The 551,783-nt window shown below is 33.7% G+C and overlaps 14 protein-coding genes, 5 long non-coding RNA genes, 1 other non-coding gene and 1 pseudogene across 20 annotated transcripts; 11 read left to right on the top strand and 10 right to left on the bottom strand.

Annotated features, from left to right (window-relative positions):
• Positions 1-35,365: 35,365 nt before the first annotated feature.
• Positions 35,366-39,100, bottom strand: LOC128173598 (uncharacterized). The gene is made up of 3 exons (XR_008242519.1): positions 38,973-39,100; positions 38,023-38,074; positions 35,366-36,491 (listed from the first exon to the last, which is right to left on the bottom strand). It is a non-coding gene; the product is annotated as an uncharacterized LOC128173598 (long non-coding RNA).
• A 3,081-nt stretch (positions 39,101-42,181) lies between these two features.
• Positions 42,182-46,618, top strand: LOC128173578 (uncharacterized). Its single transcript, XM_052839277.1, has 4 exons — positions 42,182-42,659; positions 43,016-43,122; positions 45,136-45,245; positions 46,432-46,618. The coding sequence occupies exons 2-4, from the start codon at positions 43,041-43,043 to the stop codon at positions 46,600-46,602; spliced, it is 363 nt and encodes a 120-aa protein (XP_052695237.1). The 5' UTR covers positions 42,182-42,659; positions 43,016-43,040; the 3' UTR covers positions 46,603-46,618.
• A 2,324-nt stretch (positions 46,619-48,942) lies between these two features.
• LOC128174784 (uncharacterized) lies at positions 48,943-54,047 on the top strand. The gene is made up of 3 exons (XM_052840244.1): positions 48,943-49,528; positions 51,647-51,705; positions 53,900-54,047. The coding sequence occupies exons 1-3, from the start codon at positions 49,301-49,303 to the stop codon at positions 54,045-54,047; spliced, it is 435 nt and encodes a 144-aa protein (XP_052696204.1). The 5' UTR covers positions 48,943-49,300.
• An 86-nt stretch (positions 54,048-54,133) lies between these two features.
• Positions 54,134-55,925, bottom strand: LOC128173599 (uncharacterized). Its single transcript, XR_008242520.1, has 3 exons — positions 55,699-55,925; positions 55,202-55,313; positions 54,134-54,301 (listed from the first exon to the last, which is right to left on the bottom strand). It is a non-coding gene; the product is annotated as an uncharacterized LOC128173599 (long non-coding RNA).
• A 17,243-nt stretch (positions 55,926-73,168) lies between these two features.
• Positions 73,169-325,591, bottom strand: LOC128173537 (neurogenic locus notch homolog protein 2-like). Its single transcript, XM_052839240.1, has 8 exons — positions 325,229-325,591; positions 321,877-321,931; positions 318,878-318,991; positions 317,639-317,752; positions 246,191-246,304; positions 244,955-245,068; positions 94,294-94,509; positions 73,169-73,723 (listed from the first exon to the last, which is right to left on the bottom strand). The coding sequence occupies exons 1-8, from the start codon at positions 325,589-325,591 to the stop codon at positions 73,506-73,508; spliced, it is 1,308 nt and encodes a 435-aa protein (XP_052695200.1). The 3' UTR covers positions 73,169-73,505.
• On the top strand, positions 87,473-89,006 carry LOC128173539 (uncharacterized). The gene is made up of 3 exons (XM_052839243.1): positions 87,473-88,032; positions 88,122-88,272; positions 88,395-89,006. The coding sequence occupies exons 1-3, from the start codon at positions 87,529-87,531 to the stop codon at positions 88,958-88,960; spliced, it is 1,221 nt and encodes a 406-aa protein (XP_052695203.1). The 5' UTR covers positions 87,473-87,528; the 3' UTR covers positions 88,961-89,006.
• On the bottom strand, positions 128,205-133,087 carry LOC128173602 (uncharacterized). Its single transcript, XR_008242523.1, has 2 exons — positions 132,964-133,087; positions 128,205-128,497 (listed from the first exon to the last, which is right to left on the bottom strand). It is a non-coding gene; the product is annotated as an uncharacterized LOC128173602 (long non-coding RNA).
• Positions 143,748-146,250, bottom strand: LOC128173580 (uncharacterized). The gene is made up of 2 exons (XM_052839279.1): positions 145,835-146,250; positions 143,748-144,094 (listed from the first exon to the last, which is right to left on the bottom strand). The coding sequence occupies exons 1-2, from the start codon at positions 145,904-145,906 to the stop codon at positions 143,807-143,809; spliced, it is 360 nt and encodes a 119-aa protein (XP_052695239.1). The 5' UTR covers positions 145,907-146,250; the 3' UTR covers positions 143,748-143,806.
• LOC128173556 (piggyBac transposable element-derived protein 4-like) lies at positions 178,181-184,046 on the top strand. The gene is made up of 2 exons (XM_052839262.1): positions 178,181-178,360; positions 183,267-184,046. Exons 1-2 carry the CDS (start codon positions 178,241-178,243, stop codon positions 183,837-183,839), a joined length of 693 nt encoding a protein of 230 aa, XP_052695222.1. The 5' UTR covers positions 178,181-178,240; the 3' UTR covers positions 183,840-184,046.
• On the top strand, positions 289,245-289,317 carry Trnaf-aaa (transfer RNA phenylalanine (anticodon AAA)). Its single transcript has one exon. It is a non-coding gene; the product is annotated as a tRNA-Phe (tRNA).
• A 42,603-nt stretch (positions 325,592-368,194) lies between the features above and the next one.
• On the top strand, positions 368,195-373,594 carry LOC128173586 (uncharacterized). The gene is made up of 4 exons (XM_052839283.1): positions 368,195-368,503; positions 370,504-370,600; positions 372,775-373,014; positions 373,274-373,594. The coding sequence occupies exons 1-4, from the start codon at positions 368,204-368,206 to the stop codon at positions 373,486-373,488; spliced, it is 852 nt and encodes a 283-aa protein (XP_052695243.1). The 5' UTR covers positions 368,195-368,203; the 3' UTR covers positions 373,489-373,594.
• A 32,750-nt stretch (positions 373,595-406,344) lies between these two features.
• Positions 406,345-407,003, top strand: LOC128173610 (uncharacterized). The gene is made up of 3 exons (XR_008242531.1): positions 406,345-406,399; positions 406,536-406,603; positions 406,939-407,003. It is a non-coding gene; the product is annotated as an uncharacterized LOC128173610 (long non-coding RNA).
• A 21,221-nt stretch (positions 407,004-428,224) lies between these two features.
• Positions 428,225-431,181, bottom strand: LOC128174783 (paternally-expressed gene 3 protein-like). The gene is made up of 6 exons (XM_052840243.1): positions 430,914-431,181; positions 429,656-429,753; positions 429,328-429,536; positions 429,053-429,236; positions 428,602-428,883; positions 428,225-428,461 (listed from the first exon to the last, which is right to left on the bottom strand). The coding sequence occupies exons 1-6, from the start codon at positions 431,179-431,181 to the stop codon at positions 428,225-428,227; spliced, it is 1,278 nt and encodes a 425-aa protein (XP_052696203.1).
• A 3,971-nt stretch (positions 431,182-435,152) lies between these two features.
• On the top strand, positions 435,153-439,569 carry LOC128173567 (uncharacterized; annotated as a pseudogene).
• Positions 439,570-449,227: 9,658 nt separating this feature from the next.
• LOC128173589 (neurogenic locus notch homolog protein 2-like) lies at positions 449,228-483,317 on the bottom strand. Its single transcript, XM_052839285.1, has 6 exons — positions 483,006-483,317; positions 479,536-479,590; positions 478,295-478,408; positions 477,084-477,197; positions 458,716-458,943; positions 449,228-449,780 (listed from the first exon to the last, which is right to left on the bottom strand). Exons 1-6 carry the CDS (start codon positions 483,315-483,317, stop codon positions 449,566-449,568), a joined length of 1,038 nt encoding a protein of 345 aa, XP_052695245.1. The 3' UTR covers positions 449,228-449,565.
• A 6,290-nt stretch (positions 483,318-489,607) lies between these two features.
• LOC128174782 (RE1-silencing transcription factor-like) lies at positions 489,608-490,339 on the top strand. Its single transcript, XM_052840242.1, has one exon. The coding sequence runs from the start codon at positions 489,608-489,610 to the stop codon at positions 490,337-490,339; it is 732 nt and encodes a 243-aa protein (XP_052696202.1).
• A 23,222-nt stretch (positions 490,340-513,561) lies between these two features.
• On the bottom strand, positions 513,562-516,733 carry LOC128173529 (uncharacterized). Its single transcript, XM_052839233.1, has 2 exons — positions 516,549-516,733; positions 513,562-515,467 (listed from the first exon to the last, which is right to left on the bottom strand). The coding sequence occupies exon 2, from the start codon at positions 515,422-515,424 to the stop codon at positions 513,562-513,564; it is 1,863 nt and encodes a 620-aa protein (XP_052695193.1). The 5' UTR covers positions 515,425-515,467; positions 516,549-516,733.
• A 3,128-nt stretch (positions 516,734-519,861) lies between these two features.
• Positions 519,862-522,698, bottom strand: LOC128173605 (uncharacterized). The gene is made up of 5 exons (XR_008242526.1): positions 521,242-522,698; positions 521,110-521,145; positions 520,905-520,922; positions 520,360-520,446; positions 519,862-519,997 (listed from the first exon to the last, which is right to left on the bottom strand). It is a non-coding gene; the product is annotated as an uncharacterized LOC128173605 (long non-coding RNA).
• A 2,719-nt stretch (positions 522,699-525,417) lies between these two features.
• Positions 525,418-526,900, top strand: LOC128173573 (uncharacterized). The gene is made up of 2 exons (XM_052839273.1): positions 525,418-525,719; positions 525,837-526,900. Exons 1-2 carry the CDS (start codon positions 525,707-525,709, stop codon positions 526,229-526,231), a joined length of 408 nt encoding a protein of 135 aa, XP_052695233.1. The 5' UTR covers positions 525,418-525,706; the 3' UTR covers positions 526,232-526,900.
• Positions 526,901-534,331: 7,431 nt separating this feature from the next.
• Positions 534,332-537,290, bottom strand: LOC128173557 (uncharacterized). Its single transcript, XM_052839263.1, has 8 exons — positions 537,276-537,290; positions 536,557-536,671; positions 536,172-536,269; positions 535,715-535,789; positions 535,368-535,487; positions 534,946-535,080; positions 534,590-534,773; positions 534,332-534,439 (listed from the first exon to the last, which is right to left on the bottom strand). The coding sequence occupies exons 1-8, from the start codon at positions 537,288-537,290 to the stop codon at positions 534,417-534,419; spliced, it is 765 nt and encodes a 254-aa protein (XP_052695223.1). The 3' UTR covers positions 534,332-534,416.
• Positions 537,291-537,574: 284 nt separating this feature from the next.
• Positions 537,575-547,111, top strand: LOC128174781 (uncharacterized). The gene is made up of 14 exons (XM_052840241.1): positions 537,575-537,961; positions 538,588-538,713; positions 538,952-539,049; positions 540,099-540,228; positions 541,123-541,252; positions 541,476-541,593; positions 541,685-541,832; positions 542,133-542,305; positions 542,768-542,960; positions 543,247-543,324; positions 543,922-544,065; positions 544,273-544,469; positions 545,546-545,834; positions 546,286-547,111. Exons 1-14 carry the CDS (start codon positions 537,575-537,577, stop codon positions 546,610-546,612), a joined length of 2,538 nt encoding a protein of 845 aa, XP_052696201.1. The 3' UTR covers positions 546,613-547,111.
• Positions 547,112-551,783: the final 4,672 nt, after the last annotated feature.

Genomic DNA, 551,783 nt, shown 5'->3' with positions numbered 1-551,783 from the left:
CTATTATTATATGCTGTGGTTTTATAATTATATGCTGTGGTTCTATAATTATATGCTGTGGTTCTAATATTATATGCTGTGGTTCTATAATTATATGCTGTGGGTCTATTATTATATGCTGTGGGTTCAATTATATGCTGTGGGTTCATAATTATATGCTGTGGGTCTATTATTATATGCTGTGGGTCTATTATTATATGCTGTGGGTTCATAATTATATGCTGTGGTTTCATTATTATATGCTGTGGTTTCATAATTATATGCTGTGGGTTCATTATTATATGCTGTGGTTTCATTATTATATGCTGTGGTTTCATTATTATATGCTGTGGGTTCATAATTATATGCTGTGGTTTCATTATTATATGCTGTGGGTTCATTATTATATGCTGTGGGTTCATAATTATATGCTGTGGGTTCATTATTATATGCTGTGGTTTCATTATTATATGCTGTGGGTTCATAATTATATGCTGTGGGTTCATAATTATATATGCTGTCGTTTATTCGAAACTAGCTATTCGAATTCGGATTTCTCGTTTTGGAGTTTATATTTACAAGCACTTTCAGCTGACACCAAGGACAATGGTCGTGTGACCTTGACTGAGACCCATATGCTAAAAATTGCTTTTCAGAACTTTGTTGTCGCCGGGCGCATAGTGTTTCACAAACACATCTTGTTTCAATTTATCAATATTATACTTTCAGACAAAGCAGAAAATGTGTTTGTGTTTTAAATCTTTTATACAATAAAAAATGATTAAAATACTGAGTATGCAAAATTGATTTCTTGTTTTATTTACTATTATCAACTATAATAATTTAAGCTTTACTATTAATCGTTGATGTTTTAAAAGATTCTTTAAAGGGAGTGTGCTATTAAAAATCAAGTACAAGCTTGAGAATCTATACTGTCATTTGAGAGTACGTTACTGAAAGTCCAAGTGGCTCAAAAAATTCTATGTCTCGGCATCTCTCTTAGCGCAGCCGTACGTGTTTGCTCACGAATTCTATCAGGACACATTTTTATAGTGCGTTACCTTTTCTATACATGTACGCAATGTTGAAAACACTATCTTTTATTTGTCTGAGGAACTGAAGTAGAGATGTGCATTCAGCCTCGCCCAATGCCCGGAAATCCAACACAGATTCAATTTTGCGGTATTTTATGCCACTGTCATCGAAGATTTGGGGGTACATAGTTTTTCACAAACACATCTTGTATTTATTTTGGTTAACTTGGCTTTTTTCCCTTTGAAAAACTACTCATAATTCATTAAATGACATGAATTTAAGATCAGAATTTTCTCACTCTCTTAATAAATTTATGATGGCGGATCCATAAAAGAAATACAGTAACGGTGCATTTGGGGGGCAAACAAATTATCAAATTAAAATCAGATGCGTTTGTGAAACACTATGCGCCCGGCGGCAACAAATTTCGAAAAAGCAATTTTTCAGCATATAGGTCACAGTTAAGGTCACAAACTCATTATCCTATGTGTCATTTAAAAGCACCTTATTAGTGAAGTATGCATACTAAATACGAAGTCTCTTTCTCCTATGGTTCAAAAGTTATGGCGAAGGTTAAAGTTGACAACAGACAGACAAACAGGACAAAAACAATATACGATTCGGACGCATAAAAATGTGTCCTGATAGAATTCGTGAGCAAACACGTACGGCTGCGCTAAGAGAGATGCCGAGACATAGAATTTTTTGAGCTACTTTGACTTTCAGTAACGTACTCTCAAATGACAGTATAGATTCTCAAGCTTGTACTTGATTTTTAATAGCACACTCCCTTTAAAGAATCTTTTAAAACATCAACGATTAATAGTAAAGCTTAAATTATTATAGTTGATAATAGTAAATAAAACAAGAAATCAATTTTTCATACTCAGTATTTTAATCATTTTTTATTGTATAAAAGATTTAAAACACAAACACATTTTCTGCTTTGTCTGAAAGTATAATATTGATAAATTGAAACAAGATGTGTTTGTGAAACACTATGCGCCCGGCGACAACAAAGTTCTGAAAAGCAATTTTTAGCATATGGGTCTCAGTCAAGGTCACACGACCATTGTCCTTGGTGTCAGCTGAAAGTGCTCCAAAACGAGAAATCCGAATTCGAATAGCTAGTTCCGAATAAACGACAGCATATGTAATTATGAACCCACAGCATATAATTATGAACCCACAGCATATAATAATGAACCCACAGCATATAATTATGAACCCACAGCATATAATAATGAAACCACAGCATATAATAATGAAACCACAGCATATAATTATGAACCCACAGCATATAATAATGAAACCACAGCATATAATAATGAAACCACAGCATATAATAATGAAAACACAGCATATAATTATGAACCCACAGCATATAATAATGAAACCACAGCATATAATAATGAAACCACAGCATATAATAATGAAAACACAGCATATAATAATGAAAACACAGCATATAATTATGAACCCACAGCATATAATAATAGACCCACAACATATAATAATAGACCCACAGCATATAATTATGAACCCACAGCATATAATTGAACCCACAGCATATAATAATAGATCCACAGCATATAATAATAGACCCACAGCATATAATTATAGAACCACAGCATATAATAATAGAACCACAGCATATAATTATAGAACCACAGCATATAATTATAAAACCACAGCATATAATAATAGACCCACAGCATATAATTATAGAACCACAGCATATAATAATAGACCCACAGCATATAATAATAGACCCACAGCATATAATTATAGACCCACAGCATATAATTATAGAACCACAGCATATAATAATAGACCCACAGCATATAATAAAATCATCTAACATAAGGCAGCTATGGCGTTCCATACCCTTGCTTTCGATTAAAAATGCGAGTAAAATGTTTGGTCTTTTTACGTTCATACCGGGCATACCCACTGTGTGATTATAATCGTCGTCCATATTCTGTGTATATTGAGTCATTTATGATGATTAGATAAGTTTCTCAAAATAAAATGCACATGCAAAAAAACAACATGCGGCGAATCAAACTTCAGACAACTTTGAAAGATCTGTATTTGCTTATATACATGTACTTTGTTTCTTTTACACAGTGTTTACACATCTAATATTGCACCATGGTCAGGTATCAATTTTTGTATTACGTCACAAGTATGACGCAGCTACGACGGAAGACCTAATCGTTGCTTGCAACGAGCTCGTCTCTAGTTAAACTTGCTGATTATTTAAAGTGATAGTCAGTACATAAGAATTATGTGATACTTAAGATATTGTCTCATTATTCTTCAATTTATTAATAGTCAGTACATAAGAATTATGTGATACTTAAGATATTGTCTCATTATTCTTCAATTTATTAATATAATAAATTATTTTATATTTGATTTTTTAGGAGATTTTACCTTTTTATATACAAAATGTAGAAGGTAAGAATTTTCATGAATAGGTCATGAATTTTATTTATGAATTATTCATGAAAAAAATTCATAATGATATTCATGAACAGTTCATGAAGATTCATTAAATTCAAAGAGAAATTCGGGAATTATTTCGCGTCAGCCATGTTTTGACGTGAACCTTTGCTGAAATACTGTTATGATACCTGCAAAGGCCTCGCCGGAGCCAAGATTTCTTCTTTCTCTCTCTTTCTTTCTATCCTTTTTTTTTTTTTTTTTTTTTTTTTTTTTGATTTTCTAACCGAAATATTCAATTTAAAGGGGTTGTTTGACTTTAGTACAAGTTGAAAACACTTTTTCATTACGATTTTGACAAAAACAGCCTAAAATTATTAGGGTCTTCCGTCTTCAGCGGAAGACCCTTCTATAATTGTAATGTTTCTTTTTCACTTTTCTTATTAGGGTCTTTCGTCTTCAGCGGAAGACCCTTCTATTATTGTAATGTTTCTTTTTCACTTTTCTTATTATTCTTTTTTTTTCTTACAAATTTTGTGCAGGCGATTTCTCGGAGATGGCTGAATCGATTTGAGTCAAATTTTCAGGGTCGGAAGTTATCGTCGTTTTACGATTTTTAAAAGCCAATTTTGTCGGTCGAGTTTCTCAAAAACGAGTAAAGATAGAGAACTGAAATTTTCAGAGATGATAGAACTACCGTTTTCTGGTGAACCTCGGTAAAGAGAATGTCTGCCGTCACTTCCGGTCGTAACCGGAACGAAATTTCAAAAATATAATTTTTCGACTTTTTTATTTTTTAATATTTTTCTTTGAATTTTTACACCTTATAGTGACCCTTTTACTGATTAAGAATATATAATTAGGAATGGCCAAGGCGACCCGGGTTCAAGCCTTGCGTGCCGCAAAAAAAATTTCTCTTTTTTTCGCTTAGATCTATGATTTTATCTTTGAATTGATAAGTTTAATCTTATCTATTCAAAAATTGGACGGAAGACCCACTCGTTGCTCGCAACGAGATCGAATCTAGTTGTTATTATTATTATTCTTTTTTTTTCTTACCGATTTTGTGCAGACGATTTCTTGGAGATGGCTGGGTCGATTTCGCTCAAATTTTCAATATAAACGTGTTTTTATCTAAAGCTGATACATTTTTTTTCATTTTTGAAAAAACACTTCCGGTCAAAAGTTATCGTCCGTTTACGATTTTAAAAAGTCAATTTTGTTGGTCGGGTTTCTCAAAAACGAGTAAAGATAAAAGGCTGAAATTTTCAGAGATGATAGATCTAGCGTTTTTCTGGTGCACCTCTGTCAAGAGAATATCCGCCGTTACTTCCGGTCGTCACCGGAAGGAAATTTAAAAAATTGAATTTTTCGACTTTTTTATTTTTTAATATTTTTCTTTGAAATTTTTACACCTTATAGTGACCCTTTTACTGATTAAGAATATGTAATTAGTTTTGAAATCGATCAAGGCATTCTCGAGAAATTAAGCGTCAAAGTTCTGAAGCGGAGTCCGAGTACCTCAGTCGTTATCGTCGTGGACATGGCCCAGGCGACCCGGGTTCAACTCTCGAGTGCCGCAAAATTTTTTTCTCTTTTTTTCGCTTAGATCTACGATTTTATCTTTGAATTGATAAGTTTAATCTTATCTATTCAAAAATTGGACGGAAGACCCACTCGTTGCTCGCAACGAGATCGAATCTAGTTTTTTTACTTTTTTTACTTAGATCTACGATCTTATCTTTAAATTGATAAGTTTTACCCATTCTTTTCAAAAATTAGCTGCAGATCTGTAGCTCTCTGATTGAAAAAATTCGGATAGACAAACCAGAGAGCTACAGTTCCAAGCGTTGTAAAAACCTCCGATTTACGCCGCCGTTTTTGTGTCGCTCGCTTCGGGAATTATATCCGACTTTAAAAGCATTCAACCGCCTAAAAAAAATTGGATTTATTAATTAAACATATAGTTTACCCTAACTCTGCTAACTTTGTTTTCCTTTCAATGGTTCACAACGGCCATCCTTCGCCTTGGAATGTCATCGTTTTAAAAAACTCGCCTTATGACAACCATGTTTACCTAGTAGCGAGATCTCGGGTGCGTCGATTTACCCAAATGGACTCAAATGAACCCAAATGGACCCAAATGACGATTAAAGTGGAAAACAATTATAATAAAATCCTTATTACTAATATTATCACTTGTTTTAGTCATTTCATGGGGTTGTTAGCCGTTATTAAGAAAAATAAAGACCCAAATGGCGACCCAAATGGCGATTCAAGCGGAAAACAATTATAATAAAATCCTCATAATTAAGGGAAATTTGGAAAAATAAAAGCCGAAGGTCCAAAACAATAATTAAAATTATTTCAGTATATCTTGTTTTTGAAAAATAAAGATGAGCATTTTATCTCGATTTGTAAAAGTGTTTACTTGAAAAGATTTTGACAAACCATTCAGTTTGTAACAATCAATTATATCTAATTTATAAATTACATGCATGCATGTATTTAGAATGAAATACGGAACTTGGTCTTCAGTGAACAAAAATATATTATACCTAAATGGAAACCGTTAGGTTCACTACAGTAGGCTTTCTTAGTTAATAAATTTAAACCGAGTTGATATATGTTCATCTAATTTATAGCTATAAAAATGTACGAAAGAAAATGAAATGATTTCTTTTATTAAATGCATTGATACTATTAGGGTATTTGTTCAATTTCCCGCAATTTCCCGGTTTTCATGATCGCGGCGCCGTTCCAATATGTTTAAATATTTACATGTAATTGTATGTACATGTACATGATTTTTAAACTATCAATTCTATAACAAACAAAAGTACCAATTACCGGTGACGTATTTACTGCATGTGGCAATTGCAAATGACTTGTACATACAATTGTATAATGTGCCAGGCCGGGTATATTTGACATATTTACCCTTATACATATATTTAAATAATCAACCCCTATTTATGATCACCGGTACATTAATTAATTAGCCTCAAGATTTTACTCTTACATACATGTATCGTTAATTTGTAGACGTAACATCTTTGAAACCCAGAGCTAGGAAATAATACTTTGAAAATGAACTACAAATGTAAATTAACTTTTATTCACTAGACTTATCGTATACTCGTACATACTAAGATTCAACGCCTTTAGAAACCCTGACGTGCACCTGGGCACACGACACACCTGTTGTGTATATCTTGTATATTCTGTGTTAGTTCCAGGGGTTTTCTTAAGTTGGACAAACAATAGACTTTAATTAGATATACACAAACATGCACCTGGGCACACGACACAACTGCTGTGTATATCTTGTATATACACAGCAGTTGTGTTAGTTCCAGGGGTTTTCTTAAGTTGGACAAACAATAGACTCTAATTAGATATACACAAACGAACAAAACTATGTCTAGACAAACAAAGCAGTAATATCCTGCCCGATATAACAAAGGCAGTTAAGAGTCTTTTCATCTTTAACATGTATCTAGCAGATCTAGAGTTAGAAATAATGAAAATTGAAAAAAAAAATACAAACCTTAAACCGATTAACAAATTAAACCATGCATTTTTGGTTCATTAATTATCTTTATTTTGTTTAATAACCGGATGAACTGAGAGAGAGAGAGAGAGATATTTTTTTTTCACCGATTAATTTATAATAGGAAACAAACATACTTTAATTAGTTTTATGCACATATTAAGATACAGAGACTGCGCTCATACCTACAATAATTTTGAAACCCCCAAAAAATTATAAAATTTTTTATAACGGCAATCTGTGTCCATCAGAGCGGTGCTGATGATAGCGATCTGTGTATAATGGAGCGACGATTAAAACCGCCTGGAACACCCCCCCCCCCCTTCCTTGGAAATTTTATTATCACTCGGATGACCCCCTCCCATCTCTATAAAAGAGCTTTTGCATTTAATATATGTGTTTATTGTTCAGCTTGATCAATATTGACTTAAAGGCCACTTAAAGACAGTGTAAAGGCAGTGTAAAGAGAGCGTAAATGCCACTTAAAGATGCTTAAAGGTGGCTTAAAGGTGGCTTAAAGGTAGCTTAAAGAAGTTTGGACATTAAGGACCTATAAGCACTTGCTTAAAGGTGACTTAAAGGCGGCTTTCAGGTTGTATAGCCTTTAAGCTCATTTAAGTCACCTTTAAGCCACCTTTAAGGACTTGCTTAAAGATGGTTTTTCGCCCTGTGCCTTGACAAGCAAAGAAAAAAAATCAATATTTCTTTACATACTCTCAAACAGTTGGGGGCCAAGTCCATGCATATTAATTTCTTATATTTGAATTTAAGATAAAAAATTTCGGCAAGAAAAAGCGCGGGGGGGGGATGGATCATCCATCCCCAGATCTTATGCTACGTGCCTGCATCAATTTACCCCTGTTTATTAATTATGCAATTTGATATTGTTATCAAGTGTGTCCATGCGCGGATCTAGAAGAGAGGTTAGAGGGGTCCCAACCCCCCTGGAAAATGAAAATTTATTAAATTTACATTGCAAAATCATCGCAAATATGCCTCGGACACGACCCCCCCCCCCCCCCCCGGCGGCAATTACAATCATCCTTCAGACACCCCCACCCCCCACCCACCCTGGAGATTTTTTTGGATCTGCACATGGTGTCTCTGCAACGATATAAGTTAATCTTGCTTATAACTATAAGAGTATCTCTACCATAAAGTCAGAATATTTTTTTCATATGCATCATATTAAGATACATAATTCTTTTAAAGACACACTGAACATCATATTTGTCAAGATTTTCATAAATAATTGTATAACATTGTCATAAAAAATAGTGCATATGATATCAAATGAATACAAAATAAAGGCATCAATATATACTTTTATTGAAAAGCAAAATTTTATTACTCACAATTGTAAATTTTTTAAACAGCTTTAATTTTGTGTTTAATAATGTCTTCACACATTCAAAATACACCAAAGCATGATGATGAGCACCTTTTTATCCATCATGTTTATGTATTATCAGATTATTTTTTTTAATTAAATAGTCTGTAGAACACAGGGAATATGTGGGTAGGTAACCTCAAGAGTTGAAACCACAAGAATCGACCCGCTAAACCCATGTCGTCAGGTAGTAGCAGAAGTCCATGTTGGGCTGAAATAAAAATTTTAAAAAATCAATTAGCTGTGGGAACATATGCATAGCAAATACATGAATATTTGTTACAAAAAAAATACACTGACCATGCAGTGTCATATGTATGAAAACATGCCCGGATCTAGAAGGGAGGAAGATTTTACATTGTAAAATTATCGCAAATATGCCTCAGACCACATGAAAAAAAACAATTACCCTTCGAACCCCCCCCCCCCCTTCTCCTGGAAAAAAATTTCTGGATCTGTGCATATGACAAGATGGCAGTACAAAAACCAAACCAAATAGCTTAGGTCTAAACTATGAACAAATATCAAATTGAGAGAGAGAGAGAGAGAGAGAGAGAGAGAGAGAGAGAGAGTCTGCTTTACTCAAAGTGTGATACATGTAGTGAATATTTAATTTCTTTTGATATACTATATTTCTCTTCTCAAAATAATCTTTGACATTATAATTCCATTAGTTTCATATTTTTTTTTCTATCAATAAATTGTCCATAATGTCACACATAAGCTGATGTATCTGAGCACAGTAACAATTAATCCAACATACACATGTATTTGAGATCTCAAAATTGTTTGTTTACAATGTACATGTACATGTGCTATGCATGAACACTATACAGAGAAGTGAATCAATTTGTATTTACATAAAGATAAACCATAACTCAAAACAAATAACAATGATTCTGTAAAAATAAAATCCAGAAAAAATTGTATTATGAATATCAGGGAATATAAATACCCTAAAATTCTGACCTAAGGGTAATATATATATTAAGTTCTTTTCAATTTTAAAATTAAAATCTTTTAAGAAAGTACATAAATGAATTGTAGAATAGCATATAAGTTTAATTTACATTGGTTAATTTAAAAAAAAAAGTCTGCTATTGTGGAAATGTATATGTTATTGTATGCATGTACATGTGGTTAAGGTACCGGTAGTGAATAATAATAACAAACCAGGTCAGTTTAATGTTTGTGCCCCTCGAATATTATCTAGCCACTATGCAACCTGGTTTCAAGCGGCAGAGTCTGACCACCACAAATGTTAGATTTTACTGGTTGGGGTTTATTATCAGATTATTATGAAGCATAACTGCACATATTTAACACATCAAATATATTAATCATATAATTTTAATGCAGCACATACAAATTGAATATGTAGTACAAATCTTTCTGAATTTTTTAATTCATAAATGAAGCTGTGGATTGCAATATGATACAATATTGTGTTATTAAAATAAAGTAACGACATCATGATGCATACATGCACCTGATTATTACATCATTCTACACTTGTGTACCATGGGACCCCACATGTTTATACAGTGTATGCTATTATGGTGTGTATATACAATATATAGTTCAATACAAACCCGAACTAAGACACACATGTACATACAGTATGTATATATAGCATAATAACAAATAAAAATTCAAAACAGTGTTATAGATATCTACTGTAAACTATATCAGCAAAATGAATTATATCATCTATGATCCAAAAATTTACTAAAGTGCAAAACATGTGTATAATCACCATGCAAACATGCATATGCACTTTGTAGGCCCTAATGAATTCTACAATTGTGTATCCTGGGAACCCTACCTATTTAAAGTGCAATGTTTACAGTGTCTGGTGTGTAGTTCAATACACAAAAGAATAGCCTAATAATAATAATTCAAAACAGCGATGATGTGCAAAACAACACGTGTGTAGGTAAACTGCATGGACTGAAAAGAGCAAATGATTTGAAAAGAAAAGGTCAACACTACATATCCTGTATTAAAACATACCTTTATTATCTCTCAAACGATGGTTGAGCTGCATTTTCCACTCTCGGCGTCTTGCAGGCCATGTATATTATGAACATGTTGACACACCGCTGTCAGCTTTTCGCAACCAAAACAAGGCGAGTGAAAGCGCTGTGTTGACGCGGATGGTAAGCAAACGACAATGTAATTTTAAGAAATAAACTCCTTTAGTCACATATTTTCGATACAATATTCTTTAAAATAAAATTCAAAATGATTATTTAAAGCAGTCAATCGATAAATTTTACCAGCGATCGCTTTACTATATCGAAAGTAGGAAAAAGATTAAAACATGAATAATGAGCGGAGCTAACGTCATGAAATGTCACGTGATATTCATGAGGTGAAATCTATGGTAGGCCTTAACCTAGCTGCGTAGATATTGCTATCAAAGGGCACCTGCAACAAAAACTTTAACCAGCTCCAAAAACTTTAACCTCCTCCAGCATCCGAAACCTATAGCTCAGATTCAGCACTCAAGCCTGTCTGGTGCATCAGTAGCATAAGACACACCATCCATGCAAGTTTGATGAAGTACGGACCTGCAGTAACTTAGATATTGCTATTAAAGGGCACCTGCAGCAAAAACTTTAACCTGGTCCAACAACCTTAACCTCCTCCAGCATCTGAAATTAAGGACTCAGATTCAGCGTCCAAGTCTTTCAAGTCCATAAGTATGTCCACATGCATCATCCATGCAAGTATGGTGAAGATAGGACAAGTAATAGCTTAGATACAGGACCTGCAACAAAAACTTAAACCAGGTCCGGACGCCGACGCCGAGGGTGTAGCATAAGCTCCCCCTGACTTCGTCTCGGTGAGCTAAAAACTAACGGAAACATTTAAAGAACTATGATGTTCAAAGTAAAATTTGTTTATTCATTATATTGCTCATATGCAAGTTGTATTTCTTAGAAAATTAATTACTTCACAATGGAAACATTTGCAACCAAGCAATACTTGAATACTATAAGAATATACTTGCCAAAATAATTTAAACAAGAGGCCAACTGGCCTTAACGGTCACCTGAGTAGCATATATCCCATACACAAACTTGTCATGGACTCTCATATATGCATCTAATTAATTCGCTTTCATACTGAAGTAAAAAAATTATAAGTTTGTAATGACGACCACATTTAAATTTCAGTAGAGGACTTCCTGGTAAACATAATTATTAGTCAGTTTTTTTTTTATACAGATGTGTGAGAATAGAGAAGAAGATTTAAAACATTATATACATTAACACTATATTGCCCCCCCCCCCCCCCCCCGCCTCATGTCCTGAACCCCTGACCCAGGGACCATGCATTTCACAATATAGGTAAAGGAGATTGTGGATATCATAACCATGTATTCAGTTTTTTGCCCAGATGTGTGGGAGTAGAGAAGAAGATTTTTTAAGATTTAAAACATCTTTACAATATGGCCATATTGGCCCCACCCTAGAATCTGAACCCCTGACCCAGGGGTCATGAATTTTACAAATTTGAAAGAGGGCCTAATGAACATCATAATCATGCATTTTGTTTTTAACAAATATAAATGATAATAGAGAAAAATATTTTCTAAGATTTAATACATTTTTAATATATGACAATATTGGCCCCACCCTGGAGCCTGAACCCCTGATCAATGGGTCATGAATTTCACAATTGAGGTTGAGGGCTTCATGGACATCATAATCATGCATTTAGTTTTTAACAAATATATATGATAATAGAGAAGAAGATTTTCTAAGACTTAATACATTTTTACCATATGGCCATATTGGCCCTACCCTAGAGCCTGAACCCCTGACCTTTGGGTCATGAATTTCACAGTTTAGGTAGAGGGCGTCATGGACATCATAAACATGCATTTCGTTTGTAAAAAATATTATGGTAAACGAGAAGAAGATTTTCTAAGATTTAATACATTTTTACTACATGGCCATATTGGCCCCACGCTAGAGCCTTAACCCCTGACCCAGGGGTCATGAATATCACAATTTAAGTAGAGGGCGTCATGGACATCATAATCATGCATTTAGTATTTAAAAAATATATATGGTAGTAGAGAAGAAGATTTTCTAAGATTTAATACATTTTTACTATATGGCCATATTGGCCCCACCCTAGAGCCAGAACCCCTGACCCAGGGGCCATAGATTTCACAATTTTGGTAGAGGGCCTCATGGACATCATAACCATGCAGCCATTTTATTCCTCACATGCGTGGGGATAGAGAAGAATATTTTTGAAAATTTGGCTTTTTTTGCATATTTGGCCCCGCCCTTGGCACCCCAGGGGTGGTGGAGCCATAATTTTCACAATTTAGATTCTTCTTACCATAGAGATGCATCACACAAAAAATGGTAACAATTGGCCAGGTAGTTTTCAAGAAGAAGTTAAAAATGTAAAAATGTTAACGCACGACGACGGACGAAGACCAATTGCAATAGGTCACCTGAGTGACTTAGGTGACCTAAAAAAAAACCAGAATGGCATACAAAACGGTTTCTATCAACGACTTTGTACAAGTTTTGGGCATTTACCGCCAAGTTACGAGGTTTGTGTCGTGTCCATCCTTATATTTTGATGAAGCAGTGTTGTTTCTCTGTAAACCTACCTGATAACGTCGATTTGGACACTTACCTCCTTCTGCGTCTATTCCTATGTTGAGTATTGACAGATGATGGTATACAGTCAGTAGATCCAACCTCCACCAGGGATTGGTGTCGTTTCTATCTGTGTATGTACACTGTTCTTAGGAAAGGTCTGTACCTCTGTTTCCATTTGCTGCCAACTCTGCTCCATAGGGTTGAAATGTTGAAGATTGTGCGGTAGGTTTACCCAATGCAGGTGCTAAGAGAACTGTCAGCATTATTTGATGATAGTGTTAATAAAATACAATGTGATACAGTTTATGACAAAACAAAGAAAGAAAAATCACTCGAAATAACTGTTCATTATAAATGTACTTTTATTAAGGTCTTCCGTTTTCAACGGAAGACCTTGTACTGATTCTGTTGGTAATTCTTTTTATTCTTTTTTTTCTTCTAGACGTTTTTTAAAACTCGAATATCTTGCTTGTTTGATGTCCTATAAAGTTCAAATTTTCAGAGCCTATTGGTAGTTACTATTTCCCAATATCTAAGGAAAACCGTTGAAATCGACACTTCCGGTACCTAGTTATTCCCCTTTTTCCCAAAAATATAGGCATTCTTGTGCACGCAAAGGCTCTGAAACCGCTCACAGCATGTGTTACAAAGTCACAAATCTTAAAAATAGAGAGTTTGAACGTTGTCCTCCGAGTTTTGTTTTTACAGTTTTTCTCCTTTAAAGTTTTAAAAAATTTATTTGAATTTGTGTTTCAAAAATGCTGATTCTTGGTTGTGTTTTTGTTATGTAGCCCTTTAGTTTAAAATTATCTCTAAACACATATAGAACAAAATATGTGCAAAATATCAAGGGCTTTCACTTGACATCATTGAAAAAGGGCTGGCCCCTTAAATTAGGGGTCTAGAGCCCTTGAAAGTCTTCGCTTTATAACTCAAAAATGGTTAATATTTCGCTATAGCTGTCGATAGAAAAGTTGTTCATTATTGTGTTATCAATGTCGTTACAAAATTATTTTGTACCGGTAATGCGTAATATGAGTCTAAAAAGCTTGTCTTGTTAACATGTATTCATTTGGCAAGTAAGCGTATCGTCTTCGTGCGCATAACGTACATAAATTAACAGCTGAAAGTATACCAGCATATACGGGATGCTTTGATTCATTTGAAAAAGTGTCTAAAAAGTAAACGTGTACATGTTTTTCTTACAGCCTTTTTTTGGAGTCACCTCTGTTTAGGTCCTATAGTGGACAACCGTTAAGAAAAAAAACGAGAAAATATAAACGTTCTTTTTCTTATCTAGTGAGATACATAAACTAGATTTAAAAAAAAATAACTTCCATGAAATAGATTTGAGTCATTTTACTGCAAGCATTTCAAATCGACCTAAATTCTTAGTTGTGTGCGTCATTACATAACCCATCTCGCCCGCGGCCGAGAAAATCGATCGCCAAGGTCGCGGCTGGACCACCTAGCGGTCAGCGGTTATCTAATACACAAGAATCGCGTCTCTCATATGTGATTTTATTTAGCCGCAAACAGAAGAATCGTACACAATGACATTAAAGCTTACTCTTCTTAATTTGAATTAAACGATAGAGTGTCAATAAGAAATCGTTCTGTTTGATCATAAAAACAATGCCATTCCCGAACTGAAGCAGTATCAGACAGATAGATCAACTGTGGGATTAAAGGGGAAAAAAACTTATATCAATTAGAGTGTAGTCATCATACTTCAAACATTGTAAATCTTCCTGGGTTCTGAGCTCTCTATGTGTGTTTTACCTTTACGTAAGTTATCCGATCCCTCATCCGCGGCCGAGGAAATCGGTCGCGGCTGCATTACCTAGAGTTCAGCTGTTATCTAATAACAAGATATATATACAAGAACTGTTTCAATTTTATGTTCTTAAAATTTGTTCACCTTCAATTTATTTAATTAAACATTAGAATGTGAATTGAGAAGCCCCTCTAAAAAATGATAAAAGCGATATTATTCCAAATCAGAAACATCATCAGACATAAATTAATAGTGAATTTGTAATTCTAAAATGTTCTAAAAACTACACATGTACTAATAATGTTATAGATAAACAACGAGAAACCACAAAGATTAAACCTTAAAATGATGATCACCCCTAGAACATAGCCAAGGAGATCCCGCGCGAGTGGACAAGTGATCCGCGGTAGCTTCGTGTTCTTCTACATGTACTTTATCACACGTGCATGTTTATTGATATGTTGTACGATTTCAACTATTTGTTTATTCGAGATTTTGACCGGTACATGTAAGATTGACTTGTGTTTCAATTTAAGATTTTTTTTATTGACCCACGAATATTTCCGCTAAATACTTCTGAGAGGTTTTATAGATATCGTAGAAAGTAGTTGACGTCTTCATCATAAGGTTGCACATAAAATGAGAGAGAGAGAGAGAGAGAGAGAGAGAGCGCTCAAATTTGGAAGCATTATTTAGCCGAATTTAGAAAATGAAAGAGTCCCCAAGCGGTCAAGGCATGATAAAAAAAATCAAATATCAAATTACATGTAACGCATGCGGTAGAGGCAATTGCAACTTCTCTGGCCTTTCCCGCAAGTTTGGAAAAACACCGCGAATGTATTAACATCACCGGATGTTAGAATTTTATACAAAATGGAGTCGCTTCCCATTAAAATAAGTATCGGCAAGAAGTCTTGTATGTCGTTTCTGTGTTATATTTTAGTGTATATTGATACCTTTAATGAAGTATAGCTCACATCTCAACAGATCATAAAATGTGCTGTAATTATATCAAGTTTTATGAAAAAAAGGGGGGGGGGGTTGTCATGGACGCCTAGGTAATACATTCGAAGTGTTTTTCCGAGCTTGCCGGAAAGGCCCGAGAAGTTGCGATTAGCGGTAGAGGCTGACACGATAAAAGAATTGTCCAGAATTGAGGGATTTAGTGATTATTTTTAAAATATTCACATGAGTTTTTAAACAAGATTTGTTTAGATTTTATCGGTTTCATGATCACAGCGCAACGGCTTTATTTTTTTTCAAAATGTGGCGAAGACCTATTTTTGGCGACTACTTAACATGTGTACATTTTTCTCCTCAATGTATATCAGTTTCCCACCCGTGTGTTTATTCGGTCAGTCTATGCTAAGTCAATACGCTCCACGTGCGACCGAAAATCTCGTGTCGCGTCAGCGCACATAGCTCAGAATATTGCCCCCGGGCTGCAGTTCAGCAATTGATAAATAATTGAGTAACATTTGAAAGGATGCTTTCACTGCAGCGGTCAATTGTTAAACACTAAGTGTCTAAATATTCGATGTCAATCAACCTCACATTAAAGGTGCGATAACGTAATCTGAGAATGTGGCTAAGAAATTAACCTGTTGAACACGCTTAACTTCTATAGTTATGAACAGAATAAAATATATATTATCAGAGACATTAATAACTTAATAAGTTATTTATGTCTCTGGTTTTATAAGTTAACAGTTTCAAGTCAAAGATTAAATAAAATTTGTTCTCAGGATTAGAAGTAATGATATACGACTACATTAAGCAATAAAGTCGGTCGATCGTCATTAAATCATCAGCGTACTGCAAGTGTCGACAGTTTCTTATTTCTTTGAAATAATTGTAGTAGTTCAATTGACTTGCAGACTATAATATAGCGACTTTTCTGCCTCCCAAAAATGTATACATTTAATTGCGATAGATATTTGTTCTTGGGGATTTTACTTATTGTTATATGCACATTGATAAAAAAAATCATTGAAGTTGTGTAGTATGAGGTTGTAATGCAGATTAAGTGACCTAAAACTCAGCTGAATATTTTATTTTTAATCTAGCTTGTCAAAATGGGACATTGTTAACTTGTAGCTTGTTAACTCTGAAAAAGTCTAGAACAGAAGAAATGAAGTCTTTATAGCTTTCGCTACATCTTATTATTTATGTGTACGCGTACATAAAGCTATTTAAGATTTTTTTTACTGTATAAACAAGTGTTGTTTTTCCTAACCTTAAATTTAAATCTATAGAAATTCAAAATCTACATGTAACATCTCAAAAGCTTTGATAGCTTACCGCTTGGAAATCATTTAGTGATGCAAATTGACAAATGCCCATGATAAGACATTATTGGACCCTAAGGGTTTCTTATCCTTTCCGACGATGATGAAAAGAACTCAAAATTAATGTGCATACAAATCATACATTTACATGTATATTTATATGTGATATGATAGAAATAATTGAAAAATATAGGTCTTTCTTTGTGCCGCACAAAACGGGCGAAAAGGATTTTTATACCCCACGAAAAAAAATTGAGGGGGGGGGGTAAATAAAAATCACCTTGACCGTCCGTACGTCGTGTACGGTCTATATCTTTCTGATGGAGAATCATTGGAAGTGTTCTTACTTCATACAAATATTACTCATTACCTGACGAAGCGTCATGACCTAAACCCAAGGTCATTTGGACAAAGTAAAGGTCACTGGCAGGAAAAGTGCAAAATTTGTTTCCGGTCCACTTTGGAATTTCTTACTTCACACAAAGATTGCTTATGAACTGAGGGTGTGTAATGATTTGTCCCTAAGTCATTTAAGGAGAAACATTGGGAGTTTCTATTTCATGTAAAGATTCCTGATGACCGATGATGTGTCATGAACTTGACCCAGGGTCAGTTGCGCAAGTTCAAAGTCATATTAAACATGTGTCATATCTTGTTTTAATGGAAATGAGTAAAAGCTAGAGTTTGACATAAAGATTATTTGTGACCTGTAAATATATACTGCCTTGTCTGACTTACTAAAGAAAAAGAACCATCCATTATTCTCTAATAGAGAAATACGTGAGTAATGACTTCTTTCTAAGCGGGGATATCATTTGTGAGCTTGCTAACAGTACCTTTTAGATGGTCCAGTGGGAGCAATGCCCCCCCTTTCTCTCAACCAAAATTTCCCTTAAGTTAATGCTTAGAAAATTGATTTTTAGGTGATTTCCCCCATCGCCACATCCACACTTTTATTATAATTAAATTAATTATATACCTGTACATAAATGATGTACTTTTTAAAGTTATCCTAAACTTGAAGTAAGTTAAACGAAGAACTTGCCTGGTATGAAAATAATACTTTGAAATTGAGTCTCGTTTTCGATTTCTTGAACTTACTATTATCATATTGATAATCCAGTATCATTAAAAACCATTTCCCTTCTCCTTACACTCGCCAGGTTCTGATAGACCTGTATCAATAACAGACTATCTCCACGTGACCTCCACATTTGCATACAATCTAAATTAACACCTACTTAGCAAAGATATGCCTTTATCTGTTTAATGAGTGGTGCAATACTCAATCTAGAGGTTACATAGAAAACAGGCATGAATTAATTTTTTTTTGGTCTCCATTTGAAGAGTTCCAATCAATTTTCCAAAGCTCTAATTTGTAAGAAGAAATGGTCGTGAAAAGATGACCTTTTATCAATACAGGGTCTGTCAGGCTCTGGCAAGTGTCAGGAGAAGGAGGTGTTTTAATCAGACTGATGGACAATCCTTTCGCGACACGAAGGTGCGACGGAAGACCTACTCGTTGCTTTGCAACGAGCTCGGCTCTAGTTTAATGTCTACAATGCCAAATTGTGTTTCTGTTAGAAATTTCAAAAATTTAATTTCAAAATAAAATGCTGTCTCTGTGATTTATGTCAAAACTAATTTGACTATTATATCTTGAAAATTTAGCTACTTTCCATAATAAATAGCTTATACTGAAATATCATGCGATTAAACTCCAACGACTTTTCAGCAAACATTAAGGAAGTAGTTTCCTCATGGTCCGAGTTGTTAAATTAAACTTTCTTATTCCATCTTGTAGTTGTGATGATTGGCGGAAACACCACCTCATTTGGAAGCACTGTTGTGCAATGTTTAGACATACTCCGTGGAAGTGGGAGCAGCTTAGTACAGGAATAACCCTTTTATCTTCCTTGATGATGATGTACTTCACCACTTCTGTTCTCCAACTGAAGAAAAGACTACAAAAACAGTGAACCCTTTCAATAACCCTTTCTTCTATGAACGGAACCCAACCTTTGCCTGTGCCTTCTAAATCAAGAATGTCAAAATTGAGGTCAAAAATCTTAATCATTTGTGAAGTTATAAAGTTACATGTTTATAGATGTTTAATATGAGGTTCGCCTAGAAGAGTTTTTCAACAAGCTCCAAATACAGCAGAGACCCTCCAAGACGTTTCTTGTGAACGAAATGAGTTTCTGGTTGATGAAGAGAAGGACATGACCCACATAGGGACCCCAAAAGCCAGAAGATTATCTCTTTCCAAGAAAAGAAGAAAAGGTACTGGTAGACATGGTTTCGCAGTTGACAGGTTAAAGACGTATTCTTCAAAAGGCATTTGGGATTTATTAAAGAGAGAGAGAGAGAGAGAGAGAGAGAGAGAGAGAGAGAGAGAGAGAGAGAGAGTGGTATGTTTATCCAATATATGTTGCACATATTTTGTGTCATATTACAAAATTCAGTGATGATTTCCTTCTTTTGATAATTGGTGTGCATTTACTTAATTTGTTTTTACTTATTTACAGACGAGTGTAAAGTTATTGAAAAAGAAGTGATCACTTTAGATGACAATAATCAATGTGTATTTAACACAAGTAAGATATATTGTGTGTTCATATTATAAACATTATGTATGCTGCAGATTGAAATACATTAATATATTCTAATTAGTTCAATGTAAATCAAAAGGAGAATCTTAAATAATTTTAAAGCACTATATGTTTGAATATAATTATTTTGCTCATGTTAGGTGTGCCGATAAACAACTAAAACTTCTCTTTAGTAAAGTGTTTATTGCTCCTCCAGTGAGGGTGAAAACTGCAAAAGTACAAATAAAGTTACAGACAAGTGAAAAGCTGTCAATGTGACAGCAAACCAGGTTTTCTTAAATGTGAACTGTATCCATAACCCATGTCAACCAATATCCAGTGAAATGGTGTAGTGGTGCAATATGCACACCTCTGATGTATGTTTAATTGATCTGCAAAAGAACAACTTCTTATCTTGAAAACTGTAGGAGGAGTTACCCGTACAATGAGGGTACCCTATATGCAATATTTTGTTTACTTAGTTAAATAAGTTAAATACTTAAAAAAGTTAAATACTTACTCCGTAGTGGGTAAATGTACATAAAAAAATGAGTTGGGCAAAAGTGCCTCGAGCACAAGTAAACACCGGATGAAATTAATAAAAAAACAAACCAATCCGGACACATAAATTCCGGATTCACCACACTCCCCTTCCGATTTTATGAGAAATCGCCAAATCAAATTAAAAAAAAAGTTGATGAAAAATCAATACATAACATTCGTGCCAAAAATGAACATGTCTTGATCTTAAGCATTGACAAAAAAAATCATTACAGGTTTGACGAAATTATGAAAGGAATTTTATGCAATCATAACAGTTTGAACACGGAACATCGAAATTCAGTTCACAACTACATGTAGCATATCATTCACAGTCAAGAAAGTGGATGGTTTCGCATATTAGTTACGAACATCATCACGAACAACGGTGACCATTGATTTCCGAATGATGTCATCTTTGCTTGGGAACACTTCCTTAATGATACCAATGGGTCAAGTGTAATGATGGGAAATGTCGTCATTGACAGAACTACGTCACCAGTCTTAAAGGTCGCTCCTGGCAGCTGCCATTTTCTGCGAGTTTGCAGGTAAAGGGACGTATTTTCATATCAATGTTTCTCCTTTTTGTATATAAGCTGTTAATTATTATTGGAAACATTTTTATACCCGCACTTTGTAAAGAGAGTTCGGGTACGCAGCACAGTTAAGGCTGTCAATAAACTCCGTTCAGACAAAAAGTACGGGAAATGTGCATTATGACATCACAGTATATTACAAACCTCGAAAGTACTTATTAATCTATTTATTAGCAAAATTTACTTATACTTATCTTTTAATTGAAAACAACAAATGCTATTACTTACAAATTTGATGTCCGTTATATCGTACACACTGAAAAATAAGCGAGATGTCGTTCTCGCTGTACTACAAAATATGACGTCACAGGCTTCAAAATGACGCATTAAGTTCAGTCATTGAAGGCTATCATGCAGTTTTGTAGCGAAGAAAAATGAATATCATAGATTAACAGAAAATTATAAATGGATATTTTGTTTAACATTATTATTATTAGAATGCTACCTATATAGTCTTATTTTCATTTTGTTAAAAGTATGCATCGTATAAAGAAGAAACCTCGGTTTTGTATAAAATATCGTATATCTTAAAGCTGAGTACCTAATTAAATCACTTAATTGCAAGGGCATACACTTACCTGATCCTGACAAACTTTTACATGTGAATTTGAAATATTCTATGTAACTTAAAAACTTCTATGATCCTTTTAAAATCTTACAAATTAATTATTTTTTAATGAAATTAACCCTGTGACCTTCAAAATTATTCAACAAATGCACTATAAATTACGGTTTCTTCTAACAAATATTCTTATCTTAAAAAGTTCGCACCGTTTTTCAAAATCTACGATATGACATCAAGTTATTTTATAATTCAGTTGTGAATTTTGACATTATTATGCCCTTGCAATATTGAATTTTTTAAATGACCTCAAAACCACAAATACATCTGCTTGTACCATGCGAGTGCCATATCACGTGACCACTATGAACATAAAATATTGTACTGTGTTATATATATTTTATAAAAATATTGCATTTGAGTGACTTTTATTGATTTTAAAAAGGACATGCCAGTTGAACCATAGTATACGTATTTTCATAACAAAAATTTGCCGATATTTTTATTGACCGCCTTAACTGTACTGCGTATATTGTTGTTACCCTGTTCCGTCCGTCCTTCCGTCCGTCTGTCTTTCCGTGCTAGTATTTAGACCTTATGAGTTAAAAATATAGCCCAGTCCAAACTTGTGAGTTAACATGGAATTATGAGCTTAACTCCTAATTTTGACTCCAAAAGTTACCTTTTACGAGGTAATATTAATGATGGGAAACTAACTCATAAAGCATGGACATATCACTTGTCCACTACTATGGACGAAATTGTAAGAGTTACCTCTCTTAGCCCGTCTCCAGTTTTCCCGCTCTTTTTTTTGGTGTTTCGTATGAAAGTAACCGAACAGTTCCGAAAGTTCATGAGAAGAGCAGCAGAGAGGACACGTGCCGGCATTGGGCATGATTATGAGGTCAGTTAAACTTTGTATTAAATGATAATGTCTTTTATACTTTTTAACTTGAAGATTATAATATTAAACCATTCTTTTAGGGATAAATTAGACAATAATTCTAAATTTGATTGAACACGATCAGCCTGTAATAGATAAACAACATTGCAACGAATTCAAATATTAAAAACACTACATGTTGGTGAGTGATAAAGTGTTAAACACAATTCTTTTTGCAAAAACATAACATTGTATTGAAAATGCTTACATGAACATGATAGATCACTCGTTTTTTAGGCCTACTTTATCGAAAATTTGATTGCTTTATTAAAAATTAAACTCTGTATTTTGCAAATGCAGTCACCTACCCCCCCCCTTCCCCCTTCAAATCCAAAATAAACTCGGAAGTATGGGCATTTTCCATTCAACTGCAATGAAGTATCACGAAAATAGGAAAATGAATTCAGTTTAAGTAACTGTTTAATTGAGATCAGTATTCCCATTTATATATATATACATTTAAAGCTGTTGAAAAAGATAGAAAAATAAATTGAGTTGTTGAAATGTCCATGGAGTAAGGGTTACAATCATAACAGTATCATCACAGGAAGCATGCTGATAAATTTGATGTCAATATGGAGGATATTCCCATTGGATTTATTTTGTTTTTTTCTCCTTATGACTATTCACAAACATGTTCTTTCTGCTCTGACTTTGATTTGGATGTTTTGGAAATATTTGTAAATGGATATTGTTGTTTAACCTTTTTTTCATTCTTGGATATCCATGCTTGTCGTGCTTTTTGCATTATCTCTGGTTTCCAAGTAGAAAAGTGTATTCTTCTTTAAGGTACATTAAGGTGAGTGAATATATATATATATATATATATATATATATATATATATATATATATATATATATATATATATATATATATATATACCTCAGTGAAAAGCAGTATATTTGTTGACTTACCATGGTAATAATTTCTAGATAGGTACTAGCTCATAGAGAATTTATCCATTATGAATTAAAATTATTAGTTTTTGAGTCCAAATTTGGAATATTTAGAACATTTAAATTCTAAAGGTGGATGGCTAAACATTTAAGTTCAATCTTTTAAAACTTCATTGATAAGAAATTCAGTTCTAAAGAGTACTTCATACTAATAATTTGGAGCTAAGATTTCCCATTGTTTATTGAAGTACATAATGTATTCCTGGGAAGTGAACTTTCAACCAGAATAATTGAAGTATCTAATTATTTGCTAATAGCTGAGTTTTTTTAAAGGGGGGGGGGGGGGGTATTGACTTGCCCTTAACATTGGTTCAGAACAATAATCTCCATCCAGCGCTAATTGTGCTATTTATAGTTTTTTTTAAAAGGTGATCGCTCAAAAGAAAACTCAGGCTAACATACCTTGCCCATTTTATACGTTTCCAAAGATTAGAATGAAAACAGGATGTTTTACTTTGTCTGTATGTCAGGGCCTACACAAGGCAGTCTCATGCCATTGTGTGTATTATATTAATTGATAAACCCTCATCAGGAGCACTGCTTTTTGAAAGATGGTACAACAATATCAACAATTTCATACACTTTATATTTTTAAGACTAATTACAACTTATTATTTTGATAATTTCATGTGATTTATCAACATTTATATGCATGGGATATATGATAGTAGCTGGAGTAAATCGCCACACACAGCCCCTCTGTCCCTAAAATTTTAAAATCATTTAAATAAAGAAATCTTAGACATTTTTCATTCTTGTGAATGAATGTAGTATGATTGGGCACTAAGAACCTTGAAGTAGCATAGCATTAAATAATGCATGTATTGATTTTGATTGGATGTGTATATTACTTATATATTACTTAATATATCTGGAATATTAACTATTTGGTCAAAAGATATGTAAGTTGGTTTAAACAGGTTATTTTACAATGAAAAGCAATTTCGAATGAAGATCTCGCACAGTTGCTGAGATATGGTAGGGTGATAAAAATTAGGAATGAATTTACCTGTAACTTTATTTGGCAAAATAGAAGTTTGCTACAAAAACTATGCACATATAATTAAATCATTCATATATATAGATACTGCAAATTCTTTATAGCAAGTATGCTAATTTTATGTTCTGAAGATTGCTGAGAATAGAATAGATTATGTAGTATAAATGGGTTATGGATTTGAGGACTTTTTGTTGTTTTTGGAGTAACGCAATTAAATGTTATATGGTCTTGCCATATCATTACTGAGAAATTCATCAAATGTACAAAGATACCTTAAAACAAGTTGAAACAGTATATATATATGTACTTTTAATGATTATTGAAATCAAAGTTTAAGCAGTGAGTTTCATATTAGATATCCATTTGAAAAGGTTTTACGATGATCATGGATTTGAAGTGAATATATGTAAGGTATTTCATGTGGGTTGATTGAAGGCTTTAAAATGAAGTAGTTATGCACATCTCGGACATGTATCTTAACAAAACAAGTTCCATATTTCTGTTGATCTATTTGGCTCCCAATATTTGGATAAACAATTCCAAAATGCATTATCCCACAATCCATCATTTTCCAAAAAGGATATGCTTAAAAATGGAGGATTACATAAAACTGCTCATTTCTGAGGACATTTTATTTAGTTTCATTCCTTAGTGTATTGCTTTTGATATCAGTAGTTTGTGTATTTTCAATACAATATACAATGAGAAATGGAATCTGATTTTCAGAAGATGGAGAAAATATTTATTAGGACATTTATGAGATTGTGAAGGAAATTTATCATCATGTTTCAACTCTGTCTCAAAAGTCAATTTGATACTGTCCTGGTTATTTCATATGTGCTTTTTAATAACTATAAGTGTTCAATTACTGTGAAAGATGATATTGATCCAGTTTCTATGGAAATGACACTTAAACAAGTATTAGAATTTCAATCCATTGCAGAATTTGAGGATGAAATTCAATACTGTTGTCTCATGCAAATTATTCATCATCAGAGCTGAGTGTAACTTAATGAAACTTAACAGGAAACCTGGTAGTTCTCTTGACTTTTGATTGACATACCAGGTATTTAGCTCCTAATTTTCATAACTTGGACTGAAAGTAAAAGAACATTTTAACTTGGTTTTATTTAAAAAAAGAAATTAATCCAACATAGGAGTTTAAGTCTGAAGAAAGAATTTAAACCATTTTTACATATTTTTGCAATATATATAAAGAGCATTTTTGGGTAGATGGAATTCCATGTTACCATGGTTTCTATCTTTTAGGAACCCAAAAGTGTGTCTTATAATATTTAGATAAGTAATAGATGATGGCTTTATTTGCTTAACCCATAATATTTGCTAACTGGACAAGAAGTAGTTGTAGCTAGCCAAATTTGTATAGGTATGCCCATTACTATCAGCTTAACTTCTAATATTTGGGCATCTTATTGTCCCGTGGTTTAACAGGAAACTGTGACTTAAATTGAGGCAAGTGGTTAATTTCCACAAGTAATTATGGATGACCATGATTTGCCTGTTGGGTTGTTAATCATAAAGTCTGCATTTGAATTCTCTGAGATATGTAGTATGTGTGCAGATTTGGACTTTATGTGCTAGAAGTCTTTGTTGATGTACACAATACTTTATTTTTTATGATGTTCTTGAATTGCAAGCAACTGTTCATTACTGTTTGGTGAATGGATTTGAGTATAAAAAGTGTGTAATTGAATTATAGAAGGTGAGATCTTTTTTTTGTTAGCATTGAATATCAATAGAAAAAGTCATATTTCTAAATATAACATTCATATATAATCGTATGAAAACATTTTTATTTTGAAACTGAAAAAGCAATTTTTAATAATTTATCATAATGATTTTGTCTAGAGTTTAGGAAATTATTGTCTGGAGTTTGGGAAATTACATCTTAAAACATCTCTGATAGTAAAAAATTGAAGGAAAGCCTGTGTGAAATGTGCGAATTCATCTAACAATGAGAAAATCTTTTTTGATGCCAAAGAACAAGGGACGTTATTAGCAGTATTTGGCCGCAAAATTTATCATATTTTCAACGTCTTAGTTTTGTTTTTTGATGTGGTGCATTGTACTAAGCTCGATACTGGCTAAATTCAACAGGCCCCAAAATGACGTCATTTTTCATTATGACGTCACTAGTGTACGCTAAACATGGAATGATCTCCAAAAATCGTTATAATACATAGAAATATGAATAATCTTTGCTGAAATTAAAACCTTTCACATGCATTAACCACTTTTATATTTAACATACTTATTTTCTGTATCATAACAAATTCATATACTGAAAATGGTGACGGTTAATAACTGTGAACAATGTGAATTTTAGCAAAAAGGATTAGAAAATTGCACATTTTAACAAAGTTATTCAATCAACGCGATCCGACACGGACAGTTACTCGGCGTAACACGCGATTTTTACCGTGAAAGAGGGTTTATCGTATCGTATAAAAATCTAAAATAATTTTTTGTATACGTAAGAGAAGCCAAAAGGAAAAAAGAAATAGAAATTGCAACCGAAAAATAAAAAATCGATAAATAAATAAATAGAAAATAACACACACACACTATTTAGATGTAAACGATTATATAAAATTTTTACAGTGGATTTTTGTTGAGATCATAACAGAAAATAATCGCCGACATATTGAAAGGATTGATCAAAGCACTAATAATTTCCTCTTTCAGTAAACAGTTTATGTTGAAATCCATTTGTATCCGTCATATGTGATCGAAGTAGTTTAATCAATCGTAAAACCAGAACAGACGTTAGACATATTGTAATATTGTCTTCGTCTTCCGTGATCTTTTCTTACTTTCGACTAGTACCGATGGTCGGCCGATTAAATAGACAAGTTCGCAATTGCTGAATATTCACCTGTAACTTCGTGGGCATTGCTTCAATTTATCGAGGAAAAGGGTTCCGCTCCTGACCGCCGCTTATATATTAACCGATAGCCGGTAAATGTTAAACCTAATCCGTATACGGTCAGTGCATCAGCAGATTTGTCAAAATCGCCCCAAAGACCAGTTGACCCTCGATCGTCAGTTGGCCGACATTTAAGAAAATCCAAATGCCGAAATGTCGATCGACCGAGCGACGACAGACATAAGAACTGTCTTCCGAAGGTCGGAAGATGATCGAGAATTGCTCAATAGACTACTAGTATTGAACGACTGGTTTAACTGAAGAAATCGGCCACCGACGCAGAAAAAACATGTAATTTGGCCCGATGGACACAAAATTGGTCGGCCGACGAATAATGAATACGACATCGTCCAAGACAACGGCTGATGAACTGCCGACTGTCACCCGATTAATCCCATTTTTACCCCCCCCCCCCCAAAAAAAAAGTCTGCCGTTGCTCGTTTTTTTAAATGTGTCTCGGATTTTACTCTATTCAGCGATATCAAATCTAAAATATTAATGAAAACAAGTATACCTTCTCGATAAGAACAATATATGCAGTTAATTTCAACTTATATTTTCTTTCTATAAAACATTTTTATATTTACTAGTATCTATTTTTTTTCTATAAAACATGCACATGTTTCATACACCGGTAAAGGAATAAGGAATCATTCTTTGAGTATTATGAGGTGATAATTTAGGTCGGGGCGTGATCAAATCTAATAAAGCCCGACTGGCTTTATGATAAATTTGATCACGCCCCGACCGAAATTATCACCTCATAATATTTAAAGAATGATATCTTATTACTTATATTCATATAATTTTCAGCAATTGTACGATTAAATATTTGAATATAAATAAGCAAACCCCACTTGCGCCCCAATTATACGTCATTTGAATTTATTGGACTGTACAGTACAAATCGTACAAAGCTATTTATTTAATCTAGTTGTCATTTATTAAATCCTTTAATCGATAAAATAATGCACAATAGCATATTATGATGAAATTCAACCAAGCAGTTTCAGAGTCCACGTGCTATATATATACTCAGCCCGTTAGCTGCATCACATGCTCCAACAAAAATGTGTCGTTCCTTTGTTTTTCAAGTCCGAAGATAATAGAAGTATGATCAGCAATAACTTAGTCTTACATTGTTTGTTATGTTTGATATGATTCTTACACTGCGAGTGTGAAGTTTAATTTGTTTATATGATATGCGTTGAACAGAAATAAACCCTCTCTCTCTCTCTCTCTCTCTCTCTCTCTCTCTCTCTCTCTGAATGTATGTTTGTGCATACTACATTGTAACAGTGACTGAACTACCAAAGTCTTATTTGAATAAATTTTATTTATTCTAGACTCACGGTTTAAACAACGATCTCCACACAATGACTAAAAGTTTGTAGACGATCTATGACCAGGTTTATAGGTTTTATCTATACAAAGCACACGTAATTAGATTGAAAAGAAAGTGCATTGACCTGTGCTCGTTCTTAATACTTGCTAGAAGTTAAAATATATTATTCATCTGTTTAAATAATCAGTTTTCTTGTATATTATTGTACCGGTTAATTGGTAAATGATTTTCCTTGTGAAATTCCCGCATTTATAAAGTTGCTAAATTGTTCTATCCACGCGCGTCGATTGTCTTAAATTACATGTAGTTGTTTGTGTATTAGAAAAAATCAAGAAACTAACAAAGTATAAGTAAGATATTAAACAATAAAACGCTTTCTATGGTGATTCATGCGGTAAATGAAGGCGGCGACATTGCAGAAAAAAATTCATTACCCGCGTTCTTTTTCTCTGAATTGATAGCTAATTTATTGTTTATATTTACATCTTTCTATCAACAAATTAATGAATTGGTTGAAAAAAGTCAGAAAAATTAACAAATTATTGTTACGTACATCAGTACGTTAGGTATAAGAAACAGCCAAATCGTCTCCTATTGGAATTTGATTCTGACATCACCATGATTTTTTCGTGTAGTCCGGGATTTTTCTTAGGTTGCTGAAGGTTTCGACTGATCGATAAACTAGTAAGAACTGGATCGTTTATATTTCAGTTCTGTCAATTTCAACAGAGCTATGAATGTGCAATCCATTTTCGTAATAAAATAGAGGGAATCATACTTGGTGGATGTAAATAATATATCCATTTACCTCTACTGGCTTTCGAGTATTTCTCTGCAGTACGGATTCCCTAACTTATTCTAAACAAAGGGATTGGAAAGTTTGGAAATAAATACTAATACCCAAAAAAAAATTTTTTAAAATAAGAGAAATGTTTGGTTGTGTTAAAATCCAGTTAAGCCTGTCCGTCATGTTTATGACGCCGCGTTAAAGTCTTCGTAAAATGTCGACGTTTCGTTTTAAAAAGGCGCCGTGTTTAACGTAAAATGTATCATACTTACACTAAAGTTATATGAATAAATCATATACCATTGAGTTTTGTTTATTCTTGGCTTTTGAAAATGGTAGGTATCATTAGATTTTAAAACACGGCATTTTTTGGCCAATAACGTCCCTTGTTCTTTACAGCATAAATTTCAGCTAGGCTTAAGAGAGAAATATAAGATGAAAAAATAGATTGCTGTAGAGGTAAAATTAGTGTCTAACTAATGTTAAAAAAATTAAGAGCTTAAAATGGCCATCATTAAAGAGGAAAGATATAGTCCACAAAGAGAAAATTGGCTACGTTAAGGGCAAAATTGGGAGCTAAAAGTGTCTATCAATTAGGAGGAAAGACATAGATCACATATAAAAAGTTAAATGAGTAGGATTGGGAGCTCAAGTGTTCATCAATAAAGAGGAAAGATTTAGTACACAAATGAGGTAAATGTCCATCTGTTAAAACCAAGATTGGGAGCTAAAAGTGTCCATCAATTAGGATGTAAGAGTTAGTTGACTTATAAAGAGTTAAATGAAGTAAGATTCAAAGCTAAGGTGTCACAGGGCGAAAACCCATCTTTAAGCAAGTCCTTAAAGGTGGCTTAAAGGTGACTTAAAGGAGCTTAAGGATGTATTCTTGTCATCAATTTTTACCCCAAGTAGGTCTCCATACATGAACATGTCGTAAAATTCAAACCGTTACAATTTTCAACAAAACTTCTAAAATAAATAAAATGAATCATATTTTACACAATAAACCCTTATAAGATGCATAAGGGACAAAAGAATAGGTAAAATTATGTCATTTACGACATACCATAGTCGGCGCGAACAACAATATGGAGAGGGAAATCCGAAAGGAGAAAGGGTAGCTTCGTTTCAAAGCGATGTGAACAGCAGTACGAGTCCTCCGAAAATTACAACTGAGAGATGAGGAAAGATGGGGAAACAATTCAAACAAAATAATCGCCACCACAATTATTTTAGAACTGCAACTAACGAGCGAAATGAGTCAAATTCCAGTAAAGGAAAATAAACAGGGGATCATAGCTGGAAAGTTATTCTTCAGTTTTATCATTTTTAATAGTGTCAAGTCAAATGCAGTTAAAAAATATGAAAGGGGACAGCTTATCTACAAATCAGTATTGATTTATTGAGGTTTTTTTTAAAAGATGTTCCTCTAAATATATTCTAGCCAGTCAATAGTTTAAAACAAATCACTGGTCAATATTTTTTTCTGAGAATCTTACATTTAAATTATAATTGACTGCCTTTTTTCATGTAGAGCTACATTTGTATATATATTTATAGTAAAGAGATACAACAGAGTCTAAGAAATTAAAGCATTGTTTGTATGCACTTTACTTTTTGCAGCACTAATACAATATAAGTCACAATAAGTATCGAATGTGACAATGATTAATTTGTTACACAATGGCATGGACATTTTAATCTTTAAAATGTAATTTTTTCTGCATATCTAGTCTAAAGGGGAATACTAGCAAGTTAACCATAATTTTGCTTATTATGTATTAATTTTTCTTTAACAGGTGGTAATTGCCACATTACCCAGATAGCTGCAGCATGATGAGAAGATCACTGGCACGGTTTTGTCCAAACAAAATTTCCAATTTCTTCCTCTGCATCTGAAGTGACAGTCATAACTGTGAAAGGTGGTCAATGTTCCACAGAGGCAAACCTGTTCAATCCAGCAAATTTCCTCTGCTTTAGAGTACTTCATTGACTTCATTGACAAGGAAATTGAGCCATCCTTACTGGGCATAGCATCAAGTCTTACTGGGCATAGCATCAAGTCTTAAGACAGCCATGTTTTAGTCAACACCATGTAAGCAGTTGGAGAGATGGATGCTTTTAAAAAACATGTTGCAGGATTTGTTGATCCATTGAAAGCTTTTGTTGAGGTCACAATTCCCAATGTCGCCACCCTATACCCAACAGACTTTAGTTTCATCTTCTTACATTGTAACTATGCTGCTCATGATGCTTTACAAGATGCCATATCCCTTCAAAGACTTGATCAGTCAATTTTGATTCACATAATAGTTAGAAGGCATCATTCTATTTGCTATAAATTGCAACTTTTTCACATGAACATTTGTCAATGAAGAGAATCACAAAGTGTACGGATAGAAAAATAGCTGCCAGTGACTTGAACTATGCAGTTCTAAAGCTAGCATTTAGTAGAGGAAGAGGGCACACAACAAGTTTTGTCAAAAGAGTGTGGAAGTGGACCAAGAGTAACAAAGTCATCAAAGATCAGTACATCGCTTGCTGAACATTTTGGATATACTTTTATAAGTGATAGTTAAAGCTCATTATATCAGAATTGATAGTTAAAGTTCATTATATCAGAATTGTATATACTGCCTTTGATTTTCATTATTCCTGAACTAGTTATTAGTTCCAGTACATGTATGTACTGCATGATGTAACACGTACAACACAACACCCCCCCCCCCCTCCAAAAAAAAATAATCGATAAAGAAAAATTGATAAATTCTACTGATAGTATATTTTGAATCTCTTATCGCTATGAAGTGTTCAATTTATGTCTATATTCTAGCTACCTGAATAGAATGATTTTGTCATTCAGGGAATTTTCATAAAACAAATGTTTTTCAACTGATCAGATGAAGTAATGTGCAACTTTTTATATCAGTAGACAAGACAGTATTGTATTGCAACCATATATTGATGTGTGTTCATTTACAATATAAGCTAACAGTTTATTAGAATATATCATTCATGTAATTGTATGTAAATGAACTATCAATATATGCTCTGACCTAGAATGCATATATACTGGTTAAAACTTATTGATCAGACATCAATCCATTTTGAAGTTGCATTTTTTTTCATTCCATGTCATCATTGCTTGCATTCATTGAGGAAACACTCTCAATCAAAATCTATGCATCTAGCTGCTTTTTTTTTTTCAAAGAAAAATATCAAATGAATTTTTAATTTCATAATTATTACATTATTTTAAAAACTTTGATAAATTAGAACATATAATTAGCAAGAAATACCTAATCTCATTCCATGTTATTCACACCAAGGTCAAGGTCACACCCAGAAGATGGTTTATAAGCACTATCTTTATGATTATTTTAGAGTTTATTTTGTTGTATGTCTACTATTTATTCTTGAAATACTTTTCTTTACATATTAACAATTGTTATTGAAAATAAATACACCAATTTTAAAATTTTGGTGAATAAAAGTTTATGTTTTGCTGCAAATATGGCTTATTTCGTTACCATAAAATGTTTCAATGGAAATAAGGGGTGGGGATGTAACCAACAATATTTTTTTCTTATATGCACACTAACCCCCACTTTTTATGCCTTCAGTTGGAACCATAATATGTAAAGAAAGTATACAAATACTTTCATAGAAAGTCAAATTGTAGAAACCTGTCTAACTTAAGTTTATTTACCATATTTGCAACGAAAAATATGCTCCAATTTTACTTGGGGAACACACATTTTTAGGCATAACTTATCAAAAAAGTTATTTCATAGTTTTAGATTTGTCTAAAAATAAACTCCGAGATATTTTTAAGTAAGCAAAACTGAAAAAGTCTGAAATCTGCTTTTATTTTCTAAATTAGAGGGAATTTCTGGTCAAATTGCTATTTATATGAGAATTTCAATGCACTATTTTTGGCCCATGTTCTGGGGGTCGGATCTCTCTTCAATGAAAACGAACATACACTTTTCTTGTTTTCAATTTATTCCTTAGGAATAGTACTTTTAAAAAATCATAAGCATCTAAAAAGTTTGATGTAGGTTTTTTTTTCCTGAATGAGCAGAATACACCCTTAAAGGCTATACAACCTTTAAGCCGCCTTTAAGTCACCTTTAAGCAAGTGCTTATAGGTCCTTAATATCCAAACTTCTTTAAGCCACCTTTAAGCATCTTTAAGTGGCATTTACGCTCTCTTTACACTGCCTTTACACTGTCTTTAAGTGGCCTTTAAGTCAATATTGATCAAGCTGAACAATAAAAACATATATTAAATGCAAAAGCTCTTTTATAGGGATGGGAGGGGGTCATCCGAGTGATAATATAATTTCCAAGGAAGGGGGGGGGGTGTTCCAGGCGGTTTTAATCGCCGCCCGATTAAACACAGATCGCCATCATCAGCACCGCTCCGATGGACACAGATTGCCGTTATAAAATTCTTTATAATTTTTGGGGGGTTTCAAAATTATTGTAGGGATGAGCGCAGACTCTGTATCTTAATATGTGCATAAAACTAATTAAAGTATGTTTGTTTCCTATTATAAATTAATCGGTGAAAAAAATCTCTCTCTTTAATTTGATAATCGGTTTAAGGTTTGTATTTTTTTTTTCAATTTTCATTATTTCTAACTCTAGATCTGCTATATACATGTTAAAGATAAAAAGACTATCAACTGCCTTTGTTATATCGGGCAGGATATTACTGCTTTGTTTGTTTAGACATAGTTTTGTTCGTTTGTGTATATCTAATTAGAGTCTATTGTTTGAAACCCCTGGAACTATCACAGAATATACAAGATATACACAACAGTTGTGTCGTGTGCCCAGGTGCATGTTTGTGTATATCTAATTAAAGTCTATTGTTTGTCCAACTTAAAAAAAACCCCTGGAACTAACACAGAATATACAAGATATACACAACAGGTGTGTCGTGTGCCCAGGTGCACGTCAGGGTTTCTAAAGGCGTTGAATCTTAGTATGTACGAGTATACGATAAGTCTAGTGAATAAAAGTTAATTTACATTTGTAATTCATTTTCAAAGTATTATTTCCTAGCTCTGGGTTTCAAAAATGTTACGTCTACAAATTAACGATACATGTATGTAAGAGTAAAATCTTTAGGCTAATTAATTAATGTACCGGTGATCATAAATAGGGGTTGATTATTTAAATACGCAGGACAGTTAAGGCAACATTTTGCTTTTAAACAGCAGTAAAAGGAGGTCGTTTTGCTTTTGTCTAATCATTTCTGCATAATGAATAGATCTAAACTATTTTGGGTGTTATTGTAAAGATATGGGTCTCCTTTACTTGACCATGTCTAAATTTGTCGGTCACGTGACTTTTAAGGGTCACGTGGGCATCTTTTAGACAAAAATCGTCAATGCTAAAATGAGACAAAAAGTTCAAGGGCAAGGCAAAGAAATTTAAGAGTAAGTAATATGGCAACATATTCAAAATTATCCATACATCGTAGAAATCAATGCTCATTCAGTTGTAAAGTTTACTAGTTATGTAAATTTCTTTAAAAACTGGCTACTTGTTCCTAAAATCGTGCATTTTTGTATATTTTCATTAAAATTACAAAGTAAACCTTTATCTCTCAACAAATGAGCATCAGTTTTTATAAAGAACTCGTAAAAGGGAAGAAAATCGTACCAAGTTTAATAATATTTATAGCCGTCTTGCACTTGAACTTTTGCATTTAATTTCTCAATCTAGAAGTCCTCTCAAATCAATACACATTTCAAACGCACAAGTGATCCGAAAAGGGGAGGTAACTCTTTGAGCGATAACTCTTTTGATATAGGCGCGATGTCATTTTATCACATAATCCAAATTAATTTTAAGATATGTTTCAACAGTAAATTATGTAAATGGTTATTTAATCATAGTGCTTCTGTTTTATTTATTTTAAAAGAGACAAGATGGGTACGATGAATTGTCTGCATTTCCTCTGTTGTATCATGGATGTAAACAAAAAACCGTTGTGTATCAGTTCTCTTGGTTAACCGCATTCGCGGAGTTATTGGTTTCTTAATATTTTTTTAGTAATGGGAGAAAAATATATAAGAGCTAATTGTACACAATTATTTTAGGGATTAGATGTCAACAGAGACAAATGAAGCCCCTGATATTAATATACTAACTAAATTGTTCTCATAATATATATTAAAAAATAAGATATATAGTATTTTTTCATTATTTATGTGCAGCCTTTGCCCAATGACTGCATATTCTATAGCACTGCTTGGGTCTGTTAATATTATTCTGGGGAGGGGGTTCAAAGGGGTAACTTTATTCTGTTTGCCAGGGGCCAGGTACCATGGTGTTTTACTATGTAAATTGTGAATTAAATTAGAATTTGCCACGGGGACTATACATGTAGATCTGCCCATGTATGAGGCCTTTTCCCACCCCCCATAAGCAATCAACGGTATTCACCTTTGTATTACACATGTTACACTTGTAATTTAAACACTCATTAAAATTGACTTTTATTTTTATTCAACACATGCAGAATGATTAAGATTAAGGAGAGGGGGGAGGGTGAGCATATCTATTCATTCACAAAATAAATTCTAAACGCTCATTTCTCATTACCGAGAAAGGAAAGAGAGTGTGTAAATCCTGCAACAAGGCGATCAAAAACCATTTTTGGTTCATATCAATATATTGAATTTAAATAAGTCTGAATTCTCCTATGTGAGAGACTCTCTCTCCCGCCCATTTACATAGCATCCCCTTTCCACTTCTCAAACAAAATTATATATATAGAAACAATTATATTTGGTTCATTTGTTTTATTAATTCAAGAAGATAAAGGGACTTTCTGAAAAAAAATTCTGTGACAACATTTAAACCTGACATATGCATGCAAACTCAAAATTGCAATTTCTTTTTATGATGTCAATGTGTTTATTGTATGACTTCTTAGTTCTGGTCCTCTTCTCTCTTCAAAAACACAGTCTTCCTGTTCCTAAAGTTCAGGTTTTTCTTTCCATCATTTCATCTTGTATATGACACCAGGATAAGGGTGCGGGTAAATGATCACCAATAAGAACATCATTTATGTAAATCTCAAGACAAAGCAGGTACCAGCTAAAATGAAAATTATATATATTTCAGTAAGTTTAACTTGTTATCAAAATGGCTGAAAGTCTGAAATGGAGGATTTTCTACAATTTGATACGCGGGGGTGTTAAGGAAGCATATGGAATCTGAGTTACATGTAATTCCGTGAAATCACAAATCTTAGTTATTATGTACATATTCAAATACATAAGCAAAGAAACGTAGACCAAAAACAAATAAAAAATACTGAAGACAATTTTTGCCAGAAATTAGTTTGTATTACGTAGATTTACACATTGATGACGTCATGACTAAAAGTTGAATGTCGTGTGAATTTGATCGGAAAGCATTGTAAACATATTCAAAATATAACTAATCTAAGAACTCTTATAAATTATTGTGGTGTGATTTATTGAGAATTGAACATAAGAATACTGGAGGAGATGTTAGTTTTATTAATCATTTGCTAAAAGGTATGTAAATTTGCTTTTATTTCTCGGCCAGGCTTTCCTCTGTCGTTGTTTACGATATAAAAATCCGGCTAGAACAACACTACCCCGTGTATATTGAACTTGAAATTTTATACGTATCGTTAGTTTGATCAATGCTTGAATTGAAAAGTGCTGCTAGAATCACATGTTGTGTGTTGTTTTAATGCAATTTGCCGTTTTCCGTGCAAACTTTATAAAAGTTGGGAAGGTTTTACGAGAACCGGATGAATAACTTTTTAATAAGGAAAAACATAGGATTCTAGCAGCGGTTTTGATTAAACTGAGATGTTTTGCCTTCACTTGGTATGTTTATTTTATTTTGGTAACCGCGGGGTAGTGTTGTTCTATCTCATTTTATGTTAAGGAATATACGTAAGCTATTTATAGTTGTCACGTGATAATGCACCAATGTGGCAGTGATGTACTACCCGATTTTATTGCACTGACATCTATTTTAAAGGATAATACTAAGTTTTTGATCTTATTCAAAATAATGATTTAATTTCACGATTTTGAATACAACAATCTAAATAAGACGGCATATTGCCCATATGCTTCCTTAACACCCCCGCGTAGTCAATGGAATTTATTTATCTTAATAAACACTTCATTATGTTTAGATGTGCATTTAATTTTGCACAAATTCAAATACAGCTTTTTAGTTTGATCGATTTGAAATTATTCGCATCCTCACCCCTGATATGTGCATGATATTAGTTTAATTGCACCCCTTTATTTTACCCGGCCTGACCTTAAAATGCACCTCTTACTCTACCTCTCTCTCTCTCTCACACACACACACACACACAACTGATTTGATTGATTGATATTATATAATGCTGGTGCAGTCAGTGTGAATTAAAACATATCATGTATTGTTGATGAGCAATATTCAAAATTGTAGATTTATAAATAACATAGGTTTATATCAATCATTTTAAAACATTAAATGAAACCATTCGTACGTGAAAATACTTTTTCTAATTTAATTGTCTAATAGAATAATCAGATTGATCATTATTTCAATGATAAATTATTGAACTTATACATGTATGTTATTTACTTACATTTTTTTTCCAGCCTTTTTTGTCAAATCAGTGTGACACTTTTCAAATTACTCTGCAAATAACAAAATATAATCATGAGAAGTCATACAATTTAATTTACATGCATATAAGGACATGTCAACAGTAATTTGAACATTTTTGTGAAAGGTCTACATATATTATGCATGGATGGGTAAAATGACCAACACTTCAAATTTTATTTGAAAGTTACATAGGCACATTCTACACAAACATTACAATATATGACCATGAATGTAGATTCCTCATTTAGAGAAAATCAGATGGAGACATGCAGTCATTTGTTTATTATTATTTGGGTTTTTTTATTACCAATAGTACAGCATCATAAGTATGAACCCAGGTGACAAGATTTCAAACAGTGTTATGGTAGTATATACTGAGTTCTAAAAGCAAACTAGTAATAATTAAGAATTAACTGATTAATGTGCATAAACATCTTAATATATCAACTGGATGAATGTGTAAAAAATATAAATGAACTGTCATGGAAGAATTTTGAACACAGTAGAAAGGTGTTATTGATCAGCTGTTCATCAATTTCCAGAAAATGAAATCAGCATCTTTTAGCCTGCACTGTACTGATTTTCAGAAAATCAAATCAGCTTTTTTCACACAGTCTTTGTATTGTTTATTACAAATTGAAATAAAAACAAACAGCTATGTAAAACTAAATATTGTCAGTACAAGTACTATGAACTGATTCGTGTCGATTGGTGAACATGATCAACAATTTAACGGACTGGCAATAAAGCTACATGTACAATGTACATTGTATAGGCCTAAATGTAAACAATGCAGTCTCTCCTCATGTTTTGAACGAAACAACACATTAAGTCGATCAGAAATGCATCAACAGTAAAAAACCACAATAAAATAGTTATTGAACTATCTGGTATATTACAAATACACTGTATATCTATTCTACATACCTGATAAATCATCAAAAGATCGCCATCATCGGGAATACCAGCTACACGTGTTTACATCGTCTGACGAGCGCTTTTGGGACGCAGATTCACACCCAAACGACAGATGCGTTATGGAAATTCTTCGTATATTCTGATTGTTGTAAACATGAGTGATTCGTAGTTATATTTTGCTTATGAAGTATTAAATCAGCCGTATTTTATGCTTAAACTGCTGTTTTCGGTATATGTTCTATATATGGTAATACAGAGGCGGGGCGTATATTATGACGTCATAACTCATTATCCCTTCATTAGCATATCAAAACGATGTGTTGCCTTATCTGTCCTGCGTATATGTATAAGGGTAAATTCTGGGGCACTTCCTTTATATTCTGCAAATATTTCACAGGTGCATCAAAATGCAGAGGACTTAAGACGAGAATCAATGAAGAAGTTAATCCTAGCAGTAACTCTGACTACTTTGAAACCTTACAAAAACTTGCTGAGGAGCTACTGGTATACTTAGGAAAAGTCCAAGAAAACAAAAATCAACAGCCACTCCTGTTAATAATCTGGATCTCCATCAAAATTCCAAATCTTCTAACAGCCCAAAGAAAACATCAACATTATTCAAACTTCAATCAAAAACCACAGACAAGCCAACATCTACAACTCAACAAAACGTTGTCCTTAATTCTGAAACTGCAACTTCTTCACTTGTATCATCAAGCTTAAACTTACTAAATTCAGTTGCAAAGAATTCTGAGGGAGTGCAGTTTGATGAAGAGGTGAGTTCAAAATTAAACTAAATTATTTATCAAATTAAACACATGCACAGTGTTAACCATCGGAGAACAATTTCCTTTTTAAATTAAAAATTAAATGCAGAAATTTTTTTTAAGTTATTTTTTCTTCAGCTCACAGATTTTACTGATGCCTATTATTCTCCAGAATATGGATACAATGTAGATTCCAGTATGGTTGAAAATCCGGATTGTAGACCATTCCCCCTTTTCAGGGTTTAATCAGTAATACATGTACCGCAGGTATCTGTTACAAAGCCATTGTAGTTATTATAATAATTTATTTACATGTTTGTGTATTCACATATGTTTACTTTTGATGTTGTTTACCAGTAGTTGTTAACTGTCTGTTTACTTCACCTATTTGATCATTTATTTTATAGATAACTACAATCAACTGGACCACGATGCACAAGTCACAGTGTTTGTTTGTTTTTTGAATGTGCTTGTGACGGAGTTGCAAGGTGTCACATGTGGACATTCATCATCAGATTCCAGCTTGATGAAAGACCAACAGCAGTCAGTAAATTTCCAGCAGCAGCCTACGGGTGAAAGTGATCAGGTAGGACTGTAAGTTACTTGTATGATACAAAGTAACGATCAAGATTTCTAAACTTTTAGATGTTCTTTTAAGATTGTAAGCGGACTTATAAGTAGAACGATTTCACATTTTTTTATTTTCAATATTTATGTATTTAAATAGGCCCTATTAATTGTGTGACTCTGATAATTTGAAAAACATGTCTACATTGAGACATTAATGTTTACAGAGAAAATCCCATTACTCAGAGGTGAACATGGAACATATGATTTGTTTGATATGCATTGTGATTTATGATATGCGTTGAGTGACTCTTCTGACTCAAATGCAGATAAAGTGCCGATGAGTCAAGTGAGATGTAAAGATACAGTGCACTTATATCACCATCTTTTTAATTTTAGCATTATGCAGGCGAGATCATTATCAACAATTGGTGGGGAAAATACAAAGGCAACAGTAAGGAGACTCTTTTTATACATGATAAAAAATCCACTGGGTTGGAAAAGGGGGAAAATTGCTTTCTCTTCCTTGCAATTTAAGGAAGTATTGAAAGGTATGTAAAAAGAGAGAGGAGAAAAAAAAAGAGAGATAGACTTGATAAATCAAGTTTCGAGAAAAATATATATATTTTCATTATTCCTCTTTTTTTTAGAAATAGTGAGGAAAAATCGTCTTTGCCCCAATGCTACCGATGCAGAAATATATTCTGTTGATAAAAACTGGTTCAGATTTGCCAGTGATCGGGAGGGAGGGAGAAAGAGGAGGGCAGAGAAAAAAAGGCTTTCAGCAGCACAAAACGACACCGAACAGGAGGGGAGTGAGCCAGAGGATTCCACTCATGATTAAATTCTTCATAACATGAACTTTTTAATGTCATGGCAACTTTGAAAAATTCAATAATAGAATCTAATTCGATCATATTTGTCTAATTGAAATTTGTTTAATTTTTGTCAGATAAATAAGGGTTCAGTTTACATTTTGTTTTTGCAATTCATACAACTGAACAAAATGGATTAAAAATCGAATTTTCCACTTAAATATGCATTATTTAGTGTCTCATACCAATTTCATTTGATTGATGTTATGGTTATAATAGCATTGATAAATATATTTTAAATGGTGAATTGTTTTTAACCAAAGTTGCATCGTATTGGTGGCCAGGTTATAAAAGGTCACATAAGGCCACAGGATCAACGTAGGCTCACCATAAATGGTCAGTTAAGTTTATCAAAATATTTCAGTGGCCCAACACATACTTTTGTGTTGGACCACCGTAGGTCAAACATTGATTGCTATTGTGGACCATTGAGGTTTCGTATGCTGGGCCAATGTTATTACAACACGTTGGGCCATTGTTGGGCCAACGTGGTGGGCCATAGTTTAAATCAATGCGTTGGACCAACGTAGGCCCAAAATGTTGGACCAATGTAGGCCCTACACGTTGGCCCGAAGTAGAGCCGATGAGCAATATAACATTGGGCCAATAAAGTTTGCCTTCATTGGCCCGATGTAAACAACATTGTTGGGCTTAAGTTGGCCCAACGTAGTCATGCTATCTGGGTATCGAATCCTTCAAACTTCCACATGCAGATGCCTTTTATAAACAAATAAAATGTTGCAGTTCATCCATTATCCTATCCTATCCTATCTGGTTTATCCAAAAATTGGATTCAAAAGAACAAAACGACATGTTCACAGAATTTCCTCTTTGGAGAATAATAATACATATATATTGCTTATAATGTACAAAATAAAATAAAAGAAAATCCAATGCCTCTTTTTCAAAAAATTTAAGTTGAGATCGGGCTGAACAAAATAATTAAATCTAAACTCCGCACTCGATCTTTTCGCTTTTCAAGATGGCGCCGATGAGACAGGACGTAAAAGCGAGTGTAGTGAATTACAAACAAGAAGGACGCTCTATCGTGGAAATCCAGAAACTTCTCAGGACACATCATGGATGAAAAGTATCAAGACAAGGACTCTACACATTATTGCAGCATGGGAGCATAACAAGGAGGAATTCGATGCTAAACCGTGGGAAAATTCGACATCTTCATCGGGGCTGTATTCACATGTGGATGTGTCAAAGCAATGAACTGACTGCATCCGAAATAAAGATGAAATTAAGGAATGTGTTTGGTTTAGATGTGTCCTTGTCGACAATCAACACCGTGAGGAGAAACCTTGGCTGGACGAGCAATACAGGGAAATATTGCCAACAGATCAGTCACGCCAACAAACGGGTAGGTATTTAGTCGTAGTCCTTCTTCCGTCATGCCGATGTATCAATATACACAATACAGGCAAAGCTTTGGCAAGAACAGACCAATCCTTTGGTTTCGAGTTAGGCCGAGATAAGAGGTATTCTTAGCATTTATACCTGCTTCATCATTAATACCAATACATGTACCAATCATATATTGCCTTATTGAGACATTTCTTAATAAAATATTTTGTTTCAATGAGTAGATCTGATATCACAAGATGAATCTAAGACCATATAATCATTGTCATGATGGTTTCATTCACATTTCAATTATATTAGAATTTTTTTCACCCTTATTTAAAGCCTTGGCATTGCAGCTCATTTTATTATATAAAGTCATCATAACTCGAACAATCTGAAAACATTTATTTCATTTTTATGTTGTTAATAATGATTTTTTTATTACATTATACAATTCAGTGCTCTTTATATTTATATTTCTCTGTTTTAGTTACAAAGATGAAATCAACAGGAGGATGACGGACAGACTTGTTAATGCAGTCATTGCAAGTGAAGGGGGGATGGAGAAGTCTTCTTGGCCACTTAGAGAAATAGAAGGTACAGGGTTAATGTAAAATGTGCCTTTTTGATAAAACTTCCCATTGTATTGATTCATAGTCCCTTCTCCAAAGGACGGGGGGTATACTGTTTTACCCTTGCAAGTCTGTCTAAACAAATGTTCTTTAATATTTTCTCAGCAACTATTCATCGCAGCTGCTTAAAATTATAAGAATCTAATTTGAATTTAATATTTCTTCAAATCATGATCCTGGGAGGTGGGGTTAGGCAACAATGGGGCTTTTTAATTTTTTCATAGGAATATTTAGGCCAAAAATAGAAATGCGTGCGTTTTCTATTTTATCAAATTAAATTAATAGGGTAGATAGGTTGGCTTTTTTTTAATGAGCGTTTTAGTATTTTCCTTACCTAGTATATGATTTTTCTATACATTAAGAAAATGCATTTTATAGGGGGAGAAATTGTTGGTAGTGAAAACTGTTACAGAATTAAAGCTTTCTTTAATCTAAGATTTATTTATGGAATACATTCGAAAACATTTTTAACATGTAAATAGAACAATATGAATATGACAGCCACTGTAGATTAATAAAGTATAATGCTCTTCACCACAAATATATTAAATAGTAGTTATTAGTTCTAAAATTTCATTTTCAATTGAACTGCAGCATTTAAATTATATTTATAATGTGAAAGTTTGTTAGGCCAATTCACAGACTTACAATGTCTGCAGTCTCCATACCCTGAAAAAAACTGTGCTTCTGCTTTTTTCATGTACATACACTGTCTTTATATGAGTTTTTAAAACATAACTACCCTGAGAAACTATCTATTGCCTTGATAATTTAGCTAAACTACCCCAGGATAACTTTCATCCATGCTGTCAATCTGCACTTAGAAATCTTTAAAACGCTTTGACAAGTGGTGTTTTTATTGAATTGTTACAAGCATTTTTTAAACTCTGATTTGTAAGGACTCTATTGTTAAAACCAATTATGGTTGGTAATCTGGATTTGGAATAAAAAGTGTTTGGGTCCGTGCAAAAAAAGGGTAGGTTGGGAAACCGGAAACACACATATTTTTTGGGATTTAAAGAAAAATCTTTTAAAATTTCTTCTCAGAAGAAACAGAATGGCCAGAAAATCTGAAACTTGTATGGAAGCATCCTCAGGAACGGTAGATTCAATGAATTAGGATGGAGGTCATCCAAAAATAAGCATTTAATGCTTATATTTATATTCATATTGGGTTTTTTTGCATGAAGTACTTGTGTATTGTCGCATTTAAGCTATTATATGCGCTCTTAGTTGGGGATATAAAACATACATGGAACAGTCATATTTAGTAAAATGTTGTTAAGTTCATTTCAGTGATGTACCATTTAATGCCAGAAACTTTGTCAAGAAGTACCTCTTTATTAAGAAATAGATATAGTTTAAATTATATTTCATACGCACTAGTTAAATTAGGTATGTAAGTTTGAATGTTGTATTTAATGTTACATATATATGTTATATTAAATTATATTTATAATAATAACATATATACAATATATAATATGAAGTTTGACTTTATATTTGTGCTCATGCACTGTGAAAAGGCTTAGTGTGTTTACTTATCTATGCAAGCACTGCGCGCATAAAACAGCAACTCAAAATCATGGAAGATGCAAAGTAAATTGTCCTGTCAATTTGCAGTAATAATTCTTTAAAACTCATGATCCAATGTCATAAACCCTTAGCTTCAGTTTCCGGCATTATATGTTCAGTCATGGGAGCGAACTAATAAATGTTCATATGGTGGTAACCTGAACCAGGTTCCATGTAAGTATCCCTGACTAGGAGCATTAGTAATGCTTTTAAAGCAACAATAGAAAAATACATTCACATGTGGTATAAATGGTCTGCACAGCCTTGGTATGTTATAGAACAGATGACATGAAAAAAATAGCCAGTTTATGCCTTAATATGCTTTATATAAAATCTTGTATATCTTGTGTATTTTCATTTACTGAGTATAAACTTTCAATTAACTTTTTATGATTCATTGTAGGGGCCTGCAAGACCTATTATATATCTTTGAGGGACACAGAGAGGCGAAAGCTGTCTGGCAAGGAGAAAGAGCACACCCAGAGAAGCAGACGCCAAAGCAGAAGACGGGAAGTAAGTAAATCTTTTTAAATGATGTAACAGTTAATAGCATAGAACTAGGTTTAATAGAAGGGTAAGTTCTAAACCTCAAGTCTTATTGAGACATGAGTTATTATTCAGGGAAATGCAATTTCCGGTGACCAAATTATTTGGAAAAATTGGGCATTAATTAGACTTATATGCTTATAATTTTAAACAGAGTTAATATGACATGTATTTATCTACTTTTAACCAATCTGAATAAATAATATCTCTTGTATCCCTATCCCAAGCCTTTGGGTGTATAAATAAAAGGGAGTATGTTAACTTGGTTGTACATTTCACTTCTTCGTAGCAGAAATAAAAAGCATGCTTTAAAGTTAAAAATTTGGCTTTATTTAATGGCAATCATTATAACATCCAAGATATCTATATTGTGCGATTTTATATATGCTTCCCCCTGCTTTTTTTTACTTTAAGGGGCATGGTCACAATTTTGGTCAAAAATTATTTTTTTCAATTTAAGTGTTTACAATGCTTCAGTAAGGCATTTAAAAAGGCAACCAAAATTTGCCCCTTTAAGTTTCACATTAGTGAACTGGAGTCATACTTAATAATATTTTGTTTAATGGTGATATTTCAAGAAGTATTTAACCAATAGACCTGAAAATTAATAGGGTTTGTCCTTTAATATACTAAATAATTGTACAAAGTTTGATAAATATTTGTGCACTCGTATAGGTTGCGCAAGGGGATAAAAAGTATTCAAATTCTAACACTAGCTGCCTCCTCAGTCTTTTTCAAGAAAAAGAAGGCCATTATTCTGGACTTTTTGTCACTAATAAATATTGCTTATAGTATTACAATTATTTTACTTTCATCATTATTGTTCATCAGTTATCGCAGTTTCTTTTAAATTTCAAAATTGTAATCAAATCAAACCCAAACCTGCCTTGACATCTAGCGTCAATTTTAATAAGGCGCTAATTTAGTTAACTGAGTGACGCAGTAACCTTGAATGCATGAATAGTTTTAAATCTTTCTACATCTGTAATTCTTAAAAAATTTCTTATTGCAAAATAATCAAAGATAATGACATGGAATGACATAGTGGCATCTTGTTACCTTTCCCAATAATTCAGTGTTACATCAAAAATATACTTAAACTGATTATCAAATAAATGTTTATTATAACTTAACATTTTAATATCATTTTTAGAGAGCAGCAAGGCTGAAGAAAACATTAAAGAGTGTAGGAGATGACAAGTTGGGAGATTTTGACAAGGAGAAAGTGATGAAAGTATTCAAAGGAGACTACATGTCGTCTGAGGAGAGTGAGGAAGACGACGCCAGGGAGTTCTCCCATTTCAGTGTGCGACGCCTGCCGTAGCAGAAAGAGGCCTTCCAAAATCTAAAAGACAGGCTAGAGGAGATCCACAAGGAAAGCCTCACCCCCAGCATAAGCGACAAAAAGAAAGCTGGCGACATCATCAAGAAGGAAGGCCCCTGAGAGATGCCCAAAATTCGTGAGGAGAGATGAGTATGCAGAGTGAAACTATAAGAGATGGGGGGCAGGAGACTGTAAAGGGTTTTTTTCCAGCAGTTTTGAAATTAATTTATGATTATTTGATTTTCATCAATTTTTGTTCATGCGTGAATCCAGGAAATTTATCAAGTGAGTTTTGACGTCAATTTTTAGGCATATATTCTAAAAACAAATAAATTATTATTTTCAATTTTTCTATTTGCCAATGTAAAGAGATGGTCAAAACACTGGATCCACGCATAATGTGTTATATATAAAGATTACTCATATTTGGTTTCAAAGCTATAGATAACGTTGTGGGTCACCACATTGTGGGTATATGTCCCACAGTGATATATAGTAGATAATATATATAACATACTTGTGGGTAGGAACCCACAAACCATATCATAGCGGTATATATTCTTTGTGGGTTGTATCCCACAAACTATATGTTGGTGCAGAAACAAATATATATAGCATACAAATGAACATTTGATATATTTATGAGTTAAAAAATTAGATATTATTTGTAACGACAAGTGTATGAATATGGGCTTTGTAAAAGCACCTAAGAACAAGAGCTTTCTTCTAAGAGAAGAATGAACGCTATGGGGCATTGGGTCATACTCAATTAGAAGGTAGATAACTTTTGTACTCCATGTGTAATACATTAAACAGAACACCCAAAGATGCACTGGCGAGGTTTGACAAAATAATGTGCTTAATGAATCACATGAGAATGCATTAAGTCAGAAGCAGCATGCAAGTTAAAGCACGCATTTAAAAGATCAATGATAAGTAGATGCACCTCAGGAGAAGTTTGGTTTGAGTGACCCTTTTGATAAGCTTAAACAGACCAATCATTTTCCTTGACCGGTGGCATAGATCTTGATACCAAATTTAATTTTCTTTAATTCATTAACGCCTGTTGCGCAGGTCAAATGCAGAATCAAAAGCAATCATCTTAGAAAGCATTTAAGCTGGGAACAACTTATATCTGTTACAGCGTAGGCCACACCAAAATTCCATATATGTTCTCCTTGTGATCTCGTCCTTATACCTGATAAAGGTCATAACCAAAAATGATTTTTCACCTGGTGACCTTGTCCAGGTAATACCAAAAGGTCAAGACAAACCCTTGGTCCTATCTGTTCTTATGCCAAATATAAACAGCAGCTAATGTATCCCCCCCCCCCCCGAAAAAAAAATTACTATGTCATTGCGATCCCTCCTTAAAACTTGTCATGTAGACAAAGGCTAATCCTTTATACCATGATAGTAAAACAACATTAATCAGTTTATATCAGATAATATTTTTTTTTTCAGTTTTAAGTAAGGAAGATGATTAATGCATGATTTCATACACAAAATATATAAATGTGAACATTCAGGATAACTGTATTGGTGGTAACATTTGACAAACAACTTAACACTGCATAAAATCTTCTGGTCATGATAGTTTTATTCAATACATTATTGTACATGTAACACATTGAGCATTGCAGTTCTCAAAAAGATCCTGAACATTTTTTTATGTACCAGTATATGGGATATAAACCTACATCAAACTCTGAACCCCAAGAACTGTCTAGGGACCAACATCTACACAATTTAAAAGAATCATCCGGCTGATAAGTTTCTGAGAAGTTTCTAAAAGGTTTCCTCTATAAAAACCTACGTTAAAGATTCAACCCCCCCCCCCATTGTGGTCTCACCCTACCCCAAGGGTTTTATGATTTTCACAATTTTTGAATGTCCATTACCTGAAAATGATTCCACACAAGTTTCAGTTTTCCTGGCAAATTAGTTTCTGAGAAGAGGAATTTTGCAAAATTTTCAATAATTCTTTGTCTATCCCCATTGTGGCCCACTCTACCCCGGGAGGTCATGATTTTCACTACTGTGGATCTACACTACCTGAGCATGCTACCACGCAAGCTTCCGCTTTCCTGGCTAATAGGTTTCTGAGAAGAATTTTGAAGATATCCTCTATAATTTCCTATATTAGAAAATCAACCCCCTCATTTTGGCCCCAACCTACACCCAGGGGTCATGATTTTCACAACTTTACATCTACGTTTTCTGACGATGCTTACACACAAGTTTCAGCTTTCCTGGCAAATTAGTTTCGGAGAAGAACATTTTTTAAGATATTATTTTATAATTATTTCTAATAAACTCCCCTTTAAAAAAGCCTGCTCCTTAACTTTCACAACTTAGAATCGCTTTGTGCCAAGTTTTGTTGAAATTGGCCCAGTATAGTTCTTGAGAATATGACGAAAATGAGAAAAGTTTACAGACAGACAGACAAAATGTGATCAGAAAAGCTCACTTGAGCTTTTAGCTCAGATGAGCCAAAAAATGATTCTACACAACCAAATCTATTATGGGCTGCATAAACTTTTTAATCACCCTAACGTCATTTTTTTAACACATCAAAAGCAAATTTTAAACTTGAAATTCTTAACCTCAAAACATCAACTCTGACATTGATTCAATTCACTTGTCTAAATAAACTTTTTTCTTGTTTATAATTGATGTATGTTTATAGCATACTTTCATGGTTTTGGTGATGATTGTAATTCAGGTCTCTGATGTCTTTGTGTCAAAAACGTCCACCCACAGGGTGGTTAGACTAGACCAAGGGGGTGGCGTTTCAATTAAGATGTGGGGATCCAAGTCCTCCATTTCCCCAGGAATAGGCTCAAGCATTGAAGCAAAATGTTTGAAGGTCGCTTCATACAAAGACAAAAAGGAGTTCCATTCCACCCAAAGTACTACCATCAAAGTAAGAGATATATTATTTGACAAACATTTTGAAATCTAATAACTTTTAATATGCATCTATTTCGAAAGTGTGAATAAATGCAATACACAAACAAAAAAGCTCAAGACTACCTTGATTACCAAAAATATACTCCAATAAAATCATGTTGATGTTAGATGCCACCAGTTTATGGACTCTCAATCTTAAAGAAACAGAAAACACCCATAATTAAGGATTCTCTCCCCCCCCCCCCCCCCCCCACAATGAAGTGTGATTTTTTTTTCAGAAATCATTCCAATTTCGTTATTGACCATTCATTTAGAAACAATTTTTAAAAACAAATATAAAGACAAATGTTAGTTGACTACTTTGTAATAAATAAAATTTATTACTTTAAGTCTTACACCGGTAATTAAATTAAAATTAATTACAAATTGACTTAGCAAATTCCTAGTAAAAAGTTTTGCATTTAAAAAATCTTAAGTTAAAACTATCTTAAAGTTAAAAAAATTGTAGATCTATATTTTTTTCACTATTTAAACAAAAGTTATAAGTATTAAAAGTATGGTTGTATTTAATTCAATAATATTGTATATTGCTGCATGATAAAAACTCAATTGATTTAAAAAATACATAGGTCCAAATGACAGGGACCAAAAAGATCAGGGGGAGATAAAAGAAAGCATCCATTCATGTTGTTTACATTTACAAATTGAAAGTACAATTCTGCTTTACACGGAAGTATGTCATCTTTTATTCTTGAAACACGTAAGAAAAATTGATACTTATTTCTGCGGATTTAATGATAGCATGAGTTGTTTGGCTCCTTAAAAATGCAACTTTAGGTCATACGATCCCTAGATATGGCTTTTGAACTTTGCTTACCACCATAACAGGTTTTTAATACACTAAACAAAAGTCTTATGTGTTCACCCAATATAAAGTATCATCATAAAAAGTAAACGCATTTGTTTGTTTTGTTTTTGATTTGGCCAATTTCTATCTGTAATTCAATCAAGATTTTTCAGATGTCTTTTAAATTGGTCATAAATGTACACAAACTTGATTAGAATCTAAATTCAACACTGCATCTTTGTGATATGTACAAATCAGAAATAATTCAATATATATTGTAAGCATAAAAAATCTTTCTCAAAAATTTAAGAAAATTAGAGGAAATGTGGGCCTAGCTTTTAGATGACACAAAATATAGTGACCTTGAATGATCTAAATGCCAAAACAAGCTTATCTTTTAAAAGATTGGTGAGCTAGTGCCGTAGCTTTCCTAAAACAGAAAGCAGATTTCTAAATCATTGATTTAAATTCCTGAATCGTTTAATTAACAATAAGGCAGCACAGTGGTGTACTGGAACTGTGCTGGAGTGAGGGTCTCAATTTAGAATAGTGAATCTAGAGTGGGCTTCACATTGGCAATGGCATAGCTCATTGACTGTGCCTAAATCATTGTTTCTACTGTTATTTCAATTTCGAGGTGAAAATTTTCAAGAACCATTGGTACTGTTGTGTAGCAATCGTATCTTCTCGAGCCTTTCCAAAAAGCTCGGAAAACATATCCAAGGTTGTTTTTTCGAGCTTGAAGGAATTTAAGATAAAACTAGCTATTTATCAAAATATTTAAAATAACTTTGCATTATAAGACCTAAGCTACTGTTAGTTTTTTACATTTTCATTTAAACACAAAACTTCATGTGAGGATGATAAAATGAAATTCAAATGGTTCAGTTTATTTACAGTACAATACAGTATTCCCAGAACCCCCCATTATGGAGTCGAGCATGCATATTCCAGTGAAAAAGACTAACGTAGTTGCTAGCGCTCTTGAGCTCTAGCAATAAGATTTTCAAATTTGACCAAACTGATACTATTATTTTGTCATATGGTCTGTTTGTTTGAAAATTTCATGAATTTTGAAATACAAGATACACGTCTGATAATGAGATGACCTCTTCTTTAACAGTTAACAATAAAAAATAAAAATTAAAGTACTCTAGTGTTAGCCACATTGAATTACCGAATATGTATATGAATAAAATATATCACATTGAAGAGACTGTATTATCTCACTGAACTGCAAATCATTGGCTTCCTGGCACTTTATATTTCTTTAAATACTTTCAGGAGGTTGAAGAGCAAGAGAAATCATTTGCAGGAATAATTACCAGCATCGATTTTGACAGGTAGTCTAGATAAATGAAATTTTATTATTCTAATTATTTTAATCAATACAGAGCGTTTATGATATGCAGGAGTTATGTACTCATTATTACATCAACAATATCTTATGTTATAAAGAGGTCCATGGGCCACACGAACCATCTGAGCAGAAATAGTCACAATGAAATCTGATTTATGGAGACATACACAAACAAGATGTAATTATAATCGTGGCGATTATAAAGTCTCCCAAACAAAAGGCAGTAGGGTTGACTCACCTGGGTCAAACTTTACAGACAAAAAGATTTAAAACTTGATTATTTTTATTTCTGTAGGGGGTCATTAACTATACATCAGGTGAACCAACATGAATTAAGGAAAAAGAATATATATGTGGCAGGGGACAGTTTTTTTTATCCAATTCATTGTAGCCAAGGTATGCATGTCTTCGGAACTCTATAACTAGAATTTCCTTAGTTCCCATTCAGCACAAATACCTTTAATTCACTCTTTATAAGGCCAATCACCAATTTCTGAAGAAAATTACTAATCAAAACCTGTAAAATTCTCTACATACTGGTTTTTATGAGATTTTGACCCTTTCATATTTTGCTAATTTTTCATGATTTTTCAGCTTTTTAGACCTCCCCCAGCTAATTCCCTGCAGAGGGTTGACCTTCCGTACCGCGTGCATGCTGCACTATCACATGTCAGAAACTTACCGGTGTATAGTTTACAATGTCCCATCCACCTACTTTTCGTGTTATTTTACCTCCCGTCTGTAACTTGCATTTTCACTGTGTAAAGTTAGCACAACAGTCAAAGCCGCAGGTTTCGTATTTTACTTCTGATTCTCATGTACCTAACATAAGGGGCCTACATATTGCATATCAATTTCAACAAGAGACACCCCTCTAACTAATGATAATCATTAAAAATCATCTCATGAATTTTAGCAACACTCATAAGCCTTCAAGTACAGCAACTCTCAATTTTACAAAAATATTGACGGGTACTTTATTCGAAACTGTCCCTTGCTACCTATATGGTTAAGGGACGTTTAGGGGTGGGGATCTCAACCATTTTCAAGATAATTGGGCACTTTCTGTTCGAAAGGGGGGAGGTCAGGATCACCCAAGGGGCCCATGACCTACATTACATTTGATGCCATTTGAAACAAGGAACAAGAATATATACATGTATAGTTTAAGGATAGGGAGGTCAACCATTTTGAAGATATTTGGGCACTTCCGATTCTTGGGGGGTGGGAATGACTCCATGGGTCAGATCTAATTAACCCCATATAATACCTATACCAGTCAATATATCATTCTAAAAGCTTTTTGTAATTATATCTGTCCATTTTCAAGTTATAATAATTTCCAAAAAAGTCCACGTTCTTTCCAATAAGGTACAATGATAGACCCCACACCCATTTGACCCCCCAGAAAAGGGGTTGGCCAACACCCAAATGAGACAAATCAAACCAGGATGCAGATCTAGATATGCAGGCCTATCATATCCTAGAATTTTGCACAATTCTGTTCAGCCCTCTCTGAGCAACACGACGAACTAGATCAGAGTGTGAAAGAAGAAGAATAAGAACCGTACACAAACAATAAGTCTCCAAACTTCGTTTGGGAGACTTATATATCTGCAGAATGTGGTAGAATAGATTCTATATGAACATGATAAAATAAATTTCAAATTTTTATCAAGATATTATGCTTTACATCGATCCCCTTTTATTACAAAATAATTTCATAGTCACACCATATACTGAGAACTGCAGTTCTCAAGAAGATCATATATTTAAACTTACATCAAACTTTACACCCATTTAGGGCCAAAAATAGTCATGAGGCCACAGTCTAAGCAACTGAAAATGAAAAACATATAAAGGTTTTGGGTTTGAGTTTTTCAGAATATTTTACTTTTTTCCCAATGTAATATATGGAATCCTCCAATTTTAGTCCCACCGGAGAATTCCCCAGCCTTAAATGACGTAATTACCCGGCTATTATTGCATTTCAAACACAATCTAGCTATAAGCTAGACCCCCCAGACCCCCTTTACTTTTTAATTTCCTTCTTCTACTACAATTTTTAGAGACAACCCTGCTAATGATATTGTTTTATAAAATATAAACCTTCAAAATGATGAGCTTATTATTCTTTGCTAATCAAAAGTGTACACACCTTTTTTTCTTTTTTTCAGTGGACTTGCCGATGTTGAGGTAAAGGGGATTGAGGAGTCGGTTTTAATTCCTCCTGCACTCCTCCAAGAACTCTTTCCCACCAGTGTGTTCTCCACGAGACTACCACTCACTGGAATTAAAGTGGAAAACAAACTTGTTAAAATGTAAGTTTAAATAATTTTAAGTCATTAATTGTTTCAAATTATTAAAAAGAGGAGCATCCCCTCTTGAAATGAAAATATTGTGCGTGGAAAATTTCCACGCATTATTTTCAAAAACATGTAATTGAAGAGACGAAATATTTAGCTAGTTCAAAACAAATTTGAATTAAAATATTTCCTTTATTCCTATCACCATGCACGCTCTGGGGTGTATTGATGGGGAATAATTGCATTTACGTGGTTGTACAATTCCTCCCAAAACTAGCGAAAACACACCACAAAAGTGTTAACCTTTGGTAATATAGTTTTTTAAATTCTCTTTATTCAGCGATATACATTAGCAACATTACGCATTTAGACAATAAATGTAGGCAAATTTAAGTTTCATATTCAAAATTTAACGTAGCTAAGATCGGGCAATTTATAGTCTGCTTTACAGAATGAATCTTAATGATAATCTGAACTTTATTGTAATCTAAACTCCCATTCCTAACATTTTACAAAAGAAATCAGAACACTATAATCAATATTACTCCAGAAAAGGGCTGGGACGATTCTGTACTTAGCCTATTCGGTACATATCACGATACATGAGATGCGATATGATACATATCACGATACATTGCAACTAAATGAAAAAAATGAATAAGGGTTTACTAAAAATTTATTCAATCCGGCGATGTATTACCACATGTCCAATGTTGTTTTGATATATTTAAAATAAGCATTGCACAATTTACAAAGTACTTAAGTCTCATATACACTACTTTTTCATAAACAAGTAATCCAAAAGTTGTCCACACTCCAGATTTAGCTTCTTAACAGTCTTGACAACTTTACCAGGTTTTCCGCCATCTCTGTACTTTCATATTAGGCGTGCAGACTAAAAATAGCCGATAAATGAAGCTCGGATATTTTTGGAAAAAAGTTCGCTTAGGTATCGTTGTATTAATGGTAAATGTATCGAACCAAATATCGTCAAAATAAATATCGTGATGCACCGGTGGATCGTCCCATCCCTACTCCAGAACTCTCAATTTTGTATATGTTATTTTTATCAAGAAAAATGCAGATAACTTTCTTATAAAGCCATCATTAAAACATTCTTTTATGTACTCCAACTCACATAATAAAATCTAGTATCAAAGTCTTTTTCTTTACCCATTACCGGCGACATTGACATCTTTCCGACCACTCTCTCCAACTCTCTGGCCAACACTCTTCACTAATTACTACAATGAACCAACTGTGTCGTTAACATATCTTGTGGGCACTAAAATAGAAAAAAAAATTGAATTTCTAACCATTCTAAATTCTGCGTTGGGTAAAATAGGCCTATAGATTTTTCTAACTTGATTAGTAGTCCAAACTCTGATGTATACATTTACACAAGTTTGGAACAATTCCCCTTTATCGAGACAGTCTAAATTCTGCGTTGGGTAAAATATAAATTGTTCAAAATTGACGAGTAGTCCAAATTCTGATGATTCCCCTTTAGCAATGTTTAGCGAGACAATATTGCTAAAGCGAGATCAAAACATTCCCGTAAAAGATTTTCATGATGTACTTCATAGAATGAAAAATCTTAATAAAAGAAAAAAATCGTTAAATATAGTATCTCTAGAATCATGATCACAAGCTGACTGAAACCCACTTACTCATGACTTCTGCCTCTGCTACTCATTTCCCGCGCACAATATGTGGAATGGATAGAATGACAGATAGTTTCGAATAAAAGATCTGTAAAACGTTTCATTGAATGTTTCGTTTGAATGTTGTTTTTAAAAATCAATTTTCAGACCATTTATTTTACTCCACTGCATCATGATATTTTTATTTACTATTCGAAAATGCGAAACTATCGTAAATATTTTTTATGTGTCTATTTACCATAATGAACCCAAATAAACCCACAAAACATCTAAAAACCTTATTAAATTTTAAAATACTTTATTTATTTCCTCCTTTGGATTTCTGTTTATTATATACGTCTCAAAAATATAAGCTTATTAAATTGATAATACTGCACAGGCACCTAGCCTGGGGGGGAGGGGGGGGGGGGGTAACAAAACGTTTCGGGGAGGGGGCAGTGGGCACTCAGTTTTGTCGCAGCAAAGCCTTTTAATTTACGTACTTTTTTGTGACCATGTGAAAAATTGAAGTAAAAATAAAAAAAAATGAACAGTGAAATTGAAGTTTGAGGTATACTGTAGCGCCCCCCCCCCTCCCCCCCCCCCCCCGGATTAGAATTTTTCTAATTTTGGGAGGTAATTTTTTTCCGGCTTGTCAATATTGTTTGGATGAGTCCCCCTCCCCCCTAACTTTCAAAAACGAAGCTACGTACATACATGCTGCAACTTTTCATTACATTCATCATAGATTATTATTCATTTTGCAGACAAAGACAGACCGGCAGCCTTGGTAAGACAATACAAAAGAGGGAATGATGGAATCCTCGCCTGTTTGAAAAAACTTTTTTTCTATGTTTTGTGTAACTTTTTTCCTATTTCTTTTTCAGGTGTTTAATTATAATATTCAATTTATTAAATAGAAATATGACCTTCAGATATTTTATATATTTTCAATTTCCAATACATTCATTTCATGCTCAAAATAATTCCCCTTTATAAAAGACAATCTATTCTGTATTTGAAAAAATAACAATGCGTAAACTTATTTTATTTTTATACTCAAGTTTATAAAGTGACGTATACGTTCGATGGGCCGGTTGTTTATTCATCAAGTTATTATATGTATCTGTATTTGTTTATAAAACACATCTCGCTATAATGAATCATTTACTTACTTAATTAATTACTTATAACATTCAGAAAAATTATCATTGATCAGTCATGTAGTGTTATCATTATTATAATTTTACGAAAATGCATTTGAACATTGTTAAGATTTTAATAATCTTATTCATGATAAATAACATAAGCTGAATTCAGGTATTTCAACGAGTATTCCCTTGGTTTATATCATTATTTTTTAGTCATGTCTTTTAAATCATAGTGAAAGGTCTGATAATTTTTCTTCATACTTTAAGTGATTTATATGTAAGCTATTCGTGTTTTGTTTTCTTTGTTTTCCACTGTGTTGTATTAAGCTAAATCGTTGTTTTTTCTTGTTTTTTTTTTCCAATTAATATCATTCCTGTGTAATTTGATTGAGATAGCTTCAGTTTTATATAACAGTATCCAATCTTTTGTAGAATAATTATCAAATTCCTGAATTATAACAAAGCATTATATATATATATTCCCTGCACAGTGTTAATTGAAATTTTCATGATAAGTTCAGTTTCTTTAAGTCTAACTTTTTTTTAATCTTTTGCTCCATTTGTCTTCATAATGCTGTACATGTACAATAATTGCCTTTTCAAACTTGTATTCAAATAAAAATGTACAAGCATATTCTCTTATTTCTAGTTATTATTCTGGAAAGAATTACAGAAACAATTATACAAAAGTCTTATATCATTTTTAAATGACACCCGTATGTAAGGTTGTAGAGTTCCGGTTCTGGTACTTCTGGTTTTGGTAGGGAAAATACTAGAAATTGAACCAAACGCAATATCTTGCTAAGTTTTTTTAGTTAGAACATTCAAATTTTAGAATCAGATGTATCACGTCCAGCTGTACAAATTTGTAAGCGTAGGCATTTCTCTATCTTTTGCCGTTTTGTTTTTTTTAGATATAAGGTTCCAACATTGAGAAAAGGGGGGAAAAAAATAAAAAATCCAACAAACCTTCGGAATATTATAAGACTTACAGACATTATTTAAATGGAAGAAGCTAAGATATATCAAAGTTTCATTGAAAAGTATTGAGTACTTCCGGTTTTATGAGCCGATGAAAATTCTCTATGGGAGTTTCAATGTTAATGTAACGTTTTTCAAATAGTTTTCACGGAAATATTTTTATATTTTGTATTTGCAATAAGGGACCTAATGCGCAGATCGGAATAGTTCCTGGAATTTTTTTATTTATTTTTTTTTTTTTATAAAATTAGCGATCTGAAAAGGTTAATATTAAAAACAGCCCTTTAGCTGTAACTTTTTTATTGATCATCCGCTTTCCAAAATTTTTTCGGTTAATATTTCAGAATAAAGAGTACAATTTAAAAATTATGGTCCGAGGGGCCACTTTTTGACTCCTTTTAGGGGTTTGTAACAACCGTTAATGATACAACGCCGCTTAATGCTATAAATAGCATTAAGCGTTGCAATTGCAACGCTTAATGCCATAAATTCTTGCATTAACAGTTGACATCTTCAACTGTTAATGATAAATCGCCGCTTAATGATATAATTGTATCATTAAGCGTCACAATTGCACAGCAGCCCTAACGCTTAATGAAACAAGCAAATATCGACATCCTCAACCGCTAATGATACAAACTTTATATCATTAAGCGTTGCAGTCGCACCCTTTAATGATACAAAATTGTAATAAAGAATGTAAAAACATCTTTATCTTTTCCTCAATTGGCTCAACAATTGTACATTAAGTACATTAAGTGGTAGATAGAATATATATATATATATATATATATATATATATATATATATATATATATATATATATATATATATATATATATATATACTGTATATATAGAGAGAGAGAGAGGTGAGATGGAGAGAGAGAATCGATATATCAGACACAAATAGATAGATAAATGGATCGATGCAATGGTAGATGGATTGATGAACGGATAGATAAAATGATGAATGGACGGGTGTACAGATAGATAGATAGATAGATAGATAGATAGATAGATAGATAGATATTTAGATAGATAAAAAAACATCAATAAGTATAAAACAACAGAAAATAAACTGAATCAAACTCATTTTAATCAAGAGAAATTAAAAACAGACAAAATGTGAAATATATTCTGAAACAAAAACTTAAAAGATTAAATGTTGTTCAAGTTATTTGATAAACTGGCTTTTAAATAATGTTTAAACATCTTATCATTGCTTTGATATGGCCTAAAAAAATAGCACACTCAGGGCATTAATGAGCATCAGTGTTTATTAAGACTCATGAACTAGCATGATATTGATGAAAAGTTTTATTATATATGACCCCCAAGTTTGTTCTTTGAATATCTTGTTTAAAATATTCGTTACAAAATTGGAAATGTCTACAGCTACTGTCTGGAAGCTGGGTACATGTAAACTTATTTCTTTTTTTCATATTTTGGTTTTTACTTTACTACTGGTAGTGTCAACATGCTCTGTTTCTGTATTTAATGTCTTGAACCTCAAACCATCGATTGTCAACCTCTCGAAGGTTAAGCCACGCATGGTGCCAAAATGGGGAAGCAATAACTCTTTTTAACTCTAAAACAAGTCTGCTTCCAGAACCTACAAGTCTTATTATTCGACGCACACTTACAGGTGAAGGGACAGAATGCAAAACATTTGGAGAAATGTACACCATTGGACATGGTGTGTCGTCAATGATGGTACGGAATAATGTGTTAACATTCCTAAGACGAAACTTATAACTAGGTTCCCTATCCAAAACAATGTGAAGTATTTTCCACCATATTTCTTTCGGCAATTCGATAGACGCGCCGTGGATATGGCTGTTATTGGTTTCCTTGTTTGATTTCTTGGAAGAAGTACTTGGACACGTTTCATTGTCTGATACATGGCGCTGATTGTTTACACCAGGGAGCATGTTCTCGTTGCATTTGACAACAGTAGTGGGTGGCCTTTTACATGTTGAGGGTGTTTCTTTTTCCAGTCCGTCAACAGTATTGTCACAGCTTTCATCTGACTCTCTAGGATGGGGACTATTGTATTCATCCGAAACATTTGGTGGACTGTTGGGGTCAAGTAGAAAATCTTTACTGCATTCGTCAACAGTAGAGGGGATACAATTACTGGTTAAATTTTTTTCTTCTTCTATATCACCAACATCATTGTCACAGCTCTCATCTGACTCTCTTGGAAAAGGACTTTTGTATTCATCCAAAACAGGCGGTGGACTGTTGGGGTCAAGTAGAAATTCTTTACTGCATTCGTCAACGGAAGAGGGGATACAATTACTGGTTAAAGGTGTTTCTTCTTCTATGTCACCAACATCATTGTCACAACTCTCATCTGACTCTCTTGGAAAAGGACTTTTGTATTCATCCAAAACAGGCGGTGGACTGTTGGGGTCAAGTAGAAATTCTTTACTGCATTCGTCAACGGAAGAGGGGATACAATTACTGGTTAAAGGTGTTTCTTCTTCTATGTGACCAACATCATTGTCACAGCTCTCATCTAACTCTATAGGAAAAGACCTATCCTCGTTAACAGAAATGTTACAGGCTGAAAACGTGTCATTTTCCTTCTGCTGAAAACTGTTTTCGCTCATCAACTCGTCTACACGACCATTCTGTAGTTCGTTTTCATTGTGTGTTTCAATATTTTCTATGATGTACTCTTTTGTTTGAGGATGTATGTCAATGCTGACATAGTGTTCACCCTGACCCTCTGGGAAATATCCAAGACAAAGCACGTTTAACCCTTCATCAAATTTTCCATCATTAGAAATAATTTTGCAATGCATTAAGCCATTTGCAGATATAATCAAAAATTGCAGATTTAGCTCTCGAGCTAATGCCTGCAAAGTAAGATTATCACCATACTCTCCGTTTTGTGACATTTTTTGAATATATTCTGCAAAATCTTGACAGACGAACGATCTATAGAACTCGCCATGCTTCTTTAAATGATCCACAGCACTTGTGCGGAGACTAGAAGCTGTTCTAAAAATGCCAATCATTGATAGTTGATGAACTACTGCCTCAAATTGGCAGTTACCATCTCCATTAGGATCAAACAAAAGTGTGACTGAATCGTTTTCTATTAAATCTAGGCCTTCCAATCTGTCTGTATGAGAGAAAGGAATAAGATATTTCTTTCTGTGTTCATTGTTCATCGTATGCATTTTTCTGAACTTCTCTTTCTGTATTGTCTCACTTGTGATATTTTCAACCCCTACCCATTCTGTTCTAGAAGAACTCGACCTTGGATCTTGAAACTTAACAAGGTATTTATGAGATCTTAGCCTCCTTTCTACTATCCTTCCGGACAAAATATATCTGCGTCTTGGAATCCTTGATTTGCCTGTGGGGAAGCGAATCAGAACCTTTTCTCCAATCTCATACATTGATGGTAGTGACGCTTTCATTCTATATCGTTGCATTCTGTTTGCGCATCTTGCCGTCGAGTTTCTCACCCGTTGTTTCAATAATGAAATGTTTGGAGTAGCTTTGTGTTTTTTGTGCTGTCGGCCAAAGTATATTTCAAACGGCGTCTGATAAATGAGAACTTCCATTGCTGTTGTGTTCATAGAATGCACGACTGTTGGCAGATCTGTTACCCAATTTGAACCTATTGTCGAGATTTTGAGAAATCCAAGTTTTCTTCTTAACGTTCTATGAGACCTTTCGCACTTTCCTTGTGATTCTGGGTGATAAGGGCGACTAGTAATTTTCTTAACTCCCTTTTTAATAACAGTGAGTCAAAGGATCCTTTAAATTCAGTCCCATTGTCACATTGAAGAACTTTTGGAGTTCCATATTCTAAAAAGACATCATTCATTGTTTTGCATACGAGTTTGCTTGATTTGTTTTGCAAAGGTCGACAAATCAAAAACCGGGAAAATACATCAATGACAGATAGAATGTACTGGTATGTCTGCCCATGGCATTGGACTGGTTCTGATCTCATATTTATGAGATCGATTTGCCATCGGTCACCGATATTTTTTGAAATGATTGATTTAAGTGGGGGCTTGTTGGTGAACTTAGCATACTGTCGTGCATATATTTTGCTTTTCGCTAATTCACTTTGGATACGATGTTCACTTATTCCAGTGAACTCTTTTTGAATCCGATGGTTGAGCGCTCTAGCGCCACTGCCTTGAGCATCATTGAATTTGTTTTTAACAATATTTTGCAAATCATCTTTTAATAAGACTCTCTTGCCTCGGAAATGTAAAAACGTCCCTCCTAACAGAAAAGTCAGATTTAGCACGATAGAACTGAAGGACAGCTCTTTTCTGTTCTAAGGATCGTTCTTTGACTGCCACATTAAATGATTTGTTTATAAGTGATAGAATGGTATTATATCTTTCTCTTGAAAACGGACGTATAGATCGAGTTTTCTTGTCCATGGCATACTCTGTAAGAGTTCTGTCAAATAAAAAAAAATCAAAGATTATTACACAACCACTAATGCTTGATAGTAATGTTATAGACAAAAACATTAAAGAACTAATATTATGACAAAGGCAATTCCTTGTTTTTTCCTGCCAAACACATTTTAATGACCAATTTTTTTTTTATTTCTAGTAACAGTTATGTGTATTTTATGTCTAACAAAAGGACTTATTGTCTATATGCAATTTTTTTTTTAACATGAAGAAATAAATTACTTTGTGATTGACATATCAAATGAAATAACGTACATGAATGTGAGTGTTAGCTATATTTTTACTACAGTAACTTGATCAAAGGGTCAGATTACATGGAGTTGCCAGACGCGGATCATCAGATAAGAAGTAACCCGTAGCGTCGAGTTTGATTTAATGATTCGCGCCTTGCAACGAGACGTGATCTGATTCTTTGGAACATGATCCCCTATGATAATAAATTCATTAGATACCTTTCCGCAAGGTAAATTACAAAACAAAACAAACCATCATACTTATTGAAAACAATTTAATTCAAAGTATATATTGAAAACGGTCTAACAAGCAAAATTGATTTATTGGGTACCACGTCATTAGCTTCAGAGCGGTGGTATAATGTAATACATGTAACTTCGCTTCGCTTCTTGTTTGATCTGCTGATTCACCCCTTGCTATTCCACATGATCCGAACCATTAGATCAAGTTATGATCATATATACTGTAAACCAAATTTTATTCGTGTCTGCTTTATTTCGCGATTAACTTTAGATAAACTGGTTTGCGACGACTAATGTTCGCTACCAAGCCTTATCAAGAACCCGTTGTTATACCTGTAACAACCATACAACAACAACTGGTTTTTAGCGAGAAATATTCGCGACGACGAGGCTCTTATTACTTCGCGAAAATTTCTCGCACGCAAATAAATGTTGGTTAACAGCATATGCAAAACCGGAAATATAAATCTTTCGCTTTTTAAGCCGTAAGCGAATACGCTAGACGCTTTGTTCCAACTAACATTTGCGGTTACTAAGGCATGGAATGTATCATCTATGTTAGAAACCTTAAAGTAGCCCGAGTATCGCACTACGTCATAATATTGTTTCGACATTTACATAGCGTTTTAGATTCCCGGTATTGATTTTGCTTTACATCGCTCTTGTAAACAAAGGCAATAATAAGCAATTAGAACGGTAATATATATATTCTATGAGAGATAGAAATGATTCATGTTGAGAAACTCGATTCTGTTAAAGTAAAATGAAAAACGAAGTTTCTGATTAACCAGGGTCTCAGTTATGCTTATATCTTAGAACTTTGTTATGATGCCCCCCCCCCCCCCCGAATTTTTTTTTCTTTTACTAAAACCGGTTTAAATTTAGAGACAGAAGCTATTTCGAATTTAATCCATCGTCAATTAATTAATGTTTAAATGAAATCTAACATTGTTGACAGATCTAAGCAGAAAACTGTATAAAAATGTGATTTTTACGGATTTTTTTTTCGTCAGGGTCTACTTGGTTTAGAGCTTACATGTATAGCGTGAAAAGTAATCTGTCAACATATGATTTATTCTAGCAAATCTTGTTTCTAAGATGTCAATCTATAGACAAAAATTTAAGTTTAAGTCCATAAAATAGTAAAAAAAATGACCAAACACGATGCATGCATCTCATTTTTTAATTTTTTTTTTATACATCAGGTCCATAAGGCATACTTAAATTTACTTACAACAATTTGCGCAAAATTATTGATGAGATATGGATTACATAAATGTTTATACTCTATTTTGTATGTCCAGTTCTAATTTTCCTAAAATTTGTAATTATTTAAAAACGGACGTCTGGCAAATTTCATTATTGTCAATAATTGTTGCAAGGGGAGAGGTGATAGAAAACAAACTAGCATGTAAACATACATATTGTCCTATGTATATGTATTGCTAGAATGTATGTCTATCATTTAAAACTAATCTTTTAATGATTGATCCCATTAAGTGCCAAGGATAGGACTACCTTAAATAAATGGATGGTAACGACCCGCATTAGTGGATTATTTATTGGAATACTTGTTGCAATGATCAATTATTCTAAAGCAAGTATAAAATACGAAACATATATATCAATGTTATTATCCAGCTTCCTATCTACCTGCGGTTTTGATAGAAAGTTCACATAGGAAATGAGACGCAATATTCTGAGACGTTCAATTTCCTATGAATGCACTTTGCTAATTCATGCGCCATGAGCACAAACGTCACCACGTGTTTTGAGTATATTTATTTCGGTAAGAATAACATTTAATGAAAAGTTCAACCTTATATAACCAATTGGATATGTACTTTTGAAAAATTATCAACATCGAATTATATCTACTCCTAAATTAAAAAGAGTTTTCTCTACAAAGTTTCTGGCACTATATTATAGCCGCGGAAGCGTACTTAATAACATGCTAATATGGCTATTTCATGTATGTTTCGTATCCCTGACTGAGAGCGTATATAATGGCTTTACAGCGACGATAAACATATATTTCATACAAAAAAAACCAGTATGAATATAAATATAAGCATTGGATGCTTATTTTTGGATGTCGTCGGTCCTATGACACACCAATGCGGTGCAGACAAATTATCATACCGCGCTAGCGCGCGGTATTCAATTTGTCTGCACCGCATTGGTGTGTCATAGGACCGACGACATCCAAAAATAAGCATTCAATGCTTAAAAATACAATCGTAAGAGCATTTATTTCTTCATAAAATATCAATCTTGATTCCAGTGGGTTTTTTAAGCGAGTTCTGTGTGTTTGTGTGTGTGGAGAGAGAGAGAGAGAGAGAGAGAGAGAGAGAGAGAGAGAGAGAGAGAGAGAGAGAATCAAATTGATTCATCAATCAATATAATAAAAGCTCATTACTGTTAACACGTTTACGGTTCTCTACATAATCTAATGAAATTACTAATAGTGAAGAAAACAAGTTTTACGATGGAATATGCCTTGCGAATACCATCCCGCTTTCATGAATATATATGCGGTTTATCTGTTTCTATACATTTGTTTATTTATACTTGTCTTTAAAGAACAATAAATAAATAAATATATTGTTACCTGCAGGTTTTATACGATGTCCAAATCTTGTACTAGAAGGTATCTTTGAAAGTGTAAATGGCGTTCTCTGGCGTTTGGAAGTGTTGGTGTTGCGCACTGCATAGTCAATTTGTTCCGGTCATTATTCGATGTCAAAAAAAGGGGGTCATTGTTTAGAACACAGTTCTATATATAAGTAATACATTTTTAGTTGTAAAAAGAAAAATTAGTTCGATTTTGTTTTGCGATTTTGAACAGCGTAATACGATCGATTCATCATTGCGGTGTATGTGCATGTGTGCGTGCGGGAGGGAGGGGGGTGACACATGCTCAATGATTTGATTGTTTCAATATTTCTAAAATTAAAAAAGAAGATTTGATATGTTTTGCTTTGTATAGTATAAACATTGTACTAAACTAAAATTACCTAATTAAATTAAAGTTGCTTTTTTTATCGTTGTAACGTATAATGTCTAATATGCATGACAGAAATCCGAATTAAATATTACGGGGAGGGGGTCAATTTTGTTTTTAATCTTTTGACGGCATGTGTGAAGAACAATTCTTACGAAAATTTCAAAACATAATCTACACTGCTTACATTTACATATACGAGGATTGTCCAAACAAAATCGAGGACACATGTAATTTTATTCAAAATAACGGCACTATTATCAGGAAAGCATTATACTATTATGATAAAGAGTATATTAATGTATATGTATGAAAATCAGAGCAATGTACATTTTTGTATTGGAGTTATCATTTTATATACATTGCCTATACAGTCTGCATGTTGAGTTATAACGACGTCCTTAAAAAGTCGTAGTCCTGGGTTTACCCGAGAGTGATTTACCGCATTCACAGTCTGACCAGAAGGTACAATCGAACGCTCCATAAAAATTGCTTGTTTCACTTGTAGATAAATTAACTCGAAATATTCTATGTTTTTTCCTGTTTCCAGCATCATTTCTTTTTGTTTCTATTTGTGTTTTACTAAAAACAAATAGTGAAACGGACATTCCATACTTCAAAGAAAGTCACTATCCGTTTGAATCCTCACTGAAGCCGCGTTCCTACCCCCCCCCCCCTCCCAAGCACACACATATCTTACTCATTGATTGAATTCAATTTGTATCCAGTTGTCATATTGTAAGTTTTGAAGTTTAACTCACCAATAGTAATTTCGAAATAAACAAACTGAAACAAAAATATAAGGTTATTTTAATAGTGAAGAAATTCATAATGATTCCATGTAGCAAAAGAGATAGACGCCCACCCTCCCTCCATCAAAACCACCTTAACGAACTCCGATCCTCAGCAATTTTCTATAACTCTAAATTGTCCAGATTTCTTTTTTATTCGTACCATAAATCTGCCATTTATATGTACAAATTTAATTAGACTTGCAGATTTAATATTAACCACATCTATTGAACGATCTGCTTGGCTTGGTGACTCCACGGAAACCTAGTACATAATGGTAAAGGGGTCCGAGCAACCGATGCACCTGTAAAACCGGGTTTTTTTCTTATTTGTCTCAACTTGTATATTTGTTCCATTATATCCATTGTAGCAAAAATTTTAATAACTTCATAAAATGCATGGATATCATAAAAAAAATTCTTTTTATTTTATTTCGTTTTTAAAGTTTGAAGGATAAATCACATTTTTATAATGAAAAAAAAAATAGTTAGCCTGCGTTGATGTAGCCCCCCCCCCCTCCCCTCTCACAAAAATAAATAGATAAATAAACTAGAGCAAAGCTCGTTGCAAAGCAACGAGTGGGTCTTCCGTTAATGTCGGATGTAAAGCCGGAAGTTACTGTAAGAAGCAGAGCTCTTAAACCAACAACAAGAGTAACTAAAATAAAAAGATGAAAAAATCGAATTATTCCTGGTACGACTTAACAAAATCCGAATGATATTAAGTACGAAATAACAAAAACCTTTCTGATTTCAAGAACGACTTGACAAAAAAAATCCGAATGTGTTCAAGTACGACTTAACAATTATTTTTGGTACGAATTAATTTTACCTTGAACATTACGCTATTTTTTAAACCAAGCGCGCGGAATCAAAATTTCCGGAAAAATCAATTTTTAAACCCCGATATCTCTGTAATGCATCGTCCGATTTTCAAACAGATTTCAATTCACCATGGCAAGTTCTGTAAGACTGTAGTATTGTCTTATTTTGTTCCAAAAAAAAATGAAAATTTCCAAAAATTGGAACTGCTTCCGGTTTTGAGCAAAATGGATGAACAAAATGTTAAACCCCCCAGTACATTATAGAATTGATACATCTATCATCAGTAAAAATTTCAAAGCGATATCTTTAAAGATTACGGAGATTTCTTCCGGACAAAATCACTTTTTTAAATTTAAAAATGGCCGCCAAATATGAACGGAAGTGACGTAAATGCTTAAGAACTTAACACTATTTTCTTAACCAAGAATTTGAGGGGCAAGTCCCTTTTATTTGGTATCAATCAAAAGGTCTTGCAAATATAAACATATTTTGTTCTACAAGTGTTCTGGAATTGTTAACCTCTCTCGAGATATCTAAACAACTGTGTATTAGGGGCCGACCCTTAAACTCCTTACCGGGGCTACCAACAACAAAGTTTTAGTTTTCGTATTGTTGAGAACATTATTTTGAACAACTTTTGCTCTACAATGCTATTCAAAATATTTCTCCTTTTTCTGATATTAATGATCACATTTTAAAACTTCTGGCCTCTTGAAACCCATAATTACGTAACATATGACTTAGGTATGGTACTTTATAGATAAACAGCTGTACAGTGAACATTTTTGCTTCTATAATTAATAACAAAATATTGTTCAGTACAGAGTTATTATAAAAAGACTTTAGAGCCCTCTTGGCCCCTAATATGAGGGACCAGCCCCTTTTTCTTGATATCAATTTAAAGGTCTTGCAAATATAAACATATTTTGTTTTACAAGTGTTCACGATTTGTTCACTGTTCTCAAGACATCGGTATAAAAGTGTTTTAGGGGCTGACCCTTTAACTCTTTACTGGGGCCACCAACAACAAAATTTTAGTTGTCATATTGTTGAGAACATTATTTTGAACAACTTTTGTTCTATAGTGCTATTCAATATATTTCTCCTTTTTCTGATATTAATGATCAATTTTTTGAACTTCTGGCCCTTCGAAACCCCTAATTAGGTAACATATGACTTAAGTATGGTACTGTATAGATAAACAGTTGTACAATAAACATTTGTTCTTCTATAATAAATAACAAAATATTTTTCAGTAAAGAGTTATTATAAAAAGACTTTAGAGCCCTCTTCGCCCCTAATATGAGAAGCCAACCCCTTTTTCTTGATATCAATTTAAAGGTCTTGCAAATATAAACATATTTTGTTCTACAAGTGTTCACGAAATGTTAACTGTTCTCGAGACATCTGTATAAATGTGTTTTAGGGGCCGACCCTTTAACTCCTTACTGGGGTCACCAACAAAAAAATTTTAGTTATCATATTGTTGAGAACATTATTTTGAACAACTTATGTTCTACATTGCTTTTTAAAATATTTCTTTTTTTTCCAATATTAATGATCAAAGTTTAGAAATTATGGCCCCTTAAAACCCCTAAATACGTAACATATGACTTAAGTATGGTACTGTATAGATAAACAGTTGTACAATGCACATTTTTGCTTCTATAATTAATAACAAATTATTGTTAAGTAAAGAGTTATTGTAAGAAAACATAAGAGCCCTCTTGGCCCCTAATATGAGGGGCCAGCCCCTTTTTCTTGATATCACATGAAAGGCCTTGAAAATATAACCATCTTTTGCATTACATGTCTTAACAAAATATTTATACATCAAAAGATATTACAGAAAATGTGCGAAAATTTAGTGGAAAAATTTGGTGCCAATTTTCAGGTTCAGGCGAGCTTCAAAGCCTTGCACAATTACCATTAGTGAAGGCAATGGGGTACATCTACATACATACATCTACAATCCCTGAAAATTTCAAGCTTCTATCTTGATTAGTTTCGGAGGAGATGCGTGGACAAAATGACCCTTAAAAATTAACAAAATCGTCAGTTTCTGAAACCGGAAGTGACGTCATAAGTTCAAAGTTTGATAACTTCGAGTATTTACGATACCAAACAAGTTCTAAAAATTTCGTGAAAATCGGTTGAATAGTTTTTGAGATATAAGCCACCAAAAAAGTCAGAGGAAGAATAATAATAATGAACTAGAGCAAAGCTCGTTGCAAAGCAACGAGTGGGTCTTCCGTTAATGTTGGAAGTAAAGCTGTAAGTTCCTGTAAGAAGCAGAGCTCTTATACCAATAGTAAGAAAAACTAAAATAAAAAGATGAAAAAAATCGAATTAGTCCTGGTACGACTTAACAAAATACGAATTATTTTAAGTACGACTTAACAAAAACCTTTCTGATTTCAAGAACGACTTAACAAAAAAAATCCGATTATGTTTAAGTACGAATTAACAATTTCCGAATTATTTTAGGTACGAGTTAATCTATCTTTGAACACAACACTATTGCCTTAACCAAGAACGTGGAATCAAAATTTCCGGAAAACTCAATTTTTAAATCCCAATATCTCTGTAATGCATCGTCCAATTTTAAAACGGATATCAGTTTAAATTAAGCTTTATAAAAGCCCCTTTGTTGCTTTATGATTTATATCAAATTATTGATCAGAAAAGAGTTATTATAAAAAGACTTAGTAGCCCTTCAGGCCCTTAATTTGAAGGGTCAGCCCCTTTTTCTTGATATCAAAAAAAAGGTCTTGCTAATATAAACATATTTTGTTCTAGAAGTGTTCATGAATTGTCAACCGTTCTCGAGATATCTAAACAACTGTATTTTATGGCCGACCCTTTAACCCCTTACCGGGGCCACTAACAACAAAATATTTGGTATCATATTGTAAAAAACATTATTTCTAACCACTTTTGTACTACATTGCTTTTCAAAATATTTCTCTTTTTTCAGATATTAATGATCAAAATATTGAATTATAGCCCCTTGAAACCCCTAATTACATAATTTAGGTATGGTACTGTATAGATGAACAGATGTACAAACAACATTTTTGCTTCTATATTCAATAACAAATTATTGTTCAGTAAAGAGTTATTGTAAGAAGACATTAGAGCCCTCTTGGCCCCTAATTTGAGGGGCCAGCCCCTTTTTCTTGATATCAAATGAAAGGTCTTGCAAATACAAACATATTTTGTTCTACAAGTGTTCAAGAAATGTTAACCATTCTTGAGATATATGTACAAATGGGTTTTAGGGGCCGACCCTTTAACTCCTAAATGGGGTCATAAACAAAAACATTTAAGGTAGCATACTGTTCAAAACATTATTTTGAGCAACTTTTGTTCTACATTGCTTTTAAAAATATTTCTCCTTTTTCAGATATTAATGATCAAATTTTTGAATTTCTGGCCCCTTGAAACCCCTAATTACGTAACATATGACTTAAGTATGGTGTTGTGTAGATAAACAGCCCAACAATGAACATTTTTGCTTCTATAATTAATAACAAATTATTATTCAATAAAGAGTTATTGTAAGAATACTTTACAGCCCTTTTGGCCCCTAATTTGAGGGGCCAGCCCCTTTTTCTTGATATTAAACGAAAGCCCGTGTAATTTGAAACAACTTTTGCATTATATGTTTTAACAAAATATTTATACATCAAAAGATATCACAGAAAATGTGCTAAAATTTCGTGAAAAAATTTGGTGCTAATTTTCAGGTTCAGGCGAGCTTTGAGGCCTTGAGCAATTTTCATCATTGGAAGCATGGGGGTACATCTACATACATTCATCTACAATCCCTGAAAATTTCAATCTTCTATCTTGATTAGTTTCGGAGGAGATGCGTGGACAAAATGACCCTTAAAAATTTACAAAATCGTCAATATCTGAAACCGGAAGTGACGTCATCCTTTAAAAATTTTATAATATGTAGCGCCGATCATGCTTTATCCGTCCTGAAAATTTTGTGCGAATCGGTTGGATAGTTTTTGAGAAATAGCGCTCCAAAAAAGTCAGAAAAAGAAAAAAAAGAATAATAAAGAAAAAGAAACCGTAGAATAACAAGAGGGTCTTCCGTTGGAAACGGAAGACCCTAAAAAGAATCCGAAGAAAAACAAAAGGGTCTTCCGTTGGAAACGGAAGACCCTAATAAGACTAAGAGATACCATTCAATACCCTTTCTTTATAACACATGATCTATAAATTAGTTCGTAAGATTAGAGATAATAGATAAGTCCATTAGTTATATTACAAGAAAAGCTTTCCATTCGGCTCCCTTTAAGCAGCGGGCCTCCCATGGGCAATCACGCAAAAATCACGCAGTTGTTTTAAATAAGTTCATTATCAATGTTTTTTGTATTCGCTAATTTACCTGTGTATATAGGCAATCATGTGAAATTGTAAATATATTCTCGCTTTTTATATTTGACACAATATAGCATCTGATTTTTTTCAATGTACATCGTATGAATATGATCTAACAATTTGTAAAAATATTGTAAAAAAAAAAGCGTTAAAAGATTAATTTCAGGCTATGAATTGTGAGCAAAGTGTATTTCAGCTAAAACTGATGTTACAGGCATGTAGCACCGTTTTTAAAAGTGGGGGGGGGGGTGATAAAAAAAATTAATAATTCACCTTGAAATATTAGATCTGCCTTGTTTAAGCAAATATTCATCCCATTGCTTTATGAACACAATAATATTTCAATCATTTTTACAATTTTGTATCATTAAAGGGTGCGACTGCAACGCTTAATGATATAAAGTTTGTATCATTAGCGGTTGAGGATGTCGAAATTTGCTTGTTTCATTAAGCGTTAGGGCTGCTGTGCATTTGTGACGCTTAATGATACAATTATATCATTAAGCGGCGATTTATCATTAACAGTTGAAGATGTCAACTGTTAATGCAAGAATTTATGGCATTAAGCGTTGCAATTGCAACGCTTAATGCTATTTATATCATTAAGCGGCGTTGTATCATTAACGGTTGTTACAGGGGTTTCAAGGGTCTAAAAATGATAACTTTATAACAATTCAAAAAAAAAGAATTTTCTAGAGTTATCTCGCTTTGCTCAACATTTCATTTGCATTAGAGCTTAAGGCATACCAAAGCTCTTAACTCATAATTGATAACTTTCTTACCAATTAATTTTTAAACCTTTTCTTCAAAAATTAAAAGATATGTTTGTATAGAGAATTCTAGAGTTGTCTTTCTTTGGGCATTTAATTTCTTGATAGTTAATGTGTCGTTATATATTATAGACATTTTGTTCTCATTTTATCATATAAATTTTTAAAAAAAATAAGAATTTAGATAAGTGGTTTATCGGGCTGTTGAAAAGCCCTTCCTTTTTGTTGGAGACAAAAACAGGTCTAGTTTGTATTTTTTTACTCTCTTCCGAGAGGTTTCTGCTAAAATAAAGCATAAAACAGTACAGGGGTTGTAGGGACAACAGTGATGAAAAAGAAATATGGCGGAAAGTGCCTGTTTACTAGCGGTGTTCAGCTTTAAAAAGCTTCAGGTTAGCGACGGGTTGTACCGAATTCAAAATTGTTTATATTTTTAGTTTACACAATTTTAAATGTTATATTATCTGCACGGGGCAATCAAAATAAGTCCTGGTTTCAAAATGTCTTCAATGACTTCAAATCTAAAAGACTCCATTAGAAATTTTTTTTTTATAATTGCGCCCATATAATATATTATTTTGTTGTGTAAATAATTACCATGCCCTAATTAATGTTCTATTAAAAGAAAACAAAATACACCATAAATGCAATTTATTGACACCACAGTAATTAAACAGAAATAAAACCAATAGGTACTGATCAAATTTATTTAAAAAATGTTGAATTAAATATAAAGGTACATTAACAAGCTTCACAGTTATATCCAATGTAAGTTGCATTATAAATAAGTCAGACATGTAACATTAAAAGCAAAAACATAAAGAGGTATAAATAGGGCAACAGCTGTAGAATTTCAACTTGAAGCGATTTGAAAAGTCACATTAAATAAGAACAGATAATCAATTCCTCAGGATGCGCAAACATATACATATATCAGAAGTCGGCAACATTTCAGCTTAGTCATCAGCTTTAATGAATATTAGACAGGGACGCCAAACACGTCAACCTCACAAAGAATGAGAGACTGAGTTGTCTTGGAGATCTTAACGAATCTTCCCTGTAGTAATGTCCGACAGTCGATGACGACCAGCTGTGACGCATAACCAGGGCCAGCAAAGAAACCACAAGGAGTGTTGACATCAGATTCTGTCAGTCCTACAGTGACGGTAACATCACGCAGCAAGAGTGACAAAACATCTGAATAAAAGTCAAATTACAGGTGTAAACTAGATTCTGTAATCTTTTGTCTTGTATGGTCATAAAAATAAGCACAATATATTTATATATAAATATAACACAGGAAAAACCTTACCGAAGTGTTTCCCCTAGATTACACTTCCCTGTACTTGTTTTATTTTTTATTGTTTTGCATGATTAACTCATACAAAAAGGCTCATATTTAGCAAAATATGATTATTTTGTTTTTAACGTAAAAAGAAAAGGTTGAAATTTTCTGTGATAATTTTTCAAGAAAAATGTGATCAATAAGAATGATTTAAGTTTGACGAGATCTTGCTTTGGCGATTCTAATATTGTTACGGGTCATAATTACAATGACTGTACCTAATATTGACAAATAAATTTGTTGAAAGTTGATATATGTTAAGCAGCTTAATTGTAGGATGTGGCAGGAATAAGTATGCTAATTCATTTTCTTTAGCGGGTTAAGTTCTTTTCTGCAATGATGGCTACCTCAAGAACCCGCATGAATCTCAAAAAAGATTTTATATTATGACACATACATATTTACATCTATCTTTTAACAAATTAATAAATTGATTGTAAAAAGTTGGTAAAATCCACTTAAGTGCTGTTAATGTACATTATGTACATCAGTACGTTATCTAAAAGTAACAGCCAGATCGTCTCCCATTGGAATTTGAGTCGGACATCATCTTGATTGTTTTGTGCAGTCCGTGGTATTACGTAGGTTGCTGTACATGTAGGTTTCGACCAATCGATGAACATGTGCATGTAAATTTCAGTATTGTTGTTTCTATAGAGTTATGAATTTACTATTAGTTTTAATATAGGGAAAATACTTGGTGGATGTAAATATATTATTATCGTTGTAAATCCTTGACATTACGTGCTACTTTCAACTATCTTGATGACTACGGATCTTTATAATGTCGTAGACTTTTGTTACTCTAAGCAGTCTAATTGAGGCCCCACTATGCATTTGCCCTATGGTAATCACTCTATCATATTCTCTGCGGTGACTTTACGTCAAGTTTCTATGTGAAAGCTCACTGCATAATCCTCGTCTTGACTTATTTTCTCCTCTTTAACTTAAAGCTGAACACCGCTCGTAAATAGGCACCGTCACACAGATACCTGGTATATAAACCCTTCGATTTCGTTACACCCGATTGCACACCTGAACTTCGTGGCCGACATGTAGTATTCCTTTTGTGGTCTTTAGATTTTATGCATTTTTTTCTTATCTTATGTTCATTTTCTGGCATGAGTTTTACTAAGCTTCTTAAGTTTAAGATTTCATCGTAACCGTAAGTTACGATGAATATCTGTTTTACCAAACTTCTTAACTTTAAGTTACGTCAAAAATGTTGTCGTAACTTACGACAGCCTATGGGCTACTCTAAGTTAAGAATTTTTCGTATTTTTCTAAATAATTGAATAAAAATGGCCGCCTGCTTATTGTTTATTGAAGTTTTGAGAGAAAATGAAGACAAGGCTTTGCGTCGTGAACGCGTTTTCAGAGACAGGAGTCAAGTTCTTTTAAAATATGTTGACCGACAGCGAGCTAATTGGGCGATATAGGTTTCCAAGGCGAGTTATTCTGCAGCTGACAGACGATGTCAAAGACCACATACAACCACAACCTTTGAGGTCGCATGCCATTACAGCTCACATCCAGATAATTTTATGGATATGACCTTTAAAAAAAATAACAGAGGAAATTCTAAATGAAGCTGGACTTATAAAGCATCCTATCAATCAACTTCTTACAAAATATTATTATCATAAAACATCGCACTCATGATATTGATAAAAAAATACACTTACTATGTTGGTTATGTTCAAAGAATGATTCCGAATGATATCCTTACAAACATTTCTATTTGTCCACTATTTTGAAAGAAGGATAAAGAGTAAACAAAAGGGCCACAACTGTTTTATTACTTCATCGAGTTGTTCCCCTTTAACAAGATTGTGTGTGATGAACCATACAAATTTAAAATAAAATTTAAAATAAATATTGCCTAAAAGATATATAAATAATTTTTTGATTTATTGTGTAAAATTAATATCATTTCATGTTGACAGTCAAGAATAGTTAGAATATATTTCCATACCCATACTAAGCAATATTATAGTTCAAGTATTAATCATAGTATAGTAAAATGGTGATCAAGGAAATAAATGAATACATTATTAAAGAATTAAAGAAATAAAAGAAAATAGGCTTTTTTGTCATGGACTTTTTTTAACTAAATGAATAGACCTATAAAATTGTGTTAAGCCTAACGGGGTAGCCGATATAAATGTATATGACACTTTTATCCGCTACTTGTGTTAATGTCTGGTTAAAAAATTCTGAACCTTTTCGCTCCACCCCCCCCCCCCCCCCCGCATCAAATAATCTTTTTTTTTCTTTCTTTGAAAAGTCTTTATTTCATTTAATTATTAGTACATGTATTGTAACCGGGTCTTGATGCAGATGACATAATAACACCAAGTCAATTTTATAGGGTTCGATTCCTTTTTCAATAAATTGTAGGAATATGGTAATTGCAGGAAATCACAATAGAACAACACATACATAAAACATATAAGCACACGACAAAGACAATACAAACACAAACATCGCACAGACATTGACATAAAACATATATTTAACCTATTAATATTATCAGCAAAGAGCGATAATATAATAATTTATATTTAAACTATAAATTCCAAATGATCAGAAATATTTACGGTAATAAATATCAATAAACCTATTTACAGCAAGGACAGAAACATATAGTTACCAATTTATGGAACTGAGTGCAGGTCCTATTTACTGGATTTCATATCATGAATCGATCACCATATTCAGTATACAATGAACATCGTAAATTTACTTTACTCCATTTAATTATATTCCTTTTTTCACTATAACTTCTATCAACTTTGTAACTCATGTGCTGTATTTATTATTTGTGTTAAAATGTTATTCTTCATGCAATCTCCTATGGGAGGAAATAAAGATAATTAGAATTAATGAATGAACAGTCTGGGCAATTTAATGAATAAAACATTTACATGTAGCTTTTCATGATAATTCATTACAAAGTTACACACATATACTTTATTAAAAACATTCACTCTCCACACTCATACGGGTTAAACATATTTATTTATCATTTCTTTATATTGTAAAACTATTCTTTTTTCATTGTTCAAAACAGTTTCGCAGACGATAAAATGTAAATAGCCGCGAAAACGAAAGTGCCCTCTGCGCTTGCGCAGCGTTCATAACTACGAATATTCACACCTTCGTTATTAGAGAGTTCCATTACGGAAACTTGCGAACGTTTCGTAAGTTAAGGTTACGAATAAAACTTACGAACACGTTAGTTAAACAGAACATTCTTATCTTAAGTTAAAACTTACGAAGTTCTTAAGTAGTAATATTTTTGCGTAAGATAAGAAGCTTAGTAAAACTCATGCCAGTTCGTAAATAATGCATTGACCAATTTATTTGATGTTAGTATTCTCCTGGCTTCAAAAAGGTGCGTAAAATTTGATAATTTCGTCGCGACCGAGTAACACGGCGAGGCAAAATGTACGTCCACACAGGCGAGACCTCCACAGCGAAGTACCTTGAACTGTTTAGAGGTTTGCCCCTAGCTTATATAAGGGTTGTAGGGACAGCAGTGATAAAGAGAAATATGGCGGACAGTGCCTATTTAGGAGCGGTGTTCAGCTTTAATTCCTGTATACTACACAAATAAATAATCCATGTTTATTACAAAGAAACGAAATGCATGAACTGGATTGCTTAAGTCAAGGGTTAAGGTCAAGGCAAAGTTCTCTTAAAAGATTATTGATATTTTAGATATTATATTTAATGTTTTCAATGACAATCGTAGGAAACAACTTAGACGTAACGCTTTTATATTTCAATAATTTACAAAAACAAAGATCTGAATAGCTCACATTATTATAACTACTTTGTAATAACAGCCTTATAACCTATAACTAATAGCATATAATTGCATTGGATTTTATAAATTAAGATATCGTGCTAAACCTGATATTATTTCCACTTTATGAATCTAACTGTATGTTTGCTACAAACCCACCGCCATTTAAAAGCTCTTATATATTATGACAATGTGTTGAAATTCTACTGAGAAATTTTTACTTTTTTTACTTGCATTGCGTAGTAGCCAATAAATTTATTATCAGTAACTTTACACTAAACAATCGCGCAAGAGTCATTTCTGTATACAAAGGTGTAAACTGTCTGCAGAACAAACAGTTGTGGATAACTCCCCTCCAAATATTGCCAAATAAAAAGGCTGTGGAACTGACTTGAAATTGATTTATTTTTATAACATTTATCAAAGCTCAGGGGCTTTATCCACCCCCTCTTTATCAATTATTTACAAATTATTGAAATGTCTTGTATATGGTTTAAATCTTATCCCTTAACCATAAATTTTTTTGATATCCCTTACCCATATATATTCCCGTTGATCATGTCAAGACGCAATTCAGACATAGCCCCTAAACCTGGGGTCATCACCTCACCCTTCACCCCACCCTCCAACAAACTCAAAAAGACTAAGTATCTTGAAAACATGCATTCTTCATCAATTATATATTTTTTTCTGTTATGGCATATCAAATACTATGTATATCATGATCCTGTGGATGGTTTTGACCCTCATGAAACGGAAAAAAAGGCTGACTATCTTGAAAACTGTTGAGATTCATCTTACCGCCTACACTGTAGCCATATATATTCATGTGTTTTTTTGTCGGGGGCATCAAATGGTGTAATCCGGAGGATTTGCCAAATAGCAAATGATAAAATATTTTAATGATTATGAAGATCCACATCTCTATTAATCCATTTTTACTCATATTTCAATATTGATTCTTCAGATTGACAATGATAAAAATGAATCCCACCACATGACATACCTAATCAAAGACTTAAAATTTCAAGCATTAAATTACGGGAAAAGTGGAACATAAATGTGTTATAGACAGACAAACACAAATACATTCAAACAGACAGACAGACGAGTATATGACGCATACTCCCAATCTCATTTGAAGCGGGGGTATGACAATACCAATCCTATTCCAAGAGATGGTTTTGCAACTGAAATATATTTTGTTTTTGAAGAAAAAACCCTACAGTATTGATTATATCCAACGTAACACCAGAGTAAACACCACCTGAACCCTGGGTTTACATTTGAGGTTTTCCTTGGATTTACTATAGGTTTACTTCTTAAGAATTTGTGTCCACTTTGGGTTTACTCGGGATTTGCGATTGGGGTCAACTTAACGGGGTGTTGCTAAAACGCGGAACGGAAAACGGAACGGAGAGCGGAACGGAACAGAAAACGGAAAATCTTATCTAATGTTATTTACTTTGTAGATTTGTTTATCATGCTAAAACCGATATCCTTTGTCTAATATTTAATTTTTTTGAAAGATTATCAATCCGAGATTATTTATTCAAGAATAATTATTTCCCCAAAATCAACAGTACATGCATTGACCACCATACCCTGTCCTAAAATATCCTCGATTCACATTTTGCTGAATAGCTCGATATTTTTATGTACCTCAGGGTTCAAGCGATGTTCTTTCAGAAGCATGAACATTTTTCATGATTTCTTCTTTAAAACGTCCTCTCTAACTCATTAGGTTCAATACACAGCTAAAAATAAAGAAGTCTACAGGGTTTTGCATTTCAACTGACCCGGATGATAACGTTGAAAAATTGTGCGAGGTATTCTGAGTGACCTACGAATGGAGAAAAGATGTCAACATTTCCCATTATAAATCTCCGTAAGAAATCTGTTTTCGATCCTCTGAATTTTTCCGATTAAAAAAATGATAATGTGTCAATGAAGTTTTCTTGGATATTTCCCGTTTCATCTGAATTAATTGCATCTTTCACAGGTATGTATATTTTGTTTTTAAAAATCGTCCAAATGTGTTGTATAACTATTAATATTTTGGGATCAGCACACCAAAGTCCCAATTTATAAACGGAAAATCAAACCAGGCAACGTCTAGATCTCTATATTCAGATATTATGTATACAGCTGCAGGAATGAACATCTGTCAAGTAATGCAACCGTATTAAAAATTGCACTGCTTAAAATACTAATTTCACTAAGTACCGGGTATTATTAACGGTACAAAATGTAGAAAACGAACGCCGATATTAGAGGAAAAATAAAACATAACATAAAATCCACAACGTTATTGGTCCAATTAAAAGATGCTACTTTTTGGTAAAATGATATTTACAATAGCGGGACATGTTTGCAAATAGAAGATACAACAAGACTTCGTAAAGATGATCATGGATTTCGTCAGTGGTACTTGTATATAAACACTTTAAAAATAGTAAGATTTTATATAATACGAACAATTTAGATATCCATGTACTCTCTTGTATTCCTACGCCAGAGTTTAATAGTCTCGTTCAACCAAAAGCTCGGCTGTCTCCGTAAATCTTCGACAAACAGAGAGGCTCTCTTGCTTGTCGGATATTAACGGAGACAGATAAGCGTATGGTTGAACGAGACTGGAGTTCAATATCAATATTGCTTTGATCCATACACTTTTTAGAATTGTTTCGATTGTTAATACATAGTTTGAAATCTATCTTTAAATATTACACAACATGATTCATACGGGGTTTCTCTTAATTCTTGTCTGAAAAGTCTAATTATAAAAAAAAGTGCGTAATTTGAATAAAACCTAGAAACTAATTGCCATGCAAGATAAGTTAATTTTAAAATAAATGATAATCGATAAAATCAACTCCCGTCAGTACTTTGATTTATCTTACTATCCTACTGCCTGTAATTCCCACCCCTTGTACATGTATATTTTGAATACACATGTACCGTCTGCTTTCTGATCGGGGTTTACTTTTTGTGTCCACTATGGGTTTACTTTTGGTTTACTCTTGTAAACCCGGAGTAATCCCAGAAAGTAAACCCAGGGTTTAGTTGGGGTTTACCTTCTGTTTGGTTTGGTCTGATCGATACTGTAGGATGGGAATAAAGGTGTATCATTCTAACCGTATATAGTCAATAAATATAACTTGAGTATATGTTATTGATCCCCCCTTAAAAAATTCTGGAACTCTAACAGACACCAACGATCGTATCTGGATAAATCGTTTATAAATTCTTAAAGTTAGAAAAATTGATATTGTTTATATTTTTTTTTAAGAAAAATTGTCATTTTTACCAGTTAATATTAAAACCACCATTTATATTTCATTAGAATTTTGACCATTATGTTAAATATGAATGTTCGGATTTTTTGTTGTTTTTTTTTTTCTTGTTTTTTTTGGTTTTTAGCTCACATGAGCTGAAAGCTCAAGTGAGCTTTTCTAATCACCTTTTGTCCGTCGTCCGTCTGTCCGTCCGTCCGTCTTTTCACATTTTAAACTTCTTCTCTAAAACCACGTCAATTATAACCAAAGTTGGCACAAAGCATCCCTTTAGAAAGATGATTATAAATTGCAGAAATGAAAGACCGATCTTTATTTAAAACGGAGAAAACCTCAAAACTGTAGAAAAAGGGGGTGCATTTTAAAAAAATCTTCTCAAGAACTATTGAAGCAAATTCAACGTAATTTTGCAAAAATAATCCTTATGGAAAGGAAATCATAAATTGCAAAAAATTATTGGCGAACTCTGTTTCAATTTTGAGTAATGAACGAAAATAAAAACAAGATATCTGTGAGCCAATGCTCACTGGTGATACCCCCGCTCTGATGTGAATATGCAAAATAAGCAAAGTCGACATTTAACAGAAAGCTGGCATCTGATTGGTACAGAAATATATTCCACAATATGGCATGCTTAAACAAATAGTGTGTAAAAATTTCAAGCATCTGCGATAAATAGCTGCTGAGAAATCTTTGAGGAAAATTTGTTTGAAAATTTTGGCTAAAATAAACTCATTTAACAGGAAGATGACGTCCGATTGGTACAAAAATATATCCCACAATATGGCATGCCTTAACAAACACTGTCTAAAAATTTCAAGCATCTCCGATAAATAGCTGTTGAGAAATCTTTGACGAAAATTTTGGCAAAAAATAAACAAAGTCATTATTTAACAGAAAGTTGACGTCCGATGGATACAAAAATATATCCCACAATATGGCATGCCAAAACAAGTAGTGTGTTAAAATTTTAAGCATCTGCGATAAATAGCTGCTGAGAAATCTTTGACGAAAATATGTTTGAAAATTTTGCCTAAAAATAAACAAAGTCGTCATTTAACAGGAAGTTGACACCCGATTGGTACAGAAATATATCCTACGATATGGCATGCCTATACAAATATTGTGTAAAAATTTCACGCATTTGCGATAAATAGTTGCTGAGAAATCTTTGAGGAAAATTTGTTTGAAAATTTTGCTTAAAAAATAAGCAAAGTCGTCATTTAACAGGAAGTTGACGTCCGATTGATACGAAAATATATCCCACAATATGGCATGGCAAAACAAATAGTGTGTTAAAATTTCAAGCATCTGCGATAAATAGTTGCTGAGAATTCTTTGACGGAAATTTGTTTGAAAAGAATAAAATTCGTTTAATATCACATTTGGCCCCATAAATTTAATAAAAATGAAGTACACATTGAATCAAAACTATACATTGAAAATAAAAGCTGAACATATGCTTCTTAAAAAAATAAGCAAAATTTATTGAATGCGTTACGTATGTGCTATTTTTTACAAGTCAAAGTATGCACGGAACGCGTATTTCCGGAAAAATCAACAAAATTTAAAGACTTATAAGCATAATTGAATAGGTCCGCATGATATCACCACTCTAAAACTTTTACACATGAGAGATCGTTATATAAGCTCTTTGCATGCAAAAAATTACGATGGTGATATTGCCCGGACCTAGTTTTATTTTTAAATATGTTCATTTTTACGTCATGGAAATACACATGCATATGAATGTGTTGTTATATAAACATTAAGTTTGTGCATTAAAGTCAAAATACTATACTCTTATTGTTAAGTATCGATGAATAAACCCAATGAATGAAAAAGTCATCACACTACTAATATGAAGAGCGGGTCTGTTACGAATAACATGATATTTCACACGTCTTTCCTTGTATTAGCCATATCATTTTACTTCCGCGTTGCCGTATCTAAGCGACAGCAGACCAAGGTGCGTGTATTGTACAGGTAACGTTACGCACGACCAAGATCAATGAGACGAGACGGGTGAAGAATCAGTTTAGAAGAAGTGAAGGTAAATAAAATGTTTATCTTTATTTTAATATTATATTGAACATTACACACTGTATAATTTATTATAGTCATTCTCAAAGAGAAAAGTGGCACGATCACAATAGTCTCATAGAAATAATTATGAGTATAACGTTATATATCAATACAAATCTGAAACATTATAGGGCTAACATGCTCATGTACATGTAATACGCACAGGAATTCAAGTATTTTGCACTGTAGGCCAAAAATATTAATGCATTACATTCCTTTAATTATCAGATACTGGCCATATAGTCTTTATGTCTCGGTGAATATAGACGTCATTTTCCAAAAGTGACGTCACAATGCTTTTACATTATTTATTGACACTCGAGTCATATGATAATGGAGTAACAACGTCTCTCTATAATATATATATATATATGGAATTCCCGAAAATTTAAGTAGTCTATATATATCTGATTGCCATCAATTGTCCACCTCCAAAAAAAAAAAAATCCATTAAATCACCCAAGTCCATGTAACGTGATTCACTTTTTTCGGACACATATATTGGATCGAATAATACTTTTAGATAATTAATTATAAACGGAATAAGAATTTGGAAGTATAGTTTTCTATGTAGCGCAAGGAAACGATAAACAATAACGGTTGATGTACATGTAATCCAAAATAACTCCTGAGAAAGACAGGTGTGTGTAATAAAATATAACCTTACAAATGACAACATGAAGAAGTACACAATTTATCGGACTATGTGACATAATTATAAATACTTTATTACGAAGGTGATATTTTATTTTACTTTGTGAATTTGGTCATTCATTTTTATGCAGTTCATTTCGAATTTCGTACTTAATCTTTGTTTTGAAGATTTAAAAAGTCCTGCAAAAAATAAAAGTTACTGGTAAATACATTTAGTTTTAGATTTTACATTTTCTTTGTTTTTTAATCCTTCATCAACTTTATTACCTGTATTGCCTGGTGGGTATTTTAACTAAGGAACATATTAGATATATCTTACAGCTTTAATTTCCGCAGCACATATAAGATTATATATCTCTGTTAGTCTAATTATTGTCATTTCGATACAATAATACTCAGAACGTACGATCCAAGTTGCACTCTGTCCACTCTGTTGTTAAATTGCAGAACTTTAATTTTTTTATACAATTTGAGATTTTTGGCATTAATTCATTTAGAGGTATTCGTGAATTATAGACTTATTTTCACAAAAAAGAAAACGATCACAATATTATCCATACAAAGTATTCTTCTTAAAAAGCAATATGAAGATAACGAACAGAGAGAGAGAGAGAGAGAAAGAGAGAGAGAGAGAGAGAGAGAGAGAGATTACATGTACATGTATATCACTTTCTGACTGTATTGTATTGGTATCAGAGGCGGATCCAGCAATTTTGAAAAGGGGGGGGGGGTTCCAATTGATGAAAATTAATACGTGCAAAATACATTATTTATCAATAAACAAAGCCTTTTGAACACTAAGAAACGAAAAATAATTCAGACTTATTACGAAAAGCTATTATAAAAATGAATTTTTGGTAAAAAAAAAAAAAAAAAAAATATGTCTTTGATGTTTAAATTCTGAACGATTCTTGGAAACAAAACAAAAAAGGGCTTTCTTTTGTGTTTCATGTGGGTATGAAGGTACGGTATAGCTAGCATTCCAGAAAAATAGCCTAACTTGCATAAAATTAACTATACACTGTAATCGATTTTTTTTAAAAAATAGAGTTGACAATACATTGTAGATGTTATTATAAATCTGTGTTTCTAGCGACACAGCTTAGTTAATTTTTTTAAAAAATTCCACATGTTTACTCATAGATGTGAGCACCGGATGCTGATGGGGAGTACCTTTTTCGATAAAAAAAATCGTTAGGGTTTTTCATATAAGAAATACATGTACATGTAAATTACGGTGCGTTATAAAAAATTCTTTCAATTAGCAATTTTAAAAGTATTTATTTGAAATAATTACAGTATTTATATTATAAATGGGGACAATTGCCTTTAAATAGGCATTACAAGTATTCAAAATTTTTTATATGTCCCAGATAAAGGGGGGGTTCCGAGAGAGAGAGAGAGAGAGAGAGAGAGAGAGAGAGAGAGAGAGAGAGAGAGAGAGAGAGAGAGAGAGAGAGAGATTATCTTGTTTGCTATGATACAATATACCAATATACTGGTTTCAGTAAATGAAGAAAAAAATCAAAAATCATTTTAAAGGCTGAACATTTTTACCGGGTGGGAAATCTCTGGTGCGGACAGGACTTAATTTTAAGAGGTGTGAAAGCCTCCGGGGCTGGAAGTCTACCCACATATGCGGTCGTCAACGCTGCTCATCACTATACACAGGAAGCAGATACTACACAAGATATAAATAATTGGTCAGAATTGGTCTTTGTTTGAATATCTTATTGTTCTAAAGACAACACGAAGCGATTTTATAAGGAAATGTTACGTGTCATCCGGATTTTCTTCAAGTGTGTAAAGCACAATTAAAAAAAAATCAGTAAACTACATATAATTCAGCCCCCAAAAATTTTACTCGGTACATTGTATTTAGCATTTGACATTGTTTAATTCAACAAACATAATTGTGTAAGAAAACCATACGATCAGTTAAAATGTTGAATGTAAAGGCAGCCATTATACGATGACAACTAATAGGTTCGTTCTCAATGGAGTGACGTTTTTGTGAAACAAGTTCCAATTGTCTGTATAACCAGTAAATACACCTTTAATAGCTCATAAGTTTGTTTTCAAAAGAAAATTTTATATGCATGATTTGGGCTGCACGCTCATTCATCTTCGTGGAATTCATTTGGTCATAAACATTCACAATGATTCAAATATAAATTGCGTATTTTCAATTACTGAATAACAAAAATATTTTTCTCATTTATCCGACCTGTATACAATTCACCTATTACGGAAAAAGAAAATAAATATGTTTGCCTATTAATTGAGGTGTCGCTTATAATTCAAGAGATGCTAAAATTAAATTGTGATGCATCAGAAATACTTGGGGTGTTTATGCCTCCCTGACTTTGGTCCGTAAACATTTGGGAGGATAGTTACATTACAGAGAGAGAGAGAGAGAGAGAGAGAGAGAGAGAGAGCGCTAAAACATCACTGGAGAAAAAAAATGTAGGTCCCATGATGGCATCCATAGTGTATTCCCCCCAATAACTGAACACATAGTGGAAAATAGCAATTTTCGAAAATAAAAATACAGTTACAGTAGAGCACATTTATAACGAACACAATTTTATCAGATCTCGTTTACGGCAAAATTATTTTCATTCACTACATTTTTCAATCGTACAATGAACTCATTATTGATAGCAAATTGTGGTTTAAATCAGTGTCACTGACACTCTTCGTTTTAAAGTTTGTTTTACTGCTGAAGGAAAACTAATTAACAAGAGAGTGCTAACTTTCGGGATAGAAATAAATATTGATGATATTTAAGAGTGTAGAAATGTCCTTAAATATACAGTGTGTCAGAATTTTCAAGACAGAAAATATAGGGAATTATAAATTAGGTTCACAACAAAATAAATTGCATAATTTGTTTATTTTTGTGGTAAATGTCGTGAATAAAATTGCATATAACTGGCAATCGATGTAACAACGATTGTTCTCATTCAAACAGATGCCAGGCACAGGAAAACGGGAATTCCCGTGTATTCTATGCAGGAAGCGAACAAAACCAACTGAGAGACGAACACTGACAGCAGAACTGAAACAATTGGTGCAGAAAATGTGTGTGTCCGATCCGTCTGATGAAGATGTACTTTGCACTGCATGTCGGATTAAATGCCATGTAAAGCTTAAGAAACACATAGAGAAAAAAGACACAGCGCCAAAGGATACGTTATTTTCACCACAACAACAAGGAAGCTCCTCCAGATACGCCAGGAGTCCACCCTCTGTCACCCTTCCGCTACCTTCGTCCGCCACCAGCCATGCCCGTTGTTTCATTTGCAAACGACCCGGACCCAAACTAATTGTTGTGCCAACTAGTGAGAGAAACTCTGTTTTTCTGCATCAGAAAATCCTTATTCCATACGGTTCAAGGTGCTGTAGTAAACATATTCCGGATGGCAGGTTTACCTCAGATGCTCTGAAACAGATTCCCGTTTTCTCACAAACATCAAGCTTAAACAGGAGCTCCATCGTCGACATTTTACTGTATTTGCGAGAAACTGCTTTGAGATATGATACATCTCGAATTGATTTTGACCGAGAAAATGCTTTCAGTGATCAACAGTACACAACTCTTACCGGTCTTAGCAAGAATTCCTTTAACGACCTGTTGTCTTATATCAGCGACAGTGTTAAGAATACATCTGTACGCAGCGCTAGGAATAGCCTGGGGATTTTTCTTTTGAAGATGAAGTCCAGCCTTTGCAACAGTATCCTGTCAACCATTTTCAACGTCTCCAAAGCAAGCATCCGTCGGGCTATTCATACAGTGCGGAGGGCATTAATGGAAAACTTTGTTCCCCAGAACCTTGGTTTTCAACACATATCAAGAGAAAGTGTTATTCAACATCATACACGACCATTAGCTGAATCATTGTTTGGTGGAACCGGAAGTCAAGCCCTACTAGTGCTGGATGGTACCTATATATACATTCAAAAGAGCTCCAACTTCACTTTCCAAAGAAAATCCTACAGTTTGCATAAAGGCCGACCACTCGTAAAGCCGATGGTGATTGTATCTACAAGCGGTTATTACATCTCTGTAATTGGACCCTATCTCGCAAGAAACAACGATGCAGCCATCCTTCAGCACATCATGAAATCAAACAGGGAGGATGTATTGAAGTGGGTTGAGGAAGACGATATCTTCATTATTGATAGGGGTTTCAGGGATTCTGTTGCATACCTGGAAGAACTTGGCATTCAGGCTATCATGCCAGCTTTCATGAAAAAGGGGGAGAAGCAGATGTCTACTCCAGATGCAAATACAAGTCGACTTGTAACAAAGGTATATTGAGATTGATGCAATAACTATGAAAACCAATTTACAGTCATATCTTAAGTACATGTACTAATACGTTTCCTACTTATTTTTAGATTCGATGGGTTGTTGAATCGGCAAACGCTAGAATAAAACGATGGAAACTGCTTGACTGTATTCTACCCACTAGCCAAATACCATTTATTGGTGACTACGTCAAAATTGTTTGTAGCATATCAAACAAATACTACCCACCACTTTCTTCGGGTTCGTATATGTAATACATACATAAGATTTTAAAAGATTGCATGATAGATATTTTTTATCACTGAAGTAAATATCAAACGTTTATTTATACATGTATTAATGATATTAATAACTTCATGCAGGTGACAGAGATGCCGATATGGCTGTTGCAGCCAAAATGCAGTTCCTTGCGAAACAAGTGAACCACCTTAAGGAGGAAGTCGAAGCCAGGAAACTGCACTCACGAGTAGCCATGTGGAGAAATCCTGAAGATCTCGATTCCTTGGGCTTCCCTCATTTGGATGAGGATGATATTCGCAACATAACGTGTGGAGTGTATCAGCTTAAACTTGCTAGCAGTTATGCGGCGGAACATTTTCAAGATGGAAGCAATATCTTGATACACAAAGAGGACCCGAATCTGCTGAGAATCAAAATTCAGAGTAGACATGTCTCTGCGAAATCATATCTGCTTTGGATTCGTTTTGATGAATCAAGTATAACGGGTTGGTACTGTCAGTGCAAAGCTGGGGCCCGAGTGGTAGGGGTTTGTGCGCACGTCGCGGCAGTTATTTGGTATATAGGACTCCGTAACTACAAAGGATCGTTTAAATCTGTCCAAGACTGGGGAAGATTCGTTGATGACGCTTCAGTTTTGCCGGAACCAGTAGACGAGTCTGAGTCAGACGAAGATCTAGTTGAAGAGTAAATTAAACGGAAGTTGTCAAATGAAATCACTGATATGTATCAATTGAATTGTAGATACGGTAATTTTTTTGAAAGGTAGTTTTTATTTGTTGTTTTTTTTAATTCTTTAAATCGACTCTCTTAAATGATATCTGATTTGTAGTACATATCATAATTATCAAAAGTTCAATAACATGCTTGTCAATATGTGAACGTTTACTTTTCTAATGGCCACTTGCTGCTTTCATAGTAATCATATTATGTACTGTATGATTTTAAAGAATAACGATCGAAATTTTGATACATGCAAAATATGTATAATGAAGGGGGAATCCAATATTCTTCTTTTTCAGTGTATTGTGTGTACGTTTAATATAGACATATAGTTTATATAATGTCTTATGATATAGGTAAGTTCAAATAGAAAGTTTGATTAATATTTGTGACTAAAAATTTAAATAAAACATTTTTTTTTCATTTTATCGTAGACAAAAGTTTTTCATTGAGAAATGATAAAAATGTTTGAAAATTAAGAAAATTATGTGAATAAAAATCGTACATATGTATTCAACATGATCCTCAACAAGAGTCGCTTATAATTAGCGGACGATCCTAATATTTTTTACGCCTGAAGAAAATAATTTTAGATTGGGGGAAGGGCATAACTTTACTTTTCTTTAATTATTTTCGAAGGGGGGGGGGGGGGCAACTAAGCAAAAACCCCTTCACAAACAAATAAAAACAATTGTTTCATTTAGAGGGCACAAGCATTAGAATATGTTTAATACAGTACTCTGTAGAAATCAGCAATATTATGGAGGGGGTCACACTGTATCAGCAATATTATTTGGATGGGGTATGTACATGTACATATGCGTATTCACTAGGAAAGTGTCCGATTCGTTTCTTCTTCCGTTGCCCTTCCATATTCGGTGTAAATATATACGAAAGTATCCCCAAACAACTTACCTCAGATTTTTTATTTTTACTTGTCTCTGCACCATCGATCACCAGCTCAATAAGGTTGCGTGGTTTCACTGGTTTGTTTACGCATAAAAACGACGGTTTTTGATCCGATTTCCGAGTAAGCCTAAGGTTGTTTAATAGGAGAAACTTTGGGGCAAGTAAAGCTACAATTATTAACAGAAGAACTAACTGAATAATTTTTAAAATAAATTATTTGCACAAAATGTGATTATGTTAATCTTTTTAAAACCAGCGTATTTTTTGTGCTGTAAATTGCAATTTTTTTCGTAAGTATCATATGCACTGTAGCTTTATATTTACCTCCCCATATTTTCTTCGTAGAGCTTCAGCCATATGTACCGTATGTATGTTTTGTCACAAGTATGTACATTTTCGAAAAATACCCCAGTTCGACGGACACGAGTAACCCGGTGAATTTTTCATTCTCTGATAATTTGTCGTGCATAATCTAGTCTGAACCAGCAGCCAACCAAGCATTAACCAGAATCCACCGATAAAAAAGTTTGTGGTTAAGGCGCGGGTATTTTTTATGCACGAAATAGCTGTTAGAATTGAACGCGACGCCATCGATAAAAGTCAGCCAAATCGGTTTTAATAACATTTATATAATTTTAAGCAATTAAACAATTAAATATCTGAATATAAATAAGGAAACCCCGCATGCGCCTCAATTATGTTATTTGAATTTATTGGGCTGAATAGTAAAAAATAGATACGCAGTGTTATCACAGGCAACGACACTGAAAAATGTAAATATTTAATATAAAAAATAACATGAAAAAATGAATTATTTGAAAATCTGACGTAGTCTTCTTGCTCATGACGTTGCATAGAGCAACGTCAAAATGATGCTACGTTATCGCAAAGTATACTGCATTTACATTTCAGTAAAACATAAACAAAGCTTTAAACAGTTATAAATTGGTGATTTTATGAAAATATACCCTCTGTAAAAGTATTTTGAGGAACATTATCTAAGTTGGACATGGGGCCGAAATTGACCCCAAACGCACTTGGTCCTTTTGGCAAAAAATAAACAAAGTCGTCATTTAACAGGAAGTTGACGTCTGATTGGTACAAAAATACATCCCACGATATAACATGCCTATACAAATACTGTGTAAAAATTTCAAGCATCTGCGATAAACAGTTGCTGAGAATTCTTTGACGGAAATTTGTTTGAAAAGTTTTGCTAAAAATAAACAAAGTCGTCATTTAACAGGAAGTTGATGTCTGATTGGTACAAAAATATATCCCACGATATGGCATGTCTTAACAAACACTGTCTTATAATTTCAAGCATCTGTGATAAATAGTTGCTGAGATAAATGCGACAGAAATTTTTGATAGGGACAGACAGACAGACAGACAGACAGACAGACAGACAGACAGACAGACAGACAAACACATAAGGGTAAAACAGTATACCCCCTCTCCTTCGGAGCGGGGGTATAATAAAGAGATAATCGCTGTCAATCAGTTTATAACTTCGGGTTCGGTATTCCATATCGAAAACGAAAGTTCATTGTGTAAGGCAGGCAAGTTTGAATGTTGACGCATGGTAAACGGGTCAAACTGACAAAGAAGTATTTGCTTGTTGTGCAACAGTTTACATGCGAAGGAATACTTGAAACATGCTAAATATATTTGTGCCAATTTAGTGAAGTCAATTAAGATTCAATCTTTCGATGCGTTGACCATTTCACTCATGACCGTGGTTTTACGTTGTTTTGAATTTCGTTTATGCTTTTTAACTTGAGAGGAAATATTGCCTGTATTTTGGGATTTTATGTATTAAATCAAATATAGACTTCGGTAAATCAGACAGTTAATATTTCACTTGCGCAAAATTAGAATAATTTGATGCACTAACAGCATATCATATTATAAATACTATACATTTTATTGGTAATTCGGTACGATCTCTACGTTATGGTTGATTATAATATAACGTGTTTTGTTAAGATGCTCTGCATTTTCAGTCTAAACGGAGATTGTTTTTGCTGCTAGAAATATATAGGTATATATATATATATATATATATATATATATATATATATATATATATATATATATATATATATATATATATATTATGAAAAATAAATTGTGCTCTTTCTTTGTTTTAGTGCATGTTTTTTTCTGTTTTAATTGTTTATTTACAATTTTCTCTTTACTAATCATTTTCAGCTGAGTCAAGTTTCGAATTATAAGCAAGATACAGAGCTTTGCTCCCAGAACTGAGGTCATGCTTTTGTTCATTCTGAATAGGAAATACCAAGTTTAAAAATCTTAAGTTGAATGTAATTAACTCATGTGAACAAAAAATTGACTCAAACCAAGCAGAATTGTGAGTTCTAAATCTTGCTTATAATTCTACGATTGATGCTGAAATTTTGATTTATCACTAGAAATGTTTCACTAAACGTTAAATACTTGTACAGAAAAAATTAAAAAGATAATATGATATAACAACTTTTTGGGGCCACTTTCTTATGCGATGAATCTACACTAACTTTGGTGGTTATTCAGACACAATTAAATTAAAACGATCTCTTTAAAACAGTTTAAAACATTTCTGTTACAGGGATAAATCTATTATCGCTATTCTTAAGAAAAAATTACAGCGGAAAATCATCTTGATTTGTAGCCATTTTTTAATGTGATCTTGAATAAAGATGAAAATAAAGTGTGGTTCTTAGTAAAATAGAGCGATATGCCTGTCAATACATTGCAGTCTGAGGCTCATTGAAGGGGGGGGGGGGGGGGTTAGACCTTATCAGAAATCTTGACAAGCAAAAAAAAAAAAAGAATTTGAGTGTGGCTATGTCTAACTTTGCAAAAAAAGTGTGTGTGTGGGGGGGGGGGGGGAGGGGGGGGAGAGAACCCCTAACCCCTACACCCAGTTCCGACGCCTATGCATTGATTATAAATGTAATAGCTCTTTAACATATTACAGGACAACATTTTTCATTCGAGTGTATTCATCGATCAAGTGAGTAAGGTTATAAAACATAGCACGAGTTCACGCCTTGTAAACAACAATCGTTTATAATGTGGAAGACCAATTGAATATTTGAATGTTTTCAATTGAGCACCTTGAGGTACACTTTTCCTCTTTCACATATAGGAATCTTTTTTTATAAAATACAATAACTAGCAAGTACAATGTAGTTGAAGATGAATATGTACCTATGTGCATATTCTCATATATAATTTGATCGTTTTATAAAGTGTGGGGGGGGGGGGGGCAGAACTGAAATAAAGAGAATTGGAAGTTAAGAGTGTACCCCTACCAAAATGTTGTTTTCTATCTTGCATAGGATCTTATTTTTGGTAAAAAAAAAAAAAAGGGTTTAATGTCATAGAATAAGTGTAGGAATATAAGTGTAAAATTTGGATACAGTTTATTTTATGGTATTCTACCGAGGGGCCATATGGCACAATATCCTTTGAACACCTATATAAAGCCATTGTTACTCAGGTGAGCGATGTGGCCCCATGGGCCTCTTGTTTTTATTTGTGTGTTGAAAAAGAAAATTTATCTTGGTGGTACTAATGTCATTTTAACTATTATTTACTTATCAATATGACAATTTTTCAAAAGGTTTTTGTGCATCTGACCGATATCGCATTTCATAATTCCAAAGAAAATTCAGTTCTAGGAGTTTTTGGAACCATTTCTTTTGTAAAAAAAAAAAGAAACACCTTGTTTTACCCCAAGGGTTAAAATAAAATTTCAATGACCTTATACATCAACAGGACGCCTCCAATTATATGCCAGGAGTTGGTTTGGCCTATGCATTAACTAGTTAATTTATTGAAACCACATTTTTTTGAAAACAAAATAAACGTCACTTTTCAGCATTTAATTAACCCCTTGGCCGAAAATTAAATTTCCGAAACCTTATTGCACATCTATAGGCCACCCTAATCATGATTAAGATAGATACTGTGTAAAATAAAAGAGGAATTTAAAGAGTTTTGGATATAACAAATTTTGGGGGCTTCATTCGATCGAAGCTATGAACCAGTTAACTAGAATTTAAACAACATTTTCCTCTACATCTGGTATACTTCGATTCTGTAATGTTGTTGTTTGATACGCTTACCTGTGTTTAACTGTCTATTTCTTTGTTAATTATTCTGACAGTTGTGATGTTATACATATATAAAGTTTGGATATAAAAAGCAAAATCAAAACTTGTAATGTTGTTTCTTTTTACACTTACCTCCGTACACATCTTTTCCTCCGTTGAGTATTCTGACAGATGTGATGTTATAATCAGCCAGTTGTGATGTTATACATATATAAAGTTTGGATATAAAACAAACAAGCCTTACAATGTTGTTACTTTTTACAATTACCTCCATCATCTATGTTGAGTATTCTGACAGATGTGATGTTATACACAGCCAGTAGATCCACACTCCACCAGGGATTTCTGTCGCCTTCCCCTGTGAATGCACACATGTCTACATAAATATCTGTTCCTCTGGTGCCATCCACTGCATACTCGGCGTTATAGTCATCTAATGTTGATGACTGTGCGGCAGGTTTACCTAATGCGATGTTCGGCAGAACTGTCAACGAAATTACAATAAATAATAATATTTGCGTTATAAAGATATGAGGATATAATTAACTCAATAGAGAAATAGCCGTGATAGTTGTTATTAAACTGAACTTAAATGTAATATATATGCCATTAACTGCCGCAATGGGCATATATATTTAATAGTAAGATGACGACTGTTCGGCAGGTTTAACTAATGCGAAGGTCGGCCGAACTATCGGCAATAATACAGAGAAAAATGCCAATGTCTAGTATTGACTTCAATGTTTGTTAATCAAAAATGAAGCCGATCTGCAAAATTTTGTTTCATTTCATTTTTTTGGAAATATTAAGCTATAGACTATAGAGACTTTCTTAAATGACTTCATATTAAATATGACTTTAGACATTATTAAAGTACACACACAAAATTATTTTGCATCCAAACTATGTCAACATCTATTCTAAAATTTACTGGCATTAGAGTGAAAAATTTATGAATCTTTTTTTATGGAGGGAAATCGTGTTCAAAAATCCAGACATGTAAACTTGTAAATCCGTATATGCAATCATGTTGATGTGTGACCATCAGTATGAATGAGTGTTATTTTGATCGTGTAGCCTTTAAAACACAGGAATAAACACTTTAGAGTTGACCCCGCAGGCCTTCAATCGAATTTTTCTTACAGATGCTTAATTGCAGCTGTAAATGCTGTCTGTTATTTACATGTAACCTGCCACTATAATACACACTTTCTATCTGTAGTCTCAGCATTTGTATATCAGTTTTCCGAAATAGCACGGCTGACATGTTACAAATCAACAAATGTAAAGTCTACAAGTTTGTCGAATTTTGACATGACCATTTATGGAAACAGTGGCGTGTACGATAGAAAATGCTAGCTGCAGGTAAAGACATGCCGTAATCGCCGGAATGGGGACGGAATAAATTAAAAAATATATATTAGGTAGGCCTAAAATCGTATCATCTCTGGATAACAACCTTTCGTAGGAAGTATTAATTTTTTTTAGAGAATACTATACATATGCGCACAGGATAACCAAATACAATGCAATATTATGTTTCCTCTCAGCCTTGAAGCCGTACATTAATACATGATCAATGAATACTTATCAAAAGTACTTATCCATTCGCAGGGTACGATTTCACCGCGTGGATGGTAGTCCAGGGCACAGATGTCGGACATTGTAATATTTATTTTAGAAATATGATAGTTTTCTGTACTACAATAATAATTATTATTGTACAGAGAATTGTCTCATTATCGCAAACAATATTTTTAACATCATCCAGCTGCTTGTGCTTCCCTCTCCCCAATGCTCTCGAGAAAAAATAAAGCTGATTTCTAGTGGTATTAAGCATTATATAAAAATAACATGAAGTTTGATGACCAAAAAACGTAAAATTGTATTATAACGAACACAACAAACAACCATATTTCACAGTATTAAACCATTTTTAGATTTTTCTCTCATTCATTTATAATCTCTACATTCTTATATACTAATGTTTCTAATAGATTTCTATTGAAAAAGACACCAAGTGCCTCATTTAAATCAAACTCATTGATATCACGATTATTTATTACTTTGTACATATGTACATCAATTACCATCGTTGTTCACTACTCATTCTGTCAGAGGAAAACATCGTGCACGATGAAAATAAAATCGTATAATCGATAATCTAATTTACAAACAAAATATGTTGCGCGAGCGCGCCGAATACAGTTAGCTGGCATCGTGGACAGCAACCTACTCTTGCGTTGATATCGAAAAATGAAAATAGGTTTTGAAGGTAAATGTATTTAATAATAATCTTTATATCTGATCAATATTGACTCCTAAGCCCTTTTTTAAGTCTTTCTCGATAAATAATTGCATCAGTTAGTAGGCAAATACTGTACATGAAATGTCAGGGGTAGGTACAAGGTATAACAGGGGTTGTCAGGGGCGTACAGTGGGAGACAGGGATGTGTACAGTGGCACACAGGGGATGGCAGGGTGTACTGGGGATGTGCACAGGGGATGACAGGGTATACAGGGGCTCTGTACAGTGGCACACAGGGGGTGTACAGGAGATGCCAGTGAAAGCACAGGGGAAGACAGGGGATTTTCATACGGACAGGGGTTTTTGAAGTCAGTAGTGTTATAGGTTGCTACAATGCATCTTTATTGCGAACTCTTGAAGATCTTTTTGTGGAACTAAAAGCAATGTGATAATTTTAATTTTAAGTTTTCAATGAATTTCAATAATTATCACACCAACAATGTTATTTGTGTGGAGGATAAATTTTAAATCAATGCCAAGGTAAAAGATTTTTGCCGATACATTTCTCATGCTGTGTTGAGTGATCTACAGAGCACATGGCTACAGCCACTTCCCGTGTAAACAAAACATTCGTAATCTCCGCCTATAATGTCAATCGCTAGTTTAGAATTCAAAATTTTCAGCTGCTTCAGAACTTTATAAGATGAATACTCTTTTAATAATTTTTTGTTTGTAAAAATTTTAATGTCAACTGATAGCTGGCTTGGTAGCTACTTTCACACCAAAAATTAGAATTTTTCATTCATGATTAATGCTATTAATTTGAAAATATTCTCTCTGAACTGAGAGCTGCAAAGAAAATTGAATTTCCCATTCATTTTGTGAGTGGCTGCTATTTATACCTGGGCCCCGACCTTTAACAGAGCAACAAAGTGTTAAATATAACAAGAGGCCCAATGGGCCACATCGCTAATCTAAGCAACACTGGCTTTAAATGGGCGTTCAAAGGATATTGTGCCATGTGGCCCCTCGGTAGATTAACCAAAAATGAATATCCGAATTTTCACTAATGTTTGCATATACTTAATCTTTGACATATTTACCTTCACGAGTACCATTAATTAGATCATATGCAATATAAATAACTAAATTTTCAGTTGGTGTTCACGGTTAACTTCCAGTTCCCTTTATTTTAGCCCCCCCCCCCCCCCACCCAATCACTTTATCAAACGATTAAAATACATGAGAGCATAACGGTACATTTTCTCCCTCCACTACTTGCTAGTTATTGTATTTTAAAAAATTCTATATGTGAAAGAAGAAAAGTGTACCTCAATGCACCAGAATGAATGCGCTCAATTCCTCAAATTAAAAACATTGAAAAATTTAATTGACCTTCTCCATTATTGACGATTGTCATTTACCAGGCATGAATTCATTTCGTATGACCTTTCATATCCTTACTCACTTGATTGAAGAAAATAAACCTAACTGAAAATGTTGTCACATATGTTAAAGAGCTATAATTCAAATTAATGTATTGGCAGGCATGTCGCTCTATTGTACCAAGGCCCTTCCATAATTTTCATCTTTATTAAAAAACAACAAATGTGTACCAACAAAGATGATTTTCCATTGCAATATTTTTTTAAGAACACCGATAATGCTTTTATTCTCAGAATAATAATGTGTCAGGCCTTTGGAAACTGTTTAAAAGGCATTGTTTTTATTTACATGTGTTCGAAAACTATTAAAAAATTTGTGTAGATTTTATGCAATTAATCGTTGAAGAAGGGGCAACAGAAAGTAATTACAGCATATCATCCTTTTAGCAAGACATTTCTATTGATCAACCAAAATTTCCGTGTCAATCGTAGAATCATAAGCAAGATTAAAAGCTTTGTTGGAGTCATGTTTTTGTTCACATGAGTTTATTACATTCAACTTAAGAATTTTAAACTTGGTATTTCCTATTCAGCATAGCTGCATTTAAAATATAAACAAACTAAAGCATGACCTCAGCTTTGTGTACAAACATATAGTAGCATTGTGCGAAAAGCTCTGTATATTGCATACAAATCGAAGCTTGACTCTCAGAGTAGTAAACTTATTTGAATTTGTAAACAATTAATACAAGAGAAAACTGCACTAAAACAAAGAGAAAACTCAATTTATATTTCATATATATATATATATATATATATATATATATATATATATATATATATATATATATATACTTCAGTTATATATTTCTAGCAGCGAAAATAATCCCCGTTTAGATCGAAATTGCTGAACATCTTAAAAGAACATGTTGCATTCATGAACTGTTACGTAGAGATAATACCGAATTACACGCACCACCATAATTTGACCCCCCTTGGTGGTCCTACCTTATCCCCTGAACTCATGGTTTGAAAAAACTAGAATGAATCAACACTACCTGAGGATACTTCAACACAAGTTACAGCTTTTTTGGCCAATTGGTTTTTGAGAAGAACATTTTTTAAAGATATTTCGCTATGTATTGCTATGTAAAATTCGACCCAACCACTGTGGCCGCAACCTACCCCGGGGATTATGGTTTGAACAAATTTGAATCTACACTACCTGAGGATGCTTCCAAACAAGTTACAGCTTTTCTGGCTTACTGGTTTTTGTTGAGAAGATTTTTTCTCTATGTATTCCTATGTAAAAACTTCGACACCCCATTGTGGCCCCACCTTACCCCCGGGGATCGTGATTTGAAAAATATTTGAATTTACACTACCTGAAGATGCTTCCACAGTTCCAGCTTTTCTGGCTAACTGGATTTTGCAAAGAAAATATTAATGATTTTTCACTATACATTTGTATCTAAAAATTGGAGCCCCCATTGGAGCCCCACCGTACCCAAAGGGATCATGGTTTGGACAAGCTTGAATCTACACTACTTGAGAATGCTTCCACAGATGTTTCACTGTATATTTTACCTCAGGTGAGCTAACTATTATTTATGTTTCTGCTACATGTACACACACTTAGTATTTCCATCAGCAATATTAATCTCCGTTTAGACTGAATAGACGAGAAAATACTTACAACTAGCCTAAAACACATTGCAGTAATCAGCTATTACGCAAAGACCATACCGTTTTACCATTAGAATTTGCATTTTAGTTGTTTAAGTACCGTACCTGTTAATGTATCTTATTTCCGCAAGTAACAGTCAGCTGTCTTACTTTCCGATATCAATCCTCTATATTTGATTGATACGTAAAAATTACAAAATACAGGCGATAGTTCCCCTAAGTTTTAAACCGTAATTCATGAAAACGAAACGAAATTCAAAACAAGCTAAAACCACCGTCAAATGTCAACGCATTGGAATATTTAATATCAATTTACTTCACAAAATCGGCATTAATGTATCTTGCACGTTTCACATTATCCTTTCGCACGCAAACTGTTCCACAACAACCAAATTCATCTTTGTTAGCTTGACCCATTTCTTATACGTTCAAAATGGCCGCTTCTTGTTTCAAAGAGGGTTTTGAGATATGGAATACCGAGCCCGAAGTTAAAGTGATTGACCCTCAGTCTCTCTGTCTTATTATCATTTTCGTAAATTACTCAAATTTGAAACAGAATTAGCCCTTAATTTTTGCAATTTATATTTTCCTTCCCATAAGGATAATTTTTGCTAAACTACGTTGAATTTGACTCGGTAGTTCTTCATCAGAAAATTTTTAAAAATGCACCCCCTTTTTTCTACAGTTTCGAGGTTTCCTCAGCTTTGAATAAAGATAGGTCTTTCATTTCTGCAATTTATATTTGCCTTACCATAAGGATGCTTTGTGCCAAATTTGGTTGAAATTGGAAAAGCGGTTTTAGAGAAGAAGTTCAAAATGTAAAAAAGTTGACAGACGGACGGACGACGGACAAAATGCAATCAGAATAGCTCACTTGAGCTTTCAGCTCAGGTGAGCTAAAAAGTAACGATCAGGAAAAGCAAATACCTATATGAATTCCTCTTTAATGTAATCAATAATCATGTCATCTTTATATTCTCTTTACAAGAAAACAACATAACTGCAGAAAAAAAAATTTTATTGACCCAAAAAGAGAATTAAACAGACCACAACTGAATACATACTGTTTAAAGTTAATTTTGAATGTTGAATTAGATATAACGGCATATAAAAGCGCTTTACATTTTTTACATCAAGCGCATGCAGTATTCTAAATACAGCCATCATTATATAGAGACTTTTGTTTCCGGTGTAAAGTTGAACATTAAGCTTTTAAAAAAGTCACCTCAACATATATGTTACTAATTAATAGGAAAGATAATTATTTAGCAAAGACATCAGCAATGATATTAACTAGGCAGAGTATCCAAGCACTTCGACTTCACAGAGAGTAAGAGCTACTGTTGTCTTGGCGATCTTGACAAACCTTCCCTTTGGTACAGATGAACAGCCGATGTCGACCACCAGCTGTGCAGAGTACCGGGGCCAGCAAAGACACCACACGGAGTGTTGACGTCTGATTCAGTCAGCCCTACAGTGACGGTAACATTCCGAAGCCGGTCTGACGTGTCTAAAATAAGTCAAATAATAGATGTTAATCTGAAATTTTAAACCTATGTTAGTAACGTATTAATTATTCATATGAATCCCGTATTTATTAAGGTGTGATTTACTTCACCGCCACAAATTATCCCGTCTAAAGATGGTTTAAAATTCAATTTTTGTTAGCTAACAAAGCAGCAAATATGGATTTTTTTACCATTTCTCCTCGACATTTCTCATCAAAGCTGTAATTCGAGAAAACAAAATTAAAAGTATTGTTTCCACTACTATATTCACAGGATGAATGACCATCTTTAAGTCCTCCTTAAAGACAGCTTAAAGGTGTTTAAAGGTAGCTTAAAGACGATCTTTAAGCCACCTTTAAGCTACCTTTAAGCTATATGTATTGCTTAAAGGTGGCTTAAAGAAAGCGTAAAGATGGCTTAAAGGCAGCTTAAAGACTATCTTTAAGCCACCTTTAAGCGACCTTTAAGGACAACTTATAGGTCCTTAATGTCCAAACTTCTTTAAGCCACCTTTAAGCCACCTTTAAGCTACCTTTAAGCCACCTTTAAGCCATTAAAAAAAATGAATTCAATATTGTGCTTAATTTCCAACAAAATGTATTAACTTTATGAAAGAAAAGGTATTAAAACGGTTTTTGTTCTAGAAAGAAAAATGAAAAAAAAAACACCAAAAAAAACCGGCCACGGCGAGAATTGAACCCGGGACCCTTAGTTTACTAGCATCACCACACATCCTCTGCGCCACGGCAACTTACATACAACACAGCGTTTTTTTATATTATATATCAGTGGATATTGAATCACTGTATTGAATGTGTTTACTTGAAAAGATTTTGACAAACCATTCAGTTTGTAACAATCAATTATATCTAATTTATAAATTACATGCATGCATGTATTTAGAATGAAATACGGAACTTGGTCTTCAGTGAACAAAAATATATTATACCTAAATGGAAACCGTTAGGTTCACTATAGTAGGCTTTCTTACATGTAGTTAATAAATTTAAACCGAGTAGATATACGTTCATCTTATTTATAGCTATAAAAATGTAAGAAAGAAAATGAAATCATTTCTTTTATTAAATGCATTGATACTATTAGGGTATTTGTTCAATTTCCCGCAATTTCCCGGTTTTCATGATCGCGGCGCCGTTCCAATATGTTTAAATATTTACATGTAATTGTATGTACATGCTTTATAAACTATCAATTCTATAACAAACAAAATTACCAATTATCGGTGACGTATTTACTGCATGTGGTAATTGCAAATGACTTGTACATACAATTGTATGATGTGCCAGGCCGGGTATATTTGACATATTTACCCTTATACATATATTTAAATAATCAACCCCTATTTATGATCACCGGTACATTAATTAAATGAGCCTCAAGATTTTACTCTTACATACATGTATCATTAATTTGTAGACGTAACATCTTTGAAACCCAGAGCTAGGAAATAATACTTTGAAAATGAATTACAAATGTAAATTAACTTTTATTCACTAGACTTATCGTATACTCGTACATACTAAGATTCAACGCCTTTAGAAACCCTGACGTGCACCTGGGCTCACGACACACCTGTTGTGTATATCTTGTATATTCTGTGTTAGTTCCAGGGGTTTTCTTAAGTTGGACAAACAATAGACTTTAATTAGATATACACAAACATGCACCTGGGCACACGACACAACTGTTGTGTATATCTTGTATATTCTGTGTTAGTTCCAGGGGTTTTCTTAAGTTGGACAAACAATAGACTCTAATTAGATATACACAAACGAACAAAACTATGTCTAGACAAACAAAGCAGTAATATCCTGCCCGATATAACAAAGGCAGTTGAGAGTCTTTTCATCTTTAACATGTATCTAGCAGATCTAGAGTTAGAAATAATTAAAATTGAAAAAAAAATACAAACCTTAAACCGATTAACAAATTAAATCATGCATTTTTGGTTCATTATCTCTATTTTGTTTAATAACCGGATGAACTGAGAGAGAGAGAGAGAGAGAGAGAGAGAGAGAGAGATTTTTTTCACCGATTAATTTATAATAGAAAACAAACATACTTTAATTAGTTTTATGCACATATTAAGATACAGAGACTGCGCTCATCCCTACAATAATTTTGAAACCCCCAAAAAATTATAAAGAATTTTATAACGGCAATCTGTGTCCATCGGAGCGGTGCTGATGATAGCGATCTGCGTTTAATGGAGCGACGATTAAAACCGCCTGGAACACCCCCCCCCCTTCCTTGGAAATTATATTATCACTCGGATGACCCCCTCCCATCTCTATAAAAGAGCTTTTGCATTAAATATATGTTTTTATTGTTCAGCTTGATCAATATTGACTTAAAGGCCACTTAAAGACAGTGTAAAGGCAGTGTAAAGAGAGCGTAAATGCCACTTAAAGATGCTTAAAGGTGGCTTAAAGGTGGCTTAAAGAAGTTTGGACATTAAGGACCTATAAGCACTTGCTTAAAGGTGACTTAAAGGCGGCTTAAAGGTTGTATAGCCTTTAAGCTCCTTTAAGTTACCTTTAAGCCACCTTTAAGGACTTGCTTAAAGATGGTTTTTCGCCCTGTGATTTCAATTAAAATGTCGTTACTTTGGATGCTTACCTATTCCATTTTTGTCCATCCCTCTATTAAATATTCTGACAGATGTAATGGTATAAATAGCCATTAGATCCACCCTCCACCAGGGATTGGTGTCGCCACCCGATGTGTGTGTACACTTGTCTACGACAAAGTCTGTACCTTTGTTGCCATCAACTGCCAGATAGGCAGAGTAGGTCACTCCATCCAATGTTAACTTTGATGACTGATTTGCAGGTTTATACAATGCAAGGTTGGAAAAAGCTGTCGACAATATTACAAAAATGCAGATATTTAAAGACAAGTTTGAAAAGCACAATGCTTTAATTTTTTTGCCTTAAAGTACAATTTAGACACTGTATATTGAACAAGATATAGCATTTTCTTTAAAAACTATTGAAATGCAAAAGCCTGTATTGAAGTTTTGATTTTTTAAAAATAAAATGCAATTGAGAAAAAATATGTTCTCATAATATGGATGAGATACCTTAAGCATTCTGGGGTTTTTTAACTTACGAGATGAATGGGTTCTCGAAATGTCAAACAGACTTTAAAGATTATTGAGTACTTTTTTATGTTTTCTTATAGAATTTTAATGTTTTGTACGTAAACAAAGATGAGTTAGAACTATTTTAACAAGAGCTTGGACTTTCGGTTGGACGAAACCTTCTATTTCTTGCGTCAAAACAAGTTATAAATGACGCGGTTTCAAGAGAAATATGCACCTTCTTCGTAGTCTTTAGCTCAAAAGCCAGACAAATCTTGTTGATTTCAAAACGCCATGACTGAGTGGCCAGCAATTAAATAGACATGCCTACGTCACATCGCAGTTTCACACAACTACCCAAAGTCGAAGCTCTTGTTGAAATGGTTCTATTTTAACATGCATGTGTTTTTATGAATTCATTTCTCAAAACCTGTTGCACTTTTGATTAGATAAATAATTATGTAAAGCGCACCATCTATTGTAAAATTTAAGTTCTAAAACATCATCATGACAGAATTATGATTATAACACACTTTTATCTACATAAATATTGCCATCTGTCTTAAATCAGTAATTATATCTTCTGTCCTGGCAGTTCTGCATTGAAAACCATTGTGCAATATAATTACATGTCATTTATTTTGCACTGATAACTGTCTTCTTTGTTACATGTACAGGCTTCCATTGTTATCAAAATATTCTGATGTATATTTATTTATATCATATACCTAGTAGTGTATCAGCCCTGATACACGGGTTTTGGACTAGGTGAGACAGCAACAAAACGCTAGGGCTGTATTGCCCTCGGGCTAATATTTTTATGTCTCAGCCCGTCGTCAAGGGGATGTATATCCCTCAAATTTAAAAATCGCTAATTCCCAAATATCTTTGCTATAAACTAAGACTAGTTTGTAAAATAACGAAAGAATAACAAATAAATAATACAAAGCATTACCTTACACGTCTGAATATTTTTATTTATTGCTGAAAATTGAAAAACAATACATCAAACATAGCGCCAAAGAGTGATATGTATCTAAGCAAGGGGAGGTAACCTACAAAACAGTTGTGTATTCAGAACAATAGCACGCTTTATTATCCCCTCGCGCAACTTGTTGCAAAGGGGATATAGCATCGCTACTGTGCATGTGTGTGTTCGTATGTGTGTGTGTGTATGTATGTATGTATATCTGTATGTGTGTGTGCACTATTTCAATCAATTTTCTAGTGAATTAAAAAAAAAAATTCCAATAGAGTTTCCTCAACCTTTGATCAAATATGCCTTTTTATAAAAGATTAAAACAAATGATATGTCATATTAAGTGTTCAAATTTTTATGCACAAACTTAGATAAAATTACACCATTGTAAAGGAGGGGGCATACATTGACAAAAATCGTTCAAAAATAAAAATATTTATCATAGATTGCACACTTCTGTAAAATAACAAATAGAAAATGCATGTGCCTTTCTAAACAATTAATACTATCACAAATTATTATTTCATTAAATTCATGTCATAAACAACTTTGTATACGAGTTATCAATCACCCAGAGCGAAAGTAGCGTGACAGAAAAACGTTACGGTGAGTTAATAGAGTTTAGCTTGATGTTTGTTTGAATGTTTGTTATTATCCCCTCGCGCAACTTGTTGCGAAGGGAATATAGCATTGCTGCTGTGCGTGTATGTGTGTGCGTTCAGCTTTGAAGCAAGTTTTAAAAAAAACTCTTGCACAGATAATCATCAAACTTCGTATACGTATTTGGCATGGTAAAAGGATAGAGCCTGCTAATTTTCAAGTCAATTAGTTCAGTACTTTCTTATATATATAGTAAAAATAACACAGTTTTATACAAAATTTATGTACGACTTGACAATAACTATTTCCGCTTCACTTCTGTAAAAACAAAGTGAAAGTAAGCAGTTCAAATCAACAGCTTGATATTTTTTGATATAGATCTAGTACATGTAAAGAAATGATATTTTTTTATTTAGATCTAGTACAGGTAAAGAAATAGTAGTTTTTGTAGTAATGGAGGGTTAATAGAATGTGATCTCCTCATTTACATAACTACATCTTCCTAAATAATGCATTCCCCACACAATAGAGAGGTTTAGCAAACCAACGTGTACGTGTACATATGTACATTACGTCATCAGTTAGTGTAATGACGAATTTCTACACGTATGTACCCGAATGAAAATACGTGTAAATTGCAAAGTACCCATAAGGTCAAACTTGTAGCTTCCGTTTCCCTGTTGGCTTTTAATTTAACAATTATGTTTATCTTTCGTAAGCCTGAATATTTAATGCGAATATTGATAAGAACAAACATAAATTTTCATTTCAAATTAATATGTTATTGGAGTTTTATGCATCTATCTCTTACTCCGAAACATGCAATGGCTCTGTTATGTTATTCAATTGTGATAAACAAAAATGTACCAATATATAAACAATGATATATAATAAAATTAACACATGCAGAATTCTCCATTTTTGAATGTGAATAGAATTCTCAGCTAAGTAGAAGAGGATATCTAGAATTACATAAAACATTTACACGTACAGGTACACGTTACAACCAATAAACAAGAAAAGTAATGTGAGCTGGTACGCGTAGTTCAAACTTGTAACCTACACGTACAAGTACGCGCACCCGTTGCTCCGCTAAACCTCTCTAATAACTCAGGTCGCGAGGGGATACTCCGCTTAGCGATGCCCTTGTTTAATATCAAACGTCATTTTGATTATGGAGGATATAGAGAAGGATGGAACGATACTTAATATAAGAAAACCAGAGATTATACTGTAAAAATTTAGTGATTTAAGTAATGGACGCGCTTCAGAACGTTCTCAAACAAATTGCTATAATAGTATGGAATTTTTATGAATGGAATCTTAAAGGAAACTTACGAAATCCCATTGAAGGAATTGGACCCATTACAACGTTGTGAAGGATGGAAGTTTCTTTCTCGATAATTTTGAATTCAAGAAGATAGTGCTTCATTTCAGACGATAGACTCTCTTCTACTGTATTTTAAACGAAAATGGTTTGTCGACAAATCTGACAACTCTTAAGAGTTCTTAACAAATATAAAAAAAATAAAAAACGAACAAGTTTTGTAAATCCGAACAAAAAATCTATAGCTTCTTCATAATAAATTATATTCGTTATTTGGAATTTGAATAAAAGTCTTTGATTTTAGATATATGATATAAACAACATCACACTGTTGTTCTGATCTCGTCCCTGGTATCAGCCCTCGGATGGTATCGACCGATACCAACCGCTCGGGCTCTGATACCAGGGCCGAGATCAAAACACCAGTGTAATTTTCTTTATATCCATGAGGAGTGTTGGGGGGTGGGGGTGGGGGGGGGGATTCAGAGTAATTCATGTAATCGTGTTTGAAAGGAGGGGTTAGAGTCTGAGGTTTATTTTTGGTAATTTTACTATTTATGTTATTTAAAGACATTTTCTAGGGGGGGGGGGTGGTCTGAATCCATCACTTCCACACCTTCTCTAAATCCATGCACACAACAATGCACACTTACGCAAAATTAATCTAAAGTTGGCAACCGCCGAGGGACGGAGCATAATTGTATTTGTTTGTAATTATTATATAGAACATAATTTCTTTGGCATGAAATGTTAAGATTAATGATTAACTTAAAAAATTGATTCACATGCAAACAGTTCAACCCAAAATCGTACATAAAAGGCTTCCCGTGTGTATTATTGGATGGAATCTCATCCTTAATAAAAATTATTATTTTTAAAAAATACTAGAAATTGTATGTGGCCTTCATTTTTACTAAAAAACCCGTGTCATTTAAGGGCAAAAACTTGGTGCGGGTATTCCTGTCTTATGACAGCATCTAGTTGTTTATATTCATCGTTTTACATGATAAGAAATTATTCCGGATCCCCCAAAAATTAACGTGTATATATATTTTTTTATTTAATTGTTTCATGGAAAGTGTTCAAATTTTATAATTAAAGTCCAGAAAGTTGTTAAAATTCTGTGCATATTAATAACATGTATATTAAAGAGAAAAAGTATAAACTATAGTCTTGATTTGAAAATGTACACATAAAAAAATGTACAATGATATTCGTAGGTGCCAAAATATCTTGAGTTATCCAAACTAAAATGATTCATGTTGATGATCTATGTCCGTTAACAAGAAAGTATCTTTTTAACAAACTACTTTCCTTGGTATCTTATATGGAAATAAAGTCGCTGTCATTGTTGGAAAGGACAAAACCAATGTTCGCGGGTTATGTTTTATTTACTGAAATTTTCCCTCAATCTATAACCTGAAGTAAACTAGCTACAGATATGTAGCCCCCTGTATGTAAAAAATCAGATTAGAGACATGTTAAAATGTGAGAAATTACGGTACACGAAACTAAAATATTCATTAAGTGTAAATCAAACGAAATGAAAATGAAGCAAACTTGAAAGAAATGTCAATTTAGAGACCTTTGTAATGAAACAAAACAAAAGTAAATGAATGCCTTTATTACATTTATATAACTTGGTTATATTTCAGTTTATAAAATTTATTCTTAAGTAAAAAAAAAAATCGACTGTCACTGCCATTTTGTCATCGTATCCCCGGGGATCATAATTTTAGCAAACAAGATATGTAAAGTTATTATAGATGTGTAAATTTTTCATCTATATTTTCAATTTAAAAAAATTGATTCCCTCTTCATCTTGACCACAACGAATTCCTCAGGGATCATGATTTGAAAAAACATACATACATATTTAGAAATATATACATACCATAGAATGCTTCTTTGGACGATTGGAGAAAACTTTCGGAAAATACTAACAAATTTTTAATATTGTCCCTGCATAGGCCGTTAACCTTTGTTTAGAATTGATTCCCCTTAACCCAGAAGTGCTTTGTTACACCTCTGGTAAGGATTAGCTTTGAGGTTCTAGAGAAGAACTCAAGAAAATGAGCAGAACTAAAAGTGATAACAAAAGCTCACTTAGGTGGCAGGGGACAGGTTTTTTTATGCAATTCATTGTAGCCAAGGGATGCATGTCTTCGGAACTCTGTAACTAGAATTTCCTCAGTTCCCATTCAGCACAAATACCTTTAATTCACTCTTTATAAGGCCAATCACCAATTTCTGAAGAAAATTACTAATCAAAACCTGTAAAATTCTCAACATACTGGTTTTATTAGATTTTGACCCTTTCATATTTTGCTAATTTTTCAGCTTTTTAGACCTCCCCCAGCTAATTCCCTGCAGAGGGTTGACCTTCCGTACCACGTGCATGTTGCACTATCACATGTCACAAACTTACCGGTGTATAGTTTACAATGTCCCATCCACTTACTTTTCCTGTTATTTAACCTCCCGTCTGTAACTTGCAATTTCACTGTGTAAAGTCAGCATAACAGTCATAGCCGCAGGTTTCGCATTTTACTTCTGATTCTCATGTACCTAACATAAGGGGCCTACATATTGCATATCAATTTTAACAAGAGACACCCCTCTAACTAATGATAATCATTAAAAATCATTTCATGAATTTTAGCAACACTCATAAGCCTTCAAGTACAGCAACTCTCAATTTTACAAAAATATTGACCGGGTACTTTATTTGAAACTGTCCCTTGCTACCTTTAGGCTTTCAGCTCAGATGAGCTTAAAGTAAGTTATGTAATTTGTTTATTTATTAATACATGTGTCAATATTATAAAGTAATAAAGATTTTTAAAAAAATGAAACGAAAATGATTAAAGAGTAAAAAGAAGGATGATGAACAAAAATATATCTTGAAATCTTTGTTTTTATTGCAATTTCTTAACCGTTGAAATATGAACCCTCAAATATTTTCTTTGTATCTGAGTTGAAACAATCACATAAAAGAGTATTTGAATAAAAAATTTAATCATGGTAGACTGTTTTATGAATCAATGTATAAAACGTGGGCGCTAATGCCATTCTTTCGTCATTTTGGGTAATACTTATTTTTGACGAACACTCATCGGTATCTTTAAATGAATAAATGTTAACTTTAACTGCCGTGCATCAGTTTTGATTGTAATGTTCCATGTACGATAGGGGAAATAAGGGCAATTTCTTTAACGATTTAAGTCTTCTCTTTCAAAATAACCCCCCCCCCCCCCCCGAAAACAATAGCTTTAGGTGAAGGCGTAAAAATGTTATGATTTTGATACAAATTTCTTTCGATATATTAAAATCAGAGAGAAGTAAAATACAAAGCAATTCTACCTCAAAGTCGTCTTTCGAATTACGGAATAACAAAAAGTTATTATTAAACGAACAAGAGGTACTAACCATAAATAAAAAAATAAATAACGTAGATCTTTTAAGTAAAAACCTACTGTTCTTGCATATCCCCCGAGATCTTGAGAAGAATCCATTGGGGCAGTCCTTGTTCTGTAAAATTCGAAACGAGATTTTAAGGATGCTGGATGGTCAGATCTACCTAAACTTTCCAGATATGAATTGCCTACATATATATTTTTTTTAATCGACACATCTATTAAAAAGCTATTATAAACGAGATATTATGCTTTAATCACAATCGTAATTTCTCGGGCCTTTCCGGCATGCTCGGAAAAACACCTCGAATGTATTACCTAGGCGTCCATGACAACCCCCCTTTTTAAAAAACCTGATGTAAATATAACACATTTTACGATCTGTTGAGATGCAAGCTAGTCTTCATTAAAGTAAATAATATACCCTAAAATATAACACAGAAGGCTGTCAAACCGATATTTATTTTAATGGAAAGCGACTCCATTTTGTATGAAATTCTAACATCCGGTGATGTTAATACATTCAAGGTGTTTTTCCGAGCCTGCCGGAAAGGCCCGAGAAGTTGCGATTGCTTTAATCAGAGATAAATGAACAGAGGAAATTCAAACTACATAGTTGATATAGAAATTAAATAAAAAATGGGTTAAATAATACTCTTTATTTTATCTCCAGTAATTTCGCCAAGTCCATAAAGTATTTGCTGGTAAAAATTTGTGAAAACAATGCACTGTAATGCAGATGATCATTTCTTACCGTCTTCTGTTCCCTTAATCAACAGACTAACCCGATAGCGAACCCGAGTGTAATAATACAAAAAAAAAACCCACCGATTAAATTTACAACACAATGCTTGACACTATTTTACAGATTGAACCTATTTGTTTGTTAGAAACAATCAAAGGAATGGTACAAAAAGATCACGATATTATTACTGACTACATACTTTCCTCGTTCATTCAGTACACACTGAACCCGATAACGAAAAAATGTCAACCAGACGTTACAAAAGTATAAACTTGACCTGTAGTTTGAAGAATAAAAAGTGTGAAAAACTGAAGTGGGACAGACAGACAGACGGACGTAGATGAAAGCTATAGTCCCCTCCGGTGAAACCAGCAGGGGACTAACAAACGAGTTCATGAAAATGAAGTATTAGAAATCGATTGGATAAAGCCATATTAAATGATATTGTGTTTCGCGAAAGCCATCTACAACTGATAGTACTTAAAGCTGAAAACCCCTCTTAAATAGGCACTGTCACACAGATACCTTGTATTTAAACCGTTCGATTTCGTTACACCCGATTGCACACCTGAAACTCGTGACCAACGTGTAGTATTCCTTTCGTGGTCTTAAAAATTTATGCATTTTATTCTTATTTATGTGCATATTCTGTTTGTTAATTATATTTTGAGCAGTTTTATTGATGTATTCTTCTGACTTGAAAAAAGTGCGTAACACTTGATAATGTCATCGCGACCGGGTAAGACCTTTTTTCAAAAAGATTTAAACTATTTGGAATTTTGATAAAAATTCAGAAAATGTATATTCTCGCAATTTGATGCAAAACTGTTGAAACGCAGAAATAAAGGGGCATGGTCACGATTTTGGTCAAATTTTATTTTTCGGTTTTTATTATTTACAATGCTTTAGGAATGCATTTTTATCAATCAAATGAAATTTGGGTGCCAGTCGATAAGTTTTAAGCAAGATACAGGGCTCACAATTCTTCGTCATGTAAACAAGGCTCGTGCCCTCTTTTTGTTTACATAGGTTCAATATACCAGTAAAGATCTTTTTCAAGCTGATATGGCTCTCTTTTTATTCATTTTAAGCATAAATAAACAGTTCCTAACGATTAACACATTCATTTTAGGTCTAAAACTGGAATTTTCCTTCAATATTCAAAATGTAAACAAAATATTTGTTTACATAGGGAAGAATTGTACGCTCTATAACTCGCTTATAACTCAACAAATTTTGGCTGCCTATTAAAATTGCCGTACTGGAGCATTAGGAACATTAAAATAGAAATAACAATTTATGACCAAAATTGTGGCCATGCCCCCTTTAAGTACATGTACTCATGTACAAAAAATGAATATACAGTATTTACTTTGAGAATTAGCTTTTTTCGGTCTGTTTTACATTGAAAGACATACATAAGTCAAAGATTATGTGGGGGTGACATTCAAGAATAATCTACCAAAAAGAGAACTTTTTTTGCAACATACCAACTTGAACTGTACAGTTGCTTATGCTTTATTCAATAAGTGCATGCACTATTAATAATGCCGTAATGTCTGAGTTCGCGACAAATTACTTCAAAATTCAATGACGTATACAATTTCTGCAATGATATATTAAGCTTTTTATGCATTATATTTGTAGTTTAAATATAAATAAAATAAATGATAACTGATATTTTATTCATGTTGTTGAAAGATTCACCAGGATATATTACAACAGGTTAAAATGTAGTTTAGAGTCAATATGGCATTTATGAACATGAGGATTTGGCATAAATTCTCAAAACTACTACAGCTTTCTCAAAGAAATTTTAGTTATGATTTTCAAATATATTGAAAGTCGTTAAAAGAAATTAAAATAATCTAGAACAGTAAAATTACAAGATAATAAAATATAATTGATAACTACATGTATTTAACTGTAAGAAACATTAACCCGATACCCGTAACAGTGCAGCTGCGAGGGTGTTTGATATTGCTTATATGACATGGACCTTTTAGTTTATTATATGAGCTCCATCAGTGTGGTTGTGTAACATATATCAACAGCAGACAGTATTTTACGTTCATCAGCATCACAAATGTAATTTGTACGCCACGTTAAATGAACTGCACTTCGTGCTTTTACAACACAACTCAATATATTTACATTACTGAGAGTAATGATATTAAACAAAATGGAATACATTCCCTCAATTATATACAATAATTGCTATAGGTCACTCAATACGATGATTCACATGTAAGTTCCCGAGACGTACAATATTTACCGAGGCGAAGGGGATGTACTTTTCGTGTAGCCAAATCACCAAAATGATAGAAACAACAAACAATAATTGTTTTATTATATGACTTTGAGAGAAATTGATACAGAGTAGATATATTTAGAATTAAAAAATATGAAGCAAAGAAGAACTTCATCACCCTTTAGGTTAAAGCCACAGCAGAGAAAAAATAAAATAAAGCTATATTTCATCGGACGATATACATAATTATAAAACCAATCGTAGCATTTTAGAAACTCCCGATTACATAACTAGGAATTAATAAATCACACAGAGCCGCCAACTTTTGCGATTTTCGAGTAATACTTACGAATTGAGCGTCTAAAATACGTTTTATGATTTCTCTTTGTATTCTTCCCATTTCAATTTCGCTCGATCAAAGTTTGAAATACCACAATATGTATAGCTGATTATGTACAGTATTGACTGTTATGATAAAATATTTATGATTTTAACAGCAATTGCTTGTATTGTCGCTTATGTTTTTAAAGCAATCTTATTATTGTCAATGTGTTAAAGTAAATGAAATGAAAACGTCTCAGTCGTCTAAAGCTTTGAAACGGAAAGCCAGTGACAATGAGAAAAATAATACTCCCTCGAAACGAAGGCACAATGGGTTCAAAAATAAAAAGAACTACAAAATCGGAAAAATAGAATGTTTTTATGCCAAGTGTGTGGTTTGTTGGGTTGACCCCACACGAAGGACCCTTGTTAATTAAAACGATGAAATCAGAATGCCTAAAAATAAGCATTCTGATTTCATCGTTTCATGATTTCATCGTTTTAATTTACGTTCTTTATTATTGAATACACTCTTGAAATAAATATTGCAGACTATGCCACAAAAGACTTTCCTTACATGTTTTCCGACAAAAAACTTTGTATACAATAATATTAGGGATATCAACGAGTACTAGACTATCGCTAGGTCAAGACGATCAGCGACTAATGTTTTTTTAATTGGGTTTTCATTTCACAACATATGTACCTATATGGCCTAAGAGGTGATTGGTGCATTTGTAGAGACACATTACATAATCTTTAAGCTATTTCTACTTAACAGTACAATTTTGTATATTTCAAATGAGGTGAAGCTGATTTTGAGAGAGAGAGAGAGAGAGAGACAGACAGACAGAGAAAGAGAGAATTTTTAAGTCGTTAAATCGTTATAAAGTAAACAAGATATCTGTGAGCCAATGCTCACTAGTGATACCCCCGCTCTGATGTGAATATGCAAAATAAGCAAAGTCGACATTTAACAGAAAGCTGGCATCCTATTTGTACAGAAGTATATCCTACAATATGGCATGCCTAAACAAATAGTGTGTTAAAATGTCAAGCATCTGCGATAAATAGCTGCTGAGAAATCTTTGAGGAGAATTTGTTTGAAAATTTGGGCTAAAATAAACAAAGTACTCATTTAACAGTAAGTTGACGTCCAGTTGGTACAAAAATACATCCCACGATATAGCATGCCTATACAAATACTGTGTAAAAATATATCAAGTATCTGCGATAAACAGTTGCTGAGAATTCTTTGACAAAAATTTGTTTGAAAATTTTTGCTAAAAATAAAGAAAGTCGTCATTTAACAGTAAGTTGACGCCTGATTGGTACCAAAATATATCCCACGATATGGCATGCCTTAACAAACACTGTGTAATTTCAAGCATCTGCGATAAATAGTTGCTGAGATAAATGCGACAGAAATTTTTGTTACGGACGGACGGACAGACAGACAGACACACAAAGGTAAAACAGTATACCCCCTCTCCTGCGGAACGGGGGTATAAAAATCTCAAACTTTTGTTCTGCTTAACGTGGCATTTTTCGTCTGAGGAAAAAACCCAACAGTTTTCTGGTTGTCTTTTTGTATCGTTACTAACACTCTGTTCTATCGGTATCTCTGACTTTTATATAAGTGGCTAACAACTATCTCTTTCGATTTTGTTGATCAAATTACCATTTTAAACAGAAGTACTAGGGCAGATATTTACTTAAAAAGATCAATTGGCAATTCTTCTAATTAGTTTTTCATTGGATTAGATGTTTGTATGATTAAAACACTTTAATCATCTCAAAGCGTTTGTTTGTATAATCATTAATCTTTATGATTAAGTTGGGGCAATGACTTAATTGGTGTGGAACAGGTCCCATTTGATTTGTCTAATATGATATGGAGATTAATTTTGTGCAAGTGTCACAAGAAAAAAGAAGAAGAGCTAAGACATTTCTATCGGTTATTTAGCTAACATATTTTTCAATATATTTTAAATCAAATACATTTAGTTCATGTAACTTTAGTTTTAAATGTTTTCAAGTTTAGGATAAGGTGTATGTAATTGTAGCATTAAACAGTTTCAAAGAAATTAACGAGTAATCGACCATCGTTCGACTTAGAGATCCGATTAAGCGACTACGCCAACCGAGTTAAATTTACATCCCTAATTTATATGGTATGTATGTATATATATATATATATATATATATATATATATATATATATATATATATATATATAAAATAAAAACTATTTATTAATAAAAACCATTCAACATACACTCATCTGATTAAATTGATCGTATAGTAGGAATATTTCTGAGTTTGATAAGAACCAGAAGTTTGCTTTAAATTATTCCGATCGCTCGCCCATTTACATAAGTTCTCCACCGCCTTTCATGTACTACTTTATCATTTCATATTGGCAGCTCTGATTATCATATATATGAAATACAAACAATAGCATGTCTTCATTGTCTCTTCTGTGGTTTATTTTAGCCAAATTTTAAATTTAATTCAAAACTCAAAATGCGAACATACTCCTTTTTAATTTATATCACTATAAGACTATCATGAATATTCCTTCTTGATTTATGAATTGGGGTGGTCATAAAAAACCAGAAAGGCCCAAGAAAATGCAATTGACCTTAATCAATTTTATTTACGTCATCCCATGAAAACTCAGGAGCGGATCTGAAACTGAATATAGTAATACCCTATTTTAAACACCATAATTTAATGTCTCTTTACAGAGCTCAAGTAAATTCGCTCTAAACAAACTAACAGTACTTGATTGTCTTTTTTCTAGAGGTAAAGAATTAAAGTTCATCGGCATTCATCCTTACTCGGTATAACTTATCCGTGCTGTCAAAGTTAAGTCTTTAAATTGAAGTCTTTAAGGTACGGTCTACATATAATTCGATACACAATATTAGGCCAAGTTCAAATAATGAGGTGAATTGAACTCCATCTCAATTACATTTATATTTGTTTCAAGATTAAGTAAGGTCTTAATAAGAGAATAATACTTACAGCTCTGATTTCAAAATGTTCACATTGTGTAGTGGTATTGGAAAGGTTTGTGTGTCCACTGCGGAATCGACAAGTGTACAAACCGTCAAGAAAGCAAAGGTCAAAAGCGTTACAAAGTACATTCATGGCACAATGCAATGCACATTCTACAATAGACTTGATTTCCAGGGTGTGGACAGCAAAAACACTTACATCCGTAGTTTTCAAAACATGGCCTCGTTTAATGAAGAATTGTTCAGAATAATGTACTATCATAAAACCATGTAAATAAAAGACCGCTGCCCAGAAATTCATTTTAGAGTCTTTTCATCTACAGGTCCTTAATACATAACCACGTTTCAACTATATTCTGACTTAAACTTTGATTATATCCCGGAGTACCTTCCTTTATCCTTCAGGACCGATCAGTCAGTAAATGTTTGCCCTTTTCACATTGATACGTTTAAATATTGACATTTTCCAAGTGCCTTTTCTGTGATAACATTACGAATCAAATTTATAACGTATACTGTTGGACGCAAGCGGATATAATAAATATAGGAAAAATCGATAACGTAAAAATGTCAACCTTAACACTTAGTCGAACATTTGTTTAGAATTATACAAGTAATAGCTTTCAAAAAAGCTTGCCTGACTAAACAAAACTATTCAATGGAAGCATGCATGTATCAATTAGGCTATCTTATCAGTAATGAATTTTAATTTTCGCTGATCATAAATTTATAAACGGAACGTGCAAATTTAAGACGCAACGTCAGTCTTTTTTCGATCTTGAACATTTACATATACACTAGTATCGCTTGAAATTCAATTGTTTTATCAATTATTTTTTTAAGGAATGTACACATATCATATAAGTGCAGCTTGAAAGCTGGAGATTAAATAGTCATTTTTTAAAATTGTATTTGTTATATTAAGATGCAAAATCAACAAAAGGCGTTTTTAAAATTTTGCAGCCATATAAAATATGAAAGAGTATACAAACACGTTTTGTTTCTGAATGTGTGTGGGCAGCTTCATCAAAATCATCTTGACAAGCAATTAAATCAAAGGCCTGAAGGGCCACAATGGCGTCGAGTTGAAGTTAATTTGAAGAGTACAAACCTTTTTTTTTTTTAAAAGTCTAAATAATTTATGGTATTCCATCATTGATCACAAAATCCTTAAACAAATTATGATTCTGTAACTCTTATTAAGAAATGTATGTACAATGCCATGAGACCAACTTTTCTTATTGTTTTGCTGGAGATTAAATTTTTTTTTTATTAAATTGAGTCGGGCGGTCAATTTAACACAAATAAAATTTAATACAGATTTTATGCAGTCAACTAAAATAATAAAAATATCAAAATGAACTGCGATTTCTTTTAGTATCAAAAACCATTTTAATTTGGTTTCATATTGACCATTCATTTAAAAATTTGTATCAATTATACTTCCTTTTCAAAAACAAATATATTAGACAAAATACATCTGTCGACTACTTTCAGATAAATAAAAATTATGTTTTTATCACAAAATTAATCAAATTTCAATTCATTACAAATTGACTCACCTTCTTCCTAAAAAAATTTGAATGTTACTTAAAAGTTTTAATAGAAATATCCTTGGAGTTAAAACATTGTAGATATTTTTTTTTCTCTATTCAAATAGAATTAATAATTATTAAAAGTATGATTGTATTTAATTCTTTATATTGTACATTGCTGATAAAAACTCTGTCTCTTATTATCAATTGATTTAAAAATCACATGGGTCCAAATGACCGGACCGAAAAGATCAGGGGTAGATATAAGAGGCACCCATTCATATCGTTTACAGTTAAAAGTGAAAGTAGGCTAGTTGGTTTAAAGTTACTTTTTGTTGTAGATATAGCTCTGTGCAGGAAGTTTTTTGTTTCTAAAAGATCAAGCATTAATTGTGTACATAGTCAACATTCGATATGGATTCAAAATAATCTGTTTTGCAGGCAGGTATATTTTATAAACAAATTGAGTATGTAGGCCTAACTATCGCAAGTGTGTGAAATATATTCATCCGCTGAAACCAAGACATATTGTTTACAATAAAATATGAACATTGTCAAAGACATCAACTATTTTTTTTATCTGCCAACTTGTTATATTGACGTAAAGTTCTGTTCTAAATGGAAGCAAGTCTTTTTTTATTCCTCAAATACAAAAGAAAACTTTGCACTCATTTTCGCGGATTTATTGATAGTATGCGTTGTTCAGCTCCTTACACTTCCGGTGGACGTACGATCCCTAGATGGCTTTCGAGCTTCGCTCGACGCCATAAAAAGGGTGAATTCTCAAATTCATGAAAAAAAAACCTACCGTAACTTCAATTCCTTATTTGCAGTTTCATTTATTACATGCTCCTACAAAAGTTAAGGGGGGGGGGGGGGGGGGGGGGGGCAAAACCATGATATTTCAATTTATTATATAAAAGTTAAGAAAAGTGCCTGCTGCAAAAAAAAGTAGGGAGGGGAAAAGCAGTCCCCCACCTCCACCCCAACCCCCGATGTTACGTGCCTGTGATATATACAGAGCACGGTGTGCTCTGTGGTATTCGCATGATACCAACGGACTCGTCCATTAATCGGCGCGCAATAACTATGAATACAGGCACGTAGCATCAGGGGGGGCCAGGGGGGGCCTGGCCCCCCCACTTTTTCTCGCAGCAGCAAATTTTTTAAAATTTACATATAAAAAATGAATTATAATGGAGTTGGCCCCCCCACTTTTTTGGAAGTTAGTAAAAAATTGGTATCTACCCCCCCCCCCCCCCCCTCCACGGATTAAGATTTTGAAGATTTTTGGAAAACTTTAAATTTCCCTTTTTTTGCTTGTCAAGATTTTTTGGATGGGTCTGGCCCCCCCACTTTCAAAAACGATGCTACGTGCCTGTGAATAAGACAATATGGCGCGAAGACCTGCTTCACTATTCACGCAACGGCTGAGATCTTGATGAACTCATCCATTGGCAGAGATTAATGGGGAGGGGGACAGATGAATTTTTGACATTTGTTTTATAACCGCTACATACATGTATATTATACTTTGGATCGGATTTTTTGGAGGAGATCTATCGAATTATTAAAAACACATGAATAGTAGTAGTTAAATGTAGTAATGTACATTTAGTAAGACCTGCGAGTTTTAACCCCTGTTCAAGATTAATGAAATCGCCCAACGGAACAAAAATCGGGTCACAACCCGCTTTGGTGATTTAGTTCCTACAGTAAACATTCTTGTTGTATAAATATATATTTGTTTTAATCCAGACTGATGACACACTTGTAACAATGATAATCCAACACCAATTATTACTTACATTGAATCGTAATAGGCAATATGTCACAACTTGTTGCGATGACCCCCTCCCCCTTATTCACCGTTCTAATATATTGGAATGGATATCTATTTTTAAATTAGGATTACAGCCGTGCACTGCATGGTGAGCACCCCTTTTACTTGAAAACTCTTGCTCGCTGTTGTTATAGTGCATAGGCGTCGGAACCGGGGGGGCTAGGTGGGGCTTAGCCCCCCCCCCCCCACTTTTTTTTTGCAAATTTATACCTTACCATTAGAAACATAGCATGATAGAGGGTTCAGCCCCCCCCCCCCCACTTTTTCTCGCAGGAAAGATTATTGTATCTAAATTTACCTTGAAAGATTGAAAAGTTGGATTCAGAAGCATCCCCCCCCCCACGGATTAGGAATTTCAGGATTTTGGAAGAAAAATATTTGGGTAAGTAATTTCTTTTTTTTGGGAAGTATAGGTATACCTCCCCCCCCCCCCCCCCCCCTCCACGGATTAGGATTTCCATGATTCTGGGAATTACTTTTTTCTCAAAATTTCTGAGGATTAGTCTAGCCCCCCCACTTTCAATTTGCTTCCGACGCTAGTGTATAGTACATCCAATATAACATTTTCATCAATTGTGAATGTAAATGCTGACGTCATGACGTCAGGCAATAAGTATATCTTTGTATATGTATTTATTTGATCAAGCAGCCACTATAGCTATTACCTTATGTCATTGTTTTATATTAATTACATTGACTTCCTTTTCTCTGGAGTAGAAAAAGCGGATTTTAAATATTGGAAATTTAAAGCCAAAAAAAAATCCTTAAACGTCAAATCACAAATTATTGCATGCATATACTAGTAATATGTAAAACCTAGTGAAACACAAAATATATAGGTGAAATATTGGTACACTCTGTAATGGTGCAGTCACCTATAAGGTATAGGTGAATTATTTCATGAGATATACAATACTGTTCTTTAAATTGAACTTAACTTATTTGTACGAATTTGAAAATACAACACAATAAACAGACTAAAGGTAATTATTGAATAATCTAGTAGAAAACTGTGATTACGAAAAAGGCATCTTTTTTTTCTGGTTATATTTATACGATATAAAGTAACTTTGTTAGCTAGTTGGAAAGCGCATTACAACCAGAAACAAGTAGGTAAACTTTCAATGATGTTAAGTAAAGTTTCAATGATGTTAACCTTTACAATTATTATATGTAAACATTTTCATAACCGTTTTCATAAATAATTGCATTAACAAATAATGATAAAGTTTAGAGCTAAAAAAAACAAAAAAAAATGTACAATTCAACACCATGAAATGGTTCTAATAACGATATACCTTCCATAATTGAAATATTTCAATTACTTACAACTACAGGTACATTTGTACAATTCTTTTATACCAGTATGAATATGTAAACTGGGTTAGGACAGTTTACGCATTATAAACCACGAAGCTATTAATAATTTTCCACCTCTTTTCATTAGGGCTTTTCGACTTTCGGTCGAAAAGACCTATTGTTTTCGTTCTGTTTTATTATTATTATTCTTCTCGACAAAGTTTCGTCATGGATTTTTTGAAAACGGAATAGAAAAATCAAAATTTAATGTTAGCTTCTTTTAGCAATTGTTAAGTTCTCCCGTATGTCCTTTTTTGGACTTCCGGTCTATATACTTCCGGTTTACACATGCAAAAAACAAAATACTAAAAGGACCTTTGTATCTTTTTTATTTTTTGATAATTAACTAAGAAATTTTGAATTTAGATACTTCCTAGTATGATATACAAAATCGTAAGCAACAACTTTTTTCTATCTCTTGCTGTTTTTGAGATATTAGACTTCAAACTATGAAAAAAGGGGGGATGAAAAAACTGAAAATTGAAATAACCACCAAATGTTTTAAATGAGGAATGGAAAATGTTAAAACTGTCATAATAATCATACATTTAAAGTTTCGTTTGAAACCATTGAGAACTTCCGGTTTTACAAGTTGATAAAAAATCGTCTATGGGTGTTTTAATGTTAAACTGAATTCATGCGTGCCACTTTTTCTCAAACAGTTTTCAAGTAAATATTTCCACATTTAATATTCATATTGAGGGACCTAATTTGCAGACTTGAAAATATTTTGAGATAAAATTTTTGAAAGATAAGGGATCTAGAGGGGTCAAAGCTAAAAACAACGCTTTAGCTGTATCTTTTTTATTTTTCATCCGATTTTTAAAATCTTTTCGGTTTTAAGTTTTAAGTAAAGAGTACAATTTAAAAAGTATGGTCCGTAGGGCCATTTTTTGACTTCTTATAGGAGTATTAAGGGTGTGAATATTGCAACTTTCTAAAAGTTGAAAAAGTGATTTAGAAAGAGTTATTTGCTCAATGAACGTAGAACATTAATACTCTAGTCATACCACGTTTCTATTTGAGAAAGGAATGCTTACTTTTTTATGGTTTTTTGGAAATATTCTTTTAGAAATTAAAAGTATATTTACTTTTAAAGTGTTGAAATTATCTTTTTTTTGACATTGCATTATTTATAAGGTTATATTTCTAATAGGCAACTGATTAAACCTAGGCAGTTAAGAATTTTTAAATAAAAACTAGATACGATTTTACCTGACATTTACAATCAAAAAAGGGAAAGGGGATGTCGAAAAGCCCTTACTTTTTGTTGAAGACAAAAAAAGTTCTAGTTATATTAGTAACCATCAAATTAAAAAAAAAAATCCAAAATATCCACCTACAGAAATCTTTTAATTATAGGTGGTAATATTTTACTTTAAGCGACAGAGGGGATGTTTCATTACAGATGATCTGGGCTTTTTTTCATTTCAGTGGATAAACGTAGTTTAAGCACAACTGTATCTTATGATTATTGAATATCAAGGAGAACGTGTTAAAAGCAAAAACTTGAGGCTGAGTATAGTTTTAATTCCGATTTCTGATGGAGAGCAACATTGTTAAAATAAAAATATATGTGATAGTTGTTCAAATTAGTTTTAAATGGATTTAAGATGGAAAAATATGACATCAAGTGAAAACTGTTGCATTGAAATTGTATTTATTTAAGCATTGAATGCTTTTTTTTTTGGAAGTAGTCTGTCCTATGACACACCAATGCGGTGCAGATAAATTGAATACTGCGCGTTAGCTACTAATTTTTTTTTGCAAGGAAGATATGTGTGTCGTCGCTGTAAAGCCATTATATATGTTCTCAATCAGGGATATGACACATACAAGGAATAGCTATATTAACATGTTATATAATACACTTCCGCTGAAGGAAATATAGTGCCAGGACTTTTGTATTGAGAAATATTTTTAATTAAGGATTAGATAGTGAATGTCGTAGAATTCCCATGCAAACATTAGTGGAAATAGATACTGAATGTAAATATTTTGTTTTAAAGTTTAGGGAAGAAGATGTCATGGATGTTGAAGTAGTTAAGAATGTTGTGGCGGTAGTTGGTGAGGACAGAGCTGAAGATGAGCTACTTGATGAGGGCAATGTTGATAATAAAGCAGAGGTGGTGACGGAGGACATTGATAATCTACTCCTCAAGTAATTATTCGTATGTGTCTGGTGTTGTGTGCTCACACTGTTGTTTGAATTAGGAGTTTTTTGTGAACATGTCAAATTTGTTATCTTTTAAATGGTTTCAAGGGTCCATCTTCCATTTTAATGGAGTTTGCATTTTGATTTAAACATATATTTTGCTCATGCCCAAATTTTTCATTGTATATTGAAATGGAATGATAATTTAAAAGCATAACAGAATTCCAATTGTATTAAACCTTGATGCATGTGTATATTGCTTTCTCATTTCCAAGAAATTCATTTATGAATATAGAGATCTTAAAAAATTGCTGATATATTAAAATGTATGTATGTCCTGTATTCTAGCGAAATGTGCCAATGGTGATGGATACTTATGCTCTGTTCAAGGATATCCTGGTTAATCTGTATAAATAGAGAAACTTCAAATCAGTAACACTCATGACAAAATATTTCCCAGCATTTCTGTTGAATAAAACTGTGTTATTTTTAGATCGTAAAAGAAGGTCTTAACTTAGACCATGTTGTCAACTGTTATTTAATTGCAACAGTTTAGCCCAGACATTTGATTCAGTTGGGCCATCTGCGCATTATATACATTAAATTGCAATACCGCGTGCCAAATCAGTTGCTGGTTATCCTGTTCGGCAATAATTCTTGGAGAAGAGTAATCACCATAACAGACCAAACAGGATTAGTAGAACTAACATTGTGGGGAGATGACATGATTGACAAGATTAACCAAGGTGTTTCTGTTGTGGTGAAATGCGTTACAATGGAATATTTTAAAATTGTCCATTTCTTCACTTTTAGCTCATATATCTTAAATCAATTCTGTATGCGTTTTTATTCGATCTGCATTTAAATCTGTGTGGAAGACCTCCAGATCAAACCTTGTTGGAGAGACTGTCTTTGATACAAATGGCACCGTCAACGAGGAAGTGAAAAACAGGCTAAACCCTGGAACATCATAAAACCTTCTTCATACATGTACATTGTACCACGCAAACTCAATGCGGCTACGAGCCAAAAAATGACAAAATTGTTAGTATAGCTTCAATTTTTAAAAATTAAGTTTACAACTAGAAAACACCGTGATTAATACTTTTTTTTACAATGTCTTATTCAATGTGTTGAAACTAGACACCCTGGCATGGTCCACTTCAGCTGATCAAAAGCAATAAATCTGTAAACCAAAACTCACTAGTGATTATCCGATGTGATATTACCTTATTTACAAAGTCGTTATTAAACATGAATTTGATGTAAGATTTATTAAACAAGAGGCCAATCGGCCACATTGCTCACCTAATCAAACGTTCATTGTATTATTTGTTTTTCCCAGTATTTCAGACAATGAGGTGAAACACTGCGAAAAGAAGAAAATGTCAAGAGAACAATTGGAAAATGCCAAAAGAGCTGTTTTTGATGATTTACTCTATGAGGATATAACGCCTCCGGATTCTCCCAAACACTCCATTGACTATGAACCGATAAGCGAGGATAAGGATTGGTTGTCAATTAACTCAGAAATGTAAAGAGAACTTTTGACCTCAACAAACAGTGAAAAGATGGACGCTATGGTGGACAAGATACTGGTGTGTGAGAGAACAGAGCCCATGATTCCATTGAAGATTGACGACAATGTTAACGTCGCTGAAAGAAAACGACTCTGAGTGCTCCGTTGATCCGGATCCTTCGATAATTCCGCCGACATCGAGGACTGTTGCGGAACACTTTATTCTAAAGATGACGAAAAGGACCGAAACATTTAAAGACGGCATAACAGAAATTGTGCGTTTGATTGTTTATTATTGTCATGATTATATGTGTTAAATTTTCAATTTTGTCCAAAATTCATATACCGATTGCCAACTTCATTAGACTTTGAAAAGGCTTACTTGTTTGCATACAACAAAACCGTATTTAATCTAGATGAAATGTAACATACTCAGTTTTGTGGTAGGTAGATAGTGCCATGAAGAGATTTTAACTTTCTGAAAGTACTTTGTCGTAAATTCTCATGACGAATAACTTAAGGTCGATCTATCAAATCATACTTGAATTAGTGGAAAGTAGGTCATTCTTAAACTAATTCGCAGATACGAGGAAATAAATTTGTTACTCTATATTACTTATTTAATTACATTAAGTTTCATTAGCAAATTCTCTGGGAATCTCTTCTCACAACATATGTAATATAGATGAATGTTAACTTATTTCAACAAAATAATGATAAGTCTGTGTTTAACCTTCTGTAATCGTATAGTGGTTTTAACTTTAATTTATACCAAAAGTTCCATGATAATCTTAAGTCTCTAGTCGCTTAAGTTAAGTCAGTCTCAAATCCGTCTGTTTTCTAAGTCTAAATCCAAAACTCCAAAATAATGTAAAAGATTCTAGAAATTTATATCAACGCTCAATCACTCTGTCAGATATTTACGTTTACTTCAAATTAACAAGTACCTTTATTCCAATTTCAATGTAAACGAAAACAAGTGTAAAGGTTTCCAATATATTTAATAATGAGCATAAAATGAGACACACAAAAATGATATTCACAATGAAAAATATCTAGGAATGCTAACATTAAATTTACATTCCTAACCAAATAGATAAATTACTAAGCATACCTTATTGTTAATATTAAGTCAAAGAAACCCGAACAAATTATAAGTTCCACCCCGCACGGACTGACTAGCCTAACAGGTTTCCCAAGTTAAATTTAGAACAAGAGAAACGGAAGGGAGAATCGAGCTATAAACGAGACTATGAACGAAACGATGAACGAGACAGGAAACGAAGACTGGGGCCCACCTATCTACCCAGGGGAGTGAGTTGACTCGAACCTTAGAGAAGATTCCACGTGAACCGCCGGACTAAAGCAAAACCTGACTTAAAAGACACCGCTCTGGGGGTGTGTTTCTTTTAGCCAATCAAAATGACTGAATGTAAATATAGCTCGAACTGGTGTTTTCCAAATGATTACATAAAACTACGAAACTTTCCGAATGAAAAATAAATTATTAGAACCAATTAGAAAAGTCGTAACATTTTGCTTATGTTATAAACGTACAAGTGCCTGACATGAAAGCAGGAGACTATAATAGAGGAAAACATTCGCTATAAATCTACCCGTAAATCTGATCGTCGGCAATAAAAGTAAGTATAAACTAGAGCAAAGCTCGTTGCAAAGCAACGAGTGGGTCTTCCGTTAATGTAAAGAGTAAAGCTTGATGTTCCTGCAAGAAGCAGAGTGTTTAAATAAAAAACAAGAGCAACTAAAACTAAAAGATAAAAAATACGAACGATACTATGTACGAATTAACAAAAACCTTAACGATTCTAAGAACGACTTAACAAAAAAAATAATTCCGAAGGTGTCAAAGTACTTAACAAAAATTATTTTTGGTACGAGTTTGAACTTTACGCAATTTTTGAAACCAAAAACGCAGAATCAAAATTTCCGAAAAATCCATTTTTAAACCCCAATATCTGTTATGCATCGTACTCATCATGAAAATTACCGTAAGTTACATATGTTAAATTTTTAATATTGAAAAACAATGAAAAACTAAAACAAGAGGCAAATGGGCCACATCGCTCACCTGAGGAACAATAGGTATGATAAAATCAGCTTAATGGAGTCACAATGCAAACTATCTGGACAATGTACAATAATACATGTAGATCCTGTTTAAATAAAATTCATCCCCCCCCCTAAATATTCTTATGTTTATGATCATTAGTTCCTTTTCTAAAAGGATGATTTTATATTGATTGTATAGTCATATCGCATGTTGAGTATTGCAGTTCTCAAAAAGATCCTTAACAATAGTTTATATATGGGATATAAACCTACATCAAACTCTGAACCTTCTTGTGAGGCCAAAGAACTGTCCTGGGGCCAAAGTCTTAACAATTATAAAGAATCATCTGGCTGATTAGTTTCAGAGAAGAAGATTTTTAAATATTTACTCTATATATTCCTATGTTAAACTTTGACCCCCCCCCACCCATTGTGGCCCAAACCTACCCCGGGGTCATGATTTTCACAACTTTGTATCTACACTACCTGAGGATGCTTCCACATAAGTTTCAGCTTTCCTGGCTGATTAGTTTCTGAGAAAAAGATTTTTAAAGATTTTCTCTATATATTCCTATGTAAAAATCCATTCCCCCATTGTGGCCCCACCATACCACCTGGGACTATGATTTGAACAAACTTGAATCTACACTACCTGAGGATGCTTCCACTTTAATTTTAGCTTTTCTGGCCTAATAGTTTTTGAGAAGAAGATTTTAAAAGATGTTCTCTATATATTCCTATGTAAAACTTGATCCCCCTTTTGTGGCCCCTCCCTATCCCTGGGGACAATGATTTGAACAAACTTGAATCTACACTACCTGAAGATGCCTCCACACAAGTTTAAGCATTTCAGGCCGAATAGTTTTTGAGAAGAAGGTTTTTGAAAAATACCAACAAATTTTCAACAATTCTCAATTATCTCCCCTTTAAAGAGGGTGTGGCCCTTCATTTGAACAAACTTGAACCCCCTTCACCTAGTGGTGCTTAGTGCCAAATTTGGTTGAAATCTGCCCAGTGCTTCTTGAGAAGAAGATGAAAATATGAAAAGTTTACAACAATGACAACGACAAATTGGCTCAGGTGAGCTAAAAATAAAATAAAGGAAACATAATTGCATACTTTTATTGAAAAACAAATTTTCACAGCTAACAATTGTAAATTACTTTAAACAGCCATAATTTTGTTTGTTATAATTTCTTATCAAACACAAACTACATCAAGGCATGATGCTTTCTTAAAGTTCCATTACAGTAACTGTTCATTAATTATCCGATTTAATTTGAATTACTGGTAAATAGTCTGTAGAACACAATAAGGAATATGCATGTGGGTAGAGGTGACAGGTTAACCTCAAGAGCTGAAAAGAATCAACAGGTAAAAACCATGTGGCCACCAATAGCTGAAATTAAAAAAATCAATAGGCTGTGTTAATACATGTACCGGTACTAATAATAGCTGTGTTTACATTAACACATGCATAGTATTTCTGAAAAAAAAATACACTGAACATGCATGCAGTGTAATTAGTATGACATATCCCGATTCATGACATTAGATGGCACAGGACAGTTTTTTTTTATACATTTCATTGTAGCCTGGGGACGTGTGTCTTCGGAACCCTGTAACTAGAATTTCCTCAGTTCCCATTCACCACAAATACCTTTAATTCACTCTTTATAAGGCCAATCACCAATTTCTGAAGAAAATTACTAGTCAAAACCTGTAAAATTTTCTACATACTGGTTTTTATGAGATATTGACCCTTCCATATTTTGCTAATTTTTCAGCTTTTTAGACCTCCCCCAGCCAATTCCCTGCAAAGGGTTGACCTTCTGTACCATGTGCATGTTGCACCATCACATGTCAGAAACTTACCGGTGTTTAGTTTATAATGTCCCATCCACCTACTTTTTGTGTTATTTACCCTCCCATCTGTAACTTGCATTTTCACTGTCTAAAGTCAACACAACAGTCATAGCCACAGATTTCGCATTTTACTTCTGAATCTCATGTACCTAACATATGGGGCCTACATATTGAATATCAATTTCAACAAGAGATATCCCTCTAACTAATGATAATCATTAAAAATCATTTCATGAATTTTAGCAACACTCATGAGCCTTCAAGTACAGCAACTCTCAATTTTACAAAAATATTGACGGGTACTTTATCCGAAACTGTCCCTTGCTACCTTTAACTTACACTAACATTCTCTGAAAAGTCATCTTGTCTTAAACGTACAAAGCTTATGCTATTCTGAGAAAAAGTATACCTCATTTTGCCAATTCCATTAAGGATTAAGAAAAATATGGCCATTTAAGTGAACCCGGCATTCCCACTTTCCTCTATTTAACACAGATTCATAAGGCTCTCCATAAATAAAGCATCTTTACCTAATCTTTTAGAGGTCAACTGTTGTTCAACCTCCCTAAATAAGAAACCTTATTCAAAACTACATACATATACATGATATTATCATGACAAAAGCATCACATCACTTAGAAATACCCTTACATGTATACCCTCCCCCTATTTTTTGATTTTCCTAAGAAGCATTAGTTTGAACACTTTAAAGTAGATCCAGTGTTCTGTAATGTCATACTTTTTTGCAAAACTTTGAGTTCTTTAAAATTTGTGCAAGATAGTTTTATCTATTTTATGCGAATATAATAACACAGAAGTAATTAGAATTATTGGTAGGTTCAAGATATTTTCACAGCTTAATTTTATGCAAAATTTCCAATTTCTTTTACATTTTATCGATGCTAAGGGGAAATAACTCTTTTTCTTACTTTTCTATCAGTTGTATGTCTAAATGCCATGGTTTTTCTTATTCCAACAATGAATTTTAAAAGATTTTTGTAGTTTTAGTTTTCTGATAAAGTTGACAATAAAATTAAACAAGATAAACAAATTTCTGCCTACAAAATTTTTATTTTTAACCAAAAAAATATGGTTTTCTGATGCTAAAATGTGCTTTAGTTTATGTTTATCTGGCATCTCAAAAAGTGTGATGACATGTATATTTTTTCTAACAATTGATGAAATTAAAGTCTATTAAGTTGAAATCAATTCGGTTTTTCAACTTTCATCAGAGAATTTTACGAGTATGGAGTTACCTTAACCTAATATTATGAAACTTGTGGCAATTTCCTTGAGTCATTTCTCACACATATTTGAAAACAACCATAACTGATATTGAAAATTGATCTTTTCTTGATAAATGGATGAAATGTAACATTTTTTTTTCACAAAAAGACATGCCGCCATACATGTGATTTCTTGTTTTCATGAAACAGTAAGCTTGTAATCATATTTAGTGAATATCTTATTTATTCTGGTTTCTAGTCTCCTTTTAACTTTGCTAAAATAGTAAGACCTACAAGTGTGATGTCTGCTCTTTATTAAAATGAAATTCAAACACAACCGGGAACCTGGGGACGGATGAGAATTCCATGATAATTAAATGTTCAAATTTTACATGTTTTCCTACATTTTTGATGCATATATACAATAAAAGGGTAAAAATATGTTGTTTCTTGATCATTTCGAGAGTAATTACTATAGCAGATGTTATTTCAAGGTCAAATGTACATTTACATATCCAACATGTAATGGTAATGGAGACAATTGGAAAGAGGGGGTGGCTTTTTGAATTCTGTGAATATATCTAAAATATCACTTTTGGATAGGAAGGAGCAAAAACTTGAGTTTTTTGACATATTGTATACTTTGATAACTGCGTTTGTCCACATGTGAATTTTATTTGAAAGAAAAATATGCTGTTTTAAAAAAATTGAGTTAAATAAGTCAGGTTGCTTAATGTTATTTCATGAAATCAGACAGCAAAATTGCTGCAAATTTATCATTTAAATAATTCAATTGATCAAAACTCTTTTACAGTATCAATTCTTATCTCGGTAATTAACTTAAGCCTATTAATTGTCATCAGGATAGGAATTTACTCTAGTGGTGGTCATTCTACACATTTAAAAGGGAGTTACTTCCCTTGTATATTATAGCTAATAAATCATGTAATGACATATATAACCAACAAAATCATCCATTTTCCCAAAATAGACTACTTTTGGTACAAAATCCACTCAAAATTACAGTTAAATGAGAAATCTGAAAATACCATATAGTCTTGAAACTTACACTAACATTCTCTGAAAAGTCATCTTGTCTTAAACTTACAAAGCTTATGCTATTCTGAGAAAAAGTATACCTCATTTTGCCAATTCCATTAAGGATTAAAAAAAATATGGCCATTTAAGTGAACCCAGCATTTCCACTTTCCTCTATTTAACACAGATTCATAGGGCTCTCCATAAATAAAGCATCTTTACCTAATCTTTTAAAGGTCAACTGTTGTTCAACCTCCCTAAATAAGAAACCTTATTCAAAACTACATACATATACATGATATTATCATGACAAAAGCATCACATCACTTAGAAATACTCTTACATGTATACCATCCCCCTATTTTTTGATTTTCCTAAGAAGCATTAGTTTGAACACTTTAACCAAATATTATGAAATTTAAATGCTTCTATTCTGATCAATTGAATTTTTAAGCAGCGTGAAATTAAAACCATCGCAATCGATACCTTAGTAAAAATCATGAAATTTTAACACGGTGGAATTAAAACGACTTACAGTATTTCATCTGAACAGCCTCAAAGTATAATTTTCTGCTATTATACCATTTTTTATTAAATGAATTCTACTGGGTTTTTTTTGCAAATAAATTTAGCGAGGATTTTTTTCTCTTTTCTTATTAATGACAGGTTTTAAAAACAATATTATGTTTAGTATGTATAAAATTCCATAAACAATTTTTCAAAGCTTTGGATTTTAGTTGCACAATGAAAAAATGAGGGATTGCACGATAATACATGCTCATTTTGAAATTTAAAGCATTGTTGATTTCTTTTACTAGATAGAGATATGCACAAAATGATGTTGCTCTGTGATGCTTTGCCAAGATTAAAAGCATGAGAGAGAGGGAGAGAGAGAGAGAGAGAGAGAGAGAGAGAGAGATCTGAGGCACATGTAGTAAAAATTATTACATACATTAGTCTTACTGTAAAAATTGTTTACAATGTAGATGTGTTCTGCATGTAAAGTTTACCTAAAATGAATCAATAAAATTCAATATATATAAAAGATAAACTAATCTCAAAGAGTTTACAATGGTTCTGTGAAATAATCAAATCTTGAGAAAAATGTTTTATAGATATCAGGGAACATAAATCTAAAATCTGAACTTAAAGTTCTTTTCATCTTGCACTCTGTTTTACATGTTTTACATACAGGCAATAATCATATATAACGGCGAGCCAGACAAAAGTTATAATTTTAATTAGACTGAATATTTACCATGTCAAATATATTTATTTATTAAGCACAAGCCTGTCTGAGTTCTTTAATTCATTAATTAAGTGGAGGTGATATGGTAAAGATCTGCTATATTCAAATATTTAGGGTAAAGTTATCATCATGTAAACATACACTCTAATTACAACATTCTACTCTTGTGTGCCTTTGGACCCCCAGCCCTTTTAACTGCACATTTTTACAGTGTGTGGTGTGTTGTTCAATACAAAATAAGACATACATGTACATAATAATAAATAGAAATTCAAAAGAGTAGTGTGCAAAACATACACGTGAAAATACATTGGACAGATAATATCCCGAGATTTCTCTGACTCAAATGCCCGCTTTTATATTGTTACGCACGTCAAAAGCGCTTAAGCGGAGGTTAGAGTCAGAGGAAGGTCGGAATAGATTGAAAAGTGCACAAACACTTTGAAAAGAAAAAGTCAATACGATATATCCTGTATTGAAACATACCTTTATAATCTGTCATACGTTAGTTGAGCTGAAATTTCCACTATCGCCGCCTTGCAGGCCATTCTTCTGACACACCGCTATGATCAGCTGTTGTTCGCAGCGCGCAGTCAAAACATGGCGAGTTGACATGGTGAATCGTACGATAATTATTTCGATTAATACTATTAAGACTAATAAAAAGTAACAACGTAATTATCGACCGAATTAACGAAATTGTTTCAACAAACATTCTGATTAACTATATAAAAAAGGAGTTCGGTTTTATGACCTGTACGAAATCTTTTCAGCAGGAGTTACTTTCAGTGTGAATTTTGCACTATTTTTTAAACCAATAACGAGGAATCAACATTTCCGGAAAAATCAATATTTAAACCGCGATATCTCTGCAATGCAGTATCCGATTTTAAAACGAATTTAAGTTTTGTATTAAGCTTTGCAAACTCTACAATATGCATCTAATTTTATGTTTTTTTTATAAAGTTTTATTATCAGTACGAATTGTTACAGTAGAAGTTACTTTCAGTGTGAATTTTGCACTATTTTTAAAACCAAGAACGCGGCATCAAAATTTCCGGGAAAATCAGTTTTTAAACCCCGATATCTCTTTATTGCATCCTCCAAATTTCAAACGGTTTTCAGCATTAGATTCAGCATAAAAAGCTCTACAAACTACGTATACGTTTTTTGTTTGATCAAAAAATTCAATTTTTCGAAAAATTTGATTCGCTTCCAGTTTCGACCGGAAGTGACGAATATTTATTATATAGCCTCATTACAGAGGTAAATCGACCAAATCATAACCATTGAAAATTTCAAGCCTCTATCTTTAAGCATTTTTGAGAAAAGTCCCGGACAAAATGACTTTTTTAAAATTTTAAAAATGACGTAACGTCAAAACGGAAGTGACGTTGTCTTTAAAATTTTAACATCTTTGAGGGACGATATCTTGCTAAAATCTCTGGAAATTTCATTGAAATCGGTTGAAAACTTTTTGAGTTATGAAGCAAAAAAGGAGTCAGAAAAAAAAGAAAAAGTATAATAATAACTAGAGCAAAGCTCGTTGCAAAGCAACGAGTGGGTCTTCCGTTAATTTCGGAAGTAAAGCTGGAAGTTCCTGTTAGAAGCAGAGCTCTTAAACCAACAACAAGATTACGCAAATAAAAAGATGAAAAAATCGAATTATTCCTGGTACGACTTAACAAAAAAACGAATGTTTTTAAGTACGACTTAACAAAAACATTTCCGATTTCAAGAACGACTTAACAAAAAAAATCCGAATGTGTTCAAGTACGACTTAACAATTATTTTTGGTACGAGTTAATCTTACTTTGAAAATTACACTATTTTTTAAACCAAGGACGCGGAATCAAAATTTCCGGAAAAATCAATTTTTAAACCCCAATAACTCTGTAATGCATCGTCCGATTTTCAAACGGATTTTAGTTTTGAACTCAGCATGACAATTACTGTAAGATACGTACGTAAAATTTTTAAAATTGAAAAACATGAAAATTTAAAAAAATTGGTTTTGCTTCCGGTTTCGACCGGAAGTGTCCGAATTGAATTTCCAGCCTTATGTCATAAGTAAAACGGTAGTTCTACCTTCTCTGTAAATTTCATAGCTTTATCTTAATTCAAAAAAAAGAAAAGCTCCGGACAAAATCACTTTTTAAAACGTGAAAAACGTCAATATCTGACGAATTTGATGACGTTATCATACAATTTTTTCATATCATAGAGATCTTTTATATACACATTAAACCTGTAAATTTCAAAACAATCGATGCAAGCGTTTTTGAAATATTTGAGTTGGAAAAAAAATAAAAAGAATAATAATAATAAGAATAAGAAAAAAAAGAAACCGTAGAAAAACAAAAGGGTCTTCCGTTGGAAACGGAAGACCCTAATAAAAAGAAACCGAAGAAAAACAAAAGGGTCTTCCGTTCCGGAAACGGAAGACCCTAATAATATGACTGAAAGTTAAGTAAGATATAAATGCAATCCTATCACACTCCCTCCACTCCAAAACCGAAATATCTTGAATAAGATATTGCGGTAAAAACAAAAATGTCCGAACCCTAATAAAATGAAAATTTGGAAATAATACAACTTCAAACAGCCAAGATGAACATAAAATATGTTATTTAATATTAAAATATTAACCCTGAAATAAAAAATATTTATTTGGTATACATTACAAATACTTCTATTAAATATATAACAGATATCACAATTGACCAATGACGTGACAGTTAATATTTTACATGGAACGAGGAGGAACCATCATCGTTGAACTGAAGAAATGAATCGCTGTTTCGAGGGACTGGTATAATATCCTCCTTGAACAAATTCTCCAAGAGTTTGTCATTTGGTTTCTTTGGTGGCAACACGCCTTTCGGATCTATTTATGAATTGTTGAATGAAGTTTTCTGAGTGAATGTCGACTTCCCTTTATGTTTCTATTGTTATGATGAATGATGTTACGTTTCTCAATCTCCCTATGCCCACAAGATTCACAGTCAAAAAGGAGGATTTCTCTCACATGGGATCTCCTCCAGTGTTTCCGGTAAGAGGCTAAAGAAGAATAATGTTTATCTCCACACCCTGGTACTTGGCACTTCATCCCCCATCCGGAAACTCCTGGCGAAGATCCCTATCAAGCGAAAGCACATCACTTTCTTTCACCTCCAGCTCCAGGACGTCCATTGTTGATATAAAAAACAAACAAAAAGGAAGTAACAGTCCTTAATTAATTATGTTTACTTATTAAAAATGTTTTATTATAAGAGAATATTTATATAACAGTATAATTTTATTGATCAGAAAGTAAGATATAAATGCAATTCTATCACATTACTTATCGGATGACTTATTAAAAGTCATTGTCCGTTTTCCGCAAATTATGTTAAACAAGAGAAATATAGATGAATGTAAACCTTTTTCAACAAAAAAATGAAAAGTTTGTGTTACACCATTTCTGTATCGGGAACTACATGTAGAGGGAATGACATATTTACTCGTTAATAATCTTCACTCAAACCTTAAGTTCTCCCCTTGATATACCATTTTTTATTTTGGGCATAGAAAAACAAAACTGTGTTGTTTTGTTTTGGATAAGTAATCCGTAATTGTTACCAATTGTTTTCTGAAAGGCTATTAATTCATTCCATTCTTTTGTAAAACATACAAAAAATGCCCTATAATAAGAAGGGAAATCAGGTAAACTCATATGATACGCATTACATGTTTTGATATTTGCCTTAATATTTTGAAACTGTTTATCTTTGTCATTTCAAATTAAACAAGCATTCTGAGAGTATTGCATAAGCAATACACGTCCCCTACCGGTTTGTGGAAATATTGTGAAAACAATGCACTGTTATGCAGAATATCGAACCCGAACATTAAATGATTGGAATATAAAAAATTAATTTTCTCGAAAATATGTCAACCAGACGCTATAAAAGTGTAAACTTGATCTGTAGTTTGATATTTTGAAGCTGTTCAGCAAATTTTATATTATTCATCAAACGCATCAAGAAAAAAATGTTGAAAACTGAAGTGGGACAGACAGACGGACGGACTGACGGACGCAGAGGAAAGCTTTAGTCCCCTCCGGTGAAAACCGGTAGGGGACTAAAAAACAATTGGCAAAGGCACTCTTTGAAAGGCTAAATGGGATAGGATGGGACTTCTCTTGCTTTAAGATTTGCCAATCTTCACTAATTAATTGAATATTCACCGGTTACAGGTCTATTTGTTCATTTCTGCCAGCTGCCATTTCCACAGGATTCTCAAAATGAATAAGTTCTGCTGAACCCTGGCTATCAATATCCCCATTCGAATTTCTGGCATGTGGGTCATAAATAGAATATTCTTCGTAGTTTCGACAAAGAATGGCTATATAAGAGTCTGATATCCGAAGATCAAGAGTCTTGTTTTGTTTCTCATCAGTGCAGATGTGATAAATGTAAAAATGAATGAGGAATTTACAAAATATGCCTCACTCAGAATCCCAACACTAGTCAATACATTGCTAAAACCATTTTTCTTGTAATTCGTCGATGTCTATTCTTGAATCAGCTCTACGGAATGGCCAACCTATTTTTCGCAGAACATTGAAACCAAGACTGCCACCGGCGAGAAGAACGGCATCAACTAAATTGACCGATGTTAATTTCAAGGCAACGAGGGCTGTTATACAGATACTAGAACACTGCAGACCTGTTTTTGCGTGATCAATAATAATAAAAGAAATGTAGGACAAATCTAAAAGTTCATTATACAGTTACATCGTGTAACATACGCAGCCTTAATTATTTTTGTTGCAAATGACTGAAAAAACCCCAATTAAACGTGTTTATTTCAAACCAGTGAGTTGGTAATCAATGTGTCGCACCTCTTCATTTTCTCCTTTTAGTCTAATTGTACTATTATTTTTATTTACCACCCACCAAAGTAAAAAAGAGTGTCAAACCCTGAGTGATGAACGTACAGGAAAAGTAGACTAAATGTGAGGATTGGGATTTGTCGCATTTTTGTTGGAATTCAGTACATTTGTCCAACAGCACCATAATGCATCGCAAAACAATACAGCTGGAGAGTTTACTTGGTACAAAGTAAACTGTTTAGGCTAGTCTTCCTAAGAATTGCCATGCCCCGCGAAAATAATTTGCATGTAAGTGATCTAGTGCAATGGTCGATAGTAGTTTACTGGCCTGGTTGACCATTTCCATAGCATCAGAAAGAGCAGCTTGTCCTGACAATACAGCTATAATCAGCCATTTCTGTGCTTGGACACAAGAGAAAAGCATGATTTGATTCTGATGACACTTCAAACATCAGACCAATTAATATGACATTGCATTTGTTTTAATCCTTTACAATGAGGCATATTTGTGCAAAGGTTGAGGAAATTCTATTGGAAGGTTATTTATTAATTTACTAGAAAATTGAAATGAAGTGCACACATACATACATACACACACATACGAACACACACACACACACACGCACTCACGGTAGCGATGCTATATCCCCTTCGCAACAAGTTGCGCGAGGGGATAATTATAGTTCATTCACAACTTGAGATCTCACTCCTACAATGCTGCTTTTCTAACAGTAGGACATATTGATATTGAGATTATAGCTCTCTCTCTCTCTCTCTCTCTCTCTCTCTATATATATATATATGAGTACATCTAGAGTCATAGACTCGTTAGTGACATCATTGCAAAAGTAAGCTCTTGAAGTACCTCATTATCTGCACAGGTTCTGAAGTCTGTCCTCCTCGAAAACGATGATATGGACCAAATAAACATATCGCAATTATGATATTGGTCCCACCCTATGATCTGAACCCCTGACCCTGGGGTCATGTTTTTATTTTTCTATGTAAAACTTTAATCCTCCATAGCGGCGTCACATTAATCAAGGATATATTATGAATGCTGTTGCTGATTTTCTTTAAATATCTATTCAAACTAAGAGAAAAAAAACAGGTGACATTAGACTCATGTGTTTAATCAAGATACAAAGTGCACACATTTCTTCAAGATCAGGTAATTAAGGATTGATTCTATCACAAAACGTTATTAGCATTTGATAATGATATATATGATTAATATGCCGAGGTACAAGGACAATAAAGTAATCCATGACATTTTTTAATGATGATACATTACACTGAGAATTAGTATATCTCTTCATAGTGTAACTTTCCGCATGGTGTGGCTCTGGCCTCATTATCTTATCTGACATACACATACCGTGACATGCTACATGATGGGGCCCTGAGAATTTCATCTTGTGTACACGCTGAAACCAATTTTGGAAATTTCTCTGAATATATCGTAAACTTTTTAGGAAAGCAAAGATCCATTGATCAGTTTATTTTATGATGCTCTTATTCTTTGACATAACCAATTAAAAATCAGATTTTACTGAGCTTTGTACATGTATGTGCACTGACATGTTCCCAAAACCTAACTCTTCCTTGGGCAATAGTTTTTTTTTAATAAAATTCTATGTACATATTTTGCCATATCTTGACGTCAATTTGTGCCGCATTAGGAGTTGATAACAATTAATGCTCATCGTCTGAATCTACCTCATCACTTTCACTGGAATCTGGGCTGTCTAAGCCAGATTCACTTTTACACGAGGGGGTACCTGGTGAGACTGATCGTACACTGTCCATTTTCTGCTTACGGTCTCTCTGGCGACCTCGATCTCGTTTTTCCTCTCTTCCTTCAGTGATTGCAGTACGTTCCCCGTTACTACTGCAACCAGTTGTTGTTGAATCCTCTTCGCCTGATTTCGCGCTGTCTGGTCTGCTGATCCAGCTTCAACTGTTTGCTCTCCTGCCCCTCGGACGACTTCCGGCAGACGAGACACTCATCTAAAATTCAGAACTTGCACACACCAATGTATTCGAATGCAACCATTATAAAACAGTTTATACCGTATGCCAAACATTGAAAAGGTTTTCAGTGTATACATATTTTTTTTTGCAACTGCATACATTAATGTTGCAATAGATTATCAAATGCAAACATTTAACTGATTACTTGTATCACTGGGATACTATTTATGGCAATGCATAACAAAATTACTTTGATATCTAATATATTACTGCTTATAGAGGAATTTTCCTGTGCAAACTACAGATTACAAAGATTACACATTATAAGAACTCTAACATGTATGTCAGAGCCTTTCAATTTGATTCCGACGCCAGGATTTTTTCTCTCCACACTATTTTTGGGTCCGAAAAGAGACGTCATTGGTAATTTGTTAGGGTTATCTTGTCCTTTAGGCAAATCTATAGACCCAATGGTGACCAGAAGGTTTTCGTCGATGGGCAAGCTTTCATTCGAATTCAACACCTTGGTGATTTCGGACATTTGACATCTGCATTCAAAATTTCCAAGGATTATAGCGGTACAATGAGGATTTTTTAAACTCGGATGACTAAGGACCACTATTCCCAGATCCGCATCGTGACCCCTGGCTTGTGAAAACAGGTCGTCAAACATGTCATGCAATTTATTTTGTATATCTATTAGTTTATCCCCACGCCATTGTTCGTTGAATTTTACCTTGAAAGTTGTGTCGTGGCCTCAATTTTTATAAACGTTCGAACGTCTCTTCCAAATGAAATAGGGTTTTAAACAAAATTCATTAGAACATCAGGCTCATGGGCCATAAAAGTTAGTCGAGCTCACACTTGATCTGTCTTACTTTTCCACTATAGATTCCTTTTGTATAAGTGAGACTGAGATCAAAAGTGTACATATATCAGAGCTGTGCATATTGCTAGGATTTTGATTTCCAATAATTTATCGAAATAATACCACCTTTTGAACTTAGTCATTTTTTGGCAAAATATTGCATATAGGTAACCCTCATTGTACGGATAACTCCTCCTACAGTTTTCAAGATAGGAAGTTGTTCTTTTGCAGATCAATTGAACATATATCAGAGGTGTGCATATTGCTAGGATTTTGATTTCTGATAATTTTTGAAAAAAATACTACCTTTTGAACTTAGTCATTTTTGGCAAAATATTGCATATAGGGTACCCTCATTGTACGGATAACTCCTCCTACAGTTTTCAAGATAAGAAGTTGTTCTTTTTCAAATCATTTCTACATATATTAGAGGTGTGCATATTGCTAGGATTTTGATTTCTGATCATTTATGAAAAAAATACCAGCTTTTGAACTTAGTCATTTTTTTGGCAAAATATTGCATATAGGGTACTCCATTTCCATGGATAGGGGTTGACATGGATTATGGATACAGTTCACATACCGGTAAAAGAAAACCCGGTTTGCTGTCACATTGACAGCTGTTCACTTGTTAAAAGATATTTTAAACAGTGCACAACAAAAAAGTTCTATGTCATAAATTCATCTATTTCAGTGCAATATATAGGGGCTTATGATCTGAGAAGTAAGCTTCAAGTGTCCCCAAAGTTTGAATTTGAGTTTCTGAAATGTTTGTGTTTAGGTGGTCAAGTGCAAATCCATAGTCAGTGGTAGAATATGTGGGTAGGTATTTAAAATTGAATTCTGACAGGAATTTGATGATATTTCCAGTTTGTGATGAAAGGTTGTCAATATTGAAGTCCCCAGTCAATACTACAGGTTTTTGATCGTCTAAACAATCTCAAAACATACTCCAAAGCATGTTTTTAATGTCAACAAATTTGTCTTTGGGGGAATATACAAGAACAAACATAATATTGGTAACCCACTGCGAATTTCAATATCCAAGGAAAAGAACTGAACATTATGTTCTCTCTTTTTGTTAATATTTTTTACAGTGAGTGATTCCTTGACATAAATAGCAAGACCATAGAAGGGTCTTTGGGTACCATGTTTTGGGGAGTCAAACCTATGCATTGTGTACCCTGGTAATGACAGTGTCTCTTCTTCATCATATTTCAGATATTGCTAATACATCTGATGACATAAGGTTTAAATCCTTTTCTAAATCCTCCTTGTAACACATTCCATTTTAACTTGATCAATTCCATTTGATCAAATTCTTTGTCTGGTTGTTAATTACATAGAAAACAACTGAAAACAATGCATTTCTAATAAAGTTTTTATTTCCAATTAATAACAACTGCTTGTTAAGAAAATTGATTTCAGTATTAAAAAAATATAACAACAAAAGAACCAAGCATGGTCTGACAACTCATGAATTGTGAAGGGAAAATATCAGCATTCCCTCATCACTGCAAGAGTAAGGTTTAAGAATTTTTTTAACAACTGCTTGTTTAGAATACCACGTTTAAGCTACTGCCTTACAACTGCTTATTTAAAACATAATAAACGATTTCAAGACATAAGGCTTATCAAAAATTGTGAATAAAAATACAAGGAGAAACAATTCAGAAAACTGTAAGGTAGAAGATTCCAAGCTTGCATTTCTTAACAACTGATTGTTAAGAATAGCTTTTACAAACTAAGTAAAAATTATTTTGACACTGCTAAAATCCACTGTTAACAATCAGTAGCAGTTTTTGATTCATAAAATTTTCTTAACAACTACTTGTTAAGAAAATTGTGTTTACAATCAAACCGTTACTGCATGTGACAAGTTCATGTTTAGATTATCAAAGATGGCTTTTGATGCAAAATATGACAGCTGATTGTTATGAATGCCAAAATCTCTCACAGTGCAAAGTTTGCAAGTCCTAACAACTGGTTGGCAAGAATCAAGCAAAAAATCAAGTTATCGGTTTGTAAACCTCTACAAAACCGTGTAAACAACTGCTTGGTTAAAATATCAGAATTTGCTTCACAGAGAGCAACTCTTAACAACTGATTGTTAAGAATGCCGAAATCTAAACGCCATTGGGAAAGATGAAGGAAATCTGTAAAATTTGTTGGTTTTAACAACTGGTTGGTAAGAATTAAGCAACGAATCAGGTTTAACATTTGCAATCCTTCACAAAACTGAATTTGAAACTTCTTAACAACTGCTTGTTAAGAATGTCAGAAGTTATGTTTTTCTGTGTCCAACGCCTAGCAACTTGTTGATAAAGAATTTATTCTGAATAATAAAGGTAAGATAACTCTCTGGAAGCAATAACAATGTATTTCTTAACAACCACTTGTTAAGAAACTCTCAAAAATTGCTCAAATTCAACGCTGTTGTTACGTTTAGAATACATTTGTTCATGAATATGAATTGATATCAATTGACAATGACAAGATGATATTCAACGCTATAAATGTCTGTCCTAAATAAATAAGTAATTAAGGAGACTAGAATGGAGCAGCACAAAACATGCAGAATTAATTAGTTATATATAATATATTAATTATATTTATCTTCAATGATTTAGTTCAAGATTCAAGCTGACGAAAACACACTTTTTCTATATCGTTACCTTCACCAAGTATTTATTTGTGTGTGTATATATATATATCAAATATCAAATACAAAAATCGGTACTCGGATGTATATTTTTTAATAGTTCTAAGTTTATTTAATAATGCATTAAAACATCGGTTTTAAAACTTAAAATGTCCATTGCTCTTGTACATACAGTAATTAGGATTTCCTACGTCTCTAAATATGCTAAATGACCGTTATCGCCTGTGGCAGTGTTTATATAGTAATTATCGTGACCAAGCACCTGTTACCAAGCTTTTCTCACCTTTGGCTGTCTTCTACCCTTATTTTTGGCTTACTTTAATGATTTGTTTTCACTGAACATCGTTTATATAGTCTATTATATAAATTAGAGAGCACACAGTAGAGAAATTGAACAGACCTAAAATGCCGCCACCGACTTCAAAGGTCTGGAAATATTTTAAAAGAACAAGTTTCAAAAAACGTAAAATGTCAGCTGTGCGAAGTAAATTATCCTATACGGGGGGAACGACAAATTTTGTCAATTCTCCAAGAAGCCGTAGAGACCGATGATATTACACGTGCGATTGTTGATATGGTTGTGTTTGATTACATGCCGTTACAAATGGTCGAAGGCAAAGGCTTTAAAAAACTGATGTCCATCGTTGCACCAAACTACAACATACCTTCAATGTACTTGTTCAAATTTATTTACACTTTGACCGAGTACCCGGGTACTCGATCGGAAAAACGTCCGAGTAACCGAGAACTAAAAATTGACCGACTTGACATCCCTAATAAATATTTATTTATATATATATATATATATATATATATATATATATATATATATATATATATATATATATATATATATATATATGGTAGACATCATAGTAACTAATGTTTGATCATGTATTGAAAATCTCGATATTCTTGGCATCTCTATTTATGTAATGCATCTTGTGAATCACACTAACTTAAGATTTTCCTGCGCGATTCTCTCTTTAATCTTTGATGGAATGTTTTTACTGTTAGTTAATTGAAAACCAGTAGCAAAACAGGAACTTAGTTTAACACTGACAATATGATCAGTACTCGTGAAGCAACCCTTATTCCTTTTGAAAATGTTCAATTCAAGGTCTTCCCCATTTACACTGCGCACTTCACCAATGTTAACTTTTGTCTTAGAAATTTTTACGACCACCATGTCATTTTTCTTGTACTTTCTTCTGTCTGTCCCTTGTTTTGTGAAAACCTGTAAATATTGCATTAAACAATTTTAGTTTAAGCCAAATCACTTTCATTTTTAAAAAAATGTAACCATCAATTAAATTGGAATCAATAGAACTTGTTTTATAATAAATAGTTACTATATACTGATGAGCTTTGTTTATTAATATTCACTGTTAAATGTTCTGCTCTCTCTGATACTTTTGATTAATTGAACTTAGGCAGTAGCACAACATTGTTACCGGTATATTAATTTCATTTTTAACAAAATAAAATCAAACAACAACGTGTTCAATGTTTATAGGAAACAAAATAATACAAAAAAATATATAAACATTTAGTGCCAAATTACGTTGTCTGGCAATTAATAGGATATGAAACTATGTATGTTGTCCCAAAGTAATGTGAATATGACATACTGTTTTCAGCCAATATATGTGCAAACGTTGTAAATACAAATAATACATTTTACCAGAGTTGCCTCTGCTTACCGCTGGTCGTGTTTCTTTTATAAGATAACTCATTATTTTTCATGATGTTAATTTTATTACCATATACTTATAAATCCGTAAAGTTTGAATGCGTAATTATTCACAGCAATGAATTGTAGATGCATAATATTTTTTGTAAACCTGTGTGTTTAAAATAACATGAACTCATTTGATTTCTTAATTATATAAACATTGAAACTTGTTATCTCATTACCCCTCTTATCGCTTAGATACATGTAGGTAATTAACTTCCAAACATACGGTATTTTATAGCGGTGTTTTCGATGTTCAAGTGTGTTGTGTTAGGTGATGTGTAATTAATCAGCTTGTCTCAAATGCAATATATTATCATCTTAAATGGTGTCAATGTAAAGATCTTGATTACTGTTTTTTTTTTATATTTTAAAGGCGGTAACATGCATAAGTTCAGATTTGAACTTTGGTTTAAAAAAGAGCGTTTTTAAAAGTCGGTATCTAAATTCAATGTGCTTTAAGGGCGCACAATAAATTAATAACAACGGAACTTTCTATAAAAAATCTGCTGTTAAAAGTATTCTTGATATGGTACAATACAAGCAATAGGACATATTTACAAAGCGGGTATTAAATTTCATTTGAATAATCTCAAAAATAATTTACGTAAAACTTAGTAAACACGGTACACCTCCCTGATGTCGCGGACATGTAGTTCTATTTCTACATGGTCTACTAATAACATTCTACCAGAAAATATTCCAGAGATGAGCTTGAATACAAGTTAATATTGCTGCTTGATTCCAATTTTTACGCATATTCAAATTAGTAAAAAAAATAGCACGTACAAATTTTTAACAACGGGTTTTCATATTAAATTAGAATTAATACAGTATTTTAATACGTTACTTTATACTGAATTAAGGAATTTAAAATCAATGCACAGTACCATGCACTTACATGTAAAAAATTGTTCGCTGTTCAAATAAAAAAACCGAAATAGTCGTCTTTTGACGATAAGTATTGAAACTGTTATCTTTTTAATTTCTAATGAATGAACCATTGATTTTCAACATAAGTCTGACTAGAAACTGAAGCTTCGTGTTTTTAGATTGGGTTCAATATATGAACAGATTTTGAGACTACATGTATGTAGAAGTTAGAAAGTTTATATGGGGAAGATCTAAAAATTGTCTCTACCGACAGACAGACAGATGAATGGACGGACGGATAGGGTGATTCCAATACTAGTATACCCCGACCCTTAACTTCGTTTACGGGGGTATGGTAAAGCTCTTTACCTCCTTGAATTCCGATCTCTTTTCTTTGTACTTTTCAATCAAGTCTAATTCTTTTTCACTTAAAGTTGACATCGGGTCTACTTCGGTAGTTCGATTCAACGTTGGCCAAGTTTCTTCGTTTGAACCCAGAATTTCACTAGCCAGAAATTCTTTCCACCAATTTGTACACTCGTCTGTAAATTGTGGAAGCTTGACGTCTTTGTCAAGAGATCTGAAATAAATTTGTTTCGTAAATTAATTGTCTTATGCATAATTATTTTTCATACACAAATAACATTCACAATTTTGATTTTTTATTCAAATAAAAAGAATTATAAGATATGTCTTTTGGTGTTTTAAGATCATATATTTTGAATCAACTTCAAAGTAATGTGTCAAATCTGGGACCGATAATATCAAAATATTATTGAACCTCATAAGAGTTTGAATATCTTCTTCTGTCATGTAAGGGTGCACTTGATTCGAAAAAAGAAAATGTTGCATTTATAGTGATTTGAATGGACTGCAACCAGTATGTGCAAGTTCATAAAAGGGTTAAAGAAGCTAGAGAGTATGCAATTATTATTTATATAACATTATTTCATTACTTCTTCAAAATACTTATTTTGCACATGTATCAAGATACGTAAAAGATACATATAAAGTTATATTCTTTTAGAGATTATGCAAACTAACTACTAAACAAGATGATTTTAACTTTAGTGCCAATTTTTCTTATATTTATGTACCGGGTACATGAATTATTATTCCATTATCATTGGCATGTCACATCTCCTAACTTATTTCATGCTCCCAAAACAATCAGTTTTTAACCAAAGAAAGCTACAAACAAATATTTTGATGCTACACAGATTTCAATACCACATTAAAAGTTAGCATTTCATAAACTTTAAGGTTGTTATAATGACCTTATAATCAGTTAAGAGGTTTGTCTGTTGGCTAATAAGCTTGATACCAATTGTTAGGCCTTTATTTTAGACTGAATTTGATTATGGATTGTTCCATCAATCTGATTAGTACACAAGGCCCAGTAAAAGACCAGTAAAAAGAGGGTACCTAACCTTCCTAGAAACCAAATCCGATCTCTCAAAATTCAAGGAGTCTGTGTTTTTATGCCCTGTTCACAGATGTTTTTGAGATTAAACACTATATGTTATCTTCATTTTTTGGCATTAAACACTAATCGGTAAATATGTACTAGGTGACTGGACCTTACCATTCAATTCTTTGTCTGCAAGGGTTTTCCCCTTTAATTCACCTGTAAGATTCATGTCATGAACAATCATGAGCTTTGCAATCTGAACTCGTTCAAGGTAACCGCTGAGTTGTCGATAGTGGTTTAAATGAACTGCTTTTGTGTGACCTAAATGGTCACATGCCCACTGCAGCTGTGATTCTGACAAGTTCATCATCTGCAATAACGATAACAAAATAAGTTATCTATTAAATTAATTGTTGTATCATCTGATTCAAAACTTTTCTACAGAAAAATAGTATAACATTTTTTTGGAAGATAAACAAGTACATGTACTTGTACATGTACACGTACTAAGATACCCAAAAATCTTGTACTTAGCCATATGAAAAAAAACAGTTGTCACAAAACATTGAAACACTCACCTGTGTCAACGTTGCAGTGTATTTCCTCATAGAAACGCTTGTAATTCTATGAGGAAATTTTAAATTACATTCCCTTGCCACTTGGTTCACAGCATCGTAACTCCTTGCACAGCATCGACCTGTACATAAATTATTGAAACCATTATTTCTTGAGGATAAATGAAATGAAAAACGACTTAATTGGATTGGAACTCAAGACAAAAAAATAACTCTACCTTTGGATGGAAATAACCAATCAACTTGGTTTGCATTATAAGCCTTTCTATACTCATGGCTTGAAATGTATTCAAGGGCCTTTTTAACGTCATTAGGTATGATTACTGGCACAGGACGGCCTCTCTAAATTACAAAATATAGATGAACATATCACATCAACATCTGTTTTTATTTAAATCTATGACTAATTAACTATTTCTAGAAAACATTACCTTTCCTCTAACGGTCATCAAATCTTGTGAGTTCATCAAATGATGTTCCAGTTCAGAGAGGTCTCCTAAGAGACTCTTATCAATATCTGCTAGTTTGGTGCTTCTTGCAGCATACTGCTTTACACTGAAATGTATTGAATGTTTCAAAATTAATATACATTAAGATTAACTCTTGCAATCAAATTACCAGGTAATAACTTATTTTAGGAAAATGAACTAAGTGTTACCTTATGTAATCGATCTCTCTTGATCTTCTCTTGTTATATAAAACAAGTCTTGCTTGACATAAAACAACTGCTCTCCTATAAGTCGATTCCACATAATTCTGCAGATTAAGTATGGACAGTTCTGAACAAATATGTTCCGTTAATGTTTTTATGTCATCAGGGGATGGAATTTCCACTTCTTTGTTAAAACTTCTTTGTACTAGTACTGTTCTTGCCATTTTAGGCACCCTCTCTGTCCATTTGATGTTCATCAATCTCATAAATGTATCACAGCTGTGGGCTTCATCAGGATCTGGTTTTTCTCTTATTTGAATTCTAGCCCATTTCTCATTAATGACTTTCAAAATGTCATATTTTATTTTTATGGCGTTTGAGGGGGAACGAAGATCTTCGATGTCATATAGGGAAAAGCAAGCTGTACAGCTGCTGCAACAACTAGATCATATTTTGAGGGAACAAGAAAATCCCACAATGATTGAGTTTGTACTTCATTTTCTGGAGAATCAAGTTTTCTAAGATTAATTAAAAACTTAGGCATAAGTCGCATATGCTGGGAAGCATAGTATTTGGCTTTTTTATTTCCATAGTTTCTTCTCATCCATGATTCACCCAATGCACAAATCAAATCATCTCCTTGTGCTACTATTTTCACCCCATCTCTTGTCATGATTTCCAAAACTTTTTCCTCAACTCTCACTCTGCCAGCTTCTCTGTCAGCATTTAATTGGATAACCTTTTTGCTTCGAAACTTTGTAGAGTCCATGGCAGATCTTTTCTGACTTTCTGAATGAGCTCTTTTGTGGTGTTTATCTATATACTTCAGGTTCATTCACTCATAACAAATGGAGCAAGGTGCAAAATCAATTACTTGAAATTCCACAGGTCTTCGGGAAATAATAAATTCACCTTTGCCTTCCTTTAAAACCAGCTCATTATGCATGTTATCACCTTTGGCTCTAAGCTTGTCAAATCTTCTTTTATCACTTTTCATCAGGGCGTCTTTTATTTCAGGGTCATTCCTATGTTTGCTTTTGAAGTGGCATGGTAGATGGAGGATCATTTTCTTACAAAGGAAGCAACAGTGTTTTTGATTGTACACTCTATCTAGCTTTCTATTAGGCTGTGAACTGTCTGCTAGATTGGTGCTCTTGAGTACTTTCCTTATGTAAATGTGCCTATTATCTTTAGCTCTCACTATTTCCTCTTCTTCAGGGTCCTCTTCAGGAATGTTTTCTTCTTCATCATTCTCTTCAAGAATATCTTGCTCGATTTCATCTCCTTCATCATACCCTTCTTTCTCGTTAACATTTTCCTCATTTAAAGTAAGCACTGTGAAAATATATATAAAAATATTATCATGCACATGTACATGTACTTGTGTATATAATCATAATTTTCTTCAAAATAAGAACAGAAGATGTCATTATAAAATTTAATAAATATTTCTGCATACTTTTTTTTCTTCTCTTAATGGGAGGTCTCCATCTGTCATGCTCCATGTCATCATCTTGCAAACATCTGAAATCAAAAGGGTTTTTAAATACTTTATTAAAGTATACAAAACATACCAAAGAAAGATAATATCAATATACCGATTAGGCCTATTAAAAAAAGTTGTGTGTTTAGGGTAACACTGATGAAAAAACTAGGTAGGGATTTTTTTTAATTTTATCATATTTTTTTCTGCATGAATCCTAAGAATGTTTGTGCCATATTTAAAAACAGATTTTTTGAAAGACATGATATAAAATTCACAATCGGATAAAAACAGACAACTAAAAATGGTAGGATCGGGGCATTTTTGTAGGTTAGGTCGGGTTACCCTAAACACACATCTTTTTATTTAAGGCCTTACTATACAATCACAAGACTTTTGGACATCGCAAGAGATAAAAAATGTATAATGTTCATAGTATTATATTTACATCTACTGAGTATGATTCCCTCTATTTCTTATGGAAACTTATAGACTGAAATCTACACGCCCTGTTTATCAATTGGTCAAAACCTACAGCAACCAAAGAAAATTCACAGACTGCACGAAATAACATGATGATGTCAGACTCAAATTTCAATAGGATATGATTTGACGATTTCTATTAGCTAACGTACACTAACTCAGGTTATGTATTTTATCTGCAATACTGCCACATTCATATCACGCATGAATCACCAAAGAAAGCTTTTTATTGTTAAAATAATATGTCCTGCAAAAGCACTTCCTTCACTTTTTCAGCCAAAAACGCTAAATAGACTACAAATCAGAAAGATGAGGAGAAATTTAAAACTATTTTTGTATTGTATTGTATTGTTCCTTTAAGTATTAAACATATTACAAGATTTTTATTCCAGTTATTCAACTAAATGGTGCACAAAAAACCGAACTTTGCCTCCCTGGTTATTGACAACTCATTGCATAAGTATAAATTTGCTTAATCAAGAAATGGCGGATGAATACAATAAGGTGTAAACATTTACTAAATATTAATTGAGTTTATCGCTTACATTTTAATTGGAGGCCGTGCCCGATAGAAATAAAATTTGATATGTAAATTTATTTTTTATCGGGCACGGTCTCCAAAATAAATGTAAGCGATAAACGTATCTAGTGATTTTGTTACAATAAGAAAACACGATAATGCAGTTTTTTTATATAGCACGTGTTGTGGATTTGTTTGTAAACAATCATACCATTGGTAATCTTGTTTCAAACAGGAATTGATATTGATAAAAGTATGTTTTATTATTATAATTAGGGACACACTGTTAATGTATTCAAATTATGAACCTGTGAAAATTGTTCTCAGACTGTTTAAAGCAGAAAGAAAATATTTTTTTTTGTTTTGAACTTTGAAATTTCTTCGCTTTTTGTAACCATGATGAGTTATTGTATTATAAACGCATCGCTACCTATTTTATAAGGAAGTATACTGATTTTTGTTTTTAAAGCTGCACAAAACATAATTCATTTACTTTTTTATTCTAGTATTATTTGATATACTGTACGTCTATTAGTAGAGTACTGGAGAAATTCAAATTATTGATATCATTCTATATAAAAGAAAATGTCAGTTCGACGCCTTTGTGGCCGTTCCGGCCTTTGATTTTCCTTTTTGTTTTGTTCATTTTTGACCGAAAGTTTTCTTAATTCTTTTTTAAAAAACTATTCTTTAAAATTAAAATAAAAAATCCAAACCATGGCTGAATATTTAGACGAGCTGGCAGGGTTTTAAAAAATCCACTTTGAATTGGATGATATCCAATGTCAAATTTCTCTATAATTTTTTATTACCGTCCCAAATAAGAATTTAAAGCAATTGGGGAGCAAAATTAAAAAGCAATTGGGGAGAGAGGGGGTTATCTCATTCAACTTTCCTTTTTCTGCATTCATCATTGATTCGTAAAGACGTAGAAGTAAAAACTGAAGTCTTTCTCTAATGGAAAAGAATCGATATGTCTCTTTTTCTCAAAGTTATGTTGAACTAGCACAAATGACCAAAGCTCCCATCAGGACATAATTACAGGTCACAAACAATCTTTGAGTCAAATTTTAGCTTAACAAATTCTAATAATTTCCCATCACAAGATATGGCCCAATCGGTGAAAAAACGGCACGTAGATGATATTTCATTTGTTTAACATGTTGTTACATAAAATTCATTAAAGTAGATCCAGTGTTCTGTGACGTCACACTTTTTTTGTAAAACTTTGAATTCTTAAAAATTGTGCAAGATAGTTTTATTTTTTTAATGTGAATATAATCACATGGATGTAATTAGAATTATTGGTAGGTTAAAGATATTTTCGCACTTAATTTTATACTAAATTTCCAAATTTTTATATATTTTATCTATGCAAAGGGGAAACAACTCTTTTTCTGACTTTTCTCTCAGTTGTATGTCTAAATGCTATAGTTTTTCTTATTCCAACGATTAATTTTAAAATATTTGTGTAATTTTAGTTTTCTGATAAAGTTGACATTAAAATTAAACAAGAAAAACAAATTTCTGCCTTCAAAATTTTACTTTTAACAGAAAAAAATACATTTTTCTAATGCTAAAATATGGTTTAGTTTATGTTTATCTGGCATCTCAAAAAGTGTGATGACATGTATATTTTTTCTAACAATTGATGACATTTGAGTCTATTAAGTCGAAATCAGATCGGTTTTTCAACTTTCCTCAGAGAATTTTACGAGTATGGAGCTACCTTAAGTGTATCAATTATGAACATACTTAGTATCATTTGGGTATTTCAAAGTTCATTGGGGTATCATTGGGGTTCATTGGGATATCATTGGGGTATCATTGGGGTTCATTGGGGTATCATTGAGGTTCATTGGGGTTCACTGGGGAATCATTGGGGTTCATTGGGGTAAAAAGACGCACCCCTTTTATCATATTCAACTGCATTTCTTTCACAATGATGTGTATTTTTTATCAAAAATCATCAAAATTTGATAAAAGCAATAACTTGGGACAGACTATGATTATACATGTATATGTACTTGTATCAGGTGCATATACCAATGTAGACCCCCCCCCCCCCCCCCCCAAAAAAAAAAGTCTTTGACCATGCAGGGTCATGACAAATTCTAATTAACCCTTGCGATATATTTTACTGTTACTGTGTTTCATTCTAGAATTTAAATAGCTTCTGTTCAAATTTTCTTGCTGAATATAAACATGATGAATAAGAATAACTTACCAGAACCAACTGGCACTAAAATTCCAAACTCAGAAATCATCCGCTTACACATGCGAGAATTAAAACTCCGATATGGTTTGGTAGTTCCCTTATGGTTAGGATACTGACAAGAGGTCGTGGGACGCCAGTGAATACCTATTGATGCCCCGATGCATTATGGGAAACGGGAGATAACTCTTGTGGTTAAAATTGGGAGAAGGGACTTAACTTTAGAAGCGAAATATTTAAAAGGACTTGGACAAGATTTGAGATCAAAATTTTTTATTTTTATTTTTTATGTATAAAATGGTTTACTGGTGCATTTTAAATGATTGACCATAATAGTATCTCGCTTGTAACTTGACTTTAACATTCAATATTATGCGACATTACAGTGGTGAGACAACTCAACATCGCTATAACACATCAGGGGCATGCTTGTTTACATTAATAAATGTTCCTACCTTTTTCTTTATATCGTTTTCTAGGACTGCTTTCAGCTGAAAACGTATACATGTTATACATATAATAATTATGAACATGAGGTAAACTCTTGACCGTTTCACTAGATTAGCTAATTATACAATAAATCTTTTTTGCGCCAAAATCAACCATGACGTCATATTATCTATAATATGTGAGTTGCGTCAAGCGTTTTGGAAAATGGATTTTTGCTGGTTTATTAAAGCAATATGAGCTGTATTTTTTAGAATTTCATTTTGCTGTATAAACCTGCTAGTATGCTAAGTCTGCATGTAACTTAAACTTTTATGATACATAAGGATGGAAAAAATCATTAATTTTTGTCAGAGGAAAGATATCTCTTCTAAGGAACATATAGCAATTTTTGTACAGGACGACAATAATTCAATTTTGCTCCAATTAAGGCTCCATAACGGCCCTTTTCACAAAAATTTGGCGAAAAGAGATTTAAAATCAATGATATTTTTGTCATTTTAGTAGAAAATAACATTTTCGTTAAAAAAATTTAATCATGAAAATTGCAGTTCATATTGCTTTAATATGCAAGTCTTTCTGAGTATTTTGATGCAAAATGTTTGATCAAATACTCAATTTAAAACTAGATAAAATGTATTTGAAATGCACTAACAATAAACTTCTACATGTACATTGTACAGTATAAATGTAAACAATGCAGTCTCTCTCATGTTTTGAACGAAACAACACAATAAGTTGATCAGAAATTCATCCACTGTATAAAAACACAGTAAAAAAGTTACTTTGTTATCTGGTCTATTACAAATGCACTGTTTATCTATTCTACATACCTGATAAATCATCAAAAGATCGTTACTATCGAGAACACCAGCTACACGTGTTTACATCAATTACAGCGTCTGACGAGCGCTTTCGGGACGCAGATTCACACCCATACGACAGATGTGATATAGAAATTCTTCGTATATTCTCGTTGTTGTAAATTTGTATATACACATATGTGTAATTCGTTGTTATAGGTTTTCCCATGAAGTATTTAATCAACCGTATATTTTGCCAAAACTACTGTTTTCGGTGTATTTTCCATATATGGAAATACAGATGCGGGGCATGTATTATGACGTCATATCTCATTATCCCTTCAATAGCATATCAGAGCGACGTGTAGCCTTATCTGCACTGCGTTAACTTGAAGTGTCAAAGCAAACTCCTTTGCTTCTATCCTATTTTCAATTATTTTAGCAGTGTATTTTGAGATGGTCAGCATCTCGAATATGTCTAGATAGTTTTTTTTACTGAACTATTGTTGCTCAGATGATCAATGGATTTGAATTTGCGCCTTCTGATCTTTATTAATACATCTTTTCATTTTCTTCAGGTTTAATCGTCGTGGGAAAAAACAAGATAGACATGTTCTTGAACAAGGAACAGCTCCACCAAAGCACCCTGTGACAGCGGCTACAAGTCTGCCACCTCCACTTCAGAAGCCCTCAAATCTCCCCACAAAAAACAAAGGAGACGTCCACGAATTCAGTCTGCCACCAAACACAGCAGGTACAGTCAAACTGAAAAGAAGAGTGAAAACCAAACCACCAGTACCTGCATCAACTCCTTCCAAGCAAGAGACTGTAGGATCACCTGTGGATCAGCCTTCAGTTCAGCTTCCATGTCATCCTTTATTATTCATTCCCCCAACATGTTCTCCAACTCTGCAGCATTTACTCCCAGTACTCCTACAGCTTTAAAGTCAACCAACTCCATCACTGCAGCCATTCTCTTCACCAACTCTACATGCTTCCATGTTATCAGGGACATCCACCCAACCAAATTCCCCCTTGCCAACGTCATTTTCTGCCCACAGATACCACAAGAAGAAGCAAGAGGAAGCTGGGATCAAGCGTAGAACGTATGAAAGAAAATCATCTGTACTTTGTCGACAGTGCAATAAAGAGAGACATTGCGCCGATCATTCCCAATATTACGGGAATGATTTTTGCCATAATACAGCGACACAGTCTCTTGACACTTGGAGGAACAAACAATTTGAAGCAAAAATATTAGAAGAAAAAGGAAAATTAAATATTCATGCTAACAGTGATAGTGATATTAATGTGTACAGTGTATACCCAATGAAAGTGATAATGTATATTCCCAACGAGGGTGGCATTGTGTATATTGTGTACAATATTACAGTGTGTATTGGCAATGATACTGATATGTGTATTGGCAATGATACTGATATGTGTATTGGCAATGATGCTGATATGTGTATTGGCAATGCTAGAGACGTTGTGTATTGGCAATGGTATTGACATTATGTTTTGGCAATGATATTGATATGTGAATGGGCAATGATAGTGACATTGTGTACTGGCAATGATATTGATATTGTATTTACTCAATTAGGGTGGCATTGTGTATATGCAGTGATAATGACTGTGTATTGGCAATGATTTTGACATTTTGTATTGTCAATAATTATGACATTGTGTACTGGCAATGATAGTGACATTGTGTATTGGCAATGATAGAGAGATATTGTGTATATGCAGTGATAATGACATTGTGTATTTGCAATGATATTGACATTGTGTACTGGCAATGATTATTACATTGTGTACTGGCAATGATAGTGATATTGTGTATTGGCAATAATAGTGATATTGTATATACTCAATGAGGATGGCATTGTGTATATGCAGCAGGGTTGGGGCGAATTACATTGTAAAGTAATGCATTACATTACCATTACCTCATGAATTTTGGCATTAAATTACCATTACCATTACTTGATTTTCTTGAAGTAATGCATTACATTACCATTACATGAGTAAAGTAATGCATTACCATTACCATTACTTTTTTTTTAAAGTAAAGCTAGTAAAGAGTTTTTGCAAATGTTTCAAATATACAACACTCTTTAACATATCTACAGCTTCATGCTCAGTATCAGGTTCAAATTCAATGAATAAACAAGAGTCATTCTTTATTTGCTCAATATATAATCATATTGGGGCAATATGAACAACATATTACATAAGTAAAATGATATTTATAGACATTTGGCATTATACAATATCAGATATGAAATAGAGACACAGGATAACATGCATAACAAAAAACAATTTATGAAATAATGTTGCGGTTTTTAAAAGCTAAATATAGAATATCCCCAGATTACACAAATCTTTATAATTTTGGACACTTAATTTTATCAATTTATAAACAGATAATTTTTCCCAGTTATATTTCTTAATATATTTTAATCGTATTTCTTTTTACAGAGGACACTTTAAGACAAAAGATTGCTGTTGCACTTCTTCCGGGCTATACTAAATAAATGTTTTGTAGGAGCAGTCAAAGCTTGGACTGGAAAATACTGTTTGACGATATTTATCTTAGAATATATTAAGTGCAATAATAGATTAAATACATAAATCTTGTATTTTCTATCAGTCCAAACTAATGTACAGTGTAATTAATATACAAGAGAGAGAGAGAGAGAGACAGATAGACAGACAGAAAGAGAGAGAGAGAGAAAACTAGAGCCGAGCTCGTTGCAAAGCAACGAGTAGGTCTTCCGTCGCAACTTCGTGTCGCGAAAGGATTGTCCATCAGTCTGATTAAAACACCTCCTTCTCCTGACACTTGTCAGAGCCTGACAGACCCTGTATTGATAAAAGGTCATCTTTACACGACCATTTCCTCTTACCAATAAGAGCTTTAGAAAATTGATTGGAACTCTTCAAATGGAGACAAAAAAATTAATTCATGCCTGTTTTCTATGTAACCTCTAGATTGAGTATTGCACCACTTATTAAACAGATAAAGGCATATCTTTGCTAAGTAGCTGTTTATTTAGATTGTATGCAAATGTGGAGGTTAAGTGGAGATAGTCTGTTATTGATAGAGGTCTATCAGAACCTGACGAGTGTAAGGAGAAGGGAAATGGTTTTTAATGATACTGGATTATCAATATGATAATAGTAAGTTCAGGAAATCGAAAACGAGACTCAATTTCAAAGTATTATTTTCATACCAGGCAAGTTCTTCGTTTAACTTACTTCAAGTTTAGGATAACTTTAAAAAGTACATCATTTATGTACATGTATATAATTAATTTATAAAAAAAAAAGTGTGGATGTGGCGGGGGGGGGGGGGGAAATGACCCAAAAATCTATTTTCTAAGCGTTAACTTAAGGGAAATTTTGGTTGAGAGAAAGGGGGGCATTGCTCCCACTGGACCATCTAAAATGTACTGTTAGCAAGCTCAAAAATGATAACACCGCTAAGAAAGAAGTCATTACTCACGTATTTCTCTATTAGAGAATAATGGATGGTTCTTTTTCTTTAGTGAGTCAGACAAGGCAGGGTATTTTTACAGATCACAAGTAATCTTTATGTCAAACTCTAGCTTTTACGCATTTCCATTAATACAAGATATGACACATGTTAAATATGAATTTGAACTTGCGCAACTGACCCTGGGTCAAGTTCATGACACATCATCGGTCATCAGGAATCTTTACATGAAATAGAAACTCCCAATGTTTCTCCTTAAATGACTTGGGGACAAATCATTACACACCCTCAGGTCATAAGCAATCTTTGTGTGAAGTAAGAAATTCCAAAGTGGACCGGAAACAAATTTTGCACTTTTCCTGCCAGTGACCTTTACTTTGTCCAAATGACCTTGGGTTTAGGTCATGACGCTTCGTCAGTTAATGAGTAATATTTGTATGAAGTAAGAACACTTCCAATGTTTCTCTATAAGAAAGATAAAGACCGGACACGACGTACGGACGGACAATGTGATTTTTATTTACCCCCCCCCCCCCAATTTATTTTCGTGGGGTATAAAAAATCCTTTTCGCCCGTTTTGTGCGGCACAAAAAAAGACCTATATTTTTCAATTATTTCTATCATATCACATATAAATATACATGTAAATGTATGATTTGTATGTACATTTGAGTTCTTATCATCGTCGGAAAGGATAAGAAACCCTTGGGGTCCAATAATGTCTTTTCATGGGCATTTGTCAATTTGCAGCACTAAATGATCACCAAGCGGTAAGCTATCAAAGCTTTTGAGATGTTACATGTAGATATTGCATTTCTATAGTTTTAAATTTAAGGTTAGGAAAAACAACACTTTTTTATACAGTAAAAAAATCTAAAATAGCTTTATGTACTCGTACACATAAATAAGAAGATATAGCGAAAGCTATAAAGACTTTATTTCTTCTGTTCTAGACTTTTTCAGAATTAACAAGCTACAAGTTAACAATCTCTCATTTTGACAATCTAGATTAAAAATAAAATATTCAGCTGAGTTTTAGGTCACTTAATCTCCATTACAACCTCATACTAAACAACTTCAATGATATTTTTTATCAGTGTGCATATAACAATAAGTAAAATCCCTAAGAACAAATATCTATCGCAATTAAATGCATACATTTTTGGGAGGCAGAAAAGTCGCTATATTATGGTCTGCAAGTCAATTGAACTACTACAATTATTTCAAAGAAATAAGAAACTGTCGACACTTGCAGTACTCTGATGATTTAATGACGATCGACCGACTTTATTGCTTAATGTAGTCGTATATCATTACTTCTAATCCTGAGAACAAATTTTATTTAATTTTTGACTTAAAACTGTTAACTTGTAAAACCAGAAACATAAATAACTTATTAAGATATTTATGTCTCTGATAATATATATTTTATTCTGTTCATAACTATAGAAGTTTAGCGTGTTCAACAGGTTAATTTTTTAGCCACATTCTCAGATTACGATATCGCACCTTTAATGTGAGGTTGATTGACATCGAATATTTAGACACTTATTGTTTAACAATTGACCGCTGCAGTGAAAGCATCCTTCCAAATGTTACTCAATTATTTATCAATTGCTGATCTGCAGCCCGGCGGCAATATTCTGAGCTATGTGCGCTGACGCGACACGAGATTTTCGGTCGCACGTGGAGCGGATTGACTTAGCATAGACTGACCGAATAAACACACGGGTGGGAAAGTGACATACATTGAGGAGAAAAATGTACACAAGTTAAGTATTCGCCAAAAATAGGTCTTCGCCACATTTTGAAAAAAAATAAAGCCCTTGCACTGTGATCATGAAACCGATAAAATCTAAGAAAATCTTGTTTAAAAACTCATGTGAACATTCTAAAAATAATCACTAAATCCCTCAATTCTGGACAATTCTTTTATCGTGTTAGCCTCTACCGCCAATCGCAACTTCTCGGGCCTTTCCGTCAAGCTCGGAAAAACACTTCGAATGTATTACCTAGGCGTCCATGACAATCCCCCTTTTTATAAAACTTGATATAATTACAACACATTTCATGATCTGTTGAGATGTGAGCTAAACTTCATTCAAGGTATCATTATACACTAAAATATAACATAGAAACGACATACAAGACTTCTTGCCGATACTTATTTTAATGGGAAGCGACTCCATTTTGTATAAAATTCTAACATCCGGTGATGTTAATACATTCGAGGTGTTTTTCCAAACTTGCCGGAAAGGCCAGAGAAGTTGCAATTGCCTCTACCGCATGTGTTAATTTGATATTTGATTTTTTTTATCCTGCCTTGAACGCTTGGAGACTGTTTCATTTTCTAAATTCGGCTAAATAATGCTTCCAATTTTGAGCGCTCTCTCTATCTCTCTCTCATTTTATGTGCAACCTTATGAAGACGTCATCTACTTTCTACGATATCTATAAAACCTCTCAGCAGTATTTATCGGAAATATTCGTGGGTAAATAAATCTTAAATTGAAACACAAGTCAATCTTACATGTACCGGTCAAAATCTCGAATAAACAAATAGTTGGAATCGTACAAAATATCAATAAACATGCACGTGTGATAAAGTACATGTAGAAGAACACGAAGCTACCGCGGATCACTTGTCCACTCGCGCGGGATCTCCTTGGCTATGTGTTCTAGGGGTGATCTATATTTTAAGGTTTAATCTTTGTGGTTTTTTCGTTGTTAATCTATAACATTATTAGTACATGTATAGTTTTTAGAACATTTTAGAATTACAAATTCACTATTGAATTATGTCTGATGATGTTTCTGATTTGGAATAATATCGCTTTTATCAATTTTTAGAGGGGCTTCTCAATTCACATTCTAATGTTTAATTAAATAAATTGAAGGTGAACAAACTTTAAGAACATAAAATTGAAACAGTTCTTGTATATATATCTTGTTATTAGATAACCGCTGACCTCTAGGTAGTGCAGCCGCGACCGATTTCCTCGGCCGCGGATGAGGGATCGGATAACTTACGTAACGGTAAAACACACGTAGAGAGCTCAGAACCCAGGAAGATTTACAATGTTTGCAGTATGATGACTAAACTCTAATTAATATAAGTTTTTTTTCCCCTTTAATCCCACAGTTGATCTATCTGTCTGATACTGCTTCAGTTCGAGAATGGCATTGCTTTTATGATTAAACAGAACGATTTCTTATTGACACTCTATCGTTAAATTCAAATTAAGAAGAGTAAGCTTAAATTCAATGTCATTGTGTACGATTCTTGTGTTTGCAGCTAAATAAAATCACATATGACAGACGCGATTCTTGTGTATTAGATAACCGCTGACCGCTAGGTAGTCCAGCCGCGACCTTGGCGATCGATTTTCTCGGCCGCGGGCGAGATGGGTTATGTAATGACGCACACAACTAAGAATTTAGGTCGATTTGAAATGCTTGCAGTAAAATGACTCAAATCTATTTCATGAAAGTTATTTTTTTTAATCTAGTTTATGTATCTCACTAGATAAGAAAAAGAACGTTTATATTTTCTCGCTTTTGTTTTTCTTAAGTTCTTAACGGTTGTCCACAATAGGACCTAAACAGAGGTGACTCCAAAAAAATGGCTGTAAGAAAAACATGTACACGTATACTTTTTTGACACTTTTTCAAATAAATCAAAGCATCCCGTATATGCTGGTACACTTTCAGCTGTTAATTTATGTACGTTATGCGCACGAAGACGATTCGCTTACTTGCCAAATGAATACAGGTACATGTTAACAAGACAAGCTTTTTACACTCATATTACGCATTACCGGTACAAAATAATTTTGTAACGACATTGATAACACAATAATGAACAACTTTTCTATCGACAGCTATAGCGAAATATTAACCATTTTTGAGTTATAAAGCGAAGACTTTTAAGGGCTCTAGACCCCTAATTGAAGGGGCCAGCCCTTTTTCAATGGTGTCAAGTGAAAGCCCTTGATATTTTGCACATATTTTGTTATATATGTGTTTAGAGAAAATTTTAAACTCAAGAGCTACATAACAACCGAAAATCAGCATTTTTTGAAACACAAATTCAAATTAATTTTTTGAAACTTTAAAGGAGGAAAATTGTAAAAACAAAACTCGGAGGACAACGTTCAAACTCTCTATTTTTAAAATTTTTGACTTTGTAACACATGCAGTGAGCGGTTTCAGAGCCTTTGCGTGCACACAAGAATGCCTATATTTTTGGGAAAAAGGGAAATAACTCGGTACTGGAAGTGTCGATTTCAACGATTTTCCTTAGATTTTGAGAAATGGTAACTACCAATAAGCTCTGAAAATTTGAACTTTATAGGACAACAAACAAGCAAGATATTTGAGTTTTAAAAAACGTCTACAAGAAAAAAAAGAATAAAAAGAACTAGACACGATCTCGTTGCGAGCAACGAGGAGGTCTTCCGTGTGTTTTAGAACATGAAATGCATGTACGACCTTGGTTTTGCTATTTAACGGCTAAACGTGATTAAACATATAAGACAAAGGTCTACATTCTAAGGGCCGGATACTATTTTGTTTTAGATGTATGAGCTTTGGTTGAAAACATTTAGATCTCTAATTCGAGGGGCAGCCTCTTTTTCCTCGTATCAAATGAAAAGTCATTTACTTTTAAAGATATTTTGTTCAACAAGTGTATAGAAATTTGTTACCATTCTTGAGATATCTCAGAAAGAGCGTTTTAGGGGCCGATCCCTTATCTCCTTATTGGGATCGTTTAACGAAATTTTGAAGAATCCATATTGTTTAGTAGATCGTTTTGAGTATCTTTTCTTCTATACTGCATTTCAAAATATATTTTTCCTTTCTGAGATATCGGTGATCAAAGTTTTGGATTTTTGACCCCTTAAAAACCTTAATTACGTACCACATTATAAAATCATGACACTGCTTGGATATATAACTGTAAGATAAACATATTTGCTTCTATAATCTTTCACAAAATATATCTCAGTAAAGGGGCTATAGATGAAAGCCCTTTGGTCCCCTAGTTTGAGGGGCCAGCCCCTTTGTCTTGATATCAAATAAAAGGTCTTATAAATAAAGAAAAATTAACATTATATGTTTTAACAAAATATTATTCAGAAAAGAGATAAACAAAGAAAACCAGAAAAAATTTTGATATTTGTTTAATCTCAATTTTTGGGTCCAGGCGAGGTTCGGCGCTTTTTGCGATCGAAATGATTTTAAACCTTTATGCACAATTTCAATCTTCCGTCTACCATCACTGAAAATTTTAAGTGTATGTCTGCTATAGTTTAAAAGGAGTACTGCCGAAAAAATACCTCTCTGAAAATCGACAAAACGACTATATCTCAAAACCTGAAGTGACGTCATCAATAAAAAAATTGGCAATACGGTTCACATCGTCATCTATTAGATCGACAAGTTTCATAAAAATCAATTGAGTAGTTTTCGAGATCTTGCGTGCACAAAATTTGTAAGAAAAAAAAATAATAATATAGAAGAATAGGGAAGAAGGAACAAAGCAATAACAATAAGGTTTTCCATGGAAATGGAAGACCTTAATAATAAGAAAAGAGAAAAAGAAACAATAGAATAATAGAAGAGTCATCCGCTGAAGACGGAAGACCCTAATAATTAAAGAATGTTTTTGTCAAAATCTTAATGTACGAGTGTTTTCAACTTGTACTTCAGTCTAACAATATCTTAGTTAGAAAGTCAAAAAAAAAATGGAGAGAAGGAAATAGAGAGAAAGAACAAATCTTGGCTCCGTCGAGATTCGAACACACAGCCTTTGCATGTGTCATAACAGTATTTCATCGTAGACTGGTCCTCTGTCTCTATCGTACGAAATATATACCGCACATATCAGACAGGCATTGCCAGTCTATATTTCATCATCGAAGGTTCACGTCAAAACATGGCTGACGCGAAATAATTCCCGATTTTCTCTTTGAATTTGGGGCGTTTCCGCCCGGGACAGGAGCTGAATTTTTGTATGAGATGAAAAACAACGTGTAAGATGTCTCACTACTCAGGTTTGGTAACAGTGCGAGGTCATTTGAAATGTTGATGCGTGTTTGTGTCTGGAGGGGGATGAAAAGGACCGAGCTTGATTTTCGTCGTAAATAAATCGAAAGTAGAATTTTGAGGTGTGGATCTCGGATTCGGTTAACGACAATTAGGGGAAGTCCTAAAACAATGACTGATGCATTTTACACATGTATTTCAGAGTAGTGATTTTTTTGTGTCGTTTACTATTATGTTTGACTGTTTTATATCAACAGGATTGATAAAATTCTTAAAAATGTAGAAATAACGAAATCAGTAACACGTAAATTTATTCATAAAAAAATTGATGACAGTAATTTCCACAGTTCTAACATTCATAAGTAGTTCACACGCTATCGTAGATACAGACTAAACGGAAAACAAGAAATATACATGCAACAGAAATATTACGCGGCTGCTTACATCCCTTGCACTGTGTAAATTTTAAGTCCCCGTACAGGCTATACTCGCGGCTTGATATCGGAAATTTCTTCTTAATTGTTCAACCCGCTGCAAATTTGGCAGAAAAACAGAATGAGGTCCGAGGTACATTTACACAAAATTTCATGAGGATTGAGTGAAGGGCTCGGGAGTTAGAATTTTTTTCTACAGTACATGTCAAACACGAAAATTAAAACTCAAATGCCAAAAAGTTCAAAACTCTGTTAATAATGAACGAATTGGTCTGGTAATTAGTGCGGTAATCTAGAATGGTACTAAGTTGAAATTAAAGGTCCGAGATCAAAGATCAAGTAAAATCGGGCCAGAAAACAAAATGATTTTATGAAGGGTGGGGGGGGGGGGTTGTCGGTGACTTCTATATTAAACGGAAAATACTAAATTCCCAATATCACTAGAGTTTGAGATACATGCTTGACCTTTATTTTGCTATTTACCAGCTAAACTTGATTTGGAAATAGAATGAAAAATCCTTTGATTTTAAACAGACTCTTTTCTTCAATTTCTATATCCTCTTTTTCTTTTACAAATAAATCATAAATGTATTGGACTTCTCGCCCTTGTTTTGTTTCTGATATATGTATAAGAGCTTTGATTGAAACATTTAGATCCCTCTTATCATGTAATTTGAGGGGCTAGCCCCTTTTTCTTGATATCAATGAAAGGTCCCTTAATATTAAACACATTTTGTTCAACAAGTGTTTAGAAATTTGTTACTGTTTTTGAGATATTAGGGAAAGATTGTTTTAGGGGCCGACTCTTTATCTCCTTATAAGGACCATTAAACGAAACTTTGGTGGTTAAATATTATTACGAATATTATTCTGGGTATCTTCTCTTCTATAATGCATTTCAAAATATTTCTCCTTTTTAAGAAATAAATGATCAAAATATTGGACTTCTAGCCCCTTTAAAATCCAAATTATGTAACATATCAGAAAACTCTTCACAAATATAGGTAGATAACTGGAAGATACACATTTTTGCTTCTATAATACATTACAAAATATTTTTCATTAAAGAGATATAGATAAAAGACTTTAGACCCCTCTTGGCCCCTTATATGAGGGGTCAGCCCCTTTTACTTGGTGTCAGTTGAAAGATCTTTTATAGATTAATTTTTGATGCTCTACATGTGTTAGCAAAATATTGATTAGAAGAAAGATATTCGTGATCAAATCTCAAATTTCGTAAAAATTGTCAAAAAAATTTAACATCAACATTTTCAGTTCCGGGCGAGCTTCAAGGATGATGACTTCTGGTCAAATCTAAAACAAGCAAGCAAATCTACCATAACCACTCTATCTTGCATATAAATTTCAAGTCCCTAACTATAACAGTTTTTGAGGAGATGCATGAACAATATCATGTTCCAAAATACATGAAAAAGGGAGATAATTCAGAAGCGGAAGTGAATTTTCAAACAGGAAGTAAGATGCAAAGAGATATTCACCTAAGACATCATCCCTGTAAAAATCATTAAAATCCATTGAGAAATGGCTGAGAAATTAAGGGTGACTACCAAGAAGAAAAATAATAATATAGAAGAATGAGAACGCGTAGAAAAACAGTAAGGTCTTCCGCTGAAGACGGAAGACCTTAATTACCAACAGAATCAGTACAAGGTCTTCCGTTGAAAACGGAAGACCTTAATAAGTAAGATTTTTTTTAAATGGGTTATAATATTGGAAGTGATATTGATTTTCATCTTGGATGGACAGTGCATTCATTTTGCTTTTAAAGGTGCATGTCTGTCTCCTATTCTATTGTGACATAGCGAAGGGAAGGGGATTGGGGTGTTTAGCACTTCTTATAACAATAGATTGTTTTGATACTTAGATTATACTGGGGGCATAGTGTGTTGTTGACACATTTCTTATTGAAGTGCAAACTAATTGGAGTAAATTGTTTAAATGATTAAAAACTCTTTATAACAACAGTCTTAAAAATGTTATGAAATTGTGTTGTTATCTTTAGTAATATAAACAATTCAAAAATGAATTTTAGAAAACTTTTTTTAATAAAACATGTACAATTAAAACATTTTTTTCTCAATTAGAATTATTTCTTTCTTCTTTAAAAATAAATTTAATTAAATTCAATTTCAACTATTCATTTATTCATCACATTTTTTAAAGTGAACATGCATAAATATGCATAGTAATGCAAAGTAATGCCATGTAATGCCAGCATTACACTAGATTTTGGGAAGTAATGCATTACATTAGCATTACTTGTAATGCTAATTTGGAGGCATTACACATTACTAGCATTACTTTGAAAACATGTAATGCATTGCAATGCATTACCATTACATTTAGCATTACCCCAAGCCTGATATGCAGTGATACATGTACCTACAAAGGGGGGTACTGCCACTACCGCTCTACCCTCGGAAATAGAGACCAGTCAGCCCACTCCTGCAGTTCTATTTACAAGGGGAAGGACCTACTAATCCCGACAGAGCACTATTGCAGAGCCTTTGACAAAATCAGAGAAGGAATCCACAGAGTAGGAGGCATTAACTATTACAATAGGTATAAAGAACATAAGTAAAGCAAACATTGTTTTGATTTTTAAACATATGTATATATATATATATATATTTTTAATACCTGTATCTGTTCTTCCTTTTGTTTTATATGTATCTGTTATTAGATACAAACGTAAGGGAAAATATGATATCGAAAAGAAAAATTGAGAGAAATCAATTGAAATGACGGGTGTTTATCATAAAATAACTCAATCATTGGAGAATAGTTTAGATAGTTTTTAATTTGATGAAATGAATTATTTAGATTGTGACTATGAGTCCATTCCAAGTCTTTTATGTCATAATGAATATCTTGAACCCCAAAACACTATGTATGTTAACAATTTATGATCATTTTTTTATCGCTGTGCTGGTGACCATCATCGTCATTTTGGTGTTGTGTTATTTCCTGAAACAGTTAAGGCGACAACAGTAGCACTACCGCTTGCCACTTCACATGAATCCAGTGTATACACCTTCGCCTGCACCCACCTTGACCCCTGCATCATCTCGTTCATCTGTCTCTTTTGTTGGTACAGCCCCCTTACAGTTACCTTCCCTTTTTCAGAATCGGATTCTAAAATTAATGCGTTTAACTCTACTTTAACCCCCGCTGCAGCTGCTGTTGCAACTTTAAAATGATAAAGATCAAGTCCCTTTTGAGTCAATCTCTCTAAATATGCTTAAAATTGAGTCTGGTGAAATAGGTGCTACAGTTGAAGCTAAGGAAGAAATCCTGGACTCCTCGCAGTTTGAAAGAAAGGATCTGATTGAACTGGAAACAGAAGAGATTGGACCAATGACTCTGTCAAAGACCAAAAGGCTCAATATGAATTAAAACTATGCAATTCCAGATTATTTTCGGTAGAATTATGTTCTGAGTAATATAATCATATTAGGGAAAAAGACGAGCATTAATGATTTAGTTTGTGTGTAATGGTCAAAATACAAACCTTGAGCCAACACGGATCTCCATTACATTAGAGGTAGTGTATGGAAGTAAGCTAGAGTGTGTAACTAACTGATTGAACTAAACTTCTGTCGCGCTATATTTACTAAGTGTCCGCTCCTAACGACATAGGGCACATTATAATATCCTTACGACAAGGAATCAATGCACTGCACACAGTTAGTGGTCAGTGTAGAGTCAGCAGGGGGTAAGTAAGAGGGGTGATTAAGACACGGATTTATAACCTAAATGTAAAAAATGTGTGAACAAAGAAGAGTAATGTCAATTAATATAACACATTTTTTTAACCGTTATATAATCCACCTTTAAACAGCTTGTATCCTCTGGTAATCTAAAACAATAGGCCAATCGGCCTTAACGGTCACCTGAGTAGCAATTATACCATACACAAACTTGTCATGGAGTCTCATATATGCATCTAATTAATTATGTTTAATACTGGAGAAGAAAAATTATAAATTTGTATTGACGACCACATTTCAAAAAGAACTGAAACCTATAATTTTGGTGAAAAACTAAAAGATCTGGTCTACAAAATCAGGAATTCAGTTTTCCTTTCAGATGTGTTGGAATAAAGATAATTTATTACCGTTATATGCTTTAACATCTATACATCAATTTTGGCACTCCCCTAGAGTCAAAACCTATCCTTGAGGGGACATGAAGTAGAAGACTTCCTGGTAAACATAACTATTAGTCATTTTTTATACAGATGTGTGAGAATAGAGAATAACATTTTTAAATATTATATGCATTAACACTATATTGCCATATTGCGACCCCCCCCCCTTTCATGTCCTAAACCTCTGATCCAGGGGCCATGAATTTCACAATTTAGGTAAAGGAGATTGTGGATATCATAACCATGTATTCAGTTTTTTGGCCCACATGTGTGGGAGTAGAGAAGAAGATTATGTAAGATTTAAAACGTTTTTACTATATGGCCATATTGTCCCCACCTTAGAGCCTGAACACCTAACAAAGGGGTCATGAGGTAGAGGGCTTCATGGACATCATAACCATGCATTTAGTTTTTAACATATATATATATATATATGTGAGTAGAGAAGAGATTTTCAAAGATTTTATACATTTTTACTATTTGGCCATATTGGCCGCACCCTAGATCCTGAACCCCTGACCCAGGGGGCATGAATTTCACAATTTTGATAGAGGGCCTCATGGACATCATAATCTTGCATTTAGTTTTAACAATATATATGGGAGAAGAGAAGAAGTCTTTCTAAGATTTAATACATTTTTACTAGCCCTTGAAAAGTGGCCAAGATATCCTGCGATGTTTAAGTCAGGTTGCGCAAGAGTTGCAAGTTGTTTCCTTAGTCTGGTAAAGGTAATTGCAATAAATTTGGCACACCTGCCTCTTTTTCAAACCTACTTAGACAGTCTCCAGAAACCTCCGTATTTTGTCTCTGCTTCAAAGGATTTTCATTTTCTTTACCATCTCATCCATAAGCAAAAATAACAATTTTTCTCTCCTTTTCCCCTCAATTTCAAATCTAGTATAAGTATTCCACAGCTCCTCAAATTCTTTTAGTGTGCTTAAAACTACTTCCTTAGGTTTTCAATTTCCTCTTCAGCATCAGAAAATTCTTGCCGTTTGATACGTCCAGCTTCCCTACTTCTACGTCGGTTAAATATAATCAGTTGCGCTAAGCACAGCTGTGCCATATTTGCATACAATGACAAACCAAACTGTACTAGGATCTTTTTACTAACAGTCACCATCTATGGGTCAGGTAATTATTAAGTTTGGCAACATCTTTAACAACTAAAAGGATAAGTTTTCTGTATTTCTTTTCACATGAGGAAGTTAATGCATGTCCCGATATGGCATTGATCGTATCGTATTGAGCAAGAAACTAGAAGAAAATAAATGATAAAGTTTTAAAAAGTTAAAACAAATGATGGTAAACAGGTGAGCCAAGGTGATTCTGATAAGCATTGAAGGCATCTAAAGCACAGTTGTCTCTTCTAATGGAAACCATTTACTTTTACCTTGTTTTAAATTTTATTTGTAAGTAAGGGCACCAAGATCTACAACAGTGACAGCAGAAATCATTGCTTTTAACATATACGACGCATTTAAGATGTTTGTTGTAAACAACTTTGAGGAGCTGTACCCAGCATACAAAGTCAAATGTAGTGTAATGGAAAAATATTTGTAGTGTAACGCTAGAGGATGTAATCTTACCACCTAATTGGCCTTTGAAGCAACCTTGAGCCTTGAAATGGACAAATTGTCAACTATGAGTATTTTGCACACAATTTCATATGATCTCAGTATCTGCGTTGGTTAAGTATTCTAAAGAACTGTTTCGTAACTGAACAAAACTTTTATAATTTAAAAACGCTAAGGATCATGTCTTTGGAAAAGACCAGATTTAATCTCGAGTGACTCGAGCTAATGCCATTGCTGCCACCAAGGAAGCAAGGGAGATGTGCCGGAGAGAAAAACACTGAGAATATCTGGAGATTCCCAATGACAACGACAGTAAAGCTGTAAGATAATATCGTATCTATACCCCTAAATTAGGTACACATTTGTTTGTGATTAAATACCCGCATATTGGCTGGAATTCACCTGTCAATTTTGTTATGGACATTTCAAACATAGTAACAAGCTAAATTGTTAAAATCAGGGCTTTTTCTCTATTAACATGGATCACATCATCTATCACTGTATCTGTGTACTCGTTGTGAACAAGATATCTGCGAGGCAATGCTCACAGTGATACCACCGATCTAATGTGAATTTGGAATTTATGTCGGACGAAGTCAAAAGATTTCAACCTCGATATTATCCTACTTGAATTGATAGATTGGACAAATTTCTATCGCATTCTCATAAAATGGACTTGTAAAGCACGCTAGGGAACAACAGAATCGTTCAAGTAAGGCAGAAGAACTCGACTGACAAACTAGGAAGAAAATACTGCTCAGGGATCAAGTGACTTAACATTGTTTTTTGTTTTTGTTTTGTTGGATGCCCTATTGCTTGGTGCCTAATGGTGGCTTTATCCTGTTAGGTAGCAGAGAGCCCTATTATTTGAAGCATTATAACTGTTTAAAGCTGAACATCGCTCGCAAATAGGCACCTCCACACAGGTATCTGGTGTATAATCCCTTCAATCCCATATAATCCCATCTGAAACTCGTGGCCCACGTGTAGTGTTCTTTTTGTTGTCTTGGATTTTTCTGCATGTACTTCTTATTGAAAATGCATATTAGGTATGTAAAAAATGCAATGACCAGTTTATTAGATGTTAGTTCTCTCCTGTCTTAAAAAAAAAGTGCGTAAAACTTATTTTATAGCGACCGAGAAACATGGCGAGGCACGATGTACGCCCACACAGGTAAGACCTTTACAGCGAAATACTTCGAACAGTTAAAAGATCTGTGGCTTATATAGTTGTTGTAGGGAGAGCGGTGCTGAAAGAGAAATATGGCGGAGAGTGCTATTTACGAGCGGTGGTTAGCTTTAATAGAATCCTAACATAGTTAGGCTTTACTTAGTGTTTTATATAATGTAATAATTATTGGTGTACAATGCTATTATACAAAAGGTGTTGTAAAGATCGCAAATCCGACGCATGTGTTATGGATAGAACAGAACCCAAGTATTTTGGTTAAAGTTTGACATAATCGTAAACAGTATTGACCCCTTACCCGGTCTCGTTACATATTTAAGCGAGTTAAGACATCGTGAATGAGTTGTATTATTTATCAACAAGTGTATTCAGTCATTAATATGTATTAAAAAGTGTGTGAAACTTTAGAGTATGTGACGACAAACTTGGGCACAAGCTGTTTTACTGTAACTTAAGCACGAACTATCAAACCATTAGTGAATTTATAGAAGGACGGCCATCCTTAAACTTATTCGCGAACAAGGAAAATTAGGTACTTTAATTTATTTAAGCTTTTAAGTTGATTTGTTTGTCATGAAAGTGTGAACAAAAACTATTTTCGTACAATACATGCAATACATCAATAGCATGCTGGTTGAAATTATATATATACAATGTATGCGTAAGAATTTTAAAACTTTTCCCCATAGTGCCCCGACAATAAATTATTTCTCATACTGACACTTGGCAATAAAAACAGACACCGCAACCAAAAATTGCCAGTTATTTGGATTACTCGTAAGTCAAGAACTCGTATGTAAAAAAGGTGCGCCCGCGAAATGTGGAGATTACTAACAATATTTTGTTTAAAATTAGATGTCCATTTTGTGGAGTTGATTCCAGCTGCCAATGAAAATAGAAGCTTCATTTGATTTAAAATGAACCACTGCATTTCACTGTTTTCTACTTATGATGGTCAACAGTTCGGTTAATGCTGTAATTTATTTATTTATTTATTTTTTTTTTGGGGGGGGGGGTGTCACGCGGCTATAGAATTAAAATGTTTCTTGAATTGGTTTGTTCTTGCCTAAAACTTCTAGGAACCCGCGTCAATCGCTGAATATATAAATAATCGGTAAAAATGTATCATCACCTTATTATAGTGTCTTCAAAAGATTGTTTGCCATTTAAACTTTGAACTAACTAGCATTGTTTGAAAGAGAATGAGGTTAATTTTCGATATATGTGCATATTAAAAAGTTTGTGTGTTTTGAAGCGATAAAGTTTCTGCTTTGCCGCGCGTAGTCCCGAATCAGGAGATTCACGTGAACTGAATAACCAAATTTTTAGAAGTATGCATGAAACTTTCCAACTAATCGTATTTAAGATTTTCCTTTCAGCCAGAAGTGAAATGTTTACGTAAGTCCTATTATTACGAACGGTCTAATGCACCCACTTTTCTGCAATTTTGCAGGAAAAGTAATCGGTAATTGCTATATATTATCCTCAACAAACCAGCAATCAAAAACTATTCTTGACCAACTCTCTACTGAAGTTCAAAACTCAAGGTTAAATCAATAAATCTCGAGAATTGAATTGTTGAGCTTGAATAGTACTCCAGAAAGTCATGTCCCAAATTTTTTCCGGTATACCGAAAAATGAAAATACTGGTTAGACATAATATATATTAGAGCATATATATTTCATAAGAAAATTTTCAAAAGTTTATTTAATATATCTTTCGTTTTTGTACGACTTTGTTAAGGCATCCGCACTTTGAATTACAGTTAAATTTCATGGAGAAATTTCTAGACTTTTTTTGTAGTCAGAATCTCAAGTGTAATGAAAATTTGACGAGAAAGAGAAGAGAGAATCAAAGTAACTCAAGTTTTAGTACTCACCTGATCCATCATCAGGCATCCTGAGCTTTGTCAATATCAAAGCAACAAAATCAAGAAAAGGAGAGAAAATGCTTAATTTATGCTCCAAATAAGATATCATCATTTAAAAAATGGTTTGTGATGTATTAGACAAGCTCTTTTGAGTAACATGGAGCCGGAGATAATTATCATCCACTGATATGTGTACTCCGAACTCGTCATAGATAGTACAAAGCTAACCGATGTTCTTCGTAATCCCCTGTTGCAGAGCTGTTCCTGACCTAAAGAACCTTCTTTTCTTAGACTGATTTTTGTTGTAACACTTCGTATTCTGTTTTTCAATAAATGCAATGGCTAAGTTCTGATGGAGGAAGCCTATGAGACATTGTATATGATAAATAACAGCCCATTTCATTTTAAAAGATCCTTAAAAAATAATTGAGTAAAAACATCTCCAGCTTATTTACGAGTTGAACACAATTAACATACTCTCTGATGCTGATCACAAACATCTTGTCATTCTTCCAACTAACGTCATACTGCTTGCCCCGCCATCTGTACGTGCGTTGCAAAGAGTTAAATTGTACACAAGTGCATCTCTTAATGTACAAAATTCTTTGAAATCAAATATAGTATATGGTCCTTGCTCTGTTAAGGAAGCGATTGTTTCTTTCGTTTGATTTCTCAGCTTTTGTATGCTTGTCTTTTCTGTGAGTTTTATTGGAGCTCGGAAGTTCAGACTGTCTTTTTCATATTATTGAATCCTCGACATTTATAAAGAAAGAAAACATTTGCAACGCTGAAAAATTTATCCATTTCCTCCGCCTGATCATCTTGGTGATTCAATCAATAGCTGGCTTTTATTATCTCGCATGAAGTTTTTATTATGTAACGCAGAGCTAATTGTAAACCCTTATGAGCTGTTTTAGTGGGTTTATCAACTGCTAAGTTAAGTTTTGCGTCGTGAAGATTGTTAACATTTCTTCTTTGAAACATTTCACTGCAGCTGTTTGCATCTTTGTTTTGTTATTTATTACGTTTTATAAATTCTATGAATAACCTAGCGATATCGTTTAATTAAGTATCGATAACTGCTTTCGTTCATTCTCTCAGCTATTGATTGTTAGAATTATATGGGAGTTTTATACCATTGTTGTGCCCATAGCAGTGCCACTGATTTGAAGATGTTTTCCAGTAAACAAAAATTTGTTGAGCTAAAGGACTTGCTCTAGGAGATTGATGAGGTATTCGACTGAAGAAATCTGTATCCTGATGCAACATCTATCGCCACTAGAGTGATATCGGCTTGTAGATTTGAGGATTATGTTTTGTTCAGATCATATGTTGTGTCTTTCGACTTTGTGTAAAGAGGTGAAGGTAAATAAATTCTGAAGGTTTTCAGTGGAATGTTCAAATGCCACTTAACATGGGACGTTCTGAATTTTGGGAAGCATATTCCCGGTAAAGCTAACCAGGCTTGCTAAACAATGGTTTGAAGAAGTGTACTGTACAATTATTTCTATTTTCATTATTTTCAAATATAACAATCATTTACAAATAAAAATACAAACGTGTCAAACACATCAAGTTTATAAATTAAAGTTAATAAAAGAAAACTACATAATGCAAATATCACACCTTAAAAAAGTTAAACCTGATTGTTCCGTAAACACTATTTCCTATAACAAAGTGAAAAAAAAATCTAAAAATTTTAAGTGCAAGTAATTATCTAAATGCAACGTTCGAATAAGAGTCTGCATTAAATATTTTCTCATAAGGATAGACATTATTGTCATTGATTTTTTTCTCTACTGTGTCTTCGTAATGTTTGAAATTTTCATTCCATGACAACATTCATTGGGTATAAATATGGCACTAGCTTGGTTAAATTTAAAGCATGTAAGTGTATGTGGGCTATTAAATTTTCACATAAAAGCTTTTCCTTCTTGTCCTTTAACATGCCTCACCTTTGCTTGGTCTATCCATATACCTAGAAAGGTATTTTCCGATCTTTGATTTGCATTATGATTGTGACATGCCCTCTTCTCACATTAAAATTAAAGAAAAGTAATTGTGTTTAGGTGATTACCCCCTCTTATGAATAGCTATTTGTGTCGATAGAAACTATAAATTCATTTAAAATCTAATGTGATGTATTATAACTGTTAGTAATTAAATGTAGAAATGAATATATTGTGCAACATGTACTCGGCGGCCGAAGTTGTGTGGATTAAGTAGGAGTATATTAGCGTCTTTTCCGAATTAAATCTTCTAAAACTCTCTGTCCTAAATGAGCTTGTAGAGGGCTTTGATGTGTTTTCGGATCTGTGTTTCTTGTACCGAGTCTATGTTCCCTGTGTATTTGAGGCATATGAAATGGGACCGTTCCTTTTAAATCATTTGGTCTGATCGAATTTTTCAGGGGATTTAGCAACATCAAAGCCTTTGGTTAATGTGGTTCGTGTGTTATTTCTTGTCCTCTGTTGAGTTTTCTTGAGCAATATTTGTATTCTAATCAGTCCCCAGACTTATGTCGCGCGATGATTGGACAACATGCACAAATGCCGACTTTTTGGATGTTTGCAGCTTTCTACCGTCTAATGAAGGTAAATTTTGTCAATCCAATCATCAGACAGGTCAATCCGACAATATTTCCGAAATTCATTGATCCATTGCTTACACCCAAGGTGTGTAGAAACTTGGTATTGAAAACTTTCAGCTCTCTTTAAAGGAAGTGAACATGAAAAAATTATCAAGGGCTCAAATTTGTCTGTTTGATGTGTATAATGATATCTGAAAACCGTTTAGACAGAGCTTTCCTCAGTAAAAAGATATACCACTTAGAATAACTAATTCTTGCAATCCATGAGCGCTGCCATATTGTTAAAATCATTACCTCCCTGCTGGGTTATCTCTAAGCATCTAAGAGAGGGCAGCACTGATGCTGCCGTCAGTGAGACACATTGCATTTTTACACACGTGTAGTAACAGGGATAACATGCCATCATCAAAATGTGAATGGAAACTTGAAAGGAATGTAAAGAGTTGTCATTTTAAACAGTGTTTAGGGAGGAAGATTTTGGATCTCAGAATGATGCATTCCCACCAGCAGTTAATGTGACATGTAACAATATAATGGAATGTCCGTGGATCAGTGTTATTGTGACCTATTTTTTTTTGCACTCGGGAATTTCTTGTTTATGAGTTTGAACATTATGTGTGCTACATAAATGAGCACACAAGGTGCATTGCACAGCATCCTGACTTTTAAAAAGTGTCTTAGTCCTGTTATTCTTCTGACAGCATAAACAGAACCGGCGTACATATCATCAAGATCTTATGAATAAAAAGAAAACAAATCAGAAAAATTTTCAGGGCATTTAAATAAAAAGTAACGGTAAGAAACCCCACATGGAAAATGGAATTACAATTTTATATTAATTTAAATTGAAATCTAAAAACAGCATTTTATATAATTATGTAACACTGACTGCCACATGCATCTCCGTACAAACATCTGGAATGTGATGGTCTTACATTTCACAAATTAATTTATCTATATTCATTTTTTGTACAAATCATAAATAGTTATCTGAGGTTCATTTATAGAAATGTACTAAATCCTTGTCTTCTCATGACAGTACACAAAATTTTTCTTCACATCAAGGCATAATTTTTCTCCTCAACTTTTATCAACTCTGTACATAAACACGGGCCTAGTTCCAACATTAAACCAGTCACCAGCAGCAATGTGGCTCATCTACGTCAGAGAACAGATGCATGCTGGGGAATAATGGATTACCTCCATAAACCTTTCACTGAGAGTGTTAAATTGATAAAATCTCTTGATAGAAATAAACAAATAGGTAACAGACCTCATTTTTAAGTTTCAAAAGGCTTTTATAATTTATTAAGCAACAATTATTTTTTTCATGTTCACTTCCTTTAAGTTCTTGACTTAGGCCGCCTTATCCCTATTTATAAGCTTTGATCAAAGTTTATTCTTTCAACTTAAGCTATCCATATATCATGCAAGTGAAAAAAAACTTGCCAAGAAATTGAGAAACATAGTACTCAAATGCTTCAAAAAGCAATACATGTATGAAAATGAAATTAAATTTTTATAATTATTACTTTGTAATTTAGGTAATTTATTAAACCTTTATGTTGCTTCCATTTGCTTCTTTTCAGCAAGCATAGTATGTAGGTGATGGGATATGACAAGGTGTGTGAAGGCATCCCTTAGGTTGGTGTTTACTTTCATCTGTATCCCTCCAGCAATGACATAGGCACTGCATATGCCATGATCACCGACAACATGTACAGATACAAGTATTGATGGATCATCTTCCTTGTTCGGTAAATTTTTCATTTAAAAAATGCTGAAACATGTATAAACGATAAACTATACAATAGATAAAAATGGATTAATATGACAGCAATTCATGTATATTAATGTATGCTATTTCATATGGTAATTCCTTGTAAGGAAAAAAAAAGAATAATATTAACCAGCACAATAAAAGACTTTGTCCGTTAGAACGGAAGGCCTTAATTAATATTAAATAACATGCATTTTAATACATTCAAGTAAATTTAATATGGTTCCTATTCTTATGACCAAAATATTATTTATAAAGTTTGACAATAAATATAAATGAAGTACTTTGCCGGTAAGATGATCTTCATGATCGTTACATTTTTTTAGAACAAATAATGTTTAAGTGGATCTGTGTTTTTTTGAAGGATTTTTGCTTTTCGACATATGGGTGCGTATTTTCTTGACAATGGGGACACCAATAAATGCATAATCTAACATGTAATTTATTTGATTTTATTTTAAAGATTTCGTACCTGAAAACCTCTTAATAAAACTACTTCTTGAATCACACATTTACATGGGCAACCTATTCCTTAATTAAAAGCTATATAACTTCATTTAGAGCAATGCAGGTTTGTCAGTAAGTTACTTCACTATACTTACCTCCACACATGCCTGTAAAACCATAATGACTAGAGGTGACCTCTATTTAGATGCCTTGTACACCACTATGGCCTGTTCTCACCATTATAATCAGGCTTTTAAAACGGAAATGGTGTGAAGTCACCTTTATCTATATGCTTTTAAAACGGCAATGACGTGACGTGGGGATTTTACAATTTTTACCTCTCAGATAGAATATTTTTAAAAGCTATTTTTTGGTTAAATATTGTAATATTTGAAAATTTTAAACCGTTGAAAGTATGTCAATTATAATGTATTTTAATCCACATTAATATCGACAGATGTCCCATACCACTTTAAGTTCATTATATTGTTGGTTTTCTTTTCCTTCAGATATTTCACTTCTATTCCTCTTCTCCAAACTCTTGAATCCTACGGTGTTTATGGTTGTGGGACTATAATGGCAAACAGGAAAGGGTTTCCCTCACAGCTGAAAAACCCACACCTTCCCGAGAGAGGAGATGCTGAACAGATGCAACATAATAACCTTGTTGCCACCGTATGGAATGATGCTAAACCTGTACGTAGTTTTTATGTGGTAAAATATGTGTTGTATTTGTAAAAGTCTAGGTTCAGTGCTTATCTGTTTTACGTGAAAAAAAAAATGGATATTTGTGAGAGTAAACATGTTTTCAAATGATTCCAAAAGACAGGTTTATTTAATTTTTCATATAAAGAAAGCAGGCGCTTAAGATGTACATTCGGCAGGAATCTGTGCGCACAAGGAGATTGAAAATTTCATCAATTAATTAAGGTCTTCCGTTTCCAACGGAAGACCTTGTACTGATTCTGTTGGAAATTCTTCATTATTATTTTTCTTCTTCTTTTTCTTCTAGACGTTTCTTTAAACTGTAATATCTCAATTGTTTGTCATTAGGTTTTATTCAAATTTTCAGGGTTTATTGTAAATGACAATGGCTTACTATAGCAAAAAACATGGTGAAATCGCTACTTCCGGTCTTGAGTTATTCCCCTTTGAATATTTTTTTAATGGGTCTCGTGTACCTGCAAAGGCTCCGAGTAGATCCGTAGCAAGTAGTTTTCATTAACAAATCTTTAATGTAGACATCTTGAACGTTGTCCTCCTAGTTTTACATGTTTGATTAACACACGTATACTGCTTAAAAAATTACATCGAAATTTATGTTTCAAAAAATGTTAAATTTTGCTTATATCTTTGCTCAACAAATAAAAGTTGTGCAGAATATTAAGAGCTTTCATTTGATATCATAAAAAAGGGGCTAGCCCCTAAAATGAGGGGTCTAGATCCCTTAAAAGTCTTTGCTTCATAACTCTTAAACGGTAAATTTTTCGATATGGGCGTCGCTGCAAAATATGTTGTTTGTGACTTTATTGATCTCATAAAACTGTTTTTGTGTTCGGGTATTGCATAATATGAGGGTAAAAAGTAATACGTCTTGACCAGTACTCGCGGCAATTTGGCCAAGTTAACGAAACTCTCCCTCGCCCGCGGCCGAGAAAATCGGTCACCATGGTCGCGGCTGGGCTACCTAGCGGTCAGCGGTTATCTAATACACGAGAGTTGCGTCTCTCATAAATGAGTTTATTTAGTCGCGAACTCAAAAATTGTTTTAGTTTTGATTACACATAAAAGTTTATGGACTAAAAGATTGGATGTCAATTAAGAAATCGTTCAGTTAATTAATAAAAGCAATGTCATTCTCAATCTAAAGCAATATCAGACATAGATCAATTGTGGGTTTTAAGTTTAAAATATAGAACTTCTGTTTGATAGAATATGGTCATTATACTGCAAACTTTTCAAATCTTCCTAGGTTCTGAGCTGTGCGTGTCTGTGCGTTGTACTTTTACGTAATCTATCCTTCGTCCACGGCCGAGAAGATCAGCCACGGCTGCACTACTAGCGGTAAGCGGTTATCTAATACACAGGATTCGCACACCGCGACGCACACTTAGATGAAGATGAACGTGTTTGAGTTTATATAGCCGTAAATACAAGAACTGTTTTAATTTTATATTATAAAAGTTTGTCCATCTTGTATTTATTTAATTAAACATTTGAGTGTAACTGAATATTAATGAAAGATATTACTCCAAATCGGAAACATAGTCAGACATAAATTAATGGTTGGTTTGTATATCTAAAACATTTTAACCCCCCCCCCCCCCAAAAAAAAAATATTAAATGATGATCATCCCTCGCACATGGCCGAAAAATTCCACCGCGAGTGGACAAGTGATCTGCGGTCGGCTCGTGTTCTTCTACATGTACCTTATCACGCGTTCATGTTTCATATTCTGCACGGATAGAACTATATTTTATTATGTTTTCAACTATTATATAGATTAATGACGAAAATAAATGAATTTATTTTACTTGTACAGTTGATTAAGCATTGATTTAATTATACGATAGCGTACAAGGTAGTTTAAAAATCAAATCAAATTATAATCAAAGTTCCATGTTACATGTTTGCGGTAGGTGCTAGCACGATAAAAGAATGTCCTGAATTGTCCTAAATTGAGGCATTTGATGATTATTTAAAAGAATATTCACATGAGTTTTAAACAACTTAAGATTAGATTCTATCAGTCACATATTAATCACTCTGTAGTTTTTCTACATGGTTGTTAGTTTCAGTGTGGAAGCGAACTCAGTGCTGCGTTCCCCCCTCCTCCCGCCCCTCTGACAAGTGCTCGCGCTGGATTTTTTTAAATTGGCGAAAAGATATCCAGATCTGTCGAAAATCATTTTTGGTGACTTCTTCTTATGTGTAACATTTTCTCCCCAACGTGTTTCATTTTCCCACCCGTGTGTTTATTCGGTCAGTCTGTGTTAACTCATTCGCCACGTGCAACCGAAGATCTTGTGTCGCTTCAGCGCACACAACTCAGAACATATGTAATTGAGTAACAGTTGGAAGGGTTCTTTTATAAACAATAAGACTATTATTCAAAAACAATCATCTTCACATTAAAGATGTGAAATCGTAACCTAAGAATGTGGCTAATAAATTAACCTGTTGAACACGCTAAACTTTTATGGTTATGAACATAATAATTCATAATATATTATAATTAAAAGTTTGAAGACTAAGAAAATTTTGTCCTTGGGAAAAACGACTACATTAAGCAATGCAGTCGATCACCATAGAAATCATCAAAGTATTGCAACTGTCGACGGATTTCTTATTTCTTTGAAAGACCATGATAATTCACTTGACTTGCAGACTATAATATAGCGACATATCTGTCTCCCAAAAATATATGCGCTTCTCAAAGTTACACTTAAGTGAGATAGATGTGCGTCATTGGGAATTTTATTTATTGCTAATTGTATGAAAATTGATTAAAAAAAAACCAAATTTTATTTGAAGTTGTGTATTATGAGGTTGTAATGCAACTTAATTTACTTACAAGGTTAGCCACAGCCAGTGGAATATAGGTGGCTTTTATGTGAACAATGAATACCCAATATATTAAAATACAAGATAAATAGTTTCCAGAACTATAATGCTATTATGCTTGTGTATCCTCATTTGTATGGCTGTAGGTGAGGAGGTATAGGTGTATCGATGTACATACAATGTTTGACTGCACATACGGATTCCGGACCATGGCTACAGACGATACCAATGATAGTCTTTTAATACATCAATGCACAGTTTGATATAGAAACTGACCAGTTTCATAACTTCTTCGAATTTCTCTAACACGGACTGTCTAATTCCTTCCCAGAATTCCAATTTACGCAAGCGCAATTGAAGTTTTTTTTTTAATTTAATTAGTCAACCCAATGACATAAAAATAAGGATTTTGCATATTATTACATCGTCGAGAGAAGTAATATTCATTTCTGTAAATAAGGTTATTTAATTCACATTACATAGCGGTGTTTCTATGAAACAGCACCATCTGGTGTAAAATTTAGATGCTTGCTTTTGCATAAATTCTCCTGCTCATCTTTTTTTAGCGGATTATATATTATTTTAAATGTCCAAATCTATTCGAATCATTAAATAATATCAGACGACACACATTTCCCTGTAGGAAATCTCAAAGATGCCATCAATTTTGACAAATTACTAAATTTTGTCAGCACGTAACAATTTTAAACTTGCAAATAGTCTTCAAAAATTAAGAAAGATTTAAATAAACAAGTTATCTTACAGAAAAGGTTACGTGTTTTGTAGGCGGGTTAGGTTTTTAAAAAAAAACTGCAATTCCTGACATGAATCATGAGTACATACTGTTTATAACAATGATTGCTACCCTTTGAAAATTTAACTCGCCATTAAACATCTCACTTTTTATAGAATTTTTGAAACTATTACACAGACTGTGTTCGACAAATAGTTTTCCAAAAACATTTTCTTCCTGTCTTGTTCAAAACACATTTTATATACAGGTTTTCAATCACGACACGTTTTTATAACAAAAGCGGAACTGAAAGTTTAGTCATTATAATCGTTTGACACCATATCACATATATTTTTAACCCGCAGCAACAACGGAAGACCTACTCGTGGCTTTGCCACGAGCTCTGCTCTAGTTTTGAATATTTTTCGAATTATAACCGATATTTGGTTTCTGTTGAATGTGGAATGAGTGGAAAAATATTTGAAATGCAAAAAGTTTTATCATAATATGGATCTAAATATAGCAACACGATGCAATTTATGCAAAATCCTACTTATTTACAGCTGTTTTTAAATGATTTTGTTGTCTCTGGGTCTTCTCTCCACAAATTTGAAACGTGTAAAGATAACATATTTCAAAATTGAAAATGTCGCTTTTTAAAAAAAGATGGAGAGATGACCCAGAGATGACTAATTATGTACTTTTTCAAATTAATTTTTGAAGGATATAAAACAAAGTCCATTGATATGACAATGTTGTTTCAAACAGTACACTATAGAGCATACATTAGCAAGTCTCGCATGGCTCAGTGGTTTCGTCCTGGACTAGTGACTACAAACATTCAGTGTTCTAGGTTCAATTAATCCAACTGATGGTCTTTTTAAAAAAGAATTAAACTTTTTTTTCTAAATGTTTGTAATTATACCATGATGTTGAATTATAATATACCGGTATATTTTAATTTGTTTTTATTGATTTCTAAATCTGCTGTATGAACACTATTTTCTTTTCTTATTACTAGTTTTTTAGGATATACACAATATAACTTCATTAAAATATGTTTGCATTAACATTTCCAACTAGTTATCGGTTTACCTCTCATTGTCATTTTTTGAAAGCTTGTGAGTTTTTTTAATAACCGAAATAGCAATGTACTTCGACTCTCAACATAAATATATATACATGTATTTTTGTTGAAACCTGTACATAGCCTTTCGAGGTTATAGACATTTCAATCCCAATTGATTCGTTTCGAGGATTCCTGCAAACTTACAATCTTATGCGCTCACTTTCTTTAATCTCAGGTTCACATTGCATCTACAACATCTGACCCTCTCGGAGATGGCCCAGCTCAAAGAAGGGTTCGGGGTGGTAGTGTTATCATCATTCAGCGCCCGCCTGCAGTTGAGCACTACCAACAACACTACTATGGTGTAGACAGAACACAACAGTACAGATCCAAGTGTCCAGTTGGCCGTCCATCCAAAAAGTTTTGGAAGTATCTGGTCAACTATATTTTTGAAATTTCTCTTATCAACACATTCCTTCTTTGGTTTGAAACCCCAGGAACAAGAAAACCAACAAAACATTTCTCTATGGTTGACTGCAACTTGTCTATCGCGGAGAAACTTATTGGTGATTTCTCTAGCAGAAAGCGGGCACCTTCATGTGGAAGGGGAGTTGCAGGTATTAGTGTTGCTAACATCAACCGGCACATCAGCACAAAGTTGACAAGACTGCGAGGAAGATGCAAACCGTGCAAGAAGAATGGCAGAAGAAGTGACACATTTTTTGGTTGTAGCATTTGTAATGTACATCTGTGTAGAGGAGCTTGTTTTCAGGCCTATCACACTTATCATCACTTGCTTATGGAATAGGTTTATATATCATGAAATGTCTGTTTATAATTGCATGTCTTGTTCAAATGATATGCATTTACTTTATTTGGTGGCTCCAAGCACTTATAAAATCTAATCCACTCAAATAGTTTGCATTTTTTCAAATGTGATTTTGTCGTGTACCATGTATTTTTAAAACCTAAATCTAAAAAATAATCTGAATATGTTATTGAAAAGAAATAAACTATTCATCACTGTGTGTTGGTAACTGTTGCCTTGACAACCATTTTTAATTTATGTACATATATTTCATATTTCTATTGTATACTAAAGCTGAATTCTTTATTCATTGATTTTCTTGAAAAATTTATAAAACTTCTTCGTTTCTTTCCATTTGAATTTTGTTGTATTCATAACGAAATAATTTTATTGAGATACCTTAATAAGCTTGTGGTCTTGTTGCTATGGTAACTATTGTTTCTGCATTTTCAAGAATGTATAATTTAAAAAATATATATATCGTCGGTTACATTATATACCACATTGTAGACTGTTATTGCCTTTTTTGGGTCACTAAAGACACATTTTGAAACTTTATTACAATTGTTTGTTGTTACTTTTATTTTGATTAGAAAATGCCAAATGTTGCGCAAAGCAACATAAAAAAGTTGTTTCAAATTGTTTTGATTAGAATTCCAGCTGTTCAATAATACTTTACAATGTATTTTTCTGTAGAATATTCTGTATATTACTTTATAGTTCAATATGGTATCAAAATATTCCACTATTCAATGAAAAATCTCTGAAAAAATATTATTTTATGATTTAAGCCCAAAACGTTGCCATGGCAACCGCATATTTGACTTTTTGTTATCAAATTTAAAATCTGCAAAAAAATGTCTTTCATTCCATGTATAATTATTTGATTAAAAATATAACCAGTATTAAGTTAAAATCAATTTGTTAATATATAAAATTTATCTTGGTAAATTGTGAAAAGTTCTGGGGGTTAAAGGGTTAAGGGGCTTTTCAACACCCAATGAACACTTGTATTACTTTGATAGGTGTTTTCCCCAAATAGTATAAAACTACTAACTTCTCGCAAGTTAGGTTAATTCCGACGCTCTTTCGAACTCTCAACATCTCTCTCTGACTTCCCCGAATTGGGACTGTGTATTTAGTTTGCTTTTTGCCGAATAAAACGACTATACGATCACTTAAGACTTTTACTTAACGTGTACACTACTTACGTAAGATACGCGTGGTAGTGTTATACGGGCTGATTGGTGCCGTGACCAGGATTCGTACCTTCTTTAAAAGACTTTGGATTTTTGGATCTATCTAACCAGTCACAGTAAGACAATTTTATTATTCTTTACTGTCCTGTTTTGTAAGTCCGAGTCTCATCTACTCTTGATTTATTCTTATTTATTCTATTATTCTTTTGGGTATTTATTGTTAAACATGACTGAAAGTTTCGAACAAGCCACAAATATTGTTGCTGGTACGATACAGCAAGGGTTTACTGAACTTAATACGACAGTGAATGAGAAACTCAAACATATTAAAATTGCCATGAAAAAGCAAGAAATCATAATTGATACACCTCCTTTTTCGGGGAAGCCGTCGGAATTCCGGGCTTGGATAAATACAATAAACAAAGCTTTGGTCTTAAATCCCCATTTGACAGATGATGAAAAAGTCCGTCTTGCTCTAAGACATAGCAGGGGGGATGTAAGTGACCATATCGACCTGTACATTGAACAGCGCGTGCATGACGAAAATGTAGAAAGGGGATGGGGCACCTAAAAAGCCAATTAATTTTAAGATTTGGGGAATGTAATGACAAACATCACGCATATGCATTCCTGTTCAAAATTAAACAAAAACCTGACGAAAATGTCCAAGTGTACAGCACTCGACTCTCTCGACTGGCCCTCGACGCATTTGACAGCATTGACCCTCCTGAGGTACAGCGCCAGTTGGTACAATTGTTCATTGACGGTATGTCCGACGATCACATGAAAATCAAAATCATGCATCAAAAGCCGACTACGCTGACGGCTGCCGCGGATAGCGCGCTTTCGATACAGAACTTTCATACCGAGGTTAAAATGCGGTTAGGGAAAGAGTTTGTCCCGACGCGAGATCCGGAAGAGGTGGTATTTCCCAGGCTCAGACCTGTCGCGCCTGATCCGCCCTACCCTACCACTACTTTAAACCCTCAAAACCCTATCCCTGCCCCTCGCACTATTGTGCCTATGGAAATAGGTCACATGCGGTACCGAAGAAGGCCCAGAACTGAACAATTTGAGAATGCATGCTTTAATTGTAAAAGAGAAGGTCACATAGCTCGAAATTGCCCCGAAAGACCAGGACAGCCCCAAGCTCGAAAACGTCCCACCCCGAAAAACCGTTTAAACTAGAAACCCTCCGTCGCAATGAGGCCGGCAAGAAAGGTAAGTGTAGGAGAACTAGGTAATCAATCACCCGCCAAGAGGTTAAAATCAGCTTTCATTAATTTTGCTGGTAGTCCAAATTCTTGTTTAATTTAAGTTCAGAACCAGAAACTTAGGGCTCTGGTGGATACTGGAGCAGAGGTGAGTCTTATCAAACGGAAAATTTACGATTCACTAAAATACAAACCGGAACTACAAAGAAAAAGGTTAAATTTAATGGGTGTGGATGGTTCCCCACTAGACATAGATGGAGTGGCTAGAATGTCTTTTATTATTGGCGGAAATAGTGTTGTACAAGATTTTTATGTAACGCGCTCAATGTCCAGAAATGTTATCCTTGGGCGTGATTGGTTGCTTAGTAATGGTGTTAGGTTGTATTTTGACCTAAAATCTTTCAGAATTAAGAATGCGTATGTACCCCTGGAGGAGGATGTGCACATCTCCTCTGTAGAAAAAGGTACGAATTGCAGACTGGCCTCATTGAAAATTAATGATACTATCGTACCATTGGATGATGATTTGTGCATATCTTCCCTGCTACGAACCACGAGCAAAGTTAAAATAAAACCACTGAAGTATGTCTTGGAATCCCCCATGCAGAACAAGAAAATCCAGCTGTGGGCAATGTGTATGGCTGGGTATGTCTGTACCGTAGAATATATTGCAGGTACAGAAAACTCTTGTGCTGACCTCCTCTCTCGGATAAGTCACTCACTACTGACTGATGACTCTGATATTTGCACAGAGACGGGACCGGATGTAAGCGACAAGACGTACAAGATCGGAGTCCTTGATTCTTAAGGATCATATGGACTCCACAATCGAAGACGAAGGGCCAAAAGCTCTCAATGACAAGTTCCGAGACGAAAGGACGGACTCCTCCGATGAGGATGACATACCACTGGCCGAACTACAAAGTCGAATAAGACATAGGGAGGAACGTTTAGCTGATAGGCTAGATGAACGTAGTGACCAGATAAAACTTGACCCCGACGACATTGAGACCGATGAGACTGTGCATGGTGACGTTGAACCACTGACAGACGAGCAACTTAGTGGGGATGATATAATGTCAAATTCGGACGAAGACATGTCAATTGAGGAGGTCAAGGTCAAGAGGCCCAAATCAAGAAGCAGTAAGGCTAAGGGTCTCTTGAAAGCACTGTATCAATTTTTGTAAACTCGTATATGCCCTCAACACGTGGATATTAAAATCCGGACGATATTTACGTCTTTAGGTCATAATGACTGACTTAAGCGTGGGAATAGCTAGATACATGATTAAAGCATTGTTTGTAAAGAATATTTGTTTGTTTTTTTTAGATAAATGATTAAAGCTTTGTTTGTAAAGAATATTTTTTTTTTTTTATAAATAAAATTGTTGACCATAGGACGTTTAAGCCCAGCAGTTGTTTCCCATTGTTCACAACCCTCTCTTAGACGGATATTCTACGTTTGAAGTATACCAAGTTTACAATTTACCTGTTTCAATAGTGACCACTTCTTCCGTTCCCGCTGCGGAACAACCGCTCTCTCCTAACTCCAATGATAAGAATTTTGTTGCAAGATACGCGCTTGAAAATGAAATGATAGCAATCAATTTAGATCGAACCCAGTATGTCCTATTAACTTCACACAAATTAGATAAGTGCGCCAATGTTGCCACATATTTTTGTACTATCAAGAGTCCGCTTTATCCCGTGCATTTGAGTAAAGTCTGCTTAATAGCCCTCTTTATGGAAAAGGCAAATGCCATAAAAACGTTTTGTGAGAAAGTGGTTTATGTGAGTAATTTGCCGCTGGCGCAGTATATTAGCGATGGTCAGTGGACTGTGTCGACAGTCCAAGAGTTGAAATTTTCTCAAGTCTATCCGACAAGTGAACACGGTACAGAGACCACGATTCGTTCTGAGAGCCTCCGGTTGGCGTGCTACGTTTACCGATGTCATGTCGAGCTGTACACGGTCAAATAAACTTATCCCCATATTTTCGCCGAGAAACGACTGTCAAATTCCCTGAAAACCACCTTGATATTACAATTATACACACCCTCAACACCAAAAATATTTGGGAAAAATTTCTACTTTTCTACTTATCCTTTTAAATTAAACAAAATTAAACACATTGAAATGGATGATTTGCAAAATGAGCTAAAGTACATGTATTTTCCACCTGAAGAAAAGTTTTACTTACCCCATTGGTCTTTTCCTTTCATAGGGATTTTGGGTATCTTGTCGTATGTTTAATTGGTATTAAATGTCGTAAACGAATCAAGAGTAGAATAATAGGGCTCTGGAATGCAAAGGGGGATAGTGGGGAATATAAGATGTCTGTACTGCCGACGTATGCAGCGGTCAAGACCCAAGGTGGTGACATTCCTACAGTATCCACTGCACCACCTGCAGAGACTGAACCTACTGCGACCTTGCTACCTCAACAATCTCCAGAGACGCTCAGGATGACTGCTGAACACGGGCCTATCTATCCAAACCTACCAAGATTTGAACTGATTACAAGCCGGGCCTCATCTTTAATTGGGTCAGCTCCGACATCTATTACTGAAGAAGGCAAATTAGGACATCTCCGGTTTACCGGACATGGGATGTATTGGGCACGTCTCATGTAAATCAACGGCCTTATTTTTATTTGACCTGATCTGGACTTGTATCAACGACCTGGACTTTCCTAAAGAACTTTCCGTGGGTATGTGCTACCTTACCCATAGCCAATAACTTTTAAATATGTATAGTGAAGCAGATGAGGGAAATGGAATATGTTAAACATTCCGATGATGACGGAAGGATGAATAACCTTCTACTTATTGTGTATATTGTGTATAATCACAACCAGAGCCGAGGAAATACCGATGATTCTAAAAGTATCCACTTTCTAGTATCACTTCGACGATGTTACCGATGACACCGACTACGACGAACCTACACCAGACCTGTGTTTCGTTTCCGATGATTCCGGATGTGTCATACGCTATTTGATGAATTCTCCGATAATACCGGACGCTGAACTCTATACAGACTTTTCTGTGTAAAGAGACTGTTTTGTGTGAAGAGACTCTTTTGTGTATCGAGACTGTGCTTAAAAAGTTGCAGTGTATTGAGCAACTTTTTCCCGATGTGGTGGAGGTGTGTAACAAAATAGCCCTTGTTACATGTAATTATATAATCGAACACTGGTGATTGGACTTTATATTTACCTATTATTATATAATCGAACACTGGTGATTGGACTTTATATTTTGCGTATCCTATAACTTTGACTATACTGATTGGACGTTACATATTATTCTTTGAACTATTGTGAATTGACTTATCATTTTATTTCAGAATCAGTATAGAATGCTTTCGTAAAGTAAATACCTTTATTTAATGTATATTCCATGTAAATTGAATCACGATAATTCTGTGTCCATCAAAGACTTTATTGCTTTAAAGGAAGGTCAGAGGGAGAGCCAATAGCTACTATGTTTACATATTTATGGGGTGTATTGTTTTGAGGTGATGATCCTTTAATGACCGTAATTAAATCCTTGCTGGTCAGTATGTCTCCAATTTGGACATTATGTTCCCGATTTGTACACAAATATCCTGAGGGGGGTAGAGTTTGATATAAACTATATAATTACATACATCATTCGGCTAATCGAAGTCAATTAGCCCTTTGATCGGCTCAGGTAGATGACAGTAATTGGTCACGATACAGTGACCCTCCCACTAGTAAATATCTGTCGTAACCTTGATTGACCCTAAGTACACTGATTAAGGGCGGGTTCTTGACTGATCAGCTTGACGCCATCTTGGAGCATCATAGTAACAAGGTGGTGGCGTCCTCTTAAGGGGCTTTTCAACACCCAATGAACACTTGTATTACTTTGATAGGTGTTTTCCCCAAATAGTATAAAACTACTAACTTCTCGCAAGTTAGGTTAATTTCGACGCTCTTTCGAACTCTCAACATCTCTCTCTGACTTCCCCGAATTGGGACTGTGTATTTAGTTTGCTTTTTGCCGAATAAAACGACTATACGATCACTTAAGACTTTTACTTAACGTGTACACTACTTACGTAAGATACGCGTGGTAGTGTTATATAAAGTACGGATATATTAGACAAAGTTTATATAAAAATGAACAAAACATTTAGTTAAACACATCGAACATTATATCATAATAATGTGAAAGGTGTTAATTCCCGCGCTTCCGCGGGTTATTATCTAGTATTTAAATATTTTGCTTACCCAGTGTGGAAGCCCCATTCAAAATTCGCTTGTTTTGAGTAAACACATTATTCGATGATTTTGTTCAACATAGTTTATTGAGTATGTGATTTCTTTCAGCAATCTCATTTTGATAGAGGACATGTTTTGACGATCAGCACAAATGCTCTTACCTCTGTGTTTGCAGCGAAGAAATTTGAGGCAAATACGGAGGTACGGGGAACCAAGAGGAACGGTTCTGTTGTAGAAATGTAAGTTATCAAGTTGAATTTGGTACACAATTTTAAAATATACATGTATATAAATTTTTTCATTGAAATAATTACGGGGTTTGTTTTTCAGCACCAGTGTATAAAGACAAGAAGTCAAATAAAAAAAATAAAACGTAAAAATTATTGGTTTTAATAACTCCCAATGGAAAACCTTGACAAAAATGGGTTTGGAACTACCATATCATTACTAGAAATATTCAATACATAAAAGGAATTCAGATTCAAGATGCACAACAGAAAATATATGTGCTGGAGACATCGCACAAAAGACAAAACCCTGGAGATGGGACCGAATATGGAATCACAAATGTGCTATTAAGCACAAAAAAATTCACCATGAGGCATGAGCTGTATATGTCATTATAACACCTCGCAAAATTCCAACACTGTTGCTGTGAGGCTCTTTTTATTTTACAGAGACAATGACGACTACGATAAGGAAGAGGCGCCGCAGGCCCACCCATTTCCGGGAGCCGCGGGGAGGAGAGGCTCGCGAGGGCCAAGCTCGACCTGCCCATTCCTGGGGTGCATGGTGCGGACCCGCACCATGAGGAATCACGTCACGGTGACGCACCTCCATCCCGTGTTCCGGAGGTCTGTGTCCCCCGAGGCGTTGGCCCACCACCTGCTGGTGGAAGGACCTGGCGAGGGACGTACCAACGGGCGATGTCTTCCAGGAGCCCGCCGCCGGCATACCTACCGATCTGAACCTTGGCATGGATGCGCTGTGCCGGTTTGTGGGGGAGGATCCACCCCGCAGATTCGCCTTGTTCGGTCGTCTGCATCCCGCTCTCCTGCTGCATTGGAGGGTGCAGGCGCACCTAGTCTCCCGGTTGCGCCCGAACCTGAGGAGGGACTTCCGCGAGCTGTGGGCCAATGAGATAGTTGGCGGGCATCCCCTTTCGCAGTACGCGATGTTCGGGCTCTTGCCAACCCCACCCCAGCTCCCTGCCATGAGGATTAGGATGCTCCTGATCCCCAAGTCCTGGGGAGCATTAAGCCTGGAAGAGCCCGAGGAAGATGTAGCCCAGACCCCGCCAGACAGCATCAGCCTGGATGGGAGGAAGGTGTAGCCCAGTCCCCGCCTGGAGGAGCCGGAGGACTATGGCCAAACCCAACCCCGCACGAGGAGGAGCTGGTTGGAGCCCTGGGACCCATTGACTGCAGGTAGGGCGAGGGGAGTAGTTCCCTCCGGAGTTCCCCGCCCGCCACCTCGGACTGCGACGGGAGGGTACATAGCTGTGGACTGCCCTCGCAGGGGTGGACGACTTGACCATGATGGCGGGCTGTAACGTCACCTCGCGGGACCCCGTGATGAAACCCCATCACTTAGACGGAAAGCCTGGACCGAGCCAGTAGTTCTAAGAGAGTCAGAGACCAAGCTATGAATCGGTAAGTTCGGGGGAACCCATATTCAAAAATATCAGTGTAAAAACACTATATTGGCGCCCAACGTGGGACAAGAACCCACGACCCCGACAAACACTACACTTCAGCCAACGTGACAGTGACAAAAGTATCAGGATAACTATTATTTAATAGACAAACAAATGCTAAAAAATATCCTGATAAAACTATTTAAACATACAATTTCGTCTTGTACCAACTTGAAAAAGTATGAACCATAGAATTGTGAGCCTACTAATACATTCTATAATGATTCATCTTTCTCATTGACCATGTTGACCTGAAAAATTTGTACACCCCCTGTTTTATGAATTCAATTTAAATTGAATTTATACATTAATGTATTGTTGCCCGCTCTTGGAACAATAAAAATTAAAACAAAAAAAAAAAGACAACCATAATTATAATATCAAAAGACAAAACTACAAATGTCTTAGTCTAACTTATTTATACTTTAAGGTCAGACGACACGTTCCTCAATTCTGCAAAATGTTCTGAACAAAGACCTTGTACAAGCTTTAACATTGATGGTGTTCCACTCTTCAAGTCCATAAATGTTCAGCTTTGGCCCATAATCTGCAGCATTAAAGGATTTGAACCATTTGTTGGTCTTCAAAACCAAATTCTTTGGACAATTATCTATCAGGTTTTTTAAATGAGTTATATGAACTGAAAAGAAATGGTGTCAGCTACAATGAACAGTTCGGGTATCGTTTTCAGCACTTGTTTGTGATGATCCCGCCAGATCTTACCATGGTTGTGAAAGATGTGTTATGAAGGACAGATTGAACAACCTTATTACTTTTCATTCAGACAGGATGCACACCTTGAGGACAGATGAGGAATTTCAGAACTTTGAATACAAAGACCATCAATTAAATCGTTCTTCTTTATTAGAATTGAATATATTGAATGATGTCCATTAGATTATGTGCATTTGGTATTTCTGGGTGATGTGAAGTAAATTTTAATGTTTTTGAAACAAGGAGAGTGTGGATTGTCTCAACAACAACTGACTTTGCTCTCCAGGAACTTAAAGAAACTAGAGGTACTGTGAGCAAGCTCACAATTGATACCCCCGCTAAGAAAAAAATCATAACGCGTGTATTTTTGCTATTATAGAAAATATTGGATGAATCTATTTCACTGACCATTTTCTATAAATAACAACTGCTCTATTTTTTTAAAACTGTTAATGCTAATAGGAGTAAACAAACCAATTTCTATCCTTTAATTCCATTTTATTTTAAGTTAACTGTTAATGCATGAGGACATTTGCATCCTTCCTTTAACAACCGTCACTCAAATCAAACTCCAATCAAACGAAATCCACATGTCAAGCAGCCATTTAATATTTAAACATTTAGAATTATTGGTATACTGAGCCCGATTTTTTCCGAAATTTTTTTCCCACAAATTTTTTTTCCAAATAAAAATTTCATCGGGGCAGGCCATTTTCAGATTTATGTTGCCCGAGAAGAGCAAGCTTTGCGTCAAATTTTAGCTTCTTATATTTAATATTTCCATTAATACCAAAATTGACACGGACACAATGTAGCATTTTCGAAACAATGACCTTGAACTTCCTTAATGGACCGGACACGAATTTTGCATTTTTGTTCTGCCAGTGACCTTGACCGAATGACCTTGGGTCAAGGTCATGACACACCCATAGGTCTAGGCAATCTTTGTTTGAAGTAAGAACCTCCAATGTTTCTCCATAAGAAAAATATGGACCGTACACGAATTTTGCATTTTTTCTGCCAGTGACCTTAACCGAATGACCTTGGGTCAAGATCATGACACACCCTTAGGTCATTACCCCAAACTTTGTTTGCGGGGGGTATAATGAAACGGGAATTTGCACGACAGCCAAGAGCTTTACTTTATTTAGATAAATGGAAAGCCACCGAGTTTAGGCAATTTTTATTATATACAGGACCATTGGTATTGAAATCAGTCTTGAGATAGGAAGTTTAAAGCCATGTTCTGACACTGACAGTGGCTATGTCCATTCTTTTAGACTCCAACCAGACTACAAGAAATGAGTATTTTCAGCACTTTGGCACTTCACTAAATGCAATTTCAGTACGAAAATTATCTTTTTAAAATAAAGAAATATGTCAGAAAATCCCAAAACCCAATAGCTCAGATAGCCAAACCAATGAAAGAAACTGAGACATTTCCCAGCTGACAAATACGAAAGAAGTTGCATATCACAATTTCAACAAAGAAAAAGGATAGCTGTTTTCTCCTAAAAAATGGAAAATTTGCATTTGTTAGGGAGAAAAAGCAGACAAACAGTTTCTGTGTGATGTGTTTGGACAAGCAACCTTGGAAAACCTATTGGAAAGTCCATGCTGTTCAATGTTTGTGATTATACCAAAACTACAAAATCGGCATAGACCAGCAAGACGGGTATACCTAGACTATGACGACTTTGAGAGGAAAAAGCAGGTTGTCTTCCAGATGAGAGAAGTTATGTTATGGTACCCCTGCGCCATGAGATGGAAAGATGGTAATAAAAGCGGTAAGGACATATATTTTTGATTGATAAATGCAAATTTATGACATGATCTGACTAACTATAAAAGGAAATTGTTAAGGCATGTGAATGTAATAATTTTTATTTGTATATTTTTTGGCATCAGCATGTTAACAAAATTAAACTTTTACAAGTGTACTTAACATTTTCAATAATAATAAACACGCTAAAATGCATTTATAGTTTAGTATTTGATATAACCTATACTTAAACATTATTAGGGGTTGTGGCTCTATAATATAATGTTCATAATAAACGTATAACCGCGTTAAACGATCTTCACGATTAACCTAATAATGGCAGAATTTGAGAAAGAACTTGTAAAAATCAAGATGTACATGAAATTTCTTGTTATCAACAAATGCCCAGTTGTTGTTATAGCTGCATCATTTATATAATGTATTAAAATGACCAGTTAAATTTTCTTCACAAATATTATAAGCTGAAATGATCAATTATTTGTATATTATTGTTAACATTGTTTTTAATACCGAACAATTCAGCTGATCGCCGCGAACATTTCAGCCGGAATGCAAATAACACGGAAAATAGTGGACTCAATGAAAATATAACTCTTGCTCTTATTAATATCAAATCTATCATAAAAACATTTATTTCTGTATTAAGAATGATGCATTCAAAATAAATTATATTGCACACACGTTAAAAAATATTAAAACATTCCGCGTGCGAATTGTTGACATTGTTTTCATTACCGCACACCAAAGCAATCTCTCAGCAGAGGGCGCATTCCGCAAGCTTCACTGACACCTCTGTTATCGTCAAAAACATAGTCCGGCTTATCACGTGATAATCACATTGTTTTGCTTTAACAAAACGGCGGCCTCGACGCCAACTAAGAGTGTGGCTATTGTTACAAAAAATGCGACTTGTTTTAAACTTTTTGGTAGAAAAGCCATGAAAGAAAACTTTCAGGAAAAGTTTTACAACATCATTGGACCGAAATATCAGCATAAATTAATGCGCAGAGATGCAATGGTTTGTAGGAATTGTTATTCTCGTGTTATCAGTGTTAATGATTTCATTGAGAAATGTAGACATGCAGCCCAATCTTTTTTAAACGTATCCGTGTGCAAACGAGGTGCTCTCTCCTTTAACACCTCGTTCTGCGTCAAACACTCAACTTCCTGTATTGCCTAAATCGAGGAAAATGTTGAAACTTGATTCTATTACTGTTGATTGTGTCAATGCTGTGGATCCCAGCATCTCCCCAGTTATTGAACATGATTATGTGTCCAAGCCTCTATCCCAGACTGAAACGGAGACGGATAATAATGCAATTCTTGAAGTCATCTCTGACGTTTTCAAGGAAACAAAAGAGAAAATTGAACTGACACTTTATTAGTCTAATCAAGAGGTTTATACATCTATAATCAAAGTACTGAAGTACTGACGGGAGTTGCTTTTATCGATTATCATTTATTCAAAATCAACGATATGTGTTTTTGCATGGCAAGTAGTATCAGTAATCGAAATATTTCTGAGAAATTGTATTGATCCAGGCAAGACTGAACTCTTGTCTTGATCAACCAAACGCTCGGCTGTTTCCGTTTATCTCCGACAAGCAAGAGAGACTCGGAGACAGCCAATCGTCTGGTTGAACGAGACTTCATTGAACTCTAGCGTAGGAATACATACGACTTTAAAAAATATCTAAACTGTTTGTACAATTTAAAATCTTATTATTTTCATGGTATTAATAAATAACTTTTTTTGAAAAACAATGCTTCAGAATACATAGCATCGAATTAATCAATTATTTTCAAGAACTAAGTGTTGTCAGCGGTATTGATTTGTGCTAAGGTCCAAACACTGTTTCACTTTCGCTTTGCCCGAGTGAGTGCATAGGAGAGTTGATTAAAATCAACTCCCAAAAACCATTTATTTATTTGAAGGAAATTTCAGTTATGTTTCTTTGGTTCAGTTAAGGATTATTCAGTTGATAAACATTCACATCAGTATTTATAGTATTACATATTTATGGTAAAGATCTCTATTATATATACTTGATTAAAGCTGTAAATAACAGAATTATCATTATTTTTGTAGAGTTCCATTGTTCCTGGAGGTACTCTGTTGTGTCGCCAATATGCAAAAAAGCCAAATTTTCAAAAATTCTTATTCATGTGGGGAAAAAACTAAATGCATGGTTAAAATGTCCATGGAGTTTTCTACCTAAATTGTGAAATTCATGACACCTGGGACAGGGGTTTAGTCTTTAGGGTGGGACCAATGTAGCCATATGGTGAAAATGTATTAAATATTAAAAATATAGAATGCTTTCTATAAATTAAAGCTATACACGCTATAATTTGCGTCAATTTTGAATGACAGTGAAAACGCATGTGTTTGTCTACTTACAAAAGTTATCCTTAATCTGTAAATTACAATTGTGAATTCCATCTCGTTACAAAGATATAGATTTTTAATTGTTTATTTTCCTGCCAGGAAAATATACCTTTTCATGAATATTAATGAAGGAAGAGAGAAACCGACATCATTGCGCATGTCCGCGGAGAACTAGGTGGTCGTTATTGTTTGCCTAATTAAATATCCAACTTGATTTTTAATATGCTTAACGGTTGTTAATTTGAAATACATACATGTATAATGACTAAAATACGTTTGTCATTCACGACACCATTACTTCTGCATTAGCACTTATAGGATCTATAAATAGCACATAGGGGAAAAACTCAGGTCTACGTCATTTTTTAAAGGAAGTATTCATATCTACTCACAGGCTTGTATTTTTTTCTTTTGTTTGTACTCGTATATCGGACAAAGAGCTAGAGCCACGAAGCATCAAAAAATGCCCTATCATTAAAAATTACCATATTTTGGTCAAATATAGGGTAGGATCTTAGCTTTTCATAACTCTTTTTATTTTTTCGATATCTATCATACTTTTTTATAAACGGAGTTTATAATATGGCATTGTTTTGATGAAAAATGTAGAACAGACGTCATTTTTGTTAAGTAACGTCATAAAATGATAAAACTACGTATGACTTGAATCTAATGAAATAAACAAAAAAACATAAATAAAATTATCATGTAGACATAATAATAAATTTATGAAAATAAATTTATTGATGAAAATAGCATGAAAAGCTTATTTACAATATAGTTTAAAACATATTACAGGGACCAGTGCTGAAGGTCAATATAACGGCGGTACATTTATATATGTCAGTGTCTTAAAAGTTCTTTTTTCTGCAATTTGAAACTGCATGAAGTAATGCTGATGATGCGCAATGTATAACTGAGGATTAATCATTGAATTCTACCAATGTAATCACAAATTATTAAAAATAAATATATAAATATGTCAGAGATACGGTAATTTAATTTAATAGAGATATATGTAATCTCGAATTTTGATGCATTACTGTAACAGTCTGTGTACATTATTCTACATGATTATTTTACTTGTTTCAAGGCTTCGATATTTTCACCCAATCCTGGCGCTTTACAGCAGTTAGATGCTAGGGTTCAGTTCTTTGAAATGTTTAATTTTCCCAGTTTCTCGTGGGCTCACCGTGCGTTCATGTGCGCTCTCCGCTCCGCTCCGTTCCCGCTCATCGTGCACAAATCGCCCACCGTGCGTTCACAAAGATTTCGCCTTGCATGCGCTCACTGCGTTCGTTCGGTGTTCACTTATTATTTAGTCAGATAATTTTATATTTAGGCTTATAACAATACAAACATGTAGTTTATTGTTATTATTTCCTGATTACCAACGAAACACAATGTAACAATACCGCCCGTGGCACTCCGAATAAATCGTTCATCTTGCGTTCACATAGAGTACATATATCGTTCAACGTTCACTTTGCGCTCTGCGTTCGCTCTCAGTTCACCGTTCATAAGCGCTATCCAAATTCGGCTCAGCGTGCACTCGCCGTTCGTTTAGAGCACAATCACTGTGCGCTCACCGTTCACGAACTGTTCAAGTGAAAAATAAAACCTTTCGCGACTCTGTTTATGTAATGGATGTTCTAGTATGCCGAAAGCAGTTCTGTATGAAATAATATAAAACAGTTTCGAGGCCCGTTATAGGGCCGAGAACAGTGATATTTTTTCGTACAGAAGTGTTTGAGGCATATATAGCCTAGAATATCATTGTTGATTCTTGAGACAGCCTGATTTTAAAGAATAACAGTGTTGTAACCACTGATAATGATCTGATATCAAGAAGCTCTCTAATATATCGGACTGTCACAAGTAAAATTTTTGACTGCTGGAACAAAGGAATGACATTACAGCAGTGTTTTAATTTTTATTAATTAAATGAAAAAAGAATATCGATTTCTTTAAAAATATTCTTATGAGTTAATTATTCCTTATAAATGCCATAAAGTCTATTCATTTCCATTTCATTTTTTCTAGTGATATGCATGTCCTTTGAGAATTGTTGCAAGTGATAAGCTATCCGTAAATGTCTTGAGAATTAAGATCATATTTCAGAGAGAGAGAGAGAGAGAGAGAGAGAGAGAGAGAGAGAGAGGAGAGAGAGAGAGAGAGAGAATGTGGGTTTACTATTTCGGAGCGAAGATAGGTTAAAATGAACATTTTTATTTAAAACATCAAGCAGTAGCACATAAATAATGTTGTAAAATTGTCTTGAAAAGTCGAGTTCATAGCAAGCCTGTAGAATTTGTGTTATCATATCTATAGATTTGTAGTGAACTCGGCCGTAAATCGATTTTTTCAGAGGGTAGGGAAGGGGGGGGGGGGGGGTTGAATGGAAACAAATACTGTTTTAAATCTCTCTGTACTCATTTGTTTTGTTTTTTTTTAAAGAAAGGGCCCGGCAATCTGATTTTTTTTCTATATTCCATACAAGAAAAACTTTAATTAGATTTAATACGCATAAAATAATCAAAGATGATTTCAATCGAGAATTTTATAGGCAAAAGTAAGTACACATACATGTACACATATTTAGGGTGAATTTTTATTTTATTGGACAAATTATCAACAAAGACATCGCAATTAGGATTAGACTTCTATATAAAGCACATGCTGATACTGTATTCTAAGCTGTGTATACCAAAAGCCGTCTTCATCGAAATGGACACAATCGATCTTTTAAGAAAGGAGTGTAACTGCATGTAACGGTTCACCGGAAATACATCGACTATGCGACAAATCAACACTGATCAACAGGTGGCTGATAAAGAAAAGACGTATGCATTTGCAAAAAAAATTTATGCAAGGGACGATTGGCTTAATATTCAATTACAGCTGTCCTTAGGAATTAAATAATCAAGTTTTTTGACGGAATAAATTAAGTTTATCATATATGTACATGTTTTCATGTGATGTCGACTGTCTTTCTCCTGCGGTATTCAGGAACACGTACTTGTGTGAAAAAAATCCCTTGCACCTTTCCTTTCGTTTAATGCAGTTCACCGTTTGACAAAAAACCCACAACTAGCTACGTATACATGCTATCGCTTATTCTACATAAAGGTACAGGAATATATATTTACTTACGTACGTACAAAGTTAACTTTGCCAATTAATTTTTTTTTCTGTTTATAGCAATGTTCATGTATCTCATATTCTACTGCAATTGAAAAATACCGTGGTACATAGATATAATGCTTTTTAAAAATGCATACTTTACTGGTCAATTCTATTGGCAAAATACTGAAAGAACTCAAGATTCCATGTACAGATTCAACTGACGTCGCAAACGTCAAACTATGACGTCATTGATGATGCACGATGTAAGCATGAATACACAGTATAAAATTACTTGATAAAACATGTTAAAGTTCAGATTATATGCATTTCTTCCTCAAATATTTAATAAAATGATGATTTTGTAAATAATCACAAATAATTCTTTATCATCATTAATTTAATTCTGCTATTTCAATACAAAGGAAGCAAATAATTACCCTAAAATAGAGTGGTCAGTGTTATTTTCTGTTATTAAAATTTTCAAAATTTGTAAAATACACATTGGCCACACTTGAGTACCTCTACGAAATTTTGCAGGCGGAAGCATTTATACAATATCTCTCAGTTTTAAAAGTTTCAAAGAGGTACTTAAGTGTGGCCACATTCAAATTTGGGAAATACTGCAGTAAAATCTACAATTTTCAGCTATTTTTAACGATCATAGTATGTTTGATGATGCGCATGTGCTAAACGGTGGGGCCGAAGTGAAAAAAATTCATATGCATAGAAGCAGAATATTGTGCCCTACATTATAAGTAATTACAATTTGTATTGTTTCAAACTTGAGTTTTGTGAAAATTTTAAGGCACATTTTGATGCTTCGTGGCTCTAGCTCTTTATGCTTTACTGAAAATATCCCTTCCTTTGTGAAACTATCACAATTATGAAGATGTTGACCCTTCACCAGTTGTGGTATGATAGACTAAATTAAGCTGTCGATATCACGTGATAGATTGATATTCACGAAGAGGCATTACTTTCCTGGCAGGAAAATAAATATTTTTTATTGTTTAATATTTGATATATTTGTTACGTGATCGAATTGAGCATTATAATTAACAGCATAAAGGTAACTTTTATTAGTAATCAAACACATACATTTTCCCCTTTATTCAAAATTGACGCAAATTATAGCGTGTATAGCTTTAAATTGATTGCATGGTTATGATGTCCACGACCTGCTCTACCTAAATTGTGAATTCATGGCCCCTGTGACAGGGGTTCCGGCTGTAGGGGAGGGGGGGGCAATATGACCATATAGTGATAATGCATATAATGTTTAAAAATAATTTCTCTACTCTCTCACGTCTGTAAGAAAAACTGACTTCATAATTATGTTAACTACTTACTAGGGGTACCGGGAAGTCCTCTACTAAAATTGTAAATTTCATGTCCCCTGGAGTATGGTTCTGACTTAGGGCGGGGCCTAAATGGATGTATAATGTTAATGCATATAATGTTTAAAAATGATCTTCTCTACTCTCACACACCTGTAAGGAAAACGGAATTCATTATTATTTAGACCAGTAAGCCCTGTTCCAAAATTATAAATTTCATGTCGCATGAGGTAGTTTTTCTGAGTCTAGGGTTGGGACAAAATGTTCATATAATGTTAATGCATTAATGTTTTAAAAAGTTGTCATCTTTATTTCTGCTGATACTGAATAAAAACTGACTGCATGAAAGAAAGAAAAGAAAGCCATCTATCAAAATTTTAAATTTCATGTCCCGCAATGTAGGGATTTAAATTTAGGGTGGGGCCAACACACTCATATATTGTATAGGGTAGGGATTCTTATTGCAGGGTGTGGCCGAAATGGTCATTTAGTGTTAATATATATACTACATTGTTTAAAAAAATGTCTACCGACACAGAATAAAAACTGACTGCATATTTAGAAAAACAATTAAGCTGTCATTTATAATAATGTTACCTACATGCAAGGCAAGGTTTATGGCTGGGAGGGGGGGGGGGGGGAGGTAATATATTTTTCTTATTAATGTCTTCTGCTCTGGAATTTCAATAAAAGAAATGAATTAATTCCCATATTTAGAAAAGAGAAGGAATGAATTGTCTATCAAAGTTTAGATACTGTGAAAGTTAATTGAGTTATCTTCCATTGTGTCTTCATAATGGAGATATCTTCCCTTGCTTCTTCATAATGGAGTTAATCATGTATTTAAAAGGTTGTATGTTCAGAAGAGTTATGCAAGTATTTTTAGCATATTTAACAATAACACTTTTCAATAAACAAAAAGACTTATAGTAAAGTAAAAATTGGCTAACCAAAATCACTGATAAACAGTACATGTAAAATGATTTTGGTATAAAAACTAGATAGTGATAAAAGGTTAATTACATGCACCGCGGCCAACAAATGCTCAGTCTGCAGTAAAGACATGGGGAACGTCAACTCTGAGCTCGATATCATAAAATGCCAATCCAGCAGCATGAGGCAAAGAACCCTTGACATCACAAAAATATACATATGTATGGTAGTCGCTCAAGTGCACAACAACAATCATACCAGATTTGGTGTTGAGAGGCCGTCCAGACCTTGTCCTTGCTCCAAATCAGTTAGAAACACAACTCCTTAATTCCGTATCTCTAACTGAGAAACTCAACATTGGCTGCACACATGTGTTCGACATTAGACACATCCAAAATTGAGGGATTGATCAATGAAACTGTATACCTTTTTTAAGTACAAATCAGCAATTTGTATCAGTGACTTAAAAAAAAGTTGGTACTATGCAGTTGTAGCTGCTCATTTTTTATTTTTTTAGTACAAATATACAAGTACAAATACGCAATTTGTATTGATGACTTAAAAATCTTGGTACTATGCAGTTGTAGCTGCTCGTTTGTTTGTTTTCTTAATACAAATATACAGATACAAATAGGCGATTTAAACAAATTTGGTACTATGCAGTTGTAGTTCTAGTACAAATATGCAAGTACAAACAAGATATCTGTGAGCCAATGCTCACTAGTGATACCCCCGCTCTGATGTGAATATGCAAAATAAACAAAGTACTCATTTAACAGGAAGTTGACGTCCGATTGATACAAAAATATATCCCACGATATGGCATGCCTTGACAAACACTGTGTAAAAATTTCAAGCATCTGCGATAAACAGTTGTTGAGAAATCTTTGACGGAAATTTGTTTGAAAATTTTGGCTAAAAAAACAAAGTCGTCATTTAACAGGAAGTTGACATCCGATTGGTACAAAAATATATCCCACGATATGGCATGCCTATACAAATATTGTGTGAAAATTTCAAGCATCTGCGATAAATAGTTGTTGAGAAATCTCTGACGAAAATGTTTAAAAATTTTGGTTAAAAAAAAGTTGTCATTTAACAGGAAGTTGACGTCCGATTGATACAAAAATATATCCCACGATATGGCATGCCTTAACAAACACTGTGTAAAAATTTTTAGCATCTGCGATAAATAGTTGCTCAGATAAATGCGACAGAAATTTTTGTTACGGACGGACAGAGAGACAGACGGACAGACAGACGCACAAGGGTAAAACAGTATACCCCATCTCCTTCGGAGCGGGGTATAATAAATAATTTGTATCAGTGAATGAATAAAATTTAATACTATGCAGTTGTAGCTGCTCGTTTCTTTTTTTAGTACTAATATGCAAGTACAAATAAGCAATCTGTACGAAATTTTGTTAATTTTGAACCATACAGCAGTATAAACCATGAATAATTTTTATCAAAATTCCAGTTTTTGTAAATCAACAAAGAATGGTATTTCAGTTTCATGATTTATTAATAATATTTTTAAATAAAAATATCTTGAACATATGCATGCAACATGCATTTCACATACAACTTTAAATATCTTCCTCATAAGATTTGTTTAGCAGTAATGTTCATGGATAATTGTGTAAACTCCACATTTACCTCTGTGATTATTATTCAATGTTAGGTATCTGTTACAATTTTGCTTTTACATTAAACAGCAACAAGTTACTGACGTACTCAATGCGCCTGCATTATAAATTATGTTGTACTCATGCCATACAAAACGTATGCAGACTCCAAGTATTAAACACAAGAAAACCATTACTTTTAACTATATAATTACACTTGGATTGATAGTGTGTAAGCATTTCAGTAAATGTGATTGTTCTAAAAGTATTAATGTAATTATCAAAAACAAGAATAAAATAAAACTAGAGCAAAGCTCGTTGCAAAGCAACGAGTGGGTCTTCCGTTAATGTCGGAAGTAAAACTGGAAGTTCCTGTAAGAAGCAGAGCTCTTAAACCAATTACAACTTTAAAATAAAAGATGAAAAAATCGAATTATTCCTGGTACGACTTAACAAAATACGAATGATTTTAAGTACGACTTAACAAACACCTTTCCGATTTCAAGAACGACTTAACAAAAAAAAATCCGAATGTGTTCGGATTAAGTACGACTTAACAATTATTTTTGGTACGAGTTAATTTCACTTTAAACATTACGCTATTTTTTAAACCAAGGACGCGGAATCAAAATTTCCGGAAAAATCAATTTTTAAACCCCGATATCTCTGTAATGCATCGTCCGATTTTAAAACGGGTTTCGGTTTTAAATTAAGCTTAATAAAAGCTTCTTTGCTGCTTTATGATTAATATCAAATTATTGGTCAGAAAAGAGTTATTATGAAAAGACTTAGTAGCCCTTCTGGCCCCTAATTTGAGGGGTCAGCCCCTTTTTTCTTGATATCAAATAACAGGTCTCGCTTATATAAACATATTTTGTTCTACAAGTATTCATGAATTGTAAACCGTTCTCGAGATATCTGTACAAATGCGTTTTAGGGGCCGATCCTTTAACACCTTACCGGGGCCACTAACAACAACATTTTTGGTATCATATTGTTAAGAACATTATTTTGAAGAACTTTTGTTCTACATTGCTTTTAAAAATATTTCTCCTTTTTCAGATATTAATGATCAGAGTTTTGAGTTCTGGCCCCTTGAAACCCCCAATTACGTAATATATGACTTAGGTATGGTAATGTATAGATGAACAGCTGTAAAATGAACATTTTTTCTTCTATAATTAATAACAAAATATTGTTCAGTAAAGAGTTATTGTGAGAAGACATTAGAGCCCTCTTGACCCCTAATTTGAGGGGCCAGCCCCTTTTTCTTGACATCAAATAAAAGGTCTTGTAAATATAAACATATTTTGTTTAACAAGTGTTCACAAAATGTTTACCGTTCTTGAGATATCTGTACAAATGTGTTTTAGGGGCCGACCCTTTAACTCCTAAATGGGGTCATAAACAAAAACATTTAAGGTAGCATATTGTACAAAACATTATTTTGAACAACTTTTGTTCTACATTGCTTTTAAAAATATTTCTCCTTTTTCAGATATTAATGATCAAAGTTTTGAACTTCTGGCCCCTTGAAACCCCTAATTACGTAATATATGACTTAAGTATGGTACTGTATAGATAAACAGCTGTACAATGAACATTTTTGCTTCTATAACTGATAACAAATTATTGTTCACTAAAAAGTTATTGCAAATAGACTTTAGAGCCCTCTTGGCCCCTAATTTGAGGGGCTAGTCCCTTTTTCTTGATATCAAATAAAAGCCCGTGTAAATTGAAACAGCTTTTGCATTACATGTTTTAACAAAATATTTATACGTCAAAAGATATTACGGAAAATGTGCGACAATTTTGTGAAAAAATTTGGTGCTAATTTTCAGGTTCAGGCGAGCTTCTAGGCCTTGCGCATTTTTCGCAATTGGAAGCATGGAGGGAAATCGTCCATATCTGAAACCGGAAGTGACGTAATCATTTGCAATTTTAATAATCAGTAGCGACATTGATGCTTAATAACTCCTAAAAATTTGGTGTAAATCAGTTGAATAGTTTCTGAGAAATAACGCTCCAAAAAAGTCAGAAAAAGAAAAAAAAGTATAACTAGACACGATCTCGTTGCGAGCAACGAGGAGGTCTTCCGTGTGTTTAGAACATGAAGTACATGTACGACCTTGGTATGCTATTTAACGGCTAAACGTGATTTAAAATATAAGACAAAGGTCTTCATTCTAAGGGCCAGATACTATTTTGTTTTAGATGTATGAGCTTTGGTTGAAAACATTTAGATCTCTAATTCGAGAGGCAGCCTCTTTTTCCTCGTATCAAATGAAAAGTCATTTACTTTTAAAGATATTTTGTTCTTCAAGTGTATAGAAATTTGTTACCATTCTTGAGATATCTCAGAAAGAGCGTTTAAGGGGCCGATCCCTTATCTCCTTATAGGGGTTGTTTAACGAAATTTTGAAGAATCCATATTGTTTAGTAGATCATTTTGAGTATCTTTTCTTCTATACTACATTTCAAAATTGTTTTCCTTTCTGAGATATCGGTGATCAAAGTTTTGAATTTTGAACCCTTAAAAACCTTAATTACGTATCACATTATAAAATCATGACACTGCTTGGATACATAACTGTGAGATAAACATATTTGCTTCTATAATCTTTCACAAAATATATCTAAGTAAAGGGGCTATAGATGAAAGACTTTAGAGCCCTTTGGTCCCCTAATTTGAGGGGCCAGCCCCTTTGTCTTGATATCAAATAAAAGGTCTTATAAATATAAAAAAAATTAACATTATATGTTTTAACAAAATATCATTCAGAAAAGAGAAAAACAAAGAAAACCAGAAAAAAATTATGATATTTGTTTAATCTCAATTTTTGGGTCCAGGCGAGCTTCGGCGCTTTTTGCGATCGAAATGATTTTAAACCTTCATGCACAATTTCAATCTTCCGTCTACCATCACTGAAAATTTCAAGTGTATATCTGCTATAGTTTAAAAGGAGTACTGCCGACAAAATACCTCTCTGAAAATCGACAAAACGACTATATCTCAAACCCTGAAGTGACGTCATCAATAAAAATTTGCAATACGGTTCACATCGTCATCTATAAGATCGAGAAGTTTCATAAAAATCAATTGAGTGGTTTTCGAGATCTTGCGTGCACAAAATTTGTAAGAAAAAAAAATAATATAGAAGAATAGGGAAAAAAGAACAAAGCAATAACAAAAAGGTTTTCCGTTGGAAACTGAAGACCTTAATAATAAGAAAAGTGAAAAAGAAACAATAGAATAATAGAAGGGTCTTCCGCTGAAGACGGAAGACCCTAATAATTAAAGAATGATTTTGTCTAAATCTTAATGTACGAGTGTATTCAACTTGTACTTCAGTCCAACAACCCCTTTATTTTGAATATCTTATTTAGAAAGTCAAAAAAAAAATGGAGAGAAGGAAATAGAGAGAAAGAACAAATCTTGGCTCCGGCGAGATTCGAACACACAGCTTTTGCAATTGTCATAACAAAATTTCATCGTAGACTGGTCCTCTGTCTCTATCATACGAAATATATATCGCGCATATCAGACAGGCATTGCCAGTCTATATTTCATCATCGAAGGTTCACGTCAAAACATGGCTGACGCGAAATAATTCCCGATTTTCTCTTTGAATTTGGGGCGTTTCCGCCCGGGACAGGAGCTGAATTTTTGTATGAGATAAAATACAACGTGTAAGATGTCTCACTACTCAGGTTTGGTAACAGTGCGAGGTCATTTGAAATATTAATGCGTGTTTGTGTCTGGAGGGGGATGAAAAGGACCGAGCTTGATTTTCGTCGTAAATAAATCGAAAGTAGAATTTTGAGGTGTGGATCTCGGATTCGGTTAGCGACAATTAGGGGAAGTCCTAAAACAATGACTGATGCATTTTACACATGTATTTCAGAGTAGAGATTTTTTTGTGTCGTTTACTATTATGTTTGACTGTTTTATATCATCAGGATTGATAAAATTTTTATAAATGTAGCAATAACGAAATCAGTAACACGTAAATTTATTCATAAAAAAATTGATGACAGTAATTTCCACAGTTCTAACATTCATAAGTAGTTCACACGCTATCGTAGATACAGACTAAACGGAAAACAAGAAATATACATGCAACAGAAATATTACGCGGCTGCTTACATCCCTTGCACTGTGTAAATTTTAAGTCCCCATACAGGCTATACTCGCGGCTTGATATCGGAAATTTCTTCTTAATTGTTCAACCCGCTGCAAATTTGGCAGAAAAACAGAATGAGGCCCGAGGTACATTTACACAAAATTTCATGAGGATTGAGTGAAGGGCTCGGGAGTTATAATTTTTTTCTACAGTACATGTCAAACACGAAAATTAAAACTCAAATGCCAAAAAGTTCATAACTCTGTTAATAATGAACGAATTGGTCTGGTAATTAGTACAGTAATCTAGAATGGTACTAAGTTGAAATTAAAGGTCCGATATCAAAGATCAAGTAAAATCGGGCCAGAAAAACTAAATGATTTTATGAAGGGTGGAGGGGGGGGGGGTGGTGGTCGGGGACTTCTATATTAAACGGAAAATACTAAATTCCCAATATCACTAGAGTTTGAGATACGTGCTTGACCTTTATTTTGCTATTTACCAGCTAAACATGATTTGGAAATAGAATGAAAAATCCTTTGATTTTAAACATACTCTTTTCTTCAATTTTTATATCCTCTTTTTCTTTTACAAATAAATTATAAATGTATTGGACTTCTCGCCCTTGTTTTGTTTCTGATACATGTATAAGAGCTTTGATTGAAACATTTAGATCCCTCTCATCATGTAATTTGAGGGGCTAGCCCCTTTTTTCTTGATATAAAGAAAGGTCCCTTAATATTAAACACATTTTGTTCAACAAGTGTTTAGAAATTTGTTACTGTTTTTGAGATATTAGGGAAAGATTGTTTTAGGGGCCGACCCTTTATCTCCTTATAATGACCATTAAACGAAACTTTGGTGGTTAAATATTATTACGAATATTATTCTGAGTATCTTCTCTTCTATAATGCATTTCAAAATATTTCTCCTTTTTAAGAAATAAATGATCAAAATATTGGACTTCTAGCCCCTTTAAAATCCAAATTATGTAACATATCAGAAAACTTTTAACAAATATAGGTAGATAACTGGAAGATAGACATTTTTGCTTCTATAATACATTACAAAATATTTTTCATTAAAGAGATATAGATAAAAGACTTTAGACCCCTCTTGGCCCCTAATATGAGGGGTCAGCCCCTTTTGCTTGGTGTCAGTTGAAAGATCTTTTATAGATTAATTTTTGATGCTCTACATGTGTTAGCAAAATATTGATTAGAAGAAAGATATTTGTGATCAAATCTCAAATTTCGTAAAAATTGTCAAAAAAATTTAACATCAACATTTTCAGTTCCGGGCGAGCTTCAAGGATGATGACTTCTGGTCAAATCTAAAACAAGCAAGCAAATCTACCATAACCACTCTATCTTGCATATAAATTTCAAGTCCCTAACTATAACAGTTTTTGAGGAGATGCGTGGACAATATCATGATCCAAAATACATGAAAAAGGGAGATAATTCAGAAACGGAAGTGAATTTTCAGACAGGAAGTAAGATGCAAAGAGATATTCACCTAAGACATCATCCCTGTAAAAATCATTAAAATCGATTGAGAAATGGCTGAGAAATTAAGGGTGACTACCAAGAAAAAAAATAATAATATAGAAGAATGAGAACGCGTAGAAAAACAGTAAGGTCTTCCGCTGAAGACGGAAGACCTTAATAATAAAGAAAAAGAAACCGTAGAATAACAGAAGGGTTTTCCGTTGAAAACGGAAAACCCTAAATATAATATACAAAGAATATATCGCATCGCATTTCCCGACCGACCTCAGAAAAAAGAAGTATGTGAAATTCACCTCGACATCAAGAGTTGCAAATTTTACATGTAAACAAACCGCTTGACTTTACAGGGGTGGTGACGGTGTTGAAATACAATCGCACTCACGTCAAGAGACAATACCATTAGTATAATTTGCATGAACAATTTAGTAATACTATTTTCCCTACAAAATTTACGTAAAAGAAAGTTGATCAGACCAGAACAACTTCCCATTTTTATGCGCAATAAATACATTTTTTTTAAATGGCTGGCACGATAGCTTAATATGGGCGTTTTAAACCTTTTGAACATGAAATTTTAACTTCAAGGTTCAACATGTAAACAAACGCTTTGTTTACATAGCGAATAATTTCAAGCTCTGTAACTCGCTTATAACTCAACAAATCAGACTCAAATTTCGGTTGCCTATTAAAAATGCTTTCTAAAGCATTGTAAATATCAAAATCGGAAAAATAATTTTTGACCAAAATCGTGACCATGCCCCTTTAATTCTTACTATCATCTTCTTTTCCGATTTCTTACTGAGTTGGATACAAAATATCTGGACATTGTAGTAGAATAGATCTGGCATAAAAGGATTTTCAAATTTTCTTCAGAATTTCTTATGTTAAACATTAAGCCCCGTATGTAACAGGATGATATCATAGCCATATCAAATATTGAGTATTGCATTTCTCAAGAAGATCTTAGGCCACACCAATATAATTTCTTGTTCGTCGGTTTAAACAAATAAATAATAAACTATACAAATAATATAATAATTATCATCCCGCACCCAGGATATTCTGCACTGTTTTCTGTTCCATTTCCGTTCTATTTTTTGCATTTTAGATCAGGAACAAGTAGAAGAAATATAACCGTTTGCTCAAATTCAAATACCGGTACCGCCTTAAATGTTTCGCTACAAAAAAAAATTAATGTTATTATTTAATCGCTCACCTGCTTGTACCCTTTTTCACTGGATGTCCAACAAACAAGAAATTATATTGCATATAAGTAATACCATGTATTAAAACAGTTTAGTTTTTGAAAATAATTTTATATTTTTCCTCTGTGAAATTTCCCCCTCCCACTAATGTGGCCCCATTCTTCCCCTGAAGATTGTGATTTTCATTAACTTGAATCTAAACAAACTGTTGAATGTGGACTTCACCAAAACTAGGTTTTCTATACATGTATGCAATTTATTTTCAAGAAGAAGATTTTAATGAATTTTCTCTACATATTCCTATGTAAAAATTTCACCCCTCATTGTGTACACACCTTACTTCCAAAGATCATGATTTGAACTAACTTGAATCTACATTATCTTAAGACGCTCCCATAAAGATTTTCTGGCCAGTTAATTTCTTATTCGAAATGGTATTGAAGGGTAAGAGAAAAATTTGGAAACTTTGAAACGTTTCTAATTGTGGTAATCACGGAGTATAAAACCACACAAATTCATTTGGATGGAAAGCAGGATAGACTATTTTGTTTTATGTCCTTTTTAAAAACTGGTATATTCTCACACAGAGGGTTTGTAATACTACAGTTTTAAATTGTTGAAAATTTGTTTGTGGTCTGAAAAGTAAGATTCAAATGTCCTAAACAGTATGAGTTTGTCATTTTTAAAGTTTACATATATATGGTCTACGTATGAACCATAATCTGATGTCACCGAGTTTATCAATTGATGAAAAGAATAACTCTGTTCCAGCAAATTGCAAATAGATGACCCATTTAGAACATCCGGGTAAATATTCCCCATTAAAATTGTAGGCCATAACAAATTTATCATTGATTGCAAACTTTTCATAACTGTGACAAAATTTTGTTTTGTTGCATTTCTTCGTGGACAATATATGAAACATATATTAACCCTATTCACATTTGTTAAGAGCAACTCTATTCTATTTATAGAATTTACTATGGGGGAGTCAATGCTATTTCATGAATCGGTAAGTTCGGGGCAACCTACTAAGTTAGTTATCATATCAGTGTGAAAACACTATAGTTCTTTCATACGCTGTTCGATGTAAGAAATGCAGGTATAAGATTATAATTCTCAACTTTATAATAATAAATTAAACTTTAATAAATATTGATTATTCAATTTATACAATTTTCAAATTTCGAAATTTATTATTTCTTATATTTAATTTACAGAATCTGCGATCAGACATATACTACCGGTACAGATGAGGAAAAGATTACGATTGTAGAAAGAATTGGACCAAAGCCATGGAGTCTGACATGGCCATAGAAATGCTTCATGACCTAAAAACACGTGAGTTCTATGTTAAAAACTTCATTATGGATGACTTTACAACATTGGCCGAGGCAAAACTTTATTTTGATTCTGATTTTAACCATACCAAAAAAAACCTAGCAAGTAAACTATATGAAATGAAGAAAGAGAAGAAATACCCCAAATTAGGCCCTAAATCAATCCAACATTTATTGAAATGTTTTACATACGCTGTAAAATCATACAAAGACAAGTGTCTTAAAGAAAAATTGGTAGATCATTCCATCACATGTCTTTTGAGATCATAAGGCTGTTCAAAATTAATTCTACGTTTAACGTAACCCGCGCGCGTAGGTTTCGCCGAAATTGTCGTTTTGAAAAAACAAACAAATCCGAATTTTAAACAGTCGTTCCGGTTTGGGTTTTCATTAAGCGACTGAATTCTACATCCTGTATGAAAAAAAAACATGCTTAGAAACAGCATTGAGGTGTTCAGATTTCATAATACGAAGAAAATGAGATTCCTATGTCAATATGTGTGAAAATTATTATTTGAATGCTTTTTATTTTTAGCGCGGATGAAAATTCGCAAAAATTTAAAACGTAGAAATTAATCTATAGCTTTTTAACTCAGATTCGCAAACATTAATCGACGTAAAATTTTTCACATTTACGGTAAACATATTGACCTATGATGCTTCCGTTGCCCCTATGTTAAAGGCACTTGTTAATAAATCAGTAAAACCTTTACACATAATGCAGTTATCCTATATGGGATAACTGCATATCATGAAAATAAAAACACACAGAAAAATAACAAACCTTTATTTTGTTTTGAAAGAAGATTCATGTACAACTAGAACACATACAAAAACAAATAACACATCTTTTGGAGTTAATAAACTCATTTGCCATCAGGGATGCAAGAGTTGAGGGCCCTACAGGGTAAATAGTAGTAAAGTTGCAATTTGAGTAAGATGTGTTGCATGAACTTGATGAAGGAACAGAAACATTTTCTTTGTTGAGAGAAGGAATGGGCACACTGACGCATGAAGGAGTAACTGTTGCAAGGTTAAATAAATTGCTATCGGTTTCAGCTTCAGTTTTCATTTTTTTTCGATGGAGGATTTAAAAGGTTGCTTACATCCTTCAGTTGCTCTTTGGACTCTCTCTGTATTTACGGACTCAACTTATGCTTCGGTGACCCGTTCTGTGCATAATCATTTGCTCATCTAATCCACTTTGATATAAACTAGTGGCACACGTGCGTTTTCCTGATTGGTTGGTAAAACTGCCTTCCAAAACTGATAATCATATTGAAAGATCAAATTTAACTATTGATTAAGGGTCCTAATTTAATCAAAATTAATAAATTTTGTTGAATTTTGAATTATTATCATTTTAAATATGGCGGCCATATTAATATTCTTTTTATTTTGAATGTTAGAACGTCTATTAAAGCATCCACAACCTATCAACTGTGTAAAATATGAACTCATAGGATCAAAAAAAGTTATTCTTTTGAACAAAGTTATAAAACGATAAAATATGTGGCGGCCATCCTGAAAATGGCGGCCACATTGATTTTTGAGAGTTGGTCCATTGTTAATTATGCTTAGTACACTGAAATATACAACCATGCAAAAGTTGGTGCTTTCTTCATTTAGTGAGCAATTTTGCACCAATCAGCCAAACTATATATATGAAGGAAATACCACTTGCTATTATGACACCTTTTAAGAAGGTGTCTTTGAAACAGACCTTATAGCTTTAAATCATGTAAAATTGTGTACCAGCTTGATATTGTTAAGTTTTAATGAACACTGACTATTTTCCTAGGTTTGAACTCGGAGTTTAAAATAACAATAGAACAGCCTTAACCTTTGTTATTTTACAAAATTCTTAATATAACCAACTGAAATCATTTGATGCAACATTGTTTTAAATATATTTGATTTTGTAATTAGTTAGGTTTAGGTATAATTGATTTTGTAATTAGTTAGGTTTAAGACTCTTAAACAGTCTGATATTCACACATGTCCAATATTTAGTTATTTTCGCGTGTAACAATATTTGCGAACATAAGTGAAATGTGTACTTTTTATTTGCGTCAGTTTTTTAGGGTTTTTTTTTTTTGCTGATTTATTCTTCATAAATTTTGATTTATTATGTTCAAAAGTGAATGAAATATAATAAGAAAAGGGGATTTTAACGGCATACGTGAGAATTAAATCAACGTAATTACGATTTTATACGGGAATTAAGTAAATTAATACATTCCTTATTCTTCAAAGAATAATGGATTAATGTTTCCAATTAAATGATAGAGTATGATGCTATGATATCGTCCGATAGTTCTATCTAGTATGGATATTTGCAAAGTCAAAAAGAAAATATATTGCAAAGTCAGTGTGACATTTTTTCACACAGATTTACTTTAAAACTGAATGCCGCTCATAAATAGGCACCGGCACACAATGTCAAGTACCTTGTATATAAACCCTTCGATTTCGGAACACCCGATTGCACACCTGAAACTCGTGGCCGACGAGTGGTATTCTTTTCGTGGTCTTTGGATTTCATGCATTTATTTCTTATTAATGTGCATATTCTATTTGTAAATGATAAACTGACCGATTAATTTGATGTTAGTATTCTCCTGTGTGTAAAATTTGATAATTTCATTGCGACCGAGTAGCACGGCGACGATGTACGTCCACACAGGTGAGACCTCTACAGCAAAGTACTTTGAACTGTTTAGAGGTCTGTGCCTTATATAGGGGTTGTAGGGACAGCAGTGATGAAAAAGAAATAAGGCGGACAGTGCCTGTTTACGAGCGATGTTCAGCTTTAAAAAGCTTCGGGTTAGCGACGGGTTGTACTGAATTCTAATTTGTTTATATTTTAGTTTACACAATTTTAAATGTTATATTTTCTGCACAGAGCAATCAAAATAAGTTCTGGTTTCAAATTGTCTTCAATTATTTCAAATCTAAAAGACTCCATTAAAAAAAAGTTATGTAATATATTTTGTTGTGTAAATAATTACCATGCCCTAATTAATGTTCTATTAAAAGAAAACAAAATATACCTTAAATGTAATTTATTGACACCACAGTAATTAAACAGAAATAAAACCAATACGTACTGATCAAAATAATTTAAAATACGTTGAATTAGGTATAAAGGTACATTAAAAAGCTTTACAGTTATATCCAATGTAAGAAGCATTATAAATAAAAGTCAGACATGTAACATTAAAAGCAAAAACATATTTAGGGATAAATAGGGCAACAGATGTAGAATTTTAACTTGAAGCGATTTGTAAAGTCACATTAAATAAGACCAGATCATTATTTCCTCAAGAGGCAAAAAAAATATACATGTATCTGAAGTCGGCAACATTTCAGCCTAGTCATCGGCTTTAATGAATATCAGACAGGGACGCCAAACACATCAACTTCACAAAGAATGAGAAACGAAGTTGTCTTTGAGATCTTAACGAATCTCCCCTGTGGTAATGTCGGACAGTCGATGACGACCAGCTGTGACGCAGTACCGGGACCAGCAAAGAAACCACAGGGAGTGTTGACATCAGATTCTGTCAGCCCTACAGTGACGGTAACGTCCCGAAGTCGGTCTGAAGAATCTAAATAAAAGTCAAATAACAGGTGTAAACTAGATGCTGTTATCTTTTGTCTTGTAGGCCTAATGATCATAGAAATATGCACAATATAATTATATATTAATATATCACAGGAAAAGCCATGCCGGGGTGTTTCCCCTAATTACACTTCCCTGTACTTGTTTTAATTTTTATTGTTTTGCATGATTAACCCATACAAAAAGGCTCATATTAAGCAAAATATGATTATTTTGTTTTTAACGTAAAAAGAAAAGGTTGACATTTTCTGTGATAATTTTTCAAGAAAAATGTGATCAATAAGAATGATTTAAGTTTGACGAGATCTTGCTTTGGCGATTCTAATATTGTTACGGGTCATAATTACAATGAATGTACCTAATATTTACAAATACATTTGTTGAAAGTTAATATATGTTAAGCAGCTTAATTGTAGGATGTGGCAGGAATAAGTATGCTAATTCATTTTCTTTAGCGGGTTAAGTTTTTTTCTGCAATGATGGCTACCTTAAGAGCCTGCATGAATCTCAAAAAAGAGTTTCTATTATGACACATACATATTTACATCTATCTTTTAACAACTTAATAAATTGATTGTAAAAAGTTGGTAAAATCCACTTAAGTGCTGTTAATGTACATTATGTACATCAGTACGTTATCTAAAAGTAACAGCCAGATCGTATCCCATTGGAATTTAAGTCTGACATCATCTTGATTGTTTTGTGCAGTCCGTGGTATTACGTAGGTTGCTGTACATGTAGGTTTCGACCAATCGATGAACATGTGCGTGTAAATTTCAGTATTAGTTTTAATATAGGGAAAAATACTTGGTGGATGTAAATATATTATTATCGTTGTAAATCCTTGATATTACGTGCTACTTTCAACTATCTTGATGACTACGGAAAACGTTATAATGTCGTAGACTTTTGTTACTCTAAGCAGTCTAATTGAGGCCCCACTATGCATTTGCCCTATAGTAATCACTCTATCATATTCTCTGCGGTGACTTTACGTCAAGTTTCTATGTGAAAGCTCACTGCATAATCCTCGTCTTGACTTATTTTCTCCTCTTTGACTTACTACCTGTATACTACACCAATATATAATCCATGTTTATTACAAAGAAACGAAATGCATGAACTGGATTGCTTAAGTCAAGGGTTAAGGTCAAGGACAAGTTCTCTTAAAAAGATTTTTGATATTTTAGATATCATATGTAATGTTTTCTATGACAATCGTAGGAAACAACCTAGACGTAACGCTTTTATATTTCAATAATTTACAAAAACAAAGATCTGAATAGCTCACATTATAACTACTTTGTTATAACAGCCTTATAACCTATAACTAATAGCATACAATTGCACTGGATTTTATAAATTAAGATATCGTGCTAAACCTGATATTATTTCCACTTTATGAATCTAACTGTATGTTTGCTACAAACCCACTGCCATTTAAAAGTTCTTATATATTATGACAATGTGTTGAAATTCTACTGAGAAATTTTTACTTTTTTTACTTGCATTGCGTAGTAGCCAATAAATTTATTATCAGTAACTTTACACTAAACAATCGCGCAAGAGTAATTTCTGTATACAAATGTGTAAACTGTCTGCAGAACAAACAGTTATGGATAACTCCCCTCCAAATATTGCCAAATAAAAAGGCTGTGGAACTGACTTGAAATTGATTTATGTTTATAACATTTATCAAAGCTCAGGGGCTTTATCCACCCCCTCTTTATCAACTATTTACAAATTATTGAAATGTCTTGTATATGGTTTAATCCTTATCCCTTAACCATAAAATTGTTTGATATCCCTTACCCATATATATTCCCGTTGATCATGTCAAGACGCAATTCAGACATAGCCCCTAAACCGGGGGTCATCACCTCACCCTTCACCCCACCCTCCAACAAACTCAAAAAGACTAAGTATCTTGAAAACATGCACTCTTCATCAATTATATTTTTTTCTGTTTTTATGTTTTATGGCATATCAAATACTATGTATATCATGATCCTGTGGATGGTTTTGACCCTCATGAAACGGAAAAAAGGCTGACTATCTTAAAAACTGTTGAGATTCATCTTACCGCCTACACTGTAGCCATATATATTCATGTGTTTTATGTCGGGGGCATCAAATGGTGTAATCCCGAGGAGTTGCCAAATAGAAAATGATAAAATATTTTAATGATTATGAAGATCCACATCTCTATTAATCCATTTTTACTCATATTTCAATATTGATTCTTCAGATTGAGAATGATAAAAATGAATCCCATCACATGACATACCTAATCAAAGACTTAAAATTTCAAGCATTAAATTACGGGAAAAATGGAACATAAATGTGTTATAGACAGACAAACACAAATACAGTCAAACACACAGACAGACGAGTATATGACGTATACTCCCAATCTCATTTGAAGCGGGGGTATGACAATTCCAATCCTATTCCAAGAGATGGTTTTGCAACGGAAATATATTTTGTTTTTGAAGAAAAAAACCCTACAGTATTGATTATACCCAACCTAACACCAGAGTAAACACCATCTGAACCCTGGGCTTACATTTGAGGTTTTCCTTGGATTAACTATAGGTTTATTTCTTAAGAATTTGTGTCCACTTTGGGTTTACTCGGGATTTGCGATTGGGGTCAACTAAACGGGGTGTTGCTAAAACGCGGAACGGAAAACGGAACGGAGAGCGGAACGGAACAGAAAACGGAAAATCTTATCTAATGTTATTTACTTTATAGATTTGTTTATCATGCTAAAACAGATATGTTTTGTCTAATATTTAATTTTTTTGAAAGATTATCAATCCGAGATTATTTATTCAAGAATAATTATTTCCCCAAAATCAACAGTACATGCATTGACCACCATACCCTGTCCTAAAATATCCTCGATTCACATTTTGCTGAATAGCTCGATATTTTTATGTACCTCAGGGTTCAAGCGATGTTCTTTCAGGAGCATGAACATTTTTCATGATTTCTTTTTTAAAACGTCCTCTCTAGCTCATTAGGTTCAATACACAGCTGAAAATAAAGAAGTCTACAGGGTTTTGCATTTCAACTGACCCGGATGATAACGTTGAAAAATTGTGCGAGGTATTCTGAGTGACCTACGAATGGAGAAAAGATGTCAACATTTCCCATTATAAATCTCCGTAAGAAATCTGTTTTCAATCCTCTGAATTTTTCCGATTAAAAAAAATGATAATGTGTCAATGAAGTTTTCTTGGATATTTACCGTTTCATCTGAATTAATTGCATCTTTCACAGGTATGTATATTTTGTTTTTAAAAATCGTCCAAATGTGTTGTATAACTATTAATATTTTGGGATCAGCACACCAAAGTCCAATTTATAAACGGAAAATCAAACCAGGCAACGTCTAGATCTCTATATTCAGATCTTATGTATACAGCTGCAGGAATGAACAACTGTCAAGTAATGCAACCGTATTAAAAAAATTGCACCGCTTAAAATACTAATTTCACTAAGTACCGGGTATTATTAACGGTACAAAATGTAGAAAACGAACGCCGATATTAGAGGAGAAATAAAACATAACATACAATCCACAACGTTATTAGTCCAATTAAAAGATGACACTTTTTGGTAAAATGATATTTACAATAGCGGGACATGTTTGCAAATAGAATATACAACAAGACTTCGTAAAGATGATCATGGATTTCGTCAGTGGTACTTGTATATAAACACTTTGAAAATAGTAAGATTTTATATAATACGAACAATTTAGATATCCGTGTATTCTCTTGTATTCCTACGCCAGAGTTTAACTTCGTTCAACCAAAAGCTCGGCTGTCTCCGTAAATCTTCGACAAACAGAGAGGCTCTCTTGCTTGTCGGAGATTAACGGAGACAGCTAAGCGTCTGGTTGAACGAGACTGGAGTTCAATATCAATATTGCGTTGATCCATACACTTTTTAGAATTGTTTCGATTGTTAATACATAGTTTGAAATCTATCTTTAAATATTACACAACATGATTCATATGGGGTTTCTCTTAATTCTTGTCTGAAAAGTCTAATTATAAAAAAAAGTGCGTAATTTAAATAAAAACTAGAAACTAATTGCCACGCAAGATAAGTTGATTTTAAAATAAATGATAATCGATAAAATCAACTCCCGTCAGTTCTTTGATTTATTTTACTATCCTACTGCCTGTAATTCCCGCCCCTTGTACATGTATATTATGAATACACATGTACCGTCTGCTTTCTGATCGGGGTTTACTTGTTGTGTACACTATGGGTTTACTTTTGGTTTACTCTAGTAAACCCGGAGTAATCCCAAAAAGTAAACCCAGGGTTTAGTTGGGGTTTACCTTCTGTTTGGTTTGGTCTGATCGATACTGTAGGATGGGAATAAAGGTGTATCATTCTAACCGTATATAGTCAATAAATATAACTTGAGTATATGTTATTGATCCCCCCTTAAACAAATTCTGGAACTCTAACAGACACCAACGATCGTATCTGGATAAATCGTTAATAAATTCTTTAAAGTTAGAAAACTTGATATTGTTTATATTTTTTTAAAAGAAAAATTGTCATTTTTACCAGTTAACATTAAAACCACCATTTCTATTTCATTAGAATTTTGACCATTATGTTAAATATGAATGTTCGGATTTTTTGGGTTTTTTTTTTTTTCTTGTTTTTTTTTTTTGGTTTTTAGCTCACCTGAGCTGAAAGCTCAAGTGAGCTTTTCTAATCACTATTTGTCCGTTGTCCGTCTGTCCGTCCGTCTTTTCACATTTTAAACTTCTTCTCTAAAACCACTTCGTCAATGATAACCAAAGTTGCCACAAAGCATCCCTTTAGAAAGGTGATTATAAATTGCAGAAATGAAAGACCAATCTTTATTTAAAACGGAGAAAACCTCGAAACTGTAGAAAAAGGGGGTGCATTTTAAAAAATCTTCTTCTCAAGAACTATTGAAGCAAATTCAACGTAATTTTGCAAAAATAATCCTTATGGAAAGGAAATCATAAATTGCAAAAAATTATTGGCGAACTCTGTTTCAATTTTGAGTAATTAACGAAAATAAAAATAAAGAGATAATCGCTGTCAATCAGTTTATAACTTCGGGTTCGGTATTCCATATCGAAAACGAAAGTTCATTGTGTAAGGCAGTAAAGGCGTGGTAAACGGGTCAAACTGACAAAGATGTATTTGCTTGTTGTGCAACAGTTTACATGCGAAGGAATACTTGAAACATGTTAAATATATTTGTGCCAATTTAGTGAAGTCAATTGAGATTCAATCTTTCGATGCGTTGACCATTTCACTCCTGACCGTGGTTTTAAGTTGTTTTGAATTTCGTTTATGCTTTTTAACTTGAGAGGAAATATTGCCTGTATTTTGGGATTTTATGTATTAAATCAAAGATAGACTTCGGTAAATCAGACAGTTAATATTTCACCTGCGCAAAATTAGCATAATTTGATGCACTAACAGCATATCATATTATAAATACTATACATTTTATTGGTAATTCGGTACGATCTCTACGTTATGGTTGATTATAATTCAACGTGTTTTGTTAAGATGCTCTGCATTTTCAGTCTAAACGGAGATTGTTTTTGCTGCTAGAAATATATAGGTATATATATATATATTATGAAAAATAAATTGTGCTCTTTCTTTGTTCTAGTGCATGTTTCTTCTGTTTTAATTGTTTATTTACAATTTTCTCTTTACTAATCATTTTCAGCTGAGTCAAGTTTCGAATTATAAGCAAGATACAGAGCTTTGCTCCCAGAACTGAGGTCATGCTTTTGTTCATTCTGAATAGGAAATACCAAGTTTAAAAATATTAAGTTGAATGTAATTAACTCATGTGAACAAATAATTGACTCAAACCAAGCAGAATTGTGAGTTCTGTATCTTGCTAATAATTCTACGATTGACGCTGAAATTTTGATTTATCACTAGAAATGTCTCACTAAACGTTAAATACTTGTACAGAAAAAATTAAAAGGATAATATGCTATAACAACTTTTAGGGGCCACCTTCTTATGCGATGAATCTACACCAACTTTGGTGGTTACTCAGACACAATTAAATTAAAACGATCTCTTTAAAACAGTTTAAAACATTTCTGTTACGGGGATAAATCTATTATCGCTATTCTTAAGAAAAAATTACAGCGGAAAATCATCTTGATTTGTAGCCATTTTTTAATGTGATCTTGAATAAAGATAAAAATAATATGTGGGCCTTAGTAAAATAGAGCGATATGCCTGTCAATACATTGCAGTCTGAGGCTCATTGAGGGGGGGGGGGGGGGTTAAAACTTATCAGAAATCTTGACAAGCAAAAAAAAAAAAAGAATTTGAGTGGGGCTATGTCTAACTTTGCAAAAAAAGTGTGTGTGTGTGTGTGGGGGGGGGGGGGGGTGGAGAACCCCTTACCCCTCCACCCAGTTCCGACGCCTATGCATTGATTATACATGTAATAGCTCTTTAACATATTACATGACAACATTTTTCATTCGAGTGTATTCATCGATCAAGTGAGTAAGGTTATAAAACATAGCACGAGTTCACGCCTTGTAAACAACAATCGTTTATAATGTGGAAGACCAATTGAATATTTGAATGTTTTTAATTGAGCACCTTGAGGTACCCTTTTCCTCTTTCACATATAGGAATCTTTTTTAATAAAATACAATAACTAGCAACTACAATGTAGTTGAAGATGAATATGTACCTATGTGCATATTCTCATATATAATTTGATCGTTTTATAAAGTGAGGGGGCAGAACTGAAATAAAGAGAATTGGAAGTTAAGAGTGTACTCCTACCAAAATGGTGTTTTCTATCTTGCATAGGATCTTATTTTTTGTAAAAAAAAAAAAGGGTTTAATGTCATAGAATAAGTGTAGGAATATAAGTGTAAAATTTGGATACAGTTTATTTTATGGTATTCTACCGAGGGGCCATATGGCACAATATCCTTTGAACACCTATATAAAGCCATTGTTACTCAGGTGAGCGATGTGGCCCCATGGGCCTCTTGTTTTTATTTGTGTGTTGAAAAAGAAAATTTATCTTGGTGGTACTAATGTCATTTTAACTATTATTTACTTATCAATATGACAATTTTTCAAAAGGTTTTTGTGCATCTGACCGATATCGCATTTCATAATTCCAAAGAAAATTCAGTTCTAGGAGTTTTTGGAACCATTTCTTTTGTAAAAAAAAAAAAAAAAAAGACACACCTTTTTTACCCCAAGGGTTAAAATAAAATTTCAATGACCTTATACATCAACAGGACGCCTCCAATTATATGCCAGGAGTTGGTTTGGCCTATGCATTAACTAGTTAATTTATTGAAACCACATTTTTTTTAAAACAAAATAAACGTCACTTTTCAGCATTTAATTAACCCCTTGGCCGAAAATTAAATTTCCGAAACCTTATTGCACATCTATAGGACACCCTAATCATGATTAAGATAGATACTGTGTAAAAAAAAAAAAAAAGGAATTTAAAGAGTTTTGGATAAAAAAAAAATAGTAAATCAATATTTTGGGGGCTTCATTCGATCGAAGTTATGAACCAATTAACTAGAATTTAAACAACATTTTCCTCTACATTTGCTATACTTCGATTCTGTAATGTTGTTGTTTGATACGCTTACCTGTGTTTAACTGTCTATTCCTTTGTTAATTATTCTGACAGTTGTGATGTTATACATATATAAGGTATGGATATAAAAAGCAAAATCAAAGCTTGCAATGTTGTTACGTTTTACACTTACCCCCACCATCGTTGAGTATTCTGACAGATGTGATGTTATACACAGCCTGCAGATCCACCCTCCACCACGGATTGGTGTCGCCATCACCTGTAACTGTACAGTTGTCTACAAACATATCTGTTCCTCTATTGCCATCCACTGCATACCCGGCGTTAAAGCCAGGTAATGTTGATGATTGTTTGGCAGGTTTACCTAATCCGATGTTCGACAGAACTGTCAACGAAATTACAATAAATCATAATATTTGGGTGGTAAAGATATGAGGATAAAATTAACTTCAATAGAGAAATAGCTGTGATAGTTGTTATTAAGTTATTACTGAACTGTAAATGTCCATATATTAAATAGCAAGATGACGACTGTTCGGCAGGTTTAACTAATGCGATGGTCGGTAGAACTAGTGACAATAAAACAGAGAAAAATGCCGATGTCTAGTGATTACGTAACGAAAATACAATACAATTTAAATATGGAATGAAAAAACAGTTTGTTAATCAAAAATGAAGCCGATCTGCAAAATTTTGTTTCATTTCATTTCTTTTGAAGTATTAAGCTATAGACTATAGTCTTTCATAAATGACTTCATATTAAATATGACTTAAGACATTATTAAAATACACATACAAAATTATTTAGCATCCAAACTTTGTTAACATCTATTCTAATATTTACTGGCATTAGAGTGAAAAATTTATGAATCTGTTTTTTTTAATGGAGGGTAATCGTGTTCAAATATCCAGACATGTAAACTTGTAAATCCGTATATGCAATCGTGTTGGTGTGTAAGCCTGAGTATGAGTGAGTGCAATTTTGATCGTGTCACCTATAAAACACAAGAAGAAACACTTTAGAGTTGACCCCGCAGGCCTTCAATCGAATGTTTCCTTATGCTTAATTACAGCTATAAAATGCTGTCTGTTATTTACATGAAACCTGCCACTATAATACACACTTTCTATCTGTAGTCTCTGCATTTGTATATCAATTTTCCGAACTAGCACGGCTGACATGTTACAAATCAACAAATGTAAAGTCTACAAGTTTGTCGAATATTGACATGACCATATTTGGAAACAGTGACGTCAACGATAGAAAAGGCTAGCTGCAGGTAAAGGCATGCTGTTATCGCCGGAATGGGGACGGAATAAATAAAAATATATATATATTAGGCAGGCCTAAAATCGTATCATCTCTGGATAACAACCTTTCGTAGGAAGTATGATTTTTCGGAAAAATAAATTATGAGCTTGGTGTACATTTTAACAAGAGAATGTATAAAAAATGCGAGTAAAGAATTCGATCGGCTTCTGATATCTTCTACGAACTGGAAAAAAAACTACATATAATGACTTTGTTTGAATATACATGTATATAGATATAAAAACATTCAACAAATTGTTAAAGTTTAGAGCTAGGTTGAATTAAGAAAATATCTCCAAAAGCTTCTAATCGCTACCACAAAGTTGAAACAACCCCCCCCCCCCTCGAAGAATTACACGGAGTTGGCCAGCTAGTCAATTAAATAACTTAGTTGCAAAGTATTCGATAAGAAAAACGAAATATATAAAGACATTGGTTTTGAGATTTTGATTAATATGAGAAATAAGAAGCAAACCCCCTCTTTAAAAAATAAATAGAAATTCTAAAGTTAAGGTTAACTGTCGTGATATTAAAATGTGAATGAATTATTTTTTAAAATTATTTATTTTGCATTGTCGGCAATACATAGGAAAAAAGGGTTATCATGCTCGTTAAAATTGGCATTTTTTTTATTTCCTAAATGTCAGTTCAATACAGAATCACTTATTGAAGTTTTTTGATTAAAAATTTTCGGAGAGCTTTTATAATACAACTTTACAGCCACTTGTGAACGTGAACTGTTTAACATAAAGCAGCTACTGAATTTTGTAAAATATCGTCAATACAGTATATATTTTTAAATATCTTATAATTAAAACTCTATCAGTTCATATACGCTCAAACTCATCTGACCAACCCCGTTCCATCATTTAGAAATCTAATTTCCGAAGAAAACAAAATCATCATTACAAAAACGTAAACATGCTAGTAGTAGTACTTTGAGCTTTAATTAACTAATATAAAACTTCTATTTTTTACAGTTTTAGATTGTTTTATTATCTATCATTCACTAGCACAACAAAATCATTTTGATATTTAAAAAAGTATAAATACATGTATAGTTAAACATAACGTTTTCAGCGAAAAATTACCAAGTCTTTGCAAGTCGTTTAGTTATTAGTTAAAACAAGAGAAAAACTGTCAATGTGACAGCAAACCGGGTTTTAATTTTGTGTGAACAGTATCCATAATCCATTTGTCCATACTGAATTGATACAAACTACCTATTCAGAAAAATGGGGTACTCTATATGCAATGTTTTTGCCAAAAGTTACCAAGTTAAACAGCTGATATTTTTTCATAATCCTAGCATTCTGCATACCTCTCTCTAATATGTGTTTAATTGATATGCAAAAGAACAACTTCCTATCTTAATCAAAGTACTGAAACTACTGATAGACGGAGGCATCATTTCGGAGGAAATTAAACTAATGAAAATGTATATGATTTTTTTTTTATTTAAGGAAAAACAGCGCGCATACCGCTTCTCATGTTGGAATATACGCGAAGCGGTTTAGTATTATGGCAATTTAAGGTCGCGAGGATATTTTTCAGGTTGACATCAGAGTTAGGTAGATAAATTAAAATATTTAGTGCGGTTCTCTCATTTTAACCTTACAAGCTTGTTATATTACTACTTAAAGGTGTTTATTCTTTACAAAAAAGAAATGAGGAAATTATTTTGCATCACAAAAACAAAATGGGAAACTGTACATGTTATTAAATGCCTACAATCGAACTGAAAAATACAATGCAAACTATTTATGTACACATTTTTTTTCTTGTGTATATTTAGTTTAAGTTGATATTATTTCCTGTGTATAATGATTTGCAAACCCAAGGTAGAAAACGCAAAATCCTAGAGGTTTCCACACCTGTTCAAGACAAAAGATAACCTCTAAATTGCAAACTATTTTTTCTAACTGTACACCCCCCCCCCTCTCCTTTTTTATCCTACAGAAGGGGTTTCTTGATTAATGAGTGTCGTCGATCTATATATTCTCTTAATATGATCGTTATGAGAGAGAGCGAGAGCGCGCGTTTAAGGCATAATTTTACGTACATTCATTTGAAATATAGTAATATTTTATATTTATAAATTAGTATCCACAAAAAAATATAGTACAATGTGATTTAATCCAGCATGCAGTTTCAGTCCGATTCCACGTTTTACCCCTGTTAATCAAATCAACACGCGAGGTGCACCAAGTGTTCCTTCCAAGATAAGGGAAAAAAGTTTTAATAGTTTTCGTATCAAGTAAGGAGAACAGAAGTATGCCTAACAATAAAGTATTATACACTGTGTGTGATGTTTGATTTCAAGTAAAGGGAAAGGAAGCATGCCTAACAATGAAGTATAGGTATTCTACACTGTTTGTGATGTTTGATTTCTAGCAAAGAAAAAAAAAGTATGTATAACAATGAAGTACATGTATTCTACACTGTTTCTGATGTTTGATTTCAAATAAGAGAAAGGAAGCATACTTAACAATGACGTATTATACACTGTTTATGATGTTTGATCTAAAGATTGATATTCTGTGTTTGTGAAGTTTAGTTCGTATATTTCTTTTTCCTCAACAGAACTCTCTCTCTCTCTCTCTATCTCTCTCTCGTTCGTTAAGACTATGGACACAATAAACATACGTACTTTATTTTGCTATTTATTTCGAATTTGCGGAGAACTTAAGTTCAGTTATAAGGTACCAGTTTTAATGATATATATTACGGCTATTGTTTGCATCATATAAAAGATTTTATTGTCAATTCTATCTGGGTTTTTTTCATGCGCAACACTCTTATCAGCCTGTAAATCACACTGACTTCCCAAATCACTTTCGGTTGGGGGCGGGGGGGCTGTAACGAGAGATACGTTTCAGCGGGATATTGATTGATAATATGCAAACGATATACGACAGAGACAAAGAAGCACACCATGTTTATTGATCGAATCTTATAATTATTCATTATTTCGTCCACCGCTAGATGGTGCTTAAGGAATCCTCATTATTTGACGTCACGGGCAAGCCAATCACAATATACGGAGGCTGTTAATCAGCTTCCGTCTAAAAAACTGTACGAGGAGTTATCCTGTGCGAGGAGTAACCGATACAATGAGGATACCTTTATGGCAGCCTCTCCCCCGCCCGCCGTTTTCACTTTTTCAATAACCGGAAAACCGAGTTAAAAATTAAATTGTCTCTCAAAATTCTTAGAACACAGTAGAAGCAATCGAGCTACATGGGACCTCACGGCGGTCTCCGCACCCCATGCCGATCAAAACATTTCACCCCCTTATGAAACCTATTGATCCGTCTCATCTCTAGAAAGGAGTACACATTAAGTTTTGTTATATAATTGATTAATTCCTAGCTTTCTGATTGGCTCATATCCAACTTTATCGAAAAATCAAAACGTTATTTCACCTGCACGTAACCAAGAAGGTCAATATAACATTTCATTTTCTCTACATTGGACTAAAAAAAGATAGCCAAATGAAACATCGCATTTCTCAATTTGTTCTGCTTTGGCTTTAAACTAGAACTTTGCTTGATGACATTTAATTAATATATGTCTGTATCAATTCGTCGATGAACTATATAAAAAATAATTATTGCTCGTTTTTTTCGATTAACACGATAATTTAGCTACCCGAGAAGTACAATATTCACCTTGCCTCCGGCTCGGCGAATATCGTACTCGGGTTCGGTGAATATTGTACTTCTCGGATAGCTAAATCATCGTATTGACCTAAAAAACAGCAAAATATAATATTCAAGTTTAAATGTCTATTTTTTTAAAAGAAATAAGATATTAAAGATTTCTTTTTAACCCTTATCGTACAGTACCATGATAATTATATTACAGAAATCAGCACATTCGTCATATCGAAACGAATTTTATATACATGAACCTCTTCTTGTTTGTTTCAGTTTTAATTATACCTCAAATATTTTCTAAAAATAATGCCGGTATTTGCAATAGAAAAATTGTCGTTCATTAATAACTTAGTGCAAAAGTATAGCTGAATATCATGTTTTTCGTCCATTCTGGCGATTACGGCATGCCTTTTCCCCGCAGCAAGGCAAATGCCATGTACGGTTATGTCAAAATTCGACAAACTTGTAGACTTTATATTTTTCAACTTGTATCACGTCTGATGTGCTATTGCCAAGCATGAAGTTTCAAATGCAGAAACTACGGATTAAATGTGTGCAGAGTTAAAGGTTTAATTAACTAATGAAAACAATTAAGCTGCGAAATGTGCATCATACGAAGGAACCGAGTCAAATCTTACATGTGTTTATGTCCGAGTTTTATAGGTTACACGATTAGAATTATACACATTCATACTCAGGTTCACACACCAACACGATTGCATATTCGGATTTACAAGATTACATGTCTGGATTTTTGAACACGATTACCCTCCATATTATTTTAACAAAGCCCGGGTTATAATAAAATGTGTTCAGTTTAAATACATGTGTACTTATAATAAAAATTATGCATGACAGTTAATTAAGGAAACAATTGAACATAATTGATATATAGTTTGAAGTTTTAGATCAAATGATTGAAAAAATTTATAGAGCGAATAATCTCCGTAGACAATGACAATGACAATGAACTTTATTCTCAATAAACTGTGTTTACAGTGTAGAGAAGATATATACAAAAATTACATTGTGTAGAAGGATTAGTACATGTACATTAACCAAGAGAGCTAACTCTCTCAATAATTGTATTTATAAAATTACAAATCTTGATAAGTTGTTTTTTGTTTGATACATTAAACATTACTTTAAATTTTAAAACATTTGGGTTTGATATATAATATTTTGGTAAATACATGTTTCTAGCATCAGTTATACAAAGGTCAGAACAATTGAACAAATAGTGGAATTCATCTCCAATTTCATTACAAGTACATAATTTGCAAGTTCTATTCTCTCTTGGAATATTGAACCACCTTCCTGTCTCAATAGGTAGATTTGAGTTACCAGTTCTAAAAATACAGTATGTCTTCCATAGTTTTGTTGGAAATTCAAAAAATATTCCTTAAAAGCTAATGATTTTTTAAACAATCTGTAATTTATACTTTTTGGTGAATTTTGAACATCACTATACCATGTTTGTTTGAACTGATCTAATAGTATGCTGCGAACTTTCGTTTTTAACCAAGGAATATTTATATAATTTTCTTGCCATAAATAGGACAATCCACAATTATCTAAAATGTTCTTTACAAATACACACCATTGATTCTTATAGTTTTTGAGTACATGAAAAAGTTTTTAAGATAACTGAGAATTTTGGGAATTAATTAATTTACCTCAAAATGAAATCATTCTAACTTTAATATTAATAATAAGTGGATATCTTCCAAGTTTATCATACACCATATAGTTTGGTGTTGAGGAACTCAGATTTAATATATGTTTACAGAACTTAAGATGAAATTTCTCAATAAGCTTTGTTCTTTGGAAACCCCATACTTCACAGCCGTATAAAAATATTGGCTGGACAATTTTATCAAACATGTCTAATTTACAGTTGATTGCTAAATTATGCTTTCTACATTTTCCAATACAACTATACATGGCTTTAATAGCCTTTTCATATAGATCATTAAAATTTAAATTGAATGAATTGCTTTTACAAAATGTAACACCTAAATACTTAAAATTGTTAACTATTTCTAAATGTGAGCCTTCAGAAGTAAATTGGTTACTGCTTTTACCTCTACCAAATATGACCACTTTGGTTTTTTTACTATTGACCTTAAGATGCCAGTTTTTACAGTATTCAGAAAAAGTATTCAAAAGGTATTGGAATTCTTCAGGGTTTTCAGACAATAAGATGGTATCATCAGCATACAGTAGAACAAAAAGACTTAAATAAAGATTAAGATCTTTTCTAATCTTGTTGGAGAGACATGTTAAACCTCTAACATTATTTACATGGAGATATTCTTCTAGGTCGTTTAAATACAGTGAAAATAAAAAGAGGTCAAAGTGAGGGTCAAATTAGTCTCAAGTAATTAAATTCATGTGTTGACAAGATTTGTGTTAAAACAATTTAATTGCCTTCTGTGTTGTTGATTACAGTGTGTTGTTGATTACGTTCTACTTTCCCAATTTTTTGTGCGTTTAGAGTGCGCTCACCCTGCGTTCACTAGCGCTCCGCTCCGTTCGCGCTCACCGTTTACAAGACGCTCACATTGGGTTCACTGTGCGTTCACTTATCGTTTGGTCCGTTTTCATTTATTCTCAATCGGAACTCCAAAATGATAGGATCGGTCTTTGCTAGTCACAGCAAATGAGAAAAGAGCCCGAGCGAAAAGGTGGAAACTTACATTAGACATAAAACATAATTTTAAGAAGAATTTAGTCCTTGAGAATTTAAAGTACACATTTCTAAGCAGGTACTGTCCGTTTTTAGTTGTTATTTTTTATGACTTCAAAAATTGATACCGTTTTATGTTTTTTATCATTCCTATACAGAGTTTGAAGAAATATGATGCGAATAATTGATAAGAAAAAAGGTAGGAATGTTTTCTTTAAGTAATACATTCCTTGACAATGGTTTTCTCGGGGTGTCAGCTTCAACTGTCACCCTCCCAAACAGGCATTATTTTCATGATTTTGTCGATTTGAAAATGGCGTAATTATGTAAGTAGGCAGTAAATGTGAAAATTTTAAGTTACACAATACATCGATTAATTACTACACAAATATATTTATTGATTCATTTAATGACTTCAGTCGTTTAAAACAGAAGAATTCAATCAACGAACGATTCGATACGTTTATAAAGAAAATTATAAAAAAGAAACGGGCGTCGTATTTTTGTACTTTTCACGATTCATTTAATTCCTCCGATGTCCGAACACAAACGTATCCATTCTCGACAATAAACTGAACAGATCAACTTTAAAAAATGTAAGCTTACTTAAGATCCGTGTAATTTTTTAGATTAGCAATAAATCCAAACGATTTTTCTGTAAATGCAATTTGTTTAAAGTGATTTATAAAGTAGTTATAATTTTCTCAAATCGTGTTTACATATTTAGCCGAACAACTCAGCCGATTACCGTTAAACTCATTTAATTACTATAAATTAGGGAAAAAATTATGTAAATGTGGGTTGAAAAATACAGAAAAGTTCTTTTACTGCTTTATTTGTTATAATACATATATCTAATGCAATCGGTTATCTGTTCATTCACGTAATGGTTTACACCCCGCGTACGATTTAATATTCCCGATGCACATATATTTAAGTTACCTCGTTCAAAAGAGTATTAAACATTTTTATTATTACATTACTCGATTTTTTTTTTATAAAATTATTATTGTCTTAAATTTGGTTTCATTTAACTATTTTATTTCTAAACATAAATGGTATCATGGTATAAGATATAGTAGTATAAACATTATTGTCTGACGTCAGGCATATCTAAGGTTTGAGAGTTGCATTCTCCGAAACAGTGCAGGCAATGGGAGCAAGCAAATATATCAATATTGTTCATGAAAAAAAGTAACCAATGCATGTTTAATGTGTCAACATTTACATTAGCAATCGGTGAAAATGTTATATAGGATGTAATTGGCAACAATGAGCAAGAATTTTCAAGTAAAAGGGCTGTACACCATGAACTTGTGTATATGGTGTTATCCTGATTTAAAAATAGATTGCCATATGGCAGGGGTGTCAACGGAACAAGTTGTTACACATTACGGTACATGTACAAAGCAAGTATAATTGATGTTGGATTAACATCACTAACAACGAATCATCAGTTTGAATTCAACCAATATGTATTCATGTAGCTGGAGTATTTACTGGAGGAACGAATTTGCCGAAGCGTGGTGTGACTCGATTTTCGATCAATCTCGCGAGTTCATTCATCTTTAAAAGGTGTACTAAATGCGCATTAAGCAATTACAACTCAAGTGTGTATAAATGTATATATTAATTCAAAACATTTCTTCTGAACATTTATGCAAAGTATGATTTAATAATATAGTTGTAAAAAAAAACTAGAGCAGCGCTCGTGGCAAAGCCACGAGTAGGTCTTCCGTTGTTGCTGCGAGTTGAAAATATATGTGATATGGTGTCAAACGATTATAATGACTAAACTTTCAGTTCTTTTTTGTTATAAAAACGTGTTGTGATTGAATGCCTGTATATAAAACGTGTTTTTAAAACGAAGAACATTTTTTAGGAAAACTATTTGTCGAACACAGTTTATGTAATCCTAACAAACACTCTTTAAAAAATTAGATGTTTATTGGCGAGTTAAATTTTCAGAGGGTAGCATGCGTTGTTAAAAACAGTATGTACTCATGATTCATTTCAGGAATTGTGATTTTTAAAAACCGAACCCGCCTACAAAACACGTAACCTTTTCTCTTAAATAACTTCTTTATCTAAATATTTCTAAATTTTTGAAGACTATGTGCAATGTAGAATTGTTGCGTGCTGATAGAATTTACAGACCCTGAAACGTACTACTACTGAGGTGTTTTACATTACTTAAAACTGTTTGTGATTGGTAAAACTCTCTTGTAGGTATTTTCATGAAAAAAAAAATGTAGAAGAAATGATATACAATGTACTTTTTACGATTGAATTAATTTTTAACAATTAGAAGAAAGGTATATGTATTTAAAAGACGACTAGTTACAAAATACATGTATATATAACGTTTTCATACGATGTTTCAGTACTGGTATAATATTAAAATTCGCCATTTATATAAAATATTAAATACAGTAAGCAAAACATGATTTCTATTGGAAAAAACCTAAATCAACTTTAACTTGCACGATCATGTTTTGATAAGCATGTAACTGCATGGACCCTGAGGTCAAGCCGGATGCTATGGGGAAAATTCAACCTGCGCATGAGCTATCCTGGTTCCTGTGCGTAATGTTTAGCTAAGGGAACCAGGCTAGTACACGTTTATCTGAATCTGGATCGGGATTCCATGCCATATGCACATATAAGTTCATAGGCGCTATAATTGTAAAGTTGTCGGTAAACAGTACAGCAACAAAGTATTCCTTTTAAGAAATGATCAGCATTTGATATAAACTGTCAGTACATGTATTATGAAATAAGGTAATGTTATGCCGAAACTACAACATGCATCAAATAGCATAATACACATGTAGCTTAATTTTACTTTTATAATAGGCGAGGCTAGAGTACTTCCCGATTAAAATTTTATTAAGCATTTAAGTATGATTGAATGATTATGGGACTGTATATAATAGATGATTGAATAATTATGTCACGATATAAAGTTTAAATCTCAAGAAAAATGCATTAAAATATGATATTAATTTACACAAAGCTTTAAACTGTAAACTTTAAAATCAGGAAAATAATTGTTGATCAAAATCGTGACCATGCCCCTTTAATATACAGTCAGTTTCTACTAGGTGTCAGCAGAAGAAGAAACAAGAGGCCCATGGGCAACATCGCTCACCTGAGGAACAAAAGGTATGAAAAAATCAGCTTAATGGAGTCATAATACAAACTATCTGGACAATGTACAATAATACATGTAGATCCTGTATAAATAAAATCACTTTTCCCCCTGGATATTCTTATGTTTATAATCATTAGTCCCTTTTCTAACAGGATGATTTTATAGTCATATCATATGTTGAGTATTGCAGTTCTCAAAAAGATCCTTAACAATAATTAATATATGGGATATAAACCTACATCAAACCCTGAACCTTCTTGTGAAGCCAAAGAATTGTCCTGGGGCCAAAGTCTTAACAATTATAAAGAATCATCTGGCTGATTAGTTTCTCAAAAGAAGATTTTTAAAGATTTACTCTATATATTCATATGTTAAACTTCAACCCCCCCCCCCATTGTGGCCCCACCTTACCCCTGGGGGTCACGATTTTCACAACTTTGTATCTACACTACCTGAGGATGCTTCCACACAAGTTTCAGCTTTCCTGGCTGATTAGTTTCTGAGAAGAAGATTTTTAAAGATTTACTTTATATATTCCTATGTAAAACTTCGACCCCATTGTGGCCCCACCCTACCCCCGGGGGTCACGATTTTCAATACTTTGTATCTACACTAACTGAATATGCTTCCACACAAGTTTCAGCTTTCCTGTCTTATTAGTTTCTGAGAAGAAGATTTTTAAAGATTTACTCTGTATATTCCTATGTAAAACTTCAATTCCCCTATTGTGGCCCCATCCTACCCCTGGGGGTCACGATTTTCACAACTTTGAATCTACACTGCCTGAAGTTGCTTCCACACAAGTTTCAACTTTCCTGGCTGATTAGTTTCTTAGAAGAAGATTTTTAAATATTTTTTTTATATATTCCTATGTAAAACTTCGACCCCATTGTGGCCCCATCCTACTCCCGGGGGTCATGATTTTCACAACTTTGAATCTACACTACCTGAGGATGCATCCACACAAGTTTCAGCTTTCCTGGCTGATTAGTTTCTGAGAAGAAGATTTTTAAAGATTTACTCTATATATTCCTATGTAAAACTTCGACCCCCATTGTGGCCCCCCCCTCCCCCCGGGGGTCATGATTTTCACAACGTTGAATCTACACTACCTGAGGATGCATCAACACAAGTTTCAGCTTTCCTGATCTTATGGTTCATGAGGAGAAGATTTTTAAAGATTTACTCTATATATACCTATGTAAAACTTCGACCCCCCCCCCCATTGTGGCTCCACCCTACCCCTGGGGGTCACGATTTTCACAACTTTGAATCTACACTACCAGAGGATACTTTCACACAAGTTTCAGCTTTCCTGGCTGATTAGTTTCTGAGAAGAAGATTTTTAAAGATTTACTCTATATATTCCATTGTTAAACTTCAACCCCCCCCCCCCCCCCCCCATTGTGGCCCCACCTTTCACAACTTTGAATCTACACTGCCTGAAGTTGCTTCCACACAAGTTTCAACTTTCCTGGCTGATTAGTTTCTTAGAAGAAGATTTTTAAATATTTTTTTTATATATTCCTATGTAAAACTTCGACCCCCATTGTGGCCCCCCCCCCCTCCCCCCGGGGGTCATGATTTTCACAACGTTGAATCTACACTACCTGAGGATGCATCAACACAAGTTTCAGCTTTCCTGATCTTATGGTTCATGAGGAGAAGATTTTTAAAGATTTACTCTATATATACCTATGTAAAACTTCGACCCCCCCCCCCATTGTGGCTCCACCCTACCCCTGGGGGTCAAGATTTTCACAACTTTGAATCTACACTACCTGAGGATGCATCCACACAAGTTTCAACTTTCCTGGCTGATTAGTTTCTGAGAAGAAGATTTTTAAAGATTTACTCTATATATTCCTATGTAAAACTTCGACCCCCATTGTGGCCCCCCCTCCCCCCGGGGGTCATGATTTTCACAACTTTGAATCTACTCTACCTGAGGATGCATCCACACAAGTTTCAGCTTTCCTGATCTTATGGTTCATGAGAACAAGATTTTTGAAAATATCTCGAAAATTTTCATAAATTCCTTATTATCTCCCTTTGCAAAAGGGCGTGGTCTTTAATTTTCACAACTTTGAATCCCCTTAGGCTAAGGATGCTTTGTGCCAAGTTTGGTTAAAATTGGTTAAAGATTTACTTTATATATTCCTATGTAAAACTTCGACCCCATTGTGGCCCCACCCTACCCCCGGGGGTCACGATTTTCAATACTTTGTATCTACACTAACTGAATATGCTTCCACACAAGTTTCAGCTTTCCTGTCTTATTAGTTTCTGAGAAGAAGATTTTTAAAGATTTACTCTGTATATTCCTATGTAAAACTTCAATTCCCCTATTGTGGCCCCATCCTACCCCTGGGGGTCACGATTTTCACAACTTTGAATCTACACTGCCTGAAGTTGCTTCCACACAAGTTTCAACTTTCCTGGCTGATTAGTTTCTTAGAAGAAGATTTTTAAATATTTTTTTTATATATTCCTATGTAAAACTTCGACCCCATTGTGGCCCCATCCTACTCCCGGGGGTCATGATTTTCACAACTTTGAATCTACACTACCTGAGGATGCATCCACACAAGTTTCAGCTTTCCTGGCTGATTAGTTTCTGAGAAGAAGATTTTTAAAGATTTACTCTATATATTCCTATGTAAAACTTCGACCCCCATTGTGGCCCCCCCCCTCCCCCCGGGGGTCATGATTTTCACAACGTTGAATCTACACTACCCGAGGATGCATCCACACAAGTTTCAGCTTTCCTGATCTTATGGTTCATGAGAACAAGATTTTTGAAAATATCTCGAAAATTTTAATAAATTCCTAATTATCTCCCTTTGCAAAAGGGCGTGGTCTTTAATTTTCACAACTTTGAATTCCCTTAGGCTAAGGATGCTTTGTGCCAAGTTTGGTTAAAATTGGTTAAAGAATTACTATTTATATTCCTATGTAAATCTTCGATCCCTATTGTGGCCCCACCCTACCCCCCGGGTGGTCACGATTTTCACAACTTTGAATCTACACTACCTGAAGTTGCTTCCACACAAGTTTCAGCTTTCCTGGCAGATTAGTTTCTGAGAAGAAGATTTTTAAAGATTTACTTTTTATTCCTATGTAAAACTTCGACCCCATTGTGGCCCCATCCTACTCCCGGGGGTTATGATTTTCACAACATTGAATCTACACTACCTGAGGATGCATCCACACAAGTTTCAGCTTTCCTGATCTTATGATTCATGAGAACAAGATTTTTGAAAATTTCTCGAACATTTTCATAAATTCCTAATTATCTCCCTTTGCAAAAGGGCGGCGTGGTCTTTAATTTTCACAACTTTGAATTCCCTTAGGCTAAGGATGCTTTGTGCCAAGTTTGGTTAAAATTGGTTAAAGAATTACTATTTATATTCCTATGTAAATCTTCGATCCCTATTATGGCCCCACCGTTCCCCCGGGGGGGGGGGGGTCACAATTTTCCCAACTTTGAATCTACACTACCTGGAGTTGCTTCCACACAAGTTTCAGCTTTCCTGGCTGATTAGTTTCTGAGAAAAAAAGATTTTTAAAGAGTTACTTTTTATTCCTATGTAAAACTTCGACCCCATTGTGGCCCCATCCTACTTCCGGGGGTTATGATTTTCACAACATTGAATCTACACTACCTGAGGATGCTTTCACACGATTTTCAGCTTTCCCGATCTTAAGGTTCATGAAAAGAAGATTTTTAAAGATTTATTCTATATATTCCTATGTAAATCTTCGACCCCCCATTGTGGCCCCACCCTACCCCCGGGGGACACGATTTCACAACTTTCAATCTTCACTACCAGAGGATACTTTCACACAAGTTTCAGCTTTCCTGGCTGATTAGTTTCTGAGAAGAAAATTTTTAAAGATTTACTCTATATATTCCTATGTAAAACTTCAACTCCCCCATTGTGGCCCCATCCTACCCCTGGGGGTCACGATTTTCACAACTTTGAATCTACACTACCTGAAGTTGCTTCCACACAAGTTTCAACTTTCCTGGCTGATTAGTTTCTTTGAAGAAGATTTTTAAAGATTTTCTTTATATATTCCTATGTAAAACTTCGACCCCCATTGTGGCCTCACCCTAACCCCGGGAGTCATGATTTTCACAACATTGAATCTACACTACCTGAGGATGCATCCACACAAGTTTCAACTTTCCTGGCTGATTAGTTTCTGAGAAGAAGATTTTCAAAGATTTACTCTATATATTCCTTTGTTAAACTTCAACCCCCCCCCCATTGTGGCCCCATCCTACCCCTGGGGGTCACTATTTTCATAACTTTGTATCTACACTACCTGAATATGCTTCCACACAAGTTTCAGCTTTCCTGGCTGATAAGTTTCTGAGAAGAAGATTTTTAAAGATTTACTCTATATATTCCTATGTCAAACTTCGACCCCCATTGTGGCCCCCCTCCCCCCGGGGGTCCTGATTTTCCCAACTATGAATCTACTCTACCTGAGGATGCATCCACACAAGTTTCAGCTTTCCTGATCTTATGGTTCATGAGAACAAGATTTTTGAAAATATCTCGAAAATTTTCATAAATTCCTAATTATCTCCCTTTGCAAAAGGGCGTGGTCTTTAATTTACACAACTTTGAATTCCCTTAGGCTAAGGATGCTTTGTGCCAAGTTTGGTTAAAATTGGTTAAAGAATTACTATTTATATTCCTATGTAAATCTTCGATCCCTATTGTGGCCCCACCCTACCCCCCGGGTGGTCACGATTTTCACAACTTTGAATCTACACTACCTGAAGTTGCTTCCACACAAGTTTCAGCTTTCCTGGCAGATTAGTTTCTGAGAAGAAGATTTTTAAAGATTTACTTTTTATTCCTATGTAAAACTTCGACCCCATTGTGGCCCCATCCTACTCCCGGGGGTTATGATTTTCACAACATTGAATCTACACTACCTGAGGATGCTTTCACACAATTTTCAGCTTTCCCGATCTTATGGTTCATGAAAAGAAGATTTTTAAAGATTTATTCAATATATTCCTATGTAAAACTTCGACCCCCCATTGTGTCCGCACCCTACCCCCGGGGGTCACGATTTTTACAACTTTGAATCTACACTACCTGAGGATACTTTCACACAAGTTTCAGCTTTCCTGGCTGATTAGTTTCTGAGAAGAAGATTTTTAAAGATTTACTCTATATATTCCTTTGTTAAACTTCAACCCCCCCCCCCCCCCCCATTGTGGCCCCATTCTACCCCTGGGGGTCACGATTTTCACATCTTTGTATTTACACTACTTGAATATGCTTCCACACAAGTTTCAGCTTTCCTGGCTAATTAGTTTCTGAGGAGAAGATTTTTAAAGATGTACTCTATATATTCCTATGTAAAACTTCTACCCCCATTGTGGCCCCATCCTACCCCCGGGGGTCATGATTTTCACAACTTTAAATCTACAGTACCTGAGGATGCATCCACACAAGTTTCAGCTTTCCTGATCTTACGGTTCATGAGAACAAGATTTTTGAAAATTTCTCGAAAATATTCATAAATTCCTTATTATATCCCTTTGCAAAAGGGCGTGATCTTTAATTTTCACAACTTTGAATTCCCTTAGTCTAAGGATGCTTTGTGCCAAGTTTGGTTAAAATTGGTTAAAGAATTACTCTTAATATTCCTATGCAAAACTTCGACCCCCATTGTGGCCCCACCCTACCCCCCAGGGGTTCACGATTTTCACAACTTTGAATCTACACTACCTGAAGTTGCTTCCACACAAGTTTCAGCTTTCCGGACTGATTATTGTCTGAGAAGAAGATTTTTAAAGATTTACTCTATATATTCCTATGTAAAACTTCGACCCCCCATTGTGGCCCCACCCTACCCCCGCGGGTCATGATTTTCACAACTTTTAATCTACATTACCTGAGGATGCATCCACACAAGTTTCAGCTTTCCTGGCTGATTAGTTTCTGAGAAGAAGATTTTTAAAGATTTACTCTATATATTCCTTTGTTAAACTTCAACCCCCCATTGTGGCTCCACCCTACCCCTGGGGATCATGAATTTCACAATTTTGAATTTACACTACCTGAGGATGCTTTCACACAAGTTTCAGCTTTCCTGGCTGATTAGTTTCTGAGAAGAAGATTTTTAAAGATTTACTTTATATATTCCTATGTAAAACTTCGACCCCCCATTGTGGCCCCATTCTACCCCTGGGGTCACGATTTTCACAACTTTGAATCTACACTACCTGAAGTTGCTTCCACACAGGTTTCAGCTTTCCTGGCAGATTAGTTTCTGAGAAGATTTACTTTTTATTCCTATGTAAAACTTCGACCCCATTGTGGCCCCATCCTACTCCCGGGGGTTATGATTTTCACAACATTGAATCTACACTACCTGAAGTTGCTTCCACACAAGTTTCAGCTTTCCTGGCTGATTAGTGTTCATGAAAAGAAGATTTTTAAAGATTTATTCTATACATTCCTATGTAAAACTTCAACCCCCGATTGTGGCCCCATCCTACCCCCGGGGGTCACGATATTCACAACTTTGTATCTACACTACTTGAATATGCTTCCACACAAGTTTCAGCTTTCCTGGCTGATTAGTTTCTGAGAAGAAGATATTTAAAGATTTACTTTTTATTCCTATGTAAAACTTCGACCCCATTGTGGCCCCATCCTACCCCCGGGGGATATGATTTTCACAACATTGAATCTACACTACCTGAGGATGCTTTCACACAATTTTCATCTTTTCCGATCTTATGGTTCATGAAATGAAAATTTTTAAAGATTTATTCTGTATATTCCTTTGTAAAAATTTCGACCCCCCCCCCCCCATTGTGGCCCCACCCTACCCCTAGGGGTCATGATTTTCACAACTTTGAATCTACACTACCAGAGGATACTTTCACACAAGTTTCAGCTTTCCTGGCTGATTAGTTTCTGAGAAGAAGATTTTTGAAGATTTACTCTATATATTCCTTTGTTAAACTTCAACCCCCCCCCCCCATTGTGGCCTCATCCTACCCGTGGGGGTCACGATTTTCACAACTTTGTATCTACACTACTTGAATATGCTTCCACACAAGTTTCAGCTTTCCTGGCTGATTAGTTTCTGAGAAGAAGATTTTTAAAGATTTACTCTATATATTCCTATGTAAAACTTCGACCCCCATTGTGGCCCCACCCTACCCCCGGGGGTCATGATTTTCACATCTTTAAATCTACAGTACCTGAGTATGCATCCACACAAGTTTCAGCTTTCCTGATCTTATGGTTCATGAGAACAAGATTTTTAAAAATTTCTCGAAAAAATTCATAAATTCCTAATTATCTTCCTTTTCAAAGGGTGTGGTCTTTAATTTTCACAACTTTGAATCCCCTTAGGCTAATGATGCTTTGTGCCAAGTTTGGTTAAAATTAGTTAAAGAATTACTCTTAATATTCCTATGTAAAACTTCGACCCCCATTGTGGCCCCACCCTACCCCCCAGGGGGTCACGATTTTCACAACTTTGAATCTACACTACCTGAAGTTGCTTCCACACAAGTTTTAGCTTTCCTGGCTGATTAGTTTCTGAGAAGAAGATTTTTAAAGATTTACTCTATATATTCCTTTGTTAAACTTCGACCCCCATTGCGGCTCCACCCTACCCTCGGGGATCATGAATTTCACAATTTTGAATCTACACTACCTGAGGATGCTTTCACACACGTTTCAGCTTTCCTGGCTGATTAGTTTCTGAGAAGAAGATTTTTAAAGATTTACTCTATATATTCCTTTGTTAAACTTCAACCCCCCCCCCCCCCCATTGTGGCCCCATCCTACCCCTGGGGGTCACGATTTTCACAACTTTGTATCTACACTACCTGAATATGCTTCCACAGAAGTTTCAGCTTTCCTGGCTGATTAGTTTCTGAGAAGAAGATTTTTAAAGATTTACTCTATATATTCCTTTGTTAAACTTCAACCCCCCCCCCATTGTGGCCCCATCCTACCCCTGGGGGTCGCGATTTTCACAACTTTGTATCTACACTACTTGAATATGCTTCCACACAAGTTTCAGCTTTCCTGGCTGATTAGTTTCTGAGAAGAAGATTTTTAAAGATTTACTTTTTATTCCTATGTAAAACTTCGACCCCATTGTGGCCCCATCCTACTCCCGGGGGTTATGATTTTCACAACTTTAAATCTACAGTACCTGAGTATGCATCCACACCAGTTTCAGCTTTCCTGATCTTATGGTTCATGAGAACAAGATTTTTGAAAATTTCTCGAAAAAATTCATAAATTCCTATTTATCTCCCTTTTCAAAGGGCGTGGTCTTTAATTTTCACAACTTTGAATTCCCTTAGTCTAAGGATGCTTTGTGCCAAGTTTGGTTAAAATTGGTTAAAGAATTACTCTTAATATTCCTATGTAAAACTTCGACCCCCATTGTGGCCCCACCCTACCCCCCAGGGGGTCACGATTTTCACAACTTTGAATCTACACTACCTGAAGTTGCTTCCACACAAGTTTCAGCTTTCCTGGCTGATTAGTGTCTGAGAAGAAGATTTTTAAAGATTTACTCTATATATTCCTATGTAAAACTTCGACCCCCAATTGTGGCCCCACCATACCCCCGGGGGTCATGATTTTCACAACTTTGAATCTACACTACCTGAGGATGCATCCACACAAGTTGCAGCTTTCCTGGCTGATTAGTTTCTGAGAAGAAGATTTTTAAAGATTTACTCTATATATTCCTTTGTTAAACTTCGACCCCCAATTGTGGCTCCACCCTACCCCCGGGGATCATGAATTTCACAATTTTGAATCTACACTACCTGAGGATGCTTTCACACAAGTTTCAGCTTTCATGGCTGATTAGTTTCTGAGAAGAAGATTTTTAAAGATTTACTTTATATATTCCTATGTAAAACTTCGACCCCCATTGTGGCCCCACCCTACCCCCGGGGGTCATGATTTTCACAACTTTGAATATACACTACCTGAGGATGCATCCACACAAGTTTCAGCTTTCCTGGCTGATTCGTTACTGAGAAGAAGATTTTTAAAGATTTACTCTATATATTCCTATGTAAAACTTCGACCCCCCATTGTGGCCATACCTTACTCCGGGGATCATGAATTTCACAATTTTAAATCTACACTACCTGAGGATGCTTTCACACAAGTTTCAGCTTTCCTGGTCTTATGGTTCATGAGAAGAAGATTTTTGAAATCTTCTCGAAAATTTTTATGAATTCCTAATTATCTCCCTTTGCAAAAGTGCGTGGTCCTTAATTTTCACAACTTTGAATCCCCTTAGGCTTAGGATGCTTTGTGCCAAGTTTCGTAAAAATTGGCCCAGTGGTTCTTGAGAAGATGTTGAAAATGTGAAAAGTTTACAGACAGACGGACAGACAGACAGACGGACAGACAGACAGACAGACAGACAGACGGACGACAGACAAAATGCGATCAGAATAGCTCACTTGAGCTTTCAGCTCGGTGAGCTAAAAACATTTAATACGTGTGTGTATAAAATCATACTATATCAGCATTTTACCCTGACTTGGATTATTAAACCTAAACCCAGAGGTCATAAAATGTTAAAAATTATGTAAAAAAAGTGTTGTTGTCTTTCTTAATATACAGTCAGATTCTACTCAGTGTCAGCACGTGAAAAGAAGATTTTTTAAACATTATATGCAACGATACACAACTAGCATTTTTGCATGGACCTAGAGGTGAAACCCATAAATTTGAACAAATGAAAGTTACAATTTTTGTAGAGATATGAATGCATTATTTTAAGTAGATTTTCTTAGATACGCAGAGAAAAAGTAAAATATTATAAATGGTCAAACTTAGCAAATTTGGTCCTGCCCATAGGCAATCGAAGCAAAGAGTCATAAAATGTACAATTTATGATGCATCATGCCACATTTTAATAGAAACGGCCAAAGTAATTTTTTTTACGAAGTTATAAACGGGCAAATGTTAACGCACGACGAGCGTCGCATTAACACGGACGACGACGGTGAAATACTAATTCTAATAAGTAATCAGAGTGCCTCAAGTGACCTAAATTTGAAAATACCTGATGTACTCTACTACACTTCCTTCTATTTTAATGTTTGAAAATAAGGTATAATTACAAATACGTCAAAATCAAATAAAGCTTATGAATTTGTAAACCTTTTGAAAATTAGATCTGACTTCTTCTTTACAGAGAATATAAACGTCAAGCATGCCTGTATTGATATAAAAATGAAAATATATCCAACAAAAATAATCTACAAATAACAGTTTCTTTCTTTATACGTATAGAAAAGATAAAGATGTAATAACATGTTGGTATTTAAAAGTACGAACACTGTAAAGATAAGTATCGATTTAGAGAGATAATGACAAACATGAGAGAGGAGGGCAGATACACAGAAATAGAAATCAGAGTTGATAAACATCAACTTAAATTAAGAGAGTCGGAAAGAAACACAGAAAAAGAGGAGCAAGGCATACATATTGATATTGATAGAGGGAAAAGAGAAATATACATTAATATTGATAGAGGGAGGAAGAATAATATACATTTACCTTCATTACAGAGTGCCCCTGTGAATCCACCAGCGCATGTACACGTGAAAGATCCATCGCTGTTGCTGCATGTTCCTCCGTTTTGACAAGGATTGTCAAGACATTCATTGATATCTAAAAGTTATGATTTTAACCTGTTATATCATCCATAATAAATACTAGAAAAACAATATTACATCAAAACTTTCAATAAAAAAATACAACACAGCAACATCAATTAATACATTAAAATGCATGTAATAGTCCTCGTATTTAAAGCTGACATGAATTCATAAATACGCATTTTTTCTCTTTTATCTCCGACTACCGCCATATTAGTTGTGTCTCATCGATACACACCCCCTATATAACTGCATTCAGGCATTCCATACACCCGAACCTTGGACGAAAAGACGTGTAGAAAAACGTATTGAACAAAAATAATATGACAACCACTAAACTTGCAAGGTATATCTAAGCGAACAACGAAGTAGACAGACTGAAACCAAGGCACAGATACTTAAAAAATCCTCGATATTTGTAGACCGCTTCCTGTGTTGTTTCTGTTTAAACATCGCATATGCGCAAACCACACACTATGGCAGATCGAGCAATGTCAATAACAGGATGGATTTTAGAAACTGAGCTTTTTGTAGAAATCGATGGATCGATGTTACGTGTTACTTTCATGGATTTACTATTATTTAGCTACTGAGTTGGATATAGTTCCGCCAGGGTTTTCAAAAAGACGCATACGTTATGCATTCGTATGAACGACAGACATGTTCGATATGCATAAGGGAGCGCAATCTGTGCAAAATGATACCTTGATACCTGGAAAATTCTTTTGAAGAATAAATAAAACTTGTATTTTATTGATTGTTGTTTCCTTTATTCTTTATCACAAACATTTTACTACAATGTGTAGTTCATGCATTTACAAGTCCGTGCAACCTACATGTCTCGATCGGAAAGCAACCGACCGTAACTTTCTCAACTACTGTAGATACCCCAGTGGCAGTAGAGGAGCGATCGAAACTAATATGGCGAACAAATGATTTATGCATTCATGTCAGCTTAAACGTATAACAATTTTGCAAAGGAGAATTTGGTTTTAAGTTGGATTTCAAAAATTATCCTTATTTTAACGGAAGGAACATTTTAACAATTGCTGCCTCCACAACTATAGACATGCTTATTTTACATTTGATTTTAAAAAAACAAACGTGAAAATTTACGCATTTTATTGTCGTTTACCTTCATCACAAACTATCCCGGTCCATCCGGCGTCACATGTACAGTTGAATGAGCCGGGTGTGTTCGTACATGTGGCTCCGTTAAGACATGGGTCATTCTGGCACTCATCAGTATCTTGAAATGTATGAATGTTAAAATTAACTGGACGTGATTCATGATAATCATTTTGTCTCTTTTAAAAGAAAAAAAAATAAATCAAGAGGCCCATGGGGCCACATCGCTCACCTGAGAAACAATGAGCGTTAAAAGATATTGTGCCATATAGCCCATCGGTAAAATAACCAAAAAAAATATTGTAATCTATTGGAATTTTACACTTATTTTTGCATACACGTAATTTTTAACATTGTACCTTCAATGAATACCATTTTTACATAGAATAAGAAAATCCTACGCAAGAAATAAAACTTAACATTTGGTAAGGGTTCACCGTTAACTTCATATTCCCCATTTTGTTGTTCTGCTCCCCCCCCCCACTTAATAAAGCGATCAGAATATACGAGATGCAAATGTGACCATTTCTTCCTCAACTACTTACTAGTTATTGCATTTCCTCAAATTAAAGACATTTACAAATTTAATTTGTCTTCTCTATTATAATCAAATGACTGTTGTTTACCTCGAGTAAACTCGTGTGACTTTTATAACTTCATTCACACTTGATTGATGAATACATTGGAATGAAAAATGTTTTCACGTGACATAAAAAGAACTACAGTATTGAGAGCACATCACTCTAATTTACTGAGGCCCATCTATTAATTTCGTCTTATTTCATAAAAAACAAATGGTTACAAACCAGGATAATTTTTCGCAGTAATATTTTCTTAAGAATAACGATAATTCCTTTATCCCCGCAACAAAAATGTGTCAGAACTATGGAAACTGTTTTAATGGTGTCGTTTTTATTTACTCGTGTCTGAAAAACTATCAAAAATATTGTAGATTTTACATTATTCATTGTATAAAGATGGGCCCCAAAGAGAAGTTATATATACAGCATATCAACCTTTAATTTTTTTGTACAAGTATTTAATATACTATAATTCATATAAAATGTCTTATGATCAACCAAAATATCAGCGTCAATCGTAGAATATTAAGCAAGATACAGAGCTCACAATTCTGAGTCATTTTGTTTACATGAGTTGTTTACATTCAGTTTAAGATTTTTAACTTGGTATTTCCTATTCAGAAAAGAATGGCCTCAGAACTGGAGAAAATGCTAAGCATCTCAACAAAACATATTGCATTAGTCTTCCATTACACAAAAGCGCATACCGATTTATCGATAGAATGAATTGTAGTTTAGTACTTTTTAATACTTCAGATTTTGCTTAAATTTGCGCAGGTAAACAGTTAGCTGTCTGATTTACCGAAGTTTAATTTGATACGTAAAAATCACAAAATACAGGCGATAGTTCCCAGGTTACATATCATAAATAATGAAAACGGAACGAAAATAAAAAAAAGCTAACACCACCGTCATATGTGAAAACTGTCAACGCATTAAAATATTTAGCCTCAATTTACTTTACAAAATCGACACTAATGTATTTTGCATGTTTCAAAGATTCCTTTCGTACGCGAACTGTTGCTCAACAATATCAAACAAATTCATCATTTTCAGATCGACCATTTTCGCTTTATTGTCAGGGCTGCTTTGAACAAAGAACCTCGTTTTAGAAGTATGGAATACGAGTCTTGGTAAAATTGATAAGCAAAACCGGGCCGGGGCAAAAAAAAGCCGGGGTAGATCGGCAATCGTCAATTTCAAAATACGCTTTGTTTTGCAGTAATATATACAGCGAAAACAAATACACTGGTTCTAAAAATTTCCTGAAAATTTAAATGAGATTGGCAGCTTAATAACTGCCAATCATTTGTTTTGCCCCGGGCCAACTGCCATTTTTTGTTCTGCCCCGGCCCGGTTTTGCCTACCCATTTTAGCTAGACTTATGAATACCGAACCTGAAGCTATAAACTGATGGCAACACGCCCTTTCTTTATTTTTTTCACATAACTCAGATTTGAAACAGAACTAGACCATAATTTTTGAAATTTATATTTTCCTTTTCATAAGGAGTATTTATGCCAAATTACATTAAATTTGACTCAGTAGTTCTTGAGAAGAAGTTTTTAAAAAATATACCCCCCTTTTTCTACAGTTTCGAGTTTTGAATAAAGCTCGGTCTTTTATTTCTGCAATTTATATTTGTCTTTCCCTAATGATGCTTTGTTTTAAATTTGGTTGAAATTGGCCAAACGGTTTTAGAATGAAGTTCAAAATGTAAAAAGTTTACAGACGAACGATGGACAAAATGTGATCAGAATAGTTTCGAGTTTTGAATAAAGATCGGTCTTTTATTTCTGCAATTGATATTTGTCTTTCCCTAAGGATGCTTTGTTTTGAATTTGGTTGAAATTGGTCAAACGGTTTTAGAATGAACTTCAAAATGTAAAAAGTTAACAAACGAACGATGGACAAAATGTGATCAGAATAACTCAGTTGAGATTCGGCTCAGGTGAGCTAAAAAAGTATGACTGGTAAATCTTATAAATTAAGACGTTTTGCTTATAAACTAAAAAATGCTAGAACCAGATTAACACCTATGGCATTTCTATAATATGCTTCTATAATACTGGTATATCAAAATGAAAGAGAGGTGAAATATCAATTATATATACATACACCTGACACTAATATAAACCGCTAAACCTTGTCTTACCAGAAACGGCAACCCCGATAGTTTATTATTGAGCTAAGATATATCTTAACTATATGAAATACAGACACATAGTTATTTTTATGGTCTTGTTACTTAACGATATAAAGACAAACACATCACTTTTATTATGGTATTGTTACTTTGTGGCATCCACTTACTGATTTTGCATATTCCTTGAGCTCTTAAGAATAATCCATCCGGACAGTCTTTGCTCTGTAAAAATAGAAACAATGTCAACACATTAAACATAGATATATAAACGAATGAAATACTAATTAATTAATCAAAATTTAATGACAGGTTAACGTTTAATCACTGTTTTTTGAAGTAATTGTTATCAAATATATCACTGAGATATATTACAGTTATTTTTCATATACATGTAAATTGAGTTTAGATATTAAAACTGATTCATGTCAGGTAAACAAACTTTGCAGACAGCAATTGTTTTGGTTACATATTGTTTGGATGTCTTAAAAAAAAAGTATTATAAAACTTGATTTTAGAGAGTAAAAGGAGAAAGATAACAGTGTATAATGTAGTTGGCCTCTGTAATGTACTACAATTGTACTATATTGTACAATAGTGAGAATCCGCGACACACCCTGCTGTGGCTACAAGTTTAGACACCTTTTTATGTCAGGATGTTGTTATCATGTGTATTTTGTTCTGAAAACATATAACGTCCCTACTACAGCAACTGACGCAAAAAGTAGGATTTAATAATCAAGTATAATGATTGAGAAAGTCGTTAACACAGTATAAATGTATGAAACTACAACTTAATACTCTGTCAAATGCTTTCTAATTGTACAAAACATATATCAAACACCCCAAATTTAATTCTATGAACGATTTAAAGAAAAGAGTTTCATTCTAGCACCACAATAATTGTCATTTCAGCTGTAATCATTCAATTTTTTGAGGGGGTTTCAACTCCATAGGATCCCACTGCTTAAGCGAATGACTGAATTGTATTGCGCAAATGATGAATAAATTTCATAGCTTAGCATTGATTACATTAGATCAAACAATGTGGTTGTAAATGTGTAAGATCTGTCTTGATTAAAAAATATCACGAATAATTAATGTTAATGTCATTTTTGCGTATGACAACATCACAAATTGAATTTGTACGCCATGATTAAAAAACCTTGATCCAGTCGTCGACCCTTTACAGAACTTCCGACAGAGTTCTGATACATGTAACACATCGAATACTTTAAACTCGTGGTATATTAAGAAATCATACAAAATGGCGTAGCTTCTTATCGTTTTAAGAACTGGTTCGACAGTCTTGAATGTTTATAATTGGTTTAGGATCTTTATGTGGTTGTGTGAAAGTACAAAAAAGGAAATGAGACGTTAATGATCCCGTTTTAGCTTGTATCATTGAGTTTAGTTCAAACACCTAGATAATATGTTGTCCTTATTTCATACACACACACACACACATATATATATATATATATATATATATATATATATATATATATATATATATATATAATAGAATATACTATTATATATAAAATTATTTACGAATAGCGGTAGTCATAAATGCCTCCACCAGAAAGGCCCGAGAACGTGAAATTGTCCCTGGTCGATTTTAACTTGAAACAAACAATGAAAATTCAGGAGCAGTTCATGAGCTTGTAATATAGAGCCACCCCCTTTTTTAAATACCAGATTTACAAGCAAAGCTCAAGTATGTTAAGCCCAGTATGGACTACATTCACTTAGCGATCGCTCTACGAACAATAATGATATACTAAATTTTAGTTTAAATATAAATTTGAGTTTAACAAACTAATAACATTTGATTGCTTTATTTAAAAAAAAAATAATAATAAAAACATGTATCGCCAATAGGATCAAACAGGATTTATGACAATTCAATATACCCTTTAGTACTTTAAAATTTTTAAAAAGTAACATTTCAAATCAGGTTACATTCTTATTTTCATTATTATGGACACAAGGCCCAACCGAAAATTCTGATTCTTTAATTTTCCACTCCCCATTCTCTATTCCCTTTCAAAAATGTTTAACACGGAAAAATAAAATACTAAAAAAAATTTCAGCACATTTAAGCACATTTTTTCTTTCACTACCAAATAGATATAAAGATAAAAAAATAAAATATATTTAGATGTGCATTGTCGCTAAAAATTCTAATTTCATTTTTTTCTATCCAACGTTTGCTTTTTTAAAAGTTTTTGAGAGAGAGAGGTCTGAAATAATATGACGATTTTTATTAAGTCAGAATTTCTTTACTCAGATTTAATTCCTCTTATGACTGAAATTATTTTATTTCTTAATTATATATTATAATAAAAACGTTCAAAATATTTCTGAAGATTTTTATGTTGAATGATTTTTTTTAATTTAATGGCTTAGACAATAAGTTTTCAGCAGATGTTTAACATATAGATACAAACTACGCCAAATTCAAATAATGTGAGTAAGGTGTACTTAATCTCAAAAATTATCTATTTATGTTCTAAAACCCTTAATATAATTGTACTTACAACTGTGTTTTCATAAGCCTCACACTGTGTAATGGTGTTTGAAAGGTTGGCATGTCCATAACGGAATCGGCAGGTGTATAAACCATCAAGAAAGCAAAAGTCCACAGCGTAACAAAGTAAATTCATGCCACAACGCAATGCACACTCTATAAGAGACTTTATTTCCAGGATGTGTACAGCAAAAACACCTTCATCCATGCTCTCGGACACATAGCCTTGCTTGATAAAGTCCGAAGTTAAAGGTAACAGTTGTCCATAACTATACATCAAGATAAAACAAAGTAAATATGAACTCGCTGCAAAGACGTTCATTGTGCAACCTCTTATTTCGTCATAGTTTTGAACGATATTTGACATGAACATAGAATTTATACAAAAGTTCGATCAATAATTATTCCAGATCAACCAATCCGTACACATTTGTCATTTTCATAATAACATGATGATAAACAACTCATGATATGGAAGGGATGGTACACCGACTCAATATTGATTTGTGGTTTAAAAAATCTATTTTATTCTCTAGATTTTAAAAGCAAGAAAAACATAGCAGTTACAATCATAAGTCTTTGATGCATGTTAAAAGATATTTTATTAAGTTATTGATGAATAATTTCCGGAGATAATATAAATCAGTATCCTAAATCTAAATTGAAAATTTCTATATACAAGTTAATCAAAAATAGACGCATAATAAACATATTACATGACTTGCAAATGTATTGTAGTGAAGTTATTGAAGAATAAAGGTTTTTCATTTTTCTAGACTTTTTTTTCTTTAAGCAGGGTCACAGATTCTTTAAATTATCATTTTGAAAACTATGATTATGAAAAAAGCATCACTGATATATTGATTGTTTCAACACATCGTTATTTTGCAATGATGAATAATTGATACATGTATACTTTAAAATTTTAGCGACTATGAGAATATCTTTATTCTTATTTTGCAGTATTATCTCCCAAAATTATCACACAAAAACAATTGGATAAATCTAATAAAGTAAAATATAATATAAAAACGACTAAGACACGATTTGAGCTCAAAATTTTCAATTTTGGTTTTCCAATTTTAATGTTTAGAATTAATCATATGGGTATTTTTAATGCCTCGTCAACATTTCAAAGTCATTCATTGAGTTTAAGCAAGATATATGGATCTGGAAATCTGTGTTATGTAAACAAAACTCGATCTAGTCTTGCTATTGTTTACATATTTGTTTTATTGGTATAAGTTTCCATCAAATGTTGCTTTCTTTTGTTGATAATAATATTTATAAACACATTGAATCAGTTAACCTTGTTTGCCATGAGTCATTTTGTAAAAAAAAATGGTAATTCCACATCTTTCATTATTTCTAAACAAATATAAGACTCGAGCTTTGTTTATATAACAATGAATTCTTACTTTATTATCTCTCCTCTAACTTGACTACGAACATATAAAGTTTGGTCATCCATTCAAAATGTGTATGTAAACCATTTTATAACATTTTATGCATTGAAATCGAAACGAAAATTTTGATCTAAAATCGTGTTTATGTCCTTTAAAACCTGTGCAGACGTTTACCTTTTTAATCTTTCGTTTAAAGAAGCTTTTCAAGTTGTAAGTTTAAAAAATATGCATCAAATAATGGTCCATATTCAAACTTGCATGGTTGATTAAACTTATTAAATAACTCATAACTATCTTCAAATAAAAGTTAGAGTGATTTTGATTATCAGGATGCTACGGCAAGTGTAAGATTTAAGACTCAATTCGTGTAGTACTTTTTTTTGTAACATCCAGATAATTCTTTCATTGCAGTTATCTGCATCTTAATTGAGTTATTTTATTGATTAACAGTAAATGTAACATCATGAAATAAATATTTTATCTTGAAAACGTGTTGTTGAAATTGGCATTCTGAAAAAAAATTCTTTGCAATTCCCCGAATTATCATTTATTTCGATTGCTCTTAAAGGAATTGTATATTTAATTAAAAATGAAAATTTGAAAGACAAACAATTTCAGAAAATTCTGAACAAAAGTTGAATGGGTCATTTTTACGCTTTTGGTCTTTATTTTTTTGTTTTTACTGTCCGTCGTCGAGTTATAAGCGAGATACCCAGCTCACATATCTTTGTTATGTTAACAAGGCTCGGCCCATGTTTTTGTTAACTTTGCAGTTTGAATTAGAGGACCAAACACCACCATTATGTTAAATATCATGTATTCCGGGTTTGCAGAGTGTGACCCGTAGGGTTCTGTGTTGATATGTTTGTCTGTCATTCTCCGCCTGTTTTCCTGTTTAATAAATGCTGCGTTAATACCTGTGTGTTTGTTGCTGTGTTGGATATACATTAACTGGCAGCGGTCATTTACGAACCCAAGCTATTGTTCATGCATGTTCAACTCTCCTAGAAGCGGACAGCAACAGCGTGATAAAAGATTCACCCCGGACACTCAGGTATTGTCGTATTTTGTACAACACCTTGAACAACATGTCGAATAGGGCGCCAACACAGTGGTTCTTGACAAAAGTAGAAACTGTTAACTACTTCGAAAACTGGAGACAAAATTTATTATACACTCTCTCCCTGGGCACTAATTTCTTACCATATCTAGAGAACGGTGCATCTTGGGGGAAGAAAACCCGCGCTAACCCCCAAAGAAAATTCGTGGACGACGATGAAAATGTCCCCGAGGCCAATTGCAAGACCCGCGCACAGAAGGTCAGGACACTCGAACCCATGCTCGGTCAGATAGCTAATTATACACCTGTTATTTCGAGGAGCACCATAAAAAATAATTCTACGACACTTAGGAACATATGGCAGATTATTCTCCTACACTATGGATTTCAGTCCACTGGTGCCCATTTGCTGGGACTTTACAAACATCCAACTACAGCCAAACGTAAGACCTGAGGACTTATTTCAGAGACTCATGGCGTTCACTGAAGATAACCTCTTGAAAACTAAACTGGGTATCACACACACTGGTCAAGAAATCCATGAGGATGAAGAACTTACCCCTACACTGGAGAACTTCATTGTACTCACTTGGCTTACCCTCATCCATCCCGATGTTCCAAGATTAGTGAAACAAAGGTATGGGGCCGAATTAAGATCACGTAAACTAGCTACATTGAAGCCTAATTCCCTAAGCCCTTGATTCGCTACTAGAAGAACTACGAACCACAGAGGATGCCAGAGGTATGCGCACTCAGTTTTCGTCAAAAAACTCATCACTGCAAGTCCAGAAATCATCCCCTTTGTGTAAAGCTTCTGGTCGTCCTTACAATCACTACCTTAGTAATTGTTCATACCTACCCCAAAGTGACAAAATGTACTTTGCCAAGGCAAGACAGATAATGGGTACAGACAATAACCAGTGCAGTGATGAAGAGGAAATATCATTCCCTCAGGTTGCCTCTGTTTCCAAGGTATAAATCCGCCAATCTCCACACATTGATGCATTTCTGGCACATCATTCTGTTCGTATTACCATTGACAGTGGCGCAACTGGTGACATGATTCGATCGGATGTTGCCGACAACCTACAAGCATATTCACCCCTTCTTCACAATATGCCCACCGGGCCGATGTATTATCACCGCTCCATGTATCTGGTGAGACTCGACTTACCTTTAATCATGAAAGGCAAGAGTTAACATTTGAAAGACTAGTTGTTGACAATCTGGACACCCCGATTTTGGCTGGAATTCCAATGACATTACAATTAGACCCGCCCGATAGGAAGTCAGAATTAGTGACAAGTGTGTATTCCGGTATGGCACTAAAACTCGGAAAGGACGTCCCTCCATTCGGCTCACACAAGTACTCCGAGCTCCAGTGGCACACACTACAACTCTGTGGCCGGGAGAATACATTGAGGTCAACCTTCCCGACAATATGACTAGTCCGGTTGAGTACAACACATTTTCGCTGGAGCCCACATCATGTCAGAGTTCTACAACAAATTGGCCCCGTCCTTCATTTATAGAGAGTGTAGCAGGAAAAGTACGGATTGCAAATTTGTCAAATGATCCTTGTACCATTAAAAGAAACCAGCTCTTGTGCCTAGTGAGATCCACTTTCTCCCCGGATGTTTCTCCATATGAAAGCACTACGCCTGACCCAAAGCTCAACACAAAAGACAGCAAAAAATCAACCACACATTCTGCTGCAGTCAACCTTGACCCTGATAATACCCTTTCTCGCGAAATGAAAGCACAGTTCAAACAGACTCTCGACACATACGATGAGGTGTTTAATCCGGATTTTAAAGGTTACAATTGTGCCAGTGGTCCACTCAAGGCTGTTGTTAATATGGTGCCAGTCCAACCTCCTCAAAGAAAGGGACGCTTACCTCAATACAATAATCAACTACTTTCAACACTTCAGGACAAATTTGACGAGTTGGAGGCATGTGATGTCTTCACTAAGCCAATGGTTGTGAAAGTTAATCTCGAGTATGTAAACCCATTAATCCTAGTCAAATGTTGGGAGATACAGCAAGCCCCAGCCATCGCTTATGCCTGACGTAGATTCGACTATCCAACAAATTGCTCAGTGGAGATATATTGCAATAACAAACATTACACAGGCATTTTATCAAATCCCTCTGGCAAAAGAGTCCATGAAGTACTGCGGTGTGGTAACCCCCTTTCGTGGCGTCAGAGTTTACGCTCGTTCCGCAATGGGTATGCCTGGCTCAGAGACCATTTCAGAGGCTGACCTGTAGAGTTCTGGGTGACTTAGTCCAGGAAGGTGTAGTTGCTAAGTTAGCCGATGATCTGTACTGTGGTGGATCTACCCCTATAGACCTCCTTAATAATTCCACAAGGACTCTTCAAGCTCTACAGAGAAATGGCCTTAATTTATCTGCATCAAAAACCGTGATCACTCCAAAGGAAACCAAAATCTTTTGGTGGATATGACGTGAAGGCACTCTTCGTGCAAGCTCTCACCGAATTGCTGCGTTAGCCAACTGTCAAGCCCCATCTACTGTCAGTGGCTTGAGGTCATTTATCGGTGCTTTCAAAGTCCTTGGACGTGTCTTAAAAGGATGCTCACAGGTCATTTCTCCTTAAGATACCGCCACTTCTGGCAAGGACTCTAATGACAAAATTCAGTGGACTGACGATCTCCATAACCACTTTGAAAAGGCCCAGAAAAGTCCCTCATCCAATCAGACAATTACTCTACCGCAAGCTTCAGACCAGGCGACCGTTTCACTAACAATTCTTAGATTGTAAACGTAGGAGTATACTTACGATTTCCGGACGTGCACGTATCCGAGCGTTTCACTAAACCTATCGTAAACGTAGCACCTACAATTTGCGAGACACGTCCAACTTTGCGGAACTCTTCTGTCAACGGAGGTATTTTCTACACCAAGCAGACGTAAACAATCTTTGACAGATGACACGATCCGCGAAATGGACGACAATTTTTGCAAAGCGAACTGGACAGAGGAGTCCATCAGTATACTGGTGGATCTTGTTACAGATCCCGAGCGATGAGCTGTAATTCTCGGGAAATTCAGCCCATCGCTCACTGTCCAAAAGAAACAGCGGGTTTAGGAGGAAATTGTTGAGTGGTACTTTAAAAAAAAATACAATACAGTCATATCGGACGTAGTACCTATATGATAATTGTGAAATATATGTCTGCATGTATGTAAAATAATATATGCTAGTATACCTCTCAAATTTTTCATCGTATGATTTTTTTTCTCTGTAAATGTAAATATCTGACAATAACTTTTTTTTTCCATTGATATACAGCTCAGTTAAAACTTAGATAAAATTTACTAAACGTTATTATAATTGCTTAGTGACAAAATAGTGAATGAGGATATCAATTAAATCATGGGCACTGTATATTAATTTTAATATTGTAATGTTTTGAATGTATGCATTATACTCTCTCTCTCTTTTTCTCTCTCCCTTTACTGCATACCTAATCATCGAGCGAACATTGTCAATGTGTAATTTAATAAAAAAAAAAAAAAAGGGTGAAAAAAATTAAAAGTATATAGATTTTTTGGTGAGTAATGTCTTTGTACAATGAATCATAGTAGTTGACACTAACACATTTCTGTGACTGCATGTTGTAATTTTCCTCCGTGTGTACATTTAATGGAAGATATAATGGCAGATAACTCTAAATATACATAGTTTAAGTCGGACTCGGTCTTCAGTAAATTTATTCACCTGTGTGCAAGCTGATAGTGCATGGCTCCTGTGGGTGTCCGGCTCAGCGTCCTCTCTAACAAGATCTATGAGGCGGAAAAGAAATTCCCTTGGTAGACGATACCGTTCGATCACCTCCGTGTCATTCAGAAAGTCTAAGGGGTTTGTCCTCCAAAAACACGAAACACGTTCTCTTCTTATTAATTTTCTCTGCTCGTCGTCTGCTAATAAAAACACGGCGGCCATTTTTATTTGTTTACGTGCACGTAAATCAATTTACGAGTGCCTCTGGCTGCTCGTAGATTTAAGAGCAACTTCCATCGTAACTCGCAACTCGCAACTTTTAGTGAAACGCACTTACGTGCTACGTTCACGTTTACGTCTACGATTTACGATACGTTAGTGAAACGGTCGCCAGATGTGGATAGTCACTGACGGTGCTCTGCGTAGTGGAGGACTTGGGGCTACACTCTACATAAAACGCAATGACAAAATTTACCTCTCTGGATTTTTCAGTGCCAAGCTCCGAGCTAATCAGCATACATGGCTGCCCTGTGAGGTCGAAGCACTTTCAATATCAGCAGCTGTAAAGCATTTTAGTCCACACATTGTACAGTCGTCACTTAACGCCTGTGTTCTCAATGATAGTAAGCCATGTGTGCAGGCCTTCGAGAAAATGTGCCGTGGCGAATTTTCTACGAGCCCACGTGTATCAACATTCCTGTCAACTGTGACCAGGTTTTAAGTATCTTTTGCGCCATGTGTCTGGTGCGGCTATATTACAAACAGATTTCAGCAGTCGAAATGCTCCCGCTTGTGATGATCCCTCATGCCAAATCTGTTCCTTTGTTAACACTACCGCCCAGTCAGTTGTTCAACGAGTAACCACTGAGGATATAGAGGAGGGGAGAGCCAAAATTTACCACAAGAAACCTCGTGGCTTGCCATCCAACAAAACTGTCCAGACCTGAGAAGTACACCTGCACACCTTCTGCAAGGCACAAGACCATCCAAAAAGTTAACAAATGTTCGGGATGTCAAGCGTTATTTACAGCATGCAGCCATTGCCAAGGATGGGTTATTGGTAGTCAAACATAATATACCATTCCACCCAACACAGGAGTGCATTATCGTTCCTCGCAGCGTTCTCGACGGCCTCCTTATTTCTATACACATTTCATTTAACAATCCATCGCCTAATCAACTAATAAAAGTGGTAAATAGGTTCTTCTTTGCACTTGACATGGGCAAAGCTATTAACAACACCTCAGACAAGTGTCATCAGTGCACTGCATTGAAAAGTACACTTAAATTTCAACCAGAACACTCTTTAAGTCAACCACCTGACAAAGTTGGCTATATGTTAGCAGTTGATGCCCTTAAGTGAGAACGCCAACTCGTACTGGTTCTGCGTGAGTACATAACTTCCTATACACGGACGTTACTCATTGAAAATGAGCGCCATGAAACACTTCGGAAAGGACTTCTCATTTTGTGTTTAGAGCTACCACCGGTAGATGGCCCATTTGCTGTAATCCGGACAGACCCTGCACCTGGATTTATGCATAAGTCAACGAAAAACTCTAAGCCAAGCATCGCATATTTATTGAAGTGGGACGTATAAAGATCATCAATGAAAACCCCGTAGCAGAGCGAGCAATACAGGAACTAGAATCGGAAATCTTGCGTTATGATCCAATGTTACGCACAGTTACTCCATTGTCTTTGTGTTTAATTACCTCTCGACTGAATACACGAATTAGAAGTAGAGGACTCTCTGCCAAGAAGATGTAGACCCATCGTGACCAGTTCTCGCATGATCAGATCCCTGTGGACGATGAGCTCATTAAGCTCGATAATCACCCGCACAGTCAGGCCTCTAACCAACCCGGAAAGAGCAGTGCCCCTGGATGTCGGAGCAAAATTGGTGACTTGGTGAACGTATATTGTGACCGTAATAAATCAAAAACCAGAGACAGGTACATGTATATCGTAATATCTTGCGATGGCGACTAGCGACCCATTAGTACGTTTAGTGGTTCCCACCTCCGACGAACAGCTTATCGTGTTAAAGACAGTGATTGCTACTTAGTACCATCGCAGGAAATACGTCAAGACAGTGTTCCGATCAACATACCCTCTAACGATGAGTGTGATGAGTCGCCTCGTGAATCGATGGACTTGGAAAACAACTAAACCAATCCAACATACCACTCACCACCACCAATACCTACTATTCTCTCCATTTCATCCCTCATCACCTGCAGATAAACTCACAGAACCACTTAGCTGCATGTCTGTAGCTCCCGGTCTGAAAAAGTTCAGATGGACGACCTGGGAGCTACATATGCCTACCATAGTAAAAAACTGCAATTTACGGCGCAAGAAATTGCGCTAGTTTTGGACTGATTTACCTTATTTTCACACAAATTCTTTGAAAACAAATAGTAACATTAAATTCTTCAGACAATTTACTACTGATATTGTTACTTAACTTGCCTCCGACTTTCTTTGAAACATGCTAACCGACCTCGGAAATAAAGTATATTAATTCACGTCGAGATCGAAAGTCGCCATTTTTACATGTAAACAAACTTCACCACTTCACTTTAGAGGGCTGGTGATCGTGTTTAAAAGAATATCAGAGACAAGTAAAGTGACGATATTTGTAGTAAAATGTCCGAGGAATTAATATGGGCGTTCAAACAATACTGTGCCATGTGGCCTCTCGGTAGATTAACCATAAATGAATATCCGAATTTTACACTTATTTTTGCATATACCTAATCTTTGACATATTTACATTTATGGAATACATGTACCATTTTTAGCGAAAATAAGATCATATGCAATATCTATACTACTATATTAAAATAATAGACTCGAACTTTTGGGCTTTAATACCGAGAAATCGGAAGAGTACTGTCTTTTGTTTTTCATATTTAAAACATCATGGGTACTTGAAGATTACCAATTTATTTTAATTTTTTCTAGATCAAGCTTTGATTATCAATAATCAACCAACATTCCTTTAAAAATACCGGAACTTATCTGGATTTTTGTATTTTACAATATTGCGCATTACATTCACGCTAAATCACGGGAGGCTAAGTTTACGTTTCGTCAATATCACATTTGCATGGATAAACTCAGAAACGATAATACAAATACGTGTAAATTTTCATTGAACATTTGCTATCTATTATGTTTATCAAGGAAAATACAAGAGATAACTCTCAGTGCGTTTAATATGAAAAATCCCGAAAGTTCCGAATTTCAACATGGTGTGTAAATTTGAAGCGAGTAAAAACGTTGGTGAAAAGGTGTTGAATTCTTCATTAACATGAATTTATTTTTTAGATGAAAAGTATTTACAGCCTCAAAATGGTTTGATATGAATAATTTGACTGTCATTTTCAATGCAGCTTCATTAATTTTCTCCAAAACCGTTTCGGAGCGATTCTGCAATTTTTTGCTACATTACGGGTATATGAGAGGCATTTTAACTGCGGTGAAGGCCTGTCCCGAGACACAGATTATTCTAACTACATGTATGTAGAGTGTAGTGAAATTAATAGCATTATTATAGGCTTAACAGCAGCTTAAAGCTTGGTTATGTAAATGTCAACCATAAGGTGTGTATCTATTTCTTGAATGTTCGATATCATATGCAATATAAAAAAAAATTCTATATGTGAAAGAAGAAAAATGTACCTCAATGCACCAGAAAGATTGCGCTCAATTCCTCAAATCAAAAACATTAAAAATTTAATTGGCCTTCTCCATTATAAACGATTTTCGTTTACCAGGCATTAATTCATTTCATATGACGTTTCATATCCAAATTCACTTGACTGATGAATAAACATAACTGAAAAATGTTGTCACATGTTAAAGAGTTATACTTGAAATTAATGTATTGGCAGGCATGTCGCTCTTTTGTACAAATTATTTTCAGCTTTATTGATAAACAACAGATGTCCACAAACAAAGATGATTTTTCGTTGCAATATTTTTTTAAGAACACCGATAATGCTTTTACATGTATCCTCAAAATAATAATGTGTCAGGACTACGGAAACTGTTTAAAAGACGTCGTTTTCATTTACTTATGTTTGAAAAACTATCAAAAATTTGTGTTGATTTTATGCAATTCATTGTTGAAGAAGGGGCATAAGAAACTAAAGCATGACATCTGCTTTGTGTACAAACATACAGTAGCATTGTGCGCAAAGCTCTGTATCTTGCTTATAACCCGCAGCTTAACTCCCAGGTAAGTAAATCGAAAATTGTAAATAATTAAAACAAGAGAAAAATGCACTAAAACAAAGAAAAAAACAACTAAATACAGTGTTGACTATTGACCCCCCTCCCATCTTGATCTGGGAACTAGTATGCATCATTAGTTTTATTCCTGAATTGTTTCTCTTCTCTCTCCCGATCTGTCCTTTTCTCCGTCTGTCCCTCTCTCATTTGCATTTATCGAACATCTGGAAGGCAACATTGTATATTGTTACATATCAGTGAAATATCAAGACGATTGATGCTGTGACCTGGAAAATACTGAAATGCTGCTTTAAAAAAAGCAGCGTGATTTTATTTTTAACAAAACTAGACTGTCTCCTTACATTTTGCATAATAAAAAGAGCTTACCCTATGTAAAATCGGCAATGACTATTATCAGAGAAAATTAAATAGTTTTCAAAATATTAGCATATATGTAATTAAAGAAATTCAATTGAAACAAAAACAAAAAAGAAGGAATGTTTGTAAAAAGATTTTTTTAGAAATATGAAACCAATTAACCCAGACTAACATACACCTATACCAACCATGCCATAACAAATTTGAAACGTCAGCATCACATGTTTCTTTAGGGTCATATAGGCAATAATATCAAAATGCAATACAATGACAGAGGCACAGCTGTATCTTTTTAAAGCTACAGCACAAAACAAAAGTTAAGAAAAAATCAAAAGTTCATTTGATAGAAAAATCCATTAATGTCAAGGAAGGATTAGGATTTTTTTCAACAAAAAAATGAGCTCTCAAAAATAAAAAAAATCCCTGCAAAAAACAGCACCAAATAAAACTATATTGGAAGATCCCTACTAATGCAGGTCAAGTTTAAAAACAATAAACAACATCAAGCCAAATTATTATTATTTTTAAATCAAGTGTTGTCAGGAACACTTATAATTGTAAAATCTAAAAAGGAGGGCTTAAAGAGACATGGTGACTCAAACTTACATATTTTTTTCGTAAATATATTTCATAAAATTGAAAGATTGTGAAGAAAGATGACCAAAGCCAAGTTTTTGTGCATTCGTCTGCACCGGAATGCAGACAAAACATGCAATTTGAATGCACCGGGAAAACGAAGATTGCATGATCCGGAACGGTTTTTAGTTTACGTTTAGCGTCACGTGATATTAATTGACAAGCGACAGAAAAGGATGGAATCGGAATACAACGAGGTAAGACTTGCAAGTACAATCGCATATAGCGTTAACTGTTTAAACGGTTTGAATGTAAATATTTTTTAAACATTATAACGGTTTTGTCTGGATAATTACCTCAAAATAATCATAAATGGTAGATTTCATTGTGTGGGGCCCCATGAAGGGACACGATATACCGACAGTTTGGCGGGAGAATTAGACTGAAATTGCTTAATGTGTCAATTAAGGCAAAACTGTACTTCCTTTTAAGAGTACAGACGACGAATCGACCGAGGAGGAGACAATTCAGAGAAGGTGTCGGGAAGGGGGAGAGGGCGACCTCGAACGGTCCGGGCTGAGTCGCAACGGCCGCGGGATACCAGGCCTGGTAGCAGAGTCAGCAAAAGAAAACAACCCGCTGACGATGCACTTGCAGCACTGGAAGAGCGTAGGCGAGACATTGAGGTATATACTAAATAAAATTATAGTTTTTTATTTCCATTTTGTATTAAGTCGGACATGTAATTTCAACAGACTGAATAAAGTCCCTCTAGCTATAGGAGCATGTACAGTACAGAATAATACACAGAAACAATGACAATACTGGTATTCATAAGTTTGAATATAATGAAATTGCATACTGCATGGTTCCTTTTGCATATATAATGCATGATTCCTTTTGCATATATAAATTTTGAAGAAATGTATTAATTATGCACTAAACCCTTATTATCGGCTAATATGTAATAATGTACAATAACATACTAAATTTATAAATTTGCATTTATATTCTTTCATTTTATATTTTTTAGAGAAGAGTTGATGCACTCTCCCCTACTGAGATGAAGGAAACTCCAATAGGAGTTGTCGAGGAGAATCCAGAGTACTTGTTTGCTATTCTGGGCTCCAGCAACAAGGAACCACAGCAACCTGAAGGTCCTGGGCCCTCGCAGTCACAACCGTCTTGGTGTGTCTGCAATTTTTGTAAGGAAATGCCAACTCAAAGGGAACGACTGTGTTGTCAAAAAGATCCGGAGAGTTACATTTCTGTAAGTGGATTATTTTGTCACCAAAATTAAAAAGTAATGAAACTTTTTACAAGTTGTTACAATCATAAATCATTCACATGTATCAGTATAATGTTTTATGTCATCAACAGGATTTCAGAGTTCTTATGCTCGATGAGGCTGTCCTGGCTGTAGCCAGACTCTACCGGCAGGATATCCTGGCATGGATGCAATAATGTTTAATTTGTAGAAATAATAGGTATCTTACGAACATTCAGGGAAACTGGAGTCGAAACATGGGTATACGCGTAGATCGTAATAATAAGAAACTGAGGCAACCAAAATTGACAGGAATGTAAAAAGCAAGAGAAGATCGCCAATATACGATGCCATGATTTTCCCGCAATTCTTAGTAAATATAACAACCTCAGTACATGTATTTTAATTGAACCTCAACATTCAGTTTTTCATTACGAAATATGTTTGCTGTCATATATAACATGTCATTCGAAAATGCAAACCAAATACCAATAAATTAATAACATTGGTTGCATATTATGAGTGTATGAGTACTGGATCAGACAATGGTTGCCATTATAAAGAGAAACAAAGGCCCATGACGAATAAACAATGGTTGACGTATACCGGTCTCTACTAGCGAATGAGTAGCGGATGCCACTTGTCGTTAGTTTTCATAAGCATTAAAGCGAGATGGCAACGCTTTTGTTTAAAATTGTATTTCCTTGTTTGCACAACTACTTTTTAAAGAACAATTCATCATAAAGTTATAGATCAATAGCGTTGCGTCTGAAAAGAGGAAATGCCATTTTAAAAGTATTTTAAATGCTTCTGTTCTGTGGCTAAATTACACGGTAACGAATATCAAAACAGGAGTGGATTCTTGGATAACATTAAATATTTTATGTTTACTTTGTTTTTTTCCTGGCGAAAATTCGAATAATGAAAATCGATGAAATCCTATATTTATTTTATAATATAGAAAACAATGAAAAAAGCTAGCCTTTACCTAGTCCTGTTATAAATACCCGTACGGAAAAAAAATCCACCCTGACTTAAGGCGGACAGAAGGAGGAATTTAATAGGCGGACTCCGTCTTTTATTCCTGTGAATGCATTGTAAATGTTACAGATTCAGGGTGGAATCAGGGCGGTATATGGCTCGAAATATTGAAATGAGATAAAGGGTATTCCGTGTAAAAAAAAAAAAACCACCTAAACACGTCTAATAACCTGGAAAAGATTCCTCCTAATCAAAATTGGATGAATTCCGCCTAAGACGTAAAAGGATTCCGCCTTGGATATTCATGGAATCCATAATCATAATAAGGGGGAATCTTCCTTAAAAAAAGGTGGAATCCGCTTTTTTATCCGCCTTACCATGATAAGGCGGACTCCACCTTAAACAATTCTTGACCTGTGATTTTTGTAAAAATGGTGGGTAGGGGTAGATTCATAGTCTGTCTCAAATACTTTATTCCTGAAATATGCTCAGTGTTCCAGACCCTGTAATTTCTGGGGGGGGGGGGGGTTTATTCCTAGAACACATCATATTTATACATGTATCACAACCAAAAATTAAAATATCTTACTAGTTAACTTGATTTCTTTTTATTTTCATAAACATTTTCCAGTATTAAGTACAGCTATTTGTAAGAACCAGGCAGAAACATAGATGACTGATTCATGATAGTTAAATTGTTTGTAAAAATTGGTACAAACACATTGAAATACATCTATATAAATATTTTTTCGTAAATATAATTTGATTCTGTGCATTGGTTTATAAAAAGAAATGAGCTCAACGAAAACCATAGTTGCTGATTCAGTCTACAGTCTCTATTGTATAGTGGTTACACATTTAGGTTTGTTTCTAAAAATCTTACATTTCCCAGGTATATGAAAAACAAAATTGTGTTTAATTGATTATGCAGAATTTATATCAACTGAAAATTCCATGAGTTATTCAAACTATGAATATATATTACGATTAGAAATTATGCAATTTCATCAAAATCTAGTTATCCCCCTTTGTCGCTCTTCAGTGTTGGAGTTGAAAAGGGTAGTTATGTTCTTCCGTGTGGAAGGTCATGGATGGTGAGGATTATGCAGGAAAGAAAATGTAGTTTTATTTGAAATTAAGAAATATATTGAACATGGAGATTAATATATTTCATATTAGGGGAATATAAGAATCCATGAAAAGTAGTCTTGTATCCAGTTTCTCTTCAATTTTACCTGATAAAAGCAAGTGTACCACATCATCTTATTTCCCAAATGAAAACAGTTTAGTGTATGTGAAAAACTGAAGGAGAAACATTAAAAACCACCTCAAATCATGTATCATAAGAGATATAGCTTCTGAATGACATTTAATACGTTACCGTGCTGATGTTTTCTGCTATTTGGGGACTATACGATATGTCCATTTCATCGATACTCCCTTGGAATACGATGGAAGAAGACGTCATCCTGCTCACACCAGAGTCAAAGTACAAAGGCAGAGGTTGGAAGGAGCATAACTTTGTCCATGTCTCGGCACTTTCATACAGTATATGGATATATTGTCCCTATTGGCTCAGGTATATATATGTATGGTATTTGTGTAGTAGAAGTTACATATATCATGTCAATGAATAGATTTTGCATACATGTTAAAAATGCAGACGCATCAATTATATAATATTGAGAACAGGATAGATTTCAGAATTAACAATGGCACTAAAACTCATCTTAATCAATGTCAATCAATTTTTTATTCTATAACATTTTATACATGTAGTAGGTTATATGGAGATAAAAAAATTGTTATATTGATTTAAATAGGGAGCACCTATAATTAAGTGCGAAATGCCACAATTAATATATCACTCATGTATCTTTATTGATTGCCTTTTAAAAAATTCTATAAAATTATCTCAAGACAAAATAAAGGAAAATATTTTAGCTTCTGTGTCTTTTATGTATAATTTAAAATACATTTTTAGGCTTGTGCAGTAGATGTAGAAAATAATGTAACCCAGGAACACTTTCCATGATTCAGGAACATCTGTCTCGTGTATTTCATACAAAATGCTTTGTGAGGCATTTGCCTTGACCGATACTACCGCAGTTTTAACTGGTCCGTCATTATTACTGTAAGGTGGCAGGGGACAGTTTTTTTTTATACAATTCATTGTAGCCAAGGGATGCATGTCTTCGGAACTCTGTTACTAGAATTTCCTCAGTTCCTATTCAGCACAAATACCTTTAATTCACTCTTTATAAGGCCAATCACCAATTTCTGAAGAAAATTACTAATCAAAAGCTGTAATATTCTCTACCTACTGGTTTTTATGAGATTTTGACCCTTTCATATTCTGCTAATTTTTCAGCTTTTTAGACCTCCCCCAGCTAATTCCCTGCAGAGGTTTGACCTTCCGTACCGCGTGCATGTAGCACTATCACATGTCACAAACTTACCGGTGAATAGTTTTCAATGTCCCATCCACCTACTTTTCGTGTTATTTTACCTCCCGTCTGTAACTTGCAATTTCACTGTGTAAAGTCAGCACAACAGTCATAGCCGCAGGTTTCGCATTTTACTTCTGATTCTCATGTACCTAACATAAGGGGCCTACATATTGCATATCAATTTCAACAAGAGACACCCCTCTAACTAAAATCATTTCATGAATTTTAGCAACACTCATAAGCCTTCAAGTACAGCAACTCTCAATTTTACAAAAATATTGACGGGTACTTTATTCCAAACTGTCCCTTGCTACATAAGGAGTGTAGTGATTGTCGACCCATTCATCGTACGACTGGCCCAAAACCAACCGGCAGTGACGTCACCCGGAGGGAGCCACTGCAAGAGAGACGATGTTCTATCTACCCCAAAAGACGGCCTGCAGCCCTAACGGAAGACGGACTTTACCAGAAGCTTGATATCATGTATCGGTGAGTTCAGTAACCAACATTGTAGATAAATATTTTTGGTAAAATCACTATATTGGCGCGCCAATGTAGTATATATTGGGTCTGTGTATTACAATCACAAAAAAATTGTAGCTGCAGGTCTGTAGCTCCCGGTCTGAAAAAATTCAGATGGACGACCTGGGAGCTACAGTTCCTCCCGTAGTAAAAAACTGCAATTTACGGAGCACAAAAAATTGCGCTAGTTTTGGACTTAGGGTTGGGCCACAATGGGGGGGGGGGGGGGGGGGGTAGAAGTTTTACATAGGAATATATAGTCAATCTTTAAAAATCTTCTTCTCATAAACTAAACAGCCAGGAAAGCTGAAACTTGTGTGGAAGCTTCCTCAGGTAGTGTAGATTCAAAGTTGTGAAAATAATGACACCCTCGGGAGTAGGGTGGGGCCACATTGGGTTTTACATAGGAATATGTAGAGTAAATCTTTAAAAATCTTCTCAGAAACTGATTCTTCATAATTGTTAAGACTTTGGCCCCAGGACAATTCTTCGGCCTCGAAAGAAGGTTCAGAGTTTGATGTAGGTTTATATCCTATATATAAACAATTGTTAAGGATATTTTTGAGAACTGCAATATTCAACATGTGAAATGACTATAAAATCATCCTGTTTGGAAGGGGACAAATGATTATAAACATAAGAATATCCAGGGGGAAAATGGATTTTTATTTATACAGGATCTACATGTATTATTAATACATTGTCAAGATAGTTTGTATTATGACTCCATTAAGCTGATTTTATCATCCTTATTTTTCCTCAGGTGAGTGATGTGGCCCATGGGCCTCTTGTTCAGATTTAAGAACTAATTTTACCTGGAAAGAATTTTCTGTTTTTGTCCGAGATAGATTTTAGTTCTAGGAATAAAACTTCTTATATAATGTTGATTACTGTGGAATCATTAAATTTTGTCGGGGCCAATTTTCGTTGATGGCTTATACAGGTTCATGAGGACGTATTTTTTTGTATTCTCATATATCTACAAAAGGAACTATGACTTTATTACCCAAATAAATTATTCGATATTATTTCGTGGATAAGAGGTAACCACGAATTCCACGAAAATTGAGCCACCATGAAATCTGATGATTCCACAGTACTTATTAATTTATTTTCCTGCTGGTCGACAAAAAAGTCAGTGCCTAGTGTGCCAAAGAACCAGCAGTGTCAAAAAACATTCCGAGTAATATTCCTGTTCAAAGGAGGAGAAAAACAAGATATGAAGACAATTTTTTTTAAAGCTGAAGTGTGAAAAATAGCGACATCAATCCACCAGACTTGTAAGGTATTTATTAGACCCGACTCTCCAAACCACAAAGATAGTGTAATGTTTTGCAAAAAGCAAATTGCAATTTAAAATATGCAAGTAGTAATAGTTGTAAAGTGTTGACAATATTTTTTAAAAGGAGTTGATATTTGATACCAAGGAGGAACTCATTCAAATATTGATTTCAAGGCTGCCAATCGGATTCAAATCTTGCATCAGTGCAACATTGTCGTCTGTTAGCAATCTGAAACTCGTCTATAACATTTTCACAAGTTGTTAAACAAATTGTATTTCAACATCACTTATCACTATATATTATGTATGACATTTAAAAGCATTCACCTTTAGTGCCTTTGTTCAACTATATAAAATGAATATTGATTATACTTTAATAAAAACGACACATATTTCTGTGTATTAATCAAATATTCCTTTTACCATTTAATGCTTCCACACAAAGGGCAGTGAAGCTTAACAAATTAAAAGCATCAGGTTTTGAGCTACAATTATCAAGGAATGGTAATGCTAAAATATTAATTGTTCTTTTTATACTGATGTTATCTTCTTGCATTGGATCTTTATGAGTTTGCAGAACTTGACATATGGCAACTGTGGTGTTTTTTAAAGCTTTTTAGCTCACCGAGACGAAGTCAGGGGGAGCTTATGCTATACCCTCGGCGTCGGCGTCGGCGTCGGACCTGGTTAAAGTTTTTGTTGCAGGTCTTGTTTCTAAGCTATTACTTGTCCTATCTTCACCAAACGTGCATGGATGATGCATCTGGACCTACTTATGGACTTGAAAGACTTGGATGCTAAATCTTAGTGCTAAATTTCAGATGCTGGAGGAGGTTAAGGTTGTTGGACCAGGTTAAAGTTTTTGTTGCAGGTGCCCTTTGATAGCAATATCTAAGTTACTGCAGGTCCGTACTTCACCAAACTTGCATGGATGGTGTGTCTTATGATACTGATGCACCAGACAGGCTTGACTGCTGAATCTGAGCGATAGGTTTCGGATGCTGGAGGAGGTTAAGGTTTTTGGAGCAGGTTAACGTTTTTGTTGCAGGTGCCCTTTGATAGCAATATCTAAGTTACTGCTAGTCCGTACTTCACCAAACTTGCATGGATGGGGTCTTATGATACTGATGCACCAGGCAGGCTTGGGTGCTGATTCTGAGCTATAGGTTACAGATGCTGAAGGAGGTTATGTTTTTAGAGCTGGTTAAAGTATTTGAAACAGGTGCCCTCTGATGATTATATCTTAGTTATTTTTTGTCCTAACTTCACCAGACTTCCATGGATGGTACGTCTTATGATACTGATGCACCTGACAGGCTTGAATGCTGAGTCTGAGCCATAGGTTTCAGATGCTGGATATGGTTAAGTTTTTTGGAACAGGTCACATGTTTAAAAGATAATAGTACTATTTCAAACTTGCATAGTTGATTAAACTGTAATATGAATGAATCACAGAGGAAGCTTCAGATGCAGAGCTTGATCTCGATTATCAAGGATGCTAAAAAATATATCTTAGTTATTACAGGTCCTAACTTCACCAAACTTGAATGGATGGTGTGTCTTATGATACAGATGCACCTGACAGGCATGGATGTTGAATCTGAGCCATAGGTTGCGGATGCTGGAGCAGGTTAAGGTTTTAATTGCTAGTGCCCTTTGATGATGACATCTTAGTTATTACTGGTCTGAACTTCACCAAACTTGCATGGAGATGCGTCTTATGTATACTGATGCACCTGACAGGCTTGAATGCTGAATCTGAGCCATAGGTTTCGGATGCTGGATGAGGTTTAGTTTTTTTGGAACAGGTCGCATGTTTTATAGATGATAGCTTGCATAGTTGATTTAACTATATTATAAATGAAACGCAGAGGTTGCTTCAGATGCAGAGCCTGATCTCCATTATCAAGGATGCTAATGAAATTTACTACCTCACTCAAACCAGCTCGAAAGATAGATGTGTTTGTTGATAAATGATATAACATGATTCCTATGATATAGTATTATACGGTATGAAACATTATTGTTTAATATGATACAATTTAATATCATATGTAATATTATAAAAAGTAATATGATACGATATGATATTGTATCAATTTTTTTGATATTTTATGTTATGATATTGTATCATGATATCGTTATGTATAGTATTGTATATTATGATACAATATTGTATAATACTGTATTGTATTATTAATTTATTATTTTATCACATGATACTATTACATAAGATATTGCAAAATATGATATTGTATCCTATGATACAATATTGTATATTCTATAATATTGTATCATACAATATTGTATAATAAAATTATATAATATTAGTTTCTGTAATATAGATTTATATCACATGCAATTGTATAATATGTAATATTATATAATATCGTATCATACGATATTGTATAATATGATATTGGTTTATTATATGATATATTATCACATCATATGAAATTGTATTGTATGATATTGTAAAATATATAATTGTATCATATGATACAATATGTATAATATAATATTGTATTATATAATATTTTACTTTTAATTATCACATAATATTGTATCATTTGATATGATACAATGTTGTATCAAATTATGATGTATCATATGATACAATATCATATTATGTATAAAAAATTATACAGTATCATACAATATCATACTATATTATACAATCTAATATCATGTGTTTCAATGTTATGATGTATTATGTAATATGATATTGTAATATAATAAAATAATGTAATATATTGTTTTATATATTATGATATTGTATTATTTGATCAAATACAATAACTTATAACACAATACAATGTCATGTCATACCTTACAATATCATATCTCATCATTGTTTATTATGGAATTTTATTGTATTATATGATATGTGTATCATAAATGTTGTAAATATGATAGGGTGCAATATTTAATTTTACATTATTGTATTGATTAACATATGAACATATGATTATCATACAATTTTTTAACAGATGATATATGATATTGTGTCAAAACAGAATCCATGAATATCGAAGATCATAAAGTATGATTTTCATTTAATATGATAAAGGTGGTCTCATAAGGTGAAGTCTCATAAGGGTGATGTCTCATAAGGGTGATGTCTCGTCTCGGTGAGCTTTGTAATCTGTGATTACCTATGTTTTCAATATGTTTAAATTGTGTGTCATATAAGTATCGTACGAAAAAGTTAGAAAAGAATCAACAGAAATCATACAAAATTATTTTGAAAACAACACAAACAGTTTAATTTGTTTTTAGTACTGCTTTAATAGTGTAAAAGAAAACACTCAGAAAATTAGCCCGAATGTAACTTGTTTTGTTTTATGTTTATTTTTGTATCAGCTTAAACCATAAAAAACGCAAAATTATATCAATATTATTGAATTAAAATTTGTGCATACTTAATAATATTTGAATTTGACAACTCAACCCATAAGGAAACTACTGCCTTAATATTTGCTGCAGAAGTCGATGCGAGTTTAATCGCATGATATTTCAGTGTAAGCTAAATTAATGGAAAGTCGCTAAATATCCAGAAATAATAGTCCAATTTTTTTTCAACATAAACACCAAAGACATCACTTTTATGAAATGATGTTATTGAAATTGGAGGTAAGTGTCCAAAGCGACGAAATAAGGTAGGCTTACTGAGAAACGTCATTATAATATAGGGATGGACACGACACGGTCCTACTAACTTCCCCTATATATCTTTGAGAAAAAACTAACTGCGTGGCTATAATTGATGCATGTTTATGAAGTTGTCTACCTAAATTGTGAAATTCATGACCCCTGGTCCGGGGTTTAGGCCCTGGGAGAGGCGTAATATAGTCTTGTGGTAAAACATGTATTAAATCTCTGAATAGGTCATTGTTGCTGTTGTTTACGGACAGCAGTGGGAGGGGCATGTTGTAAACTGCGCAACTGAAATATATCAAAGATGTAGCCTGTTTTTTAACAAAGGATCTTTTGTAAACTAACAAAAATAGATTGAATTGTATTTTTCGAAAATGATTAAATGTGAAATTACACTATTTAGAAAAACGAATAAAAACTGCACGTTTTATAAATCGACTCAACATTAATTACGAAAGAATAAAAGTCATATGCAATCTAACCAACAAGTGCATATATGTGGTCACAGCTGTATTACACAAAGTTTTACCAAAGGTTTTTAGTAATGTGATTTAGAAATGAATAGATAATCAATTTTCCAGGTATTTATTTAAGCTAACTGCATTTCTTGGTATTTAATGTCAAGATTGTTGACATCACCTCGGTGATGTATTTTTGTTTTGAAGAATAACCCCATTTTCAGAGCATGACGAAAACAAAGCATTTTCCTGTTTGTTTTGATAATAAATACACTGTCCAAAATGTAATAACTGGAGGCACCAATATTGTTAATCATAAGTGTTAGGATGTGTACTTGTGTATGACGTCATTGAATGTTGTGTATTAATAAAATGTTGAAGTGAAACATGGTGTCAGAAGTGCTCCAACGAATTCACCTCGCCGCATAATTCCTAGCCAGCGAACAGGAACAAGCCTTCGCGGAGTGTGAGAAAACGAAGCCAGGATACCGGGTATTGTATCACAGCCCCGACCATCCCGTAAATTCATCACATTTTTCGCAAGTAGTTCGCCCCAGCATCACACGTGCTCAGTACGGCCGCCGCCATATTTCCCAAACCCGCAAAGAGTATCCACATATGCGCATACCCTTGTGTAGGTGTTGTTATCGATATATTTTGCACTTAGTACATTGTGAAAGACATTCATCAAGTAGCATTGCAATTATAACCTATGTGCATTCATAAACTGTGAAAACTACGCACATTTCTCAGAGTATAGTACCGTCCAAAAGTAAGGCACGATGGCGTCTAAAGACTTACCTGTACCTGCCCCGATGGTAGTGAAAGGTGACATGAGAGACAATTGGAAATTTTTTAAATCTCAGTGGTCTAACTATCAAATTGCTACAGGCCTCGTTAAGAAGGAAATGCCTGTCCGGCTAGCAACCTTACTGACAGTGATGGGTAAAGACTGTTTCCAAATATATGAAAACTTACCTCTAAGTATTCAGGATAGAGAGGATATTGACAAAATCTTAGAAGCATTAGATGGACATTTCATGCCCAAGACAAATGTCATTTATGAACGCTATATATTCAATACTGCAGACCAGTTATCCAACGAATCCTTTGACGACTACTTGTGCCGCTTACGAGAACTCGCTAAGACGTGTGAATTTGGTGACATTGCAGACCAGATGATCCGTGACAGGATAGTATTGGGAGCAAATAATCAAAGCGTCCGTCGAAGATTACTTAGAGAATCTAAGCTCACCCTCAACAGTGCCGTAGACATGTGTAGAACCAGCGAGAGAACTGCAAGTCAGCTCAAGAAACTGCAGGGACAAGGTGAAACACACAGCAACCAAGCCCAAGTCAATTACGCAGCTAGAGGAGGACATAAGAAGCACATCAAAGATGTAAAGCACAAACAGAAAAAGTTTACAGCACAGCCACCAAAATATCCAAAGGAGGCAGATTTCAGATGCAAATACTGTGGTGGAAAACATGAGCGAGGAAGAGAGAAGTGTCCTGCATACAAACAGGTTTGCGGCAAGTGCAACAAGAAAAATCACTTTGCATCAGTGTGTCTGAGTTCTAACTCAACTGTTCTTCAGCTTGATGATGAAACTCATGACAGTTGTGACAGTAGTGATTGCGAAGCGTGTTATACTGTGAAGACGACACATGGAAAGCAGTGGTTCGCAAAAGTCAACATGGCAATTGATGATGCAACTCGTCAAGATGTGATCTGTCAACTAGACTCGGGATCAACATGCAACATCCTTGGATCTCGGCAATACTGCATTCTTACTCAGAATGGTTGTCCGCCATTGAAACTAATAGCCAAAGCTCTACGTCTATATGGTGGAAAGTCAAAGCTCGAACCCCTAGGAACTGTTGACATCACCTGCTCAGTACAAAACAATACAGAATGTCTGAACTTCTACATAGTTGATACAGATCAGACTGCATTACTTTCGGCTGAAGCATGTGAACTCCTAGGACTGTTAACTGTGAATACTGTGAACAGTGTTGACATACCTACCAATTGCAAAGACAGTTATGAGCCACTCACACGCAGTCAGCTGTTAAATGACTACAAAGATGTATTCGAGGGACTAGGATCTTTCCCTGGAGAGTACAAGATTGAAACTGATCCATCTGTCAAACCAGTTCAGCACCAACCGAGAAAAGTTCATCAAGCCATGAAGCAAGAAATACACACAAAGTTGAAAGATCTTGAAAACAGAGGTGTGATCAAGAAAGTCACAACTCCAACAGACTGGATAAGCAGCATGCTGATTGTGAAGAAACCAGGAAAGCTACGCATATGCATTGACCCAAGAGACTTGAATAAAGCGATCAAGCGATCACACTACATCATGTCTACTCTTGAAGACATTTTACCAAATCTCGCCAATGCCAAAGTATTCTCAGTTCTTGATGCAAGAGAAGGATTTTGGCACATCAAGTTAGATGAACATAGCAGCTATTTGACTACATTCTGGACTCCCTTTGGACGATTTAGATGGTTACGCTTACCCTTCGGAATCTCTTCAGCGCCTGAAGAATTCCAGCGCAGACAACATGAAGTCTTAGAAGGACTAACAGGAGCAGAATGTGTCATGGATGATATCATTGTTTACGGTTGTGGACAGACCATGGAATCAGCGATTCAGGACCATGACCGCAAGTTGACAGCCGTCCTACAGAGAGCTCGCGAGGTGGGACTAAAGCTAAACAAAGACAAATTCAAGCTTCGCCAGACTGAAGTAAAGTATATGGGCAACATACTTACCGCAGATGGCATCCGTCCTGATCCGGACAAAGTAACAGCCATTACAGATATGAGAAGACCTGAGAATGTAAAAGCAGTACAGAGGTTTATTGGACTAGCAACTTATTTGTCCAGATTCATGCCTCATTTATCAGAGACCTGTGAACCTCTGCGACGTCTCACAGACAAAGGAGCCCTTTGGTCGTGGCAGTCACAACAGGAAGAAGCGTTTCAGAGCGTAAAACGCCTTGTGAGTCGTCAACCAGTACTGAAGTACTACAATGTCCATGAAGAAGTCACAATCCAGTGTGATGCGAGTGAAGTTGGATTAGGAGCCACACTACTCCAAAATGGACAACCCGTTGCGTATGCATCCCGAGCCTTGTCGAAAACAGAGCAATGCTATGCTCAAATAGAAAAGGAGTGTCTTGCTATCGTTTTTGCATGTGAGAGATTCGACCATTATATATACGGTAAAGACCATATTACTGTGCAGTCAGACCACAAGCCGCTTGAAATTATCTTCAAGAAATCTCTCTTGTCAGCTCTGAAACGACTCCAGCGGATGTTACTGCGCCTTCAGAAATACAACTTGGATGTTGTCTATACCAGAGGAAAAGAGTTGTACACTGCAGATACCCTGTCGCGCGCTACTCCAGAGTATCATGGAAAGCACCCTTCTAAACTTGCTGAGGAAATTGCACAAATCCAACATGCAGAGTGGGTTAGAAAGATTACTGACTCGCGTCTTAACCAAATCAGAGACTTGACAAACAAGGACGACAATCTCCAGTCATTGAAAACAGTGATTCTCTCTGGATGGCCTGATACTAAAGACGACGTACCTATAGCAATACGTCCATACTGGAACGTCAAAGACACCCTCACAGTACAAGATGGTATCATCTACCACAGTAGCCGTGTTGTCTTTCCGAAAGCCCTTCGTCCAGAAATGCTTCGACGTACACACTCAAGCCACTTAGGAATCGAAGCTTCCCTACGTAAAGCTCGTGATTCACTGTATTGGCCCTTAATGAACGAGGAGATCAAAGACTTTGTAAGGCAGTGCAGCACCTGCAGCACATTTCAACATAAGCAACAGAAAGAACCGTTAATGACACATGATATTCCAGAGCAGCCTTGGTTGAAACTTGGAATCGACATCTTTTCCGTGAAGACTGATGACTACCTTGTTACAGTAGATTATTATTCAGATTTCTTTGAGCTTGACCTACTTTCAGATACGACAGCAGCCACAGTCATCAACTGTTTGAAACAACATTTTGCGCGCCATGGAACTCCGGAAGTTGTTGTCACAGATAATGGGCCCCAGTTCAAAGCAGTGGAATTTCACCAGTTTGCATGTGATTGGGAATTTCAGCACGTTACCTCTTCCCCTTATTACAGCCAGTCCAACGGCAAAGCCGAGTCAGCAGTAAAAATAGCCAAGAACATGGTGAAGAAATGCAACAAAAATCAAGATGACCTTTGGAAGAGCATCCTTGATTGGAGAGGAACACCCCAACGGTTGACATGGCCAGCAGTCCGTCACAACGTCTGATGTCACGAAGAACTCGTCATTCATTACCAATGTCACAGGAGTTACTCCAACCAAAACTCGTGGATGATGTTACAGACAAGGTGAAGTTTAAGAGACAAAAGGCAAAGTTCTACTATGATAGAACCACTAAGGAACTTCCAGAACTGGAAATAGGACAACCGGTCAGAATGAGAGCAACCACTGACCCAGAGAAGAAATGGAGTTATGGAACTTGCATGGACAACGTCGGAAAGCGATCGTACTTAGTTGAGGTCAACAATCGACAATATCGCAGAAACCGCGAAGATGTTCGCGCTACAAAGGAACCTCAGAATGCTAATACGCAGCCACTCCCAGAATATGATGTTTTGGTAGATCCACCCCCAGACATGTCCGACAGTTCGAATCCGAAAGACCAACACGTGAAAGATCTGTCTCCGCAAAAGCCCAGTGATCCACATACAAGCCTCCGTACAAGTTCGCGGGACCACAAACTTCCAAGGAAATTTGCTGACTATGTCATGTGAACATTTGTTGCAAAATGTTTATGCATTGTTTTGAATGTATGTTGTACATTGATAATTTTTTTTCTTCCTTCATTTCTAAGCTCAGAAATACTCATGCTTGAATTATACTCGTGTTATGTCAAAACAGTATTATCATTTTATTAATGTTTGTGTGTTAACTTGGTTATCATTCAATTGATTCAACTTTAAAGGAAGGGAGATGTTAGGATGTGTACTTGTGTATGACGTCATTGAATGTTGTGTATTAATAAAATGTTGAACTGAAACAATAAGGATACATAGGGTCGACGGATCCGTACAACTAAACAATAAATTTATCTCGCCTAACTAATTGTACCACATTATTATCTGCATTTGGTTTATTATACCCCAGCAAACGAAGTTGAGGGGTGGGGGGGGGGTTATAAGAATCACCCCGTCCGCCCGTCTGTCTGTGCAAAATTCATCATCATCTGGCTCTTTTGAATTCTCATCATGCTGGTAGGTGGCATCTGGATGTGGAATGTCTTTTTTGGTTCTTCATTGGAAGGTTTCTCTTCCATTTCTTTTTCGTGCTCAGGTGTCCAACTCTGTTCAGAAGTATCGAATGCTGCAGTTTTCCTTCTTGAATGTTCTGTATTCCTTTCCAGAAATGACTCGATGTTCTGTTTTTTTTCTCTTCTTCAGCTGATTTGAACATATCATTGCTATTCATATCCTTTTCAGTTTTCACCTTTGGCGCATTCAATGTAAAACTTATCAAAGGTATTAAAAACTTTAATGTTGCTCCAATGATTTGCTTGTAGAATTTTCCGTCAAATTCAAGGTAATTGTTTTCTAGAACGCATTTCAAATGTCTGATTTAATTTTATTAACCTGCGTGTAGGCCTCGTATACCGATGAAAGGAGGTCATTGAATTTTATGTTGGGGTACATGCTTGTCAGGTAATAAGTAATTAATAATGCGTATGGTGGGCTGGTGGCGTGATGCTTTCAATTTTGATGATAAATTCCACAGTGTCTTCAATATACGTTGTTTTTGTACGATAGGGACGAGAGAGTGATCCAGTACTGTCCTATTTTCCTTGTCGGCGTGTTGCATTGTGCGATTATTGGTCTACTAGGTGGTAATTTTCTTATGCTGCATTTACCGTTCATTATAGAGTGTTGACAATATGTTTCAAAAGGAGTTGATATTTGATACCAAAGAGGAACTAATTCATAGAATGATTTCAAGGCTGCCAATCGGTTTCATATATTGTATCAGTGCAATCCAACACTGTCGTCTGTTAGCAATCTGGAAATGCTCTGTAACACTTTCACAAGTTCTAAAACAAATTGTATTTCAACATCACTTATCACTATATATTATGTATGACATTTAAAAGCATTTACTTTTAGTGCCTTTGTTCAGCCATAGAAAATGTGTATTGATTATTCTTTAATAGAAACGACACATTAATCTGTTTATTTATCGAATATTCCTTTAAACATTTAATGCTTACTCACAAAGGGCAGTGAAGCTGAACAAATTAAAAGCGTCGGGTTTTGAGCTACAAGTAACAAAGAATGATAATACTAAAATATTAATGGTTCTCAACTTTTTATACTGATGTTATCTGCTTGCATTGGATCTTTATTAGTTTGCAGAACTTGAGATATGGCAACTGTGGTGTTTTTTAATGCTTTTTTTCAATATGTTTAAATTGTGTGACATATAAGTATCGTACGAAAAAGTTAGAAAAGAATCAACAGAAATCATACAAAATTATTTTGAAACAACACAAACAGTTTGAATTGTTTTTAGTACTGCTTTAATAGTGTAAAAGAAAACACTCAGAAAATAAGCCCGAATGTAACCTGTTTTGTTTTAGGTTTATTTTAGTATCAGCTTAAACCATAAAATACGCAAAATCATATCAATATTATTGAATTTAAATTTGTGCACACTTAATAATATTTGAATTCGAAAACTCAACCCATAAGGAAACTACTTCCTTAATATTTGCTGCAGAAGTCGATGCGAGTTTAATCGCATGATATTTCAGTGTTAGCTTTAATGGAAAGTCGCTAAATATCCAGTTTAATAATCCAATTTTTTTTCAACATAAACACCAAAGACATCACTTTTATGAAATGATGTTATTGAAATTGGAGGTAAGTGTCCAAAGCGACGAAATAAGGTAGGCTTACTGAGAAACGTCATTATAATATAGGGATGGACACGACACGGTCCTACTAACTTCGCCCATATATCTTTGAGAAAAAACTGCGTGGCTATAATTGTTTATGAAGTTGTCTACCTAAATTGTGAAATTCATGACCCCTGGTCCGGGGTTTAGGCCCTGGGAGAGGCGTAATATAGTATTGTGGTAAAACATGTATTAAATCTCTGAATAGGTCATTGTGGCTGTTGTTTACGGACAGCAGTGGGAGGGGCATGTTGTAAACTGCGCAACTGAAATATATCATAGATGTAGCCTGTTTTTAAACAAAGGATCTTTTGTAGACTAACAAAAATAGATTGAATTGTATTTTTCGAAAATGATTAAATGTGAAATTACACTATTTAGAAAAAAGAATAAAAACTGCACGTTTTATAAATCGACTCAACATTAATTACGAAAGAATAAAAGTCATGCAATCTAACCAACAAGTGCATATATGTGGTCACAGCTGTATTACACGAAGTTTTACCAAAGGTTTTTAGTAATGTAATTTAGAAATGAATAGATAATCAATTTTCCAGGATGTGCAAGTATACACATGTATATATACATACGATAATGTCCCAGCTTAGTATTCATTTATTTTGTTTATTAGATGGCGATGCCAAACACGTCCACTTCACAAAAAGTGAGAAAATCAGTTGTCTTTGAGATCTTTATAAATCTCCCCTCTGGTGATGTCGGACAATCAACGACGACCAGCTGTGACGCAGTACCGGGACCAGCAAAGAATCCACAGGGAGTGTTGACATCTGATTCTGTTAGACCTACAGTGAAGGTAACATTTCTTAGCAGGTCTGACACAGCTAAAACAAATATCAGATATTATAATGTTAATAAGATATTGTAAATAAAACAGCACTTATTAATAGAACTGCATTTTTTAATGATCATAATAGATTTTGTATGCATAGTGCTTTTGTACATTTATCAGAATATGAAGTACTCCATAACGAAATATATTTGCGACTAAAGAATAGTTTACATCAAAATTAAAATAACAGTATTGTTTTCTTTATTATATTTCGACTTTTCAGTGTCGTTATTTTGTACGCTTACCTATTTTCCACTTGTATATTCCTCTGTTGAGTATTCTGACAGATGTGATGGTATTTACGCAGTGGGCACGCAACGTTGTTTCAACGTTGAGAAATGGTTGAAATCAAGTTGCAACGTTGATCAACCATTATTCAACGTGGAATCAACGTTGAGGTTTAAACGTTGAAACCCAAACCATAACTCAACGTTGATTCCACGTTGAAGACCCAACTTATTTTCAACGTTGAAGACATAAACCACTTTTCAAAGTTGAAACAACGTTTTAATATATTAATGAAACTGAACACATATTTTCAAATTGTTTTTAGTAATGCTTTAATAGTGCAGAAGAAAACATTCAGAAAATTAGCCCGAATGTAACCTGTTTATTTTTTATCAGCTTAAACAATAAAAATTGCAAAATTATATCAATATTATTTAAGTAATATTTCGTGTGGCTAGTATATAATTTGAATTTGACAACTCAACCCAGAAGGATACTACTTCCTTAATATTTGCTGCAGAAGTCGACGCGAGTTTAATCGCATGATATTTCAGTGTTATCTAAATTAATGGAAAGTCGCTAAATATCCAGAAATAATAGTCCAATTTTTTTCAACATAAATATCAAAGACATTTTTTTTTATGAAATGGTGTTATTGAAATTGGAGGTAAGGGTCCAAAGTGACGGAATAAGGTAGGCTTACTGAAAAACGTCATTGCTAAATTATAATATAGGGATGGACACGACACGGTCCTCCTAACTTCTCCCCTATATTTGAGAAAAAAACTAACTTCTCCCGTATATATTTAAGAAAAAACTAACTGCGTGGCTATAATTGATGCATGTTTATGAAGTTCTCTACCTAAATTGTGAAATTCATGACCCCTGGTCCGGGGTTTAGGCCCTGGGAGAGGCGCAATATAGTCTTGTGGTAAACATGTAATAAATCTCTGAATAGGTTATTGTGGCTGTTGTTTACGGACAACAGTGGGAGGGGCATGTTGTAAACTGCGCAGCTGAAATATATCAAAGAATATTTGTAGCCTGTTTTTAAACAAAGTATCTTTTTTAGACAAACAAATATAGATTGAATTGTATTTATCGAAAGTGCTCAAATTTGAAATTACACTATTTAGAAAAACGAATAAAAACTGCACGTTTTATAAATTGGCCCAACACATAGTTTAATCAAAGGTTTTTAGTAATGTGATTTAGAAATGAATAGATAATCAATCTTCCAGGATGCGCAAATTTACACATGTACCTATACATACAATAAAGTTCCAGCGTATTATTTTATTTATTTATTAGATGGCGACGCCAAACACGTCCACTTCACATAGAGTGAGAAACTCAGTTGTCTTGGAGATCTTTATAAATCTCCCCTCTGGTGATGTCGGACAATCAACGACGACCAGCTGTGACAGATTACCGGGACCAGCAAAGAATCCACAGGGGGTGTTAACATCTGATTCTGTTAGACCTACAGTGACGGTAACATTTCTCAGCCGGTCTGACACATCTAAAACAAATATAAGATATAATAGCGAGCGAAGCAGTGTGCGCGGGAAACAGAACGAGCTAAACCTACAGTTCATCAAACAAAATTGTTTGTCTACGTCCCATAATGCTCTCTAATGTTTTCACCCGTGGTGCTATGCCAAAAATGGCCGACTTTTAACTCGTAATTTACAGTGACTTGAAGTTTGAAGACACGTTTTGAGTACCGCATCTGCTTTGGCGAGACTCAAAAGATTTGTTACATGCTTCCATACCTCCGTAATGAGTCGAGAAACGTTAACAAAGACGAACAAAGTTATGGATGACGTCACAGTGCACTCGCGCTATATTTCCCGCGATAAACTTAGATGTGGATCAAACATCTGTAATGCGTGTACTAGCTATTTCAGTATAGACTGCGATACCTGCCTCATTGACGTATGATTTGTTTTTATTTTTTTTTTAATATAGAGATTTTATGTATATATATATTAGCAAGAGCCATACTTTACTGTCATATCGATCCATTTTTAAGCTAATTGTGCATGAATGAGTAGGGAGGAAATAAACAATAGGACATTTTGAAATAAATAAAAAGGAATTAAAAAAAACAAATAAACAGTCAAAAGAATTATGTAGATATGGCATATAGTCAGACCATTAAATTTAAAAGTGGGAAATTACACACCTACAAACAGGTACCGGGCTCTCTCTCTCTCTCTCTCTCTCTCTGGGAAGGGGGTTGCGCTGTATGTATCATAACCACTAAAATTAGTACCCTTGGCATACTTATTGTAGAGTAATATACTCTCTCAAAAGTTCTTTGACGTTCGTTGATACCTAAATAAAACTATAAGTTGACAATGATGCAAGGTATGTGTATAATTCTTGCTGCGCTCGCCAGAACGGTAGCACCGTAAAACATATTAATAGTAATAAGATATTGTAATTAAAACAACACTTATTACGAGAACTGTGTTTTTTTAATCATCATAATAGATTTTGTATGCATAGTGCTGTTGTACATTTATCAGAATATAAACTACTCCATACCGAAAAATATTTGCGACTAAAGAATACTTTGTTTAGGTTAATTTCATTTGGGAAGATAAAAGAGTAACAAATCAGATACTTCGTTTAATTTCAATAATTAAGTCAACTTTATTGCTTAGAACATCAAAATTAAAATAACAGTATTGTCTCCACTATTATATTTCAATTAAAATGCCGTTACTTTGGACGCTTACCTATTCCATTTTTGTTCATCCCTCTATTGACTATTCTGACAAACGCGATGGAATACACAGCCTGCAGATCCACCCTCCACCACGGATTTTCGTCTTGTTCTCCTGTGTGTGCACATTTGTCTTCAAAAAGGTCTGTACCTCTGTTGCCATCTACTGCATACTGGGCATGGTACATCTCAAACGTTGACGACTGATTCGCCGGTTTATCCAATGCAAGTTCAAGCAAAACTGTCAATGATATTACCGAGCTTTGAGGTAAAACAATATAGCTTAGAGACTTTAGATGTCAACGATATTAGAAATTTTAAACATGCAAAGTTATAGTGATAATGCAACTGAAAATGCAATAGTCATCGCAAAAAAAAATCATTGATAGCAAGTAGCTCTTTTTTTAAACTATACTAATATCAATTAGAAGACGAATCAAGTCAGATCATGAATAAATACATTTTTTTACAAGGTAGAATCTTTCACAGTATCGTTTATTTACCCTATAGGCACTAATGATTTACAAAAGAAATTGTGCAGGATCCAATTCAGTTGATTTCAACATCTATAGTTTTGAAATTTATATGTGAAATAAAGTATTTTTCTGATAACGTATTCCTCTGCTAAAAGCAGCAAGAATCATGTTTAAATGTGAACAGTTTATTCGGCGTATATTTCTATGATACAGATGTTTATCATCAAGGATTGCAATTATTGAAAAGTTTGAAAAAAAATGTACACACTGTAGTAATAAGATCAAGATTAAAAAAAAGAAATCCCAAAACACTAAAGAGTATATAATGGTTATTGGGACATTAACATTCTTCATTTAATTGGATACAGGTAGATGAATGATATAGATAACACGGTATTTATTTAAGCAAACTGCATTTCTTGGTGTTTAATGTCGAAATTGTTGACATCACCTCGGTAGTGGGTGATGCATTTGTTTTTGAAGAATTACACCTATTTTCAGAGCCTGAAATAAAACAATATAAAGTATTTTCCTGTTTGTTTTAATGTTAAATACATTGTTCAAAAAGGAATAACTACAGGCATCAATATTGTCAATCGTTAGGATCCACAGAAGGAGCAGCCCATTTTCCTACACGTTAAGATATTAAATAACTAATTTATGTAGGAAGTTCAAGTTCAGTTTTGCCATTCTTATCAGATTAGGCTTGAAGACTGAGTCTTACAACTTTAAAGAGACAGTACGGCGCATCTTATCAAAAACCCGACTTGAAAAAAATTTCCGATCGGGTTTGGTATTTTTGTACTACTAATGAATGTTTAAACTTTCAGAAAATTACAAAGTTCTCCGTGCTATATCTAATTATATAATTAAAATTAATAATTACGTATAACCTATCACATAAATACATCGCAACGTGTTCGGGGTTCAGCCTTCTATACTATTACGTATGCGTATTTACTGTAAACAAAACACATGCAGGGCTCGCGAAGAATCTCCTGGACAGGTTTGTTGATGAAAATATGTCTTTTCTACTTCTCTAAGTAAAAACTGTTCAAAGTTTTTAAAATAACCACAATTAATATTTTGTAAGCATGTATTTTTCGTGTTTATCATAGGAGTTGCTACAACCTAAATCTATTTTGATAAATGAGGCCCCTTGAGGGGTTATTTGACAAACATGTCAATTCATTTTAAAATGAACCTGAATTGGTAAACCATTTATAAATTATCGAGTAAGAAATGATGTGTTTCATTTCGGGAATCGCTTTAACCTCGTTTTCCATGATGACTGTAGTGGGACAAAGATATAGTAGTTTTCAGCACGTGTCAATTACTGTCAATCAAAGTCCACGTGGTACAAATAAACGATATAAGATTATTCCGGTTAGTACGACCCTTGAATTTCCGAAAGCTCTTAATTACGTTAATTAAGTAAGTGAAAGGGATTTTCATGTATTTCAACTACATGTTTTACAATAAATGTTATTTCTTACTTCCTAACTATACAAAAGGTAAATCTAATGTTATGAACACATGTGTTTTCAGCTGTACTGTCTCTTTAATTTGCAAACGGGCTTGAGAGATGTGATTTTATTTGCAAGGAAGACAATATGGAGACATGAATATTGCTGAAAACAGTTAAATTTAACGTTAAATTTACCAGATGAATGAATTAAGAATTGATCGTATGTGTTAGGGTAGCTTGGTAAATACTTTGTTGTATTTGATAACCTTAAGTCGGATTAAAAATTTAGTTGACAATGCTGGCGCCCCCCCCCCCCAAAAAAAAAAAAATAAAAAAGATTAGTCTTTTAGTTTCAGTTTTTGTTTTAAAAAATACTAACTGATCTATAACGGCAAATGAAAATAGGCTTTGTTTGTTAACAATGATGCATGTCGTAGAAAATATCCGTTCAGATGGTATTGATGTATCTGGTATTGATAAATATTGTCTTACTAGTCCAGCGAAATTTGAGAACAGAACTTAATTTTTAAGACTGCCATAGTTTTGCATTTCTTTTTTAATTCAATATTTTTACATTTCACTTTCCGATTCGCTTAGCCTGTCTTGAAATGCTGCCGGAAAGTCCAACGTTTGTTAAGCTTAATATTTTTTTGTTAGGTGGAGGGGGTTGTTCCTTCACTAATGGTCTCGAGCCGCACGCGTTTAATGGTAAATCATCCAGCAGAAACGGGAATGTGATTTTGAAACTGTCAGTATATATCTAATGCTCCTTTCACACGTAGTTGTATTGTGTGGTCTATACAATGAAGACTTGTAAGATTTTCAGATTTCAAGAATGAAGCATCCACATATCTAGCATTATCATATACAAAAGAAACGAATTTCCCATCAAAACAGCGACAGAAAGAATATTTATAATATCAAATAGCGATTTCATAATCATCCACGCATGATTAAAAAAACGGTGTACAGTAATGACAATTTTGAGGTGTTTAAACAGTAATTTAAAGCCGCAACATCTATACTACTATATTTTAACGAGATGTTTGTGAAACACTTATACCCCCTTCCCTTGGAAACATCCACAAAGAAAATGAACGTAAACTGCAAATAATTTTTCTATGTCCAAGAGCCATTACTCTAAAGAAAATTGCTCGAACGTACTCAATATCGAACTTGACCTAGATGCTATCACGATGACCTGTTTACCAAATTTCATTTCAATATGTGCATCCTCTGCGACGAAAATGAGCGGAAACTGCAAATAACTGAATTTTTGTACGTTCAAGGGCCATAACTCTGTTGAAAATTGCTCAATCGTACCAAATATCGAACTTGATCTAGATACTATCATGATTAACCTGTATAGTAAATTTCATTTCAATATGTTCATCCTCTGCAAAAAAATGAGCGGAAACTGCAAATAACTGGAATTTTTCTAGGTCCACGGGCCATAACTCTGTTGATAATTGCTCGATCGTACCCAATATCGAACATGACCTAGATATTATCATGATAAACCTGTATACTAAATTTCATTTTAATATCTTTATCCTCTGCGAAGAAAATGAACGGAAACTGTTGGTGGACCAACCGACAGGCAGCAACAAAACAATATGCCCCACACACCCCCTTCTTCGAAGGTTGACATAATAATAGACTCGAATTTTTGGGCTTTAATACCGATAAATCGGAAGAGTACTGTCTTTTGTTTTATATATTTTTAACATCATTGGTACTTTAAGTTTACCAATTTGTTTTTGTTTCTCAATTAAGCTTCGCTAATTAATCAACGAAAATTCCTCAAAAGATCCCGGAATTCATCTGGAATTTTCGGATTTTACAATCTTGCGCGTGCGCAATACATTCACGCTAACGGACTTTTTAGTTTATGTTTCCAAAATACCATATTTCCCAGAACAAAACTCAGAAACAATTCGCATACGTGAACATTTTCGTTGGAAATTTTCTTTGTGTTCTGTTTATATATATTTATGATTTCTTATGAGAGAAATTATAAAATAACACTATTAAAATAGTGCCTGTTGGGGGGGGGGGGGGTAACAGTTGAAATTGACACCCTGAGAAAACCATTGTCAACCGACGCAAACAGGCACTATTTATTTTATTATACTGAATGTCTTAATTTTAAAGAAAACTTTTCTGCTTTTACATAGGAATAACGTGAATTCTACGGTAAACCGTACGCACATAATTTTCGCACATGTAACATTTTGTAATGTTACCCGTTGTCAAGTGCGTTGCTAACGCTGTGGGTAATAGAATGGATTATGATCTGCGTCTAAACCAATCAGATTTCAGTATTTAACATGAAAGTATACCAATTATTCATATCAACTTAGAACTTACTTTAGTCTTCGTGATGGCAAAAAAATATTTGATTCCATGCAGAAAAATTCACATTGTATTTCTTAGAAGTGAAGATAGAATGTTTTATCGTTAAAAAGATAAATATCCTACGGACCTGGTTTTACGATAGAATGCGTTCAGTAATTTGTCTTTGTAGCAAATATAATACGTGTACGTTGGTGAAAAGGTGTAAAATTCTTCCATTATATGGATTACAATTTTAGATGAAAGGTATTTACAATCTCAAAAAAGTTTGTTATGATAAATTTGACTGCTTTTTTTCAATGCAATTTCAATTTTCTGTTACATAACGGGTATATGGATGGAATTCTAACTGTGGTGAGGGCCTTTCCCGAGCCACATATTATTCTAACTGAGGACGGTGTAGTGAAATTTATAGTGTGACTGTCAGACCGGTTCGAATACCGGTGCCAGATAGCTCAGTTGGTAGAGCACCTGACTTGAGATTCAGTGTTCGAATCCCGGTCTGGTCCGTCATTATTTTTCCCATCCCGTTACATTTGGTGCCGTGACCAACCCCTGGAACTGACAGATTAAATCCTGCCATGGGAAGAGCCTGGGGTGATCTTCAAGGGCAAAGATCATTTAAAGGGGAAGGAAAATAACGGTCAGACCGGTTCGAATACCGGGGCCAGATAGCTCAGTTGGTAGAACACCTGACTAAAGATTCAGGGGATCCGGGTTCGAATCCCGGTCCGGTCCGTCATTATTTTTCCCATCCCGTTACAATAGCCTTATTTTAGGTTTATAGCTTACATGTATGTAGATGTCAACAATACGGTGTGTCGCGGGTAGATACTTGGAGCGGACTTATATTAAGGTCAGACGACATGTTCCTCAATTTTAGATAACTTTTTCCAGGAATTTGTTAATGGTTTACTACTACTTTGACAAGCTTTCTTGCAAAAAATTAGGGTACCTTACCAGGCATTTCTGCAAAATACTAGAGTATGCAATTTCCTATATAATCTTCTTGAAAATACACTAGAATTGCTGATATAAAAATAAATACATCTACAGCACAGCAAATTTACTATATTAAAACAATATCTCTGCCGGGGCGGGTCTTTGAACTCACGAGCTCTAGAACCTTATATACGCTTCTGGCAGTGAGCGGCCACGGTTCTAACCACTCGACCATCTAGACATATAACCATATCCAAGTGAATTTTGATCATTTTCAAAATAATTATAAAATTAATATTTTTTATTGGAACTCTTTATTACGAGGAGATACAAAAAAGATTCTTGAGGAACGTGTCGTCTGACCTTAATACAAAAAAGGTAATACATAAAACGGAACAATTAATGCGATTTTGGGATTAATGGAAAGAACTTTCCAGAACGAAATGGCCAGAAACGGGTTGACTAATTGCCATCGTGGCGGAATGTGTAGGACGAGTTAACCATCGGCAAGATACTTTAAATCTGAAACTTTGGTTAAAAATATGCATGTAAATTGATGATAATTCAAAACATAGCGTGTTTTAATTTCATGATACTTTTTTATACCAAGACAGATTGGTTGTAAACCTTAGACATTAAATTATAAACAAATAATTGTATTCTACGTCTATGAGTTTAATGGTAACCCCCCCCCCCCCCCCCGATTGTTTTTAAGAAAAAAAATTCACCCCCTTATGAAACCTCTTGATCTGTCTCAAAAGAGTACGAATTAACTTTAGGTATATAATTGATCAATTCCTAGCTGTCAGATTGGCTCAAATCCAACTATCTCGAAAAAACAGAACGTTAATTCACCTGCACCTAACCTAGGAGGTCAATATAACATTTGATTTTCTCTACATTTGACTAAAAAAAGATAGACCAATGAAACATCGCATTTCTCAATTTGTTCTGCTATGACTTAAACTAAAACTTTGCTTGATAACAATCCATTAATATATGTCTGTATCAGTTCGTCGATGAATTATAAAAAAAAATGATTGCTGCTGTTTTTTCGATCAATACCCTGATTTAACTTCCCGAGAAGTACAGTATTCACCTCGCCTCCGGCTCAGTGAATATTGTACTCAGCTCGGTGAATATTGTACCTCTCGGATAGCTAAATCCTCGTATTGACCTCAAAAACAGCAAAAATATAATATTCAAGTTTACAAGTCATTTTTTTTTAGAAAAACGAGGTTAGGGATTTCTTTTTAACCCTTATCGTACAATACCATGATAATCATATTACAGAAATCAGCGCATGCGTCACATCGGAAAGGAATTTTATATACATGGTTCAGTTTTAATTATACCTCAAATATTTTCTAAAAATAATGCCGGTATTTTCAATAGAAAAAGTTTCGTTCATTAATAACTTAGTGCAACAGTTTAGCTGAATATCATTTTTTTCGTCCATTCTGGCGAATACGGCATGTCCTTTCCCCGCAGCAAGGCAATTGCCATGTAAGATCATGTCAAAATTCGACAAACTTGTAGACTTTACATTTGTCAACTTGTATCACATCTGATGTGTTATTGCCGAACATGAAGTTTCAAATTCAGAAACTATGGATTAAATGTGTGCAGAGTTGAAGGTTTAATTAACTAATGAAAACAATAAAACTGCGAAATGTGCATCATACGTAGGAACCGAGTAAAATCTTCCATGTGTTTATGCCCGAGTTTTATAGGTTATACGATCAGAATTACACACATTCATACTCAGGTTTACACACCAACACGATTGCATATTCGGATTTACAAGTTAACATCTCTGGATTTGTTTTACCTTTCATATTTTTTTTAACGAAACCAGGGTTATAATAAAATGTGTTCAGTTTAAATACATGTGTACTTATAATAAAAAGCATGCATTACTGTTAATTAAGGAAACAATTGAACATAATTGATGTATTGTTTGAAGTTTTAGTCAAATGATTTAAATAGTTTTTAGAGCGAATAATCTCCGTAGAGGTCAAAGTTAGGGTCAAATTAGTCTCAAGTAATTCAAAGTAATTAAATTCATGTGTTGACAACATTTGTGTTTAAATAATGAAATGCCTTCTGTGTTGTTGATTACAGTGTGTTGTTTATTACGTGCTACTTTCCCAATTGTTGGTGCGTTTAGAGTGCGCTCACCACACTCATCGGAACTCCAAAATGATAGGATCGGTCTTTGCTAGTCACAGCAAATGAGAAAAGAGCCCGAGCGAAAAGGTGGAAACTTACATTAGACATAAAACATCATTTTAAAAAGAATTTAGTAATAAAGTACACATTTCTGAGCAGGCAATGTCCGTTTTTAGTTGTTATTTGTGTATGACTTCAAGAATTAATACTTCTATATGGTTGTTATCATTCCAATAGAGAAGTCATTTAATATATGTTTGAAGAAATATAATGCCAAATAAATGAAAAAAAAAGACAGGAACGTTTTCTTTAATTAATACATTCCTTGACAATGGTATTCTCGGGATGTCAACTTCAACTGTCACCCTCCCAAACAGGCATTATTTTCATTATTTTTGTCGATTTGAAAATGGCGTATGTATGTTGACAGTTACTGTGAAAATTTTAAATTACACAATGCATCGATAAATTATTACACAAATATATTTATTGATTCATTTAAAGACTCCAGTCGTTTTACACGGAAGAATTCAATCAACGAACGATTCGATACATAATAGACAAAATTATGAATAAGAAACGGGCGTTGTATTTGTGTACTTTTCACGATTCATTTAATTCCTCCGATATCCGAACACAAACATATCCATTCTCGACAATATACTGAACAGATCACCTTAACAAATGTAAGCTTACTAAAGATGCGTGTAAATTTATAGATTAGCAATAAATCCAAACGATTTATCTGTAAATGCGATGTGTTCAAAGTGATTTATAAAGTAGTTATGATTTCCTCGAATCGTGTTTACATAATTTACCGAACAAATCAGTCGATTACCGTTAAACTCATTTAATTACTATAAATCAATAATTAGGGAAAAAATGATGTAAATTTTGTTTAAAAGATAAAGGAAAGTCCTGCTTAATTTGTTATTCAACATTTATTTAATGTAATTGCTTATTTGTTAATTTACGTAATGGTTTACACTTTACGATTTAATATTCCCGATGCACAGATCTTTAAGTTGCCTCGTTCAAACTAGTAGTAATTAAACATTTTTATTATTTCATTACTGGATTATTCGTTGATAAAATTATTATTGTCTTAAAGTTGGTTTTATTTAACTATTTTATTCCTAAACATGAATGGTATCATGGTATAAGATAAAGTAGGATAGATATTATGTGCAGGATAAGATGTAAGATACAGGGTATAGGATATGTTAGGATTGTTTGTCAACATAGCAGCACTTTACATATAGTTTAGTAGCAATTTCTTTCCTGATTAGAGACGAAATACAACATAAGGATAACCCGGGGCACTCCAAAAAATTCGTTAATCATGCTTTCGACGGACGGGTTTCCCAAATGGAGAGTAGGGTTAACCTTGCAGAAATTAAATCAGCAGATTTTGAAAAATCGGTAGATTTTGTATCTAATAAAGTCGACGAGTTTGATAAAATGTAGTGAGGTCTCTAAGGTAGTGGCAGCACAAGTTAAAAAACAGCAACAGTTGGAAAAATCCATAGATAAGTTGGAAAAACGATTCAATGTGACCACCGATACCGATGAAGTGAAAGAATTGCGAGATACAGTGTTAGATTTAAAGTGTCGGTCAATGAAAAATAATCTTGTCTTTACTGGCCTTGGGGGTGAGACGAACAACGAGGACACAGAAAGGAGACTCCGCGACTTCATATACCACGAGCTTGAAATCGAGAACAACATTGAATTTGATAATGTGCACCGTTTTGGTCGTTTCTACCGCGGGAAAGATCGTCCTATTGTCGCCCGTTTCTTGTACCACGGAGATTTAGTACATGTTTTGAAAAACGCCCACAAACTTCAAGGGAAGCCTTATGGAATCCACGAGCAGTTTCCAAAAGAAATCGAGGACCGACGTCGACTTCTGTATCCAATACAAAAACGCCGGTCAGAAGACAAAACTAGTGAGGGACGAACTCTTCATAGATGGCAAATTGTACGAACCCCAGGACCCCGCTGTAACAACCGAATCCGCTCGCGGCGCCTCCTCTGCATAGGGATCTCGTCAGGATAGTGAATTTTCCTCTCGTGAAAAAATATCAAACCCCGGGTCTGTCTCGTTAAACACTATTAAAGTATGATCCTGGAATATAAACCGTCAGATATACCATAAAATTAAAGACCCAGCATTTATATCAATTATTGACTCGTATGATATCATTTTTTGTCTGAGTGTTGGCTCGATGTACATATTGATATTGATGATAGTCTTATTAAAGACAAATACTCATATAAGTGTTTTCCTAGAACGTCATGTAAAGGTGGAGGTTTTATACTTATATACAGAAAAGAGCTGCACGACTTTTTGTGTGTAGAGAATATTGTACATGAATCTATTTTGTGGATCAAGCTAAAAACGGTATTAATGATGACAATACTGACCTGTATATTTGTGTATATACCACATGAAAACAATGTTTTTACAAGAAAAATGAAATTGATCTATTTAGTATACTTAGCGAAGATATATCAATGTACAAAGAAAAAGGTTGTGTTATTGTAAGTGGTGACTTCAACTCACGAATAGGCACTTTGCCAGATTATATAGAACATGATGTCATGGGCACAGAGATGAGTACTTTTTTATCTCCCGTTATAGATTATAAATGTGATGATCCCATGTATGTTAGAAAGTCACATGATACAGTTGTAAATAGTTTTGGAAGAAAGCTTTTACAGCTTTGCCGTTCAACTTGTACAAGAGTATGTAATGATCGTACAGTTGGCGACAAAGAAGGTAGATATACATTTTTTAGTCATATTGGCGCAAGCGTAAATGATTTTGCGTTAGTTACAGAGAATTACTTTCATATTATTGATTATCTCCAGGTCGACGATTTTAATGAATGGTCTGACCATGCTCCTTTATATTTTCATATATGTGTTAATAGACATGTTATACCTAATGTTGAGATAAGTAATGCGAATACGCATTTTATTAGAACACGGTGAGATGAATCGTTGTATGATGATATAAGAATTCAATTGTATGATCATTTACCGCAATAGGATGAAGTTTTATTTAATGTACAACTAACAAAAAACGGTGTGAATAATTGTATAGAATCATTTACGCAAGTACTTAATAATGTATTTTTACCGCATTGTAGCAAAGAGTTTGTTGTAAATAAAACTAGCAATTATACTCATTGTAAAAGTTATAAAACCTTAGACAACAAACCTTGGTTTGATGAAAAATGTGTAAACCTTCGGAGAATCTATTTACGGAATTTGAAACTGTTTAATAGTGCAAAAACTCATTACAATAGAACTTTTCTGGTTTCAGCAAAAAGAACTTATAAAAAATACGAAGGAAAACTTAAGCGTGTTTACCTCCGATACCAAGGAGATCATATGGCATATTTAAAAAAGAAGAACCCCAAACAATTCTACCATTTCTTTCGTCAACATAAGAAGAATCCTATACAAGGACCAACTATTATAAATTTCCATGATCATTTTAAAGAGCTGTCCTCCTCGGATAACAACACCTACATGTACTCCGATCAGGAAACATTCGCTGAAACGGACAATTCTTCGTACCCCGAACTTAACGGTCCAATAACAACAGAGGAGGTAACTCGCGTCATAAAACGTTTGAAAAAAGGACAAGTCTCTTTTGAACGAATATTTTATTGCGTTTGGTGACTATCTTACTACATACTTAGTTGACTTATTTAATATTGTTTTTTCTTCCGGTATCTTTCCCCAAATATGGTCGGAAGGTATTATAACTCCTATTTATAAAAAAGGAGACTCTGTGGACTGTAATAACTACAGAGGTATCACACTTGTAAGCTGTCTATCTAAAATATTTACATCTCTATTGAACGACAGATTATGTAATTGGTCCAAGGCATATAATGTAATCACTGATGCTCAATTTGGCTTTAGAGCTGGACATAGTACAACAGATGCAATTTTTATTTTACATTGGTTGATTAGTCGAAGTATTGCAAAGAGGAAAAAATTATTTTGCTGTTTTGTAGATTATCAAAAGGCTTTTGACAAAATTGATAGAAATCTAATGTTTTTTAAATTAGCAAGAAGTGGTGTTGATTGTCGTATGTTAAATATTATTTAAGAAATAAACAACGTTATTTAGTGAACATGGCGTTATGAATAGCAATTGCTCTGTTGGCATATTCCATGATGCGCGCTAGCGCATCATGGAAAATATGCCAGCAGAGCAGTTGCTATTCATAACGCCATGTTCACTAAATAATCGTTGTTTATTACTTATATTTGCATCATTTTACTCGCAAATACATTGTATTAGCCTAGACCTTTACATTTAGCTATTACATCAAAAGTAAACATTCAGACTGTAATGTATCTTTTTAATTCACATAGATTTGTTAACAGAATCAATGATATGTTATAAGAGTAACTCCTTTGATATGTTATCAAAAACATGTTTTAATATTAAATACGTCAATTTTAATGGAGTTGGAGAAAAACACATGATGTATCGTATAGTGGTTTAAATCTATAACGTCATGGAAAAGTATATATAACGTTACACCTTTATGACGTCATAGTATAAAGACAGAGCAATTGCGATTATAGAGAAATAATTGCAGCTCCTCCGTATTGGCATACAGTGGGAAAGAACAATGGAAATGCAAATATAAAGTCTATGTATAGTAACATAAAGTCATGTGTAAAATATCAAAATCATATATCCGAGTTTTTTGATTGTCTCGAGGGTTTGATACAGGGTGAGTCTCTGTCTCCTTTCTTATTTTCCTTGTACGTAAATGATTTTGAAATTGAATTCATAAAGGAGATGTGTCTACCTGTTGAAATTAGAGATATTGCTTTATTCTTAATTATGTATGCAGACGACACTGTACTTTTTTTTCAGAGACAGAGCAAGGTTTACAAAATATGCTGGATTGTTTACAGCAATATACATCCAAGTGGAAGTTAAAAGTTAATGTAGATAAAACAAAAATTGTTGTATTTAGAAAAGGGGGAAGGTTAAAAAATAATTATTGTTGGAATTATAACAATGAATGTATTGATATTGTTGAAAACTTCAATTATCTTGGTATAACTTTGAATTTTAATGGCAGTTTTCATAAAACGCAAAGCGTTTTAGCATCACAAAGTAGAAAAGCGATGTATTGTTTGTTGTCCAAAATGAAGCCATTACAATTGAATGTTAATACAAAATTGTCACTGTTTGATACATATATTGGTAGCATAGTACATTATGGTTGTGAATTATGGGGACAGCACCCAGCAAGTGAATTAGAAAGTATACATTTAGATTTTTGTAAGAAGTTATTATGTGTTAAGAAAAGTGTTACAACAATGATGGTGTATTTTGAATTAGGTCGTAAACCACTGCAGTTGGATAGAAATTATAGAATGTTGAAATATTGGATAAAGTTAAAGAATAGTGATAATTGTATTTTAAGCAATATATACCAAGATATGGTAAATGAATGTAAAACACAGTTAGCCTCTAATTGTTGGCTCTCATACATAAAACAATTGATTAACAATTTAGGTTTTGGATATATATGGAACCGTAAAGAACAATTTAATGAACATTTATTCCTACATGAAGTGAAGCAGAGGTTGACCGACATGTTTATACAAGAAGGACATGGCTACTTTGAAAATTCTCCCAAATGTACAATGTATAAGCACTTATGTTATAATTTTGAAGTACAAGAATATTTAACAAAACCAAAACCAACTGTATATGTTCAATTTATAAGTAAATACCGTTTATCCTCTCATCAACTCGAGATTGAGCGTGGCAGATTTTATAATATCCATAGAAATGAGAGAGTTTGTAAACTATGTTCACTATCACAGATTGAAGATGAGTTTCATTTTATTTTAATCTGTCCATTTTATAAGGAATTAAGAAAGTGGTATGTAAAAAAATATTATTATGAAAAGCCTTCTGTTTTTAAACTTATTCAATTACTTTCAACAAAGAATATCAAAGAGTTGTGCAATTTGGGAAAATACTTATATAAATGCTCAAAATTACGATAAAATTATAATTAGTTTTTGTTTTGATAATATACTTTTCATTATCCTGTTTACTTCTGTCATGTAAATTTTGCAGACTGCTATGTGCACACGCAGTCTAATACAAGATTGTGATGGTCTTTCTTTTTTGTTTTTGTTTTTAAAAATGTTTTCATATGTTTGTTCACTTATGTATATATGTTAAACCTATGTATGGTATGGTTCTTGGTAATAAACAATACAATACAATACAAAGCGTTAATACAATGTAACATATTGTTCACCGTGCGTTCACCCTTCACTTTCCGCTCCGCGTTCGCTCATCGTTCACCGTTATTAGTGCTCACCAAATTCCGTTTAGCGTGCGGTCACCGTTTGCTCAGAGTGCGCTTACCGTTCTCTCAGAGTGCGCTCACCGTTCATCCACCGTTCAAGTTGAAAAGTAGAAGGTTTCAGGGACTGCAACGGTCTTTGATTTTACCCATGTTTGAAAACCCTTAATCATCCAGATTTTTTTATTTGTACCATAAATCTGCCTTTTATGTAGACCGACTTTTTTAGTCTTCTAGTGTTAATAATACGATCAGTTATTCAACGAAATGATTGGCAGTAGTTCCACGGAGATCGACTACAAATAGATAAAGGGATCCGAGCCGCCGCCGGATTTATATACAATGTCTTTATTTTTTTATTTGATCGCATTATATCCATTGAGAAAATTGCAATAATTTTGTAAAATGCTTATATACCATTTATATATATCTTAATTCAATTTCATTTATAATGTGTGAAGGAAAAAAAATAAAATGAAAAGATACTGTGACTAAGGATCTATCAACAGTGTAGTGACAGCAGAAGTAAAAACGATTATTTTCAAACATTATATAACATGTTACTAAATGATTATTTTGGCATCTCATTCAAAACCATTTGACAGTTACGGTTAAGGGCTTTATGGTGTTTCTAATTAAGGTCTTCCGTTTCCAACGGAAGACCTTATTGTTTTCGTACTGTTTCTTCTTATTATTTTTTTCCACAAATTTTGTGCACGCGATTTCTCAGAATCTATTCAGCCGATTTTGATCATTTTTTCACAGATGATAACCAGAGGTCATTATTCTAGACGTTTTTTGAAATTTTGAAATCGTCACTACGGTACCGAGTTACGGCGGATTTTCTATTTTTTTATGACCTATTTTGTGCAGAGCTGATCTCATAAATTATTAAAGATATGAATACGAAAATTTCAGGATAGGTAGTCTATAGTTTGAAGTTGTGCACTATTATATTGTTTTACGCCAGTGGCGCCATTTCATTGAGCTCGCCTAAGCACAAAATTGGGTACGAGTTTTCATTCAAAATGTTCATACGTTTTGATCTGTATCATTTTATCAGTTGATATTTTGTTAAATAATATATAACAAAAGTGGTAGAAAATCAAAAGTTCTTTCCATTAAAATCAAGCAAAAGGGGCTGGCCTATTTAATTAGGGACCAAGAAACTCGTAAAGTCTATTACGAATAACTTGAAAACGATAAATATTTTGTTACGCATTATAGAATCAAAGTTGTTGAACACTACATTATCGGTTTGAAAAAAGTCATCGTCAGGCCCATGTTTGACGTAATTAGGGATTTTTATTCAATATTTTAAAATTTTTTTTTTTGGGGGGGGGGGTTAATTATGAAATTGTATCAATATTTCATGGTATCATTTAAAATAAAAAAAAACCGGACGGAAGACCTACTCGTTACTCGTAACGAGGTCGTATCTAGTTATTATTTTTTTCCCCAAATTTTGTGCACGCGATTTCTCGAAAACTACCCAACCGATCTCAACAATTTTTTCACAGGTGAAGGGACATTATCTGAATTTGATATGTTTTTGAATTTTTTGTCTTCGTCACTTCCGGTCCGGATTTACGGTCGATTTTGTAATTTTTTACGACCAAGAGCTGATCTCAGAAACTATAAGAAATATGACTTTGAAATTTTCAGGATAGGTAGAGCATGGTTTGAAGTTGTGCACTATTTAGTTGTTTTGCACCAGTGGCGCTATTCCTTGGAGCTCGCCTAGGCACGAAAATGGGGTACAGATTTCGAATCAAAATTTCATATGTTTTGATAAGTATCTTTTTATCAGTTGATATTTTGTTAAGACATATAGAACAAAAGTAGTAGAGAATCAAAAGTTCTATCCCATAAAATCAAGAAAAAGGGGCTGGCCCCTTTAATTAGGGACCAATAGAAGCGTAAAATCTATTACGAATAACTTGAAAACGATAAATATTTTGTTATGCATTATAAAATCAAAGTTGTTGATCTCTACATTATCGGTTTGAAAAAGTCATCGTCAGGCCCATGTTTGACGTAATTAGGTTTTTTTTTCTTTATCTTCAAATTTGGGGGGGGGGGGGAGGGGTAATTTTGAAATTGTATCGATATTCCATAGTATCATTTAAACTAAAAAAAAAATAATCGGACGGAAGACCTACTCGTTACTCGTAACGAGGTCGTATCTAGTTATTATTATTTTTTTTCTTCCAAATTTTGTGCATGCGATTTCTCGAAATCTATTCGACCGATCTCAACCATTTTTTCACAGATGTTTGGGCGTGATCTCAACTTTATACATTTTTCCTTATTTTTTCGTAGTCACTTCCGGTACCGAATTGTTGGCCATTTTGTAATTTTTAACGACCCATTTTGTGCAGCTATAAACTCGGAAACCATAAGAGATATGAATATGAAATTTTCAGGATAGGTAGACTATAGTTTGAAGTAGTGCAGCATGTTATTGCTTAATGCCTGTTGTGCCATTTATTTGAACTCGCCTGGGCACGAAAATTGGGTACGAATTTTCATTCAAAATTTTCAAACGTTCTGATAAATATCTTTTTATCAGTTGATATTTTGTTAAGACATATATAACAAAAGTGGTAGAGAATCAAAAGTTCTTTCCAAAAAAAGCAGCAGGAAAAGGGGCTGACTCCTTCAACTAGGGGCCAAGGCAATCTTAAACTCTATTACAAATAACTTAAAAACGATAGAAATTTTGTAATGCATTATAGAAGCAAAGTTGTTGATCGTACCAATATATATTAGAAAAAATCATTGGCGCGCCCATCTATTCCGTTAATTAGGGATATTAAGGGGCCAAAGTACTTAAACTTTGATGCGATCTATCTAGATAAGTAGAAATATTTTGTTAGACATCATAGAAGAGAAAATGTTTGAATTTATAATTTAAATCGATTCCACTTATCAAAACACGAATTTCTGTCCCCATTAAGGATCTAAAGGGCTGGCCCCTAAAATATTCAATCATTTGTATCTCAAAAATGATCAATAATTTTAGATGGGTGTAAGAACAAAAAATGTTAGTATTCTTAAGACCTTTTCAAAGAAATCAAGAAAAAAGGATTGGACCCTTAAATTAGGAGCCAAGGCTATCTTAAACTCTATAACAAATAACTTAAAAACGATACATATTTTGTAATGCATTATAGAAGCAAATTTGTTGATCGTACCAATATCTATTAGAAAAAATCATTGCCACGCCCATTTATTACGTAATTAGGGATTTTTAGGGGCCAAATTACTGAAACTTTGACGCAATATATCTAGAGAAGGAGACATATTTTGTTAAGCTTTGTAGAAGAGAAAATGCTTGCGTTGATGATTCTAATCGATTCCATCAATCAAAACACCAATGTATGTCCCAATTAAGGATCTAGAGAGCTGGCCCTTAAAATATTCAATCATTTGTATCTCAAAAATTATCAACAATTTTAGATGGGTGTAAAAACAAAAATGTTATTATCCATGAGAACTTTCGAATGAACTTAAGAAAAAGGGGCTGGTCCCTTTATTTAGGGGCCAAGACTGTCGTAAACTCTTTTACAGATAACTTAAAAACGATACATATTTTGTAATGCATTATAGAAGCAAAGTTGTTGATCATTACAATATCTATCAGAAAAGATCATTGCCACGCCCATTTATTTCGTAATTAGGGGTTTTAGGGGCCAAAGTACTAATATTTTCATGCAATGTATCTAGAGAAGGAGACATATTTTGTTAATCATTGTACAAGAGAAAATATCTGTTTTTATGATTCTAATTGATTCCATCAATCGAAACACCAATGTCTGTCCCCATTAAGGATCTAGGGGGCTGGCCCCTAAAATATTAAATCATTTGTATCTCAAAAATGATCAACAATTTTAAATAGGTGTAAGAACAAAAAATGTTAGAATTTGTGAGACCTTTCGACTGAATTCAAGAAAAAGGAGCTGGCCCCTTAAATTAGGGGTCAAGAAACTCGCAAACTCTATTATAGATAACTTAAAAACTTGCGTTTTTAAAAAAATATTGACAATCGTATACATTATCAGGGAGTGGAGGGGGGATTTAAAAATTCCATTGATATTTTAATCGTATCTTTAAAATTGAACGGAAGACCTACTCGTTACTCGTAACGAGATCGTATCTAGTTATTATTTTTTTTTTCTCCAAATTTTGTGCACGCGATTTCTCGAAATCTATTCGACCGATCTCAACCATTTTTATAATCTAATCTTTTCTAATCTTTATACATTTTTCTTAATTTTTTCGTAGTCACTTCCGGTACCGAATTGTCGGCCATTTTGTAATTTTTCACGACTCATTTTGTGCAGCTATAAACTCGGAAACCATAAGAGATATGAATATGAAATTTTCAGGATTGGTAGACTATAGTTTGAAGTTGTGCAGCATATAGTTGTTTAATGCCTGTTGCGCCATTTCTTGGAGCTCGCCTGGGCACGAAAATTGGGTACGAATTTTCATTCAAAATTTTCACACGTTTTGATATATATCTTTTTATCAGTTGATATTTTGTAAAGACATATATAACAAAAGTGGTAGAGAATCAAAAGTTTTTTCCAACAAAATCAAGAAAATGGGGCTGGCCCCTTTATTTAGGGGCCAAGGCACTCTTAAACTCTGTTACAAAGAACTTAAAAACGATAAAGATTTTGTAATGCATTATAGAAGCAAATTTGTTGATCGTACCAATATCTATTAGAAAAAATTATTGCCACGCCCATTTATTACGTAATTAGGGATTTTTAGGGGCCAAAGTACTTAAACTTAGACGCAATATAACTAGAGAAGTACACATATTTTGTTAGACATTATAGAAGAGAAAATGTTTGAATTTATGATTTAAATCGAGTTCACTTATCAAAACACGAATTTTTGTCCCCATCAAGGATCTAGAGGGCTGGCCCCTAAAATATTCAAACATTTGTATCTCAAAAATGATCAACAATTTTAAATAGGTGTAAGAACAAAAAATGTTAGTATTCTTAAGACCTTTTCAAAGAAATCAAGAAAAAGGGACTGGACCCTTAAATTAGGGGTCAAGGCACTCTTAAACTCTTTTACAAATAACTGAAAAACGATGAAGATTTTGTAATGCATTATAGAAGCAAAGTTGTTGATCGTACTAATATCTATTCGAAAAAATCATTGCCATGCCCATTTATTACGTAAATAGAGATTTTAAGGGGCCAAAGAACTTAAACTTTGACGCAATATAACTAGAGAAGTTGACATGTTTTGTTAGACATCATAGAAGAGATAATGTTTTAATTAATGATTTAAATCGATTCCACTTATCAAAACACGAATTTCTGTCCCTATTAAGGTTATAAAGGGCTAGCACTTAAAGTATTCAAACATTTGTATCTTAAAAATGAACAACAATTTTAGATGGTTTTAAGAACAAAAAATGTTAGTAATCATGGGACCTTTTGAATGAACTCAAGAAAAAGGGGTTGGACCCTTAAATTAGGGGCCAAGAGACTCGTAAAGTCTCTTACACATACATGAAAAACGAGCAAGATTTTGTAAAGCATTATAGAAGCATAGTTGTTGATCGTAACAATATCAGGTTGTAAAACTCATTGCCACACACATTGACGACGTAATTAGGGATTTTTAGGGGACTAGAACCTTAAATCTTTAATGTGCTGTATGTGAAAAAGCAAAACACTTTTGAAAGGATAAAAACAATCGTTTACATTATCTGAATGGGAGGGGTTGAGTGGAAATTCTGATATTTCATTGGTATTTTAATGGTATTGTTTAAAAAATTGAACGGAAGACCTGCTCGTTACTCGTAAGGAGATCGTATCTAGTTAAGGTCTTCCGTTTCCAACGGAAGACCTTATAGTTTTCGTACTGTTTCTTATTAAGGTCTTCCGTTTCCAACGGAAGACCTTATTGTTATTGCTTTGTTTCTTTTCCTCTATTATTATTATTCTTTTTTTTTTCTCCCACGTTTTCTCAAAAACGCTTCAGCCGATTTTTATAAAACTTTCAGATCTTGTTTATGACAAAATTTGTAAGAAAAGTACGTGGGATTTTTTTGGTCGTCACTTCCGGTCCCGAGATATGAAAGATTTTATGTTTTTGCTTGTTCACAAGTTTTCTCTAAAAGTATTTAAGATAGAACTTTAAAATTTTCAGGGATGATAGAAAATGTCCAGCCGCAGTGTACTACGTCCGCCGTCACTTCCGGTCGTCACCGGAAGGAAATGAAAAACCTGAATTTTTCAATTTTTGGGATTTGAATTTTTTTATTATTTTATTCGATAGAGACGCACTCAAAACTTCTAAATATGAAATCTGTTTTAAAATCGATCCACGCATTCTTGAGATTTTGGACCCCAAAATCCTGAAGCGAAGGTCCGCGTAGCTCAGTCGTTAGAGTGTTGGACTTGTGCCCAGACGACCCGGGTTCAGTCCTTGAGTGCCGAATGTTTTTTCTCTCTTATTTCTGTTTTGATTAATGATTTCTTTAAAATGATGGATTTGAATGTTTTTCGTTTTTTTGTCATAATTAAAAATAATAGCGGCTTTTTTAAGTATAAATATTAAACTCTTTTCTGTCAGCAGCTCTCTAAATTTAGACGCTCGTCGCATTGCCGGTATCAAAGACATGCCGAATGTTGTTTTTTTCATAATTTTGTTTTGTTTAATGATTTTATCTTTAAAATGATGGATTTTAATGTTTTCCGTTTTATATTTATTATATATACAAACTAATAGCGGCTTTTTCCATTACAAATAGATAGCTAGTTTCTGTCAGCAGTTCGCTAAATTCAAATGATCGTCGCATCGCAGGCATCAAAGACATGCCGCCAAAGTACCCCTGCAGTACGCTGGGTCGCTTTGCCGGCATCAAAGAAATGCCGCCATCTCAATGACACACACAATATTTAGCAATGCACCCACGTTTAAGTAAGTATTCAACATGGCCTAAAAAGGAGTACTGATTAGTTTTTATTCACATATACATGTATAGATACACACATGCATGTATATAAATGTGTTTATTGACATACGTTGCTAATATACTGATTCCCTAAACACTATAAAAAAAAAACTAGAAAATATCTCTCTCTCTCTCTCTCTTTCTCTCTCTCTCTCTCTCTAAAGTACAAATGTTTTAGCATTTAAATAAGAACTAGTACAGGTAACATGCAGTACATTGGATAGAGGCTAAATGTACATTGGCGTCCAAAAATTATACATGTATTTATTTCAAGTTACGGGATAATGTCTATGGATTCAAATAATTTGAAATTTATTGTTTAATGATTGTCTTCATACTGATTGGAAGTCAACGCTAAAAAGTCATTTTTATTAAAGATGGTGGACTTTTTCCTTTTTTTGTGCATGTCTATATACTGATACAAATCTGCTGCCTGAAGAAAAACCTCCAAAATTTATACACCTAACTATACAAACGAACGGGTGACTGCGATAAGGTTTGGAAATTGACCAGCCGTTTATGAGTGTTTGAGCCTAAGATAAACAGATGTTAAAAAATCAATAGTTACATCTTTCAAACAACGCTTATACATTGTTCTAACATATGTATTTTGTTTAGAAATTGTGTAATTTGTGATATTTAGAATTTAATATTCTGCGTTTAATATAGAAGTCACCGACCGACCTCCCCCCCCCCCCCATTTCATAAAATCATTTAGTTTTTCTGGCCCGATTTTCCTTGATCTTTGATCTTGGGCCTTTAATTTCAACTAAGTACCATTCTAGATTACTGTACTAATTACCAGACCAATTCGTTCATTATTGACAGAGTTATGAAGTTTTTGGCATTTGAGTTTCAATTGTCGTGATTGACATGTACTGTTAAAAAATCATAACTCCGAAGCCCTTCACTCAATCCTAATGAAAATTCGTGAAAATAAACCTCGGACACCATTCTTATTGTCTGCCAAATATGCAGCGGATTGAACAATCAAGACGAAATTCCTGAGATTAAACGGCGCTTATTGCCTATACCGGGAAGTTTAAACTAAAACAGTACACGCACCGACACCCCCCCCCCCCTCCTTTTCACAAAATCATTTAGTTTTTCTGGCCTGATTTTACTGGATCTTTCATCTTGAACCTTTATTTTTAACCTTGTTCAATTCTGGATTACTGCACTACATGTAATGACCAAATCCGAGATCCACACCTCAAAATTCTATTTTCGATTTATTTACGACGAAAATCAAGCGCAGGTCTTTTCACCCCCCTCCAGACACAAAAACGCGTCAATATTTTAAATGACCTCGCACTGTTACCAAACCTGAATAGTCAAACATCTTACACGTTGTTTTTCATCTCATACAAAAACTCAGCTCTTCTCCGGGGGGAAACGCCCCAAATTCAAAGACAAATTCGGGAATTATTTCGCGTCAGCCATGTTTTGAGGCATCTGCAAAGGCTGTCAATCGCAACTTCTCGGGCCTTCCGGCAAGCTCGGAAAAACACCTCCAATGTATTAACATCACCGGATGTTAGAATTTTATACAAAATGGAGTTGCTCCCCATTAAAATAAGTATCGGCTAGATTGTAAAATGTGTTCTATTTATTTCAAGTTTTACAAAAAGGGGGTTGTCATGGACGCCTAGGTAATACATTCGAGGTGTTTTTCCGAGCTTGCCGGAAAGGCCCGAGAAGCTGCGATTGCAAAGGCTGTGTGTTCTAATCTCGCCGGAGCCAAGATTTGTTCTTTCTCTCTATTTCTTTCTCTCCTTTTTATTTACTTTTCTAACTAAAATATTCAACATAAAAGGGTTGTTGGACTGAAGTTCAAGTTGAAAAACACTCTTCAATTAAGATTTAGACAAAAACACTCTTTTATTATTAGGGTCTTCCGTCTTCAGCGGAAGACCCTTCTATTCTTATTGTTATTAGGGTCTTCCGTTTACAAAGGAAGACCCTCTTTTTTTTCTTCGGTTTCTTTTTATTACAGGTTATTAGACGTGTTATTATGTCAAAAGACCTCTTATTTAATATGGAATAAAATGGGGCTGGTCCTTCAATTAGGGATCAAACGGGGTGTATAATTCTTCATCCATCGCTCTTAAAGATCACATCTGCATTTCCTGATATGTTTCGTTGATGAAGATAAAAGGCAAAGTCATTTCCTCTTCTTAAAATCGGACGGAAGACCTCCTCGTTGATCGCAACGAGATCGTGTCTAGTTATTATTATTTTTTTCCCCAAATTTTGTGCACGCGATTTCTCGAAAACTATTCGGCCGATTTCAGCCATTTTTTCACAGATTATGAGTCATGATCTGAATTTTACATGTTTTTGAAATATTTGTTGTCGTCACTTCCGGTACTGATTTATCGGCCATTTTGTAGTTTTTTAACGACCTATTTTGTGCAGAGCTGATCTCAGAAACTATCGGAGATATGACTATGAAATTTTCAGGATAGGTAGTCTATAGTCTGAAGTTGTGCACTATTATTTTGTTTTACGCCAGTGGCACCATTTATTTGAGCTCGCTTATGCACGAAAATTGGGTACGAATTTTTATCAAAAATTTTCATACGTTTTGATCTGTATCTTTTTATCGGTTGATATTTTGTTAAGACATATATTACAAAAGTGGTAGATAATCAAACGTTCTTTCCAAAAAATTTAAGAAAAAGGGGCTGGCCTCTTTATTTAGGGGCCAAGGCACTTGTAAACTCTAATACAAATAACTTAAAAACAATACAGATTTTGTAATGCATTATAGAAGCAAAGTTGTTGACCGTAACAATATCTATCAGGAAAAATCATTGCCACGCCCATTTATTACGTAATTAGGGATTTTTAGGGGCCAAAGTACTGAAACTTTGACGTAATATATCTAGAGAAGGAGACATATTTTGTTAAGCTTTTTCGGAGAGAAAATGCTTGCGTTGATGATTCTAATCGATTCCATCAATCAAAACACCAAGGTCTGTCTCCATCAAGGATCTAGAGGGCTGGCCCCTAAAATATTCAATCATTTGTATCTAAAAAATGAACAACAATTTTAGATACGTGTAAGAACAAAATATGTTAGAATTTGTGAGACCTTTTGAATGAACTCAAGAAAAAGGGGCTGGACCCTTACATTAGGGGCCAAGACACTCGTAAAGTCTTTTACATATTTCTTAAAAACGATAAAGATTTTGTAATGAATTATAGAAACAAAGTTGTTGATCGTAACAATGTCAGTTTGTGAAACTCATTGCATCACCCATTGATGACATAATTAGGGATTTTAGGGGACTAACATCTTAAATCTTCAATGTTTTGTATGTGAAAAAGCAAAACATTTTGTCAAGCATTTGATAGGATATTGACAATCGTATACATTATCAGGGAGTGGATCGGCGGGGGGGGGGGGGTGATTCTGAAATTCCATTGATATTTTAATTGTATCGTTTAAAAATTGAACGGAAGACCTACTCGTTACTCGTAACGAGATCGTATCTAGTTATTATTATTTTTTTCCACAAATTTTGTGCACGCGATTTCTCAAAAACCATTCGACCGATTTCAATCATTTTTTCACAGAAGATGGGACTCGATGTAAACTTCATACATTTTTGAGGTTTTTTTGTGTCGTCACTTCCGGTACCGATTAATCGGCCATTTTGCACATTTTCACGACCTATTTTGTGCAGAGCTGATCTCATAAACTATCAGAGATATGACTAAGAAATTTTCAGGATAGGTAGTCTATAGTTTGAAGTTGTGCTCAATTATGTTGTTTTACGCCAGTGGCGCCATTTCTTGGAGCTCGCCTGGGCTCGAAAATTGAGTACGAATTTACATTCAAAATTTTCATACGTTTTCATCTGTATCTTTTTATCAGTTGATATTTTGTTAAGACATATATAACAAAAGAAGTAAATAATTAAACGTTCTTTCCAACAAAATCAAGAAAAAGGGGCTGGCCCCTTAAATTAGGGACCAAGACACTCGTAAACTCTATAACAAATAACTTTAAAACGATCAAAATTTTGTAATGCAATATAGAAGCAAAGTTGTTGATTGTAGCAATATTTATCAGGTAAAATCATTTTCACACCCATTTATGACGTAATTAGGGATTTTAAGGGGCCAAAGTACTTCAACTATGATGCAATATATCTAGAGAAGAAGACATATTTTGTTAAGCAATGTAGAAAAGAAAATGTTTGCATTGATGATTCTAATCGATTCCACTAATCAAAACTCTAAAGTCTGTCCCCATTAAGGATCTAGAGGGCTGGCCCCTAAAATATTTAATCATTTGTATCTCAAAAATGAACAACAATTTTGGATGGGTGTAAAAACAAAAAATGTTAGTATTCGTGAGACCTTTCAATTAAACTCAAGAAAAAGGGGCTGGCCCCTTAAATGAGGGACCAAGACACTCGTAAACTATATTACAGATAACTTGAAAGCAATAAAGATTTTGTTATGCATTATAGAAGCAAAGTTGTTGACCGTAATAATATTTATCAGGTAAAATCAGTTCCACACCCATTTATGACGGAATTAGGGATTTTTAGGAACCAAAGTACAATATATCTAAAGAAGGAGACATATTTTGTGAAGCATTGTAGAACAGCAAATGTCTGTATTGATAATTCTAATCGATTCCACTGACCAAAACATCAATGTCAGTCCCAATTAAGGATCTAGAGGGCTGGCCCCTAAATTCTTCGATCACTTGTATCTAAAAAATGAACAACAATTTTAGATGAGTGTAAGAACAAAAAATGTTTGTATTCGTAAGACCTTGTGAATGAACTCAAGAAAAAGGGGCTGGCCCCTTAAATCAGGGGCCAAGACACTCGTAAAGTCTTTTACACATACCTTAAAAACGATCAAAATTTTGTAATGTATTATAGAAACAAAGTTATTGATCGTAACAATATCAGTTTGTAAAACTCATTGCCACACCGATTGATGACGCAATTAGGGATTTTAGGGGACTTAAATCTTAAATCTTCAATGTGCTGTATGTGAAAATGCAAAACACTTTGTTAATCATTTTAAAGGATATTGACAATCGTATACATTATCTGAAAGGGAGTGGTTGAGGGGAAATTCTGAAATTTCAATGATATTTTAATCGTATCGTTAAAAAATTGACCGGACGACCTACTCGTTACTCGTAACGAGATCGTATCTAGTTATTATTTTTTTTTTCCACAAATTTTGTGCACGCGATTTCTCGAAAACTAATCGACCGATTTCGACCATTTTTTCACAGAAGATGACACTCAATGTAAACTTTATACATTTTTTAGATTTTTCCTGTCGTCACTTCCGGTACCGCTTTATCGGCAATTTTGTAATTTTTACGACCTATTTTGTGCAGAGCTGATCTCAGAAACTGTCAAAGATATGACAATGAAATTTTCAGGATAGGTAGTCTATAGTTTGAAGTTGTGCACTATTATTTTGTTTTACGCCAGTGGCGCTATTTCTTGGAGCTCGCCTAGGCACGAAAATTGGGTACGAATTTTCATTCAAAATTTTCATACGTTTTGATTTGTATCTTTTAATCAGTTGATAATTTGTTAAGACATATTTAACAAAAGTGGTAGATAATCATAAGTTCTTTCCAACGAAATCAAGAAAAAGGGGCTGGTTCCTTTATTTAGGGGCCAAGACACTCGTCAACTCTATAACGAATAACTTAAAAATGATAAAGATTTTGTAATGCATTATAGAAGCAAAGTCGTTGATAGCATCAATATTTATCAGAAAAAAATTATTGCCACGCCCATTTTTTACGTAATTAGGGTTTTTTACGCGCCAAAATACTTAAACTTTGACGCAATACATCTAGAGAAGGAGACATATTTTGTTAGACATTGTAGAAGAGAAAATGTTTGCATTGATGATTCTAATAGATTCCATTAATCAAAAGACCAATGTTTGTCCCCATTAGGGGTATAGAGGGCTAGCCCCTAAAATATTCAATCATTTGTATCTCAAAAATGAATAACAATTTTAGATGGGTGGAAGACACAAAATGTTAGTATTCGTGAGACCTTTTGAATAAACTAAAAAAGAAAAAAGAGAAAAGCCCCGGAAATTAGGGGCCAATACACTCGTACATGTCTTTTTAATATGTCTTTAAAACGATAAAGAGTTTGTTATTCATTATAAAACAAAGTTGTTTATTGTAACAATATCAGTTTGTGAAACTCATTGCAACACCCATTGATGACATAATTAGGGATTTTAGGGGACTAAAATCTTAAATCTTTAATGTGCTATATGTGAAAAAGCAAAGCACTTTGTTACGCTTTTTAAAGGATATTGACAATCGTATACATTATCAAGGAGTGATTGAGGGAGGAGGGGGGGGGGGGTCTGAAATTCCATTGATATTTTAATCGTATCGATTAAAAATTGAACGTAAGACCTACTCGTTACTCGTAAAGAGATCGTATCTAGTTATTAAGTATATTTCTACCTAGGGTCAGCAAACGATATTTTAAAAAAATAAGCATTGTTATACCCCCGCTCCGAAGGTTTACTGGTTTACCCTTGTGTGTCTGTCTGTCTGTCCGTCCGTCCGTCCATCCGTCTGTCTGTCTGTCTGTCTGTCTGTCTGTCTGTCTGTCCGTCCATAACAAAAATATCTGTCGCATTTATCTCAGCAACTATTTATTGCAGATGCTTGAAATTTTAACACAGTGTTTGTTAAGGCATGCCATATCGTGGGATATATTTTTGTACCAATCGGACGTCAACTTCCTGTTAAATGACGACTTTGCTTATTTTTTTAACCAAAATATTCAAACAAATTTTCGTCAAAGATTTCTCAACAGCTATTTATCGGAGATGCTTGAAATTTTTACATAGTTTTTGTATAGGCATGCCATGATGTGGGATATATTTTTGTACCAATCAGACGTCAACTTCCTGTTAAATGACGACTTTGTTTATTTTTAGCTAAAATTTTCAAACAAATTTCCGTCCAAAAATTCTCAGCAACTATTTATCGCAGATGCTTGAAATTTTTACACAATATTTGTATAGGCATGCCATATCGTGGGATATATTTCTGTACCAATCGGATGTCAACTTCCTGTTAAATGACGACTTTGTTTATTTTTAGCCAAAATTTTCAAACAAATTTTCGTCAAAGATTTCTCAGCAACTGTTTATCGCAGATGCTTGAAATTTTAACACACTTTTTGTTTTGGCATGCCATATTGTGGGATATATTTTTATTTCAATTGGACGTCAACTTCCTGTTTAATAATGACTTTGTTTATTTTTTGCCAAAATTTTCAAACAAATTTTCGTCAAAGATTTCTCAGCAGCTATTTAGAGGAGATGCTTGAAATTTTTACACAGTGTTAGTTTTGGCATGCCATATCGTGGGATATATTTTTGTACCAATCGGACGTCATCTTCCTGTTAAATGAGTACTTTGTTTATTTTAGCCAAAATTTTCAAACAAATTTTCCTCAAAGATTTCTCTGCAGCTATTTATCGCAGATGCTTGAAATTTTTACACAATATTTGTATAGGCATGCCATATTGTGGGATATATTTCTGTACCAATCGGTTGTCAACTTCCTGTTAAATGTCGACTTTGCTTATTTTGCATATTCACATCAGAGCGGGGGTATCACTAGTGAGCATTGGCTCACAGATATCTTGTTTACACTATCACTATCTTCATGTTTGTCCTGCCCCGGAATTAGAATCTCTATCCCGGGATCATGAGATTTATAATTGTCTTGATTGCTGTATAGTCTTTCTTAATGGGGCATAGTCACGATATTGGTGAAATTCTATTTTTCTGTTTTAATTAGTCTATTTTCAATGCTTTAGGGATGCATTTTCATAGACCAAATAAAACTGGAGAGTCAGTAGTGAAGTTGTAAGCAAAATACAGGGCTCACAATTCTTTGTCATGTATACAAGGCTCGTGCCCTGTTTTTGTTTACAATAGTTCAATATACCGGTCAAGCTGATTTTTCCATCTTATTATTCATTTAAAGCATGAATAAAGAGATCTTAACGTTAACTACATTCGTTTTCGGTCTAAAACTGGAGTTTTCACTTCAACGTTCAAAATGTAAACAAAAGCTATGATGTCATAGCAAAGAATTGTAAGCTCTGTAGCTTGCTTATAACTCAAAGAATGACACTTAAATTTTGGTTGCCTTTAAAAATGCCTTACTGAAGCATTGTAAACTTTAAAATCAGGAAAATAATTTTTGACCAAAATCCTGACTATGCCCATTAAATATGCAGTCAGTTTCTACTTATTGTCAGCAGAAGAAGAAACCGATTTTTTTACATTTAATACATGTATGTATGAAATCATTCTATATCAGCATTTTACCCTGACTTGGATTATTAACCCTAAACCCAGAGGTCATAAAATGTTAAAAATTATGTATAAAACTTTGTAGTCTTTCTTAATATACAGTCAGTTTCTACTCAGTGTCAGCACGTGAAAAGAAGATTTTTCAACAATATATGCAACGATACTACACTAGCATTTTGCATGGACCTAGAGGTAAAACCCATAAATTTGAAGACATGAAATTTACAATTCTGGTAGAGATATGAATGCACTATTTTAAGTAGATTTTCTTAGATACGCAGAGAAAAAGTAAAATATTATAAATGGTCAAACTTAGCAAATTTGGTCCTGCCCATAGGCAATCGTACAGTACCGTCAACGCGGATCCCGTATTTGACCGCGCTCCCCCCGCGGTTATTTAATCCTTTCCGCGTTACACCATCGCGGTTAATTCATCGCGGTCCTCGCTGCAGCCATGTTTAAACCGCGGCGGTGTGACCTACCGTTGAACAAGGTGATCGGAGATTTTTACCTGTATGCTATTAGACAATAAGACGGCCACCTAACGCTGAGAGTCATTCTATACTGGCCATGTCTGATGTATTGTTTTCATTTCACATATTAAAATGATTACGTATTTTTAATGCACGTTTTCAAAACGCCTTATCGATTATTTTAGAGATGTTTTAATTAATGAATCATCTGCACCCGTAATAATTTTCATGTAACTGTTGATATACCTATCATTTCAAAAATATTTAATCATTTTTATAATGTAATCTACATGTCGGAGAGGGTTAGAACTATAAAATATTATTTTTCAATTTTTTAATGATTTTAAACATTTCCGACTACAAAAATGTTTTAATCCATATCAGTTTGTAGCTTGTTTTACGGCACTCTCTCGATACTCAAGACAATTAATCTAGTCCGTGACAAGCACATACTACACGGAGAACGTTTACCTACAGTCAACGGCATGATATGAAAATTTTACTCAACCCTTAAAATACTAAATTATATTGACACAATTTTAAGTGAGTTCAATATGAAGCTACAACACATATGTACATGTAGTATTAGCTGCGAATACCGTTTTTCGTAACTGCCCCCTCCACCTCTTCAACGTTTTAATGACTGTGAAAGTACATGTAAATTGTACTTGACTTTAGTCCCAATTGTTTAACACAAAGGTGTGAAACCATCGCATTGACGGGAAATCACTCTACGCTTGAATGCACAGAATACACTGGTACATATATATGAGACAGGTGGATAATCCTGAGAGAGACTGTCGATACTCAAGACAATTAACCTAGTCCGTGACAAGCACATGCTAAGCGCTGTACGTATACCATACGATCAACGGTAAAATATGAAATGTTACTTTTCCCTTAAAATATAAAAAGATATTGATATCATTTTATGTGTGTTGAATATGAAGCTACTACACATATGTCGTATCTGTAGCGAATTATAACGTTTTTTGTACCCCCCTTTCCAACGTTTTAATGACTGTCAACTGTTAACTGTATTTGTCCCAATTGTTTTACAATTAGGTGTGAAACCATCGCACTGACAGGATATCACTCTTCGCTTGAACGCACAGAATTCACGGGTATGAGGCAGGTGGATATTCCTTGCAACAAGTGACAACCAGGAATTCTACCCGTATATCAAACAATTTATCTAACAGTAACAATATATAATTGTTTCATTTTACTGCCTTCTTTAACTGTAAAAGGTGTTTAAGATGTCTCTTCCCCCGAAAAGAGAGAGAGAGAGGGAGAGAATTAGTTTTATTTTTAAATAACGTTGTATACGAACTAAACTTCATAAACACGGTGTCAAGCATTAAATTAAACATCATAAACAGTGTGAAATACTTTATTGTTAGACAAACTTTTTTTCTTTTTTATACCTGAAGACTAATAGAACGAAACTGTTTTCCTTTATCAAGGAAAAAGCACGTGGTGCAGCTCGCAGGCTGATTTGATTGACAGGTGAAGCACGTGGACTGAAATTGCATATTGGATTCAATCACAATGTCTTTTATGAATACTTAACTTAGGAAATTTTTATATTATTATATTTCAGTTGAATGCTGTGGCGTCGTGGGGAGGGGGGGGGTGGGCTAAAGAGCATTACCCTCTCTCTCTCTCTCTCTCTCTCTCTCTCTCTCTCTCTCTCTCTCTCTCTCTCTCACACACACACATAAAGATCGTAGATAAAATCAAGATCGGCGACACTCAATCAACATGCTCAAGAAGCCTCCTCTGTAAGATAGGTGTACGGTTAGACGAAGCCTAATTTGTCGATTTTCTTTTGTCTTGAATAGGTGTGAAAACCCCTAGAGCATGTCGTTTTCTACCCTAGGTTTGTGAATCACTATACACAGGAAATGATCGCGACTTATAATTAATATACACAATGAAGGAAATGTGTACAACATTAGTTGGTATTTGATTTTTTTTTAAAAGTAACCCGAGATGTATGCATTTAATAACATGTACAACTTCCCATGTTGTTTTGTGATGTAACAACTTCATTCCATTTCTTGTAAAGAAATGTCTATCTTCACGCACACCAGAACGCCTAGCCATTGTTTTATGAAAATCACAGAATATACGTGTATATACCTGTATTTTTTTCAGGGCAACACTTAGTTTAAAACTGAATAAAACCCGTGCGATGTGAAGAATCATACAATTTTAATCATGAGTACCTTTTTCCTTTGTGTTTTAATTAGGAGAACTGATTGTTCTTTGAACATTTAATTGTGAGCAGGTGTTTTTATAAGGTTACAACTAGTCGGTCTACAGAGCTGGTTGAAATCAATTTCCCTAACAAATTATAAAATTTTTATCAAAACAATGACGCTTGTTACAGCAATTATAAAGTCGTGATTTTCCGTAATTTGAGCGATTAAGCCACTTTTAAAAGTTGAATGAATTTTTAACGGTTTCATAGGATAAAATGATTATGAAAAATAAAAATATACGTACCTGAATATTTATAAAGTAAAATATCTAATTTAAGTAAATAAGTCTTATTAATTTTATATTTTTTTTGTAAGATTTTAAAATTTAATTTAATCGTATATCGATAGATCAATAAATTAGTAAAGCATGATTTTTCAACCACCTGCGGGCATGGCTCATTTTACCTTGGATTGTACAGCTTTAAATGATTAGAATTCAAATATTACCCAAGTATTACCAAATAAACAGCAAATATTAAAAAAAAATATTTACCTTCAAAATATGTGATTTTCTATAAAAGGATCATGATTATCGTTATGCATTTATTAACTTACATTTATGTTTAATTAATGCATGTTATATTTTTTTTTAATCGAGGGAGATAACTCGTGTTCCTTTCCGATACTTTTTAACACCTGTAATCGATCGTTCAAACCGCGGGGGTGTTGTCATTATGGGTGATTGTACCGCGGGGGCACGCGGTTTTTACCTGAGACAGGTGTTTAAACCGCGTTGCAATTTGGACCGCGGGGGTGCGCGGAAAATACGGGATCCGCGTTGACGGTACTGTAGCAAAGAGTCATAAAATGTACAATTTATGATGCATCATGTCACATTTTAATAGAAACGTAATTTTTATTACGAAGTTATAAATAGGCAAATGTCAACGCACGACGAGCGTCGCATTAACACGGACGGCGACGGTGAAATACTAATTCTAATAAGTAATCAGAGTGCCTCAAGTGACCTAAAATTGAAAATACCTGATGTACTTTACAACAGTTCCTTTTATTGGAATGTTTGAAAATAAGGTATAATTACAAATACGTCAACATCAAATAAAGCATATTAATTTGTAAACCTTCAAAAAATTAGATCTGACTTCTTCTTTGCAAAGAATATAAACGTCAAACATCCCTGTATTGATATAATAAAGAAACTATATCCAACAAAAAGAAGCTACAAATAACAGTTTATTTCTTTATACAAATAGAAAAGATATAGTTGTAATAACATGTTTGTATTTAAAAATACGAACGCTGTAAAGATAAGTATCCATTTAGAGAGATAATGACAAACATGAGAGAGGAAGGCAAATACACAGAAATAGCAATCAGAGTAGATAAACATCAACTTAAATTAAGAGAGTCGGAAAGAAACACAGAAAAAGAGGAGCAAGGCATACATATTGATATTGATAGAGGGAAACGAGAAATATACATTATTATTGATAGAGGGAGGAAGAATAATATATTTTTACCTTCATTACAGACTGCCCCTGTGAATCCACCAGCGCATGTACACGTGAAAGATCCAGCGCTGTTGCTGCATGTTCCTCCGTTTTGACAAGGATTGTCAAGACATTCATTGATATCTAAAAGTTATGATTTTTACCTGTTATATCAACCATAATAAATACTAGAAAAACAATATAACATCAAAACTTACAAAAAAAAAATACAACATAGCAACATCATTTAATACATTGAAATGCATGTAATAGTTCTCGTATTTAAAGCTGACATGAATTCATAAATACGCATTATTTCTCTTTTATCTCCGACTACCGCCATATTAGTTGTGTCTCATCAATACACACCCCCTATATAACTGCATTCAGGCATTTCATACACATGAACCTTGGACGAAAAGACGTGTAGAAAAACGTATTGAACAAAAATAATATGACAACCACTAAACTTGCAAGGTATATCTAAGCGAACAACGAAGTAGACAGACTGAAACCAAGGCACAGATACTTAAAAAGTCCTCGATAATTGTAGACCGCTTCCTGTGTTGTTTCTGTTTAAACATCGCATATGCACAAACCACACACTATGGCAGATCGAGCAATATCAATAACAGGATGGATTTTAGAAACTGAGCTTTTTGTAGAAATCGATGGAACGATGTTACATGTTACTTTCATGGATTTACTATTATTTAGCTACTGGGTTGGATATAGTTCCGCCAGGGTTTTCAAAAAGACGCAGACGTAATGCACACTGTATGAACGACACACGTGTTCGATATGCATTCGATGTAAGGGAGCGGAATCTGTGCAAAACAATATGGATACCTTGAAATTTCTTTTGAACAATAAATAAAACTTGTATTTTTTATTGTTGTTTCCTTTATTCTTTATCACAAACATTTTAAAACAATGTGTAGTTCATGCATTTACAAGTCCGTGCAACCTACATGCCTAGATCGGAAAGCAACAGACGAGAACTTTCTCAACTACTATAGATACCCCAGTACCAGTAGAGGAGCGATCGAAACTAATATTGCGACCAAATGCTTTATGCATTCATGTCAGCATTAACATATAACAATTTTGCAAAGGAGAATTTGGTTTTAAGTTGCATTTCAAAAATTATCCTTATTTTAACGGAAGGAACATTTTAACATTTGCAGCCTCCACAACTATAAACAAGCTTCTTTTACATTTGATTTTAAAAAGCAAACGTGAACATTTATGCATTTCATTGTCGTTTACCTTCATCACAAAATTTCCCGGTCCATCCGGCATCACATGTACAGTTGAATGAGCCGGGTGTGTTCGTACATGTGGCTCCGTTAAGACATGGGTCATTCTTGCACTCATCAGTATCTTGAAATGTATACATGTTAAAATTAACTGAATGTGATTCATTATAATCATTCTGTCTCTTTTAAAAGAAAAAAAACTTAAACAAGAGGCCCATGGGCCACATCGCTCACCTGAGAAACAATGGGTGTTAAAAGATGTTGTGCCATATGACCCCTCGGTAGAATAACAAAAAAATAAATATATTGTAATGTATTGGAATTTCCACTTATTTTTGCATACACTTAATTTTTGACATTTTACCTTCATTGAATACCATTTTTACCCAGAATAAGAAAATCCTACGAAAGATGTAAAACTTAACATTTGGCAGGGGTACAATGTTAAGTTCCAATTCCCCATATTTTTGCCCCCCCTTCCCCCACTTTATAAAGCGATCGAAATATATGAGAGCAACTATGAACATTTTCTTCCTCAACTACTTACTAGTTATTGCATTTAAAAAAAAAGGAATATAATAGTTATTGTATTTTATTTTTAAAAAATCTTATAGATGTAAAGAAAAAAAATTGTACATCAATTCTCTCAATTCCTCAAATTAAAAACATTTAGAAATATAATTTGTCTTCTCTATTATAATTAAATGACTGTTGTTTACCTCGCGTAAACTCGTGTGACTTTTATAACTTTACTCACACTTGATTGATGAATACACTGGAATGAAAAATGTTGTCACGTGACATTAAAAAAACTATAAAAATCAATGTTAGAGTATTGACAGGCACATCACTTTAATTTACTAAGGACCATCTCATTATGTTCACCTTATTTCATAAATAACAAATGGTAACAAACCAGGATAATTTTCCGCTGTAGTATGTTCTTAGAAATAGCAATAATTCTTTTATCCCCGCAACAGAAATGTGTCAGAACTATGGAAACTGTTTTAATGGTGTCGTTTTTATTTACTCGTGTCTGAAAAACTATCAAATTTAATGTAGATTTTACATTATTCATTGTATAAAGAGGGGCCCCAGAGAGAAGTTATATACAGCATATCAGCCTTTAATTTTTTTGTACAAGTATATAATATACTATAATTCATATAAAATTTCTTTTGATCAACCAAAATTTCAGCGTCAATCGTAGAATTATAAGCAAAATACAGAGGTCACAATTCTGCTAGGTTTGAGTCATATTTTGTTCACATGAGTTTTTTACATTCAGCTTAAGATTTTTAGCTTGGTATTTCCTATTCAGCATTTAAAATGGGGAAAAAAATGGCCTCAGATCTGTGCACAAACATAAAATTGCGAGCAAATATATGTATCTTGCTTATAATTTGAAGCTTAAAACTCTAATATGGTTAGTAAATAGAAATTGTAAACAATTAATCATAGAAACATGCACTATAACAAATAAAGAGCACAATTAATTTTTTCAAAATGAATCATATACATGTATATAGTTACATATTTCTGTCAGCGATATTAAACTCTATTTATACTGAATAAACTGGAGAAAAAACTCTATTTAAACTAAATAAACTCGGGAAAATGCTGAGCATCTCAACAAAACATATTGCATTAGTATACCATTACGCAAAATATCATACCGAATTACCGATAGAATGAATTGTAGTTAGTACTTTTTTAATACTTCAGACTTTGCTTAATTTGCGCAGGTAAACAGTTAACTGTCTGATTTACCGAAGTCTCTGTTTAATTTGATACGTAAAAATCGACACTAATGTATTTTGCATGTTTCAAAGATTCCCTTCGTACGCGAACTGTTGCACAACAATATCAAACAAAATCATCATTTTCCGATCGACCCATTAATCATTATCGTCATGGCTGCTTTAAACAAAGAACCTCGTTTTAGAAGTATGGAATACGAGTCTTGGTTAAATGGGTAAGAAAACCCGGGCCGGGGCCAAAAAAAAGCCGAGGTAGATAGGCAATCGTCAATTCCAAAATATGCTTTGTTTTGCAGTAATATTTACAGCGAAAACAAATATACTGGTTCGTAAAATAACCTGAAAATTTAAATGAGATTGGCAGATTAATAACGGCCAATCTTTTGTTTTGCCCCGGGCCAACTGCCAATCTTTTGTTTTGCCCCGGCCCGGTTGAAGTAATAAACTGATTGCAAATCGTCCTTCCTTTATTATTATTTTCACAATAACTCAGATTTGAAACGGAAGTAGCCCATAGTTTTTGCAATTTACATTTTCCTTTTCATAAGGATTATTTATGCTAAATTACATTAAATTTGACTCAGTAGTTCTTGAGAAAAAGTTTTTTTTTAAATATATACCCCTTTTTCTACTGTTTCGAGGTTTTCTCCGCTTTGAATAAAGATCGGTCTTTTATTTCTGCAATTTATATTTGCCTTTCCCTAAGGATGTTCTGTGTTAAATTTGGTTGAAGTTGGCCAAGCGGTTTTAGAATGAAGTTCAAAATGTAAAAAGTTTACAGACGGACGACGGACAAAATGTGATCAGAATAGCTCACTTGAGTTTCGGCTCAGGTGAGATAAAAAAAGTATGACTGGTAATTCTTATAAATTAAGACGTTTTGCTTATAAACTAAAAAATGTCAGAACCAGAGTAACAGCTAACACCTATGGTATTTCTATAATATGCTTCTATAATACCGGTATATCAAAATGAAAGAGAGGTGAAATATAAATTATATATACATACACCTGACACTAATGTAAACCGCTAAACCTCGTCTTACCAGAAACGGCAACCCCGATAGTTTATTATTGAGCTAAGATATATCTTAACCATATGAAATACAGACACATAGTTTTTTTATGGTGTTGTTACTTAACTATATAAATACAAACACATCACTTTTATTAAGGTGTTGTTACTTAACTATATAAATACAAATACATCACTTTTATTATGGTGTTGTTACTTTGTGGCACCCACTTACTGATTTTGCATATTCCTTGAGCTCTTAAGAATAATCCATCCGGGCAGTCTTTGCTCTGTAAAAATAGAAATAGAAACAGAATGTCAATACATTAAACATAGATATATAAACGAATGAAACACTAATTAATTAATCAAAATTTAATGACAGGCAAACGTTTAATCACTGTTATTTAAAGAAATTGTTATCAAATATATCACTGAGATATATTAAAGTTTTTTGTCATTTAATTTGAGTTTAGATATTAAAACTGATTCTTGTCAGTTAAACAAACTTTGCAGACAACAATTTTTTTGGTAACATATTGTTTGGATTTTTATTTTGAGAAAAAAATAAAGCATATTAAAACTTAATTTTAGAGAGTTAAAGGAGAAATATTACAGTGTATAATGTTGTTGGCCTACGTATTGTATTACAATTGCACTACATTGTACAATAGTGAGAATCCGCGACACACCCTGCTGTGGCTACAAGTTAAGACATATTTTTTTATGTCAGGGTCCTGTTATCATGTGTATTTTGTTCTGAAAACATAGAACGTCCCTACTACAGCAACTGACACAAAAAGTAAGATTTAATAATCAAGTATAATGATTGAGAAAGTCGTTAACATAGTATAAATGTATGCAACTACAACTTAATACTCTGTTAAATGCTTTCTAAATGTACAAAACATATATCAAACACCTCAAAACTTAATTCTATGAAAGATTTAGAGAAAAGAATTTCATTTCTAGCACCACAATAGATGTCATTTTAGCTTCAATCATTCAATTTTTTGAGGGGGTTTCAATACCATAGGATAACACTGCTTAAGCGAAGTAGTGAATTGTATCGCGCAAATAATGAATAAATATCATAGCTTTGCATTAATTACATTAAATCAAACAATGCGGTTGTAAATGTGTAAGATCTGTCTTGATTAAAACATATCACGAACAATCAATGTCAATGTCATTTTTGCGTATGACAACATCACAAATTGAATTTGTACGCCATGATTAAAAAACCTTGATCCAGTCGTCGACCCTTCACAGAACTTCCAACAGAGCTCTGATACACGTAACACATCGAATTCCTTAACCTCATGGTATATTAAGAAATCACACATGCCGTAGCTTCTTATCGTTTTAAGATCTAGTTCGACAGTCTTGAATGTTTATCATTTATTTAGGCTCGTTGTGTGTTAGAAAGTACAAAAATGGAAATGAGACGTTAACAAGAAATCACATGGACGCAAGCGTCGAATTGGCCGCAAAAAATATAATTGTTGTATGAATCATTGGTTGTTTACATAAAACACACACCACAACGAAGAAAATAACGAGTTGGTTGTACTAATTTTTATGGTAAATTTTAATATACTTGCAGCAACTTGTTTTGAAGTTTCACATTCTACAATTGTCATCAAGAATCGAGTTCCGTTACTGAAAGCATTTCTAACGGTAATTGTAGGATCATTGCCATAGTATGAAGTAATGGAGAACACATTGATTTGTACATTACTCTAATACAAAGTTCAACTCATCATTTTTCTCTTGAAGATTATGTATTTCAAACCATTTTGGTTTTTATTTTGTTGCATTGTATTGAATGAAAACTTGATGCATTAGTTTATATGATTTCAAGGGACCACATGATAAAATAGAAATGAATTAGTTCAAATTTTCCAGTCAATTCAAATTTTCTTTCTGTCATATTTTTGCGTAAATAATTGATATAATGTCATTTCATGATATTTTCTACCACATTTTACATGGAAATGTGATAAATACACACACAGAGTCATTTTATTTAACACGGCACATAGAAATTCAAATATAATATTATCATTTATATAAAATTTAATGACATTCATATCTTTAGTATTTCAGGTCTTTAGTATGTCCCGCATACCGATCCCGATGCATTTTTTTGAAAAGAAGGAAGAACTCCGAAATTTTCCTAATAGATTATAGTCTCGATAAAAACGCGCCAAACACGACAAACTACTGAGTATGACCTATTTTTTATTTACGAGTAAAACAAAAAATATGTGATATATTTTAAAAGGCATAAAACATATTTCTACACGGAAATTTACTTTAATTCATAAAAATAAGCATAATATTAATTCTATTAAAAAGAACTACTAAGTATCCCGCAGAAACGCAGTTACAATATTTAAATGTATATCAAATAACGGACCGCCCTTCAGCGGCCCGTAATGATCCCGTTTTAGATTGTATCATTGAGTTTAATTCTAGATATCTAGATAATACATTGTCCTTATACACACACACACACACACACACACACACATATATATATATATATATATATATATATATATATATATATATATATATATATATATATATATATATATATATATATATATAATTTATAAGGTAGGGTAGTCATAAATGCCTCCACCAGAAAGGCCCGAGAAAGTGCAATTGTCCCTGGTCGATTTTATTTGGAAACAAACAATGAAAATTCTGGAGCGGTTCATGAGCTTGTAATATAGTGCCACCCCCTTTTTTAAATACCAGAATCACAAGCAAAGCTCAAGTATGTTAAGCCCAGTATGTATTACATTCACTTAGCGTTCGCTTTACGAACAATTATGATATACTAAATTTTAGTGAAAATATAAATTTGAGTTTAACAAACTAATAATATTTGATTGCTTTATCTAAAAAAAAAATAAAAAAACATTTATCGCCAATAGGATCAAACAATTCAATCTTCCCTTTAGTACTTTAAAATTTTAAAAAAGTAACATTTCAAATCAGGTTACATTCTTATTTTCATTATTATGGACACAAGGCCCAACCGAAAGTTCTGATTCTTTAATTTTCCACTCCCCATTCTCCATTCCCTTTCAAAAATGTTTAACACGAAAAAATAAAATACTAAAAATGAAATTTCAGCACATTTCAGCACATTCTTTCACTACCAAATAAAGAGAAAAAAAACATATTTAGATGTGCTTACTACATTGTCGCTAAAAATTCTAATTTCATTATTTTCTATTCAACGTTGGTTTTTAAAAAAAGTTTTTGAGAGAGAGGTCTGCAATAAAATGACGGTTTTTATTAAGTCAGAATTTTATTCCTCAGATTAAATTCCTCTTATGACTGAGATTATATTATTTCTTAATTATATATTAAAATAAAAACGTTCAAAATATATCTGAAGGTTTTTATGTTGAGTGATTTTTTTAATTAAATGGCTTAGACAATAATTTTTTAGCAGATTATTGACATATAGATACAACCAACGCCAAATTCAAATAATGTGAGTAAGGTGCACTCCATCTAAAACATTATCTATCTATGTTCTAAACTCTATATTTAATTGTACTTACAGCTGTGATTTCATAAACCTCACATTGTGTAATGCTGTTTGTAAGGTTAGCATGTCCATAACGGAATCGGCAGGTGTATAAACCATCAAGAAAGCAAAAGTCCACAGCGTTACAAAGTAAATTCATGCCACAACGCAATGCACACTCTATAAGAGATTTTATTTCCAGGATGTGTACAGCAAAAACACCTTCATCCATGCTCTCGGACACATAGCCTTGCTTGATAAAGTCCGAAGTTAAAGGTAACAGTTGTCCATAACTATACATCAAGATAAAACAAAGTAAATATGACCTGGCTGCAAAGAAGTTCATCGTGCAGCTTTTTATTTCATCATATTTTTGAACGATATTTGACATGAACATAGAATTTATACAAAAGTTTGATCAATATCTATTCCAGATCAACCAACCCGTATACATTTGTCATTTTCATAATAATATTTTGATAAACAACTCGTGATATGGAAGGGATGGTACATCGACTTAATATTGATTTGTGGTTTAAAAAATCAATTTTATTCTCTAGATTTTAAAAGCAAGAAAAACCATAGCAGTTAAAATCATAAGTCTTTGATGCACGTTATAAAATCAATTCATTAAGTTATTGATAAATTATTTCCGGATATAACATAAATCAGTATCCTAAATCTAAATTGAAAATTTTTATGTACAAGTTAATTAAAAGTAGACGCATAATAAACAGATTACATGTTACATGTAAATGTATTGTAGTGAAGTTATTGAAGAAGAAAGGTTAAGATAGGCTTTTTCAGTTTTCTACCCTTTTGTTTTCTTTAAGCGGGGTCACAAATTCTTTGAATTATCTTGTTGAGAACTCTGATTATGAAAAAAGCATCACTGATATATTGATTTCTTGTGGTTCATACACACATACAGTCTCGAATTTTTTCAACACATCGCTATTTTGTAGTAACGATTAATTAATACACGTATACTTTAAAATCTTAGCGACTATTAGAATATTTTTTTTTAATTTCGCAGTATTATCTCCCGAAATTATCACACAAAAAACAGTTGAATAAATCTAAAAAAGTAAAATATAATATTAAAAGATCTAAGGCACGATTTGAGCTCAAAATTTTCAATTTTGGTTTTCCAATTTTAATGTTAAGAATGGTTTATATGGGTATTTTTAATGCTTTGTGAAAATTCCAATGTCAATTTTTGAGTTTTAAGCAATATATAGAGTTTTGAATTCTGTAACTCTAGTCATGCTATTGTTTACATATTTGTTTTATTGGTATAATTTTTTATCAAATGTTGCTTTCTTTTGTTGATAATATTATTAATGAACACATTGAATCAGTTTACCATGTTTGCCATGAGTCATTTTGTCAAAGAAATGGTAATTCCACATCTTTCATTATTTGTTAACAAGTATAAGACTCGAGCTTTGTTTATATAACAATGAATTCTTACCTCTGTATATCTCTTCTAACTTGACTACGAACATTCAAATTTTTGTCATCCATTCAAAAAGTGCATGTAAACCATTTTATTACATTTTATATATTAAAATAATAACTAAAATTTTGATCTAAAATCGTGTGTATGTCCTCTAAAACTTGTGCAGACCTTTACCTTTCTAATCTTTTTAAATAATGGTCCATATTAAAACTTGCATGGTTAATTAAACTTATTAAATGACTCCTAACAATCTTCAAATAAAAGAGTGATTTTGATTATCAGGATGCTACGGCAAGTGTAAGATTTAAGACTCAATTCGTGAAGTATTTTTTTTAACATCTAGATAATTCTTTCATTGCAGATATCTGCATCTTAATTGAGTTATTTTATTGATTAACAGTACATGTTATATCATGAAATAAATATTTTATCTTAAAAACGTGTTGTTGAAATTGAAATTCTGAATATTTTTTCATTGCAATTCCCCAAATTATCATTTATTTCGATTTGTTTTCAAGGAATTGTATATTGAATTAAAAATGAATATTTGAGAGTCAAACAATTTGAGAAAATTCTGAACAAAACTTGAATGGGTCATTTTCACGTTTTGGTTAAAAAACATTTTAACTGTTTACAATGTGTTTAAGGAAACCTGGTAGTCGATAAAAATTTGACTGTCCGTCGTCGAGTTATAAGCGAGATACAGAGTTCACAGTTCGTTGTCGTGTTAACAAAGCTCGGCAAAGTATTGTAAACAATAATTTAAAAAAATCCTAACCATGCCCCTTTATAGCAAACCTCTAATAGTTTTGATATACAAGGAATGTTGCATAATAAAATCAATATTAACCACTGAGCTACGACGCTATACTATCCAATCGAACGATAAAAATATTTTAACTAAACATTTAAATCGCCATCGTATGACTAACTGTCTTAAAAAGTACAAGTCTACGTATAGTGAAGTACCGAAATACATTAATCTGTGTTTTAAAAAACGTAAAGATTTTGTGTTCTGTAACAGGATATTGAGGTACATGTACATGTAGCGACATTGCAGAAAAATTACCTAACGCGGGTCATGTAATTTTTTCTCCAATGATCGCTACCTTCATAACCTGAGTGAAGTATCATAGAAAGCATTTTATTGTTTATAATAACATCTTTCTATTTGCTTATTGATAAATTGATTATAAAAAGTAAGTAAAACTCACTAAAACACTGTTATTGTAGGTTAGTACGTTAGCTAATAGCTAACAGCCAAATCATCTTCTGTTAGACTTTCAGTTTGACATTGTCATGATTATTTCGTCCAGTCCGTGATTTTGTTTAGGCCGTTGAAGGTTTGGACTAATCAATAAACGGGGCGTGTCGATATCTGTCCTGTCAGTTTCTTGTCAGTTTTAGCCGCTGTATATTTCGACCAATCGATAAACGGGGCGTGTAGATTTCAGTCTTGCTGTTTCTATAGAGCTATGAATAACAACAAGTTTCCGTAAGAAATAGAGGGAGTAATACTTAGTAGGTGTTAATATATCTCATTAAGATTTCAATTGCAAATTCTTCAAAGGTTCTAATACGAGTTGAACAACCGCTCTCACCTGTAATACTTCCCTAAATAACTGATAGTTCTTGTGCATTTTTACATGAATATCGATGCATGTCTTTTTGAAACACCAACTAGTTAAATAAGGACAAACAAATTTCAATTAATGTCTGCCTGCACTTTAATGAGATGTCATTTTTATGGGCGTACTGTTAAATCGATCAATGTTGCTTTTAAATGGATTTAAAGAATCTTATTAATTGAACACTTATAATTGTAAATTCTAAAAAGGAGGGCTTAAAGAACATATGTACCAAAAAACATGAGAAATCACGAAGTATCACACCATTAACAGATCAACAGATATAACTATAAATGAACCACTCTCATTTAAGCTGTATGATGTGTCTTGCACCACCCCTTAAAATCACGAAAATTCAGAGAACATCCTGAAACAAACCAGTTATAGTGCAGTCCGTAGAAAAGCTAGGGACACTTATTGCAAAATCTATAATGAGAGAGAGAGAGAGAGAGAGAGAGAGAGAGAGAGAGAGAGAGAGAGAGAGAGAGATTATACACTGAGGATTCGGGAAACAATAATTTTTCCGTCAAAATTTCTTTTGAAAGCATGCGTTAAAGGGGCGTAGCACGATTTTGGTCAAATTTTATTTTACTTTTTGATTATTGACAAAGCTTTAAGAATGTATTTCTAATTATCAAGTGAAACTTGACAGTCAGTCGTAGAGTAATGAGCAAAATACAAAACTGACAACTCTTTGTCATGTAAACAAGACTCGTGCCCTGTTTTGGTTTACAAATGTTCAATAAAAACAGTAAAAAATCTTTTTCAAGCTGATCTGTCTTTCTTCTTATTCATTTTAAGCAGAAACAAACAATTTCTAAAGGTCAACACATTTATTTTTGGTCTGAAAATGGAATTCTCACTTCAACATTCAAAATGTAAAATAAAGCTTTGTTTTATATAGCAAAGAATTGCAAACTTTGTAACTCGCTCAAAACTCAACAAATGATACTCAAGTGTTGGTTGCCTATTAGAAATGTCTTACTAAATCATTGTAAACACTGAAATCGGATAAATAATTTTTGACCTCAATCGTGACCATGCCCCTTCAAGTTCAGTTGATTAAATGATAAGCTTTGTTGACATGTACTTCTACAACGTACAAGTAGATAATTTATTAACGAAATTCAGCCAAACTATTTTGACTGACGCTTGTCAAAGGCGAGTGTAAAAGGCGGAGGAAAACATTACGGCTTTTAAACGAGAAAAGAGAAAAAACAAAAGCGAATAATAAATTGCAGTTAATTATAGCTGTTAGGTTAAAAAAAATCATTATAAATTTGCAATTATTTCCTTATGTAACCTTACAAGGTTGAATGTTTTTTAAGTCAGATGATCCTGAAAAAATTCACAGAATCCATAGGCGCTTTACATCTAAATCTAAAGAAGATAAAAAACTATTTACATACTGATTTTTAAGCTAATTAAGATAGGAAACGCCTTAGAGAGAGAGGGCTTAAACACACAATGCCTAAATATTTTCATGACATAATATCAACATGGTACATATTGATATCAAAACGAATATCACGAAGAATACGTACAAACAATATTTAAGAAATGAACTTAATATCTACCCAAGTTATACTCGTATAACTTTGGTTGGCTTGGGTGGGGCAGTTTACGCTTTATAATCATCGCAGTGGATTATAAAAAAAACATTTCCACTGCTGTAGGACAATAAAAATTAAATTGGAAAGTGGTTAACTTTCATTAAACTATACAGTTAGAAAGGATGTATAGGAGCAGTATCACGAGACAATAATTTTAAGCTTTTTCCTAGCGATAAGCTCGAATTTATTATACATGCTTTTAATATGTTATGCTAAATTGTCTCGTTAAAATGTACCTCTAAATAACTGAATGTGAAGTTTTCGTTATCGGTACCATTTCAAAGTTTTTTATTGTATATTTCCAATTCTACGCAAAACGTTTTTTATTTATTTTGCGAGCTGTAATCTGTACTTATAAAAATAATGAAACGTTTACTTTGTATTACTTGTAAAATACCTGCTTTATTAAAATACAACAGTCAATTTTTCATTGAAATTTTTTCCAGCGTTTACCATATATTTCTTTTAATAAGTAAGAAGAATCAAACTTTGGAATATTTTATTCTTGATAGTTATAATTCAATTTCCAGAAAATTACCTAATTAATCTAATTCAGATTTTTGTCTTGGTAGTCATCTGCATCTTTATTGATTCATTTTATTGATTTACAGAGAATGTTTCTATAGGAGACGATTTTTAACCCCCCCACCCCCCAAAAAAGCACATCGTTTTACTTAAAATATAAGTATCAGTGCAATTACCTGAACTAATTATTATTTATATAGTAAAACAAAGCTTTTGCAAAGTTTTGATTGAGGTACACCTGATAGCGTACATTAATCAATATTGAACCTTAATAGTTTCGTATGTAATTCATGAAATCTTTAATTGCAACCCTTATCGTGCTTTATGGTGATTTTTTTAATTGATATACAGGAATGGTACATTATGAAATGAATCTTTTATAAATAATACATTTTTAAATTAAATTTCAGAGAAGTCTTTTACTGCAGTCTCTTGATTCATTTGGATAGATTTACACGAAATGTAAACAATTTAATTGCCAAGGTAACGAATATCGGCAATGTTTATACCTCTTACAAATTATTTCTTAAGGGACGATATATCACGATTATCCTCTCTTGCTACATAAACGACACTTATGTAGTTGTAGAAATCAATGTCACGGGTTGGTCTCTTGCATGTCGTTTAAGTGTAAAACTTACAAAATCATTAATAAAAAATTGTAAGCCTTACATGTAGTAACCTAAGTATAGATCGTTAAGGTTTTATGAATTACTTCATAATAGACCTGGCAAAATGCAGTAATTCAAATCAAGCTGTTTAAAAAACGTGTTTTAAATTTAACGGTGGTCTATTATTTTCCACTTTAATTTTCCCGGATTATCACGAGATGCTAGTTCATACTCAATTAAGGACAGCAGTAGCAACATCATTCTTATGAACTCCTTAACAGAGTCACAAAATACAAAAATTGTAAAAAGGGTGAAATCAAAGAGTCACGACTAGAAATTAACCCCCTTTTTGTGTAATTAATACACGTGCCATCTTTACTCTCAGTTTAGAAGAAAACAACATCACTGTAGAAGTTTTTTAGCTAATCTGAGCTGAAAGTTCCAGTGAATTTTTTCAGCCGGCCATCGGTCTGTCCATTTTTGGTGGGTTTTTTTTTTTTTTTTTTACATTTTCAACTTTTTCTGCAGAACCACTGAACCGATTTCAACCAAATTTAGCACAAAGCATCCTTAGGTAAATGGAATCCAAGTTTGTTAAAACTAAGGGTCAAGCTCATTTCGTATATGAGGTAATTAAAAATCATTGAAAATGTGTTTTTATTTTTCAAAAATCTTGTTTTCAAAAACAATTTGGTCAGAAAAGCTGAATTTTTTGTGCAAGTATCCTCAGAAAGTGTAGATTCAAGTTTGTTCAAATCATGATTCCCAGGGTAAGGTCGGGACACAGTGGAAGGGGGTCGAATTTTTACACAGGGATTTCTTTAAAGATCTTCTTTCCTGAAACTGAACAGCCAGAAACAATGTAACTTGTGAAGTACCTGCTTTATAAAAATACAGCAGTCAACTTTTCTTTTAAATGCTTTCCAGCTTTTAACATATTTTTTTGAAAGAAAGTAAGAATCAACAACCTTTGGAGAATTTTATTCATTTATTTCAGTATGCAGAAAAAACTACCTTTTAAATTTAATTCAGATTTTTTTTTCATAGAAGTCATCTGTATCTTTATTGATTCATTTTATTGATTTACAGAGAATGTCTCTATATGAGATGATTCTTTTAACCCCCCCCCCCCCTCCCAAAAAAAAAAACACATCGTTTTACTTAAAATTCTATGTATCAGTGCAAATACCTGAACTAATTATCATTTTATATAGTAAAACAAAGCTTTTGCAATGTTTTGATTGATGTACTCCTAATAGCGTATATTAATCAATATTGAACCTTTATAGTTTCGTTTATAATTCTTGAAATCTTTAATTGAAACCCTTATCTTGCTACATGGTTATTTTGTTAAATTTACATACAGGAATGGTACTTTATGAAATGAATCTTTTATAAATAATACATTTTTAAATTAAATTTCAGAGAAGTCTTTTACTGCAGTCCCTTGATTCATTTAGATATATTTACATGAAATGTAAACAATGTGATTGCCAAGGTAACGAATGTCGGCAATGTTTGAATCTATTACAATTTATTTTAGAAGGGGCACTATATCACGATCATCCTCTCTTGCTACAAAAACAACACTGATGTAGTTATAGAAATCAATGACACGGGTTGGTCTCTTGCATGTCGTTTCAGAGTAAAACTTACAAAATCATTTATAAAAAATTGTTAGCTTTATTAATCTAAGTATAGATCGTTAAGGTTTTATGAATGACTTCATGATAGCCCTGGCAAAATGCAGTAATTCAAATCAGGCTGTTTTAAAAAGTTTTTTAAATGTAACGGTGGTCTGTTATTTTCCACTTTAATTTTCCCGGTTTATCAAGAGATGCTAGTTCATACTCAATTAAGAACAGCAGCAACAAGATCATTCTATTGAACTCCTTAACAGAGTCAGAAAATACAAAAATCGCAAAATGGGTAAATCAAAGAGTCACGATTAAAAATGAACCCCCTTTTTGTGTAATTAATAAACATGTTATTTTTACTCTCAGTTTAGAAGAAAAGAACATCGACGTAGAGGTTTTCAGCTAATCTGAGCTGAAAGTTCCAGTGAATTTTTCTGATCAATTTTTTCCGCCGTCCATCGGTCTGTCCGATTTTTAGTTGTTTTTTTTTTCTTCCTTTTTTTTGTTTTTTTTAAATTTTCGACTTTTTCTACAGAACTACTGAACCGATTTTAACCAAATTTAGCACAAAGCATCATTAGTTAAATGAATCCAAGTTTTTTAAAACTAAGGGTCACACTTATTTTCTAGGTGAGGTAATTAATATTTAAAATGTGTTTTTATATTTCAAAAATATTGTTTCAAAACAATTTGGTCAGAAAAGCTGAAATTTTTGTGGAAGTATCCTCAGATTGTGTAGATTCAAATTTGTTAAATCATGATTCCCGGGGTTAGGTCGGGCCACAATGAAAGGGTGTCGAATTTTTACACAGGGATATCTTTAAAGATCTTCCTACCTGAAACTGATCAGTCAGAAAAGACGTAACTTGTGAAGAACCTGCTTTATTAAAAAAATACAGCAGTCAACTTTTCTTATAAATGCTTACCAGCTTTAAACATATTTTTTTAAAGAAAGTAAGAATCAACAACCTTTGGATAATTTTATACATTTATTTCAGTATACAGAAAACTACCTTTTAAATTCAATTCAGATTTTTTTTCAGAGAAGTCATTTGTATCTTTATATTGATTCATTGCATTGATTTACAGGTAATGTCTCTATATGAGATGAATTTTTTAACCCCCCCCCCCCACGAAAAAAACCCAGATCGTTTTACTTGAAATTGTAGGTATCGGTGCAATTACCTGAACTTATTATTATTTCATTTAGTAAAACAAAGCTTTTGCAAAGTTTTGATTGATGTACTCCTAGTAGCGTATATTAATCAATATTGAACCCTAATAGTTTCGTTTATAATTCATAAAATCTTTAATTGCAACCCTTATGGTCCTTCATAGTGATTTTTTTTTAAATTGACAGACAGGAATCATAGTACTTTATGAAATGAATCTTTTATAAATAATACATTTTTTAAATTAGATTTCAGAGAAGTGTTTTACTACAGTCCCTTGATTCATTTGGATATATTTAGACGAAATGTAAACAATTTTATTGCCAAGGTAACGAATGTCGGCAATGTTTAACCTATTACAAATCATTTACCAAGGGATGCTTTATCACGATCATCCTCTCTTACTTCAAAAACGACACTTATGTAGTTATAGAAATCAATGCCACGGGTTAGTCTTTTGCATGTCGTTTCAGTGTAAAACTTACCAAATCATCAATTAAACATTGTTAGCCTTATTAACCTAAGTATAGGTCGTAAAGGTTTTACGAATGACCCTCATGATATCCCTGGCAAATGCAGTAATTCAAATCAGGCTGTTTTAAAAAAAGTTTTTTAAAAGTAACGGTGGTCTGTTATTTTCCACTTTAATTTTCCCGGATTATCACGAGATGCTAGTTCATACTCAATTAAGAACAGCAGCAACAACATCATTCTATTGAATTCCTTATTAGAGTCAGAAAATACAAAAATCGCAAAAAGGGTAGGATAAAAGAGTCACGATTAAAAATGAACCCCCTTTTTGTGTAATTAATAAACATGTTATTTTTACTCTCAGTTTAGAAGAAATGAACAACGACGTAGAAGTTTTCAGCTTATCTGAGCTGAAAGTTCCAGTGAATTTTTCTGATCACTATTTCCGCCGTCCATCGGTCTGTCGTTTTTTGGTTTCTTTGTTTTGTTTTGTGTTATAAATTTTCGACTTTTTCTACAGAACCACTGAACCGATTTCAACCAAATTTAGCACAAAGCATCATTTGTATAATTGAATCCAAGTTTGTTAAAACTAAGGGTCACACTCATTTTTTAGGTGAGGTAATTAAAAATCATTGAAAATGTGTTTTTATATTTCAAAAATATTGTTTTAAAAACAATTTGATCAGAAAAGCTGAACTTTCTGTGGAAGTATCCTCAGATAGTGTAGATTCAAGTTTGTTCAAATCATGACTCCCGGGGTTAGGTTGGGCCACAATGGAAGGGTGTTGAATTTTTAAACAGGGATATCTTAAAAGATCTTCCTACCTGAAACTGATCAGCCAAAAAAGATGTAACTTGTGAAGTACTTGCTTTATTAAAAAAAATACAGCAGTCAACTTTTCTTTTAAACGCTTTTCAGCTTTTAACATATTTTTTAAAAGAAAGTAAGAATCAACAACCTCTGGAGAATTTTATACATTTATTTCAGTATGCAGAAAACTACCTTTTAAATTCAATTCAGATTTTTTTTCAGGGAAGTCATTTGTATCTTTATTGATTCATTGTATTGATTTACAGAGAATGTATCTATATGAGATGATTATTTTGCCCCCCCCCCCTTACGAAAAAAACTCACATCGTTTTACTTAAAGGGGAAGGAAAGTCAAAAACATAATTTATTTATTTTAATGAAGTGGTGTAAATTATCACATGTGGTCATGCTGTTTTGAAAATAAAACACGTAATTAAGCTTTAATGAACGTTTGAAGTTGGAGACATCGTATTTACTGGAGGCTGACATGATGTAGAACTCTTTTGTAATGAAAATTTAAAAAAAAATTATTTTGACGTTACACCATCTATTCCGGTTTGGTTTACATATACAAATGAATGTACACATTGGTCTGAATATAATTAACGCTGGTTTATACCTTTCTGTTACTCAAAAATTCGACTAAACAAAATTGATAATGTAATAATTGTTTGAGTTCAAACGTCAATCTAAAGAATAAATACATGTATCATTGTATGCATAAATATATGCATTTTTATAAGTAAATGACAGCTGTTGATCTGCTATCATTCAAAGTTGAAAACGACCTCGATTAAATTTTTTATTCCAAGTCAAGTTCTTCGCTAACTAAATAAATGTTATAATTGTAATCGGGATGTTTAAAGTTCATTCTTTAAAGTCGGAATTACCATGTCGAAATAACGACGGCAGACATTTTCTATGATACTTGGCATCTGTTGACAATTTCCACATTTACGCGGAGATTTCTCCGACACTAACCTCCGCTTTTAGATTTCAACGAACATGCTCCATTTGACGTTAGTTTGTAGTTTGCAAAGGTAAAAGAACGGTCTCAAATCAATATTGTTTCAAATTTTCGAGAACTTGTCATTTTGAGCGAATATCATGATGTTATGTTGATAAGACAAACCGGAATAGATGGTGTGACGTCATAGATTAAAGTTCAATGGCAGTCCCCATGGCGGCGGGAAATTTAAATTAAGCGAACGATTTTCTTGATTTATTCATTGTTCCGGGGTTTTTAATGAAAATAAATACGATTAACAATTATAGTAGATGATAATTACTTGATTTATTATACAACATATTTTAAGTTTCCTTCCCGGTATCGGTGCAGTTACCTGAACTAATTATTATTTTATTTAGTAAAACAAAGCTTTTGCAAAGTTTTGATTGATGTACTCCTAGTAGCGTATATTAATCAATATTGAACCCTAATAGTTTCGTTTATAATTCATGAAATCTTTAATTGCAACCCTTATGGTGCTTCAAAGTGATTTTTTTTAAATTGACAGACAGGAATGGTACATTATGAAATGAATATTTTAAAAATAATACATTTTTTAAATTAGATTTCAGAGAAGTCTTTTACTGCAGTGCCTGGATTCATTTGGATATATTTCCACGAAATGTAAACAGTTTCATTGCCAAGGTAACGAATGTCGGCAATGTTTGAATCTATTACAAATCATTTTAAAAGGGACGCTATATTACGATCATCCTCTTTTGCTACAAAAACGACGCTTATGTAGTTATAGAAATCAATGACACGGGTTGGTCTCTTGCATGTCGTTTCAGTGTAAAACTCACCATATCATCAATTAAAAATTGTTAGCCTTATTAACCGAAGTATAGATCGTAAAGGATTTATGAATGACTTCATGATATCCCTGGCAAAATGCAGTAATTCCAATCAAGCTGTTTAACAAAAGTTTCCTAAATGTAACGGTGGTCTGTTATTTTCCACTTTAATTTTCCCGGATTATCACGAGATGCTAGTTCATACTCAATTAAGAACAGCAGCAACAACATCATTCTAATGAACTCCTTAACAGAGTCAGAAAATACAAAAATCGCAAAAAGGGTGAAATAAAAGAGTCACGATTAAAAATGAACCCCCTTTTTGTGTAATTAATAAACATGTAATCTTTACCCTCAGTTTGGAAGAAAACAACATCGCTGTAGACGTTTCTTTTAGCTAATATGAGCTGAAAGTTCCAGTGAATTTTTCTGATCACTTTTTTCTTAGTCCATCGGTCTGTCCGTCTTTTTTTTCTTTTATACATTTTAGACCTTTTTTATAGAACCACTGAACTGATTTCAACGAAATTTAGCACAAAGCATCCTTATGTAAATTGAATTCAAGTTTGTTAAAACTAAGGGCCAAGCTCATTTTCTAGGTGAGGTAATTAAGGATCATTGAAAATGAGTTTTTATTTTTCAAATATCTTGTATTCAAAAATAATTTGGTCAGAAAAGCAGAACTTTTTGTGAAAGTATCCTCAGATAGAGTGGATTCAAGTTTGTTCAAATCATGAATCCCAGGGCAAGGTCGGGCCACAATGGAAGGGGGTCAAATTTTTACACAGGGTTATCTTTAAAGATCTTCTTTCCTGAAACTGATCAGCCAGAAAAGACGTCACTTGTAAAGTACCTGCTTTATAAAAAAAAAACCAGCAGTCAACTTTTCTTTTAAATGCTTTCCAGCTTTTAACATTTTTTTTAAGAAAGTAGGAATCAACAACCTCTAGAGAATTTAATCGATTATTTCAGTATGCAGAAAACTACCTTTTAAATTCAATTCAGATTTTTTTTTCATGGAAGTCATCTGTATCTTTATTGATTCATTTTATTGATTAACAGAGAATGTCTCTATATGAGATGATTATTTTAACCCAACCCTCCCCCCCCCCCCCCCCTCACCCCCGAAAAAACCAGATCGTTTTACTTAAAATTCTAGGTATCAGTGCAATTACCTGAACTAATTATTATTTTATTTAGTAAAACAAAGCTTTTGCAAAGTTTTGATTGATGTACTCCTAGTAGCGTATATTAATCAATATTGAACTCTAATAGTTTCGTTTATAATTCATGAAATCTTTAATTGCAACCCTTATGGTGCTTCAAAGTGATTTTTTTTAAATTGACGGACAGGAATGGTACTTTATCAAATGACTCTTTTATAAATAATACATTTTTTTAATTATATTTCAGAGAAGTCTTTTACTGCAGTCCTTTGATTCATTTAGATATAATTACACGAAATGTAAACAATTTTATTGCCAAGGTAACGAATGTCGGCAATGTTTAACCTATTACATATCATTTTTAAAAAGGACGCTATATTATGACCATCCTCTCTTGCTACATAAACAACACTTATGTAGTTATAGAAATCAATGACACGGGTTGGTCTCTTGCATGTCGTTTCAGTGTAAAACTTACAAAATCATTTATAAAAAATTGTTAGCTTTATTAACCGAAGTATAGATCGTAAAGGTTTTATGAATGACTTCATGATAGCCCTGGCAAAATGCAGTAATTCTAATCGGGCTGTTTTAAAAAAAAGTGTCATAAATGTAACGGTGGTCTGTTATTTTCCACTTTAATTTTCCCGGATTATCACGAGATGCTAGTTCATACTCAATTAAGAACAACAGCAACAACATCATTCTAATGAACTCCTTAACAAAGTCAGAAAATACAAAAATTGCAAAAAAAGTTATATCAAAGAGTCACGATTAAAAATGAACCCCCTTTTTGAGTAATTAATAAACGTGCCATCGTTACTCTCTGTTTAGAAGAAAACAACATCAACGTATAAGTTTTTAGCTAATTTGAGCTGAAAGCTTAAGTGAATTTCTCTGATCACGTTTTCCCACCGTCGATCTGTTTGTCCGTTAATATTTTTTTTTTTACATTTTTTATCTTTTTCTGCAGAGCCACTGAACCGATTTCAACCAAATTTAGGACAAGGCAACCTTAGGTAAATAGGATTCAAGTTTGTTAAAACTAGGGGTCACGTCCATTTTCTAGGTGAGGTAATATAAATCATTCAAAATGTGCTTTTTTTTTCAAAAATCTTGTTTTCAAAAACAATTTGGTCAGAAAAGCAGAAGTTTTTGTGGAAACATTCTCGGTAAGTGTGTATTTAAAGTTTGTTCAAATCATGATCCCCGGGGGTAGCATCGGGCCACAATAGGGGGGGGGGGGTCAAATTTTTACACAGAGATATATAGAGAGTTAATCTTTAAAGATTTTTTTTTTTAAACTGATCAGCCAGAAAAGATGTAACTTGTAAAGTACCTGCTTTATAAAAAGACAGTCAACTTTTCGTTTCAATGCTTTCCAGCTTTTAACATATTTTTGTTTAACAAAGCAAGAATAAACAACCATTGGAGAATTTTATTCATTTATTTTAGTATGCAGAACACTACCTTCTTATTTTAATTCAGATTCTTTTTTATAGAAGTCATATGCATCTTTATTGATTCATTTTATTGATTTGCAGGAAATGATTCTGTATGAGCCGATTATTTTAACCCCCCCCCCCATAAAAAAATAAAAATAAAAAACAAAACAACACATTTTTTTACTTAAAATTCTAAGTATCAGTGCAATTACCTGAACTAATTATTATTTTATATAGTGAAACATAGCTTTTGCAAATGTTGATTGATGTATACCTAAAAGCGTATATAAATCAATAATGAACCCTAATAGTTTCGTTTATAATTCATGAAATCTTTAATTGCAACCCTTGATGTGCTTCATGGTGATTTTTTTTAAATTGACATACAGGATTGGTACTTTATGAAATGAATCTTATATAAATAATACATTTTTTAATTAAAGAGGTATAGCGCCTTTTCCCATTATTTCGACTACACCTGTGTTTGGACGCAAAGTACCTGTTACTAAAAATAGCTTCAGGTACCAAGCTGTCGCAATATGATTTTCGAAACCTGGATACACTGTACTGATTTTATAATGGCGTCTGTAACAATTGATTTGTCATAAATTTGGGAAACTCTGTGTAAAGGAGTAGTTGATATTCTGAACCGTGGCAAATTCAAGCAAAATGTAATGGATCTAAGTGTAAATAGAGTACACGTATAGTGTTAATGAAGAGATCTGTTTATATTGGGTATGCTCATACTCGGCTGAATTTAACAAGATAATTTAAAAAAAAACCCAGAAGAATAGATACATGTAACTGAACCTCTCTATTATGTTCATGTTTCAATTTAAAGTAGATCCAGTGTTCTGTGATGTCATACTTTTTTTGTAAATCTTTAAAATTTGTGCAAGATAGTTTTATATATTTTATGGGAATATAATCACATGGATGTAATTAGAATTACTGTTAAGTTTAAGATATTTTTTGCAGCTTAATTTTATCCTAAATTTTCAATATTTTATACATTTTATCGATGCTAAGGGGAAATAACTCTTTTTCTGACTTTTCTTTCAGTTGTATGTCTAAATACCATATTTTTTTTTATGCCAACGATTAATTTAAAAATATTTTTGTAGTTTAAGTTCTCTGATAAAGTTGACAATAAAATTAAACAAGATAAACAAATTTCTGCCCACAAAAATTTTATTTTTAACGAAAGAAATACGGTTTTCTGATGCTAAAATATGCTTTAGCTTATGTTTATCTGGCATCTCAGAAAGTGTGATGACATATATATTTTTTTCTAACAATTGATGAAATTTAAGTCTATTAAGTTGAAATCAGTTCGGTTTTTCAACTTTCATCCGAGAATTTTACGTGTATGGAGTTACCTTAATTGAAAAAAAAATACTACTTAGTGGATTCGATCTAGCGACCACAAAAGCAAAAAGACCTCCACGTTACCACTAGGCCACACATTTAACATTTTCAGCAGATGCATTTTCAATATATATGGCTATATACATTGATTGTATTAGAAAAGACACTAATTGAAATATTTGTCTAATTTTCAGTACGAAGACCACGTTAAACCAAAATTAATTCAATGTAAACGTGTACTACCATACCTGTAGAACATAATTTTAATCGGATGTTTTTGGTTTAGAGTGGTTTAAATTGTCAAATATCCAATTTTGTATCGTATACTAACTACTTTCCTATACATCCTTAACAAAACCTGAATATTTTAATGATGTCGTGTAAGATAATTAAGACTCTTAGAGCATGGTGATTGTGTAATTTGCATTTCTTTGAATATAATTAATCTAAATATTGTAAAATAATGAAAATGTCTGATGTTTGCAAAAGGCTTTAATTGAGGCCAAATTGTATATTAAGTGTGATATACCTATTTCAGAGGTTTTTTGCTGCATTTCATGATTCATTTGGATATATTTTCAAGAAATGTAAACAATTTTATTGCCAAGGTAACGAGTGTTGGCAATGTTTAAACCTATTATAAATCAGTCAATAGTCATCAACAAAATGCAAGGAAAATGTAGTAGATTACTATGTAGCTAAAATTGCACCGGTTTTCAAGGACCAAGAGAGATAACTTTAAATAATATTACAGGTCCACTTTATTGATGTATTTAAAACCACAGTTAAAAACAGAGTTCCAATATAACATTATTTTCAATACAAAGTTATTAACGCATTGTCCACCACAGAATGAATCTCTGTCATTCCTTCAATAGAAAGGTGACTGAAAAGTGACTGAATGGCTTATTTATGCCATTCAGTCACATTTCCAGACCATTCAGTTATCATTCAGTTGACTGAATTGTAGAGATTCATCCTGTGCACGACGCATGACGGAAACATCATTCTAATGAACTCCTTAACAGCGCAGAAAAAGCAAAAATCGAAAAAAGGGCTAAATCAAAGAGTCACGATCAGAAATGACCCCTCTTTTTGTGTAATTAATAAATGTGTCATCTTTACTTTCTGTTTTGAAGAAAACAACACAACTGACAAAGTTTTATAGCTCACCTGAGCCGAAAGCTAAAGTGAGCTTTTCTGATTATTTTTCGTCCGCCGTCCGTTTGCCCTTAATTTTTTACGAGATCGATAATACTATTTCGTATCTTTCCGGTTTGAAATAAATATAGGCTAGAATAAAAAAACTATCTTCAGTATTTTCGGTTTTATGTGTACATTGGGTGTAATGGGGGATAGGGGTGGGGGTGCATGCGTGGAGAAATATTTGTGATGATGGGGATTGTGGTTGACAGTAGAATGGGTTGTATAATGGATGAACATGTATCAGCAGTGAATTTTTTAGGTTTGGACATTTTTGGGGTTTTGAGTGCTTGTAGAATAGTCGGGTTTTGTATATTGAAGAGATAAATCTTTCATGAGATGACCACTTCATTCTAGTAAAAACACCAATGACCATCTACCTTTCTGAGGCAGCACGTGTAAGTAGATTTATTAATAAACGTTAAATACTTTCATATTTGACATCTTAGTAGGCAAAGTATAAATGTAAAAGGTGCATATTTTTTGGAGTACTCTATAACATATAAAATTACACTGATCTGCACTGAAATGGAATATGTTTTATTAAACTTATTAAATTTGATATTTCAGCATACTTCAACCACCTACAGCACAAAACCCCATAAATCCCACACCACCTCCACCACCCCGCATGACTCTGACTCAAAAGCCCTCACCACCCTCACGCCACATGACTCGACAACAACAACACACAGCACCTCCTCTCCTCTATCCAATGAAGTAAGTAAACGTATATGTTAGACATTTTTATTCATATGAAGCACAGTTATAATTATTATTTCTTTATAAACGTACACTGATCGTGTGTAACTGTACAATAGTCCCTGTAAAAAAGGATGTTTTATATACGTGACATTAATTAAGTTACATCGTATTTAATTTGATATTTCGGCACACTTAAGGGGGATGTCTACACCAAATAAGAGTAACAGATTTTTGCTGCATGCATTTGTTACTAAAAATAGGCACAGTATTCCACAATAATAGACCTTTAAGTACAATACTCTATTTTTAAGAGAATTTTTATCTGCTTCCAGATAACCCCTTATATGTCAAATTTTTAAATATTTCTGTTTTAAAACTGTTTTAATGAAAGTGAAATGTTATAAAGTTTTAAAATGAAAAACAAAATAATCATGAATGAAGTTTGTATGATTTTTATTGGAATCCACATAAATATGAAACTAAAATATTAGAAAATTCTTTAAAGGCAAACTGCTGGATGAAATCCCACAAAAGTCTGGAAATAGAAACAATATTCGTTGGTTAATGAGATGAAAAAAAGAAATTGAATGAAATTGAAAAAATAAAAACAATACTGAAATATTTCAAAAATCATGGTTTGAAAGATCATGTTTAAGAGTTGTCTTTCTTGATTTTACTTGGTCTCAAGTATCTTGGGAACAATTTTATAATTTAAAAAAAATCAGGAAGAAAAATTTTAAAAAGGTAAAAGTATATGGTAAAATGTTGGAATAAGGCTAGTAGTGCTTATGATAATATTTGAATCTGACAAATTATATTTTTGATGAATGCTTATATTTAACTCTTAAAGGTAACTCCATACTAGTAAAACTCTGATGAAAGTTGAAAAACAGAAGTGATTTAAATTTAATAGACTTAAATTTTATTGATTATAAGAAAAAATATACATGTTATTACACTTTTTGAATTGTCAGATATACATGAAGTAAAGCCCCATTTAGCATCAGAAAACCGTACTTTGTTTTTGTAAAAAGTAAATTATTTTTTTGAAGAAACTGGCTTATCTTGTTTAATTTTATTGTCAACTGTGTCAGAAAAGTAAAACCACAAACACATTTTAAAATTAATTGTTGGGATAAGAAAAATTATAGCATTTAGACATACAACTAAGAGAAAAGTCAGAAAAAGAGTTATTTCCCCTTAGCATAGATAAAACATATAAAACATTCAATATTTATGATAAGATTAAGCTGCGAAAATATCTTGAACTTAACAGTAATTCTAGTTACTTCCATGAGATTCTATTAAATATATAAAACTATCTTGCACAGATTTTTTAAGAATTCAAAGATTTACAATAAAGTACGAGATCACAGGACACTGGATCTACTTTAAAACAAAATGTTAGTACTTACATTGCCTTCTACTTTTTTATATTCAATACAAATTATAAACAACCATATGCATATTTATACATACATTAGATGTCCATAGTGATACACATGTACGTGTGGTAATTAAAAACATGTTTTTTTTTAAAATTCTGTCGTTCGCTCATTTGGCTTGCAAATCTGGATTCCACTGCTATGCTAGCCTACCTAGCTATATCTATTTTAATTAAAATACATAAGTTAAGTTTCAAACTTTCAATTCAATGCAAGTCTTATACTGCAAATGTTTTAAATTTGGGAAGTTGGAATCAATAAATACAAGAGATGGTACTACAGAACTTTAGTTTTATATTAACCAGTTAATCATGCATATAGGGTTCAAGTTAAAATTATCTGCTCACCTTTATCGATAATCCGTCACATATTTATGATCATCTGTTGCAGATAACATGACAAATATGTTTTGCCATTAGCAGGGAAACAGTATTTTATTTCGATTTCACGTTTTCTCTACATAACAGCTGATAATCAATGTTAGTTGAAAGCTTTAATCACGAAGAGAATTGATATATATTTTCTAAGCGTTTTGGTGATTTCAGTCTTATCTCATCTCCTTCGTTAGAAGAATTCAATTGAACTGTGTATAGCTATTTTGTACCACGACATAATGCTATCAATCCGGAACAAAATGGCGTTTCAAACGGATGTCAGACATATTTTGACGATGAAGCCTTCCACCTTAGACTATCTCCAGCATAAGAACCCACACCAACACCACCAATCCACCTGATTCTGACCCTCTTTACCTCCTCTCCTCAGGGCTCCACCGATGATGATAACGACCATACAAGCACAGTTATGACCACAGTAATCAGTAAGTATTCAAATCTGCAATAATCTTTACAATGTTTTCTTTATAAATTAATGTAAATATAGTGAATGATAAAAGTAAAATTTAACTGTTATTTAATCATCCACGTTTTACTCCACATGCTGAAAAAACATTTATTTTATACAGTATTGCGTGATTACATCCTAACTATAGAGGTATTAATATACATGTATTACTGACTGCACAAACTAGTGCATATTATTGTCAGACTGCAATGAATGATTTTAACACTGTAGTAAACTGAGCATCTTAATAAACTTAATAAATGTACAGTTAGCGGCCTACAATATGCATATACAATGTACTACAGTTAGCAAATATCTTTTTTTAATACTTTTTTTTTAAAATGGATTATTAACCTTCTCTATTTTGACCATTTTTACGTAACTTCAAAATTCTTCTGCTTTTTATTTAAAACACTTTTACACGACCACAAAGTTAACCTTAACAGTGCTGCGTCTATGTCACTGAAAAGTTTTTGGAACGCATTTTAGTATATTTGCAATAAATTATCAGCATATCCTGCTGCACAATACAATATACTAATAAGTACTGCAAATATACTACAAACAACGAACACCTGGAAACCGTTATACTAACAATTCGTGAATCGTAATCGTAAGAATACATTTACGATTTCTGGACATCCATGTATACGAGCGTTTCACTCAGCTTATCGTTAAAGTAGCACTTCCGATTTGCGAGTTAGGTTCAAATCAATGGAACTCTTTAGAAAACAGGGGTAAATTCAGTTTGTATAGCAGAAAACAGGGATCATGATTTTCACAACTTTGAATCTACACTACCTGAGGATGCTTCCACACAAGTTTCAGCTTTCTTGGCTGATTAGTTTCTGAGAAGACGATTTTTAAAGAATTACTCTATATATTCCTATGTAAAATGTCGACCCCCCATTGTGGCCCCACCCTACCCCCAGGGATCATGATTTTCACAACTTTGAATCTACACTACCTGAGGATGCTTTCACACAAGTTTCAGCTTTCCTGGCCGTTTAGTTTCTGAGAAGAAGATTTTTAAAGAATTACTCTATATATTCCTATGCAAAACTTCGATCCCCATTGTGGCCCCACCCTACCCCCGGGGGTCATGAATTTCACAACTTTGAATCTACACTACCTGAGGATGTTTCCACACAAGTTTCAGCTTTCCTGGCTGATTAGTTTCTGAGAAGAAGATTTTTAAAGATTTACTCTATATATTCCTATGTAAAATTTCGACCCCCCATTGTGGCCCCACCCTACCCTCGGGGGTCATGATTTTCACAACTTTGAATCTACACTACCTGAGGATGCTTTCACACAAGTTTCAGCTTTCCTGGCTGATTAGTTTCTGAGAAGAAGATTTTTAAAGATCTACTCTATATATTCCTATGTAAAACTTCGACCCCCCATTGTGGCCCCACCCTACCCCGGGGGTCATTAATTTCACAACTTTGAATCAACACTACCTGAAGATGCTTCCACACAAGTTTCAGCTTTCCTGGCTGTTTAGTTTCTGAGAAGAAGATTTTTAAAGAATTACTCTATATATTCCTATGTAAAACTTCGACCCCCCATTGTGGCCCCACCCTACCCCCGGGGGTCATGAATTTCACAACTTAGAATCTACACTACCTGAGGATGCTTCCACACAAGTTTCAGCTTTCATGGCTTTCTGGTTCTTGAGAAGAAGATTTTTGAAAATTTCTCGAAATTTTTCATTAATTTCTAATTATCTCCCCTTTAAAACGGGTGTGGCCCTTAATTTTCACAACTTCGAATCCCCTTTGTCTAAGGATGATTTGTGCCAAGTTTGGTTGAAATTGGCCTAGTAGTTCTTGAGAAGATGTTGAAAATGTGAAAAGTTTACGGACAGACGGACAGACAACAGACGGACGGACAGACGGACGACAGACAAAATGTGATCAGAATAGCTCACTTGAGCTTTCAGCTCAGGTGAGCTAAAAAGGTTAAATATTTTGCTTACAGCGATAGATAAACCAATCGGTAGTCGGGGTACCCGGCGCAAGAATAAAGTTGGAGAATAGGAAAACTATCTAGGCGTCCGAAAACTTACAGTTTATAATAAAAGAAATCAAATTATATATGTTAATTTTGCTATTTATTGTGACTTATTTTTTTTTATCAAGTTTCACTAGTGTTCGAGTTGAAATACGCATATGATACAGATATATTTATCAAGCAATAGAAATTTGACAACGACGATATATAAAAAATTGACATCAAGGCAGCGTAGCGAATATACATCAAATTGATGGAAATTTTGGAAAAAGATCTTTTATGACTACCCAATTGCTTTAACAAAAAATATGCGATGGCAAGGGATAAGGAACTTCAGTTTATTGTCTTTTTCACTAATTGTTTAGCTATAACTCAGACAAAGTGACTAAATATCAAGTACTTTTACACACTAACTGATGTCAACAGTTCTAAAATATGTACACAGAATCACTGTAGGAGACATTTTACAGTAATTTGACTTTCGGTTAGAAATGACCCGTTTTTTTTTCTCTCAAAATAATCAATGGAGAGAATATGCGAATGTTGACATCTTGAAATTTTAACAAAAGATGAGAAATGAGGAATTGATTCTACTGTCCCTTTGTTTGTTAAGTGTTTAAAACATAGGATCAATGAGAAGCGTTAAAATGACGTTGCAGTAAGTTTGTGATTGCGCCAGGACACTGGGCGATGGCAAATTGGTCAGTTTACCAGGAATGATCTAATCATGCCATGGACAAGAAACTGTTTACATTGATAAACTCTATCCTGATGTACGTTTTGGTGAAATTTCAAGAATTTATCTTTTCCCCCAAGGAAATAAGAGTAAATGTCTCAATAATTTCCGAACAACCCTCGTACTCACGATATTTTAACACAAACGGTTCGCAGTAGCTAATATAATTTTTCTAATTTATACGCTTCTTTATTTTAATCTTCGTTGTCTTTTAATTCATCAACCATATTATTTTAAACTATTTCCGACATATGCCGTATATATGGGAAAATAATAACTAAGGAAAGGCGTGTTTCAATCAGTTTATGGCTTCGGCATTTATAAGTCTTGGTAAAATAGGTAGGCAAAACCGGGCCGGGGCAAAACAAAAGATAGGCAGTTACTAATCTGCCAATCTCGTTAAAATTTTCAAGATATTTTACAGACCAGTATATTTGTATACGCTGTAAATATTGCTGCAAAACAATGCGTATTTTGGAATTGACGATTGCCGATCTACCCCGGCTTTTATTTTGCCCCGGCCCGTATTAGCATACCCATTTTACCAAGACTCGTATTCCATCCTTCTAAAACGGGGTTCTTTATTAAGCAGCCATGACATACATGTAATGATAAACGGATCGATCAGACAATGGTGAATTTGTTCGTTGTGCAACAGTTCGCGGACGAAGGGAATCTTTGAAACATGCAAAATACATTGGTGCCGATTTTCAGAAGTAAAATGGCGTATATCAGCGCACGGTAACATGTAAACAGACGTCTGTCAAAATGTTTTCCATTATCGAATTCTCGGTGGTACAATCACGATCCTCTGAAGAAAACAAAATCTCTCAAAAAAGTCAGACCAGTATACAAGGAATTCACGCTCATCGCTGGACATGTAGAAGGACTGCAGATGAGCATAATTATTGTGAGATTTCTGTTATTCAACATATCGAGGCCGACAATGCTCAAACTAATCATGATGACCTGGTCTAAGTTCCAGAACCGACAGGCAGGGACGTTTCTGTCTCTTTTAGACTTTGATTTGTGCATAACTGTTATTGCCTGTTGTTGTTTTTAAAAGTTGATTTGTTTATATATAGAATTTGTGAGATTAATCATTGCATATGAATCGGCTTCATTTAAACAACATTTTTTTAAAGATATGACTCGTCTTTTGTAAGATTATAACAGTGAGCCTTTTATTTCAGCTGCACATTACAATATTACGATGGCCGATATGGGCCGCACAAAAAGTAACCATGAGATGTATTTGATTTGCTGGCAAGTCCTGAAATGCCGGCAAAAAGTAACCACGAGTTGTGTTTGATTTGCCGGCAATTCTTAGATGCCGGCAAATCTTATACTAAATGTTTAATTAAAATACCAGAAGATTGAGGTCACAAAAGTCAAGTTATCTTAGTTGGTCGAAAGGGTTGAAAAGTAGCAAAGTATGAGGAGAAGTAAGGGGGGAATTGCGCGCCGACAATGTTGAGGGCCTTTCGAAACTTATTTATCACGGCAAATATAGAGATGACGGCTTTATTCTATTTAATGGAAGCCCGGATGAATTTAAAGAATTTTTTGACATAGGGAACTCTTGTCATAAATATCTGAGATTTACTTATGAATTATCTCACACCAGTCAATTTCTTAGACACGACCAAATACAAAAAAACAAGATTCTCAGATAGCCAGCGATTAGACATTCGCTCATATATCAAACCTACTAACAGCTTCCAATACCTGCACAGACAAAGTGCTCATAGCTCATCAGTTTTCAAGGGCCTAATTAAAGGAGAATGTACCAGACATCTGAGAAATACTAGTGATCAAGCTGTATTACAAAGTATTTTTAAAGACTTTAAAACTCATCAAAAAAAAAAAGATTAAAAACAATCAGAAATTGAACCTATTATGCAAGAAACTATTTCAGCAAATAAAATTAATCTTCTAAAAAAATAAAAGAAGAACACAATAAAAAGGCTGTATCTAATGTTTTGGTGACCAAATTTGTATAAAAGAATTAAGGAAACGACTTATGAAATACTGGGATAACATACTACATGACAAAGTATGCAACAATTATTCACAACACCTCCTATGGTTGCATACAGTAAACACAAAAATATAGGTGATGTTATCATTAGATCCAAATTAAAACCAAATGAAGATCAAAGAGATTAATTAATTTATGTATAAGGTGAGCTCCTGACGAGCTGGGCCTTATCAAATTTGAAATGTCACATGTGCTATTAATACCGCCGAAACGCTCTTAATTAGTTATGATATATAAGCAATTGACCAAATGCTTCATTAAGAGTGTCGGGTTCCAATGAGTTTAAGACATGTCTGGATGTTATGATGCCGTCTTTTTTTAAAATTTGCTCTTGTGTTCTGTTTGATGTCATTAATAATGCACGTTGCAAGTAAAACTGCCATGTTTTTGTCAAACCATTTTGTCAATTAAGATAACGAGACTTTTTGACCTCTATATCCTCTGGTATTTTAATTAAACAATAAGTAAGATTTGCCCACGTTTGAGATTTGCCAGCAGCTAAGAATTGCCGGCAAATCAAATATAACTCGTGGTTACTTTTTGCCGGCATTTCAAGAATTGCCGGCAAATCAAACACAATTCGTGGTTACTTTTTGTCCGGCCCATATCGGCCATCGTACAATATTTTGCAGATTCAAAGTAAGATGTATACATTTCACAGAAGATTGTTAATTAATTTTGGTTATTTATGTTTATAGATCAATCACTTTGAGCCTTATAGCATTATTTTAAAGCATTTTTGGTAGGGGCGTACACGTTTCAGAATCAGCATTATTCTTCTACTGTACGCGTAACCAAGGACGTGTGGACCTCCAGTGGTGGTGGTTGTACATGTACTAGAAAGGTGGAGATTGCAGACCTCCTCTGAAATCCTCAACAATGACATAAATTTTGTTTACTAAACTGTAAGAAATATACATAAATGTCAATTGAAAAGAATATTGCAATATTGGTATAAAATATTGCGGACAGACTAGGTCTTCAATCGCCGTCATATTGTTACGTAATACAAAATTAATACCTGTCCAAGATACAATGTTAGATGTATAAATATTTAGTAAAAGAGACAAATGCTTTTCATATACATAAGAATTTGTTTTTTGATGATTTCTTTCTAAAATACAATGTCTTTCAAGAAATATACGTTAAAGTTAATTGATATACCAATTATTCCTCATATCTCCCAAATCATTATGCAATGAACGTATTTTGTTTATATTGCACTTTACATAACTGTAGTTTTAAAGATTTTTTTTTTAAATTTAGAACAACACAAACAACGCGTTTTTTTATGGTGGGTCTTAGTGATTAATTCTAATTATAAAGGTCAAAGATCCGGCAGAATTCCGCCAAGAGCAGGTACAGAATTTTAATGTATCTCTATGGTAGTCACCTTTTCACAGTCTGTAGATAACTCACAGGAGGGGCAGGAGAATGAAATTTACTCATTCAATCAGTAAGTCTATAAACTCTTCTATACATACATATACATTAAACATCTAAATGTACAGATATAGAGACTTATGTATTAAGAGGAGTCGGTGATTGTGGTCCTTTTTAAAATGTACTGATCTCCTTCAGAAGAAAAACTTTTTAAAAAGTATAGGAAGATATCCATTTTTAATCAATTTGGATGTAATATATGGATTTTATTTGGAACTTGATATTCATTTATAGCTTAACAATTTTTAACTAACATTTTAAGGTATATATGATGGTTACATTGCCCTCTTTAAGGTTTTTCAGATTTATTGTCTGTTTTAAACATTTTTTTTCCAGACACTTTGAAGTATATCTCTACGTTGGCCTTTCCAAAACTTGTAGGGAACATCCATTATAGAAGATGTTTAAAAAAAAAACTTTGAATTTCCAGGTAAGTAAGTGATTTACAATAAGGTCAGTAAAACAATTAAAATTCTAAAAACCAAAAGTTGCTCACTGATTGTATTCATTTTTTATATGAATATTAAGGACCAAGTACGCCAGGCAAGGACAGTCTCTCTGTGAGATGAGGTCGCTGACATAGTGATTCTTTCTCACATACAGCTAAAGGTGTAACCTAACATTTTATTTTCATTGGACAATTTTGCTGTGGTCTGTGTTCGCCGAAACAGCGAGTTATATATACATTACAGATATAAATTAAACTTTTATATTTTCTTTTAAAACAGAAATGTCTAAAACACAGACTTTCGGTAGTTTTTGGTGTCGCATCGTATTCAGAGAACACATACAATGAGGCGGAAAAGGTGTTTGGACTTTTTGACGGTGTTGATGTAATTCCTCAACAGGTAAGAGATCGGCCTCCTTCCACCTTTAATTGTAGTGTTATCTAATTTACACTAGCCTTTTTATTAACTTTGTTTGTTAATATTTTCTAGATAAATTAAAAACTTTCTCTTCGGTTGCCAACCTACTTACCCCTATTTTATTATTTAAGAAATGAACTCAATGTGTACCAAAGTTATACGAGTATAACCTGGGGTTAGGGCATTGTAACGTGTCTGGTGACAAATCTGACAGGTTATACACATTTACCTAATTTTTATATCCAATCAAATGCGCGTTACAACCAGAATTAAATTATCATATATATTTAATTACAAGTCATTCCCTTATATCAGTTGTTTAAGACATCGCCCTACAATACTCCAGAGTAGTAAAAGTGCGTCAAGATTGTAAAAGATTGGCGGAGACACTCCTGAGGGGAAAAAGAGAAATATTCTGAGAATTGTTTTTTTTTTACAATGGACAAACTGTCCTTCTTGGGATGAGGTCGCGGAAGAGTACGAACCGTACATTTCCGGTATCGAAGAACATATAGGTAAGTTTTCAATCAGATAGTGTAAACACATGCAAGCACATTCACCAAATATTGTTAGAAACAAACGCAGAATACGCATACAGGAGTTCATGTACTAATACACGCGCGTACAGACAGGAACGCACACGCAGACACTCACCCACCCAGACCATGCATCAAACTTTTTTTCAGAAGAAATCATTCCTCCCTATTGTTTTCTTTAATGTGATTGTATATTGATTTAAACCATATTCTATGCATGAGAGAAAGGTCAAGAGGGCTGATGATGATTCTACAACTTCGTCATTCAATACGGTAATGTGTATATTTATACATGTATCTTTTTAATTCTACAAACCATTGTGGTGCATGACATAATTTATATCTATATGACTTAAGCTCATATGTTGGCAAAAAAACCCCAAAAATCTTTTTTTTTTACAGACATTGACATTAATAGGAAAACTATTCCGTCTGTTTTAATCATGGCTTGCGACTTTGTGCGCAGCAGCTGAAAGTCACAGTTAGCGTGGAATTGGAGGTAGATGGTGAAGAACTTGAGGCAAGCCAGGTGGAGGAACTATGCACTACGGAAAAGAAGAAACTTAAAAATCTTGTTGAAAAAACTTAAAAAAAAAAAAAATATTTAATATTTGTCCTTGTTTGTCTGCATCATGTTTTGTAGAGCCATGTTTAATCGGGGGCGGAAACTGTCCGCTCTGAAATATGTGTTCGAAATATAATGGAATTGTATCTGTCTGTTGTCGATTTTTTTTAAATTTTCAGTGAGTTTCCGAACATTGATTAATGGTGGATTTGTTAGCACTAGCTAGAACCACCCAGTGTCCATAGTGCTTGGATTAACTGGTTTGTGACCCATACGCATTTGCACAAAAGCGCATACCATGCTGTTATGTTACAAAGCTAGCTAGCATACTACAGAGTGTGTTTACATATACTACATAATCACAATCCGTGCATTAGTAATTTGCACTAAAAGAGAGTGTGTGTGTGTGTGTGTGTTGGTAGTAGAAAACAAGAAATAAATGACCCCATTTTCCGTTGCTTGAATTGACAGTAGATGAATGCTGTACTTTTGTTATAGTCTTATTTTGTTATGAATCATTAGCACAATCAAGTATAATTTTCAATTAGCTTCCGACGCCTACAATATATATAATGTAGGAGAGAGAGAGAGAATTCCATTTTTTTATTTGCTTCCGATGTCCAAATGAAATATCGTTAGTTGAAATATAATAGAGGTATTTTAATCAGGCATACACTTTTGCTATATATAAATTCAGTTACACAACAGCGACATACTATATAAATATTGCCCGTGAAAGCATACACAGCAAAATGTGCCACATACGTTAAACATGTGTGGTACGTATGTGACCTCACGTACGTTTAACGTGGTTTAAGTACCACGTGTGTTGAACGTACGTTAATGAACATATGTGAAACGTATGTTACACGTGTGTTAGACATACGTGATACATTCCATACGTTTTACGTATGTGGATCCAACGTATGTTTTTCACATGAATTACATACATATCACATGTAAATTGCTTAAAATTAAATTACTTGAATATTTTTAATTTTTCAGTTCATTCATGGTATACTTCATCTTAATAATGATATAATAATAATAATAATAATAATAATAACATTAATAATTTTTTCTTTTATTTGCAAGCTCTCAGAGAGAGAGAGAGAGAGAGAGAGAGAGAGAGAGAGAGAGAGAGAGAGAGAGAGGAGAGAGAGAGAGAGGGGGGGCAAATAGAAAGTCAATCACAAATTAATTTGACAAAATAATTTTTTACCTCTAGTATATTCATCCTGATTTTTGTCCACCTCCAACTTCTTCCTTCTTAATGTTTTCCCATGACAATGCTTGTTTGAACTTCTTTCTAAAATATTAATACAAACTTAAGTACATACAATCATTTAAATACATGATAAAAAATATAATTTATACATGTAAGGGGGGTGCCTGGATACATGCCTGCATTAATCCTTATCTAAATTGAATTACCTTAATCTGTCACTAAATTAGCAACCACATTGCAACTGTCTTTGAACTTTGCGAAGAACTTTTGGATCCTGGATCATTCATTACAAAATCTTCAGGCTACATCAAAACAGATCTTTGAAACTTCTGTATCATATCCATTTGCTACAAATTATAATACATGCATTAGATAAATAGATATATCAAAATTTTACACTTACTAAGAAATACAAATGTAGGTGTCATGCAACAGATTATTATTAATGATCCTGAACACCAAGTGACTTCTACTTTTTTATGAAGTATGTCATAGAAATCCATACCTTTGAGTTATTTATTAGGTTGGGTTCGAATGGAAAAAATTTTCCCAGCGATGTTGATGACCCTTAAAAAATGTTTAAATTGTGAAATGCAATGGTATGTGTACTTACATTATTCAAAGAGACATATGTCATTGACTGTTAGCTAGTTGATGTCCTCTGCCAGGGATATGTCAAGCAGCCAATGCATACCTATAAAAATGTTTCAATTACCATGCAATAAGAATACAACTTAATAGAGGCAATTCAGTAATTATTTCACTTAGTTGCAATGGAAGACCTACTCGTTACTTTGCATAGGCTTTGCTCTAGTTTTTCTCTACTTTCAATATTTCAGTTTTCAAATGCGTCTTATCCAAGATCGACATATATTTTATGGGTTTTAATAAGTATTGATTCTTCTAAATTAACTAAACCAAATAGCTGCTTCGTTGTAGCTCCTTGGGGAAACATCATTTCTATCGTCATTAATTCAACCCGAATCTCCCCGGAGAACACAGTTACAGCTCCGTGCTACATGTTTACTCTTTTGCCATCGGTAATTGTACGATATAATTTTCAAATGCAAGTAAATAAAAACGAATGTTTGACAATCATTACCTCTGCTAAATTCATCCTGCAGTTCGATCTGCTGCCTCCGTGACGTAAAAATGTGACGTATGTTCTGTCATCGACAAAACTAAAACCGATTTCGTATTAATTCCGGATTCGTTATCGAATTAATTTTAAGAAGACACGTGGCTTCTGTTAATGAAAAAACTTTATTTATGCATAACTACATATAAAATTTAAACCAATAAACATGCACAGTAGCAAGGCTTTTCTTCACACATGTTCACATGCATTCATTTCAGAGACAATTAAGAGTGATAAAGCAACATCAGACATGTACATATGTACATGCAGATCATGCTCGGATCCAGACATTTTTCCCGGAGGGGGGGGGGGGGGTCCGAAGGATAATTGTGTTTGTCCGAGGGGAAGGATCCGAGGCATATTTGCGATAATTTTATTGTGTAATTTCATTAACTTTCATTTTCCGGGGGGGGGGGGGGGGGGGGGGCTCAGATCCCCCCCCCCTTAGATCCACGCATGCAGATAATTTTAATGTCAAGTTATTCAAATGCATGCCTTCACACATATGTAAAACATATATTATTAACGCACATGTAACATATGGTTTTTAGAACTCATGTTAACCATGTGTTTATTAACATATGTGTTACATGTGGTTGGTTCACATACGTTTAACATATCTAAAATCTAACGTATGTTAAACATATGTGATGTTGAACGTATGTTATCACACGTATGTTAACCATGCGTTTCTCAACATATGTGCGACATACGGTTTGACTTCACATGTGTGTCACATATGTTTAACGTATGTTGTACATGTGTTAAGTTCAAACATATGTGAAACGTATGTGGCACAATTAGCTGTGTAACATACTTACATGCATTACAGAAAAGCTTCATTTGTGCAACAATGATGATTTAAAAAAAGCATTTGCAGAGAAATTGTCGAGCAGCTTTACATTTATATTATAAAAACGTGATAAAAACTTCCCACTAATGAACATTATGCTTTTCCAATATCATTTTCTACGAGGATTATAGGTGTGGTATTTTATTGATATCTGATCTCTGAATGCAAGATGAGGTTCGAAAAATGACGTCACAACTGCTTGAAAACTCTCCACTTGCACCCTAAAAAGGGCACCTCTTAGATGGCGCTAAAACACAGCAGCGGATTATTGTTCTTCAAATTTCAAAGTCCGATTTCTCTATTTTCTACCGTCCAGTTTCATTTCCTCTTGTATTATCTGATTGTGTGGGTAAAGGGGAACTTTTTACAACAAATTAAAAGTACGTTTGGTTAACAAAAAAGACTGCATGCCATATATCACTTACAAGGCGCAAGGTTGGCTTTTGATTTTAAATGTTCGGGAAAACATGTACCTGTGACGTCTTATTTTACAACGTGACGTCAATGAGTGGTAGTCTGCAAGAGGAAGGTGCTGAATGTTCTAGCGTGTTTACATCGTAGCGATTGTCTGGCCAATCCGCGATTTAAAAAATGCTGTTTCGATTGTGAAAACGTGTATTCCTGTTTTGTTTGGTCATGCTGACTACGCTTCGGCATGTATTTTCGTTTGCAGAGGGAGGAGGGCATTTCTTCTTCATGAAGCCGTGGGTTGTTGACAATGTTTACCGGCGATTTTAGACCCCGAAAGGAAAATGTTGCGATGGCAGTGGAATCGTTGCTATAATTTAATGACAATTTTACAAGGGATGACGGGTTATTGCCGTTTGACTGCAGACAAATACGGAATGAAGCGAGAAAATTTGAACACATGCCCAGATGGGTTAGTCGATGCCAGGCATCAGAAACTGACTAACCCCTCGGATACCCTCATATACAATAACATAACACCAGAAACACTGCATAAATAGCAAATTACCTAACAAATAACAATTTTGACTGAAAAAGAACAATAAAAGTATGAAATTAAAATTTGAATTAATAAAAAAAAATAATCATTATATAGGCCTAATTCAATTATATATAAAGTATATATTGTAAACGTATTCGCCCAGTGACTGAGTTATACAGCATCTACTAGAATGAAAACTGATATTTTCAGCAAAATTAAGTTAAGGAGAAGGTACTACGCCTGATTTCAGAATTTACTGAAATTCCAGGATTTATAATTATTCCGAGTTCAAATAATTCCCTGTTCTGTATAAAGAAACTGACTTATGATTATGTTTACGAGGAAGTCCTCTACTGAAATTTAAATTTTCATGTCCCCTGGAGCATTTGTTTTGACTGTAGGGCATAAAATGTTTTTAAAAAAATCTTCTTTTCTCCAACACACCTAAAAGGAAAACTAAATTCATGATTCTGTAGGTTTTACAGTTCTTTTTGAAAGACGTCGGGCAAAGAGGTGGTCGTCATTACAAATTTATAATTTTTCAACTCAAGAATGAAACCTAATAATTTTAATGCAAAAATGAGACTCCTCGACAAGTTTGTGTATGGTTTATATGCTACTCAGGTGACCGCTAAGGCCAATTGGCCTCTTGTTTAATAAATAATAAATCTATATATGACTAGTGGATAAAACAAGTAAAAATAAAAAGTAAAGGTAATTTAAATTCATTCGATAAGTATTTGATTGCCAATAACCTAATACGAGTATTGTAAAACTAGGCGAAACATCAAGTTAGAGGAGGGTTGGTAGAATAGCCTATGGAGGTGGCAGCCACACCAGCCTACTGGGCGGTCCGGGTCTCTGCCGGGGTGGCTGTGCTGCCCTTTCCCTGGGTACCTGTGACAGAGGCGACATCCTGAAGGGTGAGGGTGGGGGTGACAGACTCTCCGGAGGGGATGGGCTTCGTGGTGCTGGTGGTGATGACTGCCTGGGGCAGGGGGGGGGGGGGGTTGCATGGGCAGTACTATAGCTATTGGTCGATTCTTTAAAAACAATGTACATGTTAAAAATACATTGCTTTAATATTTATAGTTTTAAGTGAAATTGTGTTCGTAATCATTAAAATCTATATTCTGACAAAGTGTATGGAAATCATGGTGCGAGTGTTTTACAGAAATTTGGCCCCCGCGTGCAGGATCATGTTACCAAAAAATCGATGATGAAATTAGAATGGTAAATCGGGTTGAAAAATATGTGGGTATTTTAATGACAAAACACACAAAGGTATGCTCTTCTTTATATGTCATCTTCCTTATGTTTATTCCTTTTCCCTCTTTTTTGATGCAATGCATCAACTAAAAAAATTGTGAGTTCGTGCTCCGTAAATTAAATAGCAGGGTATGACACTTTGACAGGTAACTGTCGTCTGCAATTCGATCTCTTTACGGGAAAATAAGTGGATCGTGACCTGGTCAGAGTTTCATGGCTCACAATGCCATCTAACACCTTTCACAATAACAAGTAATTTCTTTCCATGAACCCCCCCCCCCCCTCCCCATTACAAAACAAAATAATAAGTGTCCGAATGACAATCCACATGTCATCTACAGTCATTTCATCATATCTTTCACAAATTTATGCTATGCTATGGTATCCGATTTTAATGATATGCTATGAGATTTGTATGCTATGCTATGAGAAATTGAAATGAAGGGCTTAATGATATGGTATGCTATGCTATGGTATGGTATGGTATGAGATTTGAACAAAAACGCCTCCATACACAGAAGAGTTTTACACATTTTGAAGTAAAAAAATAAGAAGCCAAAGTTTACCACAAAACTATTATGTAAACATATTTTTTTCAAAACATTTAAAACCGAGTTGAAAGAATGCTGTATGCTATGCTATGGTACATGTATGATATGACGTATGCGATTCTATGAGATTGTATGCTATGGTATGAGATTCCAATGCTATGGTATGAGATTTCAATGCTATGGTATGAGATCTCAATGCTATGCTATGCAATGGTGTATGTTGTAAAAAATATGCTTGAACCGACTGTACCTATCATCTTTCTTCGAAGGATGCGCGCTCAATAAAGTTTAATAGGTGAAGAATGATTACGTAAAATCCGAAATTTTTCCGAAATAGATACCTCACTCTTGAATTATCTCCTACTTATAAAATAGCAAAGGTTTTTTAGTCCCCTACCGGTTTCACCGGAGGGGACTATAGCTTTCCTCTGCGTCCGTCAGTCCGTCTGTCTGTCCGTCCGTCCGTCTGTCTGTCTGTCCGTCCGTCTGTCTGTCCCACTTCAGTTTTCCGTTGTTTTTTTCTGCATGCGTTTGCCGAATGATGTGAAACTTGCTGAGCAGCTTCAAAATATCAAACAGCAGACCAACTTTATACTTTTGTAGCGTCTAGTCAACACAATTTCCAGAAATTTAATTTTTTTCACTCCAAATTTTTTAATGATCGGGTTCGTTATCGGGCTCGGTTTGTACTAAATGAACGAGGACATTATGTGGTCAGTAAAATAATAAATAATATCGTGCATTATTTGTTTTATTACATTTATTATTTCTAAAAACAAACAAATAAGTTCTGTAAAATGGTGTCAAGTATTGTGTAAATTTTAACGGCAGGGTTTTATCATTATTATTATTACAATCGGGTTCGTTATCGGGTTTGGGCTGTTGAATAATAGACTAGACTTCTGTGTTTGCTTTGCTTCAAATATGTACTTTTTTTAATGGATTTCTGAGATTGTTTGCTGTTAATTATAATCATTTTTCATAATTTCATATTTTACAATTACTACATTTTTGATAAGGGATATTTAATATACAGGGTCTCAAACTTTTGTCATTCTCAATCAAAGGGGTTAACGGTAGGGGATGTGTATTTGTGGATGTTGTCTTGAACTGACAACATGGGTTCTGACAATTAGTGCAACCTCTCCTCTTGCATGGGCAACTTTTGCAATTCCCCCTGTTTTCACAGGGACAACAATGTTGAATAAAAATGTTAAAATTTACTCATTAAAACATATAATATTCATCTAGTTTTCATGTATGATGTATGAATTCATTAAAAGGTTTATGTTTTTTAAAATATATTTTTATGTATAATATTATAATGTATCAACAGAATACAGTTTCAATATGTAAAAGTTTTAGGGTGCCCATGTCTGTAATACTAGTAATTATAACTTTTTAATTTTGTATGGTATAGATAAGAGAGAAAATTCATGCATTTTTTTACATCTATCTTTTTTTTATGAAGTTTTCTTACTACTTGTATGTAGAAAATGAGAAACATGAAAACTTGTGTATTCTGAACATCAATCTTATATTTATGAAGCTTGTATATGTGTATTGTATGCAGCTGATGTTTATTGAAATATGATTATGATTTACTTTAGATAATAATTCCTGTTCTGTCATGAATGAAAAATGATATTATTTTACCATATTATATTTATTGAATAAAGGCATTTTATTGCATATTTATTTAGTTCCTGTTAAAGATAAAAGAAGGTATCGATAACAGCAAGATGTTTTTCATTGGCAAGTTTACATGTGTATATGGCAGAAAATATTATACATTCCATTTGATTCTTTTGTGATGATGCATAAAAAGAATACTATTTAGCAGGTTTATTCTAACATAAATGATCAGACATGTTTTTTATTATCACAAAAAATCATATATATAGCTCTCGTTCTGATGAAGAAAAATGACCTAGGAATGGTGAGGATTAATCCAAAACGATTATATATAATTTATTTCCTATCAAATATATGTTAGCATCATAGTGAAAAATAGTTTCCTTAATTTTTTTTATTTTTTTTTTACGAATAATTGCTTCTCCCCGATCAATGCTTTCAAACACTTGTCAGAAACAAGCATTTCGTTCACACAGAGTATGCATGCGTGCATGACAGACATGACAAGTGGAAATACATTTGAAGTGAGCACATTTGCGTGTTGGTATTCTTTATTGCTTGAGTGTAATGTGCATTTTTATGCAAGACTCTTACATTGGATGCCATGACTTGTTGCAAACTTCTCAAATTCTTCTTTGCGATGCGACCGCGGTCTCTAGGCCTCTGCACACACCGGCACTTCGTCACCTTGTCGGAGTACACAGTAATTTGTTTATCGACGAATGCGCTCATGGGCGACGAAGTATAAGGCCTATATATGGTTAGCAGATAACGATCAAACACCAACTAATATGGCGTCTATCGATTAAATATGGCGGCTGTTTGTTTACGTTCGTTGCTATTTTATGATGTCAGTAGAGCTTTAAGTATATATGTATAATACAGTATACATTAAAAAAAATATATGACAACCATTCAATTATTTTTTTATCAGGGATGCTTACTTCTTCAAATTAAGCATAGGTATCTGACATAATATCCTTTTGTCTTGATATAAATATATATACCCTTTACCCAATAAAACAGTATAGAGGTTATATTTTCAATTATTAGAAAATACAACGCCAGGTGCTTGTCGAATAGAGCTCTGTTGAATTGCCTTAAAAGTGACAATAACGGGCAATACTATTTATCAGAGATTATGACAAGTTGAAACTTAAAATTCTGTCACATAAGGGAATGAAAACCATGTCATCTATGTCAAAAAGTATTCCAGCCCTACTTGCCTGTTCCATTACGAGGTAAGCGCTCATTTTCTTAGCTTTATTTACATTGTATAGTAATAATAAATGGATATCATATTTTCAGTCTCAAAATTAAATGATTAATTGAACCGATCAACCTAAAAGAAATTAGCCCGTCCGCATATATATCGGACAGTATGAACATTTTAAAACTAAAACGTTCAAATATGTGCATGATTGTACATTTAAACTGTGTAGAGTAAGTCAAAACTCTGAGGTTGGGGTAAATTCTCAACAGGATCAATTTTCAACGTGGCGATGTCATCAGAGTTTAGAAAAATCTTTCTTATACCGTTGAAAAATGACCCCGGGTATAAATTTCACGATTTTGGTCTCAATTTTCAACGTTGAAAAATGACCCCCCCCCCCCCCGTGCAATATTTAACGTTGAAAAATGACCGGCGGGTCAACTTTCAACCCGGATCAATATTCTTCGTTACACCACCATGCCTCCCGCTATGCATACTTGCATGTATTATAAGCAAATCCTTTTTCCAATCATTCAAATCTTAACAGTGATAAGTAGATGTAAACTTGTCGTCATTCCGTTTAATCTTCATAAAAACGTTTGCACCCGCAGAGAGCGTTGCTAACTTCAATCGACATCGATCACAGCAAGGGGGCACACGTTGTTAACGGTTAAAGGACTGAACTTATGATTGAGATATATTGAAACTGGGATTATAAATCGGTAATAAATGCATAAATAGAGGGATTATTACTACTTGTTTTAATATAATGTGCATTCTTCGACACCCCCGCCATTATCGAATGTTGGGGATATTCCAAGATCTAAAAATAGCTCAAAGTTCCCTCGATGGAGTTAGCTTGGTTGTGCTAGGATTGAACTGTTTTTTGCCGTACAAATATTGAAAACTTAAGCAAATGTACTCAAATTAAAACAATACAGTTAAGCCTGATTGTAAGTCATACACGGAAGCGATGTCACATAACATTTATATAAAGACATCTTAAAGTAAGCCTCTGAAAATGACTTGTGCACATGTCATGTGAAAAGACTGACTGCAAAGTTATAGAGCAGTAATTAATTTTAATTAAAACAAGTTTGCTGTAATTGCATAGTTCTGTTTGTTTCTTGCCCCCCCCCCCCCCCAAAGTTAATATGTATAAAGGGAAAGAAATAAAACAGAAGGTGTTAGAACTGCTTCGTGAATCTATATTTCTTATGAAAGCTTGTGAAGGTCAGCCTCTTTAAATAAGTTGATTTTGAAAAAAAAAATAGTAAAAACCTAGAAAAATATGAATAAATATACATGTATGAACTAGAAAACTGACCAGTCAGGAAGGGCCCCGCTATGACAATTAATATAGAGAAGTGAAAAAAACTTTGAATTCCATCCTCTTTTTATTTACAATGATGAAAAATAAATGCCCGGCAGAAGATGTAAAGAACTGGAATAAATAGGATCTCGTGATTTGTAGTTAAATATGATTTTCATCCAACAATTAAAGTGTCTATTTCTTGAGCCTTAGTGAGGGGATAAAACACACAAGTTGGATAAAAATCATATTATACTACAAATCATGAGAATCTATTTATCCCATGTTTTATACACCACAATCAATGTTTACACTGTTTATAAAACTCCACATTATTTTACTTCATTATGCCTATGCAAATCCCATTGTAAAGTCACAACTGTGGGATATCAAAATAATATCCAATGAGTCATATCCACGGGATAAAGGGGGTTAACATGGGATGAAATAAAATTTGTGAAAAAAACAAAGAATTGATACCAATGCAATGATACCTAGGCTTTGCCTCAACTTCAAACAAACATCACTTGCAGACACATAGTCAGACCATAGATTTTCTGAAACAGGCAATAATCTTAGGGGATTAATTATCCTGCTCTCATCCATTTATTGAATTTAATCAGGGCTTACAGAAGGAACATTTTCAGGTACTATTCTTAAGTTTCCTTTAATATAAACATAGCAACCAAAAACAACAACAACACCAAACCATCCATTAAAAAAGAAAAAAAAAGAATCAACAAACTGATATCTAATAAAAAAAAAAATTTTAAATTTATTGTAATTCATACATTTTTTTTTATTTTACAGAATATAAGTATTTGGACTAGAATGAAATATATTCTTTATCAAATACCATCCTTTAAACTGAGGGGTAAAAATATTAGGGTGCAGGTCATGGAATGAGAGTTTAATTTGCTTCAAAGCAAACATCAGTGCAGACAAAGGTGTTCATTAATCTCGATATGACAGATAGAGATAAGCCTCTAAATTTTCTGCAGCAGGCAAGATAATTAATCCCAGGGGATCAATTGTTCTGCTCTCTCATCCTTTTCTTCTAAATTTACAATAAGATTTTTTTTTTCAGAAATGACAGAATGGGGTTATTATCTGATCACCTGTTAAAATTAACAGCATTAAGGCAGAAAAAAAATAAAATAAATAATTAAAAAATAAAATAGTGAAAAAGGATATATATATCTTGATTTTAGAATTCAATAAAATTATCATAAATCATTGTGTACGGTATTTTAACCAAAATAAAATATGAATATTATATTTTAAATCCATATTTCAAAGAATGTACACAATACTGCAAATCATTCAAAATTGACCTTAACTTCAAAACAAAGTTCATTTGCAGACACAAGCAGTGCAGTAATTAATCTCAATGTGACAGATAAAGATAAAGCTTAGGATTTTCTTCCTGTGGAAGGTTAATTAATCCCAAAGGACAAATATTGCACAGCCGTCTATGTATACAATGGTAACATTCTCAGCAGTTATCTCTCTTTGCCCATTCATTCTCAGCAGTTATCTCTCTTTGCCCATTCAGTCTTACGCATAGTTAGGAATCTACCCCACCACCCCAGCTCCAAACCAGAAGACATAGAGAACCAAACTTAGCATCAAAATATGTATTTCTGCCTATTGAACTACCATACCAAATTTGAACTTGATTGGGCAACCATAAAAAAAGTTATTAGAAAAAAACAGGAAATTTGTGGACAGAAGAGTGACAGACGGACGGACAGAAGGACGGACGGACAGAGTGATTACTATAGGGCACCCGCAAATCCTTGCGGGGCCCTAATTACAAATAAAATGAAATAATACTTGTTGATGTATATTTCATGACAATGCATTAATTATAGTACATAAGAAGCAGTACATTTCATCATATGGTTATATTATTTTTACGCGCAGTGATTTTGCGCTGACTGTGGCGCTGTAACGTCGCACCGCGCACAAACGCTGCCATCGCCCCCCCCCCCCCCACCCTTGCATCAAAATTTTCTGGGGAAAACACTGAAAAAAAGGATAGAGAACTCTAAAGTCGTGACATTTCCGCGCTAGTTCATAGTGCGTAGGAATACAAGGTATGCTGATATTTGAGAGCACGTTGTTTTTTTAGTGTTTGTGTGTCTTATATCGTTAAATATATTTTCTGTTAATGAACTTCAGTCGTTGGATAAAAGAAAAAAGCAAATCGAGTTTGAGTCTGACATCATCATAATTACTTCATGCAATCTATTATTTTTCTTAATGCAATGGTGGTTTCAACCAATTGATAAAAGAGGCGTCTAGATTTCAATCCTGTCTGTTTCAGTCACAAAGGTTCGACCAATCAATAAATGGATGGACGAGCAGGCTATTATGGAGAAACGGGCCATAGATCAGAGCGGGCGGTCCGTAAGTACAAGCGATCTTGTCTAGAAGTATCTGAAAATGGGAGTAAAATTTTGGATCCTTTTGCACCGAAAGTATTGGAAATGGAAACCGTAGCCCTCTGTGGAGAAAATACGCACGTCCAAGAAACTGCGTGCGCCTCTAATCTGTCTGAAACAAAATTGGAATCCATCGAAAAAACTGAGAAAAGGGACATGACACACTTGACCAACCGTGGTTTCAAATTTGAAAACTGTAAGATTTCATTTAATTTTTAAATCGAAGTCATGCATGCTTTGTATGATCATTTATGAAAATTGAACATTACAGTCATTTCGGTTTCTGAACATGCATAAATGTGTATGATATTTTGCTTTCTATTTGTTTACATAAATTTGTAGTTGTTTCGGGGGGGGGGGGGGGGGGGTTGGAATGTGCGTTAACAAGTTATTGCAATGGAAGTTAACGCACACTTAAGCTCCACCCACTTTCATTTTAACTGGATTTATCAAGTTCACAACTTCAAAGAGAAAATGCCGCATCCGTGATACAATATGCGTGTACATTATCTTCGGTCCATAATTTGTATCCCTTCAGCAAAGTAACAAGTTATTATTAAAAATAATACTTTAGATAACTGATTTAGTAGTTAAAATATATAAAATGATTAAGTGCATGGTTAAACAAAGTAAACAAAAATAAAAGAAGTTTTTAACACGATTCATTAGAATCGAACACACTTTAATATACTTTTGATCCATGAACTACTCTGAAAACCCAACATCATGGAATTACATGCTTGAATCCGTTTAAATAACAAACTATCTAACAAAAGCGATAATTGTAAGAAAAAGGTGTGGGTTTTTTTTCAAATTGACTTAAGTGATTTGATACCTCGGCTTGTTGGCCCATGTCATTTAATTATGGAAGGTCTTTCCATGAGATTTGATGTTATCAGAGTCAAACCTTTTTCTAATCATAGAACTGTTTGTGATTTAATACGCATTTTTGCAGTACTGGGACTATAATGCCGCTGAAAAAAACATACGATAGTTACCTTATTGTCTTACTCTATGATGATATATCTGCAACAACCTGCAATAGGAAAGTGTTGCAAAAGTAAAAACGTCTGTGGTATTTGAAAGTAGGTATTTGTATGACTTTCGAGTATAATTGACTTCCATCTTGTGTTAGGAGTTCATCGAGAGTGATTGTAAAATTAACATATATGCCTACGACAGTTTCATACTCTACAAATTTCTAAAGCCTACAGGTTAAATTTATTTTAAGTCTGACATGTAAAATTAAGAAGAAAAGTCATCGTTCAAAATTAATTTTATAATATTTACTTAAAATATTTTATGGTGCAGCGTTACAAATATGAATTTTATTTTATTTAATATTCTCAATACCAAAGTTAACATCTATAAAGACATTAAGTAATATTGCGAACAGGGTGTCAGACTGACAATGTACAAGGCTTCTACAGCTGCAATTGTGACATTCACACCTTTTTTAAAATACTGAGTATATATGCATACACTGATACTGCCTTGCTGATGTTCCTGTTAAGTAAAACTTCAATGCATTTGGTGTCCTGACATGTTATATTCGACCTCTTATTTGAAAAAATATGTTTTTTTCAAATATAATTTTTTTTTCATTGCTGAAAAAGTAATATTAATTTGATTTTCGAAAAAATGTTTAATCACATTATTTTATTATTATTGAGTTTACTTTATTGTACGAAGTAAGAGTCATTCAAACTTAAGTTTCGGATTTCAATATCAATCAATGTCCTTTTAAAGAAATAAGTTGCAGAGCTATAGGAGTAGGGGTAGTTGGTATTTCAAATATCTTCAGTTTACATACATATTTTTGGAAATATCTAAAGATTTTAAACTCAGAGAACTAGAGCGTTAAGGAATATTGATTTCAAATAATTTAGAAATGTCAAAAATAGTTGTGAATGAAAGTAAGATGAATAATATATCACACCCTGTCGAAGACGTTAATCATTCTTTGATCTCCGGTCGAGTGCTGCCTGATCTAAGATTTCTAATGTTCAAAGACGGCTATTCTAGAGAATCTTTAAATATATATATATATATATATATATATATATATATATATATATATATATATATATATATATATATATATATATATATTATTATTAATCTCGTTAGAAGCTTTTTTAGTAAAGTTCATTGCAAGAAATTCATTTTCAATTTATTTTTTTGCAGCTAAAAAGATAATACGTCGCTGGTATAAATAACAGAGTGTAATTGCTGAAGCAAAGTAATGAAAACTATTAACAATCATTTACCTGTATTCACAAGTTTTAAACGAGCACAGAATGGGTCACTTTTTGATTGGTAAATATTTGAATGAAGTGGCATTTACAACAGCACTGCTGTGTGTTGTATCATTGTACGAGGGAGTGACATCCGCGGTTGTTCCCGGTGAGAGGTATCGTGGTCCCGTTGTCCGGTTGTTGGAGATCATTGGACAACAGCAGTGTGTCCGGGAATGTAAGCACAGATCCAAGCTATGTCGGGGAGTCAACTACCGGAAACAGGAACTGCTTTGTGAACTCGTGTCTGCCATCGACAAAACGGAAACCAATTCTGACTACGTTAGAATTGAGCTCGATCAGGTATTGTTTTATCTCTTCTGCGTTTGAATTTTTTTATAATACGAATCGTCAATATTGTGGTTTCATTAATATTCCTAGGCATCAATTTTCGTGGATAAAGTGAAAACCACAGTTTTAAGGATATGTAAATTCGTGTTCAATGGTCCTATCAATACAAAATGTTTATAGAAATTTCACTTCAATGAACATTTAATTTCGTGGATAAACAAAACAACGAAATCCACGAAAACTGGTAATCAACGAATATTGATGAAACCTTTGTACATTTTGTTGAAGATCATTCAATATTGCCTGTTTTATTATGCGTCCTAAGAAATTTAAATTTTTAAAAATAAACGGCTCCTCGTTTTGAAGGGGGGGAATATTAAAGAATAGTTGTAAATTTACGAGATTTAGGAAAAATATTTTTCAGGATAACGATTTGGCCAAAAAGGATCTAACTTGTGTGTAAGAACCTTTAGATAGTTTAGAGGCTAGTTTGTTCAAATCATTGCGTTATAGATATCGTTATTAATTTTCTCTACATCTTGTAAACAATGTAAGTTATTAGTAAATAGAAAGGTAATGTATATTTTGAAGGAGTGATATATCATAGAAATAAACGAAGTTAAGAAACGCGATTATACGAAATATAAATGAAAAAAACATTTCTCAGGGTTAAAATCCGCTGATTACATGACAACATGGATTCCAGGAATGCTTAGTTACATCACAAATTTGAGACAATTACTGTATACTTCATATATGTAGCTGGCAAATTGAAACCTGTAAAAGGAGGAATAAATATATGAAAATTAAATTTTTCTTACTTTTAAATATTGACTTGGTGTGTTTTATCAACAGCAACATAAATACTTTGCAGGAACATCTTCAAATAAAATATAAGCGATTAAAAGTTTATGACTTTCTTATATCAAAGTGATTCTCGATTCATATTTCACCAAGCTTAACTATGATGAGGGCAATGGTTACATCGTATTCGTTTTACTGGCAAGTACCCCATCCCCATCCCCATTGTTTCATGTTTAAGAAATAAAGTACGAGTTTTCGTGAATGTTGCTGAATAACCTCCGAGGTCGAGAAATGTTGTTTTGAAATATAAAAGCCGAGGCGTTAGCCGAGGCTTTTATATTTCAAACAACATTTCGAGACCGAGGAGGTTATTCTGCAACATTCACGATAACAAGAACTTTATTTATATTCTACTAACAGCCCAGTATTTCTACGGATCGTTTCTCCTATAGAGAGACGATCTAGGTCATTTTGACGGCTGTTCCGTGTAACCCCAATGGTTTTGTTGGTAATGTTTACATGTGTATCGATCAAAGGAATCACATGCAGACGACAGAAATTTCTTTGGTTTTTTAATACTCTTATCTTATTTATAAAATATCTTTGAATCATGTTCCTAATATTATAAAGGCAATTTAATACGATTATTACTACTACACGATATATATTTTATGTAAAAACATGCAGTGAAAAAATGCTAGGGAGGTGCAAGGAACAGCCGCATTGATCTCTTAAAAATAAACATTTGAGGCAATACACATCGTTTTGACTGGAACTAACACGTGAAACTGACATGGTTTTAAAACTTTTTACGGTTTGAAGTTGTACTTTCATAGTCAGTGCGAGACAAATAGGTATTTCTGATCTGATAATTTACTGATGACGTTCGTGGTATATTGGAGAATAATGTCCGCGGCATCTCTTTGATCTCGGCAATAACTGTAGTAGAATGGGTATTCAATTAATCGTATAGTAATTTATATGTTAAAGATGACCAACCTTGGTGACAGACCAAATCAAAAAAATTAAAACAAAATATGTCTCAAGGAAAAAACAATCAGGGTCTATCATTTCCAAAATATTCACGAAAGTAAAATTTGTTATTAGAAAAACAAAAACAAACCCAACAGATAGCCACATATTATTTACATGTCTATGTTAACCAAAGTAAATACCATGTTTTATAATCAACCGTGACCGTCTTGTAGACTGGAAATGTACCACAAATGAACCAGGAATGTCTGGCGTGCTCCTCAGACGATCAATGTGTGACGCTGTCCAGTAAGAAAGTCCATTGTATTCGAGGTGGGTTAAATGTCGATTTTTTATTCATAGACATTACAAATCTGTTTACATTATATTTAATGAAAATGATAGAACAATGATCCCAATTTCTTAAAATGATCAGTATATTTGTATCATTGATATGTCTCTAGCTGCAACACAAATAATGGGCATGCATATATTATATTTCAAGATCAATGAAAATTAATCTAAATAAGGTTGAAAAGAAACATGCATAAGTCTAGCTTATTACAACAAAAAGTCAATAGTTACTTAGGCACCATAGACTATACCAAACTTGTCGAGGAGTCTCATATATACATCAAATTAAGTTTTATCGTCATGATATTGTAATGACGACCACCTTCCTGCAAGAAATATTTCAAAATGAACTATGAGGCCTTTAATTTTAGCAAACGTAAAGACCGTAATGAAGTGCCTGACCTGATATTGAAAAGGTGCAAGACTGCTGAAAACTCACCCATATTTGTTAACTATAAAAATAAAAATTATGAGTATATGCTTTAATAGATAAACTAAACAAAGTGGCTTATTTACATCAACCTGTGATCTCTCCCCCCCCCCGGGGATACTCCCACTCCCATCCCAGGGGAGACAGACACTCTCCCTGTGGACATTAAATCTAATGTATAAGCTCTAAATGCTACCATGTGTTACTCACTTCTCCTGTTAAAGGGGCATGGTCACGATTTTGTTCAAATTCTATTTTTCTATTTTTATTATTTACAATGCTTTAGAAATGCATTTCTAATGATAAAATGAAATTTAAGAGCCATTCGTGGAGTTGAAAGCAAGATACAGGGCTCTTAATTCTTTGCCATGTAAACAAGGCTCTTGCCCAGTTTTTGTTTACATTGGTTCAATATGCCAGTAAAAAATCTTTTTCAACCCGATTTGTCTATCGTTTAATTCATTTTAAGCATAATTAAACAGTTCCTTATGTTTAACACATTTATTTTAGGTCTAAAATTAGAATTTTAACTTGAAGATTCAAAATGTAAACAAATGCTTTGTTTACATTGCAAAGAATTTCAAGCTGTATAATTTGCTTTTAACTCAACGAATACCACTAAAATTTTGAATACATATTAAGAATGCCTGACTGAAGCATGGTAAAAATTAAAATCGGAAAAAAAAATTCATTCTGTATAATTTGCTTTTAACTCAACGAATACCGCTAAAATTTTGGATACATATTAAGTATGCCTTACTGAAGCATGGTAAAAATTAAAATCGGAAAATTTTTTTTTGACCAAAATCGGGACCATGCCCCTTTAAAGCATTTGAATATTTAACCTTCATTGACAGATTCACTATCTCGCATTTATACCGATTTTTAAATTTCAAATATACTGCTTATTACTGATTGTGGCCAGCCAATTATTACTTTTCTATTAACATGTCTATTTGTTTATTTAGAAATTACAATAAATTGTTGAATTTTGATCATGTAACTTTATTCATTATATTCAACTAAATATAAACAAGCAAATGAAAACAACTCAATGATCTGGTTATAGTTATAGTCCTCTAACGAAAATATGGGTTTTTGTTCTATTTGTATCGTACTTTACATTCCAATACATTTACTGTACCGTTGAAGTTTTGCGGTAAGCTATACAAATATTGTTTTAAAAAACCGGAATGTGTGCTTTTGTTCAATACTTTTAACATTAAACTCTAAAATAACAAGATAATATGTTCTTGTTGCTTTTATCACATAATCTCAGTGCTCAGTAATAAGCCATATATACATGTACCTGACATTATTCTTTCTAATTAACACACTTTAAAAATGATAAAAACATTTTTTTTCGTTGCATTTTACAAACTCTAGGGGGTTCTATTTTATAATATAACTGCATGTTTAAGTGGCAAGCTTATAATATCTACACAGAGAGAGTGGGAGAGAGAGAGATGGATGGTAGATTTTGGAAGAACAAAATAGATAATGAGAGAAAAGGGAAAGGGAGTGGGAATGGAAAGCGATATTATTTGTTAGTCTGCTCCACATGATATTCAAAAATACACTTCAAAAGAATAAGGTCTTCATTGTTTAATACTTTTGAGAAACACTTATTAAAGCCGTTGATTTTTTTTTATTAACGTTCAATGTATTGTAGTTCCTTTAAATAATCAATTTATATCTCAATGTTTTGTAATATTGTTGGCAGAGATTACCAACCTTGCGTTGCATAAGCCTGCAAATCAATCATCAACGCATGCATGGGCAGGAGTGGCCTACTCAGCCAATTTGGCAGTTGATGGCAACAACGGTACAGACTTTGTCGTAGACAGGTGTGCCAGCACAGAGGGTGGAGACACAAATCCCTGGTGGAGGGTGGATCTGCAGGCCGTATATTTCATTAAATCTGTCAGAATATTCAATAGAGTAATGGACAAGTGGGGACAAGGTAAGGGTAAACAGAAACATTGTTAAACGAACTACCGGTATAGACTACAAGTAACGACATTGTAAAACGACGCAAAATAGTGGAGTACAGATTTGATTACATCTGTGAAAATAAAACGGGGAAAACACCTTTATCTTTTACGGTTTTTTTAGCAAGGAGAAAAAAAATACAAAATATATAAGGAAAACATGCAATCTATGCATGTTTTCGAATTATTAGTTAATAGTTTCACATTAATATATGTTGTTTTTTTACTTAGATGTGTCAGACCGTCTGCGGAATGTCACCGTCACTGTAGGGCTGACAGAATCAGACGTCAACACTCCGTGTGGTTTCTTTGCTGGTCCCGGTACTTTGTCACAGCTGGTCGTCATCGACTGTCCGACATTACCACATGGGAGATTCGTAAAGATCTCAATAATCACTGAGTATCTCACTCTTTGTGAAGTTGAAGTGCTTGGATACTCTGTCTAATTATTATTGCCGATATCTTTTATTTAATGATTCTTTTTCCGACCAAATAAATACTGTAGATTCCTAATTAATCATGACGATTTATATCGGCGTAAAATCACGAGAAACTCCCCTTGCAGATTTTAAAATATTGCTTTAATTTTATGGGAGTTGAGTACTGTAAGAATTAGGATAAAAATTCAATATTCGCGATTTTATATTCCCGCGATTTGATTCAAAATGACGGGATTGTTGAATTAAGTACTCTCATAAAATAATGACTGTACAGTGTGTGTATGTTGAGGTGGTGTTTTCAGTAACCTAATATTCATTTTTGTGACAAAACTATCTATTTAATGATTGCTTTAAGAGTTTTTATTTATTAAACTGCAAGCAGTTGATATACACATGTAAAACGTTTGATAAACTATTAAATTTGATTAAACATTTAGTATTTAGATTTGAACAGTATGTGTTAAGTTTTATTCTGGTCTGTTTTCTTTTGGGTCAATAAAACACATCTGCAGTTATGTTGTTTTCCTTTTAAACTGCATGGTCTGTCGTTTGTCCATAACTTGATGAATCTATTTTCCACAGAATTTATAATAGAAAATTATAGACTTTCGCCTATTAACACTTGCTTGTCAATATGATTTTGATGAAGCTGCCCACACAAATTCAAAACAACACGTGTTAGTATACCCTTTCATATTTCATATGGTTGAAATTTTTTAAAAATGCCTTCTAGTTGATTTTGCATCTTATTATAACAATTACAATTTAAAAAAAAAGACTATTTACTCTTCAGCTTTCAAGCTTACATGCACTTAATTAAATAAATAAAATAAATGAATTTCAAGTGATATATATGCACATGTTCTAGATCGCAGAAGACTGACATTTCGTCAATTTGCAAGTTTCGATCATAGATGTATGATCAGCAGCGAAAATTAAAATTCATTTCTAATAAGATAGCCTAACTGAAACATGCATGCTTCGATTGAATGATTTTGTTTAGTCAGGCAAGCTTTTTGGAAAGCTATTACTTGTTTAACTTTTAGCACAAGAGGGCTTCGCAGATTTGTTAACCCGTGCATAGGGTCATGTTTTTCCATCGAATGAATTATGTAAGAAATGATTTAGTGCTTTTATAAAAACTAAAAAAAGAGTTTTAGCGGTAAACTTTGTAATTTCCGATAAGATGTCGGACCTTAATTAGAATTTTATTAAAATATCAATAATCTAATATATAAAAAAAAAATAATAATAAAAATAATATGAATAATCTATTAATTTTTGAAAGCATATATATAACTATCAATGCGTGCAATTGAATGTATTTCACCTTTAGTGAGCCTCCGTTGATGAATAATTACCAATGTCAATGACTGTCCTATGTTAATGAGGTTACCTGTTGTTTGTTCACTATTTTAAGCCACGTCGACAGGGAATGACAGACTAACAGAGAGAGAGAGAGAGAGAGCTGTTTCCAACCATTACATGTCTTCAACAAGTTATATCTCATGTTATTTTTACCTAGTGTATAAATTAATGTTTAAAAAACAAGATTGAAAAAATAAATACATAGGTTAATTTGTTTTTCATCATTGACCTTTAGACAATAACATTTATAGATATTAAATACAACTGTTGAAGAGTAACAGTATTGAACCTGAACGAATATGTTTGATCTAGTGTGTAAATGAATGTTTTAAACACAAGAATAGATAAATAAATACAAAGGTTAATGTGTTTTTAACATGTACTTTAATATACCAATAACATTTATCGATAGTAAGTACACCTGCTGAGGAGTAATAGTATTGTGTTTACCTGAACGAATATGTAAGGTATTGTGTCAAGTACAAAAACAAATGGAGAACACATCTTCTTGTAAACCAATTTTTCGAATTTTACAAACCCTTTACTTTTGAATATTCATAACAACGAAACGCTGCATTCCTAACTGTGTGTCAATGCTCAGGGGATTTCCAACGGAAAAATCCGGTTATTAAAATGGTGAAAATGGCGGGCGGGCGGCTGCCAAAAGGGTACCCTCATTGTACGGATAACTCCTCCTACAGTTTTCAAGATAGGAAGTTGTTCTTTTGCAGATCTATTGTACATATATCAGAGGTGTGCATATTTCTAGGATTTTAATTTCTGATAATTTATGAAAAGAAACCAGCTTTTGAACTTAATCATTTTTTGGCAAAATATTGCATATAGGGTACCCTCATTGTACGGATAACTCCTCCTACAGTTTTCAAGATAGGAAGTTGTTGTTTCGCAGATCAATTGTATATATATCAGAGGTGTGCATATTGTTAGGATTTTGATTTCTGATAATTTATGAAAAAATACTAGCCTTTAAACTTAGTCATTTTTGGCAAAATGTTGCATATAGGGTACTCCATTTCACTGGATACGGGTTGACATGGATTAAAGATACAGTTCACATAAAAGAAAACCCGGTTTGCTGACACAATGACAGCTTTTCACTTGTTCTTTTGGTAAAAATGATGTTTTCTCTCTTGAAATATAATTTTCAAACTATGAGTCATTACTATGTTAAAAAAGTTTAATCATCTCATACCTATTAACTTGTTTCACAAAAATTATCTTATTATTATGGCATTATTCCTTTTTCACAACACTTCTCAGCCTCAGCCGTTTTGGATTTTACCATTCCTTTTTTATGTAAAACAAGCTGTAGATAGTTATTTAAATATTAATTATTAGATTAAATGACAAAGTGGTTGTATTTTCAGCTGATAAACTTATTTTAAAAGAAACATGTTTTATGGAAACAATACCAAAAAAGGAGTGTAATGAAGTTTGGACTATTTATTTTTTTGTTTATTTTTTGCGTTATTTGATGAATAACTCCTTTATATTATTTTCAATTATTTAAGATTTTATCTTATGCCGAGAGTTTTTTTTTGTATACTAGTATTTGGGTTTTTTTTTTCTAAACTTGTTTAAGTATACTAATTATCTAAGGTCTTTTTTGTGCTAGGAACGAGGAGTCTACGTTAATCAGAGTAACAATATGGCCAGACTTCCGTAAATCCTCATGCAATGTTTGTTTCTGTACACTGTCCATCTAATTGGAATTGGAGTCTGGACTCGATACTCTCCCTGATTTAGAGCGTGTTTCACACGAATTGGAAGAACTTCATCACTTTTTTTTCCATTTACCATTTACACCCCGCGAATGACGCTTTACAATACTGGGGATCTATTCACAAAAAATCATACGTCTACGATTACACCTTAAACTTACGACAAACGTACGTTTACGTTTATGGTGCTATTCACAAAAGCTGTCGTAAGATAACAACGTTGTCGTACGTCTGTTACAGTCGTAAGTGCGTCAAAGTTCTTAGTTACCGACAATGCTCATGCGCAGTGGGCATTGTGGAAAAATGACGTCAGGCTGTATTTTCGCTCATTTACATTCGCGGAACTTTTATAGCGCCTTTGAGCACAGACGTATATAACGAAGTCACTTCTTTTCTTCCCATACGCCTATTTTAATGTATGTATGTTTACAATTATCGACAGAAAGAAAATCTACATGTGCCTTACGTTAAAAATATTTCTTGTTTATTTTATTATAATAAAATATTTCCGTTTTATAATTATGTTATTATATTCCTGGGAATAATTTTGTTGTGAAAGGAAAATTTTTTAACGTCAGACGCATGTGAGAAAATCTTAGTTCTGTATGAAATTTAAGTCATGTTTTAACTTTCAAAAAATCTACTGCAGAATTTGTAATAAAACGTGGCATTTTTAAAATACTGTCAAAAACACTTTGAGTTTATCGCTACATGTACATTTTAAATATGCCGGTTTATTTTGTCTGTTTCGGCGATAATAAAGTTACTGAGTGTTATTACCCAGGTCGGCGTATCCATTGATAATTTTCCTTTCGCTATTGTGAATTTTTTAAAGGTCGTCTGAAGAATAAATGTAATATTTCTTTCATATTTTTTCTGTAGAAAAGTGAATAAGAAGTTATTTAGTTCATGACTATCATTAGATTTTGATTAAAAATATGACCTAACATGATGCATTTTTGTGCATAATTTAATAACTCTTGAGATCACGCTTCATTGTATTAATATTTGGCGGTTGAATATTTGGATCTTGTCGTGAGCTGAAGCTCACAATAGGAAAACCAACTTGCAAAGGTATAAATATTTCGGTCTTTTTAATAAGTTTAAAAGTTGTTTAAAAAAAAGGTTTGTCACAAATTTCTTAAAGGCTGGGTCTACCTTAAATAATTAAATTTTTTAGGGGGACCAGAGGGACCCCCCCCCCCCCCCCCCGATCCATGCATGATATGTAGTACGCTGATTACATTACATACTGATATCTAATTAGTGTGTATGCATATGACTACTGTTTAATTGATCTAATGCATTTGTAGGAATAAAAATAAGCCTATAGTATCAAATCATAATCGTAGTTTTAAGTAATACTGATTCGATATACCCGGTGCAACGACGAAAAGTGACCCTGTAGAATACTGACACGTCAAATTTCTACGGAGAAAACTGATCCAGGGTCAGTATTCTATGACAAGTAGCGTCCTTTTTCTACAGTAGCAAACCATTCCAGACCTGTAGATCTACAACCCCCACATGTTGAAAAGTGTCCCTATCAAATTCTGACCTCGCTTAAAAACAACATCAAAAAGTTTCTACTTGAGAAAAAAATAATTGTAGAGACCAGTTAGTGTATTCCAACAAACACGAAAGGTCGTAAACTGGTTTGCTTTGTACAAATTCTTATATCAAATTTTCCCCGATAGGAGAAAACTTGTTTCCTTAATATACAAACAACACGTGCAAGAAACTTAATTCTAGTCAAAAGGTAACGATTAACGCATCGCTGAAACAAGTTATTGGAGGATGCAATTTTGCAGTGATTCACAAATGACATTATATTATGCTACTGTAAACGTATTATATTTGGCGTGTACGATATTTGGCGGAAACTAGTTTATGAACAAGTCGGTGTAGATTTTGAATTAGCGTATTCCTGAATGTGGCTATTATTTTACATATATTTATGAGATTTAGCGATGTACTTGATTTAGCGGAAGCCGCATTCCGCCAAAAACGCTAAATAGAATACACAGCCAAATGTAATACGTTTACAGTATTTACATGTAATATTTCACATAATAAAATATTGTTTAAATTATTAAACATTATACATGTATGTATTAGACCAAATGCTTTTTTACCTGACAGATCATACATTTTGCCTCAAATAAACTGTAAAGGACTTCCCTTCCGGACTTCCTGTATGCAACATGTTGACGATGACTTGAATTTTTACTTATCGGCAAACGTATCTCAATAGATGATATACTTTATTAACACTCAGTTAGAGTTCACTTTTTCAAGAATATTAATAAAATAACCGCTGTTTCTTTTCTTCTAGATATTCTAGATTGAGTATAAATGCCTGGAACACTTACGTGTTTGTGCTAAATCAAAGGAGAGTTTAATTTTAAGTCAGAATATGCCGATATTAATTGCTAGATTCAGATGTCGTTTATACATGTAAGTACCGTGATTGTATTCATTAGGAGTCAATGTCAATGCTACATGTTAAGCCCTTTTTAGTGTCATTGTTACTTTGCGATTTGCTATCACTGTTATATACCGAAGTTTGCAAGTACATTTTAATTTTGATTACGATAGTGATCGATTTCAAACTCACACAGAATCATCTGTAAAGTATTTTGTTTCTTTTGTTCAATTCTAAATTCGAAGTTTTGGAATTGGTGACGTTTATATTGACTGATTATTATATTAAATCAAGAATTGTATTTGTCTAACATATATTCTTCTTAGTAAACCTGTTGTAACAAAAAAAATAATTGTTCTTAGAAAAATCAAAATGGGATGATGCATGCAATCGTGGATTTAAGGAGTGGAAGAATTCAAACTTTTTAAATTCACTCATCAAATTGACCGATAATAGGCCTAGAGCCCCCCCCCCCCCTTTGGCAAATATAATTATCCCTCGGATCCAGCCTCCTCAACGAATTTTTCCTTTCTGTCTTTTTTTTCTGCATACAATAAGGGCGTCTTTTTTATTCATTCAGATTGATATTATACCTTTTCAGTCATGGTTTGACAATGTAAACATATGTCATCCCCCCCCCCACCCCAACTTCCCTAACCTTTTAATTTTTTTCTCCTAGATTTGCGCCTGTTTTAACTATCTATTTCTCTAATGTACGTCTTTTTCTTCTGTTGCCTTGATTTAATGTGAGGGAAACATTTTTTAATCAATGTACTTTAATTAACTAAACGTGACTATATCTTTCATTTTTTATTTGAAAAATTAAATAACAGACTAAGATGACGATGCAGATAAGCAATAACAGGTGATCGGAAAAGCGTACTCAAGCTGGTTTTTCGAACAATTTAGTATCAAACAGGCAACCCCCCCCCCCCCCCGGCCCAGCACCAGCACCACCCCTGCATCCACCCTAAAGACAATATAAATATAAAGTCGATATTCTACACGATCATTTTTCTACAACTCTTACGGAGAATAATGACCCACAGGCCATAATTCCTATGATGTAATCAAAGTATTCTACAACGAAGTGGGTCTTTTTTCTACGTAGAAATATGACCCCCGGTGAATATTCTATGGGGGTCACTTTTCGTCGTTACACCGGCATTGCTGTCGCGTAACATATATCTTTTCCAATGTGAAAGGTTTTTAATGGTGATTTTGGATTATAAACTTAAATGATTATAATTGAGCTTCAAATAAGATTAAGAAATATAAACTTCAACCACCATTAACATATTTTGCAATACGGGATACAAAAGGATCTCCGGCATTGTTTTTTCATGGCAAACCACAGCGCGTTATCAAATAGGAGTTTCTTCTCTTAATTTTGCTTATGACAAAAAGAAGGTAGAACTGCCATAACTCAACTATAAACATATCAATTATAGACTTACGTCAACCCAATAGTAGACGTAAACTTACGACTGTTTTTTTTGACGTAACGTCACACGTACGACATTTTGTGAATAGCCAAAATCCTACGAAAAAATCGTACGTCAAACTTACGTCTAAGATTAAACGTACGATTTTTTGTGAATAGATCCCCTGATCACTGTGATAGCCATTGGACGAGTCCTGAGCAATAGGGCTAACTACAAACTCCAGATTGATAACAAAGTCAATCATTTTTAAGATCTGATCATTTACCAACCCCTTACATGAATATTGCAGAATATTTCATCATATCAACGTTTAGTTTTTACCGATTCAATTATTTTATTACCTTACTTCATGATGATACCAAGATAGATATGTGCTGCTGTCGTTATCATTCATTGTGTCACTGTGGACGATAACTAAAATGAATTCGTGTTCAAATTTTTCCACAGGGACAATTTGATGACATCGAAAACGGGTCCGTTGCTTTACTGGTTTTAAACATCGGTGTGTCGTGCACATAATGAAAGGTTGTCGTTATATGTGTATTTTAAATCAAACAAAATTACTTAGGTACATATTTCTTTTTTTATTAGGGCCAGCTTTGTAAACATATTATTAAAATCAGTCTGTTCGTCTAAGAAATTTTTGCCTTTTGAAATGTATCTGAAATTACACAGATAAATTTGCAACAACTAAAAAATCCCCCATATTGTAAAACCCCTAAAAAAAAATTAAAAAAGGAAGTTATAAAGTAAGTAATTACTTACCACAAGCAGCCTTGCTCGAGGTGCTAAACTATTCAGGTGTTCCAAGCCGACCTCCATACCTTCTCTAATGATCTAAAAGGAATCAAAGACGTAAATTGACAAAGAAACCTGTCGCCCCTTATCATTGAATACCAATGAATCGAAATGGTAAATGTATTTGAAGATAAATTCGTCTCCTAAAAATTGCATATAATTAACTTCGCTCCCCCTTCTTGTTTTTGTTGCGTTTTCAGCGAACCATATTGATGGTTAACTGGTATCATTCCTTGCCGATCGTCATCTTCAAATTCTCTGAAGTAAGGAAGTTATTATTTACCTACCAATGTGGAGATGCCTAACCTTTCAGGTGCTTTATGTTTTCTCTAATGATCCAAAATGCATCAAAGACTTCAATTGGTAGGAAAACTTCCCTTATGATGGTTTCTTTGTAAAAAAAAGAAAAATAAATGTTAGTTATTTGCAATGCGCGTTTAGGTAATACTCGACGATGTATTGGTTGATATATATTTGGTATATAATTATTTTTGTCCGTGTCTTTGATTTCAATATTATCATTACATTCTATATTGCCATATATATATTATATATTTCTTTCTTCAGTGTTTTTGATATGTCATGTACTATAAAGAAGAAACCTTGCAGCTTTAAAATGACACTCCCTGTAGATGTTAATTAATGTTAATAATAAGCTTTATGATGCATTTAACCAAAATTTGGAAATACTGACTTTCATCAAAATACATGATTACGCCATTTTACTAATTTTAAAGGTGGCAGTAAACGTTTTCTCTAAAATAAGACAGTTGCACTGAAAACTGCCTATCCTGGTAACTCCCATTATCTTTCAATACAAACTGTAGCACATCCTTATCTGCTTTAGAAAAAAAATTCTCAAACGATAGCTTTGAAGACGACATGACACCAATTCGTGGAAGTAGGTTGCATAATTCAGTTTACAATATTCTTTTGTACTATAGTGCCGTGCTAAAAAATAAAACAATTAAAATAAATGCAGCTTAACCAATAAAACTCTTAACCGCACAATCATTCAGAGTATCAATTAGGAATTCCTTTTCCATGAAAGTCTGGTATAAAACAAGCTTTATACGCTAATTCTATAGCATAATCTTGAAGGAAAAAAAATCCTGCTTTGAGCTGGTTGACTATATTACGTATAACACTTGATCCGAAATTCAATCAACTTTCAGTAAATTGAAATCTTGACCTAATTTTAATATATTACGTATAAAAGTTTCACCATGCTAAGAAAAAAATAAATGAAATAAAGATAAATTCAGCTTGTGTGATGAGTCGAGAAAATGAATGTATTTGTCAGTAATTATTTACATAAATTATCCTTCACTGTATAAACGAAAAAAAAACCCCAGATCTAGCAGGCAAGATTCATTGGATAAACAATTGAAAAGTAAGTCACATTTCATTTTGTTATCTAACAAGATTGAACATACAGTTCTAAACATTTAACAAAGATGTCTCCTTTCAAGACTTGTAAATAGTTCGACAATATATATATTTCCTTATTCAGAGCATCCATTTGTTTTTTAGGTCCTTTATTTGTTTTTCTAAGGTTTCATTGGCACCTTGGTTTGATAGAGGCTATGTGGTCAGTCGCTTTTTTTCGTTTTTCATATGATATAAATGATATTGGTAGGTCCGAGATCTACATTACAAAATTCATCATCGTCCGTCTGCGTAAAAGAATGACTGAAAAAAAGAAGTTCATAAAATCAAAATATGCGGTAAAAAAAACAACGATTCTTTAAATAAAAGCGGGAAATATTATAAGATTAAAATATTTTTTAGGGGGAAATGTTAGATCGCGATGAGACGGTAGAAGGAGTTCTGGGATTTTTTTAAAATGATTTCATGCCGAAACAGAGAAAGTTTGTTCGTATCATCAGACAAAAGATTGGAGTTTATAATTAATTCAAAACTTAAGAAAGTTATACTGAATTATGGTCGAAAATGAAGTGGACAGTTGACTTGAGGATAATAAGAAATACTCAGACGTTGGTGATCTTAAATAGAACGTAATAATTAGAAGGAAAAGTAGATTACAAGAAAAAAGAAGTTTTTTTTTGGTATAATGAGTATGACAAAAAAAATATACCATATAGAAGGCGTAGCATTAGACTCGGAGTCAATTTAAATTGTTTCCTCGCTGATGCTGCAAGACAGAGAACGAAAAAACATTAAGCATTAAAATAGAATAATCTTCTCCCCCCTTACTCCAAAAAACCAAAACGTACTCAGTAGTAAGTGGGGTAGTCTAAAGGCAGTTTGGGGGCAGTGACGTCATAGGTCACACGCTACTAACTTTTACCAAGTAAGTATATTGTAAAACAAGACTAATTTTATGTTACAACAATTACATGGGTTTTTCTTTTAAGATTTCAACACTTTAAGAAGAGAAAAAGTTAATCATAATATGCATTATTATATATACACTTTTTTAAAACGCCATATAAACATTTATATGGCTAACTTAAGGCATAACAATGAAATCGTAACTATGGATCAAATTATCACAGTCCAGAGTCTCTATATACAGTTATGTCAGTTTTTTAATAAAATAATCCTGCATAAGGTCCAGTATCATGGACGTTTGAAACAAAAGAACTAACCATAAAATATCTAAAACGGGTATACCGAAACTTAATCTTTCAGGAAATTATAAGAGAGAAAAACGGCTTTAATTTTATGTTTAACGAAGGTACTTTAAATAAAAAAAAGGATTTTGAAACTTTGAACTAGGTGAATATGGTTTAAGTCAATGATTAAAATCTGGCATCAAAGGTCTACATTTATAAGACAATTATACTTATTTAAAAAAATCTATACCTGAAAGTTTTTAGCTTGGGGTCCTCTTCAACCAACTGTTGAGTGAATCCCTTTTGACAGATTTTCCTATGAAAATACAGATTAAAGAAAATTAGTATTGAAAAGAAAAAAAGTATTACGTGTGTGTGAGAGAGAGAGGAGATGGAAAGAGAGTGAGAGAGAGTCTCTTATTACAATTACAAATAATAACTTATTGGCTATATTTGTATACCTTTTGTTTAGCAGTTATTCCTTCTTCCTTCCTCTACGGTTGTGGGGGAAGTCTACAGTCAAGGGAAAGTTTACTGCCAGGGGGTAGTCTACAGTCAAGGGGTAGTCTACAGTCACTGACGTCATGGGATTTTCCAAAAAAAACTTGGGTCACCCTTTTATCCATACATGTACCAACAGGCAGAGCATGATACTATAACACATTCAAGAAACCGTGGCAATAGACAGTATTTTTGCTAGCAACAATCCATTATTTTACCTAAATTAAGAAAACGGTTTTGGGACAAGAACACTTGAGGTCACCTTAGTTTGAAAAGCAACGGTTAAAGGAGGATACTAAAAAAAATACCGGTATCTTTTTTTTCTATAAATAGGCCTAGTCATCGCATTTTGTAACAGGTCCATTTGGATACTGTTTACAAGCTCATTAAGGGCGTTCAGTTCCTCTTTAAGAGGAAACTGGGTGGGTATTTTACAAAACTCTGGTGTTTCGATCTTCGGGAGTCCCGGCGTTTGAGTTTGGGTGGTTAATGGGATGTCCAGTGGAGATGCTTGGCTGTAATCCTGCAGTGTTTGGGTAGGCAGAGAGATGTGCAGTGGATATGCTAGGTTGTAAACTGGCATGGAGTGGGTTGGTGCTTATGTCTCTTGACACATCGTGGTAGATGTGCGTTTCTGTGTCAATGAAGGTTCTTGGAAAATGACGTTCGCTTTTCCAATCTATTGTATTTTATAGGGTTTTCCTCTCTGTTTCAAAGAAAGTACATGTAATGGTATCTATATAAACAACCATATCATAGAATTTAACTTTTAATAGATTTACAAGGAAAAAAATAAGAAATATAAGGGTGTACATTTAATGTTTTAAAAATTTCAGCTACATTTAATCTGCTCAAGACACTGAATTTATGTTGCATAAAAATCTCTACACTTGTACATAACATTCAATACCTGAACTGATTCAACTTTGGTTCCTCTTGTTTCACCTGTTGTGTGAACATCCATGCTGTAATACAAGTACTTTTCCCATATTTTCTCTTATTTAAAATAAGAGAATATTCAGTATCCTCAATCTTCCTCTTTTTAGATAAAGGGGATTCATGCAGGTCATTTGGAGAATTTCTGTTTAAAAAAAGTAGGTGAATATTAAAAACTAATTTTCTTTGGTCAAAAATATATAAAAATGATACACGACTATATGTAACTTTGAAATATTTTCAGTTTAAATTTTATGTCATTTTTAATAAAAGAAAAAATATAGTAGTTGAAAAAAATTACTTAAGTGAAAGAAGAACTGAAGTAGTCGTTGCTTCTGATAATAGTTTAGCATCACTCTCTGGAGTAGGAGTCGCCGGTCTTGAAAGAAAGATAGGGGCTTGTTAATATTATAGTTGTATGGTATACGATTGGATTTTAAAAACAATTTTGTTTGCAGATTTCAAATTATTTTTATACGTTTGGTCAGTTAACTGAAGAGGACATATTCAATGAGAAATAACCATAAACATATCTGATAATTACCTCACTGAAAAGGACCACTCTGTTTCAAACTGTTCACTCATCTAAACCCACATCAATAGTAAGGGGGGCAGAGAGCAGTCACTCTGCAGTCAAGATGACGTCATGGGTTTTTCCCATAAACTAGTTCAAGGGGGAGAGTCTACAGTCAGGGGGAGTCTACAGTCAAAGGGGAGTCTACAGTCAAGTGATGACTACAGTCAATGACGTCATGGGTTACCATGGTGCAACGAGTGAGTCTACAGCTACTGACATCATGGGATTTTCCAAACATACCTCAGGGTCAACCTAGTTTGCATAGCAACAGTTGAAGGATTAATTCACATAGCAACAGTTGAAGGATGATACCATAAATATTTACTATCAGGGTCACCTTAGTTTGCATAGCAGTAGTTGAAGAGGGATACTATAAATATTTACTATCAGGGTCACTGTAGCTCCCATAGCAACAGTTGAAGGATGATGCTATAAATCAAACTTTAGTAACTTTCTTTCTGCTATAAAACGTCACATCTTTATATTCTTTTCACAATTTGAAGATACAAGTGAACTGAATAAGTAAGTAACAGTTTAATAACATTTTCTATCATATAATTTTTTTTTACAAAGTTTTACATTTACATTTCATTATTTTTTCTACTTAAAAAGTTTTACGATGTCTCAACACTATCATTAAACAAGACATTAAAATAGTTATATAAGTGTCGAGCACATGCACACACAAAAGACTAACTCAAACCTTATAGGTACACAAAATCAGAGATGTGTATTGATTTAAGACCCAACTTGTGTGCTATTACAATTACAACGGTTTAAGACTCAAGTTATGTCTATTCACACAAACTTCAAACCGAACTATAAGGTCGTGAACTGAACCCTTTTCTGACAACTCTTTATTTTAACACGTTGTCCTCTGGAAAGTTTACAATAATCTTTATTTGTGTGCAATCTTCTTCAATCCTCGTCATCAAGCTCCTTACAGTTTTGAACTGTTCTTTAAAGTCTGGGAGCGCTTTTCCTGGCGTACGCATTCTCTTTTTAAGTTGTTCAGTCTTCTCAGGGTTTTTCTCCTGTTTATGAAAACCATACAGGGTGTCAGATACCACATTAGAATTTAATCTTCATCTTACAAACTGATGATTAGCAGTTTTGTTTTAAGAACTTATGTTTACCCTTTTGTAAAAAAAAAACATAAACATATGAGCAAATAAAGTGATTATACATTAAATGTTATAATTAAATAATGAACATGAATTGTTATTATTACTTAAAAAGTTTTGCAATTATTCATCACCTCAGATTGGTCAGAGTGGGGTCTTCCACGTGACTAAATCTGTCTTCGTCAGAACTTGGTGATTTTACTGTTGGCCAGTTCGAATCGAGTGCCGGCGAGTAACTGGCAACTGACGTAAAGGTACTCTGGCTCTCATGAAAATGTAATGACTAAAGATTATTTTTTTTAAAGTTATTAAACATACATATAACACATTCTGGTACATTACGTTACACAATAATCCAATCTACCTTTTTAATGACTCATTTTCTTTGCCAATTGTACTTAATGTCGAATGGTAGTTTGGAAAGGCAGGGGGTGGAATATAACTTCAATAAAAGAGTGAGAGAAAATGTGAAAAAAAATACATAAAGCACTTACGTTTTTTTTTCTTTCATATTTTTAATTATTTATTATTATGTTATTAATTTTGAGAACAGACACAGGGCGAAAAACCATCTTTAAGCAAGTCCTTAAAGGTGGCTTAAAGGTAACTTAAAGGAGCTTAAAGGCTATACAACCTTTAAGCCGCCTTTAAGTCACCTTTAAGCAAGTGCTTATAGGTCCTTAATGTCCAAACTTCTTTAAGCTACCTTTAAGCCACCTTTAAGCCACCTTTAAGCATCTTTAAGTGGCATTTACGCTCTCTTTACGCTGCCTTTACACTGTCTTTAAGTGGCCTTTAAGTCAATATTGATCAAGCTGAACAATAAAAACATATATTAAATGCAAAAGCTCTTTTATAGAGATAGGAGGGGGTCATCCGAGTGATAATATAATTTCCATGGAAGGGGGGGGGGGGTGTTCCAGGCGGTTTTAATCGTCGCTCCATTAAACACAGATCGCTATCATCAGCACCGCTCTGATGGACACAGATTGCCGTTATAAAATTCTTTATAATTTTTGGGGGGTTTCAAAATTATTGTAGGTATGAGCGCAGTCTCTGTATCTTAATATGTGCATAAAACTAATTAAAGTATGTTTGTTTCCTATTATAAATTAATCGGTGAAAAAAATCTCTCTCTCTCTCTCTCTCTCTCTCTCTCTCTCTCTCTCCTCTCTCTCTCTCAGTTCATCCGGTTATTAAACAAAATAAAGATAATGAACCAAAAATGCATGATTTAATTTGTTAATCGGTTTAAGGTTTGTATTTTTTTTTCAATTTTCATTATTTCTAACTCTAGATCTGCTAGATACATGTTAAAGATGAAAAGACTCTTAACTGCCTTTGTTATATCGGGCAGGATATTACTGCTTTGTTTGTCTAGACATAGTTTTGTTCGTTTGTGTATATCTAATTAGAGTCTATTGTTTGTCCAACTTAAGAAAACCCCTGGAACTAACACAGAATATACAAGATATACACAGCAGTTGTGTCGTGTGCCCAGGTGCATGTTTGTGTATATCTAATTAAAGTCTATTGTTTGTCCAACTTTAGAAAACTCCTGGAACTAACACAGAATATACAAGATATACACAACAGGTGTGTCGTGTGCCCAGGTGCACGTCAGGGTTTCTAAAGGCGTTGAATCTTAGTATGTACGAGTATACGATAAGTCTAGTGATTAAAGTTAATTAGGGCTTTTCGACTTTCGGTCGAAAAGACCTATTGTTATTCTGATGTTTTATTATTATTATTATTATTATTATTATTATTCTTTTTCTCGACAGAATTTCCGTCAGCGATTTTTTGAAAACGGAAAGGATTTCAGAAATAACTATACATTAGTCTTATAGCATTTTTAAATGTCACCAGTATGTAAGGTTTTGGACTTCCGGTTCCGGTACTGCCGGTTCACACAAGCAAAATAGTAGAAATTAAATGAATCAATATATTGTTTTTATTTTTAAAGGAAATTCGTTGTAATTTTAGAGTTAGATCAACCATGTCGAGTTGTTTAAAAAGTAAACCGGCGGCGAGTTTCTATCTCTTATCAGTTTTGAGATTTTAGGCCTCAAACTTGAGAAAAGGGGGGATGAAAAAATAAAAAATTCAGAAAAGCTAAGGTATGTTCTAAGACGGATATATATTGTTTAAATAGATGTAATTAAGATATATTCCAAGTTTCATTGAATAGTATTGAGTACTTCCGGTTTTATGAGCCGATGAAAATTGTCTATGGGAGTTTCTATGTTAAATTGAATTCACGCATGTAACGTTTGCTCAAACAGTTTTTAAGCAAATATTTTTATATTTTGTATTTGCAATAAAGGACCTAATGCGCAGACCGGAAAAGGTTCTGGGAAAAAAATTCGAAAAAATAAGGGATCTGAAGGGGTCAATATTAAAAAGGTCCTTTAGCTGTAACTTTTTTATTGTTTATCTGATTTTCAAAATCTTTTCAGTTTATAGTTTAGAATAAAGAGTACAATTTAAAAAATATGGTCCGAGGGGGCACTTTTGGACTCCTTATAGGGGTTTTAAGGGCCTGAAAATGACAACTTTATCACATTTCAAAAAAATTAAATTTCAAGAGTTATCTCGCTTTGCTCAATGAATGATTAGCATTAGAGCTTTGGGCATACCAAATCTCTTGAATCTTAAATGAGTACTTTCTTATATATGAATTTTTAGAACTTTTATTTCAGGAAACAAACGATATAGTTGGATAAAAAATTCTGAAGTTGTCTTTCTTTGGGCATTTAATTTCTTAAATGTTAACGTGTGGTTATATGCTCATGATATCTTCCTAATTTTTAATATACAGATTCAATGAGAGAAAATACGATAAATTTAATTAAGGGGTTTTAAGGGCTGTCGAAAAGCCCTTCCTTTTTGTTGGAGACAAAAATAGGTCTAGTTTACATTTGTAATTCATTTTCAAAGTATTATTTCCTAGCTCTGGGTTTCAAAGATGTTACGTCTACAAATTAACGATACATGTATGTAAGAGTAAAATCTTGAGGCTAATTAATTAATGTACCGGTGATCATAAATAGGGGTTGATTATTCAAATATATGTATAAGGGTAAATATGTCAAATATACCCGGCCTGGCACATCATACAATTGTATGTACAAGTCATTTGCAATTGCCACATACAGTAAATACGTCACCGGTAATTGGTAATTTTGTTTGTTATAGAATTGATAGTTTAAAAATCATGTACATGTACATACAATTACATGTAAATATTTAAACATATTGGAACGGCGCCGCGATCATGAAAACCGGAAAATTGCGGGAAATTGAACAAATACCCTAATAGTATCAATGCATTTAATAAAAGAAATGATTTCATTTTCTTTCTTACATTTTTATAGCTATAAATTAGATGAACGTATATCTACTCGGTTTAAATTTATTAACTAAGAAAGCCTACTATAGTGAACCTAACGGTTTCCATTTAGGTATAATGTATTTTTGTTCACTGAAGACCAAGTTCCGTATTTCATTCTAAATACATGCATGCATGTAATTTATAAATTAGATATAATGGATTGTTACAAACTGAATGGTTTGTCAAAATTTTTTCAAGTAAACACATTCAATACAGTGATTCAATATCAACTGATATATAGGATATAAAAACGCTCATATATATGTAAGTTGCCGTGGCGCAGAGGATGTGTGGTGATGCTAGTAAACTAAGGGTCCCGGGTTCAATTCTCGCCGTGGCCGGTTTTTTTTGTGTGTTTTTTTTTTCATTTTTCTTTCTAGAACAAAAACCGTTTTAATACCTTTTCTTTCATAAAGTTAATACATTTTGTTGGAAATTAAGCACAATATTGAATTTAATTTTTTTTAATGGCTTAAAGGTGGCTTAAAGGTAGCTTAAAGGTGGCTTAAAGGTGGCTTAAAGGTGGCTTAAAGAAGTTTGGACATTAAGGACCTATAAGTTGTCCTTAAAGGTGGCTTAAAGGTGGCTTAAAGATGGTCTTTAAGCTGCCTTTAAGCCATCTTTACGCTTTCTTTAAGCCACCTTTAAGCAATACTTATAGCTTAAAGGTAGCTTAAAGGTGGCTTAAAGATCGTCTTTAAGCTACCTTTAAACACCTTTAAGCTATCTTTAAGGAGGACTTAAAGATGGTCATTCATCCTGTGAGATGTCATCAAACTTCGTTATCTATTAGGACTAACAGAATATTAAATCAAAGCCAGATAACGCTTACAAAACCTGTTAAACTCACCTCTTTGACAAGCCTTCCATTTCCAACTCCTCCCCCATCTTCAACCACATTTCTTCATAATTCTTCGAACGAGTTTGCTGAGTTTGTGGCGTCACTGTCAGTATAAAAAATACAGAAATAGAGAAAATGAACAAAGGAATTACATCTAACCATGTTTTATATTACTTTCGTACAAAATGTTAGGCATTTAAATAATAATGCATGAAATAGTCTTTATATTTTTAATAATGAAATTAACGAATCTATGCCTACTCAGTTTATAACATGTGAAATACCCTTTACTTTGTTATGTTTCGGTCACTAATCACAACCCATTTAGGAGTTTTAAAATTGTGAAAAAAATTGTATTCTTAAACTCTTAAGCTTAACAATTAATGTACCTGTAAAAATGAAACAAGTTAAGAAAAAATTAAGTAATTATTTAAAAAAAAATAAAATATTTTTACTTACAGAAAGTCAAGGAATTTTTCGGCCATGATCAGATTTTTTGTCAATGATAATTTTTGTTTGCAAACACCCCATTCATATATACTTTCGGGTGGACGTTGTGGGTAATGATTGGGTGTTTGGAGCTTCGTAACACTAATTGATGGACTAAGTAATGACCGAGAAGTGTCCACATTGATCAGATTCATCATCTGCACCCCTTTAAGTCACGTTTGAAAATACCGCCCGGTTGTCCAATACCTGCCCAAAGGACCCGACCTGAAGTATTTCCTGGTCGATATAGGTAATGAAGTATGGTATACTTATGTGTCTATTTTTTTGATAAGTATGGACAAGGATATGTATACTGTAAAATGTATTCGGTGTGAAATTGAAAAAAAAAATGTCAACAATGAGTAACCGACTCTTCCGAAATAGTGACATGATCATTAACTAGTCAAGCTGGTTGAATTGTTGTTTTGCTCCCACCGAGCAGTGTTAATAGTAGTATGGGGTATAGTCTGTGGGCTATAGGGGCAGTGACGTCATATGGACCATATCCCAAAAGGCCAAGGTCAAAGTCAGGTCAAAATCAAGGAGGTCAGATTTAAGACATTAGGTCAAGGATAAGGTCATAAAGTAGGTCATGTTCTCAATACAAGGTCACAAACATCTAACGTCAAACCTGTTTGAGGTCAAAACAGTCTGAGGACTAATCGTCCAAAAAAGTCAAGGTCAAAATCAATTACAGATGATCCTGACCTATATCGCGACTACGTACAAGGTCACAGAAGGAAGAAATCGACCTAAGGACATAAACGATCAAGTGTAAACAAGGTCATTAACATTTGAGGGAAAGACACACACAACACAGTCCGAGGTCAAGCCGTCTGAGGGCTCATACATATATAATCGAGGTAAGGGATATCTGAGGTCCAAAGGATATACTTATCACATAGAGGAGCGTGTACAGTGAGACTTGAAGAAAGTCCGGGTTCTTATTTCATACTATTAAGGTACGTGTTTTACTATCTTTAAGTTATTATATGGAAAAGATAACTTCGTTTAGAAATATGTCTTAAAGAGACACTACAGCTCATTTTTCGCAAAAATAATAAAACAAAATTTTTTACCACAACTTTCTCGCAAAGATGAAGGCTTGACCTTTCCGAAAATTATAGGTTTTAAAAGTAAATAAATCTGTTTTAACCGTAAAAAAATTGTTGTTTGTAATAGTTTTTGACGGTCCTATAAAAACAACAAAGGTACTTCCGGCTGATCTTCAATACGAGGTGTAGATATAATTCAGGAACTTACATGCTTCAAATTTTCAGCATCGATATCTTCTTACGAGCCACCGGGAGGCGGTCCGTTATTTGATATACATTTAAATACTGCGTTTCTGCGGGATAGTTATTTTTTAATAAAATTAATGCTATGCTTATTTTTATGAATTAAACGTGAATTTGCATTTAGAAATATGTTTTATGCCTTTTAGAAAATATCACATATTTTTTGTTTTACTCGTAAATGAAAAGTAGGTCATACTTTAACTTAGTAGATTGTCGTGTTTGGCGCGTTTTTATCGAGACTATAATCTATTCGAAAAATGTCGGAGTTTTATTCTTTTCAAAACAATGCATCAGGATCGGTATGCGGGACATACTAATGACCTGAATGTCATAAAATTCTATATAAAATTTAATGATATATTTTAATTTCTATGTGCCGTGTCAAATAAAATTACTTTGTGTGTGTATTTATTATATTTCCATGTAAAATGAGGTATAAAATATCATGAAATGACATTATATCAATTATTTACGCAAGAATATGACAGAAATGAAAATTTGAATTGACTGGAAAATTTGAACAAACCCATTTCTATTTTATCATGTTGTCCATTGAAATCATATATTAAACTGATGCATTAAGTTTTCATTCAATACACTGCAACAACAAAACAACCAAAATGGTTTGAAATACATAATATCTAAGAGAAAAATGATAAGTTGAACTTTGTATTAAAGTAATGTACAAATCAATGTGTTTTCCATTACTTCATACATGTACTATAGCAATGTTCATACAATTTTCGTTAGAAATGCTTATAGTAACGAACTCGATTCTTTATGATAATAGTAAAATGTTAAACTTCAAAACAAGTTGCTGAAAGTATATTAATATGTACCATAAAATTTGTACAACCAACTCTTATTTTCTTCTTTGTGGTGTGTTTTTATGTAAACAATCAATGATTCATACAACAATTATATTTTTGCGGCCCATTTGACGCTTGCGTCAATATGATTTCTTGTTCACCATTTAATCCATAAGTGTTTAAATAAACACTCTTCATAAATGTGGAAATCGAGCTGTAATGTCTCTTTAAAACACAAAGGTTGGACAAAAACGTAACAGCACAATATTTGACAATAAACAACATAGAAAGGTATTAATTTCCTTTATTATAAAACATTCTTTACTCAACAACACATGAAAAGTCTATATACAGTTTTCGACTGGTCTGAACTTAGCAAGAGTTATTTCCCGTTATAACCTCCAGTTTTTAAAGTTTTAAAGTCCAGTCGAAACTTTTGTAAAATAGAGAGCTTTACTCGTTTCTTCTGAGGTTGTTTCAGATCCCCATATTTATCTGTGAAATAATTTACTATTAAAAATTAACCAAGGATATCCTTTTCTGTAACGTTTGCAGAACTTCAAACTCCTTGCACGTTTTTCCATGTAGATGAGGGTCCGTAAACCTCCTCTTTAAGGCCTCCATTTCTCTTTCTATTTTTTCTGTAAAATATAGAAGCAAAATGTAATCTAAAAAAGGAATGGTTTGTTATTAACATATATATTAACTGACTCGCATAAACCAAATGATTAAACGACCTACCTCAACGAAGAGAGGAGAGAGTCCACAGCTTTCCTTGACGAAAATGAACCAGAATTTGTTCCTGTCATCGTTGATGGCAACTTTTTGTCCTGTGTTGATACATTATCTGATTTGGTCAGCAGTGATTTTAGCAGCTGGGAAGTCTGTTTTCCTCGAGGCCTCTGCATTGGATGTGGTGGTCATCTGGAGGGTATTGGGTGTGGTGGTCATCTGTGGGGCATTTGGTATTATGGTCACCTGTGGGGAATGTGCTGTGATGGTCATCTCGGAGGGTATCGAGTGTGGTGGTCATCTGAGAGGCATTGAGTGTTATGGTCATCGGGGAGGAAAAAGTTGTTTCAGTCGAATGGGAGCCCCGGGTTGGAATTCTTTTGGTGAAAAAAAATAGAATAATGAAAATTAAAAAGATAAAAAAAGAAAACCTTTTTATTACTTATAGGCATGAAAGAAGAATGAGACAGCCCTTTAGTGTAAAATAAACTTCATCCTAACTTAATAATATATATGACTTCAGGAAAAAAAAGGGGGGGGGGGGGTGGGGGGATATTTTTAACACAAATATATGACATATATGCTAACATTTAATCGGAAAACCTACTGAAGTCTCACAGTTGGTCAAAATCTGTCTCCTCACTGTTAGAACGTTGAAAGTGACGGTTTAATATGAACCAAGATTCTGTTTTGTAGTAAAATATTTACTGCGGCAAAAATAAGACAAGTTTTGTGTTTTACAGTTGAAAAAAAAATCAACTTTATTCTAAATAAGTACTTAAATTAGGTTTTAAAAACGTAATTAAACTCACAGAAATGGTAGATATTCACCAGCCATGTCCGGTTTAAAATGATTCCGATCGGTAATGTATTCCTAGAATAAGACTGTAGGTTTATATATCCTCGAAAGGTCAAAGTCATGAGGATATTAAAAACCAGAGTGGAAGGTGTTTAATCTATCATTTATTTCTGTGTTATTTATATTATGCATGGACATTATGTCTTCTGTTAATTAAAAGGTGACATCTCAGGATGATTTAAAAACCTTTTTTTCAACTCTTGACGTAAAATTTCATTCAAAAGAACCTGGTGTTTTATTTCCTTTTAAAAATCACCGCGCCGGTCGTTACATACCTGCGCAAAATACCAACATCGAACGCGTTGATGGCTAGTCCCATCAATTATTCCTGTATATACATAAATAAATAACATGATGAAAAAATGTAAATGATTCTTACAAAATTTAATGCACGCATACATTCTTTGTATCACTGGAAAAATTAACCTACTTAAATGTCAAACAAAAAATTCATGTAGGCCTATGACTGACGATCAAAGTACATTTTAGTAAAATATCCAGAATCTGTTTTGTTTGGGTTTTTCTTTTATTTGTTATTTTTTTATATATATTTACAGATGTAGACCCCTAATTAAAACATTAATATGCAACATCATGACCATATCTGCTGATATATAGACTCATGGGTGGATCCGCGTATGAGACTTGCTACTATATGCTCATACCACCTCAGTATTAAAACTCCTGAATACTTTTTATACCCCCGCAAACGAAGTTTAGGGGGGTATATTGGTTTCACCCTGTCCGTCTGTCTGTCTGTCCGTCTGTCTGTAGACGCAACTTTGTCCCCCCTATAGAATTTTTTATTACTGCATGGAACAGTATGAAAATTTGTACATATGTTGAACACCATCTGAAGATGTGCACCTGCAATTTTTTTTAAGATCAGACAAGAATTAATGATTTTATGACAGTTTTTATTTTCCTTATTCTATATATTGTACACTAATGTTGAAAAGTAAGGGAGGTAATCCTTACAGATTTAATTAATTAATTAATAGTATTAAAACACTCTAAAATATATTTATATAATACATCCAGATGGAGGTTTTTTGTCTTTATGTCTTAATTAATAAAAAAAATCATTTTTTATAAGTATTCTATCAACTGACAATGCAAAGTTTTTTTTGTCAATGATAAATTCTTAGGAGCTAATAAGAACATCAAAGCGAGTGTGGCTGAATTCATTTGTCCCAATGGAGCCATTATCTGAGCCATGGTTCAGATGGAGCATGTGTTTAGGGGAAATTGATAATCTGTAAAGTGGGTGATGGTTTTGGGGCCATTTTAAAACTGTTTCATGTAAACCAAAAGTTCTATCATAAGGAGATAAATAATATCATTATTATTAAAGAAGTTAAACTATTTTTAGAGGTTGTTTAAATTTATTTGTCAAGTAAATTGATGAAGTGACCCTATTGGGCATTAATTTAAATGAAATTCAAAATTACTGATATGATTGTAGTGTTTTGGCAATTTTAAAATTGTTTGTAATATTAAATTTTCTTTTTTACATATTTTTACATAGTATGGTAATTATGGTAATGTTTTGGGAGTTTATTAAATTTAGCAAGCTCATCAAAGAAAATCATAGTCCTATGGGATCAATTTTCTGATATGGAGTTCCATTGTGCCATAGGAGAAAGTGAGGAAAATTTGAAACAACTAATTGCATCTGTCAAGACTCTCATTAGAAAGATATTGAAAGTTTTATCAACAGAAGAGCATTGCTTGGCTACCAGTATTTCCATTTACTGCAAAGGGAGGGGTTATTGTCATTTTGTTGGTTTCTCTTCAAATCAATTAAATTAAAAAAAAATATATCATTAGATACATACATTTGTAAATGTATTACTGTTATAGATATGTATTTACAGTGAAATTCTGACAATTTTGATTCTAAGTTTTCTTTAACTAATTTTTTTTTTTTACAATTCTAGAATTTTTTTTTGTATGTGTTCCAAACCTTTATTATTCAATTCAATAATTTGTCCCATTTGAAATTAGCCTTGCGGGGGTATTAGTCCCATTAGGACAGTTCTAGTTTAAATTTATATGTCTGATGACTTTTTTTTTAAAATTAGTATTGCTTCCTATGTAGGTCTAAACATAGAGAGCATCATGATGCGGGTACGTGATGACAACTCAAATATTGGATGATGTCATCTCAAAATTTATTGGTCAAACCTTGCGAGGTCGATTGTGAACCCCGGTCATTTACCACGCTAGAAGGCTACACGAAGATGGAAAGAGCGACATTTTTTGCAGCAGTGGTAATTTACCTCATTTCCACAACATATTGTATGTCTGTAAGGCGATGCACCGCCCCACAATGCCGACAGTGGATGCTAAAGATGTTAGAGATGTCTATGTTACGGATTGTAACATTAAAAGAGTGACCGTCTTCGGCGATGCAGCGCGGTTGTTCATTCACCCTTTAAAGTCCTCGAATGACCAGGGTGAATTATGTGGTAAGAAATGTTTCGTTACAATGACAAAATCAAAATAATCTCATATTTTTTTTTAATTCATTGGACTTTACTAATCATCAAACAATATCATCGGGTTCATTATCCGTAAAAATTTGCAAGGCTTCAGGGACCTATTCAAAAGCTATTAGTCTTGTTTACGTCTTTATCCATAAAATTAATCAATAGACAAACTAACAATCTTTTATTTGTTTTTGCTTTTTTTGCAGAACCATTTCAAGTGATACATCTGAGCCTGTCAACAACTCAGCATGATATGACTACCCATCCAACAACTCAGCATGATATGACTACCCATCCGACAACTCAGTATGATATGACTACCTATCTACCAGTGCCTACCCATCCAACAACTCAGTATGATATGACTACCCATCCAACAACTCAGCATGATGTGTCTACCCATCCAACAACTCAGTATGATATGACTACCCATCCAACAACTCAGTATGATATGACTACCCATCCAACAACTCAGCATGATGTGTCTACCCATCCAACAACTCAGTATGATATGACTACCCATCCAACAACTCAGTATGATATGACTACCCATCCAACAACTCAGTATGATATGACTACCCATCCAACAACTCAGTATGATATGACTACCCATCCAACAACTCAGTATGATATGACTACCCATCCAACAACTCAGTATAATATGACTACCCATCCAACAACTCAGTATGATGTGCCTACCCATTCAAACAACTCGGCATAATATGACTACCTTACTTGCTAAGAGTGCTGCTGCATATATATCCTTATAGATGGATTTAAGATGGCGGATTGTCTAATTATAGATGTATGACGTAAGCTGAAGCAATATGAATCATATTAATTTATAGAATCAAGATGGCGGATGGTCTAACTTTAGATGTTTGACGTAAGACGCTGTTCGATTTTTTTAATGCTAAATGTTTAGTTGCTCTCTGTCTTACAGCATCGGCAAAAGAAACAATTTATATCGACTCCGGGTCTATGCTACACCTTCTATAGGGTATATATTTTTTTCCTGTACTACTCAATTTACAACAAAACTTCTCTTCTTTTGTTGTTAATCTACTTTTCCTTCTTATTATTACTTTCTATTTAAGATCAACATCGTCTGAGTCTTTTTCATCCTCAAGTCACCTGTCTACTTCATTTTCGACAATAACAAGGTATAGCTTTTCTTAAGTTTTGAATTAAGAATAAACTACAATCTTTTTTTTATATACATGATGATACGAACAAACTTTCTGTGATTCGGCATGAAATTATCTTATTTTTTCCCCAGATCTCCTTCCACTCTCTCATCGCGATCTACTTCGCCGGAAATAACATCTCCCCCTAAGAGGTATTTTAATTTTATAATTTTTCCCGCTTTTATTTAAACAATCTTTTTTTTTTACCATAAATTTTGATTTTATGACCTTTTTTTCAGTCCTAATTTTTCGCAAACGGACGATGATGAATTTAGTACTGTAGATCTCGGACCTACCAACATCACTATTTATCATATGAAAAACGAAAAAAAGGCGACTGACCACAGAGCTTGCATCAAAACAAGGTGCCAAAGAAACCTTAGGAAAACAAATAGGGGACCTAAACAAACAAATGGATGCTCTGAATAGGTAGATATAACTTTTGGCGAACAATTTAGAAGTCTTGGAAGGAGACATCTATGTAAAATGTTTAGAACTAAATGTTCAATCTTGTTAGATAACAAAATGAAATGCGACTTACTTTTCAATCGTTTATCCAATGAATCTTGCCTGCTTGATCTGGTCTCTTTTTTTCTTATCTTTTATACAGTGATGGATAATTTATGTAACTAATTACTGACAAATACATTCATTTCCGTGACTTTTCCAACCTTTTTTTGTAAATTTAACGAGATTCTTATGTTAATGACATATTCCTTTATCTATCATTTGATATGTATTTGAAATCGTGAGTTTTTTCATACGTTTTATTACTTCTAATCTTCTATGACATTTCATTTAAATGTTTTTAAAAAGATTGATGTTATGTCTATTTCTGTAAAGTCATTATTTTTTTTTAATATATTCTTTGTATATAACCTCTTTTTCTGTATGTATTTCGTGAGTTCTTGCTTCACATTTATCAATTATAAATCTTTTTCGACATTTCATTTAAATGTTTTGAACGAGATTTATGTTCTATTTCCTGTATAGTCATTCTTTTTTTCTGGGGGATTTTTTTTGTTGGTGCATTTCTTATATGTGACTTTTTTTATGCATTTTTCCTTGTAATTTGATTTTCTGTACAAAGATTACAATTTACTGAATAAAACTATGAAACTCAACATTTTACTTATTTATAATTTTTTTGTACATCTTAAAATAACCATAGAACACCCTTAAATGAAATTAAATGTTCAACTTCAAAAAAATTGATATAAGCTGCAAGCGTTCAGTCAATCAGTTCCTTTCTAAAACACGTAGACTTACACCTTCTTTAGTGGGGCACCATTCTTTCCCCTTGTATGCTGGACAATGCGGATAGGGTAGAAGAGGATCACTGTATGGCGCAGATACAAATTTTCTTACAGTAACACTATATAAATAGTGCCTGTTTGGGAGGGTAACAGTTGAAATTGACACCCCGAGAAAACCACTGTCAACCGACGCGAAGCGGAGGTTGACAATGGTTTTCGAGGGCTTTGTTTATTTTGTTATACTGAATGTCTTAATTTTTAAGAAAATTTTACTGCTTTTATATAGGAATAACGTGAATTCTACAGCGAACCGTACGCGCATAATTTTCGCGCATGTAACAATTTGTAATGTTACCCGTTGCAAAGTGCGTTGCTAATGCTGAGGGTAATAGAAAGGATTATGAACTGCGTCTCAACCAATCAGAATTCAGTATTTAACATGAAAGTATAACAAATCGAAATGGTGAATGTACTTGAAGATATATCACCTCCTAAATCTTGCATATAATTGACTTTGCTGTTTTCTTCTTCTTGCATACCTTGCATTGCTTTTGTTGCGTTTTTGAGCAAACCCCATTAAAGGTGTCCACTGGCATCTGTCAAACGTAATACCCTGCCGGTCATCACCTTCCAATTCTCCTATTACAATTTCTGTTGTCTTGTTCATGCAAACCCTGACTTCTCTTCTATTCCCAAGATTTGCTAAATATACAACTTTCATATTTGCTGTATATTTTCAATCAATGTATTTTTTTTATGTACTTTTTTCACAGTGCTTTCAATAAAGTTGATGTGTTCTTAAATATTAGTTTTGACTCCTCCCACTTTTCTTTAACACTATCTAAGAGCCTAATTTCAAAATCGTTTCATCTTTAATCAAACCTCTGACTCTTTCTCCTACTTTCTTTAAAGGCTTTGTCTACGTGCAATTTATTACCGTGAAAATTTCCACTTTATTCGTCTTCTTCTTATACAAAAGTATAAAACTTTCTAAAAAAAAAACCCCAGACAACCTTCCTTTTCAAAATTAATTTTATTATATACATCGGAAAAATACATGTTTTCTCACATTCTCTTTCGAATCATTCTTTGTAATTGAGGAATCTATGTCTTACTGATGATTTTAAATACAGTCACTGGTTGAGATTCAACTGAATTCCTTCTTCTTTTGCTTCGTGTCCTCTATAACGTCGAATATCTATTGCTACATTGTTTTCTTAGACGCAGATTCGCACGAAGATTTCTTCGCTGAGTGGAAATTTATTCACGTATTGACACATTAGTTTTAGTCCTGTGGAATTGTCGCTTTTCCACTGAGTACAGTCACGGGCATATAGAGCCTCTACTTTAATTTCTTTTTTCCCTTCAAGAATAATCGTGTTAACAGATAATAATCATAGCAACTATTGTGCAATAAACGATCACCTGTCCGACGGGCCTTTTCCGCATCACTCTGTCCGATAGTTTTAATTCTTCTTCACACTCCAAAACCATCAAATCGTTAACTTTTGAATTCGATTCCATGTCCATACTTCCGAATAATGTATGTGTGGTCTTCTCTCGGACGGATGGTCATAGTCACATGCAATGCATCTCTTTTTTTAAAACAATTTTTCATTGCTAATCACTTCTTCTGCAGAACATTTTAGAAATAATATTGTCAACATTCTTCTATAAAAAAATTGACTTTGGAAAATGTTTCCATGAAAATGTATCGTTAGGTTCAGGGTCTTCGTATATAATCTCCATATGTTGTTTTTATTTAGGAACAATCAAACATACGTTAAGACGAATTTCCTGGGACTTATATATATTACCACAAGTCGAATATGTTCCCTCCCACTGGTTTCTATAAACACTGTGCTGTTATATGTGACTCCCCCCCCCCCCTCCTATATCATTTGTTGTACGGCGATTTATCTGCCTCACTTCCCTCTTTTTTGTACTAAAACAACTTTGAACTACCCCCCCCCCTATCCCCCCTTCCTTTAACTCATAGCAATAACATGGTGCAACACTAACACTGTATTATCGGTATGCGTCATTAATTAATTACATTAAGCTAATAACATTAATGACCATTTTGATTCATTTTTTTCTTATTTTAAAACAACTTCTGTCCGTGTACTAAATTTCACTGACAATCTTAGAAAACATTCCGCTTTTAGCTACTGCCTTTAAACGTCTGTAAGATGAGTCGATTTCTATATAGCCCAAGTTGTACTCCATTACTTGAATGCAATTAATCTCAGAAATGTTTTTAATCATTTCGAAGTCATAAAAAACCACAGCACATGTAATACAGTTAGTACAATAATTGCTTTGTCGTGTGGATGCATTTAGTCTCATCCATTTCAATTACATATTGCAGCTGTCATCCTACATGTTGATGATATTTCAAAACCAGTCATAAGCAGTAACATCTATTTCATATTAGGATTAAATATTTATTTTAAACACAGGAATGGCAAATTCCATTATACATGTAAGACAGCTCATCTTTAATTCATATCTCATCTCTATGCACATTGTGGGTCATATTGACACCAATCATCCTCTGTGGCTATATCTGATAACCCTCCCCCTTTACCAATCATCGTCTGGGGCTATATCTGATAACCCTCCTCTTGCTTTCATCTTAATGACGTAAAATTGGCCCCGCCCCCTGCACTTCTAGGGGCTATACAGACACTATTGCAGCAACAGTGATTACGATCAATCGAGGGAATACAAAGTATAACTTCATTAACTGTTACACCCCCCCCCCCACCCCGAAATCATATCTTTAACTTTCATTAACAGCTTCATTTTCTTTTTTCATTTAGTATATATGAATGTCATTAAATTCAAGAGCAGAATAAAATAATTTAAATTTTGAAATATGATATACGTTCAGCACCCATATATGCATTAACACTATCTGACTACCATGACCCCACCCTAGAGTCAAAACTCTTTCACCTGTGGGTTTGATCCTGAAATTTACCATTTTGATGGAGGACTTCTTGGTCTACATTATGATTATTAATTCAGCGTGGTAGTAGAGAAGAAGATTTAGGAAAAATAATCACGTTTTGAACATTTTTGCCCTATCCCTAAGGTCCCTATGGGACAGGGGTCATGAGATTTACAATTTTTAAGGTTTCCCTTAGTGAAATCATACTTGATTTTAAAAGAATTGGCCATATAGTTTTTATGAAGATGTTATAAATGTCCAATTAAAAATTAACCTAAGAAAATACAATTTAAATTATAAAAAAGTAAATTATAATATATTCTCCTTTTCCTCTCTTTCTCTCCCTCTCTGTCTTTCTCTCTGTTCGTCCGTTCGTCTGTCTGTTTTCCTCTCTTTGTTCCTTTGTCTATTTCTCTCTCTATTTATTTATGTATGTCTGTCTATTTCTATCTCTCTGTTCATTTTTGACTCTATTTCAATTTCTCTCTCTCTCTCTCTCTCTCTCCCTTTTTTTAGCTTCACAAAGTGTGCAATATCTCATCAGATCTTTTAAAATTATTAAACATGTCAAACTATTTAGATCCACCCCGTAGTTAGCTGTACACTGTCAGAAAATATTGTCAGGTAAGCAACTTGAATGTTCCTGTGTGTTTTCCATGCGCATGTGCGTGTCCACGTTTCAATTCGTCGTTTTCTTTATCGAACACGTCTATAAATTCAGTCTGTTACCAAGAAAGCTACAGATGGCGGAAATAGCAAGAAAGGTAAGCTTTAATGTGTATATATTTTAAAAACTTATGTATTTTATGCATATTTTAATTCTTTTTATGTAATCATTACAAATAAATAGACGTACAAAATTTTTAATTCAGGGGGAAATTAATATAATGCAACGTAAAATTTTGATATATAATTATTTTTCATCGTTTGTAAGCCACATGGGATTCAGATCAGTTGTCTTTATCATTGAGGGAGTTTAAGGGCTCATAACTGTTTGGGACGTTGAATTTTATCAAAACATTAAAAGTTTATTTTTTGTTATCCAATCCCTTACATGCTTACTTTTTTGCAACCACTAAAAAACCAAAACCTTGCAGTAAATGTCCATACACTCCGAGTAACACGTGCAAAAACTGTTATGGAATGTCGTGCCTTTTTTCATTGCTGAAACGAGTTAATTGAGTGCTAATTTTTTTTTTTTCAAGTTCTAGTAATTTTGAAATGTTTTATCATCACTTCTGTGAATTTTTGTTCATTTTAATCCCTCTCCCCATCACTCTCTTCAACACACACCGAGTATTTTACAAATATATTTTCTACGCATTTTCCTGCCGAATGGGGGTGGGGGTGGTTGGGAATATGTAAACAGAAAATAGATACTTATCATTATACATGTATTAATATATCAAATTCATTGCTCTTCAAATTCTTTTTTTTTCTTTAGAACATCAAGGAATTTTTCAATAGAAGAAGGGGAAACCCGCACTCTGTCGTCCAAGTTTTCGGAGACTGGCAGAACAACAAAGTTCTTCCTCAATGTCTTGCTTGACGACGAAATAACGACAGTGAGCACCTTTAGCAAGGAAAAGGCCAAAAAACTGACGAAGAACTTGTGGTTCCGAATCCTAAGAGTCCACACCCACCCAACCTTTGGGCTTGAAATTAAATTCGATGCTGTTGTAAGTGCCCCCCATACCATACATGCATTTGTGTATTTACATGAGCAAAATTTATAAATTCCCATAATCGCTAACAGTCCATTTTTACATGATATGAAATTTTAGAAGTGGTTTGTATCTAAAATAATACACAATTACAATTTTCATATTTCAGATAATGGACACAAGCGGAACAATAACGGAAGGGGGGAAGGCTACATGTACATTAGACAAATTCCGTCAGCCACGGATTCTATCAATGGCGGATGCTTCCGCCATTGAGAATACGAAAAGATTATCTTTGGGGCCCAAGTACGTTTCATTGTGATGAAATTAATATAACAAACATGTAATATTGCAACTAAGAGACTAGAGATAAGCTCCAATTTATTTTCCGTTTTACATGTATGATTAATCAGTTCAAGAAATGGGATAATGTATATAAAGTTTTATAAACTTTACCATGACAGCTCGTATCAAATAGTAAACCTAGAATAGTTGTTAAGGATGCTAACTACACCTGGAAATATTTTCTCAAATCAGCAGAAAACTAATTTATTAAGATACATATGATAATTTTGTAAGTCCAATAGGCAAAAAAATGTGCAATTTTGGATGAAAAATTACATTTTCGAAAATTTAATTTAGTAAACATGAACTTAAGCCCCAGGCGGATTCGAACTCATGATCTGTGGTTCAGAAGCCAAATACTTTAACCACTGAGCTACGACGATAAATAACCATATCGAACGATAAAAATAGTACAACAAAATATTTAAATCGCTATCTTGTGACGAAGTGTCTTAGATGTAGTGAGGTAACTTCTAGTTATTATAATTATTTATATAAATATCATTGATTGTTCACATATGAGTCAACGGTGACCGTGACTAAAATTGGTTTTCATATGTCACCAAGTTTAAATCGGGCTAATGTAAAGATAAACCGAGTTTCCAAAAAGTTGATAATTAAGACCCAAAATTTCTTAAATTGTTTTTTTTTTCGCAGAAGGAGAACGATTTAACTATATTTTGAAAATCTTAGGCGACGAGCGTGACTCCTCCTTAGCCTGCTTAAAAAAAATGATTGTTTTTATTTACATGAATTATGAAAATGTCTATCTTGCAAATAAAGAGAGGAGTGGATAAGTTCTCCTAGTCCCTTCTCTTCTCCGGTTCTGACGCCATTGCATTTTCTTTACGACAATGTTTTAATAATAATTTTTAATTTTATCTTTGCAGATTGGAGAGATGTCTTACACAACAACGTCTACAGAGAGGCAGGACCTCCAACTGGGGTATGAGGGGAGAACAGCCCGTCTTACCCTCTGGGGTGAGATCGCCAAATCCCCAAACGCCCCAGTTGGAGAGGTGTTCAATATTGTTTGCATCCGACCAAATGATTTTGCTGGTCAACGATGTAACAATTCGACAACATCGACTTTGTTTTAGGTAAAACACCTTATTCATCTTTTGAAATTCAAATACATGTATTACTCCAAATCTTAAGCACAATAATGCAGTTGAAAAATAACAATATAATTTTAAAAGGATATTCGTTATACATAACAACCTATTTTATCTGCAGCCGGTGACCTTTGAAGACGAGGAGGTGGAGGTGTTTGAGGCACTGGTCGAGTCCGTCACCTTTGAGAGGTAAAAGCTTTTCAATCATTCCGTATTGATATTGATGAAGAAAAACAACAATTGTGATTAATACTTTTGGATCGATATGAATATTGGAAAAACCCATCAGCAACCCCCCCCCCCCCCAAAAAAAAAAAAAACAAAAAAAAAACAACAAAACATCAGCAACCAAAATAAAACCCACCAGTAAATACACCACATAGTTCTGATTACTACTTCTTATATATTTACAAAATTTGCTTAACCGGTTGGAAGCTCCCCTATCAAAATTCGCTTGCATTTATTAAACACACTATTCAAAGATTTTGTTCAAAATAATTTGTTGAATTGGTGATATCTTTCAGCAATCTCTTTGAAGTAGAAGACACCCTCTTGTCAATCACCCCAGAGGTCCTTACCTCCGTGTTTGCCTCGAAGAAAATCGAGGCAAACACGGAGGTAAGAGGAACGGTTCTGTCGTGGAGATGTAAGTTATCAATTTAAATTCGGTACAAATTTTGAAAAATATTTGAGTGTAATTTCATTTAAACAATTACCTGATTTATTTAGCTCCAGAGTAAAGAGACAGAAAGTAGTATTAATAAAAAAAAAGTTTAAACTAGTGAACATTATTGATTTTTATAACGTTGAGGCGTGTAGCATTTCAAAACAATGCCACTGTTTTCAAAGCAAAAGCAGCATTGCTCCAAATATGTTCATAATGATCGGCGCACTTTGTTTACATTGACAAAAATGAAAAGCAAACTGGTCTGGCTAGTATATCTATGACTTCAATTTCACTCCTAATTTCCGTATTTTCATACCATTTTTTTTTACTCAATGGGACCAAATTGCTATTCAGAGGAAATCACAATGTGCAGGAAACTTTTGTACAAAATCCATATGTCTAGGGCGGACTTTTTTGCGTTATGTCACTTTTTGCTTGATTGAACGGGTTACATTTGATTAAAAAACTAAGCCTGTCAACGTAAACACAGTATGATTACCAGTACTCGATATTAAAAGAAAATGTAAAATAAAACACAAACACGACTTACGTTCATACTTCTCATCAGACTACTAACCGTACCTGGAAATTATCAAGGAGTCGATATCAGGCGCGAGCGGCCAATCCTGAACGGAACTTAGTCCTACAATACATGCAACAACACCACAGAATTTATAACAACAAAAAATGTAAATATTCAGTACTTTGTGGAAATTCCTTTTAAAAAACAAGCTAAAAGGATGCCTGCCAAAAAGAGATGCTGCTCTGCAATTCTTTAATCCGAAGCAACAAAGTTAATCTCCTCATCAAGCATCGTATCTTTAATTTCCTTAACAATGATGGTAAAGAACTCTCGTCTTGGATCCCCCAAATCCTCAGACAGACGGACGGACAGACAGACAGACAGACACACAAGGGTAAAACAGTATAAAAAAAGGAAAGACAATATTGATACACAGTTGCAGAAAAATGCCACAGTTAATTTACACGTAGGAGTACATTTCATTTATGCATGAATCCAACATTGGGGTATCTTTGCTTTCTTGGATTGTAGCTATCAGGTTGTTCAAACAGTGGTTGAACTGGTAAACTGAGGAGCTGGGCCCGTGCGCGTTCTTCGTGGTGTATTCTCTTTCTATGCTTTTTTAAGGTACATGCACCAGGATAAATAAACATGTTGTATTCTATCAATTTTCTGACTAAGAATGATGTGATTAGGATTCGTTTATAATGTCTTTATTTCCGTCTTCCTTGCATCCTTCATTTTGCATAATGCACAACTGAAGATGAAATCGGTTTCTTATGAAACATGTGATAGTATGCAATGCAGTTGTTCTCGCTCTGAAAATTCCCCAATACACCTTGAACATTTTTCTCAAATCAGCTGAAAATACTTGATTGTGATAGAAAACATGTTGAATAATAAGCATATATGTCAAATAGGCGAAAAGATGTGCAATTTGTGTTAAAAAATGATATTTTCAAAAATTTCAATCTGTAAACATAAACAATAATCTTCCCTGATAATAGAAAAATACATGACAGTGGTTTATTTTAACTGACATAAACAAATAATTGCACGAATATTTAATACCCTACCTTCTCGAAAACTGACTGCACTTTGCCCAATTATCCATATCATATGTTTCTTTAAAATTGGCTCAGTGGTTCTACTGGAAAAGTATATAAAATTTTAATTGTTCCCGACAACAAATATGATGACACAAACAACAACAGACATGGGACAAATGTTGATTAGAAAAGTAAACTCATTGGATCAGGTGAGCCAAAAAAATACGAAAGTCAAAAAGGCATACATGTGGATGCACATTACAATTTTCATTTAAGTTCACCTAAAAGAAAAAAACATGCTTAATATCGCACGCACGCACACACAAACACATACTTCATTTATAATGAAAAGCATTGCAATTAATAGTTTGTTTTAATAATTTTTTCATTTTTGATCTAGAAATTGATTTGTCCAAAATGTTTGAAAAGGCTTTTAAAATCAAAAACCAAAATGTTTTTTTTTCATGACCTTCAAATACAGCATTCTTAATTTCATCAATGTTAAGTTAATTTTTTCCTCAAAAATATGTTACGTATCTCGTACCAATTGTTCCTTTCCTCAAACAAAACTAGCCAAGTGTTTAAGAAGCTTTATTCGTGTACAATTTCTCTTAAAATACAAATAAGGAAACTAATCCTTCCAAACCGACTCAAAGTGCCAAATGCAAACAAAATGTGTAATGTCAGTCCCCTTATTATGTTGTACATACGAATTTTGGGTAGTCCTGCAGATCTGTCAAACGTACATAAAGAATATACTGACATACCGCAGTGTAAGCATTAATCAGGATACATTTTAGAACAAATTCGTAAGATATTTTCAAGAACGAGATTTGAAAGTAGATGGGACTCAGTATCTGACCTTTTTGCAGCACGCCAAGAGCCGCAATTTTCACCAACATTCTCCTTTTCTGGACAGGAAAATCTCTCAATCTCCTCATAAGTAGATGTATTTGGTAAAATTAATGGATCTTCCTGTCCGAAACCTAGACATACACAGCTAAGAGCAACAACTTTAAATACTAACGCCACTCTTACAGCATCCACAAAGGAATATCGCTGATCAAGCCAATGGTAATCGTGACAACCACAGTCTGTTTTGTCTTAGTTCAAAGACAATATTTAGCAGACCATTAAAAATGTCAAGAGGTAGCTGAGTGAAGATGACATTTTATCGTTGACAGGATTTAGTGATGCTTAAAGATTTGAACAAACATTTATTCGTTATTTGAAATGGTAGAAATTAAAAAAAAAATATATGAAATAAAATGTGAAATTTTTATTTTTTTTTTTAGGAAACAAATTAAAAATTTGAACAAACATTTATTCGTTATTTTAAATGGTAAAAAAAAACTATATGAAATAAAATTATTTTTATTATTTTCAAACAAACAAATTAAACATTCGAACAATTGTCTTTTTTTAAACACAAATTAATTATTTAACTTAACTTTATTTGATTATTTAATTTAACTTTATTTAAATTAATCTTTTTAACATAGGCTCTAAAACAATTGCAGTCTGTTGAATTCTTCTTTGAAAACGAAATCGGTCATCCATTCACTTGTCCTATCTTCGTATGGTATTTCCAACACTTGAATGTCAATATTAAAATTTACACTCTGTTTTCTTCGTCTATGGCTTGAGTTTTCAATTTCAGGTATAGAAATTCCAAAGTCATCATCTTCATATTGTCTATTTGTGAAATCACTCGACGACAAGCTCTCCCCTGATGGGTGAACATGCATCTCAGGTACCCGAAGTTCTGATAATCCTTGTAGGAGACGCCTGTTAATTTCTCGAGTAATTGAATCTTGGCCCCCTCGTAAATCCAATAAATTGTGGCTAGTCTTCCGGGGAAAGGATTTTCTACTGCTAATATCAACAGTATGTGGGCAAGAAAATTCAAACTGGTGATGTTCCGAGCCAAAGCTAACACCATTTTGTTACTAATTGATAACCCTCAAAGGTAAGACTCAATAAGTCGCTCATCATCAATTTGTTTTGGCTTGATAAAATTATAAAAAATATTAAAAAAGCAGCTTATTATATACCAATATTTCTCGCCCCATCAATACCTTCTGGGGCACGTGAGAAACTAAAAAAAACAGTTTTCAACAGAAACCAAGGTCAAACTTAGCGCGTGACATTGTTTTTTCCCCCTCGCGTGAAAATTAAACTGAAAAAAAAACAGCTAAAGGGGGGGGGGGTGTTTCTACACCTGGAAATCACCGCCCGAGGTCTATAAAACAGGGCCTTGTGCACATTGCAAATCATGACTTCTAAAAACTTCCTCGATAACCAAGATCCTATGACTAGTGGAATTGGCTATTACGATCCATCACTAGTGACAGAGACCCAGGACCCAGTCAACTTAGAGATGGCTGCTTACAATTCAGTGATCAGTAAGGACGACTTTGGGATCATTACCACGACCCAGGAAGGAATTCTCAACAGTCTCCATTTGATGAGTGACGAAATAGGAAAACATACTAGCTTGATCTTAAACAAACTGGACGAAATGAACAAAATTACGCAGCCAAAAACAACGCAGGGGAAAAAACCCGGCTCATGCTACACCTGTGGAGAACCAGGTCACTATTCGCCTGATTGCCCTACAAAGGAAAACAACCGGGGCTCGACTTCCCAGCAGAGTTCTAACTACAGTAAACCTTCAAACAACAATTGTTTCATCTGCAAAAAGGAAGGCCACATATCCGTAGCTTTAAATATGCACACAAATGCAAAAACCTGTCGTTCTTGTAGCCCAAGCGTCCGTAGCTGTCTTTCCAATCAGATGTATTCAAAAACAGTTTGACTAGTTTTATTGTCTTCGCAGGGTAAATATTTTAGACTTGATGGAATACACAGCCTGTAGATCCACCATCCACCACGGATTTGTGTCGCCATCACCTGTGTGTGCACAGTTGTCTAGGATAAGGTCTGTACCTCTGTTACCATCTACTGCAAACTCGGCCCCATGTGTTAAATACGTTGACGATTGTTCAGCAGGTTTACCAAATGCCAGCTCCAATGGAACTGTAACTGATTAGCAAGGTTTTAGTGTTAATATCAATACATGTAAAATACAATACAATATATACATTGTAAATAATTTGATAAAAATGCCGTTTACTTGACTGTTAATTAGAATGTGCTTTTCTTTTTTTCTTTTTTTATTTATGTTTTTTATTCATGACTTTCACAGCTTTCTTACATAATACATTTCTTTTGGAATCTCGCCATTTTTTACATACAATATACATGCAAGAATAGATATATAATAGTTCACAATGGTGTGAAAGTTTGTTTTTTATGTTTTTAGTGGGGGTGAGAAAGGACAGAAAACATTGAGTGAAATAATATGCATATACCGGTAAACACAAACAAAAGAAACAAAAGAAGAAAAGCAAATAAAAAATATAACATGCACACCAACTTATAAATTGACAGCTCTAAATTTAAGGATTTTCCAATATGTGATTATAATATATACAAACAACAGCATGAACATAATATTTAGCACGTACATGTACATATATTTATTTATGAGAGAAAAGAAGGCGGAGAGAAAAAAGCTGACGGGGCAATGGTTGCTTTGCAGCATAGCTGTCTATCAGGATTTGCTTATCAACAAGATTTATTTAGATATTTTAAAAAAGCATCATACATTCTTTTAACAAATAGTTGGGGATATAGTAAAGACTTGCTAAATTCTTTCAATAATATTCTCCAATTGTCTCTCAAATTTTTCAAATTCACAGTTCTTTAAAAGTAAATATTTTTCCACAAGAAGCCTGTTTTCAATTTTCCTTTTGAGTTCCAACAGATTTAAAGTTGGGTAAGTTTTAAGTCTACAAGTGAAAATATACTGTTTTACAATATAACTTAACAGGTTTTGTATTCTATACATATGGTAGTTTTTATATTTACCAAAAAGTATACTTTGCTTATCAAACATTAGGGACACCTTGTAGTTTCTTAAAAATAACTCTTCAATGTCACTCCATAGTTCTTTTACAAATGGGCATTCCACAAAAAGATGACTGATTGTTTCAGAATCTTGTTTACAAAAAAAAACATTTAGGGGATTCAATAAGTTTAAGCTTATGCAAGTAATGATTTGTTGGTAATATCCTGTGTAAAATTTGGAATTGTAACCAATGGAATTTAGCTTCTTGGGTTGTCTTAAAAGGAAGTTCAAATATTTTATACCAATCATTCTCATTAAATATTGTGTCATTCTCTTCCCATTTTAGTATTGCTTTATTTTGGACCCTCTTTTCCCTTATCAATATATTATACATATCTTTACATCCTTTTCTATTTTTGTAGAATATGGCTAATGTGTTTGGGATATATGGTCCAACTGTTGGTTTAATTTCTTTTATATTGCATTCACATATTCGTTTTAATATACTCTTTTTTTAGACCATTATATTCAACAAAGTTAGTCTTAATACCAAGTTCAACTAGTGGGTATTGTTTTTTTATACAAAAAAACACATGTCTCCCCTTCTCCCCAAGGATTGTAATATGGGGCAAATTTAATAAGTGAAAAAGAATGAAGTCAGCTATATGTTAGATATCATCCATATATGATACAGTTTAGAAAATGAATTAACTTGAGACACAAGATTGGTCAAGGTCAAAAATTATGGAGGCGTGCACTCCTTCTCAATACCATCTACCTATGTTCCAAGTTTGAAGCCTTAATGTCAAAAGGTATCCAAGTTACCACCCAGACAAAATTTTATTATTTTTTCTTAATTTGACCTTGAGTAAAACAAGGTCAAGGTCAAATGTTTATCAATAGTACACCTCAGTGTATTATAATTGTTCTTTGTGTAAAGTTTGAAGTCCTTCTGTCAAAGAATATTTAGGAGGTGAACAATGAAGTTTTTTCTAATTTGACCTTGAAATGAAATTTTTAGGTCAAGGTCAAAAGTTTTGGTAAGGTTCAACTGGACTATATACCATCTATGTATGATACAAGTTAAAAGATTGTATGATTGAGGAGTCTTGTGTTATGGTCCGGACTATATATTTTATAAAACGCTTGACCTTGAAGAAGATAATAAGTCAAGGTCAAAAATTTTGATGGCGTGCACTTCTTCTCAATACCATCTACCTATGTTCCAAGTTTGAAGTCTTAATGTCAAAAGGTATCTAAGTTACCACCCAGACAAAATTTAATTATTTTTTCTCAAGTTGACCTTGAGTAAAACAAGGTCAAGGTCAAATGTTTATCAAAAGTACACCTCAGTGTATTATAATTGTTCTTTGTGTAAAGTTTGAAGTCCTTCTGTCAAAGAATATTTAGGAGGTGAACAATGAAGTTTTTTCTAATTTGACCTTGAAATGAAATTTTTAGGTCAAGGTCAAAAGTTTTGGTAAGGTTCAACTGGACTATATACCATCTATGTATGATACAAGTTAAAAGATTGTATGATTGAGGAGTCTTGTGTTATGGTCCGGACTATATATTTTATAAAACGCTTGACCTTGAAGAAGATAATAAGTCAAGGTCAAAAATTTTGATGACGTGCACTTCTTCTCAATACCATCTACCTATGTTCCAAGTTTGAAGTCTTAATGTCAAAAGGTATCTAAGTTACCACCCAGACAAAATTTAATTATTTTTTCTCAAGTTGACCTTGAGTAAAACAAGGTCAAGGTCAAATGTTTATCAAAAGTACACCTCAGTGTATTATAATTGTTCTTTGTGTAAAGTTTGAAGTCCTTCTGTCAAAGAATATTTAGGAGGTGAACAATGAAGTTTTTTCTAATTTGACCTTGAAATGAAATTTTTAGGTCAAGGTCAAAAATTTTGGTAAGGTTCAACTGGACTATATACCATCTATCTATGATACAAGTTAAAAGTTTGTATGTTTAAGGAATCTTGTGTTATAGTCCAAACTCTATTTTTTTATAAAACGCTTGACCTTGAAAAAGAAAATAGGTCAAGGTCAAAAATTTTGGTGGCGTGCACTCCTTCTTAATACCATCTACCTATGTTCCAAGTTTGAAGTCTTAATGTCAAAGGGTATTTAAGTTACGGCTTGGACAAATTTGGATGAAGAAGAATAAGAAGAATAAGAAGAATATGAAGAATAAGAAGAATAAGAAGAAGAAGAAGAAGAAGAATAAGAAAGTCGACAAAAACAATATGTCTCCCCTTTGAAAGGGGAGACATAATTAAAGATTCAAAACTTCTAAAGTCACCATCTATATCAAAAAGGTCAATGATGCAAACAAAACCAGCATTAAAAAAACTTCTCAAAAATATACTTTCCTTGTTTATCTTTAACCTTGGGTTATACCATATGTGTTCAAAAAGTGGATTGGTGTTTTGGGAGATTGTCTCACTTATTCTTATGTAACTTAGGAACACCTCTGACCAAAATTTGTTACCTATACTTTTACTGTGTTTAAGTACATAATCCGAGCCCTTTATCCATAAGTTATTTATTTTTATTTTCATTTGAGCTTCTAATAAATTAATCCACTTGGATTTTAATGTGAGGAGTCTACGAATCCAACTTGATTTCAAAGCAAGTGTAAAATCAGATAAATCAATCATTTTCAATCCATCTGAAAACAGAGTAGTATCATCTGCATACTGTGAAAGTTTATATTCTTCTCCTTCTATAATTATACCTTTAATATATTTGTTATTTCTTTTAAGAATCCCTAAAACTTCTGCACATAAAAGAAAAAGATATGGTGAAATTGGGTCACCTTGTCTACAGCCCCTTTGAGGGTAACAATAATCTGACGCTATCCCATTTTGAATAACACATGACTTGATTCCACTATAGAAAGTTTTTACCCAATCTTTAATTGAATCACCAAAATTAAATTAAATAATAATAATAAAAATAATTAAATTAAATCAAGGGTCTGGTAAATAAAATTCATTGTTGGGGTTTGGTAAGGTAAGAATAAGGTGGTTAAATTTTGGAATAATTAAATTTTTCAAAACCACTAATCGTCCAAAAGGTGTTAGTTTTCTGCGTTTCCATTGTTTCAAAGTACTTTGAATTTTTTGAAATATTGGGTTGTAATTTAATTCAATCATTTCATTAAGATTTATGGAGAATTTAATTCCTAACAAGTCAAAAGTGTTATTTCCCCATTCTAACTTCCATCTTGAATGATGAAAAACCTCTTTTGAAAATTTTTTGCTCCCAATCCAAACAAGTTTTGTTTTAGAAAAAATTATTTTTAGGCCTGATAAGTCAGCAAAAAAATCTAGTTCTCTTAGAATTCCATCTAATGATTCTGGGGATCCATCTGAAAACAGAGTAGTATCATCTGCATACTGTGAAAGTTTATATTCTTCTCCTTCTATAATTATACCTTTAATATATTTGTTATTTCTTTTAAGAATCCCTAAAACTTCTGCACATAAAAGAAAAAGATATGGTGAAATTGGGTCACCTTGTCTACAGCCCCTTTGAGGGTAACAATAATCTGACGCTATCCCATTTTGAATAACACATGACTTGATTCCACTATAGAAAGTTTTTACCCAATCTTTAATTGAATCACCAAAATTAAATTAAATAATAGTAATAAAAATAATTAAATTAAATCAAGGGTCTGGTAAATAAAATTCCAAGATATGGAGTCAAATGCTTTTTCAAAGTCTATCAACATTAATAATCCTGGTATTTGGTTTTGTTCAGTATAGTTCATTAAATCATACACTAGTCTAATATTTTCTCCTATGAATCTCCCCTTTAAAAATCCTGTTTAGTCACTACTGATCAGTTTGTCTAATACTTTTTTAATCGTTCAGCTATACATCCAGAGGCTAATTAATAGACAACATTTAATAGACTTATTGGGCGCCAATTTTTAAAATATTGCTTAGGTTTTCCTTTTTTGGGAATACAGGTAATAATTCTTAATTTATTAGTTTCTGAAAAGTGTAACAATTCATATGAGTTATTTATTGCCCGTGTTGTAAAGGAACCCAAGTCTTTCCAAAAAAATTTAAAAAACTCGCTAGAGAAACCATCCGGTCCAGGACTTTTATCATTTTTCATTTTTTAAAGAAAGTTTAATACTTCTGTTTTGATTAATGGGCCTTCAATGTATTGCAATTCCTTAGTATCTAATTTTGGAAAGTCAAACTGATTTATTTTTTCTTTAACAAATTTTTTTCCAGCTTCCTGTCTTTTTTTACTATACAGCTTCTCATAGAAGTTTTTTGTTTCATTTAAAATGTAACGGGATTTCCCAGCAATAATAAGACAATCCTTTCTTCAAATTTCTTTAATGGTGTTACATATTTTTTTATACTCTGTAATATATTATAATAAAAGAAATATAACATAATTGTATAATATCAAGTCATAAAATACATTTATACATTATTGCAATAGAATTATCTTTAAATACATTTCCATTGAAATATACATATTTCCCATATACATATAACTTCATTCAGTCCAAGATCAGAAAGACACAATTAAGGGAAATAACTCTTATCAGTTTTAACATACAAAAGTTGTCTTTATTTTACAATAGAATATTAAAATACACAATTATAAAGCATACCAATTTATGGAATTGAGTCCGGTTCCAAACCGTTCAATATCTTCAATAACTGATGTTAATTGATCTGAATATTAAATATATATCTAAATACATGTTCCTTACATATATTTCCTATTCACAATATAAAACACTTTAATATTTCCTTAGAAATATTTACTATTATATATTAAGCTGTATTACAAATGCTTGTCCATCAGATTTATCTACATCTGACACAATGAAAAAATACAACTTTACTTATCAGATTTATCTACATCTGATATATATACAATATTTACAAAGTAATTCCTTCTAAATTCTTAATCCTGATATTTCATAATATAAACTCCAATTTTCTATAATATTAGTAAATGGTTAAAATAGAAACTTACATTGTCTGGATGTCTTCAAGTCTTCAGAATAAAAGGAATGACAAAATAAACTTCTCTGTTTAAATTCTGAGAGTGTTCTGCCTGAATACTGTTCACAAGACAATGAAAACTCTTGACCAATAAAACCCGAGAATTTTCAATATTAACCAATGAATGTAAAATGTTTGAGTGTGTGTGTGGATCTAAAGGGGTGGAAGGCTCTAACTGAATACCTTGTTAGTAGAAGAAAGAATTAGAATTTATTTTATTTTAATTTGATAAACTTTTTATTTATTTACATTTATATTTTATTTTTATCTATAAATTTTAATTAAAAACACATCTACTACACATATTTCAGCCAATATAGAATCGAAAAAGCCATTTACAAAACCACGTGTATTTGTTTATCTCCAACGGCTGAATTCTCGTTAAATCTCGTGTTATGACGCGTTTCCGCTTTCCTGCCCTATTATATGAAGGACCACAATCTTTTATTTAAAAACCAATCAGGATTTCAGCCCTCTGATTCAACTATTAATCAGCTTACTGAAATTTATAATATTATAATATCTAACCTTGATAAAGGTAAAGATATTATGTTCATATTTTGTGATATATCAAAAGCTTTTGATAAGGTCTGGCATAAAGGTCTCATCTATAAATTACAAAAATATGGAATCAGAGGAGAAATCCTTGGTTGGATAGAAAACTATATTACTGATAGAACACAAAAGGTTGTCATCGAGGGCTATTCCTCAGGAATTGAAACCACTAATGCAGGAGTACCCCAGGGGTCAGTGTTAGGACCCTTCCTCTTTCTTATTTACATTAATGATATTGTTGAAAATATATGCAACCAAATAAGACTCTTTGCAGATGACACATCACTTTTTCTAGTAGTTGATGATAATGATAATAATTCAGCTAAATCATTAACAGCTGATCTTGAAAAAATCAAACAGTGGTCTAATCAATGGCTGGTGGATTTTAATCCAAACAAAACAAAAAATGTTAACTTTTCCAGAAAGAAAAAAACCCATCCCCAAGTCTCTTTTGGTAACACTATAAACAATATTATCCCAAAAAATAATCATTGTCATTTAGGACTTACTTTGCAATCAAATGGGGGATGGTCACATCATATATCAAATATCTACGAAAAAGCATGCCAAAGATTGAACATACTACGCATACTCAAATATAAAATAAATAGGGAATCATTGATTAAAATTTACTTTGCATTTTTTCGCCCTGTGTTAGAGTATGGTGATGTAGTCTGGGACAATTGTACAGATGAACAAAGTAATTTATTGGAAAGTATACAGATTGAAGCTGCACGAATAATTACTGGTCTTAGACGAAACTCATCTAAACAATACCTATATCAGGAATTAGGATGGGAAACACTTAAGAAACGTAGAAATAACCATAAATTAATATTATTGTTCAAAATATTAAATAATTATACCCCTGAATACTTATCTAATATTGTTGTTGAATGTTTCCCCCCACAAAATACCTACAATCTTCGAAACAATTTCATCTATCGCACTCCTGTTGCAAGAACAACATCTTACTTCAATAGTTTAATACCATCTACAATTATATTGTGGAACAATCTACCTCAAAATACAAAAAGTATAACTACAGTTTCAGCATTTAAGAACAGCCTCAAAAATATTAATAGTAAAAAACTGTGTATGCATAAATTATTTAACCATGGCAAAAGATTAGAAAATATTTGGCATTGTCAGTTGAGAAATAACAGTAGTAACTTAAATGCTGACCTTTACTCACACCACCTGATTGCTTCTCCACTATGTCAGAAGTGCTTTCTTGAAGTGGAAGACTCTAAACATTATTTCTTACACTGTCCATCATATGCCCCCCAAAGAAAATCTCTATTTGATTATATGAACGACAATTCCATACCAATCACAATTAAGAATCTACTTTTTGGAAGTGATAAACTAACATTTCAAAATAACTTACTATTATTTGATAACATTCATTTTTACATAAAAAGTACAAACATATTTAAGTAAATGCATAGGTAAAAATGTACACATTGTATAAAAAATGTATCAAAATGGGTACCACTGACTTTCCTTACATTTGATTTCCAAGTATATCAAGTTTATTGAAGACGTGGTCGGTTGTCAGTCTATCATAGAAGCATATATACACACAAGACGAAGTGCGTCTGTTCCTTGGACAACGACAGAGAAAATGTTCCGAGCACATTCGGTTGAAATTTGGACCCCGTCGAGTTTAGAACCTTTGCGGTGTCTTTGTAAAAGGCATTACTGTTGCACATATTTGAAAGCGGTTCATTGTAAGAAGATACAAATCCGTTACGTAAATATTCCGTTGAGAACTTCCAACAATGCGTTTATGATTAGCTGTTTAAACTCAGACAACTACCGTTACTACACTCCGAGTTTCGAGGAGTCCGCCATTGTTCATGAGGTGTCATGTCGATTCGCCTCCGTTACAAAAACACACTGAACTTCAATTTGTCAATTAACTTAATGTTAAGTAATAATGAAAATATTACTTTAAAACATTAATGCAAAATTAAAGAAATAAAGTATGAAACAATATTTAATTGAGTGACAATTATTTTTTAAGTTCCAAAACCTTGAAGGTTCAAAAACGGAGGGGGTTGAAATTTAACAGACACAACTTGTGAAAACTTAACGATATTAAATCGTACGTTTCTTCAATCTCTGAAAGTATAATAAAAAAAAACTTAAGCATTTTATAATTAGTTTAATTAAAATATATTTTTTGATTATTATTAACTTAGTTAAAAAAAATTATTTAACCAAATGAAAGAGTCTCAGAATACACAGTCAGCGAGTTGTTTTGATTTTATTACGTCACTTCCGCCCAGTGATTACGAATTTTGAATAAGCGTGGAACATGCAAGAAGATAATGCAGCAGATGTAGTTCAAAGTAATGGCATTAAAGGCAATATAGTATGTATATATGGATATAACTTTTATGTAATAAGAGTCAAAACGTAAGATTCGTTTTTTCAAACATTTCAAAATGGCGGTTTTTAATTTGTAGTGAAATTCTTTTTCGACTAACTTATAAGTTTAAACTACATAATTGATAATAAATTACACATTTGATATACCTAAATCGGTACAATTACAAGGTAAAGTTATATGCTGATGTCATTTGAGTTAATACAATTTTTTTTTACTCTAGACTTATGCAGTGAAACCAGAATATTGGACAGCCCTAAAGATAGTGATCATGGAACATAAATTTCAGTAAGTAATAAATAAATGCTATTGCAAGTAATTGAAAATTTCTAATAGAATGGCCAGTATCATTTACAAATTTAAAAACAGTTATAGTTTCATCGTAAAAGTCCAATCCACACTTTGCAAAAGTTGTTCCGTTTTGCGGGGTCAACCCAAAGGTCAAAGGGGAAAAAAACAACTTTTCCCTTCTGTATGCAACCAACTATTTAGGCGTCCTGTGAAGAAACTTCTTTGAATGAAATTTATTTATTCGATGTGTGGGTTGCCCCAAATCATAGCGGAAACAGATTTCTAATATCAAATGGCGAAGTTACAACCCTCTAAACTACAAAGGGTACTGTGTGAAACATATGGGTTTTTCCCCAAAGATGGCGACCAAGGGACATAACTTTTGTAAAGTGTGGATTGGCCTATTAATTTAAGAAGTATTTTATTCAAGTATATAGATACATTGAAATGGATTGAACAGCAGGCATAATGCATATTTATGTTTTCTCCTGAATTTTTTATCTTAATAAAAATGTTTCATCTTGTTTTATTTTTCTGCGATATCACTTTTTCTAGAGTAAGCACTCTTATTCTTAAGCTCTAGTGCAATTTCAGCATTATCTTACCAGATAAATTTATTTGAAATAAAAATTAAATCAGATGATTGAATGATTAGTTGATGTTCCAAATGTTTTAAACGACATGTCATAATTATACTGCTATTTGTCATATTATTTTGGTACAGTACAGAGGTACAACTCTTCTGCCACCGAAGGGGCTATATGCGAAGCCTGAAGAATTGCCACCAAGAAGTATTGTCACGAAGACACTCTGGGTTTGTAGAAAATAATCATTTAAAGGATGGAGCATTTTACCTACCATGCAGTAAATGCACATTGCAATATATGGAATACAAGTGAAATCAACGTGAGCAAAGGCAAGGACGATGCAACAAAGGAAGATTTCATAAAGAACACATTGATAGTTATCAACTAGTTATCATATTTTGATGTCGCTTATATTTCAAATCATTGCATATCGGTATGTCAATTCTAATATTGTAACCTTCCTTTAAAGCTAATGAGTTAGTATTGATATCATTACCTGTTGTTTTGCAATCTTTTTTAAACTTGCTGATTATTTTAAGTGATAGTCAGTACATAAGAATTATGTGATACTAATGATATTGTCTCATTATTCTTCAATTTATTATAATAAAGTATTTTATATTTGATTGTTTATGAGATTTTACCTTTTTATATACAAAATGTAGAAGGTAAGAAATTTCATTAATAGTTCATGAATTTTATTTATGAATTATTCATGAATAAAATTCATAATGATAGTAATAAACAGTTCATGAAGATTCGTTAAACTTATTCATGAACAGTTCATGAAGATCCGATGAACTTATTATTGGACATTCATCAAATGATGAAGCTTCATGAATATTACTGTTCATGAATTATTCATGAAAAAGTATGTTCATGAATATTCATCAACATTTTCTCATGAACAAAAATTCATGACTTTAAAATGTCCAATAATAAGTTCATGGGATCCTCATGAACTTTTCATGAATATAATTCATGAATCATTCAAGGGAAAATCATTAATTGTTCATGATCATCTCGCAGGGGATGGTAAGCATTGCAGCTAAAGTGCGGTTAAAAAGTTCTATATTTCCATTGCTTTAGGGTTTCTGGGACTCACAGTTGCGCCCTTGATCAGTGGGAATCTGAAGAGGTGTACCGAATCGACAAATGGTTTAATTTACAAATATTCTTCATACTGTCTCTGCTTCCTGGTTTTGTTTAGCATATGCCTCAGTCAACTTAGTGAAACAATTACAGACAACAGGAATAAATATTTTGCCTTCAAGGGATAAGGCAAGAGGACCCATGATATCCATCTCAATTCGCTCCATAAGATCACCAACTAAATACTGTCTAATAGCAGATAGTCTTTTGTCAGGGGGTTTCTTTCTTGCAGAGCATATGGAACAGGTATTTATGTAACTCTTAACTCATTTCTTTATGGCAGGCCAGTAAAACTTATTTTGGTCCTTCAAGGGTCTACTCAATGCCAAGATCTCCAGCTGATGGACTGTCGTGGAAATATTTCATAACTTCAGTCTGTTTCTCAAACAAGCTGTGTCTTAACTTCCTAATCACCTTGCAACAATACACCATCATGTTGAACTAATCTGTCCCATTGTTTCCATATTCGTTTTGCAGTGCACGACAGGTGAGAAATATCATTCCAGCCAGGTCTATTGGGACCATCATCGAGGAGCGTTTTGAACGGAGAGATGTCCTTTTCCTGAAGTTAAAGCTGTCGGAACTGAGCAGGCTCCCAACCAGGCAGTGTAACTGTACTAGGGGGAGTGGTAGTTCCGCTTGTCCTCTTGTAATGACACAGACATGGCCTTCTTCAGCATATTGGTTTGTTTCATCTCTTGCATTTTCTGTCTGACTCTCAATATCAATATGGTTTGCTGTCGTTTGCAGGCACTGCATGGTTTTCTTGACAAGGCATCCGCATTGCTTTGTTTTTCCCTGGGCGATGGACCACTGTCAGATTGTATGTACCCAGCTCCTGCAACCATCGGGCAACTTGACAAGGAGGGTTCTTCAAGTTTATCATCCAGTTTACTGCTGCATTATCTGTTCTAAGTAGGACTGGTTGACCATACAGCTATGAGTGAAATGCTTAGTGTTGGGATCCTCAAATACATCATTAGTGTAGGAGTTCCCATACAAATCATCAGTCTAGGAGTTCTCAAACACATTATCAGTGTAGGAATTCTAAAACACATAATCAGTGTAGGAGTTCTTAAACAAATCATCAGTGTAGGAGTTTACAAACACGTCATCAGTGTAGTGGTTCACAAATACATCATCAGTGTAGGGTTTCCTTAACACATCATCAGTATAGGAGTTCTAAGACACATCATCAGTGTAGGAGTTTTCAAACACATTATCAGTGTAGGAGTTCTCAAACACATCATAAGTGTAGGAGTTCCCAAACAAATCATCAGTGTAGGAGTTCTCAAACACATTATCAGTGTAGGAATTCTAAAACACCTCATCAATGTAGGAGTTCCCAAACAAATCATCAGTGTAGGAGTTTACAAACGCGTCATCAGTGTAGGGGTTCACAAATACATCATCGGTGTAGGGGTTCTCAAACACATCATCAGTGTAAGAGTTCTAAGACACATCATCAGTGTAGGAGTTCTCAAACACATTATCAGTGTAGGAGTACTGAAACACATTATCGGTGTAGGAGTTCTCAAACACATCATTAGTGTAGGAGTTCCAAAACAAATTATCAGTGTAGGATTTCTCAAACACATTATCAGTGTAGGAATTCTAAAACACATCATCAGTGTAGGAGTTCCCAAACAAATCATCAGTGTAGGAGTTTACAAACACATCATCAGTGTAGGGGTTCACAAATACATCATCAGTGTATGGGTTCTCAAGTACATCATCAGTGTGTCCTCGAAAACAATTATTTCGAGTTTAATGGAAAATACTACAAACAAATCATAGGTTGTAGCATGGGTGCGATACCATCCCCTGAAGTCTCTGACACACGAATGTATCAAATCACAAATCATATCATGTCGAAATTCAAATTTGCTAATCAAGTTCTCTACCACGGAAGATTTAGAGATGATGGATTCATAGCATTCAACGGCACAAAAAAATGAAATTTTGGAATTCTTTAATATCGGCAACACATGTCATGAACATTTGAAATTTACTTTTGAAATCTCAGATGAAAAAGTAAATTTTCTTGACACTACAATTTACAAGGGCATCAGATTCCAGAAGAACAAAATACTTGACATTAAATCATATGTCAAACCAACACACAATTTTCAGTATTTACATAGAGAGAGCGCCCACAGTCCTTCTGTATTTAGAGGATTTGTTAAAGGTAAATGTATCAGACATGCAAGAAATACAAGTGATCCATCGATCTTAACAAAAATCTTAAACAAGTTTAAGACTCACTTGTCTAAGAGAGGCTACTCCGATAAGGAAACTGATCCAATTATCCGTGAAATATGTGAAACAAAAAGAACAAAGTATTTACATAAAAAAGTTACGGATAGCAAACAGCGCCAACCAAATGTCATGATAATTAAATATAACCCTCATACTAAGGGTCTGAAAAAAACGCATTCTTAAACACTGGAAGCTTCTGCAAAAAGACCCAATCTGCAAAGAGATTTTTAACATTGAACCAATAATCGCCTACAGTAAACACAGAAACATAGGCGAATTAATAACTCACTCTCGATTAAAATAATGTGTGACCTATAGGTTGACCCCTGATGAGGCGGACCTTAAGAGAGCAAACACTCACTTTTCTCTTTAAAAACCGCCGAAACACTCTACACTTCCATAATAACTCATTTAATAAAAACTCTTTAAGTGGCCAGAGTGTCGGGTCCTATTAAATTTTAAACAAACATGGTTGATTGATGTACTTTTTTCAAAGTCAGACACATCATCAGTGTAGGAGTTCTCAGACATATCATCAGTTTAGGAATTCGCAAACACATTATCAGTGTAGGAATTCTCAAACACATCATCAGTGTAGGAGTCCTCAAACACATCATCAGTGTAGGAGTTCTCTAACACATCATCAGTGTAGGAGTTCTCAAACACATCATCAATGTAGAAATTCTCAAAAACATTATTAGTTTAAGAGTTCTCCAAAACAATATTAGTGTAGGAGTTCTCAAACACATTATCAGTGTAAGAGTTCTCAAACACATCATCAACGTAGGAATTCTCAAACACGTCACCGGTGAAGGACTTATCAAACAAATCATCATCAGTGTAGAAATTCTTAAACACATCATCAGTGTAGGAATTTTCAAACACATCATCAGTCTAGGAGTCCTTAAACACATCATCAGTGTAGGAGTTTTCAGACACATCATCAGTGTAGGAGTCCTCAGACACACCATTAGTGTAGGAGTTTACCATGTTAGAATACTCCTGTCACGTGCTTAAGAAAAATATATAACGTCACCAAAACACATCAACTAGTGTTTGATGTCACTGTTAATTCATGCAATACAAGTTTAAAGAAACTCGCTCGGTTAGAGTATTTTTCAATAATGAAAAGAGTATCATTTTTCGATATATATTTAGCTTTGGACAGCCTTAACATAGCCAATCGTCAATTTAGGAATTCTCAAACACATCATCAGTATAGGAGTTCACAAACACATCATCAGTGTAGGAGTTTACAAACACATCATCAGTATAGGAGTTCTCAAACACATCATTGGTGTAGGAGTTCTCAGACACATAAGCAGTGTAGGAGTTCTCAAAGACATTATTAGTGTAAGAGTTCTCGAACACATTATTAGTATAGGATTTCTAAAACACATCATCAGCGTAGGTGTTCTCAAACACATCTTCAATGTAGGAATTCTCAAACACATTATTAATGTAAGAGTTCTCGAAAACATTATTAGTGTAGGAGTTCTCAAACAAATTATCAGGGTAGGAATTCTCAAACACGTCACCGCTGAAGGACTCTCAAACAAATCATCATCAGTGTAGAAATTTTCAAACACATCATCAGTGTAGTTCTTAAACACATAATCAGTGTAGGAATTCTCAAACACATCATCAGTGTAGGAGTCCTCAGACACATCATCAGTGTAAGAGTTCACAAACACATCAATAGTGTAGTTCTTCAACACATCATCAGTGTAGCAGTACTCCTCAGACACATCATTAGTGTAGGAGTCCTTAGACACACCATCAGTGTAGGAGATTACCATGTTAGAATAATCCTGTCACGTGCTTAACAAACATATATGACGTCACAAAAATACATCAACTATAGTGTTTGATGTCACTGTTAATTTATGCAATACAAGTTTAAAGAAACTCGGTTAAAGTATTTTTCGAAAATTTAAATAGTATCATTTGTCGATATATATTTAGCTTCGGACAGCCTTAACATAGCCGCGATCATCAATGTAGGAATTCTCAAACACATCATCAGTATAAGAGTTCTCAAACACATTATTAGTGTAGGATTCATCAAACACATCATCAGTGTAGGAGTTTTCAAACACATCATCAGTGTAGGAGTTCTCAACGAAAATCAATGTAGGAATTCTCAAACACGTCACCGGTAAAGGACTTCTCAAACAAATCATCATCAGTGTAGAAATTCTCAAACACATCATCAGTGTAGTCCTTAAACACATCATCAGTGTAGGAATTCTCAAACACATCATCAGTGTAGGAGTTCAAAAACATAACTCCAGTGTAGGAGTTCTCAAACACATCATCAGTGTAGGAGATCTCCAACATATCATCAGTGTAGGATTCCTCAAACACATCATCAGTGTGGGAGTCCCTAAACACATCATCAGTGTAGGTGTTCTCAATCACATCATCAGTGTAGAAATCCTCAAACGCATCATCAGTGTAGGAGTTCTGAAACACATCATCAGTGTAAGAGTTCTCAAACACATCATCAGGGTAGGAGTTCTCATCAAACAGATCATCAGGGTACGAGTTCTCAAACACATCATCAGTGTAGAAGTCTCAAACACATCACCAGTGTAGAAGTTCACAAACACATCATCAGGGTACGAGTTTTCAGACACATCATCAGGGTAGGAGTTCTCAAACACATCATCAGTGTAGGAGTCTAAGACACATCATCAGTGTAGGAATTCTAAAACACGTCACCGGTGAAGGACTTATCAAACAAATCATCATCAGTGTAGAAATTCTTAAACACTTTATCAGTGTAGTTCTTAAACACATCATCAGGGTAGGAGATCTTAGACACATCATCAGGGTAGGAGTTCTCAAACACATCATCAGTGTAGGAGTTCTCAAACACATCATCAGTGTAGGAGTCTCAAACACATCACCAGTGTAGGAGTTCAGAAATACATCATCAGGGTACGAGTTCTCAGACACATCATCAGGGTAGGAGTTCTCAAACACATCATCAGTGTAGGAGTTCTCAAACACATCATCAGTGTAGGAGTCTCAAACACATCATCAGTGCAGGAGTTCTCAAACACATCATCAGTGAAGGAATTCTGAAACACACATCAGTCTAGGAGTCCTTAAACACATCAACAGTGTAGGAGTTCCCAGACACATCATCAGTGTAGGAGTCCTCAGACACACCATTAGTGTAGGAGTTTACCATGTTAGAATACTCCTGTCACGTGCTTAAGAAAAATATATGACGTCACCAAAAAAAATCAACTATAGTGTTTGCTGTCACTGTTAATTCATGCAATTCAAGTTTAAAGAAACTCGCTCGGTTAAAGAATTTTCGATAATGAAATTAGTATCATTTTTCGATATATATTTAGCTTTGGACAGCCTTAACATAGGCGCGATCGTCAATGTAGGAATTCTCAAACACATCATCAGTGTAGGAGTTCACAAACACATCACCAGTGTAGGAGTTTACAAACACATCATCAGTATATAAGTTCTCAAACACATCATTAGTGTAGGAGTTCTCAGACCCATCAGCAGTGTAGGAGTTCTCAAACACATTATTAGTGTAAGAGTTCTCGAACACATTATTAGTATAGGAGTACTCAAACACATCATCAGTTTAGGAATTCGCAAACACATCTTCAATGTAGGAATTCTCAAACACATTATTAATGTAAGAGTTCTCGAAAACATTATTAGTGTAGGAGTTCTCAAACACATTATCAGGGTAGGAATTCTCACACACGTCACCGGTGAAGGACTCTCAAACAAATCATCATCAGTGTAGAAATTTTCAAACACATCATCAGTGTAGTTCTTAAACACATAATCAGTGTAGGAATTCTCACACACATCATCAGTGTAGGAGTCCTCAGACACATCATAAATGTAAGAGTTCACAAACACATCAATAGTGTAGTTCTTCAACACATCATCAGTGTAGGAGTACTCTTCAGACACATCATCATTGTAGGAGTCCTTAGACACACCATCAGTGTAGGAGTTTACCATGTTAGAATAATCCTGTCACGTGCTTAAGAAACATATATATCATCAACTATACATCAACTATAGTTTTTGATGTCACTGTTAATTTATGCTATACAAGTTTAAAGAGACTCGGTTAAAGTATTTTTCGATAATTAAAATAGTATCATTTGTCGATATATATTTAGCTTCGGACAGCCTTAACATAGCCGCGATCATCAATGTAGAAATTCTCAAACACATCATCAGTATAAGAGTTCTCAAACACATTATTAGTGTAGGATTCATCAAACGCATCATCAGTGTAGGAGTTTTCAAACACATCATCAGTGTAGGAGTTCTCAACGAAAATCAATGTAGGAATTCTCAAACACGTCACCGGTAAAGGACTTCTCAAACAAATCATCATCAGTGTAGAAATTCTCAAACACATCATCAGTGTAGTCCTTAAACACATCATCAGTGTAGGAATTCTCAAACACATCATCAGTGTAGGAGTTCAAAAACATAACTCCAGTGTAGGAGTTCTCAAACACATCATCAGTGTAGGAGATCTCCAACATATCATCAGTGTAGGATTCCTCAAACACATCATCAGTGTGGGAGTCCCTAAACACATCATCAGTGTAGGTGTTATCAATCACATCATCAGTGTAGAAATCCTCAAACGCATCATCAGTGTAGGAGTTCTGAAACACATCATCAGTGTAAGAGTTCTCAAACACATCATCAGGGTAGGAGTTCTCATCAAACATCTCATCAGGGTACGAGTTCTCAAACACATCATCAGTGTAGAAGTCTCAAACACATCACCGGTGTAGAAGTTCACAAACACATCATCAGGGTACGAGTTTTCAGACACATCATCAGGGTAGGAGTTCTCAAACACATCATCAGTGTAGGAGTCTAAGACACATCGTCAGTGTAGGAATTCTAAAACACGTCACCGGTGAAGGACTTATCAAACAAATCATCTTCAGTGTAGAAATTCTTAAACACTTTATCAGTGTAGTTCTTAAACACATCATCAGGGTAGGAGTTCTTAGACACATCATCAGGGTAGGAGTTCTCAAACACATCATCAGTGTAGGAGTTCTCAAACACATCATCAGTGTAGGAGTCTCAAACACATCACCAGTGTAAGAGTTCAGAAATACATCATCAGGGTACGAGTTCTCAGACACATCATCAGGGTAGGAGTTCCCAAACACATCATCAGGGTAGGAGTTCTCAAACACATCATCAGTGTAGGAGTCTCAAACACATCATCAGTGTAGGAATTCTAAAACACGTCACCGGTGAAGGACTTATCAAACAAATCATCTTCAGTGTAGAAATTCTTAAACACTTTATCAGTGTAGTTCTTAAACACATCATCAGGGTAGGAGTTCTTAGACACATCATCAGGGTAGGAGTTCTCAAACACATCATCAGTGTAGGAGTTCTCAAACACATCATCAGTGTAGGAGTCTCAAACACATCACCAGTGTAGGAGTTCAGAAATACATCATCAGGGTACGAGTTCTCAGACACATCATCAGGGTAGGAGTTCTCAAACACATCATCAGTGTAGGAGTTCTCAAACACATCATCAGTGTAGGAGTCTCAAACACATCATCAGTGTAGGAGTTCTCAAACACATCATTAGTGTAGGAATTCTGAAACACACATCAGTGTAGGAGTTCTCAACGAAAATCAATGTAGGAATTCTCAAACACGTCACCGGTGTAAAACTTCTCAAACAAATCATCATCAGTGTAGACATTCTCAAACACATCTTCAGTGTAGAATTCTGAAACACAAATCAGTGTAGGAGTTGTCAACGAAATTCAATGTAGGAATTCTCAAACACGTCACCGGTGAAAAACTTCTCAAACAAATTATCATCAGTGTAGAAATTCTCAAACATATAATCAGTGTAGTCCTTAAACACATCATCAGTGTAGGAATTTTCAAACACATAATCAGTGTAGGAGTTCACAAACAAATCATCAGTGTATGAGTTCACAAACACATTATCAGTATTGGAGTTCTCAAACACATCATCAGTGTAGGAGTTCTCCAACATATGATCAGTGTAGGAATCTCAAACACATCATCAGTGTGGGAGTCCCTAAACACATCATTAGTGTAGGAGTTCTCAAACACATCATCAGTGTAGAAATTCTCAAACATATCATCAGTGTAGTCCTTAAACACATCATCAGTGTAGGAATTTTCAAACACATAATCAGTGTAGGAGTTCACAAACAAATCATCAGTGTATGAGTTCACAAACACATTATCAGTATTGGAGTTCTCAAACACATCATCAGTGTAGGAGTTCTCCAACATATGATCAGTGTAGGAATCTCAAACACATCATCAGTGTGGGAGATCCTAAACACATCATTAGTGTAGGAGTTCTCAAACACATCATCAGTGTAGAAATCCTCAAACACATCATCAGTGTTGGAGTTCTGAAACACATCATCAGTGTAAGAGTTCTCAAACACATCATCAGAGTAGGAGTTCTCAAACACATCATCAGTGTAGGAGTCTCAAACACATCATAAGGGTACGAGTTCTCATACACATCATCAGGGTAGGAGTTCTCAAACACATCATCAGTGTAGGAGTCTCAAAGACATCATCAGTGTAGGAGTCTCAAACACATCATCAGTGTAGGAGCTCTCCAACATATCATCAGTGTAGGATTCCTCAAACACATCATCAGTGTGGGAGTCCCTTAACACATCATCAGTGTAGGAGTTCTCAAACACATCATCAGTTTAGAAATCATCAAACACATCATCAGTGTAGGAGTTTTGAAACACATCATCAGTGTAAGAGCTTTCAAACACATCATCAGAGTTGGAGTTGTCAAACACATCATCAGTGTAGGAGTCTCAAACACATCATTAGGGTACGAGTTCTCGGAAACATCATCAGTGAAGGAGTTCTCAAACACATCATCAGTGTAGGAGTTCTCAAACACATCATCAGTGTAGGAGTTCTGAACGAAAATCAATGTAGGAATTCTTAAACACGTCACCGCTGAAAAACTTCTCAAACAAATCATCATTAGTGTTGAAATTCTCAAACACGTCATCAGTGTAGTCCTTAAACACATCATCAGTATAGGAATTCTCAAACACATCATCAGTGTAGGAGTTCACAAACACATCATCAGTGTAGGAGTTCACAAACAAATCATCAGTGTATGAGTTCACAAACACATCATCGGTATAGGAGTTCTCAAACACATCATCAGTGTAGGAGTTCTCCAACATATCATCAGTGTAGGATTCCTCAAACACATCATCAGTGTGGGAGTCCCTTAACATATCATCAGTGTAGGAGTTCTCAAACACATCATCAGTGTAGCAATCCTCAAACACATCATCAGTTTAGAAATCATCAAACACATCATCAGTGTAGGAGTTTTGAAACACATCATCAGTGTAAGAGCTTTCAAACACATCATCAGAGTTGGAGTTGTCAAACACATCATCAGTGTAGGAGTCTCAAACACATCATTAGGGTACGAGTTCTCGGAAACATCATCAGTGAAGGAGTTCTCAAACACATCATCAGTGTAGGAGTTCTCAAACACATCATCAGTGTAGGAGTTCTGAACGAAAATCAATGTAGGAATTCTTAAACACGTCACCGCTGAAAAACTTCTCAAACAAATCATCATTAGTGTTGAAATTCTCAAACACGTCATCAGTGTAGTCCTTAAACACATCATCAGTATAGGAATTCTCAAACACATCATCAGTGTAGGAGTTCACAAACACATCATCAGTGTAGGAGTTCACAAACAAATCATCAGTGTATGAGTTCACAAACACATCATCGGTATAGGAGTTCTCAAACACATCATCAGTGTAGGAGTTCTCCAACATATCATCAGTGTAGGATTCCTCAGACACATCATAAGTGTGGGAGTCCCTTAACACATCATCAGTGTAGGAGTTCTCAAACACATCATCAGTGTAGCAATCCTCAAACACATCATCAGTTTAGAAATCATCAAACACATCATCAGTGTAGGAGTTTTGAAACACATCATCAGTGTAAGAGCTTTCAAACACATCATCAGAGTTGGAGTTGTCAAACACATCATCAGTGTAGGAGTCTCAAACACATCATTAGGGTACGAGTTCTCAGAAACATCATCAGTGAAGGAGTTCTCAAACACATCATCAGTGTAGGAGTTCTCAAACACATCATCAGTGTAGGAGTTCTGAACGAAAATCAATGTAGGAATTCTTAAACACGTCACCGCTGAAAAACTTCTCAAACAAATCATCATTAGTGTTGAAATTCTCAAACACGTCATCAGTGTAGTCCTTAAACACATCATCAGTATAGGAATTCTCAAACACATCATCAGTGTAGGAGTTCACAAACACATCATCAGTGTAGGAGTTCACAAACAAATCATCAGTGTATGAGTTCACAGACACATCATCGGTATAGGAGTTCTCAAACACATCATCAGTGTAGGAGTTCTCCAACATATCATCAGTGTAGGATTCCTCAAACACATCATCAGTGTGGGAGTCCCTTAACACATCATCAGTGTAGGAGTTCTCAAACACATGAGCAGTGTAGCAATCCTCAAACACATCATCAGTGTAGCAATCCTCAAACACATCATCAGTGTAGAAATCCTCAAACACATCATCAGTGTAGGAGTTCTGAAACACATTATCAGTGTAGGAGTTCTCAAACACATCATTAGGGTAGGAGTTCTCAAACACATCATCAGTGTAGGAGTCTCAAACACATCATAAGGGTACAAGTTCTCATACACATCATCAGGGTAGGAGTTCTCAAACACATCATCAGTGTAGGAGTCTCAAAGACATCATCAGTGTAGGAGTCTCAAACACATCATCAGTGTAGGAGCTCTCCAACATATCATCAGTGTAGGATTCCTCAAACACATCATCAGTGTGGGAGTCCCTTAACACATCATCAGTGTAGGAGTTCTCAAACACATCATCAGTTTAGAAATCATCAAACACATCATCAGTGTGGGAGTTTTGAAACACATCATCAGTGTAAGAGCTTTCAAACACATCATCAGAGTTGGAGTTGTCAAACACATCATCAGTGTAGGAGTCTCAAACACATCATTAGGGTACGAGTTCTCAGAAACATCATCAGTGAAGGAGTTCTCAAACACATCATCAGTGTAGGATTCTCAAACACATCATCAGTGTAGAAGTTCTGAACGAAAATCAATGTAGGAATTCTTAAACACGTCACCGCTGAAAAACTTCTCAAACAAATCATCATTAGTGTTGAAATTCTCAAACACGTCATCAGTGTAGTCCTTAAACACATCATCAGTATAGGAATTCCCAAACACATCATCAGTGTAGGAGTTCACAAACACATCATCAGTGTAGGAGTTCACAAACAAATCATCAGTGTATGAGTTCACAGACACATCATCGGTATAGGAGTTCTCAAACACATCATCAGTGTAGGAGTTCTCCAACATATCATCAGTGTAGGATTCCTCAAACACATCATCAGTGTGGTAGTCCCTTAACACATCATCAGTGTAGGAGTTCTCAAACACATCATCAGTGTAGCAATCCTCAAACACATCAACAGTGTAGGAGTTCTCCAACATATCATCAGTGTAGGATTCCTCAAACACATCATAAGTGTGGGAGTCCCTTAACACATCATCAGTGTAGGAGTTCTCAAACACATCATCAGTGTAGCAATCCTCAAACACATCATCAGTTTAGAAATCATCAAACACATCATCAGTGTAGGAGTTCTCAAACACATCATCAGTGTAAGAGCTTTCAAACACATCATCAGAGTTGGAGTTGTCAAACACATCATCAGTGTAGGAGTCTCAAACACATCATTAGGGTACGAGTTCTCAGAAACATCATCAGTGAAGGAGTTCTCAAACACATCATCAGTGTAGGAGTTCTCAAACACATCATCAGTGTAGGAGTTCTGAACGAAAATCAATGTAGGAATTCTTAAACACGTCACCGCTGAAAAACTTCTCAAACAAATCATCATTAGTGTTGAAATTCTCAAACACGTCATCAGTGTAGTCCTTAAACACATCATCAGTATAGGAATTCTCAAACACATCATCAGTGTAGGAGTTCACAAACACATCATCAGTGTAGGAGTTCACAAACAAATCATCAGTGTATGAGTTCACAGACACATCATCGGTATAGGAGTTCTCAAACACATCATCAGTGTAGGAGTTCTCCAACATATCATCAGTGTAGGATTCCTCAAACACATCATCAGTGTGGGAGTCCCTTAAGGAAGTATGGGACTCACGATTTTGAATCTACCGCGCAACTCTGAATGACGTAAACCAATTCGCGGTCGTTAAATCTGTTTGTTCAATTCTAAGGTATTAAACAATAAAATTTATAGTGGAAAGGGTTTTATAGGTTTTGTAAATAATAAATCGTGAATATAAATGATAATAAGAGTTAATTTAACCCAAAATTCTTTTTTTACGACATAAATATCGGTTCAGTTTTCGGCAATGCGGAGGAAACGTGGATTTGATTTTGAACGCTGAGAAGACCAATCGCCACATAAATGTTGCTAAAGCTCAGAAAAGGGATAGTGTAGTGCGAACGTTGACGCTCTATTGGGCAGATCAATCACATATTTTGATATTACAGCTGAAAAATTCTCATCGGAGATGGAGGAAGATGACTCGACGCCAGCAAAAGCGATATGTCCAGGTTTGACTTACGTTCATTGATAGAGTAATAGTATTTGTAATCTCAGCAGGATTAAGTTCGTCGAGACTGAAAGTTTTTGATAGACGTTTTTTTCAGATTTTCAGTTTCGGCGAATCTTGCTGAGACTAGAGTAAAAGTAAAATTGGTATGGATATCATTAATTTTTTCTTGTATAAATGCTATGGCGTTGTAATGCACAAGCGCAAGCATTGATATGTAAGATACCTATGCCTATCAAAGTAAGCATCGTACATATTCGTTAGTAAAGCCCCAAGCACCTGAGATGTAATTTCATAAAAAAAAAATAATTATAATTATATATACAAGTCTTTGACAGTATGCCACTATGGTTCAATACACATATCAGAACACAGTAGAATTCTTTATGTCTCTCATTTAAATAGTTAAACTTAATTCTAACATATATCAGAATGTGTATCATGTCGTCACATGTTTCAGATAATCAGATGTTTCCAGTAGTCGATTTTCAATGCATGGTTCAAAATGATGTCATACCACACATACGAAATCTCCTGTCGTCTCTATGCATATTCATTAGTCAAGTTATCTGGCATTCAATTTATATTTATACTCTATCCCGAGATTTTGCTTCCACTGCTTTTCGCTTGATACTTTGATAATCATAAATACCTTTGAGTTCAAACTACGTTCATCCACTATTATAAAAAATGTCCAGATTATATGTTTTGAAATGCCCCCTCTACCTCTTCGGGTTTCAATACACATCCCAAAATAAAAAGTCTGCTGAGATTTTGCATTTGCATTGCATCAGCCATAAATAAGCCCGGATGATAACTTTGAAAAATTGTGCGAGGTGTTCGGAGTACTTCCGAATGGAGAAAAGATGTAAACATTTCCCATTATAAATCTCTGTAAGAAATTTGTTTTTGTTCCAGTGAACTTTTATGAGTGAAAAATGATAATTTGTCAATTAAGATATCCTGTATATTTTCCCTTTTATCGACTTCAACAGCATTTCTTTCACAGGTATGTGTATTTTTATTAAAAATAATCAAAAAGTGATGGAAGCAGTAACTCGGGACAGACTATAAGCTACAAGTTGAGACTGCAAATGATGATGACTTTGATTTTGTATCAGTAATTTCTGATGCTATATATAAGTGAGGTTAAAAATGATTTAGTTTTGATAGAAATTGTAAACTGACAGCCATTATGTGTGGGGTTAAGAGTTAGACTATTGGAAACCCATGACGTCTGGAGATGTATTTTAAAATAGAAAGACAGATTGAACACTTTCTGTAATGATATACACTATGGTATACACATTAACTCATAATTTACATATTGACAGCAAAATAAATTTCAAATAGGTGTGAAATAGATGTCAAGTACAATGTCAACCTCAGATGGTATCTTTTTTTCCCGTTAAAACACCTGTACAGTGTCTGGAGCTTTTATGTGACTTTCAGTCTTTCACAATAATGCTCCCTCAAAAATTACTTTTCACAGCCCCATGCCCTTCTCCATGTTGAAATATTTGCATTTATCTGATTGGAGAACATGTAATTTAAAAGTAAAGATTTCAGAAGTCATTGTCTTATATTAACTATTCCTCTCTTAGTAAATATTATTATGTTTGTTAAATCTGAATTAACCTTAGAGTCTGTTTATGCCTTTATAATATCAAGTACACATGCATATATTTTTTTTACTGATCAACTTTGCAACCAACTGGTGTTCCATTTAAAATTCTCTCATGGTGCAAAAATTCCTGATTATGTAACTTAATATTACAGATGTTGACCATGAAGAAGTTGTCCAAATGTCTGATTGTGGTTGGAGACAGTGGAGGAGTTTGGTGGAATTAGGGATGTAAGCAGATACGCATTTAAGAGAACCCGATGGTCGAGGCCATTTTTAGACTGTATTGATCTTCTAATGAAGAAGAGCTATACATAGAAATATGCTGGTTGGCAGAATAGATAGAGAGAGTGAAGTCATGACGGTTTATCAGGTATTTGATAAATTACTAGTACATAAACTACTGGGTAATTTCGTTTGGTACAGTGTATCACTGTGATTGGTTTAAATTTTCATGGATTTCAAGGGTATACTCTTTCATATCAACAAATTAAAGCCCCCATACAGTAAGGTAAAAGTTAATGTATTATTCCATATATATTTTGACTGAGTCCTTAGCCCCAGAGATTATCACTGTGCAATATATTTTTTGTCATTTATTTTATTCTTTTTAATACTCCTAGCATGAGTGTGCCATTTGAAAGTCTTTCATTCATTTAAAACGTTTGTTTATTATATCAGTAAATTCTAAATTATATAATTTTTGAATGCCATGGAAATCGAACCACATGTAGTTGAATAAACCCTGAATTGTCCGAGGCCTAGTCTTTGTGAACCATAAATTGTACATCCTAAGAAATCCTTGTGTTTGAATGTCACAACAGTTTTTAGATATTTCTTTATGTATAAGTATTTAAGTTGATGCTATACCCCATCTTTCAGGTCATTCATCTATGATCGGGACATTTTCTGGAAAAATAGAAAACTTTTCAACAAGATCGAAATCCTGTCGCACATGTACTTTGTCTCTCAATTCCAAATCAACACCTCCTCCACATGATTGCATTATCAACTGGAACGGAAAGTTCTATGAAGGCCATGGAGAGTGACATGATAGAAGAGATGGTCAAGGATGTGAATGATGGGTCTATTTGTATAAAGACAATAGTTGGTGATGAAGATAGCACAATGATTTCAAAACTTCGGACAAACATTGACACAAATATTGGTAAAACATTGGATGCTTATCATGTGAAGGAAATCTTAAGGAACCATCTATATTGTGAAAAAATAACACACAACTTTAACTTTCAAAGTCATACAGTATCTCAAAAGATGTTTATACTACATCTTTGCCCAAATAAAAAGCAGATGTTGCAAGGATAAGCCAAGGATGTGCTCTTGTCTGCTTCAATATTTATGTTAGATATATAATAAAATTGTTGATAGCGTTCGTTCTGGAGCGGTAATTGTCAGCTTCTAGATTGGTAATACATGTAACAATGTTGAAAGGGCTTTTGATTTGGGTGCATTATTTGTATAAGTTTGTTGATCTATTACATTGTACATATACATGTGAGGAGTTAAATGTCCAGTATAAACTTGATTAGTTTAAAAAAAAAAATTCATACCATAATATATGGTTGTAACAGTAATGGATGTTGTTCTGCCAAAATAGCTTGAAATTATATTCGGCGTTTGTACTGTGCATTTTGTACATGATGTAATGCTGATTTCAATCTTTTTTTATGTTTCAGAGTTGAAAAAAATAATTATAATACATGTAGCAAATCATAAATTAAATATTTATTTGTTTATACCTACTAGAATTATTTTGTTCCTACCTGGTATAGTGTTATAAGGTGCAAATGGTTTAAAAATTTGTATTTTAGCAGAGGAATTTCAAGTTAAGCAGAGGAAATTTGAGATTTAAATGAATAATTTTTTACTTTTTTGTTGAATTTTATAAAGTACCAGCATTGTAGTAAAGATATAATTAATTGACTCAATGTTTATTGAACAGAAAGTTGGTATTGATTATTTTATCTACACTAGAATAGTGATCAAGTGAAAATGGCGGGAAATTGTAAAAACAGACCAGAGTAAATTCAGATTGCAATATCTTTTTATCTAAGTCATTGACATGTGAGTTTCTCCTTTTCCAGTGAAAGCATAACATTTGTATATTTCGTTTAAGTTCAAAAATAAAACTTCCAATTATATCAAAACAGATTTTTTGACCATTTTGCATTGAAGGTCAACACAAAAAGTAACAAATTTGAACCATGCAGAGGAAATTCGGTCGCACATTGTATGATACTGAGGAGGCTTTCAGAATTTTTTTTTTAATAAATTGTACTTCTGTCAATGTATTATAAATAGCATATAAGAAAAATGAAATAAAATTACTATAAACGATGTAGCATTGCTTCATTTCTGTTGTAAGTGGTGTATTTTGATGAACGGATGTATTTCCAACAAGGGTATGTTTGGATACCGTTACCATGGAAACAAACATATTAACCTATCAAAAAATTGTTATATTTTGTTAGAAAAAATGCAATGCTATTTGTTGAACCAATTTTTAAAAAAATTTAATTACTTTGGTGTCAGTCCCATACTCCCTTAACACATCATCAGTGTAGGAGTTCTCAAACACATCATCAGTGTAGCAATCCTCAAACACATCATCAGTTTAGAAATCATCAAACACATCATCAGTGTAGGAGTTTTGAAACACATCATCAGTGTAAGAGCTTTCAAACACATCATCAGAGTTGGAGTTGTCAAACACATCATCAGTGTAGGAGTCTCAAACACATCATTAGGGTACGAGTTCTCAGAAACATCATCAGTGAAGGAGTTCTCAAACACATCATCAGTGTAGGAGTTCTCAAACACATCATCAGTGTAGGAGTTCTGAACGAAAATCAATGTAGGAATTCTTAAACACGTCACCGCTGAAAAACTTCTCAAACAAATCATCATTAGTGTTGAAATTCTCAAACACGTCATCAGTGTAGTCCTTAAACACATCATCAGTATAGAAATTCTCAAACACGTCATCAGTGTAGGAGTTCACAAACACATCATCAGTGTAGGAGTTCACAAACAAATCATCAGTGTATGAGTTCACAAACACATCATCGGTATAGGAGTACTCAAACACATCATCAGTGTAGGAGTTCTCCAACATATCATCAGTGTAGGATTCCTCAAACACATCATCAGTGTGGGAGTCCCTTAACACATCATCAGTGTAGGAGTTCTCAAACACATCATCAGTGTAGCAATCCTCAAACACATCATCAGTTTAGCAATCCTCAAACACATCATCAGTGTAGGAGTTCTCCAACATATCATCAGTGTAGGTTTCCTCAAACACATCATCAGTGTAGGAGTTCTCAAACACATCATCAGTGTAGAAATCCTCAAACACATCATCAGTGTAGGAGTTCTGAAACACATTATCAGTGTAGGAGTTCTCAAACACATCATTAGGGTAGGAGTTCTCAAACACATCATCAATGTAGGAGTCTCAGACACATTATCAGGGTAGGAGTTCTCAGACACATCATCAGGGTAGGAGTTCTCAAACACATCATCAGGGTAGGAGTTCTCAAACACATCATCAGTGTAGAAGTCTCAAACACATCATCAGTATAGGAGTTCTCAAACACATCATCAGTGTAGGAGTTCTGAAACACGTCATCAGTGTAGGAGTCTCAAACACATCATGCGCGGGGTGTTAACGAAGCATATGGAATCTGAGCTTCATGTAATTCCGTGAAATCACAAATCTTAATTATAATGTACATATTTAAATAACTAAGCAACGAAACGTAGACCAAAAACAAATAAAAAATACTAAAGATGATTTTTGTTCTTCAGAAATTAGTTTGTATTACGTAGATTTACATATTGATGACGTCATGACTAAAAGTTGAATGTCGTGTGAATTTGATCGGAACGTATTGTAAACATGTTTAAAATATAACTAATCTAAAAACTCTAATAAAGTATTGTGGTGTGATTTATTGAGAATTGAACATAAGAATACTGGGAGAGATGTTAATTTTATCAATCATTCGCTAAAAGGTATGTAAATTTGCTTTTATTTCTCGGCCAGGCTTTCCTCTGTCATTGTTTACGATATAAAAATCCGACTAGAACAACACTACCCCGTATCTATTGAACTTGAAATTTTTAACGTATCATTAGTTTGATCAATGCTTAGATTGAAAAGTGCTGCTAGAATCCCATGTTTTGTGTTGTTTCGATGCAACATACCGTTCTCCGTGCAAACTTTACAAATGTTGGGAAGGTTTTACGAGAGGTGGATGAATAACGATTAAATAAAGGAGAACAGAGAATTCTAGAAGCGGTTTTGATTAGATTGAGATGTTTTGCCTTCACTTGGTTTGTTTATTTTATTTTCGAAACCGCAGGGTAGTGTTGCTCTATCACATTTTATGTTAAGGAATATACGTAAGTTATTTATAGTTGTCACGTGATAATGCACCAATGTGGCAGTTATGTACTACCTGATTTTATTGCACTGACATATATTTTAAAGGATAATACTAAGTTTTTGATCTTATTCAAAATTCTTATTTAATTTCAAGATTTTAAATATAATAGTCAAAATAAGACGCTAAATTGCCCATATTCTTCCTTAACACCCCTGCGTGCATCAGTGTAGGAGTCATCAAACACATGATCAGTGTAGGAGTCCACAAACACATCATCAGTGTCGGAGTTCACAAACACATCATCAGTGTAGGAATTCTCACACACATCATCAGTGTAGGAGTTCTAAGACACATCATCAGTGTAGGAGTTTACAAACACATCATCAGTGTAGGAGTTCTCAGACACATCATCAGTGTAGGAGTTTACAAACACATCATCAGTGTAGGAGTTCTCAGACACATCATCAGTGTAGGAGTTTACAAATACATCATTAATGTAGGAGTTGTTAAGCACATCATCAGTGTAGGACCCGCTACCATCCACCTTTGAAACTGACCTTTATTCTCTCTAAGGCTCATTGTTCCATCGTCTCCTTTTTATTAGCTCACCTGAACCTTATTCACCTGAACCGAAGGTTCGTGTTAATTTTATCAATCATTCGCTAAAAGGTATGTAAATTTGCTTTTATTTCTCGGCCAGGCTTTCCTCTGTCGTTGTTTACGATATAAAAATCCGACTAGAACAACACTACCCCGTATATATTGAACTTGAAATTTTATACGTATCGTTAGTTTGATCAATGCTTAAATTGAAAAGTGCTGCTAGAATCCCATGTTTTGTGTTGTTTCGATGCAACATACCGTTCTCCGTGCAAACTTTACAAATGTTGGGAAGGTTTTACGAGAGCTGGATAAATAGCTATTAAATAAAGAAGAACAGAGAATTCTAGCAGCGGTTTTGATTAGATTGAGATGTTTTGCCTTCACTTGGTTTGTTTATTTTATTTTCGAAACCGCGGGGTAGTGTTGCTCTATTACATTTTATGTTAAGGAGTATACGTAAGTTATTTATAGTTGTCACGTGATAATGCACCAATGTGGCAGTTATGCACTACCTGATTTTATTGCACTGACATATATTTTAAAGGATAATACTAAGTCTTCGAAATTCTAATTTAATTTCAAGATTTTGAATATAACAGTCAAAATAAGACGCTAAATTGCCCAATTGCTTCCTTAACACCCCTGCGTGCATTAGTGTAGGAGTCCTCAAACACATCATCAGTGTAGGAGTTCACAAACACATCATCAGTGTAGGATTTTTCAAATACATCATCGGTGTAGGAATTCTCAAATACATCATCAGTGAAGCAGTTCTAAGACACATCATCAGTGTAGGAGTTTACAAACACATCATCAGTGTAGGAGTTCTCAGACACATCATCAGTGTAGGAGTTCTCAGACACATCATCAGTGTAGGTGTTTACAAATACATCATCAATGTAGGAGTTGTTAAGAACATCATCAGTGTAGGACCCGCTACCATCCACCTTTGAAACTGACCTTTATTCTCTCAAAGGCTCATTGTTCCATCATCTCCTTTTTATTAGCTCACCTGAACCGAAGGTTCAAGTGAGCTTTTCTGATCACCCGTTGTCCGTCGTCCGTCCGTCTGTCTGTCCGTCCGTCTGTAAACTTTTCACATTTTTTGACTTCTTCTCAAAAACCTCTGGGCCACATTTAACCAAACTTGGTACAAAGCATCCTTATGAAAAGGGGATTCTAAATTGTTAAAATAAAGGGTACAACCCTCTTTAAAGGGGAGATAATTACGAAACAGTGAAAATAGGGTGCATGTCTTTAAAAATCTTCTTCTCAAGAACCACTGCACCAGAAATGCCAATATTTACACAAAAGCTTGTATATATAGTGAAGATTCTAAATTGTAAAAATCGTGACCCCCAGACCAAAACTTGGACCCAAGGAGGAGTTCAAAATTTAACAAGGAAATACATTGGAAAAATGTTTTAAAATCTTCTTCTCAAGAACAACTGCACCAGAAATGCCAATATTTTCACAAATGCTTGTATATATAGTGAAGATTCTAAATTATAAAAATCGTGACCCCCGGACCAAAACTGGGGCCCCAGGCGGGTTCAAAATTTAACATAGAATTACATTTGAAAAATGTTGAAAAATCTTCTTCTCAAGAACCACTGCACCAGAAATGCCAATATTAACACAAAAGCCTGTATATTTAGTGAAGATTCTAAATTATAAAAATCGTGACTCCTGGACGAAAACTGGGGCCCTAGACGGGGTTCACAGTTTAACACAGAAATCCATAGGATAAATATTAAAAAATCTTCATATCAAGAACCACTGCACCAGAAAAGCCAATATTCACACAAAAGCTTTGATATATAGTGAAGATTCTAAATTATAAGAATCGTGACCCCCGGACCAAAACTGGGGCCCCAGGCGGGGTTCAAAGTTTAACATGGAAATACAGTGGATAAATGTTTTAAAATCTTCTTCTAAAAAACCACTGCACCAGAAATGCCAACATTTACACAAAAGCTTGTATAATTAGTGAAGATTCTAAATTGTAAAAATCGTGACCCCCGGAACAAAACTAGGGCCCCAGGCGGTTTTCAAAGTTTAACACAGATATCCATAGGATAAATGTTTAAAAATCTCCTTCTCAAAAAACCACTGCACCAGAAATGCCAACATTTACATTAAAGCTTGTATATATAGTGAAGATTCTAAATTGTAAAAATCGTGACACCCGGACAAAAACTGGGGCCCCAGGCGGGCCGGGCTACAACTTAAACATAGAAATGTGTAAGAAAATTGTTTAAAAATCTACATATCAAGAACCACTTCACCAGAATTGCCAATATTTATACAAAAGCTTGTATGTATAGTGAAGATTCAAAATTATAAAACTCATGACCCCCGTACTAAATCTGGGGCTCCAGGCTGGGTTCAAAGATTAACATAGAAATAAATAGGATAAATGTTGAAAAATCTTCTTCTCAAGAACCACTGGACCAGAAATGCCAATATTTATACATAAGCTTGTATGTATAGTGAAGATTCTAAATTGTTAAGATTGTGATCCCGGGCAAAAACATATATAAGAAAAATGTTTAAAAATCTTCTTCTTAAGAACTACAATGCAACAGTTTGGGATATTACTATGCATACATCCTTGGCAATTGTAGATTCGAAAGTGTTAAAATCATGAACCCCGGACTTATACTGGGGCATTAAGAGGGGTTCAAAGTTTAACATAAAATATATAGGAAACATGTTTAAAAAAATCTTCTGGAGAACTACAATGTCATACTTTGTGAGATTACTTTACTTGGGTCCTCATGTAGTGAAAACTTAAAATTATAGAAGCGATCTAATACTGGGGCCCCAGGAGAAAGGGTTCAATGTTTCACATAGAAAGATAGGAGGGAACATGTTTAAAAATATTATGGAGAAGAACTACAATGCTTCAATTTGTGAGATTACTATGCAAGCATTCTCAAATTGTAAAGTTTCTAAATTGTGAAAGCCGTGACCCCCAGACTAATATTGGGGCCCAAGAAGGGGTTCAAAATTAAGATGGAAATAACTAGGGAACATGTTTAAAAATCTTCTTCTCGAGAACTACAGTGCAAAAGTCTGTGAGAATACTATGCAAGCATCATTGGATATTGTAGATTCTAAATTGGTAAACTCGTGACCCCCGGACTAATACTGGGGCCCCAAGACCCCCAGATCAATAATGAGGCCCCAAGTGGGGTTCAAAGTTTAACATATAAATATACATGTATATGGAAAATGTTTAAACATTTTCTTCTTGAGAACTACAATGCTATAGTTTGTGAGATTACAATACAAGGATCCTCCAATAATGTAGTTGTTAAAGCCAATCATAAACCCCGGACCAATACTGGGGCTCCATAAAGGGGTTCAAAGTTTAAAATAGAAATAACATATGCTATGAAATAGAATGTTACAAGGAACTGTTGTCAGGTGAGCAATGTGGCCCATGGGCCTCTTGTTAAAATATTGCTTATGTGCCTGATTGTGGATATATGGAAAAAAATCTATTATAAGATTATTCGCAGCAAATCTTCAATTCTGAAACTTCTTCTCCACTTCTGTTACATTATCCTGTAGCATAACCATGTCTAGTTAGTGAACAGGAAACCATCTAGCATAGTTTGGATGGTCGTTCGCAAGGAATAACTTACACATATATAACAAAATAGCCTACCATATTATGCTACTTTTCTACTGTAATGGCGTTCCATACTTTTTTAATGATGGAACTTTTAACTTTTTTAAAAATATTTGTTCTTTTGCTGTTGCTGTATAAGTGTTGTTATGTAATATAATATTTGAATAAATATTCATGTACATCTTCTATATAATACAAAAAATGACTGCGGTTAAGAGCAACAGTGATTATATTAGCTCCCGGGGACAAAATATAGCCAGAAGCAAAGCGGTGAGCAATAAATTCGTCCTGAGATTTTGGTCCTGGCACAAAGAGTTCAGTAAATTTTATCAACTTTTTATATTCTAATTAAATAAAATATTTTATGTAATTCAATTTCATCTCATATAAGTCATCAATGATCTCATTTGAAATCTTTTTTTAATGAAACCAGTGTGAAAACATATCGCAATCATATTGAAAGATCAAATTTAACTATCAATTAAGGGTCCAAATTTAACCAAAATTAATAAATGTTAATGAATTTTGAATTATCATAAAAAAAAATATTGTTTAAATAAACAAGATATCTGTGAGCCAATGCTCACTAGTGATAACTCCGCTCTGATGTGAATATGCAAAATAAGCAAAGCCGACATTTAACAGAAAGCTGGCATCCGATTGGTACAGAAATATATCCCACAATATGGCATGCCTAAACAAATAGTGTGTTAAAATTTCAAGCATCTGCGATCAATAGCTGCTGAGAAATCTTTGAGGAAAATTTGTTTGAAAATTTTAGCTAAAATAAACAAAGTACTCATTTAACAGAAGGTTGACGTCCGATTGGTACAAAAATATATTCCATGATATGGCATGCCTTAACAAAGACTGTAAAAATTGCAAGCATCTGCGATAAATATCTGCTGAGAAATCATTGACGAAAATTTGTTTGAAAATTTTGGCTAAAAATAAACAGTCATTATTTAACATGAAGTTGACGTCCGATTTATATAGAAATATATCCCACAATATGGCATGCCAAAACAAAAAGTGTGTTAAAATTTCAAGCATCTGCGATAAAAAAAATAGTTGCTGAGAAATCTTTAACGGAAATTTGTTTGAAAATTTTGGCTAAAAATAAACAGAGTACTCATTTAACAGGAAGTTGACGTCCGATTAGTACAAAAATACATCCCACGATATAGCATGCCTATACACATACTGTGTAAAAATTGCAAGCATCCGCGATATACAGTTGCTGAGAATTCTTTGACAAAAATTTGTTTGAAAATGTTTGCTAAAAATAAACAAAGTCGTCATTTAACAGGAAGTTGACGTCTGATTGGTGCAAAAATATATCCCACGATATGGCAAGCCTATACAAATGTTGTGTAAAAGTTCAAGCATCTGCGATAAATAGTTGCTGAGAAATCTTTGACGAAAATTTGTTTGAACATTTTGGTAAAAAAATAAGCAAAGTCGTCATTTAAGAGGAAGTTGACGTCCGATTGGTGCAAAAATATATCCCACGATATGACATGCCTTAACAAACACTGTGTAAAAATTTCAAGCATCTGCGATAAATAGTTGCTGAGATAAATGCGACAGAAATTTTTGTTACGGACGGACAGACAGACAGACAGACACACATGGGTAAAACAGTATACCCCCTCTTCTTCGGAGCGGGGGTATAAAAACCAAAATGTAACAGATAATATACTTGGCTGTCATATTAATATGTTTTTTTTCATTTTGAATGCTAGAACGTCTATTAAAGCATCCACAACCTATCAACTGTGTAAAATTTGAACTCATAGGATAAAAAAAGTTATTCTTTTGAATAAAGTTATAAAACGATAAACTATATGGCGGCCATCCTGAAAATGGCGGCCACATTGATTTTTGAGAGTTGGTCCATTGTTTATTATGCTTAGTACACTGAAATATACAACCATGCAAAAGTTGGTGCTTTCTTCATTTAGTGAGCAATTTTGCACCAATCAGCCGGACTATATATATGAAGGAGATACCACTTGCGGTTATGACACCTTTTAAGAAAGTGTCTTTGAAACAGACCTCATAGCTTTAAATCATGTAATAATGTGTACCAGCTTGTTATTCTTAAGTTTTAATGCACACTGACTATTTTCCTAGGTTTGAACTCAGATTTTAAAATAACAATAGAACAGCCTTAACCGTTGTTATTTTACAAAATTCTTAATATAACCAACTGAAATCATTTGATGCAACATTGTTTTAAATATATTTGATTTTGTAATTGAGTTGGGTTTAAGACTCTTAAACAGTCTGATATTCACACATATCCAATATTTAGTTATTTTCGCGTGTAACAATATTTGCGAACATAGGTGAAATGTGTACTTTTTATTTGCGTCAGTTTTTTAGGGTTTTTTTTTTGCTGATTTATTCTTCATAAATTTTGAATTATCATGTTCAAAAGTGAATGAAATATAATATGAAAAGGGGATTTTAACGGCATACGTGAGAATTAAATCAACGCAATTACGATTTTATACGGGAATTAAGTAAATTAATACATTCCTTATTCTTCAAAGAATAATGGATTAATGTTTCCAATGAAATGATAGAGTATGATGCTATGATATCGTCCGATAGTTCTATCTAGTATGGATATTTGCAAAGTCAAAAAGAAAATATATTGCAAAGTCAGTGTGACATTTTTTCACACAGATTTACTTTAAAACTGAATGCCGCTCATAAATAGGCACCGGCACACAATGCCAAGTACCTTGTATATAAACCCTTCGATTTCGGAACACCCGATTGCACACCTGAAACTCGTGGCCGACGAGTGGTATTCTTTTCGTGGTCTTTGGATTTAATGCATTTATTTCTTATTAATGTGCATATTCTATTTGTAAATAATAAATTGACCGATTAATTTGATGTTAGTATTCTCCTGTGTGTAAAATTTGATAATTTCATTGCGACCGAGTAGCACGGCGAGGATGTACGTCCACACAGGTGAGACCTCTACAGCGAAGTACTTTGAACTGTTTAGCGGTCTTTGCCTTATATAAGGGTTGTAGGGACAGCAGTGATGAAAAAGAAATAAGGCGGACAGTGCCTGTTTACGAGCGATGTTCAGCTTTAAAAAAGCTTTGGGTTAGCGACGGGTTGTACTGAATTCTAATTTGTTTATATTTTAGTTTACACAATTTTAAATGTTATATTTTCTGCACAGAGCAATCAAAATAAGTTCTGGTTTCAAATTGTCTTCAATTATTTCAAATCTAAAAGACTCCATTAGAAAAAAGTTATATAATATATTTTGTTGTGTAAATAATTACCATGCCCTAATTAATGTTCTATTAAAAGAAAACAAAATATACCTTAAATGTAATTTATTGACACCACAGTAATTAAACAGAAATAAAACCAATACGTACTGATCAAAATAATTTAAAATACGTTGAATTAAGTATAAAGGTACATTAAAAAGCTTTACAGTTATATCCAATGTAAGAAGCATTATAAATAAAAGTCAGACATGTAACATTAAAAGCAAAAACATATTTAGGGATAAATAGGGCAACAGATGTAGAATTTTAACTTGAAGCGATTTGTAAAGTCACATTAAATAAGACCAGATAATTATTTCCTCAAGATGCAAAAAAAAATATACATGTATCTAAGGTCGTCAACATTTCAGCCTAGTCATCGGCTTTAATGAATATCAGGCAGGGACGCCAAACACATCAACTTCACAAAGAATGAGAAACTCAGTTGTCTTTGAGATCTTAACGAATCTCCCCTGTGGTAATGTCGGACAGTCGATGACGACCAGCTGTGACGCAGTACCGGGACCAGCAAAGAAACCACAGGGAGTGTTGACGTCTGATTCTGTCAGTCCTACAGTGACGGTAACATCCTGCAGCCAGTAGAACAAACCTAAATAAAAGTCAAAGTACAGGTGTAAACTAGATGCTGTTATCTTTTGTCTTGTAGGCCTAATGATCATAGAAATATGCACAATATAATTATATATTAATATATCACAGAAAAAGCCTTGCCGAGGTGTTTCCCCTAATTACACTTCCCTGTACTTGTTTTAATTTTTATTGTTTTGCCTGATTAACCCATACAAAAAGGCTCATATTAAGCAAAATATGATTATTTTGTTTTTAACGTAAAAAGAAAAGGTTGAAATTTTCTGTGATAATTTTTCAAGAAAAATGTGATCAATAAGAATGATTTAAGTTTGACGAAATCTTGCTTTGGCGATTCTAATATTGTTACGGGTCATAATTACAATGAATGTACCTAATATTGACAAATACATTTGTTGAAAGTTAATATATGTTAAGCAGCTTAATTGTAGGATGTGGCAGGAATAAGTATGCTAATTCATTTTCTTTAGCGGGTTAAGTTTTTTTTCTGCAATGATGGCTACCTTAAGAACCTGCATGAATCTCAAAAAAGATTTTATATTATGACACATACATATTTACATCTATCTTTTAACAAATTAATAAATTGATTGTAAAAAGTTGGTAAAATCCACTTAAGTGCTGTTAATGTACATTATGTACATCAGTACGTTATCTAAAAGTAACAGCCAGATCGTATCCCATTGGAATTTGAGTCTGACATCATCTTGATTGTTTTTGCAGTCCGTGGTATTACGTAGGTTGCTGTACATGTAGGTTTCGACCAATCGATGAACATGTGCATGTAAATTTCAGTATTGTTGTTTCTATAGAGTTATGAATTTACTATTAGTTTTAATATAGGGAAAAATACTTGGTGGATGTAAATATATTATTATCGTTGTAAATCCTTGATATTACGTGCTACTTTCAACTATCTTGATGACTACGGAAAACTTTATAATGTCGTAGACTTTTGTTACTCTAAGCAGTCTAATTGAGGCCCCACTATGCATTTGCCCTATAGTAATCACTCTATCATATTCTATGCGGTGACTTTACGTCAAGTTTCTATGTGAAAGCTCACTGCATAATCGTCGTCTTGACTTATTTTCTCCTCTTTAACTTAATTCATGTATACTACACAAATAAAGAATCCATGTTTATTACAAAGAAACGAAATGCATGAACTGGATTGCTGAAGTCAAGGGTTAAGGTCAAGGCAAAGTTCTCTTAAATGATTTTTGATATTTTAGATATTATATGTAATGTTTTCTATGACAATCGTAGGAAACAACCTAGACGTAACGCTTTTATATTTCAATAATTTACAAAAACAAAGATCTGAATAGCTCACATTATTATAACTACTTTGTAATAACAGCCTTATAACCTATAACTAATAGCATATAATTGCACTGGATTTTATAAATTAAGATATCGTGCTAAACCTGATATTATTTCCACTTTCTGAATCTAACTGTATGTTTGCTACAAACCCACCGCCATTTTAAAGTTCTTATATATTATGACAATGTGTTGAAATTCTACTGAGAAATTTTAACTTTTTTTACTTGCATTGCGTAGTAGCCAATAAATTTATCATCAGTAACTTTACACTAAACAATCGCGCAAGAGTAATTTCTGTATACAAATGTGTAAACTGTCTGCAGAACAAACAGTTATGGATAACTCCCCTCCAAATATTGCCAAATAAAAAGGCTGTGGAACTGACTTGAAATTGATTTATGTTTATAACATTTATCAAAGCTCAGGGGCTTTATCCACCCCCTCTTTATTAACTATTTACAAATTATTGAAATGTCTTGTATATGGTTTAATCCTTATCCCTTAACCATAAATTTTTTTGATATCCCTTACCCATATATATTCCCGTTGATCATGTCAAGACGCAATTCAAACATAGCCCCTAAACCTGGGGTCATCACCTCACCCTTCACCCCACCCTCCAACAAACTCAAAAAGACTAGTATCTTGAAAACATGCATTCTTCATCAATTATATTTTTTTTCTGTTTTTATGTTTTATGGCATATCAAATACTATGTATATCATGATCCTGTGGATAATTTTGACCCTCATGAAACGGAAAAAAGGCTGACTATCTTGAAAACTGTTGAGATTCATCTTACCGCCTACACTGTAGCCATATATATTCATGTGTTTTTATGTCGGGGGCATCAAATGGTGTAATCCCGAGGAGTTGCCAAATAGAAAATGATAAAATATTTTAATGATTATGAAGATCCACATCTCTATTAATCCATTTTTACTCATATTTCAATATTGATCCTTCAGATTGACAATGATAAAAATGAATCCCATCACATGACATACCTAATCAAAGACTTAAAATTTCAAGCATTAAATTACGGGAAAAATGGAACATAAATGTGTTATAGACAGACAAACACTAATACATTCAAACACACAGACAGACGAGTATATGACGTATACTCCCAATCTCATTTGAAGCGGGGGTATGACAATTCCAATCCTATTCCAAGAGATGGTTTTGCAACTGAAATATATTTTGTTTTTGAAGAAAAAAACCCTACAGTATTGATTATACCCAACCTAACACCAGAGTAAACACCATCTGAACCCTGGGCTTACATTTGAGGTTTTCCTTGGATTTACTATAGGTTTACTTCTTAAGAATTTGTGTCCACTTTGGGTTTACTCGGGATTTGCGATTGGGGTCAACTAAACGGGGTGTTGCTAAAACGCGGAACGGAAAACGGAACGGAGAGCGGAACGGAACAGAAAACGGAAAGTCTTATCTAATGTTATTTACTTTATAGATTTGTTTATCATGCTAAAACAGATATCCTTTGTCTAATATTTAATTTTTTTGAGAGATTATCAATCCGAGATTATTTATTCAAGAATAATTATTTTCCCAAAATCAACAGTACATGCATTGACCACCATACCCTGTCCTAAAATATCCTCGATTCACATTTTGCGGAATAGCTCATAATTTCTTTTTTAAAACGTCCTCTCTAGCTCATTAGGTTCAATACACAGCTGAAAATAAAGAAGTCTACAGGGTTTTGCATTTCAACTGATCCGGATGATAAAGTTGAAAAATTGTGCGAGGTATTCTGAGCGACCTACGAATGGAGAAAAGATGTCAACATTTCCCATTATAAATCTCCGTAAGAAATCTGTTTTCGATTCTCTGAATTTTTCCGATTAAAAAAAATGATAATGTGTCAATGAAGTTTTCTTGGATATTTTAATAAATGAAGATAATAATTTTTCTATTGATCGACGTATCAAAGAAAAAATTGACCGGAAAACTTTTTCATCAATGCGCTGCGCTTCATTTCTTATCATTTAATTAAACATTTTCAAATTAAAAAAATGTGACGTTTCATTGATCAAAAATGTAAATAATGTAAATGAAGCGGCGCGTATGAATACAAAACAACAACAGCAACAATATTCAAAATGGATGCGCCTTCAGCTGATGCAGAGCTATTGAGCTGAATTAAAGGATTAAACACAAATAGTGAGTTAGAATCTGAACCGACTGAATTGAAAACGAAAGGAAAATACATGCGATAGCTTGTGATATTATTCACTGTGCAGAAAAACTCGTAATAAAACTAGTTTTCATGTGAGATCGCTGGAATATGCAACTGGACATAACCATCCAAGGAAAGGCGATTGTGGATGAAAATAGCTGATATGTCGACAGAGAATAGTATGTATAAGCGACTTTTGTAAACGTTGTGGTAACTAGATAGCCAGTGATGTACTTAAATGGTATATCAGCCGCTTGGAATGCGCAGAAGGAGTTGATGCATCACTCATAGCTTTTCTTTACGACGCTTATTCTGATGACCGATCATGTACGTGTGTAAATTTAAAAATTATCCTTACCAAATTTGAACAGCAGTGTTACCGTGAAAGTTTATAGGCCTATATGTTCGTTATAATATTCCTGGAAAAGGAACAGCCAGCCTCGCTGTAAATGTTGATTGATCTCAAGCAGACGAAATCGTGTGAAACGCTTAATTTTCTATTTCGTGAATCAAATAATGTGTTTTGTTTATTTTTGAAGGTTTAACTTTCAAGTTTTTATGTTTATAAAGTTGTATTTTGTTTGCTGACAATAAAACAGACACAACTTTACATTTTGTTGACAGTGTTTATTTTGGAAATTCCCGTTCTATAAATAGTGTTAGATCAGAACAGCTGAGAAAAGTAGATCCGGCAAAATTTTTTATTGATACAGGTATCATTGAAATTTTTCGACCAATCAGAAGCGCCGATATCTCATCAAACGAATAAATATTAAATGATTCCCGTTTCATCTGAATAAATTGCATCTTTCACAGGTATGTATATTTTGTTTTTAAAAATCGTCCAAATGTGTTGTATAACTTTTAATATTTTGGGATCAGCACACCATAGTCCCAATTTATAAACGGAAAATCAAACCAGGCACCGTCTAGATCTCTATATTCAGATCTTATGTATATAGCTGCAGGAATGAACAACTGTCAAGTAATGCAAGCGTATTAAAAAATTGCACTGCTTAAAATACTAATTTCACTAAGTACCGGGTATTATTAACGGTACAAAATGTAGAAAACGAACGCCGATATTAGAGGAAAAATAAAACATAACATAAAATCCACAACGTCATTGGTCCAATTAAAAGATGACACTTTTTGGTAAAATGATATTTACAATAGCGGGACATGTTTGCAAATAGAAGATGCAACAAGACTTCGTAAAGATGATCATGGATTTTGTCAGTGGTACTTGTATATAAACACTTTGAAAATAGTAAGATTTTATATAATACGAACAATTTAGATATCCATGTACTCTCTTGTATTCCTACGCCAGAGTTTAATAGTCTCGTTCAACCAAAAGCTCGGCTGTCTCCGTAAATATTCGACAAACAGAGAGGCTCTCTTGCTTGTCGGAGATTAACGGAGACGGCTAAGCGTATGGTTGAACGAGACTGGAGTTCAATATCAATATTGCTTTGATCCATACACTTTTTAGAATTGTTTCGATTGTTAATACATAATTTGAAAATTACACAACATGATTCATATGGGTTTCTCTTAATTCTTGTCTGAAAAGTCTAATTATAAAAAAAGTGCGTAATTTAAAAAAAACTAGAAACTAATTGCCAGGCAAGATAAGTTAATTCTAAAATAAAAGATAATCGATAAAATCAACTTCCGTCAGTACTTTGATTTATCTTACTATCCTACTGCCCGTAATTCCGGCCCCTTGTACATGTATATTTTGAATACACATGTACCGTCTGCTTTCTGATCGGGGTTTACTTTTTGTGTCCACTATGGGTTTACTTTTGGTTTACTCTAGTAAACCCGGAGTTATCCCAGAAAGTAAACCCAGGGTTTAGTTGGGGTGTACCTTCTGTTTGGTTTGGTCTGATCGATACTGTAGGATGGGAATAAAGGTGTATCATTCTAACCGTATATAGTCAATAAATATAACTGATGAGTATATGTTATTGATCCCCCCTTAAAAAAATTCTGGAATTCTAACAGACACCAACGATCGTATCTGGATAAATCGTTTATAAATTCTTTAAAGTTAGAAAAATTGATATTGTTTATATTTTTTTAAAAGAAAAATTGTCATTTTTACCAGTTAATATTAAAACCACCATTTATATTTCATTAAAATTTTGACCATTATGTTAAATATGAATGTTCGGATTTTTTGTTGTTTTTTTCTTCTTTTTTTTTGGTTTTTAGCTCACCTGAGCTGAAAGCTCAAGTGAGCTTTTCTAATCACCTTTTGTCCGTCGTCCGTCTGTCCGTCCGTCCGTCTTTTCACATTTTAAACTTCTTCTCTAAAACCACTTCGTCAATTATAACCAAAGTTGGCACAAAGCATCCCTTTAGAAAGGTGATTATAAATTGCAGAAATGAAATACCGATCTTTATTTAAAACGGAGAAAACCTCGAAACTGTAGAAAAAGGGGGTGCATTTTAAAAAAATCTTCTTCTCAAGAACTATTGAAGCAAATTCAACGTAATTTTGCTAAAATAATCCTTATGGAAAGGAAATCATAAATTGCAAAAAATTATTGGCGAACTCTGTTTCAATTTTGAGTAATTAACGAAAATAAAAATAAAGAGATAATCGCTGTCAATCAGTTTATAACTTCGGGTACGGTATTCCATATCGAAAACGAAAGTTCATTGTGTAAGGCAGCCAAGTTTGAATGTTGACGCATGGTAAACGGGTCAAACTGACAAAGATGTATTTGCTTGTTGTGCAACAGTTGACATGCGAAGGAATACTTGAAACATGCTAAATATATTTGTGCCAATTTAGTGAAGTCAATTGAGATTTAATCTTTCGATGCGTTGACCATTTCACTCATGACCGTGGTTTTACATTGTTTTGAATTTCGTTTATGCTTTTTAACTTGAGAGGAAATATTGCCTGTATTTTGGGATTTTATGTATTAAATCAAATATAGACTTCGGTAAATCAAACAGTTAATATTTCACCTGCGCAAAATTAGCATAATTTGATGCACTAACAGCATATCATATTATAAATACTATACATTTTATTGGTAATTCGGTACGATCTCTACGTAATAGTTGATTATAATACAACGTGTTTTGTTAAGATGCTCTGCATTTTCAGTCTAAACGGAGATTGTTTTTGCTGCTAGAAATATATATATATATATATATATATATATATATATATATATATATATATATATATATATATATATATATATATATATATATATATTATGAAAAATAAATTGTGCTCTTTCTTTGTTTTAGTGCATGTTTCTTCTGTTTTAATTGTTTATTTACAATTTTCTCTTTACTAATCATTTTCAGCTGAATCAAGTTTCGAATTATAAGCAAGATACAGAGCTTTGCTCCCAGAACTGAGGTCATGCTTTTGTTCATTCTGAATAGGAAATATCAAGTTTAAAAATCTTAAGTTGAATGTAATTAACTCATGTGAACAAAATATTGACTCAAACCAAGCAGAATTGTGAGTTATGTATCTTGCTTATAATTCTACGATTGACGCTGAAATTTTGATTTATCACCTCACTAAACGTTAAATACTTGTACAGAAAAAAAATAAAAGGATAATATGCTATAACAACTTTTTGGGGCCACCTTCTTATGCGATGAATCTACACCAACTTTGGTGGTTATTCAGACACAATTAAATTAAAACGATCTCTTTAAAACAGTTTAAAACATTTCTGTTACGGGGATAAATCTATTATCGCTATTCTTAAGAAAAAATTACAGCGGAAAATCATCTTGATTTGTGGCCATTTTTTAATGTGATCTTGAATAAAGATGAAAATAAAGTGAGGGCCTTAGTAAAATAGAGCGATATGCCTGTCAATACATTGCAGTCTGAGGCTCATTGGTGGTGGGGGGGGGGGGGGTAGACCTTTTCAGAAATCTTGACAAGCAAAAAAAAAAAAAAGAAGAATTTGAGCGTGGCTATGTCTAACTTTGCAAAAAAAAGTGTGTGTGTGGGGGGGGGGGGGGGAGAACCCCTTCCCCTCCACCCAGTTCCGACGCCTATGCATTGATTATACATGTAATAGCTCTTTGACATATTACATGACAACATTTTCATTCGAGTTTATTCATCGATCAAGTGAGTAAGGTTATAAAACATAGCACGAGTTCACGCCTTGTAAACAACAATCGTTTATAATGTGGAAGACCAATTGAATATTTGAATGTTTTTAATTGAGCACCTTGAGGTACACTTTTCCTCTTTCACATATAGGAATCTTTTTTAATAAAATACAATAACTAGCAAGTACAATGTAGTTGAAGATGAATATGTACCTATGTGCATATTCTCATATATAATTTGATCGTTTTATAAAGTGAAGGGGCAGAACTGAAATAAAGAGAATTGGAAGTTAAGAGTGTACCCCTACCAAAATGTTGTTTTCTATCTTGCATAGCATCTTATTTTTTGTAAAAAAAAAAAAAAAAAAAAAAGGGTTTAATGTCATAGAATAAGTGTAGGAAAATAAATTTAAAATTTGGATACAGTTTATTTTATGGTATTCTTTTTTTGTTTTTCTACCGAGGGGCCATATGGCACAATATCCTTTGCACACCTATATAAAGCCATTGTTACTCAGGTGAGCGATGTGGCCCCATGGGCCTCTTGTTTTTATTTGTGTGTTGAAAAAGAAAATTTATCTTGGGGGAACTAATGTCATTTTAACTATTATTTACTTATCAATATGACAATTTTTTAAAAGGTTTTTGTGCATCTAACCGATATCCCATTTCATAATTCCAAAGAAAATTTAGCTCTAGGAGTTTTTGGAACCATTTCTTTTGTAAAAAAAAAAAACAAAAAAAAAAGACCCACCTTTTTTACCCTAAGGGTTAAAATAAAATTTCAATGACCTTATACATCAACAGGACGCCTCCAATTATATGCAAGGAGTTGGTTTGGCCTATGCATAAACTAGTTAATTTATTGAAACCACATTTTTTTGAAAACAAAACAAACGTCACTTTTCAGCATTTAATTAACCCCTTGGCCGAAAATTAAATTTCCGAAACCTTATTGCACATCTATAGGACACCCTAATCATGATTAAGATAGATACTGTGTAAAATAAAAGAGGAATTTAAAGAGTTTTGGATATAACAAAATAGTAAATCAATATTTTGGGGGCTTCATTCGATCGAAGCTATGAACCAATTAACTAGAATTTAAACAACATTTTCCTCTACATTTGCTATACTTCGATTCTGTAATGTTGTTGTTAGATACGCTTACCTGTGTTTAACTGTATATTCCTTTATTAAGTATTCTGACAGTTGTGATGTTATACATATATAAGGTATGGACATAAAAAGCAAATTCAAAACTTGCAATGTTGTTACGTTTTACACTTACTCCCTCCGTATTCACCTATCCCGCTGTTGAGTATTCTGACAGATGTGACGTTATACACAGCCTGTAGATCCACCCTCCACCAGGGATTGGTGTCAGCATAATCTGTGTGTGTACACTTGTCTACAACATAGTCAGTTCCTCTGTTGCCATCCACTGCATGCGTGGCGTTATAGTCATAAAATGTTGTTGACTGTGTGGCAGGTTTACCTAATGCGATGTTCGACAGAACTGTCAACGAAATTACAATAAATAATAATATTTGCGTGATAAAGATATGAGGATATAATTAACTACAATAGAGAAATAGCTGTGATAGTTGTTATTAAGTTATTAAACTAAACTGTAAATGTAATATTTAAGCAATTTACTGCCGCAATGGGTCCATATATTAAATAGTAAGATGACGACTGTTCGGCAGGTTTAACTAATGCGATGGTCGGTAGAACTATCGACACTAATACAGAGAAAAATGCCGATGTCTAGTGATTACGTAACGAAAATACAATACAATTTAAATATGGAATGAAGAAACAGTTTGTTAATCAAAAATGAAGCCGATCTGCAAAATTTTGTTTCATTTCATTTCTTTGGAGATATTCAGCTATAGACTTAATATGAAGTCTTTCATAAATGACTTTATATTAAATATGATTTTAGACATTATTAAAATACACATACAAAATTATTAAGCATCAAAACTATGTCAACATCTATTCTACAATTTACTGGCATTAGAGTGAAAACTTTATGAATCTGGGTTTTTTTAATGGAGGGTAATCGTGTTCAAATATCCAGATATGTAAACTTGTTAATCCGAATATGCAATCATGTTGGTGTGTGAGCCTGAGTATGAATGAGTGTAATTTTGATCGTGTCACCTATAAAACACAGGAATAAACACTTTAGAGTTGACCGCGCAGGCCTTCAATCGAATGTTTCCTACAGATGCTTAATTGCAGCTGTAAAATGCTGTCTGTTATTTACTTGTAACCTGCCACTATAATACACACTTTCTATCTGTAGTCTCTGCATTTGTTTATCAGTTTTCCGAAATAGCATGGCTGACATCAGGGATGGGGTCAATTACATTGGAAAGTAATTAATTAAATTACAATTACTTGCTTAAATTCTTCAATTAAATTACCATTACCATTACAAGAGTTTTCAAATGTAATTAATTAAATTACAATTACTTTGCAAATGTAATTAATTAAATTACAAATTACATTTTGAAATTCATAAAAATTTAATAAGACTATAATTTATCTACAACACATAAACATTTAAGGAGGTATGTCTATAATGTGAATAAAATTTCGTCATAATTAAAATACTTTCACTGTTTGAGAATTTGCTTACTACTTTGATAAGTAACAATTTTTGGAAAGAAAAAATATAAATTTGGTTTTATTGTTTATTTCAAAACGCAGGTATCGGTAGTCACAATATGGAGGTGTCCCTTAATATTCAATATTAAATATTTGAAAGTCATATCCCCTAACCTACATCTATCATGTCAACGCAAGTATTTCCAGCATGCAAAACTATTAAATGAAAACTTTATCCTTTGCATTTTTATACCCTTTTTTTCCTTTATAAATACAATGCCAAATTACAGGTTAATCTCAGGTAGAGGGCAGACTATAATTGTTATCAAAACACAATTCACACCTGTTGTTCTCTACCTAATTATCAAATGTTTGCAATAAGGGAACACACCCTGTGGACATGTTAGACATCAAAAACTTAAAACCCATTTGAAGCCATGCATTTTAGCTCAATGTATTTTAGGCTGCATGACTTGATAGTTCATATAACACTGATTTTGTTTTTAAATTAAACAGTGATGTTTTAATCTAACTCAATGATAATTGACACACTAATTTTTCTAATAAGAAGGGAAATACCGGTAAGTATTTTTTAAGAAAAAAGAGATCAAGCAAATCATCAAATACATGTACTTAATTAAATTTGGGAAACTTATTATTAAATATTGAATCACTGAAAAAGTTCATTCTGAAAAATATTAAGTATGATAGCTATAATAATAGTTCAATGCTTTTTAACTTCTCATCCTAACTTGATCTTGTACCATTGATAGTGTAGGGAACAATGGGTAGTGGACAGCTTCATATTTATATGTACATCAGTGTGTAATTGAAAGTAATTGAAAAGTAATTGGAATTACATGCCTTTTTGAAAGTAATTAATTAAATTACCATTACATGTAATTGAAAATTTGGCCAATTACACATTACTTTCAATTACATCAAAATTTGTAATTAATTACACTCAATTACCATTACAAATTACCATTACCCCATCCCTGGCTGACATGTTACAAATCAACAAATGTAAAGTCAACAAGTTTGTCGAATATTGACATGATCATATTTGGAAACAGTGACGTCAACGATAGGAGGCTAGGTGCAGGTAAAGGCATGCTGTTATCGCCAGAATGGGGACAGAATAAATAAAATAAATTATATATTACGTAGGCCTATAATTGGTATTATCTCTGGATAACATCCTTTCTTGGGAAGTATGATTTTTCGGAAAAATAAATTATGAGCTCGGTGTACATTTTGACAAGAGAATGTATAAAATACGAGTAAAGAATTCGATCGGCTTCAGATATCTTCTAAGAACTAGAAAATAATACATATAATGACTTTGTTTGAATATACATGTATATAGATATAAAAACATGCAACAAATTGTTAAAGTCTAGAGCTAGGTTGAATTAAGAAAATATCTCCAAAAGCTTCTAATCGCTACCACAAAGTTCGGACAAGACCCCTCCCCCTCGAAAAATTACACGGAGTCGGCCAACTAGTCAATTAAATAACTTAGTTGCAAAGTACTCGACAAGAAAAACAAAATATTTAAAGACATTGGTTTTAAATTTTGATTACTATGAGAAATAATAAGCAAACCCCCTCTTTGAAAAATAAATAAAAATTCCAAAGTTAAGGTTAACTGTCGTGATATTAAAAATTTGCATGAATTATTTTTATAAATTATTCATTTTGCATTGTTAGCAATACATAGGGAAAAAGCGTATTTTGCTGGTGAATATTGACATTTTTTTTATTTCAAGCAATTATTACGGGAAAAGAGTATGACGTTCTGAATGTCAGTTCGATACAGACTCACTTATTGTTGTTTTTTGATAAAAAATTTCCGGAGAGCTTTTATAATACAACTTTACAGCCACTTGTAAACATGAACTGTTTACCATAAAGCAGCTACTTAATTTTGAAAAATATCGTCAAAACACTATATATTTTAAAATATCTTATAATTAAAACTCTACAAGTTCATATACGCTCTAATTCATCTGACCAACCCTGTTCCATACTTTTAGAAATCCAATTTCCGAAGAAAACAAAATCATCATTACAGAAACGTAAACATGCTAGTAGTAGTATACCCTGACTTTGAGCTTTAATTAACTAATATAAAACTTCTATAAAACCCTGACTCTTTTTTTTTTTTTTTTTTTTTTTTTTTTTATACAGTTTTAGATTCTTTTATTATATATCTTTCACTTGCACAATAAAATCATTTTGATATTTTAAAAAGTATAAATACATGTATAGTTACATAACGTTTTCAGCGAAAATTTACCAAGTCTTTGCAAGTCGTTTAGTTTTAACTAATTCAGAAAAATAACAAAACAAAAAAACAATAAAAGAAAAACTGTCAATGTAACAGCAAACCGGGTTTTGATTGTGTGTGAACAGTATCCATAATCCATTTGTCCATACTGAATTGATACAAACTACCTATCCAGAAAAATGGGGTACTCTATATGCAACGTTTTTGCCAAAAGTGACCAAGTTAAACAGCTGATATTTTTTTTATAATACCAGCAATTTGCATACCTTTGATATATGTTTAAAAAGAACAACTTCCTATCTTAATGAAAGAACTGAAAGTACTGATAGACGGAGGAGGCATTTCGGGGAAAATTAAACTAATAAAAATTTATATGATTTTTTTATTTAAGGAAAAACAGCGCGCATACTGCTTATCATGTGGGAATATTTGCGAAGCGGTTTATTATTATGGCAGTTTAAGGTCGCGAGGATGTTTTTCAGGTTGACATCAGTGTTAGATAGATAATATTCACAGGATGAATCTCTGCCATTCAGTCAATTGAAAGGTGACTGAAAGGTAACTGAAATGTGACTGAATGGCATATGTGTGCCATTCAGTCACCTTTCCAGACCATTCAGTTATCATTCAGTTGACTGAATGGCAGAGATTCATCCTGTGATTAAAATAATTAGTGTTGTTCTCTTATTTTAACCTTATAAGCTTGTTATATTACTACTTTTTGCATCAGAAAACAACATGGGAAACTGTACATGTTATTAAATGCATACAATCGAACTTAAAAAATACAATGCAAACTATTTATGTACACATTTCTTTTCTGGTGTATATTTAGTTGAAGTCGATATTATTTCCTGTGTACAGTGATTTGCAAACCCAAGGTAGAAAACGCCATAGCCTAGAGGTTTCCACACCTGTTCAAGACAAAAGATAACCTCTAAATTGCAAACTACTTTGTCTAACTGTACAACACCCCCCCCCCCCTCCTTTTTAATCTTACAGAAGGGGTTTCTTGATTAATGAGTGTCGTCGATCTATATGTTCTCTTATTATGATCGTGATGAGAGAGAGAAAGAGAGCGTTTAAGGCGTAATTTTATGTACGTTCATTTAAAATATACTAATATAATATATTCACAAAATTAGTATCCACAAAAGAATATAGTATAATGTGATTTAATCCAGCATGCAGTTTCAGTCCGAGTCCACGTTTTACCCCTGTTAATCAAATCAACACGCGGGGTGCAACACGTGTTCCTTCCAAGATAAGGGAAAACAGTTTCGTTCTAATAGTTTTCATTTCAAGTAAGGAGAACAGACGTATGCCTAACAATAAAGTATTCTACACTGTTTGTGATGTTTGATTTCAAGTAAAGGGAAAGGAAGCATGCCTAACAATGAAGTATATGTATTCTACACTGTTTGTGATGTTTGATTTCTAGCAAAGAGAAAAAAAAATATTTATAACAATGAAGTACATGTAGTATACACTGTTCGTGATGTTTGATCTAAAGATTGATATAATGTGTTTGTGAAGTAAAGTTCGTATACTTCTTTTTTCTCAACAGAACTCACTCTCTCTCTCTCTCTCTCTCTCTCTCTCTCTCTCTCTCTCTCTCTCTCTCTCTCTCTCTCAATCGTTAAGACTATGGACACAATAAACATATGTACTTTATTTTGCTATTTATTTTGAATTTACAGAGAACTCAAGTTCAGTTATATGGTACCAGTTTTAAAAAAATATATAACGGCTATTGTTTGCATCATATAAAAGATTTTTTTGTCAATTCTATCTTCTTTTTTTTCACGCGTGATCAGCTTGTAAAATACACTGACTTCCCAAATCACTTTCCGGGGGGGGGGGGGGGGGGGGGGCTGTAAAGAGAGATACGTCTCCGCGGGAGATTAATTGATAATATGCGAACGATATACGACAGAGACAAAGAAGCACACGATGTTTATTCATCGAATCTTATAATTATTCATTATTTCGTCCACCGCTAGATGGTGCTTAAGGAATCCTCATTATTTGACGTCACGGGCAAGCCAATCACAATATACGGAGGCTGTTAATCAGCTTCCGTCTAAAAAACTGTACGAGGAGTTATCCTGTACGAGGAGTTACTGATACAATAAGGATACCTTTATGGCAGCCTCTCCCCCGCCCGCCGTTTCACTGTTTCAATGACCGGAAAACCCGGTTGTAAATTCTCTCTCAAAATTCTTAGAACACAGTAGAAGCAATCGAGCTACATGGGACCTCACGGCGGTCTCCGCACCCCATGCCGATCAAAACATTTCACCCCCTTATGAAACCTATTAATCCGTCTCATCTCTAGAAAGGAGTACACATTAACATTTGTTATATTAATTCCTAGCTTTCTGATTGACTCATATCCAACTTTATCGAAAAAACAAAACGTTATTTCACCTGCACGTAACCAAGAAGGTCAATATAACATTTCATTTTCTCTACATTGGACTAAAAAAAGATAGGCAAATGAAACATCGCATTTCTCAATTTGTTCTGCTTTGGCTTTAAACTAAAACTTTGCTTGATGACATTCAATTAATATATGTCTGTATCAATTCGTCGATGAATTATATAAAAAATAATTATTGCTCGTTTTTTTTCGATTAACACGATGATTTAGCTACCCGAGAAGTACAATATTCACCTTGCCTCCGGCTCGGTGAATATCGTACTCGGGCTCGGTGAATATTGTACTTCTCGGATAGCTAAATCATCATATTGACCAAAAAAACAGCAAAATATAATATTCAAGTTTACATGTCAATTTTTTTTAAAGAAATAAGATATTAAAGACTTCTTTTTAACCCTTATCGTACAGTACCATGATAATTATATTACAGAAATCAGCACATTCGTCATATCGAAACGAATTTTATATACATGAACCTCTTCTTGTTTGGTTCAGTTTTAATTATACCTTAAATATTTTCTAAAAAAAATGCCGGTATTTTCAATAGAAAAATTGTCGTTCATTAATAACTTAGTGCAAAAGTTTAGCTGAATATCATGTTTTTCGTCCATTCTGGCGATTACGGCATGCCTTTTCCCCGCAGCAAGGCAAATGCTATGTACGGTTATGTCAAAATTCGAAAACTTGTAGACTTTACATTTTTCAACTTGTATCACGTCTGATGTGCTATTGCCAAGCATGAACTTTCAAATACAGAAACTACGGATTAAATGTGTGCAGAGTTAAAGGTTTTATTAACTAATGAAAACAATTAAGCTGCGAAATGTGCATCATACGAGGGAACCGAGTCAAATTTTACATGTGTTTATGTCCGAGTTTTATAGGTTACACGATTAGAATTATACACATTCATACTCAGGTTCACACACCAACACGATTGCATATTCGGATTTACAAGATTACATGTCTGGATTTTTGAACACGATTACCCTCCATATTATTTTAACAAAGCCCGGGTTATAATAAAATGTGTTCAGTTTAAATACATGTGTACTTATAATAAAAATTATGCATGACAGTTAATTAAGGAAACAATTGAACATAATTGATATATAGTTTGAAGTTTTAGATCAAATGATTGAAAAAATTTATAGAGCGAATAATCTCCGTAGAGGTCAAAGTGAGGGTCAAATTAGTCTCAAGTAATTAAATTCATGTGTTGACAAGATTTGTGTTAAAACAATTTAATTGCCTTCTGTGTTGTTGATTACAGTGTGTTGTTGATTACGTTCTACTTTCCCAATTTTTTGTGCGTTTAGAGTGCGCTCACCCTGCGTTCACTAGCGCTCCGCTCCGTTCGCGCTCACCGTTTACAAGACGCTCACATTGGGTTCACTGTGCGTTCACTTATCGTTTGGTCCGTTTTCATTTATTCTCAATCGGAACTCCAAAATGATAGGATCGGTCTTTGCTAGTCACAGCAAATGAGAAAAGAACCCGAGCGAAAAGGTGGAAACTTACATTTGACATAAAACATAATTTTAAGAAGAATTTAGTCCTTGAGAATTTAAAGTACACATTTCTGAGCAGGCAGTGTCCGTTTTTAGTTGTTATTTTTTATGACTTCAAAAATTGATACCGTTTTATGTTTTTTATCATTCCTATACAGAAGTCATTTAATATATGTTTGAAGAAATATGATGCGAATAATTGATAAGAAAAAAGGTAGGAATGCTTTCTTTAAGTAATACATTCCTTGACAATGGTTTTCTCGGGGTGTCAGCTTCAACTGTCACCCTCTCAAACAGGCATTATTAAGGTTTTCCGTTTTCAACGGAAGACCTTGTACTGATTCTGTTGATTATTCTTTTTATTCTTTTTTTTCTTCTAGACGTTTTTTAAAACTCGAATATCTTGCTTGTTTGTTGACCTATAAAGTTAAAATTTTCAGGGCTTATTGGTAGTTACTATTTCTTAATATTTAGGGAAAATTGTTGAAATCAATACTTCCGATACCGAGTTTTCTCCTTTTTCAAAAAAAAAATAGGCATTCCTGTGCACGTAAAGGCTCTGAAACCGCCAATAACATGTGTTACAAAGTCACAAATCTTGAAAATAGACGCTTTGAACGTTGTCCTCCGAGTTTTATTTTTACAATTTCTCCCCTTTAAAGTTTCAAAAAATTAATTTGAATTTTGTGCTTCAAAAATGCTGATTTTTAGACGGTGGCTATAAATAGCCACGGTCTATTGCTATCGTCCTGACCGGAAGAGTATTTCTCACAGGGACCCTAGCGGATAAGGAACGATAACTCTGTTAGGTATGCAGTGTTAATGCAATGTTACAGACAACGTTTTTTCTATGTGTCGATTTTAGTATGAGAACTAATTTTAATCTTATCAGATATTTTAAGCATTATAGCTGCTAATTATTTTGTACATGTGTTTAAATAATTTATGAAATTGTGTTTTATTTTAAATTGGCCCTTACCCTGTCTGCTTACGCGGTATCGATAATTTATGCACCAACTGCCAGTTGTGAAGTTAAACTCTGTATCAGGGCTGCATAAACTATATCACTGCGATAATTTGCTAAGAGATCTCACAATAACCGCTTCTTGTTTTTTATGATGTAAACAATTGTCAGAAACACACTATTTAAACAGGTTTGCCATTTCATATTTCAGCAATTTTTCAACGCATTAATTTTAGTTGAGGCAGAATATTTATTTTGTTGTAGCTTATTCCAAAGAATTCACAACAGATACTGACAATGAATATTACATAAATAACATTTTATTGAACTTCAACCGATCAATGGCACACTTTCTTCTACAAGTGTGCATGTGTTTTCAAACATACCAAAAAACTTGAAATGTGTTTTGGACTGACCTGTGATTTACATGAACCTTATTTTGTAACCCCCTCAGTCTGTAGGAACATTAATTTTATTACAGGTACCTCAATAATCATCAGACAATATTTACTACTGAATTTGACGCTTTACTTGCTGCTGACTTTCTCTCAAACACGCTAATCGATCGACTGCGGATTGTAAAATTCACGTGCAAATCGAGTCGCCATTTTACAATTTTACATATATAAACAAACCACATTTTACGATGTTTCTAAGATTTTCAGTTCAGATTTTTGTAAGCAAATAAGGGATTGAAGACATATGTTATGGATTTCACGGCGTGTCACGGCGTGTCAGCTCGTGTATCTCTAAATAATTTGCAGCAAACGCTACCTTTTTTGTGAGAAAAAACTATCGGTTCAACTCATGCAATATTCCATATACATTTATTGTGCATTGTGAACGGTAATGTAAGATCACTAAACAGTTTCTGACGAATTTTTTCACAGTAAACTGAATAACGCAATTTGAAGAGCGAAGTACAATCTCATTCTGTGACTTTAATCCATATGCGCCCGTCGACGTCTCTGCTATTATAGAACCTTTTCTTTAAATTTGGGGGGATTTTTTCACTAACAGATAACATTATTACACATGTACGTAAATATCGCCCCGTTTGTTCTCAAATAATTTTTCTCTCGCGAGTACAACTCTATTATGAGCTTTCTTCGACATTTGTTTCCATAATAGGCAGGCCTAATATATAAATGCGTCAGTTTGTTGCGACTCGTAATCGAAATACACGACGGTTAGAAAGTGTCATCACTCAACGAAATGCTACATCAGCCATAGCGTATACATCCATGCGCGGATCCAGAAAAATTTTCCAGGGGGGGTCCGAAGGATAATTGTGTTTGCCAGGGGGGTCCGAGGCATATTTTCGCGATAATTTTACTATGTAAATTTAATAAATTTTCATTTTCCAGGGGGGGGTCGGGACCCCCCCGACCCCCCCTCTAGATCCGCGCATGTACATCCATGCTATATTTGCGATAAAAAATGAAACATGTAGGCAAAAAATGTGCTTCATAGATGACTGTAGTTTTCTGCTGAGCTACAGAACTATAGCTTTCCGGAAATATTGCTGGGATTTGCGAACCCTAGATATAGTGTATATGGTACATGCAAAGAATAAAATGAAATTTATATACACAGCTGTACGGTCAGAAAAACATGCGTTCAACTTGTATTTTGTTTGTTTAGTTTTTTTGAAAACTAATTTTGAATAATTAATCAATATTTGTTTTAAGTTTACTAGAAGAGTTTAATGTAGCAAGTGAATTATGCGTGTTAAAGTGTACTGAGAAGCGATAAAATATACATGTGACTTTCCCAAATCCATTCAAATGATTTGAATGAATCTACAGCTAAATACAATTAATGATTAATGAAACTGCCGCGACTGAATATTGTATGATATTTTTTTTTCAAATTATTCACTTTCGCTGTGAGCAAATGAGAAGCGATAAAATATACATGTGACTTTCCCAATCCATTCAAATGATTTGAATGAATCTATAGCTAAATACAATTAATGATTAATGAAACTGCCGCGACTGAATATTGTATGATTTTTTTTTCAATTTTTTATTCACTTTCGCTGTGAGCAAATGGATCCACTAAAGTCGAAGATAAAATATTGATTGACTCTTCTGTTTCATGATGACGTGCATTCTAAAAGAAATACCAGTTTTAGCAAACAGGTTCTTGTAAACCATTCTGTTTTCTTTACACCTAAATGTATCAACTGACTATGAAGACATAAAGCAAGTTGATGGTCCACAAGACTGCAACTTTTTCCCCGTGAAGAAATTGACGGAAAATGCTGTCGAGAGGGACAATAAACATACTACATGTCTACCAAATAATTAGTAAAAACCTGATAAGTATTTTATTCATTTATCATATCCAATCCACACTTTTCAAAAGTTGTTCCCCTTAACGGGGTCAACCCAAAGGTCAAAAGGGGAGAAAACCCAAAATCCCCTTCTTTATACAATCAAATATTTGGGCGTACTGTGATGAAATCGCTTTGGATTTGATTTATTCATTCAATATGTGGTGGCAACCCACATATTTAATAAGTCATTCTGGGGCAATCAAAATACAAACATGTAGTACATGTATTAATGAAAACGGAGTTTGTCAACTGATATAGATACAAACATATAGATACAAACTTCTATACTACAAAGGCTACTGCGATAAATCTTGGGTTTTCCCCAAAAGATGACGATAAAGAGAGACAACATTTGTAAAGTGTGGATTGTGATCACAACTACAATTTCCACAGAATTGTCCATGTAGGAAACTCACGACCAGTTGTGCGAGTAAGCGTTAAGTATTAGTACATGTATGGGACACTGGCTTTGGATTTTCGACAACAATAATTATCATACATGTAATATGCCACTTTCAAACGGCGCCACCGTCTAACAGTACTATCAGTACTTTGATTGGTTGTGTTTTTGTCTCGTAGCTCTTCAGTTTAAAATTTTCTCTGAACACAATATGTGCAAAATATCAAGGGCTTTCACTTGACACCATTGAAAAAGGGCTGGCCCTTTAAATTAGGGGTCTAGAGCCCTTAAAAATCTTCGCTTTATAACTCAAAAATGGTTAATATTTTGTTATAGCTGTCGACAGAAAAGTTGTTTATTATGGTGTTATCAATGTCGTTACAAAATTAGTTTGTACCGGTAATTCATAATATGAGTGTAAAAAGCTTGTCTTGTTAACATGTACCTGTTTTCATTTGGCAAGTAAGTGAATAGTCTTCGTGCGTATTACGGACATAAATTAACAGCTGGAAGTGTACCAGCATATACGGGATACTTTAATGCATTAGAAAAAGTGTCTTAAAAGTATACGTGCACATGTTTTTCTTACAGCCTTTTTTTTTGGAGTCACCTCTGTTGAGTTCTTAAGTGGACAACCATTAAGAAAAACAAAAACGAGTAAATATAAACGTTACCTTTCTTATCTAGTGAGATACATAAAATGGATTTTAAAAAATAATAACTTCCATGAAATAGATTTGGGTCATTTTGCTGCAAGCATTTCAAATTGACCTCAATTCTTAGTTGTGTGTGTCATTACGTAACTCATCCCTCGCCCGCGGCCGATAAAATCGCGGTCGCCATGGTCGCGGCTGGACTACTTAGCGGTCAGCGGGTTTCTAATACACAAGAGTCGCGTCTGTCATATGTGATTTTATTTAGCCGCAAACACAAGAATCGTTTTAGTATTGACTACACAATAAAGCTTACACTTCTTAATTTGAATTTAACGATGGAGTGTCAATGAAGAAATCGCTCTGTTAATTCATTAAAGCAATGCGATTCTTAAACTGAAGCAGTATCAGACATATAGATCAACTGCGGGATTTAAAGGAAAAAACTTATATTTATTAGAGTTTAGTCATCATTCTGTAAACATTATAAACCTTCCTGAGTTCTGAGCTCTCTCTGTGTGTGTTACCTTTACGTAAGTTATCCGATCCCTCATCCGCGGCCGAGGAGATCGGTCGCGGCTGCACTACCTAGAGGTCAGCGATTATCTAATACATTGTAACATGATACACTTGTTTGAGTTTATATACAAGAACTGTTTTTAGTTTATGTTCTAAAAGTTTGTTTATCTTCAATTTATTTATTTAAACATATAGAATATAAATTTAGGAGTCGTTCTAAAAATTGATAAAAGCGATATGATTCCAAATCAGAAACATCGACAGATGTAAATCAATGGTGAATTTTTTAGTCTAAAATGTTCTAAAAATTATACTTATAATGTTTTAGATAAACAACGAAAAACCACAAAGATTAAACCTTAAAATGATGATCACCCCTCGCACATAGCCAAGGAGATCCTGCGCGAGTTGACAAGTGATCTGCGGTAGCTTCGTGTTCTTCTACATGTCCGTTATCACACGTGCATGTTTATTGATATTTTGTACGATCTAAACTATTTGTTTATTCGAGATTTTGACCGGTGCATGTAAGTAAGATTGACTTGTGTTTCAACTTGAAAATTTCTTATTTACCCACGAATATTTCCGCTAAATACTGCTGAGAGGTTTTAAAGATATTGTAGAAAGTAGTTGACCCTTTTTATAGGGTTGCACAAAAATGAGAGAGAGAGAGAGAGAGAGAGAGAGAGAGAGAGAGATCAAAATTGGAAGCAAAATTTAGAAAATAAAACACTCTCCAACCGTTCACGGCAGGATAAAAAATCAATTATCGAATTAACACATGCGATAGAGGCCGACACGATAAAAGAATTGTCCGGATTGAGGGATTCAGTGATTATTTTAAGAATGTTCACATGCGTTTTTAAATAAGCTTTGTTTAGATTTTATCGGTTACATGATCACAGTGCAAGGGCTTTATTTTTTTTCAAAATGTGGTGAAAATCAATTTTTGGCGATTCCTTAACATGCTTACTCCTCAATGTGTGTCACTTTCCCACCCGTGTGTTTATTCGGACAGTCTACGGTAATTCAATCCGCTCCACGTGCGACCGAAAATCTCGTGTCGCTTCAGCGCACATGAGCTCAGAATATTGCCCCCGGACTGCAGATCAGCAATTGTTATATGATTGAGTAACATATGGAAAGGTGCTTTCACTGCAGTGGTCACGTGTTAAATAATAAGTATCTAAATATTGGATGTCAATCATCGTCACATTCAAGGTGTGATATCGCTATCTGAGAGTGTGGCTAAAGACTTAACCTGTGGAACACGCTAAACTTCAATGATAAAGTTCATTTGTTCTAATTCAGGAATATACGAAACAACACATGAGCGCATGCACATTTATTTGTATATTTATAAACAAAGTTGTCCGATCCAAGGTCTGTGTCCGATGCATGGTTAATTCACCCTATGATATTCTTTTTAAAGTTATCCTAAACGTGAAGTAAATTAAACGAAGAAATTGTCTGGTATTAAAATAATACTTTGAATTTGAGTCTCGTTTTCGATTTTTTGAACTTACTATTATCATATTGATAATCCAGTCTCATTAAAACCATTTCCCTTCTCCTTACACTCGCCAGGGTCTGATAGACCTGTATCAATAACAGATCATTTCCACTTGACCTCCACATTTGCATACAATCAAAATATACTTCTATTTACCGACGATATGACTTTATCTGTTTAATGAGTGGTGCAACTTTTCAATACTCAGTCTAGAGGTTACATAGAAAACAGGCATGAATTAATTTGTCTCCATTTGAAGAGTTTCAATCACTTTTCTAGAGCTGTAATTGGTAAGAAAAAATGGTCGTGTAAAATGGACCTTTTATCAATACAGGGTCTGTCAGGCTCTGACAAATGTGAGAAGGAGGTGGTTTTAATCAGACTGATGGACAATCCTTTCACGACACGGAGTTGCGACGGAAGACCTACTCGTTGCTTTGCAACGAGCTCGGCTCTAGTTTTCATTATTTTTGTCGATTTGAAAATGGCGTAATTATGTAAGTAGGCAGTTACTGTGAAAATTTTAAGTTACACAATACATCGATTAATTACTACACAAATATATTTATCGATTCATTTAAAGACTTCAGTCGTTTAAAACAGAAGAATTCAATCAACGAACGATTCGATACGTTTATAAAGAAAATTATAAAAAAGAAACGAGCGTCGTATGTTTGTACTTTTCACGATTCATTTAATTCCTCCGATGTCCAAACACAAACGTATCCATTCTTGACAATAAACTGAATAGATCAACTTTAAAAAATGTAAGCTTACTAAAGATCCGTGTAATTTTTTAGATTAGCAATAAATCCAAACGATTTTTCTGTAAATGCAATTTGTTTAAAGTGATTTATAAAGTAGTTATAATTTTCTCAAATCGTGTTTACATATTTCGCCGAACAACTCAGCCGATTACCGTTAAACTCATTTAATTACTATGAATTAGGGAAAAAATTATGTAAATGTGGGTTGAAAAATACAGAAAAGTTCTTTTACTGCTTTATTTGTTTGATACATATATCTAATGTAATCGGTTATCTGTTCATTCACGTAATGGTTTACACTCCGCGTACGATTTAATATTCCCGATGCACAGATATTTAAGTTACCTCGTTCAAAAGAGTATTAAACATTTTTATTATTATATTACTGGATTATTTTTTGATAAAATTATTATTGTCTTAAATTTGGTTTCATTTAACTATTTTATTTCTAAACATAAATGGTATCATGGTATAAGATATAGTAGTATAAACATTATTGTCTGACGTCAGGCATATCTAAGGTTTGAGAGTTGCATTCTCCGAAACAGTGCAGGCAACGGGAACAAGCAAATATATCAATATTGTTCATGAAAAAAGTAACCAATGCATGTTTAATGTGTCAACATTTACATTAGCAATCGGTGAAAATGTTATATAGGATGAAATTGGCAACAGTGAGCAAGAATTTTCAAGTAAATGGGCTGTACACCATGAACTTGTGTATAAGGTGTTATCCTGATTTAAAAATAGATTGCCATATGGCAGGGGTGTCAACGGAACAAGTTGTTACACATTACGGTACATGTACAAAGCAAGTATAATTGATGTTGGATTAACATCACTAACAACGAATCATCAGTTTGAATTCAACAAATATGTATTCATGTAGCTGGAGTATTTACTGGAGGAACGAATTTGCCGAAGCGTGGTGTGACTCGATTTTCTATCAATCTCGCGAGTTCATTCATCTTTAAAAGGTGTACTAAATGCGCATTAAGCAATTACAACTCAAGTGTTTATAAATGTATATATTAATTCAAAACATTTCTTCTGAACATTTGATGCAAAGTATGATTTAATAATATAGTTGTAAAAAAAAAAAACTAGAGCAGCGCTCGTGGCAAAACCACGAGTAGGTCTTCCGTTGTTGCTGCGAGTTGAAAATATATGTGATATGGTGTCAAACGATTATAATGACTAAACTTTCAGTTCTTTTTTGTTATAAAAACGTGTTGTGATTGAATGCCTGTATATAAAACGTGTTTTGAAAAAGAAAGGAGGAAAACTATTTGTCGAACACAGTTTATGTAATCGTAACAAACACTCTTTAAAAAATTAGATGTTTATTGGCGAGTTAAATTTTCAGAGGGTAGCAAGCGTTGTTAAAAACAGTATGTACTCATGATTCATTTCAGGAATTGTGATTTTTAAAAACTGAACCCGCCTACAAAACACGTAACCTTTTCTCTTAAATAACTTCTTTATCTAAATATTTCTAAATTTTTGAAGACTATGTGCAATTTAGAATTGTTGCGTGCTGACAAAATTTACAGACCCTGAAACGTACTACTACTGAGGTGTTTTACATTACTTAAAACTGTTTCTGATTGGTAAAACTCTTTTGTAGGTATTTTCATGAAAAAAAAAATGTAGACGAAATGATATACACTGTACTTTTTACGATTGAATTAATTTTTAACAATCAGAAGAAAGGTATATGTATTACATAAAAAAGACGACTAGTTACAAAATACATGTATATATAACGTTTTTATACGATGTTTCAGTACTGGTACAATATTAAAATTCGCCATTTATATAAAATATTAAATACAGTTAGCAAAACATGATTTCTATTGGAAAAAACCTAAATCAACTTTAACTTGCACGATCATGTTTTGATAAGCATGTAATTGCATGGACCCTGAGGTCCACGCAGAAAATATATAAGCGAGGTCAAGCCGGATGCTATAGGGAAAATTCAACCTGCGCATGAGCTATCCTAGTTCCTGTGCGTAATGTTTAGCTAAGGGAACCAGGCTAGCACACCTTTATCTGAATCTGGATCGGGATTCCATGCCATATGCACATATAAGTTCAAAGGCGCTATCATTGTAAAGTTGTCGGTAAACACACATACAAAGTATTCCTTTAAAAGAAATGATCAGCATTTGATATAAACTGTCAGTATTATGAAATAAGGTAATGTTATGCCGAATCTACAACATGCATCATATAGCATAATTTGCAATGTTTTGTTGTTTTCCGAATACACATGCAGCTTAATTTTGCTATTATAATAGGCGAGGCTAGAGTACTTCCCGATTAAAATTTTATTGAGCATTTAAGTATGATTGAATGATTACGGGACTGTATATAATAGATGATTGAATAATTATGTCACTGTAAAAAGTTTAAATCTCAAGAAAAATGCATCAAAATATGATATTAATTTACACAAAGCTTTAAACTGTAAACTTTAAAATTAGGAAAATAATTGTTGAGTACAATCGTGATCATGCCCCTTTAATATGCAGTCAGTTTTTACTTAGTGTCAGCAGCAGAAGAAAAAACCGATTTTTTGAACATTCAATACATGTGTGTATAAAATCATACTATATCAGCATTTCACCCTGACTTGGATTATTAACCCTATACCCAGAGGTCATAAAATGTTAAAAATTATGTAAGAGAGTTTTGTAGTCTTTCTTAATATACAGTCAGTTTCTACTCAGTGTCGGCACGTGAAAAGAAGATTTTTTAACATTATATGCAACGATACTACACTAGCATTTTTGCATCGACCTAGAGATGAAGCCCGTAAATTTGAACACATGGAATTTACAATTCTGGTAGAGATATGAATGCATTATTTTAAGTGGATTTTCTTGGATACGCAGAGGAAAAGTAAAATATTATAAAAAATGGTCAAAGTTAGCAAATTTAGTCCTGCCCATAGGCAATCGTAGCAAAGAGTCTTAAAATTTACGATGCATCATGTCACATTTTAATAGAAACGGCCAAAGTAATTTTTATTACGAAGTTATAAATGGGCAAATGTTAAAACGGACGGCGACGGTGAAATACTAATTCTAATAAGTAATCAGAGTGCCTCAAGTGACCTAAAATTAAAAATACCTGATGTACTTTACAGTTCGTTCCTTTTATTTGAATGTTTGAAAATTAGGTATAAATACAAATACGTCAACATCAAATAGAGCTTATGAATTTGTAAAACTTTTAAAAATTAGATCTGACTTCTTCTTTACAAAGAATATAAACGTCAAACATCCCTTTTTTGATATAATAATGAAACAAATACAACAAAAAGAAGCTACAAATAACAGTTTATTTCTTTATACAAATAGAAAAGATAAAGTTGTAATAACATGTTGGTATTTAAAAGTACGAACACTGTAAAGATAAGTATCCATTTAAAGAGATAATGACAAACATGAGAGAGGAGGCTAATACACAGAAATAGTAATCAAAGAGTTAATTAACATCAACATAAATTAAGAGAGCCGGAACGAAACACAGAAACAGAGGAGCAAGGCATACCTATTTATATTGATAGAGGGAAAATAAAAATATACATTAATATTTATAGAGGGAGGAAGAATAATATCCATTTACCTTCATTACAGAGTGCCCCTGTGAATCCACCTGCGCATGTACACGTGAAAGATCCAGCGTTGTTACTGCATGTTCCTCCGTTGTGACAAGGATTGTTCAGACATTCATTGATATCTTAAATTTAATTATGATTTTTAGCTGTTTACCTCAGCCATAACATACACTAGAAAAACAATTAAAAAAACCACAAAGCAACATCAATACATAAAAATCCATGTAATAGTCCTCGTACTTAAAGCTGACGTTAATTTATAAATACGCATTACTTCCCTTTATCCCCGACTACCGCCATATTAGTTATGGATTTTCTGCTTATCGCTACACACCCCCTATATAAGGCCGAGAGCTCTATTCACGTTTAACCGCTTTCAGGTATTTCATACACCCGAACACGTTACCTTGGACGGAAAGACGTGTAGAAACGCGTGTTGAACAAAAATAATATGACAACCACTAAACTGTCAAGGTATACCAAATGAAAGACGAAACAAAACAGACTGAAACCAAGGCACGGATACTTAAAACAGCCTCTATAATTTTAGACCGTTTTTCTGTGTAGTTACTGTTATAACATGCGCAAACCACACACTGTGGCAGATCGAGCAATGTCAAACATCTAATGGATTTTAGAAACGGAGCCTTTTTGTGGAAACCGATGGAACGATGTTACGTATTACTTTCAGGGATTTTCTATCATCTAGCTATTGTGTTGGATATAGTGCCGCTTGGGTTTTCAAAAGGACGCAGACGTTATGTACTCTGTATGGACGACATTCGAAGTAAGGGAGCGCATTCTGTGCAAAAAAGTACTAATTCTACGGGAATTCTTTTAAAGAATAAATAAAACTTGTATTTTATTGATTGTTGTTTCCTTTATTCTTAATCACAAACATTTGACTACTATGTGTAGTCCGCGCATTTAGAAGTCCGTGCAACCTGAATGCCTCGATCGGAAAGCAGCCGACCGTATCATCCTCAAACGGTATATAAACCCCGATGGCAGTAGAGGAGCGATCAAAACTAATATTGCGACCAAATGCTATATAACAATTTTTGCAAAAGAGAATTTGGTTTTAAGTTGGTTTTGAGAAATTATGCTTATTTTAACGGAAGGAACATTTTAACATTGGCAACCTCCACAACTATAAACAAGCTTATTTTGCATTTGATGAAAATAAACATGAACATTTACGCATTTCATTGTCTTTTACCTTCATTACAAATTATCCCGGTCCATCCGGCGTCACATGTACAATTGAATGAGCCGGGTGTGTTCGTACATGTGGCTCCGTTAAGACATGGGTAATTCTGGCACTCATCAGTATCTTAAAATGCATAAAAGGTACAAAAAACTGAGAGAGATTTATTGTAACCATTTTGTCTCGTTTTAAAGAAAAAGAAACCCTGAAAAAAGTATGGCTGGTAAATCAAAAGATTAAGCCATTTGCATATAAACAAAGAATAAAATGCCTGAACCAGGGTAACATCTCACACCTTTGGCTTTTCAACACACAGAATGTGATGTTCTTAGACTGTAACTGGATTTTTTTTTCCAGACAAGTTATTTGTGTACAATAAATGAAAAATATCCTTTCACTTTCAAAGGATTTTGAATTGAACAACACGAGATTGTTTCAATAAAATCGGTATATCAAAATTAGAGAGAGGTGAACTATTGACTATATTTACACCTAAAACCATTAAGTCGTCGAATACACGACAGTTTAGTAATGAGTTAAGATAAGTTTTAACCATATAAAAAAGAGACACAATATACATTTATTGCATGATGTTGAGGAAAATATGAAGATTTATTCCCCCAAGAAAAATAAGATTTCCCGAGGGCTATGCCCGAGGGAAATATAATTTTTCTGGGGGAATAAATCTTCATATTTTCCTCACCATCATGCAATAAAAGTTCTATTATACCGAACAACAAATAATTATACAACATACGTCGATTTTTGATAGTTTTTCAATCAAAAACGTTGTGATTTTTGGGGTTTTTTTTCTTCTGATTTTCTTTCTTCGTTTTTATAGATTCAAATCAAAAATATTAAAATTGATTTTTGTAGTGTAAAGAGAATTTTAATAAATGATTAAATATTTTTGATTTTATCATATTTGTTAACATCGTATGCTCATATTGGCTTTTTTATACCTTTGGGATGAAAAAACCCGAGATTTCTGAAAAGGTGAGACATGATATGTATTCCCCGGGAGACATGACGTTTTGTCGCCTGGTCACGTGATTGTCTAGAACTAATCATGTCGCATTATATAGAATAATCATATTGAGGTATAATAAAGTTTATCATTGAGTAAAGATATATCTTAACTATATAAAATACAGACACGTAGTTTTTATTGAGTTATATTTTCTTTACTTCGCCATAAAGAATACAGACACATAGTTTTATTATGATGCCGTTACATTGTGACGTCAACTTACTGATCTCACACGGTCCTTGAGCTCCTAAGAGTGCTCCATTGTGGCAGTGTTTGTTCTACAAATAAGAAAAAAACATAATAATTTACAGAAGAACATAACAATATGAACGAATAGGTTCATGACAAACAGAATATTATAAATGGATGAAATGGTGACCATATTAAGGGATATACATTAAGCAGAAGCTATTAACAAGTGAAATGGAACTCAGTGGCTTAACTATACTAATGTAACTTAGACAAGAAACAATGTAACACAAATCAAATAAACTTATTCGTAAATGACAATTTTTAAAAAGGCGTAAAATAAGTAAAAAGTGAAATAAAAATCAGTCGAGTAAAATTACAACAAGAATACAATTGAGTCAACTGTAAAAGACAGAAAAACAACTATAGATATCTTTATAATAAATCATCTTAGCTGCAATAATCCACAATTGTGAGAAGTATACACATCCATTAGATGTCCTTGACGTTCAGGTGCGGGAGTGATTTATATTAATTTAATCATAAATAATGACATAGACCTTTGTATTTATTACACAAGCTAAAACAATGTAGCTGTGAAATTTTTAAAAAATATATTAGGAACAGTCCATGTAAAGGTATTTTTTTGTGTGTGCGTCAACATCACGTATTGAATTTGAACGACATATTTATGAATCGAATTAGTCGAACACTCTCCGACAGAGCTCAGAAAAACCCTCCAATTTAATGACATTGACGAATGTTAGAATATTTATCATTATACAAAATGGTGTATCTTCCCAGAGTTGAAGAATTCGCTAGGCTCTCTTGAAAGTAACACTTATAGTATAGTTATCTCTTCGCGCAACTGGTTGTGAAGGGGATATAGCATCGCTGCTCTGTGTGTGTGTGTGTGTGTGTGTGTGTGTGTGTGTGTGTGTGTCCTTTTCAGTATTTTATTCAAAATTAAAATATAACTCTCGCATGCATATTTATCAAATTGTGTACACTTTACGAGCAGGGTGTAAGGACAAACCCTTTCCATTTGCAAGTAATTATGTGAAGTATTTATTAAAATATCGTTAAAATTAACACTTAAAATAATTTTGTATGTACAACTTGACATTAAATATTTCCGCTTCGCGAAAGAAAACACTTCAAATCAACAACTTTATATTTTGTTGGATTTAGGCCTTGTAAAGGTAAGAAACAAACGCTTTATAGAAATGGGGAGTAAGAAACATGTCCAAAGAGAAAAAAACTGAAGTCAGAGTAGAATATTAAGTTTATTTCAATTGATTCAAAACAAGCAGTCGTTTGAGTCGAATTTTGGACTATATTTCCCGAATTACTAGAGAGAAGAACAGGTTTATAATTCAGAAGACAATTTGACAAATTTCGTCAAAATTATTAACCGTAGATAAACTTCATGTGTATCACTAGGTATGTTACTCTTTTAAATAAACTGGAGTTAAAATTCGGACATACTCACTCGAATTTTTTTTCATAGGACATACTACAAATCGCTAGATCTTAGCTATGTTTCATATTCATAATTGAACTTAATTAAGCCTATGACTCTCCCCTTCCATGGATACAATACAGTGTAAATATATATGGTCTCTTTAATTACATCAATAATTTATCCTAAATAATGTATCCCCCTCCCCACAATATTTCATTTCGCGAGGGAATGCTCCGCTTTGCATTGTTCGTGATAAGTTTAAATCACTGAGTTTAGTTGTAGTTCAGACACCAACATACGATACATTTCCATGAAATTTATATTAAAATAAGAACATTTTTGAAAAGGATACAAGTAGTCATAAATGCTTTCGATATGCATTAGAGTTCGTTTTCCGAGCTCTGCAGGAAGGCCCAGGAAAGTGCGATTGAACTATATTAATTTCCCTCGAATAATTCAGTGTAAATTCAGGAGTGTATGTTAAAGGGGCATGGTCACGATTTTGGTCCAAAAACGTTTTTAATGTTCACAATGCTTTAGTACGTCATTTGTATTGGTTGACCAAAATTTGAGTGTCAGTCGTCGTGTTATAAGTGAGATAACGCGCTTACAATTCTTTGCTATGTAAACAAAGCTTTTGTTTACATTTTCAATATTGAAGAAAATTCCAGTTTTATACCAAAAATAATGCGTTAAACGTTAGGAAATTTCTATTTATGTTTTAAATGAATAAGAAGATATACAAATCAGTTTGAAAAAGATTTTTTACTGGTATATTGAACCCATGTAAACAAAAACAGGACACGAGCCTTGTTTACATGACAAAGAATTGTGAGCCCTGTATCTTGCTTATATCTCTACGACTAACTCTCAAGATTCATTAAATCATTAAAAATGCTTTCATAAAGCATTTTAAATAATAAAAACATAAAAATAACATTTGACCAAAATCGTGCCCATGCCCCTTTAAAGGGCATGGTCACTATTTTGGTCAAATTTTATTTTTATGTTTTTATTATATACAATGCTTTAGGAATGCCATTCTAACGATCAAATGAAACGATCAAATGAAATTTGGGTGCCAGTCGATAAGTTGTAAGCAAGATACAGGACACTATTCTTCATCAGGTAAACAAGGCTCCAGTAAAAGATATATTTCAAGCTGATTGTGTATCTTCTCATTCATTTTAAGCATAAATGAACAGTTCCTAAAGATCAACAGTTCCTAAAGATTAACACATTCATTTCAGGACTAAAACTGGAATATTTACTTCAACTTCAAAATGTACAAAGCTTTGTTTAAATAGGGAAGAATATGTTAAGCTCTGTAACTCGCTTATAACTCAACAAATGACACTCAAATTTTGATTGCCTATTAAAAATGCATTACCGGAGCATTTAAATCTAAAAAAAATATTTTTGACCAAAATTTTAAACTAAGTATAGTTTTTCCATTTTTTAAAAACTACAACGAAAAATTCTTTATACAGAGCATATTTTTTTTATATGGATTTCATTTCAATGGCGGTTGTGATGCTAATAAATTGAATACACTTGATTTTTTCATGCAAATGTACACTTACGTTAAACACAATAATATGATATGTTTTATATCCAGAGGTAAAGAAAGACACTTATTTATCCCCATTTGGTAAGATTTAGGTTTATTTAATTTATAATTTATCACTCGTTATAATCTTTAAAATGTAACATACAGTATTTGGTAACATTGTCTTTTAAGTTATAAAGAAACTTACAAGAGATATCATTTCCAATTTTTTTCTGTCACTCCTTCCCCCTTTCGAACAAGGTTTGGCAAGGATATCAAACTTAACCAGTTTGTTTTTCCCTTTAAAACTTGTCAGTAAGGTATTAAAAATCATTTGTCAATGAATATTCTTAAATGACCAAAAATTATTTTTTTAGTAACTTTACCCTGAAAGAAAATTATTTGGTCAAATTTTGAAGCAGGATTCTGCTCGTTTTATATTTAAAAAAAACTGTTACAATGTTTAAAGTTCGCAAAAAACTATACTTACAGTTGTATTTTTGAAAAGTTCACATTGTGTAGTAGTATTTGAAAGGTTTGCGTGTCCACTGCGGAATCGACACGTGTAATTACCGTCAAAGGTACAAAGGTCAAATGCATTACAAAGTAAACTCATTCCACACTGCAATGCACAGTCTAAAAGAGACTGAATTTCGAGTTTGTGAACCGCGAAAACACCCAGATCCGTGATTTCGGAAACATGGCCTTGTTTAATGAAGTACGAAGAAGAAAGTAAATATTGTCTGGAAGAATAAATCAATGTAAAACAATGAATACATAAAATCACTCCCAAGAATTTCATTTTAGGTCCTCGTCATCTACATTTACTTAATGGCTACTCATACATTGATAAGGTATTTAACATGAACTTAAAATTTATACAACAGTTCAAACATTCATCCGTACGGATTAACCAATCAGTAAGCATTTGCCCTATTCATATCAATATGTTTTAAAAATTTATTATACAAAATCGATGGTCCATTGATTCGCTTTTATTGCTTATGTAAATTCGGTTTTATACAGGACTAATATCAAAGCAAGAAAACAATATCACTTAATATTATAAATCTTTACATACAGGTAATAAGTAAAACAACTTCTTTTTCATTTAATGATAATTTTTTCCCTATACATCCTTAGTATGATGTTTCTACTCAAATTTTAAGTAAGAATTTAAAATATATCTCAATAAACTTAAATATAATATTTTGGCACTGTTGTAATAATTCCGGATATTTTAGGTTCGGCCCAGACCGGGTTTTTCTTTTAGTTCCTTTGTTTATGTCACGTGATACAAGGGTATAAATACGACAGTGAATCAGCTGTCGGCTGCTTAGTAGATAGAAATCAGCAGAAGAGAGAAGAAGACTGTTAGATAATAAAAGGTATTGTGTCAATACAGAGCTTGCCCGTTCGTAACGGTGTTAAGTGTTTTTGATAGGCCATAGAGAGGTTGTCCTCTTGGTACTGTAGGTTGCAGTCATTTTGGCTTGTCAGTGTGTCACAGTAGGCTTTCCTCGGAGAGGCTAGCCATTGTTCATTACTCTAGTAGCTGATCAGACTGTCGTCCAGGCCGTTGTGCTCACTGTCCGTCCTGAATAAGGCAGCCTACAGTGTGCACAGTGGTTGAAGGGCTACCACATATACTGTCCGTCCTGAATAAGGCAGCCTACAGTATATGCGGTAATCTGAGAACGGTCAGTCATTTTAGCTGAGTGGTTGACCTCAGTGGATTGTCACTGTGGGTGTGTACTGTCCGACCTGAACAAGGCAGCACCAGTACATCACACACAGTGTCAATTATATATTTATTATACCCCTTGTTTTGTTTGTAAATATTCTAGATTCCCTGAAATTCTTTGTTGATTATTAACCTAAGTAAGGTTAGGCTATACCAATCATTTTTGACAATCAATAGAAAATCATTATATTATAAAACTTTGTTAGTGTACACCCAAAACCCTGGAAAAGACCAGGCACGAACCCTTCCCCTGGCAGTACGAGTAGCTCGGTACGTTACAGAAATTTGGTGGCAGCAGTGGGATTTTGGGTTAACAATTAGATACACTTGCATTGTTTTATTTGCTTTGTTTGTATTTTGTTAGTTAGATTGTATCATTATATTGGGTGGCATATTTTGACATGATGACAGACCTGCAAGATGAATTAATGGGGCTTGAAGATGAGTTTAATAGACTTCAGGAGAGCATAAATAAAAGTAGGAGTAAAGCCGCAAGAGATTCAGGTTTGCCTGAAAGTATGCGGAATTCCACAGAAGATCAAGACTACTTAGAACAGGGTGCGAGACCTAAAAACATTAGGACCGACACCATAGAAAATCAAAGGCCTGAAAGTCCCCTAGATCCTGATAGACGTGTTGATAGAATGACAGATAGACCCTCATTTACTAGTACACCCTATCATGCAGATCTACCCAGATATGATTACAATTTACCAAGGGAGAGTAATGTTACGACAGCTAGAACAGACAAGTCTAAAAGTAGTTGTGTTAAGCCAGACAAATATGATGGAAATTCCTCGTGGATTGACTTTAAGTCCCATTTTGATGTATGTGCTGAATTAAATGAGTGGACTACAGCAGAGAAAGGCATGTACCTAGCTGTTGCTCTGAGAGGTCAGGCACAGGGTGTTCTTGGAAATTTGTCAAAGGAAGATAAGTGCAACTATAGATACTTATGCAGGGCACTGGAAGAAAGGTTTGCACCTGCGAACCAGACAGAGTTATACAGAGCACAGTTGCGAGAGAGAAGACAACGAGCATCTGAGACACTACCAGAGCTTGGTCAGGACATGCGTCGCCTGACAAACTTGGCATATCCTACAGCCCCTACGGAGGTGAGAGAAACCCTTGCTAAGGAGCAGTTTATTGATGCCCTTAAGGATAGTGACATGCGATTAAGAGTAAAGCAGGCCAGACCATTGGATCTGAATGATGCTATCCGGCATGCAGTAGAGCTCGACGCTTTCAACTCAGCGGAACAGCGTTTACAAGAAAGTAAAGGCTATCTGAGAGAAGCCAAGAGTGCGGAGGACTCCAAGCAGGATGACTCTATAACTGCACTGATAAAAGCAGTACATGATATAAAGGAGGAGATGAAGATACTGAAGCTAGAAATGACAAAACCAAAACCTGCTAAGTCATCTTCTGTGATCTGCAATTTTTGTAAGAGGAAAGGTCACATCAAGAGATATTGCTTCAAGTATCAAGAGTCTTTAGGTGCAAACCCTGTTGTTAAACAGCCAAAGACTGGACAGAGAGAAGAAAAGTCCAATGATAAAGCAAAGGATGTGTCAAGCCGGACTGGTGTCAGCCGCAAGGCAGGTGAGGCTGGTATTTTTGTTGATGCCTCCCTCAATGGATATAAGGTGAAATTGTTGATTGACACTGGTGCAACACTTAGTATTATCTCGCCAGATATACTCAGTACTGTGGTTGAGAGAGCTAACCAAAACCTTGCCAAAGTTACACAGCCTATCCTCACAGCAGATGGAACAGCCATGAAAGTTGAGGGCTCCCTCATAATACCCCTCACAATATCAAGTTTCTCTTTTAATCAGAAGTTTGCAGTAGCAGACATTGGTATTGATGGAATACTTGGACTTGATTTTATGACCAACAATGAATGTCTTGTTGATGTTTATAATGCATCAATGATTGTTAAAGGAAAGCAGATAAAACTTTCTTTTGAGGGAAAGTTGGGATGTTGCAGAATAACAGTAGCAGAAAATGTCACGATTCCTCCATGCAGTGAATTGATTACTATGTGCAATGTCAAGCCTCCTGTATTTGAGAAAGTTCCACTGTTCGGCATTGTTGAACCATCGGATCGTTTCTTAGAGTCAGATCGAGGGCTGGTGGCTAGAACATTAATCAAAGGAAACAAAGTAGCTCCAGTCAGACTTATGAATCCATCTAAGGAGGCACAGAATATATACAAAGGTACATTTGTGGCAACACTGTCAGCTGTTGACAGTATCTATGAAAATGACGGTCAGTCTTGTCTTATTGAAGGATTTCCTAGTCACCTTAAAGATTTGTATAAAAGGTCTGTTGCTGGACTAACAGCAGATAATGCTAAGGTAGTTAAAGATTTACTTTTGCGGTATTCACACCTGTTTGCTGCCAATGACGCAGATTTAGGACGAACAAAAGTGATCGAACACACCATTGATACTGGACCAGCAACCCCAATTAAACAACATGCAAGGAGAATGCCAAACCATATGCAAGCTGAGGCAGATCAACATGTTGATGACATGTTGAAAAGAGGAGTCATTGAGGAATGTTCTAGTCCTTGGTCATCTCCAGTCGTCCTGGTAAAGAAAAAGGATGGAACAACTAGGTTTTGCGTAGATTATAGGAAATTGAACAATGTAACAATTAAAGATGCTTACCCACTCCCAAGAATAGATGATTCTCTTGACCAGCTCTCGGGTACAAAGTATTTTTCAACTTTAGATTTAAATGCTGGATACTGGCAGGTAGAAATGGCTGAGAAAGATAGAGCTAAGACTGCATTTGTGACTAGAAAGGGATTATACAGCTTCAAAGTAATGCCATTCGGGCTCTGCAATGCCCCCGCAACATTTGAAAGGCTGATGGAGTCAGTACTTAGAGGTTTACAATGGCAACACTGTCTGGTCTACCTTGACGACATTATTGTGGTTGGTAAGACTGTAGATTCCATGATTGAAAACCTTACTCAAGTGTTTGACCGCTTATTGGCAACTGGGCTCAAATTGAAAGCTAGAAAATGCAACCTATTTGCTACAGAAGTAGAATATCTGGGACACATTGTGTCTGCAGAGGGGATAGCAACACATCCAGATAAAATCAAGGCTGTTAAAGAGTGGGAAGTTCCTTCAAATGTGTCAGAATTGAGGTCATTTTTAGGATTCTGTAGCTACTACAGACGTTTTGTAGAAAACTTTGCAGCAATAGCTAAACCTCTTCATGACCTAACCAAGAAAGGTAGTTTATTTAAGTGGACTGACGACTGTCAGACAGCATTTGACATACTGCGTAAGAAACTATCTACATCCCCCGTACTAGCACACCCAGATTTTAAGGAAAGATTCATTCTTGACACTGATGCTAGTAACTATGCAATTGGTGCAGTGTTGTCTCAGAAACAAAATGGCATAGAACGACCTATTGCATATGCAAGCAGATGCCTGGCCAAATCTGAAAGGAAATATTGTGTTACCAGAAAGGAATTACTGGCTGTAGTTCATTTTGTAAAACACTTTAGACACTATTTATATGGACAACAATTCACCATTCGCACTGATCACAGCTCTCTGCGATGGTTAATGAATTTCAAAGATCCTGAAGGGCAGCTTGCTAGATGGATGGATGTCCTTTCTACATATGATTTCACAATCGAGCATCGACCTGGAAAACTGCATGGCAATGCAGACGGCCTAAGCCGTGCGCCATGTAAGCAATGCAAAGGTAACCACTCTGTTGATGTTAATCAACATGTGAGTAGTGTCAAAATGGATGATAAAAGCTTTTTGGGTCACTCATTGAAAAGTTTACAAGATGAAGATCCAGACTTAAGGAGAATCAAAGGTTGGCTTGAGTCAAAATATCGCCCTAACAAAGATAAGGTATCCCCAGAGTCAATAACTGTAAAATCCTTGTATGCTCAGTGGGATAGACTTGTCTTAAATGATGACATTTTGTACCGGCGATGGACAGATTTGGCAACACAGCAAGATATCTTACAGGCTGTTGTACCAAGCAGTGAACGTAGGAGTGTTCTTAAATTTTGTCATGATTGTAGAACAGCAGGTCATCTTGGTATTCATAAAACGCTAGGCCGAATTCGTCAGTCATATTATTGGCCTGGGCTACAAAGAGATGTGCACTCTTACATATCTGGCTGCGAAGTATGTACAAGGCGGAAAGCAGCAACTCAGTCAAATAAAGCACCTATGCATCTGGTTTATTCTGGTTATCCACTAGAGAGAATTGCTACTGACATTTTGGGTGAGTTACCACAAACCGCAAATGGCAACAAGTATATCCTTGTGGTAGCAGACTATTTCACAAAATGGACTGAGGCTTTTGCATTACCTAACATAGAGGCAAAAACAGTGGCTGCAAAAATTGTTGAAGAGTTTATAGTAAGACTTGGAGTGCCAGAAGTGATGCACTCAGACCAAGGTCCTCAATATGAAAGTAGGCTCTTCCAAGAAATGTGCAAACTTTTGGACATCCAGAAAACACATACCACACCATACCATCCTCAATCAGATGGCATGGTTGAGCGGTTCAATAGAACTCTAACAACCATGTTAAGTGGGTTTGTAAATGAACATCACACTGATTGGGATGTTCACTTGCCCTATGTTATGATGGCCTACCGAAGTGCACAACATGAAACAACGGGTATGACGCCAAACATGTTAATGCTTGGACGAGAAACTGCAACACCCCTTGATCTCATGTATGAGATGCCGCCACAGATAAAAGAAACACCAAATAATAAGTGGGTCTGGGAGCTGCAAGAGCGACTGGAAAGTGCACATACATTTGTAAGAAAGAAGATGAGCCAGTCAATGGTCAGACAGAAACACTATCATGACCGAAAGTTGAAGTGGAAGAAGTTTGAACCTAAGGAAAGAGTTTATGTCTACTTCCCAAGAAAGAAGGCAGGCACATCATCAAAGTTCACCAGTTTTTGGCAGGGTCCATTTGAAGTTATCAAAAGAATGACTGATCTAACATATTTAGTAAATTGTGGACCAAGAGGTTCTGAACAAGTCATTCATGTGGATCGAATGCGCAAAAAGCATTCTCAGCTTTTGTCAGGAGAAGTTGATGTGCATTTATCTGATAATGAGGAATCTGAAATTAAGTCTGAACCTGAGGAGAATGATGAGTTCCCAGAGCCAGAAGCTCCTAATGCAAGTCGACCTAGTAGGAAACGCAAACCACCTGCATGGCTACATGACTATGAGACTGACATGTAAATTTTGACATAGGGTGGGACTTTTAGTTAGGCGTAATAACAATTTAGATGTTTATAGTTGTTTTCATTTTTGTTTTGTTCCTAAAAGATGGCGAAGACAAAAGTTACACCTGGTCAACCCAGAAGATGTCCCATGTGCACCTTTGTTGCAAAGACAGGAGAGGAATATAGGAACCATGTCTTGGAGTGTGCCATGAGAACATTCAACTGCACCTATTGTAGCTACTCCAGTAATAAAGAGATTAATGTCAAGAGACATGAAAAGAGAAGTCATCCAGGTTTGCTAGGAGAGCCAATCAAGTTGGACAGCAAATCAGCTGACAGACCCATGGAGGCAACAGTCAAGAAACAGTCAGCACCTCAAGAGCCTGTCTCCGATTCAGAAGACTGGTTGAAACAGGATTATGGAGACGTCATTGGCGAGGTTTCAGCTTCAGACCAATCAGATAGCAGCTCATCTTCAGATGATGAGAGTGAAGAGCCTAAAGAGAAACCTGAGTCAAAGAAAACAGTTGTTGCAGGGGATAAGGCATCTGAAACGCTTTTGGAGGGGAGGATCATCAGGAAACAAACAGTACCCACCAAACCACACACGCCAAAGTTGAAGAACCCCATTGCAGTCGCCTCTAGTAAGCCAGAGTGTACCAGGCAGGATGCGTCAGTTCCGGGTAACAAGCGAAAAGTGGAAACAGCAGATGCCAGCACTCAGACTGAAGCAAGTCAAAGGATTGTTACGACAAAGCGAACCAAGAGGTTTCGTCAAAATGAGATGGACATTGAGGAAATAGAAGAGGAACGATTTGTTTTGTTTGACATTTAAGTAAATGTTGTATGAAAGATATTTTTTTTTTAATTGGTCAGCATGAACAGTTAGTCTGCCTGACATTTGGAGTATTGATATTACAATTTTGTATGAATAAATGAATCCTGAAATTAGTTTGAAAAAAACACCTTGTATTTGATCTCTTGGTGTACATGCGGGACGCATGTCATCGGAGGCGTGGGTAGTGTAATAATTCCGGATATTTTAGGTTCGGCCCAGACCGGGTTTTTCTTTTAGTTCCTTTGTTTATGTCACGTGATACAAGGGTATAAATACGACAGTGAATCAGCTGTCGGCTGCTTAGTAGATAGAAATCAGCAGAAGAGAGAAGAAGACTGTTAGATAATAAAAGGTATTGTGTCAATACAGAGCTTGCCCGTTCGTAACGGTGTTAAGTGTTTTTGATAGGCCATAGAGAGGTTGTCCTCTTGGTACTGTAGGTTGCAGTCATTTTGGCTTGTCAGTGTGTCACAGTAGGCTTTCCTCGGAGAGGCTAGCCATTGTTCATTACTCTAGTAGCTGATCAGACTGTCGTCCAGGCCGTTGTGCTCACTGTCCGTCCTGAATAAGGCAGCCTACAGTGTGCACAGTGGTTGAAGGGCTACCACATATACTGTCCGTCCTGAATAAGGCAGCCTACAGTATATGCGGTAATCTGAGAACGGTCAGTCATTTTAGCTGAGTGGTTGACCTCAGTGGATTGTCACTGTGGGTGTGTACTGTCCGACCTGAACAAGGCAGCACCAGTACATCACACACAGTGTCAATTATATATTTATTATACCCCTTGTTTTGTTTGTAAATATTCTAGATTCCCTGAAATTCTTTGTTGATTATTAACCTAAGTAAGGTTAGGCTATACCAATCATTTTTGACAATCAATAGAAAATCATTATATTATAAAACTTTGTTAGTGTACACCCAAAACCCTGGAAAAGACCAGGCACGAACCCTTCCCCTGGCAGTACAAGTAGCTCGGTACGTTACACTGTTAAAACATACACAGACGAGCTTTTTTCAGTCTGACATCCTTGAGCTGTTTCCTATCTACTCACGAGTTAGCTTGTAGATACTAGTGATAATAAAAGAGGCATAATTATTTGTATTGGGTTTTTTTTCAGCTTCTGACGAACTAATCACAGCCTTGATTATTTCAAAACAACACTGTTATTATTTTTCATCTTGAACTTTTTGTAAAGATGAAAGGATGTTAAGTTATAAGAGGAAGTAAAATATAGATAAACAGTTGAAGTTCGGTTCTATTGTCTATAGAGTATTATTAGTTAGATCGTTGTAATATAAAAACGCTTCCACCTAAATCGACGTATAAAAGTTTCATTCCACCACGTAAATATAGTATAGGGACAAAAAAGATAAAATTATTTTTATTGGGAACGCCTATGACTGGGGCCGGTGACAACCAGTGTGTAAATATAGGGATGGTGTGATGTCAAAAATAGTAGGTATTAAGACTACTTAAATAGTGTGAAATCATTAGATTTTATGGTGGCTCAATTTTCGTAGAATCATGGGTACCTCTCATCCACATTAACATCTCCCATGAATTAATAGATTAGGGTTTCAAAGTCATGTCTCTTTACGTTGGTATAAGTTAATACACAAAATGTCGTCCCCATGAACCTGTAATATTTTAGTAATCAACAAAAAAATGGCCCCCATGAATTCAAACGAATCAACAATATCATGGAGAATATGAGCAATACATCCAAAGGATTGATATATCTTCGTATTGAAGACAACGTTGGTGCTAGCTTTCATATTTATCATTGACAAATTATAGCATAAAACTTCTTAAAATACTTGATATCGATTTTTCTGATTATTTATTTTCTGTTAAGATATAAAAGATGAAGTTTTGATATTATTTGCTTCTTACAAAGTTATTAGGCAATATCCAATTGATTTTGTTTTGTTTACAGGTACACCAAACTAAATTGTTTTGCCTCGGACTAGAATGTCTCGACGTCATTAGATGAATCGCGTTAGGTGGTTGCCTCATAAATTTCTTTACATGGCAAGCGTCAAAATGTAAACGGCAACATGGTGGACGTAACGTTTTTTGAGCTGATTTTTTACACAAACGTTCAACCGTACCTTTAATTTTTAAGCCCCAAAATATTTAGAGTGGACCCCCTTTGCCTGTGACGTAATATTATGATCCTACAATAGCATCGAGGTTTGCACAAACAACTGACGAGGAAGGTAAAAAATTAGAGAATTAAGCTATGAATTTAATCGTTTTATATTATCTTTTGTTTGTTTACATATCAAGCTGTAGGTCCTTGACAAAACAAAACACTTATTAGGTTCGTTACTGACTGTTTACAGAAATTTGTGGTGTCGGTAAAGTCCATAGAAGGCTCGGCTCCGCCTCGCCTTCTATGGACTTTACCGACCCCACAAATCTCTGTAAACAGTCAGTAACGAACCTAATAAGTAATAATATATAGTCTATGTTCTACTACATTAGTAACATCCTACTACAGTTTTACACTATATGGATCACGAATTCGTTCGTTTTTAAATGATTGGCTTAGCCTAGTAAAGCGACAATACTAGTTTACCTGACTAGAAAAAAAGTAAATCTACAGAGTATCATAAAATAAGGTCATTAAGTAAAAAACTAGCGCAATGCTATTTGCGCCATAAAATGCAAGGCGTAAGTTTTATTTTTTCAGCTTTAATTGGACCACGTTTTTTTTTTTTATACTTTTTGTGATGTAACTTTGATCGTTCTAAATATTTCAGTTATGACAGTTCACTAATTGAAATATCATAATTATCGAAAAGTATTGTTATCGGAACCATTTCAAGATTTACAATCGTGCGTTTCATTTTCTTGTCTAAACTATTTAATTGTCAGTGAAATTGTTCTATTTTGAGTGTTAAGGCATAATAAATGTGAGACGTTTACCATGTTTCAAAAGTAAAGTATCTTCTTTATACTCATTCAACAGTCAATATTGCTCATTAGTTCCTTCCTAGCTTTATTTATTTTATCATGAACTGTTAGCTTTTGAAAAAAAAAGTAAAAGAAAAAAAACCCTTAAACTCAACTGCCCCTAATGTTACAATACAAGTGACTCTGTATCAGATCAGATCAGATCTGCGAGGACGCATCATATTTAAACCATCCTGATTAGGTTTGGCTTGATTAAATTGTCGGAAATTGATTTTGGTTTGTGTAACTACCGAATTGGTGAACAATTTATACATTTTTAATCTTAATTCTAGTATAAAACAAAACATCAATAACACACATTTAATTTTTAATATTTCGTGGAAATTTACGATATTGATCCCGATAATTTTGACAAAAGTAGAGCTAAAGTCGTTGTGAAGCAACGAGTATGTTTTCAGCTGCAGATGAGAGTTGAAAAACAAGTTGTAATGAATTAATAACATAAGTGGTTTTACTTTTACAATTAATAAAACGAGCTTATCCTAAAAAGCAAATTGCTTTATGTTAACTACAACAGCGCACGATATTAAATTGAAGACGTAAATAACATGAGGATATAATTACCTAGTATATTATATAAAAGTTCGTTAACTATTGTATGCTGGCTACTTTATAAAATACACCTTAGTACTTTAACTATTTATTTGCACGCATGACCGAGTAGCGTAATGGAGTTAAATCGTGTACTTTTGATTTCTGGGTCTCTTTGTTTTTTTTCCCCATTCAAATTATCTTTCGTATGAGTGACTTCTGTTATATAAACAGCATACATTCCAATAAACGTTTAAAGGTAATAATGTTCAATATAAAAAAACCACAAAGATAGCAAATCTTTTCTGGATGGTCGTGGGCATTGTTGTTCTGTACAACTCTTCTTGTAAAGATACGTACAACTCTTCTTGTAAAGATACGTACAACTCTTCTTGTAAAGATACGTAAATCGATAAAGGACAACATTCAAATTCTGGAGTATATTATGTTTTTTGTACTGAATATATGTACATATAATACTAATTGCTTATTAAGTAATTTCTAAAAAAGATAATAAAAGGTAAATATAATGGTTAATTTGTTTCACACCTGTCCTCCTTAATTTGTCGTTTGATGAATTATAATAAGGCTTTGAAAACTCGTTCTATGCTTTGCTTCCAAGTGCGCTGTTACGATACGTTCATACAAAATAAAATCATAAATAACCGAGGACTTCAAAGAGTAATTGTTTAAAGATTTCTACTGCTTTTTCGGATTCACATGTACTGTTTTCATGAAATTCAAATGCCAGGTTTTAATCAACTTTGACGAGGTCAAGTGTGATACATGCACATTATGAAATATATATATATATATAATTTCCCTCGTGTCAAGTGATATAGCAAGTGCCGCATACAACTAAAATAACAAGAAATCAGGAAGCTGATGTTAAATACCTTAACATGTACCTTGTTGAACTTCTTAAACAAATTATGATGTTACATCACTAAGTTCTACATATAATGAAGTGATTTTCTTTATAAAGATATACAAATAAATATGTAATGTGAAAATAACTGCAGAGTGTTCCATTATAGGTTATTTATTGTCCTTCAAGAGCCTTACTTTCACACAAGCAAATGTGTATTGATTAAAATTATTGGACATGTTTCTCTTCGAACATAATTTACTTATCAAATATTCATTTTAATAATCCAATGGATATTGATTACCCATTACGAAATAAATTCATAATGTGAATTACAAGACCCAGTAAAAACATACTAGTACGGTTTACATTATTATTTATGAGTGCACAATTCAAGTTGTTCAAGGTAAAAAAAAAGATTTTCGTGAAATTTGTTTGTATAGAACAATATAATGCTTCTTAATAAATATAAACATAATAAAAATAATAATAAAAATGCGATTTATGTATTGATCAAGGTTTTAAAATATTTGACTTATGTAACAATAGATACATGTGAGATTGATAACAGACGTGAAAAATTATCTTTAATGTTTGACCTATGTATTAAACGTGCATCAAGTACGATCCCTATGATATTAATACTCTAACTTTCGGTCTTTACATTTAAAGAAACACCAGTTACACATGCCTGTCTGATAGAAAGCTAAATCGCACAAAAACATATTTTTTTTAAATTTAAATTACTACAATGTTTTATGCCTTAAGAAAATGAAGGAAATGTTTAAAGAAAGTACTGAACATAACCATTACAAAGAATTATGCTGATATTTTGTGTATTTGAAAAGAATTGAAAAATAAATACATTACAAAGTATTTCGTACATGTACCTTATAAAAAAATCACTCCGTCACAATGAGAGAGAGAGATGAGAGAGAGAGAAAGAGAGAGAGAGAGAGAGAGAGAGAGAGAGAGAAAAATGTAATATTAACTGAAGAATATTATATGAGGTAATTAATAGTTTTTCAAGATTTTATGTTTAACCTTAGCAAAGGTAGATCGATTAAAATTGATGAACAGTTAAGTGTTTATTGATTGCACATTATTCAATAAATCAAATCTTTAAAATCTTTAAAATACAAACTCAATATAAAATACAAACTCAAACGGTATTGAAAAGTATTACTCTAAAGTGCGCATTCGCACTGTTCAAGGTAGAAATAAACTGTATCTTTCTACAGTACAATGTTGCTATTCCAAATCTTCGGAAGCCCTTGGGTTTTAATTAGCGTCCTTTTGTCGTGTTATTGCAGCTTACAACCGGGCTTCTCTAAACTTCAGCGAGGACACAGACTGGACAGGAAACTGATCCAGTCATTCACATAACTCAGTTACATGTGATAGAATGTATAGCAACACCACGGTGTAAATCTGTCAACTATTACAAAGGGGCTAACTACTGTGAAATCAATTACGAAAATAAGACGACAGCAGAGACTACGTACATGGAAAGTGCTGGATGGGTATACAGTGAAAAGGAACACTGGCCAAAGGAAGATGTATTAGAATCCATATTAACTATCTATGCTCTATCCCAAGACAAGATATAAATGCAGCACATTTTTAAATGGCTATTTACTATTTATATGGTCTCTGACAATGCTATCGAATCCTTTTTATATTATTTGAATTTCAAGACAATTATTGTGATTTGTACTTTTTTCCTGATTAATAACTATACCTATTTTGTTTTAAAAATCAGGATTGTATTTTTAATCCTTTTTCTTAAATCTGCAAAAAAATGTAAGTGTTTTAAACAGTGTTTTACTCAAAATGGTTGGCAAACACGCTAAGATATATTTTTGCAAATCATTTGATAAATTTCAATCCCATTTTTATCATTTTTTTTTCAAAGAAGAACCAGTATTTTGCTTGATTCAAGTGTTTTTGTAGTAAAAAAGAAACTAGTAAGATTCCACAAGATGATTATATCTGCTATGATAAAAGAGATCGTTAATAAAAATTCGATGCTTTTGTAAATGCGCTTTATAGGCTTAGCATTCTCAAACTTTATATAGTGAAGAAAAACAGTTTAATTAAACATTTAATTCAACTTTAAGTAGGGGTACTATTGCAATGTATGGTTAGGTTTTTAAAAAAGCATTTAAAAATAGAACGGAACAGTGATAAATAAATACATTACTCTTTTTTCATATCTTGCATTCCTAATTAAACAGAAATAAACGACACAAGACTAGACAATTGAAACGTTTCTGAGTTTTTCATCACCATGTAATATGTAAATTATATGTTGCGATTGTTTTCATTTGTTCTAGCTTTGTTCGTAAATTATAAGTGTGTAATAGAATGTACCTAAATGTTTATGAAACGTCTTCACTGCAACAGAGAAAAAGAACACCAAAGTAATAAAATGTTACGTTTTACCTTAGTGTTATCTGTACAGTACCGATCAGACCCAACATAGCAGAAAGTAAACTCCAATTAAACACTGGGTTTACTTCTGGGTTAACTCCAGAGTAAACTCCAAGTAAACACAAAAAGTGAATCCCGGGTTTAGTCGAGGTTTAATTTGGTGATAGGCTTGGTCTGATCGGTACTGCAGGTTAACATTCAGTTAGAATTATTAATTGACGAGTTACCTTTATAATGATTACAAAGTGGAGGATAACTGTTTATATTTCTGTTTTATCAAATAGAATAAAAGTGAAAAATACGGCGAGTTTTCGGCTAGTTCCCGAATTATCGCCGATAAGAAAAGTGTCCAATTCGGTACAAACATTGTGATTTTATCGTATTGGGCTTCGACTGCTCTGTTTTAGCAATATAGTGTATTAAATAGCCCATTTTCTAAACCACTGATTTAATTAGAATATATTTAAATTTTGCTGTGTTGTGCGTAACAATAGCCGCATGCGTTGTTCAAAGAAACGCGTCGCTCCATAACGTCAACGTACTAACTAGGTCAAACAATCAGTACATGTTAATATCATTATACACGTAAAGGGAGTTCATCCACAACCATCATATTTCATATCTAATAAATTGCACGTTTGATCATTAAAATTTTACTGTGATTTTAAGGGATTGATTCTCTTTTGACATTTAGGAGCTGACTGGAGCTTGTTCGAACTCAACGTGTGAAATCAACCAGACATGTAAACACAAGAGATATTCCGAGGATAAATTCTTTGAATGTGTTTTGTCAGGTAAAACCATCCGGTAACTTGCTTTAATGCAAATAAATACTATCAAAAATCTATATGTTTCATCTACCTTATTGGATTTTCTTATGCATATTGACAAAAACTCAAGTGTCAAAGAAAGCTAATTTGATTTCAACATAAGAATTCGTCTAAACGAAATTCATACAAGCCCGTTTGTCGACACGTATTATGTTTTAATTTTAAACAATATACTTTAATACTTCCAAGAATTTAAATTGTTAGACTTAAATATTTATTAAACTAACTGTCAGTTGAAGAAAATAACATAATAAACTAGAGAAATTGACAACATTGTCGTTCCATTTTGTAAAAGTAAAATTTATCCTCTTATCCTAGGTATTGATCATATTAATTTTAGTGTAAAATTTCATTGTTTATTATGTGCCTTTATTCATAAGATTGATTTTCAACACGCCTCGTGTTCTGACGGATACTCCCAGTCTGGTTCAGGTGAATATGCTAATATGATATGTGAGGATGTAAATTATTCATGCTTTAGTATTGAAAAACAGATGGTGTTTTAAATGCATGTAAAACAAACCAGTATTATCAATAATGCAACAAGTAAAATGAAACCGGTTTATTATTTTTTTTCGATATCACGAGTAGCCACGTTCACGGCACCAGCAATGCTAACAGTTTAGAACAACGCATTGAAAGTGTTATTATGCATGATGTTTGAAAATAGTTATATTTAGCAAAAAAATTGATTGAGAATTGAAATGTTCCTATGAACATAAAATAAAACACGTACAACTGTGCAAACAACATAAGCCACTAAAGCGGGTATAGCATTTTTAAAGGGCTAATTGTTGTTAATGAGAGACATAAACCATTGAAAAAGCAATGCCTTCATACATATATCTATCGAATATTTCAGTATTTTTTTCCTGTACTTTTTACAATGTTTTTTCTTGGAAATGGAATGGAATGGAAATGCGTTCATCCATGCTAGAATCTGCCATGTTTTTACAACCGGTGAGCTCAAAAACATACTTCTCAGCAAGGACTTAAGGATGTTGACATATTATGAACACCGATTAGTGGAATCCCTTCGCATTGATCTTGTGATAGACACTTGACCCAGTTAATTGGGTTTTTTATGCCATGAAACGTATATTTTTCTTCTCAATGACCTGTGAGATCTGTCACATGTGCCCTGGCTTTAAGGATGACGTGGCCTCGTATGCCTTCTTATCTTATATCTCTGACCAAGGTTTTTAAAATTGCCTTTAACTTCATTTCCGTTGTATCATTGAATGATTTTTAGTAAACCATCTTCAATAAAGATGGTTTACAGTCAAGTAATCATGTACCTGAAGTGGACTACAACAACTGTTAGCTTAAAGTTGTCTTTGAACATTAACTGAATTGTTACGTTGTTCCTACATACAATATTCATATATATTAAATAAAGTACAACTACATTAACTTGTACACATACCCTGACCCTACAGGACTATTCCAATATTCGACACTACCATATGGAGCAAGTTCTGCCAGTCGGTAATGGATCAGGTGCTGAGAGAAAGTGACTTGCGACTGTAGAAGAGGTGAAAGTGAAAGTGAACTTAAATACGGAATTATTACTAACAATTGTATAGAAACTGGACAAGATATCAACTGCAAACCTTGAGGAAAAGGAAGAGATGTTCAAATACTTGATATTACTCCCCCCCCCCCATAAAAAGATGAGCTTATGCAAGCTGATGAATATGCATGTATATCACCAATATATCAGCGATTGTAAAATTGATAACATATTTTAAAAAAAATACAGCTTTTGACATAAACAATGGTGATTGAATTAAGCAATTTTTTAAAAATTAGATTTAGGAATTGACTCCCTATTACTTGCGCCTGCATCTTTTAAAAGGAGTAAATTTATAGTTGTAATTCTTTTATACTAAGCTGAAATCATAAGAGGAGAAAATATGAAGTCGTCAGTCAGACAGCTTCTCATTAACATTATAACAATCAACCTGGCCCAGGAGATCAATTGGTAAGGAAAGGAGAAAAAACTAGCCTTCTCCAAGTCAAACTTAAATATTGCCTTGAAAGGTAAAAAAAGCAAAACATGAGGCCCATGGGTCACATCGCTCACCTGAGGAACAATAGGTATGATAAAATCCGCTCAATGGAGTCATAATACAAACTATCTGGACAATGTACAATAATTCATATAAATCCTGTTTAAACCAAATACATTTTCCCCTGGATATTCTTATGTTTATAATCATTAGTCCCTTTTCTAACAGGATGATTTTATTGTCATATCATATGTTGAGTATTGCAGTTCTGAAAAAGATCCCTAACAATAGTTTATATATGGGATATAAACGTACATCAAACTCTGAACCTTCTCGTGAGGCCAAAGAATTGTACTGGGGCCAAAGTCTTAACAATTATAAAGAATCATCTGGCTGATTAGTTTCTGAGAGGATTTTTAAAGATTTACCTTAAATATTCATATGTTAAACTTTGACCCCCCCCCCCCATTGTGGCCCCACCCTACCCCCGGGGGTCATGATTTTCACAACTTTGAATTTAAACTACCTGAAGATGCTTCCACACAAGTTCCAGCTTTGCCGGCCAATTAGTTTCTGAGAAGAAGATGTTTAAAGATTTACTGTATATATTCCTATGTTAAACTTCGATCCCCCATTGTGGCCCCACCTACCCCCGGGGGTCATGATTTTCACAACTTTGAATTTACACTACCTGAGGATGCATCCACACAAGTGTCAGCTTTCCTGGCTGATTAGTTTCTGAGAAGAAGATTTTTAAAGATTTACTGTATATATTCCTATGTAAAACGTCGATCCCCCATTGTGGCTCCACCCTACCCCCGGGGGTCATGAGTTTCAGAAATTTGAATCTTCACTACCTAAGGATGCATCCACACAAGTGTCAGCTTTCCCGGCCGATTAGTTTCTGAGAAGAAGATTTTTAAAGATTTACTTTTTATATTCATATGTTAAACTTCGACCCTCCATTGTGGCCCCACCCTACCCCCAGCGGTCATGATTTTCACATCTTTGAATCTACACTACCTGAGGATGCTTCCACACATGTTTCAGCTTTCCTGGCCGATTAGTTTTTGAGAAGAAGATTTCTATAGATTTACTCTATATATTCATTTGTTCAACTTCGACCCCCCCCCCCCCCCGCATTGCGGCCCCATCCTCAGGTGAGCTAAAAAGGTTAAGTTTACAATTCAATAAGTTGGTTTCTGGAAGAACAGATTTTGAAAATTTTCGTAAAAAATATTGACATTTTTTTTTAATTTTTTAAACTTTAGCTTTTAAGATCTGTGTTCAAACATAGACTTGTGAGCAAATCTCTGTATCTTGCTTATAATTCGAAGCTTAACACTCAAATATGGTTAGTAAATAGAAATTGTAAACAATTAAACACAAGAAACATGCACTACATGTATAACAAATAAAGAACACAATTTATTTTTTCGAAATGAATCATATATATACATGTACAGGTTGTATATACCTTCATATTTCCGTAAGCGATATCAAACTCTATTTAAACTGAATAAACTAGAGAAAATACCGAGCATCTCAACAAAACCTATTGCATTAATCTACCATTACGCAAAAGATAATGCCGAATTACCGATAGAATGAATTGTATTTCAGTACCCCTACATCAGATTTTGCTTAGTTTGCGCAGGTAAACAGTTAACGTAACTGTTTGATTATCCGAAGTCTCTGTTTGATTTGATACGTAAAAATCACGAAATACAGACGATAGTTTCCAGGTTACAAAGCATAATTAATGAAAACGAAACGAAAATCAGAACAAGCTAACACCAACGTCATGTGTGAAAACTGTCAACGCATTGAAATATTTAGCCTCAATTTACTTCACAAAATCGGCACCAATATATTGTTCATGTTTCAAAATTTCCCTTCATACGCGAACTGTTGCACAAGCAAATTCATCATAGTCAGATCGACCCTTTTTCGTATAATGTCATGGCTGCTTAAAACAAAGAACCTCGTTTTAGAAGTATGGAATACGAGTCTTGGTAAAATGGGTATGCAAACCCGGGCCGTGGCAAAATAAATGCCGGGGCATATCGGCAATCGTCAATTCCAAATACGCATTATTTTGCAGCAATATCTACAGCGAATACAAATATACTAGTCCATCAAATATCCTGAAAGTTTAATGAGATTGGCAGATTAATAACTGCCAATCTTTTGTTTTGCCAAGTTTTGCCTACCCATTTTACCGAATGCCGAGCCCGAAGCTATTAAACTGATTGAAACACGCCTTTCCTTCATTATTATTTTCGATATAACTTAGATTTGAAACAAAATTACCCCTTAAGTGTAGTAGAGAAAAACTTTCTCATGGATGTAGTAGGACATCTTAAGTCATTTTAAATTACATGTATAGCCCCTTGGCTCCTTCCTTTAAATAATTACAGTTATTGCCCTTATTTACGAAATGATAAAAATGTCGTAATGTTTTACATTAAATGGTTGGCAAACACGCAGAGATATATTTTTGCAAATCATTTGATAACTTTCAATCCCATTTCTATCATTTTTTTTTTTCAAAAAAGAACCAGTATTTTGCTTGATTCAAGTGTTTTTGTATTAAAAAAGAAACTAGTAAGATTCCACAAGATGATTATATCTGCTATGATAAAGAGATCGTTAATAAAAATGCTATGCTTTTGTAAATGCGCTTTATAGGCTTAGCATTCTCAAACTTTATATAGTGAAGAAAAACAGTGGTGTAAACATTTAAATCAACTTTAAATAGGGGTACTATTGCAATGTATAGGTTTTCAAAAAAGCATTTAAAAATATTTTTAAAATAGAACGGAACAGTGATAAATAAATACATTACTCTTTTTTCATATCTTGCATTCCTAATTAAGCAGAAATAAACGACACAAGACTAGACAATTGTAACGTTTCTGAGTTTGCTATCACCATGTACATGTTATATGTAAATTATATGTTGCGATTGTTTTCATTTGTTCTAGCTTTGTTGGTAAATTATAATTTTGTAATAGAATGTAACTAAATGTTTATGAAACATCTTCACTGCAACAGAGAAAAAGAAGACCAAAGTAATAAAATGTTACGTTTTACCTTAGTGTTATTTGTACAGTACCAATCAGACCCAACAGAGCAGAAAGTAAACCCCAATTAATAGAGTGGACCCAGAGTAAACCCCAAGTAAACACAAAAAGTGAATCCCGGATTTGGTCGAGGTTTAATTAGGTGATAGGCTGGGTCTGATCGGTACTGCAGGTTAACATTAGTTAGGACTATTAATTGATGAGTTACCCTTTTAATGATTACAAAGTGGAGGATAACTGTTTATATTTCTGTTTTATCAAATGGAATAGAAGTGAAAAATACGGCGAGTGCTCGGCTAGTTCCCGAGTTATCGCCGATAAAAAAAAGTATCCAATTCGGTACAAACATTGTGATTTTATCGTATTGGGCTTCGGCTGATCTGTTTTAGCAATAAAGTGTATTAAATAGCCCATTTTCTAAACCACTGATTTAATTAGAATATATTCAAATTTTGCTGTGTTGCGCGTAACAATAGCTGCACGCGTTGTTCAAAGAAACACGTCGCTCCATAACGTCAACGTACTAACTGTGTCAAACAATCAGTACATGTTAATATCATTATACACGTTAAGTGAGCTCATCTACAACCATCATATTTCATATCTAATAAATTGCACGTTTGATCATTAAAATTTTACTGTGATTTTAAGGGATTGATTCTCTTTTGACATTTAGGAGCTGACTGGAGCTTGTTCGAACTCAACGTGTGAAATCAACCAGACATGTAAACACAAGAGATATTCCGAGGATACATTCTTTGAATGTGTTTTGTCAGGTAAAACCATCCGGTAACTTTCTTTAATGCAAATAAATACTATTAAAAATCTATATAATTCATCTACCTAATTAGATTTTCTTATGCATATTGATAAAAACTCGAGTGTCAAAGAAGGCTATTTTTTCAACATAAGAACTCGTCTAAACAAAAGCCCGTTTGTCGACACGTATTATATTTAATTTTAAACAATATACTATAATACTTCCAGGAATTAAAATTGTTAGACTTAAATATTTATTAAACTAACTGTCAGTTGAAGAAAATAGCATAATAAACTAGAGAAATTGACAACATTGTCGTACCTTTTTTTAAAGTAAATTTTATCCTCTTATCCTAGGTATTGATCATATTAATTTTAGTGTAAAATTTCATTGTTTATTATGTGCCTTTATTCATAAGATTGATTTTCAACACGCCTCGTGTTCTGACGGATACTCCCAGTCTGGTTCAGGTGAATATGCTAATGTGATATGTGAGGAGGTAAATTATTCATGCTTTAGTATTGAAAAACAGATGGTGTTTTAAATGCATGTAAAATAAAACCAATATTTCCAATAATGCAACAAGTAAAATGAAACCGGTTTATTAATTTTTTTCGATATCACGAGTACTGAGCCATGCTCACGGCACCAGCAATGCTAACAGTTTAGAGCAACGCATTGAAAGTGTTATTATGCATGATGTTTGAAAATAGTTAAATTTAGCAAAAAAATTGATTGACAATTGAAATGTTCCTATGAACATAAAAAAAACACGTACAACTGTGCAAACAACATAACCCACTAAAGCGGGTATAGCATTTTTAAAGGGCTAATTGTTGTTAATGAGAGACATAAACCATTGAAAAAGCAATGCCTTCATACATGTATCTATCAAATATTTCAGTATTTTTTTCCTGTACTTTTTACAATGTTTTTCTTGGAAATATAATGGAATGGAAATGCGTTCATCCATGCTAGAATCTGCCATGTTTTTACAACCGGTTAGCTCAAAAACATACTTCTCAGCAAGGACTTAGGGATGTTGATATATTTTGAACACCGATTAATGGAATCCCTTCGCATTGATCTTGTGATAGACACTTGACCCAGTTAATTGGGTTTTTTATGCCATGAAACGTATATTTTTCTTCTCAGTGACCTGTGAGATCTGTCACTTGTGCCCTGGCTTTAAGGATGACATGGTCTTCCTCGTATGCCTTCTTATCTTATATCTCTGACCAAGGTTTTCAAAATTGCCTTTAACTTCATTTCCGTTGTATCATTGAATGATTTTTAGTAAACCATCTTCAATAAAGATGGTTTACAGTCAAATAATCATGTACCTAAAGTGGACTACAACAACTGTTAGCTTAAAGTTGTCTTTGAACATTAACTGAATTGTTACGTCGTTCCTACATACAATATTCATATCTATTAAATAAAGTACAACTACATTAACTTGTTCACATATCCTGACCCTACAGGACTATTCCAATATTCGACACTACCATATGGAGCAAGTTCTGTCAGTGCAATCTTTCAGTCGGTAATGGATCAGGTGCTGAGAGAAAGTGACTGGCGACTGTAGAAGAGGTGAAAGTGAACTTAAATACGGAATTATTACGTACAATTGTAAAGAAACTGGACATGATATCAACTGCAAACCTTGAGGAAAAGGAAGAGATGTACAAGTACTTGATATTACTCCCCCCCCCCCCCCACATCAAAAGATGAGCTTATGCAAGCTGATGAATATGCATGTATATCACCAATATATCAGAGATTGTAAAATTGATAACAAATTAAAAAAAAAAAATACAGCTTTTGACATAAACAACTGTGATTGAATTAAACAATTATTTAAAAATTAGATTTAGGAATTGACTCCCTATTACTTGCGCCTGCATCTTTTATAAGGAGTAAATTATAAGCGAGCACAGCTCGCCGGCGCGCAGCGCTGGTGAGCGAAGCGAGCTCTAAGAACCAGTGTGCGCGGGAAAAAGAACGAGCAAAACCTACAGTTCATCAAACAAAATTGTTTGTCTACGTCCCATAATGCTCTCTAATGTTTTCACCCGTGGTGCTATGCCAAAAATGGCTGACTTTTAACTCGTAATTTACGGTGACTTAAAGTTTGAAGACACGTTTTGAGTACCGCATATGCTTTGGCGAGACTCAAAAGATTTGTGACATGCTTCCATACCTTCGTATTGAGTCGAGGAACGTAAACAAAGACGAACAAAGTCATGGATGACGTCACAATGCACTCGTGCTATATTTCCCGCGATAAATTTAGAGGTGGATCAAACATCTGTTATAAGAGTACTGGCTATTGCAGTATAGACTGCCATACCTGCCGCATTGACATATGATTTGTTTCTAATTTTTTTTTTAATATCGAGATTTTGTATTTATAAACTAGCAAGAGCCATACTTTACTGTCATGTCAATCCATTTTTAAGCTAACTGTGCATGCATGTACAGTAGGCAGGTAAGTATATGAGAAGGGAGGAAATAAACAATAGAACATTTTGAACTAAATGAAAGGAATAAAATGAAAAAAAAAAAACAGTGAAAAAAAATTATGTAGATATTGCATATAGTCAGACTATGACTGGGGAATTACACACCTACAAACAGGTACCGGTCTCTCTCTCTCTCTCTCTCTCTCTCTCTCTCTCTCTCTCTCTCTCTCTCTCTCTCTCTCTCTGGGTAGGGGGTTGCGCTGTATGTATCATAACCATTAAAATTAGTACCTTTGGCATACTTATTGTAAAGCAATACTCTCTCAAAAATTCTTTGACGTTCGTTGATACCTAAATAAAACTAGAAGTTGACAATGATGCAAGGTATGTGTAATTCTTGCTGCGCTCGCCAGAACGGTAGCACCGTAAAACATATTAGTTGTAATTCTTTTATACTAAGGTGAAATCATTTAGCACTATAAGAAGAGAAAATATGAAGTCGTCAGTGAGACAGCTTCTCATTAACATTATAACAATCAACCTGGCCCAGGAGATCAATTGGTAAGGAAAGGAGAAAAACTAGCCTTCTCCAAGTTAAACTTAAATATTGCCTTGAAAGGTAAAGAAAGCAAAAAACCGATTGCTTGTGTTTTTTTTGTTCATATAATAAATTGTTTAATATATATATTGTAGATTATGGACACAAACTTTTCGCTTTCGGAGTCAGAAGACGCCCTCCGCGATTGGTTCATAAACTCACCCATGTTGAACATGCCGGACACCGCCACAGAAGCAAATGGGATAAGGAGTTCCTTTTATAAGACTTATAATATTGCATTACATTATCATACGTAAAATTTTTTGCATCCTCAGGTCGGAGAGGCGGCAACTACGTCCTACGGGACCCAGCGGAGAGCTCCATCTTTTCTATGAGTGTACTAACTTCCGGGGAGACAAAACCATCAATTTCACCCTTAGAAATGATGTGCTATACACCATAAGATGCATTAATGTCTTAATCTATAAATTATAGATTAAGGAAAACTACTGCAATATCTCTTTTTATACAAATACTTATTATAACCATTTTTAAAACCATTCAGAAAATTTGTTATAAAATTGGATCAAGCAGCTTTAAACTGTTTTTTAAGTTTTAAAGGGAACTAATTTTCCGGGTAGCTGCACGCGGCTATGTTAAGGCTGCCCGATTAATTTCACAGCGATATGTAGAAAGTCACTTGTCTGTACTTCATAAGATGTGACGTCATAGTTAACTTTGACGTCACGATCTGCATTCCTTTCGATCGTTCTTAGGGAATGTATCGTAACGTAATAAGTGATATTCATTGTGCATAATAAAACCGCTTCATTCCTTTACATAGACACTGTTACAAATACTAGTGATACTAAATTCAATATCACCGATATGGAGTATAAAGAAATCAACAGTTTTTAAGTTTCGTAATAGGTAAATAACTATTCATAAACTAATGGTTTTGAGACTCCCCCTGCTACGTGTAATCTAATGAATGGTGATATGTATATGCATATAAAAAACGGCTTGGCACAAATGAAAGATAAAAACAATCTTAGTATATTTTACGTGAAATCGGGAGAGAAAATAAGTATTAATGTGAATCTTGCTGGGGGAAACCTACCGATTGACCCGATTTTGTGTAAATCGAGCCTAAAAGGTAAAAATGTGCCTAATTTCGATGGCGGTGCGAAATGTTTTGACAATATTTCAAATAAACGAAATATTTATATGAACCCCCAGCAAGAACTGCAAAATACATTACTTAACGAAGGATTTTTCATAAAAATATTTTTTGTTTTAATGTTATTATTCACTTGTGCCGATGCGATTTTTATAGATTATTTACTGTGTTAGAACACACACGTCACGTGCTTAAGAGAAATACATGACGTCACAAAAATACATCAAATATAGTGTTGGATGTCACTGTTAATTTATGTATTAAAAAATTTAAAAAAAACTCGCTCGGTTAAAGTATTTTTCTATAATTAAAATAGTATCATTTTTCGATATATATTTTGCTTCGGACAGCCTTAACATAGCCGCGCATGCTTTTTTTGAAAGTCATTTCGTTCCACTTCCAATAAAATAATTGTTAAATTCTTCGTTTTTTGGTCTTTCCACAACCTCTTCTTTACTTTATGTGTTTTTTTTTTAATTATTTTTCTCCAGCTCTCTGATTATCTAAATGTCATGCAGATATATATATATATATATATATATATATATATATATATATATATATATATATATATATATATATATATATATATATATATATAGTCACATTCAGGAATACACTAATTTAAATCTACACCATCCTGTTCAAAAACTAATTTCCGCCAACTATCGTACAGGCCAAATATAATACGTTTACAGTAATTGTAAAGTTATGTGTACAAAATGATTTTTATTGCTATTCCTCTGAAACCAGAAAAGTTTTCAGATATCAATTTTTATTTACATTTAACATTTTAGCTCTATTTTTACAGTTATAATGGAAGATATCAAGAAGTCACTTAATTACTTAGAAACAATTGAGCTTCAGATACTTGGGGGGCTTCACAAACCAAAACAAGGTGATAAAAATGAAGGGAAACATGATATAAAAAAGTTAATAGAAAATGCAAGGCAAACTGTAAATCAATGCAAATTAAATTAGAATCTGTACAAAAATTGAAGAACGTTTTGAAAGTTGAGAATGAAAAATTGAGGGAGAAAAATCAACATGTGAAGTCTGAAAAAAATTATCTAGAAGAAGAATTACTAACACCGAAAGAGGAAAAACAAAAATAGAAGTTGTCTTTAACAAGTCCCAGACTATTATGACATCTTTCTTTTCAAATTGTTTGGAGGATGAAAGCTTTGCCAAAGATCTATGTAATCACAGTGCAGATGAATCTGATGCTTGTGAGGCAAACGGCGGCGAAGATATTTCTCAAACCCCATCAAAGAAAGTCGGTAGAGAATTAAAATAAGATAAATTAAGTTCAATGCACCTGTGACATAAGCCTACCGCAGTATATTTTCTTTTTCTTTTATAAAAAAAAATTTTAAAAACTTTTTCTAAGAGAATAAATTTATAACAAAGCTATTTTTTCTATATTAATACGTAGAATATATTTTAAACTTTTGAAAATATACATTTGAATGTTGTTCATATTTGATATGTTCACTCACGTGTCTCAAAAGAGCTGGAGTGAGCATTTAAATAACCTTAATATAGAATTTCAATATTTTTTTGCTTACAAATTAATTAAATGTAACCAGTTATATAATTTGTATATTAAATTACAGTGCTAGCGTGTTTGATTGGTATACGTGTTTAGAGTGAGTGATTATGTACGAGAGTTTAATATCTGTAACGTGGACAATGACAAGACTGGACAATAGGGTCACATGACTAACTCTGCATGCAAACTTCCCCGCCAAAATCTTATACCGGACTGGCACTCTCCGCCTAGCCCTTGAACGGGTCAGAACTGTACATTGTATAGCAATATACTTAAGTCTTAGGATTGTTTGTCCCAGTTTATTCTGTATTAATAAATATTTAACAACGACCCAAGCTTGGCTTTTTTTTACCACTGGCTACAAATGGCGCCCACGTAATTTTCCAACGGACCGGGACAACATCCATTCCATTTTCCTTCAATCCCCGGGGGACGGCTTATCAAGTCCTGAACGAGTAGCAGCTGCATAACAAGGACCGTGGCAGAAGCGGTATCCATAAATACGACACCCTGCATAGACCCAAAGAAGAGGTGATTATGTGTATGTGTTTGTGTAAATTATTATATTATAGATAGTGGAGGAAAAGTGAGAGTTCTCTTTGCGTCAAGTATTTCTGGTGATGGCGGGAACACGCACGGATCTGGAGGCGCGGTAATCTACGTCACTCATCAATTGGTGATTCCATGGCGGGAAGACGCACAGATCTCGAGGCGCGGTAAACCACGTGGCTGATTCCTTCGATACGCGAGGAAATTCGAAAGCGCCGAGGCCTCAGGACCGACAGGAGTCAGGTACTTTCATTCTGAAAATCAGTGTTTGTGTCTGCGATTTGTCTATTATACGTTAACTGTCTTGTCTTGATTGTCTTTCGTTTTTGTTGTCAAAGTCAATCTGTGTACGACTTAACATTCTTATTAGCGGGAATTCCCATGTTTTTAATTTTAGAACTTCCGGAAACTATAAACAGCTGATCATTTTGTTTGAAGTTTGCTTATTAATAAAATCCTGTTAGTATTAACACTATTCTATTTAGAAATTGTTTAGTTTTTTTTGTTAAAGAAAAGGATCTTATTTATCTGTCAATCTATTGATTTATTTTAAAGGTTTAAAATTTTTGTGTACGTATAAAAAAAAATACATAGGCCTATATCTGCAGATCTAGATTTTGTTTTTCTAATTTTTTTATTCATTGTGTTTACCGGGACTTGGTAAACGTTTGATGTGTCTCATTTGAAGTAAATTTAAGTATAGATAAACATTCATTTGCCCTTTAAACTATTCCCCTTGCATGAACTTCTACCAATCACACATATTCGACAATTTTGACAGACATTTAGCAGTTGAGGTGGAACAAAAGTGTTATTTTGTTTGAATGTCTGTGTGTGAGTAAATTATTCCATTGAATATTTCTATTATTGACGTGAAACATGCGCTGCGTTTTAATTAAGTGAATTAACAGTGCTTTAAGATATTAGCAGCATAAACACCCTTATAGAGGTGGAGGTATAGGTGATGACGTAATTATTAGGGTCTCCTAGAGGGTATTTTTAGAACAGTGCATTTATAGAGGTCGTTTCTGATTGGTTGTTTTAGAGAGGTTGTATTATAGAGGTGATTTTTCATCACTATTTTTAGTAAAGGTAGCAATATACAGGTCGTGTTCTCATTGGAGGATTGAATATAAAGGTGATGACGTAGTTACTATTGAGGCCGTATAGAGGGGGACTTTTTAGAACAGTAAATTTATAGAGGTCGTGTTTTCATTGGTTGCTTTTAGAAAGAGAGATTGAATAAACAAATTTAGCGAGCATGCGTAAAAAAAGTAGGAGGTTTTAGGTTATGACGAAATCATAAGATGATTCTATGGTTTGAGAGCATGCGCTGTAGTATCGATAACGTAAAATAGATGGTATTAAGCAATGCGTGAATTTTATTTAGAAAAAATAGATGGATTTGGATGACCTATTTTGAGCAAACAGTGAAAATAAGGTATACTTAGCTGTGCACAGAGAGAGATATTTTATTAAAAAAATACACGGAAAATGCGGTGATGTAGCATGCGCACTTGAACATTAAAAAAGGGTGTATATTAAAAAAAGTTTAGGGTATATTTTAAAGAGTAGTTACAATTTTTTATCATTTTTCAAAATGCCTTTAACACCAAACGAAGCGTCTTCCTCTGCACTAAACGGACAGGATACTGCTTTTCTAGTCCCTGAGCATGAGAATGGGATTGGGAAATAGAGATGGATCCCTATCCTACCGGGCGGTTGAGGGAAATCAATGTTCAATTAATATATATGTTCGATCATGATTACGGACAATATATTATTAGCCAACAAGAAGAAGAAGAAAAAAAAAGAAGAGAAGAAAGAAGAAAAAGAGAAGAGAAGAAGAAAAGAAGGAAGAACAGTAGCTTCTTTTGAAGTATAATTCGAATACAGTAGGTAAAAAGTTTTTTTTTTCACCTAATGTACTTTATAATGAAAGACTTTTCTTGACAACCAACAGTTAGTTTTTTCATATGCTTAATCAGTAAGTTTGTGATAATTAACTGTAGGAAGCAAGAAAAATGACGGGTATTATAATATGTTTCTATAAAAAAACAAAGTAAAATTATGTTCAATTTTTTTCTTAAAATAACATCAGTATTATAAGAATATGCTTTATATATAGGACATACTCGCTATCATTTGTAATAATGTCTAAAAAAAATAGTGAATGGTATTGCATAAACGTGATGAACTTATACGTATTTTTTACAAAGAATATTTTTAGAAGTGATAAATACAGACATGTATATAAGGCAAAAAAAATGTTTTATGAGATAAAGGCATTTTTTCATTTCACATCTAGACATCAGTGAAAAGGTAAGTTTTTTTTAATCATGATAAACTACTTAATGATGAGAAAAGAGAGGTAACTCTACAAACTATACATGCACTGCGAAAATTTCCGTTAATCCATTAAATACATGATATCCTCAAGTTCTTCTTCAATGTTATCAAATCTCGACTGTAAGTCTGTTAAGCGTCTTTCAATTTCTTCTTTCTCTTCTTTCAACTCTTCTTGTCTTTGAATCATCTTCAATAAACTATTGTCAATGCAAATCTCCATTTCTTCTTGCTCTTCTGATAATTCCTCTTCTTCTTTATTTCTCTCTTCTTCATCTACTTCTTCCTCATCTCTTATCTGCTCTAGGTCTTCACAAGAAGTACCCACTTCTTTGGTAGATTTTAAGGGGAGCTTGGGATAACTGTAATTTTATTAAAAGAAGTTTTTTTTTAAAAAAGGAAGGGAGTTACAATGATACATGATTTCATATTTTGTGTTTAAAAATTAGTGAAAATTAAAACAAGGATAAACATTTGGTAGACAAAATGTTTATGCTTTTATTGGAGGAGAATAGTCTAGATTTGTATAAAAAAGTTTTGTTTCTATTTTTTCTCTACAGTAAATTATTTTTTTTTAAATTTGCTTTAAATAAAACACCATACCTGAATGTGAGATGTAGACTGTTATTTTCTGTGAATTGAACCGAAAGACTGCTATTTTTTGTCAAGCTACTTCTAAAAAAAAAATGAAGAAATGAATATTTAAAAATAAATTAAAAGGTTAAATAAAGACAAAAATAAATAAAATAAAATCTGCAAAGATGTAAACAAAAAAAACTACTTACATAATAATTACTTTTTGGAGGGTAAAATGAAATTGTTCAGATCTGGTGAAAAAATGAACTTGTCCTATCAGGTCCGTAAGTTTCGGCGGGGGGATAAGGCCCCACGTATGTCAACTTGGCAACACTGGTAAAAAAATGAGGAAAGTATCCCTTTTTCAGGGAGTCGAGCTGAAATGCTTTTAGCAGTTTCCCGATGGCCATGGGCAGAAAATTGAACGAGTTCAAGACTCTGATGTTCAGTTTACTTACGTTGAACATCTGAATCTTACTGCCTCTGTAGACGGGCAAATGGTCTGAGAAATCAGGTATTGAATGAGAAAGCAGCCGTCATAAGAAAGGTTGTAGAAGAAGACCGTAAACCCCTTGTGCGTGTCACTGAACATTCAGATCCCCAGATCGTGCAAGGTCTCGAAGACTCGTTCGCGTCTCCCACATGTGTTGGTACAGGGAGGTTTAAGGTACTTCTTGATCTTCTTATCGATCTTGGAACAAGCGGAGCATCGATTTTCCTCCTTGCATTCCGAACATGCGGTTTGACACACAGCAAGAACGAACGAATGTCTGGCTTGCCCGCAGTGTGATTTCTGACAGTGCTGACAGAGGCAACAACTCGCACAGGAGCGGTCTTGACAGCGGACACAGTCAGGGTCGGGTGAGGGAGCGTACCCAAATTAGCACTGCACGATCTCGTCTCGCTGGGAGGATTCGATGTCGGCAAAGATGTATCGTCGTGGCTCTGGCGGGGAGACCGCGTGAGCTCTGGCGTAACAGAGGTGTTCGGGTTCGATATACTGATGACAGGACTTGCACGTGTAATGTCCGCAGCGATGATCTTCTGGCATTCTGTCGGAGATGTGAAAGGTCTGCAGACAAACGGGACACTTGTATGCGGTCTGACAAGGAACGAACCCCTTGTCAGTGAGTGTTTTGTGTCTTCGGTAACACGCCAGGGAGCGACAGGTCCGGTGACATTCGGACAGGGTTCTCGACCCTTGCGGCAGTCATACGACTGACACACGCCACAGTAATTCACGCAGTGGTGACGGTAAGGTTTCTTAAATGGCACGAGACAGTGCTGACAAAAGTAAGAACTGGTGGAAAATCCAGTGATGTTAGGAATGGCGTGAAAGTGTTCCTTGTCGTTTATGCCTTCGTGGTACAGAAAAACTTTCTTGCGTTCTTGATTGTGGTGGGCGCTGATGTACGAAAACTTATCCCCCATACTTGCACTGATGACATATAAGTTTATATTCAGGAATTCTTCCAGGCGAGGGATGCAGGCATAAGGCAAGGGTTCGTCCGCGACAATCCCTAGGGCCTCGCAGACTCGAATCGTCAAGAGGTCTTGTGCCCGCTGATGATTGGCGCGTAGATCGTTATAATACCAGATTGGACACACCCCAAAATGAATGAGCATTTCTCCGGCAGTGAATGTTGGCTGTCGCATCTGGCATTTGCGGAACTCATCTGGATGAAGCTTACAGGCGCCGGCGAGGGCAACAAGAGTAGCCCGAACAAGACAGATGTTGTTGTCGTTGTAGATCGCCACAATCGAACGCTTTTTGGCAATCTTAAGAGCCAAAGTCGACATCTTGCGCCCTTTGCCCCCTCGGATAGCTCCTACATCGACCCGACATGAGGAATCAAAAGCCACATCCTCATTACTATTAAGAACGTGGGTCAAGGTTTCCAGCACGGTGTCCGTATTCATGTTTTCCATTGGACGGAAGGGAACGAACACCGGTAGGTCAAGTCCTTCGTTGTGAATGGCCACACGGACAATATCTCCAGGACGAAGGTCTCTTTTGACTCGATCTATCATTTTCTGGAAGGCTTCCCTGAGAAGGTCGAACACCTCGTTCATTTTGTTCTGCTCACCAAAGAGGCGGTTGTTGAAAGTCAGTTCGTATGAGACTTCTTTGACCCCCATTGTCTTGAGAGCCTTTTCCTTAAGCAGACGGATGTTGAAATCGTCCCTCCCGCCTCCATTTTGCACTGTCGAGTCCCGAGCGAAGGAAGGTCCTAGTAACTCTGTAAAGTCGAAGGTGTCCAAGTTTTCTAGAAGTGATTGATCTCCGTGAAACGAGGACTCCGCGATGTCATGAAAGTGGACCGCATCTAGCAAGTCATCACCTTCGGCAAGAGTCACCTCGCTCCAGTCCATGTCTTCCAGATCTGTGAACAGGTCTTGTTCCTGGACATCTGATCTAAAAAAAAAAAACAAACAAACATAACATTTCTATTGATTATCTATAAAACTAAATCAGCTGTATAATGAATATTTAAATAAAATATCTAGGATGTAAAAAAAAAAAAATTGATAAGTTGAACTGAAAATTAGCCTGTCACTGAACTAAGTGTACATAAAAATTAGTCTGCCACTGAACTAAACATTTATTTTTCCCCTCCCATTTCATTTTAGAACAATTTTAATTCTTGTTTTATCTTTAATATGAATTACTTGGTATTATATTTTGGTAGGAAGTTTTATTTATTTAATAATTTTCTTTTTTTTTGATTATGTGTTTACTATTTTCAATGACAATAAATACGTGTATTTTTTACATATTTTCATTTTTTTAAAATAAATTTCAATTTAGGAATTGAAGACCTAATCGATACAACGCAACAAGTACTGTTCTAATTTGTAAAAGACCTTGTCGTTACAGTGCAAAAAGCACTACTCTAGTCTATTTGGAAAGTCCTAGTCGTTACAGTGCAAAAACCACTGCTTTAGTTCTTTTTAAAAGTCCTAGTCGTTACAGTTCAACAAGCACTGCTCTAGATTTTATTTCATAAAGAACTCGCGTTGTAGTGCAACACAGTGTTACCGGTTCTTTTAAAGAAATGATAATGCTGTCAATCTTAAGAAATGTTTCGATTACAAATTTTGCATAAAAAGAAAACGAAATTCTCCGGAGAGGGTAAAAAACTACAAAACAAAGAATACAAAATGTAAACAATCTCAATATGAAACAGACACAAAAAATATGACAAGAGTGGGTTTCCATGGTTTTAAATTTTAACACATCTCAAAGAACAGCTTATTCCATCGAAATCATTTCCATGAGTTAATAAACAGACATTAAAATAGTGTATCCCTAGCATGTTTGCAGATACAATAATCAATCAATTGCTGCGAACAAAATGAACGACCAAAACAAAGACAGGCAAAACCGCGCCCAATTCTCATCGACTCAATATGACAGTCAAAAAATCATATATGACTAGAAAACGAGTGTTATGCATTGGCCACACATCGTAATAATGAGAAGACACAAGACTTACTACATAGGTGGCTTTAAAGACCATAAAATAAGCAGGGTTCTGGAACCCACGAGGTTGGCACTGATGTCATCGATCACATCCGGAATACAGTCAATAGATGTAAAGTGAAAACCAACAAATCCGGAAAGAATAGTTTCGGGACACTACACATTTTTATATATTTATTTGTTTATTGTTATATATTGAATTATTACAAAGAAAAGGAAAGTCAATGTGTCTAATCGTCATGTGTATCGAATCCTACGCATTACCTTTCGTTGACCAGTACATTCCTTAAAGTGTTCAATATCAAATCTCTCTCTCTCTCTCTCTCTCTCTCTCTCTCTCTCTCTCTCTCTCTCTCTCTCTCTCTCTCTCTCTCTCTCTCTCTTACTCTCTCAGGTAAACAGTAATGATGTTTGTAAGATCTTGAACATTACAAATCCGTATCGACCTGTGTCGTGATCTTAAACAGACTAAACGTTTTTATTCATTATTTTATATATTCATTTATTTATTGAGATATGATGAATTATTACAAAGAGAGGGAAAGACAAAGTGTCTAATCGTCATGTGTATCGAATCCTACGCATTACCTCCTGTTGACCAGAACATTTCTTTAATTGGTCTCTCTCTCTCTCTCTCTCTCTCTCTCTCTCTCTCTCTCTCTCTCTCTCTCTTAATAATTACTACGGTATATGTAGTTTTTCGTAATCCTATTTAATATTTTTCATTGATTATTTATTCATTTGGCGATATAACTGATCATTTCAAAGGAAAGAAAATACGGCCTATGTTTTGTGTCCGAAGTTCGATTGTCTCCCTTTAACCAGTGATTTTACCAGAGGAAAAAGGGGGGGGGGGGGCAATTATTTCATTTAAATTGATCTAAAAATACATATACATATTTAATTTGCATGTCTGTTTCATAACTAAATTTTAAAAAATATATATTATATACGTTCCTACCTTTGTGGTAAGTATTCCTTCTCATGAGTTTTTTCGTGATGATACATGGTTTGATAATCCGAGAAAATCAAGTGACAATATCCACATTGAAACATTTTGAATTTTCTACGGTAATAACGTCTTTACTAGTCAAAGTTTAAGCTCGATATGACATGTACCGGTAACACAGTGATTTTTTAAACTCATTATTCTTGATTTTTCAATAATGATTGGTGAAAGGCGATCATGTGTAAAAAAAAACATTGTCTCTACATTTTTTTTCCAAAACCATACATAATCTACTCATGTGTATTAAACATCGTCATTGTATTTTTCCACGTCACAAATTCACTCAAGAAATTATTGAGGCAATTACATAGAATATCGTTTATGAATAACAATAGGGGATCTGGAATACCCGAAGACGCCAATGGAAACCCCCCTCCCCCCCCCCCAGTCTTTAACTAATGATTTAAAAACTCAATTAATGTTTGTTTAAATAGAAACAAGTTTTAAAAAAAAATTAAAGTTGTAAATATTTGATAGTGTTATTGTTTGTGGAAACAACAACGAGATAAATCAATCATTATATTTGATGAGAAAAAAAGACTTACTACATAGGTGGCTTTAAAGACGATAAAATAAGCAGGCTTCTGGAACCCACGAGGTTGGCACTGATGTCATCGATCACATCCGGAATACAGTCAATAGATGTAAAGTGAAAACCAACAAATCCGGAAAGAATAGTTTCGGGACAATACACATTTTTATGTATTTATCTGTTTATTGTTATATATTGAATTATTACAAAGAAAAGGAAAGACAATGTGTCTAATCGTCATGTGTATCGAATCCTACGCATTACCTTTCGTTGACCAGTACATTCCTTAAAGTGTTCAATATCAAATCTCTCTCTCTCTCTCTCTCTCTCTCTCTCTCTCTCTCTCTCTCTCTCTCTCTCTCTCTTACTCTCTCAGGTAAACAGTAATGATGTTTGTAAGATCTTGAACATTACAAATCCGTATCGACCTGTGTCGTGATCTTAAATAGACTAAACGTTTTTATTCATTATTTTATATATTCATTTATTTATTGAGATATGATGAATTATTACAAAGAGAAGGAAAGACAAAGTGTCTAATCGTCATGTGTATCGAATCCTACGCATAACCTCCCGTTGACCAGAACATTTCTTTAATTGGTCTCTCTCTCTCTCTCTCTCTCTCTCTCTCTCTCTCTCTCTTAATAATTACTACGGTATATGTAGTTTTTCGTAATCCTATTTAATATTTTTCATTAATTATGTATTCATTTGGCGATATAACTGATCATTTCAAAGGAAAGAAAATACGGCCTATGTTTTGTGTCCGAAGTTCGATTGTCTCCCTTTAACCAGTGATTTTACCAGAGGAAAAAGGGGGGGGGGGGCAATTATTTCATTTAAATTGATCTAAAAATACCTATACATATTTAATTTGCGTGTCTGTTTCATAACTAAATTTTAAAAAATATATATTATATACGTTCCTACCTTTGTGGTAAGTATTCCTTCTCATGAGTTTTTTCATGATGATACAAGGTTTGATAATCCGAGAAAATCAAGTGACAATATCCACATTGAAACATTTTGAATTTTCTACGGTAATAACGTCTTTACTAGTCAAAGTTTAAGCTCGATATGACATGTACCGGTAACACAGTGATTTTTTAAACTCATTATTCTTGATTTTTCAATAATGATTGGTGAAAGGCGATCATGTGTAAAAAAAAACATTGTCTCTACATTTTTTTTCCAAAACCATACATAATCTACTCATGTGTATTAAACATCGTCATTGTATTTTTCCACGTCACAAATTCACTCAAGAAATTATTGAGGCAATTACATAGAATATCGTTTATGAATAACAATAGGGGATCTGGAATACCCGAAGACGCCAATGGAAACCCCCCTCCCCCCCCCCCAGTCTTTAACTAATAATTTAAAAACTCAATTAATGTTTGTTTAAATAGAAACAGGTTTAAAAAAAAATTAAAGTTGTAAATATCTGATAGAGTTATTGTTTGTGGAAACAACAACGAGATAAATCAATCATTATATTTGATGAGAAAAAAATCAGAAGTACCTAAGGGCGTCATCGGAAATACCGGACACAATGATAAACGGTATTTGTACACATTGTCTTCTGTACATTTTCGTCCAAGAGATAGTTATATAAAAAAATGCCTCTTTTTTCTTAAACGCAAACTTTAATGTTACTTTCTTGAATATATTGAAAACTTTTTTTTCCCAATGTGCTTGGAAATATGAGTCATCACCCCAAAGCAGAATTTTTTTTATTAATCAATCCATTGCCTAGTCTCCAGATTTCTGGAACTATAGATACCAGGTTTTCTTTCTTTCAAGTAATTCAATTGCAATATACACAACTAACAATGCAAACACTTTTAAAAAATATTTATTAATTTTAAAACATGTCCATTTTCTCCTCCTGTCTGGGGGGAAGGGGGCCTCTGTTAATCTGAAATTAAATGAAACAAAATATTGCTAAATTCAAAGGAAAAAGAATACATTTGATTTATTTGCTTTTTTTTCATTTATGTATTTGAAATATTTGTTTGTTTTTTGAAGTTAAGAAATTTATTCAAACAAAACACTGATAAAGTCATGACCAAAAAAAAAAATACATTTTTTTTTTAAAGTTATATTTAATTTTTTTGTTTGTTAATTTTATCTAAGAAATTTAATCAAAGAGAATACTGTTAAATTCATGACAAAATTTTTTTTTCATTTAATTTTTTTTTTTAATTACATTCAAAATATTCATTTGTAAAGTTAATTTCAGTGCATTCATTTTATTTTCAATCATCAACATAGACTTACTTTTCCAATTATTTCTCGGGCTCCTCTTGCTCCATCGCCGCGGTGGAGGTGCTGGCCACGGCCGTGCTTGTATTTCCCTCAAGAGATCTGAAATTTATTGTACACAAACCTCATCATTAAGTTAGAGAAATGTTTATCTAATTCATTAACATATATATATATATATATATATATATATATATATATATATATATATATATATATATATATATATATATATATATATATATATATTTGTGACAATAATATTCCCATTATATCTATCTTATTTTCAACCTTAAATATAGACTAACCCAAATACAGTGTCATTCCTATTTAAAAAAAAAATAATATAAACCAAATAAAAAATAATTAAATATAGAATTAATAAATAAATGAAAGAAGAAAAGAATAAAAATAGACTATCTAATGAAATAATGAATAAATATTTGTTAACAAATAACTGTATTTCATAGTTCTTAATTTACATACACGTAAAAATTTATCTTTAATTTTCTCTTTCTTTTTTTTTTATGAAATCGTTATTATATAAAATAATAACTCACAGCAGTTGTCTCTCGAAACTAAAATTAAATGATTAAAAGACAGTGTAAAGAAAATGTGAAAAATTGGTTAGATAATGTTATACATAAAAGCATGAATAAATAACGTAAACATCCAAAACCATGACAATTAAAAATAACATAAATATCATACAGTTAGTATTTAATATAACAGATATTCTATGGTGATTAAAAAAGACATACATACCTACTGTTCAGAAGGCAGTAACTCTCCGTGGTTGAACTACGGGAAAAAGGAGATAAATTTGAAACTAAAAAAATCTATATATATATTTAAATTTAAACTAAATGAAACATGTAAATTTGTTACGTAACTTACTCATCACTCATTGAGATGATTTCGATCTTTTTCCTGTTAAGGTATCCGATGTACAATTGAGCCTGAGAGCTCGGGATTTTACGGGATGAGCTCGGTAGATTACGGAGCTTGAAATAAATTTTCAAAAAGTCGCACTATTTTTGATGTAACATAATAAACAATAAAGAATAAACAATTGATGCATGAAGTCAAGCAATATTTTTTTCTTTAATTTTAAAACGAGTTATTTTAACTTTTCCCCCTTACGCTGACTGTGACGTTGTAGCAGCCTTACGTCATTTGCCGTTGTATAACGTTATTTTTTCCCGCGGCGCTCTTGCAATAACGTGAAGAAAAAAACCCTAATTTATAGAGTAAAGTTTGCAGTGCACAAGTCACGTATTTCGTCGAAAAATACTTAGAATGTCGTTTTTAATCATTGATTTTGTAGATATTGTAACTGTGCATAACTTGAATTGGGGTAATCTTGTAATTGTATGGCCCTATTCAATTTGTTTAATTTTTGTATACCTAATTTCATTATACATACAGAGTGTTTCGGACCTAACATTGTATAACGGCGTATTTGCTACTAACTATTTTAATAAGTACCATGCATACGGATTTCCTGTTTGAAATGCTTGTACACGTTAATTGTAATTATTGTGTTTAAACATATCCTTGTTATTTTCCGTAAATCAAGTTAACAAGAATAATGAAGTCATATAATGAAATCTCTAATCACTGATTATATTTCTTCTCTCGCATTTCATATTACATGTGTATGCATGAACGGTACATTTTTCACTCTTTTTCGAATCGCTGGAATCTATATCATTCAAATAATACTATTAGATACTGATTCCGACTGCTTTAAGGTCAATTCGTTTCATTTAGCTGTTTACATAAAAGAGGCGCGTCACCATCCAATAAAATCAAATACTCAAAATTTGATTGACAGCTTCAGCCAGATAGCCGTTGTCCGATGGTATGTGTGGTATTTGTACACAATCTTATCGTGTAAAAAATGCATGTTTATTACAACATCACTGAGTCATTTATGGTTGATTCATATATTGTTATAACTGTGTAAAGCATGTAAATGTATTGTGCATTCCACAATTGTACCGGTACGAAAACATCGTAGTCAGACTTTATCGGCAGTCTCCATTTTAAAACTGACTTAATCTTTTTGGTTGAAAAAGAATACAATTTTGAGTAAAAGATAATACAATGTATATTGTTTTCTACGAGTTAAAGGTTTGGAATGAATTCTAATAAAATATTTCACACGGTTCTCCAACGCTTTGTTCGTAACGCTTTACACATCTGATGTGACCCGCAATTCACCACTTCGTTGTATTAGTAACAATATTTTTTGTGCAAACATTTTGCAGAATGAAAAAAAAACCCTCACCAATTTAGATTTTTTATTCTAAAATTACAAGTTCTCAATCGTAAAGGGATAGAAATTTCCAAATAACGGGAATATGCGTTGGATTATGAATGCGACGGCTGACGTGGGGGGGGGGGGGGGGGAATTGTCCAAAAAAAAAAACCCAAATAAAAATATTGACAAAGGAACTCAATTTATTTTAAAACTTTATTTGTATTGAAATATGTTTGCAATTTTTATTTGATAAATATTATTAATGTCGACATGATTACACATGTTTTCGTCAAAGAATAGTAGTATTTTACCGTGCGTGATTTCCCACGCTAGAGTTACTTCCCCGTTGTGATTAAGCGGGAAAAATATCGATTTTTAGAAACTATCAAATGAGTTCATAGAATATATACCTTACCACGCATCATTATTTGGTCAATTGTACATCGGATACCTTAAATAAAGAAAAATTGTGTGATTATTTGTATTCATTCGAGGAAATTTTTTTTTATACATATATAACCATTCAAACATTTAAAAAAAAAATAACTCAGTGACAAAATTTTTTTAATTTAATAAAAAAGAATCACACTAACGTTGGACGAATCGGCGCATTGAGGGGGGGGGGGGGGTTACTCTAAATGAACCTGAGAATTAAGGGTAACATTATATTTACTGCATACCACAATGTATAAATTACGAATTCAATATTTAAAAGGATAAAATCAAAACTAATTTACTGACCCAATCGGCACCGACGGAGTGGAGGGACTAAAGTTAAGAATATATGAAAAAATTTATATATACGTATATTTCTAGGATCATTGACAAGAAATTGTGTTTCATTAAATATAAAATGTACTAACAGGTTTCCCCTCCTCTTCTTTGACATCGGTGTGCTATATATGTACGGACAGAATATGAAATGCTATTAATTTTGAGTGAAAGTTGAGTGTAGAATTTATTATTTCTGAACAATAAAACAATTGAAACTTTTAATTTTGGGAAAAAAGAATACTAACCCTGACGAACATCCCGGTGAGGAGCTGTGCGTCCTCTTTCTGGATGCTACTGGAATACTTTACATATGGGGGAAAAATGATGATCAATTTTATTGTTTTTAAGTGTAAATCATAAAGAAAAATTTGGTTAAAGTAAACAGAACGGAGATTAAAATCATATACACTGGAAAGTACCTTTTTTTTCTAAAAAAACAACACAACCAACACTTACGAAGAAAGAACTGGAGTGGCACACTGCTCCATACTTAAACCAAAAAAATATGAAAAGACTACAAATTCGTTCTACATTCTAAAAAGATATTTTCACACAAAGTTGCTTCATATTTCATGTTATCCTTATGTTTACTTTTTTACTTTTCAGTTGTCTGGCTGAAGTTCTCATTGTAATGTGTGTTTTTAAAAAAAATGAATCACTTGTAGCTAACTTTTTAAATTAAATCGTGTTATTTTTTTTTTCTATTATCAATGGCAGGTCGTCCAAGTCGCTAATCGCTTGCGCGAGATTTCTCATTACTTGACGCACTTCCCCGCAAGTACAGCGACTTAAAATTATATTTAAGAGAAATAAATAATTTTATCGTTATTTTTCTTGTGCGGAATTTTATTTCTAAAATAAAAAAAAATGAAGCCAAAATCATAGGTAAGAAAAAATACTTACATTGTCATGTTTTATCCTTGTGAATATATTCCAAAAACAATTTTATTGAGCGTTTTCTTCGGTTTTAATACAGCTTTGAAAATTCACGTGCTCATTATAATTTTAAAGAAATTTAGAAAAATATTTTAATATTTTTGTTCATTTTTTTGGTATTTATATTTGGTACTCCTGCTGTCAAATTTCGTCGGAATTTGATATACATTATCACTATCTTAAAACTTCATCGTGAGAAAGGGATGACAGAGATCGTTAGGTACTCGTCTCCTTAGAAATTGTCTAAATTACTTTTTGAAAAATGATATGTTTGCAAACATAAAACCGTCAAACACGGCCACTAGGTTAATCACGCGTGAAATTAAATCCCTTACGCACCCTCCCAACTGGTTTGGCCTACAATTATTAACAGGGAATTTCAAACCAAATCAATTGTCGTTAAAATTAAAACAATTCATAAAACTTAAAATTATCGAAAAAGCGACTTTTTGTGTAATCAGTATCCTCGTCAGGTACAGAATGACCAAAGAAGCAAATTTTGATAGACACAAATGTATGTCATAATGCTCAGACGATATACACATTACAGTGATTGTCTGTATACAGCGTCCAATAAAAATTGGTTGTTAATGACTGATCAAAATATCACGTGAAAGGGTATACTTTAATTTCATGATTAAAAGTTCAGAATTAGTGCATTTCAGTTATTAAATAACACTGCTACATAATAGATCAGATTTTATTATCTCCTTAAAATGCATTTTGTGATTCTTTTCTCTGTCTGTATGCTATTTGGAGGGACATCGGGATGTGATACGTGTAAAATTCATTTTGGCAATTTTGCAACGTGCACGGGTGAGGATGTTTGTCCCCTTTATGCATCATACGTAGAGGTAGGATGTTTGTCCCCTTTATGCATCATACGTAGAGGTAGGATGTTTCATTTGAAATATAACTACCTTAGTCCCGATTGTACAATTAAGAATTCGGGGTAATTGCGGATCTATTGTACAGTATGTACATTTATGCATAGAGACCCAGATCAAAGACATAGTCATGCTGGACTCGACGGAGAAAAACCACAGGTGCAGAAGTAATAATTTTTTTTATTTCCTTTACACGGGTCTCTGCGCTCACACTTCTAAGGTTAGACCGATCATAAGAAAACACCGATCGTGAGAAAACTCCGCCCCCTGTCACTTTTATCCAATGAATAAGTACAATTATTTGCCGATCGCATTACCTTTTGTCATTCGCAATGGGATGCAGATTTTTCAACGGACGGCCTGTGTGCCCTGGTAATAATCTTTAAACATTTTTTTAATCAAAATAAGGGAAGCGGAAAATACACATATCTTTAAAGTTATTAGCTATTGTTAATAATGGTTTTTTTTTCTCCCGATAGACGACGCAACCACCGCGACGATGCCGGCAATGTGTAAGTATGTGCATGATTGAAGTTATTGATCTTGTTTTATTTTTTATTTGTTGAATATTTTCTCGGGTGCAGATACACCTAGAAATTGATTTTTGTTTTTTGATATTCAATTTTTAGCAGATACTTCCTCTGTTCAACCCTCCTTAAGTCAACATGTCTCAGACCAGTCGACCGTACAACACACCATTTCAACACGTACATACCCTCAAACTGTCACAGCGACCCCATTTACCAACATTAATTCCACACGTACAATCGATATCAGTACCCCGCAGACTGACATCAGACATCACTACATCACATCATACGGGCACCGCAGACAGCAGTACACTGTCTACTCGACCCACCATTCTCCGGCCATACAGTGTATAGTACACGCAGACTATTGTGACCGCGTGGATTTTACGGTGCTAGAGAAATCTTCTGGGTCTGCATCGGTCGTGTGCAGTACGAACCGGGTGAGGGAATGTTGGCGTAAAGGGTATAAGGTTGTGGTGCGCTGTAGGCCGTAAGGTAAAAATGAAGGGTAGGTTTGCCGCATGCAGGATTACGATTTTATTGGTCGAGACTCAACGATGGCAACATTACAATAATTTAACAGGCAGACATATTACAAACAAGTCGGATATGGCCAGTAGTGGCCTCCGGCCTCAAGGCTCTGCATGGGCGAGTCGGACGTGGCCGATGCTGGCCGCCGTATTCCAGACTGGCGATTGACAATTGTACATAACTATTTATAAGAATCTGAACAATAAGTATAAATTGACAAGTGATGACATTAGTAAGCTGAGTGAAAGGTTTACAGATATAAAATAATTAAATAAACTCAATGAGTCTTTGATGTCCAAGAAATGAAAAACTGATAATTGCACAATGTTGTTTTAAGAGATTAACAGTCCTTGAGACATGACACTCTGTCTCTTTGAAATCACATTAAGAGTCCGAAAAGTGTCAATCACTAAACAAATAAGTAACTTTGTAAGAAATAAACTGTGAGAAAATATTACGAAATAGATGTTGAATTTTAAAAGAAAAGTCCAAAAAAAAGTTTTAATTAAACAGTGAATTTTGCACGGTGATACTATCATCATTTCTACTTTAATTACTAACATTTTTAATACATCACATTCCGTCAACATCAATACTGATAGTCACATAGAACATACTTCGTCGACAGAGGACGTAACAGATAGCACCCAGCCAGGTACATGTACAACGATCCACCAGAAAAGAGACAACGACACAATCCGTAAAAAATTTACACAATTTGACAAACTTTACTTCTTGTGGTTGTTGACATTATTTCCTTTTGTATCAGCATGCGTGTGGTTTTATAAAATCAAGAGAAATCAAAACAAAGCTAGAGAAAACCTAATGCATATGTCTGATAACGTCAGCTTGGAGGCTTATTCGGCGACTAATTCTCATACAGAAATTTATCTCTGACGAATTCGTTTTTCTGTATAAATACCATGAAATAAATTGGTTTCAAAATTTTCGCAACGATTTCTTAGATTACACTTTTTACAACAAGGAAACGTTATATTGATTGATTGCATGTTTTCTTTTCGTACAGTGCGTGATTTATAAACTGTTTTTTTTTATCTTTTTTATCATTACTACATTTGCATTGCATGAGGTGAAGTTGCACGATCTGGTAGTTCATATCCATGTAAGTAAATGTGTGAGGTATTCTTGTAAAAACAAAAAAAGGGGGGGGGGGGGGTGATTATTCAGAGAAATGGCAATATTAGAAAATACAGAATATATAGCGATTTATTTTTAAAGAAATAGTCATGTCAAACAGTAATAGCATTTAAATAATAAATTAACTCTTCAATTAAAAAATAAAAAGAAGGCATTTACAATATCATTTTATTAAATCATAACACAAAAAACCCCAAACATTTTCCCCATTCTAAACATAGTTTTATTTGATATTATTTTAGTAACTGAAGCTTATAACATGGGTGTGGCGGCGCTCACCCTTGTAGCGGTAATGGTTTTGGGTTGCGCACTGCGCGCACTCCTCAGGCACTACAATGTTCAGTGCCGGGCGCCGGTAAGGAGGCGTCCGCGCTCCAAGGAAGAGTGTCGACTGGAGGAGGGGTCCCGGTCCCGGATCTCTCCACACCCGCCCTCAGCGGAGGTGGCCTGAAGGTAAATGATATTTTAATTAAAATTCATTAGATAGTTATATATCTTACTTGATCATACATTATGTAAATATCAGTAGAAATGGTACATGTAATATTTATGGTTATAAAACACAGAATATATGATAGAATATTGTTTTAGATCGAAGAGGTGGAAATGACTACTAAAGAAAGAAGTGGGCAACCAAGCGACGCGGAGGAAACGGACAACTCCCCTCCTAGCGCAAACACGCGCTCCAGGTCCTCATAAAGTTAGTACTCTAAACCATTAATATTACATCTTATAATTTAGTGTCTATGTTAGTTTTGTTGGGGTATTTTTTTCAATTTATTTTTTTTTGGGGGGGGGGCATATAGGACCTTCGCTTAAAATAATTATTCTGATTTTATTTCTGATTTTATTTCATTTGATGCTTTCACTAACTATTATTCTGATTAAATTTTTCAATTTTCTTTTTCAGATGACCAGGGATATGTGTTGTGTTTATTACATTTGAAATAGATCACAACATTTTGAAAAAAAACTTTCTTGTTTTGTTTTCATTTAGGAATATTTAAAGGAAACCTTTAAGTGTAAAAAAAAGGTCATGAGAAATGAGTTGTTAACCTACCGCCTCATCCCCTAGTCTTACCTAAGTACACAGTTAAAAAATTTATTTAAAAAGCCATTAATGGATTCACGGGACTATATGGATTCCGGTGCAGACGGCGTAAACAATTTTGTGTGATATTGTATACCTTTTATTCCAAATTGTTTAACTGACCGTTTTGAATTAGAATCTACGATGAATGAATAGGTAACATTGTATCCGAGTGGATTTATCGCCCATAATAATTTTGATTCAACGGTGATGATAACAATAGAGTTATTTTTATACACCTTTTCAATAGTCATTGCTTAATTGACTCTGAAATGCTTCGATGAATGACTTTGTCTGCTTTGATCTTCGATCCATTGAATATGATATTCGATACACATTTGAATGTCAAAAGTTTTGAGGGGGTTTGAACAATAGGTTATTTTTATACACCTTTTCAATAGTCATTGCTTGATTGACTCTGAAATGCTTCGATGAATGACCTTGTCTGCTTTTATCTTCGATCCATTGAATATGATCTTCGATCCATTGAATATTATTACCTCTTATCTTCGATCTATTGATTAGCATAACAATATGATCTTCGATCCATTGAATATAATTACCTTTGATCTTCGATCCCTTAATTAACATAACAATAGAAATACCCCTATTAAGTAGGTCAAGGTTGATTTCCATTGTTCTCGAGAACAATATCTCTATTGTTTTTACCCCCTTCACAGACACCTATACTACTTTTGGTTAACATTGAGAGGGCTCTATAGTCGTAATATTTTAAGACTATATGTATCTCCTTTAGATCCACAACTCTACAACGATATAGGAGATTTAAAAACAAATAAAAGCTTAAATCTTCGAATTCTCTTAACATATAGTTTATGGCTTTTAAATGTTATTGATATTTTGATTTTCAGAAATTTAAAACTTGAATTATTCTCCTTTGCCTTTGCAATCTTTCATTACAAATGACATTTTGTTAAAAAAAAAAATTAACACTTAAAGAGCCTATACTTTGATTTACGGTAAAAAGGTATCAATTTGCATATCCTTCTGGCATTTGAGCTCCTATTTTATGTTATAGCTTCTTTAGACGCCGCAATATTTCTCTTCTAAATGGCAAACGAGTGAAACATTAAGCCAGTTACTTTACAATTAATAAAGAAAGCAAAATAAGAGACCAACAAGCCTTGACAAACACCTGAGTACCATAGCCCTTAAATACACTTGTCAGGGAGCTCGGAGTTTGCAATTTATTTAAGCTTCATTTTTTTGGTCCAAACCCTAATCTAAGACTCCTCTAATTGTTAACTCCCAAATCAATTTTTTGATGTTGGCAAGGGGGGACCTACAGTTGGAGAAATGTCAGATAATCTATCCAGTGTCCCAAAATTTCAAAATTTTGGTAGAGGGCTTCATTAACATCATGACCATACATTAAATTTTTATTTTAAAAAATTTGGAAAATAAAATAATGAGACTGAGATTTAATTTTTTTTTTTAATTTTTTTTGAAAATTATTGATACAGAATTGATACATTGGGCCAGAGACGAGGGCAATAACTTCAAGGTACTCCGCAACAGGAAAGACGACAAAGTTATAGTTCTCAGGCCTGGTCGATGAGGATACAGAATCCCACATCATAAGCACCTTTAAGGAGGATTTGAAGAACAGACTGCTGCCTGGATCCAGTTATAAACTGCTGTCAACAATATATAATCAGTACGGATACGAGCTAAAAACAGATTCAATTGTAAGTATATGTATTGAGTATAGCTATGCAATTCTATTTCTTTTAAATGTTTAACTTTAAGATACATTGATAAATAATTTATATTATTTTCCAATTTCTTATTCAATGTTTTGAAACAAGACTCCACATGGAAAACAATATCAGCTTTACAAGAACAATAAATCTGTAAGCCAATGCCGACTAGTGATAACCCGATGTGATGTTTTGATATTTTAACAATAAAATGCTTTGTTTGTTGATTCATACGGGATATGAAGATGGCAACATTGCACAAGAAATACATAACCAGCGTTAGCGGGTTATGTAATTTTTTCCTGCAATGATTACTACCTTCAAAACCCGCATGGATCATCAAAAAAAAGAATTTTATTGTTTATATTACCATCTTTTAACTTATTAATAAATTGATTATGAAAAGTTAGTAAATTCTCTAAATCACTGTTGATGTCATATGTACTTTAGCTTAAAGAAACAGCCAAATTGTCTCCTGCATGACTTTGAGTCTGACATCATTATCATTAAAATCGTATGACATTACATATATTGTGTTTCTTAAGTTTTAATACTCTATATAGAAAAAATCAATTGTGTAACATGATTTATTTATACTCTATATAGTATTGACTGTACTATTACTTGTAAGATTTCTTGTTAAACCATTCAGATTTCAACAACACAGAGCATTTATCATCTTGTTTTTACGAAGGAGTAGGTTCACTTGTCATTTATATAGAATGGTCCCAGGAGCTAATTTACGCACAGATGGGTGTGACTATTACAAACATTTTATATAATTAAATAGAATATCCTTATGATTGGGTGCAGCCTTCTGAGAGGGCGAATCTCCGATAAGCATTTAGTATAAATATATAGAGAAAGACAGGGGAATGTATCTTAAGAGACAACATTCTGCATACAGAGCCGAAAGAGAACATAATGCAACTCCGCACCTAGACACGGTGCAACATGCCTCAGACTAGCCCTACCACCGAGGCGGAAAGAGAAACATATAGACTGCTTCATGCTGGAAAAAGATGCGACATGTTTTATGCAGCATACCATATACACAAGCTGCTGGGCCCAAACTGCCAAACAAACCTACAATTTGACTTCCAAAGGGAAAAACAGACGGGCGTCTGCTGGAAAGAGACCCTAAAATGTATATACTGCAACCTCCACTCGGAGAGCACCAAACTATACGAGGAGACAGAGTCAGAGACCCGTGGGGCTAAGACAGCAAAACAAACATCGGACTGTGGGTTGCACTTATGGACAACTCAATAATGGGGACCACACCACAAGAAATCTTCATGGCCCTAAACTGTCCTGCCCTGTCATAGACAGGCTTGCATTACACGGCTACCAAGGTGTAACCCCAGATTGTCAACATGGTGAGGGAGGACCTGCAGAGAGAAAGAGCTCACCTTAAAGACGTTCTCAAGAGCCATGGATTCCCTCGCCAAACACCCATTCAGGAAGAAGGGGACGGGAGGTATAATAACCCGCTGTACTGGTCGCGGGACAGAACACCATTCAAGTCAGCAACTCTGAAAATGTGACGCCTGGAAAGAAAATCATAGGCATAGCACTGGCGTCGGAAGCAAATTGAAAGGGGGGGGGGGGGGGTAGACTGATCCTCAGAAATATTGGGAAAAAACACCTAATTCCCAAAGTCATGAAAATCCTAATCCGTGGGGGAAGGGGGGGGGGGGGGAAGAAACAAAAAAAAAATCTGTCCAGCCATAACATTTCTTTTTTCCAAATCATGAAAATTCCGACGCCTATGCATAGCACTCAAGAACAAGCTGTGTCACAACAGAGTAATAGGAAGGACATGTCCAGACCATCCTGGGAAATGCACCGCCACCCTAATGATTGATGAGCCCATCAGCAGAGAATTCCTCAGTGACCCCGAGCCAACATACCTCAGGCATATCACTACCGATGGGGACAGTGCAGCCTCCCGAGGAGTCCAGAAGGTCATGGGTGTACACGGACAGACCGTGGAGGCCCTCCGTGACACCCGTCATTTGGCACAATCACAGAAAAAGGCCATTGATAATGCCAAATTCGGTGAGAGAATGTTCCCAGGAAGAACGTCGACAGACAAGTCAAGAAAAGTTGTCATTTTATTGTAACCATTAAGATTACATGAAATATCCATACAGAAAAACTTTTAATTGTATTTCTAAACCTAATGACTGCATATAAAAGAAGAGCAAACTTTATGTTCATCAATTGTAAATACTAGGATTGCATGAACATTTTAATACAAGGGAACTTAAAAAAAATAGTGTCAAGTTCGTAACATTTATTATTATAAGAACAACTGTTGAAAAAAGTGTTTTTTAAGATAACCCAACTTTGTTTGCCACGCCGCTACCTAAGCATTTACGCCAACATCTCCATGACCTACTTAATGTATAGTTTTACTTCATCACTGTCAAGGCCATTCCGGAACGACAGATAGCGCTAGCTTATCAGACCTCAGTGCGCTTTCAGTTCTGCTTCAGCGTGGATGTGTTATCTTTACAAGAATATTATCGTTATCCTTGACTTTCCCGCGTTTTTAAGTGAGCAAAGGATAACTTTGTAAATTAGTATCATTCCAAAAAAAAACTTTCGTGCATTGAAAACAATTCAAAGCACAATGGAATCTGTTGCCACCGGCATAAACAAAAATGGGTGATGCATTTACTGCATTAGCAGCGGCAAACCCACAACAAAAGGTCACTGACCAGTCTTCTACCTCTATGCGCTCATTTGCGGAAATAGAAGAGGGGAGACATCTGATGAGTATGATGACACAGATGATGTCAAAAGTCTCCTTAATTCAGCTACTGATAAAAACTCGCAGAAAGTAAGGACTTAACAGAGTCATGTAGTGGCTCGGTGCGTGAAGAAATGGATGTTTTATTTGAGGATGGTGATGATGTGGGTCCTGCTGTGGCTGAAAAGTTGACAGATATTACAAATAAGGCTTTTTAAAAGCAACATGATATTGAAAGTGTCAAAAAAAGAAGGAAGTGCATAAAAGGCCTAAAAATTGTGATAAGGCGATGGTTCCTAGAGTGTATAAGGAAATTTGGAGACAAATGATGAAACAAGGTTTCACTAAGAAACGTGATTTGTGCCTAATGAACATTCAGAGTGCGATCGCAAAGAGTACATGCGCCATATAAAGTGTCGCAGATAGTCTCCTCAATGTTGATGGAGAAAAACATGACAGGAAATCAGTAATTGTCTGGTTGCCATCTTTTTGCTTGGACATGCAAATACAGCTATGTCAATGCAAAGAAGAGCGATTATGCTGGTCTGTGTGAAAGTAGCACATCAGTGACTTCTCTTCTCTTTGGAGATGATCTTCCAAAGTCGTTAAAAGAAGCAAGGCAGATGGGGAAATGTCAGTCGATTTGTCCGTCAAAAAACGGGAGACCATACGGGTTTCATCAGAATATTCCAAAAAGAAGATCCACAACAAGAAATTTAATAAAAGATAGACACTAAAGAAAGTAGCTTTGAAGAACCTTATTCTGAGGTAAGGTTGCATGAGAAATTATAATTTTGTTCTGTTGAAGTTTCAGAGTATGTAAAGAAAATAGTATCTAATGCTGAAAACCAGATTCTACAGAGTGGTAGAATTATGATTTCTACATGATATTTATAAGTATTAGTATTTACTTCATAAGTCATACTTTACCGCTAATTAATGATGATTTATCAGCTATTTTTTTCATGTAATTATATTCAAGTATCCATTGCAACATATGTTCAACATATGTTAAACATATGTTGAACATATGTTCTGAAACATATGTTCGCCATAAAAAACGAGCACCATATGTTAAACATATGTTCATAAACATATGTTCATCATATGTTTAACATATGTTAAACATATGTTTTTTATAACCATATGATTACCATATGTTTATAAATATATGTTAAACGTATGTTGAACATATGTTTATTTCATATTTTGTTCATACTTATTTTCAGATATTTCATTATTTTGGGTGATTGCTTATTGGTGTTTATTAGCCTCATAATACTTCTCGTTTAAACACTGATTTTTTGAGAAAGAAAAAAAGCTGAAATCGATGACAATCAATTCTGTATTTATTTGTGTACAATTTAAAATGACATCAATATTCTGATTGATAGACAGCTCAGCTAGTCCATGCTCAAACTTTACTTCTCGGACTGGGTTGCTTCTGAAAGAAAAAGATATGTGTTTAAATTTGAGTTTCATATCAAGATATATAATTGATGGCATCAAAATGTGTAGTTGTAAATTGAGAGATCAGACAAATGTTATTGTATGAATGCAGTTAAAATTAAAGGTACATTATATTTATAATCACCTCGAGCACTCAAAAATCTGCTCCTCCTCTTGCCATCGTTTTCCTCCATTTTCTGACGCCTCTCTGAATTTCCCTGGCTGTCATGAGTGTCATGAAATGCTTTAAAATCTTCCCAAGAAAGGGCACTGGTCGGCATTTGGGCAGCGTCTAGAGTGAATTCTTTTTGGCGATACATGAAAGTTCTCTGAAATTCAAATTAGTTTATGATAAAAGTTCCCCTGCTTGTGGGGGGGGGGGGGGGTAAAAACATCATAAATCTTTTCGTAAAAATAGCAAGCTATTTAAATGTGTTTGATTGCTTCTTATAAGTTACTAATCTTATCACAATTGAATAACAAATAAGAACTATGACATACAATGAGTAGGGCATTGTTCCTCCTTTCTTGGGAACAGACATTTTCCCCTGCCCTGCAGAAAGGCTCAAAGATGGCTCTGCAAAATTCATTAAGATTTAGGCCACGCAGGTCAGTTTTTCTGGTTTTCATTGTCAGCTACAAAGAAAAAAGTTAAGAAAAATGTATCAAATGCTGAATTATTAAATAAAATTTAAAGATTCTTTAATTTAACAATTTTCATTATAATTAAGGGTTTCAAATCTAAAACATAGTCATATATGCAGTCTTTTCAATGTTAGATGAAGGTAGTCCAAAAATGGTTATATATATATATATATATATACATGTATATATCAAATTAAAAAAAAAAACATCAATAGAGTTCATATTGGTCTTCCACAAAATGGCTGAATACCATATAGTAAATAATATAATTAACTTACACTTCTTTTCAACTGGCTCCTGAATTCAGTAAATTTGACATAGGAGAAGGAGCAGACCTTTCTAAATGCGCTGCTGTCAGTGCCAAACCCCTCATTTGCCAAACATTTCTTCACTTCCGCCTAAAATTGATAAAATTATAGTGTTATAATTGTTCAAGATGAAAGGTTTTCAACAATATGACATGTTCAAATTAAGAATGACAAGTAAGTTAAAAGTGAACTGTTGATATATGTAATTAATCTTACTCTTTCTAAAAATGGAAACATAACAAGGGTAGATTTATACTTTTACAGAAAAAAAACCATCTATATCTATTCTATAATTAATCTATCCTTTTTTTGTTTACCTGAAATTCCTCATCTTTCACCTTTAGCCACAAAGTTTTGGTAAAGAGGTTTCTGAGGAAGTGATGAAGTGTGTCCTGAAAACACCATACATACGATTCTATATTCTATATTGATAAATTAATACATGTATTTAATAATATTTTACTGATTCCACAGTATTATTCATGCTACACCCCCCTCCCCCTTTATTTTGAAGGATTGTTTTTAGTTGAACACACATGCAGTCATATTACTATTTTCACCATTATGGTACCATTTTAAAATAAATAAAATAAAAGATATTAAACTAATTCTCATCACTTTAAAATTAATTCTGATTGAAACAGAATTAAATTTAATTAAATTTATAATGGTTTAATTTACAAAGAAAAACACTTACCAAATTCATTTAATATACAAAATAATTAACTGAAATTGCCTGTACAATTTTTTCTTTTGTGTGTAGTACTAACTTACTTTGAATGAGCAGGCAGACATCTGGAAAGTCTGGTTTGGTTGCTTCATCAACGATTTCAGCTCCTCAACCTCTGCGCGCAGGTTTCTTAACTCTTTCACTGTAAAAGTTACCAAAAAAATATCATGTTATTTAACAAAATGGTAAAATATGTAAATAGCTGATAAGGAAATTTTAAAATGTATATCTGATTTCTCAGTTGTTAAAGAAAATGAAAGGAATAATTTATAATTCAAATAAATAAACCCCCCCCCCCACTTCAATTTTTGAAGAAAATAATGCTGGAGTGCTGGATAATAACTTCAAAATTTAAACTTCATAAACAGACAATAGATTAAAAATTTTTGTCCAACTGGTTCCAAAAATTCTGCTAATACAGAAACTTACAAATTTCCTTGATATCTGAAGGGTTAACCTGGGCGTGGTTGTCATAATTTGGCACCACATCTGCAAACAGGTCTTGGGAAACCTGACTGTCCAGTATGGTATCTTGACTAGACTCCTATAATTAGATTCATTTTGAAGTGAGTTATGCTCTATATATTATGAATAAAAAAATAATTACTCCATGTAACAGAATGTAAACATTAATTATCAGCTATAGCTTAAATAACACATATCTTATAAAATTATAAAACAAACGACAAATCAATACAAGTTATTTATAAATTTAGACATTTGTTTGTTAGTTTGTGTGTGTGTTTTTTGTTTTGCTTCTTTTTCTTTTTTTTTTTTTCTTTTTTTTTACATAAATGTCGTTTTTTACCCCCCCCCCCAATTCGTCTTAAAAAAAAAAAGAATCCTATATGCTACATATATCACATGGATTTGTTTTTACAAACTACAGCATAGATCTGCATGTGAAAAATATGAGTATAAGACAATATTTTACATTGATATTATAATAAAGATTAATTAATGAGAAAAATTGTGTGACTAATGTTATACAAACAAAGTGAGGAAAAATTGTATAAAATATGTAGTATTAAGTTTGCAATATTTCATTCACTAAAATAGATTGTGCATTTTAAAAAACATTTCCTAGTAAAATTACTCAAAATACCCACAACCATTTTATAAATGTTAAAAAAATATATAAAACTTACTTCGATAATATCCATTTGAGATCCTGGGTTAAATCGTATGGACACCGCAATTCATTCGTCTGCAGACTATGGGAACCGAAAGTACATCGGAAGCGGCTATGCGGATTAACCGAGACTTAATTCAAGTGATTTATACATTTAAAATGTTGTAATAAAAAAGCCCTTAGAAAATATACAACATAACTACTCAATTGAAATTCTAAACAGATATCGAGCATCTAAATTGACCGTCTGAACGAGTTTTCCCTGTGCCATTTTCGAATCTCCGTTCGGTTCTCAATGTTTATATTGACGACAAAATGGCGGCAAATTCGGCAAGTGCGTATACCAGGCGATGCGACATGTGTAATTATTCTACTAATCGCCTCGGTAATTACATCAGGCATACACAGTCGGATGCGCATCTCAACCTTGTGCATTTTCATGCAAATGAAGATTTACAGGCACCTCTGGATTGCTGTAGCGGTGAGCTAGAGGAGACAGAGGAAGGCGACACCGATACTAGGCAGGCAGGATTTAGCGATACCCCTGTCGATGTAGAATTCACGCAGCCACCGTTACACCATAACGATTCTGACCACAACGAGAATCATCAACATCAGCGACAGCAAGGAGACTGGTTTCCGTTTTCCTCAAGAGCTGACTTTTACCTCTACGTGCTGGTGAATTCCACAACGCATCCAGTCGTAAGAAAATAAAATAAGTTGTATAAATCTTAATAAGCAAAATTCTAATCGAAAAATTGCTCTTTTGAGAAATATGGCTCAATGCAGGTTATCACAAATCAAAAATTCTATACATTTTTCATTTTTCATCATAATAAACAACACTTAACAGAACAGAGATTGACATATCTAAAGATGTCTCACTCAGCATACATCTATTGTTACAAATCAGCTTTCTATCTTTTCTAACACTGTACGGCATGGCTATTTTGGGAATTTTTTTCAAGAAATGGGGGGGGGGGAAGCAGTCAATATTAAATTACATGCAATGCCTGGTGGGGAGGGGGGGGGTCTCAAAACAATTTCATGCGGATCTAGAAAAGTTTTCCATATGGGGTGGAGGGGGTCCAGGGATATTTTATATTTTCCTTTCTTCGACAACCTCACTATATACCAACACATTTAAGAAATTTTAAGAATTCAATTTATTTCTTTTCTTTTATGATTGAAAAATAAAGAAATTAAATTTTACAAAACCATAGCAATATAATTTAATTCTGGCTGTAACGCGGTATTTAGTTGGATGAAATACTTTAGTTATATAGTTTAGGAAAATAATATTTATGAATGTTTTTTTTTTCTTAAAGAGTGATGCAGTGGTAAAATTTGTGATATTCATTCTGAAGCAGTGTGGAGTAGATGGAATTCCTTCATTTGCTTCAATCAAAAGAAAAAGTTTTGGCTCATTTGACTGGAATGATTTTCTTATGCAGGTAAGAGTATGACTGTCTTAACTATCAGGTATATGTTTAATCAAAATGTTTAAATTGTTTATACCTAAAAATTATAATTAATGTTTATGATGAACAAGTCTCTATAAGCAAATTTAAGCCACAAATTTTAATGTCCGTCCATTATGAATAAATAGCATTAGAAGTATTTATTTTTACATTTTATATGATGAAAAGGCGATTTTCTTTGAATTTTGATGCATTATAATACTTTTAATAGGGTAACGATAATGATGGCACACCCATGTGGGCTGTTCGGCCATCTGCAGTAGCACAGCTATCTGTTGCCCACCCTGATGTTTCAAGATCATTTATAAGGCATGTATACATACAAAATGTATTTTCCAAAATAAATGTCAACTTAACGTTATTAATTCTAAATAAAAAATTATATTAGACTTAATTGCTTTTTAATCTTGGTTTTACTCAAATCTCAAAATTTGTAATCTTGGGTTTACTCAAATCTAAATGAATAAAACCCTTTTTTCTAAAAACAGAATGTACACTTTACTGAAATAAATTATTTTCACTATATCCCGGTCATATCAAATCATAAGATTTGCATTAGTTTTTCATTGTAATATGATTTTTTAGGCATCCTAGAGTAGGTTCACAAGGTGAATGCAGTCACCCAGCATTTGCAGAAAAGTGGTTGAATGACATAGAATTCTTTTCTGCTACGAAAGACAACAACACCTATTACAAGGACCAACTTTGTACCTTCGCTTTCAATGGTTGTCAGCAAACAGGAAGAATAGTAACATTCGTTGAGAACATGAAGGTATCATTTACTGTGTATTTTTCCTTTTATGAATGATTGATGTTAAAGTATTCAATTGTAAAATTGTTACATTTTTCCTGCATGTAATAATATGTATTTGGACTGCTGAATTAAGGAATTAATTAAGTCTCTTTATGTGAAAAATTATATAGTATGCAAAGTTAATTCCCATATTAACAAGTAAAGACATCTTAGCCATTCTAAGCTGAAAGCTCGAGTGGACTAGCTTGTATGATAACCCAAATTTTGGTCAAATGTCAGTCTGTTCATCTTCTATATGTATGCGATTTATCTTAATTGCTTTCATATGGTTTTCCAATAATCTGGCTTTAAATGGATTATTTTTTATGATTTTTCCTACAGGAACAAGTTACAGAGGCAGTTGTTTCAACAGTTCTACATTATTACAGAATCCACCAAACAGTCCGGCTTCTAGTAAAAAGTAATAAAATCTGCCAAATCACAAAATTAATTTTTTTTAAATATTTTCATCTCTTGATGCATCAATAAGCTTATGAATATCTGCTTTACAATTTATTGATTATGCATAAATTTTATTCTGAAAAAAAAATTACTCTTATGGTAGGGCATTCCTGATCACTGATGTCAAGAAGAATGTAAGTCTGGAAAATATGAAACACAGAAGTATTAATGAAGATGAAAGCTTCTACAAAAAAGAGAATGCCAACTCTCTCATTGGGCCCATCAATCATGAGGTTTGATACAGTGTTATTAGGTCACCCATGTCACTCATTGTTAATAATGTTAATGGATACATTGTTTAAAAAGGTTCTTCTCTACTCCCACACATCTGTAGAAAAAAATGGATCCATAATTATGTAAAACAGGAAGCCCTCTACCAAAATTGTAAATATAAAAATTTCCCAGGGGAAAGGTTTTTGATTTTAGGGTGGGGCCAAAATGGTCATATTGTGTTAATAAATGTACATATAAATTATGAATAGGATTTCTTGTGACTTGCGATGGTATTTATGGGTTTTTTTTCCCTCGTCGATTCATATATAATAATTACCGATAATCATTTTTAGCTCACCGAGACGAATTAGTCAACGGGAGCTTATGCTATACCCCCGGCTCGGCGTCCTAAATTTCAGATGCTGCAGGAGGTTAAGGTTTTTGGAGCAGCTGGTCCTAACTTAACCAAATTTGCATGGATGGTGTGTCTTATGATACTGTTGCACTAGACAGGCTTGAATGCTGAATCTGAGCTATGGGTTTTGGATACTGGAAGAGGTTACGGTTTTTGGAGCTGCATGGTTACAGTATTTGTTGCAGTTGCCCTCTGATGATTATATCTTAGTTACTACTGGTCCTAACTTTACCAAACTTGCATGGATGGCGGTCTTATGAAACTGATGCTCCAGACAGGCTTATCATACAATTTTTTAACAGATAATATACGATATTGTGTCAAAACAGTATCCATACATATCCAAGATCGTAAAGTATGATTTTCATTTAATATTATAAAGGTGGTCTCATAAAGGTGATCCTCATAAAGGTGATGCCTCGTCTCGGTGAGCTTAGTAATCTGTGATTACCTATGTTAAATAATGTAATTAATTTGCAATTGATTTTTAATTACCCAGGACTTCACTATGAATTCCAATATTAGGAAGCCAATTGTAACAGTGCCAGTAAATCTTTTCTTTGATGATACATCAACTCACAGATCAAAGAGATGGCTTGCTTTACACTGTGTACAGATGCAGTTGGCAGGTAACATATATTCATTGTTGCAAATTGTTAATGTATATACACATGTACGTTTAAGCAGTATTAGAATCACTGCATTATAATGATAGACTTAACATATTTCTAAAATATATACTTGATATGTAATGCGTATGATTTATTTTACTTAAGTTATTATGTATCATTGAAGATTTAAAGAATAGTATTCTGATAATTTTCTATCTTATATAAATTTTGAATGAAACAGGGATTCCAATGGATGAACGACATAAGGAGAAGAATATACACTTCATTGGTGCTTCAGAGAAAGTAGACATGATGAAACTGGTAGAGATGGCAATATCTGACATCAGGCAATGTAAAAGGTACATTTTTTATGGGATTATGGCAAAATCTTACAACTTTAACAATATTAAATGTCCTAAATCACCAATGCATCAAACTTGATTCTTTCAGGGACGGATTTATTACATTTGATGCAGTTCATCAGAAAGAATGTCTTATAAAATGTCCTCTAGATGTCATCGTAGCAGATTATAACGTGCTGTCATTTTGCTGTAATCACCTTGGTGCATCTGCAATCAAATACTGTCCGCGATGTCATGTAAGGTTAAATACCATCATTTGAAATACAAATCCACATACAAGATAATTATGTAGAAGATGTAAGTGCTTTTTTCAAAAATTGACACCATGAATTTTGCACTCTTGTTGCTGTAAGTGCTTTTGTCATACCATATTGCATGAAGACTGCACTCTTCAATGAATATAAATAACATTTTACTTAGCCTGACAACCAGGAAAGTTTCAAAATAATGCATCATTTGTACATTTAAACTAAAAACATTTATTTACTGTGCAATGTGAGTACAATACATGTTAATCTCTTGCATTGATATTTTAGGCATCGTCTGAAACATTTCACCAGATTCTTCAGCAAAGATTACCGGAGGAAACCAAAAGAACCGTCAACAGAATTGACCTGAGGTCAAAAGAGGTGGACAAAATTAAGCTTCGTAAACAAACGGGTGTCAAGGAACATTTTAACTGTTTGTGGGATGTGATTGATCCACATAGGTATATAAACATAATGTATTGGTCAAAATATTTATAAAAAAACATATTTTTTACAAGATGCAATTTTATTACTAATTAAAAAAGAATATGAACAATTCATAAGAACACAAGAAATAAAATTAATACTGTATACTGTGAAATATTCGCCCCCGTTTTATTTTCGCCCCTTTCATCCTCGTCAATAGGGCTAATTTAAGACTGGACAAATTCCATATTGCAAATAATATTTATGTTAACACAACTGCATCTGGGCGAAATCAAGACGGAGCAAAACCATTTGCAATTGTTAAAGGGCGAAAATAACACGGAGCGAAAATAGGCCTGTATACAGTAGGCAACAAAGGCTATACACAATTATATAACCAACATAATGTAGTTCTTTTATCCAATCAACTGTTACTTGCTCAAACATCTCTTAGTTTTTGCTTTGTTGCAACGATCATATAATATGCTTCATTTTAGAGACATACCAGTGGGATTGCTACATCTTATTCCCCTTGGATTGGCAAAGCATCTGATTGTCTTTATCATTAGCCAGATGGATAATGAGACATTAAAGAGAATGGGTTGCCATTTGGAAACACTTTTGCCGTCCAAAGGACTAGAGTTTTTCCAGTACATAGAAAGCAGACAAGGGAAAGACTTCAAAAGTTATGTAAGTCCTAATGAAATAAAGCATTATGACCACAGAAGAAAAACAAATGAAGAAAAAATATCTTATTTAATGAACATGCACAACAAAAAAATGAGGATAATTTAGTAACTTTACACGTTATTGAAGCACTTCTATTTATGCACAAATTTTTTTGGAGCAAAAATACAATTACATGTATAGTAGTTTGTGACACACCACTATACATATATAATTAACATTGTGCTCCCAAAATTTTTTACAATACTCATTCCTGCAAGCATATATAACATATTTTTGATTTTTTCAGTTGCAGGTAGCCCCATTCAACCTTTTGTTCGTGGGAGCTGATAAAGTCTTTATAAGGCTTACATGTTGCTTGGCCCAGGTAAATATATGTTCAATTATTATTAAAAATGATTTAAAACTGTTATATTTAATACATTTGCAAAATGATATGACCCCTTATATGAACCTATAGAATAGCAAAAACAAATATGTATGAACTTTTTTCTGAAGTCACACTGAATATCACACACACACACGCCTATCGTTTGACGGTTGCAATTTTGTAAACGTAAAAACATTGTTATATTATTGATTCTGAACATAACTTAAACATAAACATATTAAGTAATATACAGCAATGTTAAAAAATTCACAGGAATATGAACTTGGTTAATACGTGATCAAATCTTTCGAGAAGCCTTCAGGCTTTACATGATTTAATCATGTGACCAACCAAGTTCATACACAGGTGATTTTTTTAAATTGCTGTTTATTTTTTAAATCCTAGTAATCAATATGCAAAATAAAGAGTTAATAAGTAGTGAGACTTGTAAAAAGTTAATCTGAGGAAAACAATGAACAGTTTCATGGAATTTCAAAAAAAAAATAAACACATGTAAATACTTAACCCTCATTTTGAACTGAAAATAAAAAAAATAAATTTATTTAAATGTCATTGACTTGATTTTATTACTAGATACAGAAACAGCTAAATCAGGAAAATATTGATGAGAAGCTCATGAATGAGCTACAGGGAAACATAACAGAATACCATCAGCTGATCACAGAATATTTACCGAACTTTGCCAAAAAAGCCAAGACACATCTCTTGCTTCATGTTGTAAGTTTTGAGCCATATTATATTTCTCAAAAAGATAATTTTAATATTAGTAAGTGTTGAATATGGAAACAGTTTTTGCAGCCCCTGCAATGTTGACAGATGCAAATTTAAGATTTAAGTTGACATGTGCATTTTTGCCTCTGATAATACAATATCATTTTTAAGCATGTTCCCTAATAATTTGAATTTGTAATGTTCATACAACAGATGGATGATATTAAGCGACATGGTCCTCCAACCTCATATGATGAGGATTCATTTGAGAAGAATCACGGAAGAATTCGTGATCAAATTTTTATTCAGAACCAGAAAGCAAGAAGCAGAGACACAGCAGAAAGATATGCTCAACATATTCTCTGCTCTCATATTGTTACTGGTGGATTCTTCAAAGACAGTGAAATCTGGTAAATATTAGTAATTACTCTTTCAGCTGCCATATTCATCATTACATTAGTTATTGCTGATGCAAATTAAGGTATTCAATGTATAATGAAGGGATGTTGAACAATTTTGAATCATTTTAAACCAGTTAAATATGTATTGAAAGATAACAATGAAAGTGAAATGTACCAAATTCACATGACTGACAACATATAAGAAGCCGGTCATTTTGCACTTTAAAATTTTTTTAAAGAGTTATCTCCCCTTGTTGAAAAAAGAAAACTTTAACTTCGTCAAAATACCTGCGGTAAATGATTTATTTGATTTCAGATTTTAATAAAGAGAAAGTTTATGCATGTATTAACCAAGAGAGTTTTACAAATTTTAAGCTACTTTTTACAATATCTTATTAAAACATACGTTGCCCATAGACTTCAATACAAAATTCAAGGTGTAATTAGTTGGACCATAATTAATATTTTCAAAATTCCTTTGGTGGAGTATTTTTATTTGATAACACCTTCAAAATGATATCATGATAAAGAAAATCGGACCATTAATTTATTAGGTACAAAATGTGGTCGTTATACATCGAATACCTTAAACACAATCGTACTATCTGGTATACTTACTGATATTTACATTCCGCATATTTTGCACATAAAGTGTGTGGAACGCAGAAGGGGTACTCCAAGGTTAAATGAGTTTTATTATGGCGTGACAATCTCTGAATGCTAATAAAAATCACAAGAGTAAATTAAAATTCACGCATGAAGCTTTTGAAAGACTCTTCTTTTAATTTGAACTTGACTTATTCTTGTTTGCTCCTTGGGGACCTTAGGGTCGCAATTTGAGATAACCATTAGGTAATACAGTAATTTCAGTATTGCAGACAAAGCAAGAAGGGAAAAAATGTAAATTTAAATACATGTATTACAAGCAAACCAATTTTCACAATGTGCTAACATGCATTACTCCAGATGTATGCACACACCACAGCAGTTTTAAGACAAAATAATTTAATTCTGTTTGTAAAGAGCCTTTGATTGCCTAAAATCATTTAAATGATGATTCAATGCGTAAAATTGATATGTTGCAGGACGCAAGCTTCAGATAACATTTGCCAAGCTGGATGTAATCCCGCTGTGATGTCTTTTCTTGGCATCAAACATGGATCCCAGAAAACACCAGGGGAAATTTCGAAGCTTGAAAGACATCCAAATGGTCATGTGAAGAAAAATCCAGTAACTGATGATTCTTTGCTAATGATGTCTGTAGGGCTTAGTGAAAATACATGTACCAGCTTTTCCAAGGGTCAATGTGTCACCAGTCAATCATTGGACCTTATCAACAGTGGAGATTGGGTAGAATACACAAACAGCAGTGGTGTAAGTACTGAGGTCATATGTCATAAAATGCACATTTAATAAAATTCACCAACCAAGCAGAATAAAAAAAAAATTATTCATCTGGTACAAGAAAGTGCATAATGTGATTTCCTTTGTATATCTTCAGGTATATTACCGTAAATCCAGGGTGTTTTTTCTGTGTGTCACAAAAGTCACAAAATTTGCTAAAATTGGAAAAGTGTGTAACTATTTAAAATTTGCATCAATCATTGTTTGCTATTTGAAATCTTCCTGTAGCAATCAATACGGGTAATATTTCTGTGTGTTGCATAATTTGCAATCTAAAAAAGACTGCAGAAAAAGTGAAAACTGGATATGCAGTATTTGCCATTGATGTTATGCTAATGATGGGCATATATGACATATCGAGGATGCAATCTCTTGTGTACATATCTATTTCTACAATAAATTGTGTTTATTTTCTTTTTAGGAGTCATGCTATGGTGTATTCAAGGGTGCAGTAGAAATTGATGGAGTGTTCACATTTGCAAGGGTTCAGAAATCTCAAGACTTGAGAGAGGAAGACAGTTCCCTTGGCTGTGCATTGCATCTTTTGACCACTGCATACGAATATATACCGGCCAAAAATATTAAAACACCCTGTCCTTTTATTCATGATTGTTTCAAAGGGAATTGCAGAGTCTCCTTCTCACTTACCAAACAAAGAGTGGAGCAGCAGAATGTGTCAAAGAGAAAACTAATCATCCTTCACAATGTACACCATAAGATTTATATGTTAAACAAATTTCATTTGTAATTCTTTATTACACTCTGTTTTAAGATATCATTGATTCACACTTTGCTTAATATACTGTACTGTACTGTGTAATATACGGTACTGAATATGTATAAATACCTCAGGGTTCAAACGATGTTCATTCAAAAGTATAAAAATTTCCAAGATTTCTCCTTTAAAATGCTTCATCCAGCTTATCAGGTTTGTTTATATGACTAAAAATTATGATATCTACAAGAATTTTGTATTGTAAGAGAACCGAATGATTACATTGAAAATTTGTGTGAGGTTTCATGAAAAAAAATAATGCAACATACTGTATTGTATACTACTCATTTTTAAAAAAAAAACATCATTATTACAAATAAATAGACTTGTGACCCTTGCCTGTTTTGTAGTTATTTGTATATGGAACCTCATATTCTAGCAAACTGGTCTCGAGTGAAATAAAGAATTTCATTAGATCGATTAGCATGTGTCAAGACTCGGTATAAAGTTCATGAAACCTTATTCATTCAGCTTTTGATGATTTGTAAAACAGTTTATAACATTATAAGCAAGTGATGGATTCTGAGATACGTTTTTACAAAATTGGTCAATTTCTTACAAAATTGGTCAATTTCTTATTTCAAACCGTGCATTTTCATAATGAAGAGAGTAAAGTAGGCTGTAACCTATTACATTAATATATGAACACAGACACTAACAACTGTTTTGATATCAATGTCTAATTGTAAAAAAAACCACATTGCATATTAAAGTGTCATATTTAAAACATATGTTTAACATATGTTTGATACAAACATATGTTAAAAATATGTTAAAAATATGTTGAACATATGTTACTACAAACATATGTTAAACATATGTTTTGAGTCTGCCATATGATTAACATAGTTTTCAAACATATGTTCAATATATTTTTCAAACATATGTTTAACATACTGTGAAAAATTCATATGTTTAACATATGTTCAACATATGTTACTCGAAACATATGTTGAACATATGTTGCAATTTTACCTGTGTATGAGCTTCAAAGTCCAAAATTGAAGACAGTTCATAACAGTTTATACCTTTAATGGACATATTGTGCGGTGTTTTTTTTACAATGGTGGTTGGATTAAGTTTAAATTATGTGGCTTAATCTGACAGTCCAATATGTCTAATCCATTCACAGGGGAGATAGAGTTTGGAATTTATTCAAATGTTGAATGGTCAGGTTCTGAAACATTTGTGATTAAATTGCTATTCCTTTGTCAAGTCTTTAATATCCAAGAACAATATCACTCCCATTTGGGATTTTGCAAGGTGTTACTTGACAGCTTAATTATGATATGTGTGTATATTTAATTATTAAATTGAAGATGACATCTGTTTAATTCTGTTTACTTTCAACAGATATCACAAGTCCTTGAAACCCCCAACTTTAAACGGAAAGTCTGTTGAGGTAGACATCAAAATATGGGGCGACAGCAAAGCAAACCTTGTGACAAGGCCAGGTACTAACATTTTGTTAGGCTGCTTGAAGGTCGACCACTATAATGGGACTGTGCCATTGTCATTGAGTTCATGTGTGTCCACCACAGTGGAGGTATATTTTAACTTAATTTAAATAATAGAGAGACAATTAAATACATGTACCAATGGCAAAATAAACTGCCTATTCAAGCAGTGTATAGGCAGTTCTTAAGCAGTTTTCAAATTATAGGGCAGTTTTTAGCCAGTTCCAAGCAGTAATGATTTAAGTGGCAGGTCAAAACTGCCTAGGTAAAAGGGTAAGCAGTTATTTTAAGCAGTTTTCTTAGCAGTCTTTGCAGTTAAGCAAATATAGGTTTATACACACCTCACAAGGGACTTGCATTATTCTAGAATTCATTTCCAACAAGTTACAAATCTGGGTCACTGACCACTCAGAATCATGTTCAGATATAACAAAAATGTCAGAGGGTGAATTATTAATTTATTCAACATTTATTTTAATATATTGATATATATTGTACTCATATTCATATATCATTTTCATCATCGTCTATAAACATAGTGAATTACAGATCACTGGAATTGACTACGTTTCCACATTTCATTCATATTCATGATGTTTTACCTTCATTGGTTGAGTTTGGAGTGTGAAAAGTCAAAGGTGTTTGGGTCATATGAGAGTTGCATGACTGGTTGATATTTAAGAAACGACTCTATGCTCGAGGGCTAACTTATCTGTGAGGGGAATATTTTTCGATTTTTTTTGTAATTTAATTTTAAAAACCAATTACGGAAAACAGTTCATTTATTGCATTTTAGAGTTGAATGTTATTTTTTTATTTAAGTGCGTAAAAAATTTCTAAAGAGTTTTAAAAATCTAAAAAATCAAGAAATTGGATTTCAATAGGTTTGCAACTAATCGATAGGGAGATAACATTATTGTCACATGACCTCGCCGATCTCTGAATCCTCTTTTGTTGTGCAATATCCTGTATGACACGTGACACCGTTATCGGTCATTCATCATGGCGTGTTCTCTTGTGAACGGACGTGTTGTTTGCCAAAGTACAGAAATTTTGCTCGAATCTCACCGATTCTTGTAGATTTTTTCTGTTATTTCATAGTTTTAAATGCATTTCGTAAATATCAAAGCAGATGAAGTGGAAATTTCAATTTTATTTTTAGATATGACCACGGCGAGGTTTGTATGGGGGAGTACCAGTGAGAAGCGTGAGTAATCTCTTGTTCAGTCAATGTGTCTTCTTTTTAGATTAGTATCGTTTATTGAACGAATTTGTTTTAGATTTCTGTTAAATTTAGTGGGAAAAACTAACACTGTATTAAAGTTTTTATTTTTCTGCGCGTTCGAACGTTACGATTGAGCGCGCGCGCAAACTGGCGTAATCTGGTTTTTTTTCCTCAAAAGATTGAATAAGTTAAGTAATAAAAACTTATGATTAACTTTTTTATGTGTGCTTTTTGTGCACTCATCTGTTAATATGGAGAAGACTGCAATTGGTTAATGTCGGAATGCTTTCATCTTTATTTTTAAACAAAATGATTTTCCCCTTAAATTACAAATGTCACACTACCATCTGTAGTCACTTCCTCATTGCATTTTTTTACATTTTACCTCAAATTTGACGGACTCAACGACTGCTGACATACAAACTGGAATCAACACCATCGGATCGGCAAACAACGAGTCTCGCGGTACAAAACACGACAAACTGCTTTACCTATTATTTTTTGTACCCATTTTATTATTAGCATTCTTTTTATATACTGGTACATGTATAAAAGAAATTTTAATCGTGCACGAAAACACATACACGTAACTCGGCACATTAGGGAATTTGAAAATGATGATGATGATGATGTAACGATGTTGGAAATGGCGCAAAAATAAATAATTGTATTTTAAAGTATTAATGCATGTTGTTTTGTAGTTGTTTTTCTTTAATTTGTTCTTGTTTGTTTTATTGTTTTGTTTGTTGTTGTTGTAATTTGTTGTTGTTTTTTGCATGAACTGAGCATAGGAACAAGACAAGTAAGAAATTTTATTTTTTTAAAGCTTTTAAACGTTAAAAATATTTTTTTATTATGAACTATAACGTTTGATGATGCTTTTAAAAGCAGACATGAATAAAAATACATTTTTTTTTATTTGTTTAAGCTATATGTAATGGAAGTCTTTGCTGTGGCTTTAAAAAGCATACATTCTCATCACAGTGAAGTAATATATTTTTTACTATTTTTAGTGAACGAAGCGTTTGATATGGCGCTTTCCCCAATTATCATAGCGGCGATTGTCGCTATGGGGATTGTACTGCGGTATCTCATCGCGACTTCATTTTGAAAAGAGAGAGGAGGTATGCGCCCCAAACTCGACAGAGCCCATCCGACAGAGCCAACGCCTTTTCAGGAGCTAACTTTCAAGAAGGAGCCTGTGACACCACCCTCTACCAGAAGGTCGCTCTCCATGCCCGTACTAACCCTGCAGAAGGGGTCCTCTGCAAGGGATTTCAATTGCTGTTTAAAGGGACATGGTCACGAATTTTTCTTAAAAATAAATTTTAGATTAAGTTTAAAAAAATGAAAGCCCTAAACATACTTGTAACACAGCACAAAAACCATTATGATTTGATGCACTTCAACTTTTCAAAATCACAACAAGGCACGAGTCCAAAACACGGTTTTGTTATGGTTTGAAACATCACGTGACTAAACTTATAACATGGCGCCGAAATTGACAGTATTAGAGAAGAGGAAAAGAAAACAAGAGCGAATGCGACGATACCAGAGCATGACAAATAATATTGGTGATGTTACAGACGACTGGAATGGGTTAAAATATGATTTAAATATTAACAGCGACAGGAGTTTGGCTGATTTTCTTGTTCAAAGGTAAGTTTGGAGATATGACATCGGGGATCGGCTCAAGATTTGACATACTTGTACCTTTATCACTTTTATACTTGTATAGTTAGAATTGTCGCGTAACTCTAAGTATTTCAAATGTAACACAGGCTAGGAAAATGCAATGATTGAGAAATATGATAGATTTTTTAAAAATCATCATCAGCAAACAGCAAAATGTGAATGACAATGTACTTATAGTTATCCTCTGTCATATACAGTTTCAAAAGAAAAAACATGCCACCCTCCTCAACATCTGAAAGATTCTGAATTAGTCCAAAGACATCAACACCTTCTTAAGCAAGAAAAAGTCCACTGAGTTATATTTCCTGTCGACCATAACAGCTAGTACAAGCACCTGCACAGATTATTGCAGTGCCACTGAAACTGCAACTGAAGGTGAAACAGACAGGTAACGTGTAATATACATGTATATTTGACATGCACATGCATGTATGATAAATTACATATCTATTGACTATTTTAAGAACTTCAAGACAAGAACCTTAGAAAAGTATATATTTTTCTTGTATTTTTAAGGATGGTTAACAGTGGCGGATCCAGCGCCGGCGTAATTAAAAAAAAATAGGAACGGCTCAACTTGTGTACGAGTGGACTTCTGGTGTAAGACTCGGTTTATGTACGACTGACTTTCGGCTGCAGCGTCTGCAAATTGAACATGAATAACATGGAAATTTTTGAATTACTTCGGCGGTCTGTCCTAGATCGTGACAAAAGTCAGTGTCAAGTCATTCATGCACAACTTATCAACGGTATTCGAGATATCATTA

Source organism: Crassostrea angulata, chromosome 2 (genome assembly GCF_025612915.1).
Source record: "Crassostrea angulata isolate pt1a10 chromosome 2, ASM2561291v2, whole genome shotgun sequence".
Lineage (NCBI taxonomy): Eukaryota > Metazoa > Mollusca > Bivalvia > Ostreida > Ostreidae > Magallana > Magallana angulata.
The sequence above is the reverse complement of the archived record's forward strand: the minus strand, read 5'-3'. Positions and strand labels throughout refer to the sequence as shown.

Bases quoted from the DNA above. Each gene is read 5' to 3' on its own strand.
- LOC128173578 (XM_052839277.1), top strand. From the start codon at position 43,041: ATGACGGACAGACTTGTTAATGCAGTCATTGCAAGTGAAGGGGGGATG. The intron at 43,123-45,135 runs GTACAGGGTTAA...GATTCATTGTAG, and splicing joins GCCACTTAGAGAAATAGAAG to GGGCCTGCAAGACCTATTAT. The intron at 45,246-46,431 runs GTAAGTAAATCT...TATCATTTTTAG, and splicing joins GCCAAAGCAGAAGACGGGAA to AGAGCAGCAAGGCTGAAGAA.
- LOC128174784 (XM_052840244.1), top strand. From the start codon at position 49,301: ATGGTTTTGGTGATGATTGTAATTCAGGTCTCTGATGTCTTTGTGTCA. The intron at 49,529-51,646 runs GTAAGAGATATA...AAATACTTTCAG, and splicing joins CCCAAAGTACTACCATCAAA to GAGGTTGAAGAGCAAGAGAA. The intron at 51,706-53,899 runs GTAGTCTAGATA...TCTTTTTTTCAG, and splicing joins ACCAGCATCGATTTTGACAG to TGGACTTGCCGATGTTGAGG.
- LOC128173539 (XM_052839243.1), top strand. From the start codon at position 87,529: ATGGAAAACTTTGTTCCCCAGAACCTTGGTTTTCAACACATATCAAGA. The intron at 88,033-88,121 runs GTATATTGAGAT...ACTTATTTTTAG, and splicing joins CAAGTCGACTTGTAACAAAG to ATTCGATGGGTTGTTGAATC. The intron at 88,273-88,394 runs GTTCGTATATGT...AACTTCATGCAG, and splicing joins CTACCCACCACTTTCTTCGG to GTGACAGAGATGCCGATATG.
- LOC128173580 (XM_052839279.1), bottom strand. From the start codon at position 145,906: ATGTCAACTTTAAGTGAAAAAGAATTAGACTTGATTGAAAAGTACAAA. The intron at 144,095-145,834 runs GTAAAGAGCTTT...CAATATTTACAG, and splicing joins AGAGATCGGAATTCAAGGAG to GTTTTCACAAAACAAGGGAC.
- LOC128173556 (XM_052839262.1), top strand. From the start codon at position 178,241: ATGGCAAACAGGAAAGGGTTTCCCTCACAGCTGAAAAACCCACACCTT. The intron at 178,361-183,266 runs GTACGTAGTTTT...CTTTAATCTCAG, and splicing joins TATGGAATGATGCTAAACCT to GTTCACATTGCATCTACAAC.
- LOC128173537 (XM_052839240.1), bottom strand. From the start codon at position 325,591: ATGTTCATGTCAAATATCGTTCAAAAATATGATGAAATAAAAAGCTGC. The intron at 318,992-321,876 runs GTAAGTGGGTGC...ATACATTTCAAG, and splicing joins TCAAGGAATATGCAAAATCA to ATACTGATGAGTGCAAGAAT. The intron at 73,724-94,293 runs GTAATTGTAAAA...ACTTTTATTCAG, and splicing joins ACTCAACATAGATGATGGAG to ATGTTTTGTCACTCTTGCTG.
- LOC128173586 (XM_052839283.1), top strand. From the start codon at position 368,204: ATGGGTCACTTTTTGATTGGTAAATATTTGAATGAAGTGGCATTTACA. The intron at 370,601-372,774 runs GTGGGTTAAATG...TATTGTTGGCAG, and splicing joins GAAAGTCCATTGTATTCGAG to AGATTACCAACCTTGCGTTG. The intron at 373,015-373,273 runs GTAAGGGTAAAC...TTTTTTACTTAG, and splicing joins AATGGACAAGTGGGGACAAG to ATGTGTCAGACCGTCTGCGG.
- LOC128174783 (XM_052840243.1), bottom strand. From the start codon at position 431,181: ATGTTGGAGAACTCCTACACTGATGATGTGTTTGAGAACTCCAATACT. The intron at 429,754-430,913 runs GTTGGAGAACTC...GATGTGTCTTAG, and splicing joins GATTCCTACACTGATCATAT to ACTCCTACACTGATGATGTG. The intron at 428,884-429,052 runs GTTAAGGCTGTC...AGCACGTGACAG, and splicing joins ACATTGATGATCGCGGCTAT to GATTATTCTAACATGGTAAA.
- LOC128173589 (XM_052839285.1), bottom strand. From the start codon at position 483,317: ATGAAATTCTTGGGAGTGATTTTATGTATTCATTGTTTTACATTGATT. The intron at 479,591-483,005 runs GTAAGTATAGTT...TCTTATTTGTAG, and splicing joins AACTTTTCAAAAATACAACT to AACAAACACTGCCACAATGG. The intron at 449,781-458,715 runs GTAAGTGTAAAA...ACTTTTATTTAG, and splicing joins GATAGGTGAATACGGAGGGA to GTTTGTTCTACTGGCTGCAG.
- LOC128174782 (XM_052840242.1), top strand. From the start codon at position 489,608: ATGGCGAAGACAAAAGTTACACCTGGTCAACCCAGAAGATGTCCCATG.
- LOC128173529 (XM_052839233.1), bottom strand. From the start codon at position 515,424: ATGGACTGGAGCGAGGTGACTCTTGCCGAAGGTGATGACTTGCTAGAT.
- LOC128173557 (XM_052839263.1), bottom strand. The intron at 536,270-536,556 runs GTAAGTTTCTGT...TAACTTTTACAG, and splicing joins TTCAGATATCAAGGAAATTT to TGAAAGAGTTAAGAAACCTG. The intron at 535,081-535,367 runs GTAAGTTAATTA...TTTTCTTTGTAG, and splicing joins GGAGCCAGTTGAAAAGAAGT to CTGACAATGAAAACCAGAAA.
- LOC128174781 (XM_052840241.1), top strand. From the start codon at position 537,575: ATGGCGGCAAATTCGGCAAGTGCGTATACCAGGCGATGCGACATGTGT. The intron at 541,833-542,132 runs GTAAGGTTAAAT...TTGATATTTTAG, and splicing joins AATACTGTCCGCGATGTCAT to GCATCGTCTGAAACATTTCA. The intron at 542,961-543,246 runs GTAAGTCCTAAT...TGATTTTTTCAG, and splicing joins GGAAAGACTTCAAAAGTTAT to TTGCAGGTAGCCCCATTCAA.